Source organism: Megascapheus bottae, chromosome 23 (genome assembly GCF_031878675.1).
Source record: "Megascapheus bottae isolate mThoBot1 chromosome 23, mThoBot2.hap1, whole genome shotgun sequence".
Classification (NCBI taxonomy): Eukaryota; Metazoa; Chordata; class Mammalia; order Rodentia; family Geomyidae; genus Megascapheus; species Megascapheus bottae.
The window spans coordinates 2,394,375-2,923,997 of record NC_143531.1 but is presented as its reverse complement, the minus strand read 5'-3'; the positions used below and the strand labels follow the sequence as shown (position 1 = coordinate 2,923,997).

At 40.7% G+C, this 529,623-nt stretch overlaps 9 protein-coding genes, 1 non-coding gene and 3 pseudogenes across 10 annotated transcripts; 7 read left to right on the top strand and 6 right to left on the bottom strand.

The window, feature by feature from the left end:
- Window positions 1-5,533: 5,533 nt before the first annotated feature.
- LOC150047215 (U6 spliceosomal RNA) lies at window positions 5,534-5,640 on the top strand. The gene has a single exon (XR_016539463.1). It is a non-coding gene; the product is annotated as a U6 spliceosomal RNA (small nuclear RNA).
- A 17,987-nt stretch (window positions 5,641-23,627) lies between these two features.
- Window positions 23,628-28,960, bottom strand: Il2 (interleukin 2). Its single transcript, XM_090356549.1, has 4 exons — window positions 28,812-28,960; window positions 28,663-28,722; window positions 25,913-26,059; window positions 23,628-23,763 (listed from the first exon to the last, which is right to left on the bottom strand). The coding sequence occupies exons 1-4, from the start codon at window positions 28,956-28,958 to the stop codon at window positions 23,656-23,658; spliced, it is 462 nt and encodes a 153-aa protein (XP_090212675.1). The 5' UTR covers window positions 28,959-28,960; the 3' UTR covers window positions 23,628-23,655.
- A 6,446-nt stretch (window positions 28,961-35,406) lies between these two features.
- On the top strand, window positions 35,407-35,527 carry LOC150047213 (small nucleolar RNA SNORA40; annotated as a pseudogene).
- A 68,669-nt stretch (window positions 35,528-104,196) lies between these two features.
- Il21 (interleukin 21) lies at window positions 104,197-112,202 on the bottom strand. Its single transcript, XM_090356548.1, has 5 exons — window positions 112,056-112,202; window positions 111,919-111,954; window positions 106,107-106,262; window positions 104,360-104,437; window positions 104,197-104,269 (listed from the first exon to the last, which is right to left on the bottom strand). The coding sequence occupies exons 1-5, from the start codon at window positions 112,200-112,202 to the stop codon at window positions 104,246-104,248; spliced, it is 441 nt and encodes a 146-aa protein (XP_090212674.1). The 3' UTR covers window positions 104,197-104,245.
- Window positions 112,203-156,321: 44,119 nt separating this feature from the next.
- On the bottom strand, window positions 156,322-157,175 carry LOC150047211 (deubiquitinase OTUD6B pseudogene; annotated as a pseudogene).
- Window positions 157,176-167,588: 10,413 nt separating this feature from the next.
- On the bottom strand, window positions 167,589-172,201 carry LOC150047210 (centrin-4). Its single transcript, XM_090356621.1, has 5 exons — window positions 172,096-172,201; window positions 170,717-170,857; window positions 169,704-169,832; window positions 168,696-168,833; window positions 167,589-168,121 (listed from the first exon to the last, which is right to left on the bottom strand). Exons 1-5 carry the CDS (start codon window positions 172,096-172,098, stop codon window positions 168,032-168,034), a joined length of 501 nt encoding a protein of 166 aa, XP_090212747.1. The 5' UTR covers window positions 172,099-172,201; the 3' UTR covers window positions 167,589-168,031.
- A 2,508-nt stretch (window positions 172,202-174,709) lies between these two features.
- Window positions 174,710-182,980, top strand: Bbs12 (Bardet-Biedl syndrome 12). Its single transcript, XM_090356620.1, has 2 exons — window positions 174,710-174,803; window positions 180,075-182,980. Exon 2 carries the CDS (start codon window positions 180,085-180,087, stop codon window positions 182,143-182,145), a length of 2,061 nt encoding a protein of 686 aa, XP_090212746.1. The 5' UTR covers window positions 174,710-174,803; window positions 180,075-180,084; the 3' UTR covers window positions 182,146-182,980.
- Window positions 182,981-195,817: 12,837 nt separating this feature from the next.
- On the top strand, window positions 195,818-230,703 carry Fgf2 (fibroblast growth factor 2). Its single transcript, XM_090356619.1, has 3 exons — window positions 195,818-196,007; window positions 219,649-219,752; window positions 230,181-230,703. Exons 1-3 carry the CDS (start codon window positions 195,833-195,835, stop codon window positions 230,364-230,366), a joined length of 465 nt encoding a protein of 154 aa, XP_090212745.1. The 5' UTR covers window positions 195,818-195,832; the 3' UTR covers window positions 230,367-230,703.
- A 30-nt stretch (window positions 230,704-230,733) lies between these two features.
- On the bottom strand, window positions 230,734-250,562 carry Nudt6 (nudix hydrolase 6). Its single transcript, XM_090356617.1, has 5 exons — window positions 250,318-250,562; window positions 247,495-247,698; window positions 245,753-245,808; window positions 234,832-234,886; window positions 230,734-231,152 (listed from the first exon to the last, which is right to left on the bottom strand). The coding sequence occupies exons 1-5, from the start codon at window positions 250,532-250,534 to the stop codon at window positions 230,755-230,757; spliced, it is 930 nt and encodes a 309-aa protein (XP_090212743.1). The 5' UTR covers window positions 250,535-250,562; the 3' UTR covers window positions 230,734-230,754.
- Window positions 250,563-251,313: 751 nt separating this feature from the next.
- On the top strand, window positions 251,314-327,955 carry LOC150047205 (ATPase family gene 2 protein homolog A-like). Its single transcript, XM_090356616.1, has 16 exons — window positions 251,314-251,467; window positions 253,029-253,153; window positions 255,019-255,176; window positions 256,435-256,493; window positions 257,335-257,979; window positions 258,986-259,115; window positions 259,458-259,514; window positions 261,078-261,201; window positions 263,324-263,579; window positions 273,459-273,598; window positions 274,376-274,585; window positions 286,845-286,898; window positions 289,730-289,809; window positions 295,141-295,267; window positions 312,220-312,384; window positions 327,405-327,955. Exons 1-16 carry the CDS (start codon window positions 251,314-251,316, stop codon window positions 327,606-327,608), a joined length of 2,688 nt encoding a protein of 895 aa, XP_090212742.1. The 3' UTR covers window positions 327,609-327,955.
- LOC150047206 (large ribosomal subunit protein eL21 pseudogene) lies at window positions 280,698-281,205 on the bottom strand (annotated as a pseudogene).
- Window positions 327,956-345,436: 17,481 nt separating the features above from the next.
- LOC150047204 (ATPase family gene 2 protein homolog A-like) lies at window positions 345,437-451,777 on the top strand. Its single transcript, XM_090356615.1, has 16 exons — window positions 345,437-345,641; window positions 347,205-347,319; window positions 349,666-349,823; window positions 353,334-353,392; window positions 354,235-354,897; window positions 356,194-356,323; window positions 356,662-356,718; window positions 358,324-358,447; window positions 360,910-361,165; window positions 372,249-372,403; window positions 373,777-373,986; window positions 384,444-384,497; window positions 387,709-387,788; window positions 395,904-396,030; window positions 417,594-417,758; window positions 451,403-451,777. The coding sequence occupies exons 1-16, from the start codon at window positions 345,481-345,483 to the stop codon at window positions 451,583-451,585; spliced, it is 2,697 nt and encodes an 898-aa protein (XP_090212741.1). The 5' UTR covers window positions 345,437-345,480; the 3' UTR covers window positions 451,586-451,777.
- A 31,810-nt stretch (window positions 451,778-483,587) lies between these two features.
- Window positions 483,588-488,728, top strand: Spry1 (sprouty RTK signaling antagonist 1). Its single transcript, XM_090356612.1, has 2 exons — window positions 483,588-484,019; window positions 486,061-488,728. Exon 2 carries the CDS (start codon window positions 486,116-486,118, stop codon window positions 487,052-487,054), a length of 939 nt encoding a protein of 312 aa, XP_090212738.1. The 5' UTR covers window positions 483,588-484,019; window positions 486,061-486,115; the 3' UTR covers window positions 487,055-488,728.
- Window positions 488,729-529,623: the final 40,895 nt, after the last annotated feature.

The following is a 529,623-nucleotide window of genomic DNA, read 5'->3' as shown; positions in this document are numbered from 1 at the left end:
GAGTTTGAAGTCTGGTATTGTAATACCACCAGCATTGCTCTTTTTGCCTAGAATTGTTTTGGCTATTCTAGGTCTTTTCTTGTTCCGTATGAATCTTTGGATTATATTTTCTATTTCCATAAAGAATGTCTTTGGGATTTTGATGGGGATTGCATTGAATTTGTATATCAGTTTGGGCAGTATAGCCATTTTAACTATGTTGATTCTCCCTAGCCATGAGCATGGGATGTCTTTCCATTTCCTAGTGTCATCTTTAATTTCTTTCATTAGGCTTTTATAATTTTCATTGAATAATTCCTTTACATCTTTGGTTAAGTATATTCCTAAGTATTTTATTCTTTTGGGGGCTATTGCGAATGGGATCATTTTCTTGATTTGGCCTTCTGTTTGTGTATTGTTGGTGTACAAGAAGGCTACTGACTTCTGAAGGTTGATTTTGTATCCTGCCACTTTGCTAAAGTGGTTTATTAATTCTAGGAGTTTGCGAGTGGAGTTTGTTGGGTCACTCAAGTAGAGGATCATGTCGTCTGCGAATAAGGATAGTTTAATTTCTTCTTTCCCTATGTGGATCCCTTTGATGTCCTTTTCTTGTCTTATTGCTCTGGCTAAGGATTCCAGCACTATATTGAAGAGAAGTGGAGAGAGTGGGCATCCCTGTCTAGTTCCTGATTTTAAGGTGAATGGTTCCAGTCTTTCACCATTTAGTATAATACTGGCTGTACGTTTTTCATATATGGCTTTCACTATTTTGAGGAATGTACCTCTTATTCCTATTTTTTCTAGTGCTTTCAACATGAATGGATGTTGTATTTTGTCAAATGCCTTCTCCGTGTCCAGAGAAATTATCATATGATTCCTATCCTTAGCCCTATTGATATGATGTATTACATTGATTGATTTGCGAATGTTAAACCAGCCTTGCATCTGTGGAATGAAGCCCACTTGATCATAGTGTATGATTTTTTTAAATTTATTTCTGGATTCTGTTGCCTAATATTTTATTGAGGAGTTTTGCATCTGTGTTCATTAGAGAGGTCTGTAGTTTTCTTTTTTTGTTGGGTCTTTCCCTGGTTTGGGGATGAGAGTAATATTAGCTTCATAAAATGAGTTTGGTATTACTCCTTCTGTTTCTATTTCTCGGAAGAGTTTCAAGAGTATAGGTGTTATTTCATCTTTAAACGTCTTGTAGAATTCCGCAGTGAAACCATCTGGACCTGGGCTTTTTTTGGTTGGCATTTCCCTGATTGCTTCCACAATTTCGTTGTAAGAAATTGGTCTGTTCAATTTGTTTACCTCATCATTGTTCAGTGTGGGTAGCCTATATTTATTTAAGAAATCATCCATTTTTACTAGATTTTCTTGTTTCTTTGAATATAGGCCCTGGTAGTGCCTATTCATTCTGGACTGGATTTCTTGGGAATCAGTTGTGATTGTTCCCGTGGGGTCTCTAATCTTGTTTATTTGAGTCTCCCCTTTCCTTTTTTTGATTAATCTTGCCAAGGGTCTGTCAATTTTGTTGACTCAAAGAACCAACTTTTTGATTATTCAATTTTTTGTATAATCTTATTTCAATCTCTGAAATTTCTGATTTTATTTTTGTTATTTCTGTCCTTCTAGCTGTTTTAGAATTAACTTTTTCTTGCTCCTCTAGGTGTTTCAGTTTTTTTTAAGGTTATTTACATGCTCTTCTTCTGTCTTTTTAATATGCACTCGTAGTGCAATAAATTTGCCTCTTAGAACTGCCTTTGCTGTGTCCCATAAGTTTCTTTGTGATGTTTCTTGATTGTCATTACATTGAAGGAAGTTTTTAATTTCATTTCTGATCTGATCTGTTACCCAGGGGTTATTCAGAAGTGTGTTGTTCAGTTTCCATGTGATTGAATGCTTTTTGACTTTGACTGCATTGTTCAGAATTAGTCTGACTCCACTGTGGTCTGATAGTATGCATGGGATTATATCAGACCTCTTGTATCTGCTTAAGTTTTCTGTATGAACTATTATATGATCTATTTTGGAGTGTGTTCCATGTGCTGCTGAGAAAAATGTAAAAAGTTTCGCCGTTGGGTGGAAGACTCTGTGTATATCTGTTAAGCCCAGCTGGGCTATGTTGTCATTTAAGTCGATGGTGTCTTTGCTTAACTTTTGTTGAGTTGACCTATCATTTGTTGAGAGTGGAGTATTGAGGTCACCGACAATGATTGTGTTTGAGTCTATCTTGTTCTGTAAGTTCTAAAAGAGTTTGTTTGACGAATTTGGGTGCTCCCGTGTTGGGGGAGTAGATGTTTCTAACTAATATTATGGGCATGGATTGTACCCTTTACTAATATATAATGGCCGTCTCTATCTTTATGTACTGATTTTACTGAGAAGTTAATTTTATCTGAGATTAAGATTGCTACTCCTGCTTTTTTGCATGGTGCATTGGAGTGGAAAATTCGTTTCCATCCTTTCACTTGGAATTTGTTTCTGTCTTTGGCAGTGAGGTGTGTCTCTTGGAGGCAACATATGGATGGGTGGTGTTTCTTAATCCAGTCTGCTTCTCTGTGTCTTTTGATTGGATTGTTCAGCCCATTCACATTTAGGGAGATTATGGAGAAGTGGTCAGTGTCCATTGTTGTTATTTATTTTTACTTCTAAGTTTCTTTCTCTTTTTCCCCTTTTGTGTTTAGTGAATTATAGATGTTTGCATCTTGATGGGGGTTCTTGATGTTCTACAATTTGTTCTCTATTAGTATTCTTTGTAACGCTGGTTTAGTGTGCACGTATTCATAAAGCTTCTCTTTGGAGTGAAATATTCTTGTTTCTCCCTCAAATGTAAATGCTAGTTTTGCTAGATATATCAGTCTGGGTTGGCAGTTGTTGGTCTTCAGGACATCAAGCTTTTCTTGCATTTAGGGTTTGCGTGGAGAGATCTGCTGTAATTCGAATGTTCTTCCCATTATAATATAGCTCCTTCTTTGTTTTTGCAGCATTTAAGATCAATTCCTTGGTATTAGGGTCTAATGTCTTTACTATGATATGTCTAGGTGAGTTCCTTCTAGGATCTTGCCTGCTTGGGGTCCTGAAACCTTCAATAATGTGAATATTTTCCCTTTTGAAGTTGGGGAAGTTTTCTGCTATGATTTTGGTGAATAAAGGTTGCATACCTTTGTCCTGGAATTCAGCCCCCTCCTCAATCCCTATTATACGAAGATTAGACTTCTTTGCTGCATCTGCCAGTTCCTGGAGCTCTCTCTGGTAGATTCTGACTGATTTTTCCAAGGTGGCGATTCTCTGTTCCAGCTCTTGGGTTTTGTCTTCCGTTTCTGATGTTCTATTCTCCATCTCCGTCAATCTGCTGCTTAATGCCTCCATTTTTGCTTGAAGTGTGGACAATGAGCTGATCATGTCTGCTCTGAGGGTATTAATCTTTTCTTCCATTTCTCTTTTGAATTCGAGGAGCTCTTTGGAGATTTCCTGCTTATGTTCCTCGAATTGTTTTTGGAATTCTGTTTTAATCTCTTTAGTCATGTTCACAATCATCTCCTTGAATAGGGTCATGTTTCGTGTCTCTTCAGGTGTCATTTTTTGGGATGGTGACATATCTCTCGTCCCTTCGCTCTTGTTGCCTTTTGGGCTTTGCGTGGGACTTTGATTATTTATGTATGTTGTGATTCTTCTTTGAGCTCTCCTCGGCATCGAGAACTGTTGTTGTAGTTCGCTCTGTGGTCAGTAGTTAGCGGTCTTTGCTTGGATTGGGACCGTGCTTCTGGGAATATGTGAATACCTGTGATTCTCAGCCAAATTGATTCCTCTGCTGACTATGTCAGCAGTTTTTGTAGGTGTTCGGTCAATTCCCAGAGGCTGTGTGCTGCTGTACGACTAGCTCTCAGCCCAGCCAGTGGCCTCACATTGGGCCGTGGGATGGATCTGCGAGCTTCAGTCTCAGCGTGCTGGGCAGATGGTTGGTTTTCCTGTGCTGCTTCTAGGGGCGGGCCCCCAGCCAAGGGTCTGGGGTTTGGGAGTTTCCAGGGGCTCTCAGTAGGACCTGCAGATGTCTGCTCTGTTCCCAGGGGCGGGGCCCAGCTGAAGACGTGGGCTCCAAGGGCGGAGACCAGCTTGGCTACTGGTCTGCCCTTCAGTTCCCTGCTGCTTTGTCAGAGAATCTGTGACTGTGGGGGGCTCCTTGGTGCTGTCTTGCTCAGGATTCCCAGCTGTAGAATGCCCGGCTTAAGATTTGAGGGGGACAGTTGCTGGCTCCTATTGTCCCGTACACCCCACCCGCTGTTGTAAGGCAGGGACGCAGCGCTCCCCACTCTCCAGACCCAGTGGCCTGGGAGAGGAACCAGGTGGGCGGGTGGGAGCTGGGACATTTCCCTTCCCCCCCCCCTTCCCTGGTGGGGTGCTGGGTCTTGGCATAGCCTGCCTGTCAGTCTCCAGTCAGAGGCCTGGGAGAGGAACCTGGTGGGCAGGTGGGGACTGGGACACCTCCGCCTCCCTTGGTGGGGTGCTGGGTCTTAGCGCCGCCCTCCTGTTAATCTCCAGTCATTGGCCTGGGGGAGGGGGCTGTTGAGGGAAGGGGACAGGATTCTAAATTCCTTGCCCCCCTGCTCCTGCTCCTCTCAGGCGGGGTGGAGGGGTCTGAATTAAGTTCTATGGCTTGGCACCCGCTCTGTGTTTGGGGGCCCGCTGCAGTACTCACGCCTCTGCGTTCGTCTGTGGGTGCTGCACGGTGTTGGAGAATCCTTCACCCCCCTTGGATCCCCGCTGCCGCTTGTGGTCCGCGTCTGGGTTCCACTGCTTCTGTGGCTCGCTGATCCGGTTCTATGCTGGTTTCTGTGGGTCAGAGCTGCCCGCCCGGCCAGGCACTGCCCGGCCCGGCTACCTCCACCGCCCCCTCCGCCGCCCCCTCTGCCAGCTCAGAGCTGGCACGGTGGGGGAGGGGTCCTCATGTTCCGAATTCTTTGAGAAAGTTGGCTGTGAGCTTTATCTGGATTTCTTTTCTGGTTTGAGTCCTTCTCCGTTGCTTTTTGAGTTTGTTGTTGTGGATTTCTTAAGGTAGTTGGCTCGTGGGACTCCCTGGTTCTCTCTTTTTGTGAGAGAGAGCTAGGCAGCGTCCCTATTGTCTTCCTCCCCCCTTGTTAGCTATTTTTAAAAATTATTTTACTCTAGTAAGTTTCCTTTCATCATAATTTTTCAGTCTATATTTCTGTTTTTCCTCGATCATAAAATTGCCTCTGAAAACATGAAATCTTTCACCTTTTCTTAGTCCTTCACATTCATGGATATTTTTCCATTAGTCACATTACTCTTTGCATACATGCCCATATTTGCTTCTGCAAGTCATGTAATTAGGAAAAAGCCCTGTAAGGAAAATCAGAAAGAATGTATTCCCTCAAGAAATGTGTACTTTTGAGAAGATAAATATGCTAGCTATTTTATAGACACAATGTTATAAATACTACTTTTCTGCAACATGAAGTTGGTGAGTCTAGGTACTAGGTGCACTCAGTTATTTGATGTAAACTCACTTATGCAGTAACATCAAGAAAGACTGCTCATTTCGGCAGCACATATACTAAAATTGGAGTGATACAGAGAAGATTAGCATAGCCCCTGCTCAAGGATAACACACAAATTCATGAAGAGTTCCATATTTTTAATACTAAGGAGCTGATCTTAAGTGCTGCAAAAACAAAAAGTTATACTACAATGGAAAAAATTAGAATCACTGCAGACCTCTCCACGCAAACCCTAAATGCAAGAAAAGCTTGGAAAAATGTCATCCATGCCCTAAAGACCAACTACCAACCCAGACTGATATATCCAGCGAAACTAGCATTTACATTTGAGGGAGAAACAATATTCTAAAGAGAAGCTAAATGAATACATGTACACTAAACAAGCATTACAAAAAATATTAATTGCAGAACAGCAAGAACTCCCATCAAGAAGCTATCACCTATAAGTCAAAAAGAGAAACTCAGAAGTAAATATAAATGACAAAGGACACTAACCACTTCTCCATAATTTCCCTAAATGTGAACAGGCTGAACAATCTAATCAAAAGACATGGATCAGCAGACTGGATTAAGAAACAAGACCCATCAATATGTTGCCTCCAAGAGACCCACCTCAATGCCAAAGACAGAAACAAACTCCAAGTGAAAGGATGGAAAAGAATTTTCCATTCAACACACCATGTAAAAAAGCAGGAGAAGCAATCTTAATCTCTGACAAAATTCTCGGTAAAATCAGTACATAAAGGTGGCCAATACATATTAGTAAAGGAGACAATTTATAACCAGAATATTACAGTTATAAACATTTACTCCCCCAACACGGGAGCACCTAAATTCATCAGACTCTCACCACTCTCACCAAATGACAGGTCAGCTCAACAAAAGATAAGCAAATACACCACTTACTTGACACCATAGCCCAACTGGGTTTAACAGGTATACACAGACTCTTCCACCCAACGGCAAAACTTTTTTTTCATATATTTTTTATTGTAATTAATAGAAGGTTTACATGATATTTGCCAGATAGGAGGTGCATTAATTCACATACATTGATACCCTTTCTCATGTCTTGGTCCCCATTTCCCTCCCCCCACCCCCACCCCTCTTGTTTTCCCCGCTTACCTATCCAATTTCAAATAACCAAATACAAATATATCCAATATATCAGATAACAAAGTGAGATACTGTAACAATATGATATTACCAAGGGACAGCAAAAGAGATGCGAGGTAACATAGTACATTAAGGACAACAATCACTCATTATATGGCTTTTGTTTATATATCCTAGAGGTCCTTTCATTTAGCATCAGACTATTTGGCCTTATGTATCTAGGTTTTGCTCTATTGTGAATCTCTGCTAGGAGAGCCCAAGGTTTCTACTGATTATGACAAATGAGGGAAACCATTGAGCCTAAGTTCCTTTGAGTCTGGCTTACTTCATTTAATATGATTTTTTCTAAGTCTTTCCATTTCCTAACAAATGGGGTGATGTTGTTCTTTCTGACAGCCACATAGAATTCCATTGTGTACAAATACCACAACTTGTTGATCCACTCATCAACTGAGGGACATCTGGGTTGGTTCCCTATCTTTGCTATGGTGAATAGTGCTGCAATGAACATCCTTGTGCTAGTGGATTTAGTATGTCCAACGGCAAAACTTTATACATTTTTCTTAGCAGCACATGCAACATTACTCCAAAATAGATCATATAATAGTTCATACAGAAAACTTTAAGCAGATACAAGAAGACTCTCATCATTCCATGCATTCTATCTGATCATAGTGGAGTCAGACTAGTTCTGAACAACATAGTAAAGAGTAAAAAACATTCAAACACTTGGAAGCTGAACAACACACTTCTGAAAAACTCCTGGGTTACAGAACAAAGAAATTAACTTTCTTGAATGTAATGACAAGATACATCACAAAGGAACTTATGGGACATAGCAAAGGCAGTTCTAAGGGGCAAATTTATCCCACTAGGAGCCCATATTAAAAAGAAGATCATGTAAATAACCTAAAGAAGAAATCGAGCACCTAGAGGAGCAAGAAAAAGTTAATTCTAAAACAACTAGAAGGACAAATAAAAATAGGAAATATCAGAGACTGAAATAAGATATACTATACATAAAATTAATAAATCAAAAAGTTGGTTCTTTGAAAGAGTCAACAAAATTGACAGATCCCTGACAAGATTAGTCAAAGGAGAAGGGAGACTCAAACAAGATTAGAGATTCTATGGGAACAATCACGACTGATATTCAAGAAATTCAGTCCATTATGAATAAGTACTATGAGGGCCAGAAACAGGAAAATCTAGTAAAAAAAATGGATGATTTCTTAAATATAGGCTACCCACATTGAGTCAAGAAGAGGTAAGCAAATGGAACAAACCAATATCATACAATGAAATAGCGGAAGCAATCAGGGAAATGCCAACCAAAAGGAGCCCAGGTCCAGACGGTTGCACTGTGGAATTTTACAAGACGTTTAAAGATGAAGTAATACCTATACTCTTGAAACTCTTCCGAGAAATAGAAGCAGAAGGAGCAATACCAAAATCATTTTATGAAGCTAATATTACACTCATTCCCAAACCAGGGAAAGATACAACAAACAAAGAATTACAGGCCTATCTTTCTAATGAACACAAATGAAAAACTCAGTAAAATACTAGCCAACAGAATGCAGAAACAAATTTAAAAAATTATACACTACGATCAAGTAGGCTTCATCCCACAGATACAAAGCTGGTCTAACATTTGCAAATCAATTAATGTAATACATCATATCAGTAGAGCTAAGGATAAGAATCATATGATTTCTCTGGATGCAGAGAAGGCATTTAACAAAATACATCCATTCGTGTTGAAAGCACTAGAAAAAATAGGAATAAGGGGTATATCCCATGAAATAAAGCGATATATGACAAACCTACAGCCAGTATTATACTAAATGGAGAAAGACTGGAACCATTTACCTTAAAATCAGGAACTAGACAGGGATGCCCACTCTCTCCACTTCTCTTCAATATAGTGCTGGAATCCTTAGCCAGAGCAATAAGGCAAGAGAAGGACATCAAAGGGATCCACATAGGGAAGGAAGAAATTAAACTATCCCTATTCGCAGATGACATGATCCTCTACCTGAGTGACCCAATAAGCTCCACTCCCAAACTCCTAGAACTAATAAACCACTTTAGTAAAGTGGCAGGCTACAAAATTAACCTGCAAAAGTCAGTAGCCTTCTTGTATGCCAACAATACACAAAGAGAAGGTGAAATCAAGAAAAAGATCCCATTTGCAATAGCCCCTAAAAGAATAAAATACTTAGGAATATACTTAACCAAAGATGTAAAGGAATTATTTAATGAAATCTATAAAAGGATAATGAATGAAATTAAAGAGGATACCAGGAAATGGAAAGACATCCCATGCTCATGGGTAGGGAGAATCAACATAGTGGAAATGACCATACTGCCAAAATTGATATACAAAATCAATGCAATCCCCATCAAAATACCAAAGACATTCTTTACTGAAATAGAAGGTAAAATCCAAAGGTTCATATGGAACAAGAAAAGACCTAGAATAGCCAAAACAATTCAAGGCACAAAGAGCAATGCAGGTGGTATTATAATACTAGACGTCAAATTCTACTATAGAGCCATAATAACAAACACAGCATGGTATTGGCACAAAAATAGACCAGAAGATCAATGGAACATAATAAAAGATCCAGAAAAAGAACCACATACCTATAGTCAACTTGTATTTGACAAAGGAGCCAAAGATATACAGTGGAACAAACACAGCCTATTCAATTATTGGTGCTGGCAAAACTGGACAGGCCACATGCAGAAAACTAAAAATTGACCCTAGCCTGTCTCCATGCACAAGCATTAACTCAAAATGGATCAAAGACCTCAATGTCAGACCAGAAACCTTGAAATTGAAACTCAGTAGATTGGAGAGACACTGGCACAGGCAAAAACTTTCTGAACAGAGTCCAGGGTCACAACAGACTGGAGAGAGACTCGATAAATGGGACTACCTAAAAATAAAAAGTTTCTGCACAGATAAAAGCATAGCTACTAAAGAAGAAAGACGGCCAACCAACTGGGAAAAGATATTTACCAGTAATTCATTAGATAAATGCTTATTATCCACTATCTACAGGGAACTCAAGAAACTAATCCCCCCCAAACCCAACAAACTATTCACTAAGTGGGCAAGGGAACTGAAGAGAGACTTATCAAAAGAAGAGGTTAAAATGGCAGAAAAGCATATGAGAAAATGTTCATCATCCATGGTCATAAAGGAAATGCAAATAAAAACAACACTAAGATACCACCTTACCCCAACAAGAATGGCCAAGATTTTGAACTCAGACAAGGACAGATGCTGGCAGGGTTGTGGAGAAAAAGGAACCCTACTGCCCTGCTGGTGGGATTGTAAAAAAGGTCAGCCACTCTGGAAAGCAGTGTGGAGGTTTCTTAAAAAACTGAAAATAGACCTTCCCTACGATCCCACCATACCACTCCTGGGCATCTACCCTGAACATTATAACCCAAGATATAAGGATACCTGTTCAGCTATGTTCATCTCTGCACTATTCACAATGGAAACAATCTGGATGTCCTACTGCAGATGAATGGATACAGAAAATGTGGTGTATATATATATATATATATATATACATATATATACATATATATATACAATGGAATTCTACATAGCCAACAGACAAGATAAAATAATGGCATTTTCAGGGAAGTGGATGAATCTAGAGCAAATCATGTTGAGTGAGACCAAAGGAACAAAGGCACATGGTATTCTTAATATGTGGCTATTAGATCCAAACAGTACAAGAGCAATGACTCAATATTTGCATACCCAATGCTATGGATATGGTACTGGAAATATAAACACAACTACATAGACATAAAAATCTATGACCTTATAGACACAATGTTTTATTACACAGATTAATATGTATCTATGACATACAAACCCCTCACCCTAATTTTAATTATGTTCTAAAATGTAAGTGCCAGTGATTGTATATAGAGATTCCCTTCTTGAATATTTGTTTGTTAAACATGCAATTTGTAATATGTTGTAAAAAATCAATGTAATAAATTCTTTAATAAAAAAAGAAAGACTTTTTAACAGATAAAGGAAACAGCAGCAAGAAGGGAGTAATGAAATAGCCTCCTATGTCAGCAGATGGATGTGGAACCATACATTAGCCTTTCTGACTGTGTTTATTGTAAACTAAGCTCAAGTCTTTAATCTCTCAAGGAAAGAGTGTGTATTTGTGATTTTCTTTGTTTAGTCAGGAATACTTTCTGGAAAGGCACCTGGCTGTGCTTCAATAGTAACTAAATTTTTGCTTCTTTCATGTATTATTCATTGAGGTTTCCACAGATGATTTACTTAAGAAAAACTTTGGAGGGCCGGGAGTTTGGCCTAGTGGTTAAAGTGCTTGCCTAGCATGCACGAAGACCCGAGTTCGATTCCTTCGTACCACATGCATACACAAACGGCAGAAGTGGTGCTGAGTCTCAACTGGTAGAGCTCTAGCCTTGAGAAAGTCCAAGGACAGTGCTCAAGCCCTGAACTCAAGCCCAGGACTGGCCAAAAGAAAAGAAAAGAAAAGAAAAACTTTGTAATAGGTAAATAGTCATCCCTCCCTGAAGCAGCAGTGATACAGTGAGGGATAACTGCTATGTCACAGATTTTCACCAATCATTGGTGTCTCTGGGATGTAACTCCTGCGATAGGTGAGGGATCACTGCATCTCAAAACAGTTCATATTTTTCCTTTGACTTTCAGTATTTAAAAATGAGGCTTTGATATTACTAACAAATATGCCGTGTTCAAGAGACAGAGGCTAAGATTCAATTTCACACACCAAAAATTAAGTGACAACCAGGAATGACATCAGCAAGATGGATTACTAGAGGTACATGGCATGTCCAGAGCAAAGGATCAGTACAGAAAAGACTGGAGCATTTGAGGCAAGAGCTCTAGTACGCAACATGGCAAAGATAGGGCAGAGCACAGAGAAGCACAGTAGCTGTATAAGCAAGAACTAAGCACCTGCACTCATTTCTATGTCCCTCCAGTGGAATCCTGCACTAAGATAAGGCTTCCTTGGCAGAAATAAATAAGCAATCTCTAGTATCTCCCCTCACATTTTGAACAACCTGAAACATTTTTGGTGCTAGTGGAAGAGGTGGCAGTTTCCATAGACCTTGAGCCCTGGAGAAAGAACTAGCCAACATGGTGTCCTGCTCACCACAGGTTCCAGTTACACAAAGCTTTCTTGATATTCTTCTCCACATGGGATCCTGTGAAACAGCCTGGCTGTGCCACCAGCAGATCAGTTGATCCAGACAAACAAACTAGCCCTGTTCAGCCTCCCGTGGCAGACCTCTTTAGAGTATCTATATATACAGAGACAAGACTCAGATCTTGCTTATCCTCCTGCTTCCCCAAAGCATCCACAAAGCCCAGAAAGAGCAGGGGAACGGTAAGCCCTATGCAGTTTACCATCTGGAATCCCCTGGAAAACATCCTGGGACTGCCGGGGCCAACCGGCAGCAAACCAGGGTTCGCAGATTGGGGTTCCTGAAATAGGGGACAAGGACTAGGAAGAAAAAGAAGAGAGACAGACACACCGGGTCCGGGATGTCCGCAGTCCAGGCAAAGACTGCCGAGACTGCCGCGTTTATTTTCCACTCCCCCCTCTTCCCTCCTCCTGACCCAGGGAACCTCCAGGTGTTACATTCATATGGTAATTCTCAGGTCATTTACATAGAATAGGGCCAGAAAGCAATAAGACAATAAAGCCATCGTCTGATGCAAGTCAAGGTACAGTTTGATTCCACTCTGGCTCCCAACATGTCCCCCGTTTTTTATTTTAAAAGAAACACAAGTGCAATTTTTACTCTTTTCTATACCCCTAATTTATCCTGTCACATTTTCCAAAAATGACTTTGGTCCCTTGGTCCAACGGGGATTTGATGGGCGGAGATTCAACTTCCGTGACTTCTTCAAGCTGACTCAGGGGCGCCGTCTCCGCGCTTGACCAGGGACCTTAAGAAGCCCAGCCTGTTTTATCAAGGGGTTGCAAGGATTAGACACCAGGAACAACAATCTACTCCAAACTAGAGATCATACTTGACATTCAACAACTGCACAAACCATCCTTGGCCACAACAGCGCAGCCTACCTAGCACCCATTTGCAAAGGCTTTTTCTTGATTGTCTGGGGAACTAAATTTCTGCAACCTTAACAATGCTTCAGTTGTCAGATCTAAACAGATTAATAGAGACACAAGCCTCAGATCCACAAACTTTTCCTGAATTTGTGGCTGGTGTCAAAAATAAAAAATAAAAATTTTACTCAATTAGGACTTTAAACTACCCGCTATCTCAGAAGATTGACAAGTTCCTGCCCAGTTATGAAAGGCACGGGCATTAGTAAGGCATGCTTACAAACTATTCTATGACCTCCCGGCTCTGATTAATTTGATTGGCCAAGCACAAGTGACTAAGATCTGACACCATCTCTGCCATCCAAGCAGAGGCTTTCGTGTCCCAGTAGTGTCTCCCTACACAGGGATAAACATGCCATTGGCATTTCACTTTGTTGGTTGCTGTACTTGAACTCCGGGCCTGGGTACTGTCTCTCAGCTCTCCAGCTCAAGGCTAGCACCCTACCACTATGAGTCCCGAGCTTGGTGCTTGAGTGCTTCCCCCCAGCTTTTCAGCTCAGAGCTAGCACTCTGCCACTTCAAGCTCCAAAACAACTCTGTCCTAGCATCCTGCTGGCAGATTAGACACCATAGTCTCACAGGGACTTTGCTTTGCCCGGGCAGGCTCAAAGCTGTGGCTTTCAGATCAATGAGTCCTACAAAAGGCCACGTTACTCCCAATTAAAGCAACAAGGTGGTCAACACAGAAATAGTCTCTAAGCATGAGCTTACCTAGAACCTGGTAAAAGCCAAAGTTACATCTGAATAAGGATTGCTGTCCTTCTCCATGGGCTAGCTGGAAGTTGCTATAAGGTAACTTACAAGAGCAAGCTGAAATAGCAATTAAGCAATTACTTTGGTAGTCCTAATTTTCCTTTTTTCTCTTTCTTTAAACATTTAAGACAACTTCACTTTCAAATATTGTTTAGAAACCCATTTCCAATGTTCTTAATAACTTTTACTGATACTGGCTTAAACAATTAACACCTTAGCCTTTATTTGCAATTGAAAAACCTTTAAGGGCACAAAGAACTCCTTCTGCCTTCAGGCCCCCTAAGGCTCAAGGCACTCCTCTTGCCTTTTAGAAAAAAGGGCTCTTTTGCAGTTTAGATTACTGTCTAGAACTCCAACAACAGTTTAAACTCAAATAACAGTTTTTCCCTAATTCAAGAACTATAGACATCAGTGCACCAAAAGTCTAAGTCTGGACTTAGTTTCCTCTCCTTTTTTTAAAATACACCCAATAGCATGGAGATAAACCTTTAAACATTCCTTTAAAATACTAATCACATTATCCACATTTTACCATCAGATTTCTAGTGTCAGTTTGCAAGAAAGGACAGGCAAAATTTCTGACGTTAATGAACAATTTTACATTTAAATCTCTAATACATGTTTCCAAACTTTAACTTAAAGTAATAAATCCCAAATTCCCTAACACCTCTGTGCTGAACAGGATACAATGTTTACAATGTAAACAGCTGTATGTATTGCAATACCAGATTTTTTAAAATGCAGATTTCAGGATCTTTAGAAAAATACTTTTTACCAGTTTTTCTTTAAAACAATGCAATAATACTTTTAAGACATAGGAAACATTCAAGCATAATAATTTTCTTGAAGTTTAGACTTAGATTTACCCAATTGCCTTTGTTTCAAATGAGCTCAACCATTGTTTTATACAGCATGCTGACAATTTAACCTTGAACATGTTCACTCACTCATTCACACACATTCATACTCAAAGATCATAAAGCGCGCAAAATTAATATCGGCCGTTCGTTTTCCAGAAGTTTGTGTCAAGAGAGTTTTGCCAATTTTACTCTTACAGGTGAGAACCAGGTTCAAAACAAAACTTTTTGCAAGGCAACTTAGCTGGAATTTATTTTTCCAGGGCTTGTCACAACTGCAGACATGGGGGAGCGGCCATGCTAGGCCCAGAAATGTTCAAATAAATAACAACGATGTGTGCTTGAGTACGCACAGAAAAACCATAAGGATCCATACTTAGAAATGGTACCAATTTTAAAGACAAAACTGGACAAGAAAAAATATGTAACATGAACAAGACAGAGAAACGGAGACTTTTAAATAATCAGACATTGACATATAACAAGAAAATTGGACTCAATCAGATACACTTAACACAAAAAACATGAGCTCAAATGAATGTTTTCACCAAACAGTTATTTTTAGATTTAGACATGTCTTGCTGGTGGGACTCTCAGGTATGCCTTGTTATCGACAAGAAACTCAGAAGGGGAGGGGGGATCAAGGCGTCCCTTGACCACCCAGGCCTCTGTTTTAGGCCCACAGTGCACCTTTTCAAACAAACAAACAAAAATAAAATAAAATAAAATAAAATAAAACGCAGACATACAAGGGGGTCGGCCGACTTCTACTTACCTCTGGAGGCCTTTGCTTTTCACCTGGGCATCTTTTACAAAAAAGGTTATTAAGAAGAGGGCTGGTAAAGACAAAATAATGTCACATGTTAAATTGTGTAGAGTCAATAAATATGTTAAAAGGTCCCTACATAATAGTAAAAGGAGGAGAAACACAGCTCATATGAATGTGTGGAACAAGTGGATCAGTAGCAGTCCCGATTGACATGCACAAATAACTCAGGTCCTTCCCACGTCGCAGGATGCACCACTGGAGGGTTGGGGGTGTAGGCCCAGTGAGTCGCTGCTTGGATGGCCACTGTCACTCTCCACGATCTGAACGCAGCGTTCAGGCAGCCAGCGGGCGTCATTTTCTCCTTGTGAAAAAACACATACATGCCCTCGACCCCAGGTTAGAACAGGATCGGGTCCATGCCAAGCACCAGTTAGGGGATCCTTCCACTTTACTAAGACAAAAGGACGCTGCGCTCTTTTTTCCCAGAATCGCTGAGCAGCAGATAAATTATTTGAATCCAAATTCAAAAAATTTAAAACAAATAAGGCATAATTAAGTATATTCACAGGGGTAGCAGGATATGACTCTCCTTTCTGTATTTTAGCAATTTGATGTCTTAATAATCCATTAGCTCTCTCCACGATGCCTTGACCTTGAGGATTGTAAGGAATGCCTGTAATATGAGTGATATTATAGGAATGGCAGAAGGATTGAAATGCTCGGCTTGCATAGCCAGGGTCATTATCTGTTTTTATTTGCGAGGGAATCCCCATCTCAGCAAAGCATCGAATGCAGTGAGAGATACAATGTTTAGTGGCTTCCCCAGCAAGGGGGGTGGCCAAGATAAAATTAGAATAAGTATCTACAGTAACATGAACATATTTTAATCGGCCAAATGATGGAACATGTGTGACATCCATCTGCCAAATGTGATTAGAAAGCAGTCCTCGTGGATTTATGCCTAAATGGGGGGCTGGTGAAAAAGGGACACAGTTGGAGCAAGTCTTAACTATTTGTCGTGCTGCTTCTCTAGATAATTTAAACTGTTGGCGCAAGGCTCGACTGTTTTGATGGTGGATGGCATGTGACTGCTTAGCAAGTTCAACCTGAGTTAAGTAAACTCTGGTGGCGGAGTCAGTAACCGCATTGCCCTCACTTAAAGGGCCAGGAAGATTAGTGTGAGCTCGAACAAAGCCAAAAAAACAGGGGTGGTTGCGAGAACAAAGCAAAGTTTGTACTTGGTGAAATTGGGTCTGAATATTGGAGTTAGTAGTTCCAATAAAGGGAACAGTTTCTATGACTTGAAGAGCACGAATTACATATTGACTGTCTGAGTATAAGTTAAAGGGCTCGTCTTGTAACAGGACGAGTGCTTGTAAAACAGCCTCTAACTCTACCTCTTGGGCGGAGGAAAAACCCGTAACCCAAGATTGAGTTTTCCCATTAATGGTCAAAGCAGCCGTTCCATTAGAGGATCCATCTGTAAATACCAAAGCAGCAGAAGATAAAGGCGAGGCCTGTACTATGGAAGGAAATAGAAACGTATGACACGCAGCAAATTGGAGAAGTTTGTTAGACGAGTAGTGATGCAAAATTTTTCCCGTATAATTGGCCCAAGCAATGGCCCAAGAATCGCAATGGGCGAATAGCCAATCCTGTTGTTGTAGATTATATGGGACACAGATAAAATGAGGTTCCTGACCTAAATATTTACGGGAATCCACTCGGCACATATGTATCAGATTAGCTACCAATTCGTAGTAGGGGGTCAGCACTTTGCTGGGTGTTGATGGTAGATAAAGCCATAAAAGTGGGCCATCCTGCCACAATACAGCAGTTGGGGAGTGAGAAGTAGCTAAAATGTAAACTCCCCATGGTTTAGAATAGTCACAATAGGTCACTTGTTGCTGGGAAATTGCCTTTTCTACAATTTGGATGGCCCTCCTGGCGTCAGGATTTAATTCGCGCAAGGATGTAGGGTTGGTATCTCCTTTTAAGAGATCAAAAAGGGGTTTTAACTCTCCTGTGGAGAGCTTTAGATAAGGCCGAAGCCAATTTATATCTCCTAAGAATTGCTGAAAATCATGAAGAGTTCTTAAGTGTGAAGTTTTTAATTGTATTTTTTGGCTTTTAAAATAGTGTGGGCCTAATATATGGCCCAGATATGTAAAAGGGGGGTGTTCCTGAACCTTTTCAGCTGCTATTATAAGGCCAAAGAGGCTCAGATCTTGCTTTAGTTGTCCAAAGGCTTGTCGTACGACGATAGGGTCAGAACAAGCCAACAAGATGTCATCCATATAATGAACAATATAAACAGAAGAAAATTTTTCACGAGTGGAAGAAATGGCTCTAGCTACAAAACTTTGACATAAAGTTGGGCTATTTGCCATGCCCTGTGGGAGCACAAGCCAGTGATATCGCTTCATGGGTTCTTTAAAATTAACAGAGGGGACGCTGAAGGCAAAGCGCTTACAGTCTTGAGGCGCCAGGGGTATAGTATAGAAACAATCCTTCAAATCTATAATAATCTTATAAGTATCCTTTGGGATTGCCATGGGTGAAGGCAAGCCAGGCTGTAGGGCCCCCATCAGTTCCATAGTGGCGTTGACTTTTCTCAAATCCTGTAACAGCCTCCATTTACCTGATTTTTTCTTTATAACAAAAATTGGAGAATTCCATGGAGAGTTAGAAGGGGCCACATGTCCCAAGTCCAGCTGTTCCTGTACCAGCTGCTGTACTGCAATGATCTTTTCTAGTGAAAGAGGCCACTGTTCGACCCATACCGGTTGTTCAGAGAGCCAATTTATGGGATCAGCATGAGGGGCAGGACAAACTACAGCCCCCGTTAGAGAATACCCTAATCCTTGTCTCGTAGGGTGAGACTGGGGTTGGAGTGGCTCTAGCTCCCCCTGTGCTGCTCGGCCTAGTCCCCTAAAGGGGAGGAGGCCTTGATCAAGTAACTGCTTAGTGACCGCAGCACTAGGACTAAACATATACACTCCCATTTTTTCCATGATATCACGACCCCATAAATTAATTGGCAGATGATCCAAGACAAATGGCTGAAAATGACCAGAGTGCCCTTCCTCATCTCTCCAAACAAGGATCGCACTGCTCTGCTGTGGGTCAGTTGCTTGCCCAACCCCCTGTAGGGAAGTCATAGAGGTTGTCAGGGGCCATTGGGCTGGCCAATGTTTTTTAGATATCACAGACACATCTGCTCCAGTGTCTAATATTCCTTTAAAGGGCTTTTCTTGTATAAATATAGTCATCTCAGGCCTCTCTTGTTTTATGCTTTGTACCCAATAGATATCAGAAGATCTAAATCCTCTCTGTCCACATGGGGAATTAGCAGTCTCCCCGGGAGGTAAAGGCACAAGTATTAATTGTGCTAATTTTTGACCGGCTGGGATCGATACCACGTGTTTCGGGGCAGAGGCCATAACTTTGATTTCTCCAGTAAAATCCTGGTCAATTTTGCCAGGTGTAATCTGTATCCCTTTAAGGGCTGAGCTACTTCGCCCTAACAGCAATCCAGCCACTCCCGGGGGAAGGGGGCCGAAGACCCCCGTGGGGAGAGCTTGTGTCCCCATCTCTGGGGTCAATACTGAGCAGGTGGAGGAACAGAGGTCCAATCCTGCACTGCCTGGGGTGGCACGGAGGAGGCCGGAGACTGATCTTGGGGGGTTGTTAGAAGATGCACTTGTGGCTGAGAAGAGGGAGGGACTGCCCCATGGTTTTGCGGGGCCAGGGGCTGGCCCCTTCTGCAGTTTCCCGAAAACGGGCGGCCATTGCGATTTGTTGCTGACTTGCAATCTTTAGCCCAGTGCTTCCCTTTACCACAGCGTGGACATGTGCCAGGTGATTTTTCTCTCTTTTGCCTGGCCTGGCGTGGGCATTGCGTCATCCAATGTCCTATTTGTCCACAAGAAAAGCAACGCCCTGGGGGTCTAGCATCCCGAGAATGCCGCTGACCTCTATATTTTAGAAACTCAGTAACAGTCTTTCCTTGAGGAGCGGCGGCTAAAGTAAGGCCTTGTACATGGGAGGGTCCAATATCAGCACACAGTGAAATAAAGTCCGTGATTCCTCCCTTATTCCTATGGGGTCTGATAGCCGCCTGACAGGCGGCGTTGGCATTTTCATAGGCTATGTGTCTAACTATACTCTTCCTTGCATTCTCATCTTGTACTAGGCGGTCTGCAGTCTCCATTAATCGAGACAAAAATTCTAGATAAGGTTCATTCGGTCCCTGTTTAACTTCTACTAGATTTTTTGTACGATTGGAATTGCGTAACTTTTTCCAAGCCTCTCTCGCCGCAGCATTTATTTGTAAATAGGCCTCCTTTGCATAACCCAATTGATCTTCGGTGTTTTTATAGGTTCCCTCTCCTAACAACTGATCAAAAGTGTAAGGCAGGTTCTTAGACCTATTTGTTTCAATTTTAGCCCGACACTGTGCAGTGAACTCTGTCTCCCATAATAAGTACTCTCCTGCACTAAGGCATGCTCTGGCAAGCCGCTTCCAGTCATTTGGGCATGCAATACCAGCACACGCGGCCTCCAATATTACTTGAGTAAAAGGGGCAGTTGGCCCATATTGGGAGCAGGCATTTTTTAAATCCTGTAATAGTTTAACAGGAACAGGTTGATGGTATACTTGTTCATCATGATCAACTAAACTAGGGAAGCATCGAGGCCCTGAAATATCTTCCCTCTCTCTAGCAGCCTGAGTCAGGTTTAATTGCATGCACTGTGCCTGGTTGTAGTGCCTGTTAAAAGGGACTTGTTGCTAGGGCCTTTAGGCTTGCCTAAAGGTTGAAAAAGGGATTGAGGCCGTAAGGCTGCAGCTGGAGGCAGTGGGTGTGAGGGGTAAGGTTTAGAATCAGACACCATAGTGGCCTGAGGGTCATATTTCTTTCCTACTTCTGGGGGGGCTCTCTGCTCTATCCCCATTTTCGATAGAAGATGTAGCATTTCTTCTAACTTCTTCTCTATCGTAGCCACCCAGCCCTCCATTGACTCATCATAACTTTCCTCCTTGATATTCAAACCTGAATTCTGATACTCAATATCTACTGGTTGTTGTTCCCTTTTCAAGATCTCACTTAGACTCTCTTGGGCTGCGGCATATGGCTCAGCCTCAGGTTCTTCAGAAGGGTCCTTTAACTCATAAAGTTCCCTTAATTCAAGATTAAGTTCAGCATTTTCATGTAGAGGATCTATGTATTCACTTACTAAATTCCATACAGTAGTAGCCTCTACTGGGGTCTTTTCGGGGCCATATACATTATAATAATCTTGAATTCTTTTTCCTATCTGCTGCCAGGCTTTTTGGAATTCCTCCTCTATAGACCTCGGGTATGCCTCCTCGACAAACTGTAGGAAGCTCTGAAGCACCCCTTTTTCCACCCACGTTCCATGGGCTTCAAGTAGGCCTGTTAAGATCGGTAGATATAACCTATGGCTATTAACTTGACCCATAATTTTTACTCCTGACTATACTCTCTTAATAGTCCTACGATGTGTTACTCACCACAGGGAGGGGTCCTTCACCTTCGTCCCAGATTTTCAGGGTCCCTGTTCGGGCGCCAGATGCCGGGGCCAACCGGCAGCAAACCAGGGTTCGCAGATTGGGGTTCCTGAAATAGGGGACAAGGACTAGGAAGAAAAAGAAGAGAGACAGACACACCGGGTCCGGGATGTCCACAGTCCAGGCAAAGACTGCCGAGACTGCCGCGTTTATTTTCCACTCCCCCTTCTTCCCTCCTCCTGACACAGGGAACCTCCAGGTGTTACATTCATATGGTAATTCTCAGGTCATTTACATAGAATAGGGCCAGAAAGCAATAAGACAATAAAGCCATCGTCTGATGCAAGTCAAGGTACAGTTTGATTCCACTCTGGCTCCCAACATGGGACAACCTCTCCTATCCTCCTGCAGCTCCAAGAAGCAGATAAACGGGCTCTTCTAGGGCATTTATCCCAGAGAAGACATGGCTCGACACACCCCTATCAGGTTTGAGAAATAGCTTTCCAATTTGCCATAAAACATCCCTGTTATGTTAGTTACTATGGCAAGTCCAAGGCTTTTTGAATAATCGCTAGGTAGACTCTTGTCCCATTTGTCTCTGTTATACTGGTGATGACCCTCCCATCTTTCCAGGGAATTTTGTGAAATTTATAGGGTCTTGTTTCCTCAAATCTTTATCTAAATGTTCCCTTTCCATAAATCCTTGCTTTCATCTGAGAATCCAAATACCTCCGAAGTCCTTGCAACTGGAATCGTTTTAATAAGAGTTAGTTAGATATAATTTCTGTATAACAAGTTGCATAGGCTCAAAGTGTTCCCGTGGTTTAGCTTATACATGCAAACCCATAAAACATTACAAAATAATGAACATATCTGGTACCCAAAATGTGCCCCCTCATTCCTGTACACTCCTGCTTTCCTGTTCTAGATGTTTTACATATATTTAGTATATTTTAATCTTATAGATATCAGATTTCAGAGATCTATTCTTCCCCCATCTTCTGCATAAGAGGTCTGAAAGGCACAAACATTTACTCCATACTAAATTTTTTAGACCCGTTATCAGGTTTCAGCTTCTTTCGTTGCCATTTATGTTCTGTGATTCTGAAACTAAAAGATTTCTTCAAAATTGCCAGAGAGTCCTTCATGTCAAGGTATGTTAAAACATATGTTAAAAACAATTAAAAATTGTTAATGTTTATCATTTTTTAATGTTTTTCCTATATTCTCTCTCTGGGATCCAGATGAATCTAGATAATCACAATTATTGTGACTGTTGTTGCTGTTACAATTTAATTTTATAACCCATTTGATCTCACAATATTTTTCCTTCCAGTTGTATTCCATTCATTGGTACTCAGGGTGCCACTGTATATAAAGTTCCCATCAGTTTTTCATGTTCTCTTTACTGTATTCTTTCAATATGTGAAAAGCCCAGATCTAGAATTCTGTTTTAAGGATCTATTTACAAGGGTTATTTCTAGTACAACTGCTAAATCTTAGTATCAGCAGAAAACATGCTGAGGTGGAAGGAAGATTTAATGAAGGAGAGAACTTTGCCTAACTTTGGTTCTGGTATAAGGAATCTGCAAATGATGGCATAAATCTCACAGAACCTGCAAGCATGAACATCCCTAAGCTGGAAAGGAGAAGATTAAAGATTGATCAAAACCCAGAGTGTGTTCTTTGGTCTAGAGACACAGGCTCCTCCCTAAGGAGAGAGTTGGGGGAATCTAGTCTGTCCCATAGACCTCTCCTAGGTAGGATCCAATGGAAAGTCCAAAGACAGAGGAGCCTTTTGATATTGGCCATACAAGTGAGCCTCTTGAGGGCAGCCTAGTGTTGAGATGTTTGAGAATGGAGGAAAGGCACATTGGGTGTATGAAAAGTGTTTGGGTATAGAAAAGATTTGCAATCCAAAGGTTCACATATTGGAAGTTTGGTCCCCAATGGTGATATTACAAGAGGAGACCTTTGATAGGGTGTGGGGGCTTCATCCTTATGAATGAACTAATGCTGTCTCAAGAGTCAGAAAAGCTTGATGTGGTGGTGATCCAACACACAGAAGACTAAAAAAGGAGGGCAGATCATGAGTTCAAAGCCAGCCTAAGGTAACATGAGTGTAAACCAGCTTGAGCCATATATTAAGAACCTGACTCTACTTCAAAAGCAGATAAGTGGGTCAGGTATTATTGTGGGACTGGATTAGTGCCTCACAAGAATTCATTATAACTGAGCCGGCACCTCTCCTGAATTTTCTTCCTGCACATACTGCCACCATTGTGATACCATCTCTAGGGTGAGGCCATCATCAGAGCCAACACATGATGACAGCACGAACTTGAACATCAGTAATTGAGTTAAATAATCTATCTGTATAAACTACCCAGTAACTCATATTTTGATATAGCCTTGCAAACTAAGGAGTTTTAAGAATGTTTTGTGTTTGTCTTTCTGGTTAATTTAAGGAGAAAAACTATCATATCCCAGTAAGATTTTTTTCTAAGACCAGCCAAAAACCTCTGAAAAGGAGAAAGCAATGACTCTGGCAATCCCTTGTCTTAATTCTAGCTGCTTTTCCAGAGGGTAGAGAGATTGTTGTAAACATATCATCTATCACATAGTTCACATGAGTAATTCAGAAATATCTATGCTGTTCTTTTTTTTTTTTAAAAAAGTCTTGTTATATTTACCAATTTTATTAAATAGTTTTAGTAATTTACATAGATATAATTAACATTTCAATATAATAAATAAATTCAGATAAATAATTTAAAATAAGCCATTTGAGCCCGTAGGGCTTACAAAAAGAATCTTAAAAGATCCATATTTATCACCTGAAAAGAAAAATAGTTGCAAAAGCTAGTAAACCATATATTCAAAAATAAATACAAATTTTAAATATTTAAATAAATAGGCCACTGTGTTTTAAATGAGAGGAACAATATGATCAAATAAGTGTTGAGATGATGCCTTGACAAAAGATAATCCATCTGTTCAGAAATTCTACAATAGTTGCTGTCTTTTCTTCGTAGTCACAAATGAATGTTTCAGATCCCTATGAAAGAAAAAAAAGACTTTAAATTTAGAACAGTTTGCCTTATATATGTATATTCCCAACTACAGCTTTAAAGACATTTATTTTCAGGCTTGTTAAATATCATTCATATTTTCTTGAAATGACCAAAATGATATGCCAAAATAAAAAATTTTATTATATACCAAGTGATAGTAGCAGTCAGGCTGGTAACTCATTTGTTAATCCCCCTGTCAATTCGCCAATTCTGCCAAAAATTGAAGTGTTTTGACAATTGGGTTTAAATGTTTAAATAGAGGTCTAGACAAGTACTGAATAATTCCCTGTAGGTGAAATACAGTTATTTGACTTCTTTCCTCTGGATATGGATCTACGTTTATGTTGATATGAGTCTAGGTTTTATGTTATGTCTATTTTGTTCTTTTTAAACTTTATTTATTTTTTTTAAATTTTGCCAGTCCTGGGCTTGAGCTCAGGGCCTGAGCACTGTCCTTGGACTTTCTCAAGGCTAGAGCTCTACCACTTAAGCCTCAGCACCACTTCCGACTTTTTTCTATGTATGTGGTACCAAGGAATCGAACCCGGGTCTTCATGCATGCTAGGCAAGCACTTTAACCACTAGGCCAAACTCCTGGCCCCTCTTTTTAAACTTTAATCTTCTATTAAGTCAGGATCTGGTGGCTCATGCCTGCACTCCTAACTAATCAGGAGGCTGAGATCTTGAGGATCATGGTTTGAAGCCAGCTCAGATAGAAAAATATGTGAGATTCATTTGCAATAAACCACCCAGAAAAGGCCAGAAGTGGGGCTGTGGCTCAAGTGGTAGAGTACAGGGACAGAAATTCAAGTCCCAGGACCATCACACACAAAGACTCTTTTATTATGCTACTGAAGTGAATCTCTTAATTTCTCCAAGACAGGACAAAAACCAGCACAGAGTACATTATGATTCTTCTTTTGTTTTGGGAAATGAATCTAAAGAATGTCTTCATAAATAGATAAACCTACCCATTCCACTCCACCTAACATCAATGGAGTTGATTTCCTTTTTTTGGTTGGTCTTGGCTTGGACTTGGCCTGGGCACTGTCTCTAAGCTCTTCTGCTCAAGGCTACCACCCTACCACTTGAACCACAGTGACACTGATTTCCTAATGTTTTTACGTGTAAACATTAGAAATTTGTTCTGTAAATGGACTTTTCCAAAGTTTATCTTTTCTGCTGAAAGAAGATAGTTCAACTCTACATCTAGCTAACAACCTATGTGGGAAATATTTGTATTTTATTGTCAGGGTAATGTATAGAAGGGTTACTGTTAGATTTGTCATGTACTGGGTACATTATTTCTTGAACATTGATACCCCCTCCCATATTTTTCTCCCAATTTTCCTCCCTCACCCCTTCTCAATCATCTTATTTTTCCCCTTCCCTAAATCTGAAGTGATTTCTTATGAGTCAAATGAGAGTATTTTCTATAAATGCTACTTCTTTATAAATAATCAGTTGTGGACAGGTGCCAGTGGCTCAGGCTTGTATTCCTACTTAGGAGACTGAGAATTGAAGTTTGAGGCTAGCTAAGGCAGTAAAGGCCATAAGTATCTTATAGCTAATAAACTTCAAAAAAACTGGAAATGGAGCTGTGGTCAGGGACCATGTCCAGGCCCTGAGTTCAAGCCTCATGACCAAAAAATTGTACTGTTATGCATCGTTTCACATATAGCTATTTTAATATTATCATCTTAAATTTTTAAAGTATGTGGCTTTTCTTGATTTTTACATCATTTTATCTTACAAGTATACCAGGAGTTTTTGATGGTGGTCAATGATTTTAGAGCAACTGCCTGAAATAGCAAAGGAGCTGAACTACTAGAATGTACCAGTGTTTACATTGGCCTTCGTGTGTTTGTTCCATTTTGAGTTTCATGCTAGTGTATGAAGTGCTAGAGTGTTTGTATTGAGGCATATCCCAAAAGAGGATGGGACACGGCAGTCCCTCTACCTTAGCCCCACAATGGATTAATGTATCACCTAACATTGAAAATGATTAATAGTTACAGTGGACTTCTAAAATGTTGTTTAATCAAATTCATGGATACTTCAATACCAAAACTACTTTCAAATACAGCACCTTTCAGCAAGTAGAGTAATACAGCAAATAGAGTAATGGCTTACCTTTAGTTTCAGAACTGTAACATTGATATTGCTGATTAAATCTCTGGTGTCTTTCAAGTGGAAGTTTTTGCTTTGAGTTAAATTCAGTACTCCCTCCAGAGGTTTGAGTTCTTCTTCTAGGCACTGAAGATGTTGCAAATTTGTGGCCTACAATAATAATAAAATTCTCAGCTAATTTACTCTATACAAAAGGTCAGAATCACCTATTAGTCTCCAATTTGTTAAAAGTATATCCTTTTTATTATTCTCCCTGTTCTCAGAATTGTTGTACAGAGGACCTGATATAGTTTATATTATAAAACTAGCTGAACAAGGGCTCAAATTATGATATGTTGTTTCAGCTTATTTGATTTTTATAAAAATGTCAACAATTCCATATCCAAATGCAGACCCATAGATATAGGCACAGAAATAATTAGAATCACAGCAATCAAAATGTGGAACTAAAGAAATCATGTTCTATGGTTCTAATATTTGATAATTTAAGAGTTGAAAACACAGCATTAAGGGATAGTAAGAGCCATTTTGTGCCATTTGGCATAGCTCTAATTTCACATATTGTATTATTATGACCATCTAGTAATACATCTCAATATAGCCTATAGTTAACTGTATCTTTGATTTTTTTTCACTTTTCTGCAATTACCACATTACTATAGCCATATGGTATTGTCTTCTAAACAAGTTTGCACGGTCCTTTTTTTTTATGGGTCATGGAACTTGAACTCTGGGCCTGAGCACTGTCCCTGAGCTCTTCAGCTCAAGGCTGCCTCCCTACCCCTGGGCCTAAGTATTGTCCCTGAGTTCTTCAGCTCAAGGTTACCACCCTACTCTTTGAGCCACAGCCCCACTTCCCATTTCCTAGTGGTTAATTGGAGATAAGAGTCTCATGTTCTTTAGTGCCTGGGCTGGCCTTGAACCATGATCCTCAGATCTCAGCCTCCTGGATAGCTAGGATTACAGGCGTGAGCCATTGCGCCTGGCTTTGCACAGTCCTTTTTACATAAGGAATGAAGTAATGCTCTCTTCATTTTACGGATACGGAAGCTAAAGCTCAGTATTTCTATTTTCCCCAGCACCACATGAATAAGTGAAACTAGGATGAAATTTTCATTCCTTTTCATTACAGAATTAATAACAGTTTAATTAAATGTTTTTATTTCTAAAATCTCTTATATATATATATATATATATAGGAAGGCGGTCAAGAGAACAAGTAAATGTATTATCAAGTAGTTTTGAGTTGTTTCTAATCATGAGTTGTCATCTAGAAACTTAAATCTTAAAGAATTTCACCACCCTCTAAATCACACATGGAATCTTATATTATCTAACAAACATTTTAGAGAAATGTAGAGCCCTTTCAAAAAAAAGTCCTGCAAATTGAGGACTTGACTGTGACATGCTCAATTTATTGATGAAGTTAAAACTTACATGGCTCTAATGAACCAAGTGAAGCACCTGCAATCAAGAAAGGCGGACTTTGCTTGACTTAACAGAAACAAGTCAACAGAATGCCTCCTTCCCTCTTCTTTGCCTCCTTCCTTCCCTCCCTCCCTCCCTTCTGCCTGTTTTCCTTCCTTCCATTATTAGGGCTTGAACTCTGTGGCCTGCCTGCCCGCCTGCCTTATTCTACTCCAAGCCTGAGTCTGTCACTTTAGTCACACCCACACTTCCTGCTGTCTATGTTTGAGGTTGTGCCAATATTGAGATTTTGAACTCGGGGCCTAGGTGCTATGTCTGAGCTTTTTTGCTCAAGGCCAGCACTCTACCATTTGAGCCACAGCTCAACTTCCTGATTTTTGTTTGTTTGTTTTGAAGTTAATTGGAGATGGGAGGCTCACAGTTTTGTGTACCCAGACTGGCTTTCAACCACAGTCGTCAGATCTCAGCAGAAGACTGCGGGTGTGAGCAATGAATGCCCCAGTAAAATCCATCCTTTTTTCTATTTCCCTTCCCTGGAGGAGAGTCTTGTATTTACCTTGGGACAAACACCAAGGTTTGCTCATTGTCTACTCTAGAAAAATGTATACCCCTGCAATAGGTTTATGAGTTTAGGTGATCTGTTACTTATCATATGACTTTGCAAACCCCAGAACAACCAAATGAAACTTTCCTAGAAAAAAAAGATCACAAAGGCATGTAAATCTAAAACTTACCTTCATGTTTTCCCCTAGCAGTTGTCTTCACTACTATGAGTGGTATTTACCAGTCATTTCTGAGTCATTATTCATGTAAATATCTAAGTAGGTAACTTGCCCAAGGTCATGCGCACAAGGGCATGGCAGAGGGCAGTTTCAGTTCTGATAACATTGCTCCAGCGTCTGTGCTATTATTGTGCTATGCTGCTTCTCAAAAAATAAACTCTTAAGGATCATTCCTTAAAACAAGAATTTTTAAAACTTTTTCAATTTCATTGAAATTGATTTCAATTCTTTACATGCTAAAATGATATGACCAAGTATCTCCAGAGTTTTGCTTCTTAAACCAAGGTAACCTAATCATCTCTTAACCTTGTACCAGCAACCAAGTGGGAATATTATTTTCCTTTTTACTTCCTCTCTACTGGTACACATAAACATATAAAAATGCAGGCAAAAAATCATAGTAATAAAAGTACCTCCATTAAATGCATTTTCATGTGTTTAAGATAAAATTCCTTAAATGAAGGGCTCTTAACCAGCATGCAGACATTCAAATTACCCTTAGTTTTCTGAAAACATGAATTATCCATAGGATATTGTACTTACCCTCTTGGGGACGTAAAATTTAAATGTGAGCATCCTGGGCAGTTTGAGATTCTTTTCACTCTGAGAAGGCATAATACATTGTAATTAAAAAAATGAACTGTGGCAAAAAAAATACTAAGTCAAATGAGTAAGCAAAGCAATGCACTCACATTTACTCCATCCAGAAGCACCCGTAGATCCAGCAGGACTTGCTCCAGTTGGCCCCTCGCTTCCTTTGCAGGGGTTGAAGTAGGCACACTGCTTACAACAAGTACAAGACTTAGTGCAATGCAAAACAGGAGCTGTGTTTTGTACATGGTGGCAGGATTGAGGCTACTGTGAGTTCTAATCAGAGAGAGCAATAGGAAGCATTTGAACAAGAGAACCAATTTATACAGTTAATTCTGGAAAAATACTCTGGGGGTGTCAGAATGTTTTACATATTACACATATTTTCAAAGGTTCTACCTGTGTGGCAGAAAGCATTACCTTTGTTTTTCCTTTTCTGATGACTCTTGGGAATTTTTTGAAACCCCCAAGAACTGGCTGAATGGATGCAGGTGAATTCCCTCTTGGTTACACGAGCCCACACTTATGTGGCAGTTTTAATTCATTCAACTCAAAGCCTTTTTGTATGAAACAATTTTTCCTCCTTTCAGGGGGTGGAGATATACAGCAGTAACTCAGGAAAATTTCTCTTTGTCATAAACTGTTGAATGTCTAAGCAGCTTGTGTTGGACATGGGCGAGGGTAAATAGATGAAAAGAATAAATGTTTAGATTTGTTGATTAGACAGGAAGAATCTTGGTTTCCTGTTTCAGGATGGTTTTACCTTCTTATCTACAAAATGAGCTAATTGCTTACTGTGTGATAGATTGCTTCTTTACACATTCAGTTGCAGAAACACTAAGATTAGAATATAGGAAATTCTTGAGATTTGAGATAGTGTTTTATTGTGTTTTAAGTTGAACATGTTTCTGTGCCTGTTTAAATGTCTTAATGTCCATAGTATAGTGTTTAACAAATATTTAGGGGAAAAAAGTTAGCATCCAAAGATGCTTTATAGAGCATCTTTATATCTAAGATATATAGAGAGCATTTTTATATCTAAGCTTTATAGAGGACTTGATGTGTGCTGCAAGAAAACAAGTCCATCTAGTTGTTTTCTTCAATACATTTGGATTTGTCCTCCAAAGCACCTGAACTCTGAGTGCAATAGTAATAGTGGTCAAGTAAGACCAGATAATTATTTTTTATTTAGTATTGGGTTGTATACTTAGGACATTTGTTCATTAGAATGGATATTTGGTTATGATGGTATAGGTATATACTTCTCATTTAATCTGGATGAAATAAGAAAGTGGTTTATGCTTGTAATACTAGCTACTCAGGAGGCTTAGAGCTGAAGATCACAGTTCAAAGCTTGCCCAAGCAGGGAGGCTATGAAACTCTTTACCTCCAATTTACTACAGAGAAAGAAGGAGAAGAAGGAGGAGGAGGAGAAGGAAGAGGAGGAAAGGAGGAGGAAGAGGAGGGAAGGAGGAGGAAGAGGAGGAGGAAGAGGAGGAGGAGGAGGAGGAGGAGGAGGAGGAGGAGGAGAAGAAGAAGAAGAAGAAGAAGAAGAAGAAGAAGAAGAAGAAGAAGAAGAAGAAGAAGAAGAAGAAGAAGAAGAAGAAGAGGAAGAGGAAGAGGAAGAGGAAGAGGAAGAGGAAGAGGAAGAGGAAGAAGAAGAAGAAGAAGAAGAAGAAGAAGAAGAAGAAGAAGAAGAGAGGAGGAGGAGGAGGAGGAGGAAGAGGAAGAAGATGGAAGTGAAACTGTGGCTTATTTGGTAGAATGTAACCTTGAGCAAAAAGGTTCAGTGACAGTGCCCAGATTCTAACTTCAAGCCCCAAGACTGGCACACAAACACACAAAACCATCCTTCCCAGTGAGACTGCCTCCATTTTTACTGATTTATACATTTCTGTTCTAGGCTTTTAACAGGTAAGTATTTGGCATCTAAAATGCACTCCGATATGTAAAGAAGATAAAGTGCATGGTCTATTCCTTAGACCAAAGTTACACAGCAATAAAAAGTTAAATTAGAACAAAGTTTATTCCCGTTTCTCATCCCCTACTGACAGTAAGGACAGAATAGGGATTTGATACCAGAATGCTCTGACACCAGAATTCACTATCCGAAATCTTGTGTTCTTTTCTGTTGGAAACATAACAGGAACCATATGTATACAGGCAGACATAACCTCGCTGGGCAGTGAATGCTGGGCTGGTCTCTGGTATTCATGTCTGTTATGCTAGCTACGTGGAGATCTGACGATCACAGTTCATAGCCCAGACAGAACATTCTGTGAGACTCAAATTAACCACGGGAAACAAAACAAAACAAAACAGTGGAGCTGTGGCTCAAGTGATAGAGCATCAGTTTTGAGCAAAAAGTCATGTGAAAATGTGAGGCTTTCAGTTCAAACACACACACACACACACACACACACACACACAAAGAGTAAAAAGAGTGGTTGCAAGAGGAAGGGATATAGCCAGGCTGAGTGGCTCATGTCAGTAGAACTAAAGAGGGGGGTAAAAAAATTGTGAAGAATAAACAATTGTTGTAAAATGACTTTTAGGGGTAACATTGTAATGTACCAAATGTACTCATTACCTGACTCCAGAAATGATAACCTCTTTATATCACGCCATAATAAAATTATATTTTTTAATAAATAAAAATGACTTTTGGCAAATGGTGGGAAGGCAGGAAATGTTCAACACTGTAAAGACCATTCAACTGCAGTCTCGGGACAAATCTATGATCGGTTTTTGTTGTTGTTGTTGTTGTTGTTTTTTGCCAGTCCTGGGCTTGAGCTCAGAGCCTGAGCACTGTCCTTGGACTTTCTCAAGGCTAGCACTCTACCACTTGAGCCTCAGCACCACTTCCGGCTTTTTGCTATGTATGTGGGGTACCGAGGAATCGAACCTGGGTCTTCGTGCATGCTAGGCAAGCACTCTACCACTAGGCCAAACTCCCGGCTCCCTATGATCGTTTTTTAATACTGCCAAGTTCAGAATTTTTAACCTTTCACAATGAAGCATCAGGAGGAAGTTACTTGATGACTTGAGTCATCCAGGGGCCAGTACAGGGACTTGAACTCAGGGCCTAGGCACTGTCCCTGAACTTTTACTTAAGGCTAGCACTCTACAACTTGACCTACAGTTCCACTTCCGGTGTTCTGGTGGTTACTTGGAGGTAAGAGTCTCATGGACTTTACTACTGGCTATTAACTGCAATTCTCATATCTCAGCCTCTGGAGGGCTAGGATTGCAGGCTTGAACCACCAGCAGCCAGCAGAGTATCAGCTTCATAACGTGTGCTTCACTTCTCTCAAAACCCTCAGTGCCTCCTTCCATCATCAGCTGTCCTCTTTCCTCTTCTAGAGTGGAAGGATTCAGGCCCACACTTTTTCCTGTGTGTGGACTTTTCCAGTGTGGCCTTTGCTGCACAGCTATCACAGTCTTGATATCTGTATTTCTCCAACTATTTCCATTAAAGAGTGGGCTGATGTATGACCACACTTTCAGACTTTGAGTTCCTGTGTCCCTGGTTTATCCCTATGATTACATAACCAAAACTGTTACAGAAGTTAGTCATATAACATCTCACTTAAAGTGCTCATCAAGAAAGCTGCAGTATGCTGTTCATTTTTAATATGTTAGACACATTGCTGGCTTTTCTGGCGGCCCTGGTGATATAATCAGTAGAGGAATCACTACCACATCTGTTATATACTTACTTCTGTCTTATACTTACATGACTTTTGTCATGTTACTCCCCAAGCAGTCTTATAGTTTCCTAGCATTATTTATGACTTGCATCTAGTAGCCCAAGTCCTCTAACAAGGTCAGTCCGAGTCCCTGAAGTTATTTGCCAAAGAAATTAATCAGTCAGTTGCACATATAACCCTTGTCTCAAAACTGAGTTAGGATGTACTAGTGGCTCACACCTATAATCTTGGCTACTCGGGAGGCTGAGATTTTTATTTGAAGCCAGCCTGGACAGGAAAGTCTATGAGACTGCAATTAACCACACATACACACACACACTCACGTGGAGATGTGGCTGTAGTGGTGTACACAACCCTTGAGCAAAAAACTTCAAGAACAGTACCTGGGCCCTGAGTTCAGGACCCAGGATGGATACACACACACACACACACACACACACACACACACACACACACACACATCCAAATCTGACTTTGAAGAATAGTACCTCACAAGAATTTCTTCTTTAGGCCCTCCTTTCATAGTTCCCTTATGAAACCTTCATTTAGTCTGGAGCTAGAGGCTTTATTAGTGCATCTTTTGTCAGTTTTCCCAATGGCCTTTTAGCTTTTCATATAAGACTTAGTTGACGCTCTTTGAAGTTAGGACATAGAATTTGATGATCTCCAAATAAAATCCAGAAAGTTTCTTGTGAATTCTGAATTATAATGATTTGTCTTGATGCCCAGACATTTATTTTATCAGACCCATGGTCTTCCATCATGTGTTAACTCTTACCTGTTATGATCACAGTTGTCTTTAAGGCTCACATGGAATTGTCTGTACCAGCACCCAAGAGACATTTTGCCATTTGAATGTGATAATGGGATTACCTTCAAAAATTGCTGGAAATTTACATTTTCAATAAATATAAGATGCCCATGACAAGTCACAGAGTAGTTCCAGGAGGTAAAATGTTATAAGTTTTCAACAGTAATAGATTTGCAATATCATTTAGAAAGATCTTTGACATCTGTGTGTCTCATTTTGTATCTTTTAGTCTCACCTCACTGAGAAATGGCTAAGAAGTTTGCTGGTTGTGTTTCATGTGGGCAGATGAACTTATTACATACATTGAGAATTGCAGATATATAATATATTTATATTTATGCATATATTGATATACAATATGGATATCCTGTATATATCTATATATATTATATGATATATGAGTTTCTCCTTTGTAGCTGTCATTGAAATCGTGTGAAAATCAAGCCACTATTTGCAGTTAATATACATTTTCAGTTTAATATACATAAATTGCTTTTCCTATCTAATATTATTTCTAAGTTTTTAACAGTGACTTTAAATATACTGACAGAGCCCATTGTTCTATTATTTCTAAATAATGTGGTTTATTTAATGTTCTAGCCTGATTGTTTTAAAATTTATAACCTTATCCAATTATAAAATAACAATTTTAATTATGTTCTAAAATCTAAGTGCCAGTGACTGTATATAGAGATTCCCTTCTTGAATACTTGTTCGTTAAACACGTCATTTGAAATATGATGTAAAAATCAATGCTAATAAATTTTTAATTAAAAAAGCAAAAAAATAACACATTAGGTATAAAAAATTTTGGAAATGCAAAGAAATTCAAAAACTTTAAAAACAACTGTAATCTTGGCAGCTAAAGGTAACATATGTAGTTAACGTATTTCCCTTCACATTTCTGCAGGTGAGGGCAAAATTTCATTAGAACAGACAATTACGCTAGCTAGGCAGAGAGGAGATTTACTAAATCAGAACATCCATCAGGAGGCACTCCTGAAGAGAGAGAAGTCGAGCCACACTCGAAATAAGTCAGCCTCTAGCTCTGTTAGGCTCTTGATAGGTAAGTTTCCTATCTCTTACATGGTGCCTGTATTTTTATACCAGTAGCATTTCCAGCCGTAGTTACACTAAGTGGCTAATTTCAGAATCATGCTTTCCTCTTATATGCTTGTAAAAGAATTCATGAGTTTATACCCAAAATGTCAATTTTCCTCTGCATCTTTGACCAATATCAGATCAGGGCAGTACCCCAATACTGGGAAAATAACAGTGGACTCCTCACTAGAGGATGCTAGGCTTCCTGCAGAGTTCATTTCACACCTTAAACTAGGGTTATCTACAATTTACTCTGTACAGACTGTCTCTCTCTCATAGGGATAGGTCTTCTATTTACTACAGTTGGACTAATAGAATACAGTTTGCTAAGATTAGGTGACAGGAATTCTCAATAAGGATTATTGTAACTTCAGGATTTTGTTTTGTTTTGTTTTTATGCTGGTCCTGGGGCTTGGATGCTGGGCTTTGGGTTCTGTTCCTGATCCCAGTTTGCACAAGGCCAGCGCTCTACCACTTGAGCTACAGCTACGTTTCTGCCTTTTATTTTTTTTGGTAGTTTGTTGGAGATAAGATTCTTGTGGTTTTGAACCTCGACCCTCAGATCTCAGCTTCCTGAATAGCTAGGATTACAGGTGGGAGCTACTAACACCTGACTTGTGACTATAGATTTTTAAGTACAACAACTGAGAAACAGCATAGGTCATTCATGTAATGACATATTGAAGTTAATTTGCCGGATTGGATGTTAGTTATAAAACAAGAAGCAATAAAAAGGTTTATATGATTTAAGATTGTCAGAATATATAGACTGTTTCTAAGCATCATAGTCAAAATTTTCTCAATTCGTATTGCTGAATTTCTATCCTTTTAAATTTTGAATTGTCATAATATGAGATTTCTTTGTGATAATTCCACATATATGTTTGTGAGTTAGCCATGATATAGGTAAAATGGCATATTTCTGCATAGGATATGCAGAGAACAAAGAATAATTTTTGTTTGGTGGGGGAAGAGTGTTCTACAATATATATTCTGTTGCTCTCATTTTATCTTTCATGGAGAGTTATGTTGCCTGTGATAGATAAATGCTCAGTTCCTAGAAATAATGCATGTAGCACTTGTGTGTGTGTCTTTGTTTTAGAGCTAACATTTGCCAACAGATGCAAAAATAAGTATTTCACAACCCAGAACTCATTGTTCAGTATGAATTTTGAAACATCTAAAAAGGAATATAAATCCTCCAGTAATTTGAAGTAATTATGGTACTAATAATCCATTCAGATAGACTTCAGTAATAAAGTTGATCCTTTAGATGCAGGAAAAAGAAAGAAGTAACTTGTGATTAAACATCATCAAAATTTCTATTAAAATTAATATAATCTCTAGAACCTTTCGAATTTCATGGGAGTAATTGGCCTTTATCTTTGAGTAGTTTTTTGAGGAATGAAAGACTTAAGAAGTTGTCCTATGAAGTAAGCATTTAAGAAGATATCAGTTTAGATTATATAGTGCTATTTCTTTGGGAATATAAATTCAGATGTTCTACCTTAATGGGGACAGAAGGGAAAGAAACTCTTTATCTGTTCAAACTCCACTTGAAACAACCTCTGAAGTCCATTACTACTGGTGCAACTGTGAGGTACTGAATTACTTGAAACTTCTTTATTTCCCCTCTGTCACTTACAAAGGGTGTTTGTTAAAAACAAACAACAACAACAACAAAAAACAACTGTCTCCTTATTCCTGTTGGAGAGAATGCTAATTTTCTTTTCATAGTCATTGTTCCTTCCCACTTAGGATAAGAATTCTGATTTTTTTAAGCTGTATATTACTGCTCTCCTTAAAGATCATATACTCTAATATCTCTTATTTAGATTTGGGGTTATTTTGGACACAAAATCTAGATATGTACTTAAAGTTGTATATAGGGCCAGGAGTATAGCCTAGTTGTAGAGTGCCTGCCTAGCATGCATGAAACTCTGAGTTCAATTCCTTGGTACCAAACGCATAGAAAAAATCACAAGTGGTGCTGTGGCTCAAGTGGTAGAGCACTAGCCTTAAAAAGCTCAAGGACAGTGCTCAAGCCCTCAGTTCCATCCCTAGGACTGGCAAAAAAAACCATGTTGGTATAATAGGTGTGTATCACTTCTACTTTCCCTTTACAATTAGCTGCAATCATGTGATGTCTAGGTCTTTTGGACGTTTAGGATATGGTGCCATACTATAGAGATGGCAAAACCAACTGCCAGGAGTCAATAACTTCATAAGAGGCTAAATCAACTGTGAGTGCCTCACTTCTGAATTTTGTTATGGATGAGAGAAACAAGTGTATTTTATTTAACTACTTTTATTTGGAGTCCCTTTTTGTACTATTCAGATTTTTGCCACTATAATCACATACCTGAGACAATTTACTTAGGAAGAGAAAAAGGTTGCTTTTGGCTCATTATTCTGGGGTCCAAATCAAGTGCCTTCCCCCATCCCCACAGTATCTCTTGGCTATAGGAAGGGCAACTTATTATAGAAGGATCATTCATTTCAAGAACTGGAAGCAAGATGAGCTCCAACTTCATACCATCTAAAAACATTAACTCAGAATAAATGAAAGCTAAAATGATAGTAAATTAAAATTTTATTTACCAACATCTAAATATGTACATATATAGGAATAAAGTAATTGAGAAATAACTACTAAAAATACTGTAGAAAACTGTTAATCACTTGGGATAAAAATCATAACCTATATAGGGTTAGCTCAACTGGTATTTGTTTTATATTTTAATTAAGACAACATTTTAAAATTATGACATATAACCTAGAAGGCTGTATTGCACCTGCGTCGGAAGATTTTACAGATGACGTGGCAGTGGTCATTATTTGTTGAAGCTAAGAATTGCTGCTCTCCTTTCGGGCCCTGTGCAATATTTACCTGTTTACTTACTATATGGTCACTTTATTCGTAATGTAATGGGTGCAGCTAGGTCATTGTATAATTTGAGTGTGTACCACACAGGTGTATGTGCTGGAACCTTGAAGCCCAATGTGGCAATGCTGAAGGGGTGAAATATTTAAAAAGGTGGGGCCTAAGGGAAGGTTATTAGATCATTGGATTAATGTAGTTCACCAGAGACAGATTAGTTCTCATGAGAATGCGTTATTATGAAAAGAACAAGCCTGACCTCTGAGTTACCCTAACTTCTCCTGTCTTGCATTGTAATCTTTATATGCCCTCCTTTATGATGTCATCTGCAAAGACACCCTCCACAGACACTAGAGAGATGGGGCTGCCTGGATTCATATTCAGCCTCCCTAAGCTGAACTGAATAGGAGAAAATGGGCATTCTTCTCTCGTTCTATATCCCACAAGAAAAGCTTTCTGGTTTTTCCTATTGATAAAGCTTTTGTCTTTACTTTTCTAGAATGGGGGATTGAATTCAGAGCTTGCATATGCTAGGAAAATGCTTTACCACTACGTTATCTCTTCAGTCCTTCCCCGTTGATGAAAGCCTACAGGCCTTTCAGGGCAAGGTGGCTCATGCATGTAATCCTAGCTTCTCAAGAAGCTGAGATCTGAGGATCAAGGTTCAAAGCCAGCCTGGACATAAACGGACCTGCGACTCCTATCTCCAACTAACTTCTAGAAAACAGGGAGTGGGGCTTGACTCAGGGTAGGGTGGTAGCTTTAAGCTGAAGGGCTCAGGGACAAAGCCCAGGCTGAGTTCAATCCCCATGACCCACCAAAAAAACCCCAAAACAAACAAACAAACAAAAAACCCTATAGGCCTTTCAAATAAATTATCTTTATACCTAATTTGTTGAGAACATTTTTTAATCATAAAAGGATATTGAGTATTTAAAATTTTTTTCTATGCCAGTTGAAGTGATCCTGTGGTTTTTCTCCTTCATTTGATTAATGCACCCTATCTCATTTAATTTTATGTGTTTATTGAACCATCCTTTCATCTCAATGACAAATCTACCCTCAATTCTGGCATGTGAACATTTTAATGTGTTGTTGAGTTCAGTCTGATAATATATTTTTGAGAATTTTTGCATCCATATATCAGTGGTATTAATCTGTAGTTTTCTATGTTATGTTATCTTTGTTTGACTTGTATATTAGAGTAATACTAACCTCATGGGTTTGGAGTTCTACCTTCTTTATATTCTAGGAGTTTAAAAACTGGTATTATCTTTATTTACATTTTAATTATCTTTAAGTCACTGTACAAAGGAGAAGAACTGGTATTATTTTTTAAGTGGTTAGTAGGATTAGTCTGTAAAGACTAGGATTTTCCATTTTTGATTACTGATTCAATCTCCATAATTTTATTGGTCTGTTGAAGCTTTCTGTTCTCTTTTGTAATCTTTAAGTAGATACACAAAAGAGCTTTAATTCAACATGACAATCTATGGGTAAAATAGACCAGTGTCGTTTTTTCATCATTCTCTCCCATATCTATCCCTATCCTGCCCATCCCCCAAATTACCTGTTCCCTTTTCACACTGAGTATTATGAACACCATCCACCCCTCCCAATCATCTGGTTTTCCCCCTTTTCCTTCCCTATTTCAAATAAATAAATGTATATGCAATACACCAGGTAACAAAGTCAGATACGGTAACCACATGAGATTAACCATAAGGGGAAAAAAAAAGAGAAAATATGTAACAGCACATAACACATTGAAAACAACAATCACAAAGATAAACCTCTTGTTTCTGTATCCTAGAGTTCATTTTGTAGTTTCATCCTATATTACCATTTGTACATAGCTTTTGAGCTAATGTGATACTCTGCTAGGAGAGTCCTAGATGTGTACTCATTATTATAAATGAGGGAAACCATGGAACCTATGTTCCTTTGGGTCTGGCTTACTTCACTTAATATGATTTTTTCCAAGTCTTTCCATTTCTTTATGAATGGGATGATGTCATTCTTTCTGATGGTAACATGGAATTCCATTGTGTATAAGTACCACATCTTCTTGATCATTCATCTCCTGAGGGGCATCTGGGTTCCTTCCATATCTTAGCTCTGGTAAATAGTGCTGCAAGTGCTAGTAAGTTTCCTATATTCTTGTTTCTGGACATTTGGGTAAATGATAAGGAGTGGAATTGCTGGGTCTTAGGGGAGCTCTATGTTTAGTCTTTTGAGGCATCGCCAAACTGTTTTTCATAGTGGTTGAATAAGTTTGCATTCCTACCAACAGTGTAGTAGTGATCCCTCCTGGCCACATCCCTACCAATATCTGTTGTTATTAGATTTCTTGATCATGGCCATTCTAACTGGAGTGAGGTGGAATCTCAGAGTTGTTTTGATTTGCATTTCTTTTATGGCCAGAGATGTTGAGCATTTCTTCATGTGTCTATAGGCCATTCTTATTTCCTCTTCAGAGAAGTCTGTCTTTAGGTCTTTAGCCCACCATTTAGTGGGATGGTTGTTCCTTTGAGGATTTGTTTTTGAGAAATTCAGTTTTTTGAGCTATAAGTATATTTTAGATTTTGAGGCCTTTGTCTGTTGTATGGCTAGTGAAGATCTTCTCCCACTCTGTGGGCTTTCTAGTTAGTTTGCTATCTATGTCCTTTGCCATACAGAAGCTCTGCAGTTTAATGCAGTCCCATTTGTTGTGTTTCTGGGTCTTTATTAATAAAGTTTCGACCTGTGCCAAGGAGACCTCGTGTATCTCCTATTTCTTTGTGTAAGTTTCTCAGGATATCTGCTTTCACCTAAAGGTTTTTGATCCATTTGCAATTAATTCTGATGTAGGGTGACATAGAAGGATCCAACTTTAGTTTTCTACAGGTGCTTAACTAATTCTGCCAGCACCATTTGTTAAAGAGGCTGTCTTTCTTCTATCCTATTTTTTTTTGGCTCCCTTGTCAAAGATTAGGTGACCATGGGTCTGTGAGTTGATTTCTAGGCCTTCAGTTCTATTCCATGAGTCCTCAGGCCTGTTCGTGTGCCAGTACCAAGCTATTTAAATTAATATAGCCCTGTAATAGTGGCTAAAGTTTGGTATTGATATTCCTCCAGCGCTGTTCTTTCTGCTAAAGATTGTTTTTGCTATATGGGGTCTTTTATTATTCCATGAATTTTTGGATTGCTTCCTCTATTTCATTAAAGAATGACACTGGGATATTGATGGGCATTGCATTAAATTTGTAGATAGCCCTTGGCAGGATTGCCATTTTCATGATGTTAATTCTTCCAATCCAGGAGCATGGGAGGCTTTTTCCACTTCCTCAGTTCTGCTTTAATTTCCTTTTTTCAGATTTTTAAAGATTTCATCATGAAGGTCCTTTACATTCTTAGTTAATTCCTAGGTACTTTATTTTCTTTGAGACTATTGCAAAAGTAGTTGCTTTCCTGATTTCTGCCTTCCTCTTCTTGTTGTTGGCATACAGGGAAACAGTTGATTTTTGAGGGTTAATTTTACACCCTGCTAATTTGCCAAAATTTTAAGGCAGCTCAAGTAACTTTGGAGTGGAGTCTATAGGGTTCTTTAAATATAGAATCATGCATCTACAAAAAGGGAAAGTTTCACTTCCTCTTTCCCTATTTGGATCCCCTTCATGTTTGCTTCTTGCCTTATTGCTCTGGCTAGGAATCCTAATACTACATTGAAGAGGAGTGGAGAGAGTGAGCATCCTGTCTCCTTCCTGATTTTAGAGGAAATGGCTTTAGCTTTTCACCATTAAATATAATGGTAGAGCTACCCATATGTTTATTACATTGATTCAAGAGTATGCTATTTCATTTCTATTTATTTGTGACTTTTCAAATTTCCAGAGCTTGGATGATTTTAATTTAAATTTGTTAATAGTTGTTTCATTGGGGCCAGGATTTTGGCTTAGGGATAGAGTGCATGCATGAAGACCCTGGTTTGATTCCCCAGTACCACATATGTAGACAAAAGCTAGAAGTGGTACTGTGGCTCAAGTGGTAGAGTGCTGGCCTTGAGAAAGCCCAAGGACAGTGACCAGTCCCTGAATTCAAGGGCCAGGACTGTTCAAAAAAATAATTGTTTCATGATCTAAAATATTATCTCTTCTGGAGAAAGTAAATGTATTACTTTCAGTAATACATTTTAAGTTGCTATGATAAAATATCCCAGTCTGAAGATGTTTATTTGACACTCACTGTGTGAGGTTTCTGTTCTCTAGTCACATCTTCTCTGAGAAATCTTCATAGTAGGCTTGAGTGGTTCCCTTCTGCAGCTGGGAACCATGTCCTGTGACTGGTTCTCCTTGTCTGGAAGGACAGAGGAGGGCCAGAAGGCAAAAGGAAGTGGGCTGGGAGAGCAGGGGCAGTCTCAGAAGAACCCCTCTTCCATAACTGGAGCTACTTTTTTCTTGGGCAAATGTCAGCTGTCTTTTTAGTTGGAAACATTGTTTCACATATTTGAACCTAATTTCTAAGAATGCAGATATTTACAGGGATGACCGGTTTCCAGATAAAAGATAATGCTATGGAGATAAGGCTACAAGCATTACAGAATACGGATTGCCAACCTAAAATACATCAAATAGCATGTGGATGATTTTGAACTGAACACAAATTGGGAGGAAGCAGATAATAGAAACATTCTCTGCTCCTCCCCCACTTTCCTAAAATGGAGACATAAATTTGTAAAGGTATTCTCCTTGCTCTTCACCAGGAAGGAATGAAGTTCACTACTGGAGACAATTCTGGATCCTGTTTATCCTCAAGACAGCACCGGAGGCATTTAAATACAAACCTTCCTCAAACAATCCTCAGACATTCATTTACTTTCCAATAAGCTTTTTGGCTCACAAATGGCATCCCACCACTTGATCTACACCTCTGATTCTAAGATGTTGCTATTTAATTGGAGATAAGATTTTTCTGCCCAGGCTGAACTTTGATCCTCAGATCTCAGCCTCTTGAGTAGCTAAGATTATAGACATGTGCCATCAGAGCTCTTCTCATTGGGTAAATTTTGATTGTGAGAGAAATAAGAATGGTTCAAAAAGTAAAGAAATAAATTGCCTCTGAAAAGCTGAAAGTCCTCACTGGTTCATTCGGTAACTCAATGTCATCTTTCTGTCTTTCCATGCTTCTGCCTACATAATTGTCTTTATGTCAAGGTGTGCCCTAGCTGCTAGAAGGGTAATACTCTTCCTTGCTCATCTCTACTGGAGGAGCTAAAGAAGAGGCTGTCTTCTGATTTATTTTAGAAAATACAGTCTTCTTTGATGTGGGATTGCTTCTAGAACTCAGTACCTTAAACTACCTCCTTCTCAGATACCAAAATCTGTAGATGCTCCAAGTCCCTTATATAAAATTCTATGCTATTTACACTTAGCTTGTACATACCTTATTTGTTTGTTTATTTGTCTATGTATTTTTAAGACAAAGCCTACCTTTATTGCTCAGGTTGGCCTCAAATTTATAATCCTCCTGCCTTAGGCTCCTAAGTAGCTAGAGATACAGTGGTAAGGATTATGCCCAGCAATCCCATTAAATCAACTTTAGATCACTTCTTATACCAAATATAATAGAAGTGCTCTATAAATAGTTACTATACTATATTATCATTTCTTTCCATTCCTGGGGCTTGAACTAAGGGCCTGAGCACTGTCCTTGGGCTTTCTCAAGGCTAGAGCCCTACCACTTGAGTCACAACACCATTTCTGGCTTTTTTCTATGTATGTGGTACCACAGAATTGAATCCAGGTCTTCTTGCATAATTGGCAAACACTCTACCACTAGACCAAATTTCCTGATCTATACTATATTACTTAGAGAATAATGGCAAGAAAAGTGTTGGGGTTTTTTGTTTTGTTTTATTGGTTTTTTTCCTATTTAATTTTGTCAAGGTATTTTTGTCCCCACTTCCCTCCTTCCACCCCTCCCAATCATCTTGTTTCCTCCCTTCCCTTTCCTATTTCAAATAAACATATATACAACATACCAGGTAACAAAGTCAGATACAGTAACATTATAAGGTTAACCAAAGGGCAAAAAAGGAGAAGAGGAATAACATAGTATATTAAGAACAACAATCACACAAGATAAAGCTCTTGTTTCCATGCCCTAGCGATCCTTTCATTTAGTCTCATCCTATATGAGACTGGGTTTCACACTATTGTAATCCTCTGCTAGGAGAGTCCTAGATGTGTTCTAATTATTACAAATGAGGGAAGCCATTCCTTTGGGTCTGGCTTACTCCACTAATACGATTTTTTCCAAGTCTTACCATTTCCTTTCAAATCGGGTGATGTCATTCTTTTTGATGGCTGCATAGAATTCCATTGTTTATAAGTACCACAACTTCTTGATCCATTCATTTTTTTTCCTATTTTTTTAATCATTCTTGTTTTAATCCATGGATGTAGATCCCATAGCCATTGATTGTCTTGTATTACTTTATAAAATACTTTTCCAAAATCTTTGCTTCTGGTCACTTTCTTTGTCTTATAGTCATACTTTGGGATGTTTCCTAGGCCATCTTTGATTTTGTGTTTTAGCAACAGTGTTCTGTTCTAGACAGTCCTCTTGTGCTTCATTTCACCAACTTTATTCATGTTGCATTTTGAAGCAGTTAGCATGGGAAGTGAGGCCTTACCCAAAATCAACTTCTGAAGCCAAAACAGATTTCCTGGCAGGGGAAAAAAGTAACTAAGAGTAGGTTCTGGGAAGAGGTAAAGTGGTCAGCGTTTGCTCTGTGTGTGTGTGTGTGTGTGTGTGTGTGTGTGTGTGTGTGTGTGTGTGTCTTGAGGCCAGAACCCATGACCTGTGTGCTGTCCCTTATGCTTCTTTGCTTAAAGCTGGCACTCCACACACTTGAGCCAGAGAGCTACTGCTGACTTTTTGCTAATTAATTGGATATAAAGATATATTAACTTTCCTGCGCAAGCTCAATTTTAATTTCACTATTTTCTCCTGTTCATCTTTCCATTTCTCTGGCTCTTGTTTTTATTTTCTTTTTCTTGATAATGATTAGGATGATGCGGATGATGATTTTCTTCAACAGGTGAACCTTAAAACATTGGACTTGGTGCAAACTTGTATTATAGGTCACAGGATGTGCCTTAGGGGAAAAGGGAGTTATTTTCTTCCTTCTCTGCTATCAAATGTGTTACCCCAGCCCCTACTTCTCTTTTTCTTGTAGGTTTTATGAGAGCACAAAGAAGGAGCTTGCCACTTGTAACATGACAAAGTCTTTACATCATTCCCCTGTATACGATAGTTTCCGTAAACATATTAACATCTGACTTTTAAGACCCAGAGTCTTACTACTGTTTCCAAACCATACTTCCAGTATCTCTCAACCAGGAGCAACAGCAGGATAATTATTGCCATCTGCCTCATCTTTTCCACTCAATAACAACAACAAAAAACAATTACAACTTCACATTGAACTCTGAAACTAAACTGAGCAGTCTAGTTTCAAGTACCAAATGCAGTGTCTGATTGGATAACCCCTGGCCATAAGAAACAGAAATATTGCTTTGAATTATTTATTTCTAGAATTTTCCATGAAATATTTTCAGACTATAGTTTACTATGGTTACCTCAAACACCAAATGAAACAACCAACAAATAATGCAAGAAAGCTTGCTGGACTCCCTGTAGCATTTAGGAAATGTTTAAAGTTTCAAGTGACATGGCTTCTTAAACCAATAGAGTTTCATTTGTGTCACCTAAAAACATCTGGTCATATGTGTTTCCTTGTGTTGGCTCAGAAGCCTAACAACATCAAAGTTGGTATTTGTGATTCTCAGTCTTTATTTGTGGTGTGCGTATGTGTACAAGCAATTCCAAGTGTTCTTTATATTTTAGACAGAAAGAATAGAGGAAGAATAAACACACACATGCACATGCTTATACACATGCGTAGGCTAGCTTTGAACTGTGATCCTCAGATCTCAGCCTCCAGAGTAGCTATGATTACAGGTGTAAGCTACTGATACTTAGCCTCTACTGGTATCTTTTTCTTCCCTAGCACAGGTGGCCTGTGTTCTCTTAAGCTAGACAAGCTCGGTCATCTGTGGAAAGGACTTTTCTTTCAGCCTAAACCTCAGGAGTTTCCCTGACTCCTGTCATCTAGACAGTTCAGTGGGTGGAGAGTATGAGGAGATGGCAGCAGGAAAAAGACTACTAAAAGAACTTCGGTTTGGTTTATGGCCTGCTCTCTTCTAGTAGCCTGTAGAATCAGGATACCAAATATGGTGAAACCAGAGGAGGGACCTCCTTCCCATACTTCAGCAATTCCCAGGCTATCCCTGTTCTAGCCAGAAAAAAAATAAAGCCTTCCTACTATTGGACAAAAATAGTTTGATCTTGGGGATTGCAGTGCTACTGAGAACTGCACACCAAACAGGAAATTGCATTCTGTTACCCTCCATTGCTTTCTCTTCTCTTGGAAAACTTTTCCTCCATACAAATACTCGTCTGAGCTTGCTTCTAAAATGCTGCCATGAAAAGCCACTCATCCACGTCAGACACAAATGGTTCTGTTCTACAGCAAAGAGAAATGAAAAAAAAAAATCCCTACAGGTTTCTGAGTCTGGAGTGGAGTTGGTGACGTTTCACACTTGAGCTTGGGAGAAAATGACGCATACTTTCATATTTTGAAATGAGATGTGATATACAGGTGGAATAGTTGCTGCTAGAGATACTTCAAGAGATCCATACAGAGCCTAAGAACATGTGTTCCTGTCTTCCAGTGCCACTTGGATTATGTAGTGGGAAGTATCAAGATCAAGGGATTCTAAGTAGTCACAGCCTTTGTGACTGCCTATGCTCCTATAGCAAAACCAGAAAACATAACAGGTTCTAGCAGCAGGTCCGAGTTTAAAATAGCTGTGGAGGTTGGGTACTTGTACGCGTGCCTGTCATCCAAGCTACTCAGGAGGTTGAAATCTGAACATTGCAGTTCAAAGCCAGACCGGGTAAAGTCTGTGAGACTTCTTTCCAATTAACCACCAAAAAGCTAAAAGTGAAGCTCTGGCTCAAGCGGTAGAGTACTAGCTTGAAGCCAAAAACAAAGCACAAGGAAACCGCCCTGTTCCTGAGTTCAAGTCCTAGAACCGCATGTACACACACACACACACACACACACACACACACACACACACACACACACACACAAGCTGTGAATTATTTGGAAGGACCATCCTGTGTTTTCAGCAACAGCTGTGGTCCTAAGTTTCTCAGCACTATGTATTATTGGGATGGTAGCAGTGTTGATTTCAAAACACAATACTGGTTCCCCGAATACTATCAATTGCTCAGCAGTAAGTCTTAAGAGGTTACAAGGTTAGAGGTTTTCACAAGGAGCCTAGCCAGATTCTTATACATAAATGTGCCTCTGGCTGAATTTCCTGTACCTAGTAAACAAGAGGCCACATTCCTCTCAATTTATGTGTATTCATGTCCTGTACAAAACTGAGATGGTAGCTATCACATCATTTTGTAGTTTAGCTCCTATGCCCAGCAGTCCCTATTTTATGTCACAGCATGAAAAATCTTTTTATCTAACATGATCTATCTTTCCTTTTCTCAAAGCATTTTTACTTTTATCTAATTCCATTTATTTCTATTTTATGATCACTGGTTTTCTTGTTTTATTTTGTGACCCATATCAGAATACCTAGGGCTTCAAATTTCATGCTGTTGCCTGGGTCTAGATAGTCAGAGGTTAATAAATGTGTCTGGAAAAAGCACCAAGATGGTTCTAGAACTACTGTGTGTCCTCCTTTGAACTATGGATTTTTTTAGGTGAGAATGTACTAGTCTAATAAACCTTCCTTTTCGAGAACGCTGCAGCAATGGTCTTCTCCTCTACGGATGACAATCACAATGAAACAGTGATAACAGTGACATAAGATTGGGTTTTAAGATCACAGATCTCACTGTGTATCAGTATGCAGGCACTGCCCCTGGTGAGGATGGCTCTGTCTTTGGTCTGTAAAATACCCAGAGCATGAAGTAAAACAACCTCATAGTTGACCATTCTGCTTTACTATTAGAAGAAAGCACTAATTCTGTTCTGAAAGTCCATTTGGGACTAATATCCCCCCAAAAAGTTTTCTTTCTTTTTGTTTTGTGTGATTTTGTTTTGAAATTCTCGCTTTAGTGGAAAATAAGTCTATTTATTCTGACATATAAGCAAGTATTCTCAAAGGATTCCCACATAGTTGCAAACCTGAGGGGCAGAGTGCCTGGCAGAATTTTGAGCTAGCAGCTGATAATTCCAGAAGCTTTGCTGGAGTTTGTTCTAGGATGCCTAACCTCCAGAAGTCTAGGTAAACTGAAACTGTGTAGGCTTTCTCCTGTATCAGATGCAGGAAAGTGAGTTGAAAGACACTCCCTGAGTAGAAATCCTCCCCACCCACTTCTGTGGTATTTGGGGCCACTCAGGAGCTGAGGTCCTATCAGATGACTGTGTACGTCAAAGATAATGCTTTAGAGTTTACAAGTTTCCTCATAGATGATCTGAATTGCTCTGGAAACAAGATAAAAATGTGGTTCTCACAGTTTTCCTGAGCGATCTTTAAGGCTGTCCTCTGTGGTTAATCTTATCTATAGAGCTGCTGCATTATGGGCAATTTTAAAACATAAGGTATATTTATCTGACTGCCCTAAGTGACAATGTTTAAGTGCTGGATGAAGGGGCAATACTGGTCTGTGCTAGAAAGGTTCTTATTTTTCTGCTTCTGTCTGATTATCTGTCTATCTATCTATCTATCGCTATTTCTCAATGTGTATGAATACATGATACATATACATTTATGCACATAATGTGCATCTACACAATATATGTGTGTCCTACATATGTGCATCTTGTGCACACCTGTGCAAACATCATGTATACATCCATAGTGAGGACATACATATCATGCATATGCACATATATCCATATGTACATATTTTTTCACAATGAGAGACACAAGTTGTTGCTAGAACAGTAATAGTAATTAGTATAATAGAAACACTTATGTTACTTTTGTTTTATTTGCCAGTTCTAGGGCTTGAACTCAAGGCCAGAGCACTGTTCTTAGGCTTTCTCAAGTCTAGCATTCTACCACTTAAGTCATAGCACATTTCTGGCTTTTCTGTGTATATGGTGCCAAGGAATCAATCGCAGGGCTCCATGCATGCTAGCCAAGCATCCTACCACCAGATCATACCCCCAGCCTTCTGTATTTACCTTATTTTTAAAACATAAACAGTATTTAAAAACAAAACAACTATGTGCACTATTTTGCCCTGGGTGAAAAGTTTTAGCCTTCCTTTCAGGGCCCATGGGTTGTCTTTATGTCTGATACTCTTCTGTTTGTCTCTATTCACTCACAAGAGAAAGATAAAAGAGGCATAAGATAATCGAGATATAAAACAGTAGAAGAAATTGGGAAGGAAGAAAGGAAGAGATGGAGGGAAGAAGGAAAGGAAGGAGGGAGAAAAGAAGATTGTGAGGAAGAAAGGAAAAAAGGGAGGAAGGGAGGGAGGGTAAAGAAAGAAGAAAAAAGAAAGAAAGAAAGAAAGAAAGAAAGAAAGAAAGAAAGAAAGAAAGAAAGAAAGAAAGAAAGAAAGGAAGGAAGGAAAAAGAAAGGGGCCTAGTGGTAGTGAACTCACCTAGCAGGCATGAAGCTCTACGTTTGATTCCCCAGTGTCACATACATAGAAAAACCTGGAAGTGAAGCTGTGGCTCAAGTGGCAGAGCAGTAACCCTTGAGCAACTGAGCTCAGAGCCAGTGCTTAAGCCCTACAACCAACAAAAATAAATAAACAGAAAGTTTCTTTCAACTGGTGCCAGTGGCTCACTTCTGTAATCCTGGTTACTCAGGAGGCTGAGATCTGAGGATTTCATTTCAAAGACAGGCTGTGCAGGAATGTCGGAGAGACATCTCCAATTAACCATCAGCATACCTGAAGTGGCACTGTGGCTTAAAGTGGTAGAGCCCTAGCTTTGAGCTGAAGAGCTCAGAGACAGCCCCAGAATTCAAGCCCCCTGACAAACAAAAAAGGTTTCAAATCAAATGTAAATTATTTTATCTTACAGTATTCATAGCATATCAAATTTCTTTTTTTTTTGTTTTGACAGTCTTGGGCCTGAGCATAGTCCCTGGAATTTCTCAAGGCTACCACTTTCTCAAAGCTTGACCACTTGGGCCACAGCACTGCTTTTTTCTATGTATGTGCTACCGAGGAATTGAATCTGGGTCTTCGTGCATGCTAAGCAAGTACTCTACCATTAGGCCAAACTCCCAGTCCCAGCATATCAAATTTCTTTGTTGTTGACAGGCCCATGAAGATAATTGAATTTTTAAAAGGTTAAACACTTGAAAAGAAAAACTGGAAAACTTTTGAGCTACACATTAGAGGGTCAAATATTGGTATGTATTTCCCCTTCCAAAGAGGGAAAGATGAAGCTAAATGAGAGTTGATATAATGGAAAGAAATACTGAAATCCTGGCATTAATTTTCCCTTAAAAGGCTGGAGGTTTTATTCACATCAACTTGATAAAACAAAAGCAGTCAAGCAATGGAGAAATTTGCCCAAGACTTGGTCTTCCCACCTTTATTCAAATTATCATCTATTACTTTCCGTATCTTAGCAAGGGAAAGATTGAAAGTAAAGCAGGTATGTACATCGAGTGTTCTAGTCATACCTTCCATCGCTGAAAATGAGAATGATTAAGCAACTTGTTTTTCCACATTCAGAAATCACTAAAAAAAAAAAAGCATCTCGATTTTTAATGCCATTAAGATCGAAAGCAATCAACAAAGCAAGGAAATTTACTGTGGAGGAAAGAAATTCCTTCTTAAATCATAAACCCCCCAAAATAGTCCAATGATTCAATCACAGCAGGAATTCCCTGACCCTACTTAAAAAACAAAAAAGAATCTCATTTCCCTGTAACACAAAGGCAATAAGCCATGCACACAGTCGTGAGCGATGTTTTTTAAATAAAAATCTTAAGTTTATTAAGTTCATGCTTACTTAGAGGCTGTTTAGTCAAGACTTGCTAAATTACAAAAGCATTCTAAGATTTAAAACTTAGAAAGATTTATTTATGTATTTTTGGTGAGTCAGTAAGTGAAGACAGGTTTACTTTTTATCTTTAGTAAAATCTCTCTGTAACTAAACTGAAAGAAAGTTTGGGTTGGGGTTTATGCAAATGTGGTTTCTTCCTCTCTAACCTTTCAGTATGTCCTTTTGGCAAAGAAACAGCTTTCCATTTTTGTATTCTATTTATTTGTTCCCCAAATACTCTTAATTCAGTCCTGGGCAACCTTTCACTGCACATAATCTTAGGAAAGTAGTAATGTTTCTTAGCTTCAATGTGTAAAAGCAGCCTCCAGTGCCAAACAAAACTTCAATACTGCCCGTTCATTCAAATGGACAGGGACAGGAATCATTTGAAGGTATATGGTCATAATTATCAGTGAATGTTTACTAGGTATGCGGTTACATAGAAAATCGATCTAAATAAAATCATCATAAGTAGTACTGACAAAGTCTTGATCCTAAGAGGCAAACACGAGCCAACAGACAAGAGTTATAATACCAACTTTCAATTCTTAATCCTTCTTATTATAACCACTTTACAGAGAAAAGAACAGGTTAAGAAACATTAAGCAATTTTCCCCAGAAGATTAAGTGAAGACTGAATGTGTAGGGCTGAAATGACTCTTTTCCCATCTGTTTGCTGGGATTTTAAATATACAAGGGTCCTTGGATGGAGGAGGAAATGGAAAAAAAAAAACCATAGCATCTGCTCTTCAGATGGCTTCAAGTATTCGTCTTCTGGAATGATTACCTGGAATGAGAGAAGAAAGAAGTGGATACCAATAAGGCTATATAATTAGCTATTGAGTTTCTGGGAAGAGGCATAGAAATATATCCTAGTTGAAAAGTCAGACAATACAGACAGTACATATAAAATAATCTCACCAAAGAAGACAGCTGTTAATGGCCTACTATTTTTTTTAGATTTTGCCCATTTATCAATATGTAATAATCTTCATATAGGTTCATAAAACATAGGATTATCTAATATATATATTTTATCTGAGAAAATGTACCTTTATCTTATCTAATAATATATTTCTTTCCATATCTATATTGATCTGGACATTTAGATTTATTTTTAGTAATTCATTGTTACAAATAGTCTATAATAAATATTTCATGCACATTGCAATATATGTAATATAAATCCCTTGAGGTAGAATTATCAAGAAAGGGACATTAAACATTGTAATGGCGCTGGGTGCTGCTGGCTCATGCCCGTGATTCTAGCTACTCAGAAGGCTGAGATCTGAGGATTGTGGTTTTAGGCCAACCAAGGAAGGTAAGCCTGAGACTTATCTCCAATTAATTACCAAAGAAGCCAGAAGTGGAGCTGTGACTCAAGTGGTAGAGGGCTAGCTTTGAGCAATAAAACTCAGGGACAGTGCCTACTCCTTAAATTCCAGCCCCAGGATTAGCACTAAAAAATAACTTGCAATGGCTGTGGTCAAACACCTTTCAAAGTAGTTGTTACATGCAGCATTATATGAAGTAGTACTACTCCCCCCCCAGCATCTTTTGTACTACTAGATACTATAGATATTTCCAGCATTTGTCAATAAGGTGGATATAAACTTTTAAGCTTCATTTTATAGATTACCTGAACGTGTGGTGTGTGTGTGTGTGTGTGTGTGTGTGTGTGTGTGTGTGTGTGTGTGTGTGTGACTTTTTTGCCAGTCCTGGGGCTTGAATTCAGGACCTGGGCACTGTCCCTGAGCTTCTTTTACTCAAGGCTAGCACTCTACCACTTGAACAACAGTGCCGCTTCAGCTTTTTCTATTTATGTGATACTAAGGGATCAAACCGCAGGCCTCCATGCATGCTCAGCAAGCACTCTACCAGTTAGCCACATTCCCAGCACCGTGGAACTTGTATCTTTTTCTATGAATTCTTAATTCCATCAGGAATATAATACCTTTCTTACTTGTTTTGATCAATTTTTCATATATTAGAGATAATTGAGCCTTTGTCAAGTACACTTATCAAAATTTTTCCTAACTTACCTTTTTTCTCCTGTTTTATAGCTATTTTAAGTTTTATGTAAAAATATTTTATTGCTTTTAGATTTTATAGATCAGAAAGGCAATTCATGGTCTCCGGAGTATACAAATATCAATTCATTCTTTCTTCTATTAGTACAATGGGCTTTTTCACATTCAAATGTTTGACCAACTTGAATCAATTCAAAAGAAACTAAAATTTCCAGGCTTACATATAAAACCCTCTGTTTTAAGATGAGCCAAATAAAATAGACTTGCTCGCCAAATTCTACCAATGTAGAGGATTATAAGAATTCCCACACAAGAAATTGAACAAGACCTGTTATATCGCTGATGGCTGAAAGGAGGATGTACAGTGTGTAAAAGTTGTACAAGCTACCTGCCTGAAAATAATGATTTCCAGGTTCTTGCTGCTGACAAAAATTACCTTATCCCTCTGTTGGCTCATTTGCAAAATAAAATCAATAGTAGGTTTGGGGAAACAGTGTGTTTTGGTGTCTGGTAAATGAGATAAGTAATGATTTTACTTACTCTGAGAAGATTGGGGGGATTGTGTATGTGATCCCTACCAATCCCACAGCTACCTTCAGGGCATAAATCTAGCAGAGGTTTACAATAGGGCAAAGCCTACATACATAAGGCCATATAGGATGAGGCTAAATGAAAGGACCTCCAAGATATGGAAACAAGAGCCATATAATGTGTGATTGTTGTTCTTAATGTACTATGTTATTTCTCATCTCTTCTGTTGCCCCTAGGTTATTCTCATATTGTTACAGTATCTTACCTTGTTATATGGTATATTGTATATATGTTTATTTGTTTGTTTGAAATAGGAAAGGGAAGGGGGGAAAAGATAAGAGGAGGGGATGGAGGGAAATGGGGACAAAAACATGAGAAGGGGTGTCAATGTTTGCAAAGTAATGTACCTTCTATCTGGCGAATATAATGTAACCTTTCTCTTAGTTGCAATAAAAAAAAGTATCAAAAAAAAAGAAGTCCCACGTGGAGATTCTATCCAAGTCAAGTAGTATCTATGGGTTCTCAATTTGTGTGTGATCTACTCATAGACTCAGTGGGAAATATGGAAGAAGCATGAAGCATAGTGTCTACTTTCAGCAAATCTCTAAATTTAGTTGGAAAGAGTCTCTCAGAGAACAAAAGAAAATGTAAATAATGATTTTGCACAAGTGCAGCACTGATGTAGACAAGATCGTCAAGTCTTTTTGAAAAAGGGGTATGCTTTGTTTGTGTCAAGAAAAGGATATTTCAGGCTTGGAGACAACATAAACAAAGACAGAGATTACAGGTGTCTTTGCTCCACTACGGGTGAGGTGGGGACGTCTGAGACAGACAGGAAGGGATGTGGCTAAGATAGAACTATGGAGATATGCTGCAGCAGACACACTCAGCTCAATATACAATTACTATTGTGGTTACCACTGGAGACTGGATACTTTGGAGTAAGAGGTACATGACCCTATGGCAGCACCAAGTTTGGTAATAAGAACCGATTAACAATTATGTTAATTAGTAATTATGAGCATTCACATGAAAGTCCAAGTAAGAATTTAAATCTAATAATATTTGGGCTGGGAGTTTGGCCTAGTGGTACAGTGCTTGCCTAGCATGCACAAAGACCCAGGTTCAATTCCTCGGTACCACATACATGGAAAAAAGCCAGAAGTGGTGCTGAGGCTCAAGTGGTAGAGCTCTAGTCTTGAGAAAAAGTACAAGGACAGTGTCCAGGCCCTGAGCTCAAGCACAGGACTGGCAAAAAAAAAAACCCTAATAATATTTATCAGCACCAACATTAAAAATAATAGGTCATGAACAGAAAACATGTTTTCAAGAGCTTTCATCATTTAGAACCATTTTATCATTTAAGCATTATGACGATAATGGGGTGCTATTAATCTCTTGTGTGTGTGTGTATATTGTGTGTGCGTGTGTCTGAAGATGAAACTCGCATTTTGTTGGGGAGGGGAGGGAATTGGGGACCAAAACATGAGAAGAGGTATCAGTGGGCAAGAAGTAATATACCCACTACCTGAAGAATATAACTGTAACCCCTCTATACAGAATAACATTTTTTAAAAAACTCCCGCCTTGTGCATCTTAAGAAAGCACTCCATCTCTAAGCTATATCCCGGTCCTTCATTATTCTTATTTTATAACCAAAATGTTGAGAGAAGAGATGAAGATAAATGCTCAGGTAGAAGCGATATTTCCTGGTGAAACGAAATGTATTGCCACGTGGGAATCTCCTTTAGGTTAGAAGTCAGGATCCATACGGTGACGGACAAACTAAGCCCTTACACTTTTGGATGTATGTCAGGACATAGGTCAAGTGAAAAAATGAGGACAGGGTTACAGTCTTACCTTTCACTGTATGAAATATCCAATAACTGAACCAATGTGACAGCAATAGTCACAAGACAATCTGTTGGAAATGAACTTTACAACTTGGGAAGGGGTGAGGGAAGGAAAAGTAGGAGAAAAATCTGTAACTGTAAACCCTCTATACACCACCCTGATAAAATTTTAAAAAGGAAACAATAAAACAGCAAGGCTCACAGACCCAAGAAAATATGTTCAGGTGAAGAATTGTTTGTTTTTGACTCATGATCTTCTCTGTTCATTGAGTCATGATTACATAAGGCTTCCAAGTGCTTCAATAATTCCGTCATTTCTTTAACTATTGAGTACTTTCATTTTTCTTTTTTGAGATTTGGGGAGTTTTCAGATTTTCAACCTGCCAAGTAACAGGAGGAAAATGAACCACTTACTTTTTTATAACTATTTAACATTAGGTAAACTAAGCCACAGAATGATCTCCATTAGCAACCTAGTTACATGGTTTGTCCAAGCAGTTTGTGTGTATATGTCTGTCTGTGTGTGTGTGTGTGTGTGTGTGTGTGTGTGTGTGTGTGTGTGTGTGTGCAGCACCATTCATAGGGCTTGAACTCGGGGCCTGGGCATTGTCTTTGGGCTACTTTGCTCAAGGTTAGTAATGGTCCTAGCACTTGAGCTATGGTTCCACTTCCATCTTTTTTGGTAGTTCTTTGGAGATAAGAATCCCACAAGCTTTCCTGCAGGAGGGCTTCAAACTATGATCTACAGATCTCAGCCCCCTAGATAGGTAGGATTACAAGCAGGACTCACCAGCCTCTGACCCAAGCATTTTTTAAGCATCAACTTCTAGGATACGATGCTACTCTTCTTCCTTAGACTTGCTAGATGCAGGTTTTCATTTTTTTAGACTCTAAACCTAAATCCGTTCTTGATTTCTCTACACCATTTGCTTACTACCCCTAGATCAGTTTAATATGGCAGAGAAAAAGTTCTGCTAATCTATCAGATACTTTGTCCCGATTGTAATTAGACTTCAACAAAACTCAAGTTCTTTCATACAATGAAATGAAATGTTTTCCCTTAATACCAAAAATAGAGCTAGTATTTTATACTTTCCTGCAGTACTACATTTAGGACTAAACCAAATGTAGTGTTTAATAATGTGAACTCCGAACAGATGCACTGTTCTTTCTAAGAACGACAGAACACGGCCTTGGTAGTCATTTTGGATTACCTTTCTTTTCACTCACTTATTAGGAATAGAGATATTCCAGATCTCTACTGTGAATGTCCATTCTCTAGCAATACAAATAGTAACTCTTCTATATGTCAATGTCAATGTGTTTGAATGAAGATTTGTACTGGAGTTGTATTAATAATTTTTTTATAATGCGATAGTTCGAAATTTTACTTTTCTCAGCAAGCTTGGCCTTGAGAAGGCAACAGAAATTGAATTGGTGGGAAAAGAAATTAAGCCATGTCTATAAATTATTTTAGATATTAGTCCCTAAGTCCCCAAATTCATCAAAAAACACTTGACAACTGGGCACAGATAGCACATGTCTGTAATCCTAGCTACTCAGGAGGTTGAGATATGAGGCTCACAGTTCAAAAGCCCGCTTGGGCAGGAAAGTCCATGAGACTTTTATCTTCAAATAACTACTAAAAAAGCTCGAAGTAGAACAGTGGTTTCAAGTGGTAGAGCACTAACCTTGAGTACCAAAGCTCGGGCCCAGTGCCCAGGCCCCAGAACTGACACAAAAAATAAAAATTTTAAAATACTCACAGGACATTAATAGTGTTCTACCAATGACTACTGTGATTATGTAGAAAAGGACTATAGCCAGCTCACATGAGGAAAGGTCTCAAAACTATGGAGTGTCCCTGGAGAGGTACACAGGAAGAACAAAAATGTGAGGCAGAGACAGAATTATGGGGCATGAAATGAGACAAATATGAAAATAGTATTGTATGGAAGAGATTTAAGTTTATTATGGATTTCATATCATTACAAAGAAGTTCAGTAGGTGTGCCAATATAGAATATGCTTCCTTACAAGGAACTAAACTTTTTGTCATAACAAATTTCATGTAAGGCCAATAATATATTCAAAAATATAAATGTGAGTCAGATGTTGGTGACGCGTGCCTGTAATCCTAGCTTCCCAGTTTGCTGAACTCTGAGGATCATGGTTTGAAGCCAGCCTAAGCAGGAAAGTCCATGAGACTAATATCTCCAATTAATTGACAAGGAGCCAGAACTGAAACTGTGGCTCAAGTGGTAAAGTATGAGCCCTAGGCAAAAAAAGTAAGAGCCAGTACCCACAACCTGAGCTAAAGCCCTAATACTGGCATACACACATGCATGCACACACACAATTAGTGTGAGGAACCTGAATAGTAGCTAAAGGACATTGCCCAGGCCCAGGGTTCAAGCCCCAATTCCAGCCCTGATAAGAAGGTGCTGCTTCAGAATAAGGCAGCTGAGTGATTAGATTCCCAAAAAGGATAGTTGTTTCTGAATACCTTCTGACAGTTGAGAGCTCAAGATAGACTAGAAAACAAGCATATGAAAAAAACAAACACCCACCTGGACAGCCTGCTTATACCCACACGGTCTGACCTCACTCTGAGTACTACCCACTTAGGTAGAAGAGCTTGGTGCCAAGACCAAGTGCTGGTATTTTCCAGTGTTCAAGTTGCCCAGTTTATTAAGAATAAAACTAGTTGAAAAGTTCAATGTAGAAGCCAGATTCACACAGCCCTTGGTGGGAACTAGAATAGAGCTATAATTTATAGACATGGAACACTACTTAGACAATAACTTAGATTTTCAGCTTTTACAAAAAAAAGTTTAAAGAACTGAAAACACATAGTTGAAATTTTTCTTAAAGAACAGTCGTTTCTACTGATAACATCAATTGAGTTAAATTGAATTCTAGGGGCCACATTAGAAATCCTTAGTTATTAATAACAGTTTACAAATAAGAGATAATTACTATTCTTCAGTGCTTAATGAACCACCTATCAGTGGTTCTCATTGATAGGACAAGAGATAAATTCTTAAAAATGGAGAGAGCAAGGTAACATTGTCAATAAAGCAATGCTAGGCCAGAGGTTGGCCTAGTGGTAGAGTGCTTGCCTAGCATGCATGAAGTTCTGAGTTTGATTCCTTAGTACCACATACACAGAAAAAGTTGAAAGTGATGCTATGGCTCAAGTGGCAGAGCACTAGCCTTGAGAAAACCCAAGGACAGTGCTCAGGCCCTGAATTCAAAACCCCAGACTGGCAAAAAAAAAAAAAAAGCAATGTATTCTTTTACTTATGTAACTTTAACCCCTTTCTATATCCCCTTTATAATAACAATTTCAAAATACTTTTTAAGGGGCCAGGAGTTTGGCCTACTGAGTGCTTGCCTAGCATGCACAAAGACTCAGGTTCAATTCCTCAGTACCACATACATAAACAAAAAGCCAGAAGTGGTGCTGTGGCTCAAGTGCCCAAGTGGCCCAAGTGCCAGCTTTGAGAAAGCCCAAGGACAGTGCTCAGGGCTTGAGTTGAAGGCCCAGGACCGGCAAAGAAAAAAAAAACTTTTTAAAAAGAGATGGATTCCTGGGCCAGGAGTTTGGCCTAGTGGTAGAGTGGTAGAGTGCTTGCCTAGCCTGCAGGAAGACCCAGTTCGATTCCTCTGTACCACATGCATAGAAAAATGCCAGAAGTGGTGCTGAGGCTCAAGTGGTAGAGCTCTAATCTTGAGAAAGCCCAAGGACAGTGCTCAGATGCTCAGTTCAAGCCCCAGGACTGGCAAAAAAAAAGAGATGAATTCTTTTCATTGTCATATAACCAAATTTGGTGATTATCACTACCTATGTTTTATGGATAACAAAATAAACCAGGCTCTGGTGACTCACACTGTTTTTTCTTTTTTGAAATTGTATTTTATTGTCAGTGTAACAGAGGGGTTACAGTTATATGCATCAGGTAGTGGGCACATTACTTCTTGAACATTGATTCCCCTTCTCATGTGTGACTCACTCTTAGAATCCCAGCTCTTCAGGAAGCCAAAATCTGGGGGGGCCAACCTGGGCAAGAAAATCCCCAAAGCTGGAAGTAAAGGCGTGGCCACTAGCCTTGAACAAAAAAGCCAGAGGACAGCACTAAGGTCTTGAGACTGGAAGAAAGAGAGAAAGAGAAAGGGAGGGAGGGAAGGAAGAAAGGAAGATAGGTAGGTTGGTTCAAGGGATGCAAGTATTTATCTAAGGTTAAAAACTGACAGAAACCTGATTAAGAACCCCAGAGCCAAAATGCTAAAACACAGTGCTTTACTCATACAGTGCAAGTAATCACTGCATGATTTTCTCAGAAGACATTCCCTTGAGTAGGAGAGAGGGCAAGAAAGAAAAGGTTACAGTGACAGTGCTAGTACCCACTTGGGCTAAGTGTATATTTTGGTTTGTAACATCATTTTTCTCAGTAAGAAAAAAAATCTAATTTCTTTTCCAGTCAGTTGGTGTTCAGATAGGTGTGTATGAGAAAATCCAGAAAGAAACTTTGTGTGTATTATTAATAAATAGCAACATTGACTTATACTTGCTTTATAAAGAGTTTGGAAATATTGCCTCCTCAGTGGTTCTGAGACACTTTATTTAACATGTGATGGACTTATCCAGTGGATCCATTAGGCATGGAATTTTATTTCTGATTGAGTTTAATTTCTTTGGTAGGTTGTCTTTTAAGGAATGTGCCCATTTCAGATGATTGCCCAATATTTTATATAAATTGCATATAGTGTTTTTAAAACTTCCCTTGTAGTACCTATATGATCTGTATTGATGTCTCCTTTTACATTGTCAATATTGATCATTTGGATTTTTCTTTCCTCTGAATTGCAGCTAAAATCAGTTTTTGGATTCATCAATTTTATCTATAGCTTATTCACTTTATATTTGATTGATTTCTACTCCCCCCCCTTCTTATATTCCTAATGAGTTAGAAGTTTTCCAAATGAAGACTAGTAGATTCATTCTTTGGTGTATCTGAGGAAATTGGCCCCCTGATACTACTGACTTTTCTGTTAACAGAGAACACAGTTCTTTGAAGATAAATGGGGGAAAAAGTACATTCTTTTTATTTAAGAAACTGGTATTTTATAACTTTACAGCTGTTTTCTGATAACTATGTTAAATTTTGGAGTCAAAAGGCAATGAGGAAAATTAGTGTACAAGGGTGGAGACTTGGGCAATGAGTGAGTCTTGTTTCTTTTTTTAAATTTATTTTTATTGTAATTAATAGAAAGGTTACAGTTACATTCGCCAGATAGGAGGAGCATTACTTCACACACTTTGATACCCCTTCTCATGTTTTTGTCCCCATTTCTCTCCCTCTACCCCCTCCCCTCATCTTGTTTTCCCCCTTCCCTTTCCTATTTCAAATAAACATATATCCAATATACCAGATAACAAGGTAAGATACTGTAACAATATGAGATAACCAAGGGACAACAAAAGAGATGAGAAATAACATAGTACATTAAGAACAACAGTCACACATTATATAGCTCTTGTTTCCATGCGAGTCCTGTTTAAAAGATGACAAACTTAAGATTGTTATGAGCCAAACTCCTTCTAACAAGTCCCGTATCTATAAGAAGAATGATTCCAGCTCATTCTCTATAATTACTAATTGTTAGAATAATTTAACTTTACTCCCATGTAACTAAAATATCTTAATGATATTCATTGTACTACCCTTCCTCAATTACTCATCTCTTTTCAGAAAGGACAAATCAAAATTTACTAAAACTGACTTTAGGGCTGGGCATTCAGCCTAGTGGTAGAGTGTTTGCCTAGCACGCACGAAGACCTGGGTTCGATTCCTCGGTACCACATGTATAGAAAAAAGCCAGAAGTGGTGCTGAGGCTCAAGTGGTAGAGCTCTAGCCTTGATAAAGTCCAAGGACAGTGCTCAGGCCCTGAGTTCAAGCCCAGAACTGGCAAAAATAAAATAAAATGAAAATAAAAATGACTTTAGATCTCAAGTATGGTGTTTGGCTGGTCCAGATGATTTTAACAGAATTGTGAGGGTTTCTGGATGGAGGAGGAAGGCAGAGAGAAAGAATTAGGACAGCTGGGTGCCAGTGGCTTCTGACTGTCATCCTAACTACTCAGGAGGCTGACATCTAAGGACTGTGATTTGAAGCCAGCCCAAGCAGGAAAGTTTATGAGAATTAAACACAAAAAGCCAGATGTGGAGCTGTGTGTGGCCTAAATGGTAGAGTGCTGGAATCAAGAACAAAAGCTCAGAGGCAGTGCCCGGGCTTAGTTTTAGTCCCAGAAACAGCAGGAGGAAAAAAAAAAGAATTAGGACAAACAGCATTTCAGCTGTAGTTCTACTAAAGTGGTAAAGAAATCCTACTCTCCATCTTTGTGTATGTGTATGTGCCACCACACGCACTGGAATGACTACATTTTAGACAGAAGTCTGTAAGCATCTTTATATCTTAGGTATGTATAATATTTTGGATTTACCTCTGTTAGATGTCCCAGCTATATTGCCAGTTTAGATCCATATTAAGTTCTCACTTGGGGGCTTTGAACAAAAAGGTAGTATATCCCAAATTAATGTGAATGAGGCCTGGGGTAGTTTGTTACCTTATTTCAAGCTCACCTTTGTGATCTCAGGCTAACTCTTTCTAATTTTCCTAGAAAGAATACTTAATAATCACCACCCAGATTCTTAATTGCCACAAAAGAAAAAAAATCATTAGATATTCCCAAGATTTCCCACCTCTAATTTACACTCTATATAATCTCGCTTGAAGTGTGGGCAGACATATGTAAATCTTCTCATATTGAGAAGATTTTATGCTCAAGGCTAGTGCTCTAGCACTATCACTTGAAACAGCTCCACTTCCAGCTTCTTTTTCAGTTCATTGGAGATCAGAGTCTCTCGGACTTTCCTGCTTGGGTAGGCTTCAAATCTTGATCCTCATATCTGTTTCCTGAGTAGCTAGGATTACAGGTCACCTGTGCCTGGCATGATGAGGTGTCTAATCAATTGATTTCAAGTTAATCAAGAAAGTTTACCTCAATGGGCCTGAGCCAATCCTATGATCCTTTAAAGGGGACTGAAAGATCCCTGGAATCACTGTTCCACTGTGAAGAAAATGTTTTCTACTCACCTTTAAGAAACAAGCAGTCCTCTTTATCTGACTAACTCCTCTGTGTATCACAATAATAGTAATACTAACAATAGAAACAAGCAGTCAGATTGTGAGAGGACATAGGGAAAGTGACACATGACCATGATTCATGGGCAGCCTTGAGCAGCTGATAGAGGTAACAAAAAACATACCACCACAATGAACTGAATGCATTTAATAGGAGTGTGCTTGTAAGATGAACTGATAAGATCCCAGCTGAGTTTCCAATTGGATTTTTATTGCAGTCTTCTAAGACAGCAGAAACCTTAGCTGTGCTGTGTTCAGGCTTCTGACCTAGAGCACAATGAGAAATGTGTCTGTTGTATAAGCAGTTAAGTTTGTTTGTAGTCATTTTTTTTTCCAATCCTGGGGCTTGAACTCAGGGCCTGGGCACTGTCCTTGAGCTTTCCTCAAGGCTAGCACTCTATCACTTGAGCCACAGCACTTCTCCTGGCTTTTTCTGTGTATGTGATACTGAGGAATCAAACCCAGGGCTTTGTACATGCTAGGCAAGCACTCTACCACTAGGCCACACTTCCAGTCCCTGTCGTTATTTATTATGTATTAGTTTAAATTAAGACAAGCCACAAAGCAATTCAAGGATTAAATTCATGCTTACCTTTTCTGAGTTCTGTTATACAATGGAAATGATATATTTCTACCATTATATTTTGTTCTTTGGTTGATAAGAAGACTGACAAATTTTTCTTTGGAAATGAAACAGTTCTTCAACTTCTTTTCACTATTGCATAAAATTTTGATTGAGGGACCAAGAGTTTTGCCTAGTGGTTAAAGTGCTTGCCTAGCATGCATGAAGGCCTGGGTTTGATTCCTTGGTGCCACATACATAGAAAAAAGCCGGAAGTGGTGCTGAGGCTCAAGTGATAGAGCTCTAACCTTGAGAAAGTCCAAGGACAGTGCTCAGGCCCTGAGCTCAAGCCCAGGACTGGCAAAAAAAAATTTGATTGAATAAAGGATTGTCTCAAAGAAAAATAAAGGTGATGGTCTTCTAAAACACTATTGTAGCTTTTTCCTACTGGAAAAATATACTATTCTTTTATTTTTTATTTTTTATTATCAGGGTAATGTATAGAGGGGTTACAGTTACATTCACTAGGTAGTAAGTGTATATTTCTCACACATTGATACCTCTTCTCATGGTTTTTGTCCCCATTTCCCTCCCCTACCCTCTCCCAATCATCTTGATTCCCCCTTCCCTTTCCTATTTCAGATAAACAAATAAACATATATACAATATACAGGTAATATTCTAATTATACCCATAAAGAAACCAAAGTCTGAAGTCAGTAGATTTTTCCAAGAGCTAATGTCAGAAGTGAGACTAGAGGATTTTGCTTTCTAAAAGAAACAACAAAGAGATTAGAGCTCTATGGCATTATTTATATATATATTTATGCTTATATTACATATATAGTTTTTTTCCTTTATAAAGAATTGTCTTATGCATTATTGAAGTCTGTATGTACAAGGTCTGTTAAGTCAGCAAGCTAGAAACTCAGAAGAGTCAGTGAAGTAAGTTTCTGTCCAAAAAGCCACCAGGCTTGAGTTGCAAGAAATACGAATTCCCAGTCTGGGTTCATAGGCCAGAAAGGACAAAGTTCCACCCAAATAGTAGGAGAAGGAGCTGCTTCCTACCAAGGCATTTTCTTTCATCCATGTCTTCACTTGACTTGGTGGGACCAACTCATATATGGAGGCCAATTTGGTTAGCTCAGTCTACTGACTAAAATGTTCATCTCACCACAAAACTTCCTCTCACACACAGAACAATGCTTGACAAAGTATCTTGTCAAGGTGACAAGTAAAATGAACTGTTGCAGCCACTTTGTTATTCTGTATAGAGGGGTTACAGTTATATTCTTCAGGTAGTGGGTATATGACTTCTTGCCCACTGATACCTCTTCTCATGTTTTGGTCCCCAATTCCCTCCCCTCCCCAACAAAATGCGAGTTTCATCTTCAGACACACGCACACACAATATACACACACACACAAGAGATTAATAGCACCCCATTATCGTCATAATGCTTAAATGATAAAATGGTTCTAAATGATGAAAGCTCTTGAAAACATGTTTTCTGTTCATGACCTATTATTTTTAATGTTGGTGCTAATTAATATTATTAGGGTTTTTTTTTTTTTTGCCAGTCCTGGGCTTGAGCTCAGGGCCTGAGCGCTGTCCTTGGGCTTTCTCAAGCCTAGAGCTCTATCACTTGAGCCTCAGCACCAATTCCAGCTTTTTTCTATGTATGTGGTACTGAGGAATCGAACTCAGGTCTTCATGCATGCTAGACAAGCACTCTCCCGGCCCTTATCATAATTTTTATATTCATAGAATAGATTTCATTGGGACTGGGCATGTAGCTCAATGAGAGCTCACTAGCGTGGCATGCACAAGGCCCTGAGTTCAACCCTGAGCACCAAACAAAAACGAAAGATTCAATTCAGACCTCATCATTTCTTATCTAAATGAATAATCTTCAAACAAACTTATGATCTCTACTTTTCTTTCTTTGCATTCATTTCCAGGTACTACCAAAGTTATATTACCTTTGTACGTGTGTGTGTGTGTGTGTGTGTGTGTGTGTGTGTGTGTGTGTGTGTGTATGCACGCGCTGGGTCCTGAGGGTTGAATTTAGGGCCTCACAATTCTACTTAGTCTTATTGCTCTACTGCTTGAGTCACACCTCCAGTACCAGCTTTTTGTTACCTAATTGGAGGTAAGAATATCAAAGGATTGGTCCTCTCAGACTGACTTTAAACTACTGTTCTCAGATCTCAGCCTCCATAGCAGCTAGGATTATGGGTGTGAGCCACTGGTACCTGCTTCACATTACTTTTCAGACAGATAGTGTTTTTCCATCACACCCTTCTGATTATGGTAGCGCCCACCCTGTGTTTTGTTAGGCTGCAGGATGCTCTAATCTCAGTAGCATAGCCACAGGAAGTTATCTTTCACTGAAGATTCTTTCATAGGTATGCCACTTCTGTGTCTGAACACAAATGAATGTGACATATTACATTCACTACTATGTTGAAGCATATGAAGTTTGCCCTTTTGTGGTCACCAAATGGTTGAGTGATAGAAGAACATTCTGTGTAAGACAGTAATATAAAAGAATAAGTACTCTTGAAATGTGTCAAGAACAATCTGTTTCTCATTCGTTTCAGCTTACCCAGTAGCATATTTTCATTAACTAATGAATCATTCATATAATAAAAAATACAAAGTGAAAACTTTGTAAGAATACTCCCTGAATTTCTATTCTCTTAGATTTTGTTCTTACACACGACGCTACCATATTTAGGAGTTATTTTCAAATGTTCACAATCAAATGACTATCACTGTGATTTGAAGTGCATTTCTAGTCACTTTTAAAGGTCTGAATTTTTCCTCAATAAGGGGAACAATCGATCATTTAACTTGAACTAAGTTTAACTCCCAATAATTATTTAAAAAGTAATCCACTGATATTGGCCAAAAACTCCCTTTTGAAAAGTAGCACTTTGGTGATGCTGGGATTTTTGGGTGACTCTTTCTGGCTTCAGAAAAATGCTAAAAATAGAACCTATTGAACTCATGGGGAAAGTGAGCCATCATGATCTGAAGCGCCATTCAATCCATGAATACACTGGAAACGTTTTTGAATTTTAACAGGAAATAGAAACTTTTTCACTAGAGGATCTCTGAGAGGTAATTAGAATCTATGTGCACAGTAGAAAGGCTAAAGAGGTTTGGGGGAGATCAATTTATCTACTCTTCAAATCTTCTAGAAGTATGACTTTATCTCATTTTAAAGAGGACTATGAAAACAGGGGAAATGTTAAATCATAGAGTCTCTTGTAGATATAGTCTATTTCCCATAGGGATAATCGGTACTATAGTTCATCTAGACATGAACCTATGAAAATAAAAATCATCTTAAAAGATTTGTGTCAATAACCTTGGATACCCAAATATTGAGTGGTCGCCCTTGTACTGTTTGGATCTAATATGCACCTATCAAGGAGACCATGCGTCTTGTGTTCCATTGGTCTTATCTCATTCAACATGATTTGCTCTAGTTTCATCCACTTCCCAGCGAATGCCATTATTTTACCTTGCCTGTTGGCTATGTAGAATTCTATTGTATATGTAATATACGACATTTTTTGTATTCAATCATCTGCAGTAGGGCATCTGGATTGTTTCCATCGCCTGGCTATTGGGAATAGTACAGAGATGAACATAGCTGAGCAGGTGTCCTTATCATATCAGGGTAGATGCCCAGGAGTGGTATGGCAGGATCGTAGGGAAGGTCTATTTTTGTGTTTTTTTTTTTTTGAGAGACCTCCAAACTGTTTTCCAGAGTGGCTGAACTAGTTTACAATCCCACCAACAGTGCAATAGGGTTCTTCTTTCTCCACAACCCCGCCAGCATCTGTCATTGTCTGAGTTCAGAATATTGGCCATTCTAATTGGGGTAAGGTGGTATCTTAGGGTTGTTTTTATTTACATTTCCTTTATGACCATGGATGATGAGCATTTTCTCATATGTGTTTTTGCTATTTCAACCTCTTCTTTCAGTGACTCAGTATTCGGGTACCCAAGGTTATTGATATGGTCTTGAAGATATAAACATAACTACATAGACATAAAAATCTATGATGGGTTATATACTCTATAGACATAATGTTATATTATAGATTGATATGTATCTATGACATACAAACTCTCAGCTTAATTTTAATTATGTTCTAAAATCTCTGTGTCAGTGATTGCATATAGGGACTCCCTGAATACTTGTTTGTTAAACATGACATTTGAAATATGATGTAAAATCAGTGTTAATTTGACATATGATGTAAAAATCAGTGTTAATAAAATCTTTCAAAAAAAATGATTTGTATCTATGCACAGCCACCCTTAACTGCTTTGGAAGAGATTTTGGCTTACTACAATGAATCACAGGTGAAACTTGGTACATTTTCATTGTATAGAATATGATGAAAAGCTTATCATAAGTAGTTTCCCCAAATTCTTGAAATAGTAGCAGTTTTCCCCAGCTGCTATGTCAACCGAACATTTCTGAGCTCTGTTACTACTCGAGCTTGAAAATCACTTGTACTGGTTTATAAATTTGGAATTAACAACCAAGACATGTGTATGCATGAATGAATTCATTTTATACATGTATGTGAAGAATGTCTAAATGTTTCTTCAATGTAGCATATTTTTCGAATATGTAATCAAGTCCTTAGGTCAGTGGGTTTCTATTCAAGCAGAAATTTGACCCAGTGTGAAAGATGCTACTTGAGGGGTGCTCATGCCGGAACAGGGTCACCCTTCTCGGACTCTCTCCTTGTTCAGTGACTATTTACAATGGACCAAGAAAGCAAAAGTAAACAAATAAATAATAAAAAGGTAGCTTGTGATCCAGGCACTTCTGTTATCAGGGACAACCTTAAAAGACTTAGGGGACTAGCCAGGACTTAGGGGAACTAGCCAGCTGATGTCTGTTTTCACTGATTGCCAGAGCATCTGCTGTTCCTGGTGTAAGGCATACATTTCCTTCAGCACCTGTTACAAGCCCCTGTGCCCACATCTCTGTGAACATTTCCTTAAACATGATCTCCAACCAAGAGTTGGCGCTATTCAGGATAATTTAGTTCAAAGGTCTCATTTTCTATTACAGCATGTATTTGTCCCAAAGCCTGTGAACTCTTTTAAAAGCTGTTCATAAAGAATATGGAGACAGGACATGGTGGTTCAGGGTAGATCAAGCTCTAAGGCCAGCATAGACAAAAGTCACAAGACCCTGTCTGAAAAACAGCTAAAGCAAAAGGACTGGAGGTGTGACATCGCTGGTAGAGCTCTTGCCTAACAAATGCAAGGTGCTGAATGCAAAATTTAATTTTTCATCTGAACTATGGAGTAATGTGTATTTCATTGTGTTTGTTTATGGACTAAAATAATTTATGCAGGGAAATAGCATAGAATTGTGCCTAAGGGCTAAGGATGAAGCTTAATGGGGATGATGGTGTACCTAATAAGAGCAAAGAGCTGGGTTCAGTCTCCAACATTACCAAACAATAGTGTTAACAGGCAATAATTGTTCATGATAATTACAACTTGCAGCTAGGCAGAGTGGCACATACCTTTAAACTCAGCACTGTGGAAGCTGCAATGGGAAGATTGTATGTTCAAGGCCAGACTGAGCTACATAGTATATGTTTCTATAGTAATTAATTAGTTAAACAAATTGACAGTTTGCCTAAGTTGATCATAAAAAATAAGCATTATTATAAACTGAATGCTTTTCTGAGAAACAAGAAAGGAATCTCTCTTTTTTTGGCCTAACACTGGGACTTGAACTCAGTATCTGAAGCTTTTGCTCATTGGCTAGTGCTCTACCAACTGAGCCATGTATCCATCCCTGAAAGGAGTCTTTAATTTAATATATATAGATAGATAGGTAGCCTTTTTTAATTAAAATGAAAAAAAATGTATCTACTTACCTGCATAATAGTTGTGTAACTGGATGGACACTTGATTCACTAGAAAATATGAGTAATAACAGCCTCTTGGAGACATGGGTTTAAATCCTACCTCTCAAATTGTCTTTCCAAAATGAGTACAGTTGGGCCAGGAGTTTGGTCTAGTGGTAGAGTGCTTGCCTCGCATGCACGAAGACCCGGGTTCAATTCCTTGGTACCACATAAATAGAAAAAAAGTCAGAAATGGTGCTGTGGCTCAAATAGTAGAGCTCTAGCCCTGAGGAAAGCCCAAGGACAGTATTCAGGTCCTGAGTTAAAGCCCCAGGACTGGCAAAAAAATAAAAAATATAAATATAAATAAATAAATAAACAAAATGATTATAGTTATACAAACTAATCTCACAAGGCTACTGTAGAGATTAAACATCTCACTTTCACAGTATTTTATACAAGTCAGGTATCCGTGGCACAGACCTGTAATCCTGTCTACTTGAGAAGCTGAGGTCAGGAGAATCATGGTTCAAGGACAACCTGTACCAAAAAAAAAATGAGTCTTCCATCTCAACCATTACCCTGATATAGTGCTACACGCCTATCATCCATCCCATCCCAGCTCGTGGGAGGCTGAGATCAATTTCAAGGTAACCTGACCAGAAGAGCCTGATCTGCAAAGGAAAAATGCTGAACATAGAGGTGTGGACTTGTCATTATAGCTACCCCAAAGCATGGAAAATAAGAGCAGCATCCAAACACATGCACACTCAGGTAGTGTGCTCTTACCTGCAAGAAAGAAGGCATGGCTTAAAGGAAGAGCACCTGCCTAGCTAACACAAGGCCCCAAAGAAAAGCTTTGGACTGGCTGGGAGTGTGGCCTAGTGGCAGAAAGCATGCACAAAGCATTAGATTTCATTCCTTGGTTCTACATTCAGTGAAAAAGCCAGAAGTGGTGCTGTGGCTCAAATGGCAGGGCTCTAGGCTTGACAAAGTTCAAGGACAGTGCCTAGACCCTGAGTTCAAGCCCCAATACTGTCAAAGAAAGAAAAGCTTTGTACAGTGTGAATCCATTGTGGGCCTTTCACGAATAGTAGCAAAGGCTACTGGAATGAATAACCATGTATGAAAAACTACAGGATCAGTCTAGGAACTGATAAGCATGGTTCCATGGAGAAAGAAGACTGGATATTGGTAATTTGTTTTTACTATAATTTTATTATCTTTAGGTATACAAGGGGATTCAACTCAATATGTCAGTTGATAAATACAAGGCTATCTTGATACATGCCATGCCTTCCATCAATCTCCCCCATCTCCTCCAACCCCACCCATCTCATCAATCTTCCTAGTTTCATTTTCATACATATATAGATACACATCTATATACATTGAGTATTAAGAGTGTTACAGTATTCCAACACCTGAAAGGGAAGGGAACTGTTCTGAGTGAGCTACTTCTCTAAAACCACCAAGAAAAACTTTAAAAAAAATACGGACTCTGGTCCTTGCAGATGGACCTAGAGTATTAGCCTCTCAGGAAGAAGAAAGAAGGAATCTGTGTTTAAAAAAGAAAAACCACCACGGTGATTCCCATGATAAGTCAGACAGGAGACCTCCATTCCCTTCAAGATTTAAATTCTGTGATTCTAATCACACCTTGTGAGTCAGAGCCCAGAACTATTGTGCAAAATGAGGTAATTTGTGGTTTCCTGCCCCTAGACTATGGCACAAGGAATAATCACATAATGGACATTGTCTAAGTTAGTAGAGATTTGCCATGACATAAACAAGTGAAAAGGTGCCTGATTAACCCCTTAAGCTTCAAATCCTTAATACTCAACTAATAAATGAACAATGCAGAATAAATTGGGGCAGGTGGATGGAGTGCCATCCTGGGGCTTGAACTCAGGGCCTAGGCTCTGCCCTTGAACTTCTTTTGCTCAAGGCTAGTTCTCTACCACTTGAGCCACATCACCACCTCTGGTTTTCTCTCAGTAGTTTATAGAGTCGCATGGGCTTTCTTGTGTGGGCTGGCCTCAAACTGTGATCCTCAGATCTCAGCTTTCTGAGTAAACAGGATTACAGGCATGAGCCATTGGCATCTGGCTCATTGGGTTGCTGTTTTTGGTTTTACAATAATATAGTTTTTTATTTTTGCCAGTCCTGGGGCTTGGACTCAGAGGCTTGGGCTTTCTCAAGGCTAGGCTAGCACTCTACCACGTGAGCCTCAGCACCACTTCTGGCTTTTTCTGTGTATATGGTACCAAGAAATCAAACCTGGGTTTTTGTGTATGCTAGGCAAGCACTCTACCACTAGGTCAACTCCCAACCTACAATAATATTTGTATTATCAGAGAGAGAGACAGACAGACAGACAGACAGACAGACAGACAGACAGACAGAGACAGAGAGAGAGAGAGAGAGAGAGAGAGAGAGAGAGAGAGAGAGAGAGAGAGAGAGAGAGAGAGAGAGTGCACTGGTTATGGGGCTTGAAGCTCTGTTCCTCAGCTTTTGTGCTCAAGGCTAATATGTTGCCATTTAGTCACAGCTCTACTTCTGGCTGTTTGGCTGGTTAATTGGAGATAAGAGTCTCACGAACTTTTCCACTCGGCTTGGCTTTGAACAGTGATTGTCAGATCTCAGACTCCTGCATAGCTAGGATTATATGCCTGAGACATTAGCACCTGGTTATTTTTATTTTTTAAGTAGTCGTATAAAGGGATTTCAGTTCAACAAATTCGTTTATAAGTATAATGCATATTGATCCGTTTCATCCCTGCCCATCATACTTGCTCCCACTGTGCCAACCCCACCGCTCCTTATGTGGTTCCTTTTCACATATTTACATTGACTATAATGCCTATATTTGCCCATGCTTCCCCTCTCCATTTGCTGTCTCCTTGAGAATAGATTTTAATGACATAGATATATTGTGTCTTCAAACCTCTAACAAGAAGGAAAAGTACTCAACACCCAAACAAGCTGCAGTCAAGGGAGAATAAGTAAGCTGAAAGTAATAACAGAGTCACCTCATTTTTCCCTCACAACGAAATGACTTCAGTCTTGCGTCTGCATCAATAAAGAAAAAGAACAAGCCTTTAGAGGACTAGGATGGTATTTTATAGAGATCTAAGGGACATAATTGCTGTCTGAGTCTCATAGGGTCAAGAGAAATGTTTCCTAATTAGAGTTCACAAATGTCATTGGTTCAATCAAAGGCAGAATTTTCATGCCAGTTTCACAGCATGTCACAGACTAATGAAGCGATTTCGTCCCCTGAAAGAATCATTCTCTGCACTAAGAGAAAACTTTTCTTTTTCCAACCAGGTCTGCCTTCAGGAGACTAGTGTTTAACATGGCTGTCAGGATGCAGAAAGCAGATATATTCTCAGTAAAGTCATATTCTGAGGGAAGCAGAAAGAATAGTTTTCCTTTGTGAATTGCTACAGACAGAATGGAAGCATGAGCCTGCTGCTCATACATGCATAGAGTATGCACCTTTGTTCCTAAGCCATTCTGATCCCACTGCGCCTTGGAAATAAACAGCTACCCTGAAGATTTCAAGTCTTATTGACAGTGCAGCCATAAATGTTTCCAACTACACAGATCGTGTTTTTAATCTCTATTGATATGTCTATTGGATAATTGTGTTCCTCAGTGATAGAACCCTTGCCTACTATGAGCAAGATCCTGAGTTCGGTCTCCAGCACTGAAAGGGAGATTTTGACTGATACACTCCCAGATAATCGGCAACAAGGATGTGACCACACTTTGGGGAAATTGAAAGCCCTATGCAAGGCAAGCTCCTGGACCCTGATGAGAAAATGCCAAGCAACCAGGAGAGAAGAGTCTGATTCTTGTATCTGACCATAGCTAGTACTCACAGTAAGATTTTCTAGCTTCACATCATTGATCTTATAGTTAGAAAATGCTGCTCTATTACTTGCTAAGCCACATCATGACTTGACCGTCTCAGCACTGATCAACTTGAGACTTGACTTCCTCCCAAACTTTTCTCAAGGGCTCTGCATTCTGTCCTGTTTTTAACTCCAAAAGGCATTCACCTATTCACCTCTTGAGTAGATGACACAGAAAAGGAAATGATTAGAGTTTATAAACTACAGTATTTATAACTTGGTGATTCATTTTCAGCCCCTGAGATCTGTGAGTGGGTGATTACTTCAACTTACCAACTTTCTTTCATAAAAAGTGCCCAGTAAACTTCTTCTTGGACAATAGCCAAGTACAAATAGGCTCGCAGTGCTATTATGTATCATTCACTTTCTATTATGTATCATTCCAAGAAGGGAGTGGAAGTGGTGCTGAGGCTCAAGTGGTAGAGTTCTCGCCTTGAGAAAGTCCTGAGCTCAAGCCCAAGACTGGCAAAAAAAAAAAAAAAAAAAAGATCCTTAAGTGTTGGGGCCAGGAGTTTGGCCTAGTGGTTAAAGTGCTTGCCTAGCATGCACCAAGACTCGGGTTCGGTTCCTCGGTACCACATACATAGGAAAAAGCCAAAAGTGGTGCTGAGACTCAAGTGGTAGAGCTCTAGCCTTGAGAAAAAGTACAAGGACAATGCCCAGGCCCTGAGCTCAAGCCCAGGACTGGCAAAAAAAATTATGGATTTCTAATAAATATATTCATTTACAATTCCTATATTTGAAATTGTATTTAAAGGAAACCACTGGATAAAAGCCTATAAATCTAGTTGTAGAATGGCTTGGGAGAATGGATTGAGTTATTTGCTCTCTCTGAGTATCATGTCCAGCAAAAAGGAAAAGACAAGCCCTGTCCTTGGAACAGGTCCTGTGCTTTAAAGTAGTCTCTAAGACCAGTGCTGGGGGGCTCTCATCTGTATTCCTAGCTGCTTAAGGAGCTGAGGTCTGAAGATTACGGTTCGAAGCTAGCCTGGATAGGAAAGTCCCTGATTCACTCTTTTCCACTTTACCATGTAAGAAGCCAGAAGTGGAGCTATAGCTCAAGTGGTCAAATGCTAGCCATGAGCAAGAAAGCACAGGAATGGTGAACAGGACTTGAGCTCAAGCCCGAGGACTAACACACATGTGCACCCACGTGCGCACGTGCGCATACACACAAACACACACACACATACACACACACACACACACACACACACACACACACACACACACACACACACACACTGTGCCTGAATCAGCAGAGCTAGCATACTGTCTTCTCTATGATGAATGAAATGGCTTACTGGTCTTCTCACTTCCTCTTTCTTTTTCACACTGCATGCTCTTGTTTCACTGTATTTCCTTTATGTGCTTCTCACCCACATTCCCTTTTTGTTTTTTCCTTCATCCTTGAGAAACTCACATGGCATACAGATGGACATAGTAGGGGGAAAAAACACATGCTCAGTTGACTTAAAAAGCCAGCTAGGAAGCCACCAGGTAAAGTGAGGAGTTCCTACTTATTTCAAAATCTCTGAATTAGTTTAGGAGATTGTGGGAGATCTCATGAGATCAGCTGTACTACTCAGAAGTTGTCCTGATACAAACTTTCGGATGTCATCTTTTAAATCTTTTAGTCTGAGAAATGCCTTAGCGGCTAGATCTAGGACAAATGGGAGAGCAGACAGGTTGGATAGTAAAGAGCCGGGTAGAAGAGGTGGGTACAATGGTACACACTTGAAATTCTAGAAACCCCAAAAGACAAGAAGATCATGTGTTGAGCCAACAGAATGAGATCCTGCATCAAGGAAAAACAATAATCTCTGGAGCTGTCTAAACTACTGAGTCTCCAAGTATTATATAGACCTGTGAAAAATCTGTCTCTTTTTATACAAATGGCAGTAGAACCAGTTAGAAACAATCCATCAGATTTCCCTAGCTTGCACAAGGATTTCAGTAAAGTTTGAGTTTGGACTGTGGGAAAGCGGAATGTAATTAGAGGTTTCAGAACACAATCTTAAGAGATGCTGGGACACAATTTTTTGATGGAGAATCAAGTACATCTTCTTTGGTACGTGAACTATAACTAGGGCATTTGTTTAATGAATGCAGATTCCCTCTCCCTCCCAGTCTTCCGCGGTAGTTTTTATAGCCATTGGAAATGCAGGAGAATCTTGAGCAGAGAATTATTCCTTGGTCTGGGTCACAGAAGAAGAGGAAACATGGATGAAAATGGAATGATGGTATAGTAGCTGTTCTCAATCACACTGAGCTTTAGTGTAAGTATGGAGGCAGGAATATTACTTATCTTCTGCCACTCTTTGAATTTAAGAGAAGAAAGCTGGAGTTGGGTGCCAGCAGCTCACATCTCTAATCCTAGCTACTCAGTAGGCTGAGATTATCATCATTTAAAGCCAGTCTGAGCAGGAGACTATGAGACTCCAATGAACCACCAAAAGCCAAAAGTGGAGCTGTGGCTCAAGTAGTACAGCACTAGCCTTGAACCACAACAACAAAAAGCTCACGGATGGCGCCTGGGCCCTGAGTTCCAACCCCAGGGCTGCACAAATAAAAAAGAAAAAGAAAGAGGAGAAAGTTGGGTGAAAGAAGTGGCTGCTGCTGTCACCACCACTGCCACCACCAGCTCCTCCTCCTCCTCCTCCTCCTCCTCCTCCTCCTCCTCCTCCTCCTCCTCCTCTTTCTTGTCCTCCTCCTTGTCCTCCTTCCTTTCATATTTCTGTTTTCTTCTCTGTGGAAGAAGTAAGTGAGGTATAGTGATAGAGTTCCAAGGGCAGAATCTTAATGGTTCATGTAAACAAATGTTTTCATATTTACCCATTTGAAATTTAAATATGTACATGTAATGCACAGCAAAACAATCTATGTACATTATATTATTAGGAAATATACAAAAGACGATTAAATTAAATTGAAATTAGTAGAAACATATATGAACAACTATGCACTCTACAAATTCTTAGCTGTCATCAGTTTTTGATGTATTTACCCTTTTTCCTCAAGTTTTTTTTAGATTTGTCATTTTTCCCCCGTCATCTTGAATCTTTACCATTGAATTTTTTTTAATTCCAGAATTAAGAAACATATACCAGGACTTATTAGATCTTGGGCTTTTTGTTACCAACTTTAATGTTCCTGGAAGAAAGACGTTTCTCGTGATTGGCTCATTCTTTTTGTTCTACAAAGAGGAAGAAATGACTTTCTGACCTTGCCACCTCTGGAGGAAAACAGGATGATCATAAGGAGAATGCTGTCTTCTCTGTGGTCAAGCTTTCCTAGCCTCCTTTTCCTTCCTGGAGAGACCTGCTTCAGTCTGCCTACTTCCATGGCTGACCATCTCCATCTCCACAGCAACACCTCCACATTGTAGTTGGGGTTATAAGTGTGAGGTTTGATCCAGCTTCAGAGAGAAAATGTGTGAAATAGCAGTGGCATATGCTTTCAGAGTATCTACACCATGTCTCAACCTGTCTATTGTTAGAAATCTAGCCGGATGCTTTTAGAAACAAAAAAATTCAAAGCTAGAGCCATCCTAGAAAAATGTGAGTTACATCTCTGAGAGTAGAGCCTGGGTTTCTAATGCATAAAGATGGTGGTGAAGCCAGGCGCTGGTGGCTCACACCAGTAATCTTAGCTATTCAGGAAATTGAGGTTTGAGGATTATGGTTCAAAGCCAGACAGAAGCCACCAGAAGCTTAAAGTGGAAGCATGGCTCCAGTGGTAGAACTCTGGCCTTGGGAAAAAAAAATCTTAGGGGCAGTGCCCAGGCCATAAGTGTAAGCCTTAGGCCAGGCACACACATGCATACAGAAAAAAATGATGGCTAGCCTGAGATCTAATCTTCGTTTTTGTTTCAGTTTGTTTATTCTGTCCTTCCTTCTTTGCTTTGAAGCCTTCAGCTCACTTGCCTATTTCTCCTAAGATGTCTCCAGGTAGATGGATATTAACAATTACCAAAGGTGTGGCCAGCTAATGTTTCAGATGCTCTTGGGATTTTTTCCCTTGACTTCTTTGTTAGCTTGTCTATCAACTATCAAAGCACCATTTGACTACTTGTTAAGTTTGCACAAAAAAGCACATCTGCTTCAGGGTAGTGTGTTCTATGGTTGAGCACAAGTTCTACAAGTCCAATTTTCTCTTCACTAGTTTTTTGATCTTAGATAAATTATTTCATCTCAAATTACTTTATCACTCAGTGCTTAACTGTAAGATCAGGTAATAATAGCATTGTGTGTGTGTGTGTGTGTGTGTGTGTGTGTGTGTGTATAAAAGTTGCTGTATCCAAAGTACTTAGAATAGTGCTGAGAGAAAGATCAATAAATGTTAACTATTTATTAACCACATTCCTACCAAGACTCATTGTTTAAGCAAGAACCCATATAAACACTACCACTAAAATACTCTTGTAGCAAACATCTACTAAGAATCTTACTTTTCCCCTCAATTATGCATAGCACCTAATTATCTTAACTTCAGAGTGCAGACTTGAGTGTCTCCCTTGTTATAGGTAAGGAAACGAGGCCCTGAGTATGAGTCAAGTCCCATAGTGAGCATGTGGCCACGCCAGATGCAGACTCCCAGAAGTCATGCCTTCCATCCAATTACCTGTCTGTGTGTTGGAAAGGATGGATCTAACTTGTGGAGGCCAGAGGCAAAGGCACCACACTCAAGGAAACATTATGTGATGCATGTTGGCAATGACATGCATTCCATCATTCTTCACCAGCTGTGAGATTAAACAAACAAAAAAAAGTAAAAGTCCAAAGGGGGGCTGGAGGTGTGGCCTAGTGGTAGAGTGCCTGCCTAGCAGGCACAAAACCCTGTGTTCGACTCCTCAGTACCACATATATAGAAAAAGCCAGAAGTGGTAGTATGGCTCAAATGCTAGAGTGCTAGCCTTGAGAAAGCTCAGGGACAGGGCCCAGGCCCTGAGTTCAACCCCCAGAACTGGCAAAAAAAAAAAAAAGTCCAAAGGGGTGACATTGTCCAAAAAGAAACATTTTCATTACCTGAATAATGTAACTGTAACCCCTTTGTATAACAAAATCAGAAAGAAAGAAAGTAAAAGTTGTTCCAGGAGTTTGGCCTAGTGGTAGAGTGCTTGCCTAGCATGCACAAACACCAGAGTTCAATTCCTCAGTACCACATACATATTAAAAAGAAGCCAGAAGTGGTGCTGAGGCTCAAGTGGTAGAGCTCTAGCCTTGAGAAAGTCCAAGGACAGCGCTCAGGCCCTGAGCTCAAGCCCAGGACTGGCAAAAAAAAAAAAAAAAAGAAAGTAAAAGTTGTTTAAAACCACCACTGAATTTTGAAAATTTTCCTCTACTGGGAAATAAAAAACTAACTCAGACTTTATCATAGTTGGCTGGAATTTACTTTTCTTTTTGTGCTGATCCTGGGGCTTGAACTCAGGGCTTGGGTGCTGTCCAAGCAAACTTTCCTCTGTTTTTTTTTTTTTAGACAAGATCTGTAAAATATTCTCATTTGCTTGGTATGCCCATTTCTTTAAGCTCCTGTAGTAACGCATTGCAAACTGGATGACATTTTTGCTTGAGACTAGCTAGTGCTCTTACTACTTGAGCCACAGCTTCATCTCTAGCTTTTTGGTGGTTAATTGGAAATAAGAGGCTAAGAGACTTTCCTGCCCAGGCTGGCTTCGAACCATAATCCTCAAATCTGTCTCCTGAATAGTTAAGATTACAGGTGTGAGCCACCAGTGCCCAGCTCAGAACTACTTTCTTAATGTCTACTAGATAGTGAAATATCAATGAATGTGGCTGCTGTTTGCCAATCCTGGGGCCTGAGAATATTGCAAAAGAGCTACATGTTTTTACAACTACATGTTTTTACAGACTGAAAATAGAAAGGTTTTACTTTCTTTCACTGTAGGAGAGAGTGGAACATTTTTTATTTAAAACACTTAAAAAGAATTCCAAGATAAAAGAAAGTGAGACCTGAAATTGGTAAATAGTTCTGGGAGTCTTTTAGTCACAGTCCACAAGTCATTTCTCACAGATGCTTTTATCTTTGCTCAATTGTGTTCCTGTTTACAAAAGGAGAAATTTTTATTTACAGGTTGTATGAGTACAAAGGAGTTAATTTAGAAATGGCATTCACTTCAGAATATGCTCTGTCAGAACACAGGCACACAGGCTGTCCATCTGTCATTAGGATTTGTGAGTCTTTGGAATGAGTTAGTTTTTCTCAGCCATGGTTTCCTCTCTGTCAAAGTCAGAGTAAAATGTTCTCCAGAAAGGCTGTTTGGTGAATTAAATGAGATAATATATGTTTCAGCAGTTTAGAACTTGTTGTGCATTTTGGAAACATGAAGGAGACGGTCCTTAATGTTGTTTTGAATTGATAGGTCAGGGAAAACAGAACTTATCACCAACCTCTTCTGATCACTATGGGGTGATCATCTTTTTTTTTTTTGCATTTGCTGGTACTGAAATTTGAACTCAGGGCCTCAGGCTCTCTCTTAGCTTTTATGCTCAAAGCTGGCACTCTACCACTTGAAACACAACACCACATCTGGCTTTATCCTGGTTAAGTGGAGAGATATGTCTCTTGGGGTTGTCTGCCCAAACTGGCTTCCCACAGTCTTCAGATCTCAGCATCCTGAGTAGGTAGAAGTACAGGCATTATCCACCAGCAGCCACCTCTCTTTTTTAAAATATAGGGATCTTCAGGATTTTATTTGACTCTACTATTATTTTTATTACAATTGTACTTTACTTGTATTTCTACTTGACAAATACAGACAAGTTCTCGTTACCTCTCTGTGTCCACTGTAAGATTCGTAAACTAGAAATGCAAGTTTGATGCCTGGTTCTTTCATCTCTCTACCCTGGTGTCCAGAAAATGGGACTTCGCATCCAGCAGGTGCTCAATTACGTGCTTAATGACCACATAAATTGATGGCTAATGGTGTCAAGATAGAGAGTTATGGGCTTCAGTTTCCCTGGGTAAAATGTTTTTCCCATGTGGTTTTAAAACCTGTCCCAATTGTGACCTGAGGCTCCATGACTCATTCAACCTCCAAATCAAAACCACCAGGAGTGCTAATTACTGTAAAAAGCAATACGTTCAGAAAGAAAAATTGTCTACCTACAGTAACCAAACAGAAACCACCTACCATCTAATTTTTTGTTGCCCCATAAACCATACAGTAGCAAGAGTTTTCCATCCCCCTTAAAAAATGCTAGTGAACAAGTGGCATAAATCACTTTGAAAAGTGCTCAGATTAGAGCAAGGAAATCAATATTGTATACCTGTGCAAGCTTTGTAAGAACTCTTGTGTTAACAGCTGTATTGTGCTAGATTCCTAGTGGTTGAATTAATCAAAAACAACTAAAGGGATAATAGACAAGCAACTTTGTGCCCTTTGGCTTGTGACTTCTTGGGAGTTTTTTTTTTTCCCCTGGAAGAATAGAATTATAGCCAGGCAAGGTGGCTCACCCCTGTAATCAATCCTAGCTACTCAGGAGGCTGAGATCTGAGGCTGGAGGTTAAAAGCCAGCCTGGGCACTAAAGGCTAAGAGACTCTTCTCTCAATAACTAAATAAATAAATATAAAAGACTTGAAAAAAGGTAGGTTTGGCCTCAATGGATGAACAGAGCAAGAAAATGTGGTATATATATATATATATGTATATATATATACATGTATATATATGGAATTTTACTCATCCATTATAAAGAATGATATTGCACCATTTTCAATATCATTCAAAGAAATGAAAGGACCTGGAACAAAATGGTAAGTGAAGTGAGTCAGGCCCATAGAGACAAAAGTTGCATGTTTTCTCTCATATGTGGAAGCTCGAATTGGTTTATAAATATATAAGTAAATGCTTTGGGTGGTCTGCAAGTGTCTACAAATTATTAACTGAAATTCAGTAGATTTAGGCAAAAATTCAGTATGGTTTTTAACAAAGGCTAAACTGTAGTTCAACCAAATAGACACCAGGAAAGTGGTACTTGAGAATGGTGGGATTAAGTGGGAGAGGGAGGGGAGGTAGATAAATGAAGGAAAGAGGGGAGAATGCTATCAAAATTTCAGTGTAACCTTGAGCTGACGAGCTCAGGGACAACGCCCAGGCCCAGAGTTCAAGCCCCACTACCAAAAAAAGTCTCAGTGTATATTCTACAAAATTATAAAAGTGAGGGAGGGGTGGGTGAGAATGTTGAGAAGGGTGACATTGATGAAACACATTACATTTAAAACTTTTCTTTTTAGTGGTGGGCTTGAACTCTGGGACTGGGAGCTGTTTCTGAGCTCTTCAGCTCAAGGCTAGTACTCTACCACTTTGAGCCACAGAGCCACTTACGGTTTTTCGGTGGTTAATTGGAGATAAGTCTCACAGACTTTCTTTTCTGGGCTGGCTGTGAACCACAATCCTCCCATCTCAGCCTCCTGAGTAGCTAGAATTATAGGCATGAGCCACCAGTGGCACAGTTCTGGAAAACAGCTACCCCCTTTTCCATTTTTCCTTCCTCTTGCTTGGAAAGTGCAGAGAACAGATGACCCCAGCAGTTATGCTGGCCTCAAGAAGTCACATGTAGTGGGCCAAACAATGGAAGGAACTGAAGTGGATTAATTTGTTTTTGTGAATGCTGCTACTGGGGCTTAAACGCAAGGCCTCTGCACTGTTCTTTAGTTCTTTTACTGAAGGCTAGTGTTCTGTCACTTGCCTAACACCCCCATTTCAGGATTTGGGGGGGATAATAATCACACATTTTCCTGTCTGGCCTGGCTATGAATAGCTATCCTTAAATCTCAGCCCTCTGAGTACCTAGGATTGCAGGAATAAGCACCCCACACCCAGGACAGATGTTGTTTATTGAAGAGAACATGAGTGTATATGTTAAATGTTTGTGGAGCTAGAATTGTGGCTTATTGGTAGAGTGCTTGCCTAGCATGCATGAAGCCCTGGGTTCCTTTCTTCAGAAAAAGCCAGAAATGGCACTGTGGTTCAAGTGGTAGAGTGCCTGCCTTGAGCAAAAGCAGCTCAAGCCTAAGGATGAGCAAAAAAATACAAATAAATAAATGTTTGTTATTTTTTGATGACTATAACCTAATAAATACAAACATGAGGTGGGATAAAAGGCACACTTAGTAAGTTTGAGGCCCTGACTTTAAATTCCAGGATGGTCAAAATGAACGATAATAATTCATTATCAAAATTAAAATTGTGTGTGTGTGTGTGTGTGTGTGTGTGTGTGTGTGTACCAAGTTTTGAGGCTTGAACTCAGGGCCAATTCATTCTCTCTTAGCTTTTTCACTCAAGGCTGGAACTCTACCACTTGACCTGTACCTTCATTTCCAACTTTTTGCTAGTTAATGGGAGCTAAGAATCAGGCTTTTCTGGCTGGCTTCACACTGCAGTCCTCAGATCTCGGCCTCCTAAGTGTGTACCAGTATAGGACTAAGCCACAGACGGCCAATTTCAAAATTCAAATACTCAAATATTCTGTTTTAATTAGTCCCCCTAATCCTACCAGCCATTACAAGCAAAAGCCATGAGTTCATGGTGCTAACCCATCCCTGAGACCAGAGTAAATAGGAGCTCAGATTGTAGACCAAATGGTAAAGCATCTACCCTCGCAAGTAAGGTCCTGAGTTCAAGTCCCAGTACTGAAAAGGAGAGTTTATGAGGCTAGGAGCAATGGAGAAAGTAAGGGCAATGCTTTTGCTTATGTTCTCACATTGGGGGTTCAAAAGCAATTGTTTCATGACATACACTGATGAATTCCCATTTGTGGCAGTTCTTTGGCCATCCCCACTCCCAGTGACCTCTTGGAAAACCCCATTAACTCTAGTCCCTGGTGAAACCCCATACACAGCCTCGTCTTACCAGAACCTCCTGACCCCACTTCTCATATAGTGGTAAGGCATCTGTCAGCTACACCTAACACTTCAATATCTCCTCATTTATGTCCCTTGGCTATGGTTTACTTTGGGTTTGTTTGTTTGTTTTCTTGCATTTTTGCTACCGCATAAGAATGCAAAACAAGCCTGGGTGCCAGTGGCTCACAGCTGTAATCCTGTAATCCTAGCTACGTGTTCAAAGCCAGCTGAGGCAGGAAAGTCTGTAAGACTCTGATCTCCACTTAGAACCATCCAAAAGCTGGAGGTAGAGCTGTAGCTCAAGTGGTAGAGCACTAGCCCTGAGCACAAAAGCTCAGGGACAACATCCGGCCCTGAACTTAACACCCAGGACCAGTATGAGTGTGGGGAGAGGGGGTGGGCTAGGAAGAGAGGGAAGGGGAGGGGAGAGGAGAAGAGAGAGGAGAGGAGAGGAGAGGAGAGGAGACATAGAAACATCTTGCTCAAAAGTTTCTAGAAGTTTTGCTTTCGGCTCAAATGAGCCCAGAGTAGGCCATGGTCCACTTGTGCTGCAGTCGACCCCCTAGGAGAATGCGCAGTCCTGACTGAGCTCAGACTTGCCTCTCAGTAGAACCCAGAGTAGCTCCACTGGAAACACACGAAGATGTGGGGACGGAGGAAGGAAACTTTCGGGGAAAAGGAGAACTTATTACCAGGACGCAGGGGTAACATCTGGATTGGACTGAGACGTTCTGAAACTCGGGAAGGAACAGAACTGGGCAGGAAGGAAGCCAGGGGAAATATTTAGCACTTTACCCCGCCTACAAGTGCTTGTTGTTCTAAGTCTCGGTGGGATTCTTCCTAGAAGGAAGAAGCGGGGTGCAGGGGGGAGATCTCCCGATTATAGACAGGCAGACAGCTGAGCGGTCGCACGCGCTCCACAACCCGCGGGACGTGGGAAGGAGTCACCAGGGCGGTGACCCCACTGCTCCCAGGGCCGGGTCACTCGAGACCCCTGCTCCCCACGCCAGGGTCCCCGAGCCCAGCATGGCTCTGCTACACGCTGCCAGGCACGACAGAATCCAAGGGGACTCACCAACCAGGGGAAATGCAAGTGTCACCTGTCAGGCAGGAGTGCCGTGACTTCGTGCTAGATTAGCAGGCTGCTCCCGACGGGAGTTGACTTAGTTACAAGATCTGTCACCGCCGCTCTCCACACTGTCCTCATCATTTCCCATATCCATTCTGAGCGGCGACCATTGCTTTCCTAGTGAATTCTTTCCATATGCATTTCGGTATGTTGATTTCTATAATGTAGCATGTATAAGTGTATCTACCTATATTTAGTTTATATATCTGTATCTAGATTTATCTAACATACATATGCATGTTTATAGAATATTTATGTAGCATATAATATATATTAATTTGATTAATTAATATATTATGTTAATTTAGTATATATTAATATATTCTATAGTAATAACTTATGTATTTAATTATATTCATAATTATATTCTCTTGTATTTATTATATTATATATCATATATTATAACATATAATACAATATAATAATATTGTATATAATCAATATACTATATATTATATATGTTATACAATATATCTCACATATAATATATCGATTATTACTCATTGATTGTTATTACTCATTATTACTATTGATTATTATTCATTAATATATTAGTTAAATACATTAATACTAGTAGATTTGTTCTATGTAAAAGATATGTGCCTACTTATATATAAAACAAATGATATATAAACATATTATATGGAATAGATGCACATATTATAAATATTAGATCTAAGTATACATATAAATTACATAGTGCATATATTACACATAAATGTATAGTGCATATCAATAATGTGTATATATCACATTATATGGCATAATAAGGTATTGTTTATATTGTCTGTAGGATTGTTTATATAACTTGAAACTGATGAAGGTATTTATCTCAGTTCTAAGAGATGAACTCGCCTTTCAACTGTCTATAGATGTCTTTATTCCCAAGGTGTGGAGGTAAAACTCAGCAGTTATCTGCAGAAGGATTCCTCACTGGAGTCTGCTTTCCTTGAGAAGTAAGAGTTCCCTGGAGTAGGGGACTTATCAGCAGAGAATCTAGAATACACCACACCTTCCTTCTGTGTGGCTGGAAGCCGGACTAGGACAGCCTCGTGGAGCCTCCGGTCTGCCTTGCTTTTGCTGGGTCTAGATTCACAAACCATCCTGCTCAGAGGGCAGGCTCTAGAGTCTGCCAGCACTGTCACCTTTAAGAACCGGGGCTGGATTTGAATCCTGCTTCTTCCACTCGGGGTCTCTAGGAATAATGCTTTTCTTCCTGGCTTAATCTTCCTTACAAATTTCACCCTTCCTTCCTTCCTTCCTTCCTTCCTTCCTTCCTTCCTTCCTTCCTTCCTTCCTTCCTTCCTTCCTCCCTTCCTTCCTTCCTTCCTTCCTCCCATCCTCCCTTCCTTCCCTCTCTTCCTCCCTCCTGGAGCTCTACCACCTGCACCATGTCTCCAATCCCTTATATCTTTTTTAAATCGTTTTTAGTATTTTTCTGGTGGATCCAAAGTCACCCAGTCAATGCAGGTTCCTTTTTATGGAACAAACACCTGATATTTTTTTGCCAGCCCAAATGCCTGATTTTTTTAGCAGTTTCTTTTCATCTATTTTTTAAATTAAATGTCTATTTTGGGGGCGGTGAGTTTGACCTAGTGGTAGAGTGCCTGCCTAGAATGCATGAAGCCCTGGGTTCATTTCCCTGGTACCATATATCCAGAAAAAGGCAGAAGTGGTGCTGTGGCTCAAATGTTAGAGCTCTAGCCTTGAGAAGGACAATGCCCAGGCTCTGAGTTCAAGCCCCTGGACTGACAAAAAAAAGATTTTTTTAATGTCTATTTTTTGTTTTTGTCGGGCATAGAACTTGAACTATGGGCCTGGTTGCTGTCCCCGAGCTCTTCAGCTCAAGGCTACTGCCCTACCCCTTGGCCTGGGCATTGTCCCTGAGCTCTTCAGCTCAAGGCTACAACCCTATCCCTTGAGCCACAGCACCACTTCCAGTTTTCTGGTGGTTACTTGGAGATAAGAGTCTCCCTGCCTGGCTTTGAACCATGATCCTCAGATCTTAGCCTCCCGAGTAGCTAGAATTACAGGCATGAGCCACCACACCTGGCTTAATGTCTATTTTTTAAATTAAATGCTACTACTTGTTCAGGGATACATAGACATCAGTTGGTATCAGTGATAGAGTAGGGGTTATAAATGTATTTTCTGCCATATCTGTTGCATTTAGTAACAAACTTTAAAACAAAAAGCTGATAGCTATCTTATGCCTCTTGTAAGCGTAGCCCCTTAGGGGTGGTAGAAGAGCAGGGTTTAGTGGATTCTACCACTCTCTATTGTAGCTGTGGCCTGTTACAGCACATTCAGGGAAGCTGGCTTAGGGGGCCCAACTCGCAGCACCCAAACTCACAACAAGATCATCAGATCTCAAGGGTCTTTATGGGAAAGAATAAACAGACTTGATATTTGAATAGTGAATAGCTTCCTTTCACATTTGGAGATCTCTTTATCCTACCATCCTCTCAAACCCTGTCTCATCAGTTATTCTATAACTTGCGACACACTCAGAAGAGGCCCTAATGTCTCCATTGTGACCTCTGGGTATCTGTCTTCATATGCGGAGCACAAAAACCATGTGCTAAATGAAATCTTGTTATGTTAGGAAATACAAGACCTACTTATAGAAAGATGGACATGAATATAGACTTTCAAGTGAGCATATTATTTGAATATGAGTTTTAAAAAAAGGAAAGAATGGAGAAATACCAGTTTGATTTTGGCCAGGAATGTGGATTGCTTGCCTAGTGAAAGAGAGAGAGAGAGAGAGAGAGAGAGAGAGAGAGAGAGAGAGAGAGAGAGAGAGAGAGAGAGAGAGAGAGAGAGAGAGAGAGAGAGAGAGAGAGAGAGGGAGGGAGGGAGGGAGGGAGGGAGGGAGGGAGGGAGGGAGAGGGGAGAGGGGAGAGGGGAGAGGGGAGAGGGGAGAGGGAGAGGGAGAGGGAGAGAGGAGGAGGAGGAGGAGGAGGAGGAGGAGGAGGAGAAGAAGAAGAAGAAGAAGAAGAAGAAGAAGAAGAAGAAGAAGAAGAAGAAGAAGAAGAAGAAGAAGAAGAAGTTTGATTTTACAAGGATGGTTTTTCTTTTTTTCAACAAAAATGTGAATTTATATACAAATGTGAACTGACCATGTAATTATACAGTGATTCAAGTTTTTTCAAGAAGAAAATTAACTTAAATTTGCTGGAATATTACCATTCCTGTGGTCTCTGACCTCTACTGTTTTATAGATGACACCATGGTATAGTTTTGTGTTTGTTTGGTTTTTTTGCCTATAGCAGTAGTTTGTTTACTTGCACTGCCCCCTGGTGGTCAAATGCCATTAAGTTAGTTCTATAGTGGAAACAAGCAGGTTGAGAGAATGGCTGGAACAAGAAGGGACCCCATTGAAAATGAAAACAAAACAAATAGAACAGAAGGAATCTTTTGTTGTAGGAACAGCAATCAGAAATCATACTGCTGAGAACCCCTATCCCTGTGGAGACTGCTCCTGCTCCTTCTCTATATTGTCTTAGCTCTGAAGAGATTGTATTCTGCTTTCTTCGCTCCCTTCTATAGATCCTGGGACTGCTGTGTCACTCCTTGTTACACTAACCAGCCACTACACCTCCTGCACCGACTACCTCTGCAAAATGGTAGGAAGCTGGACGGCACTCTGTCCACAGGCTACCCTTGGCAGCCATGTTACCAGAATATTGGAATAACCCAAAGGGAAATCCCATGTTGGTCATTCTGTCCCTTTTAACTCATGTGGAGTCTCTCAGGCAAAAGGGTCTTGTGGCATACACACAAGACTTGAACTCAGGGCCTGGGCACTGTCCTTTGACACTTTTACTTGAACCACAGCACCATTTCTGGCATTTTCCCTGTATGTGGTACCCAGGAATCGAACCCAGGGCTTCATGCATGCTAGGTGAGCACTTGACCATTAGGCCAAACTCTGGCCAATATAAACATTTATGCATTTATTATATTTTGCATATAATATGAAATCTATAACATGATCACCCAACTTCAATGAGGCAAAAAAAAGTCTACAGTGAATATTACATTGAAAGAGTTATTTGAAGAAAGGAAGGCTAGAAAAATCATGGCAAAGGAGCAGAAACACTACATTGGCCAGACACTGAGAGCTCCCACCTGTGCCTCTAACTACTTACCAGCCTCAGATCTGAAGATCAGGGTTTGAGGCCAGCTTGGGCAGAGAAGTCCACGATATGCTTGTCTTCAATTACCCAGGAAAATAGCTGGAAGTGGAGATGTGGCTCAAGTGGTAGAATGCCAGCTTTGGGTTTAAAAAAGTGAGAATAAGAGGCCATGAGTTCAAGTTCCAGCACACACATAAAAGAAAATACCCTACAGTAACTTTAGCATTGAATTTAGCTCCAAATTTCCTCATAGCTAAAGAAAAACTGGTTTCCTGAAGTGAGAAAATATAGTCATCCTTCAGAGATGCCAGTATGGGGGCATTACATTCCATGGGCAACTTATACTAGTAACGCAGCACCCATAAATAAACACTGAACTGAAAAAGCATGCAAACACATAATCAGTGTCCTTCCGCCAAGTACCTAGCAGAGACCTCTAGTGGACAATGAAGTTATTGCAAGGTATCAAGAAACCTAAGATTGTGGCCACTTCATTTTATGGAGTGAAAACACATTTTGTGTAAATACACTAATATTTTTTTCAAAACTAGGATGACTAGAACTGAACAAAATATAAGTTTATATGAAATAACTATCAAAAAACACACTAGATTTTGCTGATTATCTGTTTTTCTTCATTTGATGCAATTAGTAATGCAATTGTTAAAAACTATGAACTAGCAAATAGACCCACATGCTTGCAAAAGTTGTAAGCCATCACTGGTGCAAGGTAGGCAGAGTTACAAATATAATCAGAGATTCCCTTGGGGGCCCTGTGTTCATATATCAGTAACCAGGGTGCAAGTAAGCTCCAATGAAGACACCCTGTGCTCGGCTGCTCTGGGGCTTTGTTCAATAATCAGCGCTGTGGTTTCAGGGGGCCCAAAAGAACATCAGAGCTTTCAACCCCCTGACACTTTGTTCAGGAAGCTCAAGAGACTAATTGTGGTTTCAGAAATGACATACTTGAAGCTCTGGAGTTGGCCCAATCGGCTGTCTTGGGCTTGACAAAAGATAAGCAAGAAAGGCAGCCATCAGGGCTGGCGGCCTGAAAACCCCAAGTTGTGGTTGTCTTTGCAGACAGCTGATCTCCAGCAAGCTGCCGTTGTATGCATCCCTTTCATGTGGGAAAAGAAAGCCTTTATCAGACAGAAAGTCTCTATTTTCTTGAAACCTTGGGGGTGAAAAGAGAGGAAATAGGGCAGTAAATCGGGACAGAATTGACAAGAGTGAAAAATCACATTTATGTTGAGTTCTCCCTAATTCCAAGGGCATGTTGGCATGTCCACACTTCTGAAGATACCCTACACAGCCTCATGTTCGGTTACTGCCTGCTGCCCCACCTCTGGGAGACCTCAGAGAGGGGAGCCAGGTCTCCTTGAAGCAAGCCATAGGGCCCGGAAGCCCCCTTCCTCATGCTTGGCTCACAAAATTACCAAGCTAATGGTGGTTGTGTGCAAAATGGTGTGGGGAGCTGTCACACTGTATTTCCCTTGGCCTGGCTCAGTGGTGTGGCAAAACAACGACAATCGCCACCCTAAACACGGGCTGCCATATTTGTTGCATACCAAGGACACGGACTTTCTATTAACTCTACACATACATATGGACATGAGTAAGTCGGATTAGATAAATTCGTCTCCCCCAGTGGCTCCTGAGCTGCAGCACTTATGATTCATTGGTTTCAGCCGAGTGTTTTTTCTGAATGTAAATGTTCTGGCAAGTGGATCTGGTAAAAATGAGGAAAGGATAGGTATCTAAAAATGGAATAGTATTGCAGAAAGGATAAAAGAAGGACAGGAAGCCAGGTGCTGGTGGCTCATGCATGTAATCCTAGCTACTCAGGAAGCTGACATCTGAGGATTGTAGTTCAAAGCCAGCCCAGTCAAGAAAGTTCATGAAACTCTAATCTACCAAAGAGCTGGATATGGAGCTGTGGATTAAGTGGTAGAATGCCAACCTAAGTACAAAAACTCAGTTGTGTCCAGGCTCTATGTTCAGGTCTGGCACAAAGAAGGAAAGAAGGAAGGAAGGAAGGAAGGAAGGAAGGAAGGAAGGAAGGAAGGAAGGAAGGAAGGAAAAAAGGAAGGAAGGAAGGAAGGAAGGAAGGAAGGAAGGAAGGAAGGAAGGAAAGAAATGACAGGTGAGGAAAATATCGAGATATGCTGGAGTGACTAGATTCCAAAGTTGAAAGCAAGGTGGCCAAAGGCAAAAATTGACAATTTATACATTTTTAGCAACTGTGAGCTGTGACTCTACCCCCCTCTGTCTCTTCATTGTCTTCCAGGCACCCCTCTTCTTTGGGTGAGTTAATCTCAAACTTTAAATTTTATCTTCCCTTGCTCCACACGCCTATCTCAGGAGAAAAAGCAGTAATAAGCTAAGCACACCACTTCTTTCTGCTTTCTCTTGGAAAATAAAGGCATTGCTTCTATTTTGCCTGATGTTGAGAAACATACTTTTCATATTTTAGCAAAGCTAAAAGTATTTTATGAAATCTGAAAGTATTCTGAAATGTGTACATTTCATGTGGTGGTGTCTTTGTTGTGTTAATCTCCAAAAGGTACTACTATGTAAATGCCATATTTTCTAATTAATGGCCTCCTAAACCTCTAGCAGTATAGTATTTTACAATCTTCCTCACAGGTTACATGAGGAGGACTGAAACTCTCTGCAAAGTTGCCAATGTGTAATAATGGACAGGTGAAATGCCATGGGGCTTCCACTAGAAAGCCTGCTGTTCACTGGATGAGAGGTTACCTGGACTCCAGTCACCACAGGATAAGACACAGCTTGGTTAAATGGGAAATATCAATGGTATATTACATAGGTGTTACCTGCAACTTGTATATACACATTACATGTATGTATGTATTTTTCTTTGTTTGCCAGTACTGAGGTTTGAACTCAGAGGCTCTGTCGCTTAGCTCATCTTTTTTGTTGCTGTCGTTCAAGGCTAGTACTCTGTCACTTGAGCCACAGCTCTACTTGCTGCCCTTTTGATAGTTAAATTGCAGGTTAAGAATATCATGGACTTTCTTGCCTGGGGTTGGCTTTAAACCTCAATCTTACAAAACCTTACAAAAGGAAATTTCAACTACTCAACAGACATTTAAATATGTGTGATTCATTAGAAATGAAGAAATATATGCTAAGCCAGGCACCAGAGGCTTATGACTGTAAATCTAGCTACTCGGGATATGCAGATCTGAGGATCTTGGTTTCAAGCCAGCCTGGATAGAAAAGTCTCTATGAAATTTTTATCTCCATTTAACCACTCAAAAACCGGAAGTGTGGGCCAGGAGTTTGGCCTAGTGCTTGCCTACCGTGCACGAAGACCCTGGGTGGTTCTTCCACTAGCTCTTGTTCTTCGGCGTTTTTTGTTTTGTATTGTTTTAATGTTTTTCATGCCAGTCCTGCGGCTTGAACTCAAGGCCTGGTCACAGTCACTGGGCTTTTTTTGACTCAAGGTTGGTGCTTTTCCATTTCTGGCTTTTTGGAGGTTAATTGAAGGTAAGAGTCTCATGGACTTTCCTGCTGGGCTAGATTTGAACCATGATCCTTAGATCTCAATGTTTTGAGTAGCTGGGATTAGAGGAATGAGCCACCAGCACCCATCGCTTTGGCAACTCTTCTATTAAAAATCCCTGAATCTGATTGAGCTAATCACATGCTTTTCTTTAATAACAACAATATAGGCCTACTAAAGAGAAGGTTGGGATTATGCACAAAGCTTTCCTTCCATTATGAGTAATGGATACTGAGTTTCTGAGGCAGAGTGGCTGAGTACTGGGCCTGGGGCTGGAAAGTTCAGCACATTTAGACCTGCATACTGAGGAAATGGGATCTACAGTGGTCCCAGCTTAGTGAGAAACGCGCTGTCTCCATCCACTGGGTGCAGCCAATCTGAACCCTCGGCCAACTTCAAGCCACAGCTTGCCTGTACAGCAGCTTGAACAACTAAGGTTGAGCTCAGAGACCAGGCACTGTTACTGAGCTACAGCTCCACTTCTGGCTTTTTGGTGCTTTTCATTGGAGTCTCATGGACTTTCCTGCCTGGACTAGCTTTGAACTGAGATCCTCAGAACTCAGCCTCCTGAGTAGATAGGATTACAGAGTGAGCTACTGGCAAACAGCTTGATGGGCAGTTTTTATAGTGCTTATGAAGAATATCTTTCCTAAAGATATGTTCTCAAGACAGACCAGTGATTCAATTCTCACAGATTCTGAGTTGTACAACTCTCTCTTGGTCATTCTCAAGGGCCACCATCCCCCTTTTTACTTTGTTTTTCTCTAAAGTGTCAGGCAAAGAAGTATTTGGTGGTTATCATATATTACTACTTCAGTTCATCCACACAAATAGATGGTCTTAATTTTGATCTTCAATCAGGCTTCCTATTGTTGTTTCTGTGTCAAAAAAAAAAATGTGTCTTTAGACTTAACAGTTCTCATTCTATTTTGAGATTCACTTTGAAAGTGAGTTAAGGGTGTGCCTTGAACTTCATGACATTTTCCATGTGTGATTCAAGCCCCGTTACCATATTTATCTTCCAAAAGACTTTTGTAGATTTCTCATAATACCTTTCGTATTTCTCTCTGGGTTCACTTTTCTTTCTGGTTTTTTGTTTTGTTTTGTTTGGGTGTAATATCCTCCATGAGGTATTTTGGATAACAGAGCTTGTCTGATTCAATCTTCTTTTTACTGCTGAGGCAAACCAGTGATTCATTTTCACTGTGGTAGCCACTTTCATAAACATGGCTTGCTACATTCTTTATTAAGGCAAGTTGTCTCTTGGGTCACTCAGCTTTCTAGTGACTCTTTCGCTGTGGAAATGAGAAGAATGTGATATAGGTTCATCTCTCTTTGGATCTCACTTGAACGCCATGAAATCTGAATCTAACTAGTTAGGCACATTCAGTTTGAGAGTTTGCAAATCAGCTGGCTTGAGCTCTTCAAAAGCATTGGTGTAGAGGAAAACAAAAGGGAGGAGATTCTTGCAGAAAGATTTAGAAGTAAAGGGTGCAGGGGTCTCACCCCTGTATTCCTAGCTACTTAAGAGGTTGAGGTCTGAGAAACATGGTGTGAAGACAGCCCAGGAAAGAAAAGTTAGTGAGACTCTTATTTCCAATTAACTAACAAAAAACTGGAAGTGGAGCTGTGGCTGAAAGGTAGGGGGCTAGCCTTGAGCAAAAAGCTTAAGGATAGCACCCGGCCCCTGAGTTTAAGCCCTAATACAGACAGGCTCACGCTCTCTCCCTCCCCCACCTACAGATGAAATATTTTGGTAACTATGATTAAATGTCAAGCAAACCAACAATAAGTAAATAGCTATATAGATATATCGTGGGTGGATAGACTAGATGGATGGATGGGCAGGTAGATGAATGATGGATGGGTGGATTGATAATGAATGGATGGATGGATGGATGGATGGATGGAATAGACACACCAAAAATGTTAACCATCAGCAAACACAGGTGAACAGTGAAACCAATAAATAAGTAAATAGCTGAGAGAACACTTAAACTATAGGAGAGGAAATTATTTTCTTCTATTCTTTTAATCTCAATGCCTGCTGCCCTACAAATTAGACTGAAAAAAATTAGTAGGCAAAAAGGCCAAACAAATTTTATTTTGTGTTAACTTTTAGTTGAGGTGATTTCCTAGAAAAGATAATTCAAAGAAGCAAACGTGTCTAGGAAACTTACACGCCATTTTTTTTTTGCTAGTCCTGGGGCTTGAACGCAGGGCCTGAGCGCTGTCCTTGGACTTTCTCAAGGGTAGAGTTCTACCACTTGAGCCACAACACCATTTCCAGCTATTTCTATGTATGTGGTACCAAGGAATCAAACCTGGGTCTTTGTGCATGCTAGGCAAGCCCTCTACCACTAGGCCAAACTCCCAGCCCTTTACATGCCATTTTTAAACAAGATCAATATATTGTGGCAATGTGAGAAGGGAAAAAAAAGGGATTTTAGGTTGACAGCACTGGGAAGGTAACCATTTGGGGGAAACTAATAAGAGATAAATACTGCCCAGCAAAGTTTGTGAGAGTGTAATCAGGTACTGACCTTCTGCTTTTCTCAAGGTCACCAAACGTCCTTGGGAAGGGAATCTGTGGCAGTGTTACTTCTCAGGACTGTCTGTGCTTAGCCACATAAGTAAAGCTTTGTGGAGGGTTGGAGGCATGGCTCATTTGGAAGAATGCTAGCCAGTGAGCAAAAGCATCAAGTACTGAGTTCAAATCCCAGTCTCAGAAACAGAAAAGAAAAGGCCTGTGGGTGTGGCAGGGGAGTTGTTCTTTATGTGTCTGTTGAAACTCAAGTGTCTTGCTCCAAATGAGTTTGTAAGTCACAAAGGAATATTTCAGGGTGGCGTGTTCTGGTCCCTTTCAACAAAAGCAAATACTAAGTAAAGTGTCTACCCACAAACTGTAGCATTTGCTATCCCTACTAAAAGCATGTCAGGGGAATAGAGAAAGGTCAGATCTACTTTGTATCTCTAAGGCTGAGTAAGTAAATGAGCCGTCCTTATCACTTTAGCCTGAAAAGCCGGGGAAAGTTGGTAACCTAGAAAGTGATTTATGCCATAATAACTAACAGGTGTATTGACCTTGGTGTATGTGTTTCATTTCTAGCCATCCAGGCTTGTCACAGGAGTAAGGGTGACACTAGCTGAAATGTCTCCACTTGTGGCTTCTGTGCACCCTTCTCTCTCTCTCTTTTCCTTTGGTGTTGGTTTAAAGCTTGAACTCAGGGACTGGATGCTGCCCCTGAGCTTTTGTACACAACGCTAGCACTCTACCACTTGAACCACATCTCCATTTGTGACTTTTTGGTGGTTAAATAGAGTTAAGAGGCTCACAGACTTTATGGTCTGGCCTTAGATCTCAGCCTCCTGAGTAACAAGGATTAAAAGTGTGAGCCACTGGCCTCTGGTGCATACTAGATTTTTATTAGATTTTTATTGACTGTTCTTTGAAAAATGTTAATAAAGATTCCATCCCTATTGTTCAAGTTTAAGGTCCGCAGTGAATCCTACCTTTCCTATTCTAGGCTCTAGAAATAAACCCTCTACCTGTGGATGGCTCACAGATCAAGGCAATAGCTTGATATTATTTTTCTTTCATGGCACATTTATAAATAAACACACCCTCACACACAAGCACTGTACCAATATTTCTTCAGAATTTGCATCCACATTTTCCACAACTGCTGTTTGCACTTGCTTCTGGGCCATCTTGCACAAGTCCCTTAAGCCTTCTGAGCCGTGGCTTCTTTGTGCCATGAAAAGCTGGCAGGCTTCTGACAGGCAGAGCAGCCCATGGCCGGATTCCACCTGTGCCTTCTATCTAGAGGGTTGTACCATCCTTTAGACCATCTGGGCATGACTTTGTCCCTCCGGAAATGTGGCAAAATCAGGACTCCTATTGTATTGTCACACTTAAGAGAAGGAGGGACAGCTGGCATCAAGGTAATTAAGGTTGAGGACACCATTATACATCTATAAAGCAAAAACTACCTCCCCAAACAAACAATTATCTGCTCCAACACAGCAGTTGTGTCAAATTTTATATACTCGCTTCTAATTTATAATTTCTCCAAATCCTTTAACCTGAAGTTTACATATCTCTTTCCCTAAGACCATTGACTAATACATTAAATGCAGTTAACATAGTGTGTCTGGTACATGATATATATCTGGTAAAGGTGGGAGGCTTTGGTTGATTGGTGCTATTCTGGCCTTTAAAAAAATGGTAAGTTTGGAAGTGGCACTGTGACTCAAGTGGTAGAGCACTAGCCTTGAGCTGAAGAGCTCAGGGACAGTGCCCAGGCCCTGAGTTCAAGCCCCATGACCAACCAAAACACTTAAGCCACAGTTCCACTTCTGGCTTTTGGGTGGTTTCTTGGAGATAAGAGTCTCCTAGATGGGCCGGGAGTTTGGCCTAGTGGTAGAGTGCTTGCCTAGCATGCATGAAGACCTGGGTTCAATTCCTCAGTACCACATACATAGAAAAAAAGCCAGAAGTGGTGCTGAGGCTCAAATGGTAGAGCTCTAGCCTTGAGAAAGCCCAAGGACAGTGCTCAGGCCCTGAATTCAAGTCCAGAAGTGACACATACAAAAAAAGAGTTTCCCAGACTTTCCTGCCCCTCATTGGCTTCAAACTGCAATGGTGGGATCTCATCTTCCTGACTAGCCAGGTTTGTAGACAGGAGTCACCAGTGCCTAGCAGATTTATTATTCTCTACTCTCACAATAAAACTTCTTTGACTGTCCCCTCAGTGAAAACTTTGAGCTCTGCAAGGCAAAACCTATCTTGCACTCTAACCTAAGTCTTTCCTTAGTTGCTATTACAGACAACTTGAGAAACCCTGTTTGACATCCACTTTTTACTCACAATTCCCACCCTCGTACACTACCTGCCACCAACATCCCAGAGCTAATGTGCTAAGGGGACATGAAGGGAATGGCGTCCTTTGGGACTTAAATTTCCTCTGCAGATTGCTCTTGCAGTGAGCTTGAAGCATTTTTCTTACGATTAGGAGTGCCTCCTTTCCTATAAGACTTCCCTCCACTGAGACGAGGCCCTTCCAGGTGTTGTGTGTATTACAGAGCTGGACTCCCATGACCCACTAATGTCCCTTCACCCCCCCACCCACTCTGATCTCACCTTGATCCCAGAATCAAATGCCTCAGTGGCTCCCCCTAGTGTTTGAACTTCAAATTCCTTAATTTACCAGGCCCTTTCCTATTGGGCTCCCTGCTCCCTGCTCTGGCTTCTCCTCCAGGCCTCTCTGGTACAAGCTCAGTGCTGGCTCCCTCCTCTGTGTGTTTCCACACCTCTGGTGTCCTTTCACTTCCTGACTCTCCAGCACAGGCCTAGACGAACTCTTACCTGTTCCTCTGGTGTCTACTTATCCGGCAAGACTTCGTTACTTCCCAGGCTACAGTCGTAGTTTTTATTTATTGAGGAAAATTGGTATTCACTGAAGTGGTGGTTGTTGTACTAGGTCTGAATGCGGCGCCTCACACTTGTTAAGACAGTGTTCTACGGTTATGCACTGGTGATGTCTGACATAGAGTTCTGGTTTCTGGGCAAGTGCATGCCTGGATGGCAGTCCTCCTGCCATCACACTCCCTCACTAGCTGGGATGGCAGACACATGTCACCGTACCCCCAATATTGGTTGTGAGAGAAGTCTTCAAGGGATGCTGGGCTGGCCTTGAACTGTGAACCTTACAGTCGCTAGGATACTCCTAAGTAGCTAGAGTTATAGGTTTGAGCCATCAGTGCATGGCAATTTTCTTACATTTAATAGACTCTTAAAAATAGACTTTTCTTTCCCTAATAATTATCTTGAGTTTTTTCTTCAATACTGAAGTTGAAACTCCAGGACTTGAACTTGCTAGACCAATAACCTTTTACCCTTTTTGTCTTAATGGACCCTAGACTCACATTAATGAGGAATGAAGAACCAGGGAGTCAGGGGTTAAAAGTACAAGGCCCAGAGGGACCTAAAGACTGTCTAAGATGATTCAGGGAAAGAAAACATTCTATGCTATTTAGCCTGGAAGCTGCACTAAGATAAGCAAGGTCAAGATGCCCCGAGGAAAATATGTTTATGTTACACAAAATTGCAAGGGTAACCACAAATTGTTGCTTGTGTCACTCTGCTTGTTGGCTTGCTTCTTGCTTAAGCAGAATCTGCCTGGAAATCTGCATGCAGTGTTTGCCTTTAGAGACGCAAGTCCATTGGAGCTCAGGGCTCTTCTTCAGTGTCCTGATAGTAGGGTACAGTCGCCATATGGTTAATAAAAGATTCCTAGCCCAATTGACTGAGTGCTGCTGACTTTATTGCCATGGGTTCGAGTCCTGCCTGAGAGGGCAGTATGCATCAGTTTTCAGTTATTTTCAGATAGGATCTTGCTTTTTACCCAGGGCCAGGCTCAGACTGAGATTCTTCTACCTATGCCTCCTCCCAAGTTCCTAACATGACAAGTGTGTACGTACTACCATGTCCAGCTTCTATTGACGTGAAGGTCTTGCTAAGTTTCTGGTGTGACTGGCCTCAAACCATTATCCTCCTGATAACACCAGGCAATAGAATCTTACGGAATTGCCATTTACAAATACATTTACTGCTCTCTCCATAGTATTTTCTTTTTTTTTTTTGCCATTCCTGGGCTTGAGCTCAGGGCCTGAGCACTGTCCTTGGACTTTCTCAAGGCTAGACCTCTTCCGCTTGAGCCTCAGCACCATTTCTGGCTTTTTTCTATGTATATGGTACCGAGGAATCGAACCTGGGTTTTCATGCATGCTAGGCAAGCACTTTAACCACTAGGCCAAACTCCCGGCCCCTCCATAGTATTTTCTAATGTACCTTATGATTTTTTTGTTTCATTCGTGTATTAGTTAGAAATCTGTTTCTTAAATTTTCAAATAATTTTAGCTTGTCTAGGTTCCTGACTTTGAATTTAACTTCATTATTTTAATATATATATTAAGATTTTGAATTTTTTCTTTTCAAATTTATTGGGGTGTATATTAAAGCTGAAATCATATGGCCTATCTTTCAAAATTTTTTATTTATTTTTACAATGGTATGTCTTAATGAATGTTCCATGCACACTGTAAAAGAATGTATATTTTGAAGTCACTATGTAGTTTGGAAGGGAGAGATTGATCAAAGCAGTGATGAAAGGATTTAATTTGTTATTTAATTCAAGTGCTATCCTCACATCTTTCTTCTGTGTACTAGAAGTGTTGTAAGGACTATTTTGTCCTTTTATTTATTATTATCTTAGGCAGTTGTACAAAGGGGTTTCCATTTACCATATCAGTTTATCAATACACTCATCCTGATCAGTGACACCCTTCCATGGTTTTCACCGTCTCTCCGCACCCCACCCCTACCCCCAAGCTAGCTAGCTCCATTTTCATATCTGTACATTGAGTATGAGGATTATATTTGCCCATCTTTCCTTCCATTCAAGGAGGCCAAGGTAGTAAAAGAGAGAGGGAGGGAGAGAGAGAGAGTCAGAGTCACATATGGAGGGACTGTCATGTGAAAACTTCCTAAGTAGTATTGAGTCAAAATGCAGCACAAACTATTGTGCCAAAAAATAAGTTTGATTCATCAAATGGATAATCACTGTACAAAGTACTTCCCATGCCTTTTGATTTTCATGAGTGTTCTACAATCTTAGAGAGAGCATCCCAGCTATTTCAGATGTAGAAATTTGTAGCACCTTGCCAGATTCCTCCAAATTTTAAAAAAGAACACAAAACAAACAAACAAACAAACCGAGGCAGGCACGGGTGGGTGATTCCTATAATCCTAGCTACTCAGGGGGCTGAGGTCTGAGGACTGTGGTTCAAAGCCAGCTGGAACAGCAAAGTCTGAGACTTTTATCTCTAATTAACCACCAGAAAATAGAAAGTAGAGCTGTGTCTCAAAGTGGTAGAGCTCTGTGGCCTCGAGCAAGAGGACAACATCCAGACTCTGAGTTCAAGCCCTACAACTGACTAACTAAATAAATAGACAACCAACCACTGCTGGGTTCAAGGACCACTAGAGAGAACTCTTAACATGATTACAGTCACCCTACACGAGTGAGTGCTCACAGTCTTCCTGTTTCAGGACCTTTGAACTCTTTCTCAGGGGATCACGGGTAAGGAAGCCAGCAGCCAGCAGATTCAAATATTTTGTTCTCCTTCACACTGAGTTCTGTCCATCCAAGCAAAGATGATTTCCCTGGCCCTCAAGTTGTTTTGAAAACTATTAGAAATAGAGAAAATTGGTCTCATTCTTTTTTCTTTTAGTCTCAGGACTGAAAGAGGTGAGAAAACCTTAAGACTTTATCTTGGGTTTTTGCTAGGCGTGGGGTGACAGTGTCTGTGTTTGGAACACAGGTGTCCCCGTGTGTGTGTGTGTGTGTGTGTGTGTGTGTGTGTGTGTGTGTGTGTGCACGTTGCTTCAGTAGGTGGCAGCACACCATCAAGTTTTAAAGCTACACTCCTACAAACATGCACAGTGAGAAGCTTCTGCTGGCAGTGCAACAAGGGCATTGGTCGTAAAAATAAAAGTCAAACCTGGCAGGACACACTGTGAATACACTGCAGTCACAATTCAAAGTCACATGAAACAGACATTCCAGGAGAGGTTAAAATACAGGTGCTGAGAACTGAGGAGCTCTGGCAGGAGGCTGCCTGGTGGGGAGGGTCACACCTGTAATCCCAGCTACTAGGAAGGCTAAGATCTGAGGATTGAGGTTCAAAGCGAGGCTGGACAGAAATATCTGTGACATTCTTGTTTCTATTTAATCAGCAAAACAAATCCAGAAGTGGAGCTGTGGCTCAAGTGGTAGAACACCAGCCATGAGTGAAAAAGCCAAACAAGAATGTGAGGCCCTGAGCTCAAGTCCCACTGCTGGCACTAAAAGACTGACATGTGTGGACCCTTCCCTGGGTACTAAGGTCACCTTAGGAATCTTGGATGATGACAGCAAACAAACCTCAGTCCTGAATAAAGATAGATCCCTAACCAGTAGGTGAGACTCTGTCATAGCAAGAGGAGGACAGAGGAACTAGCTGGGATTTGCTTGAAGGAAGGAAGGAGTTGTGCACAGGAGTGGGTATGCACAGGAGTGCATGTGCAATGATGCCTCAGGCATTGGAGGAATGCCTTCAGCTCCTTATAGAGCTGCTGTGACCTTGGAGGACTGAGAGGAAGTGTGAGGCTGCAGCTGGCACAGAAAATGGACAGGTCTATTTTAGGAGCAGCAGGTAAAGAGAGATCACGTTCACAGTGGACCTGTGAACATCTTTTGCCAGATGCTGGTGGCTCATGCATGAGAATTGCAATTCAAAGTCAGACTGGGCAGGAAAATCCGTGATATTCTTCTCTCCAGTTAACCACCAGAAAAGCCTGAAATGGAGTTGTGGCTCAAGTGGTAGAGCTACAGCCTTCAGCCAAAGAAGCTTAGGGGCAGTGTGCAAGTCTCGAGTCCAAGCCCCAAGACCAGCACAAACATGTTTAAAATCAGCTTTGCTTTTCTGCCAGGATGATTAGATCAGAGTTGCCAGGAGAATCACAAAAGACAGCTGAACTGACTAGGTCGTCTTTAATGTGATCAGATCTTAAATATGCCATGAACATAAACATGGGAAACCAAACATATAATAAATAATCATTAAATTATAATGTACAGTTTTATATTAAAACTAAATCCCCAGATGCAAATGTAAATACCATAGAGCAGTAACAGAGTAATAATGCTATAATTTTATACAAATGCCCCAAGTTGACACTTTCAGCTGAAATAGTCATTAGCTAAAAACATCCATACTCCCATTACCTATAATCTCATCTCCTTTTTCCTTCCTTCTTTCCTTCCTTCCTTTCTTCTTTCTTCTTCTTCTTCCTTCCTTCTTTCCTTCCATTCTTTCTTTTCTTCCTTTGTTCTTTCCTTTCCTTTGTTCTTTCCCTCTTTCTCTTCTTCATTGCTTCCCCCTCTTTCAGAACATTCTCTCTGATCCTTCAGTAAGTGTTGCTACAAATGCTACTGAAATAATATTAAGCAACTGAACATCAGACTCAGTACAGTTTTTCTCAGAAATGTAGTCAGATTTTCCCAGAACATAATAGATTCATAGCCATACAAAGCTCTAAAAATACTCAGAATTTACTTTAGAGATGGAAGTTTTCAGCACCCTTGTTGTACAAATTAAAAATAGAAACCCCAAAAGTTTAAGCCAGTGAGCACAATTTTACATCCTGCAGTATTTCCGATCTCCTGTTTCGCTGTCCACAAGTAAATAATGATATTTATGGATTTCCTCCTGTCCCTTTCTTTCAAATTTTTATTTTATTTGATCTGAAAGTAGTAGCACAATTGTTATTCAACAAGATAGTATAGGAATATACTATCCCTTCTAAGAAGTAGCTAAGTCTTGAGCAAACAAGTGAGGATGGGAGCTGTTCAAGTGTCATTAGCTCCTTGATATATAACATCCTTGGATGGTGGTAGAATATTTACTGGTAGTTTGAACTATCTAGGCTTTTAGCCCATGCCCCCAACAGATTATTTTTACTGTTCAAAAAAGTAGAGACAGTAGACTAGTCAAAAGATTAAAAAGATTTCTAGCAATAAAAACACCAAGATAAATACATTATTTTAGCTATTAGATCATAATGTCAAGAAGTTGACAAGTAGAAAGCCAGAAACAAAATACAGTCTCCATCTTTTTAACTTCTAAAGTATTATATTGTTATGCTTTCTCGCAACATTTTTCAGCACCCTGGGCTGGCCCCATTTGATATGTAGGAAGGATTGTACGCATATTGTCATCAGTAGAAACATGTCAGAGTTCTCTGGAATAACACATCATTATTTTTTTTTAACAAGAACACCTTGTTCCTGAGATTCAATGAAATTTAATTAAATAGCATATCTTCAATATACCTTTTAGAGCTATAAATTAAGTCTGTATTTGTTTTTGAAGCACTTTTAAGTAGACAAGTCTTTTCAGAGCATAAAACATTTCCCCTCCCATATCCTCTTACGCGTTCAGATCCATTTTGACGATAAGAAATGGTGAAATAGCTTATATCATTCAAGCAAAGATTTACTGTCCCTACAGTTTTAACTTCTTATCTAAACAAATTCTGCTGGACTTGGCATGAGGTGGCAGAACACTGGTTTGACCAGGCATGGTTTAAAGACTGCAATGTTTAAAAAAAAAAAGTCTGTTCTAAGCTGGAACAGGACTCTTCCTGGCCTTTCAATTTGTTTTCTAATGCTGATTTTATTTAGCTGATTAAATTTGTGTATTGACAGCATGCACACACAAGGTGACTAAATTACAAACAGAGTTTGGAATATCCTCATTATGGAAATTTTGTTTTAAAAAGAAGAAAAGAGCCAGGTGCCAGTGGCTCATGCCTGTAATCCTAGATAACCAGGAAGCTGAGATCTGAGGATCATGGTTCAAAGCCAGCCAAGGATAGGAAAGTCTATGAGAATCTTACCTCCAATTAACTACCAGAAAACTGGAAGTGGTTCTGTGGCCCAAAGCTTTAGAACCTAGCCTTGAGCAAAAAGACCTCAGGTATAATGCCAAGGCCCTGAGTTCAAGCCCCATGACCAACAAAAAATGAAAGGAAGGAAGGAAGGAAGGAAGGAAGGAAAGAAAGAAAGAAAGAAAGAAAGAAAGAAAGAAAGAAAGAAAGAAAGAAAGAAAGAAAGAAAGACCCCGGTGGCTCATAGCTATAATCATAGCTGCTCAGAAGGATGAGATATAAAGATCATGCTTGGAAGCCAGCCAAGGCAGGAAAGTCCATGAGACTGTTATCTCCAATTAACCACCAAAAGTGGCCAAAAGTGGAACTGTGGGTCAAGTGGTAGAGTGCAAGCTTTGAGCACTGACAGTGGTCAGGACCTGACACAAGAAAGAAGGAAGGGAGGGAGGGAGGGGAAAGGAGGGAGGAAGAAAGATATCAGGGCTATGGAGTTGCTCATAATACACCTCTAACCATTTTAGAAGAGAGCCTAACAGTTTTAGGTCTCTTTTAAGTTTAGAAGACTGGCTAGTATGTCCCTCTATAGTTTTATGTTGCCATTTTCACCAGTTTAAAATGTTAGTTTATAATGGAACATGGGGTTGAGTGGATGTAATACTGAACCCACATTTCTGTTACTACTTTAAAAATCAACAAAGAGGGCTGGGAGCATGGCCTAGTGGTAGAGTGCTCACCTAGCATACACGAAGCCCTGGGTTTGATTCCTCAGTACTACACACAGAGAAAAAGCCAGAAGTGATGCTGTGGCTCAAGTGGTAGAGCAGTAGCCTTGGGAAAGCTTAAGGACAGTGCCCAGGCCCTGAGTTCAAGCCCCAGGACAGGCAAAAAAAACCCAGCAAAGACAGTCTATTCCATAAATAAGTTCACATGAATTACATTTAAATACTTTGATAAACCTAATAATGAAGACCTTTCTAGCCATCTGATGAAGTTATCTCCCTGGACCATAAATAAGTTACATAGTTAGATGTTAGACATTTGGGGATTAAAAAGAAGATTTGTCAGATAGAAGCTTTTAAATACCCTGTTTTCATTTTCTTACAAAAACAAAGACTTCACTTTTTCATTGTAATCTGCTGCTTTATACTTCTGGCTTGAATGAAGGAACGTACTTTGTAAATTAGGGTCCTAGTAGACCTATTGCAGACCAAAGTTAACATAAAATCAGTAAATTCCCACACAGTATTTCTGCTTAAAATTGTTTGGCCTTAAGCATGGCACCTGTGGTATACTCCTGTAATCCTAGCTATTTGAGAGGCTGAGATCTGAGGACTGCAGTTCAAAGCCAAGCCAGGCAGGAAAATCCATGAGATGCTTGCCTCCAATTAACCAGCAAAAATCTGTAAGTGGGAGAGCTCGAACCTTGAGCACAAAAGCTCAGGGATCAGCATTCAGGCCATGAGTTTAATCCCCACCACTACCACCCCAAAATATGGTCATCCTTATACAATCAAAAACTGTTCATAACAAGAAATCAGACTCCAGTCGAGTAGAAAGTTTTTCCAAAATGAACCAAACACATAGCACAAAAGTATTGTGTCGTGATTTGAAAGAGAATCCTAACTTTGCACACTTTTCTGTGACTTTTTTTTTCCCATCACAATCACATTGGACTTCTCTGCTTGGATGTGGAGAGATGAGTTCCAGGCTGTATTAGAGTATGTAGAATAGTGTCCAGCTTCAGTGAGGTCCCCAGCCATCTTCCTGTCCAGAGCCCTAGGACAGATGCTGATGAATCATCTGCAGAAAGAGCACACTGTGAGCCCCCCAAACACACAGGCAAACACACTGAGATGAAATGGGAACGCAAGCAGAATGTAAGGCAGATACCTTTTGGAGAAGAGATTTCAGGCTTTCTAGGAATTCTTTGGGTGGTTTTTTCTCATATGAATCACATGAAGGACAAATCTAGAAATCAATGAGGAGGTAACAGGCTTTAAAACAATCGCTAGTGCATAAAATGTTCATTTAAATCTTACTTTTCCAATTAAAGACACAAATCATGTTCACTGAAAAACATTTGAAAAAAGTTCAGAAAGTCGTTTGGGAAATAATGTTGCAAATCTCTGAGTACCCTACTGTGATGGGGTATCATAGAGGTGTTTTCATGTCTATATTACCATTGGTTTGTTTTTTTCTTTAAAAAAAATTGTCCGTGTCCTGAGCTTGAACTTGGGGCCTGAGTACTGTCCCTGAGCTTCTTTTGCTCAAGGTTAGCACCCTACCACTTTGAGTCTACTGCCTGCCTTTTTTGTTGTTATTGTTGTTGTTTTTGCTTTTTTTGGTGGTGACTCATTGGAGGTAAAAATAGTCTCCTGCTTGGACTGGCTTCAAACTCCGATCCTCCTGAGTGTGAGCCACCAGCACCCAGCTTTCTTCTTTCCCTTCATGCATTTCCTAAGTGTGAAATAGTCTTCAGTCGGGCCGGGAGTTTGGCCTAGTGGTTAAAGTGCTTGCCTAGCATGCAGGAAGACCCGGGTTCGATTCCTTGGTACCACATACATAGAAAAAAGCCGCAAGTGGTGCTGAGGCTCAAGTGGTAGAGCTCTAGCCTTGAGAAAGTCCAAGGACAGTGCTCAGGCCCTGAGCTCAAGCCCAGGACTGGCAAAAAAAAAAAAAAAAGAAAAGAAATAGTCTTCAGTGGCTGATGCCTGCAATTTCAGCTACTCAAAAGGCAGATATTGGGAGGATTGAGGCAGGCCTGGAAAAGTCACTGAGAATCTCCCTACTGCAACAAATAAGTCGCCTCACGTAATGGGGCCACTGTAATCCTAGCTACACAGCCTAAGGTGAGCCCAAGCCAAAAAGCCTAAGAACCTATTTGAAAAACAACTAGAGCCAAAAAGGACAGGGGGCATGACTCGAGATGTATAGAGTGCCTGCCTAGCAAGCATGAAGCCCTGAGTTCAAACCCCAAGAATAGCTGTAATTCAAGATACTCATGAGGCTGAGACCTAGGGATCAGGGTTTGAAGCCCATTCAGGGATTTTTATCTCATATGTGTATGTACATATATATAAATACACACAGATATATATATGTGTACAGGTACTAATGTATATATTAGTATATACTAGTATATGATATACTAATTTGTAAGTGTTAATATGTATTACATATATGTATATGTACACACACAAACTTTCCAGCCAATAGTGGAGCACTTATGTTTAAATTCAAATATTGATTCTGCTGTTGTCTCTTGTAGACTTATTTCTTATTAGAAAACTTAAGATGTAGCTCCTATTAATAAGAATGCAAGTACAGATAATGAGAGGAAACCATTTCTGGATTGTACTTTTGTGCTGGTTCTGGGGCTTGAAATCAGGACTTCATATTGACAGTTGGCTTAGATAGTGAGCAGTTACTTGACAGTCTCGAGTGTGTGGATATAGAAGAGATGACTGCATTAATGTGCTAAGTATAATCATAGGTAGCGGGTCGAAGAAGGGACTAGGTACTCTCTAATTGTGTATAAATTCAGTGATAAATATATTACATTATAATGAATAAATACAAGGTAGATGATACATGATGGTTAGATACAAATAAGCCAGATGATAAATGACAATCTTACTAGGTTTTGTCGCTCTCTTTGCCCTGCTTTTGTGTGAGGTAGTTTCCTCTTCATCTGTTTGATGAATCCTTTGATTATCTTTCCATTTTCTCCTGTGTCTGCTGCCTTAAGTTTGGCCTTCTGAAAACATGAAAAAGCAGACTGCTCACAGCATTCCTGAAAGAGAAATAATAGCATGTTAATAAAAGTTCTTCAGAAGGTTGAAAATGACCTTAAAGTTTCTTGGATCACCTAAATGTCAACACATGAGTTTATCTTTGACCATAAAAGATGAGAGTTCTCTGGGCACTGGTGGCTCAGGCCTGCAATCCCCGCTACTCAGAAGGCTGAGCTCTGAAGATAGCAGTTCAAAGCCAACCCAGGCACAGAAGTCCATGAGACTCTTTCTCCAATTAACCCAGAAACTCAGAAGTGGTGCCGTGGCTCAAGTGGTAGAGTGCTGGCCTTGAGCTGAAGAACTCTGACAGTGCCCAGACCTAAAGTTCAAGCCCCATGACTGAAAAAAATAAATTAGAGTTCCTACATGTCAATCTCCCTTTCTCTTAAAGAATATGAGACTTTTTCCTGCTTCGCAGAGAGGGGGAAAAATCAGCCCTTTTCTTCCTAATGCTGTAGCATTTTGAGATTTGAGTACAGGCGTGTTGTTCATAGGGATTTTTGTTGGTTCTTGTTTTTGTTTGGAACTGGGGATCCGACCTAGGACCTCCTCTGTACTAGTATAGCCCTCTAGCAAGCCACGTCCCCATCCTGACTTTTGCGCTTCCGAAAAGAGACCTCATTTGGTTAAAGAATACTTTTGCAGGGCTGGGAATTTACCCTAGTGATTGAGCACTTGCCTGCCATGCACGAAGGCCAGGATTTGATTCCTCGGTATCACATACAAAAAGCCAAAAATGGTGCTGTGGTTCAAGTGGCAAAGCTCTAGGCTTAAGAAAGCCCAGGCCCTGAGTTCAAGCCCCAGGACTGGCAAAAAAAAAATACATTCACTGAATTTTGAAGTTATACTGTAGCACTGTTGAGACACACACTATGTATTGTTTTCAGATTGATTGGAATTCAGTGTAAACATAGATGGAGAGATGTAAAATGAAATTCTTCCCACTCTGTTACTAATCTCAGCTAATACTAATATCATTGTGCATATTGTCATGTAGTTAGCAAATGCTAAATATGTATTTATCAAATCAAAAGATGAGGTAAATGAGTTAAATCCCCTCATTTAAGGAAAGGAAGCAAATACCTATCTCTAGAAAATGCCTTTTTACATGATTCAGAAACATTTACTTTGAGCTATGCATGCTATCTGCAAAATCCCATACACATTTTCAGGTTAGTTAGGAATTAAACACCTATCCAACCAAACGGGAGACCATTCCTGTGGGTGAGAACCATGTCTCGGGCAATGGAGAAGTGGAGAGAACATGAATTCGAGGCTTCACTCCTAGTTTGACCAACTACAGACTAAAGAATAAGCCAAACCACCAGACACCAGTGGCATATACCTATAATCCTAGCTACTCAGGAGACTGTGAAAGCCAGCCTAGACAGTAAAGTCCATGAGATTCCCATCTCCAGTTAAACCCAACAAAAGCCAGAAGTAGAGCTGTAGGTCAAGCGGTAGAGTGCAAGCTAAGATAGTACATATATATATATATATATATATATATATATATACATACATAGAGACAGAGAGAGAGAAATGTGTGTGGTATATATAGATATATAGATGTATATATATCTATATATCTATATATATCCCCAGTACCAGTGAAGTACTCTATATAAATGTCTATGTCTATAGATATCATCAGTACTGGGAAATATATACATATATAATGTGTATATATATATGTGTGTGTGTACATATAGGCATATAAACATACACATGTATATATGTATATATACATATGTGCACACATATACATATATACTATCTAAATACACCTGTATATTTTTATCTATGAAGCACAATTTAGATTGATTATCTAGGTTGGTTTTATCCAAGATACTTTTTACTTTCAGCAAATGTGTACATGTGAGGCTAGCTCTCCCAAACGCCCCCCCCCCCGAAGGTTAATACCTCCATTTCACCTACAATGCCTCCTGGCCAGGCAAGAGCAATACACCTGAATCCCCTACTGGATGATGAGCTGAAAATAGCATCTAGCCTGCTTTGCATTTTCCAACCCTTGCGCTTACCTAACCTGAATGCCGATTCATAACTTGCATCCTTAAGACACAAAGCCATCTGATTTGCTTTGCATGCAGAACCACAAGCTGAGAGCCGCTTGTGTCATTTCCCTATCTTGGGGCAGCCTACCTTTCAGAAAGGCAAAGTGGCATCCTTTCCATGTTTGCCAAAATGCTTATTTAATAGAAACTATTTATGAATGTTAATTATAGCACTTTTTTTTCCTTGAAAACCACACGTTCATGTTTGTTGAAATTTTTTTTCTTTTCTCTTCTTTTTGACCACAACCGGCTTAACTTACTGGAAAAAAATAATATTCATATTTAAAGAGGTAAATTTTCCAGCTGAAACTGAAAACACATAACTGCTTCATCCGTGATGGTCTGAGAAACCAGTATTTCTCACAAAGGCCCCTTTTGCTGACTTAACATTTTCGTGTCTATGGTGAAAGAAAATGAAGTTCTAGAGAAGTGAGGGGCTCACACACTCAGCTCCTGCACACAATCTGCCAGGAATGCTTCATGGCGAGAGCCATCGAGCACCATATTTCCTGGCCCATTCCCTCTCTGCCTGTGCTAGTTAATGGGCAAGGGAGCTTGGAGTTCCTACCAGCAGCAGACTTGCCCCTGCCAGCGGTTCAAGACTCGCTATTGATGGATTTGACTCTCGATGGACTTCAGAGGCGGCATGTGAGGGGAATAGGAGCAGAAGAGCCAGGCTCAAAGCCAGTTTTGTAGGCTAGAAGGAGCGGTAAGGAAGTGATAATCAAGAGGAAAGAAAATAGACTCCTCTCTAGCTGGAGAGTGCATCAGATACTGCTTTTGGGAAATGCACACATGGCTTGGTTTTGCATGGAAGACTTGGAATATTGGTCTCAAAACAATAAGACTACTAGAAACTGTGTTGAATATGTACTGTATACCTTGTGTGTGGAGACGGAGGGAAAAACTAGGAAGGAAGGGGTGACGCTGTCCAAAAAAGAAAGGTCCTCTTTACCTGACTTATGAAATCGTAACCCCTCTGCACATCACCTTATTATAATAACAAAAAACGGTGTAAGTCTATTTTTTAGCCAGGTGGCAGTGCTCAGACCTGTAATCCTGGCTACTCGGGGAGGCTGAGATCTGAGGATCATAATTCAAAGAGCCTGGGGAGGAACGTCTCTGAGACACTAATCACCAAAAAGCAGGAAGTAGAGTTGTGGCTCAAGTGGTAGAGAGCTAGTGTTGACCAAAAAAGCTCAGGGGACAGCACCCTGGCTCTGAGTTCAAGCTTCAGTACTGGTACACGTACACACACACACACACACACACACACACACACACCTGTCTTTTACAAAGGAATCCATGGCCATTCACAGCGGAATATCTAAATAAGTGGGTTGCACCCTATTACCTTTGTCCCCCCTATACACATCCCCCAACATACACACTGCATTTTAATCAGGGATTGTTGACATATTGACTACATAGATCTTTGCTGTCAGATCTGTCCTGGACATTCTAGAAGGTTTAGTAACGTCCCAGGACTCATCCTGATATAGAAATATATACCATATACATCTGCCACAAGTTTGCCAACCAAAACTTTCCCCAATGTCAAATGTTCTCTGGTATGGGGTGCTCTCACCACCACCCTCTAAGAAACAATGGTTTTGTGGTGGTGGTGGTGGTGGTGGTAGTTGAAGAAGATAAGAATGTGAGAGAGAGGAGAAGAGAGTAAGGAGGAGAAGGAAAGCAAGGTGAAAGAGGAAGAAAGAGAGGGGGGAATCAGAGAGAGAGGAAGGAGAGAAAGAGGGAGGGAAGGAAGGGGGAGAAAAAGAAAAGGTCTAGAGAGACTAATTGGAGATTCTATAAAAATCCAACCTTTACATGGCTTTAGTTTTTTATTAATTTTCAGTCTTTCAGAATCTACTACAGATCCTCCTTAGATGTTTGCCCTAAAATATTAATGAAAGTATTCATTTATGAAATTAATCGAGTGAAAATGTAAGTGAAAAAATGTAATTTGTTTACATTTCTCCTATAGAACCTCTACTGGTTTTTTTCCTTCTTGAGTTTTCCTGCTAGTGTAACCTGAAGATCTTGGCTATACTTTGGAAGGGCAAAGGGGATCACAGAAATGGAGGGATATACTCTTTATCTGACTTATATAACTATAACCCCTCTGTCCATCCCCTTTATAACAACAATAAAAAATTATAAGAAAACCTACAGAAAATAAAAGATCTTAGCTACAGTACAATAGCACCACTTAGCTATGCGTGGAAATATCACAGAATTCCATTCACCCTACAGTTCATGCAGCTAGCAGTCACAGTGAAAAAGATAACAATCAAATAGCTGTCAGAAATTGTAAAATATAAAACAAAATTCTTTCACTGACAAAGCATATGAAGAAGTACCTGATGAATCAACTTCGGTTAGCAAATGGCTATTTTCTTACTTCGGATTTTGTAGATAGTCAGTAGCTAGGAAGCCCTAATTACAGTCATGAAGCCAGGCACTTAGGATGCAGGAAATCAATGTTTTGATCACTAAACACACATTTAAGAAATATTCTCAGTTATTGGGAAAGTCTTTTCAATAAGTTGAATGTGCTACTTTCATTTTAGATGCTGTTTATTAGAAAAAGACCTAGTAAATATGAGAGTGGTTGTGTTCAGAGCTAGAGAGTAAACTTTAGAGTAAAGCAAATCATTGTGACTCATTCACTTTCTAAACTTTTACATCGAGTCATTTACCATAATTGTTTTCTTTGTGAACTGTCTTCCTAAATCTCGCCCTTTGTCATGCCCTAATTACTGGTAGCACTTTTATAGTTATCCTAAATTATGCAATTAAAGATCTGCCACGATTTAAAAACAAAAATGCCATTTCTAGGCTGAAGGTCCCAAGCCAGACTGAAGAAGTGACTGAAGGAAAAACAGCAGCAGACAGAACTCTTGAACTGCATGTGTAACCTCCTCTCCCTGGGACTTCAGTGACTCCAGAGAGGGGATTAGCTGTTGAAAATCATCTTTTCAGAAACCTCACTGAAACACCAAAACAACAGGACTCACGGAGGCCCAGGTATATGTAATTACTCCAAAGGCGCTTTGATTTCCACACTCCTGTTGTTCTATTCTGTACTTCATTCATTCATCAGGTTATTGTTGGTTTGTTTGCTGTTTAAAGGTCAATTCTGCCTAAATGGCATGCATCTGTATTTGTTAAATAAGATTGCAAGGTAGCGTTCATGCTCTTCAATGATTCTCCAAAGATCTTTCTTTAAAAACTGATTCTAGGACAAGTTACCTATTTGTTTTCATGGTTCTATCTTCACTTGTTGCCAAAGAGTACTCTTAGAACTATTTGAAGCTATCTTTGTTATAAGGAATGTAATCTAGCATTTTATTGGTTGGCTGGTAAATCTATAAATATTTGACCAAAATAGAAATGTCTTTTACCAATTATTAAGTCTCTCCCCCCAAATTCATAGAAATTAAGTGTATTCTGAAATAACCATCTCATTAGACTTAAAGTAAGTTAGACCTACAAAGTATATGCCTAAATAATCATCTTATTAAACTTACAAACTTATATCAAATATATTTTCAGAATTAAAATCAACAAGTCTTACCTTGACATCTTGTGGAGCTGGCAGAAATTCAGAGTCCTACAGCAAAAGAAAGTTAGTTATTTATTATAATAAGCCCCCAAAGCTCCTTCTGTAAGAATTGAAAAAATATGATTCTGTTGTGAGAAATGGGGTCTTACCAAGTCATTCACATAGTTTTTCAGCTGATCAACAATATCTATAAGTTGATACATTCTAATCATGAGGCGATCAGGCCGTGGAGAGCTTGGTTTATGGGCCACTGTCCCTACAAAGATGAGCATAAGATAGATAACTGTTCTTTCCATGCTGCCAGATTCAGTTCGCTAAGTCCCAGTAGATCAGGGCCAAGTTTCACTGAACAGGTTGTCACTATTTATTCATCCTTCAAGGAGAGGTAAGCCCTCCCATCGCAGCTGGAAATCTTTGTAAAATGGATGAATGTGAGTAACTCTTTTTTCTTTTCCACTGGCTAGGTGTACGTATGCGTGTGCTGCTGTGTGGGGGCAGGGATTATTGGAGTCAACGAAATGGGCCACATTTGAGACAGGAAAAAGAGAGACACGGGTGAATTCCAATTTTCAGCCATGAAGCAAGTGGCGCCTGTGGTAAATAGTTGGTATTCTAAGACTTCAAAGGAATAAACACAAATACTGTGATCTCTGTAGCTCTGGTTCCCTGGCATTATACCTGTTACCCTACAGTCATAAAGGCACTGTGGAAATGAGTGACGTGATAATGTGTGCCTTCTTACAGGACTTTTTCTTGTGGTAATGACTCTGCCTTTTGGTTGAGATCATTCTGTATTCCTTCATAAAGATAAGGAGAAGGTAGACTTCATAGTCAATATGTGAAAATGGAACCAGATAAACTGAGAGCAAGAGCGGGGTGGGGAGAGATAAGAGAGAATAATGGAAGAGGTGGCATTGACCAAGATGTGTTTATACACACCAACTGATATTTTTTGAATTGAAACACTTGGCATTATTCTAGAATGTTTGAAAACCAAAAGAAATGAAGAGCTTATATGTGATTTGCTCTGAAGGTTATTCTTAGCATAGAATATCTCTTCAAGATAATTTTAAAAATTGAAGGTAGGACAGGTTAACATTTCATAAATTTTAAACAAAAGGAATAGTCTCCAAACTAGCAAGAATATTTTAGGTTCTTAGCAAGTTGTGAGAGTTGAACATTAGAATTTGCTTCCAGAATTCATTTTCTTCCCCAAAGCATCTTTCAATTAAAATATATGTTGCCTTCTGACATTTTGCTAATAAAATGACTTGGAAATGTCACAAATGATTCTAAGGAATCTTGTAGAAAAGTTATTCTCCCATCAAGATCTTACTCTTCTTTTATTAAGATAAACACACAAATCCTCTAATGGTTATCCTTTCTATTTATTGCATCTACTGCACAAATGAGAAGTCCAAGTTTAAAAAGAATACCTTACATATCAATATCAAAAGTTCTTACAAATGATTGCTTTTACCTTAGGAGAGTGATAGCTATTTCTGTTAGATACTATTTCCCCTGGGTTATGAACAAGACATTTCTGCCTACACCCATAACAAGATTGAGACTCATAAGATGTGAAGCTCAGAATTAGTCTTATCATCCTCTGTTTTGCTTGTTCCTGTGGCTGTCTACCCATTTGAGAACATTGAAAATTATGTTATAGCCCCAAAGACTCTTGAACTAAAACTCTTGACTACAGATTTTATTTATTCATTAATTGTTATTTATATATTTTGTTCATATGTCTTACTACATGCTCACAGACTTATTTTATCTTAGAATGTTATGTGTGTGCTGGTTCTGGGGCTTGAACTTAGGCTCTTACTTGGCTTTTTTTGCTCCACACTAGTACTCTACCATTTGAGCCACACTCCCAACTTCTATTTTTTTTTTTGCTGTTTAATTGGAGATAAAAATCTTTTCTGCCTGGGTTGGCTTTGAACCTTAATCCTCAGATTTCAGCCTCCTAAGTAACTATGGTTACAGATATGGTATGAGCACCTAGCTTTTATTCTAGGATGCTTTGAAGCCTAAAGAAATTGGAATTTGGATTTGATTTCATTGTAGTCATTTTTGTTTGTTTGTTTGCCAGTCCTGGGCTTGGACTCAGGGCCTGAGCACTGTCCTTGGGTTTTTCTCAAGGCTAGAGTTCTACCACTTGAGCCACAGCATCACTTCTAGCTTTTTCTATATATGTGGTACTGAGGAATCGAACCCGGGTCTTCATGCATGCTAGGTAAGCATTCTTACCACTAGGCCAAACTCCCAGCCTTGTAATCATTTTTAAACATAGAATATCTTGTCAAGGTTTGACATTATGTACTACATGAGAATTCTAACAGTATGACCAGTAAGCTCTTCATATAATCATAAAATCTGTAGGGGAAAGTCCTCTGTAGAGTTACTGATTTATATGGCCTGAGAATTGTCACTTGTCACCTCAGCATTACCTATATGGCTTTGTCTATGTTTTCTGTATCTCCATAAATAAATACCCACCTACCTGAAGCCACTCACCACAGTGGTTAAGGTGTGTGTGTGTGTGTGTGTGTGTGTGTGTGTGTGTGTGTGTGTATATTGGTTGTGGGGCTTGAATTATTGGCCTGGACACTGTCCTTGAGCTCTTCAGCTCAAGGCTAGCGCTCTACCACTTGAGTTACGGTGCCACTTCTGTTTTTCTGGTGGTTAATTGAAAATAAGAGTCTCATGGACTTTTGTGCCTGGCCTGGCTTTGAACTGCAACCATTAGATCTCAGCCTCCTGAGATCTAATTGATCAGTGTCAATTTTTGAGCAAAATACTCAAGATAAAAACCTAGACTGTAAGAATGAACGGCACATGTCACACTGGATATATTATTGCAAAGGGAAGAGAGAATCTAAAAGGGTGGTAATGAGCTTAAAGAACATACTGCAAAGACTAAATTCAAGAATACCATGAAATCCCAGATCTCACAGAGTTGTCACAGAAGACTTCTTTTTTTGCCAGTCCTGGACCTTGAACTCAGGGCCTGGGCACTGTCCTTGGGCTTTCTCAAGGCTAGAACTCTAGCACTTGAGCCACAGCACCATTTCTGGCTTTTTTTTTTAATGTATGTGGTACCAAGGAATTGAACCCTGATCTTTGTGCATGCTAAGCAAGCACTCTACCACTAGGCTAAACTCCCATCCCAGAAGACCTTTTTTAAGAGTCAAAATTCCTGCCCTAAGTGGCATATTAGTTGTAAACTTGTTTTGAATTTCACTGCTAGGACTAGAGATTGAATACAGCCCATACCCTGTGTTCTCATCCTAATGCTGTGAATAGCTGTGAATACAGAAGTTTCAATGAAGCAAAAAGCATTTACAGATGTGATTAAAATGAGACCCTTGAATAGGAAATTATTCTGGATTGTCCAGTAGACTCCTTGGCAATATATAATCCATGGATTTACATAATCAATGCACAGAAGAAAGGAAGGCAAGAAGGTCAAAGTCCAAGAGGTAAAAATGACAGAAACAGAGAATAAAGAGATACAGAACGCAGGAATGCAAGTGGATTCTGGAAGCTTTGAGAGTCAAGATTCTCCCCTGGAGTCTTCAGAAGACAGGCAACCTTGGCTGTTGCCACATAAAGCTCACTTTGAGCTTTGTTGTTGTTGTTGTTCTTGTTTGTTTGTTTGTTTTAAATGTGCTCTTAACTGGTGCTTAAGCTCAGAACTTGGCTTCTGTCCTTTAGCTTTTTCACTTAAGGCTGGTGCTCTACTACCTGAGCCACAGCTCTATTTCTGGCTTGTTTTGTGATGAATTGGAGCTAAAAGTCTCACAGATTTTCCTGCCCGGGCTGGCTTGAGACCTCAATCCTCAGATCTCAGCTTCCTGATTACAGATGGGAGCTACTAGCATCTGGCTTCCTTTAGACATCTGATCTTCCAAATACTGAGTGATACGTTTGCATTGTTTGACGTCACAAAAGTATGTGCTTATCTGTTACAGGAGAAATAGGAAAGTGACAAAAAGAGGCAGAAACATGGAAAGGAGAGAGCAACAGCAGAGGCTGGAATCTTATTGAGCTTTTGGAAGTTTGGGGTAAGGAGGCTGAGCAAGTGAGAGGAAGACAGGGAGCTGGGATGCTCGCGTTGCCACATGGTACCTGGAACTTTAGAATAAATCTGTGAAAAATGCGATTCTTCAGGATTCCTGAACATGTAAAGCCTCCAGCAGTGATAGCCATCTGAACTGAGTGCTGTGTTGATTAAGGACTCCAGATTTACCTAAGCAAACATGATGATTCTTTGTTTAGACTATCCACTGGGTACTTCTGGCTCACACCTGTAATCCTACTTACTCAGGAAGCTGAAATCTGAGGGTCAAGGTTTGAAGCCAGCCCAGGCTGACAAATATGAGAGAATTCCATCTCTAATCAACCAGTAAAAATGGCACCATTAAAAGTAGAATTGTGGCTGAAGTGGTAGAACTCTAGCTTTGCAAGCAAGAAGGAGCACAAAACCCTGAGTGCAAGCCACAGTATCAGCATTAAAAAAAGAAAGAAAGAAAAGAAGAAAAGAATAATGAACTCTATGCCCTGTGGCTGTCTTTACAGCATTATGTGTACTTTTCACTCTAACTTCAATCCCTGTTATAATCTGGTTGCAGTCAGTTGTTACACTTGTTTCAAAAATGGGTTTATCCTAATGGGATTTGATATGTCCAGGAATAATTTATCACAAGAGTTGTTGTCTGTAAATACTAGTTAATGCAGAAAGCTGCATCTGGCTGAACTGAACCATAGGGGAAAAAATGCACAAAATATATGAGATTGTCAAACCTTCCTCAGCTCCAAGCACTGGAAGCTTGTGTAGCCAGCCACACCCATCCCCATGGGTTTCCATGCCGGGAAGCCAGCTTAGCCATGGTTAGTGATAAACTACACCTCTGCCACCATCTACCTCTGAGCAAAACTCACTTCTCCTTCCAGATTAGCTACTATGTTTATTGTAATAGGTGTTTCTAAATTTTGAAATATGTCTAAAATTGCTGCACCTTTTTTTAAGACTCCTGTATTCTTTGTCAGTGTCACTGAGAGAGTTTTTGTTTGTTTGTTTGTTTGTTTGTTTTGTGGGTCATGGGGCATGAACTCAGCCTGGACGCTGTCCCTGAGCTCTTCAGTTCAAGGCTACCACACTACCCTTGAGCCAAGCCCCACTTCCCATTTGCTAGAGGTTAATTGGAGATAAGAGTCTTAGGTCCTTTTGTGCCCAGGCTGGCTTTGAACCTTGATCCTCAGATCTCAGCCTCCTGAGTAGCTAGCATTATAAGTGTGAACCATCGCTCCCAACTTCACTGAGAGAGTTTATGAGTGTTGCGCTACCTAGTCTCAATTTTCTCATAAACCTATGGTTTTATTGTGCACTTGAGATACTACAGTGATTTTTTTGCCAGTCCTGGGGCTTGAACTCAGTGCCTGGACACTGTCCTTGGACACTTTTTGCTTCAAGTGCCACTTAAGCCACAGCACCACTTCTGGATTTTTCTGAGTATGTGGTACCAAGGACTTGAACCTAAGGCTTTGTGGATGCTAGGCAAGCACTCTACCACTAGGCTATAGTGATTTTTTTATACTCACACATCTGTTCTGTGATAGCAGAATTGTATCTACAATGTCATGTTTAGTTTGTTTGTTTATTTGGTTTTTTTACCAGCAACTGTTTATATCCACATGAGAAGTAAGATCCTGTTCCTTTTTCCTTTCCTTTTTTCTTTCCTTGGAGTGGACTGTTGAGGTATGAACTCGGGGTCTGGTGCCTACTAAGCAGGTGGTATCTGGTTTAAACCCACCTTCAACCCTTAGCTTTGGTTATTTTTCAAGATGGTCTCATTTTTGCATGAGGCTAGTTTTAGCCACTCCCTTAATGATATTTCCTTCATAGGTGGGGTTATAGCCATACCCCACTGAGCTCAACTTACTGGTTAATGTGGGGGTTTGGCCAATGGTTAACTTGAGCTGCCCTTCAACTTCCATCCTCTGCATCTCTAACCTCCTGAGCATCTGGGATTACAGGTGTATACCACCATGCCAAACTAGGATTTATTGTCACAGAGAGTGAAGAAAGAGGATTGATGAAGAAAGGGGGGAAATGAGAAGAAACTACTCATTTTTATACATAGTCTCTTTGAATCTTGATTGTATTGAAAACTCTTATGTTCACCCCTGCTCTCTTCCCAGGCATACAGAGAGATCTGTTTTGGCATCTTAAAACACATGAGGTTTTTATAAATTATGTTCAGAGGTGTATGAACTCCCCAAAACTGGTTTCAGATTTTGACGTTTATATCTTAACTTTCATCAGCTTCTCAGAGGAAATGCCATACAACAGTTATTTTCATTTTCCAGTCTCCCGAGACTTCTGAGAGGCAGTGAGGGTTAGAGCCATGGCTCCAGGGGGAAGGGCAGCTCCAGAACTTTCCATCAAGGGGACTCAGAAGTGCAGCAAGCCTGCCAGGAAGCCACAGTATACAACAACCTCACTGCCTTACTTCACTTCCAACACTGGGGTGTGTGTGTGTGTGTGTGTGTGTGTGTGTGTGTGTGTGTGTGTGTCTTGGAGCTTGAACTCAAGGCCTAAGTGCTGTCCCTGAGCTTTTTATATTCTAGGCTGGCACTCTACCCCTTGAACCATTCAGCCCTTCTTCTGTTTTTCGGTGGTTAATTGGAGACAAAGTCTCAAGGACTTTCCTACTAGAATCTCAGTGGAGACCCTCAGATCTCAGCTTTCTAAAGAAGTTGGGGTTCCAGATGTGAGGCACCAGTGCCTCACATTCCTCAGGTGAGGAATGTCCCCAGATGTTTTCTTGTAGGAATGTAACCAAGGAAACTTAAGTCATCCACTGAAGGGATGCATGAGCATGTTTCATGAATTTCTCTAATGGCCGGTGCTTTCAGAATACCTGATCTGAGCCAAAGGGCGTCCAGAGACCTGAGGGAAAGCTTCTAGCAAGGAGGGCAGAGAGGAGGCACTGACTTCTAGTAATAAATGACTTTGCCTGGGGATGACAGTGCTGGTCTAAAACCATGGAGACATGTCTCCAAGTTCCTTGTCCTGTTGTCCTAGCTTGTCCTTTCACCACTGCGTCAAACACTCCCTTTCTTCCATCTGTGGCCATTTGTTTTCATTCCTGACGGCTATAGTTAGATCCATACATGGCAAACTCTGTGGAGCAAAATCTGTACTGTTTCTAATGTGTATCACCCCTGCATGTGTACACATGCCTACCCTTGGGTTGCTAGACGCCTTAAAGAGATCCATGTCCCCTGAAAAATATTTGCTAGAATAAGGACATTGTGCGTGTGTGCGTGCGTGTGTGTGTGTGTGTGTGTGTGTGTGTGTGTGTGTGTATACACGCATGCGCTCACCAATACTGGGGCTTGAACTAAGGGCCTGGGCACTGTCCCTGAGTTTTGTTTACTGAGGGCTAGCTCTCTACCACAGCTTTGCTTCCAGCTTTTTGGAAGTTAATTGGAGATAAGAGTCTCATGGATTTTCTTCCCTGGGCTGTCTTTGAACCACGATCCTCAGATCTCACCTCCTGAGTAACAAAGATCACATACATGAGCCCCCAGCACCTGGGAGAATAAGGCAATATTTTATGATTTCCAGTAATATTCAACTAACCATGTAACCATGTTGTTTAACTTGAGGGAGGAAAGTCAAGCTGTCTGTAAGGATTTGCCATAATTCTCTGCAAACGCTAATCTGACCACACTTGTTCTTTCAACTGCCTTCTCCTCATGTCTGTCATTTATTAGGTTACTGTCTTGATTGCTTTTCTTAGAACTAAGTAAAAGTCATGTTGTAGGTTTATCTACGTGAACTTTAACAAAGGTACTTCCTCCTAATATCTGATTCAATGATTCTGAATTCAGAATCAGATTCAGAATTCATAACTCTTTTTCCAAGGTCCAATAAGGCCAGTGAATTCTGTAGACCCAAGGGCCAGTCCTTTCCCAGAAGGAAACAAAAGCCTTTCCAGACCACCAGTGTTGTCCAGCTCTTTTATTTTTTTAAGTTAGTCGAAGGAATTAAACTCTGGGCCTGGGTGCTGTCCCTGAGCTCTTCCACTCAAGGCTATCATGCTACCACATTGAGCCACAGCTCCACTTCTGGTTTTCTGGGGGTTATTTGGAGATAAGAGTCTCACAGACTTTTGTGCCTGAGCTGGCTTTGAATCATGATCCTCAGATCTCAGCTCCTGAGTAGCTAGAATTACAGGCGTGAGCCATTGGCACCCAGCTCTCCAGCTCTGGTTCCTGGGCTTCAGTGATCTAGGGGTCCCTGGGTTGAGGGGAGGGGCATCCACTCTCTGGCTCATCCAACAGTGACTTTCCAGGTTTCTGAGCTCATCCATTCTGATGGTAGATCCAGGTAGTCCACTCAGTGGTATTATTCTGAGTTCTTGGGGGACAAGTCTCAGCGCCCATTCATACACTTGCAAGCTAGAGACAAAGTCCTCCTGCTGAAGAACTTCCTGCAAAAAGGTTTAGACCTTGGTTCTAGCCTGACTCATCTAGGTGCCTCAGTGAGGCTTGAAGTCCAGTGTCTTCCCTTCACCATCCCTGTGGAGAACAAGAATGTTCCAGATCTGCACTGTTCAGTCCAGTCCTACCCACCAAGGGAACACCAGTCCTGTTCTCTCTGGACTCGGTGACCACTCTCCCCAACCCCCGTGTCCTTCCCTGGGGACAATACTTACTGTAATGTTGCCATTTTCTTCCTGAAGCTTCTAAGCCCCATTTATAGAAATTAAAAGAGTCCAATGTTAGTCTTCACTATGTCATTGTGTCCTCTGCAGACACCTTGTCACTCTCCTGAATAGAACCCCCTCCCTGAACTTTTCCAAAGGTAGAAACTCCAGGATCTTATGGAGAACAGCCTGCAGGCAGAATGCAGCCCCACTGCAGGGGGCCAATTCTTTTCATCTGTAGGAATGAGGATTTAAAAAAAAAAAAACTACTTTCATCTATGAGTTTGCAAAGGCAAGTTATGTGTTCAAGATCCATAGAATAATATAAATGAAAGCCAGCCACTGGTAGCTCACATATGTGATCCAATCTACATGGGAGGCTGAGCTCTAGAGGATCCTGTCTTGAAGCCAGCACAGAGAGAAAAGCCCTCAAAATTCCATCTCTAAAATAGCCAGCAAAAAAGCATGGGCTGAAGGTATATAGAAGATAGATAGATAGATAGATAGATAGATAGATACATACATACATACATACATACATACACACACACATACACGCACACACGCACGCACACACACACACACACACACACACACACACACACATACACACGCAGCACACTGGCTTATACCAATTATCGCAACCACTCGAGATGAGGGTAGAGATGGATCTTCTGTGGAGACCAGCCTGGGGGAAAATGGTAGTGATACCCTATCTCACAAGCAAGCCAGGTGTTGTGACGCAAGTCTATAAATTCAGTTACCTGGGAGAAGGAGATAGGAACATCACAATCCAAGATCAAACAAGGAATAGCACAAAACCCTGTCTGATAAGCAGACTAAAAAGAAAACAGCAAAGAGGCATGGCTCAGGTCATAGAATGCTTGCCCAGCATGCCTGAACCTCTGAGTTCAAACCCTAATAACTGAAGAAAAAAAAAAGCAAAAGCAAAACTTCTCTCATCTTCCCTAATTTTTATCCCTAAGAGTCTCTTGAGAGTTTCTGTCTGCTCTGGACTACCTATTCTCCTATTTACATCGAGACAATAAAGGAATAGATACCGACATGTAGAGATGGAAGAAAATTCTAGGAGGAGATAGAGACACTGAAGGAAAAGAATATAGATATATATATAGAGAGAGACAGAAATAATATGTTTTCTTTACATAAAAACTATCTCACCATACATATTCCTTCAACCAATGTTAGGGACAGCAGTCCATAGAATAGCCACATGCAGAGATATCTCATTTAAATTTCAGGATTTGGATTCCACCATATGGATATACCCTAATTTATCCATTTGTAATCCCACTGGTAACATTTAAATTATTTCCATTTTTCATTTCATGCAAACAGTGCTTTCATTTAGACATCCTTAGATGTCAAAATCCTTAGATATCTAAATCTCTAAGCACCTGTGAAATATGCTCATTATGATTATATTTCAGAGTATATATCATAAACCTCATCTCTTGAGTCAAAAAGAATCTTCTAGAATGTGTGTGTGTGCGTGTGTGTGTGTGTGTGTGTGTGTGTGTGTACTGGGGCTTGAATTCAGGGCTTGATGTTTTCCTTTCACTTGTTTGCTCAAAGCTGGCACTCTACCACTTAAACCACACCTCTACTTCTGACTTTTTGGTGGTTAACTGGAGATAAGAGTTTTACAGACTTTACTACCTGGGCTGCCTTTGAACGACAATCCTCAGAGTGTCTCATCCTCCTGAACTGCTAGAATTACAGGTGTGAGAAAGCATCACCTGGCCCATCCCAAAATTTGATAGAAACTTACAGATCCCTTCTGACTTACCAAGCTAACTTCTATCAGAAACACAATTTCCTACTTCACTATCCCCAACCTTTATTTGGCAGGTTCAAATGCTGTAATATGAATTTTAAATACTTGCCAGTATTCTAGGATACTGTTATTGGCTTGTCTATCTTTGGTAATTGAGGCCGCTGATCACCTTTATCTTTTATGCCAGGCATATTTTCATCAGTGAAATAAATATGTTTCATGGTATTGTTTGATTGTTTCTTCTTATGCAGGCTCTTTTTTGGTGGGGAAAAAAAGATACATTCGTCACATTGGCATTATTTGCTCTGTGGCATCTTTTGCCATACTATGGTTTTAATTTTTTGCTATTTCATCTGAGAATCTTGTATTGTGTGGCATGTATCCCATTTTACTATTTAAAAAAGGAAACAAATATTTCACAATCTTGAGGGGCCAGGAGTTTGGCCTAGTGGTACAGTGCTTGCTTAGCATGCACAAAGGCTCAGATTCGATTCCTTGGTAGCACAAACATAGAAAAAAGCTGGAAGTGCTGTTGTGGCTCAAGTGGTAGAACTCTAGTCTTGAGAAAAGTCCAAGGACAGTGCTCAGGCCCTGAGTTCAAGCCCCACAACTGGCCAAAATAGAAAATTCACAGGCTGGGCACTGGTGGTTCATACCTGTAATCCTAGCTTCTCAGGAGGCTGAGATCTGAGTATCACAGTACAAAGCCAGCTAATGTATGAAAGTCCTTGAGAATCTTATCTCTGATTGACCACCAAAACCCAGAAGTGGAGCTGTGGCTCAAATGGTAGAGTGCTAACCTTGAGTGAAAAAGCTTAGGGACAGGCCCTGAGTTCAAGCCCCAGGCCCTGAGTTCAAGCACACACACACACACACACCACCACCACCACCACCACGTATAACTTTCAGAAAGTAAGAGATAATTGCTTCAGTGGTTTATGATTTGGGATAGCAATAGTTAAAATCAATGAAGGTCATGTCTCTGTGTGCATCCACTAGAAGTTTCCGTGGCATGTGGGAAGGAGAGCCTTGGCTGGAACACCCTACCTGAGCTCTCGCGAGATCCTCTTGCGAGGATCTGATTGTTCCTGCTGTTAACAGAGTCCTCTTTCTCTGAGGTGCTGCAGAATGAACTCATGGCTTCACTCATGGTAAGCATACCCTGAGTTACAATCCCAGCACAGAGGATAATTTGTTTTATTTTTATTGGCATATACTAAGATTCATATATACAAATAATACATTTGGTCATATTCACTTTCTCTATTATTATGTTTCTTTTTCTGTTAATCTTTCTCATTCACCTTATCACCCTTTTTCTTCCCTTCAACTTCTACCTCCATTTTAGGGTCCCTTTTGCTTTGAGAGAGTACATTTCTCGAAGTTTGAACTTAAAGGTCTTCAACTCGCTATGGTGCTTCACTGCTTGAGACACAACTCCCAGCCCATTTTGCTTTTCTATTTTTCTAATCACATTCTTCTCTTTCTTTGTTGTTTCCTGTCATCCCATTTTATTCAGAGTTTTTTTTTCTGTCGGTTGTGGGACTTGAACTCTGGGCCTGGGCATTGTCCCTGAGCTCTTTAGCTCAAGGCTACCACCTTACCCCTTGAACCACAACACCACTTCTTTTATTCAGTTCTTCAAGTGCCCTTTCCATGAAAGCAAAATATGTTTTATATGCAATTGTCTTATTAGGTAAAGCTTTCTTGTCTCAACTTCGTTTATTTAAATATAAAGGAATTGAACACTGTCATCTCTCTAAAGCACAGAGAGAGCCACTTGTAATGAATGTTGTATTTATCTTTAGATTTTCCTTCTACGTTTTACAAAATCGGTACTGGAGGCTTGATCTCAGCGTGCGAGGCTGGGAAGTGCTTCTGTAAGATAGGATCTTGTTCCACACAAGGTGTGTGCCTGAACCACAGTCTGCCCACTTCAGGACTGCTGTCTTCAGCAGGACTGCAGGCATTCGACATGCGCTCAGCTTCTCTGCCATGGAGACGGTGTCCTGACACCACAATCCTGTGACTCTCAACCTCCCCTGCAGCCTAAGTGACAGTCAAGCATGAGTGCACTCAGCTGGGACTTGAGGAGGAACTCACAAACTTTGCCGCCCAGGACAGTCTTGCACTACCATCCTCCCATTCTCAGCATCCCAGTAGCCAGAAGTGTAGTCAAGACACCACCGGCACCTGACATCAATGATTCTTTTACTGCTTGTCTTGTACTGGTTTTTCAGACATGTAAGCCAGGGAAAAATTGCAGAAATCGATAACTGTAATCTCTGAGGACAAGACTATTTGGGAAGATAGTTAGATAGGTAGACAGGTAGACAGGTAGACAGACAGATAGACAGACAGACAGACACATACATACATACATACATACATACATACATACATACATACATACATACATACATACGATATTACGATATTCAGGAAGTTGTGTGTGTGTGTGTGTGTGTGTGTGTGTTATTTCTGAATCTGTTAAGCAGTTTATTTTAGAAAAATGTTCTCTTCCTTTTGTCAATTGCTCTGTGTTTGGTTTGGTTTGTTGTTCTGGAACTGGAGCTTGAACTCAGAGCCCAGTCACTGATTCTTAGCTTTTTCACTCAAGGCTAATGCTCTACCATTTGAGCCATAGTTCTACTTCTGGCTTTTTGCTGGTTAATTGGAGAGAAGTTTCTTATAGACTTTTCTGCACAGGCTGGTTTTGAAGCGCAATCCTCAATCTCAGTCCCCTGTGGAACTTGGATTACAGGTGCGAGCACTGTCTCTGGGCTTGCTCTGTGATTAATCTTGAGCTGTCATAGCTGTGGCCCTCTGATGGGAAATCTCCCACTCAGCAACTCGCCGCTCCACGATCAAGCAGGTGTCATCAGAGAGGAAGCATTCTGTGCCATTTTGTGTAGGATATTGACTAGATTGATTCTGTTTTCATTTGTCTGCTGTTTTATGTGGATAACCCAGGAAGAGAAATTCGTGCTGTTGCACAAAATGTATGTAGCAATAAGTTCATAGTGAATGTATTACGTATTAATTGAGTGTAGTTAGTTGTGTGTGTTCAACTGTCTTCCTTCTTTCTGCCTCAACCCCCGCCTCCCACTCCCCCCCCCAATGTATTAGTGTCGGGGGAGGGGAGACCTGTGTGTATGGGTGTTAGTACTGGGACTTGAATTCACACCTCCACTTCCGGATTTTTGGTTCTTCACTGAAGATCAGAGTCGTGGACTCAGGTGCCTGGTTTGCCTTTGAACTGAGATTCTCAGTCTCAGGATTGCAGATGTGAGCTCCCGCTTCTTCTCCTGCATTATTGATGGAGATTTCCTGAGCCAGAACTGAAGGCTTCTCAAGAAGGAAGCTCAAAGAAAAGTCCTTGGGCATGGAGCTGCCAGTCCTTGAACTTATGAGGTGACGACTGTTGTTAGTGGACTTGGAGATAAGAAATCAGACAAGGGACTTCAATAAGCCTGTCCAAGGTCACCTTGGAAGGGGACATGGACTGTCTCTGTGTTCCTGTGTGGTTAGGGTGACTCCTCGTCGTACTGAGGATGACCCTGGATTGACTCGGGACCACTGGCATCATACACAATGTAGGGACATCTTAGGTAGCCTGAGACTCACATTACTGGGTATTTTCTGTACATTTTCCCCCACATTGCACATAGTTAAAAATAATCAGTTGTATTTGAGTGCTGATGCGTCACACCTGTTATCTTAGCTACTCCAGAGTCTATGACACAGAGGATCTTGGTTCAAAGCCAACCCTGGCAGAAAAATCCAAAAGATACTATTTCCAATTAACTAACAAAAAGCATCGCTGGACATGTGACTCAAGTAATAGAGTGTCAGAATCTACAGAAAGAGAGAGAAAGAAATTGAGAGGGACAAGGAGGACAGGGAGGGAAGGAAAAAGGGAAGAAAAAAGGAAGAAAAGGAAGGAAGGAAGGAAGGAAGGAAGGAAGGAAGGAAGGAAGGAAGGAAGGAAGGAAGGAAGGAGCGAAGGAAGGGAACAAAGGAAAGGAAGGGAAGAAAGGGAAGGAAGAGAAGGGAAGGAGGGAGGGAATAAGGGAGTCAGGGAGGAAGGAAAAAAGGAAGGAAGGAAGGGAAGAAAGGGAAGGAAGAGAAGGGAAGGAGGAATGAGGGAAGGAAGGGAGGGAGGGAGGAAGGGAAGGAAGGGAAGGGAAGGAAAGAAGGAAAGGTGGGAGGAGGGAGGGAAAGGAGAGAGGATGGAAAGAAGAAAAAGAAAAGTGAAAGAAAGAAAATGAAATAAGAGAAAACTTTAAAAGGAAAGGAAAAGAAAGAGAAAGAAAATGATCGTGAGAAAAAAATTGGCTTTCAGTGAGTGAACACATGGGTCATTAGAACTGTTCTTCACACACAGTGTAATGTCATTTCTCTACCTTTTTTCAAGAATTAAGAAAAAGGGCCAGGAGTATGGCCTAGCGCTGGAGTGTTTGCCTAGTATGCATGAAGCCCTGGGCTTGATTCCTCAGTACCATATACACAGTAAAGGCTGGAGTGGTGCTGTGGCTCAAGTGGTAGAGTGCTAGCTTTGAGAAAGCCCAAGGACAATGCCCAGGCCCTGAGTTCAAGGCCCAGGACTGGTAAAAAAAAAAATTAAGAAAAAAAAATCCTTATGGATCCTAATTATAATGCCCTAAGGAGACTAGAAGCTTTAAGGCTGAATGCATTTGATAAACAAAGGCACATGCTTTGAAGAAATATTATGATTAAGCACTTGAACAACAATACCCAATCTCTAGAGCTTTACAATATATTAAAATTAAAAAAACCCTCTAACTAAACAATCATCTAGAATGGTTCACTTTCATTGAAATTCTGCAGTCAGAAGTGAAGAGAACGTCCATGAAAAGCCCAGGGAAAAGGAAAAGTCTTGATGGTTAGAAATGTGATTGAGAACAAGACCCACAGGGAAGCTCCACGGGCTTCCGCCTTGGGTCTACGAGGTGGGGAAAGTCCTAGGTCTCCCTGTCACATGTCAAGAGCAAATGGGCAAATGCCACGTTGTTAGCATGCATCACTTCAGAGATCTGTGGTTTAGGAACATGCTGAGTCAATTTGCTACTTCAATTGACATCACCTTAGTAGTGGACTTCCCCAAAAATGGAATTCTGAGCAACCTCATATTCCAGAGGAGGGGAGGGCTGCGTTGACACTTCCTTTGTCTTCTCCTCCAGCCCAAAAGGATACAAACCAGACTTCATTCTCTCCACCTACATTTTCCTTTACATAACAACACCACGAAAAGATTTTTTTTTTCCAGCAACTTAGTCACTGGCAGACTAAATAACCTTGTGAAAATTAGGCAGTAAGGTGATCAAACTGCTTTCCAGGAATTTTATATATGTATTTATTTTAATTTTAAATTGAAGACTCTTGGATTCTTTTTCGGTTCTCACTACCTACCAGTCCGAAAGATAGTCACTTGTCCTTAAAACAATAAATAAGAAGCATTACATCATCAGAAAACATTTGTTGAGCCTCTATGTATCTGGTATTTCTCCAGATGCTATCAGAGACCAAGATGTGATGCAGATACTGAGCCAGACAGTAAACATACGTGTTCCAAAAATGAAAGCGCATTGGTCCTCATACGTGAAAAATGACGTGAAATCAGCGATCCATCTACAGTCACTGGGACTGATTTCTAATGTCTGGGTGTTTTATTTCCAACACTTCTGTACCATAATTACTGCTTGTGATCCATGATATGACATTTAAACGATTAAGAAGAGGGAAAAGTGTAGTCTTTGTTCATGAAATGGTTTTTGTCTTTGAGATCTCTACCAGTAGTAATTACCAAGCACTTAGTAACATCCTATCACTGAGGATTTGGTAAAAAAAAATAATATGGACATAGATATCACGGAAAGGCCCATGAAACACGTATTTAAGCCTGAGGCTGGTGTCTTGCACCTGTAATCTGAGTTACTTGGGAGGCTAAGACCTGAAAATCATGGATCAAAGCCAGCTTGCACAGGAAAGTCTGTAAGACTCTCTTCTCCAATGAACCACCCAAAATCCAGAAGTAGAGCTGTGGTTCAAGTGGTAGCGTGTCATCCTTGACCATAAAAGCCCGATGTCCCAGCCCTGAGTTCAAGCTCCAGCATTGGCACCACACACACACACATACACACACACACACACACACACACACACACACACACACACACTTTAATGTAAAATATTAGCAAGATATCATGGTGATATCATGGTGAAAAAATTAATTACTCATGGAACAGGAGCTTCAGCCACTTAATATGCTACTGGAATTCCTTTACTAAACTGCACCAGAATTCATTTTGATGACATTGGCTTCATTCAGTGTTTATTATTCTGTCATGATTTATACAAGAGAAACTGAGAAAATTGCTTCCTGCTATGGAATGATACAAAAATCTCATCTGACTATTCTGCTCACTATCTTCCCATGGGCTGGCATGCTGTCAGACACAGAGATACCCTTGGTAGATATAAATGAGTGAATTATTGTCTTGTACAAGAACAGTAGTTATAGCACAAAACCACCAGTTGAGTCCCTGAGTCCTGCAAATCGAGTTAGATTTTATTTATAAACTAAGGCATCGTGAAACTAGATAACACAGATTCCAGAAAAGATATGATGGTGCCTTGAATCCCCCAAAAGCTTGCAGTATACCCTAGATGCCACCAACTGTTTCCATGCCCAAAGCAGAGGCTTGGCTAATTAACAAAGCATCAGTCACTTGAGCAAGGCTTGGCAAATGCTATGGACAGTTAAAAAAAAAAAAGTTTCCTGCAGAAAAGCATTTCTTTTGATGATCACTTTGAAACATAAGTCGTGTAGTTTCTTTTTCAGTCGTCTTGCTTGGTCTGTATAGTACAGCTTGATGAGCATTGGTGAACAACAAAACTGGTAAGGAAATTACTCACTGCAGCGGTTGTCAGGTTCTCAGATTGGTTCTTAGGGACAGCGAGAAGAGTGGCCCAGGAGCACTGAGCTCAAACACACACTGCTACTGTCAGCAAAGCTGCGGGCCCTGCGAGGGGAGGAGGAGGATGTGAGAATGAAGGCAGCAGTGGTCTGCTCTCAGGTTCGCGTGAAGAGCTGCAGTTTGAAATGCAAGAGAATGCCTAGCTTTGCTGGAGCCATTGGAGTCTTTCATTGGGAGGAGGAAAGGGTGGCTGGACCTAAATTCAGATGAGACTAGTACAGCTATCAATTGGAGTTTAAAGTTCATGAAACCTTACTTATAGAAATAAGGCCATGCCTCAGAAAATACATACTACATATATACACACAAATAAAGAATATACATATAGATACATATTCTTTGAAATCTCAATAGTAATTGACAAGCACTTAGTACCGTCCTATGAGTGTGAGTTTAGTAAACTAATAATAATAACAATAATATGGACATGGATTTGGGAAAAGGGATCACAAAACCAACATTGAGTCTGGGGCTAGTGAGTCACATTGTAATCATAGCTGCTCAGAAGGCTGTTTATATAGGGACGGAGGAGGGGAGGGAGGGAGGGAGAGAGAGAGAGAGAGAGACAGAGAGAGAGACAGAGACAGAGACAGAGACAGAGACAGAGAGAGGAGAGCACAGCCTATCTTTAATTTTATTTAAAAATTTTTATACAAAAGGTAGGTCTGGGCCAAGCAAGCACTGGGGGCTCACACCAGTAATCCTACCTACTCAGCAGGCTGAGATCTGAGGATCATAGCTCCAAGCCAGCTCAGGCTGGAAAGCCCAAGACACTCTCATTTTCAACTGACTAGCAGAAAGCTGGAAGTGCAACTGTGTTTGAGAGGTAGAACATCAGCCTTGAGTGCAAAAGTCAAAAGAGCAACAAGGCTGGGAGAACATCCCCAATGGCTCTCTCTCTCTCCCCTCACACACACAACTAGCAAATATACCTGCTAATATAGTTTATGTCTCCCAATTGTATACCAGCAACATAATGCTCACGTCCTTAGATAAACTTCATGTATCTGTGGACACGGCAGTCCACTCTAACTTTTCAGCCAAACTGACAATACTTTCTTATAGGATTTATTTTCCAACCATACCATCCATTTTCCCCTAGACCCTGCAGATATGCTGGCCACATCTGCTTTTAAATGTGGTGACAGTGTTGCCCCAGTTATGGTAAATTGGGACAGTTCCCAAGCTCTATGCTTCACCCTCCCCCGCCCCACATTATAATGTCAGGTGGCTAGAAAGTGACTCAGGAGGGGGAGGAAACTTCCAGAACCCAATATGGAAAAATACGGAAGGCCTTTATGTATGTGTACTCAGTTAACCAACTCGCTCATCCTCTCTAAGCAAAGGGAGTGCCATAGTTCTTTCTTTGCAAAGCCTTTGTGTATGAATAAGGCTAATTAAGATTCCTACCTCCTCTTCCATTTATATTCAATATTTACTGTAATAAGAGATTGCCCCCAAAACTACAAGCCAGCACCAACTGATGTGATTTGAACTTACCTGTTTCATTCAGCCAACCACAGTGACCCCAAGTGGTAACCAAAATCTAGTATGACTCCAAAAATGGCAAAACCACCAAAGTGGGGAGGGGAGGGGCTCCATCTTTTCTCAGAGGATGTCTGGATATGCAACTCTCTCTTTAGTCATTGTCCGTTAGATTTCATTTCCTTCCTTCCTTCCTTCCTTTTTACTTTGGTTCTTTCTTTTTCTTTTCTTCCTTCCTTGCTCCTTCCTTCCTTCTCTCTTTCTTTCTGTCTTCCATTCTTCCTATCTTTTTTATGTGTGCTGGGAATTGCCCTGACCTTTCTATGCTCAAGGCTAGCACTCTACCACTTGAGCCACATCTCCACTCTGGCTTTTCACTGCTTAGTTGGAAATAAGTGTCACACATTTTCCTGCCCGGGGTGACTTTAAACCATGATCCTCAGATCTCAACCTCCTGAACAGCTAGGATTACAGGCATGAGCCACTGGCACCTTGGCAGAATTTTAAGTTTTATCCCATTCATTGTTTGTTAACAAATACTCATTGCATGCACACTTTGTGCCAGGAAAGCAGAAAGAACGCTTCATAGAACTTATATCCTGGTGGGAAGAAAGAGAAAAAAGAATGGAAAACGCCATCAGATATACTGTATATCAGACACTCATAATGCTTAGGACAGTAGCTCAGAGGAGACAGGGAAATACAGAAGTTGAGACTAGGTGCAGATGTGCCTGGAAAGGCTGCAGGGATAAAGTGAGGGAGGAAGAAGCCATGCCACCATAACCTTGAAGAACAGCAAAGGCAGAACTGCCTGTGGAGATGCTGGGAAAGCAGGTCTGGACTCAACACATACATCTCAGTAATCCAGGTGCATTTGGGGGTTGTTTGTTTGTTTGTTTGCCAGTCCTGGATCTTGAATTCAGGGCCTGGGCACTGTCCTTGGGCTTTCTCAAGGCTAAAGCTCTACCACTGTGTATGTGGTACCAGGAACTTGAATCTAGGGCTTCATGGATGTCAGGCAAGCACTCTACCACTAGGCCACATTCCTGGCCATACACGTGCATCTGTGTTTAAAGCTACAGAGCCAGTTGAAATCAGCAGGGTGTTTGTCTACATTAGGACAAAAGGAGAGGTGACAACGTTTGTTGAAGTTTCAAGTGTGGAGGAGACTTGAGCAAAGAAAGTCTACAATTGTGGGGGCTGGGAGTTTGGCCTAGTGGTTAAAGTGTTTGCCTAGCATGCATGAAGACCGGGGTTCGATTCCTCGGCACCACATACATAGAAAAAAGCTGGAAGTGGTGCTGAGGCTCAAGTGGTAGAGCTCTAGCCTTGAGAAAGTCCAAGGACAGTGCTCAGGCCCTGAGCTCAAGCCCAGGACTGGCAAAAAAAAAAAAAAAAAAAAAAAAGAAAGTCTGTGACTGTGGATGTGAGTGGTGGAAAATGGTACAAAGTGAATGAAATGAATGAAGCCAAGGAACTGATAAACCAAAATATCCAGAGGTCAATGCGCACATTCATTTTTATATTTTTATTATTATTGTAAAGGATTACAGTTCTATAAGTCAGGTCATGAGTACATCTCTTTCTCCAAGATTTTCCTCCTACCCCCACCCACAAGTTGTACAGCTTGTTTTCAAAATGGTGTGCAGTGAGTACCACCGTCCAATTTACTTCTGTGCTCCTCGTAGGCTCCCAAAGACAGAGAACTGAACAAACAAAACAAAAAGACAAGAACACAAAAACAGCAGCAAAGAAAAACCTCGTGTTTCCAACAATGGGAACATTTTAATGAGTAAGGATTGTTGGAGGAAGCTGAGCTCTTGGCGGCTTATGTCTGTAATCCTACCTTCTCGGGAGGCTGAGATCTGAAGATCTGAAGACCAAAGACTGCCAGGGAAGGGTTGTCCATGACACACTTGTTTCCCATTAACCCAAAAAAAAAGCCCGAAGTGAAGTTGTGGCTCAAGTGGTAGAGCATCAGCCGTGAGTATAAAAGCTCTGGGATATCACCCAGGCCCTGAGTTCAAACTCTGCTGTATGTCGCACTTGCAGGTGTACACACACACACACACACACACACACACACACACGAATCTATTTCATTGGAGAGTGGAGGTGAGACATGGAAAGGGGGAGTTGGTTATGATACAGGAAGTAGAAGAATAACACCCTCAAGAAGACTTTAATGGATTATTTCACTTCGATCAAGCAGCCATCATTTTTCGGGTAAGTTGTATTTGGAATAAAACAATTCAGATTAATTAAAAAATATTCTAGCAAATGAAACACCCAAAACTTGGTGGCTTTAAAGGCTTGGTTTCACAAGCTCAGGGGCAGAATCCACCGGGTCTCGCCAGCACCTGCACATCCTAGATTTCCCCCTGCGTGGACATGCAAGCTGTGTTGGCATAACTGCCTCCTGACATGTGTGTCACTGCTGGTTTCTGTGTGGGAGTGGTGCACACACCAAGCTCGCTGTGCACCTGCATTGCGCCATAGAAGCACAACCTCACATTATATCATTTTCTCTCACGAAGTGGAAAAAAAAAGTTTCAGAATATGCATTCGCCTTCTTCTGGCCTCCACAGGTACCGGATGCGTGAATAAGGGCTCCCTGGATCTGGGGAGCCCCAAGAGCAGAGCTCCCCCTGTGCAGGTGTCATCTACACCCGCAGGGCAGCACCGGGGTCTGTGAACGTGGTGACTTCAGTTAAGAAAAATCCTGGCCCGCCAGCCCTGCTGGGTCTGGATTCCTTCACTGCCGGCTTTTGACCATGGATGAGAGCACGGGAGAGTCCTGCGTGTCAGAGGGGACAGGAAACGTCAACGGGACACGGGCTGCACACTACAAACACTCGAGCACAAATGTCACCCCATGCCTCCATGGTCACACTCACCCACCCATTCCATGTGTCACCCGTGCCTCCATTGTCACACTCACCCACCCACTCCACGTGTCACCCGTGCCTCCATTGTCACACTCACCCATCCACTCCACGTGTCACCTGTGCCTCCATGGTCACACTCACCCATCCACTCCACGTGTCACCTGTGCCTTCATTGTCACACCCGTCCACTCCACGTGTCACCTGTGCCTCCGTTGTCACACTCACCCGTCCACTCCACGTGTCACCTGTGCCTCCATGGTCACACTCACCCGTCCACTCCACGTGTCACCTGTGCCTCCGTGGTCACACTCACCCGTCCACTCCACATGTCACCTATGCCTCCGTTGTCTCGATCACCCATCCACTCCACTCATCACTTGTGCCTCCATTGTCACACTCACTCCTCCATTCCACGTGTCACTCATGCCTCCGTTGTCACACTCACCTATCCACTCCACATGTGACCTATGCCTCTGTTGTCACACTCACCCATCCACTCACATGTCACCCGTGCCTCCGTGGTCATACTCACCCATCCACTCCACGTGTCACTCATGCCTCTGTTGTCACACTCACCCATCCACTCACATGTCACCGGTGCTTCCATTGTCACACTCACCCATCCACTCACGTGTCACTCATGCCTCCGTTGTCACACTCACCCATCCACGTGTCACTCATGCCTCTGTTGTCACACTCACCATCCACTCACATGTCACCCATGCCTCCGTGGTCATACTCACCGTCCACTCCACGTGTCACTCATGCCTCTGTTGTCACACTCACCCATCCACTCACATGTCACCCGTGCCTCCGTGGTCACACTCACCGTCCACTCCACGTGTCACTCATGCCTCTGTTGTTACGCTCACGCGTCCACTCCACATACCCTTTCCCTCGAGACACCCCGGGCTCCAGTCTTGCCTGATCCTCCTTCTCCACAGCAGGCCCAGGCCATGCAGCCCCAGCAAGGCTTGAACCAACTTCTGGCCATGATGATACCCAGAATTCACTGAAGTCAGGGCAAGCGTGTGAGGAGGGGCTCTGGCCAGTGCTCTAGTCAGCTCAGAGACTATCTTAAAGGTACCCTTGGGTCGGGGAGTGTGGCCTAGTGGTAGAGTGCTTGCCTAGATGCATGAAGCCCTAGCTTCCATTCCTCGGTACCTCATACACAAAAAAAACCTGAAGTGGTGCTGTGGCTCAAGTGGTAGAGTGCTGGGCTTGAGCCAAAAAACCCTCAGAGACAGCACCCAGCCCCTGAGATCAAGCCCCAGGACCAGCATAAATGAAAAAATATTGAGTCAGCATTCACAGAGAAGTGGATAGTCCTAGAAAAAAAATTTTATTAAGGAAAGAAAATCAGGCCCAGAGAGATAAAGGACTCATATATAGGAGTTATTAGATCTAATTTATATATTATAATATACTTATATTTATATATTGGTGATTAATTGGAAATAAGAGTCTCACGGACTTTCCTGCCCAGACTGCCTTCAAACCAATCATCACATTTCAGCCCACTGAGTAGCTGGGATTAGAGGCATGAGCCTCCTCTGTGGTTCTCATGCAAATCATGAAGTTATCTGCGTTTCTTACCTTCTAGAAAAATACTACAGATGGACCACCAATGCACCCTGAGAAGATCCCAGAGAGAGAAGCAGCCTTGCTAGAAGTGAAAGGCGCAGCGGGGAGGGCTCCCCAAGATTTTTTGATGTAATGAGAAAGATCATCCCCTTTGGAAACAAATGTTTCTGGGCCCAAGTCAGCTGCCTGACATGTTCCTGGTTTAATATTGAACAACTTTAAGTTCATGGTTTACCTCTGAGCAATTCACTGAATGTAAATCTTCTGTTTTACAAAATAAAGATATTAACTCATTCCAGTAAAGATAAGAAATAATGAGAATGGTTTTTAAATAACTAATATACCAAGAGCTAACTACCTGTTTTCCTTCTACTTTCTGGCTTATATTCTTTTTTTTTTCCCTCTAACTGTGGTTTGAACTCAGGGCCTCACATTTGCTAGGAAAGTGTTTTACAAGTGACTGACCCTTCCAGATCCTCTTGGTTCTAGATTATTTTTCAGATAGGGCCTCCGATTTTTTGTCCTGAGTGGCCCCTCAGCCTATAATCCTTTTTTCTTTTAAATTCGGTAATGGGGCTTGAACTCTGTGCCTGGGTGAGTTCTTCAGCTCAAGGCTAGAGCTCTACCACTTGAACCACGGCACCACTTCTGGTTTGCTGGTGCTTAATTGGAGATAAGAATCTCACAGAGTTTCATGCCCTGGCTGGCTGTGAACTGCTATCCTCAGATCTCAGCCTCCTGAGTAGCTAGAATTACAGGCACAGCACAATATGACCCTTTTACCTATGAAAAGTTGGTGAAAGGCTTGCAAAAGAAAATCATTCAGACACTACTAATGTCAGTAGACTGGTAGGCTAAATTGCAGGCAGCGAGTAGCAGCTGAGTGGAGTTATAGGCACAACTTTTATAAGAGCAGATCCATGTACGATGTGAGAAAAAGAGGTTGTTGTGGAAGGAGTTAATATTTACAGTTGTAGCTGCACAAACAAGGAAGCAGGAAATTGTATGCCACTTGACATGGCAGCTACCTATGTCACCTGTTTTCAAGGAACAACCTGCATCACCTGTTTTCAGGTAAAAGCCTGTGTCACTTGTTTTCAGGTAAAAGCCTATGTCACTTGATTTCAAAGTAAAGCAGTTCTGTTTTTGCCAAAGGTCTAGGTGGCAGACTGGGTTAGAAGATGGGGGAGGAAAGCCTAAAGTTGGGACTTAGGTAGGTATCATCACAACCAATTTGTCAGTTGAGATGGGAATCTCACTGTTACCCTGAGTTAGCCTCAGACATCAGTCTTCCCAATCTCTGCCTCCCAATTAGCTGGAATTACAGGTGTGAGCCACTATATTATCACCTGGCTGCTCTCATGGACAGTGGCTTTCCCTTGCTTGTTCAACGCCGGTCATCTCCTCTTTTTAGCCTCTTCACACTCAGGGCTTATAGACAAATGACGTCAGCTAAGCCTGTTAAGGTACTGCAAGACAGCCAGAAATTCCAAAGCTTTTGCTTGTGGGTTCTTGATTAGCCTCATAATTCTGATTTTCCCCCACTCTTTCTTGTTGACCACGCATGGCCTCTAGCCCACTTGCAGTGTGGTCACTAGAACTTAGCCCGTCTGCTTCACAGTTCCTCCAAACCTCTGATCAGTGACTTTTCTCTGATCATTCTCAGGCCTTTAATTTCTCTAGCTTCTCTCCTAATCGTGCAAGTCTAATTCAGTTTCTCAGTCTCAAATGTGCAAATTGGGCCTGATCCTTCCTTGATATCCTGACTGTAAGAGGGAGTGAGGGAAGGAAATAATGGAAGATTTCGAGGATTCTGACTTGGAGGTGGAAATAAAGAACACCCTTCCTGGAGCTGATGGCTCATGTCTGTAGTCCTAGCTACACAGAAGGCTCAGATTTGAGGATCTGTCCTGGGCAAGAAAGTCTGTGGGACTCTTATCCCAAGTAAGATCAATGACTCAAAAGGCAAAGCACTAGAAATGAGCAAAATAGCTCGAGGCAGCACCCAAGACCTAAGTTCAAGTTCCAGGACTGGGACCAAAAACAAACAAACAAACCAAGATAGCCTGAAGATAGCTGGAGACGCGTGCTTTGAGATCGTGAGAGGATTCCCCTGTTGGCTCTCAAAAGAAGAGAAGAGATGGTGAGGAATCACCCGGAACAAATAAACGAGTCTAGAGAACTCAGAGCTGAAAAGAATCTCTCATTCCCACCTCAGAGCCCTCATCTATCAGCACTTTATTCAAGAGAGAGATGTGAGGGCCTGGAGCATATCCTAATGGTATGCTCTCCTAGCACGCACAAAGCCCTGGGTTCAATTCCTCAGTACCAGAGACATAGAAAAAGCCAGAAGAGGTGCCATGGTTCAAGTTGGCTGGGCACAAGTCCTTCAAAGACTGGTCTTGCATGCCTTACTTTGTCCACCTCCGCTCCAAATTCTACTGCTACCATCTCCCAGTAATGTCCCATTATGCGCCCATCTAGGAACTCGTTCATCGATGAAGTCAGAGCTCTGGAGATCTAGCCACTCCTCCCAGCCTGCTACATTCATTCGAAAGTCAGCCTTGCCATATAATGTGAAGCTAATTGAAAGGACCTCCAGGATATTGAAACAAAAGCCATATAATGAATGATTGTTGTCCTTAATGTACTATGTTGTCTCTCATCTCCTTTGCTGTCCCTTGGTTATCTCATATTGGTATAGTATCTCACTTTGTTATCTGATATATTGAATTTATTTGTATTTGGATATTTGAAATTTGATAGGGAAGGGGGGAAAACCAAGACGGGTGGAGGGTGTGGGGGGAGGGAGGGAAATGGGGACCAAGGCATGTGAAAGGGTATCAATGTATGTGAATTAATGCACCTTCTATCTGGCAAATATCATGTAACCCTTTTACTAATTACAATAAAAAAAAAAGAAAGTCAGCCTTGGACACATGGTTCTTCCGTGGGCACCTGCATATCCCAGCCCTAGCAGCATTCTCCATGTTGCTTGTTTGGCTGGGAACATTTGTTTGTACCATCTCTTTTTCTTATCATCTTGACTGTACCATTAAGTGTCACTCACTGGAGAAAATGTTCTCAATGTACAGAAGCCTGTCACCCTACCTATCTAAGCGTACTTAGTCTTCGTTTATTTATTTTACCAGTCCTGGGCTTGAACTCAGGACCACTTAAGCCACAACACCACTTGCAGCTTTTTTTGTGTATATGGTACCAAGGGATCAAATCTGGGGCTTTGTGCAGGCGGGGTGAGCACTCTACCACTAGGCCACACTCCCATTATTTTTTGTTAAATATAATTTCATTGTTACTGTTAAGGTGCTATATGCAGGGGTTTCCATTTTCATACGTCAGCTCAATGAGTCCAATTCTTTTGGGATGATGTTGCCCTTTCCTTTGTCTTTCCCCAGCTTCTCCTTCCTGTCCCTGTCTACAGGTTGCATAGTTCATTTTCCACATGCTGTCTTGTAAATACTGTAACTGCATCTTTGCATCCTTACTCCCTTTCTGTGCTCCCCCAAAAGAAAAATAAACAAAGCAAAACAAACAACAACAAAAAAACCATGTTTCCATTTCTTGGAATTCATTTTAATAAATACCATTTAAAATGTTCAGTGGCATTGTACCTACAACTATCTTCCTTTGGTCTCACTGTGTGTGAATGCCTGGAGACCTATATAATTTATCATGTCCCAGTTTATTTTAGATGTAGTTTCCACATATGAGGGAGGGAAAATATGTGCCACTGTCTCTTTGAGCTTGGTTTAGCTCACTTAAACATAGTTTTCTCTAGGTCCATCCATTTCCCTAAAAATGACATAATACTATTCTTTGTAATGGATGAGTATATTTTCATTGTGTAGATGTACACTTTTTTGATCCACTCATCTATTGTAGGGCATTTTGGTTGTTTCCATAACTTGGCTAAAGTGCTTACCTATTTTTAACATATGCCTGGCTCTTAAAATATATTAGATGAAAACAATGGAATGTCAGATTCAATAGGCGACATACTGGTTATAAGTGATCCAGAACTAATTTCCTCATTTTCAGAGAAGGCCATAGTAGTTTGAAGAACTTGGTAACAATTCTCACTAACATCTAATGAATCTCAGCTGGGAAAGGCATCAGAGCACTCAGAAACCTTTCTCTGCACATACAAGTTGTATTCATTTCAAGGTATTCTAAACCCACTTGTTCATAAACTCAGTGGACGCTGTAGGTGGTGGCTACTGCCACCTGTTGCTGGTGGGCAGAAGTGCATAAAATGGTTCATCACTATGAAAGTTCATCTTTTGATTAAGGGAGGGAGGAAGTCATACAGAGTCAGATAGGTAGATATAAAGAAAAAAAGGAAGGAAGAAAGGAGGGATAGAAGGAGGGAGGGAGGGACAAAGGAAGGAAGGAAGGAGGGAAGGAAGGAAGGAAGGAAGGAAGAAAGGAAGGAAGGAAGGAAGGAAGGAAGGAAGGAAGGAAGGAAGGAAGGAAGGAGGGAAGGAAGGAAGGAAGGAAGGAAGGAAACATATAGAATCAGAAGGTAGAAGGAAGGAAAGGGAGGGAGGGAGGGAGGAAGGGCGGAACAGAGGGAAGGAATGGAGGAAGTTAAAGTCAGATAGGTAGAAGGAAATAAAGAGAAGGAGGGAAGGAAGGAGGGAAGGAATCATATAGTCAAGTAAGGGGGAAGAAAGAAGAAAAGGAGCGAGGGAGGGAGGAAGAGAGAGAGAGAAGGAAGGAAGGAAGAAAGGAACGAAGGAAGGGAACTATATGACATGTAGAGTTAGACTCCAATAGAGCTAGGTTCAAACCTCAGCTCTGCCTCATGTACTTAATGTGATCACGTTCTATTTGTAAGTTGAGTTATATCTATTTCAGAAGGATGTTATAAGAATTAAGAAGCAAACGCTTGTCAAATTGAGTGAATGCTGGCCAAAATCAAAATGACCCAAAACAGTGGTAACAACTTCCTTCTTCACGCCTCAGCTCAAATGGGTCCTCATTGTAAGTTAGCAGATAGCCCCCTGCCCAGACCTAAGCTCTGCCCTTGAAGGTGGTACCTACCCAGCGGGTACCTTCCCACCTCCACAGGGTTCCCCTGTGTTGGGGCCTGGTCAACATCTCTGGGGCCTGTTCACCATTCCGGCTCAGTGGCCATTAAAGGGGTTGGCTAGCCATTCCTCGCACACCTCTCTTGGGGTATTTCCATGGACGTGACTCAACTGAACTCACCAGCGCAGGCCCTCAGCCTGCACGCTTTCCTGCACCCATCCCGCCCAGTATTTCAAAACCTGAGAGTTTGCCCTGACCCCCGGTGATAGTACCTTGGCCTTTTTCTATTGCTTCCTTTTCCCTTTCCTACCTCCTCTTCCCCCCACAGTATATAACTGAGTGCCCAATGCAATCAAAGAGAGATCTGCTGCGCTTTCATGGCTGACACAGCTCCTGGCTCAGTGTTGATTTTCCCCAGTTATCTGGGGGGGAGGAGAGGCCTGGGTTATGGATACTTGCCATCTCGCTCGGCTCCGTGGGACTTCAGGTTGGCCTTGGGTGTCCCTCTCTTACTGGTGTTGCTGGAGAGCAACACCCCTGGGAGACACACTGGGGGTATTATCCCCTCCCTCTTGAGGAAACTTGAACTTGTCAGCTTCAATGGCAATAAATCTCTTTGGCTCTAAATGACTTTGTCCATGTGGTCTCTGAGTTCATTTGCTTTCACTCATAATCACCAGGGACCTCTCTGCTAACTGCAATTTGAGACATAACTCTTTTTGTCTTATGTTTCCACCATCTTCAACTTGACCTTCCAGGTTCCCTGGAGCCCAACATCTACCAGCAGAGCAGAAGAGAGGGAGTGAAGATTTGCAAAAGAGGCATTTGTGGGCCAGGCCTGGAAGTTGTACCCATTAACGCTAGCCAAACTCATTACCCAGTTGCATGGAGCCAGGCTGAGGGGATAGGCTGAGCTGCCAAGTACAAACTGTGTGGGATTTTGTGTGTCTGTCTGTCTGTCTGTCTGTGTGCTGGTAATGGTTCTTGAACTCAGGACATGATGTTCTCATTTGATTTTTTTCCTGATACTTTACCATTTGAGCCACACCTTCACTTCCCAATTACACAATGTCTGAAACACCATTAATTAAATTATCTCCTCACGGGCTGGGAGTTTGGCCTAATGGTTAAAGTGCTTGCCTAGCATGCATGAAGACCCAGGTTCGATTCCTTGGTACCACATTACATACAAAAAAGCCAGAAGTGGTGCTGAGGCTCAAGTGGTAAAGCTCTAGCCTTGACAAAGTCCAAGGACAGTGCTTAGTCCCTGAGCTCAGGCCCAGGACTGGCAAAAATAAATAAATAAATTATCTCCTCACAGTGAGTGATGAAAACGTTAACAATCATAATTTTTAATAATAGAAACATGAACAGTGCCCTAATTCTGTCATGTTTTTTCTTTTTGTATTATGTACTATATCCCCCTACCCCCTTTTTTAGTGTAAAACCGATATAAAACTAAAAGGCATGTGATAAAAATGGCATGCTCACCAGACACTGGTGGTTCATGCCTGTAATCCTACGTACAAAGGAGGCTGAGATCTGGAGGATCAAGGTTCAAAGCCAAGCTGGTCGGGAAAGCCCATCAGACTCTTCTTTCCAATTAAGCACCAAAAAAGTAGAAGTGGATCGATGGTTCACGTGGTAGAACACTAATACTTGGCAGTGTCCAGACCCTGAGTTCAAGCCCAAGACTGGTTCGCGCGCTTGCACATACACACAAATGTTGTAATAATTGTGGCTGCCAATCCTGTGTGACCTGGGACAGATCACTCAGCCAGTCTGAATTCTCATGTTCTCATCAGGAGAATAATGTGTCTGAACCTTGAAGAAAGTGATTGTGGAAGAGAGAGTGGAAATGAGGAATGGAGCCAGGTAGGCAGCCATGAAAAGAAGAATTTAGGGGAGTGATTGTGATAAGAAGACAGGCCTCCCCCAAAAGATATGGGGGGTTGGGACTGGAAAGTAAACTGTAGGTGTACTTTAATAGGTAGAGGGAAGAAATTGTGATTGCTTGCCAGGACTTATGACATCATATTTAATCCAAAAGGCTCCCAAGCAGGAAACCAGTTATAGATTTTAAATGAGTTCGTGACTTGATGAAAACCTACTAGTCAGAAGGAGAAAGAAATCGAAGTAGATGACAACAGTTGAGACTGACAGTACCTTGTATTAAATTACTGGATTTCAAAAGTCTGCATGCTACTTTAAGAAAATCTTTCAATGTGTTAGTTATCTAAATTCTTCACCCATTTCAAGGAAAAAGAGAGAGTATGATGTGGTCATGGAAAAAAAATGAGGAGGCTGTGGGAAGAATCAAGTCATTCATGCTGAAAAGAAGAGTCCTGGTTTCTTCGGTTTACTTTGCTTTATTTTTTAAGGGAGGATAATATGTAGGCAAGACATGAGTCAGAGCAAACTCAAAAAGTACCTGGAAGCCTGCGTTGTTTGAAGCAGCTTGCTGGTTTCATGTGGGTGATGTATGGTTTTTCAAGAAGACAAATTGAAAATAGGACTTGTTTGTTTAGATTTCACCCTTCTCCTGAAAGACAAAAAAAAAAACTAGAAGAGGAAGATGTATTATTATTATTTTCTCGTAATACTATGGATAGGCCTTTTGGAAAGAACATGATTCTGAAGTAATCGATAACCATTTTAGGTTGTTCTCTGCACTAAGTCTGTTCAAGACCCTTTTGGTGAGGTCATCACAAGTAGACATTCAGCTCTGCCTGCACTCTGCATTTCTTTCTTTTCTTTTTCTTTTTTTTTGGGGGGGGGGGGAGGCCGGTCTTAAACTCTGGGCCTGGGTGCTGTCCCTGAGCTCTTCAGCTCAAGGCCAGCACTCAACCACTTTGAACCACAGTGCCACTTCCAGTTTTCTGGTGGTTAATTGGAGATACGAATCTCATGGACTTTTGTGCACAGGCTGACTCTGAACCTGGATCCTCCCATCTGAGCCTCCTGAATAGCTAGGATTACAGATGTGAGCCACCAGTGCCTGGCTCTAATAAAATCTCGTTGATGCCCAGAAAAGGCTCAAAGCCAGGTGCAGTGTGGAAGAATGTAGTGTGGGATACCCTGGATGCACTACTCTCACCTTCTTTTGGGTTTCTCTCATGTAGTCATGAAGAATTTGATTTTATTTAGAAGTAAATGATGTCATTTTAGATGAATCATTATTTTTTATTTACTACCTATTCATTTATACAAATTAACTATTCTATTTAAAAACAAAACACTCAACCATAGCAAGTCACCCATTTTCTTTTTTGAGCTTCAAGCATCCACATTCTGGATTTCAAGACATGGTTATATAACCTCGGAGGCCGCTTCCTGACCTAAAATAATAACTCAAACAACTTCCTCTTTCTGATGAAGCTTGAGGTTTATTTTATCACATCTTTCTAAATCTCTACAGCTCTTAAAATAGACAGAAACAACAAAGTACACACACATACACACACACACACACACACACACACACACACACACACACACACACACACACAATTAGCAGACCACAAAGTGGGCTCTGAGGAAAGCGTGGTCCCATTTCAGCCCTACACTGAGTTGGTGGCAGCGCAGGGCTGACAGCTGCTTCTCCCTGTGCCAAGCAAAAGGGCAGGAAGGGCTTCACAGAAGCACCAAGGTTATCTCAGCACAACTCTCATCTCTAGCACTTTTCACTTTGACTGTGGTTTTTTTTTTTTTTTGCTATTTCTTCTTCTTCTCCTTCTCCTTCTTCTTCTCCTCCTCCTCCTCCTTCTTTATCTTCTGTTCTTGTTCTTGTACTTCCTCTTCTGTTCTCCCCCTCCTCCTGCTCTTCTTCCTTCTTTTTCTTCTTCTGCCAGTCCTTAGGGCCTGGATGCTATTCTTGAGCTTTTTTTGCTCAACACTAGTACTCTACCTACCACTTGAGTCACAACTCTACTTCCAGCTTTTGTTATGCCTAATTAGAGATCAGAGCCTCACAAACTTTCGTGCCTAAGTTTGAATTGTGATCCTCTGCTAGGATTATAAGCATGAGCCTCTGGTGCCTGGATACCTCTATTTTTATTTCATTTGAATCAGTATTATTGCATATAATCTTCTCTCTGGCCAAAGCACTGATATTATATATTTGCTGTAAAGAGAATTAAAGGAGTTTTATTTTTCTGATATTAAAAGTTACTTATTAACTTGAAAAAAATCTTCCCTCTCAGAAGGCCATTTTCTCTTAAAAAGCAGGAGCATGTCCCACTTGGAACAATTTCTTTAGAAAACCCAGGACAAAGCATGCAATGATAATGAGATTAGATGGATGATGCAAACTAGAAAAATGCTATAGAATTTTAGATCTGGTCTTAGGTTAGTTCTAATTTACAGTTAAATCGATAAACTAAGTTTAAGAGTCTCTTCTATCAGTTGCTGTCATTTGGGATTGTGTAGATATAGAACATGGCTATTTTTCAGTCATACTCTAACTAATGGCAAGAAACATGGAAGCCACTTAAGGCATTCTCTATCTGGGATGGCTGAAATATTTCCAGGACCACAGAATATACCTCCTTATCTAGTTGTCCATTCAACTTTTGAACAACTTTGTACTAGAAGGTTCCTTAAATTGGGCTAAAACTATGTAACCTATTGGTAGCATGCTTACCTAGCATGCACGAAGTCCCGGGTTCAATTCCTTGGTACCATATATCTAGAAAAAGCCAAAGTGGTGCTGTAACTCAAGTGATAGAGCTGTAGCCTTGAAAAAGCCTAAGGACAGTGCTCAAGCCCAGAGTTCAAGCCTCAAGACTGGCAAAAACAACATCAACAAACACCATGAAACTCTCTCTCTCTCTCTCTCTCTCTCTCTCTCTCTCTCTCTCTCTCTCTCTCACACACACACACACACACACACACACACACACACACACACACACACATCTTTTGTGTGTCAACCCTGAGGCTTAAACTCAGAGCCTGGGAAGTCTCCCTCAGCTTTGATTTTTTGTTGCTGTTGCTTTGTTTTGTTTTGTTTTTAACTCAAGACTAACACTCCACCACTTTGGTAGTTTACTGGAGTTAAGTCTCACCAACTTTCCTGCCCAGGCTGACTTCAAACTGCGATCCTCAGATCCCAGCCTCCTGACTGGATAACATGCCTGAGCCACCAGCACTTGGCTTCTCTCTCATATTACACAGGGAGATGGGTGATTCTTCCTCCTGGAGCTTCAAGAAGTCAAATCCAGGCAGTAGGTCTGTACCTAGGCTTCTCCTCCATGCCACAGGAGGGGAGGCAGAGACCTGAAGAAATCTCCATTCCTGCCCAGAGTAGCCCTGACAAAACTAAGACTCAGTCTCTACTTTGCCATTGATGCCTTCCAGTAAAGCTTTACCACTCTTAGCATGCATTGACTCTGGTATCTACAAGGGGTCTTGGAACCAATCTCCCACAGATTACAGGGAATAGCAAAATGGCTGTATAATGTGTGTGTGTGTGTGTGTGTGTGTGTGTGTGTGTGTGTGTGTGTGTGTGTGTCTGAGACAAACAGTTGAACTCGGTATCTGATGCTTTCACTCAATGGCTGGGGCTCTACCAACTGAGCCATGCCTCCAACCCCAGGTTTGGTTATTTTATATTCTTTGGTCTGATACCAGAGCTCAAACTCAGTATCTGATGCTTTCACTCACAGGCTGACATTGTACCACCTGAACCACAACTTTCTTTTCTCTCTTTCTTTCTCTCTTTCTTTCTTTGACATTTCTGCTTATTGGCTAGTACTCTTCCAATTGAACCAGGCCTGCAGCCCCTGTCTTCATGTCTTTCAAAGTGAGCTCCAAGGTACAGATGAGATTGAAAGACCTTGTTCCAGATTGGACTTCACAGTACAACGTAAGAACTATTTAAGTGTCTATATTTGGGTGGTTTTTTTTTTCACATCTGCTGACTTGAAAATAATTAAGTATCCGTGTGTGTGTGTGTGTTCCAGTCCTGAGGCTTGAACTCAAGGCTTGGGCATTGTCCCTGAGATTTATTTGCTCAAGACTGGTGCTCTACAACTTGAATCACAATTTCACTTCCAGCTTTTGGGTGGTTGATTGGAAATGAGCATCTTGCATGCCGGGCGCTGGTGGCTCATGCCTGTAATCCTAACCACTCAGGAGGCTGAGATCTGAGAATCGCAGTTCGGAGCCTGCCTGGGCACTTAAGACTTAACCACCAGAAAAGCAGAAGTGATGCTGTGGCTCAAGTGGTACAGCAGTAGCCTTGAGCTGAAGAGCTCAGGGACAGCATCCAGGTCCAGGGTTCAAGCCCCATGACCGACCAAAAAAAAAGAGTCTTGGAGGCTTTCATGCATGGGCTGGCTTTGAACTATGATTCAAAAGTATCCCTTTAAGACTTTACGCCAATAATGGTGAACACATGAATCTTTTTTTTTTTTTTTTGCCAGTCCTGGGCTTTAGCTCAGGACCTAAGCACTGTCCTTGGACTTTCTCAAGGCTAGAGCTCTACCACTTGAGCCTCAGCACCACTTCCAGCTTTTTTCTATGTATGTAGTACCGAGGAATCGAACCCAGGTCTTCGTGCATGCTAGGCAAGCATGCTACCACTAGGCCAAACTCCTGGTCTCAACACATGAATCTTTATACAAAGGTTTGAGCCATTTCCCACAGTACTGTGCTTTTCTTGCTTACTCTTGATTTTTTTTTTTTTTTTTTTTGTCAGTCATGGGTCAGATTTTCCTGCTCAGGATGGCTTCAAACTGTGATCTCAGCCTTCTGAGCAGCTACAGATACAGGCAGGAAACACCACTGCTCAGCTTATTTTACATATTATGGGGGTAAATTACAAAGTAATTTACTTCTATTTTTTTGCCAGCCCTGGGCCTAGAACTCAGGGTCTGGGCACTGTCCTTGGGCTTTCTCACAGCTGGTGCTTTAGCATTTGAGCCACAGCACCACTTCAGGCTTTTTCTGTGTATATGGTACTAAGGAATCAAACCCAGGGCTTCACACATGCTAGGCAAGCACTCTACCACTAGGCCACACTCCCAGTACCTGGTTGTTTGAGTAGGTTAATAATTCATCCAAGAAACTTTCTCTGCTGTTTTATTACAAATAGTATTTTTCATTGATAATCTATTTTTCCTGAAATAATTTATTGTTCTCTCAATATTGTTAGCCCAAAAGCATAGAAATAAGCAAGTTTTCTTGGAAAAGTTTGATAACTCCATGAGAGTTATGGATTTTTGTACATACAAAATACAGGTCAGGCCTAGTTAGCTCAAGCCCATAATTCCAGCTGTGGCTGGTAGGAAGTTGAAGTCCAAGGACAGTCCAGGAAAAAGCCTTGAGACCCTACTGGAAAAATAATTAAAGCAAAAAATGACTGGGGACATGGTTCAAATGGTAGATCTACCAAGGACAAGGCCCTGTGTTCAAACACTAGTACCACTGGAAAAAAAATTATATAATTCCAGGGAGTTCATAGAATTCTAAAAGTTCCTGAGTTTAAATGTTGTACTAAAAATCAGTTGATAATTTTAACACTTTGGGATTTTTTTAACAAGGAAATTATTTACAGTCTTAGGGACTTACCCGCAGCTTCATATTGAGAATGAAATAATTTAAAATCTTATTTCAGCATCTAAGTCTGTGGTCATCTTCTAAATACAAGGTAGTAACGTTGAATTTTCTGAAGTCTTCTTAATTAAAAGAAGCCTATGGCAAAGCAAAGTGGGCAATGTTTAATCTAGGTCACAAGGTTATTTTAGGATGCACAAACAGGAAATGAAAGAGGAAAATACTATCCTACAAAATAAGGTAAAAACAATTCTATCACAGGTCAAATTTTAAAATCTTCTTCTAGTGCTGTCATATAAACTCTACAATGAGTCAATGCCACAAAACAAAGGAACAAAAATTCACCACTTTAAAGCTGGCCAGCATTTAGAATAAACTATGTTGTCTTTATAGCTTTATTAGACTAATAGACCCTTGAAATTGATTCATTCACAGGAAGAAAAGGGCTAAAATCCTTTCGAAATATACAATTGCATTTTCTTATCTAGCACTGGTGATGGGGAGAGGAAGGAGGGGTGTATGGAAGAAATGGAACGTTTTGTGCAGAAGAGTAAATAAAAATTCACTGTTTAAGCCAGGTGTCAGTAGTTTAGGCCTGTAGCCATACCACCTTAAGAGGCTGAGATCTGAGGATCAAAGCCAGCCCAGGCAGAAACCTCTGTGACACTCTTCCAATTAATCACCAAAAATTTATACAGGAAAAAAAAACCGAATTGGATCTGTGACTCAAGTGGTAGAACACCAACAATGAGCAGAAAAATCTAACAGACTGTGCATAGGCCCTGAGTTCAAGCCCCAGTTCGGACACAAAAGAAATAGAAAATACTGAGTGAAGAAAAGGAAGCATCTGAATTTTTTCCTGAGTGTACATATGCTGTGAGTGAATTGTGAATTCTACCATCGTTTTCCTATTGCATATAATTCTATCTCAAATTCAGGATTATACTGTAACATTACTTTCTTTGGAAAAGGCTGAGTATGGCAAAGGGAGAGTCCAAATCTTAATTGACACAGTTTATAATTTCAATATATTAAGTAATGCCATTCCATATATTTAATAACTTACTGGCTTTTCTAGTACCCAGATCAAGCATCTTGTGTGAGACACACAGTGTGATTGTGTGGTATCCAAGATATTGATGAAATTAATATTTCTGTTGTTACATTTCCTGTGTGCTGAGCTGGGGGATTTATTGTTTTCGATGATGCAATGGGGTGAGAAGATAATGTCTCAGGAAGGAAATTTCTTCAGGTCCAGGGACCTCTTGTTTCGGTTTGATTGAGCAGATGGGATTGCACGTAGTGGAAAATTGTCTTGATGTCCGGTGCTTTTAGGGTGGAAGCCAGCTCCAGGGCCCGCAGGTCACCAAGTAGGTTGCAACAATTCGTCCTTTTACCAGTCCTTCTCGGTGGCATTCCACTCTAATCTTCAAAATCCAGGTTTTGTACCACATTTTTTTTTTGCCAGTCTGGGCTTGAGCTCAGCGCCTCAGCACTGTCCTTGGTCTTTCTTAATGTACCACATGTTTTACGTGATGTTTTTTACTAGTGAAATGCTAAAACTCCCGATGATCAGAGAAAGGTGTGGGTGACTGCCTGGAAAACGACTCATCTATTCCTTGAACATCTCTCAAAAAAACACACACAAAAGGCAATTATTTTGCAGATTTATAGAGGATACTGGGAGCTACAATAAATGTGGGAGGTATTTTTACCTGAATAAAAATGACTAAATATTTTTTATAAGGAATATTCTTTTTTTTCCATGAAAAAAATAAAAACATGAACAATAACAAGATTGAATCAGGCATAAAAAGTCTTTCATCAGAGAAAATTCCAGTAGCTTCATTCATGAATTCTACTAAACATTGAAAGAATGAATATTCATTCTTTTTAAGTTAATCAAATAAATAGTTAAGAAACAAAAACATTTCCAGACACATACAAGAAGGCCAGTATTACTGAAATATTAAACCCCAAGAAAACATATGCATAAAGCGATAAAACTATAGGCCAATGATTTGCAAGTAAAGAATGACGCTTCTCATAAACGCTTCTTACAAGAAGAGTCAGATTTGACTGGTATTGTCCTTTTTTCCTTTTCTTTTTTTAAAAATTGTGTACTGTTTTCATAAAGTTATATACAGAGAGGGTACAGTTACGTAAGTCAGGTAATGAGTATATTTCCTCTTGAACAGTGTCATCCCCTCCCACATTTTCTCCCAGCCTCCCCCCGCCCCGACCCCTCCCCGAAAGTTGCATAGTTCATTTTCAACTTAGTATTTAGTGAGTCCCACTGCTGAATTAGTTCATTTTTTGACCCTCCATTTTTCCTCCCCAAATCAGATAAACTTAGGTACAAGACAAAGGGTATTCAAATGAAAAACAGAAACAAAAGCAAAAAAAAAAAGCAGGAGGATAAAAAAGAACGATAAGCAGAATATTTTTTTAAATCCCTCAGGCATTTTTTTTTAAATCCCTCAGGCGCAAGCGTGGCCTAGTGGTAAAGTGCTTGCCTAGCATGAACGAAGCCCTAGGTTTAATTCCTTGGTGCCACATACACAGAAAAAGCCTGAAGTGGTGCTGTGGCTCAAGTGCTAGAGTATTTGCCTTGAGAAAGGTCAAAGACAGTGCCCAGGCCCTGAGTTCACACCCCAGGACTGGCAAAAAAGCAAGCAAACAAAAAAAGCTCTTGTTTCCATGGAACTCAAAGAATGACTTTGCCTCATTCATATGGCTGCATCGTTTCCCTCATTTGTAATCATTAGAATGTGACTACAAATCTATGAGTAAACCCAATGGAAAGCAAAAGACAAAATACTATACTTGGACATGATTGATTAAACAGGATTCTAAACATTCACACAAGGAAAATGAAGGAGGATATTATTATTATTATTATTATTATTGCCAGTCCTGGGGCTTGAATTCAGGGTCTGGACACTGTCCTTGAGCTTTTTTTGCTGGAGGCTAGTGCTCCACTACTTGAGCCATAGCACACACAGTGTATGTGGTATCAAGGAATCAAACCCAAGGCTTCATGCATGCTGGGCAAGCATTCTATCAGTACGCCACACTCCTGGCCCAGGAAGGAGGATATTCTTAGGAGTGGATCGCAAGGGTTCAATAGCTGTGTGTGTATGATTATATAAGACAATGCTAATCAAAATGAACTTCTTTTCTTGACCGAATGTGGATTCATTCCAGGTGCGGAGAATGATCTGTGACAGAACATGGAGATTTCAGCTTTGACATGAGCTGCTGAGCCGATCTCAGTAAACACTTATCTCTACATGTCTCATGATGAGCGAAGAACGTAACACACAATATTTTAGGACACTGTTTGGGGGGTTGATGCTACTTGGAAGCTGGCTTCACTGACCTAATAGGTCAGGTATTGCCTGAAGAAGATGATTACAGCGGTAATGCAGTAGAGCACATTAGTCCTTTGACTTGCCAAAGGACTTAATCTATATTGAAAGAATGCAGAGTTTTTTCTTTATGCATACTTATCTTATTCTGCATTCATTAACTTTAGAAAATAAAAAGAAGTCTGTATCTTTTTTAAAAAAACATAAATTTATAACAGAATTCCTAAGTACGTAATTGTGTCTGAGTGGAGGAAATTTGATAATAGATATTTTGAATAACATACTTAGATATCACATATGCTTAGGCAATATTTGGTTCTTATTGTTTAAAAACATATAGCTTTGGAGTGATAGCACTGTTTAAGACTGGAAACACAGCAACAAAAGGACAGCTTTGTTCTCTCCTGGAAATTAGCATCATTCATGAAAGATATGTAGTGAAGAAATAACTACAGGGAAGTGAGACATTTTGCATTTTGGGGACCTGTGGAGGTGGCAGGAGGAGCTGAGGAAGCACTATCTAAGCTCAGCTTTTTAGGAAATTCTAGAGAAATACATTATTAAGGAGTTTGAACTAAATATGGTAAATGTTAAACTATTCTCCTAATGGGAGCCTTTTGGTTTTAAGTTCCAAAACTACTTTCAACACTTCTGGAATTATTTTTTTTTAACATTTTTGTATTCTACTTTCTAAACTCCAACACCAGCCCCTTAATATGTAATGGGCTTGTATCTGATATGTGTGATCTTATGAAATAACGAGAATTAAATCCATCTGATAACATACGAAAAATTAATGGTTATTAGAGAGAATATATTTCTATGCTGTCCTAATTTACCTTTCTAAAGTTATTTCTGTTATTAAAAACTAAGAAGAGCAGGAAAACAAAACAGGAAAACAAACAATAGAACATTGTAATTACTTTTAAGTTCAGAATGGCTTACTACTTTCTTCTGTAAAATTATCAGTCATCAATTATATTGTAATTTAAGTTAAAATGATGACTATCAGTGGGGTTTCTTCCATGTAAAGATAAAATATCCTTTTAGCTGAAATAACCTTCATAGATATTTTTATTTTCTTTGTCAGTATCAGTATATGTTCATGGTGAATAGAGTATCTTAAGCCATAGCTGTTAATCATGTGTTTTCTTTCCAGAGGTGGGGATATTTTATGTATAATCACAGGCACAAAAAGGATTAACCTAAAAAAGCGAGGAGATGCTTCAAACATCTCTGGAAGGGGTAGAATAAGAAGGAGTAATTCTTGTGCGTGCGTGCGTGCGTGCGTGTGTGTGTGTGTGTGTGTGTGTGTATGCATGTGTGTGTTCACGCGTGGGCCAGACCTGGGGCTCATGGACTTTCCTAACCCACCAGGCTTTGAACCATGATCCTAAGATCTCAGCCTCCTGAGTTGCTAGGATTACATGCATAAGCCACAGATGCCCAGCAATAAGGATTAGTCTTTGTTTTGTACATAACTATTAAGCACACATCAGAAACTTCATTAATATCTTAAGCAAAAAAGCTCAGGGACAGTGCCCATGTCCTGAGTTCAAGATCCACAACTGATGAAAAATAAAATAAAATAAAATAAAGATCATATTAACTTTAGATACATCATTGTTCGTTTGTAACAAAGCCTCCCAATATGGTCTAGGCTGGCTTCAAACCTTTATTTGCCAGTCCTGGGGCTTGAACTCATAGCCTGAACACTGTTCTTGAGCTTTCTCAAGGCTAGAGCTCCTACTACTTGAGCCACAGTACCACTTCCATTTTTTTTTCTGTGTATGTGGTGTAAGGAATCAAACCCAGGTCTTTATGCATGCTAGACAAGCACTCTATCACTAGGCTAAACTCCCCACCCAGGCATCAAACTTTTAATCCTCCTTTGTTATCCTCCTGAGTACTGGAATTGCAGATCTGAACACCTACACCCAGCTGTAAATATATATTTTATTCATTTGTGTTTGTGTGCCTGGACACTCACTGTTCATTAGCTTTTTCTGCTCCAGACTGGAGTTCTACCCCTTGAGCCATAGCTCCCCATCCAGCATTTTTGCTGGTCCCTGGGACATAAGAGTGTCAAGGATTTGACTACGTGCAATCCTCACATCTCAGTCTCCTGAGTAGTTAGGGTTACAGGCAGGAAACCATCAGTGCCCCGCTAAATCTATTGTAAGTGAAAAATAAATTGGCCCAACTTATTGAACAGGAAATAGGCTCTATGTCAGTGAGTATTTCAGGTCCAATCTGCCTGTAAAGAAAATAGTGAGGCAGGAGCCTGGGGTTTAAAAGAATGTTCACCGTCTGTGCAGATGGTCTCTCACGCCACAGGTGGTATTCAACAGCGTGATGGATACGGGTCACCAGTGCTTAGCACATGTGTTTCTTAACAGCAAGAATCCCTCAAGCTCTGGGGCCATCTTACTCTTAGTCCAAAGACCCTGCCTGCCCGTGCAGAGACCACTGCTCTCATCTGCCATCAGAGAGGGTTTGGCCTCAGGGCCAGGTAGAGGGTGGGCATTATTTTGTTCTGCCACAGCCTATGAGCTACCTCCCATGCCCAATTTAGTCCTTTGCATCATTCCAGAAAGGCCATATGTTTCTTCCTAGGCCAGGCTCCTGGGCAAGACCCTTGTAATGCCTTCCTGACTCTCTCACCTCCTCCCATCATGCCTTCTTGATATTAATTATGTATGGGTTATCTATATTGGTGTTGATTTTATACCTCCCTAGGAATACCTCCCGTGCAAACATATCCCACTCTGCACATAAACTTCTGTCTGTCTTCCTATCCTTCTGCCTCTCGCCATCTCTCCCTTGCTTTCTCTCTGTGTCTCATCTCTGTCTCGTCTCTTTCTTTTTTTGGGGGGGGGGAAATCTATCCATCATTTATTCTTATTTGGCAAACATCAGGTGATAGGAGCAAAAGTACATTGCTGACTACAGTTATACAATCACTTTAGTTTTATATAAGTTGTAAACATACTTAAGTGGATCAAATTATGAGCTGAAAACATATTCATTTTGACAACTCCTCTTCCAAGGTAGGACAAAGGCAAGGTCAAGTAATTTCTACTATGCCATCATCATACAACAGAATAAATTAACATGTTATTTTTACATTAACAGTTGCCTTGTTTCTTACAGACTATTTTTAGATATGGCTAAAAAGATCTTTATCTGAAATTATATTAAAGACCAAAAGCTGATCAAATTTAAGTTTTGTTCATAATTGTACTGACCATTGTAAAAGAGAATTGTAATTCTTATCAAAACATCAACAACACCAATAGTTAATTTTAAATAATCAGCAAGTTATGTGATAAAGATAAGAATTTATAATAATTAGTTTACATAATACTTGTTTTAGTGTTACTTAATGCTGATATTTTACATGGAAAGTAACAGATGATGCTTCAAAGTAAGCCCAATTTTATTCTCTTATAAACTTCAGACTTTCTTGAACTTCAGATCAGTTTACAAAAAAAGTAGCCTATAGAATATACTATCTGACAGGCAAAATAGATTTTAATCTGCAGCAATGAAATCCCTTCAGGAAAGACTGACTTGCTTGATGTGAACACAGTCTCCACATAACAGCTGCACACACTGACACGCAGCTGGACAGGAAACTGACTGTAAACCCACATTTATCCATGAAAATTACACAGGGAGCAAAATTCAAATGTATACCATTTGAATGATGATAAATCTTACAAGCCGTACTTCTCACTTGGGGAAAAAATCAAATCAAAAATTTCTTCTTTTCACAATATTTCTTTACATACAAATGTTCATATCTATATACATACATGGGTACTATTGGAAATAATACTGTTATGATTGATTTGAAATCTGAACTAGACAAATTCTTTGTAGAAAACTATTGCATACTGACTTTACTATCCAACTTTCTACACTCAAATAGTGGTTTTCAACTTTATCCATGTAAGCAACATAAAAATTGTCCAGTGTTTGAGTGGGGAATAAAGTGACAATGATATAATAAAATAAACAATCAGGGCTCTCTTCTAAACTCCTTGAGTTAGCAAAATGAAGGAAATCTTGCTAAAAGAAGCTGTTTGTTGGATGCAGCAACAAACAAAATCTGCAGCTGAGAAGAGAATCAAGAAATGACAGCACAAATGCACATCCAGAGGTTAAGAAACAGAAAGAAAAAATAACCAAGGCATTGGAAAGATAATTGTCTTTCAAGTCTTTTTCAAAGCTACACACAAATCAAGGGCAAATCTATAATTCTGCAGAGGCTTAAATCTGATAGCAAACAGGTAGTTTGACCTTTGACATCCCATCTCTTTAAATTTAACCATTGATTCATAATTAAATAATATTTAACATTCTTAACTATTAAAGCAAGCTTCTTAGTTGCACTTCAGTGAGCTAAATAAAAAGTATCACCCCATGAACCCCAGTAGCAGTAGCACTAAAGTTACTGCAGTCAAATCCAGGGGCTTTTCTGCTTTTTTCATTGTTGTTGTTTTGTTTTGTTTTTTTACCAGTAGTAGGGCTGGAACTCAAGGCCTGGATACTGTCTCTAGGCTCCTTTTGCTCAAGGCTAGAGCTCTACCACTTGAGCCACTGTACCACTTCCAGTCTTTTCTGAGTAGTTTCCTGGAGATAAGATTCTCATAGACTTTCCTGCCCAGGCTAGCTTCAGCTGCAATTCTCAGATCTCAGCTTTCCAAGTAGCTAGGATTATAGGTGTGAGCCACTGGCACCCAGAGCTCAAATGTACTTTATAAGCACTAATTACATCTGCTATCATCAAAGTACATCATTGCAATGACAGAGACTGAGGCATTTCACTTCTTTGAGAAAAATTATATTGAAATGATCACTTCAGAAAATGTTTGTAGTGGGGACAAAATTTAAAACACAATTCATTCAATACTCAGATCAGGACACAATTTTAACACATAATTGTGTCTAGATGCAATTCTCAGTAGCTGTGTTCACCAACGTTGTAACAAAATTATAATGTTCTCCTAAGCCGTATGCATGTCTCATATATACAAGTATTAGTGGGTTTTCTGCATATTCTTCGCCCACTACTATCAGAGGAGAATCTGCCTGTATTATCTCTATTGGTGTTTTTAAAGTGTGAGACAGAGCTCTTAGCTCAAGCTGGCCTCCCCATGCAGCTGTATTTACAATCTCGTCACAGTACTTTCCCAACTCTTCTGGTGTGTACATGTCTCCTGTATTGGGATCTGTTAAAAAATGGCTTTGCATGTACTCAGCAGTTTGACTTCTCAATGTAGCCACAGTGAGGGTGCAGTCCTGTGTTTTCAGCTGCTCCTCGATGGCTCTATACATACAGTGACCATCAGATGGAATCTGTCTCATTTCCAGCGCTCTGGCTGCCAGGATTTCAGTAAGTTTCTCATTTTCCACATGCCTAGCGCCAGAGAAGTTCTCAATTTCAGCTTCAGCTATCCTCTCTTCCCGCTCCTTTTCCACTGCAGCATTTTTTCCCATCTCTTTTTTGCTTTTGAGATCCAAGGTGGTAGATTCGCAATTACCAGGTGTGAAATGTTAGCATCCATAGACTCTATCTCATTCTCTTTAGAAGCCAACTTCAACTGCTCTAGTTGCTCTCTATGTTTCTGTTCCATTTCTTTTTCCAACTTAGCAACATCTTCAGTGAGTTGCTTCCTCCTCTTTTTCTCATTCTTGGGAACAGCATTCTTCATACCTTGAATTTTTGCTTGCAACTCCTTCTTCTCCTTGCGATGCCGCCTCACCAGCTGCACCTCCTCGTCCAGCTCCATGAGCGCCGACTTCGTCCTCTATCTCTGTCTTTCTGTTTCCCTCTTCCTGTTTTTCTGGCTTTCTCTCCGTCTCTCCGTCTCTCTGTCTCTCTCTCTCTCTCTCTCTCTCTCTCTCTCTCTCTCTCTCTCTCTCTCTCTCTCTCTCTCTGTCTCTCTCTCTCTCTCTGTCTCTCTCTCTCTCTCTGTCTCTGTCTCTCTCTCTCTCTCTCTCTCTCTGTGTGTGTGTGTGTCTCTGTGTGTGTGTCTCTCTCTCTGTCTCTCTCTCTCTCTGTCTGTCTGTCTGTCTGTCTCTCTCTCTCTCTCTCTCTCTCTCTCTCTCTGTCTATCTATATATCTCATGGTCATAGCAATGCTTGTGGATTGTAGATAAAATATTGATTGGGGTTCAGCTATCACAAATGGCTTTGCTTACACCTTGAACTTGAACCTAGTTTTCTTTTTTAATTCCAAATTCAGGGCCTTTTTAATGATATGATTCTGCTACATGATCTTATTAACTCTTCCTTTTATTTCATTTAAATATTTGTCAAAGTTTAGGGAAATTATAATAATATTTTGCAGCATTCATAAATTAGTAGCAATTGGTAAATGCACTGAATCTTAAAAATCATTCTGCACTTTAAACAGCTTAAAAGTGATTCACTACCATTTCTAAGAATCGTCTGTGAAGATGATTCACTATAGAAATTTTAAATGCAACTTTGAAATCAACTGTGTGGCAATCCTATTTGTAAAAGACAAAGAGAGAGCAAAAGAAGAAAAAAATTCTTTGTGGTTACTTTTCTTACAAGTGAATATCATTTTACTAGAAAAAGTTTTGGCTAACCTCTTGATTCATCCTAGACAGATGCCTTTTTTTAATTTTAGTTGTTTTTCTTTAAATTTCCATTCCTTCATATCTCTCTCTCTCTCTCTTTCTCTCTCTCTCATTCTCTCTCTCTCTCTCTCTCTCTCTCTCTCTCTCTCTCTCTCTCTCTCTCTCTCTCTCTCTCTCTCTTTCCTTTCTCTCCTTACCTTTCCTCAATGTAGGATAGAAACTAAAGCCAGTTCACACTAAAAAAATCCTGTATCTTGCTATAAAATCACTACCTCCCAACGTGGATGTGATGCCTGACTTTATCCTCTCCCTTCCCCACCCTCCATCTCTTTCCTCATCAATCATGGGGCTTGAGCTCTGGGCCTGGGCTCTGTCTCTGAGCTCTTCAGCTCAACTGTAGCACTCTACCACTTAAGCCACAGTGCCACTTCCAGTTTTCTGGTAGTTAATTGGAAATAAGAGTCTCACAGACTTGGTTTTGAACTGTGATCCTCAGATCTCAGCCTCCTGAGTAGCTAGCATTACAGGCTGCAAGCCACCAGCGCCGGCTCCTGTCTCTTTCTCTACAGATCACAACTACCACTTTTCTCCGAGACAGACGATGCTACTAGAATGGAGGTGGAATCATCAATGAGATGATATGAATTTATTCTCCAGAGAATTCTACACGCTTAGGAAGTATGTATAATAACTAGTCTTCTACAGAGAAATAGACAGAAAGGAGGGAGAGAGGAAAGGAGGAGGAGAGAGGGAGAGAGGGAGGAGAGAAGGAGATCAAGGGAGGAGGAAGACATGGAGGTAAATTAAGAGGGAGAGATGAGAAGGGAGGGAAGGACAGGGGAAAGAATGGAAGATTAAGAGGGAAGGAGGGAGAGTGGGAGAGATAGGATGAAATTGGCCCCTATATGAGAGTACACACTGGTGAGTTCAGGCTTTTTCCAATAAAAACTTCCCAGGGTGAGGATACATCTACTTCACTGACCATTTGCAGGTTTAAATGAGATTAACATTTAAAATACTTCTTTCCAGTACAGAACCATCTAGAATAATGGGTGACTAACCATGTGACTAAGTTAGTCTAACCAAGTAAGATTAACCATCACAATATTGCTGAGAGGCAGATCCTCTCTGCAGTGGTCATTTCCTGTGTCCTCTTCCCACCCCTGCCAGGCTGGGTCCCACTGCAAACTCTGTTAGACACAGTCTTCTTTTCTCCTGGACTTAGCCAGAAATGTTCATGTTTTTTTTTACAAATTAAAATGTGTTTCTCTAAATCAGATGCCCTTGGCTCGCATCTGCAATCCTAGTTACGCAAGAAGCTGAGCTCTAACGATGCAGGATAGTCTGTGAAACTCTTATCTCCAATGAAGCAGCAAAATGCCAAGAGTGAAGATGTGGCTCAAATGGTAGGGAGCTAGCCTTGAACACAAAAGGGACAGCACCCTGGTCCTGAGTTCAAGCTCCATGACCAAAATAAATAAATAAATAAAAGTAGAAGCCACCCTAGGGAGGAAAATCCATGAGACTCTTTCTCCAATGGAACACCAAAAAGCCCTAAGTAGAGCTGTGGCCCAATTGGTAGTGGCACCAGCCTGAGTTCAACCCCTAGTAACATCACACAAAAATTGAAAACAATTTTCTGTAGCACAAAACACCCCGCCAACTTTGTAAACAAAAAAATTATAGAATGATTAATTAAAAGTAAATATATAGAGGTTTTTTTCCCTTGCAGGTTCCCTTGGTGGCATTTTAAGTTATCCCCACTGAAGGAAAAAAGTGGAGAAAGGACAGAGATTTGTTTTCATTTGCTAATTATGAATTGCCTGTAACTGAGTGCTGCTTCCTTTACGTCAAGTGAGGCACCATGACAGGGTTACTGGCTTTCCTTAAAGTCTGCCCATCTCATACAAAGCAGAGAAACTATGAAAACACAGCAGTCTCTGGAACATTTTTCTGGTAGTTCTACAGAGCATTTGACATTGTGACTATTCAGTAGCTGGTTTAAATATCGTCACTACTTGATTCAGTATCCTTCATTCAGGTGATTCAGGTAATTGCTAAAGAATATATCTTGGAAGGATCAAAATCATAATTTTCATATAAATATAAAATTTGCATGTGTCTCCAATTTCATTGAGATGATATCACCATTTTAAAAGTATGTACTTCTTGCAGGCTTTCAGGAGTGCTGGAATTAATTTGCAACCAGATGGACCATTGATCAAAATCCAGAGGGCAAGACCATGTATTCCACATGGAGAAAAATTATTTGTATTCTTGTACTTTCTTTTTGCCAGTCGTGGGGCTTGAACTCAGGGCCTGGGCATTGTCCTTGGAGACTTTTTGCTCAAGGGTAGCACCCTGCGACTTGAGCTACAGCACCACTTCCACCTTTTTCTGTGTATGTGGTACTGAAGAATTGAATCCAGAGCTTTGTGCATGCTAGACAAGCACTCTACCACTAAGCCACATTCCCAGGCCCTGTTGCAGTTATTTATAATCAGTTTAAATCAAGTATAGCTGAAAGTACATCCTGATATCCTGATTTGCTGCCCCTTCTAGATCTTTTTAGGGTGTGTGTATGTGTGTGTTATACGCACATATGTAAATAAAAGCAAAGATATTCTAAGTACATGCTTTTTTTTAACCAAGTCTATCCACACATAAAGCCAGGCACATATTGACTGACTGGACTGATGAGATTTTTAGGGAGCAATGAATGAACATTCCTCCCTCAAGAGCAAATACAGCAGATAATTTAGTGATTGTGGAGGTTACATAGTAAACAGTGTCCATGTAGAGCCCTTTTCTGGGTGGTCGTGGACTAATTCAGTTCTCTGTTTCTTCTTCATAGTTCTCAAGAATCCATCAAGACGGTTCACAAGAAAGAACACCTACCTTGTAAGACAAGACCCTGAATTCAAGTCTCAACACTGCCTAAAAGAAGATGGAGGACCAGGAGACGGAAGTGGGGTGGGGGGAGGAGGAAGATAAAGATGGAGGAAAAGAAGAAAGATGAAGAAGTTGGAGGAGGGGAGGGAAGAAGAGGGAGAGGGAGGGGGAGGAGGAGGAATAAACACTGCAGGATGTGTTAGGATATTGCATCCTGAGACAGGAAGAAACTTGCTGCAAACGTAGACCAAAAAAGTCCACCAACTGCAGCCTAGGCAATCCTGTGACCTTGGGTCATGTGACAACTCTAGGGCAGGCTGCTTTGATGGATCCCTCAAATGTGCACATTGGGTACAGCCCAGACTCCACATATTCAATGCTCTCACAACGAATCCTAGGCTTTGGGGGCCCTTGGCTGCCCAATCATAAGTAATAAATGAAATGTGTGACTTACTGGGGGGGAGAGGGGAGGAAGCCATCCGTTAGCTGGGCTCAGACAAGCTGGGAATTTAGCAGAGTGATCTCTTCACAGTGGGTGTCCTTAACTAATGCTACAGCTCACAGGGGCCAATGTTAAGATGCAGAGAATAGGAAGAAACAAACAAACAAAAAACACTTTTTGTTTTACTTTATTTTTTTCCTCTAATAAGACTTTAGACTAAAAAGATGAAAAAGGTCAGAAACACTTTAGCTGGGTAATTAAACAAGATATGTTTGCTGGATAATCGAACCACCTTTCCCTTGCTGTAATCACAGAGCTCATGTCACCTTCAAAGTCTGGCTGTGGGCTCACATCTGTAATCCTAGCTATTCAGGAGGCTGAAATTTAAGAATCACAGTTTGAAACCAGCCAAAGCAGGAAAGTCAGTCCTGTGAGACTTATTTCCAATTAACCAGCCAAAAAAAAAAAAAAAAGAAGAAGGGGCTGGGAGTTTGGCCTAGCGGTAGAGTGCTTGCCTAGCATGCACGAAGACCCGGGTTCGATTCCTTGGTACCACATACATAGAAAAAAGCTGGAAGTGGTGCTGAGGCTCAAGTGGTAGAGCTCTAGCCTTGAGAAAGTCCAAGAACAGTGCTCAGGCCCTGAGCCCAAGCCCAAACTTGGCAAAAAAAAAAAAAAAAGAAGTTTTTGATTGAAAGACTAGGAGACAGTAACTAGGCCCTGAGTCCAAGCCTAAGGAGACACACACACACACACAACTCTCAGTAGAAAACCTACTATAGTTGAAGGTATGAAAGTGTGAAGGATGGCTGCCTGCGGCTGATAACTTTTGTAGATGTTATAAGCAAAAACCTAGCTCAGTTCAGAAATCAATAATCACCACTTTTTGACTTAAACTTGATTATTCTTATCTAAATGATGGTAAAACATAAAAACAATCACATTTCTTTGTTTCAGTCTTCCTTTTCTTTCATCCTATTCATTTTGCTAGAAGCAAAGACTAAAATGACTGGGTAGCATTGTAGACAGTTTCTGGTAACAATACGCCTACAGGAAGACCTGAGTCCATACCTGCTGCTCAGGATAGCTTAGGACTCGATGAGTCACATAAGACTCTAAGACTAAGCCAGGTACCCAGGGTTAACTCCTGTAATCCTAGCTACTCAGGAGGCTGAGATCTGCAGATCCCAGTTCAAAGCCAGTCTGGGAAGGAAAGTCCGTGAGGCTCTTATCTCTAATTAGTCACCAAAAAAGCTGGAAGTGGAGCTGAAGCTCAGTGGTAGAGTGGTAGCTTTGAGAAAAACAAAACAAACATAAAAACCTCAGGGATGGTGCTCAGGCCCTGAGTTCCAGCCCCAGGACTGGCAACAAAAAAACAATCTAAGAGTACATTCCTGAATGTGGAAGATACCCAGTCCATCCAAATATGTTTCTTGTAGTAATAATATAAGATATGCAATCAAGGGATGATGAATCAAAGGCCCAGTTTTACAAGCCAAACACATTTTTATCTTCATAAATGTACCTTTACCCAAAGATAGTTACAAGCAAGGGACAGGAGGAAGATGTAGAGATGGGATGGGGAGAGAAGAAAATGAAATGATAAATACCTCCAATGTAATCACCAATCGATTCATCTTATTACTGAAATAACACAAAAGAACAGGCATCACTCAGTCCCTTCCAAAGGAAGAAAGTGACATTCTACTCAGAAGGCTCAGTTCGGAGGACCACAGTCCAAAGCCAAACCAGGCAGGAGAGTTTATAAAACTTTCATCTCCAATAAACTACCAAAAGGCCAATGACAGAGCTATATGGCTTGAGTGGTAGAGCACTAACTTTTGAGCAAAAGAAGTTCAGAGACAGCATCCAGGGCTGAGTTAATATCCCAAAACTGGCACACGAAGAAGAGAGAAGAAAAGAAGAAGAAGAAGAAGAAGAAGAAGAAGAAGAAGAAGAAGAAGAAGAAGAAGAAGAAGAAGAAGAGGAGGAGGAGGAGGAGGAGGAGGAGGAGGAGGAGGAGGAGGAGGAGGAGGAGGAGGAGGAGGAGGAGGAGGAGGAGGGGAGGGAGGGGGAGGGGGAGGGGGAGGGGGAGGGGGAAGAGGAGGAGGAGAAAAAAACTGAAATTCAAGTAGTAGAACCAAATGCAACCAAGTTAAGTCCAAAGCTAAAAGGACAGATTCACAGTGAGGACCTCAGACTGAAGCCCAAACTTCTAATGATCCTGACATTACAAAATCAAAGCTACCTATCACCTTTTCCAAACCTTAAAGTCATAAATTCCTCTTTCCATTTCCATGCTTGCTTCACCTCTGCTACTCCAATTTGATGGACTGAGATAGAGAAGTGTCTTAACTTGTCCCCCCACTGAGCTGATAGAAAAGGAAAGAGTTGGATACCAGTGGCTCACATCTATAATCCTAGCTTTGCAGAAGGCTGAGATCTGAGGATTGAGGTTTGAAGCCAGATCAGGCAGAAAAGTCAGCAAGACTCTTATCTCCAATGAAGCAGTAAAAAGCTGGGAGAGGAGAAGTAGATCAAGTAAGTAAAGCACCATCCTTGAGTGAAAAAAGCCAAGGGACAGAAATGAGGCCTGAATTCAATACTGGCATGAAAGAGGGAAGGAAGGAAGGAAGGAAGGAAGGAAGGAAGGAAGGAAGGAAGGAAGGAAGGAAGGAAGGAAGGAAGGAAGGAAGGAAGGAGGGAGGGAGGGAGGGAGGGAGGGAGGGAGGGAGGGAAGGGAAGGGAAGGAAAGATGGTGCTGTTTGGATCTAGTCCTCTGTGGCTTATACTTAAAGTCTATTTACTCAGAAGGCTGAAATTTGGAAGATCTTAATTCAAAGTCAGTCCTGGTCAGGCAAGTCTATCTGACTCCATCTCCAATTAGCCAGCAAATACCTGGGCTGTAGACATGGTAGAGTGCTAGTAAAGTAAGAGCAAAAGGCCCTGAGTTCCCTGGTGCACACACAGAATAGTTCACATTTTCTGTGTATGTTTTCAAAGTTCTGGGATCTTTTTTTATATTGTATAGCTCCTAGGAATTTAATATTAAGGTGTAACCACCATCAGAAAAAGAATATACCTACAAATGTCCAAATATTCATCTGTTTTCTTTTGAAGACTGCATGAGCGTTGCTCAAGCCTTAGGAATAGTAAATTAGGTATTTGCATACTGTCTCCTGGTGTCACATAGCATCCCCTCCACCAAAGGCGGAACTTCTAGTGATTTCTAAACTTTTCACGATGATTGATTTTTTTTTTAAATCTCATTTGACTCTAGAATTTTTACAATTGTATTGACTATGAAAAAACAATGCTAAGGAAACCCAGTCTTGAAGATGAAAGAATAAAGCTCTAATGCAAAAGGAACTGGGAAGCTGCTTGATTCTATCATGTTGACTCTTCCTCAGACAGTTCCTGGGCCTTGTGTAATGCCAGGAACCTGCATAGCACCGAGCTACCCCGACAGTGCTCCGTTTTAATTGGCAGGTACTGTTCCAGTTCCTGCTGAGTAAGAGCCATCATGTTACAAGGGGGAAAAGGCATCGATTAACAGACTTGGAAAGAGGGAGCGGTGGAGCAAAGGACAAATGGATTCATTATGACACACGGACGTAAACTTCCCTAGTTAAGAGCATTTCTTCATAATATGTAAAGGGACTGCATGGTATTTTACATTACATTTCCAGAGGTTTTGACCTCCTAAAGAAAATTTTCTGACTAAAAGGGGTTTTCCTTCACCAATAGTTCCTTCTCTGCAGGATCCTACAGTTAAGAGTTTACCTGTACAGTTACCATGGAAACAAGAACACCACTAGACTCTCTTCCTTGTGGGATACAGTAGCAAGAGTGTGACTGAACTGTCAGAGAACCTGACAAGGAAAAGTTTTACCTGGTAACTAAGAGTTTCCAGGAAAATGGTGACACATTACAGAAATGAAAATAGATGGTTTAATTTACTCCAAAAAGAAAACTCCCTCTTGATTCATGGACTGTCTACATGATTGAAATGTGAAAAGTCATCTCATACATTTTTCTTGATCTACATACAAGTACCTCACGGGGTAAATAAAACTTCCCCGAGGCTGGGTACTTATGGCTCACTCCGATACTCCTAGGTGCTCAGGAGGCTGAGATATGAAAGATTATTGTTTGAAGCCAGCCCAGGCAGGAAAGCCTTTGAGACTTTCACTTGAGCTGTGACTCAAGTGACAGGATGCTAGCCATGAGAAAAAAAAAAAAAAAAGCCCAGGAACAGCACTTAGGCACTGAGTTCAAGCCTCAGTAACATCAAGTGTGCAAACTTACACACACACATAAAACAAACAAAAAAAACTTTCCCATATTGATGAATCACATTAGCAAGGTCCTCAAGTCCTGAAGGAATGAGAAAGCGGAATGCTAGCTAGGGAAGATGGGATAGAAGAGTAAATGATAGCTAGCAAGGAACAGGGTTGAAGACTAATACCATTTCGTCACCATTTATCCCCAAATGGTTCTAGTAAGTTACACTGTTTGCTTTGATCTTTCCTTAAAACCTTCACTAGTGAAATGTCAAGCAATCAAAATAAGCATAAATCAAACCATATCCTCATCCACCCAGCTTGAGATAAAGCCACAGCGCCCCCTAGTGGGCAAGCATCCCTGCTCCAGCCTGCTGGCCCCAGCTATGAAGCCAGGTGTAAGATAAGGCCTGAGATTTCAATTCAACAGTTAGAATCACACTCCACATTTCATTTAACAAATAGCCTACGTTTAAATGAAAATGCATTAAAATACACCATCCTCAAGAAAGTAGAGAAAAACGATTTCAGGGAGAATGAGCACCAATGAAATAGCAAATGACAACTTTGATCATAGTGGAATATAAGCCTCTGATTTTCCAAGTATCTATCTGCACTATCTTTTCTTGCCACATCACAAAGACTTACATGTATCCCTTTATTAAAAAAAAGTAGTTGTACAAATGTTTCAACATGTCAGTGTGTAAGTACAATGATTCCTTCCTCCCTCCTCCTCCTCCTCCTCCTCCTCCTTTCTTCTCCTCTCTCTCTCTCTTTCTCTCTCTCTCTTTCTCTCTCTCTCTCTCTCTCTTTCTCGTTGGTCCAAAGACTTGTATTCAAGGCTTGGGCCCCGTCCATGAGCTTTTCCCTCAAGGCTATCGCTCTACCACTTGAACCACAGCTCCACTTCTGGTTTTCTGGAGATGAGTCTCACAGACTTTCCCGCCCAGACCAGCTCTGAATCATGATCCTCAGATCTCCTCCTCCTAAGCAACTAGGGTTACAGGCATGAGCCACCAGCACATAGCCTTAAAGATATCCTGTTTTAAAAAAAATAGTTGCTCAAAGGTGTTTCACCGTGTTAGCTTATGAATACAATGCATCTTCATCAGTGTTACCTCTTCCATCCTTCTCTACCCCCATCAATTATTTCAGTTAACTGGTTCCATTTTCAGATGTGTCCACTGAATAGTACGGTGTTAGTAACCCACCCTCCTTAGGCTGCCCCCTTTCTCCTTGAGGCATTATAGCATGAACATATGGAATCCTTCTGTGTTTGGTATAAGCATAGATACCATAAAATCTGGTATATATTTTAATTAATGCTTGTGTATTTGTGCATATGGCCTTGTATATGGTTGCATGTATAATTTAGACAGAACTCCCATAGAAGTCTCTCGAGCCTGACTTACTTCATTTAACATAAATTTTACAGGTTCATCCATTTCCATGCAAATGTCACAATATCATTCCTCTTGATTACTTACATTAGTAAAATTCCATTACACATCCATCCCATTTTCCCAATTTAAGTCATCCATTGGAGGACTGGAGGGCATCTGGGTTGTTTCTGCTTGGCTATGGTATGTTGTATGTATATATCAGGCCTGGAGTTTGAACTCAGGGCCTGGGTGCTATCACTAAGCTGTTTTGTTCAAAGACAGCACTGTACTACTTGAGCTATAATCTTGCTTCTGGCTTCTTTTTCTTTTGGTGGTTAATTGGAGATAAGAATCTCACAGACTTCTCTGCCTGGGCTGGCTTTGAACTGTGATCCTCAGATCTCAACCTCTTGAGTAGCTAGGATTACAGGTATGAGCCACTGGTTTTGGCCATCACAGACTCTTTTAAAAGGCATTAACCCCCGTAAGGAAGGAGCAGCACTTTGCCCTAACCACCTTTAAAGGGCTCTACTGTTGGCTTAGTCACACCTGAGAATGTTAGAATACAAACTACAACACTATTAGAAGAGAAAATAACAAAGAATGTAACCACTTGTCCATTTAATTGAATACTTTACACATATTAAAGCATGTTTAAAAAGTAAATAATACTCCGTTTCCTTAGGATGACACAAAAGGAAAGTAATAGAGAAAACAATTATTTGTTTGGCAAACCCAGGTAGATATGAGCCAATATCATTTAGACAATTTTAACTCTTGGGAACCTGTGTGCATAAAAAAAAAATGGCAGTTGGGATTAATACTGTTCTTTCATTCATGTTCCAAAAAGGTTCTTTCTTGGTTTTGTGGCACCATAGCTTAAACAACGTGTCAATATAAACAGAGATTCTCCCATGAATTCCAGATCAATGGATCAATGTGTGTATGTGAGCTAAAACCTGAAAATAAACACATCTGTATATAACATTCTTGGACTAGGTAGCAAATACAACTTGGCAACAATTTTCCAGAAGGCACCGAATTCAGTATTAGTAAAGAGTAGTTTTCTTCATCATTTTCAAAAATTCTTCCTCATTTATTTCTCCATCTCCATCACGATCAGCTTCATCAAGCATTTCCTGTTTAAAAAATATTAAAGTGACTTACAAAATCCATTTTTAATGAATAATGAGACAAATAAATATGGAACTATATACTAAAATCAATTTTTTAAACACAAACTGGTTTGTGGTGGTTCTGGAGCTTGAACTCAGGACCTGGGTGCTGTCTCTTACTTATGGTGCTCAAGACTGGTTCTTGAACACTTAAGTCACTATTCCACTCTGGCTTTTTTTGTGGTTAGAGGTAAGAGGGTCATGAACTTTCTTGCCAGAGTGGCTGCAAACTGGGTTTCTCAGCTCTTGCCTCTTGAGGAGTTAGGTATGAGCTACTGGCATCTGGCTTCAAATCATGTATCTCAAAAATTGGCATCCGAAAGTGGTGCTGTGGCTTAAGGGGTAGGGTGGTAGCCTTGAACTAAAGAGCTCAGGGACAGCACCCAGACCCAGAGTTCAAGCTCCACGACTGACAAAACAAAGAAATTTAGCATCCAACAGATACATTATCATATATAATTATGCATAAATTATAATTACAAATAATAATACCAACAGTTATCCATAAATTCTAATTGGAAGAATGAAGACAACTCACCTGAAGTTCCTCATCTGTTAAATTTTCCCCTAGTTCCTTGGCAACTCTCTTAATATTATTTAGTGATATTCTTCCGGTCTCATCATCATCAAATAATTTGAAAGCCTTCAATATTTCGTCTTTTTCATCTTTCTCACTCTGAAAAAAAAAAACTGCATGGAGCTGGGAGTTTGGCCTAGTAAAGACCCAGGTTCGATTCCTCGGTATCACATACATAGAAAAAAGCTGGAAGTGGTGCTGTGGCTCAAGAGCTCTAGCCTTGAGAAAAGTCCAAGAACAGTGCTCATTCCCTGAGTTCAAGCCCCACTACTGGCAAAAAAAAAAAAAAAAAAAAAAAACCTGCAGTGTTAGCACCAAATTGTCACTAATCTTTAATCTGTCAAACTGCACATATTAAATCCTTGAGTTCTACAGTTGCAATGTGCTAGAATGTGAGTTCTGAATTCATTGTATACTCTTTCCTTTCTGTTCTGTGACTGTTTTTGCTATAGTCTAGGCTGGACTCAACTCCAAATCCTCCGGCCTGAGCCTCCTTCGGTGCTGAGACTACAGGTATGCATCACTGTGCTCAGCTCAGTGCTCAAACTTCAACAGTTATTCTAAAGTGCTCGTACCTGCCCCTCAGGGTACTTAAATGTGGCATGTATAAAATGCAGGAAGGGCACGGGATGGTAGAGAATATGTGCCCTTTTTTCAGGTCTGTTACCAAAAATTCAGGCTGCAGGACTTCTTAGAAGAGTGCCTGGTAAATTGGCTTTTGATGTGTTTGTGAAATATAAGGCTTCTAGAGGCTGGTCTTGTTCTCTCCATCCTTCTGTATAGCCTCATTAAAAGCATCTTCTCTGATCCTCCTGCCTGTGACTCACTCCATCTTAATTTCTATTCCTATCTAAACCTGCCCATTCTTAAATACCTACTTCCAATTCTTCTATGAAAACGCCTATTGCTCCTGTCCCCCCGGAGAGGCTACTGATTGTATTTCTTTGAGAAATAAAATCATGATCATACCATTTTTACACTCATAATGGCAAAAAAATCCTCAAATTTAATAGTGCCAGTTCCTTCGCTGTCAATTTCAGCTATCATATGTTTAATTTCTTCTTTCTTTGGTTCAAATCCCAAGGCCCGCATTGCAATCTGAAATCAGAAGGAAATACATATGGTGTGATCTCATACTGAGCTTTTTACTCAGTTATTTTTTTTTTTAAATTCTTATCCTGGGGCTTGAACTAAGAACCTGGGTGTTGTTTCTGAACTTTTCTTTTGCTCAAGGTTAGAGTCCTATCACTTGAGCCACCGCTCCCACTTCTAGATTTTTGGGTAGTTTATTGGAGAAAGAGTCTTAAGGGACATTCCTGCCCCAGTCTGGCTTTAAACTTCAATCCTCAGATCTCAGCTTCCTGAGTAATTAGTATTACAGGCCTGAGCCACTGCTCCCAGCTTAACTAATTACTACTTTTTTTTTTTTTTTTTTTTTTTTTTTTTGCCAGTCCTGGGCTTGAGCTCAGGGCCTGAGCACTGTCCTTAGACTTTCTCAAGGCTAGAGCTCTACCACTTGACCCTCAGCACCACTTCCAGCTTTTTTCTACGTATGTCCTACCAAGGAATCGAACCCGAGTCTTCGTGCATGCTAGGCAAGCACTTTAACCACTAGGCCAAACTCCCGGCCCCATACTTTTTAAAATAGACTGCGCCACAAACCTACAAAAGTATATTAGTGGGCCTGAGTTTCTATCCTACCATGCCATGGAGTGCCTTGATACACATATATCAATTTAAATGTTGAACAAGACATTGTTTTGTTAATGTATGGCAGATACTTGTACCGAAGACACTTTACATAATCTTTCAGAAGGCAATTAAAGGCTTAAATCCCACAACCCCAGATGGAGGGTATAGTTCAGTGGTAGAACTCAGGCTAGTGGCCAAGAATTTGATTCCCCTCCCCCCTCCCAAATAAAAGTCCTACAGAATATGACATAGCTTTTTAGATATCTTAGAATTAGAAATGGTTTCCAAACCTTTAATTCTTTCACATCTATGGTTCCAGAGCCATCAATATCGAATAAGTCAAAAGCCTCTTTAATTTCTTGCTTTTGAGTTTCATTTAATTCAACTTTTGCCGCTTTTCTCTTCCATTGGCCTAAACTGGCACCACATGCCTGTAACCAACACACAAAGAACCCTATCATGAAAATGGCTGATTCGTGAAATCTAATAAACATTCAAGTATCCTACCTCTTATTATAGAATGACCTCAACCGTTTCTCCCTCTTCCTTCTGTTAATGTTTGCTCATTTAGTTTTGGGTGCCATGGTGGAGAGACTCCATCTCAAACAACAAGTTGGATATGATGGTTTATACCTGGCAACCCAGCTGCAGCAAAGGGAGAAGCAGCGAGATCCAGGTTCAAGGACACTTAGCACAAGTGAAACCCTCTACTGGAGAAGTAACTAGAGCCAAACAGGGACTAGGTGAGGCTCAAGGGGTGGCAAGCACCAGGCTCACGATCTCAAACCCAAACAGGGAGAAAAGCAAAGCGTAATGTCTTAGAATACGGATGGTGTAAAGTTGGCATGCCATTATCCTTGCTTGGCATGTGTTTATAAAGCTCTCCTTCAAGGAGCGTTTGCGTTCGTGTATGCCTGTGTGTTTCATGGCACTTATTTGGTTGGGGGAGATGCCTGATCGGAGCACAGGAGCCTCAATCTCTCACTCTGCGGTGGAACTTCGGGATAAAGGCATGGATTGGGCCAATGCTCAGAATGAACCAGACATGGAAGGTGGAGGTCAACTTTCTGCTATTTTTTCCAGCAAGCCCGCCGGTGGCTCTTCAGCTTCTTCCGCAGACTGCAGCTGTGGGTCAGGAGGCAGCAGCCGGGATGGGGGTGGGGGGGAAAGGGGGAGGCGGAGGGGACGAGAGTGGGGGGGGGGGTAGCTGTGGTCTTTTCATCCCAGAGATCCGGGCCCACCAGCTCTGGAGCGTTCGCTTGCTTTCTGCTGGGGCTTGAACTCAGGGCCTGGGCACTGTCCCTGCGCTTTGGTACACGGGGATGGCGCTCTACCACTTGAGCCACAGCGCCACTTCCGGATTTTTGCTAGTTAGCGATAAGAGTCTTGCAGATTTTCCTGCCCGGGCTGGCTTTGAACCGCAATCTTCAGATCTCGGCCTCCTGGGTAGCTAGGATCACCGGCGTGAGCCACCGGGTCAGGGGTATATGACTCTCAATTCTATTCCACTCCGGTTAACGGATGAGCGGGGGAAAATGGAGACCCACTCTGTCTTCATCCGAAACAACGCTCCAGGAATCCTAAGACGGTTTAATTAACTAAACACGCCCCACTCTAGGTCTGGGATCACCTAGGCCACAGCCGAGCCCCGCGCCCGGCGCCCACTCACCATGTTCCCCACCAGTGCGCAGGGCTCGAGTCCTCCCCGCCCACCGCGCCAGCAACCGTGAGGTCCACTGCTCGCCGCCGGTTGCTAAGGCCGCTTCTCTGCCGCTAGAGACGCGGCTCCGCCCACCCGGAGTGCATCATGACTGATGGCAAGGTCATCCAATAGGAAGCATGAACTGATCGTTTCCCCGCCTCCCCCTGTACTGTGTACCAATAGCGTGCCGCCTCCGCCGTTCTCAGACCACCGTTAAGTGGAAATCGCTTCCCAAGTTGGCTTTCTTAACTCTCCAGGCAGGACACACGCGCCCCTGGACGCGCCCACCTGCGCATGCGTGCAGTGCGCTTCGGGTCGCGGTGCGGGGACCGCGCGATCCGTAGGAGCCGTGAGCTGGAGCCCACCCTGGCGCCGGCACAGCGACGAGGTTAGTAGCGAGGGGTCCTGGTTGCTCCTCGGGGCCCGGCCTCGCCCCTGCTGGGGGCGGGGGTCCCAGGGACGCGGGGCCAGAAGCGGCGGGGCCGCGGTTTGCGCGCCTGCAGCCGGGCTCCCGAGGCCGCGGCCCTGCGGGACGTGACGCCTCAGCCGGGCTGCCCCGACCCCGGGACACCCCAGCCCGGAGCTCCTTCATCCCCCCCAGCCCCGGGACGCCCCAGCCTCAGGATACTGCAGTCCCCGGATGTCCCAGTTCAGGATGCGTATGCACCCCAGCCTCCGAGTACCCCATCCCCGGATGCCCCATCCCAGGACAGCCCGGCCTCGGGATGTTCCCAGACACCCCAACCCTGAACGCCTCAACCCTGTTGTCCCACCCAGGGTGCCCCAATCTAGCCCCTTTCCCCCCAGACATTCCCCTGGCCCCGTCCCAGATTTGACCTTTTATCGAACTATTATTTCAGGTTTCTAACTATTGGTACTTAAAAAAATATATCACCTTTTATTATGTAGACTTTAGCTATAACCATACAATTTAATTTTATTCAGCCGTGCTTACCAGAAATAAATCTGAAGTTGGATACAGTAGCCTGATAACACAGATGGCTCAGAAACAGCCAGAATTTTGAAGTTGGACTGAGCATGCTTTCCAACATCACTAAGTGCTACATTACATATAGTTCTGAATAGTCTACTGATTTGCTACAGAACTTGATGACAGTTTGAAGTGCTTTGAAAAGCCAAAAGAAAAAAATCGTTTTTCCAATATCATTCAAAGACTTTAAATGTACAATCTTTAAAATTAGCTAATGAGGGGTTAGCTCTACTTATTTAGCTCATAAGCACAGCCAAATACCAGTAAATGAAAAATGATAACGTCTTTCATCTAGTTTATTTATTAAAAGTTCTTAGGAAAGAAATTGTAAAAAAAGATTACGAAGGGTGAGATAAAAACTTTTACTACATTAGCTACAAACAGATTTTATGTTATTATAAATAGTAGAACCTAGTTAATATATCAACTATACAAATCCTGCTTGTTATTGCATACATGTGTGTGTGTGTGTGTGTGTGTGTGTGTGTGTGTATGTGTGTGTGTATGAAATGGCACTCTTGCTTAAAGTGGTAGAGCCCTAACTTTGAGATGAAGAGTTCAGGGAGAGCCCACAGTCAAACCCTATGACCAACAACAAAAAAAAAAGGAAATAAATACTAGAACCTAACATATCAACCCTATGAGTCCTACCAATAATATATATATATATATATATATATACACACACACACACACACACACACACACACACACACACACACAGCCAGTCCTCAGGCTTGAACTCAGGGCCTGAGCTTTCCTAATGCTAGAGCTCTACCACTTGAGTCACAGCGCCACTTCAGGCGTTTTCTGTATATGTGGTACCAGGGCTTCATGTGTGCTAGGAAGCACTCTACCACTAGGCCTCACTCCCAGCCCCTCTAAAATTATTTTATATGTACTTAAGAAGGTAGGGTTTTGGAAGTGGAGGTGTGGCTTAAGTGGTAGAGTGCCAGCTTTGAGATCAAAAACCAGGCAAGAGATTAAGGCTTTGAATTCAAGCTTTCCAGTACTAGCACAGAAAACAACAACAAAAGAAGCTGGTGCTGGTGGTTCACACCTGTAATCCTAGCCCTGCTTAGGAGTCTGAGATCTGAGGATCACAGTTGGAAACCAGCCTGGGTAGGAAAATATGCAAGACATTTATATCTCCAGTTAACTACCCAAAAGTCTGTGGCTGTGGCTCAAGCATTCGAGTGCCAGCCTTGAACACAAAAGGCGCAGAGAAAGCACCTTGAGTTCAAGCCCCAGGACTCACACACACACACACACACACACACACACACACACACACACACACACACAAATTACATTTTCCTTGGCTCATGAAAATATGTATGGCATAAGGGCTTGTAAAAAAGAAAAGGATAGAATATTCAAAACAGAGTATGGACAAAGTGCAATAAAATGATACATTCTCCTGGGAAAGATTATGAAGCTTTAAGGAAAAGAAAGGAATTGTGTTAATCTTATAAATTAAGTAGAGGTTAGATTCTGAAACCACTTATATTAAGATAATTCAAATTTTTCTAAGATAAATGTTTGTCAGCAGTGGAATATCTGTTTACATTTTTGCTTTTTCCTAGATAATTCTGACACCCCTGTGAGGGAGAAATCATGTTGAGATGCAATTAAAGGGCCTCAACTAAGGCAGTGCCAGCTAGGAACCAGGTCAACACCAAAGGTAACTGAAACATATATTCATGTCTGAAGAGTATTGAGTGGCATCTGTATTCACATTCTTCTCAAATTTAGAACAGGAGTGCTGGCACTAGTGGCTTACACCTGCAATGCTAGCTACGTAGGAGGCTGAGATCTGAAGATTGGAGTTTAAAGCCAGCCAGTCAGGAAAATTTGAGAGATTTTCATTTCCAATCAAATACTGGGAAGCCGGAAGTAGTACGGTGGCTCAAGTAGTAGATCACTACTCTTGAGCACAGAAGCTCAGAGACAGAAAGATTGTCCTTACTCTCTTAGTGAGCTACTATTTTATAAGGCCATAGGCACAACAGAACAAAGGAAAGTAGAACAGATAGAGGTGTCCATACTGTATAGAGGGAGACGGGAGAATGGTGGTATTAGCAGGATGCTCAAGATAGATTTCATCAAAAAAGAAGTCTGAGAAAATACTTAAAGATGTGGAGGGGGTAGAGGTCTTGGAGAAGAGCATTCCAGAAAGGGAAGAACTAGAATGGAAATACTAAAGTGGTGAACTCATCTATGTGTTCCACGAAGAGGGATAAGGTGATGTCATTCACTCTGAGTGAGAGGGTGGGAAGCACTCTTTGTGAGCTTTGAGCATAGGAAAAGGACCAGCATTCATTTTTGAAAAGGAGTCCTGCCAGGTGCTGGTGACTCATGTCTGTAATCCTAACTGCTCACAAGTGTAAGATCTGAGTACCATAATTCAAAGCAAGCCAAGGCAAGGGGACTGCTTCAGTAAATCAGCACAAAGCTAGAAGTGGAGCTGTGGCCCAAGTGGTAGAATACCAGCCTTGAGTGAAAAATGCTCAGGCCTAGAGTTCAACCACCATCACCAATACAAAACAAAACTGAAAAAGGAAAAGGACTCTTGTGTTAGACAAAGGAGTAAAGAGAGATGTTAAGCAGTGGAATGATACAATTGGATTGCAGCAGTATTGTTCCATATGGGCTAACTATTTGTTTTGATGATGAAAATGCTAATGATAGCCATCAAAACTTACTGATTTGGGGGCCGGGAGTTTGGTCTAGTGGTTGAGTGCTTGCCTAGCATGCACAAAGACCCGGGTTCGATTCCTCGGTACCACATACATAGAAAAAAGCCAGAAGTGGTGCTGAGGCTCAAGTGGTAGAGCTCTAGCCTTGACAAAGTCCAAGGACAGTGCTCAGGCCCTGAGCTCAAGCCCAGGACTGGCAAAAAAAAAAAAAAAAAACTTACTGATTTTTATTTTGATGCAGCTCAGGAGGAACATGTCTTCTTGTTTGTCCTCTTGGACAAGACTAGGCATGACCTCAGGAAAAGCAAACTTGTGAATGTTGAGATCCCAAACCGTCCAACTCTGCTCTTCCATTACACCGTTAGAAAGTTAAAGAAATATTAAGCTGCCAAGAAGTGAAGACCAGAACTACTCGTGGAATGTATGGACATAGGTGCTGGTGAAGAGCAGGCAGGGCTGCATGTTCCCAGCCTCCTGGAAGGGAAAGAATTTGGGGTTTTATTTGTCTGTTTCTGTGTGTGTGTGTGTGTTAAATATAGACAGACGGAGGCAGTCTCTTTAGTAGAATAATTTAAGAGGCCTTTTTGGAAGGCTAAAGCTATTTTTTTTTTGGTTCTTTATAAATTACTATTGAAACTGGGAATCCACTTCTTCAAATCCTCATGTAGATCTTGTGAATATTTGAATATGTGATTTTTGGCTCATAGATTAATTTTGTTTAAATAATTTCATTCCTTCTTTGGAATGCCTTTTTTCCCCCACATAAAAAATGCCAACTATACTTGAAATAGTTATGGTTGCTTTTCTTACGCTATTTGTTTTCCTCTCATCTAGTGAGAATGTAAGCAGTGTTAGGAAGATCATAAAGCTGTGAGCATGTGCTTGTGAAGACTCTGTTAAGGCTTAGCCTAGTGGCTCATACTTGTGATCCTGGCTACTCAGGAGGCTGATCTGAGGACTGAGATTTGAAGCCAGCATATGTAAATTCATTAGATTTCATGTTAAACACCTAAAAGCCAGACTAGGTACATGGCTCAGGTTGCTTGTTAGATATGGTAATAGAGCACCAGCCTAAAAAATAAGCTGAGAAACCATGAAGCCCTGAGTTCAAACCCAGTACCAGTAAGAAGAAAGGGGGGGAAAAAAAAGAAGGGGAGGAAAGGAAGAAAAAAGTGGGGGGGAGAGAGAGAAAGAAGGAAGGAGTAAGAACGAGACTGGAAGGTGACAGAGGGTTTCAGAGATGGGAATGCAGTGACAGGCTATAAGCAGACAGGATAAAAATCTATCAGAATGTATAGAGGGGCAGCTAGAAATAGGATTAATAGTAGCTAATAACTTGATAAATCACATGCTCAGATTTCAGTCTCCTGAGCAGGTATGAGCCACTTGCACCTGCTTATTCCTTTTTCAGTGTCACATGGGGAAAAGGCAAGTCAGTAACATTGCACTTCACATCCACTCTAGGGTCTGTAATTTTACAGAAACCAAAAAATGCTGTGTGTACTAAGGTTGACTGTGCCACGCAGACATGTGCACACAGGGATGGGACCTTATTTGAACATAGTCTTTATAGTTAGTTCAGATGAGATCATAACCAGATCGGGCCGAGCCCTGCCTCAGATAACTGACATGGTGATTAGGAAAGGGCCATCTGGAACAGAGATGGCGGTGATGCAAGCACAGGGCAGGGACTTCTGGGAACAGCTAGAAGCTGAAAGAGGCAGGGAAGGGTTGTTCCCTGGAGCCTTGAGGGGGGCCCTGCCCTGTCAGCACCTGAATTTCAGGATCGTGACTGCAGTATCATGAGCCCACAAACATGTGCTGTTTTCCCTCCTCCCATCTTTTATATTCGATTGCTGTGAAGATGAGGAGAAATTCCACTCCCGAGGGCACTGTGGCTTCTCAAAAGAGTTTGGCAATTCCTTGAAATGGAGTTGCCAGCCAGTGCCAGCAGCTCACACCTCTAATGCCAGTTACTTAGGAGGCTGAATCCTGATGATCATGGTTCAGAGCCAGCTAGGCAGAAAAGTCTGTGAGACTCTTACCTCTAGCCAAAAAGCCAAAAAGGAGCAGCGGTTCAGAGTGGTATAGTGCTAGCCTTGGGTGAAAAGGCTCTGTGGGAGCTCTGCGTTCAAGCCCCTAGGATGACATGACATCCCAGCAGGTTCACTCCTTGGGAAATGTCTAGAAGGATACAAACAAGCACTCACACTTTGTTCCTTTAAGAAAATGTACAATAATGTTATATATAGCCGCATAATTCACAATAAGGAAAAGACAGGGAGGAAAGATCCCCAAATATTCATTAACAGATGAACAAATATACAGAATTGCTACATACAATGGAAAGGTTCTCAACTGTAAAAATGGCAGTTCAGGAAACCAGGAGTTTAGCCTAGTGGTAGAGTGCTTGCCTAGCATGCCCGAAGACCCCGGTTCCATTCCTCAGTACCACATACATAGAAAAAAGCCAGACGTGGTGCTGTGGTTCAAGTGGTAGAACTCTTGCCTTGAGAACGTCCAAGGACAGTGCTCAGGCCCTGTGTTCAAGCCTAGCACTGGCAAAAAAAAAAAAAAGGCAGTTCAGACTCATACTACCATACTACTGTGTAGATGAACCTTAAATATATGCCAAATAGGAGCCAGGAGTTTGGTCTAGTGGTAGAGTGCTTGTCTAGCATGCATAAAGACCTGGTTTCAATTCCTTAGTACTACATACGTAGAAAAATGAGGAAGTGGTGCTGTGGCTCAAATGGTAGAGCCCTAGTCTTGAGAAAGCCCAAGGACTGGCGGGGGGAGGTGGGGGGAAGCTAAATAAGCTAAGTACTCACAGCTTATGCCTAATCATAAATACTCAAGAAACTGAGATCTGAGGATCTTTGTTCAAAACCAGTCTTGGCAGAAGTGTCTGTGATACTGTTATCTTCATTTACCCAGCAACAAGCCAGAAATGGGGGTGTGACTCTTTAAAAGCTAGAGCGCCATACTTGACTAAAAAAAAAAAAAAAAAAGCCAAGAGAGGGCCAGGAGTTTGGCCTAGTGGTAGAGTGCTTGCCTAGCATGCATGAAGACCCGGGTTCGATTCCTCGGTACCATATACACAGAAAAAAAGCCGGAAGTGGTGCTAAGGTTCAAGTGGTAGAGCTCTAGCCTTGAGAAAGTCCAAGGACAGTGCTCAGGCCCTGAGTTTAAGTCCAGGACTGGCCAAAAAAAAAAAAAAAAAAAAAAAGCCAAGAGAGAGCACAAGGTCCACAGTTTAAGCCTCAGTTCAATCACATAGACCAAAGTATTATTCTAAATGAAACTTACAAAAGTTGTATATCCTCCACTTATATAAAATACCAGTGCTTTCTAAGCAAGCACTCTACCACTAAGCCGCATTCCCAGCCCCCAGCCCCTTTCATGTTCAGGCACAGAGTCAGTTTCTGAAGGCTACTCAGCCAATTAGCAGAAGAGTGAAGTTCAAACCTGCCTTCAACTGTTGAAAATCCAAGCTTTCAAAACACTGCATCAATCTATCATTTTTACTTCAAATACACCATTGAACCACTGGTTTCCATTCCAGGGAAACATTAATGCTTCATGGTATAGCACATAGAGCCATTTATGATCCGGCATGTTTGCTTGTTCAGGTGCTGGGGCTTGAACTCAGGGCTTCTTGCTTGGCTCTGCTTTTGCAGTCAAGGCTGCTGCTCTGCCACTTGAGACATATCTTCTCCTCTGGCTTTGTGCTGGTTCGCTGGAGATCAGAATCTCTCAGATTATTCTGTCTGAGCATTTAGGATTACAAGTATGAGCCATGAACACCGATGCCCTGCTCATATGACATATATTCCCATGGTGTTCACATCTGTGCACATCTGTGTGCACTTACCAGCACCTGCTCCAACTTCTGACTTTCAAGTTGTCATTTAAGATTCTTCTTTGTTGGTGTGGTGATGGTGGTTAGGGGGCTTGAGCTCAGGTCCTGGGCATGGTCCCTAAGCTCAAGGCTAGCTCTCTACCACTTTGAGCCACAGCTCCGCTTCTGGTGGTTAATTAGAGATAAAGAGGCCCACAGAATTTCTTGCCTGGGCCGTCCATGAACCACAATGGTCATGTTCACCTTTAGCATACAGTCACTGTACATGCCACATTCAGTGGAAGCAAATACCCCATGAAACCAGGGCCTGACACTTTATTCTCTATTCAGTACAGCGTTTGCAGTCTTGAGGTAGGCAGAGCAAGCTTCTAAGGAAAGACTGCTTTGTTTGCAGGTACTGGTCGATGGCAGTAGCTTGCTGGGCTGTGGACAGAAGGCACAAAGGACTTCAACAGCTGGCATCACTTGCAGAAACAGGAAGAACTTTCCTGGGCCCGCTAAAGGCCTCCAAATTTGTCACAGACGCCGAAGGCGGGGAGAGTGTGCTGGTCAGCTCCACCATACGGTTGCTGGAGAGCCTGGACGTGAGCAGCGCGGTGGGCCAGCTCCTGAACGAGGCCATCCACGCCCAGCACGGCGCCCACGGAACGGGAACCAGCACCCTCTTGTTTCTCGCGGGCGCATGGAGCCGTGCGGTGGAAGAGTGCCTCCAGCTGGGCATCCCCATTCCTGCCATCGTGGAGGTAATGGCAGAAGGCTTGACCTTGTGCACGGAAGAGGTGGCTCTCCTTCAGGTTCCTGTCCACCTTACATTGGACCCTCGGGACAGCCCACGGGCCATGTCTGGACTTGAAGCAGCCAGACTGAGTTGGAATCCTAGTCTACCTCCAGAGACCACTGTGGGACAGGAAGATCACCATCACCAAGATGTGGCCTGCCACTCGGCCAGCCCTTTTAGTCCTCCCGGGGCACCTGGGACACGGCCGGAGCCTTGGGTGACCCGGGTTGCAGCGGGTGAAACCACATCGTTTGGCCGCAGAAGGTCCGTGCTGAGCCGCAGCCGGCACCTTGGTAGGATGGGTGGTGGCCGGGACCAGAGCAAGCCTGGCACATGGCCCGGACAGGTTTCCGACTCTCCTAGGGCGCAGGCTTGCACCGATCTGGCGGAGCTGGCAGCCGGCCTGAGCCACGGCAGCGATGGCTGCATGGCTCTCGTGGAAGCCGCCGTGCGTCTGCAGCTCCGGGGCTCATACGGGCGGCCTTGTGTCTTCGACCCTTCCAGACTCTTCACTTGCTGCGTGCCCGGCCTGCCGGACGTGAGCTCCAGCGTCTGCCCGGGCTTCGTCACGCTCGCGCCCGCATGCAGCGCCGCGGTGATCCGGGCGCTGGCGCAGCAGCCGGCCCGGGTGGTGCTGGTGGAGGGGGACCTCACGCACACGTTCCGCCACCCCGGCTTCCACGGGCCGGGCCGGGTCCGGACGGAGCTAGGGGACTTGGAGTGCGGGGAAGAGGGCTCGGAGGCGGCGTGGGCCGAGGGCGTGGAGCAGGCACTGAGGCGGCTCCGCGTGGACCTGGTGCTGGCGCGGGGCGGCGTGGCGGACGCCCTGGCCGAGCGGTGCCTGCGCGCAGGGCGCCTGGCGCTGAGCAGCGTGCCGGGCCGCGCGCTTCAGGCCATCTCGGAGGCCTCAGGCGCTGAGCCAGTGTTCTACGTCTCCCAGCTGCACGAGGGCAGCGTGGGCTCCGGGGTCTCCGTGGCCCCGTGGCCAGGCCCTTCAGACGCCGCGCTCGGGAGGGACTGGGCCGCCGTGGCCGTGGTGGCCGAGGGCGCGGCGCTGGTGACCGCCATGCTCGCCGGCGCGGTGGCAGGCTGCACACAGAGCACGGAGGATGACTTTTGGCGGTGCACGCGCCGCGTACAGGGCGTACTGGCCGAGGGGAAGGTCTTCCCGGGCGCAGGCGCCGTGGAGCTCCGCTGCGTCCGCCACCTGCTTGCGCTGGCCGAAGGGCAGCACGGCGCCCGGGGTGATGGTGCGGCCCGGCCGCTAGGTCCCCAGGCCGGGGCCTGCCCTTTGCTGCAGGCGCACAGGCCGGCCGTGCTCCAGGGCCTGGCGGGCGGCTGGCGCCAGTATCTGGCGGCCCTCCTGTGCAATGCCACCGGCTCCTCGGCCATCGAGGCCAACACGGTCATCCAGCGGCATCTGCAGGACACGGCCGCCCCGGGCTCGCCTCCCGCGCCCGTGCTGCGTGAACTCAGCGGAGGCCGCGGATGGCTGTGCAGCCCCCGCCTTCCCGACGAGCCGGAGCCAGCCGCCAGGGTTTACGATGTGGTCACGCCGAAGGTGGAGGCCTGGCGCCGAGCGCTGGATCTGGTTCTCCTAGTCCTGCAGACGGACAGCGAGGTTATTACCGGACACGGACACAGTCGGATGAGCGCACAGCCATCAGACGGTGTTTTATTTCTGTAGTACTCCCGATGTCTTTGAAAAGTAAATTTGTTTTTGCTAATGTATCGTGCAAATATCGTACATTAAGTCTGGTCGTAATTGTTGCAGATGGCCGTAACCTCAGGGAAGTAGCCTGCAAGCATTTGCTTGGCAGGACAGAGGCCGTATAGTGGGCCTCCATTCCCCATTTGTCATAAGTCCCATAGAAGCAACACAAAGGGCCAAGAGTTGCATATGGCCTGTCTTCTAAAAGAACACCAAGTCTGACAGTCACTGCTTTTAAAATAAGTAGAAGCAGCCAGGTGCCAGAGGCTCCACCTGTAACCCTAGCTACTCAGGAAGCTGAGATTGGAGAGTCAGCTTAGGCAGGAGAGCCCCTGAGACTCTACCTCCAATTAACCAAAACCACAAAAGTGGAGCTGGGGCTCAAAGTGGTAGATAATGCCCAGGCCCTGAGTTCAACCCCAGGACCAAGACACACAAAAACATTCTAATTGAAACTTTTGGACAGCACAGGTATAGGTGAGTGGCAGAAATTACATGCCATCACTGGTTATGAAACAAGAATTTATATGACTTGAGAATTGGAGGTGGAAGGTACTGGCAGAAAAGACTTGGATTAAATTATAAATTGTAGTGTTGGGGAACCTTTTTTTCTGCCCTGGGCCATTTGGTTGTATTATTAGGAGTACAGGCATCTGGGGAATAGTATCCAGGTCTGGCCCAGATGATTGAGTAAGGCTTGTGAGGGGCAGAGACGGTCCACCGAACACGGGAGAAGCAAGTTTCCTTACTGGAACTCAGTGAAGGAATTTCTCATTCAAGGATCCAGCTAAAATTCCTGGACAGGTGAGCAGTGTAGCACTTTCCTTTTGAAATGATGACTCAGAGTGACCCTCAGCATCTTTATTATATTGGTAAATATAAACATAAATATGTATATATTATATACATATATAAATACATAGTGATATGGAATTCATCCTAAAAACATCTAAGCTGATGTGTGTGTGTGTGTGTGTGTGTGTGTGTGTGTGTGTGTTTGTTTGAAACAGGGTTCTCTGTAGCCCTGCTGGCCTCAAACTCATCATCCTCCTGCCCTAGCCTCCCTAGTACTGGGATTATGGCGTATACACCACACCCAGCTAGAGTAGATTTATTAACTGTCTTGAATTGACTCTTGGAATAGTCACATTGTTTCACAAACAGCAAGCTACCAGATCATCCACACTATTTTGGGCTTATCTCCAGCTCCTAGGTCATGTTGTACAAGCTCCTACTTCATGTCTGACTTTCTACTTGACTCATTGTATTGTCTGTTCCATCACCTCCTTTCTTTCCCAGTCCTTTTATTTGGGCCCCAGCCTTTGTTTTCTTTAACTATGGACTGTTATTTTTTCTCTGCTTATTCACATTTCCATCCTGGGATTGTATGTGTATGTGCACGTGTGTGCAGCCTGAGTGCTGCTAGGTTTTTCCCTCAAGGCTGGTGGTCTGCCACTTGAGCCCCAGTTCCACTTCTTGCTTTTTACAGGTTAATGAGAAATGAGTCTCTGGGATACTTCTTCCCAGGCTGGCTTTAAACTGCAGTCTTCAGATGTCAGCCTCCTGAGTAGCTAGGATTTACAAGCATGAGCGACCAGTGTCTCTCCAGCCTGGGATTTTTTTTTTTTTTTTTTTTGCCAGTCCTGTGCTTGAGCTCAGGGCCTGAGCACTGTCCTTGGACTTTCTCAAGGCTAGAGCTCTACCACTTGAGCCTCAGCACCACTTCCGGCTTTTTTCTATGTATGTGGTACCGAGGAATCGAACCTGGGTCTTCATGCATGCTAGGCAAGCACTTTAACCACTAGGCCAAACTCCCGGCCCCGGATTTTTTTTTTTTAACATCCGTTCTTTAATTCCATTAGACGTCAAGACATCTGGAGAGGAATTTCTTGGTCTCTATTCTCTGTACACACTGATAATGTAACCATTATTTAATGTTTGGGATAGGGTTTTCCAAGCTTCCTCTGTTGTATACGGGTACACTAAATACATCTTTGGACAATCCAAAAGTAGGATAAACAAAAATATTAAACTTCTGTCAAAAAATATATTGATTAGCTCAGGGCACCAGGCACTGATAACTCTCATCTGTAATCCTAGCTACTCAGGAGACTTGAGACTTGAAGATCATAGTTTGATCAGGCAAGGAAGTCTGTGAGACTTACCTCCAATTAAGCAGCAAAAAAAAAAAAAAATGCCAGAAGTGGAGCTGTGGCTCAAGTGGAGAATGCCAGTCTTGAGGGAAAATGGTAAAGGACAGTGCCCAGGCCCTGAATTCAGAGCAGATGGTTAGAGCACTTTCACCCTGGAAGACATGTCTATTACAAATACATTTATAACTGAATTTTCCCCATCATTCATGGTTTTGGATACATTCTCAGAAATGGATTCAGAACCACCGGGAGGATGGACAGTTTAAAGTCTTTCTCACATATTTACCAATAGACTAACCCCCCCCCCCCCGCAAAGAGCTTTATTGCTTCAACCATTTGTTTAGCATGAGACACTATTATTATTTGGATTGTGTTTGACCAATTTGGGTGAAAATGACATTTTATTATAAAATGTTTATTGTTAGTGTGAAAGTGAACATTTTTTTCTTTGTTTTAAATATTTGTAAAATGTCTCTATTCCTTCCTTTAGTGTTTTGAAAAGTCTTCACAAGTTTAGGACTTTCTTACCATCATTTCTACAGATGGCTAGACCTTGTACGATCTGCATATCTTTTATACTTAATATGTAACCCATCTGGAATTTATTTTATTAGACCCTATGAGGTAACACTAAACTTTTCCCAAATGGTATCCAGTGTTCCTACATCATGAGAAGATTTTCATTACTCACTGAGATAGTTCCAGCAGTGAAGAGACAATGCCAGGAGATACCAGGACAGCAGAGATGGTGGTGATGGTTGCTAGGTAACGTTCCTTTGTCTATGTTTTACTTTATTCTCTTCAGCCTTGTGAGCCACCATGGGGCTACATACTAGTGAAGAAAAGAACATACTGGAAACTTGCAGTAAACATGTTGAAGACAGGAGGAAATATCTGCTACAGAAGTCTTCCTGTATGGATTGAAAGCTATTCTCTAGAAGTTTTTAAAACAACTTCATCAAAAACTTTTTTGGTGTTTTTACCCCGAGAAATGCAAACATGTCTTCTTTCCGTTGACCTGTAGGTGGCAGGCTTCTACTTATGTGGTCTCAAAAGTTCATCCAGGGAAATTTTGTATGTGTGTATTCCTTCCTGTACTGGGGCTTGAACTCAGGGGCTGGGCTTTTTCCCTTAAGGCTGGTGCCCTACCACTTGAGCCACAGCTCTACTGCACATGAATTTAAGAGTCTCATGAACTTTGCTGTCTGGGCTGGCTTTGGATTATGATCTTGATCAGATCTCAGGATCGCACGTGTGAACCTACAATTAACAATGTCATCTTAATGAAGTTCACATTTGGAAAGAGTGAAATCTTTATCAAGGTGTGGGATTGTCCCTCAGGACAGTCATTTGGGGAGATGAATGTGACTCAACGAATCCATGGCTAACTCCCAATTCTTTACGATGTTGTGTGCACCCAAACGTGTAAGTTGCATATAGAGTATAATGAGAGTTACTGAACGAACCCAGGTGTTTATACCCAGACCCACAGTCCAGGAGTCCCACCTTAGGTCAGACCATTCTGCCCCATATGCCAAATAAAGAGATGTGAAGTGCAGAGAAAAGAGATGGTTTCCATGGCAGTTGGGGGAACAGTTATCAAGTTTATCTCCAGCCATCTTCAGGTACCCAGACATTGGCTTCAGTCCACATAGGGAGAACTGGGAAACCAAGGAAGAGGGATAGAGATGAGAAAGGCTTACAGAGTTAAAACAGCCCTGGATCACAGGTGTGGCCTGCTTGAGCATTAGCCCAGTTTTTGTCCCTGGAGGAATTTAGAAGATGTCATCACTTTATTACTGGACAGAACAGGAATGAGATGATGTCGGTTGTTTGCTTTTAAGATGGTGAGGAGGAGATATTTCTTGTTTGAAGGGCAATGTGCCTTCCACACAAGATGGTTCTCATTGTACCCTCTCTCTCCGGAAAACAGATGGTGACAGCAGAGAATGGCTCAGATCAAAGGGCTTTTCCTAATTCACAGACCCCAGCTGGAGCAAGTGCAGTTTAGCATAGCTGGGACCGTGTGGAACCTGCAGGATCCCGTGGCTGAATGGTTGGCCAGTGTGGATGAGCTAAATGGGGGTGCTGTGCTGCTGGGAGATGAATGAGGGAGTCCCACACTTAACCCCAATGGAAAACCCAAAGCATGCATACATGGAAGTTGCTGAAAGACAAAGAGGGTGCGATACTATGCACACCCCAACAATAACCCTTGTCTTAACTATATGGAAACACACAATAGTCTGGAATGATGCACACCAATCAAAAATGGTTGCTTCACCATCCCTCCCATTTTCCTTTCCTTCCACCCTCCTTCCTTCTTCCTTCTTTCCCACCATATCACCTCCTTCTCCAGCCTCCTCCTCTAACCTCTTTCCCTTCTTATACCCTCCATCCTCAATCCTCCACCTCCATCCTTAACTGCCCTCCACTGTCCTCTCTCCTTCCATCCAACCTCATCCTCCACCTTGATGCTCCATCATCCCTCCAGCCTCAAATATCCATCGCCCAACTTCTAGACTCCATCCTCCACCCAGCAACCTCTGCCTTCCCTTGTACAACCTCCATTCTCCACCATCCACCTCCATCTCCCTCCCTTCCGTTCTCCATTCTATCTCCCTACTCCAACCTCCGTCTTTTCTCTATTCCTTTCTCCCTCTCCCTCCCCTCTTCTCCCTCATTTCCTCTCTCCTTCAACTTTTCCTCCATCTTCCATCATCGAGCCTCTTTCCTTTCTGCATTCCTCATCCTCTGTCCTCTTTCCTTCTTCTTTTCTTCCTTCCTCTTTGTCTTTCCCATTTTATTTCCCTGCATTTCTACATCCATCCTTCCTATCCTTCATATTTCCATCTTTCCTTGTACCCTCTCCTTCCTTCCCTCACTCCATCCTTTCTTTCCTTCCTTCTTCCTTTCTCCCTTTCTTTCTTCTCTCCTTATATTTCTTCCTTTCCCCTTTCTCTTGTTTGCCATCTCCCTTCCTCCTTTCATTCCTTCTGTCCAAATGTCTTTTTAAGAGATTGTTGTGCCTGGTGCTGGTGGCTTATGCCATAATCCTAGCTATTAAGGAGGCTGAGATCTGAGGGTTCTTGTTCAAAGCCAGCCTGGGCACACAAAGTCCGTGAGACTCTTCTTTCCAATTAACCATCAGAAAATGGGATGGGGTGCTGTGGCTCAAAGTGGTAGAGCACTAGCCTTGAAGAAAAGAATTCAGGGACAGTGCCTAGGTCCTGACCATGACCAAACGAAGAAAAGAAAAAAAATATACTATTGTTTAAGTAATAAAATGAAATGTCATAAAGTTCTCAACAAAACAGTTAAAGGAAGCATCGCTTGTATTTGAAAAACAAAATTCCCTTTGTGAATAAGTATTTCATACTATGTCCACATTTTGGTGGATTTTTTGTTGGTTATCATGAACAGTGCTACAATGAACATTTGTGTACATATTTTTATGGGAACATAACATTTTCATCTCTCTTGGGTGCGTGCCTGGGAAGGGGCGGAATTGCTGGCTCATATGCTGATGACTCTATGTTTACTTTTTTGAATTACTGCTTTCTAAAGAGGCTATGTCAACGTTTGACCTTCCCGATAATGTTGGAAGATTCCAATTTTCCCACATCCTGAGAAATACTCTCTATTTTGTTCACTTATTGTGTAGTTTCTCCAGTGTATACGAGCTGGTATCACTTATTTTGAGCTGTAGTTCTTTCCTGAAAAATGATGTCAAGTATTTTTCCTATATTTATTGACAATCCATATATCTTCTTTGCAGACTTGTCTGTTTGAATCTTGACATTTTTATTCTTGAGTTATAAGTGGTCTGTACCATGTATATAGTAGCTTCTCCTCAGACACATAATCCTCAAATATGCTCTCTCATTTTATGTTTGCCTTTTCACTTTTATGATAGTGTTGTGTCTTATGCATTGGTTTTATTTTTTCTTTCTTTCTTTTGTGCTTTTTTTTTTTCATTGCCAGACCTGGGGCTTGAACTCAGGGCCTGGCCTCTGTCCTTGAGCCTCTCTATCTCAAAGCGAGCACTCTACCACTTGAGTCACGGTGCTACTTCCAACTTTTTCTGGGAAGATTATTGGAAATAAGAATCTCACAGACTTTCCTGCTCCAGCTGGCTACAAACTGTGATCCCTAGATGTCAGCCTCCTGAGTAGCTAGGATTATAGGTGTGAGCCCCTGGCACCTGGCTCTATACATTGTTTTTATCTTGACAAAGTATGAGCCTCACTTTTTCTTTTGTTTCTTTTGTCTTCAATGCCTTATCAAAGGAACAATGGCCTAATCCAATGTCATAGCAAGTTATGTTTTCTTCAAAGAGTTATCATTTTAGCATCTAATGATCTACTTTGAGATAGTTGTAAATGGTGTGAGGTAGGGACCACCCCCCCATTTTTTCCATGTGTTAATTTAGTTAGCCCAATATTACTTGTGAAATACTGTTTTCTTCAATAAATAAGGGTAACACTCTTGTTCAAAATCAGTGGACTTTAGTTGTATGAAGTTACTTTTTGACTTTTTAAATCCATTTGTCTATGTATCTGACTTTAGGCTAGTGATGTCTTAATTACTGTATCTTTGTGGTAAGCTTTACAACCAGAATTGTGAGTCTCTCATTTTGTTCTCAGTCAATATTGTGTTGCTTTTCTAGATTTCCTCTATTTCACATTTTAATATCACCTTGTCAGTTTCCTCCAAACAGTTCAGAATTTTGGCAGAAATTGCATGACTCTGTAGGTCAACATGAAAGTATTATTAATTATGTTCAGTCTTTCAATCCAACAGTCTTCCAATCTGTGAACATTGGATGCCTTTTGTTTTCTTTCTGGCCCAGTGCCCTCAGAGAACATCAAGTAAGCAGAGTGAGAACAGCCATGTTTGTTCCGTTCTGATCTTAGGAAGAAAGCTTTCAGTTGTTTATTAAATATAATATTAGTTGTAGAATTTTAGTAAGGGCCCTTTATATCAGTTGCGGAAGTGTCTTTTGATTTCAAGTTGTAGAGCTGCATTTTTGTTTGCTGTGTTTTCTTTAAAACATGTGAGGAGGCTCAAGTAGTTTTCGAACTATATTTGAAATGATGAGTTTTTGGTTTTGTGATGAGCTTGTAGGTTTCTTGCTTTATTTTAGTAAATGGTCATAGTTTCTCTGGACTGCTGAAGTTTGCTGCAACTGATCATATTTCATGGGAGGGCTTTATATTTATATTCATTTAGCATGTTGATCTCTAGTATTCAATTTTTTTAGGAGAAGCAAAACTGTAAAGGACAAAAAGGGGTTGGGGAGTCTCAAAGGAGAGTTGCTGCTGGTACCACCTGTACAGGAGTGTGCAAGTCAATCTAGGTGAAGCCGGTGTGCCTTCCACTGTCATTGGGTGGATTGTTTGCCTCACCAGCCCTCAGTGGCCAATCAGAGGCTCCTCTCAAGTGAGCGCAGCTGCCGCCAGTCAGAGATTTGGCCAGGTATTGGTAGGCCCATTTGGCTGGTCTACAGGTCAAGCACACACCACCCAAGCTGTACCCATGCAGCTGGTAGATCACATCCAGCCCTCCCTAAGAGCGCACGGTGAGCCTGCAGACGTGCAATCAGACACTGAAACAATCAAAGGGTTCCTGGGAAGACAGGTTCTTGTAGGCCCTGGGAAATGGGGACATGGCCGTCCTTACACGGGGTGACTGAGGACACTCAACAGGCTGAAACTCACCTTCTAGGGTAGCAGCCTTCCATCTGCTCAAATCAGCTCTCTGCCCTCCTCAGGCCTGAGGATACAAGACCTTGCTCATCCATCAGTAGGACACCAAAGCAAAGAACTGGAGTTGGTGGTAAGCGTCAGCCACTCTCCCTGTGGACAGCAATGGCAGTGGCATTTTCAATACCTGAAGCCACTTATGGAGCTCACTTATGGGACAAAGCATACATGAGGCTGGCTAGTGACTCTCATACAACACCTTCCCGCTGGGCACCAGTGGCTTACGCCTGTAACCAGCTACTCAGGATGCTGAGATCTGAGGATCATGGTCTGTAGCTAGCCTGAGCACCAAAATTGTTGGAAGCAGAGCTGTGGCTCAAGTGGTAGAGCATTATCCTTGAGCAAAACAAAAGAAAATAATTTTTAAAAAGCTTAGGGACAGCACCCAGGCCCTGAGTACAAATCCCAATACTGGCACACACAAAAAAAGGTACACAGCTAGCTAAGCTCATCCCTTTCAAGGACTCTGCAAATATGCAAGGGAAAGGGCTTAGCTTACCTTGTCCACCAGGCTTGAGCTGCTCTAGGAAGAAAAGGCACTATTAGACTGTGAATAAGTCCCTAATCATAAGATTAAACAGCTCCCTTCTCTGGACTTTCCATCTGATGAGACAGTCTTGAAGCTGGCTGAACTAGGGGAAAATGAGGTGGTGTCAGCTAAGAGCAAATACAGGAGATATTTTTCCATCTATTTCCCTTAAGATTAAGAGAATAAAAGTCATTTTGGGGGAAATGAAGCAGGATAACTTGAAAAAAAAACTGAGGCCTGGTGAAAGCAACTTGGAATTATGGTATTTAGGAACATAGAAGTGCCATCGTTGCTTCAAAGAGAGACAAACGGATGCATTTCTTTCTGAAGGATGCAGTCCTTGCCCCAAGAATTAACAGTTGTCTGACAGGATATATGCCATCCTGAAAAAATGCTTCCCCAAATTGAGGCCTCAAGGATAAGCATCTGTTTTATGGAAGGATGCATTCTTCCTAAAAACTCAAAAAGTAATACCAGTTGTGATCAGAGTAAAGACAAAGCACCTTTGTATAACATCGAAGCCAGACCCCCTGCCTTTACCCCATAAACACCCCAACAGCCCAAGGAGCTGTGTCTCTCTGTGTGTTTGTCTCTGTCTTTCTGTCTCCCTATGAGAATACCCATGCTTCTGTTAGAGTGTGCCCCTGCCCTTTCTGTTCATCTGCTTTTTGTCTGTTTGTCTGATTGCCTGTTTATGTACTTGATAAAGTGCTGCCAAGTTTTCTTACCATAATGACTTGTCCAGAAATACTTATTCTGTGATTGAAGTCAAGGACCCTAAGTGAAGAGTTCCTATAATTTTTTTTTTGCCAGTCCTGGGCTTTGGCTCAGGGCCTGAGCACTGTCCTTGGACTTTCTCAAGGCTAGAGCTCTACCACTTGAGCCTCAGCACCACTTCTGGCTTTTTTCTATGTATGTGGTACCAAGGAATCGAACCCAGGTCTTTGTGCATGCTAAGCAAGCACTTTAACCACTAGGCCAAACTCCCAGCCTGAGTTCCTATAATTTAAAGGGAAGCATCACTGAGCTTCACCTCCATCTGGTGACAGTCCAATACAGTAAAAGCCATCAGAGAAGAATTGATGAAGTCTTAGAGGGCCACAGGCTGAAGAATGGCAAACAAGAATACAAGAAGCCCCTTCAATCAGGGAAGACCCCCATGGGAATAAGAGAAGTCACATGCCTGGCTCATACTTGTAACCCTAACTAACTACTCAAGAGGCTCAGAACCAAGGAGCATAGCTTGATCAGGAAAGTCCATGAGACTTTTACCTCCAACTAAGCACAGAAGGAAAAAAAAAAAAACCCAAAGCCAGAAGTGGAGCTGTAGTCTAAATGGTAGAGCACTACTAGCCTTTATCAATAAAGCTCAGGGACAGCACCCTGGCTATGAGTTCAAGCCCTAGGACAGGGACATAGACACACACACACACACACACACACACACACACACACACACTCACACACACACACACCTATACCTTCATTAATCCTTCCATATGAAAAAGGAAAAGACTTCTCAAACAAGTACTTGGCTTTCACGGTTATCATTTTTTTGGGGGGGGAGACTGTCCAGTGGGGGAAAGGAGCTGTGTGTGATATGTACCCGAAACAAAGAAACAAACCCGTTCTCTCCACAAGGGGAGAATTCAGAGAATAAGAGGATATGCTGGTTTTACCCATGTGGCCACATCAAGAGGCAGCCAGTATCTGCTAGTCTGGAGAGCTTTACACCTTTGGGGCGGCTTTTCCCCACAGGACAGGAATCCTGCTACCCAGGATCACCCAGCAATGTGCAAAGGGACCAGGGCGCTTCCTTGGGGCCGCCATGGTTCAAGGCATTAAGGTTGCCTGAAAAGCCCAGTCCTTTTTGCACACCTGCAGAAACTGGTTCTAGAGATACACGGTCTAGATTTCAGTATGTGGACAGTTTGCCATATACTCATTTCAGCTTTCTAAGCTGGGTACCAGTGGCTCACACTTGTAATCCCCTAGCTACTCAGGAGGCTAAGATTTGAGGATCATGGTTCAAAGCAAACCTGGGTAAGATTCTTATCTCCAATTAAAAGAAGAAAACCAGGGCCAGGAGTTTGGCCTAGTGGTAGAATGCTTGCCTAGCATGCACGAAGACCCTGGTTCGATTCCTTGGTACCACATACTTAGAAAAAGCCAGAAGTGGTGCTGAGGCTCAAGTGGTAGAGTTCTAGCCTTGAGAAAAATCCAAGGACAGTGCTTAGGCCCTGAGCTTAAGCCCAGGACTGGCAAAAAAAAAAAAAAAAAAGAAGAAGAAAAAAATAACCTCCTCGTGTGTATATGTGTATGCCAGTTCCAAGGTTTGAATTCAGGGTTTGGATACTATACCTGAGCTTTTCTGCTCAAACTTCAAGATGAAACAATGCATTAGTTGACTAATACATTATTAATATAATTATTACAAATATAAATATATTATAAGTATGTGAATACAATATATAATATAAACACATTAATATATAACACATAAATATAAGTACAACTCTATCTAAATATACATTACAAATACAAATGCATATTTTATTGTAAGCAATATTGATATACTGATGATATAATATGGATAATTAATGTTAATATATTAAAATGAATGAGTATATTATGGAACTCATTAATGAGACCAGTAGTTATTCATATTAGTCAAATTAGTCAAAGAACTATTAATATAAAAGCAGATAGAGTGGGTAAATAAAGTTAGAAATCAATACAAACCTGGCTGAAAGCATATTTGGGGTGTGAAAGAAATAGAAATACCTTCCATTTTTACATGGTTCATTTGCACAATGGATTATGAATTCATAATAAATTATTATGAACTTATAAAAGTTGTATAATAATTCAGACATTGAAAAGCCCAGAAACCACCTAATATCTGAGAATCTGCACAATGCCTAATTTTCTTCTAAGAAGACCCAGTAATCTTTCTGGACTATTTGAAACACTATTTTCCTACCATAATTGAAGGGAAAAAATATTTGCTATTCTTATATTTTCTTTTGTAAAAGATACTTTTCAATATTTTTTAAAAATTGTTCTAAAACTAAAACTCATACTGCCTTACATTTCTAATCATACCTGGAGGAATTTTACATGGCTCTTTTAGAATATGTTTCCACTTGGCAACATTGTAGGGTTTTAAGCGTTCTTTAAATGATCATATCTTTCATAACTTTGGTGAATTTCAAAATGATTTCTTTGGTAATATGATAGACATTTTCTCTTTTCCTTCTTAATCTCCCTCCAGTCCTTACAACCTAGTGTCTTTAAAAAAATAATAATGGTTTTCTTTATCCACCATCTTTCAAAATCCTCCTGATCCTAATTACTGTTATCATTGGTTGTTGGCGATATTGGGGACTCACTCAAAGTTAGCACTGCTTGAGCCACCTCCACTTCCTGCATTTTGCTGATTAATTGGTGATAGAGTCCAGTAGTCTAGAACATTTGTGTGCCCCAGTGGTTTTGAACCTTAATCCTCAGATCTCAGCCACCAGAGTAGTTTAGGATTACAGGGGTGACTCACCAGTGTCCAAATGGTTGAAATTATTTTATATATCACCTGTGTTTTAAGTCATCTCCTCCCGGTTGGATAAGTATTTGAGTATGTAAATAATGTGATGCTCAGTTGATACAGATGAATCCTAAGTACTTGTATCTAACCAAATAGATTCACACATCCGTGTGTGTGTGTGTGTGTGTCTGTGTGTATGCACAAGGGTGTGTTGGGTTGGAGCCAGGGAACAAAATGAGATACTGTATTAATGGTCTTTTCTGGGCGTTATTGATGCTATTTGCTCTTTGTCTTGGTTTTGTTTTGTTTTTGTCTGTTGTGGGGCTTGAACTCAGAGCCTGGGCACTGTACCCAAGCCTCTGTGCTCAAGGTTAGCAGTCTACCACAACTCCACTTTCCGTTTTTGAGTAATTAATTGGAGGTAAGAGTCTCAGAGGGATTTTTTTCTGCCCAGCTGGCTTTGAACCATAATCCTCAGATCTCAGCCTCCTGAGTAGCTAGGATTACAGGGGAGAGCCACGGGTGCCTGGTTTCATAGACTCGACTCTTCTCTTTCTTTCGTGCTGGTCCTGGGCCTTGAACTCAGGACCTGGGCACTGTCCCAGAGCTTTTTTACTGAAGACTCACACTCTCCCTCTTGAGCCACAGCTCCACTTTTGACTTTTTGGTGGTTATTGGAGATAACAATCTCAGGGACTTTTCTGCCCAGCTGGCTTTGAACCACAATCCTCAGAACTCAGCCTGCTGAGTAGCCAGGGTGACAGGGTTTCTCTCCTCCTCTCCAGGAACGGTGGAGACCAAGTGGTGCGTGACCACGGTTCTGCGCTCAGGATCTGGGGCTCCTCTCAGCCCCTGCCGTGGATGATCTGCATAATTGCGGGGTGCCGGCCTCACCCTGGGCTCCGGGGCGAATCCTCCCCGTTGTCTCCCCGTTCCTGTCAGGGTGAAGATTTCTCCGCCCTCCATGGCGGGAGGCTCGGGAGAACTTGGCTTAGGCTGAACTTGTAGAAGTCCCGGCACAGCCAGAGCCTCAGAAAGGAGACGCGATTTGGGGGGCGGCTCTGGAGCGCAGGGAGGCGGTGGAGAGCAGGGGTGGCCGAGGGAAGGGATATGGGGGAGGAAGAGAGGGGGTGCGCGGAGCAGGAGGAGCAGGGGGACGGGGCGCGGGGGGGGGGGGAAAGGAGGAGCAGGGACGCGGGGGGAAGGGGCGCAGGGGAGCCCAGGCAGCAGGGGCGGCGGGGAGGCGGGGCGCAGAGGCGGGGCGGTGGGGAGCCGTAGGGGAAGGCGCGGGGTGGAGCGGGGAGCACGGGGGAGCTCCGAGGCCCCCCTCTCCGGGAGGCGTCGTGCGCCTGCGCGCGGTGACCACATTTTCAGGACAGACGCGGGCCCCCGAAACCCCGGGCAGTGACCGGGCAGCGCGAGGGGGACGCGGGGCGTGGATGGAGATGGCGACGTGAGGCGTCCAACGCGCCCCAGAGCCGCTGCCGATCCCGGCGCTGCGTGGAGAGAGGGGGGATCCCCACTCTCCGTCCGGGTTGTGGGGGTGTGGGGGCGCGGCGGCGCCCCTCGGGACGCGAGGCTGGGGGGCCGAGGCCGGGGCCGGGCCCCGGAGCGGGTGGGCGGCCGGGGCCGAGGCCGGGGCGCGGCGGCTGCGCGGCGGGGCGCGCGGGGGCCCATGGCGGCCGGGGGTGTCACCTCGCTGCCTGCGCTGGCCGGGGATGCTGGCGGCGCCTTCCCGCCCGGGAACTTCACGGACCCCAAGCAGCTGTACTGCAAGAACGGGGGCTTCTTCCTGCGCATCCACCCCGACGGCCGCGTGGACGGCGTCCGGGAGAAGAGCGACCCCCACGGTGAGTGCGGGACCCCGCGCCCCCGCCACTTTCCCCTCGGCCCAGCCTGGGGGCGCCCAGCTGGCTTGGGGTCCCTCCTGCTGGACACCTGTCACCTTAGGACTTCCCCCCCACACCGTCTCTGGGCGCGCCCACCCCGGGTGGAGAGGAGGGAACCCGAGATGGCAGAGCCCTGCCCCGGGGCCCCCCAGCCTCCCGCCCCGCGCCCCGCGCACCCCCGTTCCCATCTTCTGACAGCCAGAAGAGGCCCAAACAAAGTGGAAACTTCCCCGGGGCCTTCGTGAATAAAACACGGACCTCGCGTCCCCGGTGAGCGGAGCGCAGGCCAGGCCCTGGAGGCCACCAGCTCTGGGAACATAGACGCTGCCCCCCCATACCGCCGAAATGGGGGTCACACCCACCTTGCTTGTGGATAAAATGAGGTCGGAAGATTTTACTTTTTGTAAAGAAGAGAACAAACACTACCTTGTGGTTGTAGAAGTAACGTTGGCCTAAATCAATGGTGTTAACTTTAGGCGTGCACTCGACACCCCTAAACTTTAGGGGTGCATTCGACACCCCCCACCCCCGACGGTTTGCTGTAACTCAGCTTGTTGGAAACCTACTCCCTAGGGTTTTTTTTGGGGGGGGGGAGCGGTGATGGCTTGCATTCGTATGCAAGTTTTGGGGTGACACGGATCTGGGGCCCCCTCGTGAAGCAGAGATGAGGTGCAGGAAGGCGTCGTTCAGGTGTGCTCGCTTAGCTCGCGTGGGGCTTCCGTGAGAGGAGTCAGTGAAACATGTCTATCTTCTCATTTCTCGTTCATGGAAAAAACTTTCAAAATTCTTTTCTCCTAGTTCTTTGAGTCTTGCATATTACTTTTCTGTCATTCCAACTCTGTCACTGCCTAGCACTTCTTGCTCTTATTGAAACTGTAAGTTCATTTTTATTACTTTCAAGCTAGCCAGTGGCAAAAGAGGCGGGTCTTAATTTTTCTTGGTAGTTTAAAAAAGTTTCCAATCCCTTCAGTAAATAGAAAAAGAATTCTAACTGAATATCTGGGTTAAAACAATTTCTTTATTCTGGCCATGAGTAGATTTCACAAAATTTGGCTTTGGAGTTTGCTCTGGTGTGCTGGCTCAGCTGATTAGGACAAGTTACATAAAGGTCCCAATTTTATTTTGTTCTAGTATCACAAATGGTTATTTTAAAAGCATGTTTTATGACCAAAGAACAGAATTATTATATTCCTGAATAGTTCATGTTTGGACTTTACATAATACTGTGTTTTAAAAATGCCCTTTAACTTGCAGGATTTTTTTTTTTTTTTTTTTTGCTGGGAGGGGGTGTGTCAGTCATGGGACTTGAACGCTGGGCCTGGGCGCTGTCCCTGAGCTCTTCAGCTCAAGGCTACCACCCTACCCCTTGAGCCACTTCCTGTTTTCTAGTGGTTAATTGAAGATACGAGTCTCAGGTTCTTTAGTGCCCAGGCTGGCATTGAACCTCGATCCTCAGATCTCAGCCTTCTGAGTAGCTAAGACTACAGGCATGAGCCACCGTGCTCGGCTAGGATTTTTTTTTTAAGGAACTTATTTTATAATAAAACTATTTGGACTCAGAAGCTGGTGGTACACATCTGTAGCACATGCCTGTGAGCTTAGCTACTCCCGAGGATCATGCTTGAAAGCCAATGAACAGAAGGAGTGAGCAGGAAAGTCCCTGAAGTTCTTATCTCCAAAGAACCATCAAAAAGCCGAAGTGGAGCTGTGAGTCAGGCCATAGAGCTCTTAGCCTTGACTAAAATAGTGAAAAGACGGCATTTATGCCCTGAGGTTAAGCCTTAGAATGAGCACACAGCCAAAAAAAAAAAAAATAACCACTCAGAGGTGAGTGGGAGTAATTCTGAGTTACACGTGTTGCATACTGTATTACTTCCCTTGTAAAAGCAGCCATTATTTTTTTCCTTTTAACTCTGGATCAACTTTTCATTTCTGTACCACTAGCTTGTTTTTGAGACCGGGTTTCATTGTAGCCTAGGCTGGCATCAAGATGTGAGAGAGCGGGCCGGGAGTTTGGCCTAGTGGTTAAAGTGCTTGCCTAGCATGCATGAAGACCCGGGTTTGATTCCTCGGTACCACATACATAGAAAAAAGCCAGAAGTGGAGCTGAAGCTCAAGTGGTAGAGCTCTAGCCTTGAGAAAGTCCAAGGACAGTGCTCAGGCCCTGAGCTCAAGCCCAGGACTGGCAAAAAAAAAAAAAAAAAGATGTGAGAGAGCTTCCTACTTCAGTCTCCGGTAGGCTGGATATTAGTTGATAGGGCTGGCTATTAGTTGATAGAGCTGGAGGATTTAGTGGGAGGAGGTCAAGGATGCTTCTGATTGTCCCATGATGCACAAGGCTGTCTTCTCACTCAAAAGTGTTCTCACTTCAAATACTATTAGTGCTAAAATTTGGGATCCTGGCAACTTTATCAGTAGCTAAAGGCAAGAGATTAAAAATGAAGAGATAGTGACTTACACTTGTAATCATAGCTATTCAAGAGGCTAAGATCTGAGGGTGGTGGTTCAAAGCCAGCCTGAGCAAGGGTCTGTGAAGCTCTTTATCTCCAGTGAACCACCAGAAAATTGGAAATGGAGCTGTGGCTCAAAGTGGGAGAGCAGTAGCCTTTAACTAAAGAGCTCAGGAACAGTGGTTTAGACCTGAGTTCAAGACCCACAACTGATTAATAACTCATCCAGATTAGTTAGGCTAGAATTTTATGTATGTATGTATGTATGTATGTATGTATGTATGTACTGGGGTTTGAACCCAGAACCTCTCACTTTTGTGGCTTGCTCACTCATGTAGTACTTTACCAATTCAGCTATGCCTCCAGCTCTGCTTCTTGCTGGTTATTCTGGAGATGGAAATCTCTTGGGTTTTCCCCTTAAACCTCAGTCCTGTGAATTTAGCCTTGTGAGTAACTACAAATTTAACTATATTTATTTTTTGCCAATCCTGGGGCTTGAACTCAGGGCATGAGCACTGTCCTTTGGCTTTCTCAAAGCTAGAACTCTACTACTTGAGCCACAGCACCATTTCTGACTTTTTCTGTGTATGTGGTTGGTACTGAAGTTGAATCCAGGTCTTTGTGCATGCTAGGAAAGCACTCTATCACTAGGCCCCCTAAATTTATTTTTTATGTCATAAACTGACAATAAAACAAACCCAGAAATGGCACAGTTGGATCCTCTGTCCCCAGGACTGCAGCCGTGCAGTTTGTTTTTCTCACACGTTGAAGATATACTGGGAGCTGACCAGTCAGAGAAGCAGATGAGAAAGAAATAAGAACAGTGTCTGTGGACACGACATAATTTCTTCTGGACAGAATATACATCCGCAAATGGGAGAAACCAAGGCAGAGTGAACGGCAACTATGCTTTCCCACATGAGTTAATGAATCAGACTCCTCCACTGATTTGGAAAGTTGGAGAAACCTTGGCTTCCTCCATCAAACTAATCTGTCCAGTTGACTTGGCAGCCTGCCGCTGAAAACATATCCTTTAGCACAAGGCTTTCTGCCTACTGTCTTCTAGGGTATACGAGAGAATGCTGAAAGGCCAACTTCAGCCATAATTCCATTGCCCTCTTCAGTTTGAATGCAAGTGTCAATGTGATTTCTTCCCCCAAAGCCAGCCAGAAATGGTGGAATTTAGAGTGGCATTTTGAAGACAGTGGTCTAAATGGTGGGATGTGGGTTAAATGGGACTGGCTCAGGTGCGGAAGAGGGGGCCAGGAGATGTAAGGTAAGTGGGAAGAGAATTTCCTCGAAGGGGTTGTCAGGGATGGGCTGAACACCAGCTTCTCAGGTGTTGCTCCATCCCTGGGTGCTTCTTCATAGTCCTGCCAGACTCTGTCTACAAGCAGCTGACACTGGAGGCCCACGCCTGGCATCCTAGCTACTCAGGAGGTTGAGATCTGAGGTTCGGAGATGGAAGCAGTGACGTGCATAAGACTCCTTAATCAGCAAAAACCAATCAGAAGTAGAACTGTGGCTCAAGTGGTAGAGGGCCTTTTGTGTGCAGAAAAGCTAAAGGACAGTGGCCAGGTCCTGAGTTCAAGCCCTAGTATTGTCACAAAATACATAGAAGGAAAGGTTGTGGGGTGTGCATGCTTCAGGCCAGCCTACAGGAATGTCTTTGGGAATGTGAAAACCTCAAGTGTGTCCTCTAATGCGGTGAGCCCTGTACAACTTTCAAGAGAGAACGCTGTATCCCAGGCGGCATGGTCCTCAGCTCCAGGTCGGGTGGGGGAAGTCAAATGTGTGTGCTGCATATGAACAGCCCAGATGTTGGCATTAAAGCTCTTCCAGATGCGCTTGTTTAGAGAAAACCAAGGGAGATGTTTTAAGCCTACCGGTAGGTGGTGGCGGTGGGGGTGGGGCACGTTGTTCTGCTTGGTGAGACTGAGGGATCCCCTCATCCCGGTGGGTCAGATGGCTGGGGTCTTGTACACTGCCCTGACCTTGTTCCACCCCAAGTATGGGTTTGTGGCTGAGGGCCGTTCCTTGCTCCCGCAATCCTCGCTACTCAGGAGGCTGATGTCTGAGGATCATGGTTTGAAGGCAGCTTGAGAGATTACTGATCCCCAGTAAATGAGCAAAAGCAGGAAGTGGAGATGTGGCTCAAGTGGTAGAGCAAAAATGCTCAGGAACAGTTTCTAGGCCCTGAGTTCAAGTCCCAGGACTGGTGCACACACAAAATTGTAATTTTATATACGTGTGTGTGTGTGTGTGTGTGCGTGTGTGTATGTGGGCATAGAGATGTATCTATAAACTATATCTGTATGTAAGAAATATAGATTTATGGGCCGGGAATTTAGCCTAGTGGTTAAAGTGCTTGCCTAGCATGCACGAAGACCCGGGTTCGATTCCTTGGTACCACATATATAGAAAAACCCGGAAGTGGTGCTGAGGCTCAAGTGGTAGAGTTCTAGCCTTGAGAAAGTCCAAGGACAGTGCTCAGGCCCTGAGCTCAAGCCCAGGACTGGCAAAAAAAAAAAAAAAAGAAAAAGAAATATAGATTTATGTAATCTTTGAAATTCAAAAGGAAGTTTCACACCCTATTCACAGATCTCATTTTCTAGAATCTCAGCGAAGTAATCAAGTGCCCGGGTTTACATGTTGACTTGCTCCTGGCTGTCTGGCATTGTGCCTTCTGGTCCTACCCTCCCCAGCCCCTGGAAGAGCTTTTGTCAGTTCACTGTGGTCTTCCCCCTTCCCCTTGTGTGAATGGAGCCATTTATACCAGGATAGCACATTCTCTTCCCTCACCGCCTCTGGTGATATCTGGCAAATGGGCTCCACTCCTATGCCTCCAGCCTCATGGTATTTACTGTAATGCTGTTTGTCTGTAGTAAATAAATGAAGTCACCTAAGAGCTTATTTAATCCTGGCAGCAATGTCCTGGGTCCCAGCAACAAAAGGACAATTCATGAGTCACAGATATTACCACACCTTAGGGCCCAGGGAGATCACTTAGCCTCCAAGTGACCTCAACACCCCCAAATGCCATGCCCCACGGGCTTTGTTGTGTTAGAACAGTGGCATTTATGTAATTAGACCTGGATAGTTACACTACTGTCACACAGTAACCACCCTCTCAGGAGTCTCTTTCTAACTAGAAGACACGTAAGGGCCTGATTTTCAATCTTAATTGGCAAATAAAATATTGCAGATGTAATGAAGAAAACAAAAGCCAGTTTTTGTATATTATAAGCAAAAAATAGGCTTTATTCATCTATGTGTTGATTCTGAGAAACGAAGTCCTCAGGGATGTTGAGAAAGACAATTGAAACCGAGTGCTGATGGCTCACTCCTGTAATCCTAGCTACTCAGGCTGCTGAGATTTGAGGATCCTGATTGGAAGGCAACCTGGGAAGGGAAGCCCATTAGACTCTTATGGCCAATAAACCACCAGAAGAACCCCAGAAGTAGAGCTGTGGCTCAAGTGGTAGAGCATGGGCCTTGAGTAACAAAAGCTCAGGGACAGAACTCAGGTCCTGAGTTCAAGCATCAGGACCTGCACACAATTTGAGACTCATTATTGGACCACCTGTGTTTGAACCACAAGACTCCCTCGGGACAAGATGGAAACCATACTTGTGTCACAGACTACATGTTTTTCCAATTTCAGTGTTTTGCTGATTTTCCAAACGCCCTCCTTGGGCCTCTTTTCTCTGAAGTGCACATGTGAGAGAAGACTGGCCTGGGGGTCAGAGCTTGCAGTAGAATAAGGCTAGAGCAGATCCTGACCTCCTCAGCATATTCTGTCCAAACAAATGAAGTGTGTGTGTGCATGCACGTGAATGTGCATGCGTGCTGGGCATGGGCCCTGAACTCGGGGCCTGGGCACATTAGCACTCTACCATTTGAGCCACAGATCGGCTTTTTTTAATTTTATTTTAGTTTAGTTAATTGTCTCTTGGACTTGCCTGTCTTAGCTGACTTCAAACTGCACTCCTCAGATCTTAGGCATCTAAGTAGCTATATAACAGGTGTAAGGCACTGGTGCCCAGCCTTTGTCTTGTTTTCTGAGCTTGTTACTTTCTGTGTTCGGAAATCAATGATATGGTCTTGTGCTTTGTATTATTGTCTATGCTCAGTAGTTAATGCATAGTGTGATTGGTTCCACAAAATAATTTGTAATGATGCTTATTAACGTTAGATTATTACAAAAATACCTCTGTGGCACCATGGTTATTTTATCATATAACCTCTTACGTTGATTCTTATCTTTTCCTATCAGACCTTGCCTCTCTCATGGCCCTATAAGCTTGAGTATTTATGGCCATCAGAACTTAGAACAGGTTAAGAAAATGGTCACCACTAGAGAACCTCATCCATTGACTGGTTCTTAGAAACCAGACATCAGGCTCACCCAGCAAGTATTTTAGTATGAAGAGTTTGGAGGGAGAGTCGACAGAGAGCCAATACTCAGTGCTTAGCTTATGTCTCATTTGAGCTGAGTTCTGTCTCTTCCTGGACAAGGTGACTTGCACAAGTGAATAATCTTCAGGCTTCACTCATTCATTTACAGGAAGCTAAAAGGCTTTGTGTGTGTGTGTGTGTGTGTGTGTGTGTGTGTGTGTGTGTGTAAGTGTGTAAGAGAGAGCACTTTCAAAGAGTTATTGACTTCCACAAATTAACTGAACCTCTATTTTAATAGAATTCTGAACTCTAAGCGAGCCTAGGGTGGAAAAGTCTGAGTGAGTTGTGTCTCCATTTAACCAGCAAAAACAAAAATCACTGTTCAGAAGCAGAGCTCAAGTGAGAAAGCACGAGCTGAGAATGAAAAAAGTCAAGTAAGAGCACAAGGCCCTTAGTTTACGCACTGATACAGGCACACCAAGTTCATACCTTTAACTCAAAGAGTGCTACCTAATGTTAGCCAGTGATGAGAAACCCCTGGATTAAGTGCTTATTGGCCACCCTCTCCCTTGCCTGCCCCCCCCCATAGTTTTTTGGCTTCATGCTTGCTAAGCAGGTACTGTCTCTATCCCTTAAGCTACATGTCCTGCCCCAAAGCTTAGTTCTTTCATGGAGTGTTTTATACACTACAAAGTTATATTTGGAAAGTTCTGGTAACTTAAAGGCTAGATTTTTGGCTTTTCATAGGAAAGCATATGTTGTAGGAAAGGAACTTTAGAATTTTGATTAGCAATTCTGATTTCTTTTAAAAAGCACTGAAGGCTTACATTGTGTGGTTCTGTCTTTTGTGGTTGATACCCTTCCTTCTAATTGATCTGCTTTTCTTTTGCATTTCACTTTTCATACCCGTGGATTCTGCCCTCAGAATTCTATGCAAATTGTTTTGTGAGAGAACACGCGCTACCTTTCCATTCTTCATGGAGACTTCTGCTTGGCCAACCCATATTGATTGACACATGGCATTATTGTCTGCCTCGGATGTGGCAAGAATTGCTTGGATTGCATTTCCCACATTTCTGGGTTGCCACTGTCACCCATCCACTCTCTCCCAGGTCTTTCAACTGCCTGTTCTCCATGGTCCTCTCTGGAGGTCCTCTGCCTCTCTTTGCTATGCATGTATTCATATTCTTTCTAGGAGATGATGGACAATCTTTCTCTGTCTTGATTGTCTATCTCTGGATCTTCAGTGCTCTTAGGACGAGCACACCCCTATAGCCTCAATCAACTGCAGAAAACACAACCTAGTACTTGGCTCACACCTGTAATCTTAGCTACTCAGAAGACAGATCTGAGGATCAAAGTTGAAAGCCACCCCAGGCAGAAAAGTCTATGAGACTCTTCTCTCCAGTTAACCAGCAAAAGCCAGTAGTGAATGTGTGGCTCAAGTGGTGGAGTACCAGCCATGAGTGAAAAGGCTAAAGGATATTGCGTAAGCCCAGGGTTCAAACTTCAGTATAGGCACTGCAATTTTTTTAAAACAAAATCAGAGAATCATTTTATAAATAAGTGTCTGGCATGGCAGTGTCCTCTTTGGCTGTGACAAGATAGCACCAGTCATTTTATGCAGATTCGTAAGCCAACAACCCCCTGTCACACACGGAGTGTGTGTGACACCGTGAGTCACTGTCTTTGTGATGTGATGTCTGCAGGAGTGGGTGGGGAGGTGACTGTGACCACACTCATTCTGTTCTTTCCTATGCTGAATCATTTTGCAAATAGAAAACAATTCATTGGGTTGGGTTTTTCTTTTTATTTGATGGTCATTACAAAAATAGGAAGTGGAAAGGAGTAAGAGTTGAATAATACTATTACTGAAAAAAATTATGCTGGAAACATGTGATGAACTTTGTTTTGAATTAAAAAAAAATTAGTTTGGGGCTGGGCGTTTGGCCAAGTGGTAGAGTGCTTGCCTAGAATGCACAAAGACCGGGGTTCGATTCCTTGGTATCACATACGTAGAAAAAAGCCAGAAGTGGTGCTGAGGCTCAAGTGGTAGATCTCTAGCCTTGAGAAATCCCAAGGACAGTACTCACTCAGGCCCTGAGCTCAAGGCAAAATAAATAAATAAATTAATTAATTAAAAATAAAATTAGCAAGGCCCACACCTATAATCCTAGCTACTTAGGAGGCTGAGATTTGAGGATCGCAGTTCAAAGCCAGCCAAGTCAGGGAAGACCAGGAGACCTTTTATGTCCAATTACCTGGCAAGAATCCAGAACTGGAGATGTGGCTCAAATGGTAGTTGCAATGAACAATGGTAAGTGAGATCATGCAGCCCTCAGTTCAAGCCTCCGTAATGACAGAAATAAAATTTTTGGCTACTGTATAAATATTACATATGGCATATGTAATGCTTTTTAATTCAATACCTGTTGTATGCTTTCTTTCTTAGCATTTTTTTCTACTCTTAGCTAGGTTTTTCCTATTCCATCAAGTATTATTTGACTTCTTTCATAGTTATTTCTAGCCTTGGCTCATTTGTGTGTGTGTGTGTGTGTGTGTGTGTGTGTGTGTGTGTGTGTGTGTGTGTGTGTGTGTATCTGTCTGTCTGTCTGTCTGTCTATCTGTCTGGGGGACGGTATCATTTATTCACTGGCTGTATGGGAACTTAAGAGAAAAGATCCTTCAGATTTGGGGAGTCTACTTAGGAATGGTATGTGTTTGCATTTTGTATTTGGTCTAATGTTTTTCATTTTGTAGAAGCAAATTTGGAGATTTTTTTTTTGTCTGAGTTGTCTTTATTTATTTTTTTTTTTTGCCAGTCCTGAGGCTTGAACTCAGGGCCTGAGCAGTGTCCTTGGGCTTTTTTTCCTCAAGGCTAGCACTCTGCCACTTGAGCCACAGCACCATTTCTGACTTTTTCTATGTATGTGGTACTGAGGAATCGAACTCGGGTCTTCATGCATGCTAGGCAAGCACTCTACCACGAGGCCAAACTCCTGGCCCTAATTTTTTTTTTAATGTGTGGCTATTTAGGCTTGAATTCCTGGTCTGGGTGCTATCCCTTAGCTTGTTTGCTCAAGGTTAGTGCATTACCACTTGAGCCACAGCTTCACTTCTAGCTTTTTTTCTGGTGAATTGGAGATTAAGGTTTTTAGACTTTCCTGCTCAGGCTGGCTTTGAACTGTGATCCTCACATCTCAGTCTCCTGAGTGTCTGGGATTGCAGGCGTGAGCACTGACACCAGCTGCTTTCGTTGTTTCTCATGTAAGATATCATCAGTTCTCTTCCTCAGGTTGCCCTGGGTACCCATCCTCTTACTTTGCGCCTTCCTAGCTGGGGTGGCAGGTGTGTGCCATCAGGCCCAGCTCTTTTCCTTGAGACAGAGGGGTTTTTTTTTTCCCCTTGGTTGACCTGAAACCAAGATCCTTCCCGTTTCTACCTCTTAAGTAACTGGGATTACCAATGCTAATTGGTTAAGAAATTTACCCAACCAATGTGATTCCTCATTTCACAGATACAAAGAGATTTCTTCCTTTGGCTTTTTAAAAACATGGTCTTTGTCAGTGACAAAGTAACAAGTAGTATGATGTCTAGACGTCTTCCTAGTTAGAATATAAGCTCATAGCAACAATTCCACATGGATTATGTAGCAAAAATTTGAACCAAAAGTGATTTTAAGAAATGATTTAAAGTATTCTCATTCAGAGGCTTAAGCCCCTGCCATCTATTTTTAACCTTCTTGCCATTGCATTCTACAATGTTTATGAACTATTTCTGCTGAGATGTAGTACAAAAAATTATACTGAAGAGTTAAGGGTGGATTTCTGAAGAACTGAAGATTTTAAATAGCACACATACAAAGACAGAGTAACCGAAATGGAATAAATGGGTCTCTAGAAGATTAAAACACAGAATAAATTAGGCATGAAAAAATACAGAGAATGCTGTATTTAGTGAGAATGCTTACTAAAATGAGCATTTAAGAAAAATGTTTAGTGTTTGCCAGTCTCATGGTTTGAACTTAGGGTTTCATGCCGCTGGGCCTCCTTGCTCGGCTGCTACTCTACCACTTTAGCCTGCTTCCCCCACCCCTTTTTCCCTTTGTCATTTTTGCTTTATGGCTGGCTTCATTCCCTGACTTATGTAACTATAACCCTTCCGTACAACACCTTTATAAAAGCAATTAAAATACATATTTTAAAAGATGAACATGTGAGGCCGGGAGTTTGGCCTAGTGGTTAAAGTGCTTGCCTAGCATGCATGAAGACCCGGGTTCGATTCCTTGGTACCACATACATAGAAAAAAGCCGGAAGTGGTGCTGAGGCTCAAGTGGTAGAGCTCTAACCTTGAGAAAGTCCAAGGACAGTGCTCAGGCCCTGAGCTCAAGCCCAGGACTGGCAAAAAAATAAAAGATGAACATGCTTAGCCACATACACATACATCTACATGTAACCACATATGTCCACGCATGGCCTCTTCTGAGTTGATTCATTTAGCCCCGTTTGAACTCCCCTACTTTATGTTCATCACTCTTTCCTGCTAACTAGCCCCATCTCTCGCTTGCACCTCTTTCCCCAGCTCTCACTTCCTGCCCAGACTTTGTGGACTGACTTTGCCCCCGGTTCACTCATGCTGATGGCTGTTGTGGCTGTGGGTCTTACTTAGCGTGTACTAGTGCCACTTCCTTCCATGCTGTCTCATCCGTGTTAGTATCCTGTGGCCACCAAAACCAAATCCTGTTGGCTGGATAGCTTTTGGCACGAGAAACTTATTTTCTCACCTCCTGGAGTCTGGAAGATGAGGTGTTGCTGGGTCTCATTTCTTCTAAGATCTCCCTCTCTGCAGGGCACGTGGCCGCCCTTGTGGCCAGTTCATGTGGCCTTTCCTTGGGGCCTGTGTCCTAGCGTTTCTTTGTGTGCCTGAATTTCCTCTGAGATGGCATTCGGGCCTGCCCTTAAAGGTCTCATCTTCACCTCGTCACCTTAGAAGCTCTGTCCCCTGGGTTGTTAGCGTGTTGACATTTGAGTCCTAGAGGGAAACAGTTTAGCCGTAACATCACCTAAGCAACTGGAAGTTATTCTTTGACTGGTCCAGGTGAATAATTCCATAGTTATGGTTCATTTCCGTAATTTGGTATTCTTCTTTCTGGAAGCCCACCTGTTACCCCGGAGCACATCGAGAACGTGACCAGTCCCTGGTGCACACATTGCCCCAGAGTGTATGGTTTCAATCCCACAGAGGAAGAAAGCAATGGGAAGCAGGAAGGCTAGTTTCTGTGACTACCAACACATGGGGTTAAAGGTATTTTCGCATGAGTCTTTGAAAACAAAAATCCCAGATGCCTTGGAAATGCTGAGAATATAGAATAAGTGATAAGTAGATAGTATAAAGGATGTGTTGTAACCTATATATGCTTAATATGATTTCAATGGAATATTGGACAGAATTTCTCATAGCAGTCTTCAGTAGAAGGACATTTTCTTCAGAAGTGAGTTTTTCATTTCTTAGGCCATGGCTGAAGCACTGAATTCTGCCTGCTGTGAGTCAGGTTTTATCAGAACACAACCCTTTTGTTAATAAAGTTGAGTTGCCAGTGGCTGCTTTTGTACTATGGGGCAGATATCTCCCAAAAGGCCTAAAACTTAACTGTCTAGGTCTTTCTATGACCCCTGATTCAGTCCACTATTTTTCATAAGGAATGAACATTCTCAGGCTTGACACTGGTGCTGTATTTCATTTTAAAATTTAATACCAATTTTCTGATCACTTTAACAATTAAAAAACCCTGTCATATAAACTGAGCTTAAAAATTTTTTTTTGCCAGTCCTGGGGCTTGAACTCAGGGCCTGAGTACTGTCCTTGGGCTTTCTCAACGCTAGCACTCTACCACGTGAGTCATAGCACTACTTCTGGCTTTTTCTGTGTATATGGTACCACAGAATTAAACCCAGGACTTCGTGCCTGCTAAGCAACCACTCTATAGCACTAGTCCACACTCATAACTCCTAGTCTGGGGCTTTTACTGATATTCTTTAACCTTCCAGCCTATAGACCAGATATATCCCTCTAGAGCAATTTCTCACAGAGAAATTATTTATTAATAATTTTGGCATCCACCAGGCACCAGTGGCTACCTCAGAGTCTGAGATCTGAGGATCATGTTTCAAAGCCAGCCTGGGTAGGAATATCTGGGGACTCCTATCTCTGATTAACCACCAAAAAGTCTGGGAATGGAGCTGTGGCTCAAGTGGCAGAGTGCTAGATTTGAGTAAAAACAAATAAAAAACAACTCAGAGACAGATTCCCACCCTAGATTCAGGCCCCAGGACTGTTATGCGTATGCATTCACACACATACATGCACATACACTCCCCATAATCTAACATCAGCTAATATATTAGACGGTTTCTTTTTGAAAGACTTACCGAAGGTTGGAATGGGGCATTGGTGGCCCACCTCTGTAATGCTAGCTGTTCAGGAGGCTGAGATCTGGGGATCATGGTTCAAAGCCACCCCAGGCAGGAAAGTACTTGAGACTCTTATATCCAATTAACCAGCAAAAAGCCAGAAGTGAAGTGGATCAAGTGGCAGAGTACCAGCCTGAGTGAAAAATCCAAGCAAGAGTGCAAGGCACTGAGTTCAGGCCCCAGTGCTTGAAAAAAGAAATGGCAATAAGGATTTATTATGATGATCTAAAGCAAAAAATACTACTTATTTTTTTAGATTTGAGGATGAAACTAGGGCCTCTCATAGGCCAGGCAACACTGGAATACTGAACTTTATCTCAACCTTAAAGTTATTTTTGTTGTTGTTGTTGTTGTTGGTTGTGGGGCTTGAACTTTGGGCCTGGATGTTGTCTCTGAGCTCTTCAGCTCAAGGCTACTGCCCTATCTCTTGAGCCACAGTACCACTTCTGGTTTCCTGGTGCTTAATTGGAGATGAAAGTCTCACGTTCTTTAGTGCCTGGGCTGGCTTTGAACCATGATCCTCAGATCTCAGCCTCCTGAGTAGCTAGGATTACAGGCATGAGCTACCACACCCAACCCTAAAAGTATTTTTAATAAGCTGCCAATCCCTGTCTGTTACCACCAAAATGTCTTCATGCTTTAGGTTAGTATGTAAATCAAATTGATGATTTTTTTTGCTAGACTCTCAAAAAGCTAGCTTCTAAAAAGCAAAGTAACATCTTTATATAGCAGAGAATTTTTCTAGTTATTTACATATTCATTTTCCAGTTCAGCTCATTTTTCTTGGAAGTTATCTTATTCAAGGCTAGGTACTTTTTCAGTGTTTTAATGAGACTTGAAAAAAAATAAGCCATTGATATCTGTTTGCTTAGACTTACATTGAATATTTTCCAGATTGAAATTATTTTTTGGCCATGCTTAATGGTATACAACTGTAGGGCTTTTAAGCTGTGGAATCATGGAGAATTTTGGCCTAGATCTTGGCTGTCACCTATAAAAGTGGGTGTTTTCGTGTGTGTGGTGGTGGGGGGGGTATTTTCCTTGAGCTTTGGTGCTCAAGACTAGCACTCTACCTCTTGAGCCATACTTCACTTCTTTTTTCTCTTTTCTTTCTTTCTTTTTTTCCTTTTTTGGTGCTTAATGAGAGAAAAGACCCTCAGATTCTTTCCTGCTTGGGCTGGTTTTGAACTGCGATCCTTAGATCTCAGCCTCCAGAATAGCTAGGATTATAGGTGTGAGCCACTGGTGCCAGGCATATACATGTTTTTGTTAGAAGCAGAATACTCATCGTGTCTGATAGTTGAAGCAGAAGTTCTTAGCTCTCCAGGGTGGGCAGAGAACACAACTTAGAATTTATCCTCCTGTGTATGCAAAATAACAGGGAATCTGCCTCAAGTGTGTGTAGCTCATCTTTCCTCCAGATAGTGAGCTGTGTCCCGAGAGCCCATAGATACAGTTCAGGTTTCCATGAGCCCTAAAATTAGATGCTGATAGTCAGTGTCAGGTTGTGTGTTGGAGCAAGAGTTGTGTAGCATTAGATATCACTGCAGCCATTGCCAAAATACGTTAAGAGGATAGAATCTTAGATATAATCAAATATGTCTTCCAGTTAATCTTCTCAGTAGTAAGAAAACTGTCATGAGCTATGTCACTGTGAAATGTGTTTGCCAGATTGTGTACTGATGTGAGCCTTAATCTAAGGGAAATGATTTTGTGAAGAAGATCCTAATTAGAAGAAATGTTTGTCAGGCGCTCAGGGCTCAGGCCTGAAATCCTAGCTATTCAGCAGGTTGAGATCCTGAGGAGGAAGGTTTGAAACCAGTCCAGGAAAAAAGGTCTGTGGGACTCCATCACCAATTAGCCAGCAACAAGTTGGGCTGGAGGCATGGCTCAAGTGGTATAGTACCAACTGAGCAAGCTTGAGGTCCTAGTAAAAATCTTAGTACCTGCACACACACAAAACTGTTTGCCTGAGAAGTATGTACAGGATAGCATGGAGAAAAGACCGTAGTCCTGGGGTGTAGTTCTATACAAGTGACTTCCGGTGTCTAGAGCACAGGATAACAACTGGTGGCATGACACTTAAAGGTATATTTCAAGATAGCTGAGCAGAATTGGGATGTCCTGGATCCAAAGAAAGGACAAATGTCTGAGGAGAGAGATGTGCCATTTATCCTAGCTTGATCATTACACATGTGTGCCTGTACTTAAATGTCACAGGAACCCCATGAACACGAAGAATTATATTATATATATATATATATATACATATACATAAATTAAACATGAAAACTGTTACTACAGAAAAAAGTTTAAGGCTGTGATTTAGGGTTAGTTGCCAGTGGCTCACATCTGAAATTGTAGCTACTCAGAAAACTGCAGTTCAAAGGCAGTCCGGGCAAGAAAGTCTATGAAACTTATCTCCATTATCCAACAAAAAAACCCAAAATCAAAAAACAACAAACAAAAAAAACCCCTGAGGTGGAGCTGTTGCCCAAGTGGTAGAGTACCAGCCTTGAGCAAAATTGCTCAGAGACAGCATTCAGGTCCCAAGTTCAAGCCTCAGGATGGGCACACACTCACTGTGATGTATCTCACTACATAGAGTCTACCCAATCTGGGTTTTCTTGAGAGGTTTCTCTTCAGTAACCAAGTCAGGAAGATTTCTGCTCTTTTCCAGGGGATTTTACTTGATAGTCTCTGAGAAACTTGCCATCACCCTTGAAAGCCAAGTGGGTGACCTTCTCCATGAGTATTATAATGCCACACCTGGCTTCACCCATTGCTAACTGTAATTGCTATTTTCTCCCACTGCTTCTCCTCCTCCTTTTCCTTTTCCCACCAATCCTGGGACTTGAACTTGGGGCGTAGGCTCTATCCCTAAGTTTGTTTGCTCAGGACTAGTGGTCTATCATAGGCTTTCCTGTCTGGGCTGGCTTTGAACCTTGATCCTCAGATCCTAAGGTCCTAAGTAGCCAGGAATAGAGCTGTGAGCCCAGGCAACCCAGAGCCTTCTGGGTGGAGGAAATCTGGAGGAAGCAGAAAGAAGACATGGAGTGAGGAGGGCAGACAGATTAAAAGAACAAAGTACAGGAGGGAGGGGAAAGAAAAAGCCCAACAAAGCAAGAACAAGCAAGGGAAGATTTGGGTTGAAGTAGACATTCATGTTGAAATCCCTAGAACAAGAAGGTGGTCTTTGGGAAGAGGAGATCATCCTCATTTCTAGTTTTTAACCCATTCCCTTGCCCATTTTACACAGCTCATACAATAGATGCCTGCAGTGAAGTTTTCTTTTTGTACCCTTCCTGGGGCTTGAACACAGGGTATGAATGTTGTCCCTGAGCTTTTATTTGCTCAAGGCTGGCACTCTACGACTTGAGCCAAAGCTCCCACTTCTAGCTTTGTACTGGTTAATTGGAGCGAAGCATCTCCTGGTCTTTCCTTCCTGGGTTGGCTTTGAACTGTAAAACTCAGATCTCAGCCTCCTGTGTAGCTTGAGCCATACTACCAGTATGTCTTACTTTTTTGCCTTTTTGACTAGAAGCATGACTTTCAACTGTCTATTCAGGATGGATAGCAAGTGAGGCAGTAACTGGGGTTGCTTCATCGAGGTGGTGTGTGCTGCGGGTGCCGGCAGCTGAGAGCCAACGCTCTCAGCTGATTCCTCCGTTTTCACCAAGCTTGCTTAACTTAGCCTAAAATCTGTGGACTAGATGAATTCTCAGAACTATAAGAATTGTTTCTTTGCCTCAAGTTCTGCTGGACATCCATTGGAACAGTTTTGAGGAATGATTAAAGATGGCTGAGGGCCCAGAATATGATTGCAGGAAAAGGGGGACCGTCCCATCATGCCTGTCACTGGGAGACAGTCTGAAGACGTTTCACAAGCATTTAGTCTGAAGTCTGAAAACCACAAGGCAAGATTCTCTAAGCCAAATTATGTGACTCTAGGGGGTCCTGATATCATGAGAGTTGAAGGTCAGAGGGAAAAGGGCAAGCAAGAGCAGGGGCTAGAATTGATTTCTTTGAGATAATGCAAATGGTCAGGTGCTGTTCTTCCTGGCTTTGGCCTCAGCCCACCTTTCTCTCTTTGCAGTTTAAAAAACAATTATTCGTATTATTTTTTTCTATGCTAGTCCTGAGGCTTGAACTTAGGGCCTGGGCACTGTTCTTTGAGCTATTGTACTCAAAACTGGTGTTCTACCAGTTGATCCTCCACACTACTTCCAGCTTTTTCTGAATAGTTTATTAGAGATATGAGTCTCACAGACTTTTCTGCCCAGGCTGGCTTTGAACTGCAATCTTCAGATCTTAGCCTCCTGAGTAACTAGGATTATAGGTTTGAGCCACCAGCGCCCGGCTTCTCAGCATTCTTTTGGTGAAGTTGTTTTCATGCCAGTACTTCTGAGCTGGGCTAGGAGGCCAGGGTTTATGTCTCAGTTTGTTACTTATTCACAATCCTGGTAAAATACTTACTTTTTCCTCCCCCTCCTCATTGTTCTCCTCCCCCTCCTCCTCTTCCTCCCCCTCCTCTTCCTCCTCTTCCTTTTTAGGTCAGACTAGCCATGCACTGATGGCTTTCACCTGTCATTCTAGCTGCTCATGAGGCTGAGATCTGAGAATCACAGTACAAAGCCAGGAAAGTCGGTAGTACTCATATGGTCAATAAACTACCAAAAAAAAAAAAAAAGAAAAAGAAGAAAGAAAGGCAAGAAATGGAGCTGTGGTTCCAGTGGTATTGGGCACAAAAACTCAGGGACAGAAACCAGGCCCTGAATTCACGCCCCAGTATTACAACAATTTTTTAATCCATTTATATTATGTGTTTAATATCACAGAGGTCGTGCAGAGGAACATCGTCATCTTCACACAAGAAAAGAATGATTTCTGTGGCTCTTTGTACCTTAGAGATTAGGAAGGAGAAAAATGGAAAATTTTAAGCAGTTAGAAATTTGATTCATTTTAATGGAATTCCTTCACATTTAAAAATCTTTATCTGCCGAGTGCAATGGCTCACGCCTGTAATCCTAACTACTCAGGAGGCTGAGATATAAGATCAAAGCCAACCTGGGCACTAAAATCCAGAAGACTCTTATCTCCAATTAACCACAGAAAACTGGAAGTGATACTGTGGCTCAAAGGGTAGAGTGGTAGCCTTGAGCTGAAGAGCTCGGGGACAGTGCCCAGGCCCAGAGTTCAAGCCCCACAACTGACCAAAAAAAAATCTTTTATCTGCCTCCCTATGCTCATGGTATTCACCCAGTGCGGTTTTCTGTAATCCTTGTAGGAATGGTTGGTGTGTGGTGCTGAGTTTGGGGACTAGTGAGTGATTTATCAAGTATATTGACTGAATAATATGTGCAAAATGGAGTTCAAGTCCTATATTTTATAGACAAAAGCAGATAGCACTGGCAGTCAAACAGAAGAATGTTCAGTTCCAGGAATTATCCTCCCACTAAAAATAGACACAGCTCAGGGCACATCTAGGATTTGTGAAGACGTGGTGACAGTACCTCTTTTTAATCTTAATGTTTTTATTGTTTTAAAGGTTATGCACAGAGGGGCTCCAGTTTCCTAAGTCAGGTCATGAGTACATTTCTTTTTGGACAGTATGACCTCTTCCCTCGCTCTCTCCCAATTTTCCCCTTCCATCCCCACCTACAAGTTATATAGTTCATTTTCAACACAGCGTCTGGTGAGTGCCACTGCTGCATTTGTTCACCCTTTGTGCCTCCATTTCTTTTAGTATGGACTATAAAATGTCGAAGAAGCATGGGAAAGTTGGTATATATTTCATATATTTTTTTTTTTTGGTGGGACATGGGGCTTGAACATGGCCTGGGCGCTATCCCTGAGCTTTTTCACTCAAGATTAGCACTCTACCATTTTGAGCTCCACTGGTTTTCTGGTGGTTCATAGGAGATAAGTGTCTCATGGACGCTGTCCCAGCTGGCTTTGAACCATGATCTTCAGATCTCAGTCTCCTGAGCAGCTAGAATTATGAGGCATGAGCTGCCACATTGTCCTTCTTTTAAACCAGGATCAGCTATGATTTTTAAATATAGGGTATCATAAAAATACCATTCCGTTTACGTACATACTATTTTATAGGAATGAATAAGCGAAGATATTACTGGAAGGTGTGTGAGTGAATGAGGATGGGGGGTGGGTGGGTGAATGCATGAGTGTCTGTGTGTGTGTGTGTGTGTGTGTGTGTGTGTGTGCTGGAGCTTGAACTCAGGGCCTTGGCAGCGTCCCTGAACTTTTTCACTGAAAGCTGATGGCCTATCATTTGAACCACAGCCTTACTTCCAGTATTTTGCTGGTTTGTTGGAGAGGAGAGTCCACCCAGGCTGTTTTTGAACCCAGATCCTCAGCTCTCAGCCTCCTGAGGAGCTAGGATTAGAGACATGAGCCACTGACAACCCCTGGCTTCATGTATCCTATTTGCAAGAACCTCTGGCATGATCCACTGGACTCCATTCCTACTTCCCACAGCCGTGTCTTGCTGGTGGTGGTTCCTTTCTCAGTGTGACTTTGATTCCTTTCAATACTCTGCCCAGTCAAGGAAGGGACCCTATGTCTTACCACAGACTTGGAAGCAAAGGAGCTGTTTCCGGCTTCCTTCTCCAGCTCAGGCAGCTTATGTCACCGGGGGCCGTGGGGAAGAACTTTCCTGGCAAAGGCCTCTCGGCACTTTTGGACCTGGGCCTCGAGCTCTTGGCTGGATGCGTGGTTTTCCAAAGAGGAGGCTGCAGTAATAGTCCTTGTGGATGGAGACGTGCTGCACGACTATTTTCAGGAGAGTCAAATAAAACTCTCTTGTCTTGAGCCTGCTTTGAAAGCTGTTTTCCTAATGATTTTACCAGTCAAACCGAATGACTGTGTGGGAAGGCGTAGTTAAATAACTGGAACATTCTGGAACATTCTGGACAGATTTCCTTTCCCTCCTGCCCTGTGCCCCTACTTCCCCCCCCCCCCAGCTTCCCCCTCAAAAGAAAAAGCTCCTCCTTTGCCGGGCACACACATGCTCCTCTGTTTTCTGTTCTGGAACTGCCGGAGTTGTGTGATTTTTCTAGATGAATGCAAAGTCTTCAATTCAGAAGGAAGTGCCAGGAACACAAACAGCTCAGCTAATTGGCACTTACCCCTTGGGGAGGCGCCTGGCCAGCCAGGCTAGTTGTATTCTCTTTGCGGAGCACTTACTTAACATGGAGAGAAACCTCAGGCCCTTTCAAACCATCCAGGAGCTTTTGGAAAAGGAATGGAAAAGGTTGGATAAGGCTAGAGTCCAGGGGTGCCCTGTGTCTTGAAAAATACTAGCTTGAGGCAGTTTCTATTATTCTAGCTAATCCTTTTCAGAGCTGTGTAGGTTTCCAGGACACACTTAACCAGGCCAATGGCCTTTGATATTTAGATTCCAGAGGTTAGTCGAGGGGTTGACTGCTAATAACAGGTGTGTGTGTGTGTGTATGTGTGTGTGTGTGTAACTGATGTCATATACTTCACTGACACAAAGTAGGAACTGCCACGTTAGTTCATTTGGGGTCCCTGCTCTCTTTGCCACAGTTTCTACTGTTTATGACCAATCTTCCCACGGATGCTGTCATATTACTGCAGTCATACAGTTTGCAACCTCTTTAGGTTGGTGTCTGTGTGTTGAACAGTTTATTTGGCCATGTAAGAGTATGTGAGGGACAGCTGGGTTTGGCAAGCAGGAATAAAGTAAACTCCCCAAAACTCACTTTTGATGTGAGCATAAGTTTCCCATCTCTTTGGAGGTGATAACCACACTTGAAATATAAGTATTTGCGCAGTGTTGCTTGTTCATTGAACTTCATTTACTCTGAGACAAACCAATGCATTGATAAGGCATTTTAAGAATGGATTAGAGTTAAAGTTAAACATTAGGAGGAAAATAACTTCTGGAGGTACAGCAGTTGCCAACTTGGATTGAAAAAAAATCTGGTTTCCAACTGTTCACTCCTGTCAAGACATGGACTCTTTCAAAGACCTGGAGGAGGGTTGGTGTCTTAGCAAGATGGATCTGCTCACCTCTTCTGCCACTACCTACAGTTATGTAAGGATTCTAGAGGAAGGCAGTCAGCTCAGGGCTGTGTCCTTAATGCACATACGGTAAATGTTACAGGAAACCCAAAGAGATGTGAGTGATTCAGTACTGTGTTGCAATCATCAGTGAAGTTCATGGGATAGCCTGTGTTGTCTTTGAACTCATGATCCTCCTGCCTGAGCCTCCCAAGTGCAGGTTACAGGCTTGACCCATCATACTACCCTGAAGTAGAAATATTTGCTGACTATCTTAATAAACAAGGTGAGATGTTTGCTTGGGTCACAGATCACTTAAATGAGAAATAACTTCGTTGCTGGCGTAGTAGGTACTAGACTGGAGCTTTATGAGAGGTGAGGCTGTCTATTGCAGTCATGTGTATTTCTAGTTCTAGAATAATCCCAATCTCAGCTGGGCATGGGTGGTTTATGCCTATAAATCTAACTACTCAGGAGGCGGAGATTTGAGGATGGTGTTTCAAAGCCAGCTTGGGCAGGAAAGTTCTCGAGACTCTTCAACTAACTACCAGAAAAGTGGAAGTGGTACAGAGGCTCAAAGTGGTAAGTTTTGGCAAAAGAGCTCAAGATAACATCCAAGCCATTAGTTCAAAGTTCAGGGCAAGCACACACACACACACACACACACACACACACACACACACACACTCAACATATAAGAGGCATCAGGTACCACTTTCCTATATGAGTGAATAAACAAAACATACTGAGAAATTAAGGTCTGTGTCATTACAATAGTATTTTCCTTGGGAATTATGACACTGTAACCTTATTTCCAGTAGCCCTTTTGGTTTTGTTTGTCTGGTGCCAAGGAGACTACTGGAGGGAAACCTGTGAATGTGGATTAGTGGTTGCTTGTGGCAGGGGTGGTGGTGTGGTGGCATGGAGTACGGCTGGGAAGCGATGTGCGGAGGGGCAGATGTTTCGCAGATGCAGATGCTCTGTAATTGGTTGTGTGATGATTCACAACTTTGTGTATACTAAAAGCCACTGGGGGCTGGGAGCGTGGCCTAGTGGTAGAGTGCTTGCCAAGCATGTATGGAGCCCTGGGCTTGATTCTTGGTATCACATACACAGAAAAGACTGGAAGTGGTACTGTGGCTCAAGTGGTAGAGTGCTAGTCTTGAGAAAGCTCAAGGACAGTGCCCAGGCCCTGAGTTTAAGCCCCAGGAGGCATGGTAGGGAAATGATACCCTAGTAATGATGCCGTAGATCAAACAGGGCCAGGAAAGTCAACACTGCCTTTTGGGGCCAGGGCTCTCGCTGTTACTTCACAGCACCCCTGCAAATGCCAACAGGTCAGCTTTGTAGGTAGATGGAGTTGATTATAGTATCTTAAGGCCCCTTTGCAATTCAGCTTCCCAGCATGGGTACATTTCTAGAGTTTAGTTTATTGTGTGTGTATATAACTTTTAAGGAACTTTGAAGCTAACAGGACAATGACGTCTTAGATGATATTTACTAGAACCAAAAAAAGTTACTCAGGTTAAGTGGATTGATCATGCAATCCCTTTCTTCCATATTATTGATTTGCTTATTCTCTTTTGTCAACTGTTGCTTAAAATCTTTTTTTAAAAATTTTTTTACATGAGCTCAGGGCTTCTTGCCTGGCCTTTTTGCTCATGGCTGGTGCTTTACCACTTGAATCATACTTCCATTTGTGGCTTTGGTGGTTAATTGGAGATATGAGTCTCTCAGCTTCATCTGCCCCAGCTGGCTTAGAGACAGCTGGGATTAGAAGCATGAGCTCAAAGTTGACACTCTACCACTTGAGCCATACCTCTACTTCCTAGATTGTTTTTTATTTGTGAAAAATTGGTCGGGAATGACTTTTATGGAGTTTGGGCTGTAGTAAGACAGTCCCCCCCAAATTATAATTCTATATCACTTGAATAGCTTCACTTTAAAACATATGAATAGTCAATGGGTCCAATATGCATTCTGGAAAAGGAAACAGTTGCCCATTCTGCCTCTCCTGCCTGCTATGACACTGGTGTGTTCAGAAGTGAGCCTGGGGTAGCCATAGGCTGGACTGCTATCTAGCCTCTCCAGCATAGCTCTGTGGACACATATCCACTGGCCCTGCCCCTCTGACCTTTCAGAGTGTATCACTTCATTTCTCAGGCATCTATTGCCTTTGTATGTGGAACTGGTTCTTTTCTCTCTGGTGCTACATAAATAATGTTTCCCTGTTACAGTCAAACTACAGCTTCAAGCAGAAGAGCGAGGAGTTGTGTCTATCAAGGGTCTGTGTGCGAACCGTTACTTAGCTATGAAGGAAGATGGACGATTATTGGCTTCTGTGAGTAGCATGTTTTTCTTTTTGTTTTCTTCTATTGCTATTTATTACTATTTTTTTGCACTGACAATGATTCAAGCTTTGTTAGAGATTTTTTATGTATTATATAGTTTCCTCTACAATTACCCTCTAAAATACAGAGTACTGTAAGTTCTGAAGGAGTGAGGGGCTCTGAGGGAGGTGTGGGGGGGTCATGGCATGTGGGGTTCTGAGGGGTGAGCGATGGAAGACATGGCATATGTAAAGTAAACAGTGGGCTGGCTATGAAGTGGTCTTGAATTTACACCATCAGTTTTTAGTTACTGTGTTCTACTGTGCAAAAATAATACATCGGTGGCTGATGTCTATAATCCTAGCTATTCAGGAGGCTGAGATCTGAGGATTGAGGTTTAAAGCCAGCCCAGGCATGAAAGTCTCTGAGACTCTTATCTCCAGTTAACCACCAGAAAACCCTAAGTTGTATTTTGGTCAAAGTGGTAGAGTACTAGCCTTAAGCTGAAGAGCTTAAGGACAGTGCTCAGGTCCAGAGTTCAAGCCCCATGACTGACCAAAAAAAAAAATCATTTTGTTAAAGAAATTTTCCTACATTATGTAGTCTTTCAATGACCAATAGGGGAAGACACATAAAATTTTGGTTATTTTAAGAAATTTTAAGTTTCTTCATTAGAATTGGTCTTATGAAACTTTTGTATGTGCCAGTACTGGGGCTTGAACTCAGGGCCTGGTTAGTGTCCCTTAGCCTTTTTGCTCAAGGCTGGTGCTGTACCACTCGAGCTTCAGCTCCACTCCTGGCTTTTTGGTGGTGAAATGGAAATAAGAATCTCACAGATTTTCCTGCCCAGGCTGGCTTTCAATTACAGCCCTCGAATCCCATCTTCCTAAGTAACTAGAATTACATGTGTGAGCCATCCACCCTCGGCTGTCATATAAAACATCTGTAGAACAGATTGATAAGAACATGGGCTTACGTTTGCCATTTAGTAGCTGTGTGTTCTTTTTTTTTTTTTTTGCCAGTCCTGGGCTTGAGCTCAGGGCCTGAGCACTGTCCTTGGACTTTCTCAAGGTTAGAGCTCTACCACTTGAGCCTCAGTACCACTTCCGGCTTTTTTTTCCTATGTATGTGGTACAGAGGAATTGAACCCGGGTCTTCATGCATGCTAGGCAAGCACTTTAACCACTAGGCCAAACTCCCGGCCCTAACTGTGGGTTCTTATTCTTAGTTTCCTCACATTATAATAAAACACACTGATCTCAGTGGATTTTCACAAAGGTTTAATTATAGATCTCATATATGTTTTGCTATCTCTCTATAGATAGAGATCTATATAATCTATAAAGGTATGGTATATCCATAGAGATCTATAGCTCTCTAGCTAGATTTATTGCATTTTATAGCTAGATATAAAAGGTTAGAAAGCCACTGTGAATGTCTTAATTGATACAGAGAATCTAGCTGATAGTAGCTAGACAGAGGATAGAGGGTTGGCTAGAGTTAGGGGTAAAGTAGAAAGAGAAAAGTCAAAGATGGCTGTCAGGTTTCTGGTGCGGATGAGAAGGGGAAAGAAAAGAAAGTTGTGGGAAAAGGTAATACTTCAAATTTAGACATATATTGGTTGAGTTCTTTATGGAAGATCTACCAATTAGTTGGAACTATCACTGAAACTTGGAGGAGAAGCCTCTGCTGATACATAGATCTAGATTTCTCTGCTGCTTAGAACAAGGGAGCTGATAAAGTGTGCTAGGTAAGAACTGAGCTCTAGGAGATGGACTTATTGGAAATTCCACTTTTTTTTTCTCATTTTCTCCTTACCAATCTGTTGTCAACTCAAGAGATGTTCTAATAGTTGGGATCCACCAAAACAGAATACTTCAAGTTCCACTACTGGTATGTGTATCCACACACACACACACAGATTAGAACGTCGGTATATTTACGGTGATATCACCACAGTTGTTGACACTGAATTGCCAAGAGCTAGTGGCTCATGCCCAGCTACTCAGGAGGGTGAGATATGAGAATTAGGGTTCGAAGCTGGCCCAGGCAGGTAAGTCCATGAGACACTTGTCTCCAGTTAACCCCAAAACAGTGGGCAGTGAAACTATGATATGATATGTAGAACATTAGCATTGACAAAAAAAAAAAAAAGCTGAGGAACAGTGCCTAGGCCCCGAGTTCAAGCTCCAGGACCAGCAAAAACCAAAAAGTAATAAAATTTTCTACAAGTTAGAATGCAGACAATTCTGACCCATTCTCTTGGTAGATTCCTGAACTATTGAGTATGCTTCTAGAATCTTGAAGTACCCTGAGCTTTGCATTCTAGCTTTTTTCCTTAGTGAAGAGGAAACTATGGTAGGCTCAAGATCATAGTCTTTTATTTCCTTTTACATGTTTCTTGTTTCCTCAGATGTATGTGTGTGTGTGTGTGTGTGTGTGTGTGTGTGTGTTAATTCTTCATGAGCCAATGGATTTCCACCAAGTTGACTAGTAAATCAATGTAACAGTATTTGGACATTTATTGCAAACTCTGTAGGGACAAAGCCACAGCTGGTATACATGAATGGAAAGTTCTAGATCTGAGGAACGACACTAATCACAATCTGGCTGCTGTAACCACAATCCATGATGCAGACCCCATCACAGAGCCCGTTCCTGCCAAGTGTATGCTACAACCTTCAGTCTTGTCTGCCTCCCAGCTTGGGTACTGGGTATCAGGCCTTTCTGCAGCCAGGCTGCCTCTTTTCCTTGGGTCTGGGTGGGCCGGTCAATCTTCAGTGTCCTTCCTCAAGCAGAAGAGGGGCTGATGGTATTTACGTGGCACACATCTTTCTCTGGGTCATATCTGGAGACATTGAACTGTCCACAACAGCAACTTCGAGGTACTGATGAGTAGCGATCACTTGGGGATGTGAATAAACCTCACTCTGGAGAAACTGGGAATCCAGAACCCACACTTGGCAAAGGTACAAGTCCTCCGGGCTCTGTCTTCCTGATCTCATTTCAGACTATGGTCATGGAGCACAGTCCTGAGTTCCTGGGCATTTGACCCTAGCTGTGATTCTTGGAGTGACTAGAGAACATTCTAGTATCCTTTGAGAAAGGCTTCCAACATACCAAACCTTCTGCTTTCTCAGTTACATTGGGTAACTAAGATACCCTTGCATCTTAGTGATATAAATGCATTCAGGTCAAGGAGGGCAATTTGAAAGCATTTTGGAAGGGTCTCTTCTTTCCTTTCAAGTTAGGAACTCTGAATGTTCAAGCAGTAACTATATTTAACTGCCAAAACTTCTTTTTGGAGGTTTGGTCTTGAGTGGTTCTTTAATATACAACAGGCTCCTGACTCCATTTCACAGGATAAATTTTGTTGCTATGAGTAACACTAACTCAGAACAAATATTAGGATCTAAGATTTCTTAAATGTTCACAAAATTGTAGGTTAAAAAACTGCATAGAGTGAGGTTAATTGCAGTTTTAAGTTTAAATCACCAAACAAGCCAGGCATCAATGGATATTATATGTAATTTTAGCTACTCAGGAAGTTGAGATCTGATGATCATGGTTTGAAATCAGTCCAGGCAGGGATGTCTGGGAGACGCTTATTTCCAGTTAACCAGCAGAAAGCCAGAAGTGGAGCTGTTGCTTAAGTGGTAGAATTCCAGACTTGAACAAAAAAAAGCAAGAGCATGAGGCCCTGAGTTCAAGCCCTAGGACCCCTCTGCGGCCCACCCCCTGCTGCCCCACAACACACAATTGCATATAGTGAGGATAACTAAGTTTTAAGTTTAAATTACCAAAAGCCTCAATATTTCATTCAAAAAACCCCCTGAGTAGTCTTTAACCACTTGAAATTAAAATTGTTTTCTACATAGTACTATAAAGTATTACACTTTAACTTGTGCTAACCTATAGTAATAAAATAGGAAATATAATTTTTGATGATGATTATATATAGTGTAAAATGTTTTACCTTTTAGGCAACTTTCTTATTTGAACCCCCTCTCCCTTTTTTTTCTCCAGACCTTGGGCTTGAAATCAGAGCCTGGGTGCTGTCCCTAAACTTTTATGCTCAAGGTCAGTCCCCTCAGGACCTGAACCACAATGTCATTTCTGGGTTTCTGGTGGTTAACTGATGATAAGACTCTTACAGACTTTCCTGCCTAAATTTCTAATGGAAATCCTCAGATCTTAACTTTCTGAGTAGCTAGAATTACAGGTATGAGTCACTAGTGACTAAAATACTGCTGGAGCTGGGCATTGGTGGCCTATGTCCTAATCCTAGCTACTCAGGAGGCTGAGATCTGAGAATTGAGGGTTGAAGCCAGCCCTGGAAGGAGAGTCTTGAGAGACTCATCTCCAATTAACCACCAGAAAAGTGGAAGTAGTGCAGTGGCTCAAAGTGGTAGAGCACTAACTATTGAACAAAAATCACAGGGGTAGCACTCAAGCTGGGAGTTCAAGCCCTACAATTGACCAAAAACAAATCAAACAAAAAAACAGTAGGACTTTTTGTCTCCAGTTAATCACCAAAAAGCTGGAAGTGGACTCGTGGCTCAAGTGGTAGAGCACCAGTCTTGAGGGACTGTATCCAGACCCTGAGTTCAAGCCTCATGACTGACACAGGCACCCAGCAACAAAAACGAGATCAAATGTCAAGTAATTCTGGTTGCTTTTAGAAACCATTCCTAACCATTTTACATAAACTGTGTTTCAAGATTAAGCCCAAATTTGCTTTTAACTTTTCACCCGTTGTTTGCAGTGTTCTGAAATACTCCACAGTGTTCCTTACATCATATCTGCTTGTAATTCTCAGAAATGGTGTAAGTGAAACCATTTTCAGATTCCTATTGAGCAAACTCCTTCATGAGCCAAAACTGCAGAAATCAAAGTACTGTAAAAGAATAAACAACCCAGAAAACAGAGCCTGGGGAAATGACCATAAGGTTTAAATCTAAAATTCAGCCTTGTACCAGAACTGTGAGGCCCAGGAAGGGGAGCAGGTTGGGGAAACATGTAGGAGGAAAACTCACTTTGGTTCTCTCTACTGTATGCAAACACTGTGTGGGAGGGATTTTACACATCATCTAATCCAGTTGTGTGTGTGTGTGCATGTATATGTGTAAGTGTGCATGCTGGCCAGTACTGGGGCTTGGACTCAGGGTCTTCTATTCTTAATTTTTTTCTTTAAGGCTGCTTCTGTACCACTGGAACCATACCTCCACTTCTAGCTTTGGGGTGGTTAATTGCAGATAAGAGTCTCATGGACATTTCTGCTGCTTAGGCTGGCTTTGCACAGATCTCAGCCTCTGGAACAGCTAGGATTATGGGTGTGGACCACCACATTCTAATCCAGTCTTCTTTCTCAAATGGGGGAGATGAGATCCAGTGAAGTTGAAAGAACTTGAGCAGACATACAAGTTAGGGATCAAGGCAAAATTGGAACCTAAGTTTCTTGTTCCACTGACATCTATCGTTATGATAGTCAAATGATCTGTTTGGTTCTGTTTGGACTGAATCCATTAGGTCCCTAATGTATAGTATGGATTAAACTATACTATAGTTAAACCTATATTTTAACTCCTAGGCAGGGTTTTTCCTGGTCCTCTATCACTTATTTAGACCTCACAGTGCCATTGAACTCTCATTTTGTTTGTTCATTAATTTTAGTTGATGTTGATCACCTAATATGCACTAGACAAGAAACACAGCAATAGACACAATAAAAATGCTCGCATCTATCTGGCAAATACCATGTAACCCTTTTACTAATTACAATAAAAAAAAAAGAAAAAAAATTCTCACATGGCATCTGGTTGGTGTGTAGTGATCAATTAAGGTTAAGTTTGTTACAAACTAGTTTTAAATTAAAAGTATGGAAAGTTTTTATATATTTTGTACCTAGTTTTTTAAATTAATATGGCACATTTGCTGTAAACAAGAACTATACTGATGTATTAACAGTAGTATTTCTGTCATGTTTCTTTAGTTTTACCTAATGGTTTCCATAGAATATGAGATTTAATCATCGAATCTTAAGGTTCTTGTAGACTGTGACAATTTCTTAGACTTGTTTTGGTTTCTTTCACAGCTTGAGGAATACTGGACACTTGTTCTTTTAGAATGTCACTATCTTTTTCCACGTGGATTTGCTTGATGTCTTCTTGTGGTTGGATGGGCTAGGAGAGGAAGGTGTGTTCTGAGATATAGTACCGTTTTGCTGATGGTGGGAAAGGGGACATGCTATCTTCATGATGGATTACTCATACATTCCCCTTGGTCACCTGGCTGAGAAAGTTTGTCTTCACTGTAAGTTTGTTGGTTGTTGTTGGTCATGGAGCCTGAACTCAGGACCTGAGCACTGCCCCTAAGCTTTTCTTTTGGTGGGGGGTGGGGGTTGGTCAGTCATGGGCTTAGAACTCAGGGCCTGGGTGTTGTCTGTGCTTTTTCACTCAGGGTTAGCACTCTACCACTTTGAACCACAGTGCTACCTCCAGTTTTCTGGTGATTAATTGGAGAGAAGTCTCATAGATTTTCCTGGTTGGGCTGGCTTTGAACTGTGATCCTCAGCTCTGTCTCCTGAATAGCTAGGATTATAGGCATGAATGTAAGTTTATCCTTTTACTCCCCTTCCCAAGCTGCATTCTTGGGAAGGAAGTCACTAAGAATGTATATTTAAAGTATGGAGCCTTGTGGTTCAACTCCTTTTTTTTTTTTTTTTTTTTTGCCAGTCCTGGGTTTGAGCTCAGGGCTTGAGCACTGTCCTTGGACTTTCTCAAGGCTAGCACTCTACCACTTGAGCCTCAGCACCACTTCTGGCTTTTTTCTATGTATGTGGTACCAAGGAATCAAACCTGGGTCTTCGTGCATGCTAGGCAAGCACTCTACCACTAGGCCAGACTCCCGGCCCCCTCTTTCTTTTTTTTTTTTTTTTTTTTTTGCCAGTCCTGGGCTTGAACTCAGGGTCTGAGCACTGACTTTGGGCTTTCTCAAGGCTAGAGCTCTACCACTTGAGCCTCAGCACCACTTCCGGCTTTTTGCTACGTATGTGATACCAAGGAATTGAACTTGGGTCTTCATGCATGCTAGGCAAGCACTCTACCACTAGGCTAAACTCCCAGCCTCAACTCCTTTCTTATTGTGACCCCCTTCACAGGACTCTGAACTAAGCTGGTTTAGAACAAAGGTAGTAATCATCACCAAAACATGATGGGTTTATGTCATTCTCAGGTATGTTCGTGCTTCTTTTATGTTCCATACTTTATGGATTTAATAACAGTTCATTAGAGTTATCTTGCCCTACACTCTTTCTGATATTAGTACTTTCTACATTCCACTCTGTGGTTATTAATAAGAGGAAAGAAAGCTAAGTGATTTGTCTGTTGCCTGGTGGGTACTGAGTAAATTCTCATTATCACCATATGTAGGGTTCATCTGCAGCTCAACATGTGCCAGACCAAATTCTGCATCATTCTGTATGAAAGTGTTCCCCTCCTGTAATCCCAGTTACTCAGGAGGCTGAGATCTGAGGATTGTGGTTCAAAGCCAGCCCAGGCACAAAAGTCCATGAGATTTACCTCCAAATAACCACCAGAAAACCAGAATTGGCGCTGTAGCTCAAGGGATAGAGCACTAGCCTTCAGTTCTTCAGTTCAAGGACAATGCCTAGACCCAGAGTTCAAGCCCCTGGACCAAAAAAAAAACAGTTTTCCCTGCACATAGACACAACATCATTTTGCAGAGCCAGTACCAGTCGTAAGTTCCCACTACAGGAAACTGTCCCCACTGTCAGGAAACGCTTTTGACTCTACCTCTAAAATATATTCATAAGCTGGCAGGTTTTTACATTTCTCTTTGCCACCATCAGGATCGGAGCCTATTTTCCTTTGGCCTGTGTTACTGAACAAGCCTCTAAAAGGTGTCTCCATTTGTTTTTGGCTCCCTGTGCTGTCAGCAGCCCGGGTGGCTCTGGAAGTGTCAGCTCACGTGACTTCTCTGTTAGAAAGCCCCCCCCCCACCATGACTATTCTGTGTGTGTGTGTGTGTGTGTGTGTGTGTGTGTGTGTGTTGCCATCCTGGGACTTGAACTCAGGGTTTGGGCACTCTTCACTGTTCCTGAGGTTCTTTTCTTTCTCAAGGCTAGGGCTCTAAACTTTTGAGCCAGTTTCACTTCCAGCTTTCTGGTAGTTTACTGGAGATAAGAGTTGTACAGACTTTTCTGCTTGAGCCTCAGACCTTAACCTCCAGAGTAGCTAGGATTACAGGCACAAGCTATAGTGACTCTCACACTTGGAGCCTCCAAATCTCAGGGCTCTGCCCCTTTCTCCCAGCGTACTGCCTCTCTGACCTCATCCTTGCCCTGTTTCATCCTTGCCTAAGTAGCTGGGGTTCCAGGTGTGACTGCACTGCAGCACCCAGTTCATCTGGGCTATCCATCTCATCAATTCTGGCTTTATGCCAGCTCTTCTTGTATGTTAGTTTTTCTTTCTTTTGTGGTTCATGCCATTTAAAAAAAAATCTAATCTTGGAACCAAAAAGTTTGGGTTAAGTTTCAGGGCTTTTTAAATTGGGCTTCCTAAATATGAGTATGTTGAAAAAGGCTTATTGATACTAATAGGCTTATTATATAATCATATATTTATATATATCTACATGCACCTTCTATATAAACTCAAAATGTTTAAAATGTATATGGTACATATACTTAACATCATGGTATATGTTATATGAATATATAACTTAAAAGTTAATATGTATATAGTGTATAGTTTATAATATATAATTATATGTAATATATACAAATGTATTATATAATCACATAATAGTGTGTACGCTATATAGGTATGTGTAAATACATCATGATACATCTATTACATAAAATTACAAAATACAAGGACCGGGAGTTTGGCCTGGTGGTTAAAGTGCTTGCCTAGCATGCATGGAGGCCCGGGTTCGATTCCTTGGTTCCACATACCTAGAAAAAAGCCGGAAGTGGTGCTCAGGCTCAAGTGGCAGACCTCTAACCTTGAGAAAGCCCAAGGACAGTGCTCAAGCCCAGGACTGGCAAAAAAAAAAAACAAAAAAAAAAAACCAAGAATCACAGAGAAGCAAAATAAATTTGGGGCTGGGAGTCTGGCCTAGTGGTACAGAGCTTGCCTAGCATGCACGAAGACCCGGGTTCAATTCCTCAGTACCCCACATACATAGCAAAAAGCCAGAAGTGGTGCTGAGGCTCAAGTGGTAGAGCTCTAGCCTTGAGAAAGCCCAAGGACAGTGCTCAAGCCCTGAGCCCAAGCCCAGGACTGACAAAAAAAAAAAATTACAAAATACAAGTGATTTTCCTCTTATGGTTTTAAACTGTTTACTCCTGAAGTTGATTTCTGTTTAGTAAGTACCACATTAGAACAGAAATACTACAGACCATTACTTAGAATATTATTTGCAGGTCTATTTGAAAGTGGTATTTTTTTCCTGATAGAGTTGAAGTGAAATTACAAGGCAGTTTCCTTTACTCCTGCAGAAATGAGTACCTTCTACATTAGTTTTTGTTGTCCATTAGTATTTGGAGATTATTAATCATATGGACTATGAGTCAATATGTTTTTTAGCATTTTTGTAAGAGCAACTTTTTTTGGTGTGCCAATACTGGCTTGAATTCAGGGTCTTGTGCTTCCCCTGGGCTTTATTGCTCAAAGCAGAAGTTCAATCACTTGAATATACCTCTCCTTCCAACACTAGCCAATTTCTATAGCAATCTATTTTTTTCATACCTTAGAATAAACATTATTGTAGCTGCTCAGGAGGTAGTGATCTGAAGATCACAGTTCAAAGCTAGCTTGGGCAAAAAAGTCCATGGTACTCTCATCTCCAATTAATCACCAACAAAAACCAGAAGTGGAGCTGTGGTTCAAGTGATAGAGTACTAGGCCTTGAAACCAAACTCTCAGGGGACGTGCTCCTGTCCTGAGTTCAAACCCCAAGACTGGTACTATATACATGGAAATAAGACTCCTGACTGGTGAAGTGGAAGTGTTGATTCACCTCACATACCTACAGGAAGCTGCAGCTGTGCGATGTTCAAAGTCTACTTTCTGTTGCTGGTCCAGCCCTCAAGAGGATCTTGCACAATGTTGGGCTTGTGTACGCATCATGTGTGAACTAGTGTAGTGTGGTAGCTGTACTGTCCGTGTGGTTTCTACTGACATCTTACCATGAGTTGCAGGGCCTGGAGAATGGTCCAGAGGAAGACACACGCTTGATGCTGTCCCACTGAGATCTGTGCTTCCATGTGACCCTCTTCTGCCATTAATCTATGTCATAGTCCTTTCAATGGATCTTCTCGGACCCTAGAGCATTGAGTTGGGAGAATGGGCATTGTATTATCATACACATTTAAGATGGAAAATACAACAGCTAACTCTTCTTTTGTTTTTTAGAAATGTGTTACAGATGAGTGTTTCTTTTTTGAACGTTTGGAATCAAATAACTACAACACTTATCGGTCAAGGAAATATTCCAGCTGGTATGTGGCACTGAAACGAACTGGGCAGTATAAACTTGGATCCAAAACAGGACCTGGGCAGAAAGCTATACTTTTTCTTCCAATGTCTGTGAAAAGCTGATTTGAACAGCATCACCTAATCTCGTTTCACATGAAGGTATATTTAAGAAATTTGTTCATGAAAGAACAAGAAAATATATACATTTCACTTGGATAATTGTTGCATAACTTTTAATCTCATGGTAAATAGTAAACCATTGACCTTACTTACCATTTCTGTAAAGAAAATTCTGCTGGCAAACAGTGAAAATTAGGACAGCTACAGTGTTTTTTATATTATTTGCTTTATTTTAAAAGAGGATTTAAAAATGTGTATTTACAAATTCTCATCACGAAAATGATTTACATTAAGAAAATTTAGCAGCAGGCATTGAAGTCACTCCAATTCTCACATCTTCTCCATTAATCTGTGTGACCGTAAACATTTTTTAGAACATGCAAATATGAATTCAATCTACTCCAGTCATAGTTTTGTAATTGTCTGGCAGGTGTTTGTGATAGAGTTTATAAAACAGGCCCGGGTACACTGCCGGCAGTTCTTCCATGGTGAGATCAATCTTGTCAAACCCCTCTCTGTACCCATAGAGCAGTAGCCTGGCAACTCTGCGGGTAATAAGAGTGGTATTTTCAGTTTTGGCCAGGGCACTGAGATCCATCCACTCACACCTTAGGCATTCGTGATGGCAGAAGTCTATGACGAATGAGTTTGGGGTAAGGCGGCAGATGATATACATATCTGACTTCCCGAAAGCTCCTGGACTCCTGTGCTGCTGTCGAATACTCAGGAGGGATCTGAATTCTGATTTTATCCCCGTCTCTTCAAACACTTCTCGGACTGCTGTGTCCCCTACATACCAGAGGGATAAACAGATAAGGATCACATTTTCAGAAACTTCATCAAAGATCTTCAATGAGGATCTAAAAGTTCAAAAGCAATACAAACTCTTGGGTCGTTCTGAATATAGAAATTTTCTTTTTCTTTTTTCACTGCTCTACATTTAAGGCACTTTTCAAATACTGAACATTTCTTTGCTCCTTGGAAGCGTAGCCATTTGTGTATTTTAGGGGTCACAGCTTTTTAACCTCTTCCTACTCTATATTTCCCAAAAAGGTAAAACAGGTTGCAAGGCCTTGAAAAGCATGTGCAATGCTGTAGTTAATGTTGGGACATATTTCTTCATTATTACCTTGTCCCTAAATAGCCATCAACCCCAAGCACCAGAAAAAGGGGTGTTGGTAAAAAATGAAAGCATAAAGGAAGAAATCTAGGTTAAGTAAAAACTTAGGAAAATAATTGTATTCTGGTCTACATGTTCGTTATTAATTACATTGATTATGGTTCTTAAAAGTTTATATAGTCTTCCTATGCTTATTCAAATGTGCACTTTTGTTCCTTAAATGCTCTGAAAAGTAACCACATGGATCCCGGTCAGCTCAGTACCACTAATCAGAAGCTGGCATTAGCTCATGAGCACAGGCTGACTGTACATCATGGATACACAGGACGGGCTAGTAGCTCAGCAGTCACCTGGACAGGTGACTGGAAGTCAGCACGTCTGGTACTTTTGATCAGCTTAACTTGAATCAGCACAGCAGTGACTAGATAGAAAATGGAAAGTGCTGACAAAGAGCTGTGGTAGAAGCCCTTTCTACCACAGAATGGATATCTCTTCAAGGATTTCAACGTGAATTTCAATTTGTGTCTTTATTTTAACAGACTGTAACCTAAACCGAAGTACCATTTACTTGTGTAGACTGTTTATGCTGGGTACCAGTGGCTCAGGCATGTAATCCCAACTAATCAGGAGACTGAGATCTGAGGATCATGGTTCACAGCCAGCCTAGTTCCAACTTTGAGCTAAAAAGCTCAGGGACAGGGCCCAGGCCCCAGAGTTCAAGCCCTAGGACTGGCACCAAAAACAAACCACAAGAGATATATGTTTAAATATGTCATATTGACTTAATTATAGCAAATATAAACTTCATTATTTTCCTATTTCTATTTTGTAATATTTAATACTAGGATTAGGGTAAAACAGGAAAAACTGTAGAATATGGCTGCTGCAGAGATTATTTTCATCAGTGAAATGAGATTCAATAGGAAGGCAATTTGTCTATTAAAACCTCACAGAGATTCTTTTATACTCAAGTCTGGCATTCTAATTTATATATGATGCTCTTTTACAAAACACTTTTAGTAATAAGCATTTCATTTATGTAATATTGAAGATTCCAAGCAACAAGTTTTCTAGTTAACTACTTAATTATTGGGACGTAATAAAAACCCAGTATAAATGTTTAACTGTCTGTGGATGTAGTGTTCCCCAAGTATGTTACATGCTTTCTCACATACAGGGTTTGAAGAACATAAGCAACACATAATTTTGCATGGTGTGGCTTCATCATTAACAATGCCTATTATTTTGCCTGTGTGCCACGAATTCACACTTGTAATCCTAGCTCCCTGGGGAGCTGACATGGGGGTGGACTGAGGTTCCAGGTTAACCCCAGCTGAAAAAAGGAAGTCTGTGAAATTTCTGCCAAGACAGGAAAAGCTGGATATGGTTGTGCATGCCTACAACTCATCAGAGATGGGAAGCCTAAATCAGGGGGACTGTTGCACACCTGAGTGGCAATCAAGACCTTAGCTCAAAAATTGCCAGTGAGGAACAGGGCTGGCAGCACAGCTCAGCAATGGGGTGCTGCCTAGCAAGCCCAAGTTTGGCACTACAACAAAAAATATTATTCTATACTGTGTCATTAAACAGAAATACCCTCAATATGAGGGCATTCTAATTTTCCAGGGTTAACATCTCTAGCTACTTTCAGGGTTTTATGAACTCTGAGGCAAACTAACATATTCCACCCAGGATGTATGGGGACAAGGAGGAAGTATGGTGATCTCAGTTATTGCTTGTTTTCTTAAGGGTTCTCCTGGGTTGAGGAAAACAGATATGATTTCTGGATAGGTGGGATGTTTTAAAAAGCACAAATACTTCAGAAAAGGAGTTTATTTTTTTAAAAATTAGCTGGGCTTAAAGATGCTGGAGGTAACTTACACTTTCACTTCCATTAGCTTGGAGGTATCATTTCTTTATTGAAATTCAGAGGTTCCAGACAAGTGCAAAAACAATTTGCTCATTCATGAAGGCATGGCTCAGATGGGGAAGCTACCCAAGCTTATTGACCATGAATGCAAAGTTAATAGAGTTCACAGGCTCTCACTTGCAGCTCTGGCATCTTTTTTTTTTTTTTTTGAGACAAAGTCTTGATTTGATAGCCCAGTCTGGCTTTAAACCCATGATCCTCTGGACTCAACCTCCGAGCGCTGTGACTGGGATTGCAGACATTCATCACCATTCCATTTCTTAAAGAAAATATGATCTAGTCTGCAGAGTATCTACCAGAATGTACACAAAGGGTCAATATGTACCTAAACCCATGATTTGTGTTATATACATGTGTGTATTTATTTATATATAATCAAATATATATGTATGTGTGTATGTAATCAATTTATTCAAATTGTTATGAGTTGGCTATATAATATGTATATCTATGTAATATTTTAAAAATAAGGTTTCAAGAACATACACAATTTTCAGTAAAACACATTTAGGAGACTGTTTTGATATAATTGTTGGCTGAGGAGAATTGGGGATAGAAACATTAAAGATCCTGCGCTGGGCACTGGTGGCTCATGCCTGTAATCCTAGCTGCTCAAGAGGCTAAGGTCTGAGGATCATGGTTTGAAGCCAGCCCAGGTCGAAAAATTCAGCTACCTAACCAATGTCTCTAATTCACCAGCCAGAACAACCCACTTCAGTTTGGAGGTGTGCCTCAAGGGGTAGTGCCTTGTGAGCAAAAAGCCTAGCAAGAGCAGGAGGGTGCAAGCCCTAGTACTGGCATGAAAAAAAAAATCCTGATAATAGTAATAATATTGGTATCTATAGATAATTGAATTAGGATGACACTGAATTTGATACAATAGTTTAAAGAAAATTCTATTTTTTTGTCTGTGCAAATCCAGCGACATGAAGAATATTTAGCTTATATCTGATTTCCCAGTCTTAGAGAGGAATTCAGTGAGTTGTTTTAGCAGGCTATTTCTCAACTATCATTTCCTTAGTATTTTCTTAGTTTTCATAAAGAACTGAATCACTGTGACTCTAATTAGCTTTATTATTCATTTCTCTGTAGGAAAATGAATTCCAAGAGCTTGTGTTTTCTTATTGTTTCATTACAACAGCTTTCATCATATTAAAAATAAACAATGATGAATAGCCAAAGCTCTTCTGTTTCTCACAGATGAGCAGTCTACACCTAAGGGAAAGGATAGGTATTGTTCCTAATGCCATTACTTAGACTAATGAAACAAGTTGTAATAGAAATTTTGCTAATTTTATATTGGCCTTGAAGTCATCTGTCTGAAACTTTCTGACTTGGTTTAAACAAATCAACAAGTTTAAATGCACATACATTTTCTCAATATTTCCATACCTATTAAAAAAATAGGAGATACATACCAATATCTTCTCCAGGGTTTGACAAGCCTCCTGGAAACTTCCATGTGTTTTTTAACTGCAGTGTAAAATCAGAAAATAAGGTTTACACATTTTTTGGGGGGCATATACACATGCCCACGTGCATATTCTACAAATCCACCCTTAACTGGTTGAGATGACTGATTTATTTGGGGGGAGGGGAATGGAGGCAATACTCAACAGGTAGAGCATCAGCCAATGAGCAAAAGGTATCAGATCAAGTTAGAATCATGGTCTCTGACCAAAAAATATGTATTTCTTTTTTAAAGCCAGGAACTGGTTGCTCTTGCCTTAATTATTAACTACTGGGGAAGCTAAGATCTGAGGATCATGAGCTGAAGTCAATCCAGGCAGGAGAGCCTGGGATCATCTCCAGTTAACCACCAAAAAGCCAGAAGTGGAGCTGCAGTTAGTGGCAGAGCACCAGCCTTGAGTGAAAAAGTTCAGGGACAGTGCCCAGACCTTGAGTTCAAGTTTCCATATCAGCACAAAAAATAAAAATTATTTTTTGGTAATTACAATTTTTTCATCGAAGAAACTGGTAACTGATAAAAACTTTCCCACCTTTTTCTTCAGGAAATAGAAGTATGGTCAATTGGTTAATATGATCAAATTTGTATGAATAAAACTTTGGTGGGAAATATCTACTGCGTTTGTGTAATTTAAAAAATGCTGCTAGTTAACTATGAACAAATAGAATCTTACAGATGCTGCTATAAATGAGTAGGAAATACAGACTAAATTTAATCACTAAAGTATGCTATAATTAATTTTCACATATATTTTTACTGTATTGTGTTTCTAATCAGATGTATTACTATTAACATTTATTGTTAATGATTTTATGTCTTGCTTCTCATGGGTAGTGTGAATAAAATGGATTAATGTAATTTTTTTGGTCTATCATTTCTTTGTATTTTCTCTTCTGGTAGGGAGAAGCGGGTAGAAAAGGCTTTCCATCAGTGAGAAACAAACAGAAAAACAAAATTAGATCAGATTTGAATTAAAGGTAAACAGAAATAGATAAAACATAGTTATAAAAGCTGGGCACAGATGGCTCAAGCCTTTAATCTTAGCTACTAGGAGCTGTTTTGAGGATTGTGGTTTGAAATTAGTCATGGCAGGAAATTATGTGGGATTCTTATCTCCAATTAGCTATGAAAAAGGAAAAAAAAAAAAAAAGCCAGAAGTGTGGCTCAAGTGGTTGAGTGTTGTCTTCAGAAAAAGAAAAAAAGCTCAGGAACAGTATCTAGGCCTTGAGTTCAAGCCCCAGGACTATCATATGTGCGTGGGTACACACACACACCACACACACACAATGTTTTATGGCTTAACATGATTATCTTTCTTCTTTTAGAATTCTTCTATATCTGTCCAAAAGCATGATTAAAAACTAAGGAATGACAGAAATTACAACACAAAAGGGCATTTTGTCTTTAGCCATTCATAAAACAAACATGGACCTTTCACTCTTGAGTCCTGGCCCACATAGCTCCTGGGTGAGTGCTTCTTAGAGCATGTGTCACTTCCCTCAATTGGAGAGCCCGGGCGTGAAGCCCAGAGTCTGTACAGAATGGTGACTACTGGGTATAGAATTTAGGCTTTCTACTCCATGTCTGGCTCAGGCTTGATGTTCATTTATAAAGTGTATTATGCTTTATTTATAAATGTATAAATCTGTCTCATCAATTTTGGGGTTCCAGTTGAAATAGTTACGAAAACAAGTCTTGCAGGTTATTTCAGGGTTATTGGCCATTATATTAGGACAGATACTTTCTGAATTCAGTAGAAGTCAGCATTTAAAACCTTAATCTAGAACTGAGGAAAATTATTGCTAGAAGCATGAAATTATTAGAAAGTGGAAAATAGGAAGTAGAATATTAGAAAAACGGATACAAATTTGACTTTGACTACTTCAAAAATTAACACTTTAACATGGAAATATTAAATATATTCTTAGGCTAGAAAATAGTCTGGTAGTTTGTAACGTTTGCTAGTACTACTCATGTTTAGCTAATTTAAATTTTTCCCCCAAAGAGCCTGAACCTCAATTCTAAGTGAAGAGGCAGGAGTTATGTGGCTTGAAAACCCAATTAATATTTTGCCTGCCTGCCTGTCTGCCTGCCTGCCTGCCTGTATTCCTTCCTTCCCTTTCTTCCTTCCTTCCTTCCTTCCTTTTCTTCTCTCCCACCTTCACCTTCCATGTTTAAGTAGTTGTACAAAAGAGTTTCACTTCATCAGCAAATCAGTTTCTAAGTAAAATGCATCTTGACCTTTTTCCTTTATATTAAAAATACTACCATGCTCAAGCCTGGCAATTTTAATAATAGCAAAATAGCAGCAACATATATTACACCTTTACCTTGTTCCTGCACAGCTAAATGTTTTTCTTTTCTTTTTTTTTTTTTTTTTGCCAGTCCTGGGCTTGAGCTCAGGGCCTGAGCACTGTCCTTGGACTTTCTCAAGGCTAGAGCTCTACCACTTGAGCCTCAGCACCACTTCTGGCTTTTTTCTATGTATGTGGTACCGAGGAATCGAACCCGGGTCTTCATGCATGCTAGGCAAGCACTTTAACCACTAGGCCAAACTCCCGGCCCCAGCTAAATGTTTTTCTAAGGCTTGTGCACATTTAGCTTCAGTGATCCAATGAGAGCCGATTATAGTTCTCCATTTTTGAGGTAATAAAGTGGGGTGGGGGGACATTAGCAACATGTCTGGGCTCAGGCACCTAGTCTATGATAAACTCAATTAAAAGTCTGGCAGTTGGCTGGGAGTTTGGCCTAGGGGTAAAGTGCTTGCCTAGCATGCATGAAGACCCGGGTTTGATTCCTCGGTACCACCTACATAGAAAAAAGCCAGAAGTGCCACTGATGCTCAAGTGGTAGAGCTCTTGCCTTGAGAAAATCCAAGGACAGTGCTCAGGCCCTGAGCTCAAGCCCAGGACTGGCAAAAAAAAAAAGTCTGGCAGTTGGATTTTAACTCATTTAAAAAATTTAAATTACCTTGAAATGAAAAAAAAAAAAGCTCAGAGGGCTTACCCTGTAATCCTAGCTACTTAGGGGGCTGAGATCTGAGGATTGTGATTTAAAGATAGCCCAGGCAGAAAAGTCTGTGAGATTCTTATGTCCAATAAACTACTCAGAAAAAGCGAGAAATGGTGCTATGAAGTGGTAGAGCACTAGCCTTAAGCACAAAGAAGCTGAGACAGCATCCAGGCCAAGTCCAAGCTCCAGGACCAGCTTAAGAAGAAAAAAAAGGTAGCTGGTATCATTTTATCTTTTCACTAACCTATAACTATATGCTTTTTTTGGTCTACATTTCATCCTTTTCCTCAGACCTAACTGGAACACTCTTGTCAGTCCAATCAGGATTTGTATTTTACAATTCGGATTCTCCAGGGCTTATGAGTTTTAGACTAAAAAATCTTATTTTAATGTTGAACATTTTTCTATCTACTTGTTGCATATGAATTCATATAGAATCTTTTAAGTAGCAAGGGTTTATTACTTAACTAATGATTTACCATTAGTCTAATTTATTAGTTCATGAGGAAAAACATTACTAAGGGTAGGTTTTAAAATTTTAAGCTTTTTGGTTTATGCTTTTCATCTTTTCCTTTCCTATTAAATAATAAAGACAAAACATCTCTGCACTTACGTAAAATTCCATGATCCTTTCCCCCCCAATCTTACGAAAGGAACTTTCCACTCTCTTCCCGAAGACACCTTGCCAAATATTCCTGTGGCGACTTGCTTCGTTTATGCCGACATATATAACCCCTTCCTGCCTTGACTTGGTGAGATTATCTTCTTTGTGTCTATTTTTACATACTACAAAAAGTTAATACATCCTAAAAACCACCAAAGTGTATGATTTTAAACAAGTAGCTCTATATTTCAGAATGGTGTCATTTTATATACTTGCTCATTGTAAGTGTGATATTTGTTTATATGTGTACATAGGGGAAAGTAGTAGACTGTGAACAATGGATGGTCTCATCTGTAGCTCTGCAATCCTCTCCCATGGTTAGCCCCAGAAGTACACATTTAGAGGTAATCACTAAGGGTACATTTCTTATGTATTTTATTTTTCAGAGAAAATAAGATGCTCTCTTTTTAATAGTGCTGTTTCTTTTACAGCCTGTCCTGAAGATACACTCAAGTTTAGGGTTTCTAGAGTAGGTGAAATGGACTGACTTTTTAAAATCCCTTTTCTCACTCTTCCCAACTCCACAGACCCCTCCGTCCTGTAGGCAGAGGCTTCACTTCAGGACCTTCCCTGGTCAAGGTTTGTGTAGCCCTGACCAGCAGCAGCTTTTGTAAACACCAAGATGCTCAGCTGTGTGCTGCCTTCAGCAGCGCACAGACCTGCTGGCCCCCTCTTTGGGTCTTGTCTATTATGTGACTTTCTTGTTCCTTATTCTGATTTGTTCAAATGCCAGAAACATGATTATCTTTTATTTTCACCATCCAGCCTTCAATGCTAATCCCCCCCTTCCCCTTTGCTGGATTTGGATACGCATTATTAGCTACAGTAGTATCACTGTTTCTAAAGACACAAAAGCAACCATTGAGTGTCTCTAGGTCACTTAGGTCATGTAATAAAAGTTGAATGTGTTTTTAAGACACAGCTATACAGAAATTCATATATATTTTGGCAAACTTGACAGTGCTTGGTATTGAACTCAGGGTCTACACACTGGTCCTAAGTTTTTCTTCTGAAGGCTGGTACCACTTGACCCACATATCCACATTTCGTTTTTTGCTAGTTTCTTGGAGATAAGAATCTCATGGACTTTTCCTGTCCAGGCTAGCTTTAAACTATGATCCTTCCAATCTCAGCCTCCCCAGTAGCTAGGATTATAGGCAAGTGACACAGGCATTACAGTTCTTTCACCCTATGCAATGCATTTTTTCTCTTTTCTTTTTTGGCCAGTCCTGGGGCTAGAACTCAGGGCCTGGGCACTGTCGTTGGGTTTTCTCAAGGCTAGAGCTGAACCACTTGAGCCACAGCACCACTTCTGTTTTTTTCTATATAAATGTTACTGAGGAATTGAACCCAGGTCTTTGTGCATGCGAGGTAAGCACTCTACCACCAGACCAAACTCCTGGCCCCACAATGCATTTTTCCTAGTAATACTGATTCTTACCTATTATTCATTTTAGTATTTGCATTGTAATTATAAGCTCCAAATGCAGAAAGATTGCTTTGCTTGCTGATATATACCTAGTGCTAGAAATAGGGCATAGAGTAGAGCAGGACAGGAAATTCATGTAGTCAATGAAGACTTGCCCTTTAATACTCAAGTTAGTCAAGCCACTGGTATGCATCTTATCATATAGAAAGGGATGAAAATCCAGCAAGCGTATAGCAAGCGTTTTGCCATAATTTTTGTTACTATTAATGTGTTATAAAGGCCTACCATTTCATAAGTGAAGTAATGAGTTCATTTTGTATTTTGCACAATCTCATTCCTTCCTTGACTTTCCTGCACTTCCTCCTCTCATTCCTGTCCACAAGTTGCATAGGTCATTTTCCATATAGTGTATGTTGAATAGCATATTTATATTTATTTACCCTTCCTCCCTCCCTTTACTCACCTAGAAGGAAAACAATCCCAAAGCAAAAACATTACCACCAGTAATAATAACAACAAAAACCTCCCACACGTTTCCATTTCCTGGAATTGGATTCAATACCATAGTACTTAATAAATAGTATTTTTTTTGAGTCAACTTTTTTTTTTTTTTGCCAGTTGTGGGCTTGAGCTCTGGGCCTGAGCACTGTCGTTGGACTTTCTCAAAGTTAGAGCTCTATAACTTGAGCCTCAGCACCATGTCCGGCTTTTTTCTATGTATGTGGTACTGAGGAATTGAACCCGGGTCTTCGTGCATGCTAGGCAAGCACTCTACCACTAGGCCAAACTCCTGGCCCCAATAAATAGTATTTTAAATGTTAAAGAGAATTTACACCTTTGTTCCTCCCCTGAGAGGATCCTCCTTTAGTCTCTCTGTGTGTGAATGCCTAGAGTCCTGGATAGGTTATCATGTCCAGTTATATTCATACTAGTACCTAGGAAAGTGAGGAGGAGAGCTGGCTAGAATGTGTAAAAAAAAAAAAACAACCTCCATTTGTTATCTGTAATTAATACTATTTTGAATGCGTAGTTTATAGTTTATAGTCAGTTATTGTTATTTGCTATCACTTTTGTTTAAATTACACATAATACCAAAATATAGAAATTACACAATTCAGTTTCTCCTGACTTTTACTAAAACACTGAAGGACACCTGACTAGTGTTCCTCTCCTTAATGGATTGCTGTTTATAACTTAAAAACCCAAGCCCTACTTAAGTGTACCTTTCCTACTTAATCCACAAAGAAATCACTGTTTTATGTACTTGGAATCTGTCTAGCCAGAAGCCATAAGGGGCACCAGGAATCCAGCTAGACTCTGCAGTAGCACCTTGTCTTAAACCTCAAATCATTGGCAGGTTTGGAAACCGGCCTAATTAGGAGACTCATGAGACTAAATTCATCAGTTCTAAAACCTGACATCAGAACCACCTGGAGGTCTCAGCACAGAGCTGAGGGGGGCAGGCTTTGGGTGAGCTGGTACTGTTACTTTTCTGTCAGCGGCTAGTCTCTATTCACCAGTTCCTCCATAGCCAGTGGACTCCATTGTAGGCTCCACCTACAAACTGCAGGCTGGGGAGGGGGAGCAGCTCCTTCCAGGGTGCTCTAGCATTGGGCAGGCTTCCTGGGGCTGCAGGCCACTCAGTGGTCCCCTACATGGGCAGCCAATCTGCAGCATGCCTAACTTTCTGCACCCCAAGCTTCTCAACGCAGCCATCAGTGCCACAGCTTTGGGATGCAGGTCACCAGGGTCACAATACTGTCGCTTAGAGGGTGAGAGGTGGCTGTGTGCTTTCATGAATGAAGTGATCCACCACCCGCCAACAGAATGGCAAGAGATGACTTCAAAGTGAGGCCCCACGCAGGAAGAAGCATTTCCTTATTTCCCCTTATTTGACTGAATGCAGAGTTAGGTAAAAATGCCATTCAGTGGTGTGGGGGAGGGGGTGTACGGTGGTGCATGGGTTAGGGCATGTATTGTGGGAAGGTCTGGGGGAGACATGGGAGTCTGAAGCCAAGAAGTAGACCTGATGAGAAATTGCATTAAAAAATCCATCTGTTACCTCATACTAATATCCATTTGCAATGGATCCAAGACCTCAATGCAAGGCCAAAAGACTTGAACCTACTACAGGAAGGCGTAGGAGAAGCATCAGAACTTACTGGCATAGGCAGGAACTTTCTGAGTAGTTTTCCAGGGGCTAAGCAAATATAGAAAACTGACAAATGGGACTGCATCAAATGAAAAAGTTTCTGCACAGTGTAGAATATGGTTACTAAGCCAAAAAGCCTACAGAATAGATCTTTGCCAGCTATGTATCTGACAAGGGCCAATATCCAGACCATGTAGGAGCCCAAGAAACTAAGCCCCTATAGACCATTGCCACAATACACGGAGCAAAGACACTAAACGGAGACTTCTCAGAAGATGTAAAAAAATAGCCAATACATATAAAGAAATGTTCCATATCCCTGGCCATAAAAATCAAAACAACCCTAGTACCACTGAAAAAACTTCCTGAACAGAAACATAAGAGCCTAAAATAGGGTTGAAAAAGGGATCAAGTCTTCCTTTCTTCAATCACTATTTTATAAGCCCATTTCCAAAAGCCATCTATTTGTCATTTCTACCATATGAGATTACTATCTTAATCGATAATGGTTATTGAAAATTAAATGAAATGTGAAATAAATGAAATGCTTCAAATTCTAGTATTTCTTGATTTGGAACTGTATCTCTAATTGTATTTGTAGTTATGCATTTATATAAAGACATATTATTGACACAATTCCTTATACACACCCAGCTTATATACACCTTGGCTTTTTATGGATTCAATTATAAAAAGGAAAGCTTCATACTTGTGAATAGGGGTATATGTGTATGTGTGTGTTCGAGTCCTGAGGCTTGAACTCAGGGCCTGGACACTGTTCCTGAGCCTTTTTGCTCAAGGCTAGTATTCTAACCACTAGAGCCATAGCTCTATTCCCAGTTTTCTGGTGGAGTTAATTGGAGATGAATCTCAAAGCCTTTCCTATGTGGGCTGGCTTTAAACCTTGATCCTCATTTTGTAGCCTCCTGAATAGCTATAATTACAGGAAATGAGCCCCCAGCACCTAATCTTTTTTGATATTACAGTAAGTTTTGTTTAACTGTTTGTAAAGCTGAGGACTGAACTAAATCTTCAAGGTCAAAACTTCTTTGGGTGCTGAGGTTGAGCCCATGGCCCCAGGTATGCTAAGTACACACAACTGAACTACACCTCCAGCCCCAATAAAACTTGAGTAAACTTCCATAATTTACACTCAATAAAACACCCACAAAAAGGAGATGTCTTGCATGATTGAGATAAGAACTGGAACTATTTATGTATACAAGCCTACTTCTGAGTTTAATGGGTAGTTAAATAAGACTGCATCATTTCCAGTTATTAGACATGGTTATTTGTTAACCACGTATTTACCAAAATATGCATAGATCTTTCATGTTATACTGCTATGAATATAAGATGGATATAAATCAGGAAGCAAATCATTAAAATAGTGCTTAAGGTAACAGTGCCCAGCACTGTTTTTTATTTCCATTTCTATTTTTTTTTTTTTTTTGCCAGTCCTGGGCTTGAGCTCAGGGCCTGAGCACTGTCCTTGGACTTTCTCAAAGCTAGAGCTCTACCACTCAAGTGTTAAGAGCCACAGCACCACTTCCGGCTTTTTTTAATGTATGTGGTACCAAGGAATCGAACCCGGGTTTTTGTGCATGCTAGGCAAGCACTCTACCACTAGGCCAAACTCCTTGTCCTCCATTTCTACTTTCATACATTTCAAGTACGAGGCATGAATCTAGTGGAAAAAAATTTACCAAACATAGAGTCAGGTAATATATCCTCTCTATGAAGAAAGTGGTATTGAGATTTTACATAGGAGCACTCTGAGACTCAGACTTTCCAAGGCCAAAGTGGCATTGGGATTAGAATTCTGGCCAGTCTAACTGGTCAGTCTTATTCCTATCAACTTCTTTTTCATTTTACATATTGTTGATAAATGTTAATTTTAATACTGTTAAGTAATTCGCTCACATGTGACCCTTATCATTTGTCCTCATAATCAAGACCATGTCAGCAGTAGTTACTACTTCCTTTTAAGCATAAACTCGCCTTTCAAGCTGTGGGGCGGTCTTATAAGTATGCCCTACTGAGATCATCCAGCCATGTGTCCTGTTGGTCAGTCCTTCCTACCTAATGTATCTACTCAAGCTCCACTCAAATGTACTGGTGGCTCACATGTATAAGCCTAGCTAACTCAGGAGGCTGAGATCTGAAGATCACTGTTTAAAGACATCCCAGAAAGAAAAGTCTGTGAAATTCTTAACTCCAATTAACCAGCAAAAAGTCAAAAGTGGAGCTGTGGCTCAAGTGGTAGAACACCAGGTGTTACCAAAAAAGGCAAGGGAAAAGGTCTTGGGTTTAAGCCCCAGTTGCACCACAAAAGCACACAACAATAACAACATCTCTTCCAGACAGCTAGATGCAATACTACATCAGATATTCTATACATTTCTGTTAGCAATAAAAAGTTTTGGGTGAGATCTCTTGGCTTAACTTAAACTTCAAAAATTACTACGTTTTAGATACCATTTCCAAAGTGCTTACCTCTCATGGACAAGGTCATAGGTTTGATTTCCAGCACAACAAAATCCATACAACGTACCAAACCAACCAGAAATCACCAAAACCAACAACAGCAAAAAAAAGCTGACCCCCCAAAATGTATTCTTTCCTTTTTACTTATAATTTGAGAATGAAAACTTTTGATCTCTAATCACAAAACTTCTAAAAACCTTTGTTGCTTACAGTTGCCGAGTCCTTGCACAGATACAGAAGGCGTTTCTTTCTCATCTGCTCCAAGCTGGTTCTCCCTGCATTCCTCACTCCACTGAAACCCTCACCATCGCTTCTTCCATAGGCCAGCTCTGTTTCAAACTATCTGCTTTTATGCAGTCACTTCTAATTGTCTCTTCCTTTTTCTACACTTTTTGGTTTTTCCTGAACCTGGAAAATCCTCCTTAGTTTTCTAGACTCAGTTTTAAGTGTGATCTCTTTTGAGAAGAAGTCTTTAGGGTTTTCCTCTTCTTCTTCTTTTTTTTGGTCAGTCATGGGGCTTGAACTCAGGGCCTGAGTGTAGAGCTTTTTTTGCTCAAGGCTAGTTCTCTACCACTTGGAGCCACAGCTCTACTTCTGGATTTTTGTAGGTTAATTGAAAATAAGAGTTATGGACTTTCCTACCTGGGCTGGCTTTGAACTGCTATCCTCAAATCTCAGCCTGCTTAATAGGATTACACGATGTAAACCACCAGCACCAGGTTTCTTTAGGCAACGTTAATTTTTACTATTTATTCTATGACTGCTTGTTCAAATAACAGTGAGCTTCTTAACACCAGGGATATTGTTTTATTTATTTTTGCACTCTCAGAATATGCAACAGAACAGGATCCCAGTGAATGACTGAATGAATAGTGGCTCAGAGACAGCTATCTTCCCAATAAAGTATACACATAATTATCCTACAGCCAGGAACAGTGACTGCCATCACCATTCCAGTCCCTGGGCAGCCTCAGGGCTGTCGCTCCTTTCTCATTTAGATAAGTATGTCAGTGATCAATAGCTGATTAGAACGTAATTTAAAATTTCTGAACTCCTTCAGAAATGTCCATATTTTCTTTTCCTCTAGAAAGATTTGAGAAGCAACGCATAAGGCAGAAACAACTTACTTTATTTCGATCCTGTACGACCAGGACTTTTCTAGTATTTTCATCAAATACAGCTCCTGTTGGGAGAAAGATAGAAGACAACTGAAAGATTGTTCATCTCACTTAACTTTTATGCTTCCTATAAACACCTGTGTTCATCAAAATCTAGTCCATGATTGAAGGCCCCGGTCATATCAGCCATGAAGATCTATAAAATATCTCCAGCAAGGTGGTGGCTGTTCAGATGTCATTTGTTTTTTAACTCAGTAACAATGGTACTCCAACTGTATGGTATTTATGTACTAATTGTGTAGATTATATAGTCCTCAGAGTACGCAAATAAATTACTCTCTATTTTTATGGCAGTTTAAGTGTTCAAATTTTAATGTTTTTTGTGATTCACAAGGCTTCTATAAACTAAATTCTATAAATTGTGTGGCTTAAAAACAACACGATTTCATTTCTCATAGTTCTAGAAATTTAGAAGTCCAAGATCAAAGTACTGGCAGATTCAGTATCTGGGAAAGGCCTGTTCCTGCAGACAGAGGCTTCTATCTGTGCTCCCACGTACTGGAAACGGACTAATGAAGCTTCCTAGGACTTGTTTTGGTGCTAGTCCTAGAGCTTGAATGCAGGGCCTGGGCACTGTCCTCATGTCAGGGTCCTTCGTCCCCAGTCCCTCTCTACTAGTAGGGGGGATGGGGAAAAACACAGCCCTGAGTTCAAGCCCTAGGATCAGCACCGTTAAAAAGAAAAGAAAGTAATTAGAGTGATTCTGAAATAAAAATTCCAGACTTTGAATATTAGGTATCATTAACATTGATGAAGGATTTTATTAAAATATAGCAACTAAAATAAAATTGGTCTTTTTCAAAGGATAGAATGCCAAGCAAACCTAAAATTAAGTTTTAATGATTTTTTTCCTTAATGAATTCACTAATAATCCAAGAACAAAACTCTAAAGCACAGTGACCCCTGGTGGTCACAACATGAAAGTAAATTAATAACAAGATCAGGGACTGAAGGCTGAGGAGCATTTCATGATTAGCCAGTAGTCAGGCACTGCACCAAGGCCTTAGTGTACATTAACTCAGGTGTTTGTCAAGGTCGCCACGATTATAGAAAGGAATGCCAGAATTCACACAGCCCCTGTTGGCCAAGTCTGGACTGCAAGCAGGTCTTGGGTAGCTCCTGGGCCCTCACAGCTGTGTGAGCTCTTCCTAGGAAGCTGGCCTTGAACTTGAAGATGCTGCCCTCCACTCAAGAAATACTGGTGCCTGCTCTATAACACACTGTCTTCTTTTGGAAATGTGTGGGTACTTGGGCTTGAACTTAGGGCTTGAATGCTGTCTCTTAGTTTTTGCTTGATCTACCACTTGAGCCACAGCTCTACTTGGAGCTTCTTGGCAGTTGGTTACAGATAAGAGTCTCATAGACTTTCCTGCCCAGGCTGGCTTTGAACTTTGCTCCTCAAATTTCAGCCTCTTAGGTAAGTAGGATTATAGGTGTGAGCTCCCAGCACCTGGCTTTCAGTGCCACCATTTAAGTTGCTAAGTTCCCATAACTCTGTAACACAAGTCCACGTACATACTTTAGAAAGCAAACTCGAAGAATTCAGTTTCTTCTTTGTGTTGCTCCCTGATGAGGCACTAGGCAAACTGTCAACTCAGCTCACTAGTGAAGTCCGTCTGCTGAGCTGGAAGAAGTAAACTGGATGAATTTCCAACCATGATGGTTCTCCTTATCTGGAGTTTGGGACTGACCTGCAACTCCAACTTGATGTGTAGCATAGCCAGGTAATCTGCTGGGCCCTTCTCGCAGCCACAGAGTCAGAGTTGATGAATCTGATTCTGCATGGTGGAAGCGGAATCCCAGGGTGGCAGCTGGGGCAATAAATCGGCTCTGGAGGATAGGAATGTGCAGCCATACAGCTAGTCGACCTTCTGATCTCCACTGCTGTATCGCAGCTGAAATAAACATAAAAAAGAATCTTCAATCACATGAATAAATTAAACCTCCACCCAGGGTGTTATACCTTCCACAGAGCCATCTCAGATTTGAGAAGCTTTTTTTTTTTTTTTTTTTTTTTTTTTTTTTTTGCCAGTCCTGGGCTTAAGCTCAGGGCCTGAGCACTGTCCTCGGATTTTTCTCAAGGCTAGAGCTCTACCACTTGAGCCTTAGCACCACTTCTGGCTTTTTCTAAGTATGTGGTGTCGAGGAATCGAACCAGGGTCTTCCTGCATGCTAGGCAAGCACTCTACCACTAGGCCAAACTCCCGGCCAGCTTTGTTTCTTTTCTTAAGAAAAGTACTGAGGTGTGAATCCAGGGCCTGGATGCCTGTCTCTTATGTTTTTCTTCTCAAGACTAAGTGCTCTATCTCTGAACCCAGTTGCATTTCTGATATCTTGGTTGTTAATTGGAAATAGGAGTCTTACAGACTTTCCTGCCTTAGCTGGCTTTGAATCGAAATCTTCAGCTCTCAGCATTATATGCATGGGTCATTGATGCCTATCTGAGAAGTTATCACAATGCCGGTCTTTATATACATACCTCCTAAGAACAGCATGTGGTACTTGGTGGATACTCAGGACTGGCTCAGACTCTCCTACTTGTGCTTCCCTGTGCCTCAGGGAATGCCGCTGTGCCCAGCCATTGTACTAGTCCCATAGCTAGGAAAAAGGGTTGTGTTACAACCCCAGCCATTGTCCAGGCTGGCCTCACACAGCAACCTACCCATCTCTATCTCCCAAGTTGTCCCGTCCGTCTAGCGGATGTCAACTAGGGCCAAGAACCTAGAGGGAGAAATGAGAGGGACAGGAGACACGAAGAAGGCAGCAAGACAAGCGTCCTGATCAAGCTGCGAATTTTATTTTTCACACAGGTTTATATGCCTCTTCAGGAGGGGCAAGAGGGGGTTGGGGTACTGCTCTGGGTAGGAGGTCTGATGCTAGGATGTTTGCATATCAACACAAGCAGGCAAGTGTTGCTTAGTGACCTAATTACAAAATGTTGCCTTTAGGGCAAGGAACTAAGCAGTCACATACTGCTAAGAATTCAGGGGAGAATGTTCCCTACACCAAGTAGCTAGGATTTCCCGGCTGAACAATGGCTTGGCTTAGGTTCAATTTGAGTTCCTTTTTATTTTCTTTTGTCTTTTCTCCAAGACAGCTTACACTCATCCATTGAAGTTTAGCTGATATACCAGATCTTTAACAAAAATCTTTCTCATATCATTGATAAAATGCTTTCTATTATATACTTAAAAACTATGCTTATTATCATTAACAGGAATTTATAACTTCTTAGTTTCTCTCCAAGTAGGGCCAGTTTAGTTTGACCTTACTACCCCATAACTAAATAAAATGTATTAACTGTTGAGGCTATATATTTATCTCACCTGGCTTCTGAATATTAACTGAATTAGTATTTGCTGGGTTTTGAAGAGAATGTTTAGCATTTACTAAGTGCTACAGAATGATCTAGTTACAAAGTATAAGGAATAGCAAAATGTACAAATTATTTTCAGGTAAGTTATCTTTGACCATACAGATCCAGGAAAGCAGTGAGAATTTCCAGTGACTATTTGTTTATGCAAAGTAGGTGACAAAACTTGGCCCTAGACCACTGAGGGTGTTTCCAACACCAGAGTAGATCATGGGATTGTGCTTTACCCACCTGGTTTCTGGCAAGTGCTATGTAACAATGAATATTTGTCTTGCCCACATACATAGTACACAGAAGGTAAATTTATTTGATTTATATATTGCTATAGTAAGTCTAGGTGGGTTTTTTTCAGCATCTACTAATAGGAGAAAAAACGGAGTAATTTGCTTTGGGGGTAATGTTTAAACAATGAACTAAGAGTAGCTCCTTACTTGGAGGTGCTGACTTGACATACTGCTCAGGGCTGGGTTTCCCTACTGTGCCTTCAGATTCTAAACATCCTCTCAGAAGCCCTGTGAAAAGCAGGCTTCCTCCACCAAATCGAGCACTTCTCCCAGGAAACAAGGGCCTTCCAAGTCCAAGTGGGCTCAAGGCGCAGAGTCACGGGGGCGATTTCCAACGTCAAGAAAGCTGGACCGTTCTACAACCAGCAGCCATCTCCCGTTCATGAGCTCCCAGTTCCTACTGCTGTGAGCATGCAGAGCCCTTCTGGTTCAGTGAATCTAAGATCCTTCTGCTGTCAGCAAACTGCCCGACGGAACTAAGGCTTGGAAAATGCCAGTACACGACAACACGACGACCAGTTCCCCTGAAAGCAGGTAGCTGCTCATCTGAGGAAGCCGGCGCAGGCAGGAAAGCCCCAGAGAGGCGGCGCCCCACGATTCACCGCCAAACGGTGATGAGGACACCGCGCCCCGCCCCGAGCCCTAGCCCCAGGCCTGGAGCACCTAGGACTCGGGGCCTCCGGTCTCGCGGGCGTCGCCCCGGGCGCACCAGGCGCTCACACCCCTCCAGCCACACGCTGGACAGCGCGCCGGTCACCCCACGGCCGCCCAGCCCCCGAAGCCCACGCCGCAGGGATAGGGGTGCTGAGTGCGTGAGCGCCGCCCGCCCAGCCCAGGCCCCGCGCAGGCGCACTTGCCCTGTAAGGTCGCCTGAAAGGCGGCCGCGTCCAGGTGGCCCAGCGCGCCGAGCTGCGTCAGGTGCACCGAGATGCCCCCGAAAATATCCGGCTCGCCCCGCAGCTCGCCGCAGCTGCCGGGATAGCACGAGTCCTCGCGACGCCCGACCTGGAGGGGAGCTCGACAGGCGCGGGCCAGCGCGGAGCGCCACGAGACCCCGCAAAACAGCAGCCTCATCTCGGAAGACCCTGGGCGCCCCGCTCCCAAGCCCCGCCCCCCGCAGGAAAGCCCCGCCCCGTTCCGTCCCAGTCGCCGCCGAGGGTCCCGCCCCCAGCTGCGGAAGGCTCCGGGCTCTGCCGCCGCGAGCCCCGCCCCCTCACAAAAGTCCCACCCCCTCGGCCATGAGCCCCGCCCCCTCCCGCCGCGAGCCACGCCCCCAACACCCTCGCGCGGGAGTTGGGTAACGGTAAACCTACAAGGAGCGCCGCCACACGGTCTGTTTGCAAAGCTGGCAGGATCAGTTCACTGCCTTTCCCGCTCTCCCCCCTCCAGTTAACTTAGTTCACTAGTTTAAAGCAGCTGACGGTGGTTTAGACACGCGGCAGGGACCATCTTCCAGGGAATGTTCACTAGAAGGCGATTCCACACACCGAAGCAGGCTTTCACAGTGAAATCCCGAGAGGGTCTCCCCGCTTCCCGGCCGTGGTCCGGAGAGCTGGGTTTTAGGGGACGAGCAGCGGGGAGGGGTGGTCAGTACCAGGAGATGGAACGAGGGCCCGACAGTGATGATAAACGTTCCCACCAAGCCAGTCTTTCTTTACAGCCCCGAGAACCTCGGCAGCACCGGTAGACACGACGCGTCGGGACCCTGGCTTCCGGCCCCACGCGCCACTCTTCCACGGATGACGGCAGTGGGCGGAGCCTCCTGACCTCTGCCCCGGAAGTTTTCTTCCGCCTTCTCCGGCGCGCACGTTGAACGGCTGGAAAGGTGGCCTCTCCGGGCCTGCGGTCGGGTCATGTCTTCCAAGAGAACCAGGAAGCGGCTGAGCCGCGGCGCGGAGGGGAGTTCGCCCTTGGCTGCCGCCGCTGCTGGGTCCGGGGATCCCGCTTCCGTCTCGGACGCTGAGAAGGCGGCCGGGACTCTGGTGGTCACGAACTTCCTAGAAAATGGTGAAGAGTTCGAAGGGGTCTGGAGGCCGGGGTGGGAGGAAGGTCGAGGGCCGTCGGGCCGGGGAGGCCGGGGAGTATAGGAGGGGGGGAAGGTCGAGGGCTGAGGAGGGGAGGAGGGGAAGGTCGGAGGGGATGGGGAGGCCGGGGGAGGCTGAGGGGCCTTGGAGGCGGGGAGGAGAGGAGTTGGGGAAGGTTGAGGGGTCCTCGGAGGCCACCAATGCTTGTGACCTGCTGGAGGAATTAGTTGATGGGGCAGAAAATACGGTGGTGCTGTACTGCTGGAATGCAGGTGAGGTGAGTGGATGGGGAAATGGAACCGTAGTCCCACAGATAGGGATGTGTGGAAGTATTTGCGGGGAAGCCCCTGGTGTTTAAGTCCTGGCCCTGTGGTGACAGAACTGAATCCTCGGGTGCCAGAGAGATGTGACGACTCCTGGTCCTCACCTGTGACTGAAAAGCGTAAAACTTATTATATATTTAGATGAATCTGTATTAGCCACTTGTATTTTTGTATGCGCATTTTATTTAACTTGCCTTTCTGCTTCTATAAACTTGCTTGCTGTAACCTTGAGGAATGCAGCAGCAGTTCTCCTGACTAATCTACAACCACCCACTTGCCCTTGGGCCCCAGACATTCCCGGATCTGGAGCATGAGTTACCCTTTGGCAGGGAGTATACACATTCTGGACCCTCTACCTAGGCCTGAGCTAGACATAGTGGCCATCTGGCACTAGGTGGGACTTGGGGGGGGTAGCAGCAAACTAGGGAAAATGTCAACCAGTCAGAAACCGGTCACCATGGAGATCCCCCTAGACCCATCAAAGCATGACAGCCCGCTAGAATGACCATTGATAAGTCAGGACCCTTTTCTGGCTTTGTATTGTGCCAATCATTTAATGGAATTATGATATGAATTTCCCGTGTAGTGTATTGATTTGTTGCCCATGCTTGCTGGGGCCTCGCCCCTACAAAAGAATGTATAAAAGGTGTTCTAATCTTGTGCTCGGGGCCTCTGGTCTTCGCAGAGACCCATGCTAGAGCTCATTGCAGTTTGCATTGATCTTTGGCCTCTGGCGATCCTTCCTGGGGCTTCAAGTTTCTGGGCACAATATGACCTCTAGTAGCTGACTTAGAATCTAAGCTAAGAGACTGGCCACAGAACTTTGTTTAGTTCCTAATGAAATTCGGGATTTCCTTCATTTTACTTAACACTTTATAGTTAATACTTTGTAGTAAACCTTTTTTAGCTAATATGTTATCGTTAAAGACTCAAAGGATTTGGGTTTAAATTTTGCTAAGAGGAGTGTTTGATGACTGTAACCCCATTGTACATTACCTTTTTATAATATATAATGTATATTATATATTGCACATATTATATTGCATAATAATTTAAAGAACCTCAATGGTTCATTAATATGCTTGAAATAAAGTTTTATGTTTTTAAGTTCTAAAAAAAGTGTTGGGGCTGTAATTTTTCTAAGATATGGTAAGTGCATTTATGTTATTTTCATGTACATCTTCATTTATGAAGTAGTAGTAATTTGCTCTTCCTTCATAGTGGATGTCAGAGTTCCTAAAGCTTTCCAGAATTTTGTTGTTCACCTGGGAATCAACACTATGAAGTCTGCAAATCTATGTATAAGTCGGCCAGTGTTGCTTACCAGTCTTAATGGAAAGCAAGAGGTAAGAGGCTTTTGTTTTCATTTCCTCCTCACCCACCCCCCAGTGCTGTGCATTGAATCCTGGGCACTCTTTACCACTTGAGCCATATCCCCAGGCTATTTTTTGTTTGGTTTTGTATTTTGTTTTTTGAGGGTTTCATTAACTTTGCCCAGCTGGCCTTGGACTTCATCATCTCACACCTGAGTAGCTAGGATTACCAGCATGTGCCTTTTTCATTTTTCCCTCCTTCATTCCCTCCCTCCCTCTCTCCTCCCTCCCTCCCTTCTTTCCTTGAATTACAAGTAAGGACCCTTTTTCCTCTTTTGTTTTGGTACTGGTTCTGTGGCTTGAACTCAGGACCTGGGCATTTTCCCTTTGTTGTTTTTTTCACTTTTTCCTTTATTTTTGTTTTTTCCTTATCTACTACTTGAGCCACAGTTCCACTTCTGGCTGTGTGTATGTGTTGTGTGTTGTGGTGTGGGTGTGTGTGCCCGCGCGCACACGTGTACTTAAATGGAAATAAGTATTTCAGAGCCAGCCTGGACTTTTCCTGTTTGGACAAGAATGTCCATGCCCTGGCTTTGAACCACTATCCTCAGATCTTAGCTTCCAAAATAAGTAGTGATCACCAGAGTCTAGTCCCTTGTTTATTTTCTTGGTTTGTGATTATTTGGGATGACTCAGATGTTGTTTTGTCACACCAGCAAGAACAATGAAAAATAAAGTTTTCAAAAACATTTTTATTTAGAACCTGTCTTACTTTGTTGTCTATGGCTATGCTGGGAATGGTAGCCCCTATAATGTCATGTTGAATGACACGTTTTCTCCAAGGAGTTAGTGCATAGTTCCCTCTCTTTCTTCCCCCCCCCCTTTTTTTTTTTTGACACTTTGGCACTAGTGGCTCATGTTTATAATTCTAGCTACTCAGGAGGCTGAGATCTGAAGATCAAGGTTCAAAACCAATCCAGGGTGGAAAGTCTGTGACACTGATTTCCAATTAACCACTAAGAAGCTGGAGGTAGAGCTGTGATTTAGGTGGTAGAGTGCCAGCCCTGAGTGAAAAAGCCAAACTCAGTTCAGATATACAGTAAGTTCAAGCCCTAGTACTTGCACAAAAATTCAACAACCAAACTATTGAAAAACAAAAACCAAAAGAATATATACGGTCTCAGTTTTTAACTGTTTCTCTTTGCTGCCCTGTATTTTAGTCTGATACTGAAGCCTAGAATTAATTGTTCCTTATATTGGAAAAACTTGGCTTTCCCTTGTTTACCTCTCTTCCTCAGCTGTTCTTCTGGGAATGTTTTGCAATCCCTTGTCTGCTGATAATACATGTCATTTCTATTGTTCTGGGTTTATACTGCATTTAAAAAAAAGAATCCTTGCTAGGAGCAGTTGCTCAGCGCTCATGGCTCAGCTTGGTGGCTCATGCCTATAATCCTAGCTAAGGCTAAGTTACCCCACAAATCCTTGCTAGGAGCAGTTGCTCAGCGCTCATGGCTCCGCTTGGTGGCTCATGCCTATAATCCTAGCTAAGGCTAAGTTACCCCACAAATTATCTTGCTTTGAATAGTTTTCTGATTTTTCATATCACTTGTAATATCTTTGCCTTCTTTCTTAAATCTACCTTCTTGACTAGGGGCTTATTCCTCACCTTTATAAAAGATACAGTATTTAGTATGGTAATTTTATTTGTGAGTGTAGTGATTCCTACCTGTACTTGATCTTTCTGTAATGTGTGTCAGATTATTACTGCCTTCAGGATAGGAGGGAAGGACTTTGTTTTATAAATTCCTGTGCCACCTGGGTTGATTAGAATCTTCCTTATAAATTCAGGGTGTCTAAATATTTACTTGCTAATCTTTTCCTTTTCTCTGTGTTGGCAGGTCTGTATAGCTTGGCCAGTGGCAGGATTTCCTGGAGGCAAGGTTGGCCTGAGTGAAGTGGCACAGAGGAACCTTGGGGTGAAGGCTGGCGATAGCACCCGGGTACAGCCTCTTGTGGGTGCTCTTGTTGCGGCTGAGGAAGTGGACTTATCTCTGAGGTTGGACTCATATCTTTGGTGACTGTCTGGATTTGATGTTGCCTCATAGAAGGATGATGAGAGTCACCACTGAAAACCACACATGTAATTTGTATTTGCTAGTGGTCACACTTATGTAGAAATGAATTATCAACAAGTGAAATGGATTATCTAGGCTAATATTTAGTCAATGTATCTAAAATGTTAACGTATCTAAAAAGTTATTTGTCAAGTGTTTTAATTTAAGCCTTTTTCAGAATACAGTGTGTAAAATTGTGTTAGCAATATTTTCAGTACTTGCTAGGCACATGTGGTGGGATATAGCACAGACTACATAAGTGTGATCTAATTTATGCACTGGGGGTTCTTAAGTCCTGTGAATAGGTTCTGACAGCTAAGAGGAATTATTGTTGATAAATACTTAGGATTTTTTCATCTGGGCTCATTGTAAAATCTCTTCTTAAAATTGTAGCTTACTGTGAGGAGACAATAAATAACTTTTAATTGAGACTGCTCAAGGCCAACTGTTTTTCTGGCTCATATCTGTAATCTAACTGTTCAGGAGATTGTGATTTGAGGATTGAGATTCAAAGCCAGCCCAGGCAGAAGAGTCCTTGGGACTCTTATCTGTAATTAGCCATCACGAAGCTGGAAGTAAAGCTATGGCACAAGTGGTAGAACACCAGCCCCGAGTGCAAAAAGGCTTAACAAGAACACAAGGCCCTTAGTTCAAGCTGAGTATTCAACCTAGTGCAACAGAGGTCATTATTAGATTTTTAAATTGTTCCTTGCCTCCACTTCCATCTTCTTGATGGCCAATCTCTGTTATGTTTTCCTGGGCTGGCCCTGATCTCAGATCTCAGCATCCTGATTTACATGTATGTATATTTTGTTCCAGTATCAGGCCTCATTGTCTTGCTGAGTTTTTTTGCTTATGCCTATATTCTGCCACTTGACCCATGCTTCCAGCTCAGCATTTGGCTGGTTAATTGGAGATGGAGTCTCACACACTTTTTCCTTGGCTAGCTTTGAACTGTGTTCATCCAGGACTAGCCTCCTGAGTTTGTAGGATTACAGGTGTGAACTACTTGTACACTACCCTTTATTTTTAGGTAAAACTGATTTTGAAAAATATAATCATCCAAGCCAAGATAGTATGAATCATTTATTTTCAGATCGCAAAAGAAAACATTCTTTTGATTAGGGTCTCATATACACATGTCATTTTATACCACAGCTTAAAATATACTTACCAGTGATCTCTATCCTCCTTTTGTAGTGATGAAGACCAGGGTGTTAGTGAAGAAGGCCTGGCTAGTTGTATTCTGAGGAAACTTGGTGAGACTAATATTTTAAATTGTTTTTTAAAGTTTTGAGCAGCAAGTAAAATGCCCCTGGGATCTTGTAAATACAGATTTTTTTTTCAGAGTAATTTAAAAATGTTTCCCTCAATGATTTGAAATTCTTTTGAAACAGAATGTTTTCCCATTAAGTTGACTGTCAGTGGAGCATTGACAAGAATATGTGCTTGCCTGTGGATTAAAAAGGCGTTTTTTGGTGATAGTGGGGATTGCCTGAGTTTACCAGGCAGGCACTCTACCACTTGAGCTATGTCTAGGGTTTTGATGTAATGCCTGGGCTGACTTGAGCTCTGATCCTCCTTTTTATGGTACCTTGTGTTAATGGGAGTGACAGGCAGATCCTTGCCATAACCAGGCACTGATTGAGATAGTCTCATGAACTTCTATGCCAGGGCTGACCTTGACCTGATAGTGCCTTCCCAAGTAGTTGAGGTTACAGGCTTAAACGACTGTGCCCATCCAGGTTGAGACTTGTGAACCCTGTACTTTTTATTTCTGTTGAGAAACATTTAGGAGTGTTATTTAGGTGTACTATTACCATTTTAGTTTAACTCATTGGTGAATGTAACCTCCTTGCTATTTATTGTTATGGTTGGTAGAATTTTAGATTCAGTGAGCATAGAAGATTGGAAAGAATGTTTTCTACCTATAATCGGTGCTATATCATAGAGGAAAATTAGGTCCTGACATTGACTTTATTAGTCCTCTAGCTTTAACTTAGTCTTTCCAGTCAGTTTTGTCCATTGCAAACAGTTGCTATTAAAACGATATGCTGGTTAAAAAGTGCTAACATGAATATCTGATAAATTGTTTTATAGACGGCAAGGTGGTTTTACCAGGCAACTTTCTATATTGTACTTTCTATTTACGACTCTGTAAGCTGCAAGTATTACAAGTGAAAGGGGCAGATGGCATGATCTTGGAAAGGCCGCAGAGCAACTCTGCCACTGATTCCCAGGAAGTGGTCTCTGAATGTCCCACCATGGAATCCAGCAGCCTGGATATATCCTTCCAGCTAGGCCAGTTAGTTCTGGAAGAGCCCCAGAGTCCAGCCTCAAAAAGTACTTGTTGTAAACCTGTGGTGGACACAATTGTGAACACAACCAGGGATACTTTGTTGGATGTTGCACAGAGCTCTGGAGACGGCAGTGGGCTTGGACTGGAAGACACCACAAGGCTTAAAGGTGGTTCTGAGTCATCCAGAGAAGGAAATGAGCAGCTCATCAGTGGAGAAAGATGGCTGAAATCTGCCAGCCTGGGACCAAAATGCAATACTGATATTTTTTATTTCATTTCTTCAACAACAAAGATCAATTTTACAAAGACTTGTCCAGATTTAAAAGAGCAAAATGACAAATTCAGAGTGACCTACGACATGATTGGAGGCTTAAGTAGTCAACTGGAAGCAATCCGAAGAATGATTGAATTGCCTCTCAAACAGCCTGAACGTTTCAAGCATTATGGTATAGCAGTTTTTATTTATTTAACTAGCCCTATATTCAAACTTAAAAGCAGCTGGCCAATTTTGCATATCTGATGATGGTTCACTCTTTTGTCTGTATTTCTGGAGGGATAGAAATGGTTGAATGAATTCATTGCTTTGAGCTATGACAATGGAATGTGTATTCCCTTTGCTTTGTTCTCTGTTGTAATGTATTTTAGTGACAGTTTTAGCCTTTCAAGTAGCATATGCTCAGAGTTGTTTATAATGAATCTACTATAATTATTTTCATATTCCATGAGGTAGAATGACTAAAAATTCTCATGTCAGTGGTTGTTAAGAAAATGCAACTGCATGAAAATCTTGTTAGACTGAAGTAGATGAGGGTATGGTAGTTTCTTCCTAGATCTTTTGCTTATATTTGGTACATGGTATCTGTTTTTTCTCCTGACCCTTCATTTACATAAAATAAAACCTTAGGTATATATATTTTTTTGGGGGGGGGGGTGGGAAAGGGGAGGTGGTCATGGAGCTTGAACTCTGGGCCTGAGCGCTGTCCCTGAGCTCTCCAGCTCAAGGCTAGCACTCTATTCCTTGAACCACAGCATCATTTCTGGTAGTTAATTGCTGCTAAAAGTCTCATGGACTTTCCTGTTCCCAGGGCTGGCTTTGAACTGTGATCCTCAGATCTCGGCCATCTGAGTATCTTGGATTAGAGGCTGGTCCTGGGAATTAACTTAGAGGGCTTAGGTGCTGTCTCTAAGCTTTTGTGCTCAAGGTTAGTTAGTGCTCTGCCACTTAAGCCACAGCTCCATTTCTGCTTTTTTAGTAGTTAATTAAAGGTATGAGTTTCATGGATTTTTCTGCTGGGGATGTCTTCAAACCACAATCCTCAGATCTCAGCCACCTGGGAACCTAAGATTACCGGTGTGAGCCACTGGCACTCAACTAATTTTGTGATGTTTGAAGTTGTATGACACTATTTCTAAAAAGCCTAGTAATTCATTGTTCTTTCTTGTTACCTCTAGGAATTCCTGTTCCTAGAGGAGTGTTACTCTACGGTCCTCCAGGTACGGGAAAGACTATGATTGCCAGAGCTATTGCTAATGAAGTTGGAGCTTATGTTTCTGTAATTAATGGTCCTGAAATTATAAGCAAGTAAGTAAGTGCATGACTTAATAAAGTCAACTCTCTTTTTGCTTTTAAATTGGCTGCATTCTGGATATTTCATACATTGGAATACCCCCTCACACATGTCTATATACACACACATACATATTTGTCTTAAAATATATAAAGTAAATAATATATGTTAAAATGTCATAGTTGTACTCAGAGTTAAATCCTAAGTAGCTCCAGGAAAAAAAAAAAGTTAGGAAAGTAATTTTTGAAAGTAAGTTTTAAATTTCTATATATGTTACTACTCAGTTTTTATAGATAATGTTTATAGATAATGCTTTAAAAAGAAAAACAGTCCTCATTTATTTTTATCTTTAATAGATTCTATGGTGAGACTGAAGCAAGATTACGTCACATATTTGCTGAAGCCACTTTGCGGTAGTGTGTATTTAAAAATTTATTTTTTTCAAATTAATAGTCAAGGTTGTAGTAATGAAAATAAGAGACTAGCACTTTATGCAGCTAACAAGAAGACAGTGACAACTGTGGCACTGATAATATATTTAATGACATTTTCTTTTAGTTTGTTTTTACCTAAAATTGTGAAACTTTTTATTTTTTTTGCCTGTCCATATGCTTAAACTCAGGGCTTGAGTGTTGTCTTTAGGCTTTCTCAAGGCTAGGGCTCTACCACTTGATACCACTACCAGCTTTTTCTATGTGTGTGGTACCAAGAAATCAATCCAGGGTCTTTGTGCATGTTAGGCAACTACTCTACCACTAAGCCAAACTACCACTGGGCCACGCTCCTGGCCCCATTACCCAAGAGTGTGTTCAAGTACAATATATGTTATTGAATTGCATAAAATAGAATTAAGACAGTGTTGTTTCATGTCATAACTTTAAAGAGTCAAGGATTATATGACATCTCTAATGTATTTAATTCCCTTAGTAGATTGTATTTTTCTAACCTTTTATGTTTGAAAAGTCATGGTTTACTTAAAAGTAAAAATCTTTTGCTCTTTAAAACATTATTATTAATTTTATTATTCTCAACTTTAAGCTTTATTGTTATATTTTGATGAGTATAAGAATATGGTTTCCGGCCAGGAGTTTGGTACTGAGGCTCAAGTCGTAGAGTTCTAGCCTTGAGAAAGCCCCAGGACTAGCAAATAATAAAAATAAAAAAAAAAGAATGTAGTTTCTAACCTGGTTACTATTTATAATATGGCCTTGTCTCTACTTATGTTTTGATATTTAATGTTGCACTGTATATTACTGCTGTTTAATTATGGACTCTTGTTTAAAGTTTTTGCCTGCAGCAATAATACATGAATAAAGTAGTGTGTTATCCCAGTACTGGAAATTGGAGAACCAGTGGTGGATCTTACTGTTCTTGGGATGTTATTAAGCATTAATGAAGATTCCTCATGTGAGAGAATTCACCATGATAGAATTAGTCACCATGAAAGTAGAGGCCATTTTTAGTTTATGTCCTTTGGGTTCTAAACCTATTCTAAGGCAAAATAAATATCGTTGGCCTTAGTTTCTGAATTGACCCATTTACAACATTTTTTGTGTATGTGTGTACGTGCTGGTACTGGGGCTTGAACTCAGGGCCTACGCACTGTCCCTGAGCCTTTTTCACTCAAGCATCATGTTTTACGCTTTGAGCCACAGCTCCACTTCTCGCTTTTTGCCCTGCCTAACTTCAAGTCTTGATTCTCAGACCTCACTATCAGTGCCCAGCTAAACAATTTGGTTTTATCTAGGCATTAACTCTCAATACCATGACTTTCTTAACATTATAGAGAGTCTAGAATAAAAAATTGACAAGTTAAATAGTTTAAGTTAGAATTAATTTAGGGGTTTTCAGCTTAACATAGTAATTTTAGTTTTTAATGTTAAAATTTAAATTTGATTATGCTACATTTCAATTAGAGAATGGAAATTAAAATTTAAAATTAAATGTGCATTAGATTTCATTTTGCTTATTTCTAGGCGCCCATCAATTATTTTTATTGATGAGCTGGATGCACTTTGTCCCAAAAGAGAAGGAGCTCAGAATGAAGTGGAAAAGAGAGTGGTAGCTTCACTTTTAACACTGATGGATGGCATTGGCTCTGTAAGTGCAGAACTAGTATTGATTCTGTGTAGCAAGCAGTTGCTTTCAAAAACTCATCCAAGTCTTTTGTACTCCAGGATAAGGGAAGTTTAAACATTCATCTAGGGAAAGACTCATCAAGGAATTGCTTCAGTCAATTGTTGAATAGTTGTCATGCCAGTGTAGTCAGTATAATCTGGTGTATTTTTCTAGTACATAAAAGATTATGATTGCTTTTGTGATAGGTATTTTAATTTAAATACTCAGGCATGCTTGGCACAGTGGCTCACACTTGTAATCTAAGGAGGCTGAGATCTGAGGATCACGGTTCAAAGTCAGCCTAGACAGAAAAATCTACGTGACTTTTCAATTTTAGTTAACCAAAAAGAAGCTGGAAGTAGAGGTATAGCTAAGAGGAAGTGCAGTAGGTTAGCATGAAAAAGCCAAGGGGGATCATGAGAGTAATGAGTTCACCCCACTACTGGCATAAAGTAAAGACAAACAAGAAAACCTGAGGCAAAAATGAAGAAGATGGGGGCCGGGAGTTTGGCCTAGTGGTTAAAGTGCTTGCCTAGCATGCATGAAGACCCGGGTTCGATTCCTCGGTACCACATACATAGAAAAAAGTCAGAAGTGGGGCTGAGGCTCAAGTGGTAGAGCTCTAGCCTTGAGAAAGTCCAAGGACAGTGCCCTGAGCTCAAGCCCAGGACTGGCCAAAAAAAAAAAAAAAAAAAAAAATGAAGAAGATGCATACTAAATTTGGGGCAATTTGATTAAGAAATTTAGTGTTTGTCAGGGACAGCTCCCAGACCCTAAGTTCAAGTCCCAAGACTGGCACACAAAAAGGATGTTTGATTAATATTGAGTTGATTTTCATATGGGGTGAGAGGTAGAATTTTCATGTTTTCTCCCTGTGAATATCCAGTTGCCCCATCTATTGTTATTTCTCTGTTGCACATTTTTGATTGTGTTGCCAAAAATCAAACATCTGTAGCTGTGTTTATTTCTGGTCTTCTATTCCATTGTTCTATATGTTTATTTTTGTGTCAATATTATGCTATTTTTTGTTAATATGGCTCTGTAGTTTGGAGCTGCTTTTTTTTTTGATACATTCTTTTTTTTTTTTTGCCAGTCCTGGGCTTGGGCTCAGGGCTTTAGCACTGTCCTTGGACTTTCTCAAGGCTAGTACTGTACCACTTGAGCCTCAGCACCACTTCCAGCTTTTTCTATGTATGTGGTACCGAGGAATGGAACCTGGTCTTCTTGCATGCAAGGCAAGCACTCTACCACTAGGCCAAACTCCCGGCCCCTTTGATACAGTCTTGTTCTTGGCTTTGCTCTTTGTTTTAGCTTCCTGAGTTCTGGCATTATAGGCATGTGCTAGCCATTCTGCTTATGCTTGTTTCTGAAATCACTTAAGTACTCTGACTAAAATATTGGGTGATATCAGTAGGTGATTGGTAGTGATTGTAACTTTGTTTTTTGTAAAGTCATTGGGGCTTGAATGCAGGTCCTATACTCTTACGTGGCTTCTTTGCTCATGGCTGGTACTGTACTGTTTGAGCCATGACTCTGCTTTTGGCCTTTTGCTGGTTTATTGGATATGAGAGTTGCTTTTGGCCTTTTGCTGGTTTATTGGATATGAGAGTCTCAAGACTTCCCTACCCAGGCTGGCTTCAAACTGTGATCCTTAAATCTTAGCCTCCTTGGTAGCTAGGATTAGAGATATGAGCCACCAGTACCTATCTGTAATTCTTTTTAATGTAATATACTATAATGTTTTAATGAAATTTTCATAGAGTAAAAATTCTTATATACCTATTGCAATAATGGTATAGTTAGAGTTAAAAATGAGAAAAACATTCTTTGTGATAGTAGAGGTAAGTTTTGCCCAACTTCTGTGGGAGAGTGCCTAAATGTGTCTAAATGACAGCGCTATGAGATATGTAATAGAAATACTAAGAACGTTATAAATAAAGTTAATAAGTAGGTAATGTAAGTATAAGTGCTTAATGGTCTGGACAGTTCTATTCATTTGTGTCTATAAAGCCAGTGTCCATCTCCTTATAATGATGATGATGATAATGAAAATTACCATTAGCAACTTCTAGAATAACATTGTTGTAACCTTTTATTTTGTTAGGAAGGAAGTGAAGGACAGGTATTAGTCCTGGGAGCCACGAATCGCCCTGAAGCATTAGATGCTGCCCTCCGTAGACCTGGACGATTTGATAAGGAGATTGAGATCGGGGTTCCTAATGCTCAGGAGCGGCTAGATATTCTGCAGAAGCTTCTTCAAAGGGTACCTCATTTGCTCACTGAAGCTGAACTGGTGCAGCTGGCAAATGATGCTCATGGATATGTGGGAGCAGACTTGAAAGCCTTGTGTAATGAAGCAGGTAAGCATGACTTGATACCACGTTTCTGTATTGGTTTATTTGGACACTACTTTATTTGAAACTGTTTTACATTTGCTTTACTTAGAATATTAAATACCAAAAAAATATATTATCACAAGCTTAGAGATTGCTAGCAGGAAAAGGCTTTATCGTATCCTACTCTGGGATGCATTTTGCTGCCTTGTGAACATTTTATTTCGCTGATTCCCATGAAGTAGTGTGTATATCCTTGCTTTTCGTATAAACACCTTTCCTACGGACACAGCCATGATTTTCTAGCTTCTTTCTCGTCTGGCAGTGGCCTTGTGACTATTGCCACTTCTAGCCAATTTGATATAGATGAAGTTTTATCAGGAAAGATAAAGTTTCATCCTTGAGGAAATTGGAAATGCCTTGTAAGGAAGAATCTTTGATTGTATACACTGATAATTTATATCTGACTTACTTCATGGAACTTGCTTTACTTTTTTCCAGTCATAAAATATATTTATGGAAAACGTTTAGATGGTTTTTAAAAGAGGAAATATTCTTATGCATACTTTCTAAAGATAACCACTATTAAAGAACATATTCTTGGTTTCTCTTGTGCACGTATGCATATAAGTAGGGGACAGGAATATTGATGACAGTATTTATTGATGCCGTACTGTGGAAATTAGGGACTCACACCTGTTGTAATCCTAACTATTTAGGAGGCTGAGACCTGAAGATAAACATTTAAAGTCAGGTCGGGCACAAAAGTTTATGAGACTTTTATCTCTGATTAACTAGTAAAGCCAGAATTGACTATGTGGTTCAAGATGATGATTTTGCTTAGTTTAGCCTTGTAATTGTTGAGCTGCTAATTGTTGAGCTGCTAAATTTTAAAAAGCCTAAGAGCTCTAGCTATAGAGTATGTGACAGTAATGCCTTAACTCTGGAAATATTTTAAGGATTATTACCAATAGTTGCCTACTTTAGAATATACCTCACCTTTGATTGTTTAACTGTAGCTACTTTGGAAGCTTTTTTTTTTAATTTTATTTTTATTTTTTGGTGGGTTGTGGGGCTTGCACTTGGAGCCTGGGTGTTGTCCCTGAGCTCTTCAGCTCAAGGCTACTGTCCTACCCCTTGAGTCTCAGCCCCACTTCCCATTTCCTAGAGGTTAATTGGAGATAAGAGTCTCACCTTCTTTAGTGCCTGGGCTGGCTTTGAATAGTGATCCTCATATCTCAGCCTGAATAGCTAGGATTATAGGCGTGAGCCACTGGGCCTGGCGTACTTTGGAAGCTTTTAAGACCCTTTAATGTTTGGAAAGAATTTCAGAATAATTTCAGTAATGGAAAACGTATTTTAAAATGAGGATAGTTTTCATAAGCTGTTGAAGTGTTTTATCTTTTAAGTGTGGCCTTACTGATTTTTTTTTTCTTTTTTGGTGCTGGAACTGGGACTTAAACTTTGGGCCTGTGCTCTGCAAATAGAGCCAATCTCATTTTTTTTGGCTTATAGGTGGTGCTCTATCACTTGTGACACCTCTAGTTTTAAAATTTTTGCTGGTTAATTGGAGATGTAGCAAAGATAATATTTTTGCTTGGCAAAGACAGTTTGTTTGCTACACCTAAATCCTGAAATCTTAGCCTCCTGAATAGTTAGGATTCCAGGTATGAGCCACTTGTGCCAGACTGGGCTATAATAGCCTTTTATTTGTTCTAAAAGGGTGTGTTCACTTTTTAGTAACCCTAACATGCCTCAAAACATCTTTGGTTTATTTATAAGTTTAGTTGTATTACTGGTTTGCCAATAAATTCAGTTTTGTTACATTTTTTTTCTCTCCCCTGGATGAGTTTTCCTTTTTCTTTTCTTTTTTTTTTCCTTCTGCCAGTCCCAGGCCTTGAACTCAGGGCCTGAGCACTGTCCTTGGGCTTTCTCATGGCTAGAGCGCTACCATTTGAGCCACAGCACCATTTCCAGCTTTTTTCTTTTATTTTTTTGCCAGTCCTGGTGTTAAGCTTAGGGTCAGAGGAATGTCCTTGGATTTTTCTCATGGCTAGAACTCTATCACTTGAGCCTCAGCACTACTTCTGGCTTTTTCTACATATGTGGTACCAAGGAATAGAACCCGGGTCTTCGTGCATGCTAGGCAAGCACTCTACCACTAGGCTAAACTCCAGGCCCCCAGCTTTTTTCTTTATATGTGCTACTGAGGAATCACCCCAGGTCTTCATGCATGCTAGACAAGCACTCTACCATTAGGCAAAACTCCGGGTCCCTGAGTTTGTTTTTCTAAATCCTTTTATATTTTGGAAAGAATTCCTTTCCCTAGTGGCAGTATTGTGTTCATCCAGGTTTTTTTTTTTTTTTTTAATAAGGTGCTTTGAATAAACTTTACCCTAAAATAATGAAACAAATTAAATTCTTGAAGTAGAAGTTATACAACTTGAGAAGATAATAACTTTTATTTCTATATTCATAGTGGTCTAATTTAATGGGACCCTGTTTAGTCCCTTTGATTTAAGCCAGATCTGTGTATGGAAAGAGTTAGAGAAGGAAAAATAAATAGGAAAAGAAAGCTAGAAGAGATATTTAGGAGTTTTCAAATATTATACTTTTGTTAAGATATCTTGGTCTTTTGAAAATTATTATGGTTTCCAGGTTAGAGGACTAGGAGATGGGGGAATCTGGGTTGTTTAGTCTGCATAGACAAAAGTAAGCATTTAGTACATTCTAGACTAGAACTAGGGCCTTTCTGTATAGTTTCTGTGCTGTACTAGCTTCATATGAAGTGATGGGCTTGGGTCCCTAGAAATCAAGAAACTAGGCTTAGGAATTAGGCCATTCCTTTACCAGAGGCTTAGTTTTCTCCATTTGTAAATCATAAATTGAAGTATGAGGGGAGATGATGTTTCAGTGACTTCATAGTTGTAGTACTCACTACATATAAGGAAAAAGAAGAAATAAAATGAAAAAATTAGAAAACCAATGAATATCCAGATTATTCCCTAATTCTCTTTGCATCCACTTTTACATCCTTTGTGGCTTTCATCATCAATTTTGGTATTTATTTGTCTAAGTAACTTAGGCTGTTAGGGATTTCCTTTACATTCTCTTTTTTTGTTAAAATAAATATGGTTATAAAAAATAAAAGAATTTACAGTCCTGGGGCTTGAATTCTGGGCCTGGGCATCATCCTTGAGCTCTTAGCCTTGAGCTCAGCTACTGCCTTGAGCCATGGTGCCATTTCCAGTTTTCTAGTGGTTAATTGGAGATGAGTCTCAGGGACTTTAGTGCTGGTGGTGGCTTTGAACTGTGATCCTCATATCTCAGCCTCCTGAGTAGCTAGGGTTATAGGTGTGAGCCACCATGCCCGGATGGTTTGAAATGAGGAACTTGTGTGTGTGTGTAGCAATTGGGGCAGTTACAACCCAGCGCGTGTGTGCACGCATAGAAAAGTTTCTTTGGAAAGAAATATGGGAGAGAAAGAGATGTGGCACATGCCATAAACATGATGCCATAGGATAGCATGTTAGCCCATCTTTAGCCACCTAGCCATCTATTCATAAGTGTTCAGGGTTATGGACTATGATTAGGGATTGGGAAGCTGAGTGCCAGTGGCTTATGCCACTGGTGCCCATCCTTGACCTTTTTTTGCTCAAGACAGGCGCTTAAGCACAGTGCCACTTCTAGCCTTTACTGTGTAGTTTAATATATTAGAGATAAGAGTCTCACAGGTTTCCTTCCCAGGCTGTCTTTGAACCATGAACCTCACATCTCAGCATTCTCAGTAGCTAGGATTACAGGAATGAGCCAGAGGCACCTAGCTTACATAAGTAGTTTTTTCAGAAGGTATAGTTGACTCCTTATTTTTGCCATTACTGGAGCTGAAACTCAGAGCTTATCCTGTATCTCAAGGCTTGAGGCACAACTTTGCTTCTGGCTTTTTGCTGGTTAATTGAAAATTAGAGCTTCATTGAATTTCCTGTCCAGGCTACCTTTGAATTGTAATCCTTTGACCTCAGACTCTTGAGTAGCTAGGATTGCAGGTGTGAGCCACCAGTGCCTGGCTAGTTTACATCTTTTATAGTGTTTATGCTCAACTTTCTTAATCTCATTCCAGTGTTTATAGTTATTTTCTCTATCTTTTAACTTTGTTGCTATAATTAATATGGAATGTAGAAATACGATAGTTGTGCTTTCAACAATTGTTTTATGCTGTCTAAGCAAAGGAGATGTTTAACATTGATAATGGGGTGTGAAACTTGCTTTTAAATGTTACATTTTCTATACAATTAAGTTTTTAACCTAGAGTGTGACTTGATGTGCTGTGTCTTATCCAAAGACCTAATACTCTGCAGTTTACCTTTTTAAGCAGAGAGCAGCTGTATTCTGAAATGTTTTATCTCAAAGTGGACAAGCTGTTCACAAGCTAGACTTTTAACACACCCTGACATTTAGTGTCTGTATTTGTATTCCTCATGGGATTAGGCTGCCTTTCTAATTAATTAGTTGCATAGCCTTTTATTAATTCCCTCAGAATTTATAATGTTTTAAACTAACAACATAGATAAGGATAGTGTAGTTTTTGGAAAACATGATATGTTAATTATGTAGCAGGGACATGAATTATATAAACTTTGCTGAATGTTAGAAAGTGCTTAGCAACAGTTTTCCAAATATAGGGATTTATTGTATAAACTTGCCCTTCTAAGGCTGCCTGTGCCATTTCAGGAGAGTGAATATAAATAGAGCTTGATTGCTTCAAGAAGTGGACTCAAGTCACTTTGTTTATAGGGAAAGGAAGTCTTTGCTTTGCATCTCTTAGAGTTTATCTTTAGTATCCTTGTGGACTGTACCTCATTTCATCATTTTCATACCAAATACTTGGGCCTGGAGAAGGTAGAGTCACAGAACAGGAAGAATTAAAACACTTATTTACACAATGATTTTTGGCATTATGGCACTGAAATTTGGGTTGAATAACAGTACTGCATCTAATTACTTTTAACTTTTTTGGAAATGGAAAATTTTATGTCTTGTCTAAAGTGCCAAGATCTTTATGGCTTGATAGTCTTTCCTCCCCCGCCCCCCACTAGCTTATTTTAACAGGAATTCTAGCAGTTTAACTCTTATGCTTTCTGACGTTTTTCACTGTCTTAAATTCCTCCAGTATTACTTTCTATGGCACAGTTAAACTATTGTCCTTTTATGTTTGGTGGGGGTGTGGCAAGTGGCTGCTGATACCACTTGAATTGGGTTCTTGCTTGCTTGCCTGAGCTCCACTATTTGTGCAGCTACATTTCCAGGCCAACTTTTTGCTAGAGGAATCTTGAGGGAGTTGAGGGCTTTTCTGTCAGGCTGGCTTTGACTCATGATCCTCAGGATCTCAGCTTCTTGCGTAGCAGGATAATTTGCCACTAGTGTGTAGGGCAAAATTCTCTATAAATTCGGGAAATAATGGGGTCTTAGAAAGCTTGGTGAGCTCTAAATTCAAATGCTGATTTTATTCTTTGTCAACCGAGAATGCTTGGTAAGCTATTCAACTTTTCATTTTCTGTTTTCTCACTAGGTGAATAGGATGGCATATCTTTTTCAGATCTCTTACAAGATTCGGAAAACAATTTGACAGCAATAGTCATGGTTTATATAAGCCTTGATAAATGTCATTTATTTCTCATTCTCTTGCCTCTCCAAAGCTATTTTAACATCCTGTTGAAATAGTTTTGTATTTATGCATTTCTATAGATAGAAGTTCACTTGAGTTTTAGCCATACTCTGGATATTTTATGAAGCATTCTTGGTTATTCTAATAGAGAAAAATATTAGAGAAATCTGGCAGAATCCTCTATGTTACTTGATAGTAATTTTTACTGAATCTGCATCAGTTACATGTCTTGTACACTAATAAATGTGCAGACAAAATAATAGACAAGGCTTATTTTGGTTTTTTCCTTGATAAATGCTCTTGCTGAACCTTACAAAGGGAAATCATGTCATTTCTCAACCACCTCATCACACATGTGGGTTCTCTAGTGACCTACAATCGAGCAATGAAAGAAAGAAAAGAAATTAGATTGATATATTTACCAAAACTGTTTTGTAAGGGCCCACATATTTATTATTGTAGCTTGAAAACTAAACAGTAATTCTGCAGAAGAATACATATAAACAATAAAAAAATTTTTCGCTGTTCAGTAATTTTGAAGTATAATAATAAAGTACTTATGAAACGAGATTGTTTCTGTGCATGAGCATAAGATTTTATTTTCTTGGTCACTGAAATGAGCATTTCAAGTAATACTTTGGCTACTTAATTGAAATGGCTGGAGCTAAGTGGTTTATTTCAGGAAGCAGGTGATAGTTCTAATTCTGTTTAAGCTCTAATTGACATATACCATTTACTTACTAGTGGAAAATTTTCTGGCTTGTGATGCCAAGACTATAAAAGCAATACACTTCAGAAAAGTTTTCTTTCAAATTAAAACATTTACAAATAGGAATCTTTTCTAAATGAAATTATTGCTCTGAGATATTTTTTTTTTTTTTTTTGCCAGCCCTGGGGCTTGAACTAAGGGCACAGTCTTTGAGCTTTTTCAGTGTTAACGCTCTACCTCTTGAGCCACAGCGCTCTACCTCTTGAGCCACAGCACCACTTCAGGCTTTTTCTGTCTGTGGTACTGAGGAATTGAACCCAGGGCTTTGTACATGCTAGGTAAGCATTCTACCACTAAGCCACACTTACAGCCCCTCTCTAAAATATTCTTTATATCTTTTTTAAAGTCTTCTCAGCTCTGTTGTTAAATTTGTTCAAAATTCAACCTTTGCTTTGTGCTGGTGGCTCATGCCTATAGTTCTAGCTATTTAAGAGGCTGAGATCTGAGGATCATGGTTCAAAGCCATTCCAGGCAGAAAAAGTCCATGAGACCTGTACCTACAATTAGCGACTAAAAAGCTGAAACTGAAACTGTGGCTCAGGTGGAAGGAGTGCCAGCTTTGAGCAGAAAAAGCTTATGGACAGCTCCCAGGCCCTGAGTTTACTCCCAATGTCTGCCTCTTATTTATGCCTTCGGCAGAGTTGGGATTTCAGGCCTGTGCAATGGCACCCAGCTTTTCTTTTTTTCCCCTCCATACCTCCCTTCTTAACCTCCCTCCTTCCCTCTCTACCTCTCCCCCCTTTTCTCCCTCTCTCCCTCCCTTTTCCTCAGATAGATAGATAATTGAGTTATTTTTATTTATTTTGTGTTGGATGGAGTTTTAACTCAGGGCCTCATGCTGTCTTGGTGGTTCCCCCACCCCCCTTCAAAACTGGCACTCTTCCACTTGAGCTACACCTCCACTTCTTAAAAATTGTATTTTAGGGAAACTTTTTGAAGCCTTTTCTGATGAAGTGAATGAAGTGAATTTTAATGTTTGGGGGCTAGAATCCCCTCTCAGAGATTATTTCATGATCGTGTGGAAATTACGTGACCTATGTAGTGAGATACAAGCTTAGGCCCAGGATTCATGTTTGAAGACCCTGGTGCCTTCCATAGTGCTATTATTTATTCAGTTAATGTTTGTGCAGGTCCTGGGGCTTGAACTTGGGGGCCTGAGTGCTGTCCTAGCTTTTTTACTCAAAGCTAGCACTACTTGATCCACACATTCACTTTCAACTTTTGTCTCATGGACATTCTACCCAAGCTGACTTTGAATTTCAGGTTTGCGACACTGGTGTCCAGCGCTGTGCTATTACTTACTACTAGTTTTGGGGCTTGATTTCAGGACATGGGCACTGTCCTTGAGCTTTCTCAAGGCTAGCACTCTACCACTGGAGCCACAGTACCACTTCTGGCCTTTTCTGTGTCTGTGGTACTGAGGAATCGAACTTGGGCTTTGTGCATGCTAGGCAAGCACTATACCACTAAGCCATGCTGTGGGCCCTGTGCTATTCTTTTAAAAGCAACTTCTGAAAGTGATGGAATTTAGTATGGTTGGGACTCCCGTGATCACTTCTAAGATGTAGCAGTGCCTTTGTTGAGGATATTCCTTTTAATTTCTCTGGTACTTAATACTTTGTTTATATTTTAATGTATAATTAAGGGAATATAAAAGTTGAAATACAAAAAAATTGTTTTAGCTATACCTACTTCACTTGTCATATGCACGAGCACATTTCTAGAGAAACTTTACCACAATATTTATAATGCAGTTGTGAGAGACAGATACCCATGTTATCTGTTACTTCCTCTGTTATTTATTCCTATGATCAGTTTGAATTGTTTATTGCTTTCCAATGAAGTTAAATTGTGATCTCACTTAACAAGGATTGTACATAAAATTTTAAGATTCTGTATTGCAAATTTTGTCTGACTCTTATCCAGAAATATTTAGGATTTTTGTGGTGGTAGTTTTATGGTTGTTTTTTTTTTTTTTTGGATAAGGGTGGTCGTGGATGTTTGTTTGAGGTACTTAGAATCTAACCCAGAGCCTATCACATGCTTGGCTGCACTAAAAGGTCATGGATTTTTGGGTTTTTTTTTTAGGGTTTTTTTTTTGTTGTTGTTGTTGTTTTTGGTTTTTTTTGCCAGTCCTGGGCTTGAGCTCAGGGCCTGAGCACTGTCCTTGGACTTTCTCAAGGCTAGAGCTCTACCACTTGAGCCTCTGCACCACTTCCGGCTTTTTTCTACATGTGGTACCGAGGAATCGAACCCGGGTCTTCATGCATGCTAAGCAAGCACTTTAACCACTAGGCCAAAGTCCTGGCCCCATAGGGTTCTTTTTTTTAAAGAATTTATTAACATTGATTCATTTACATCATATTTCTTTTTTTTTTTCTTGTAATTTTTTTTATTGTAATTAGTAAAAGGGTTACATGATATTTGCCAGATAGAAGGTGCATTAATTCACATGCATTGATACCTTTTCACATGTCTTGGTACCCATTTCCCTCCCCCCCCACACCCCCCACCTGTCTTGGTTTTCCCCCCTTCCCTATCAAATTTCAAATAACCAAATACAAATAAATTCAATATATCAGATAACAAAGTGAGATACTATACCAATATGAGATAACCAAGGGACAGCAAAGGAGATGAGAGACAACATAGTACATTAAGGACAACAATCATTCATTATATGGCTTTTTTACATCATATTTCAAATGATGTACTTAACAAACAAGTTTTCAAGAAGGGAATCTCTATATACAATCACTGGCACTTAGATTATAGAACATAATTAAAATTAGGCTGAGGGTTTATATGTCATAGATACATATTAATCTCTGTAATAAAACATTTATGTGTATAGAGTCGTAGATTTTTATGTGTTATGTAGTTGTGTTGATATTTCCAATAGCATTGGGTATGCAAATATTGAGTCCTCACTCTTGTACTGTTTGGATCTAATAGCCACATATTAAGGATACCATGCACCTTTTGTTCCTTTGGTCTTGTCTCACTTAACATGATTCACTCTAGATTCACCTACTTCCCTGCAAATGCCATTATTTTATCTTGTCTGTTGGGTATGTAGAATTTCATTGTGTATATATTTTGTATCCATTCATCTGCAGTAAGGCATCTGGATTGTTTCCATTGCCTGGCTATTGTGAATAGTGCAGAGATGAACATAGCTGAGCAGGTGTCCTTATCATATCCTGGGTTATGAATGTTCAGGATATATGCCCAGGAGTGGTAATGGCAGGATTGTATGGAAGGTCTATTTTCAGTTCTTTAAGAAACCTCCACACTGCTTTCCAGAGTGGCTGAACTAGTTTACATTCCCACCAGCAGTGCAGTAGGGTTCCTTTTTCTCCACAACCCGCCAGCATCTGTCCTTGTCTGAGTTCAAAATCTTGGCCATTCTTGTTAGGGTAAGGTGGTATGTTTGGGTTGTTTTCATTTGCATTTCCTTTCCTTATTATAGGTTCCTGTGCCTTGCGTAGTTTCTTGAAGAAGCAGCCTAACCTTCCTGGTCAGGTGAAGATCACTCTGAATGATTTTCTGCAGGCAATGAAGGACATCAGACCCAGTGCTATGAGAGAGGTAGCAATTGATATCCCAAATGTAAGTTATCTGTACTATGTGCTAACAGTTGCTACAGAATCTGAGGTTCTGCAGAAACCAAGTTTCAGTGTTAAATTTCAAAAATATTTTAGTCAAAAAACTGTTTGAAATTTTCGTAATAGTGAAATAATTGTGGATTCAATGCAATTGTAAAAGACATACTGGGCATTCTTTTCTGAGTTTACTTTAGTAACACCATCCTGCAAAACTAGCACAAATCACAAACAGGTAGTTTGTATTGACTGTATACTTATTTTTCCATTTTACTTGTGCTATTGTTTGTGAGTATACACACACACACACACACACGTAACTAGGAATTAAATATATAAATTTTAATATATAGCTGAGTGAGGGAGAATGAGGGGAGTGGTGACTGATCAAAAAGCACCAGGCACTTAGATGAACGCTCATTTGTAATCCTTTTGCATAACCCTTTGGAGTTAAGAAAATTATAGATAAATGGACAGAGGCAGGCAGGCAGACAGACAAATAAATGAAGAGAGGAACCTTTGGATCACTGACTCAATATTTTCATACAGATGAGACTGTAAAAGCAGAAAATAAACTTCAGAGTATGTCTAATCATTTAAGATGGGTTTATGCAATGCTTCCAAACATAAATAATTTTAAAGTATTTTTATAATTCACTGCTCTCATTTTATTGTACTCCTGATTTACTACTTTATATTCTTAAAAGTATCCTCTTGATTTTTAAATGGGCTATTTGCCCTTCTACTTTCTTTGCTAATGACATGCTTTGTTTTTGTTCTGCAGGTATCCTGGTCAGACATAGGAGGAATGGAGAATGTCAAGAAGAACTTGAAACAAGCTGTGGAATGGCCTTTGAAATGCCCAGGATCATTCATTCGAATGGGAATTACGCCTTCTAAAGGAGTTCTGTTGTATGGTCCTCCTGGGTGCTCTAAAACAATGATAGCCAAGGCTTTGGCCAATGAGAGTGGACTGAATTTTCTAGCTGTAAAGGTAGGCTATTTATTATTTTTAATGGTTGATCTACTTCTTTCTCCACTTATTATTACAAATAAGGGAAACCATTGAGCCTATGTTGCATTAGATTTGGCTTACTTCACTTACTATGATTTTTTTCCAAGTGTTTCCATTTCCTTACTAATGGGGCCAAGAGTAGTTTCAAAGGTTGCAAATTTGATTATTGGAGTCCTAAGTGTTTTTGAAATTTCCATATACGTCTTGATTTCTGTTTGGTTTCTGTCCCTTCTCATGTGGACATTGCTGTACTAGAATTCTCTCTGCTTTTTATTGTCATCCTTATTTCACTGTGTCTATCTTATGCATTTCACAATTATATATTCATAATAGACTATTCTCTACTTGAAAATAAAAAAAAACATCTGATGAAGACCTAGCTCACAGCTTTTTAGATTTGAATCTGAAAGGACACACATACTTTCTTAGAAACAAGTATCTTACTGTTTTTGTGATCAAAGACGCTAGTTATTGATGCTACCTAGTATAGCTTTCTTGACATTCCTAGGATTACTTAAAAATATGTTATCTATTTTAAATATAAAATCCATCATAACTGAATAATTTTCCTTTTTCATCTTCTCATTATAAGAAAATGGTAAGTGGTTCTTTTTTTTTTTGCCAGTCATATGGCTTGAACTCAGGGGCACTGTCCTTGGACTTTATTTTGCTCAAGGCTAGCACTCTGCCACTTGGGCCACAGCACCACTTCTGGCTTTTTCTATCTATGTGGTACCGGGACTTCATGCATGCTAGTGAGCACTCTACCACTAGGCCAAACTCCTGGCAAGTAAGTGGTTCCTTGAAAGGTTTATCTTGCACTTTGTTCATGGAAAAACTAAACCTTAACTTGTTTGAGTTTTTTTTAATTAAAATTTTAAGTCTCCTAGTTATACAGAAAAGGTAAGTAATGTTGAGAAGTTATCCTAACTTGAGTTCATAACCTACTTAGAAATTGTTACTAGTCCTAATTATCAATTTTAATGCATATTTTTATTTTGTGTAATGCTTAATATAGTTTGGGCAGTATTAGTTTTGGATCTACAAGGAGGTATTTTTTTAATGACTAATAGATGTTCTTTCAATTTTGTTTCAAATTTTTCAAAATAACAAGTCAGGGACTTTAAAAAAAAGTATGAGGATCAAGAACATGGCTGCCCCATGGTAGGGTGCTTGTCTGGCATGCACAAAGCCCTGGGTTGGATTCCTTGGTACCCACATACACATACAAAAAAAGTGGTAGAGTGCTAACCTTGAGAAAGCCCAAGGACGGTGCCTAGTCCATGAGTTCAAGCCTTAGGACTGGCCAAAAAAAAAAAGATGCTTGCTGTGAGATTTGAATAGTTATATTATTCAGATTATGATGTGGAAATGAAATCAATATAGTTGTTCATATTACTCATTCTAGATTTAACTTTCTATGCTAAAAAAAAATCTGGTTTTTGCTTTGAACATACATGCTTGCTTTCTAATGGGACTTAAGGGTTATACTTTAGTTTGACCACTTGGAAATAACAAATCATATAAGTTTTGAAGATGAACCCAAAAACTACCCTTGAATTCTCTCATCAGTAATATGTATTTTAAATACATTTTTTTTTTTTGCCAGTTGCAGCTTGAACTCGGCCTGGGCACTGTCCTGGGACTTTTCTCAAGGCTAGAGCTCTACCACTTGAGCCATAGCACCACTTCCAGCTTTTTTCTATGTATGTGGTACCAAGGAATCAAACCTGGGTCTTTGTGCATGCTAGGCAAGCACTCTACCACTAGGCCAAACTCCAGCTCCTATTTTAAATACATTTTAAAGATAGTGAAACTCCCTGCCTCTTAAGTCACAGCACCACTTCCAGCTTTTTCTGTTGATGTGATACTGAGGAATTGAACCCAAGACTTGTTGCATGCTAGGCAAGCACTTCATCAACTAAGCCACATTCCCAGCCCCTCCCTGTACTTTTTACCATGGTTATTAACTTTACTAAAGATTAAAGACAAATTTATTCTATTCAGAGTAAGACTTTACCTTGGTTTGTGTGGGCTCTTAAAAATCCTCTGGCATATTTATGTGTTTCTGTGAAAATGCTTTAGTTTGTCATATGGGTCAATTTCATTAAAAAAAAAATTCCAGTTGGAACTTCTTTGTGCCTCTTTCTTGGATTGTGCAAACATTCATTAATTATGTTTGGGTATATTGTTTTTTACTTGATAAGGAACTGTCATTGATTCTGGAAGAAGAATTTAAAGGACTCAGAAAGTTGTGTGTGTTTTTGGTTGTTGGGTTTTTTTTGTTTTTTGTTTTTTTTTTTTTTTTGGGCAATTCTAAGGCTTGAACTCAGGGCCTGGGCAATGTACTTGAGCTTTCTCAAGGCTAGTAGTGTTCAACCACTTGAGCCACAGCACCACTTTTGGATTTTTTTTTTTGTGTACGTGGTACGAAGGAATCGAACCCAGGGCTTCATGCCTGCTAGGCAAGCACTCTACCAGTAGGCCACACTCCTGGCCCCTGTTAAGGAGTTTTCATAAGTTCTTTATTAGCAGTGCTGGGGAGTATAGTAGTATATGGGCTTAGTGTGTTTTCACTTTTTGAGAATTTTTTTCTGTATAATTGTCACAGAGGCTTTGTATAAAATACAATCAGTTTTCCAAAAAAAAAAATTGTATGTACTTAGAACAACAAAGCTTAAAATAATTACTAAAACTCAGTTAACTAGATCTTTACTGTTCTGTTACCAAATGTATAAGATAATGTGAATTTGGAAAATTCTAAATTCTCCAGACACAAGTGGCTCACATCTGTAGTCATAGCTACACAGGAGGATGAAATTCTTTATGACAGAATGATTCCATTTACATTTGTGTTGCATTTGTTGTATGTGCGTGTGTGCACTCTGTGCTGGGCTTGGATCTAGAACTAGGCCTGGGGTGCTACTTCTGAGCTTTTGATTTAAAGATTAGTACTGTCATTTAAGCTGTCTTCACTTGCAGCTTTTGTTAGTTAAGTGGAGATAAGCAGAAAGTCCTGAGAGTTTTTGTTTGGGCTGGCTTCAAATTATCCTTAGATCTCAGCATTCTGGGTAGCTAGAATTATAGTCATGAGCTTCCAGTACCCAGCTTGTCATGTCTTTTAAATCTTCGGTTAGCAACAGCATCCTCAATATTTCCTTTATCAATATTGATACCTTTTTTTTTTTCTTTTGCCAGTCCTGGGCCTTGAACTCAGGCCTGTGCACTCTCCTTGGGCTTTCTCAAGGCCTAGTGCTCTGCTGCTTGAGCCACAGCACCATTTCCAGCTTTTTTTTTTTTTTTAATGTATGTGTTACGGAAGAATCGAACCCAGATCTTCCTGCATTCTGGGCAAGCACTCTACCACTAGGCCAAATGCCCAGCACCAATCCTGACATCTTTTGAAATTGTTGGTATAGAATGCTCTTGAATATCCTTGTTTTTTTTTTTTTTTTTTAACGCCTTATGATTTGGTTTAGATAATAAGAAATGATGCTTGGGGGGGAGGGAAATGGGGATCAAGACATGTGAAAGGGTACCAGTGTATGGGAATTAATGCACTATCTGGCAAATATCATGTAACCCTTCTATTAATTACAATAAAAAATACATGAAAAAAAAAAGAAATGATGCTGTTTTATCAGGATCCTGAGGGGACAGATAACTAATGTACTGTTAATGGTATCCTGAGTAGGAAACAACAAGAAGAGAATATAAGGAAATTGGATAGGTTGTGGTTTTAGTAATAATGTATCATTGTTAGTTCAGTGACTGTTATAAATGTACAATGCTAATAAGAGGTGTTAAAAGTAAGGAGAGACAGCCCGGTATACTGTCTCAAGCCTATAATCCCTAGCTACTTAACTAAGATGCGGGATTAATGGTTCAAGGCAAGCCCAGGTCTAGAAGTTCTTGAGGTTCCATCTCAACTAATGATTGAATTTAGTGACACATGCCTGTTAATCCTAGGTATAGAAGAAGCAAAATGACAGGGGCCAGTGTTTTGCCATGCTCCTGTCATCCCCAGTGACACAGGAAAGCACAGGTAGGATTGTAGCCAACACAGTAAAGGATTAAGAGGCATGGCTCATGTGGTAGAGTGACTTCCTAACAAGTGTAAGAACCTGGAGTTCAATCCCCAGGACAACCCAAAGGATTGAGAGAAGGGAGGAAGACGTAGGGAGAGAGGGACAGAGGAAAAGAAGGAAGGTTTCTATACTGTCTTTGGTAAGTCTTTACTGACAAATAAAATGTATATGAACTGAAGTTTGAGTATCACAAACCCAGGCATCTGCACACATTCAGCAAAGTAATTGAGAGCCAAGGACCTGGAGGTGTCACTCAAGTGGTAGAGCACTTGCCTTGAGCACAAAAGCTAAGCCAGAGCATGAGGTCCTGAGTTCAACCCTAGTACCTGCAGTCAGGCAGTCAGGCATACACACATGTCCACACAGACATGCACAAGATGAAGTGGAAAAATACAGCTTCCTCAGGAGACTGAAGTAAGGAATGTCAAAAGTAGTACGGGAGCCTGGCCTACCTACTGATAACTTGTCCTCACAAACCAAACCAAAATCAAAAGATAGGCCAGCTCTGTGGCCTGTATTACTTACTGTAAGGAGAATGAGTACAATTCAGGAAAGGAGAATCATGGGAATGAGGGTAAATCTGTCATTTAAAGGTCTAGTCATCCCTCTGTCCATGATGATAATGGAAAGTTACTGAGAAAAGTCCATGAAGAATTTGGCTGGGCAACTTATGTTTAGAGTTTTCAGTTGGAATCTGTATGTTTGTTAGTGCTGGGCCCAAACCCAGATCACAACTCCATAATTTTTTGTTTTGGCTACTTTTCCTTTCACCTTGGATGCATCTTATAATTTGGACTCTCACAAGGATCTATGTCCAGTTTCAAGCCTTTTATGAATCCTATTTTTTTCTTAAGCAAGCTTTATTTTTTTTATTGAAAGATAGTGAATTTAAGTCTTCTCAAACTACTAGGGATTAAATACTGGCTTCATACTCTTAGGTTGCCTGGAAGAAATGACTTCTTCCCTTGGCTCTCTCCCACTGCACCCTGGAAATCCCGGCCTAGTACCTGTAACCCTGGCAACTGGCATGCCTGGGGGCAGTGGGAGGTCCCCACTGAGGTTTTTCCCTATCCTCTGAGGTCATATCCACTTCTGCTGTGTCTATACCCCTCCCCCTATATAATCACTCACTTCCTGCCCTAAGCTCTCTTGCTCGCCGGACTCCATCTTGGGTGGCAGGAGTCTGTTCTTTCCTCACGCAGTAAACCCTCTTTTCCTGAACTGCGTGGAGTTTCCTTTCGGCAGACCTTACACATACATGTGAGGCAAGGGCTCTATTAGGTTAGCCACAACCCCAGCTACTGTGAGCAATTGGCAGAGCTAAAAATTCTTTTGTGAATCTTAAGTATTCTCTTAGAGGTTTCTTGTCATTTGGGTCATCTAGAATCTGAATCATTTAACAAATACATTAAATTGACATTGTACAATACAGAAGGTTTTTTTGAGGTGGTATCAAGTGATAAAGCTAGTGTCTAAAAAGATGTTTTGACATGAGAACATTTAATATTTCATGTTACAATAGTGGGCTAAGCACAAATTATAGTAGTATAGTAAAACCTTTGGCTTTTAGTATCTCAGAAGATCTAGAGAGATTTAGAGAAAGAAGAATGGTTTTAGACTTGGAAGAGCTATAATAGAAAGGAAACATTTTGCTGCTTATTTTTTATTTATTGGTAATGAACTAATGGTTGTTTTTGTTAATAAGAATTCCAGTTGCAATAAATATTATGTTTGTATGTGTGACACTTGACCAATAATGTTTTACATTTGAAATAACTGAAAGTATATGTTAAGCATCTTCTATATATTAACTTCGGTATATGTTAAGCAGAACTTTTTGTTGTTCTTGTTTGTTGTTGTTGTTGATTGTGGGGCTTGAACTCAGCCTGATCATGTCCCTGAGCTTTTTTTTTCCCCCCACTCAAGTCTAGTGCTCTGCCTCTTTTTTTTTTTCTCCCATTTTTATAGTCCAGAGGTCTTCATTTATTTTTTTTAAGCATCTCTTAGGCCATGAATTCATAGGGAATAGGTTTCAATAGCTCAGGTTCCTTCCCGTTGGTTCTCACAAAGTGTGCTTCTCTGGGTGGAGCAGGCTGGCGCTTCAGCTGAACCAAGGTTCCTTTCTCTCTTTGGCTTCCTTCTTTTTCTGGTCATTTTCCTTCACCCGTTTCAGGAAGCTATCTTGGCTCTGAGAGTACTTAATATGTTCAATACGCACATTAATCCTCTTGGCAAGTATCTTGCCCTTAACTTGTTTGTTCACAACAATGCCAACAGCATGCTGGGTAACATTGTAGACCCTTCCACTTTTGCCATGATAACATTTATGAGGCATTCCTTTTTGAACTGTACCCATTCCCTTGCTGTCTACAATATCACCCTTCTTGTAGATTCTCATGTATGTGACCAAAGGAACAACTCCATGCTTCCTGAAGGGCCTAGAGGACATGTACCAGGTACCTCTCCTCTTTGCCTTTGTGTTCGTCATTTTGGCAAATTACTGGAAGATGGCGGTGCCGGCCATCTTGGACCCACATTGCCACTTGCAGTTTTCTGACTCTTAATTGGACATAGTCTCATGAACTTTTGTATCTGGACTGGCTTTGAACTGGGATCCTCAGATCTTAGCCTCCTGATTAGTTAGGATTACAGGCATGAGCCACCAGTCCCCAGCAAACAGAATGTCTTTTTAGATAGGCTACTTGCTGTTTATCCACTTGTAATTGAAAGGGAGAGACATTTAACTAAATATTATAATGAAATAGGTTACATTTACAATGAGACATACTTGGGTTTTTATTATTATTGTATGAAAAAAAAGAAAAAAAGTGGTGATGATGAAAATTTATCAAGAAGAAAAAAGTTGAGGGTGAAATATAGATGCCAAATTATAATATTAAACTGGTCAGTTTAAAATGCCTTTGGGACAGATTGGTAGATATTGCCAATAGCAGTTGTTGCTCAAGAGAATAATTTGCAGAGGTGAAAAGACATGGCAGTTGAGAACCAGCTATTAGAGATGTTTTACACAACTCAGTAATGAAAGAGTGGTCACCAGTAATGGGTGTTTATGGCTTGTGCATATGTCTTATTTCACACTTTCCAGGTTGCATGTTTAATTCTACCCACCACAGTACCTGCAGTAAAATGTCTGTTATTTTATTTTTCCTGAGTGAATGAGTTGTGGGGAAGGTTTGTTGATACCTTGAGAGAACAGCTTGAATTTGGTTCTCTTCTGCCAACCCCGCCTACTTTTTAGGGTTTTTACTTGCCTTTTTCCAAGAGCGGCTTTCTATATGTGCTGATACTGTGCTTTAAAAAAAATACTTTTTCAACATCCTTTACTCACATTACATAAATGTATTTGATTTCATATGAGTTTGGGTTTTTATGAGTGTATTCCATTCATAACATTTAACCATAGTTAGCACTTAGGTTAACTTGCCTTCCCTGGACATTTTAAAACACAAAGTTGATTTGAATTGTAATAGCCTCAAGTAGTAAGCAGGTGCCAGACACATTTACAAAGCCCTTGGGAAGACTGGAACAAAGCCAATGGTGACTTAAAAAGGCAAATTAGGAAGAGTATAGATGTGAATCTCATACTTGAATTTGTGACTAATATGCTGTAAAATAATGAGACATAGCAAAAGAAAAATGAGATTCAGTTCTCACTAGATTTAGTAGAAAAATTGGTACACTACTTTGGTTGATATTTTGTTGCCCTGTAAACTCTAATACTGGAAATCTTGAACCAGGAATGTTATAAATAAACATTATGCTCAAGTATGCTAATTTTTTTTTTTTTTGCCAGCTTTGGGACTTGAACTCAAGGCCTGAGCACTGTCCTTGGGTTTTCTTCAAGGCTAGAGCTCTACCACTTGAGCCTGAGCACCACTTCCAGCTTCTTTTTTCTGTGTATGTGGTACCGAGGAATCGAACCCAGGTCTTAAAACTCCCGGCCCTGCCTATGCTAATTTTTGATACTAAATTCTTGGCAGGTTTTCTTGACCATACTTAAATCAGTGAAGCACATAAGACCAGCATACTGTAATTGTTTACTGCATAAAATTGGAGTTTTTATTTTTTTGGGGGGTTGCTGGTCCTGGGGCTTGAAATCAAGGCCTGGGTGGGCCCTGTCCATGGGCATTTTTGCTCAAGGCTGGCATTCTAACACTTGAGCTACAGCTCCACTTCCAGTGTTGTGATGGTTAATTGGAGATAAAGAGTCTAGGCTGGCTTCATGAGACACCATCACCCAGCTTCTGTGTACTACTTAACATTTTTTTTAACATGTAGTGAGTGAGACAGTATTGTAGGCATCTAAAGCTTATAGTTAAATATAAACAAGTCCTTTGTTTATGATGGGTGTTAATAAAATTACTACTTCTAAATATACACATGAAACCACACATTTGAAAAGAATTAGGCTCATCCTTGTCATGTGATCTCACTGTCAGTACCTTGGAATCTGAATTGCTAATACTTACGCTATCTCAATGGTTACATCCTTCCTATTTTAAGGATTTGGAAAAAGCAGGACAACATAATTTATAGAAAGAATATTGGTCTGGAAAATGAAAGCCTTTTTTTGTTTCTGTAGCTTAACTTGGGATTTTGTCAGGACTGTAATATAAGAGATTTTTTTGTTGTTTCTGTGAGTAGCTTACTTGCCTTACATTTTACTCTTTTTATTTTTGCCTAAAAGCATTTAGGATCACATAGCTCTTCTCTCAACTTTCAACAGTGAAGAAACTCACGTCAGTACTGCCCTTTCTCAGTTGTTTGGCTTCATACAAATCATTTTTCTTTTTTGCCATTAGTATTTTTAAATATAAAAAACATACACCTCTCAGCCATTATACCTCACCTTATTCCATTGATTGCTAGTTTAACAAAATATTTGAGACAGTAACTTACAAAGAAAATAAACCTATTTTTCTTTTTTTTTTTTGCCAGTCCTGAGCTTGGACTCAGGGCCTGAGCACTGTCCCTGGATTTTCTCAAGGCAAGAGCTCTACCACTTGAGCCTCACCACCACCTCTGGCTTTTTTTTTTTTTATGTATGTGTTAGTGAGGAATCGAACCCGGGTCTTCATGCATGTTAGCCAAGCACTCTACCACTAGGCCAAACTTCCGGCCCCTAAACCTATTTTTTTCAACCATTTATGAACTTCGACAATTCTTATATACCTCTGTCTGCATAGTTCCGTATAGACTTCTCTGCGGGGTATGCAAGCTTTTTGGAGTAAGGGCTTTGCTTCTCAGAGCCTTATGTGGGGTCAGGGCTCCAGAGTTCAGACTTACAGCTGATGTCTCCATTGTTTATCTCAGCAGTCCCAAGGCTGCATTGCTGTTTGGCCTGGCCATTGGGGATCCTTCTGTCTAATTGCTAATTGTGTCTAGCCTTTTAGGGATTTGTGGGATATCACAGGACTTCTTGCAGTGGGACCCACAGCTGAAACCCAAGTGTCTCCGTTTTCTGGCTTGGGGGGTGTTCCCAGTCCTCATTTTTCTGGTATAGTCACCCAGCACTCTTGCAGCCCTTGAAAGTTTTATTCTGAGTATCCGTTTCGTCTTCGGTTTGTTTTAATAGCCTTTGTCTTCAGCATCTGTCTTTTGGAGCCCACGCACGCTAGTTTCCAGTTAAGATTGAGTGACTTCAGTGGTTTGCTCTCTGGAAAAGGGTTGCAAAAGCTTATATTCAATTGCAATGACATACACCACATTTTATTCTGCCTGTAATAAAACATGGGTCATAATCTGCACTGCCATGTTTTTCCCTCTGGGGTTAACTGTCCATTTCTTAAAATCAGAAAGAACAGCTATTAGGAGCAATTTTGTAAAATCTTGAAAAAATGCCTGATATGTTCTATACTTGTCATTGTTTGTGTCCTTCCAAAGGTGCTTATGTCCAAATCTCAGTCCCTAATATTGGGGTACTGAGCAAAGTGGGACTTTCAAGGGGTGTACTTAGCAGGAAAGACTTCATCAAATCATAATCATATACTTTACATCAGTTGTTTAAATTATCTGTACTACAATGGACAATGAGTATGGAGAAATCTCCACATTCTCTAATCTCTTTGAGTCAAGGCAAATGATTTAAAAGCTGTATATTAAGTCTTGAGTTTTATTGGGTGCTTAAAGAAATGTATTCACTGGATCACTATTTTATATCATACCCTTAACTTTAATGGAAAGTTTTTAGAACAGCACTGGTAATACAGGGTAGCATATAAATATAATAAAAACAATGACACCACCAGATTCCTTTCTGATCTTTGTCAGGACACAACTTTCCTAATTAGTTTGTCTTAAACTGCATAAAGGCTGCGTAAAAATTCCTTACTGTATCTCACTTCAAACAAAAACTCATTCTGTTAATTAGAGATTATTGTATTGGGTGGAGCCTGGTTCTTGTTCGATTCACTTTAATGCTTTTTTCATGTTCCCATTTAAGTAGAAGTGTAATTTATCACATAATTGAAGAGTGCAAGTTAGCGTTTTGTGATGTGGATGGTAGTGCAGAACTGTAAAAGTAATCTACAACTATGCAAAATAATCTTTTATCAGTGGGAAGAATTACAGTTGTAACATGAATCTTTAAAAAGTCTCTTTGCATCAATGTTAATTCTTTTTTTAAAAAAGTCTCTGCTATAAGCACACAAGAATGACTTTTGTCAGTATTAATAGCTTTTTTTTGGTCTTTCTGCTTAGACCCTTTGCTCTGTCTAGTCATCATTTGCACTTTGACACCCTAGTGCCTCATTTTATGAATACTTAATAATTTGCACATTTTGTATTAATGCAATTTTAGATATTTGCCACTTTTTTGTTGTGAGTCATGGGGCTTGAATTGGGCCTAGTTGCTGTCCCTGAGCTCCTCAGCTTATGGCTGAAGAGCTATGAGCTATTCCTGGGCCCAGGCATTGTCCCTGAGCTGTTCGGCTCAAGGCTACTGCCCTACCCTGGAGCCAAGTCCCACTTCCTGTGATGTTTTTTTTAGAGGTTAATTGGAGATAAGAGAGAGTCTCAGGTCCTTTTGTGCCCAGGCTAGCTTTGAACCTTGATCTTCAGATCTCAGCCGCCTGAATAGCTAGAATTACAGGTGCGATGCATCACGCCTGGCACCACTTAATTTTTTTGTAAGCAGTTTCAGCATTGTTTCTCTCCAAGTTTCATTGTATATCTATGCAAAAATTATCCTAGAGTATATGTTCCCAGAATAAGTTCTTAAATGATAGGAAAGAATATCCTGAATACTACAGATATTTGGAAATTATTTTTGGGTATCATTGTTCTTTTTAGTATTTTCATCAGTATTCTTTTTATTTTATTTTATTTTATTTTATTTTTTTGGCTGGTCCTGGGCTTGAGCTCAGGGCCTGAGCACTGTCCTTGGACTTTCTCAAGGCTAGAGCTCTACCACTTGAGCCTCATCACCACTTCTAGTTTTTTTTTTTTTCTATGTGTGTGGTACCGAGGAATCGAACCCGGGTCTTCATGCATGCTAGGCAAGCACTACCAGGCCAAACTCCTGGCCCCTCATCAGTATTCTTAATATTTCAAAGTTTATACTCATCCTTAAGTAATCATGCTATTGATAATTCCTTTTTGTTTATTAGTTGAAGTTTATACTCATCTTTTAGTGGTGATACTTCCTTTTTATGTGTATAGTGTATATTAACATTGGAATTATTTAAGGACTGTAATATATGAACAGGAATGACATTATTCCATTGCTTTATTTTGATGGACTTACCATGGAAGCATAGGAAGAATTGCTTTTTGTTCTTAAGAGGGAGGTGTCAATGTAGTGGGTTTAGTTATGTTATATAAGAAGATTTCTCAGAACCAGCCAGTAGTTAGGCCTGGGACTCTGTAGATGTTCATCTTCATTGGTGTCCTAAATTAGCCTGGTGTTTGTTCTGTGCATAAGCACTATCATTAATACATCATAAAAATATAAGTAGATTGTGAGTATGGTATTAAAGCATGTTTTGTGTCTGCCTCCAGCCTTTTCTTTGTCTTAGCTAAAAACACCTTTTTGTTTACTTGATCCTCTTTTATTTTTATTTTCTTCATCAAAAGAAATATGCATAGTTATGTTTATGAAGGCACTCAGGAATTGCTTTCTTTTTGCACAGGGGCCGGAATTAATGAATAAATATGTTGGTGAGTCTGAAAGAGCAGTTCGAGAGGTAAGATAATCCTGCCTTGCCAGCACTGTGTATAGGAGGACCACACATCCCTGCAGGGCTTCTCCACTGCTTAGGCTAACAGAGTTGGAGATACCCAATTCTACATTCTAGTGGCATATTTTTATGCCGGCAAATATTACTTTATTCAAAATTTTTAACTAGCCATAATACTGTTTGTCTGTGATAACATCTGACATTTATTTTTATCCAATAAAGGTATTTTCTAGACACCACTAGCATTTCTCTATATAAAACAAAAATGTCAACATTTATAAAAGAGAGTAAGTGGTCTAAAAATGGCATTGAATACTTTAAAGTAGGTAGTTTTTAATTGAATAAGCTTTATACACAAACATTTCACTCTGTTGGCCTCTTATTTTTATTTATAAATCTAAAATATATAAATGTACATATTTATATATTTTGCATATTATAGTGGTTTAGGCAATGTGTCTTCCTTCTAACTCCTAAATTTTAGAGCCAAATCATTCATTCATTATCTTTTAAGTGGTTGTACAGAGCATTTTATAAATACAATGTATGTTGATCATTGTCATTCTTTTCAACATTCTTTCCCACCCTTCCCCTGCCCACCCTTTCCCTTAACTCTTCTTAATTTTGTAGGATATACATTGGATTCTTGACTACATTTTTCTTCTCATCTTTATTCATCTACCCCTTTTTTTCTTGATCCTCACCCCACCCCTTTTAAGAATCCATTTCCTGGTGTTTTCTTTGGCTGGACTTAGTTATTTTTGCCTTTCTAAGGAATTACACTATTTGAAATCTCCCTTGAATCTATCATATTTCAGTGAATACTTTTGTATATACTGGAGTACCACCCAATGTGTTTACATGAGTTTGTAAGCGAAATGTAACTTCCATATATAAGGGAAAACACGGAACTTTTGTCTGTCTGGGCCTGCCTTACTTATCATAATTTTTCCAAGTCTCCATTTCTGTACAAATACCATTCATTCCTTCTCTTTTTTTGGCCAATCCTGGGGCTTGAACTCAGGGCCTGGGCATTGTCCCAGAGTTTGTTTTGCTTAAGGCTAGCACTCTACCACTTGAGCTACCATGCCCTTCTGGCTTTTTCTGTTTATATAGTACGGAGGAATCAAACCTTGGACTTCATGCATGAGAGGCAAGCACTCTATCACTAAGCCACAATCCTAGCCCAATATCATTCTTTTTAATGGATGAGTAAATTTCCATATATACTATATCATTCTTTTTAATGGATGAGTAAATTTCCATATATACTACATTTAAGGCCAGTTCCTGCTTGACGTGGTCAATTTTCAGCTTTCAAGTTGGGACTGAATCTGGAGGTTTCTGGATTTTGCTTTTCTTTTTCGAATGTGTTGTTCCTTTTATGTTCTTCATTTGGAGGAAGCTGTATTAACTGGTAGTGGTGTGCAAAGTCAAGGCACATGAAATTAGTATATGGAGGACAAGCCTTGAATTTCCTAAGGAGAGATTGAGCTACCTCACATAAGTCTCTGTATGCTCACAGAAGCTAAGGACAAGAACATACATGTAACAATAGAATAGAGAGCCCTCATTTGTGAATTGAGTACCAACCATTAGTAGATACTTGAATACTTGGTCATGAGGAAAATTTCAAGTTGGTTTTGTTTTGTTTTTCCCCCTTATAATGTAGCTGAAGGATAAGGATGGTGGTGCACTCTTACTTAGCTCAGGTATTGGAGAGGTTGGAGGCAGTGGCAAGAGACTATGCTTGGTGAAGTCAGTGAGACCCTATCTCAGGAACAAAATACAAAGCCAAAGAGTTGGCTCAAGTGAAATAGATCTTGTTTACCATGCCAAAGATCTTGAGTTCAATCCCTAGTACTGAAAAATAGATGATGGTTATTTTCCAAAATACTAATCAATAATGGCAACATGAAAATGGCAGTGTTTACTTATATTAGTATCTTGATGGCAGTTTTTATCTTTTCCAGTGTGAGGGCATGAATTCACCCTTGCACTTTCACTTTGCTTAATTCACCCAACACTGGTGCTTTGCCACTTAAGCCATACATCCACATCTGACTTTTTTTTTTTTTGGTAGTATATTGTCTCAAAAGACTTTTTTTCTGTCTGGATGGCTTTGAAACATGATTGTCAGGTCTCAGCCTTCTGAGTAGCTAGGACTACAGACCTGAGCCACCAGTGCCTGGCTTATTTTTAATTTTTGTAATCATACTGCCAATGTCTCCAAAAAGTGGGTTCCTGAATTATAAATGATATGCATTTGAATTCTTTCAAATGCTAGAAGCTTGCTTTCTAGCTTATTTCTGTATATCACTGTAATCATGTTTGTCAGTCCCTAATTTTGATAGTAGAGCCAGTCTGTGTTTCTGTGGCCATTTTTCTTGTTCTGGCATTATATCATCAATTATTTTACCAGATAACCAGAAAAGAAACGAATAAGGTGTTAATGTTGACTTTTAAGTATGAATATTTTCTCTACTAATCTTTGGGTTGGTTTTCTGGTTTTCTTTGATTTGACAGTTGTGGAAATTGCTGTTGAAAGAAATCAAATTCCTGCTGGAGTTTACCTAGCATAGATTTATGAAGCTGAGATTTTAATGAGATGGCCTAATTGCTTATTCATTGCTTCGTATGTGACTGTGTGCAAAGCTGTTGGGAGTCTTCTTCAAAGATGATGACAGAAATTACTGTCATATCTACTGTCAAATGTTGGCTCTTTTTTATGTGAAACACAAAAGTTGTTGGCCTCGACAGGTTGATTTGTATAGAACAGAGTGATTCTAAACACAGAATTTGCAAACCTGTGCATAATGTGGTACTCTTTCTACCAGATCTTCCGGAAAGCAAGAGCAGTGGCCCCTTCCATTATTTTCTTTGATGAACTTGATGCTTTGGCGGTTAAAAGAGGCAGGTAAGAAATTAAAGCATATTAAATATAACAATTGCCTTATAGTCTCTTATCCATAATAGAAAGCTGGTAGCACTGCCTGTTAAAATTGGCGTTGTGTTACAAATATACAATTAAAAGTACAAATAGTGCAGGTCCCAGTGGCTTACAGATGTGCTTCTAGCTTACTCAGGGGGCTGAGATATAGGGATTACTATTTGAAGCCAATTTGTGCATATTTCCAGTTTATTAGCAAGATGCTGAACTGGAGGTATTTCTCAAGTGATAGAGCACCAGTAATGAGTGTGGGATGAATGTAGAGGGTGGGGGAGAAGCCAAGTGAGAGTAAAAGGCTCTGAGTTCAATTTGCCGTGTGCATTCAGATCTCTGTCTCTGTCTCCCTCTCTCTCAATCTCCCCCACCCACACACATACATATACACAAAATACAAACAACTGGATTAAGAATTATTACTTGATGTAATTGAACCCAGTTTTAAGAAAACATGTTAGTATACAGTTTCTAGAATTGTCTGGAATGAACTCTATTTCTTAAAATTAGTACACCAGAACGGGAATTGGGATAGTCCTAAAATCTTTTTTTTTTTTTTTTTTTTTTCGTTTTCCTGCCCGTCGTGGGGCTTAAACTCAGGGCTTGAGCACTGTCCTTTGATTTTTCTAAAGGCTAGAGCTCTACCACTTGAGCCATAGCACCACCACTTCCAGCTTTTTTCTATGTATGTGGTACCAAGGAATTGAACCCTGGTCTTCGTGCATGCTAGGCAAGCACTGTATCATTAGGCCAAACTCCTGGCCCTCCTAAAATCCTTTATCCAAAATGTTTGTGACAATCAAACTTTCTTGACAAGATAATTTATCTCCAGTTTCTAGTAAGAGTATTTTCTATTGAAATGTTTTTGATATTTTGTTATATGAGTAGAATATTAAAAGGATGATTAATAGGAATTTGAAAAGCAATTCAGTCATTGCTCATTTAAAAGTTCATGGGCTGACTTACCTTCTATGAGATACAAATAGCACCACACATAGTCTGTGATAATAATTATGCAGCTGCTTCTGCACTTAACAGTTCAGTTAATTTCCTTTTAGAGAGATGAAGGAAAAAGTAAGAATGAAGCCAACTTTCATTGCAAATGAAAATTCCAGGATTCACATTCACAATTAAAAAGGAAAAAAAGAAAACCTGAGGTTTTAAAAATGATCAGGAAATAAGGCAGCTGCTTTTCCAGCATTTCAAAATTCCTGGTGTATTTGGTGAGTTCATGGCATTAAGCACCCATCTAGGGAAATTTTTTTAGGTATCATTACTCTTAATGACATTTTTTGAGCTGGGCTATAAAAATTTTTAATGTGAGTCTTAACAGTGTCATTTTTCTAAATCAACATCACAAAATTTTATAGTTCTGGAATGTGATTAGAAGTGATTCGTATAGAATTTTTTATTTTTTCAGAAAGAATGGAAAAAAGCTCCTATAATTTAAAGGAAGTGTAGGCTGGAAATGTGGGGCCCAGTGGTAGAATTCCAGCTAAGCAAGTAAGAATAGCAGGTATAGAAGCCTGAGTTCAAATTCCAGCATTACCAAAAGAAAGACAGACGACACTGATCTATAAATTAGAAGTGTCATACAAAGGGATGGTGGAACATCCAAAGGAAATATGTGAATGATTTCTTTGCAATTAGTTTCAGAAAATGTAATAATTATTGTATAGTAAGATTAGTTTTGTTTTGTTTTGGTAATGTTATTCCTTATTCCATTCCCATAACAAAATTATTTTTTCTTTTTTAAAATTAGCATACATTAGTTTTGTGTGTGTGCGTGCGTGCATGTGTGTGATTCTATTGTGACATTTCCACTCATATACTAAGTATATTGCAGCCAATTTCATCTCCTTTATCATTCTTATTTACTCCCCCAACCCCTCTTTCCTAAAAGCAATTTCAGCAGGTATTATTGTTCTAGTTTCACACATGCAATCTACTTTGATTCTGTCTATCCTTGGTTATCCTCCTTTTCAAAAAGCCCAGCCCTGGGCCCCTGACCAGCTAGAAAACTTTTCCAACAGAACTTGATTCGCCACACTGACCTCTTTTGGGTCACAAAGAAGTTTCACTGGTATTTTCACCTGCAGTTGAATAATATTTCAAACGTGAATAACAGATGTTAGCACATTTTTTCTGTAACCAGCAGTTACTAGGTATTCTCACCTCTGGGAACCATATACTCCCTGCTGTACTTGTTCTTCTCTGCTGTATGGTCCAGAGAATCCTTGGAAAATATAAAAAGAAATGAACAAATGGGTGGCTAGCCAGATTTGGTCTGTCAGCCCTTCCTTTAACATATCACACTGTCCCTTTGGCCCTAGGCATTATGTGTCTTTGGAATAGGAATAATTCAGAGTAGTGATATGACTTCTGAAAGGAAAGAATTATTATTTTATGACATCTCACTTTAAAACTGGTTGCTGATGACTCACACCTGTAATCCTAGCAACTCAGAAGGCTGAAATTTGAGGCTCACAGTTCAGAGCCAGCCAGGCAGGGAAGTTGTAAAACGTATCTCCAATTAGCCACCAACTATAGCTGTGGTTTAAATGATAGAGTGCCATCCTTGAATAAAATATCCTAGATACAGTGCCTAGGCCCTGACTTCAAGCCCTAGAACTGGCTCCCCAAAGAGAAGAGATCAGGCTTTAATATTTTCTATCATTGAATGCTTTCTTTTTTCAGTTGTTGTAGTACCTGTTTCAAGCAGATAATAAAGTTTCTTCCTGTAGAAACCAGTAATTAATTGTCCTCTTTCTGGTTACAAGTGGCTGGAAGATATCAGTAGCATGTTTTTGAATATGAATTAGGTTCTACATAACATGAATCACAGAATTTTAAAACTGTAAGGACTTACATATATGACTTAAGTATATATTTAAATGAGCTTCGTAATGATAGATGGTAAGTATGAAATCTTTTTTTTTTTTTTTGCCAGTCCTAGGGCCTTGAACTCAGGGCCTGAACATGTCTGTCTCTGTCTCTCTGTGTCTCTGTCTCTCTGTGTCCCTGTCTCTTCTTCCCTCCCCCCCTCCCTCCCTCCGTCCCTCCCTCCGTCCCTCCCTCCCCCCCCCCCCCTCTCTCTCTCTCTCTCTCTGCCAGTCCTAGAGCTTGAGCTTAGTGCCTGGGCAGTGTCCTTGGACACTTTTTACTCAAAGGCTAGCGTTCTGCCACTTGACCCACAGCACCACTTCTGGTTTTTCTATGTATATGGTACCAAGGAATCTAACCCAGGGCTTCGTGCATGCTAGGCAAAGCCCTCTACTGCTAGGCTATGCTCCTGGCACCTGTCTGTCTTTTTGAGATATGCTTCTCCTGGTCCTTCAGGCCTAGGTGCTGACCTTTTTCACTCAAAGCTAGTGCTCAACCAATTGCCACACTTCACTTGCAGCTTTTTGCTGGTTAATTGGAGATAAGAGTCTCAAAGTCTATCCTGCCCGGGCTGACTGAGTCCTCAAATCTCAGCTGCTTGAGTAACTAGAATTATAGGTGTGAGTCACTGAAGCTTGGTTTTTAATCCAGCTTTCCCCTCTATACTTTTTGGTTTGGAGAGTTGAGATTATTACCATTCTATGTTAATATTGAAAGATATGTTGTATTTTTCTCTGATTATGTGATGCTTTTTTCTGTTCGTCCTTTGCTAATCTCATGTAGTAGAGTTTATTTTTTCCTCTATTTTCTTGTTTTCATTTGTTGTCTTCTGTGTGTTAGACACATTAAGTATCTTTTTCAGCATTGCTCATGAATTTCTTTAGGCTTTGTTGTGCAAGATTTTTATTTCTTTTTAATTATAAAGGATAACATTGGATTTTAGATGTAAACAACATAAAATTTTACCTTTATTTTTTCCTTCTACCATAGCAAAATTCAGGGAGAAATGAAGTGCCTCAAAGATAATAGTTTAAAAGCAATAACTCATTGTAAAAAAGAGAATCCATGATGATAAAAGGTGACACATCCTTGACTCCTGTTCCATTTATGTCTTAACATTGATCCTCTTACTTTCTGTGTAGATCCCCAATTTTCACCAGTTGTTCCTATGCAAAGTTTCTGTAGTTGGAAGTCTGAAGTGTATAGCTCTTTTTGTGTTGCCTTTTTTTCAGTAGTAGGGTTTTCGCAGGCCCTTTTATGCTTGAACGTTAATTTCTTCCAGTATTTTCTATTTAATATTCCATTGTCTGAATGAACCCCAGTTAAGGCATTCACCTTTCAGAGGGCATGTTGTTTCCTTCCAAGGTTTAGCAGTTACATATACAGGTACCGGAAACATTTGTCTTTAGTTCTTTCTGTTCAATACTAAGTAATCCAGCATTTGGCTCACTCCTGTCCCCTCTCCCCAATCTGGGCTGAATTTGAATTCAGCCTTAAGCTTGATAGGCACTGAGTTGTTGTTCCTCTCCTGCAGCCTCCTTTGCACTGGTTATTGTCTTGCTTTTTATACCTGGGTATGTACCTGGTGATGGGGGTCGGTCCAAGTCTGCACCATTAAGCCCATCTTCTGTGGAGATGAGCCTCAGGAAGTTTTTTCTTTTTCCCAGTCTTCCTCATCTTAGCCTCCTACATGTTGGATGACAGCTATGTGCTACCATGTCCCAGTAGCTGAATCTTTATGCTGTGTGTACCTTTTGTTTTTAAAAAGTTCTGCCAAACTGTCTTCCAAAGTTATTGTATACTCATACCTGCTGAGAATGGACAGTTTCATATCAATTTACTTGCCACCCCAAATGTTCATTTGGGTTGGAATGTGTGTTGATGAACTAACCATCTGAAATACTTGAAATCTTACATCTTGCTTCTCATCGCTGATAGTCATTTATCATTTTGGTATTGGAGAGAAAAATCAACATGTTTAATAGGGAAAATAAATCATATGAATATTATTTTGGTTTGGTAATGCAATAATGTAGTGATTTCTCACATATGTACCTTATTATTTAATTTGTACATTATTCTCACAGAATAAAAAACCTTTTTAAAATAGTAGATGCTACCAGGTGCTGGTGTCTAATGCTTGTCATGAGGCTGAGATTAAAGTATCACAGTTCAAAGCCAACCTGGGCAGGCAAAGTCCTAGAGACTCCAGTTCTATCTCCAGTTAACCATCAATAACGAGAAGTAGAAGGTACAGCTCAAGTGGTAGAGAACCCTGAGGGGAAAAAGCTAAGAGACAGCAAGCACCAGGCCCTGAGTCAAACCTCAGTACTGGTGTAAAATAAAATGAAAATAAATATAGTAGATGTAGTATTAGAGGATAAGTAAACACATGTTTAAAACAATATTTCTAAACCTCAGTTCTTCAGGTGCTGGAAATGTGGCTGACCGTGTTTTGGCACAGCTCTTAACAGAAATGGATGGAATTGAACAGCTGAAGGATGTGACCATTTTGGCAGCTACTAACCGCCCAGATAGGATTGATAAGGTAAGAAAGAAGCTGTGCATGTGGTTTATTCTTACCTCGGTGGTGGGGTTGCTCTTAATGTTTGCATATATCAAGTCACTTTGTTTTTTTTCAAGTCACCTTTTAATGACTAGTTTTCTAATTATTAGACAGTGTTGGAAAATGTAAAATGAGTCACTGTGTACTAGCTGTATTCCACAGTTTTTATTCCTTACAAATAGTAGGAGAAAACAGAAATGTAGGATAATACTATGTAAGTTCTGCTCATATTTTGTAAGACATTAATACCTGTGTTTTATTTTTATTTTTATTTTTTTTTGCCAGTCCTGGGCTTGAGCTCAGGGCCTGAGCACTGTCCTTGGACTTTTCTCAAGGCTAGAGCTCTACCACTTGAGCCTCAGCACCACTTCCGGCTTTTTTCTATATGTGGTACAGAGGAATCGAACCCGGGTCTTCATGCATGCTGGGCAAGCACTTTAACCACTAGTCCAAACTCCCGGCCCAATACCTGTGTTTTAAAACTCATAATTCCTCACAAAGTTTTCCATTGTTACATACTGTAGATACTTCTTGACTAAATACTTTGTGTCAGGAAGCTTTAGTAAATGAAAAAAAAACCCATAGTATATATATTATCTATGTATTGGTTTATAGTACATGAATATGTGCATTTGGTTATTTATATATAAATGCACATATTTTGATTACTTTTTTTTTTTTTTTTTTGCCAGTCCTGGGCTTGAGCTCAGGGCCTGAGAACTGTCCTTGGTCTTTCTCAAGGCTAGAGCTCTTACCACTTGAGGCTCAGCACCACTTCTGGCTTTTTTCTATGTATGTGTTACCGAGGAATTGAACCCGGGTCTTCATGCATGCTAGGCAAGCACTCTACCACTAGGCCAAACTCCCGGCCCCTTTTGATTACTTCTTAAAGATTAGAAATCCAATTATATTTAGCCAGCTACTCTTTTTTGAACTGTATACACTCTATTGGACACTTGACACATGGTATATCAAAACTCCATTTCTTTTAAAGTTTAAGCAAAATAATACATGGTAAAATTAAATAGTCCATTTTCTTTCCATATTGTTACTTTGAAAAAAGTATTATAGATCATTATTTGTGTATTAGTTGTGCTGTGAAGAGAACATGATGTTCAAAGTTTGCCTTCTAAAAACAATCAGCCTTTAAGACAGCTTCTGTGGTAGTTTATCTTGTCTATCAATGTGATTGGATTTAGATAGGCCTAAGAGTTTGGTAAAACCCACCTGGGCTTTTCTGGGGGCAGAAGGATCTGCAGGGATTTCACTTAATGACTGGCACAGTCCATTAACTGATTTAACAATATTGGGAAATGGCTAGAAAAAAGTTAAATACTTTGCAACACATGAAGTTTAAATTTTATTTCCCACAAAGAAGCTGTATTGGAAAACATTCACATTAATATGTTGTTGAAATAAATGAATGTTTTGAAACATCGATTATGTAGTTATTGTTCAGTTATGAGAATAACTAAAGGATGGTTATAGGTTAGCTCAGTGGGTGGTTTAGGACTGTTTGTTGTAGACAGAGGTGGAATAAATGATTGTGCAGTTACTTTCCTTATTTATTGATTTACTTTCCTTTGGATATATGGCCAAAAGTGGTATAGTGAGGTAAAATAGGTCTGTTTTGAGGGTTTGGAAACACTGCTATACTGAGTTCATAGAATCAGTTGTACTAATTTACATCCCCACCAACAGAGTAAAAGAACAGTTCCACGCCGCAGTGTCCTCCCTATATATGTTTTTATTGGTTTTTCTGGTGATTGCTATTTTGGTTGGGGTAAGATGGAATCCTAGTGTAGTTTTGATTTGCAATTTCATTTATGGCTAATAATGTTGAACATTTTTCTTCACTAATCTAGCTATTTTCCATTCAGTTCATTTACCCATTTATTATTTGGATTATTTGTTCTTTGCTCTTATATTTTTGGGGTTTTTATATATTTTGGATATTAAACTTTTTGTATGTTGAATTGCTGGTGAGATTTTTCTTCCATATTGTCGATTTTCTGTCGATTCTGGGAATTGTGTCTCTTTCCTTTTTGTGTGTGTGTGTGTGGGGGGGCAGTGGGGACTGGTGCCAGTACTGGAGCTTGAACTCAAGTCCAGGACTCATATTTAAGCCTTTTCTATGCAAAGCTGATGCTCTACTTCTTGAGTTAAATTTATTTTCTGGCTAAATGCAGATACAAGCCCAGTGGACCTTTCTACTCAGACTGCCTTCGAATCATGATCCTCAGATCTCAGCCTCCTAAACAGCTATGATACTAGGATCATGCACTCGAACCCCAGTGCATGCTAGGCAAATAAATACTCTTAACCACTAGGCCAAACTCCTGGTCAAAAATTTTGTATCATTTGACTAACTCTTCTCCCCTTCACCTCTAGCCCTTGGTAATCCTAAATTACTCCCTACTTTCATGTGTTCATTTTTTTAAGGTTTCATGTATGAGACCGTGTGATACTTGTTTGTGTCTGGTTTATCTCTCTTAGCATAATGTACTCCACAGCTTCATGTATGTTGTCACAGTTGACAGGATTTCAATCTGTTTTTGAAACTAAGCATTTAGAGCAACTCTATGCTTTTTGTCATTATAAACAGTTCTGCAATAAATACAGACATGAAGATAGATTTTTGACTCAATGATCTCACTACTTTTGACTGTACACACAGTCATGGGATTGCTGGATCATATGGTCTAACTCTAATTTTTTGAAGAAATTCCCCATTGTTTCCACAGTGGCTCTACTAATCCACAGTCCACTCAGTAGCTCACAAGCATTCCCCTCTCTGCATCCCTGCTAACATTTACCTTTTGGCTTTTGATAGATGCTCTTCGAGATGTGAGATGGTATTCCATTAGAGCTTTATTTTGCATTTCCCTGAGCTTAATACAGGAAGTACTGTTAAGATTTTTTTTTTAAACTCTAAATAATTTACTGGTCGTATGTATGCCAAGTTCACTTTCACTGCCATGATACCATATCTAGATTACTGTAATTAGTTTCTATACATGATTTATAAAATTTTACATTTTATAAAATTTACACTGTAGTTTTTGAAATTAATTTTGCCAGTCCTGAGCTTGGGCTCAGGGCTTAAGCACTGTCCTTGGATTTTCTTAAGACTAGATCTCTAGCACTTGAGCCATAGCACCACTTCTGGCTTTTTCTATGTATGTGGTACCAAGGGATCAAATTCCGAAATTTAAATTTCTGTAGTGTAAGCATGCTTCTGAATGATCAGAGAAGCAGACTGAAGAAATGATTTGCTAATGCCAGGAAATGAAGACGGTTTATTTCTCATTCCAAAAGAAATCTTCCATGCTGGACACACTGCCTCAAGCTTATAATTTTGGCTAGTGGAGAGGCAGTGATGTGAAGTTTGATCATAAAAAAATTTAGACCAAAGATAAGTTTATGAGACTGCATCTCAGGTTGGGTAAAGTGCCATATGCCTGCCATCCCAAACTATAGGAAAGCAAAATGTGTGGATGGCACAAGGTCGGTTATTGTAGCAGTCTGTGAACATAAAAATAGGATCATAGTCTAGTCCAGCCTGGGCCTAAGGAAAGACTCTGTCTTAGCAATAAGGGACCAAAGCTCTTTTTAGGGGGGCGGGATGAGAGGCTCTAGTGGAAAAGCACATGTTTAGCAAGTGTAAGACCCTGAGTTCAAAATCATAGTACCAGCAGGAAAAAAATAGTGAAAGCTTCTATTGTGAATCTGATAGTTCTTTCTCTTTATTGGCCTTATATAACCATATAGAAACATAAAAAGGAGCATCAAAACTTTTATTTATTTTTGGCAGTTCTCTAGTGATCTGAGGTATATAAAAGAAAAACTAAGAATTTAGCTCTAAAAGCTTTTTGTTTTTTTTGTCCCATCTCCTAGAGGAACAGTTTATTTGTGGCAATGTAAACAAAGCAAGTATCAATGTCCTCCTAATGTTAAACTTAATATTTCCCTAAACCAAGAAGCATCTTTCATTCAGAAAGAGGATTCACATATTTCTTGTTGCACTGTTCACCATAGCCAAGGGTATAGAAACAGTCCAGATGCACATCTGGACTGCAAATGGATCAAGGAAGTGTGATACATTACATACATCTATACAATGGAATTTTACTTGACCATTAGAATGAATTAACTATATCATTTGCAAAGAAATGTACTTGGAAAAAACTGCTAAGTGAAATAAATCAGGCCCATCTTTTCTCTTAGAGGAGGAAGCCAAAACAAATGAATACATGTAAAGGTAAACACACATGGGTTGTGTTTAAGTATATATAAATGTACAATTAGAGTGCGGTATTTGCAGGGGAGAATTCAAATGGTGTAATTCCTTAGTTAACTAATGCAAAGCCCAGCAAAATCTTTCATTGTTTCCTAGCTGCATAACCTACTATAAAAGAAAAACATTCAGTCAGAAACAAGTAGAAGTAGGAATTAAAGGTATCAGATAAAGTTAGAAAATTGAAACTGATATGCCTTTGCACCTGAAAGTCTGATTCTAGCAGCAGCCTTAATATATAATCCTTTCAAGTGGCTTTTCTCTAGCTTCTGTACCATTTAGTTCATGATGTTTGCTAGTCATCTTCTGCATATTTCCCCTATGTATGTATCTTGGAGTCAAAGACATCAAATGACTTTTGATGAATCTCTGCTAACAGATGTCTCATGAATGTTTGCCCATTGTGTGAAAGAAAGATTTGACTGTTTCAATGTTGTTCATACTATGTAAATTTTGTTAATCTTTAATGTTGTTAGTGCAGTCATAAAAATTTTGCAACAGCAGAGGGCAGTCAAACCAAAGTTCATTCTGCTAGCTTATGAAAAATTAAAATTTCACTTCTGTAATATTCTACTTAGGACACTAACTATATTTTGTAATCCATTTGCAAGTGAATATTAAAGTCTTCAGTTGGTAGGGTTACAGAATTTTATTAAAATATATCTAGCTGTGATAAGTTTTGTTTTCTTATTAAATATTAAAAAAAAAGAAATTTTGCTTGTTAGAACAGAAGATGCAGTTGTTTTATGTTCTTTATGGATGGATAGTCACTTTACCCAGACATTTATCTTTGTGACTCAGAAGCTTTCTTTCTATTAAATTAACTTATTGATTAGGTGTTTATTTCTTCTGGAATGTTGTGAATTTGGCAAAAGGTAGTTTTTATTAACAGGTTTACAGCATAACCCTAACTAAAATGTAGCTTGGTAAATTCCTACCATTTGTTTTGCCAGAGCCTTCCCTTGACCTGATGTAAACCACTAGGATATGTTGGTTCACTTAGTGCTCAGTGAGGGAGAAACACAGTTTATACTAAACAGAGGCAACACATACTGATAGTCTTAGTGTATTTCCTATTTTGTGTTCACAATAAAAAGATTCTGAAAAACTGCCTTTGTATAAATACATCAGTGACATTCCACACAAGTGTAATCTTGTCTACTTGTAGGCAGGAAAGAGTGATGTCCTGGAATGCCATTGAAAAGGAAATCTCTTTGTGTTCCACAAATGATACCTCTAAACCTTTTAAGAATATAATTTTAAAATGACAGCTCTGTATTTGCTTTTCCTTCCGTTTCTTAACTTTGCATGCATTCAGTTCAGAAGAACATTTAGTCAGGAGAAAAAAAATCCATTGTGTCTGAAATGAAAGTGTCTCCTGGCAGTTTCCTTGGAAATTATTGGTAAGAATGACACAACATAAACATAAAGAGATTTAGTATGTAATCATTACATTTCGTTCTCTGAAATTTTTATTGATAAGTCAGGTTTTTAATAATTCTGTGCAGGCTTAAAGGATAGCATTATTACTACTCACTTTTCAGAATTTAACGGAAGAAATAACTTAGGAATATTGTTTTGAGAAGTCAGGTATATTTGTGAAAATTAGAGTTGAGGTTTCTTTACGTTATTTAGTCTAAGTCATTAAAAATCAGTTGTTCAACTTTACTATTGAATATTCTAATTGTATTATCTTATCCTTAATTATGATAATAATTCACTTTAAATTGTGTTGGTTTTTATTTAAGGACTGAAAAAAAATGCTGTGGTTAGAATCTTAAGTAATTATCAAAACAGATCATAAATCAGACCTATTTCTCATTTCTAGAGCAGTACTTTTCTTTTTCTTCTTCATTAACATACCTATTTAACTTTTTTATTCTCATTAATAGGATTACAGTTATATTTGCCAGATAGGTGCATTACTTCACATACATTGATACCCCTTCCCATGTTTTTGTCCCCATTTCCCTCCCCCATCCCCTCCCCTCATCTTGTTTCCCCCTCTTCCCTTTCCTACATTAAATAAACAAATAAATGTATATATAATATACCAGATAACAAGGTAAGATACTGTAAAAATATGAGAATAACGAAGGGGTAACAAAAGAGATGAGAAATAACAGTACATTAAGAACAACAATCACACATTATATAGCTCTTATTTCCATATCTAGGAGCATACCTATTTTTTTTTAACAGCACCTCTCTGTACTTTATTCTAAAACCCAGCAAAATGTACCAGACATGGTAATACATGTGTCCAATCCAGTACTCAGGAGAATGAGGCAGGAGAATTGTGAATTCAATGCTAACCTTGGCCTTATAGCAAAAATCCGTTTATTTGGGGGGTTGGGTTGGGTATGAGCAAAATGGAGAATGTCCAAATACAATATTTAAAATACTTATTGATAACTTTCAAACTTTAGAAAATTGAGTGCTTTTTATTGTCAGTTAATTCTGCTGCTGTTAAACTATGTGTCCTGTCTCATACCATTTGTTTTTCCATATATGCCAGTTCTCATAAATCTCCCTGGAAGCATTCTAAAATACTAAAGTCCACTGCATTTTCCATTAAGTCTTCTCCTGCCCTCCTTCTTGCTAGGCAAAGAAAAATTTGGGCCAATGCTTATATTCATATAAATATCTAGACCCAACTGTCTATGGATATAGATTCTCCTCTCTTGCTTCCTGCCTCTTGGGTGGCTGGGATTACAGGTGTGTGCTGGAACTAACTACTGATTAAGTCTTTTAGAAGTAATCCTTTGAGAGACAATAGAGCTAATAACTAATACACTAGTTCCATGGACTCGCAAACTCAGATTTCTTCCTTCTTGCTACTGTGACATCTTTCAGACTAAGAAGTGAAAATGTTTTTCCTGTTGTATAAATGGTATTCTCATGTAGGCCAACAGGAATGAGGAAATCAGCAATAGCAAGCTCACTTCCCTCCCTTGGCCATTGCCTATAAACATTATATATATGTATATATATAATTGACTTATGTAGCTACAAGATGATTATTTAGTTGTAAGAACTTTAACTAAAGACATTTAAATACATTGTATATTTTAAATATCTCAGTGCACATGTTGGATTCCAGAAATGTTATTACTAAAGGAGTGACATTATCTGTGCCTTGAGTGACATTATCTGTTTCCTCTTTTATGTTTTACAGAACACGGTCCCCTAATTTTCTGATTGTTATCCCCTCTTGACTTCTCGTGTTTCTTCTCCTTTACCAAGTCACAGATGGTTGCAGTTCATCAAGGCTGGACACCAGAGCCCTTCTTTCTTCTCCGTCCATGGGTAGTGACAATCTTTTTCATATCTGTGGCTTTAAATGTCAACCATAAATCTCTGCTTGAGTCCCCTTTGATTTTTGTTCTCATGCCTTCAACTAGCCATCTACTGAGATGTCTTTAAGGCAATTGAAGTGCTTTACTATGACATATATGCACCATTAATATTCATTGAGAAAAATACTATTGCCATAATTGATCCTACACATGAGAAACTGAGGTGTAATCTGGCTAAAGTAACCAAGCTGGTGAATGAATTTATGAGTTTTGACAGATGCACAAAATGGTTTAACTACTACCAGAATCACAATACACTGTTTACTACAGAAAATTACCTCGTGCTGCTAGCCTCTTCACTAATCTATAGTACCTAGTGATTTTATTGTTGTGTAAATGTGATGCAGTGTAGATTCTCTTGAGGAAATGTATTTTACCATTGAGTATAAATTCTTATCCTAATGGTTTACAAAGCAAGGATTCTAAATTGTGTTTTCAATATAGTTTTGCTTTACGTTTGTGACAGTGATTATTCAGTAGGTTGTATTATGGTATACTGCAGAACAGACAAAATTCCAGTCCTGATTCCATCTCTTACTGTGTGACTTCAGACAGGTTTCTTAACCTTTCCAAACCTGATTTTGTTATTTGTTAAGTGAGACTGCTGACAATACTTTATTCTTTGGGGTATTTAGTAGTTTAAATGAGTTGCTTTCTATTAAAGGCCTGAAGTAACATCTAGCTGACAGTAAGTTCAGACACAGATTGTTTACTATCATCTTGGAACAGCCTCTGGATTAACTCCTGACTCTATAGGGGTATTACCATACATGGATAGGGTTACGCTTCTTAATCATTAAATCATTTAAAAAAAACTATACTAGTAAAAGAAGAGAGGTGTGTGTGTGTGTGTGTGTGTGTGTGTGTGTGTGTGTGTGTACGTGTACACATGTGTGTATTCACTCTTTTGTGTCAGTGCTGCTTTTCGCACAGTGTGTTCTTCCTGTACATCGGCTGTCAGATGCATCAAGTCTTTTCTTGCACAGTGCTATGGGTTCTTAAAGAGCTAAGCAAGCCAAACATTTTAAAGCCAACAGACTTATTAATTTATTTGTTTGAATACAAATACATGCTCAGATGTTGATATATCTAAATCATTTTTGAAATAATTTTTCAAATAAAGAACATGGTCATCCTGGTACCTAATCCTTTGTCTGGCACATAGTAGCTATTCAGCAAATGTCCATGGAATTGAACCATCTCTGAATCCTCAAGCAGAGCATTAATGCACTCCCTGACTGGATGGGGAGCTAAGTAATCATTTATAGCAATAATAGAGGAAATGTTGGCTAAAAAGCATAGCAGCAGTTTAAGAGTGTAGCATATTTTTAAGATTCAGATTTTTAATTTGGCAGGTATTGTTCAAAAAAGAAACCCTGCTTTTTGAGTGTTTCTCTTTCTTTGGGCCAGTACTTGGGCTTGAACTCTGTCCCGGAGTGTTGTTTTAGAGATAGTACTGTACCACTTGAGCTTCAGCTCCACTTCCAGCTTTTTGGTGGTTAACTGGACATGAGTTTCATTCAAAACCAGGGCTGACTTTGAATTAAGATCCTCATGTTTCAGTCTCTCTGAGTAGTTGGCATTATAGGCTTGAGCCACTTGGGTGCAGGTCTTTACTGAAATGTTAATGTTTTTGAGAAGTATCTATTATTCTTTTCCAGGTTTATTCCTAGTCATGTTATTCATGTTCTCAGTTCGTGCCCTAAAATTGTATTAGCCTCTTCACTGGAAGCCATCCTCCCTTCCTGAACTGCAGCCAGGACTGTTTGCTTACCTAATCAGGAAATCCAGCCTATCTCCTATCTGACCAAAAATCTTCCGCAAGATTAAGACTGGTCTCCCTCGTGTAACGCAACACAAAAACCTGTGGATTATTTTTTTCATCTTCTTCCTCATCTCCATGTTTCTCCAAGTGTCTTGTATCTGTTTTGTGGTATAGGTACAGACATGTTACTGGTGGAAGGCTACCTGTACCAAGGGAGCCTCCTGTTTCCTTTATCCCTTTCTGTAATATTTTCAGGTCTAACACTGACTTAAAGACAGACTTCTGCAAAGAAGGAAATGAGAATAGGCAGTAGACACATTAAGAAAGATTCATCTCTGGCCATAAAAGAAATGCAAATCAAAATATTGAGATGCCACATCACCTCAGTTAGAATTGCCATTATAAAAAACCTAATAATAACATGCTGGTGGGGATGTGTTGGTGGGAATGTAAACTTGTTCATCCACTCTGGAAAGCAGTATGGGGTTTCCTCAAAAGACTAAACGTAGAGCTCTCTTTTGACCCAGCTGTCCCACTCCTGGGCATTTACCCAAATGACCACAAACAGGGTCACACTGAAGCTACCAGCATAACCATGTTCATTGTAGCCAAGATAGGGAACCAACCCAGATGCCGCTCAGTGGAGGAATGGATCAAAAAAGTGTATACATGCATGTGGGCGCGCGCGCGTGCGCGCGCTCACACACACACACACACACACAAACACACAATGGAGTTCTGTGTTTCCATCAGAAAGAAGATACTGCATTTGTAAAGAAATGAAAAGACTTGGAAAAAATCAAGTGAAGCTAGTCAAAACCAAATGAAGCAAGTCAAAACCAAAGAAACATAGGTTTTCCTCCTTTGTATTAACTAGAATATGTCTATGTTATTCTTAGCAGAGGATCACAATAGCTCAATAGCTGGGTGCCTATGACTATATAAAATGAAGCTTACCAAAATGGACTCCAAGAAATTGAAACAAAGCTTCAATAAAGTACTGTTTGCAGTTAGTTTGTTCTTTCCTTTGGTTTGTGCCCTGTTGTCCAGGTTTTTTATTTCTGTACCCTTTGTTTTGTATATAAGTTTATCTGATTTGGGGAAAGTGAGGGGAGTCACAAACAGTGGGACAAAGGATGAACCCATACAATAGTGATACTCACTAGATACTACCTTAGAAATGAGCTTTTCAACTTGGGGAAGAGGAGTCTGGGGGGGGAGAAAACAAGAAAGGGGGTTACACTGTTCTAAAAGAAATGACTCATTATCTTATGTAAGTAAGATAATGTACATGACCCTTACCATAAAATTTTAAGAAAAACAAAACCTATCTGTTCCTACTTGTGGTCTTTCTTACATTGATCACAGTATATCTTTTGCTGCTCTCAGAATGCTTTGTGAATTGCTATACTTTTCCTTCTTTGAAGATTCCTTCTGCCTTTTCAAACTGGTAAATTCTGCCACCTTGTCATTGGAGGCCCAGCTCATTTTGTTCATGGATCTGTTTGTAGATAAGCACATGTCCCTGCAAATCTGATCATGGGGCTTGAACTCAGGCCTTTGCTCTTGATTGGCTTTTTCTTTCTAGGCTGGTATTGAGCCCTACCTTGACTTGTGGCTTTTTGCTGATTCTTTGGAGATGAGTCCCTCTTATATATGGCTGTTTGATCAGGCTTTCAGCCTTAAACATTAGATCTCAGCCTCCTAAATAGGATTACAGATGTGAACCACCAGTGCCAGACTGTAGTTTTTTCCTTAAATTTTTTGCTAGTCCTGAGGCTTGAACTCAGGGCCTGAGCACTGTCCTTGAGCTTTCTCAAGGCTAGAGCTCTACCACTTGAGCCACAGCACCACTTTTACCTTTTTCTATGTATGTTGTACCGAGGAATCAAACCCTGGTCTCAGAGAACAATTCATCCTGTGGATTTTTAAAAATTTTGTTGTAATGAGGAAGCTACAATATGTTTGTAGCATCTTAGAACTAGAAAGGCTCAAAGATTTTGAAAGCCTTGGTGTGCTTTTCCATTGAGTTGTCATATCAGGAATTTAACCTCACAGAGTGTTCTATCATTCACAATCAGTCTTCCACCCTAATATCCCAGAGAAGTATTTTTAGATACATTTGAGAAAGGGAGTAAACTGGTTCAGAATTCTTCAGAAAAGAAGGCTCTGTCCCATTTTTAAAAATACAGCTTTCAGGGGCCGGGAGTTTGGCCTAGTGGTTAAAGTGCTTGCCTAGCATGCATGAAGACCCGGGTTCAATTCCTCAGTACCACATACATAGAAAAAAGCCAGAAGTGGTGCTGAGGCTCAAGTGGTAGTAGAGCTCTAGCCTTGAGAAAGTCCAAGGACAGTGCTCAGGCCCTGAGCTCAAGTCCAGAACTAGCAAAAAAAGAAAACAAAACAAAAACAAAAACAAAAAAAAATATATAGCTTTCACTGGCAAGATTAGGCCAGAGAAAGCCTCTCTGGCTCCTGGCCCAGCCAGGCAAGGTTAGAAGTATTGAAGAGTACTCAACGGATGTGCAGTGCCTTGGGACTGCACCATAGACAAGCACAGGTGTGGGCTGGGTGTCTCAGTCATTAGCCTTAGCTTTGTTGTTCTTTCACCTGTTAGAAAGGAAATCTCAAAATGGTCTTGAGTTTGAGTTTTTCTGAAAGATGGAAAGGATGACTTCAACTTACATAATAATGAAGTTATTCACAGCTGCCTCCTTAGCAGCTAAAATGGGACCTGGCTTCAACTAGATGCTTAGCTGTTTTGTTTTTTGTTTTTTGTTTTTTTTTTAAGATTCAGTGTAGCCTTGTCTTTTACGTTTGTCACATTCCAGAATAACAGTTTGTTTCTCTATTGATGAGTATCATTTTGTATTGGTAATAGAATACATAAAAAGGGATTCATGAAACATTCGAAAACCCAGATTTTTGAAAGTAAAACACAATGAACATTTTAGAGGTAAGAAAGGAGCTCACTGAAAGCCAGGGAGTCATTGTGAAATATTTTGAAAACTGTTGTGCCACTAAATTGGAAAATCTATTTTTTTATTCTCTTACTAAGACAAAGTAATAAAGCTTAAGATAGTAATTTTATTTACTTATAGAACAAATTCCTTTTTGTTGTTTGGTTGTTTTCTTTTACCTAGAAAGTAAGTTTACTTTTCCCTCGCAATCAAAGGTTATTTCCAGTGGAAATAGAATTCTTGGGTGACATTTTTCTACTCTTAAAACATCTTTTTTTTATTGTAATTAGTAAAAGGGTTACATGATATTTGCCAGATAGAAGGTGCATTAATTCACCTACATTGATACCCTTTCACATGTCTTGGGACCCATTTCCCTCCCCCCTCCATACTCCCCACCCATCTTGGTTTTCCCCCTTTCCCTATCAAATTTCAAATAAATACAAATAAATTCAATATATCAGATAACAAAGTGAGATACTATAACAATATGAGATAACCAAGGGACAGCAAAGGAGATGAGAGACAACATAGTACATTAAGGACAACAATCATTCGTTATATGGCCTTTGTTTCAATATCCTGGAGGTCCTTTCAGTTAGCTTCATACTATATGGCCTTATGTATCAAGATTTTGGTCTATTGCAGTTCTCTGCTAGTAGAGCCCAAGGTTTCTACTGATTATGATGAATGAGGGAAACCATTGAGCCTAAGTTCCTTTGAGTCTGGCTTACTTCACTTAATATGATTTTTTCTAAGTCCATTTCCTAACAAATGGGGCGATGTCATTCTTTCTGACAGCAGCATAGAATTCCATTGTGTACAAATACCACAACTTGTTGATCCACTCATCAACTGAGGGACATCTAGGTTGGGTCCATATCTTTGCTATGGTGAATAGTGCTGCAATGAACATTGTTGTGCTAGTGGATTTAGTATGCCCTTGTTTCTGGATGGTTGGGTAAATGCCAAGTAGTGGAATTGCTGGGTCATAGGGGAGTTCTATGTTTAGTCTTTTGAGGCACTGCCACACTGCTTTCCATAGTGGTTGAATGAGTTTGCACTCCCACCAACAGTGTAGTAGTGATCCCTCCTGGCCACATCCCCTCTAGCATCTGTTATTATTCGTTTTCCTGATCCTGGACATTCTAACTGGAGTGAGGTGGAATCTTAGAGTTGTTTTGATTTGCATTTCTTTTATGACCAGAGATGTTGAGCATTTCTTCATGTGTCTATAGGCCATTTTAGTTTCTGATCAAACTGGATTCATCACGGGGAGGCAAAGCTGGTTCAACATACGCAAATCAATTAATATAATTCAACATATCAACAGGAGCAAGGACAAAAATCACATGATTGTCTCAATAGACGCGGAAAAGGCATTTGACAAGATCCAACACCCCTTTATGTTAAAAGCTCTGGAGAAACTAGGAATCCATGGATCATTCCTGAATGTAATAAAGGCTGTGTATGAGAAACCCACAGCTACTATTACACTTAATGGTGAAAATCTAAAGCCATTCCCTCTAAAATCAGGAACGAGACGAGGATGCCCACTCTCTCCACTCCTCTTTAACATAGTACTAGAATTTCTAGCCAGTGCAATAAGGCAAGAAGCAAGCATAAAGGGGATCCAAGTTGGGAAAGAGGAAATAAAACTATTCCTCTTTGCAGATGACATGAGTCTGTATTTAAAGAATCCTATAGACTCTACTCCCAAGCTCCTTGAGCTGATTCAAAGCTTTGGAAGAGTAGCAGGCTATAAAATCAACCCTCAAAAATCAACTGCCTTCCTTTACGCCAACAGTGAGAAGAATGAGGCAATAATCTGGAAAGAAACTCCTTTCACAATAGCCTCAAAGAAAATAAAGTACCTAGGAATTAGCTTAACTAAGAATGTAAAGGACCTTTTTGATGAAAACTTTAAAACCCTAAAAAAGGAAATTAAAGCAGAACTAAGGAAATGGAAAAAAACCTCCCATGCTCCTGGATTGGAAGAATCAACATTGTGAAAATGATAATCTTGCCAAGAGCTATCTACAAATTCAACGCAATACCCATCAATATCCCAATGGCATTCTTTAAAGAAATAGAAGAGGCAATTCAAAATTTCATATGGAATAATAAAAGACCCCGTATAGCAAAAACACTTCTTAGCAGAAAGAACAGCGCCGGAGGAATTTCAATTCCAAACTCTATTACAGAGCTATAATTCTCAAAACAGCTTGGTACTGGCACAGGAACAGGCCTGAAGACCAATGGAATAGAACTGAGGACCCAGATATTAAACCACAGGCCTATGGCCACCTAATCTTTGACAAGGGAGCCCAAAAAATAGAATGGAAGAAAGAAAGCCTCTTCAACAAGTTGTGCTGGCAGAACTGGTTAAGCACCTGCAGAAGGCTAAAGCTGAATCCTTCTTTGTCATCTTGCACTAGAATTAACTCCAAATGGATCAAAGATCTGGAGGTAAAAGCTGACACACTGAAAACTTTACAGGAAGGAATAGGAGATGCACTAAGCCTCCTTGGCACAGGTTGAAACTTAATAAGGACCAAGAATCACAACAAATCAGAGAAGGCTGGATAAGTGGGACTGCATTAAACTGGAGAGATTTTGTATGGCAAAGGACATAGCTAGTAAACTAATCAGGAAGCCTACAGAGGGGAGAAGATCTTCACCAACCAAACAACGGACAAAGGCCTCATATCTAAAATATATCAACAACTCAAAAAATTGAATCACTCCAAAACTAACCTCCAAAGTAACAACCATCCCATTAAAAAATGGGCCAAAGACTTAAAGAGAGTCTTCTCTGAAGAAGAAACAAAAATGGCCTATAGACACATGAAGAAATGCTCAACATCTCTGGTCATAAAAGAAATACTCTTAAAACATCTTAAAGATGATTTTCTACTGGCTCTGTTCTTCATTGTTTTGACTTGAGAGTCATTGGTCATGGAAATCATTGGTCTCTATAGGCGGTCTTAGCGGCTTTTCAACTTTTGGGCAATACTCCGATTTGAACTCAGTATTTCACATTTGCTAGGCAAGCACTCATTTGAGTAACCCTGCCAGCCCTTTTAAACTGTATGTAATTTACAGATTAGGTCTCCTCTCCCTCTGGTTTTGCCTAAGGCTGACCTTGGGTCTTATCAGAATGAGCCACTTCACCAGCCTGAGATTTCCTGTACTTGATCTCAGCAGTTTGACCATGAGTCTAGGTATGGTTTTTATTCACCTGTAAATTCACTGAGATTCTTAATTTTGTGCACTAGTTTACCAATTCAGAGGACTTTGGGGCCCTTACTTCTACCAGTACATTTTCTGCTCCATTTTCTTTTCCTTCTGGAATTTTAGTTATACACATTATAGTCTTTTCAGTGTTAATCCACTAGAATGGTCTTTTACATAAATATATTAACTTTACTTTCCTACATAAATCCTTACAGTAGCTTCCCTTTAAAAGTAGAATACTTTGTATCATTTACTTTGGGCCTCATGATCTGTTCCTCACTGTCCCAGATCTCCGTTCCCACGTGTTTTCTTCTTTAGTTATGCTAGAACCAACTGGGGATTTTTGTTTCTTAGAATATGCCAGTTATTCTTGCCTTGGTGAGAGCTCCCCTCTTTCCCCCAATAGAAAGCTGACTCTTACCCCAGAGAAATCATACACATACATACATACACTTTGGACTAATACATTTTCTGACAGGTTCCCTAGGATATGTCACATATCATCAAATTTGCTCATTTAAAATATTTTATCCCATTTTTCATATATCCACAGATAGGTATAATTACCACCACAATCAGTTTACACATATCTATCTTATTTATGCTTTTTTCTGAGTTCAATAAATTTTACTGAATTAGTAACCTGATTAAGATAATTTAAATATTAGTTGTCAGTAAATTATTAGGAAAGTTCAGCTGACTAAATTCAGCTCTGGACATACTCCTTTATCAGGACTGTGCCATTTTCAAACAAAATGAAACAGCTAGTAGCTTACAGTAACAAAAATATGTTACAAATTAAATTGTACCGTGTATATTTCCCTAAAATAAATAGTCACTTTTTATTTTCTGTTACATTTCTGAGTAACAGAAACACTGATTTGTCTCCAGAAAACTCTAGACAGTGTTTGTATCCTTTGAAGTAGATTCTGGACTCCAAAAGTTGTGTGGTTTGTTTTGCTGGTCCTGGGGCTTGAGCTTGCCCTGGGCCCGGTGACTGAGAACTTCTTTTGTTCAAGGCTAGCACTTTTCTCTTGAGCCACAGTGCTACTTCCAGCTTTTTCTGAAGAGTCTGTTTTGAGATAAGAGTCTCGTGGACTTTCCTGCCTGGGCTGGCTTTAAACGATGATGATCCTCAGATCTCAGTGTCCTGAGTAGTTAGGGTTATAGGGGTAACTAACCCTCTCGTCTAGAAATTACTCGATTTACTAATAGTATGCAGTAGTGGGTTATTCTGTGACACTAAATGTCCCCTCTCCCTGGTAACATTGATATGGAATGATAATTCTGAGCTTTTTTTGGTTCCATCTGCCTAGGCATTGATGCGGCCTGGAAGATTTGACACAATCATCTATGTGCCTCTACCAGATGCAGCAACAAGAAAGGAAATACTCACTCTGCAGTTTCGCTCAATGCCTGTTAGTAATGAAGTGAACCTGGATGAACTTGTCCTTCAAATGGATAAGTACTCAGGAGCAGAGGTAAGCTAACCATCCTCATAGTACTTGATGACTGGGATAGATCTTAGCACCCCCAATGCCCGGGGCCCAATCCCTAGAACCAGAGAAGCAGAGCATAACTGAAAATCAGCCCTGGCTGTATAGTTCTTGAGACACTTTGCACCAGTTAACCACCAGAAAAAGCCAGAAACAACTGTAGCCTTGAGCCAAAAGCTCAGGGACAGGACCAAGGCCCCCAGAGTAGCACTGTGAAGATGTATTCACAGCAAGAACTGCAAGACCTCTCGGAAAACAGCATGCTTTATCTTATGGCAGATACATATTTTTTTTGTCTCCTTAGTAAATCTTTATGTCAAATGTTTTTGCCTATGAATTAGGGTTTCATTGTTTGTAAAGCTCTTTTGAATGGATTGCTTTGGCCTAGCTTGCTTGCTGCCTCCCTGCTTCCCTGCTACTCTCCCTCCCTCCCTCTCTCCTTTCTTCCTTCTTTCCCTCCCACCCTTCTCCAGCCTCTATTCTTCCTTTCTTCTACCCTCTCTCCATCTTCCATCTTCTCTCCCTCCATCCAATTTCCTCTCTCTTCCTTTCCTTAAATTACTTTTCTGTCTTGCTAATTAACGTTCCTTTTGACATCTTTTTTTCTCTCCCACACAGTGAAAACAGGAAGAGCAATTATAGCCACTTAGAATGTCTGTGCTCTTCCTGCTTCTGATGTCTCTTCTGACTATATTCCCTCAACTGAGAAATCAGAGCTAATGAATTAGAGCATGGAGTCACTCCACTGTTAATCTGACCAGGCTACCTAACAACACATCTTATTTATTTACCAGCAGGGCAGTAGCTCTGGCCTGGTCTCAGAATCTTCAGTTACTGCCTTTAGAGAGAGGTTGGGTGAAGCCAGGGTACTGTGGCCCATAGCAGCCACCTGTAGACTTCCTGGAGCCCTCTATGCCACCTAAGGAGAGAGTTCCCTGTGAAAACATGCCTCTAAAACCAGTTAGCCTTCTATTTCTGCTGGAAATCATCTTTTTAAAGTTCTGCCTCTGACCCTGGAATTTCAAAATACTCTTTTCTTAAACAACTGAAATTATTACTTGCCGGGGCCAGCCGGCAGCAAACCAGGGTTTGCAGATTGGGATTCCTGAAATAGGGGCAAGGACTAGGAAAAAATAGAATAGAGACAAACAGATGGAGTTCGGGAGGACTACAGCCCAAGTCAGCAGTCCAAGAAGACTGTGAGCTCCAGACTGCTGCCTAAGACTCTCTCATTTATTTTCAGTTCCGACCTTAAATACTCTTCTTAAAACTAGGGAACTGCCAGAGGCTACATTCATACAAAATAGTAAACAAATGACATATAGGATAAATGAGAAAGGATTAACATTGCTTAAAGTCATCCTGATAAGAACTGATTGACATTGCTTAAAGTCATCCTGATAAGAACTGATTGACATTGCTTAAAGTCATCCTGATAAGAGTTACTTCCTTGTGTATACAGTTGTGTAGGTCCAAGGTCATTGACCCCACAGTTGGTCCCCAACAACTACTTACTGTCATACAGCCACCTTGACTACCACCCAAAAGAAACTGTTCCTTTTGAGCTCCTTAACACTTGCTTCCATGCTAGTTGTTTAGTTCCTAGGATAATGTTCCCTGCAACTACTTTAATAAGTAACAGGTTTTGTTGTAATAAGTAATGTTTGTTCTGCGACATTTTGCCAGCCAGAATATTGACTTTAATAGTACTTTTAGTAGGTGTCAGTGGCCCAAGCCTGTAATAATGTCTGTTTAGGAAGCTGAGATCTGGGATCACAGTTTGAAGCCATCCCAGGCAGAAAAGTTCATCTCTAAGAGGCATGACTCAAGTGGTAGAGTACAAGCAAGCTAAGTTAGCAGAAGGCCCTGAATTATTCCCTTCTTCCTAAAAGACTTGATTTTGGTAAGTCCATGCTTCTGAGTCAACAGAAGAATCTGAAACAATTTTATACAGATCAGGCTTCCCTTTACCATCTCTAAACCTAAAGATGTCCTTTTGTGGATAGAGATAACAAACTATATAGGATTTTACTGTTTGTACATGGATATGTATTTCTCTTTACAGTAATTGTGTTTACCTACCTTTCTGTATTTCCAAAAAGTATCTACGCACCAAAACTAGGAACTTTGGGCTACATACCTATTTATCCATCTATTTCCCCAGTATCTAAAACTTGAAGTTTATAGAGCAGATCTATAGACGACTAAGTTCTGTGGTCATGTGTTTAGGTGGCATGTTCTAGTGATACTCAGAAAGAAAGGTGATACATTGATACCTAGAGGAAATAGGTGAACTGAGTTTTATTGAATGTTGAGGAGATCCCCAAGTAGTTTCCCTGGTAGATAGAAAGGTAGAAATAAAGGAAAGAGAGTGGAAGGGTCTATAATGTAGGTTAAATATGACCAGAAGAAAGAATCAGGTAGAATTAGTAGGGGATATGAAGCAAGAAAAAGGTCAGACTTATATGTGAAGTTAATTTGGATGTCATCTCTACTGTCCTTTCTCCTTTTCAGTGGAGAACCATTGAAAATGGTATTGAATGTCACTGTCAGATTTGTACTAAAAGATGGAGTGGCATCTGTGTGTAAAGACAGAATGATCTAGCTAGCCAAGCATCTTTCAGCACATAAGAAGATAGTGCTCCTTTCTTGAACCTGGTGACAACTTCCCACTTCTGCACAAAGCTCATCAACTAGAGCATGGCTGCATTCCTGCTCTTAATGACCTCTCAGCTGAGCACCATTGTGTAGATGCAACCTTTATGGCCCCACATGGCCCTCTCATTTGGGTCTCAGTTGTGATGACAGTACAAATGCTCAGGCCCAGAGTTCAAGCCCCTCTACCAACCAAAAAACTGTAAATAGTGCTAAAATTTTCCTTAAGAAATTTTGACATTTTTTTTTCATTGAAATGGACAGTTTATCTGGTAGCTTTCAAAGCCATTTGTTTCATGTCCTGAGATCTTTGGTGGTTCTGGTTTTAGGCTTCCTTAAGAATAGTTGACTGTCAGCTGGGTGTGGTGTCTCACAGCTGTAAACCTAGCTACTTTGGAGGCTGAGATCTGTGTCCTGAGGCTCTTATCTCCAATTAACCTCTAGAAAACAGGAAGTGGGGCTGAGACTCAAGGGGTAGGACAGTAGCTTTGAGCTGAAGAGCTCAGGGACACTGCCCAGGCCCAGGAATAGGGAAGTAGTCTTGAGCTGTAGATCTCAGGGACAGTACCCAGGCCTAGTTCAAACCCCTTCCCCCCAAAAAAAATAGTTGACTGTTAAGTTCAATGTCATTTGAGATATGTTTGGATAAAACCTTTTATAAAATCAAAATAATACAGCAGTGGCCTTTTTCCTTTGTCTCTCTTTGTTAGGAAAGTAAATGTATGTTACAGTTCATTATAACTTCTACTTAAATTGGCAAAGTGCATTAATTCAACTTACCTAAGGGCTATTTTAGATAGGATGGTTATACCAAAGCAGTCATTCACCAGAACACCTTGTGCTGGAATACCTGTTGTACTGATTCCTTGGCAAAGGTTTAAAACTGCTGTCAACTGACAAGAAGCATTAGTCAGAAAGGAAGTAGATGTTGAATGAAAAGCTGGTTAGCAACAAATTTCATACAGTATTTTAGAGCCAAATATGGAAGCCCCTTATAGGAAAGGTATGTTAGTTGGGACCTGTCCAATAAGCTAGCCCCCAAGGCTGGTATCCAGGAAAATCTCCATCTGTGGAGAGTTGCTTAAGCCCATGGCAGTGACAGTAGAACTTCTTGATAGTCTCTTTGTTTATTTTCTTCCAAATTCTTTGTCTCTATTTTTTTCAAGCTAGTTTCTCCCAAATTCTTATATAAGCCACTTAATATATGCTTCTCCACCTTCAGACTTCTATATAAATTGGTTTGAGTGATACTCGAAATATGTTTTTAATGCTAAAATAGGTTTTGGTAGAGTCACACACTTTGGCTTATCTAAGGTGATGGAAAGCTGATTTCTAATATAAATAGAAAAAGCTTACCACCAATATTTGTGACAACTGTCTCTTAGGAACATTTATTGCCACATGAAATGAACTGTGGACTGAGAAAGATGTAAATGTAAGAGCCAAGGTACCATTTCCTACCTGTGTCGTTTCCTCATCATAAATAAAAATGACTCTTGCTCAGGTTAGATGAGCAGATTAAAGATACTTAATGTTACTAAAACTATTAAATGTTGGTTGACAGTTGTAATGCAGAGATTAAATTGTTCTCAAATATGTCCTCTTCTAAATACCTCCTTCCTTCTTTCCTTTTGTGAAGAACATGTCTTTTTAATAGGCTGTTAGAAACTTTCATAACACAATATGAGGAAGCTGCACCTGAGACTAAGCACAAGCAAGGTATTATCGAATGCGCTGCTGGTGCTCCATCACTTGAGCCACAGCTCCACTTCTGGCTTTTTGCTGGTTAGTGAAGGTAAGAAAGAGTCTTACGGGCTTTTCTGCCTGAAATGGCTTCAAAACAGAATCATCAACTTCCTGATTAGCTAGGATTATGGATATGAACCACCAGTACTTTATGACTTTTGTATTATTACTATTTTCAGGTGATAAAGTTAAGCACTTTTAATAGAAATAATAGGTATTTGATCATTATCTCTCCTGTTGCAATCAACTTTCCAGTTACTTTTATTTCAGTTAATGAAGTTATATTCCTTTACATATAAGTTATTTTCCTATTCGTGCTGTAGTAACTTATCACAAATCTAGTAACTTAATACACATTTGTCATCTTAAAGTTCAGGAAGTTGAAAATTGGCAGCTAGGCTGTCACTAAACTAAATTTAAAATCAGTGAGGCTGTGCTCATTTTAGAGAGTTTCTTTTTTTTTTTTTTTTTGGTGGATTTTGAGGCTTGAATTCAGCCTGAGTGCTGTCCCTGAGCTCTTCATCTCAAGGCTGCTGGCCTATCCTTGAGCCAAGCTGCACTTCCCATTTTCTAGAGGTTAATTGGATAGAGGAGTCTCAGGTCCTTTTGTTCTTGGGGCTAGCTTTGAACCTTGATCCTCAAATCTCAGTCACTAGGATTACAGGCATGAGCCACCACGCCAGCTTCATATTTCTTTGCTTGTTCTCTAGCTTCTTGAGGCATTTCGTGGCTGCTGGCCCATTCCCCTTTCCTTTGTCGAAACTGGAAGCTTCAAGTCTTGGGCTGAGTTCAATCCTGGGTACTTTCCCTTAACTTTTTTGTTCCCTGCTGACACTTTACCACTTGAACCACTTTCAGTGTCCTCCCTCCCCCGTCCCCACAGAGCACACCCTTTTATGGTTAGTTGAAATTAAAATCCCACGGATTTATCTGCTCAATATGGCTTCAGATTGCAGTCCTCAGATCTCAGCATCCTGAGTAGCTATACTTAACAGGCATGAGCCACCAGCACCCAGCTTCCTGGTATATATTTAAAGGACCTTCTGATACTGGAACTATACGCGTTACTTAGGATAAAGTCCTGTGGTAATATATCAAGTGCTTAGCAATCTTAATTCCATCTGTAATGCTAGTATCCCCTTGCCATGTAACATGCATGTGCTCAGTTTCTAGGGATTAGGAGAAGACGACACCTTAGCGGGCAGCATTACTGTTTAGCAATCACTTGCTCTGGTAGTCATGAGACACTAGGAATGGCAAGTCACCAGGTAGAGTGTATTTTCAGCTCTTAGTATTTCTACTTTATTGTTGTTTTAATGCTATTTTGATGCATTGGTTAAAATGCTGTTGTCTTAGAAATTTACATTCTTGATCATAGTAACTTATGCTTTTTATTTATTGCAAAGTATCTTTAGAGATCTAAAGATTCTATTCCATCAGTACATGGGATAAAATTTTGAACTGTTTTTGGATAAAGGCAAAATGTTAGGAATCTGTTTTTATCATGATGTTTAGCAGTAACTTCAAAGTTAATAGATGTTTTCCTTCTAAGATAAATGGTACTTGAATATTTTGTCTTTTATATTAGCAAGCAGATCATTTGTTTGGAAGTATTGTGCTGTTGACTCTGGAATTGCACTTAGCCAGATCAGCAACCTACTACTAGAATCATGCCTGCAGCCCTTTTTCATTGCATGATCTTTCAAGTCGGGTCTCATTTTTGTCCAGCCACCCTAGATAACAATTCTCCATTTGTGCTTTCTGTGTAGCAGAGATGACAGGCTTGCACCCAGAGTTTTGTTGGTTGAGATGGGATCTCTCAAACTTTTTTTTGACCATGATGGTATCAAACTGTGATCTTCCTGATCTCTACCTCTCAAATAATTAGGTTTACGGGCAGGAGCCCACTCATCTAGCTCACATTTCTTCTTTCATAAGAGTGCATGCAGGAAACAAAAGCCCATGACATTTAAATTAAGCAATCTAATTCAGAAACTTGAAGATTGTTGGACCACAAGTTGCTAATGAGTAAATACCATTAGGTACAATTAGATGTTGGAGTCAAAGCTCAGACTGAGCTCAGAGCCTGGCACTGTCCCCAAACCTTTTTCTGTTGTTAATTGCAGTAAGTGTCTCATGAATTTTTCTGCCCATGCTGGCTTTGAACTGTGATCCTTCGATCTCAACCTCCCGAGTAACTAAACATAGAGGATTTTTAACACAGTTTTCCAGTTTGAGTATACAGTGATGTCCCAAAAGCTTCCTATGTACCCAGCTAGTGGATCCAGTCAGGATCCACTCATGATTTTATGGTATTATTAGGTAGTGGTGGAAGGAAGTCACTGCACGTGTGACTTTGGAAGGTGGGTCTTGTCCCAGGCCCCTTCCTGGCTGCCATTGTACTCCCTGACCACCATGTTGTTTTTCCATTCTATAAACTCAGGGCTTATGAAGCCAGCTTGCCCATAGGCTGAGCCCTCTGAGCCATGATCCAAGATAAATCATTCCTTTGTTTCTCTGAGGTATTTGTTCAGTATTAAGTATCCTTAAGAGAGAGTGGAGCTAATATGTGTACAGAATGAATATACAGCATCAACAATGAAACCTACTAAAAACTATGGTCTTTGGATGACCATGTATCAGCAGAGTCACCAGATTGTAATAAATGTAGCACTTGGTGCAGGGTATGGATCATGAGAAAGTCTGGCAAATTATATATTTACTCACTCCTGATCTAAATAAAGGGATTTTTTTCCCCATCCTACATTTTCATTCACACATAAATTTTCTCATTCTGGCTCCTGCTTTGTCACCTTTCTGTACTCTCCCCTCCCCCACTTTGAGTTTAGAGATTACAATTACAAAGAAATAAAATTGTGAGCCAATAGTAAATGGTTATAGGTTATTTCCCTTTCTCCTTTCAGTTCCTAATGCTTTCCCTTCAAAGTATAATTTTGAAGGCTATATCCTGTTCTTAACTTACTTTGTTTTGAAGGTGGGGGTTAGCTCTTGATCATTTTTTACTTGCAAGGAAAATTCGGGTTAGTATGTGGTCTCATTTTTAACCCATTTGCAGACACCCCAATTATCTGAAATCGCTTTCACATGCAGCAGAGGTTAAGCTTTATTTCTCTTGGCATGTCCCTACCACAACAGACACTTCCTCTTTGCCTTGAAAGAACAAACGATGTTCAGTTGTCTGGGCTTGGGCCCAGTATTTGATTTATACATTATTTAATTTCCTCCTGAAAATTGGAAGCAGGGCTTTCAGGAATGTTTAACAACACTTTAGCTTTCATATAATCAGCGGTAGTAGATGTCAGCCTCATTAGAGGACGATTTAAGGTAAAGCAAATAAAACATGAATATGAAAGGAAATTATTTAGCAATAGAGACGTCTAAAGCTTCCTTCATAGTTGTTGGACTGTAACAACATAGTTGTTTGTATGCATTGAGGAGTACTGTCCATTGGGACAAGGACCTGTGGTTATGAGCATTGGGTGTTTGATAAGAACTTAATGCTGCCATTCCAGTTATTCTACACAACTCTGAGCTGCAACTGCATTGATCTCTATGAGTACACATGCCAGGATCCGAAGGCCAGAATGGCTTGACATTAGTATAGCAGTGAACTCAGGATATTAAAAATTAACTCTTAAGAAAGCCTTTTGTATTGTACCACCACTTTTAGCTAGTGTCTTCCCTTTCAGATTGTCCTTAGATTATTGTTACTCTTGGGTTTACAGCCTGTCTCCTCCACCCAGCAAAGCCACACCTTATTCCTCCACTACCCCAGTCCTAATGCCCACTTCCAACAGTGGCAGTCTGGGTTGCTCCTTCTCTGCACTCTGCTCCAGCTGATCTCCCCAACTCATTTTTCATCGCCCAGTAACATTCCATGAACATTCCATTTCATGGGAGAATGTTTATTCTACGTTCCTCTCCTTAACTTACACTGTTTCCATGTGTGTATGTGTTATGTGCACATGACAGTTTGGGAGCTTGACCTAAGAACTTCCCTCTCTTACTTACTTGGCATTATCCTTCAAATCTCGTGCTCTACCACTTGAGAGATACCTCCACTTCTAGCTTTTTGCTAATAGGAAAGACTCAATGACTTCTGTCCAGCCTGGCTTTGAATCATGATCCTCAGCTCTCCCATCTCCTGAGTTGCTGGGCCCATCTCCTGAGTTGCTGGGCCGAGAGGTGTGGGCCATTGCTGCCTGTCTTTCCAAACCTTTACTTGTTAACTCCTTATGGGTAATGCCGTCATTGCTGTGCTTTCATGTTACCAGGTAAACTGAAATGGCAGAGCCTCAGTCTTAAGTCTAATAGCCTCAAGAGTCAGGGAAGTGTGTGATGTACCTCACAGAAATCTGAGACCTGATAATTCAACTGACAGCTAAACCCTGGAATCCAAAGCCCAGAGACCCTGATGTCAAAGGCAGGAGAAGAACATACCCTGATTCCAAGAGCTGATTTGCCTCTTTGGATTCTGTATGGGCCTCCACCAATTGGCTCATGCCCATACACATCAAGGCAGATTATCCTTCCTAAGTTTACTCAGACTCACACCAGCTTCTTGGAAACACCTTCACAAATAGACCCAAAACTAATGCTTTACCAGTTCTCTAGGTATTTCTTTGTTTAGTCAAGTTGACATGTAAAATGAACCATCACAATAGGTAGACTCAAGCAGGGGCCAAGAATAATATATCAAAATCATTTATGTGTATGTCATTTTTAGAATTAGAAGCTAGTCCTGGCACATTACTGTGGACATCAGAAAGTAAATAAGAGAATAGCTGGGTGCTAGGGCTCACCTGTAATCCTAGCTACTGAACAACCTGAGATCTCTAAGGATTGAGGTTCAAAGCTATCTGGGCAGGAAAGTCCATGAGACTCTTTATCTCCAGTTAACAACCAAAAGGCCAGAAGTAGAGCTGTGGCTCAAGTGGTGAAGCACTTTCTTTGAGGGAGAAAAAGCTGAGGGACAGTGCCTAGACCCTTAGTTCGAGACCCAGAACCATCACAAAAATAGAAACAAAATAGAAGAATCACACTAGACTGTCTCCCAGATGAACATCGTTATTCCGAGTTGCCAGTGTCACTTTTCTATACCTGTGATTGCTGCTTCTAGAATTTCAGAGCTGTGTCTGAGCTGAACTAAGATCCACTTTGAGTCTAATTAGGTTCTTCAAGTATCAGCAGGAGGAATGCCAAAAATCAATGACTGATTTAACTCCAATAGCCAAGCTTAGGCGAAAAGCCAGGTGCTTCCTGTAGCATAAAGCCACATAAGATGTAGAAACAGGAGGGCTATGGCTAGAACTGACAGTTCTAGAAGCCTTAAAAGATGGAATGGAGAGCCATGGGAAATGGAGACAAAGGAGGCAGAGCATGTGATTTCCAAGACCTACCCTTCCTAACAGCTTGAATAAGTGATGGTTGAAAAGGCCAAGATTTGATAATCCTATCCATGTTGAGTGAACAGGAACATTTTACCAGCTGCTGCTTTCCTGGAATTTGGCTTTTTGTCTTACTTGAAGCTCTTGAGACTTTGCCAGATTATAAATCTTAAAATGAAAAGAGAACAAAGATTGGAAACAACTCAAATGTCCATCACTTGGGACTCTGTTGGATAAACTGTGCAGCTGCAAAAAGATGAGAAATAGCTCCACACAGAGCAGGAAGTGATGTCTACAACAGATTGAGAAGTGAGAAATGCAAGGGACTAGGAGGGGGTGAATAGATGCTAACAGTTATCTAAGAAGCGGCAGGAGGGGAGATAAAGCTTCTCTTTTAAAATATTTCGCATGTAATAAGGAATAAATACAGTGAGCAGCTTTGTAATCCTGAATGAAATAAATCCTGGATATTCATAAGTGACTACTAAACTGGAAAAAGAGAAGCAACGAGACATGCATCTCAGCATCACCTACAAAGTACTTCTTCATTCAAATATCACCAGATGTTGGTGTCACACATCTATAATTCCATCTCAGGAGGCAGTCTGGAGGATGGCAAGTTACAACCAGCCAGTACTATGCACCCAAAGGCTTGAGCCTTCTTAAGCCTCTAGACTTATTTCAGGTTTACAGGAAATAAGGGAAACAGAAGAACATAATAAATAACATCATGGAGATGTTGTTAGCAAAATAAAACATCTGAGAAAATATAAAAGGACATGATCCATTTTCTTGAACATAAATGGTAAAAATAAGACATCTTTAGATATGAACTGTATTACTAAATACAATGTGCTATTTCTATTTTAATCCCCATTCACTGGTAATTGGCAAATTTTAGTCATTGACTTAGTGTTGATAGTGTAAATTCTTTTTATTTTTTATTCATTCATGAAATAAAACATGTCTATAGAGTCCTAGGTTTTTATGTCTATATAGTTAGGTGTATATTTCCATTACCATGTCCATAGCTTTGGGTATGCAGTTATTGAATCCTCGCTCTTGTACTCTTTGGATTTAATAGCCACATATTAAGGATACCATGCGCCTTTTTTTTAATTTATTAAAGAATTTATTAACACTTATTTTTTGCATCATATTTTAAATGAGAAGTTTAATAGACAAGTGTTCAAGGAGGGAATCTATTTACAGTCGCTGGGACTTAGTATTTAGAAGTTAATCAAAATTAGGCTAAGGGTTTGTATGTCATAGAAGCATATTCATTCATGAAACGAAACATTATGTCTATAGAGTCATAGGTTTATATGTCTATATTGTTATGTTTATATTTCCATTACCATGTCCATAGCTTTGGGTATGCAGTTATTGAGTCCTCGCTCTTGTACTCTTTGGATTTAATAGCCACATATTAAGGATGCTATGCGCCTTTTAATCCTTAGGTCTTGACTTGTCTCACTCAGCATGATTTGCTCTAGATTCATTCACTTCCCTGCGAATGCCATGATTTTATCTTGTCTGTTGGCTATGTAGAATTCCATTGTTTATATATACCACATTTTCTGTATCCATTCATCTGCAGTAGGGCATCTGGATTGTTTCCATCGCCTGGCTATTGTGAATAGTGCAGAGATGAACATAGCTGAGCAGGTGTCCTTGTAATATCCTGGGTCATGATGTTCAGGATAGATGCCCAGAAGTGGTATGGCGGGATCATAGGGAAGATCTATTTTCAGTTCTTTAAGAAACCTCCACACTGCTTTCCAGAGTGGCTGAACTAATTTACATTCCTCTCAGCAGTGCAGTAGGGTTCCTTTTTCTCCACAACCCCGCCAGCAACTGTCCTTGTCTGAGTTCAAGATCTTGGCCATTCTTGTTGTGGTAAGGTGGTATCTTAGGGTTGTTTTTATTTGCATTTCCTTTATGACCATAGATGAGGAACGTTTTCTCATATGCTTCTCTGCTATTTTAATCTCTTCTTCTGATAGGTCTCTCTTTAGTTCCCTTGCCCATTTAGTGAATGGGTTGTTGGGTTTGGGGAGGATTAGTTTCTTGAGTTCCCTGTAGATACTGGATATTAAGCATTTGTCAGATGTATTGTTGGTGAATATCTTTTCCCGGTTGGTTGGCTGTCTCTCTACTTTTGCGACTATGTTTTTATCTGTACAGAAACTTTTTATTTTTAGGTAGTCCCATTTATCGAGTCTCTCTCCAATCTGTTGTGACCCTGGGATTCTGTTCAGGAATCTGTTGCCTGTGCCTATGAGTTCCAGTGTCTCTCCTACTTTATCATGTAGCAGTTTCATGGTTTCCGGTCTGACGTTGAGGTCTTTGATCCACTTTGAGTTAATGCTTGTGCATGGCGAAAGGCTAGGGTCAATTTTTAGTTTTCTGCATGTGGCTGCCCAGTTTTGCCAGCACCAATAATTGAATAGACTGTTTGTTCCACTGTATATCTTTGGCTCCTTTGTCAAATACAAGTTGACTGTAGGTATGTGGTTCTACTTCTGGGTCTTCTATTCTGTTCCACTGATCTTCTGGTGTGTTTTGTGCCAATACCAAGCAGTTTTTGTTACTATGGCTCTATAGTAGAGTTTGAAGTCTGGTATTGTAATACCACCAGCATTGCTCTTTTTGCCTAGAATTGTTTTGGCTATTCTAGGTCTTTTCTTGTTCCATATGAATCTTTGGATTATATCTTCTATTTCCATAAAGAATGTCTTTGGGATTTTGATGGGGATTGCATTGAATTTGTATATCAATTTTGGCAGTATAGCCATTTTCACTATGTTGGTTCTCCCTAGCCATGAGCATGGGATGTCTTTCCATTTCCTAGTGTCCTCTTTAATTTCTTTCATTAGGCTTTTATAGTTTTCATTGAATAATTCCTTTACTTCTTTGGTTAAGTATATTCCTAAGTATTTTATTCTTTTGGGGGCTATTGCGAATAGAATCATTTTCTTGATTTGGCCTTCTGTTAGTGTATTGTTGGTGTACAAGAAGGCTACTGACTTCTGAAGGTTAATTTTGTATCCTGCCACTTTGCTAAAGTAGTTTATTAATTCTAGAAGTTTGGGAGTGGAGTTTGTTGGGTAACTCAAGTAGAGGATCATGTCATCTGTGAATAGGGATAGTATAATTTCTTCTTTCCCTATTTAGATCCCTTTGATGTCCTTTTCTTGCCTTATTGCTCTGGCTAAGGGTTCCAGCACTATATTGAAGAGAAGTGGAGAGAGTGGGCATCCCTGTCTAGTTCCTGATTTTAAGGTGAATGGTTCCAGTCTTTCACTGGCTGTAGGTTTTTCATATATGGCTTTCACTATTTTGAAGAATGTACCTCTTATTCCTATTTTTTCTAGTGCTTTCAACATGAATAGATGTTGTATTTTGTCAAATGCCTTCTCCGCATCCAGAGAAATTATCATATGATTCTTATCCTTAGCTCTATTGATATGATGTATTACAGTGATTGATTTGCGGATGTTAAACCAGCCTTGCATCTGTGGGATGAAGCCTACTTGATCATAGTGTATGATTTTTTAAAATTTGTTTCTGGATTCTGTTGGCTAATATTTTATTGAGGAGTTTTGCGTCTGTGTTCGTTAGAGAGAGAGGTCTGTAGTTTTCTTTTTTTGTTGGGTCTTTCCCTGTTTGGGGGATGAGAATAATATTAGCTTCATAAAATGAGTTTGGTATTGCTCCTTCTGTTTCTATTTCTCGGAAGAGTTTCAAGAGCCTTACCCTAATTTTGATTATGTTCTAAAAACTAAGTGCCAGTGATTGTATATAGAGATGTTCTTCTTCAACACTAGTTTGTTAAACGTGTCATTTGAAATATGATGTAAAAATCAATGGTAATGGAAATATAAACATAACTATATGGACATATAAACCTATGGCTCTATAGACATAACGTTTCATTTCATGAATGAATATGCTTCTATAACATACAAACCCTTAGCCTAATTTTGATTAAGTTCTAAATACTAAGTCCCAGTGATTGTAAATAGAGATTCCCTCCTTGAACACTTGTTTGTTAAACTTGTCGTTTAAAATATAATGTAAAAATCAACATTAATAAAAAAGGGGAAAAGAATCAATGTTAATAAACTCTTTATTAAAAAAATTTACTCGAGAAAAAAAATTAACATGTACAGCCAGTATAGTCACCTTCAGGTCAGAATGAGTAGTGACTCTATAAATTGAAGAGCTATCGGGATGCCTTTTTTTTTTTTTTTTGAGCTCCTTAGACATAACTGCTAAATCCCCCTAAAAAGCTATGTACTTACTGCCTTGACAGCCATTAGCCTGGCCTAAGCAGAACAAGGGTGTTAACTAAGAGAAACCATACTGAATGGCTGGACACTGGCATTCCTCTCAGCTGCCTTTACTTACCAGTTGAAGGGCCCAGGCAATAGTAATCACTGTTTTCACTGTTGCCCTGAAAAGTCACAGTATCGCTTTTCTTTATTACCGTGGTAATGGGGTTTCACAATGACATTGGCCTGAACCTGCCTCTACTGTCTGAAGTCCAGACAGCTTAAAGACATGGTTCAATATTCTTCAACCTTCCCTTCTATTTTCTACCACTTGCTCTCTCCTCACCCCCTCTGCATCCATCCATTTACCTCCTCCCTGAGTGAACAGCATCCCCTTTTCCATCCTAATGTGACTCCTCAAGGTGAGCTAGACACTCCTGTGTGATACGCCCAGGACCTATGAGCAGTGTGGAAATCCTGTGCTAGGGCAAGGTGTTCTGCTGGGCAGCCCCTGCCTCCTCCCTTCACCACATACACACACTTGTGTACACACGCACATATGCACATCTGTGCAGAACTTCCACTTTGCCATCCTGTGTTACCAAATGTGGGGCATATACTGTTCCACCTTTAGCTAGAGAAAGTGCCACTTCTTCCACACCTTTTTAGCTGCAGTGAGTACTGAGTACTTGGGATGTTGAAGTGGAATGAAGTGCAGAACAAAGCTCTTTCTATAACTGCTTATCCTTTTGGAAACATTTTCTTGCCTAGCATGCATTAGGCCCAAAGTTCAAACCTTTCTCCCATCGAGAAATTCATGGTGTAGAAGGTCCACTGTGCCTGAGGATTTGCATTATAACAGCTCTGCAAGGGACTGTCTGTCTTCTCCCTCCTTTCAGTTACTGTTTTTCTTCTCCAGATTATTGCTGTCTGCAAACAGGCAGCTCTTCTGGCCCTGGAAGAAGACTTGAAAATCAAGTGCATTATGAAGAGACATTTCACTCAGGCCTTGAGAATAGTGACACCAAGAATCTCCGAATCCTTGATACAGTTCTATGAACATTATCGAAAGAAGCGTGGGCTGCACTCTGGGAAGCACACTAAACCCCCTTTCTGGAGTTAATTTATAGGGTTTTTGACTTGAGAGTGTTTTAGAAAATCTTTAACAGGTAAAATGCTTGAAATACTTCCATTGGAGCTGAAGATCTTCAGTTGTAGAAACTTTGAATCATGTGAATACAATTTGTCCAGCTTGAGTAGAAAACCAGTGTTGTCTGGAAGTGTGTGCTGCCTTTGGAAAAGTAAACATTTTTTTTTTTTTCTGTTTGTCCTTTCATCCATTTGGAGGGTCTCCCTGCTATCAAGCTCATTTCAGTGCTCTACTACATGGGTAATTTCATCACACAAAATCCAAGTCAGTGAAGTTGCCCAGTGCACTGTCAGATTTATGGTTGCATAAACTTGTATTTTTTTCAGTTTGATTCATACTTCCATCTGTGGCCAAAAGATATGTATGATATGATACATGGGAAGGTTTATTGACTTTGTAAATATAAGGCAGATTTAAGCCCACAACAAAATACTCATTTTTTCCCTAAAATGTTAACTACATTCATGTTTTTCCTTGTATCTATTTTCAAGTTTCCAGTAAACTTTTTAGTTCAAAAATAAACTTAATTAAAAACAAAAGCCAGGGCCAGGAGTTTGGCCTAGTGGTAGAGTGCTTGCCTAGCAAGCACAAAGATCTGGGTTCGATTCCTCAGTACCACATACATTGAAAAAAGCTGGAAATAGTGCTGAGGCTCAAGTGGTAGAGTGCTAACCCTTGAGAAAATCCGAGGACAGTGCTCAGGCCCTGAGCCCAAGCCCAGGACTGGCAAAAAAACAAAAAACAAAAAACAAACCCATGTACTAGTGGTTCACACCTGTAATCCTAGCTACTCAGGAGGCTGAGATCTGAGATTGTGGTTCAAAGCCAGCCTGGACAGGAAAATCCATAAGATTCTTATCTATAACTAGCCACCAGAAAGTGTCTCTATGGCTCAAAGTGGTAGAGTGTTAGCCTTGAGCAAAAGAATTTAGGGACAGCATCCAGGCTTTGAGTTCAAATCCCGTGACCAATCCAAAACAACCAGGAGACTGAACCTATCTATACTAAGTTGAGTTGGGTCTACACCTGTGTTTGTGCTTCTTGTTTTGTGTCCCCAGGATGTCTGGACACTGTAACTCTCCATTGAACAGAAAACTTTCAGGAAATGATTACCAGGTTTCTAAATTAAAAGCTGTCAATGAAAAGAATAACCACTTAAACTTGCTCGCTACAGATTATTGAAAATTGCCAGAGAGACAGGCAAGAAACCCTAATTAAAACAATAGACATACTATGGTGTCATTCTCATACCTCAGCAGTCTGATCCTATGATGACCAGAAATGTATTTCTAAAACAATCTTCATTTACTAATACCTAATAGAACCTAAGCTCTAGAAATGAACATGACAACACAGATCCAAGCAAGACAGGACTTTGACTTGAGCAGCAATTAGAGAAACACATCGTCGCTCAGCAGAAGAGTCCAAGGCTGGCACCACCCTGCTTACAAGAGATGGTTGTAGTCCTAAGAACGCCACACAGGAGACCTAGAAGTCTGCCACAGGAACATAAACTGGATCAACCACTTTGAAAACCAGCAAGGATAGCTGTACTGTTGAAGAGCAGGGAAGGGGGATAAGAAACACTGTTACCCCTCAAGAGGAAAATGGGCTTAATAGATGTGTGACAGTGGCCCTAGAAACAGAATACTAAGGCGATTAGAAACATGTGCAAGGGTTGAACTGGAAGTAAGAAGGCACGAAAGGAACATAGAAGAATACTTAAAAGATTGATGCCCTCTAGGGTACAAAATTGTTTTTGCCACCAATTAATTAAAGGGCGGGAAAGTAAAGGAAACAGCAAGTTGGACTCCTTGTTCAAGGGGTGGGTGGGGTCCTATATAGAAAAAAAACTATATTGGAGTCTCTCTATAAAGGCTCTTGTCCCCGCTCCCTAAAGGGCAGACTCCTAATCCAATTGGTCCAGTAGTGGCCATGCATTGCTGTGTCTTGTGATTGGTTCCTTTGCCTCGAAGCATGAGTAGGAAAATGGCTCCTGTTCATTTGAAGGCTAAGGGGTCAGGCACCTGGCCATATCCATGAAGGCGCATGTGTTAGGGCTCCCATCCACCGGGCCCAAGTCATCCTTACCTGCAAACTGCAGTTGGTCCAGGCTTCCATGTTCTACCGAGGTGGGGAGGCCTGCCTACCTTCCCTAAAATGCACAGTATGGAAAAGATTCTACGTTTTGTGGAAAGTGGAATGGAAGTAAGAAATGCCAAATACTGAGAAGTATCTACTAGTGGTAGAGTGCTTGCCTAGCATGCACGAAGCCCTGGGTTTGATTCCTTGGTGCCAAGTACATAGGAAAAACTGGAGGTGGTGCCGTGGGTCAAGTGGCACAGCACTAGCCTTGAGCAAAAAGTGCCCAAGTACAGTGTTTAGGCTCCGAATTCAAGCTCCAGCACTGGCCCCCCAAAAAGCTAGACCACTTAAACTGGGAGGGTAGCTTAGTGGTAGTGTTCGCCTCGCATGTACAAAGCGTTGAGGTTCAATTTGTCACTGCCACATAAACAAGAAAAAGCCAAAAGTGGTGCTGTGGCTCAAGTGGCATAGCGCTAACCTTGAGCAAAAAGTGTCCAAGGACAGTGCCCAGACCCTGAGTTCAAGCCCCAGGACTAGCCAAAAAAAAAAAAAAAAAAAAAAAAGCCAACCAGGCAGGCTCTTTTCCAGATAACCACCAAAAAGCCAGAACTTAGGATAGAGTCCCAGCCCTGAGCTCAAGCCTCAGGCTAGCACATACACACAAAAAGTAATATACAGGCTTGCATTTTTGTTTGTCAGTTCTGGGGCTTGAACTCAGGGCCTGACTACTGTCTCTGAGCTTTTCTGCTCAAGGTTATTGCTCTACTACTTTGAGCCACAGCTTCATTTCCAGCTTTTTGGCGGTTAGTTGCAGATGAGAGTCTCATGAACTTGCCTGGTCTGGCTTTGAACTGCCATCCTCAGATCTCAGCCTCCTGAGTGGGATTATAGGCATGAGCCACCAGTGCCCAGCTTTAATTATTTTTAAAAAGAATAAAGAACTGATCTTGAGTAACTGCTAAATGTATCTGACTCCGGAGATGCCTCCAGAGGAGTGGCTATAAAAATGGAAATTATTTTTTCTGCCTTCTGTTACTTAAATTCCTAAAGATGAAGTTATTAGAACCTTGGCTTATTTTGACATGTTTCTTTGAGTCCTTCCTTTAAATATGAGCGCACACCAGAGGCTGCTTTGAAATTACAGATGGGTTGAATCAACACAAGTTTCCAAATATTACAATTTTACTGAGAAATTCCAAATTGATGTGCCTTCCTCCTTGGGCTTTCTTTGTATTAATGGTATGCATGGTAGGCTTTGTGCCTCGTGTCTTTATTAAGTGTACTCCAGAAGTTTCCAGAACACAATTTGCTGTAGCAAATGTAGCCAAAGGGAGACCTCATGTTGGAAATGAGCTGTACAACTTTGGGATGGGCATGTGACACTGTCTAGAAAGAAATGTACTCTTTACCTGACTTATGGAACTTAATTGTGACCCCTCTGTGCTTACTTTTATAAAAATTTTAAAATTAAGCCAAAGTGAGTGTGCTACAGCACTTTAAATGTCTTAGTACGTCATTAGGAAGTATCCAAGTTCTGCTTTTAGGAATTAGTCATTTCTTTTCCTAGGAAAATAATGTCATATCCTACATAGATCACAACCCAGAGGTGGAGAAGAAAGAAATCAGGGAAAGTAGCTTTCAGATTGTAGAACAGATATAACAGTTTACAATTTTTCAAAAGCTCTTAGGTGGAACACATTTTAGACCAACATAAAAAGAATCCAGGAAGTTCAAAGTATAGTCTGTTTATGAACATACAGAATATAAATATCTCATGCACTTGATTTCAGTGGTCAAACTCACTATTTGAAAACACCTTTGGGGGGGAATGCAAAACAATATAATATTGCTATTCAGTTCTACATTAACACTACATCCTGATTCCACGCACATTAAACTATGAACAATACACAAAAGCAATTAAATCTTGATTCAAACATCATAATGCAACAACAATTGAAGCACCACTTAACCTACCCATAAGCAATCTTGAAGTTTGTGAATATAAATAAGAAAGCTAAGCCAAGTGCTGGTGGCTCATGCCTGTAATCCTAGCTACTCAGGAGGCTGAGATCTGAAGATCGACCCTCAAAACCAGCCCAGATACTAAAGTCCCATGAGACTTTGATCATTGAAGAAAATTAAACACACATATAATAATGTCATTTGTATGTTTGAAAAGAAGCTATTGTATTATAAATTCATATTACAGGTGAATATATGAGATCTTGTTATTTTCATTTTTTGTGTGTCTGTATTGGGGCTTGAACTGGCCTGGGCACTGTCTCTGAGCTTTAGTGCTCAAGGCTAGCACTCTACCACTTGTGCCACAGCTCTATTTCCAGCTTTTTTGGTCCTTAATTGGATATCAGAGTTTTATGGACTTCTTTACCCAGAAAGTCCTTTGAATTGTAATCCTTAGATCTCAGCCTCCCTAGTAGGTAGGATTATAGGCGTGAGCCATTTGTGCCTGGCTTATTGTTATGTTTTAGATACTTTATTTATACAGCCCTACACAATTCCAAATGCAACTTTGATTTTTTTTTCAGTGTTCAGACATTTCAAATTCCTATATGGGAAAACAAAAGCAAACTTTTTTTTTTGCCAGCCCTGGGGCTTGAGCTCAGAGTCTGTTGGGAGCCAGAGTGGAATCAAACTGTACCTTGACTTGCATCAGATGATGGCTATATTGTCTTATTGCTTTCTGGCCCTATTCTATGTAAATGACCTGAGAATTAACATATGAATGTAACACCTGGAGGTTCCCTGGGAGAGGAGGAGGGAAGAAAGGGGAGTGGAAAATAAACAGGGCAGTCCATGGGACTGCGGACATCCTGGACCTGGTGTGTCTGTCTCTCTTCTTTTTCTTCCTAGTCCTTGTCCCCTATTTCAGGAACCCCAATCTGCGAACCCTGGTTTGCTGCCGGTTGGCCCCGGCAAGAGTCTGAACACCGTCCTTGGATTTTCTCAAGGCTAGAGCTCTACCACTTGAGCCACAGCACCACTTCCAGCTTTTTCTATATATCTGGTACTGAGGAATTGAACCCAGGTTTTTGTGCATGCTGTGGAAGCACTTTACCACTAGGCTAAACTCCTGGCCCAGAAAAATGGTTTTAACAAAATTGTTTCTAATGTAAAGAAATATTTTAAAAACTACTTTGAACTGAAATTATCTACATTCCAATTCACCACTGATTTAAGAGTCTAGAGTTTTTTTGTTTTGTTAAAGGTTTCCTTCTATTCTTGATATGTGCTATATAAAACAAAGATTTTTTTCCTCACCGTATTTTTGGGGGTAGAGATTTTATTTCTTTTTAATCTCCAGGAACTTCAATTTTTACACTTAGTTATCCTCCCTGAAGCATGAGCTACCACTTAGTTCATATCTAAATAGATGCACAAAAAAGCAAAGCAAGTTTCCTTCTTATTGTGTGTGTATTGTGTAAGCTCACTCCTGAAATATCATATGTTATTCAGGATTAGGATTGTAAAAACTTTAGTATTTTTTTTGCCAGTCCTGGGCTTGAGCACCGTCCTTTCCTCAAGGCTAGAGCTCTACCACTTGAGCCACAGCACCACTTCCAGCTTTTTCTATGTATGTAGTACCAAAGAATTGAATCTGGGTCTTTGTGCATGCTAGGCAAGCACTCTACCACTAGGCCAAACTCCAGGCCCCTTTAGTAAGTATTTCTATCTTAATTTTCTGCTAGTTTTTTGAAAACAGGTGATGGGTTGGTCTTTGAATTGCAAAATCTACACAAATAATATGACAAACTAGAAGGAATTTGGCTTTTTATTTCCAGCGTTGGATTTTGGGGGGATTTAATATGTCACGAAGAAAGATAAAGCGATTATTTACAAAAACCACAACTGGAAATTTTACTTTTATGACATATTGCTATAGGACAACATTAGCAAAATACAAACCAAACCAAAACAAAAAGAGTGCCATTGTTAAACTTTCTGAATTTTGTTTCAAATAGGAACTGTAACGTTATCATCTCTTCCTATCAAGACATGTTTTTGCTCTCCAGTTAATCAGAAATGACGGATGGGCATGCGATTTTTCTTTTTTTCTTTTGGACATGAGGGTAAGATCCACTAGTCTTTTGAAACCGGTGATTAACTAACGACAGATAACTAGGCCTGATTGTGCCCTTTTTTTAAATGACATATTGCACTTGCAAAACTTTTAGAGGCCACCCCAGATTTCAGAGAGGCTGTTTATTTACACCAGCCCCAAAGGGTGCCGCTTTGCAAGCAGCTGCAGACCAGGCTTGGAGGAGAGGGTGCAGTCCGGTGGAACAAATCCTGCTCCAGGTTTTGGGGCCGCCCGCGTGATTGACGTGTGATATCACCGGGGGCGTGGCCTGGAGGTGGAGACCCGGAGCTGAAATTGAGCCCGGGCGCGCTGGCTCAGCGAGGCGCACGTACGGTGCCCGCTGCAGGGGGACCGCGGCGGGGGTCGCTCCCAGCCCGGGATCAGGAGCTGTCCAGGTCGTTGTAAATGTGCCCGAAGAGCCATCTCCAATCTTTGCACCAGGTAAGCACTCCTCCTTCCCTTCCTCTCCGCAGGAAAGACTCCAGGTGAGGACTGGTACTGTTTGCACACTTCTTTGAGATTCTGGTTGCATTTGCAAACACCAGCCGCCTTCCCGCGGCCAGCGGCCCCTGAAGCCAACAAGAAGCTAAGAGAGAGAGATCTGGGAGAAGGAGAGAGAGAGAGAGAGACTCTTCCCCCCACCCCCTTAACCGAACCAGCCAGGAGTTTAAGCGAGGCGCGGGGCGTGGGTGCCGCGTCGGGCTGGCGCGCTCATGGGGAAGCGAACGCGGGCTCGTCCCGGCGGGGCTGCGACCCCATGCCCAGCGAAGCAATGGTTTAAAACCGGATTTTCTCGTCTGGGGGTGGATCGATTTCAAGTGCGCACGGGGTGCTGCTGGAACGCGGTTAGAACGCTGGGAATAGCAAGCTGCAAACGCGGCTTGGGGTTTTAAAAAAAATGAAAACAACCCCCCCCCCAAAAGAAGTGGGAGACCGCAAGTCGTCGGGTTCCCGGCGGACACGCGGGCCGCGCGCCGGCCTGTCAATCGCGTCCTGTCAATCACTGGGAGCGCAGGGCTGCGGCCAGGTCAGGGGGCACCGGCCTGGCAGGTGATCCCTGGAGAGGAGGGAAACTCACGCCTTCCACCCTCTCCCCCATCTCCCATAGCTGGCAGACGGCTGGGCCGCCGCGGTGCCCGGGAGAAGCTGACCGCGCAGATCGGAATTCCAGGGACCCCAACTTGCAGGGTCCAGAGCGCCTCTGCTTTGGAGGGCAGCAAGGGCATGGCCGCTCTCACCTCGCGGTGTCCACCCCCTGAGGTAATGGTGACCTCAGCCGGGCCCTCCTCCCGCCAGGACGACTAGTGTTCATTCACGACGTTGTTTTCCTTCTGCTTCCTCCCCGAACCCCGCGCTCCTCGCATGGGCTGTCTTGCCATCGCCATAGCTCGCGGAGCAGCGGCCCTGGGAAGCGTCCAGACCTAGGGAAGGAAGGATCCCCGCGAGCAGCCAGACCCCAGGATTGGTCTTCTGAAATGGGCAGGGCCCCCACCGCGGTCCTGAGCATGTGATGGGGTCCTCGGGAAAGTTATCTGCGACCCTGGGCTGGGTTGGGGTTGGGGGACTTGGGGGACAGATGGGGTGCCCGCCGTGACCGGCATTTTCTACCATTGCTCCAATGACGACGAGGGTGATTCCTACTCGGACCATCCTTGCTCCTGCTCCCAGTCCCACTGCAGCTCTCGATTTCTGTGTATAGGAGCCATGTCTCTGTTTTTGCCCTGCCTGCTCTGTTACCCTCCAGCTATGGGATGTCTGAAGCTGTTGAGAGGCTGTTATGATTGGCTCCATCGCCCCGGATGCAGGTGTAAGAACTCCAACACGGTCTATTGTAAGCTGGAGAGCTGCCCATCTCGGGGTCAGGGGAAACCATCATAAATTTTGGAGGTGGGTGGGAACTCTTGGACTCTTGAGCTTTTGAATGGTGCCCATTGGAGAGGAAAAAAGAAAAAACAATCTTATTAGATATTGATCCTCCCGCGCTCCTTTGCGTCTTTGTCTCCTGCTTGCTCTCCCTGCTATATCCAAGGTGTGACTCCTGGATCTTACTGTTCATTCAGGAAGAGTTGACTGAAATGACCTATTTTAGACCAGCGCTTTTGCCACTCAGCAGAGAGGGGATGGAGAGCTGGTGGAGTTTCAGGTAGTTTCTTGTTTCTGCAAGAAGCTTTTCTCAAGCTGTAGACATCACAGACACAGCACATACACAGCCAGCCTGCAGTGATTGAAAGATGCCTTTGGTTGTTTATTGGGGAACAGGGAAATTGGTTTTGAAAGATGCAACCATTTAATTGCTTAACAGAGCTACCTATTGAATCTTCCTCCAATTCCAGCGACCTTCAGAGTGTTGGTTATCTTTTTCTAACATAAACTTTTGTTCTTTAACCACTGCCCTCTCCTTCCATCTCCTCTCTGTTGTTCTGGCAGGGTCTTAATCTTGAATGCTGAGATCCCCCCCCCCCACCTCCCGCACTTCCTTTCTGTGCAATTTTAGATTTCCTTTACAATGTAAGTCTTCATATTGGAGACGGATTGATTATAATTTGCTTCTTCTTCTGGCTTTCAACTTTGTGAAGGATTTGACTCCTTTTCTTCCACACCCACAAGCTCTTTGCCAAATGTCCATTGTCATGGAAGGCACTTGGATAACTGAGATCGAAATTTAGAGCTCATGAGCTGATGGATTATTGTAGTTTGTGAATGGCCCATTTGGTCCCGTGGTTGGTTAACAGCTGAGTTATCTCAGTTCCTGTACTCCCCTCGCCTTAACCACAAATTGTGGTGCTTTTTTTTTTGTATATGTTATGTCTAAATCACAAAGTTGAATTCTGACTACTTTTAAGACAAGAGTCTCCTTAAACTTTATTATTGTAAAGAATATTTATTAGGCAAATCTATTATTTTATGATATTTATTGCAAAAGACTTGAAATGTACTCATGTCTGACTATAACAAGGTATCAATACTTAACAGAAGGTAAGTTGACAGGAAGAAAGTACATATGTTAACTATAATGTGAAAATATATTAATTAATGAAACTGCCTTCTGATTTCTTCATTTATTAGCCTGAACACTAAGACACTTGTTTTTCTCTTTGATTTCCCCTCTCCCTTGTTTTCCTCAAGATATGGAGTCTAATGTACTTTTCAGGAAATGTACTTTTCTCATTTGAGGTTATATATTCCTTGAAAGTACATTGGTTGGTATTTTATAATCCAGTTCTGTTTCATCTAATGCCTAAGTGAATTACTTTATTAAAAAAAATTCGTTTGGCCCATCCTGGGGCTTGAACTCAGGGCCTGAGCACTGTGGGTTTTCTCAAAGCCAGCGCTCTACCACTTGAGCCATAGTACCACTTTTGGCTTTTCCTGTATATGTGGTACCGAGGAATCAAACCCAGGTTTTCATGCATACTAGGCAAGCACTCTACCACTAGTCCAAACTCCCAGTCCCCAAAATGAATTTTCTACTAGAATATTAACAGTCATTCCCTTCTTGAACTTTTCCAGGTGTGGTATTTTGTTGTATCTTAGTTTCTTACAATGGGCAAAGCTACAAGTTTTCTTAAAATATGTTTATCTTACCTCTCTTGTGGTAAGAAATGAGTCTTTAACAAGACCTAAGAATTCAGTTCTGTAGATGTGGTGAAAGTTTGATATTTTTCACAGGAATCAAGCACTGATGGACTATTTTATTACTTTGTGTTGATACTGGGACTTGAACTCAGGGCCTCTTACTCTTTTTTTTTTCTTTTCTTTTTGCTCAAGGCTAGCATTCTACCACCTGAACTACAACTCCACTTCATCTTTTTTTTTTTTTCTGGTTAATGGGAGATAGAAGTCTGTCAGAATTGTCTATCCAAAGTGGCTTTGAACTGTGATCCTCAGATTTCAGCCTCCCGAGTAGCGAGGATTATAGGTCACTAGTGCTTTAGGTGACTGGTACATTAAAAAAATCCCATCCTAACACATGCTGCTGATATTTTGTAAAGTCATTCTCAAATAAAAATGCAGCTATGTCTGTCCATTTTCTAAAATGTAAGAATTTGAAGACAAATACATGAGAACATGAGCCAGCTTTCATAGCTATTGCCTAGGATCCTAGCTCGTGGAGGGGGTCACAGCTGGAGTGAAGCATGAGCAAAGCAGTCTGTGAGACTCCTTGATGAGGATTAGCCATGGTGGTACACGCTCATCATCTGGCTTTTTGCTATGTATGTGGTACCGAGGAATCGAACCCAGGTCTTTGTGCATGCTAGGCAAGCACTCTACCACTAGGCCAAACTCCCGGCCCCAAGACCTGTGAAAGGGTATCAATGTATGTGAATTAATGCACCTTCTATCTGGCAAATATCATGTAACCCTTTTACTAATTACAATAAAAAAAATTAAAAAAAAAAAGAGTCTATGGACTTTTTTGTCTAGGCTGGCTTCATACCATGATCCTCAAATCTCAGCCTCCTCGATAGCTCGGATTATACATACGGTTCACCAGCACCTGGCTTTTAAATATTTTAGACATTATGCCTATAGTCAGTGTCAACTGTATGAGCAGATCACATGGGATATACAATAACATTCTTCAGGCTTTTTATAACAGAAACCAAATATCAATGAGATAGACGGAAAGAAGAAGGAAAAATAGGCTTCAATAAGTTCCTAAATACAATGTCAAGATTTTACCGATTGCTAATAAGTTTTCAGTTTGTAGCATCCTCCTCTCCCTTTCTTCTAGGTCTTGAACTGTGGGTTTTGGGCTCAAAACTAGCATTCAACCACTCACACTATACCTCTATTTCTAGCTTTTTGGTAGTTAATTGGAGCTAAGAGTCTCTCAGATGTGTCTGCCTGGGTGGGCTTCAAACGGTGATCTCAGATCTCAGCCTGTTGAGTAGCTACGGTTACAGAATTGAGCCAACAGTGCCTGGCTCTTCCTTTACCTTTTAAGCATATCAAAACTTATTTGGCTGCCTTGAGTTTACTTGGCTGAGTGTGTGATTTAACAGATTTGTCAATGCCTCGCTAGGTGGAGTCAAACAGATAAAATATAAACCAGAAAATCTCGATACACTCACCCTGTCTTACGGAAAGGGAGTAGAAGGACCAGGCCTTGCCACGCCATGCCAAATCATGTGCCTTCGTCTCTACTCATTATAAGCTGAGAAATGGCATGATGCAACATGAATGTCTAAACAACAGCCCTTTTGTAGCTCTCAAGGAGGTTCTGGTCTGCATTTGTTCCTTTGCAAACTCAGCAGTTTATACAGTTAGACCTCTCACTTGAACAGGAACGCAGTTTATTATTTATCTATCTATCTATCTATCTATTTATTTTTTGTGTGCCAGTACTGGGGCTGAAACTTAGGGCCTTGTGCTCTCACATCGCCCTTTTGACAGACCTCTACTTGCAGCTTCTTGCTGGCTCATGGGAGATAATTGTCCTCAGACATTCCTGCCAGGGCTTTGTGTGTGTGTGTGTTTGCTTGCTTTTGACAATAATGGGGCTTAAAGTAGGGCCTGGACACTGGTCCTGAGTTCTTTTGCCCGGGTTAGCACTCTACTACTGAGAGGTGCATTTTCACATCCAGTTTTCTGGTGGTTAATTGGAGGTAATAGTCTCAGACTGTTCTGCCCAGGCTGGCTTTGAACTTAGATCCTCAGATCTCAGATTTCTGAGTAGCTAGGCTGGAGCCACCAGTCCCCAGCTAATACTTGTTTTAGTGTCAAGAAATACTTGTTCCAAGCATAAACAACTTCTGTAACCAATAAATACTGAGGGAAATGAATTTACCTTGTAAATATTCTAATCCATGTTTTTAAAATTTTTACATCATATCATCCAAACCTTACAGTTTAAAACTTGGTGATATTCTTTCTACCATTCATTCTCATAAAATATACCACAATCACAATAACTGTAGTAAAGACTTACAATGCCCTAATGATATCATTGCAAGGTTTTACATTTCCTGGCTCAGTTTTCTGAAGTCCTGTTGTCAGACATTCCGAAATGCAAAAGCAAGGCTTTATTCAGGCGGGCTAGTTCCGGACTTCTGTCCTACACTCACATACAACTGAAGTCTAGGAGGAAGCCCTGAACAGCTTTTCTACAGGGCTTTTAAAGACAAAGACTACAGATTTACATCAACACAGCAATCAGCTATTGGGTGTGGGAGCCTATCAGTATAAAAGATGGACAGGACAAAGAGGGTCCACATGTTTTGTCCCTATTACAAGCCTCAGCAGAGAGTGATCAGGACATGGCTTTACACGGCTCCCAACACCTTGGGCTTTTTTCTCAAGGCTAACACTCTGCCACTTGAGCCAGAGCACCAATTCTGGCTTTTTCTATGTATGTAGTACCCAGGAATTGACCCGGGTCTTCGTGCATGCTAGGCAACTACTCTACCACTAGGCCAAACTCCGGGTCCTCCACAGTTTTTATTAACGTAACAGTAGCCTGCTTGGGAGGACTTTATAAAGGTTCTAATACATTGTATTTCCATTTATTCATTCCATGACACACACTGTGGATTCTGCTTTATGTTTGCTAATTTTCATGATCAAAAAATATGGTGTTCTCTATCATCTCTCGTAGTATTTTCCTTTGGGCAATCCAGGGTCAAAAATATTAAACATTTTAATGATTTGTGTTAGATTTCTTTAAATGAGCTGGTTTGAACATGTATGTATGTACATGTGAAGGGATAGCGTGTACATATTCATTCATTCAGTCTCAAGTTGTGAGCATGTGTATGTATGTTTATATTTTAAGTGATGTGCCAGGCACATTTCTAGAAGAAATATGGTGGTAAACCAACCCCCTACTGTGTGGGCTCACATTCTGACATGTTTGTGGACTGGGGCAATATTAGGCATTTTGAACCAAAGAAAAAACAACTGGGCCAGGTGCTAGAATCTCAAGACTTGTCATCCTAACTACTCAGGAGGCTGAGATCTGAGGATCACAATTCCAAGCCAGTCCAGGTAGGAAAAGTCTGTGAAAGTGTTATCTTCAACGAACTGCCAAAAAGCTGAAAGTGCAGATGTGTATCAAGTGGTAAAGCACTAGCATTGAGCAAAGAAGCTCAGAGGCAGTGCCCACGCCCTGAGTTCAAGCCCTAGGACCAGCACCGTTAAAAACAAAAGAAAGCAATTGGAGTGATACTGTAATAAAAATTCCAGACTTTGAATTTTAGGTAAAATTAATATTGATGATTTTATTAAAATATAGAAAGTATAATAGAATTGGTCTTTTTCAAAGGATAGAATGCCAAGCAAACCTAAAATTAAGTTTTAATGATTTTATCACTTTTCCTTAACGAATTCACTAACAATCCAAGAACAAAAATCTAAAGCACAGTGCCCCCTGGTGGTCACAACATGAAAGTTGGGACTGAAGGCTGCTCAGAGCATTTCATGATTAGGCAGTAGTCAGGCACTGTGCCAAGGGTTTAGTGTACATTAACTCAGGTGTTTGTCAAGGTCGCCACATGACTATCGAAATGAATGCCAGAGTTCACACAACCCCACTTGGTAGAACTGGGCCTGTTGGCCAGTCTGGACTGCAAGCAGGTCTTGGGTAGCTCCTGGGCCCTCACAGCTCTGTGAGCTCTTCCTAGGAAGCTGGCCTTGTACCTGAAGATGCTGCCCTCCACTCAAGAAATACTGGTGCCTGCTTTATAACACACCATCTTCTTTTAGAAATGTGTCGGTACTTGGGCTTGAACTTAGGGCTTGCATGCAGTCCCTTAGTGTCCCTTGATCTACTACTTGAGCCGCAGCTCTACCTGGAGCTTCTTGGCAGTTGGTTACAGATAAGTCTCATAGACTTTCCTTCCCAGGCTGGCTTTGACCTTTGCTTCTCAAATTTCAGCCTCTTAGGTAAGTAGGATTATAGGTGTGAGCTCCCAGCACCTGGCTTTCAGTGCCACCATTTAAGTTGCTAAGTTCCCATAACTCTGTAACACATACTTTAGAAAGCAAACTCGAAGAATTCAGTTTCTTCTTTGTGTTGCTCCCTAATGAGGCACTAGGCAAACTGTCAACTCAGCTCACTAATGAAGTCCATCTGCTGAGCTGGAAGAAATAAAATGGATGAACGTCCAACCACATTAGTTCTGCTTATCTGGCGTTTGGGACTGACCTGCAACTCCAACTTGATGTGTAGCATAGCCAGGTAATCTGCTGGGCCCTTCTCGCAGCCACAGAGTCAGAGTTGATGAATCTGATTCTGCATGGTGGAAGCGGAATCCCAGGGTGGCAGCTGGGGCTCTGGAGGATAGGAATGAGCAGCCATACCTGATCGCCACTGCTGTATCACAGCTAAAATAAACATAAAAAAGAATCTTCAATCACATGAATAAATTAAACCTCCACCCAGGGTGTTATACCTTCCATAGGGCCATCTCAGAATTGAGAAGCTTTGTTTCTTTTCTTTTCTTTCTTTGCTTTGTTTCTTTTCTTAAGAAAAGTACTGAGGTGTGAATCCAGGGCCTGGATGCCTGTCTCTTATGTTTTTCTTCTCAAGACTAAGTGCTCTATCTCTTGAACCTAGTTCCATTTCTGATGTCTTGGTTGTTAATTGGAAATAGGAGTCTTACAGACTTTCCTGCCTTAGCTGGCTTTGAATTGCAATCTTCAGCTCTCAGCATTACATGCATGAGTCATTGATGCCTATCTGAGAAGTTATCACAGTGCCGGTCTTTATATACATACCTCCTAAGAACAGCATGTGGTACTCGGTGGACACTCAGGACTGGCTCAGACTCTCCTACTTGTGCTTCCCTGTGTCTCAGGGAATGCCGCTGTGCCCAGCCATTGTACTTGTCCCATAGCTAGGAAAAGGGGTTGTGTTACAACCCCAGCCATTGTCCAGGCTGGCCTCACACAGCAACCTACCCATCTCTGTCTCCCAAGTAGCTAGGATTTTAGGGCTGAACAATGGCTTGGCTTAGGTTTAATTTGAGTTCCTTTTTATTTTCTTTTGTCTTTTCTGCAAGACACATAAATAGTTCTCTCTTACCTCCATCCCCACAGCTTACACTCATCCCTTGAAGTTTAGCTGATATACCAGATCTTTAACAAAAATCTTTCTCATATCATTGCTAAAATGCTTTCTATTATATACTTAAAAACCATGCTTATTATGATTACCAGGAATTCATAACTTCTTAGTTTCTCACCAGGTAGGGCCAGTTTAGTTTGACTTGACTACAGCAGAACTAGACAAAATATATTAATTGTTGAGGCTATATATTTATCTCACCTGGCTTCTGAATATTAACTGAATTAGTATTTGCTGGGTTTTGAAGAGAATGTTTAGCATTTACTAAGTGCTACAGAATGATCTAATTACAAAGTATAAGGAATAGCAAAATGTATAAATTATTTTCAAGTAAGTTATCTTTGACCATACAGATCCAGGAAAGCAGTGAGAATTTCCAGTGACCATTTTTTTATGCAAAGTATGTGACAAAACTTGGCCCTAGACCACTGAGCGTGTTTCCAACACCGGAGTAGATCATGGGATTGTGCTTTACCCACCTGGTTTCTGGCAAGTGCTATGTGTGCAATGAATATTTGTCTTGCCCACATACTAGTTCACTGAAGGTAAATTTATTTGATTTATATATTGCGATAGTAAGTCTAGGTGGGTTTTTTCAGCATCTACTAATAGGAGAAAAAAATGGAGTAATTTGCTTTGGGGGTAATGTTTAAATAATGAACTAGGCCTGGGAGTTTGGCCTAGTGGTAGAGTGCTTGCCTAGCATGCATGAAGACCCGGGTTCGATTCCTCCGTACCACATATATAGAAAAAAGCCAGAAGTAGTGCTGTGGCTCAAGTGGTAGAGCTCTAGCCTTGTGAAAGTCCAAGGACAGTGCTCAGGCCCTGAGCTCAAGCCCAGGACTGACAAAAAACCAAAACAATGAACTAAGAGTAGCTCCTTACTTGGAGGTGCTGACTTGACATACTGCTCAGGGCTGGGTTTCCCTACTGTGCCTTCAGATTCTAAACATCCTCTCAGAAGCCCTGTGAAAAGCAGGCTTCCTCCACCAAATCGAGCACTTCTCCCAGGAAACAAGGGCCTTCCAAGTCCAAGTGGGCTCAAGGCGCAGAGTCACGGGGGCGATTTCCAACGTCAAGAAAGCTGGACCGTTCTACAACCAGCAGCCATCTCCCGTTCATGAGCTCCCAGTTCCTACTGCTGTGAGCATGCAGAGCCCTTCTGGTTCAGTGAATCTAAGATCCTTCTGCTGTCAGCAAACTGCCCGACGGAACTAAGGCTTGGAAAATGCCAGTACACGACAACACGACGACCAGTTCCCCTGAAAGCAGGTAGCTGCTCATCTGAGGAAGCCGGCGCAGGCAGGAAAGCCCCAGAGAGGCGGCGCCCCACGATTCACCGCCAAACGGTGATGAGGACACCGCGCCCCGCCCCGAGCCCTAGCCCCAGGCCTGGAGCACCTAGGACTCGGGGCCTCCGGTCTCGCGGGCGTCGCCCCGGGCGCACCAGGAGCTCACACCCCTCGAGCCACACGCTGGACAGCGCGCCGGTCACCCCACGGCCGCCCAGCCCCCGAAGCCCACGCCGCAGGGAGAGGGGTGCTGAGTGCGTGAGCGCCGCCCGCCCGGCCCGGGCCCCGCGCAGGCGGACTTGCCCTGTAAGGTCGCCTGAAAGGCGGCCGCGTCCAGGTGGCCCAGCGCGCCGAGCTGCGTCAGGTGCACCGAGATGCCCCCGAAAATATCCGGCTCGCCCCGCAGCTCGCCGCAGCTGCCGGGATAGCACGAGTCCTCGCGACGCCCGACCTGGAGGGGAGCTCGACAGGCGCGGGCCAGCGCGGAGCGCCACGAGACCCCGCAAAACAGCAGCCTCATCTCGGAAGACCCTGGGCGCCCCGCTCCCAAGCCCCGCCCCCCGCAGGAAAGCCCCGCCCCGTTCCGTCCCAGTCGCCGCCGAGGGTCCCGCCCCCAGCTGCGGAAGGCTCCGGGCTCTGCCGCCGCGAGCCCCGCCCCCTCACAAAAGTCCCACCCCCTCGGCCATGAGCCCCGCCCCCTCCCGCCGCGAGCCACGCCCCCAACACCCTCGCGCGGGAGTTGGGTAACGGTAAACCTACAAGGAGCGCCGCCACACGGTCTGTTTGCAAAGCTGGCAGGATCAGTTCACTGCCTTTCCCGCTCTCCCCCCTCCAGTTAACTTAGTTCACTAGTTTAAAGCAGCTGACGGTGGTTTAGACACGCGGCAGGGACCATCTTCCAGGGAATGTTCACTAGAAGGCGATTCCACACACCGAAGCAGGCTTTCACAGTGAAATCCCGAGAGGGTCTCCCCGCTTCCCGGCCGTGGTCCGGAGAGCTGGGTTTTAGGGGACGAGCAGCGGGGAGGGGTGGTCAGTACCAGGAGATGGAACGAGGGCCCGACAGTGATGATAAACGTTCCCACCAAGCCAGTCTTTCTTTACAGCCCCGAGAACCTCGGCAGCACCGGTAGACACGACGCGTCGGGACCCTGGCTTCCGGCCCCACGCGCCACTCTTCCACGGATGACGGCAGTGGGCGGAGCCTCCTGACCTCTGCCCCGGAAGTTTTCTTCCGCCTTCTCCCGCGCGCACGTTGAACGGCTGGAAAGGTGGCCTCTCCGGGCCTGCGGTCGGGTCATGTCTTCCAAGAGAAACAAGAAGCGGCTGAGCCGCGGCGCGGAGGGGAGTTCGCCCTTGGCTGCCGCCGCTGCTGGGTCCGGGGATCCCGCTTCCGTCTCGGACGCTGAGAAGGCGGCCGGGACTCTGGTGGTCACGAACTTCCTAGAAAATGGTGAAGAGTTCGAAGGGGTCTGGAGGCCGGGGTGGGAGGAAGGTCGAGGGCCGTCGGGCCGGGGAGGCCGGGGAGTATAGGAGGGGGGGAGGTCGAGGGCTGAGGAGGGGAGGAGGGGAAGGTCGGAGGGGATGGGGAGGCCGGGGGAGGCTGAGGGGCCTTGGAGGCGGGGAGGAGAGGAGTTGGGGAAGGTTGAGGGGTCCTCGGAGGCCACCAATGCTTGTGACCTGCTGGAGGAATTAGTTGATGGGGCAGAAAATACGGTGGTGCTGTACTGCTGGAATGCAGGTGAGGTGAGTGGATGGAGAAATGGAACCGTAGTCCCACAGATAGGGATGTGTGGAAGTATTTGCGGGGAAGCCCCTGGTGTTTAAGTCCTGGCCCTGTGGTGACAGAACTGAATCCTCGGGTGCCAGAGAGATGTGACGACTCCTGGTCTTCACCTGTGACTGAAAAGCGTAAAACTTATTATATATTTAGATGAATCTGTATTAGCCACTTGTATTTTTGTATGCGCATTTTCTTTAACTCGCCTTTCTGCTTCTATAAACTTGCTTGCTGTAACCTTGAGGAATGCAGCAGCAGTTCTCCTGACTAATCTACAACCACCCACTTGCCCTTGGGCCCCAGACATTCCCGGATCTGGAGCATGAGTTACCCTTTGGCAGGGAGTATACACATTCTGGACCCTCTACCTAGGCCTGGAGCTAGAGATAGTGGCCATCTGGCACTAGGTGGGACTTGGGGGGGGGGGGCAGGAAACTAGGGCAAATGTCAACCAATCAGAAATCAGTCACCCTGGAGCTCCCCCTAGACCCATCAAAGCATGACAGCCCGCTGGAATGACCATTGATAAGTCAGGACCCTTTTCTGGCCTTGTATTGTGCCAATCATTTAATGGAATTATGATATGAATTTCCCCGTGTGATGTATTGATTTGTTGCCCATGCTTGCTGGGGCCTCGCCCCTACAAATGAATGTATAAGAGGTGTTCTAATCTTGTGCTCAGGGCCTCTGGTCTTCGCAGAGACCCATGCTAGAGCTCATTGCAGTTTGCATTGATCTTTGGCCTCTGGCGATACTTCCTGGGGGCTTCAAGTTTCTGGGCACAATATGACCTCTAGTAGCTGACTTAGAATCTAAGCTAAGAGACTGGCCACAGAACTTTGTTTAGTTCCTAATGAAATTTGGATTTCCTTCTTTTTACTTAACACTTCATAGTTAATACTTTGTAGTAAACCTTTTTTAGCTAATATGTTATTGTTAAAGACTCAAAGGATTTGGGTTTAAATTTTGCTAAGAGGAGTGTTTGATGACTGTAGCCCCATTGTACATTACCTTTATAATATATAATGTATATTATATATTGCACATATTATATTGCATAATAATTTAAAGAACCTCAATGGTTCATTAATATGCTTGAAATAAAGTTTTATGTATTTAAGTTTTAAAAAAAGTGTTGGGGCTGTAATTTTTCTAAGATACGGCAAGTGCATTTATGTTATTTTCATGTACATCTTCATTTATGAAGTAGTAGTAATTGCTCTTCCTTCATAGTGGATGTCAGAGTTCCTAAAGCTTTCCAGAATTTTGTTGTTCACCTGGGAATCAACACCATGAAGTCTGCAAATCTATGTATAAGTCGGCCAGTGTTGCTTACCAGTCTTAATGGAAAGCAAGAGGTAAGAGGCTTTTGTTTTGATTTCCTCCTCACCCACCTCCCAGTGCTGTGCATTGAATCCTGGGCACTCTTTACCACTTGAGCCATATCCCCAGGCTATTTTTTGTTTGGTTTTGTATTTTGTTTTTTGAGGGTTTCATTAACTTTGCCCAGCTGGCCTTGGACTTCATCATCTCACACCTGAGTAGCTAGGATTACCAGCATGTGCCTTTTTCATTTTTCCCTCCTTCATTCCCTCCCTCCTCCCTTCCTCCCTCCCTTCCTTGAATTACAAGTAAGGACCCTTTTTCCTCTTTTGTTTTGGTACTGGTTCTGTGGCTTGAACTCAGGACCTGGGCATTTTCCCTTTGTTGTTTTTTTCACTTTTTCCTTTATTTTTGTTTTTTCCTTATCTACTACTTGAGCCACAGTTCCACTTCTGGCTGTGTGTATGTGTTGTGTGTTGTGGTGTGGGTGTGTGTGCCCGCGCGCACACGTGTACTTAAATGGAAATAAGTATTTCAGAGCCAGCCTGGACTTTTCCTGTTTGGACAAGAATGTCCATGCCCTGGCTTTGAACCACTATCCTCAGATCTTAGCTTCCAAAATAAGTAGTGATCACCAGAGCCTAGTCCCTTGCTTATTTTCTTGGTTTGTGATTATTTGGGATGACTCAGATGTTGTTTTGTCACACCAGCAAGAACAATGAAAAATAAAGTTTTCAAAAACATTTTTATTTAGAACCTGTCTTACTTTGTTGTCTATGGCTATGCTGGGAATGGTAGCCCCTATAATGTCATGTTGAATGACACCTTTTCTCCAAGGAGTTAGTGCATAGTTCTTTCTCTTTCTCCCCCCCCCCTTTTTTTTTTTTGACACTTTGGCACTAGTGGCTCATGTTTATAATTCTAGCTACTCAGGAGGCTGAGATCTGAAGATCAAGGTTCAAAACCAATCCAGGCTGGAAAGTCTGTGACACTGATTTCCAATTAACCACTAAGAAGCTGGAGGTAGAGCTGTGATTTAGGTGGTAGAGTGCCAGCCCTGAGTGAAAAAGCCAAACTAAGTTCAGATATACAGTAAGTTCAAGCCCTAGTACTTGCACAAAAATTCAACAACCAAACTATTGAAAAACAAAAACCAAAAGAATCTTTACTGTCTCAGTTTTTAACTGTTTGTCTTTGCTGCCCTGTATTTTAGTCTGATACTGAAGCCTAGAATTAATTGTTCCTTATATTGGAAAAACTTGGCTTTCCCTTGTTTACCTCTCTTTCTCAGCTGTTCTTCTGGAAATGTTTTGCAATCCCTTGTCTGCTGATAATACATGTCATTTCTATTGTTCTGGGTTTATACTGCATTTAAAAAAAAGAATCCTTGCTAGGAGCAGTTGCTCAGCGCTCATGGCTCAGCTTGGTGACTCATGCCTATAATTCTAGCTACTCAGGAGACTGAGCTCTGAGGATCAAGGTTCAAAATTCAAAGCCAGCCCGGCACAAAAGGATCTGAGACTCATCTCCAATTAACTTCTAGAAAAAAAACAAAGTGGGGCTTGGCTCTAAGGTAGAGAGGTAACCTAGAGCTGAAGAGCTCAGGGACAGCACCCAGGTCAAGTTCAAGCCTCATGACCCACACAGAAACACACACACACACAGAATCCTTTGCTTTATCTTGTGGAAGGTGGGAATATAAATGAGTGAACTAGCCAGAAATCCTAGCTCCTTAAGTATTTAAATTTGATAAGCCAGGTTCTGATGACGCTTTAGTGCTGTCTTTCACTATTTCCTGGATATAACTTAAGTTCAAGGCTAAGTTACCCCACAAATTATCTTGCTTTGAATAGTTTTCTGATTTTTCATATCACTTGTAATATCTTTGCCTTCTTTCTTAAATCTACCTTTTTTTTTTTTTTCTTTTTACCAGTCCTGGGCTTGAGCTCAGGTCCTGAGCACTGTCCTTGGACTTTCTCAAGGCTAGAGCTCTACCACTTGAGCCTCAGCACCACTTCCAGCTTTTTTCTATGTATGTGGTACCGAGGAATTGAACCCGGGTCTTCATGCATGCTAGGCAAGCACTTTAACCACTAGGCCAAACTCTCGGCCGTAAGTCTACCTTCTTGACTAGGGGCTTATTCCTCACCTTTATAAAAGATACAGTATTTAGTATGGTAATTTTATTTGTGAGTGTAGGGATTCCTACCTGTACTTGATCTTTCTGTAATGTGTGTCAGATTATTACTGCCTTCAGGATAGGAGGAAAGGACTTTGTTTTATAAATTCCTGTGCCACCTGGGTTGATTAGAATCTTCCTTATAAATTCAGGGTGTCTAAATATTTACTCGCTAATCTTTTCCTTTTCTCTGTGTTGGCAGGTCTGTATAGCTTGGCCAGTGGCAGGATTTCCTGGAGGCAAGGTTGGCCTGAGTGAAGTGGCACAGAGGAACCTTGGGGTGAAGGCTGGCGATAGCACCCGGGTACAGCCTCTTGTGGGTGCTCTTGTTGCGGCTGAGGAAGTGGACTTATCTCTGAGGTTGGACTCATATCTTTGGTGACTGTCTGGATTTGATGTTGCCTCATAGAAGGATGATGAGAGTCACCACTGAAAACCACACATGTAATTTGTATTTGCTAGTGGTCATACTTATGTAGAAATGAATTATCAACAAGTGAAATGGATTATCTCGGCTATTTTATTTAGTCAGTGTATCTAAAATGTTAACATATGTTAACGTATCTAACAAGTTATTTGTCAAGTGTTTTAATTTAAGCCTTTTTCAGAATCCAGTGTGTATGTTAAATTGTGGCAGATAGAGTTTGTGTTAGCAATATTTTCAGTACTTGCTAGGCACATGTGGTGGGATATAGCACAGACTACATGAGCGTGCTCTAATTTATGCACTGGGGGTTCTTAGGTCCTGTGAATAGGTTCTGACAGCTAAGAGGAATTATTGTTGATAAATACTTAGGATTTTTTCATCTGGGCTCATAGTAAAATCTCTTCTTAAAATTGTAGCTTACTGTGAGGAGACAATAAACAACTTTTAATTGGGACTGCTGAAGGTTAACTGTTTGTGGCTCATATCTGTAATCTGGCTATTCAGAAGATTGTGATTTGAGGATTGAGATTCAAAGCCAGCTCAGGCAGAAAAGTCCTTGGGACTCTTATCTGTAATTAGCCATCAGGAAGCTGGAAGTAAAGCTATGGCACAAGTAGTAGAACACCAGCCCCAAGTGCAAAAAGGCTGAGGGAGAACACAAGGCCCTTAGTTCAAGCTGAGTATTCAACCTAGTGCAACAGAAGTCATTATTAGAATTTTAAATTGTTCCTTGCCTCCACTTCCATCTTCTTGATGGCCAATCTCTGTTATGTTTTCCTGGGCTGGCCCTGATCTCAGATCTCCGCATCCTGAGCTAGGATTATGGCTTGAGTCACTGGTTCCCAGTTTGACTAAAGTATCTTACCCAGTTTTTCCAATATTCTGTGTATATCACGTTTGTGATTTAGTTTGTGTATTTAAGTCTGATCAAAATCTTTAAAATAAGTTCTTCACACAGTTTAGTATCATTTTAATAATAAAATAAGTTCTTCACACAGTTTAGTATCATTTTAATAATAGTTTCGTGCAAGATGCACAAAACATTTTCTTGTCTTGTCATCGTCTTTTGATTTTTTTTTCCGCTATTTTATATCCCTAATTTCAATTTTAGCACGTATTTTCCTTTAAAGTCAGGAATATGCTTTCAGGGCATAAAACCAGCAAAAGAAAATGCAAAAGCAGAGAGGGAAAAAGAAGGTATGCTTTATATGTATCACACATACACACACACATACATACATATATACCTCTGTGTTCAGAATGAAGATACATGCGTTTGCCCTTTTTTCTTAAGATTCTTCTAGGTATCTATGTTTACTGTCTCCCTTCCTCCTTTTCCTGTGTAGCTCAGTATAACATTAAACTCAAATTCCTCCCAGCTCCTGAGTTTTGCAATTACATGTGTACACTATCATACTTGGTTCTTTTTTTTTTTTTTTTTTTTCTGGCTTGTTGTGGGGCTTGAACTCTGGGCCGAGGTGCTGTCCCTGAGCTCTTCAGCTCAAGGCTAGCACTTGACCGCCTGAGTCACAGTACCACTTCCAGTTTTCTTGTGGTTAGCTGGGGATAAGAGTCTCATGGTCTTTTGTGCCCAGGCTGGCTTTGAACTGAGATCCTTAGATCTCAGTCTCCAAAGTAGCTAGGGGTACAGGCCAGTGGCCTGGCTTCACACTTGCTTCTTTACTTCCTTTTCCTCTTTTCCCCTTCTCGTTTCTCTTCTGCCGGGGCCAGCCGGCAGCGAACCAGGGTTCTCAGATTGGGATTCCTGAAATAGGGGGCAGGCACTAGGAAAAAATAGAGACAAACAGATGGGATTCGGGCAGGCTACAGCCCAAATCAGGAGCCACAGCTTAAGAAGCCTGTAGCCCAAGACTAGCCCAGTTTATTTCCAGTTCTGACCTTAAATACAATTCTTTAAACTAGGGAACTGCCAGGGGCTACATTCCTACAAAGAGTATCAAGTCTCAAATAGGTTGAATGAGAAGCTATCAAGTCCCAAATAGGTTAAATGAGAAGGTATCAAGTCCCAAACAGGTTAAAATGAGAAGCTATTGACACAACCCAAAATCATGATAAGAGCTTACTTCCTTGTGTACTCAGTTGTGTGGGTCCAAGGTCACTGACCCCACAGTCCATCCCCAACACTCTTCCTTTCCTTATTTTTTTTTAAACAAATGAAAAGGTGGACTTAATATGCTTTGTATTTCTGAAAGTAGTATTGCTTAGAATAAAGATGAGTCTTCAAATTAGGCTATATTACAATATGCTCAGTTGAGTAGATAATTGTAGTCAACTATTTTAACCTGTGAACCAGTTTGACCTCTTCAGTAGTCAAGTCTTTATGATGCTTGTGGTAGAGGACTATATATTTAAATGGAATCTTGTCTTTAAAAATTTCATGTTAGAAAGTTACACTTTTAGTGTAGACAAATAAATTGCTAGCTCGGAGAACTAATAATTTTAGTCTCCTAAACTTCTTAGTTGAAACCAAAAAGTTTTCTTAGTAATGTGGAAGCTCTTTGTAGTTGTAATAATTTACTATACACCCAGTTTTTTAAAAAAGCAAAACTGTATTTGTACTATTACTTTTTTGTGTGTGGGTTGTGGGGCTTGAACTCTGAGCCTGGGTGCTGTCCCTGAGCTCTTAAGCCAAGGAGCTACCCCTTGAGCCATAGCTCCACTCCTGGTTTTCTGGTGGTTAATTGGAGATAAGAGTTTAGGATTACCGGCTAGAGCTACTGCGCCTGGTCTTACTATTACTTTAGTATCTTTTATTCATTGCATAAAGTGGTTAAAACTTGCTTCAGCCTTACAAACGATTAAATTTAAACACTAAGTTCAGATATACTTACACTGTATCTAAATACACATGAGCATATATGCATGTGTGTTAAGGTTCGAAAGGAATTAATGTTTTAGAAAAAATACCTACTTTTCTATGTTCATTGTTTTCTAATACTTATTATTTTTGTAAAAAAGTATCAAATGAAATTGTTAAGCTTTTATATCCCACTATTGGATTCTATCTTTAATTGATTTACATGTATGTATTTATATTTTGTTCCAGTATCAGGCCTCATTTTCTTGCTGAGTTTTTTTGCTTATGCCTATATTCTGCCACTTGACCCATGCTTCCAGCTCAGCATTTGGCTGTTTAATTGGAGATGGAGTCTCACACACTTTTTCCTTGGCTAGCTTTGAACTGTGTTCATCCAGGACTAGCCTCCTGAGTTTGTAGGATTACAGGTGTGAAGTACTTGTATACTACCCTTTATTTTTAGGTAAAACTGATTTTGAAAAATATAGTCATCCAAAATAGTATGAATCATTTATTTTCAGATCGCAAAAGAAAACGTTCTTTTGATTAGGGACTCATATACACATGTCATTTTATACCACAGCTTAAAATATACTTACCAGTGATCTCTGTCCTCCTTTTGTAGTGATGAAGACCAGGGAGTTAGTGAAGAAGGCCTGGCTAGTTGTATTCTGAGGAAACTTGGTGAGACTAATATTTTAAATTGTTTTTTAAAGTTTTGAGCAGCAAGTAAAATGCCCCTGGGATCTTGTAAATACAGATTTTTTTTTTCAGAGTACTTTAAAAATGTTTCCCTCAATGATTTGAAATTCTTTTGAAACAGAATGTTTTCCCATTAAGTTGACTGTCAGTGGAGCATTGACAAGAATATGTGCTTGCCTGTGGATTAAAAAGGCGTTTTTTGGTGATAGTGGGGATTGCCTGAGTTTACCAGGCAGGCACTCTACCACTTGAGCTATGTCTAGGGTTTTGATGTAATGCCTGGGCTGACTTGAGCTCTGATCCTCCTTTTTATGGTACCTTGTGTTAATGGGAGTGACAGGCAGATCCTTGCCATAACCAGGCACTGATTGAGATAGTCTCATGAACTTCTATGCCAGGGCTGACCTTGACCTGATAGTGCCTTCCCAAGTAGTTGAGGTTACAGGCTTAAACGACTGTGCCCATCCAGGTTGAGACTTGTGAACCCTGTACTTTTTATTTCTGTTGAGAAACATTTAGGAGTGTTATTTAGGTGTACTGTTACCATTTTAGCTTAACTCATTGGTGAATGTAACCTCCTTACTATTTGTTGATATAGTTGGTAGAATTTTAGGTTCAGTGAGCATAGAAGATTGGAAAGAATGTTTTCTACCTCTAATCGGTGCTATATCATAGAGGAAAATTAGGTCCTGACATTGACTTTATTAGTCCTGTAGCTTTGACTTAGTCTTTCCAGTCAGTTTTGTCCATTGCAAACAGTTGCTATTAAAATGGTATGCTGGTTAAAAAGTGCTAACATGAATATCTGATAAATTGTTTTATAGATGGCAAGGTGGTTTTACCAGGCAACTTTTTATATTGTACTTTCTATTTACGACTCTGTAAGCTGCAAGTATTACAAGTGAAAGGGGCAGATGGCATGATCTTGGAAAGGCCGCAGAGCAACTCTGCCACTGATTCCCAGGAAGTGGTCTCTGAATGTCCCACCATGGAATCCAGCAGCCTGGATATATCCTTCCAGCTAGGCCAGTTAGTTCTGGAAGAGCCCCAGAGTCCAGCCTCAAAAAGTACTTGTTGTAAACCTGTAGTGGACACAATTGTGAACACAACCAGGGATACTTTGTTGGATGTTGCACAGAGCTCTGGAGACGGCAGTGGACTTGGACTGGAAGACATCACAAGGCTTAAAGGTGGTTCTGAGTCATCCAGAGAAGGAAATGAGCAGCTCATCAGTGGAGAAAGATGGCTGAAATCTGCCAGCCTGGGACCAAAATGCAATACTGATATTTTTTATTTCATTTCTTCAACAACAAAGATCAATTTTACAAAGACTTGTCCAGATTTAAAAGAGCGTCCAGATTTAAAAAAGCAAGATGACCGATTCAGAGTGACCTACGACATGATTGGAGGCTTAAGTAGTCAACTGGAAGCAATCCGAAGAATGATTGAATTGCCTCTCAAACAGCCTGAACATTTCAAGCGTTATGGTATAGCAGTTTTTATTTATTTAACCAGACTTATATTCAAACTTAGAAGCAGCTGGCCAATTTTGCGTATCTCATGATGGTTCACTCTTTTTTCTGTATTTCTGGAGGGATAGAATGGTTGAATGAATTCATTGCTTTGGGCTATGACAATGGAATGTGTGTATTCCCTTTGCTTTGTTCTCAGTTGTAATGTGTTTTAGTGACAGTTTTAGCCCTTCACATATGCTCACAGTTGTTTATAATGAATCTACTATAATTATTTTCATATTACATGAGGTGGAATGACTAAAAATTCTCATGTCAGTGGTTGTTAAGAAAATGCAACTGCATGAAAATCTTGTTAGACTGAAGTAGATGAGGGTATGGTAGTTTCTTCTAGGTCTTTTGCTTATATTTGGTACATGGTATCTGTTTTTTCTCCTGAACCTTCATGGAGCTTGAACTCTGGGCCTGAGCACTGTCCCTGAGCTCTCTAGCTCAAGGCTAGCACTCTATTCCTTGAACCACAGCATCATTTCTGGTAGTTAATTGCTGCTAAAAGTCTCATGGACTTTCCTGTTCCAGGGCTGGCTTTGAACTGTGATCCTCAGATCTCGGCCATCTGAGTATCTTGGATTAGAGGCATGAGCCGCCAATGCCCAGTGTAGGTTTATATATATATATATATATATATATATATATATATATTTTTTTTTTTTTTTTTTTTAGTTATGTTTATATTCTCCAAGATGGCCACTTTTAAGAAAATTGGAATTGCTGTCTGTTGCTGTCTGGATTTTGTGTTCTGATAGCTGAACTGTGTTGTGTGGAATAGGGTGCATTGTAGCGAGATACCTAGTTTTTTCCCATCATGCTTTCTCTGGCTTGTAGTCTATAGAAAAATAAAATATCATTGATCAGGATCTTTTCTTGGAAGTAAATGAAAAGATCTAATTCATTTTAATTTTGTGGTTTTTTTTTTTTTTTTCTTTCTGTTTTTGGTGCTGGCTGGTCCTGGGGATTAACTTAGAGGGCTTAGATGCTGTTTCTAAGCTTTTGTGCTCGAGGTTAGTTAGTGCTCTGCCACTTGAGCTACAGCTCCATTTCTGCTTTTTTAGTACTTAATTAAAGGTATGAGTTTCATGGATTTTTCTTCTGGGGATGTCTTCAAACCACAATCCTCAGATCTCACCCACCTGGGAAGCTAAGATTACAGGTGTGAGCCACTGGCACTCAACTAATTTTGTGATGTTTGAAGTTGTATGACACTATTTCTAAAAAGCCTAGTAATTCATTGTTCTTTCTTGTTACCTCTAGGAATTCCTGTTCCTAGAGGAGTGTTACTCTACGGTCCTCCAGGTACGGGAAAGACTATGATTGCCAGAGCTATTGCTAATGAAGTTGGAGCTTATGTTTCTGTAATTAATGGTCCTGAAATTATAAGCAAGTAAGTAAGTGCATGACTTAATAAAGTCAACTCTCTTTTTGCTTTTAAATTGGCTGCATTCTGGATATTTCATACATTGGAATACCCCCTCACACATGTATATATACACATACATACATATTTGTCTTAAAATATATAAAGTAAATAATATATGTTAAAATGTTGTAGTTGTACTCAGGGTTAAATCCTAAGTAGCTCCAGGAAAAAAGTTTGGAAAGTAATTTTTGAAAGTAAGTTTCAAATTTCTAGATATATTATTACTCGGTTTTTATAGATAATGCTTATAGATAATGCTTTAAAAACAAAAACAGTCCTCATTTATTTTTATTTTTTAATAGATTCTATGGTGAGACTGAAGCAAGATTACGTCAGATATTTGCTGAAGCCACTTTGCGGTAGTGTGTATTTAAAAATTTATTTATTTTTTTTTCAAATTAATAGTCAAGGTTGTATTAATGAAAATAAGAGACTAGCACTTTATGCAGCTAACAAGAAGACAGTGACAACTATGGCACTGATAATATATTTAATGACATTTTCTTTTAGTTTGTTTTTACCTAAAATTGTGAAACTTTTCTTTTTTTTTTTTTTTTTTGCCTGTCCATATGCTTAAACTCAGGGCTTGAGTGCTGTCCTTGGGCTTTCTCAAGGCTAGGGCTCTACCACTTGATACCACTTCCAGCTTTTTCTATGTGTGTGGTACCAAGAAATCAATCCAGGGTCTTTGTGCATGTTAGGCAACCACTCTACCACTAAGCCAAACTATGCCACTGGGCCACGCTCCTGACCCCATTACCCAAGAGTGTGTTCAAGGACAATATATGTTATTGAATTGCATAAAATAGAATTAAGACAGTGTTGTTTAATGTCACAACTTCAAAGAATCAAGGGTTATATGACATCTCTAATATATTTAATTCCCTTAGTAGATTGTATTTTTCAAACCTTTTATGTTTGAAAAGTCATGGTTTACTTAAAAGTAAAAATCTTTTGCTCTTTAAAACATTATTATTAATTTTATTCTCAACTTTAAGCTTTATTGTTATGTTTTGATGAGTGTAAGAATATGGTTTCTGCCAGGAGTTTTGTACTGAGGCTCAAGTCGTAGAGTTCTAACCTTGAGAAAGTCCAAGGACAGTGCTCAGGCCCTGAGTTCAAGCCCCAGGACTAGCAAATAATAAAAATTAAAAAAAATATATAGTTTCTAACCTGGTTACTATTTATAATATGGCCTTGTCTCTACTTATGTTTTGATATTTAATGTTGCACTGTATATTACTGCTGTTTAATTATGGACTCTGTTTAAAGTTTTTGCCTGCAGCAATAATACATGAGTAAAGTAGTATGATATCCCAGTACTGGAAATTGGAGAACCAGTGATGGATCTTACTGATCTTGGGATGTTATTAACCATTAGTGAAGATTCCTCATGTGAGAGAATTCACCATGATAGAATTAGTCACCGTGAAAGTAGAGGCCATTTTTAGTTTATATCCTTTGGGTTCTAAACCTATTCTAAGGCAAAATAAATATCGTTGGCCTTAGTTTCTGAATTGACTCATTGACAACATTTGTTGTGTATGTGTGTATGGTCTGGTACTGGGGCTTGAACTCAGGGCCTACGCACTGTCCCTGAGCCTTTTTCACTCAAGCATCATGTTTTATGCTTTAAGCCACAGTTCTACTTCTGGCTTTTTGCCCTGCCTAACTTCAAATCTTGATTCTCAGACCTCACTATCAGTGCCCAGCTAAACAATTTGGTTTTATCTAGGCATTAACTCTCAATGCCATGACTTTCTTAACATTATAGAGAGTCTAGAATAAAAAATTGACAAGTTAAATAGTTTAAGTTAGAATTAATTTAGGTGTTTTCCGTTTAACATAGTAATTTTAGTTTTTAATGTTAAAATTTAAATTTGATTATGCTACATTTCAGTTAGAGAATGGAAATGAAAACTTAAAATTAAATGTGCATTAGATTTCATTTTGCTTATTTCTAGGCGCCCATCAATTATTTTTATTGATGAGCTGGATGCACTTTGTCCCAAAAGAGAAGGAGCTCAGAATGAAGTGGAAAAGAGAGTGGTAGCTTCACTTTTAACACTGATGGATGGCATTGGCTCTGTAAGTGCAGAACTAGTATTGATTCTGTGTAGCAAGCAGTTGCTTTCAAAAACTCATCCAAGTCTTTTGTACTCCAGGATAAGGGAAGTTTAAACATTCATCTAGGGAAAGACTCATCAAGGAATTGCTTCAGTCAATTGTTGAATAGTTGTCATGCCAGTGTAGTCAGTATAATCTGGCGTATTTTTCTAGTACATAAAAGATTATGATTGCTTTTGTGATAGGTATTTTAACTTAAATACTCAGGCATGCTTGGCACAGTGGCTCACACTTGTAATCTAAGGAGGCTGAGATCTGAGGATCATGGTTTAAAGTCAGCCTAGACAGAAAAATCCATGTGACTTTTCAATTTTAGTTAACCAAAAAGAAGCTGGAAGTGGAGGTATAGCTAAGAGGAAGTGCAGTAGGTTAGCATGAAAAAGCCAAGGGGGATCATGAGAGTAATGAGTTCACCCCACTACTGGCATAAAGTAAAGACAAACAAGAAAACCTGAGGCAAAAATGAAGACGATGCATACTAAATTTGGGGCAATTTTATTAAGAAATTTAGTGTTTGTCAGGGACAGCTCCCAGACCCTAAGTTCAAGTCCCAAGAGTGGCACACAAAAAAAGATGTTTGATTAATATTGAGTTGATTTTCATATGGGGTGAGAGGTAGAATTTTCATGTTTTCTCCCTGTGAATATCCAGTTGCTCCATCTTTTGTTATTTCTCTGTTGTACATTTTTTATTGTGGTGCCAATAATCAAATAGCTGTAGATGTGTTTATTTCTGGTCTTCTATTCTGTTCTATATGTTTATTTTTGTGTCAATATTATGCTATTTTTTTGTTAATATGGCTCTGTAGTTTGGAGCTGCTTTTTTTTTTTTGATAGTCTTTTTTTTCTTTTTTTTCTTTTTTATCAGTCCTGGGCGTGGGCTCAGGGCTTGAGCACTGTCCTCGGACTTTCTCAAGACTAGCAGTGTACCACTTGAGCCTCAGCACCAATTCCGGCTTTTTGCTATTTATATGGTACTGAGGAATCGAACCCGGTGTTCTTGCATGCTAGACAAGCTCTCTACTAGTAGGCGAAACTCCCGGCCCCTTTGTTACAGTCTTGTTCTTGGCTTTGCTCTTTCTGTTTTAGCTTCCTAAGTTCTGGCATTATAGGCATGTGCTATCCATTCTGCTTATGCTTGTTTCTGAAATCATTTAAGTACTCTGACTAAAATATTGGATGATATCAGTAGGTGATTGGTAATGATTGTAACTTTTTTTTTTGTAAAGTCATTGGGGCTTGAATGCAGGTCCTGTACTCTTACGTGGCTTCTTTGCTCATGGCTGGTACTGTACTGTTTGAGCCATGACTATGCTTTTGGCCTTTTGCTGGTTTATTGGATATGAGAGTCTCAAGACTTCACTGCCCAAGCTGACTTCAAACTGTGGTCCTTAAATCTTAGCCTCCTTGGCAGCTAGGATTAGAGATATGAGCCACCAGTACCTATCTATAATTCTTTTTAATGTAATGTACTATAATGTTTTAATGAAATTTTCATAGAGTAAAAATTCTTATATACCTAAAGGTGCCTGGTGTCTAGATACTGGTTATATTTTCAGGAATTTAAAATTTATCACTAACTGAAGAAGATACTGTATAAAAGGAAATGTACTCATGACTGACTCAAAGTTGTAATCCTTTTGTACATCACCTCTATAATAATAAAGTAAATTAATTTTAAAGAAACAGAAAAAGAAAACTAAGTTTTCTTAAACTAACTGAACAGTTTATCACAGTAAAACAGGAAGCAAATTTTACATGTGAGAAAGTCTTGATAGGTAAGTCCCTTGTGTATCTGTGTTCTGTTTAAATACTATGCAAATCATACTTCTTGCTTCTCAGTAGGGGAAAATACATAAAACCATTAGAACAACTCCTTGTAATTAGTTTTTGCCAGTCATGGGGCTTGAACCTAGGGCCCGTTCACTGTTCTTGGACATTTTCTCAAGGCTAGATCTCTACCACTTGAGCCACAGCACCAATTCCAGCTTTTTTCTATGTATGTGGCACCTAGTAATTGAACCTGGGTCTTCATGCATGCTAGGCAAGCATCGACCACTAGGCCAGACTCCTAGCCCTATTTGTAAATTTTTATTTATTATTTGCAATAATGGTATAGTTAGAGTTAGAAATGAGAAAAACATTCTTTATGATAGAAGAGGTAAGTTTTGGACAACTTCTGTGGGAGAGTACCTAAATGTGTCTAAATGGCAGCGCTATGAGATATGTAATAGAAATACTAAGAACGTTATAAATAAAGTTAATAAGTAGGTAATGTAAGTATAAGTGCTTAATGGCCTGGACAGTTCTATTCATTTGTGTCTATAAAGCCAGTGTCCATCTCCTTATAATGATGATGATGATAATGAAAATTACCATTAGCAACTTCTAGAATAACATTGTTGTAACCTTTTATTTTGTTAGGAAGGAAGTGAAGGACAGGTATTAGTCCTGGGAGCCACGAATCGCCCTGAAGCATTAGATGCTGCCCTCCGTAGACCTGGACGATTTGATAAGGAGATTGAGATCGGGGTTCCTAATGCTCAGGAGCGGCTAGATATTCTGCAGAAGCTTCTTCAAAGGGTACCTCATTTGCTCACTGAAGCTGAACTGGTGCAGCTGGCAAATGATGCTCATGGATATGTGGGAGCAGACTTGAAAGCCTTGTGTAATGAAGCAGGTAAGCATGACTTGATACCACGTTTCTGTATTGGTTTATTTGGACACTACTTTATTTGAAACTGTTTTACATTTGCTTTACTTAGAATATTAAATACCAAAAAAATATATTATCACAAGCTTAGAGATTGCTAGCAGGAAAAGGCTTTATCGTATCCTACTCTGGGATGCATTTTGCTGCCTTGTGAACATTTTATTTCGCTGATTCCCATGAAGTAGTGTATATATCCTTGCTTTTCATATAAACACCTTTCCTACAGACACAGGCATGATTTTCTAGCTTCTTTCTCATCTAGCAGTGGCCTTGTGACTATTGCCACTTCTAGCCAATTTGATATAGATGAAGTTTTATCAGGAAAGATGAAGTTTCATCCTTGAGGAAATTGGAAATGCCTTGTAAGGAAGAATCTTTGATTATATACGCTGATAATTTATATCTGACTTACTTCATGGAACTTGCTTTACTTTTTTCCAGTCATAAAATATATTTATAGAAAATGTTTAGATGGTTTTTAAAAGAGGAAATATTCTTATGCATACTTTCTAAAGATAACCACTATTAAAGAACATATTCTTGGTTTCTCTTGTGCACGTATGCATATAAGTAGGGGACAGGAATATTGATGACAGTATTTGTTGATGTTGTACTGTGGAAATTAGGGACTCACACCTGTTGTAATCCTAATTATTTAGGAGGCTGAGACCTGAAGATAAACATTTAAAGTCAGGTCGGGCACAAAAGTCTATGAGACTTTTATCTCTGATTTTTTTTTTTTTTTTTTTTTTTTTGCCAGTCCTGGGTTTGAGCTCAGGGCATGAACCCTGTCCTCGGACTTTCTCAAGGCTAGAGCTCTACCACTTGAGCCTCAGCACCACTTCCGGCTTTTTTCTATGTATGTGGTACCAAGGAATTGAACCCGGGTCTTCATGCATGCTAGGCAAGCACTTTAACCACTAGACCAAACTCCCGGCCCGACTTTTATCTCTGATTAACTAGCAAAGCCAGAATTGACTGTGTGGTTCAAGATGATGATTTTGCTTAGTTTAGCCTTGTAATTGTTGAGCTGCTAATTGTTGAGCTGCTAAATTTTAAAAAGCCTAAGAGCTCTAGCTATAGAGTATGTGACAGTAATGCCTTAACTCTGGAAATATTTTAAGGATTATTACCAATAGTTGCCTACTTTAGAATTTACCTCACCTTTGATTGTTTAACTGTAGCTACTTTGGAAGCTTTTTTTATTATTTTTATTTTTTGGTGGGTTGTGGGGCTTGCACTTGGAGCCTGGGTGTTGTCCCTGAGCTCTTCAGCTCAAGGCTACTGTCCTACCCCTTGAATCTCAGCCCCACTTCCCATTTCCTAGAGGTTAATTGGAGATAAGAGTCTCACCTTCTTTAGTGCCTGGGCTGGCTTTGAATAGTGATCCTCATATCTCAGCCTGAATAGCTAGGATTATAGGCCTGAGCCACTGGGCCTGGCGTACTTTGGAAGCTTTTAAGACCGTTTAATGTTTGGAAAGAATTTCAGAATAATTTCAGTAATGGAAAATATTTTAAAATGAGGATAGTTTTCATAAGCTGTTGAAGTGTTTGATCTTTTAAGTGTGACCTTACTTATTTTTTTTTTTTTTTCTTTTTTGGTGCTGGAACTGGGACTTAAACTTTGGGCCTGTGCTCTGCAAATAGAGCCAACCTCATTTTTTTTTTTGGCTTAAAGGTGGTACTCTATCACTTGTGACACCTCCAGTTTTAAAATTTTTTCTGGTTAATTGGAGATGTAGCAAAGATAATATTTTTGCTTGGCAAAGACAGTTTGTTTGCTACACCTAAATCCTGAAATCTTAGCCTCCTGAATAGTTAGGATTCTAGGTATGAGCCACTTGTGCCAGACTGGACTATAATAGCCTTTTATTTGTTCTAAAAGGGTGTGTTCACTTTCTAATAATCCTAACATGCCTCAAAACATCTTTGGTTTATTTATAAGTTTAGTTGTATTACTGGTTTGCCAATAAATTCAGTTTTGTTACATTTTTTTTCTCTCCCCTGGATGAGTTTTCTTTTTCTTTTCTTTTTTTTTCCTTCTGCCAGTCCCAGGCCTTGAACTCAGGGCCTGAGCACTGTCCTTGGGCTTTCTCAAGGCTAGAGTGCTACCATTTGAGCCACAGCACCATTTCCAGCTTTTTTCTTTTTTTTTTTGCCAATCCTGGTGTTAAGCTTAGGGTCAGAGGACTGTCCTTGGATTTTTCTCATGGCTAGAACTCTTATCACTTGAGCCTCAGCACTACTTCTGGCTTTTTCTACATATGTGGTACCAAGGAATAGAACCCGGGTCTTCGTGCATGCTAGGCAAGCACTCTACCACTAGGCTAAACTCCAGGCCCCCAGCTTTTTTCTTTATATGTGCTACTGAGGAATCACCCCAGGTCTTCATGCATGCTAGACAAGCACTCTACCATTAGGCAAAACTCCGGGTCCCTGCGTTTGTTTTTTCTAAATCCTTTTATATTTTGGAAAGACTTCCTTTCCCTAGTGGCAGTATTGTGTTCATCCAGGTTTTTTTTTTTTTTTTTTAATAAGGTGCTTTGAACAAACTTTACCCTAAAATAATGAAACAGATTAAATTCTTGAAGTAGAAGTTATACAACTTAAGAAGATAATAACTTTTATTTCTATATTCATAGTGGTCTAATTTAATGGGACCCTGTTTAGTCCCTTTGATTTAAGCCAGATCTGTGTATGGAAAGAGTTAGAGAAGGAAAAATAAATAGGAAAAGAAAGCTAGAAGAGATATTTAGGAGTTTTCAAATATTATACTTTTGTTAAGATATCTTGGTCTTTTGAAAATTATTATGGTTTCCAGGTTAGAGGACTAGGAGATGGGGGAATCTGGGTTGTTTAGTCTGCATAGACAAAAGTAAGCATTTAGTACATTCTGGACTAGAACTAGGGCCTTTCTGTATAGTTTCTGTGCTGTACTAGTTTCATATGAAGTGATGGGCTTGGGTCCCTAGAAGTACATTGTTTAGGGATCAAGAAACTGGGCTTAGGAATTAGGCCATTCCTTTACCAGAGGCTTAGTTTTCTCCATTTGTAAATCATAAATTGAAGTATGAGGGGAGATGATGTTTCAGTGACTTCATAGTTGTAGTACTCACTACATATAAGGAAAAAGAAGAAATAAAATGAAAAAATTAGAAAACCAATGAATATCCAGATTATTCCCTAATTCTCTTTGCATCCACTTTTACATCCTTTGTGGCTTTCATCATCAATTTTGGTATTTATTTGTCTAAGTAACTTAGGCTGTTAGGGATTTCCTTTACATTCTCTTTTTTTGTTAAAATAAATATGGTTATAAAAAATAAAAGAATTTACAAGTCTTAATTTTTTTTCTTTTTTTTTTTTTTTTGGTGTGGGGGGCGGGGTGTCAGTACTGGGGCTTGAATTCTGGGCCTGGGCATCATCCTTGAGCTCTTAGCCTTGAGCTCAGCTACTGCCTTGAGCCACGGTGCCATTTCCAGTTTTCTAGTGGTTAATTGGAGATGAGTCTCAGGGACTTTAGTGCTGGTGGTGGCTTTGAACTGTGATCCTCATATCTCAGCCTCCTGAGTAGCTAGGGTTATAGGTGTGAGCCACCATGCCCGGATGGTTTGAAATGAGGAACTTGTGTGTGTGTGTAGCAATTGGGGCAGTTACAACCCAGCGCGTGTGTGCACGCATAGAAAAGTTTCTTTGGAAAGAAATATGGGAGAGAAAGAGATGTGGCACATGCCATAAACATGATGCCATAGGATAGCATGTTAGCCCATCTTTAGCCACCTAGCCATCTATTCATAAGTGTTCAGGGTTATGGACTATGATTAGGGATTGGGAAGCTGAGTGCCAGTGGTTTATGCCACTGGTGCCCAGCCTTGACCTTTTTTTGCTCAAGACAGGCGCTTAAGCACAGTGCCACTTCTAGCCTTTACTGTGTAGTTTAATATATTAGAGATAAGAGTCTCACAGGTTTCCTTCCCAGGCTATTGTTGAACCATGAACCTCACATCTCAGCATTCTGAGTATCGAGGATTACAGAAATGAGCCAGCGGCACCTAGCTTACATAAGTAGTTTTTTCACAAGGTATAGTTAACTCTTTATTTTTGCCATTACTGGAGCTCAAACTCAGAGCTTATCCTATATCTCAAGGCTTGAGGCACAACTTTGCTTCTGGCTTTTTGCTGGTTAATTGAAAATTAGAGCTTCCTTGAATTTCCTGTCCAGGCTACCTTTGAATTGTAATCCTTTGACCTCAGACTCTTGAGTAGCTAGGATTGCAGGTGTGAGCCACCAATGCCTGGCTAGTTTACATCTTTTATAGTGTTTATGCTCAACTTTCTTAATCTCATTCCAGTGTTTATAGTTATTTTCTCTATCTTTTAACTTTGTTGCTATAATTAATATGGAATGTAGAAATACGATAGTTGTGCTTTCAACAATTGGGTTTTATGCTGTCTAAGCAAAGGAGATGTTTAACATTGATAATGGGGTGTGAAACTTGCTTTTAAATGTTACATTTTCTATACAATTAAGTTTTTAACCTAGAGTGTGACTTGATGTGCTGTGTCTTATCCAAAGACCTAATACTCTGCAGGTCACCTTTTTAAGCAGAGAGCAGCTGTATTCTGAAATGTTTTATCTCAAAGTGGACAAGCTGTTTACAAGCTAGACTCTTAACACACCCTGACATTTAGTGTCTGTATTTGTATTCCTCATGGGATTAGGCTGCCTTTCTAATTAATTAGTTGCATAGCCTTTTATTAATTCCCTCAAAATTTATAATGTTTTAAACTAACAACATAGATAAGGATAGTGTAGTTTTTGGAAAACATGATATGTTAATTATGTAGCAGGGACATGAATTATATAAACTTTGCTGAATGTTAGAAAGTGCTTAGCAACAGTTTTCCAAATATAGGGATTTATTGTATAAACTTGCCCTTCTAAGGCTGCCTGTGCCATTTCAGGAGAGTGAATATAAATAGAGCTTGATTGCTTCAAGAAGTGGACTCAAGTCACTTTGTTTATAGGGAAAGGAAGTCTTTGCTTTGCATCTCTTAGAGTTTATCTTTAGTATCCTTGTGGACTGTACCTCATTTCATCATTTTCATACCAAATACTTGGGCCTGGAGAAGGTAGAGTCACAGAACAGGAAGAATTAAAACACTTATTTACACAATGATTTTTGGCATTATGGCACTGAAATTTGGGTTGAATAACAGTACCGCATCTAATTACTTTTAACTTTTTTGGAAATGGAAAATTTTATGTCTTGTCTAAAGTGCCAAGATCTTTATGGCTTGATAGTCTTTCCTCCCCCGCCCCCCACTAGCTTATTTTAACAGGAATTCTAGCAGTTTAACTCTTATGCTTTCTGACGTTTTTCACTGTCTTAAATTCCTCCAGTATTACTTTCTATGGCACAGTTAAACTATTGTCCTTTTATGTTTGGTGGGGGTGTGGCAAGTGGCTGCTGATACCACTTGAATTGGGTTCTTGCTTGCTTGCCTGAACTCCACCATTTGTGCAGCTACATTTCCAGGCCAACTTTTTGCTAGAGGAATCTTGAGGGAGTTGAGGGCTTTTCTGTCAGGCTGGCTTTGACTCATGATCCTCAGGATCTCAGCTTCTTGGGTAGCAGGATAATTTGCCACTAGTCTGTAGGGCAAAATTCTCTATAAATTCGGGGAAATAATGGGGTCTTAGAAAGCTTGGTGAGCTCTAAATTCAAATGCTGACTTTATTCTTTGTCAACGGAGATAAGCTTGATAAGCTATTCAACCTTTCATTTTCTTTTTTCTCACTAGCTGAATAGGATGGCATATCTTTTTCAGATCTCTTATGAGATTCAGAAAACAATTTGACAGCAATAGTCATGGTTTATATAAGCCTTGATAAATGTCATTTATTTCTCATTCTCTTGCCTCTCCAAAGCTATTTTAACATCCTGTTGAAATAGTTTTGTATTTATGCATTTCTATAGATAGAAGTTCACTTGAGTTTTAGCCATACTCTGGATATTTTATGAAGCATTCTTGGTTATTCTAATAGAGAAAAATATTAGAGAAATCTGGCAGAATCCTCTATGTTACTTGATAGTAATTTTTACTGAATCTGCATCAGTTACATGTCTTGTACACTAATAAATGTGCAGACAAAATAATAGACAAGGCTTATTTTGGTTTATTCCTTGATAAATGCTCTTGCTGAACCTTACAAAGGGAAATCATGTCATTTCTCAACCACCTCATCACACATGTGGGTTCTCTAGTGACCTACAATCGAGCAATAAAAGAAAGAAAAGAAATTAGATTGATATATTTACCAAAACTGTTTTGTAAGGGCCCACATATTTATTACTGTAGCTTGAAAACTAAACAGTAATTCTGCAGAAGAATACATATAAACAATAAAAAAATTCTTCCCTGTTCAGTAATTTTGAAGTATAATAATAAAGTACTTATGAAACCGAGATTGTTCCTGTGCATGAGCTTAAGATTTTATTTTCTTGGTCACTGAAATGAGCATTTCGCTACTTACTTGAAATGGCTGGAGCTAAGTGGTTTATTTCAGGAAGCAGGTGATAGTTCTAATCCTGTTTAAGCTCTAATTGACATATGCCATTTACTTACTAGTGGAAAATTTTCTGGCTTGTGATGCCAAGACTATAAAAGCAATACACTTCAGAAAAGTTTTCTTTCTAATTAAAACATTTACAAATATGAATCTTTTCTAAATAAAATTATTTCTCTGAGATACTCTTTTTTTTTTTTTGCCAGCCCTGGGGCTTGAACTAAGGGCACAGTCCTTGAGCTTTTTCAACGTTAGCGCTCTACCTCTTGAGCCACAGCACCACTTCAGGCTTTTTCTGTCTGTGGTACTGAGGAATTGAACCCAGGGCTTTGTACATGCTAGGTAAGCATTCTACCACTAAGCCACACTTCCAGCCCCTCTCTAAAATATTCTTTATACCTTTTTTAAAGTCTTGTCAGCTCTGTTGTTAAATTTGTTCAAAATTCAACCTTTGCTGTGTGCTGGTGGCTCATGCCTCTAGTTCTAGCTATTTAAGAGGCTGAGATCTGAGGATCATGGTTCAAAGCCATTCCAGGCAGAAAAAGTCCATGAGACCTGTACCTACAATTAGCGACTAAAAAGCTGAAACTGAAACTGTGGCTCAAGTGGAAGGAGTGCCAGCTTGAGCAGAAAAAGCTTATGGACAGCTCCCAGGCCCTGAGTTTACTCCCAATGTCTGCCTCTTATTTATGCCTTCGGCAGAGTTGGGATTTCAGGCCTGTGCAATGGCACCCAGCTTGTCTTTTTTTTCCCCTCCATACCTCCCTTCTTAACCTCCCTCCTTCCCTCTCTACCTCTCTCCCCCTTTCTCCCTCTCTCCCTCCCTTTTCCTCAGATAGATAAATAATTGAGTTATTTTTATTTATTTTGTGTTGGATGGAGTTTTAACTCAGGGCCTCATGCTGTCTTGGTGGTTCCCCCACCCCCCTTCAAAACTGGCACTCTTCCACTTGAGCTACACCTCCACTTCTTAAAAATTGTATTTTAGGGAAACTTTTTGAAGCCTTTTCTGATGAAGTGAATGAAGTGAATTTTAATGTTTGGGGGCTAGAATCCCCTCTGAGAGATTATTTCAGGATCGTGTGGAAATTACGTGACCTAGGTAGTGAGATACAAGCTTAGGCCCAGGATTCATGTTTGAAGACCCTGGTGCCTTCCATAGTGCTATTATTTATTCAGTTAATGTTTGTGCAGGTCCTGGGGCTTGAACTTGGGGGCCTGAGTGCTGTCCTAGCTTTTTTACTCAAAGCTAGCACTACTTGATCCACACATTCACTTTCAACTTTTGTCTCATGGACATTCTACCCAAGCTGACTTTGAATTTCAGGTTTGCGACACTGGTGTCCAGCGCTGTGCTATTACTTACTACTAGTTTTGGGGCTTGATTTCAGGACATGGGCACTGTGTTTTAGCTTTCTCAAGGCTAGCACTCTACCACTTGAGCCACAGTACCACTTCTGGCCTTTTCTGTGTCTGTGGTACTGAGGAATCAAACTTGGGTCTTTGTGCATGCTAGGCAAGCACTCGACCACTAAGTCATGCTGTGGGCCCTGTGCTATTCTTTTAAAAGCAACTTCTGAAAGTGATGGAATTTAGTATGGTTAGGACTCCCGTGATCACTTTTAAGATGTAGCAGTGCCTTTGTTGAGGATATTCCTTTTAATTTCTCTGGTACTTAGTACTTTTATATTTTAATGTATAGTTAAGGGAATATAAAAGTTAAAATACAAAAAAATTGTTTTAGCTATACTTACTTCACTTGTCATATGCACGAGCACATTTCTAGAGAAACTTTACCACAATATTTATAATGCAGTTGTGAGAGACAGATACCCATGTTATCTGTTACTTCCTCTGTTATTTATTCCTATGATCAGTTTGAATTGTTTATTACTTTCCATTGAAGTTAAATTGTGGTGTCACTTAGCAAGCATTGTACATAAAATTTTAAGATTCTGGGGCCGGGAGTTTGGCCTAGTGGTAGAGTGCTTGCCTAGCATGCACGAAGACCCGGGTTCGATTCCTCGGTACCCCACATACATAGCAAAAAGCTGGAAATGGTGCTGAGGCTCAAGTGGTAGAGTGCTAGCCTTTAGAAAGTCCAAGGACAGTGCTCAGGCCCTGAGCTCAAGCCCAGGACTGGCAAAAAAAAAGTTAAGATTCTGTATTGCAAATTTTGTCTTACTCTTGTCCAGAAATATTTAGGATTTTTGTGGTGGTAGTTTTGTTTTGTTGTTTTTTTTTTGAAAAGGGTGGTGGTGGATGTTTGTTTGAGGTACTTAGAATCTAACCCAGAGCCTATTACATGCTTGGCTACACTAGAAGGTCATGGATTGTTGTTTTTTTTAGGGTTCTTTTTTTGGGGTGAGGGCAGTCCTGGGGCTTGAGCTCAGGCCCTGAGCCCTCTCCTTGGATTTTCTCAAGGCTAGAGCTCTACCACTTGAGCCTCAGCACCACTTCTGGCTTTTTTCTATGTATGTGGTACCGAGGAATCGAACCCGGGTGTTCATGCATGCTAGGTAAGCACTTTAACCACTAGATCAAACTCCCGGCCCCTAGGGTTCTTTTTTTAAAGAATTTATTAACATTGATTTTACGTCATATTTCAAATGATGTACTTAGCAAACAAGTATTCAAGAAGGGAATCTCTATATACAATCACTGGCACTTAGATTATAGAACATAATTAAAATTAGGCTGAGGGTTTATATGTCATAGATACATATTAATCTATGTAATAAAACATGTCTATAGAGTCATAGATTTTTATGCCTATGTAGTTGTGTTTATATTTCTAATAGCATTGGGTATGCAAATATTGAGTCCTCACTCTTGTACTGTTTGGATCTAATAGCCACATATTAAGGATACCATGCACCTTTTGTTCCTTTGATCTTGACTTGTCTTACTCAATATGATTCACTCTAGATTCATCCACTCTCCTGCAAATGCCATTATTTTATCTTGTCTGTTGGCTATGTAGAATTTCATTGTGTATATATTTTGTATCCATTCATCTGCAGTAGGGCATCTGGATTGTTTCCATTGCTTGGCTATTGTGAATAGTGCAGAGATGAACATAGCTGAGCAGTTGTGTCCTTATCATATCTTGGGTTATGAATGTTCAGGATATATGCCCAGGAGTGGTATGGCAGGATCGTAGGGAAGGCAGAGCCTCTCACCATTCAGCCAGTGTTCTTAAAGAGGACCTGCCCAAAAATCTCTAGGGAGAGACAAGATATGGATGTTGTGGCGTTCTATGATGACTGCATTATTTATGAGAAATTTGGCATAAAACTACCTCTCAGTTCTAGGGGACACATTTAACTTGGAAATCACATGACCCTGTATGGATGGAGCAGTGGCCTATTGGTAGAAAAAACAATTGGAGCTATTAAAATTAGTATAGAAACAGCTTCAAAATTCCCTATTTTTGTTATCAAAAGGGTCAGGAAAATACAGGTTTATGCAGCCCAACCAGGTCTCCAAAGTCTTTCATCAATTTCTAATAATTTGTATGCTATTGAGATAAAGGATTGTTTTTCTTCTTTTTTTCCTGTCCCCCTTCACTCATTGGATAAGCAGTAGTTTGTCCTGGCCACCCCCCTTGCTGGGGAAGCTAGTAATCATTGTATTTCCCACTGCCTTCTCTGTTTTGCTGTGATGGGGATTCCCGCACAAATTAAAACAGATAATGGTTCTGGTTATGCAGGCCGTGCATTTCAATCCTTCTGCCATTCTTATATCACTCATATTACAGGCATTCCTTATAATCCTCAAGGTCAAGGTATTGTGGAGCGAGCTAATGGATTTTGCTGGGGCCAGCCGGTAGCGAACCAGGGTTCTCAGATTAGGATTCCTGAAATAGGGGGCAGGGACTAGGAAAAAATAAAAGAGAGACAAACAGATGGGGTTCGGGCAGGCTACAGCCCAAATCAGGAGCCATAGCTTAAGAAGCCTGTAGCCCAAGACTGTAGTTCAGTTTATTTCCAGTTCTGACCTTAAATACACTTCTTTAAACTTAGGAACTGCCAGGGGCTACATTCATACAAACAGTATCAAGTCTCAAATAGGTTGAATGAGAAGCTATCAAGTCCCAAATAGGTTAAATGAGAAGCTATCAAGTCCCAAACAGGTTAAAATGAGAAGCTATTGACACAACCCAAAATCATGATAAGAGCTTACTTCCTTGTGTACTCAGTTGTGTGGGTCCAAGGTCACTGACCCCACAGTCATGGTCACTGACCTCACAGTCCCCAACATCAAGGTCTATTTTCAGTTCTTTAAGAAACCTCCACACTGCTTTCCTGAGTGGCTGAACTAGCTTACAGTACCACCAGTAGTGTAGTAGGGTTCCTTTTTCTCCACAACCCCACCAGCATCTGTCCTTGTCTGAGTTCAAAATCGTGGCCATTCTTGTTGGGGTAAGGTGGTATCTTAGGGTTGTTTTTATTTGCATTTCCTTTCCTTATTATAGGTTTCTGTGCCTTGCGTAGGTTCGTGAAGAAGCATCCTAACCTTCCTGATACCAAGGTGGCCAGCTTGGTGAAGATCACTCTGAATGATTTTCTGCAGGCAATGAAGGACATCAGACCCAGTGCTATGAGGGAGGTAGCAATTGATGTCCAAAATGTAAGTTATCTATACTAGGTGCTAACAATTGCTACAGAATCTGAGGTTCTACGGAAACCAAGTTGCTGTGTTTGAAATTTTCATAATAGTGAAATAATTGTGGATTCAATGCAATTGTAAAAAACATACTGTGCATTCTTTTCTGAGTTTACTTTAGTAACACCATCCTGCAAAACTAGCACAAATCACAAACAGGTAGTTTGTATTGACTGTATACTTATTTTTCCATTTTCCTTGTGTTAATGTTTGTGAGTATACAAATTTGTCTTATGTTAAGGCTTGTGCATTGATTACCACAATCAAAATACTGACTGCCAGATGCCAGTGATTCACTTCTCTAATCCTAATTACTCAAAAAGGCTGAGATCTGAGGACCGCAGTTCCAAGTCCAGGAGACTTTTATGTTTAGTTACCTACCAAAAAACCACAGATGAAACTGTAGCTCAAGTGGTAGAGCGCTAGCCTTGAGTGCCTTGGCCCTGAGTGCAAGCTGTAGTACTGGTACAGACATTAAAAAAAAAAGATACCTAGTTTTATCACCACAAAGATCCCTCACATTGTCCTTCTCTAACTATATCCACCTAATTCCATTTTTAAAACTTGTATTATTTATTTTTTAATAGAATAAAAGGTGATCTCACAGTTTTCTTTGACACACTAACATTACTAACTTTTTTGGCAGACAGTATCAACTAGACTGGCTTTAAAGCGGGCTAATGGCACTCTTTGTTTCATCAGTTTGTTTTGTAAGCATTTTGTTACAGGACAGCAAGCCACCTTTAATCTGTGGATCATATTAGGGTTCCTCATGACCCAAGCATGATACACAGAATAAAAGGTGATCTCACAGTTTTCTTTGACACACTAACATTACTAACAAGTGAACATTGAGATAATAGCACTGGTAATGTGTTCTGTATGGTATAGAGAAAGAGGAGGACCATTAAAAATGCTTACATAGAAGGATTTTGGTTAGCCATGAGGTGAGAGTCCCCTTATTTCTGAGCACCTGGGATTATAGGCATGAACTACCATGTTCAGTACTTGTTAACTTTTTTTTTTATGAAAAAATTTATTAACGTTGATTTTTACATATTTTAAATGACAAGTTTAACAAAGAAGTGTTCAAGGAGGGAATCTCTGTTTACACTCACTGGGACTTAGTATTTAGAACTTAATCAAAATTAGGCTAAGGGTTTGTATGTCATAGAAACATTAATTTATGAAATAAAACATTATGTCTATAGTCATAGTTTTTTTATTTCTATATAGTTTACTACTTTATATTCTTAAAAGGATCCTCTTGATTTTTAAATGGGTTATTTGCCCTTCTACTTTCTTTGCTGATGACATGCTTTGTTTTTGTTTTGCAGGTATCCTGGTCAGACATAGGAGGAATGGAGAATGTCAAGAAGAACTTGAAACAAGCTGTGGAATGGCCTTTGAAACAACCAGAGTCATTCATTCGAATGGGAATTACGCCTGCTAAGGGAGTTCTGTTGTATGGTCCTCCTGGATGCTCTAAAACAATGATAGCCAAGGCTTTGGCCAATGAGAGTGGACTGAATTTTCTAGCTGTAAAGGTAGGCTGTTCATTATTTTTAATGGTTGATCTACTTCTTTCTCCACTTATTTTCAGCCTTAGAAAAAGCAGGCAGCTTATATTTATTTTTATTTGAGCTAGGTGACAAGGTAATATAGAGAGATGACAGAAAGGAATGTCTTAACCTATATAATCAGGATACCATGGCGGATCCTGACAAAATTCACTTTTCTTGCTTCCTAATATTTCTTATATACATATGCAATCGAAACTAATGTTTTTGTTTCTGCGTTGTTTTAATTGTACTGAAGACTTTTGACCTAACAAGACTTAATTGTAAATATGATAGTGAGTTCAATATTTACAAACATGGAATTTTCAATTACATAGACTTTTAAGAGGGGGTACGATTAGTCACTAAATTCTTTAAAAATACATTTCAGCCAGAAAAAAATACATGCACCGTTTTTATTCAAGCCCATGGACACAGGCACACTTTTTTTTTTTTTTTTTGCCATTCCTGGGCTTGAGTTCAGGGCCTGAGCCCTGTCCCTGGACTTTCTCAAGGCTAGAGCTCTACCACTGGAGCCTCAGCACCACTTGTGGCTTTTTTCTGTGTATGTGGTACGGAAGAATTGAACCTGGGTCTTCGTGCTTGCTAGGCAAGCACTCTACCACAAGGCCAAATTCGCTGCCCCATATAGACACATATTTTATTGGCTCATTGTTCTACCCTCTGTTGCTTGGGATATCTTTTACTTGATAGTTTGATAGATTTACTTTAGGACTAGATGTTAATTAAATTACTTTTACATAAGTAATATACAGTATACCAAGTACCAAAGTTAAATGCAGTAACAACGTGAGATAAACCCTAGGGGAAAAGAAGAAAAAAGAAATAGCTTCACATGTTACATTAAGAACAACAATCACAAAGATAAACCTCTTGTGTCCATATACTTGTTCTTTAAAATTCAGTATCTTCAACATTTTGTTTATTTTTCTTCTGGAAATTTTAGAAACTGTTGGAGAGGAGATCATTTAGTTTATAGTCTACGACTATTGTTTGTGTGTGTGTGTGTGTGTGTGTGTGTGTGTGGATAATGTATAGAGGAGTTACAATTATATTTGTCAGGTAATAGGTATATTACTACTTACACACTGATACCCCTTCTCATGTTTTGGTCCCCATTTTCCTCCCCTACCCCCTACCAATCATATTGTTTCCCCCCCTTCCTTTTCCTGCTTCAAATAAATATACAGTATACCAGGTAACTAAGTCAACCAGTAACCATATGAGATTGGCCATAAGAGCAAAAAAAGAGAAGAGAAATAACATAGTACATTAAGAACAACAATCACACAAGATAAGCCTCTAGTTAGCATATCCTAGAGTTCCTTTAATTTACTCTCATCTTATATAACCTTATGTACCTAGGTTTAGGGCTATTGTAATCCTCTGCTAGGAGAGTCCTAGATGTGTACTGATTATTACAAATAAGGGAAAGCATTGAGCCTATGTCGCATTGGGTTTGGCTTACTTCAGTTACTATGATTTTTTTCCAAGTGTTTCCATTTCTTTACGAATGGGGCCAAGACTTTAGTTTTAAAGGTTGCAAATTTGATTATTAGAGTCCTAACTGTTTTTGAAATTTCCATATACGTCTTGATTTCTGTTTGGTTTCTGTCCCTTCTCCTGTGGACATGGCTGTACTAGAATTCTCTCTGCTTTTTATTGTCATCTTTATTTCACTGTGTCTATCTTATGTATTTCATAATTATATATTCATAATAGACTATTTTCTACTTGAAAATAAAAAAACATCTGATGAAGACCTAGCTCACAGCTTTTTAGATTTGAATCTTGAAAGGACACACATACTTTCTTAGAAACAAGTATCTTACTGTTTTTGTGATCAAAGATGCTAGTTATAGATGCTACCTAGTATAGTTTTCTTGACATTCCTAGGATTACTTAAAAATATGTTATCTATTTTAAATATAAAATCCATGATAACTAAATAATTTTCCTTTTTCATCTTCTCATTATAAGAAAATGGTAAGTGGTTCTTTTTTTTTTTTTTTTTTGCCAGTCATAGGGCTTGAACTCAGGGCCTGGGCACTGTCCTTGGACTTTATTTTGCTCAAGGCTAGCACTCTGCCACTTGGGCCACAGCACCACTTTTGGCTTTTTCTATGTATGTGGTACCAGGGCTTCATGCATGCTAGTGAGCACTCTACCACTAGGCCAAACTCCTGGCAAGTAAGTGGTTCTTTGAAAGGTTTATCTTGCACTTTGTTCATGGAAAAACTAAACCTTAACTTGTTTGAGTTTTTTTAATTAAAATTTTAAGTCTCCTAGTTATACAGAAAAGGTAAGTAATGTTGAGAAGTTATCTTGAGTTCATAACCTATTTAGAAATCGTTACTAGTCCTAATTATCAATTTTAATGCGTATTTTTATTTTGTATAATGCTTAATATAGTTTGGGCAGTATTAGTTTTGGATCTACAAGGAGGTATTTTTTTAATGACTAATGGATGTTCTTTCAATTTTGTTTCAAATTTTTCAAAATAACAAGTCAGGGACTTTAAAAAAAAGTATGAGGATCAAGAACATGGCTGCCCCATGGTAGGGTGCTTGTCTGGCATGCACAAAGCCCTGGGTTGGATTCCTTGGTACCCACATACACATACAAAAAAAGTGGTAGAGTGCTAACCTTGAGAAAGCCCAAGGACGGTGCCTAGTCCATGAGTTCAAGCCTTAGGACTGGCCAAAAAAAAAAAAGATGCTTACTGTGAGATTTGAATAGTTATTTTCAGATTATGATGTGGAAATAAAATCAATATAGTTGTTCATATTACTCATTCTAGATTTAACTTTCTATGCTAAAAAAAAATCTGGTTTTTGCTTTGAACATACAGGCTTGCTTTCTAAAGGGACTTAAGGGTTATACTTTAGTTTGACCACTTGGAAATAACAAATCATATAAGTTTTGAAGATGAACCCTTGAATTCTCTCATCAGTAATATGTATTTTAAATACTTTTTTTTTCTTTTTGCCAGTCGTGCAGCTTGAACTCAGGGCCTGAGCACTGTCCTGGGACTTTTCTCAAGGGTAGAGCTCTACCACTTGAGTCATAGCACCACTTCCACCTTTTTTTCTGTGTATGTGATACCAAGGAATGAAACCTGGGTCTTTGTGCATGCTAGGCAAGCACTCTACCACTAGGCCAAACTCCGGCTCCTATTTTAAATACATTTTAAAGATAGTGAAACTCCCTGCCTCTTAATAGTCACAGCACCACTTCCAGCTTTTTCTGTTGATGTGATACTGAGGAATTGAACCCAAGACTTGTTGCATGCTAGGCAAGCACTTCATCAACTAAGCCACATTCCCAGCCCCTCCCTGTACTTTTTACCATGGTTATTAACTTTACTAAAAATTAAAGACAAATTTATTCTATTCAGAGTAAGACTTTACCTTGGTTTGTGTGGGCTCTTAAAAATCCTCTGGCATATTTGTGTTTCTATGAAAATGCTTTAGTTTGTCATATGGGTCAATTTCATTAAAAAAAAAATTCCAGTTGGAACTTCTTTGTGCCTCTTTCTTGGATTGTGCAAACATTCATTAATTATCTTTGGGTAATTTGTTTTTTACTTGATAAAGAACTGTCATTGATTCTGGAAGAAGAATCTAAAGGACTCAGAAAGTTGTGTGTGTGAGTGTGTGGTGTTTTTTTTTTTTTTTTGCCAATTCTAGGGCTTGAACTCAGGGCCTGGGCAATGTACTTGAGCTTTCTCAAGGCTAGTAGTGTTCAACCACTTGAGCCACAGCACTACTTCTGGATTTCTTTTTCTGTGTATGTGGTACCAAGGAATCGAACCCAGGGCTTCATGCCTGTTAGGCAAGCACGCTACCAGTAGGCCACACTCCTGCCCCCTGTTAAGGAGTTTTCATAAATTCTTTATTAGCAGTGCTGGGGAGTATAGTAGTATATGGGCTTAGTGTGTTTTTCATTTTTTGAGAATTTTTTTCTGTAGAATTAATTGTCACAGAGGCTTTGTATAAAATACAATCAGTTTTCCAAAAAAATAATTGTATGTACTTAGAACAACAAAGCTTAAAATAATTACTAAAACTCAGTTAACTAAATCTTTACTGTTCTGTTACTAAATGTATAAGATAATGTGAATTTGGAAAATTCTAAATTCTCCAGACACAAGTGGCTCACATCTGTAGTCGTAGCTACACAGGAGGATGAAATTCTTTATGACAGAATGATTTCATTTACATTTGTGTTGCATTTGTTGTGTGTGTGTGTGTGCGTGTGTGCGCGTGCTCTGTGCTGGGCTTGGATCTAGAACTAGGCCTGGGGTGCTACTTCTGAGCTTTTTATTTAAAGATTAGTACTGTCATTTAAGCCGTCTTCACTTCCAGCTTTTGTTAGTTAAGTGGAGATAAGCAGAAAGTCCTGAGAGTTTTTGTTTGGGCCGGCTTCAAATTATCCTTAGATCTCAGCATTCTGCGTAGCTAGAATTATAGGCATGAGCTTCCAGTACCCAGCTTGTCATGTCTTTTAAATCTTTGGTTAGCAACAGCATCCTCAATATTTCCTTTATCAATATTGATACCTTTTTTTTTTTTCTTTTGCCAGTCCTGGGCCTTGAACTCAGGCCTGTGCACTCTCCTTGGGCTTTGTCAAGGCCTAGTGCTCTGCTACTTGAGCCACAGCACCATTTCCAGCTTTTTTTTTTTTAATGTATGTGTTACGGAAGAATCGAACCCAGATCTTCCTGCATTCTGGGCAAGCACTCTACCACTAGGCCAAATGCCCAGCACCAATACTGACATCTTTTGAAATTGTTAATATACAATGCTCTTGAATATCCTTGGTTTTTTTTTTTATAACGCCTTATGATTTGGTTTAGATAATTAATAAGAAATGATGCTGTTCTATCAGGATCCTGAGGGGACAGATAACTAATGTACTGTTAATGGTATCCTGAGTAGGAAACAACAAGAAGAGTATATAAGGAAATTGGATAGGGTGTGGTTTTAGTAATAATGTATCATTGTTAGTTCAGTGACTGTTATAAATGTACAATGCTAATAAGATGTGTTAAAAGTAAGAAGAGACAGCCCGGTACACTGTCTCAAGCCTATAATCCCTAGCTACTTAACTAAGATGCAGGATTAATGGTTCAAGGCAAGCCCAGGTCTAGAAGTTCTTGAGGTTCCATCTCAACTAATGATTGAATTTAGTGACACATGCCTGTTAATCCTAGGTATAGAGGAAGCAAAATGACAGGGGCCAGTGTTTTGCCATGCTCCTGTCATCCCCAGTGACACAGGAAAGCACGGGTAGGATTGTAGCCAACACAGTAAAGGGTTAAGAGGCATGGCTCATGTGGTAGAGTGACTTCCTAACAAGTGTAAGAACCTGGAGTTCAATCCCCAGGACAACCCAAAGGATTGAGAGAAGGGAGGAAGACGTAGGGAGAGAGGGACAGAGGAAAAGAAGGAAGGTTTCTATACTGTCTTTGGTAAGTGTTTACTGACAAATAAAATGTATATGAACTGAAGTTTGAGTATCACAAACCCAGGCATCTGCACACATTCAGCAACAGAGCAAAACCTTGATACAAAAGGCCATATAATAGAACGCTAAATAAAAGGATCTCTAGGATATAGAAACATAAGCCATATAATGAATGATTGTTGTTCTTGAGGTACTATGTTATCTCTCATCTCTTTTGCTGTCCCTTGGTTATCTCATATTGTTACAGTATCTCACTTTGTTACCTGATATATCGGATATATTTGTATTTGGTTATTTGAAATTGGATAGGGAACGCATATGTCTTTCACACTTTCCAGGTTGCATGTTTAATTCTACCCACCACAGTACCTGCAATAAAATCTCTGTTATTTTATTTTTCCTGAGTGAATGAGTTGTGGGGAAGGTTTGTTGATACCTTGAGAGAACAGCTTGAATTTGGTTCTCTTCTGCCAACCCCGCCTACTTTTTAGGGTTTTTACTTGCCTTTTTCCAAGAGCGGCTTTCTATATGTGCTGATACTGTGCTTTTAAAAAAAATACTTTTTCAACATCCTTTACTCACATTACATAAATGTATTTGATTTCATATGAGTTTGGGTTTTTATGAGTGTATTCCATTCATAACATTTAACCATAGTTAGCACTTAGGTTAACTTGCCTTCCCTGGACATTTTAAAACACAAAGTTGATTTGAATTGTAATAGCCTCAAGTAGTAAGCAGGTGCCAGACACATTTACAAAGCCCTTGGGAAGACTGGAACAAAGCCAATGGTGACTTAAAAAGGCAAATTAGGAAGAGTATAGATGTGAATCTCATACTTGAATTTGTGACTAATATGCTGTAAAATAATGAGACATAGCAAAAGAAAAATGAGATTTAGTTCTCACTAGATTTAGTAGAAAAATTGGTACAGTACTTTGGTTGATATTTTGTTGCCCTGTAAACTCTAATACTGGAAATCTTGAACCAGGAATGTTATAAATAAACATTATGCTCAAGTATGCTAATTTTTTTTTTTTTTGCCAGCTTTGGGGCTTGAACTCAAGGCCTGAGCACTGTCCTTGGGTTTTCCTCAAGGCTAGAGCTCTACCACTTGAGCCTGAGCACCACTTCCAGCTTCTTTTTTCTGTGTATGTGGTACCGAGGAATCGAACCCAGGTCTTAAAACTCCCGGCCCTGCCTATGCTAATTTTTGATACTGAATTCTTGGCAGGTTTTCTTGACCATACTTAAATCAGTGAAGCACATAAGACCAGCATACTGTAATTGTTTACTGCATAAAATTGGAGTTTTTATTTTTTTTTTTATAGGGGGCGGTGCTAGTCTTGGGGCTTGAAATCAAGGCCTGGGTGGGCCCTGTCCCTGAGCATTTTTGCTCAAGGCTGGCGTTCTAACACTTGAGCTACAGCTCCACTTCCAGTGTTGTGATGGTTAATTGGAGATAAAGAGTCTAGGCTGGCTTCATGAGACACCATCACCCAGCTTCTGTGTACTACTTAACATTTTTTTTTAACATGTAATGAGTGAGACAGTATTGTAGGCATCTAAAGCTTATAGTTAAATATAAACAAGTCCTTTGTTTATGATGGGTGTTAATAAAATTACTACTTCTAAATATACACATGAAACCACACATTTGAAAAGAATTAGGCTCATCCTTGTCATGTGATCTCACTGTCAGTACCTTGGAATTTGAATTGCTAATACTTACACTATCTCAATGGTTACATCCTTCCTATTTTAAGGATTTGGAAAAAGCAGGACAACATAATTTATAGAAAGAATATTGGTCTGGAAAATGAAAGCCTTCTTTATTTTTGTTTCTGTAGCTTAACTTGGGATTTTGTCAGGACTGTAATATAAGAGATTTTTTTGTTGTTTCTGTGAGTAGCTTACTTGCCTTACATTTTACTCTTTTTATTTTTGCCTAAAAGCATTTAGGATCACATAGCTCTTCTCTCAACTTTCAACAGTGAAGAAACTCACGTCAGTACTGCCCTTTCTCAGTTTTTTGGCTTCATACAAATCATTTTTCTTTTTTCCCATTAATATATTTAAATATAAATAAAATACACCCTTCAGCCATTACATCTCACCTTATTCCATTGATTGCTAGTTTGACAAAATATTTGAGACCGTAACTTACAAAGAAAATAAACCTATTTTTTTCAACCATTTATGAACTTCAGTGATTCTTATATACCTCTGTGTGCATAGTTCCATATAGACTTCTCTGCGGGGTATGCAAGCTTTTTGGAGTAAGGGCTTTGCTTCTTCTCAGAGCCTTATGTGGGGTCAGGGCTCCTGAGTTCAAACTTATCGCTGATGTCTCCATTGTTTATCTCAGCAGTCCCAAGGCTGCATTGCTGTTTGGCCTGGCCATTGAGGATCCATCTGTCTTAATTGCAAATTGTGTCTAGCCTTTTAGGGATTTGTGGGATATCACAGGACTTCTTGCAGTGGGACCCACAGCTGAAACCCAAGTGTCTCCGTTTTCTGGCTTGAGGGGTGTTCCCAGTCCTCAGTTTTCTGGTATAGTCACCCAGCACTCTTGCAGCCCTTGAAAGTTTTATTCTGAGTATCCGTTTCATCTTCGGTGTGTTTTAATAGCCTTTGTCTTCAGCCTCTGTCTTTTGGAGCCCATGCACGCTAGTTTCCATTTTGAAGTCTGCAGGTTAAGATTGAGTGACTTCATTGGTTTGCTCTCTGGAAAAGAGTTGCAAAAGCTTATATTCAATTGCAAAGACATACACCACATTTTATTCTACCTGTAATAAACCATGGGTCATAATCTATGCTGCCATGTTTTTCCCTCTGGGGTTGACTGTCCATTTCTTAAAATCAGAAAGAACAGCTATTATGAGCAATTTTGTAAAATCTTGATAAATGCCTGATATGTTCTATACTTGTCATTGTTTGTGTCCTTCCAAAGGTGCGTATGTCCAAATCTCAGTCCCTAATATTGGGGTACTGAGCAAAGTGGGACTTTCAAGGGGTGTACTTAGCAGGAAAGACTTCATCAAATCATAATCATATACTTTACATCAATTGTTTAAATTATCTGTACTACAATGGACAATGAGTATGGAGAAATCTCCATATTCTCTAACCTCTTTCTTTGAGTCAAGGCAAATGATTTAAAAGCTGTATATTAAGTCTTGAGTTTTATTGGGTGCTTAAAGAAATGTATTCACTGGATCACTATTTTATATCATACCCTTAACTTTTATGGAAAGTTGTTAGAACAGCACTGGTAATACAGAGTAGCATATAAATATAATAAAAACAATGACACCACCAGGTTCCTTTCTGATCTTTGTCAGGACACAACTTTCCTAATTAGTTTGCCTTAAACTGCATAAAGGCTGCATAAAAATTCCTTACTGTATCTCACTTCCAACAAAAACCCATTCTGTTAATTAAAAATTACTGTATTGGGTGGAGCCTGGTTCTTGTTCTATTCACCTTCTTAATGCTTTTTTCATGTTCCCATTTAAGTAAAAGTGTAATTTATCACATAATTGAAGAGTACAAGTTAGCGTTCTGTGATGTGCATGGTAGTGCAGAACTGTAAAAGTAATCCACAACTATGCAAAATAATCTTTTATCAGTGGGAAGAATTACAGTTGTAACATGAATCTTTAAAAAGTCTCTTTGCATCAATGTTAATTAATTCTTTTTTTTAAAAAAGTCTCTGCTATAAGCACACAACAATGACTTCTGTCAGTATTAATAGCTTTCTTTTTGGTCTTTCTGCTTAGATCCTTTGCTCTGTCTAGTCATCATTTACACTTTGACACCCTAGTGCGTCATTTTATGAACACTTTATAATTTGTGCATTTTGTATTAATGCAATTTTAGATATTTGCCACTTTTTTGTTGTGAGTCATGGGCTTGAATTCGGCCTAGGTGCTGTCCCTGAGCTCCTCGGCTTATGGCTGAAGAGCTATGAGCTATTCCTGGGCCCGGGCATTGTCCCTGAGCTGTTTAGCTCAACTCTACTGCCCTACCCTGGAGCCAAGTCCCACTTCCTGTGGTGTTTTTTTTTAGAGGTTAATTGGAGATAAGAGTCTCAGGTCCTTTTGTGCCCAGGCTAGCTTTGAACCTTGATCTTCAGATCTCAGCCGCCTGATTAGCCAGAATTACAGGTGCGATGCACCGCGCCTGGTGCCACTTAATTTTTTTGTGAGCAGTTTCAGCATTGTTTCTCTCCAAGTTTCATTTTATATCTGTGCAAAAATTATCCTAGAGTATATGTTCCCAGAATAAGTTCTTAAATGATAGGAAAGGACATCCTCAATATTACAGATATTTTGAAATTACTTTTGGGTTTCATTGTTCTTTTTAGTATTTTCATCAGTCTTCTTAATATTTTAAAGTTTATACTTATTGATAATTCCTTTTTACTTTTATTGAAGTTTATACTCATCTTTTAGTAATGATACTTCCTTTTTATGTGTATAGTGTATATTAACATTGGAATTATTTAAGGACTGTAATATATGAACCGGAATGACATTATTCCATTGCCTTATTTTGGTGGACTTACCATGGAAGCATAGGAGGAATTGCTTCTTGTTCCTAAGAGAGAGGTGTCAATGTAGTGGGTTTAGTCATGTTATATAAGAAGGTTTCTCAGAACCAGCCAGTAGTTAGGCCTGGGACTCTGTAGATGTTCATCTTCATTGGTGTTCTAAATTAGCCTGGTGTTTGTTCTGTGCATAAGCACTATCATTAATACGTCATAAAAAGACAAGTAGATTGTGAGTATGGTATTAAAGCATGTTTTGTGCCTGCCTCCAGCCTTTTCTTTGTCTTAGCTAAAAACACCTTTTTGTTTACTTGATCCTCTTTTATGTTTATTTTCTTCATCAAAAGAAATATGCATAGTTATGTTTATGAAGGCACTCAAGAATTGCTTTCTTTTTGCACAGGGGCCGGAATTAATGAATAAATATGTTGGTGAGTCTGAAAGAGCAGTTCGAGAGGTAAGATAATCCTGCCTTGCCAGCACTGTGTATAGGAGGACCACACATCCCTGCAGGGCTTCTACACTGCTTAGGCTAACAGAGTTGGAGATACCCAATTCTACATTCTAGTGGCATATTTTTGTGCTGGCAAATACTACTTTATTCAAAATTTTTGACTAGCCATAATACTGTTTGCCTGTGATAACATCTGACATTTATTTTTATCCAATAAAGGTATTTTCTAGACACCACTAGCATTTCTCTATATAAAACAAAAATGTCAACATTTATAAAGGAGAGTAAGTGGTCTAAGAATGGCATTGAATACTTTAAAGTAGGTAGTTTTTAATTGAATAAGCTTTATACACAAACATTTTACTCTGTTGGCTGCTTATTTTTATTTATAAATCTAAAATATATAAATGTAGGTATGTATATATTTTGCATATTATAGTGGTTTAGGCAATGTGTCTTCCTTCTAACTCCTACATTTTAGAGCCAAGTCATTCATTCATTATCTTTTAAGTGGTTGTACAGAGCATTTTATAAATACAATGTATGTTGATCATTGTCATTCTTTTCAACATTCTTTCCCACCCTTCCCCTGCCCACCCTTTCCCTTAACTCTTCTTAATTTTGTAGGATTTACATTGGATTCTTGACTACATTTTTCTTCTCTTCTCATCTTTATTCATCTACTCTTTTTTCTTGATCCTCACCCCACCCCTTTTAAGAATCCATTTCCTGGTGTTTTCTTTGGCTGAACTTGGTTATTTTTGCCTTTCTAAGGAATTACACTATTTGAAATCTCCCTTGAATCTATCATATTTTAGTGAATACTTTTGTATATACTTGAGTACCACCCAATGTGTTTACATGAGTTTGTAAGCGAAATGTAACTTCCATATATAAGGGAAAACATGGAACTTTTGTCTGTCTGGGCCTGCCTTACTTATCATAATTTTTCCAAGTCTCCATTTCTATACAAATGCCATTCCTTCTCTTTTTTTGGCCAATCCTGGGGCTTGAACTCAGGGCCTGGGCATTGTCCCAGAGTTTGTTTTGCTTAAGGCTAGCACTCTACCACTTGAGCTACCATGCCACTTCTGGCTTTTTCTGTTTATATAGTACAGAGGAATCAAACCCTGGACTTCATGCATGAGAGGCATGCACTCTATCACTAAGCCACAATCCTATCCCAATATCATTCTTTTTAATGGATGAGTAAATTTCCATATATACTACATTTAAGGCCAGTTCCTGCTTGACGTGATCAATTTTCAGCTTTCAAATTGAGACTGAATCTAGAGGTTTCTGGATTTTGCTTTTCTTTTTCGAATGTGTTGTTCCTTTTTTTTTTTTTTTTTTACCAGTCCTGGGCTTGAGCTCAGGGCCTGAGCACTGTCCTTGGACTTTCTCAAGGCTAGAGCTCTACCACTTGAGCCTCAGCACCACTTCCGGCTTTTTTCTATGTATGTGGTGCTGAGGAATCGAACCCGGGTCTTCATGCATGCTAGGCAAGCACTTTAACCACTAGGCCAAACTCCCGGCCGTGTTGTTCCTTTTATGTTCATTTGGAGGAAGCTGTATTAACTGGTAGTGGTGTGCAAAGTCAAGGCACATGAAATTAGTATATGGAGGACAAGCCTTGAATTTCCTAAGGAGAGATTGAGCTACCTCACATAAGTTCCTGTATGCTCACAGAAACTAAGGACAAGAACATACATGTAATAATAGAATAGACAGCCCTCATTTGTGAATTGAGTACCAACCATTAGTAGATACTTGAATACTTGGTCATGAGGAAAATTTCAAGTTGGTTTTGTTTTGTTTTTCCCCCTTATAATGTAGCTGAAGGATAAGGATGGTGGTGCACTCTTACTTAGCTCAGGTATTGGAGAGGTTGGAGGCAGTGGCAACAGACTATTCTTGGTGAAGTCAGTGAGACCCTATCTCAGGAACAAAATACAAAGCCAAAGAGTTGGCTCAAGTGAAATAGATCTTGTTTACCATGCCAAAGATCTTGAGTTCAATCCCTAGTACTGAAAAATAGATGATGGTTATTTTCCAAAATACTAATCAATAATGGCAACATGAAAATGGCAGTGTTTACTTATATTAGTATCTTGATGACAGTTTTTGTCTTTTCCAGTGCGAGGACATGAGCTCACCCTTGCACTTTCACTTTGCTTAATTCACCCAACACTGGTGCTGTGCCACTTGAGCCATACATCCATATCTGGCTCTTTTTTTTTTTGTAGTATATTATCCCAGCGTACTGAGCAACACTTCCACTTCTGGCTTTTTTTGGGCGGGAGGAAGAGGCAGTATATTGTCTCAAAAGACTTTATCTCTCTGGATGGCTTTGAAACATGAGTCTTAGGTCTCAGCCTTCTGAGTAGCTAGGACTACAGACCTGAGCCACAAGTACCTGCCTGGCTTATTTTTAATTTTTGTAATCATACTGCCGATGTCTCCAAAAAGTGGGTTCCTGGATTATAAATAATATGTATTTGAATTGTTTCAAATGCTAGAAGCTTTCTTTCTAGCTTATTTCTGTATATCACTGTAATCATGTTTGTCAGTCCCTGATTTTGATAGTAGAGCCAGTCTGTGTTTCTGTGGCCATTTTTCTTGTTCTGGCATTATATCATCAATTATTTTACCAGATAACCAGAAAAGAAATGAATAAGGTGTTAATGTTGACTTTTAAGTATGAATATTTTCTCTACTAATGTTTGGGTTGGTTTTCTGGTTTTCTTTTTTTTTTGTATTTTTTTATTGTAATTAGTAAAAGGGTTACATGATATTTGCCAGATAGAAGGTGCATTAATTCACGTACATTGATACCCTTTCACATGTCTTGGTACCCATTTCCCTCCCCCTCCCCCGGGTTTTCTTTTATTCGACAGTTGTGGAAATTGCTGTTGAAAGAAATTACATTCCTGCTGGAGTTTACCTAGCATAAATTTATGAAGCTGAGATTTTAATGAGATGGTCTTATTGCTTATTCATTGCTTCATATGTGTCTGTGTGCAAAGCTGTTGGGAATCTTCTTCAAAGATGATGACAGAAATTACTGTCATATCTACTGTCAAAAGTTGGCTCTTTTTTATGTGAAACACATAAAGTAGTTGGCTTAAATGGAACAGGTTGATTTGTATAGAACAGAGTGATTCTAAACACAGAATTTGCAAACCTGTGCATAATGTGGTACTCTTTCTACCAGATCTTCCGGAAAGCAAGAGCAGTGGCCCCTTCCATTATTTTCTTTGATGAACTTGATGCTTTGGCGGTTGAAAGGGGCAGGTAAGAAATTAAAGCATATTAAATATTAACAATTGCCTTATAGACTTTTATCCATGATAGAAAGCTGGTAGCACTGCCTGCTAAAATTTGCATTATGTTACAAATATACAATTAAAAGTACAAATAGTGCAGGTCCCGGTGGCTTACACATGTGCTTCTAGCTTACTCAGGGGCTGAGATCTAGGGATTACTATTTGAAGCCATTTTGTACAAATTTCCAGTTTATTAGCAAGATGCTGAACTGGAGGTATTTCTCAAGTGATAGAGCACCAGTAATGAGTGTGGAGGGTGGGGGAGAAGCCAAGTGAGAGTAAAGGGCTCTGAGTTCAATTCGCAGTGTGCATTCAGATCTCTGTCTCTGTCTCCCTGTCTCTCAATCTCCCCCACCCACACACATACATACACACAAAATACAAACAACTGGATTAAGAATTATTACTTGATGTAATTGAACCCAGTTTTAAGAAAACATGTTACTATACAGTTTCTAGAATTGTCTGGAATAAACTCTATTTCTTAAAATTAGTACACCAGAACGGGAATTAGGATAATCCTAAAATCATTTTTTTTTTCGTTTTCCTGCCCGTCGTGGGGCTTAAACTCAGGGCTTGAGCACTGTCCTTTGACTTTTCTAAAGGCTACAGCTCTACCACTTGAGCCATAGCACCACCACTTCCAGCTTTTTTTTATGTATGTGGTACCAAGGAATTGAACCTGGGTCTTTGTGCATGCTAGGCAAGCACTAGGCCAAACTCCTGGCCCTTATAAAATCCTTTATCCAAAATGATTGTGACAATCAAACCTTCTTGACAGGATGATTACAAATCCAAGACAATAAAAACTATCATGTCATTTCAAATGGGTGTGTACCAACATATGTTTAGAGATCCTTAAAGTGAGTACTTTATATCTGAATTCATGTGGGGTTGGGTTATGTTGGATGATGTTAATCCATGACTTGTAGATATACATATTTATTGGTTATAATTTTTTCTGATAGTAATTATAGTGAAGTCCCTATATTAGATATAAAATGCATTGCTGTTGTCTTCATTCTTAGAAATGCCTCATCAGGTAAGAATATACTTGTACCTGTCCAGGGGTTTGAGGTTTGCTGAAATGGCATGACCTGCCCTATTACTGTAACATCATAGCCATATAATTTTTCAATGCTTTAATGTAACTCTTATTTAAGATGTACAACAGGAAACATATCAGAAGCAGAGAGTAAGAATAATCTTGGGCCGGGAGTTTGGCCTAGTGGTTAAAGTGCTTAAAAAAAAAAAAAAAAAAAAAAGAATAGTCTTAACAGTAAGATAGACATTTGCTAAGTATGAGCAACATGGAAAGTAGAATGGGTAGCAGAGTTCTCATAAAATTCTTCGGGAATAAAAGTAATGTTGGAAAAACAGACAAGGCACTTTGTAGACATATGTGATCATAATGAAAGGGGAATCTGCCTATGACCCCAGAACTTGGGAGTCTGAGATAGGAGAATCACTTGTGTTCAGGACTTTGGGGTCAGTGTGGGTAACTTACAATTTATTTATTTATTTATTTATTTATTTATTTATTTATTTATTTATTTATTTTTGCCAGTCCTGGGCTTGAGCTCAGGGCGTGAGCACTGTCCTTGGACTTTCTCAAGGCTAGAGCTTTACCACTTGAGCCTCAGCACCGCTTCCAGCTTTTTGCTGTGTATGTGGGGTACCAAGGAATCGAACCAGGGTCTTCATGCATACTAGGCAAGCACTCCACCACTAGGCCAAACTCCCGGCCCCCAAGTAACTTATAATTTATACCCTTACCAGAAATGGTGGGGGAAAATGAAGAAAACTGAAGACATAGTGGTAGTGGTAAAATGTCATAAGCTAAGTAAAATATCCTAAGAAACACCAAAGTACAATTACTACATGTATTTTTATATTTATATAAAATTATACATACATGCGAACAAATGAACTCCAAGATAAGGAAACAAGATATCTTCCTCCCCCAACCCCCCATGTTCTTTATATATGATGTATTTGCATGAGGGGAGAGTACAGAACTTGAGGGAAAAAAAGTGAAAAAGTACAGCCGTGGAGCTCACTGAATACTGATGAAAGTAAACTGTACAACTTGTGGGTAGAAACAGGAGGGAAGCACTAAGAAAGAATAAGGGCACAGAAGACACCTTATGAAAGGAATTGTACTTATCTGGTTTATGTATTTGTACTTCTTTTGTATATTATCTTTATAATAGTAATGTGAATTTTAAAAAATAAATGAGTTCTAGAATTATAGAATATATGTTGTATGTCAGGCTCATTAAAAAGCCTGTGTATATGGGAGTGAGAATATGGGAGTGAGAAATAAATCAAAGTCATCTTTTAAAGGAAACTTAGAATTATTTGCAGTTATCTTCACAAGTCCTGAACCTTCAAGAGACTAATATGTAAATGTGCAACACATACTTGTTGCAAAGATTGAATAAATAATGTTGAATAAAAGGAAGTCATAAGCTCTAAGATACATCCAAGATTTTACAAATTTACAATTTTTGTTGTTGGGGGAAAAATTTATCTCCTGTTTCTAGTAAGAGTATTTTCTATTGAAATGTTTTTGGCATTTTGTTATATGAGTAGAATGTTAAAAAAAGACAATTAAACTAATAGGAAATTGAAAAGCAATTCAGTCATCGCTCATTTAAAAGTTCATGGGCTGACTTACCTTCTATGAGATACAAATAGCACCACACATAGTCTGTGATAATAATTATGCAGCTGCTTCTGCACTTAACAGTTCAGTTAATTTCCTTTTAGAGAGATGAAGGAAAAAGTAAGAATGAAGCCAACTTTCATTGCAAATGAAGATTCCAGGATTCACATTCACAATTAAAAAGGAAAAAAAAAAAACCTGAGGTTTTAAAAATGATCAGGAAATAAGGCAGCTGCTTTTCCAGCATTTCAAAATTCCTGGTGTATTTGGTGAGTTCATGGCATTAAGCACCCATCTAGGGAAATTTTTTTAGGTATCATTACTCTTAATGACATTTTTTAAGCTGGGCCATAAAAATTTTTAATGTGAGTCTTAACAGTGTCATTTTTCTAAATCAACATCACAAAATTTTATAGTTCTGGAATGTGATTAGAAGTGATTCGTATAGAATTTTTTATTTTTTCAGAAAGAATAGAAAGAAGCTCCTATAATTTAAAGGAAGTGTAGGCTGGAAATGTGGGGCCCAGTGGTAGAATTCCAGCTAAGCAAGTAAGAATAGCAGGTATAGAAGCCTGAGTTCAAATTCCAGCATTACCAAAAGAAAGACAGACGACACTGATCTATAAATTAGAAGTGTCATACAAAGGGATGGTGGAACATCCAAAGGAAATATGTGAATGATTTCTTTGCAATTAGTTTCAGAAGATGTAATAATTATTGCATAGTAAGATTAGTTTTGTTTTGTTTTGGTAATGTTATTCCTTATTCCATTCCCATAACAAAATTATTTTTTCTTTTTTAAAATTAGCATACATTAGTTTTGTGTGTGTGTGTGTGTGTGCACATGCACGCGCTTGTGCGTGCGTGCATGTGTGTGATTCTGTTGTGACATTTCCACTCATATACTAAGTATATTGCAGCCAATTTCATCTCCTTTATCATTCTTATTTACCCCCCCAACCCCTCTTTCCTAAAAACAATTTCAGCAGGTATTATTGTTCTAGTTTCACACATGCAATCTACTTTGATTCTGTCTATCCTTGGTTATCCTCCTTTTCAAAAAGCCCAGCCCTGAGCCCCTGACCAGCTAGAAAACTTTTCCAGCAGAACTTGTTTCTCCACACTGACCTCTTTTGGGTCACAAAGAAGTTTCACTGGTATTTTCACCTGCAGTTGAATAATATTTCAAACGTGAATAACAGATGTTAGTACATTTTTTCTGTAACCAGCAGTTACTAGGTATTCTCACCTCTGGGAAGCCTATACTCCCTGCAGTACTTGTTCTTCTCTGCTGTATGGTGCAGAGAATCCTTGGAAAATATATAACGAAATGAACAAATGGGTGGCTAGCCAGATTTGGTCTGTCAGCCCTTCCTTTAACATATCACACTGTCCCTTTGGCCCTAGGCATTATGTATCTTTGGAATAGGAATAATTCAGAGTAGTGATATGACTTCTGAAAGGAAAGAATTATTTTATGAAATCTCACTTTAAAGCTGGTTGCTGATGACTCACATCTGTAATCCTAGCAACTCAGAAGGCTGAAATTTGAGGCTCACAGTTCAGAGCCAGCCAGGCAGGGAAGTTGTAAAACGTATTTCTGTTAGGTCCGACTGGAAGAAATGACTTCTTTCCTTGGCTCTCTCCCACTGCACCCTGGAAATCTCCGCCCAGCACCTGTAACCCTGGCAACTGACATGCCTGGGGGCAGTGGGAGGGCCCCACTGAGGCATTTCCCCTTCCTGTGAGATCACATCCGTTTCCGCTCTGTCTATATCCCTCCCCCTATATAATCACTCACTTCCAGTCCTCTTGCTCTCTCGACTCCATCTTGGGTGGCAGGAGTCTGCTCTTTCCTCACGCAATAAACCCTCTTCTCCTGAACTGCATGGAGTTTCCTTTCCAGCAGACCTTATAGTCTCCAGTTAGCCACCAACTATAGCTGTGGTTTAAATGATAGAGTGCCATCCTTGAACAAAATATCCTAGAGACGGTGCCTAGGCTCTGACTTCAAGCCCTAGAACTGGCTCCCCAAAGAGAAGAGATCAGGCTTTAATATTTTCTATCATTGAATGCTTTCTTTTTTCAATTGTTGTATTGCCGGTTTCAAGCAGATAATAAAGTTACTTCCTGTAGAAAACAGTAATTAATTGTCCTCTTTCTGGTTACAAGTGGCTGGAAGATATCAGTAGCATGTTTTTGAATATGAATAAGGTTCTACATAACATGAATCATAGAATTTTAAAACTGTAAGGACTTACATATATGACTTAAGTATATATTTAAATGAGCTTCATAATTGATAGATGGTAAGTATGAAATCTTTTTTTTTGCCAGTCCTGGGCCTTGAACTCAGGGCCTGAGCATGTCTCTCTCTGTGTCTGTCCCTGTCTCTCTCTCTGTCTGTCTGTCTCTCTCTCTCTCTCTCTTTCTTTCTCTCACTTCTCACTTTTTTCTACGTGTGTGGTACTGAGGAGTTGAACCCCGGTCTTCGTACATGCTAGACAAGCACTCTACCACTAGGCCAAACTCCCAGCCTAAGTATGAAATCTTTAAAGTAATGATAACATTATCTCAGTGGCCAGTACTGAACCAAGGGAAGAGGGAAAGATCTCTTTGAATATTGGATTCATATGAGTACGAGAATGGAGGATCAAAGGAACTAGAAGTTGTAACCAATGTGGTTATTAGCAGAGCTGGGCAGTCACTGTGTAAACAGATTTTCTTTTAGAATTGAACTACAACACCATCCTAAAGATGGGAAGTCCTCCCTGCTGTTACACTGGGGTATATTCACTATTGGATAAATGTCTATTAAAACTTGGTCTCTCTCTCTCTCTCTCTCTCTCTCTCTCTCTCTCTCTCTCTCTCTCTCTCTCTCTCTCTCTCTCTCTCTCTCTCTCTCTCTCTCCTCTCTCTCCTCTCTCTCCTCTCTCTCCTCTCTCTCCTCTCTCTCTTCTCTCTCTGCCATTCCTAGAGCTTGAGCTTAGTGCCTGGGCAGTGTCCTTGGACAGTTTTTACTCAAAGGCTAGCGTTCTGCCACTTGAGTCACAGTACAACTTCTGGTTTTTCTGTGTATATGGTACCAAGGAATCTAATCCAGGGCTTTGTGCATGCTAGGCAAAGCCCTCTACTGCTAGGCTATGCTCCTGGCACCTGTCTTTCTTTTTGAGATATGCTTCTCCAGGTCCTTCAGGGCCTAGGTGCTGACCTTTTTTACTCAAAGCTAGTGCTCAACCAATTGCCACACTTCACTTGCAGCTTTTTTGCTGGTTAATTGGAGATAAGAGTCTCAAAGTCTATCCTGCCCGGGCTGTCTGAGTCCTCAAATCTCAGCCTCTTGAGTAACTAGAGTTACAGGTATGAGTCACTGAAGTTTGGTTTTTAATCCAGCTTTCCCCTCTATACCTTTTAGTTTGGAGAGTTGAGATTATTACCATTCCATGCTAATATTGAAAGATATGTTGTATTTTTCTCTGCTTGCTTTTTTCTGTTCCTCCTTTGCTAATCTCATGTAGTAGAGTTTATTTTTTTCTCTATTTTCTTGTTTTCATTTGTTGTCTTCTGTGTGTTAGACACATTAAGTATTTCTTTCAGCATTGCTCATCAATTTCTTTAGGCTTTGTTGTACAAGATTTTTATTTCTTTTCTTTTCTTTTCTTTTTTTTTTTTTTTTTTTTGCCAGTCCTGGGTTTGAGCTCAGGGCCTGAGCACTGTCCTTGGACTTTCTCAAGGCTAGAGCTCTACCACTAGGCCTCAGCACCACTTCCGGCTTTTTTCTATATATGTGGTACCGAGGAATCGAACCCTGGTCTTCATGCATGCTAGGCAAGCACTTTAACCACTAGGCCAAACTCCTGGCCCCCTTTTTTTTTCCTTTTTAATTATAAAGGATAACATTGGATTTTAGATGTAAACAATGTAAAATTTTACCTTTATTTTTCCTTCTACCATAGCAAAATTAAGGGAGAAATGAAGTGTATGTAGGTAAAAGAAAGTGCCTTAAAGATAATAGTTTAAAAGCAATAACTCATTGTAAAAAAGAGAATCCATAATGATAAAAGGTGACACATCCTTGACTCCTGTTCCATTTACATGTCTTGTCATTGATCCTCTTACTTTCTGTGTAGATCCCCAATTTTCACCAGTTGTTCCTATACAAAGTTTCTGTAGTTGGAAGTGTGAAGTGTATAGCTCTTTTTCTGTTGCCTTTTTTTCGGTAGTAGGATTTTTCCCAGGCCCTTTTATGCTTAAATGTTAATTTCTTCCAATATTTTCTATTTAATATTCCATTGTCTGAATGAACCCCAGTTAAGGCATTCACCTTTCAGATGGCATGTTGTTTCCTTCCAAGGTTTAGCAGTTACATATACAGGTACTGGAAACATTTGTCTTTAGTTCTTTCTGTTCAATACTAAGTAATCCAGCATTTGACTCACTCCTGTCCCCTCACCCCAATCTGGGCTGAATTTGAATTCAGCCTTAAGCTTGATAAGCACTCAGTTGTTGTTCCTCTCCTGCAGCCTCCTTTGCACTGGTTATTCCGTCTTGCTTTTTATACCTGGGTATGTACCTGGTGATGGGGGTCGGTCCAAGTCTGCACCATTAAGCCCATCTTCTGTGGAGATGAGCCTCAGGAAGTTTTTTTCTTTTTCCCAGTCTTCCTCATCTTAGCCTCCTACATGTTGGATGACAGCTATGTGCTACCATGTCCCAGTAGCTGAATCTTTATGCTGTGTGTACCTTTTGTTTTTAAAAAGTTCTGCCAAACTGTCTTCCAAAGTTATTGTATACTCATACCTGCTGAGAATGGACAGTTTCATATCAATTTACTTGCCACCCCAAATGTTCATTTGGGTTGGAATGTGTGTTGATGAACTAACCATCTGAAATACTTGAAATCTTACATCTTGCTTCTCATCGCTGATAGTCATTTATCATTTTGGTATTGGAGAGAAAAATCAACATATTTAATAGGGAAAATAAATCATATGAATATTATTTTGGTTTGGTAATGCAATAATGTAGTGATTTCTCACATATGTACTTTATTGTTTAATTTGTACATTATTCTCACAGAATAAAAAACCTTTTTAAAATAGTAGATGCTACCAGGTGCTGGTGTCTAATGCTTGTCATGAGGCTGAGATTAAAGTATCACAGTTCAAAGCCAACCTGAGCAGGCAAAGTCCTAGAGACTTCAGTTCTATCTCCAGTTTTAACCATCAATAACGAGAAGTAGAAGGTACAGCTCAAGTGGTAGAGAACCCTGAGGGGAAAAAGCTAAGAGACAGCAAGCACCAGGCCCTGAGTCAAACCTCAGTACTGGTGTAAAATAAAATAAAAATAAATATAGTAGATGCAGTACTAGAGGATGAGTAAACAAATGTTTAAAACAATATTTCTAAACCTCAGTTCTTCAGATGCTGGAAATGTGGCTGACCGTGTTTTGGCACAGCTCTTAACAGAAATGGATGGAATTGAACAGTTGAAGGATGTGACCATTTTGGCAGCTACTAACCGCCCAGATAGGATTGATAAGGTAAGAAAGAAGCTGTGCATGTGGTTTGTTCTTACCTGGGTGGTGGGGTTGCTCTTAATGTTTGCATGTATCAAGTCACCTTGTTTTTTTTCAAGTCACCTTTTAATGACTAGTTTTCTAATTATTAGACAGTGTTGGAAAATGTAAAATGAGTCACTGTGTACTAGCTGTATCCCACAGTTTTTATTACTTACAGATAGTAGGAGAAAACAGAAATGTAGGATAATACTATGTAAGTTCTGCTCATATTTTGTAAGACATTAATACCTGTGTTTTAAAACTCCTAATTCCTCACAAAGTTTTCCATTGTTACATACTGTAGACACTTCTTGACTAAATACTTTGTGTCAAGAAGCTTTAGAAAAAGAAAAAAAGCCCATATACATTATCTATGTATTGGTTTATAGTACATGAATATTTGGTTATTTATATATAAATGCACATATTTTGATTACTTCTTAAAGATTAGAAATCCAACTGTATTTAGCCAGCTATTCTTTTTTGAACTGTATACACTCTGTTGGACACTTGACACATGGTATATCAAAACTCCATTTCCTTTAAAGTTTAAGCAAAATAATATATAGTAAAATTAAATAGTCCATTTTCTCTCCATATTGTGTTACTTTGAAAAATGTATTATAGATCATTATTTGTGTATTAGTTGTGCTGTGAAAAGAAGAACATGATGTTCAAAGTTTGCCTTCTAAAAACAAATCAGCATTTAAGACAACTTCTGTGGTAGTTTATCTTGTCTCAATGTGATTGGATTTAGATAGGCCTAGGAGTTTGGCAAAAACCCACCTGGGCTTTTCTGGAGGCAGAAGGATCTGCAGGGATTTCACTTAATGACTGGCACAGTCCATTAACTGATTTAACAATATTGGGAAATGGCTAGAAAAAAGTTAAATACTTTGCAACACATGAAGTTTAAATTTTATTTCCCACAAAGAAGCTGTATTGGAAAACATTCACATTAATATGTTGTTGAAATAAATGTTTTGCAACTTCGATTATGTAGTTATTGTTCAGTTATGAGAATAACTAAAGGATGGTTATAGGTTAGCTCAGTGGATGGTATAGGACAGTTTGTTGTAGACAGAGGTGGAATAAATGATTGTGCAGTTACTTTCCTTATTTATTGATTTACTTTCCTTTGGATATATGGCCAAAAGTGGTATAGTGAGGTAAAATAGGTCTGTTTTGAGGGTTTGGAAACACTGCTATACTGAGTTCATAGAATCAGTTGTACTAATTTACATCCCCACCAACAGAGTAAAAGAACAGTTCCACCCCGCAGTGTCCACCCTATATATCTTTTTTATTGGTTTTTCTGGTGATTGCTATTTTGGTTGGGGTAAGATGGAATCCTAGTGTAGTTTTGATTTGCAATTTCATTTATGGCTAATGTTGTTGAACATTTTTCTTCACTAATCTAACTATTTTCCATTCAGTTCATTTACCCATTTATTATTTGGATTGTTTGTTCTTTGCTCTTACATTTTTGGGGTTTTCATATATTTTGGATATTAAACTTTTTGTATGTTGAATTGCTGGTGAGATTTTTCTTCCATATTGTCGATTTTCTGTCGATTCTGGGAGTTGTGTCTCTTTCCTGTGTGTGGGTGTGGGTGTGGGTGGGTGGGTGGTACCAGTACTGGAGCTTGAACTTAAGTCCAGGGCTCATATTTAAGCCTTTTCTATGCAAAGCTGATGCTCTACTTCTTGAGTTAAATTTATTTTCTGGCTAAATGCAGATACAAGCCCAGTGGACCTTTCTACTCAGACTGCCTTCGAATCATGATCAGATCTCAGCCTCCTAAATAGCTATGATACTAGGATCATGCACTCGAGCCCCAGTGCATGCGAGGCAAATAAATACTCTTAACCACTAGGCCAAACTCCTGGTCAAAAATTTTGTATCATTTGACTAACTCTTCTCCCCTTCACCTCTAGCCCTTGGTAATCCTAAATTACTCCCTACTTTCACGTGTTCATTTTTTTAAGGTTTCATGCATGAGACCATGTGATATTTATTTGTGTCTGGTTTATCTCTCTTAGCATAATGTACTCCACAGCTTCATGTATGTTGTCACAGTTGACAGGATTTCAATCTGTTTCTGAAACTGAGCATTTAGAGCAAGTCTATGCTTTTTGTCATTATACCAGTTCTGCAATACATACAGACATGAAGACATATTTTTGACTCAATGATCTCCCTTCTTTTGACTGTATACACAAGTCATGGTCTAACTCTGTAATTTTTTGAAGAAATTTCCCATTGTTTCCACAGTGGCTCTACTAATCCACAGTCCACTCAGTAGCTCACAAGCATTCCCCTCTCTGCATCCCTGCTAACACTTACCTTTTGGCTTTTGATAGATAGATGCTCTTCGAGATGTGAGATGGTATTCCATTAGAGCTTTATTTTGCATTTCCCTGAGCTTAGTCCATTTGTATTTTGATTTTTTTTCTTCTTCTTCTTGCTTGAGCTCAGGGCCTGAGCACTGTCCTTGGACTTTTCTCAAGGCTAGAGCTCTACCACTTGAGCCTCAGCACCACTTCCGGCTTTTTCTATGTATGTGGTACCGAGGAGTTGAACCCGGGTCTTCATGCATGCTAGGCAAGCACTTTAACCACTAGGCCAAACTCCCGGCCTTGTATTTTGATTTTTGAGTATGTCTGTTCAGGTCCTTCATCCATTTTTTTCCCTGTTGTCAGTCAGTACCACGTTTTGAGCAAAGGGTCTCAGTGCATGCTAGACAGGTGCTTTACCAATTGAGCCATTCCTCTATCCCCACTTATCCTTTCCCTTTTTTCATTTTTTTTTTTTACTGCTTTTGAGTCATTTGAATTTCTTAAGATATTTTGATGCATCATAGTTCTTGTCAGATATAAAGTATGCTTGTTTAGTTTGTCTTTTCATTCTGCTGAGTGTTTTCTTTGCTATATAGAACTTTTTAACTTTATTTATCTTCATTTGTTTATTTTTCTCTTTCATTGTCTGATCATTGCCTAGACCAGTGTTACAGGGTTTTCCTGTAATTTTTTTTGTACTTGGCTTACAGCTTTAGGATACACATTAAATTCTTTAGTCCTTGGGGAAAAGTGGGTACTTGGTCTTAAACGTGGCCTTAAAGTTTCCCTTGACTTTTACCCTTCAGGTTGATGCTCTGTTATTTGACCTATAGCTCCCCTTCCAGCTTTTTGATGGTTAATTAGAAATAAGAGTCTTGCACACTGTTCCTCCCAGGCTGGCTTCAAACTGCAGTGCTCATGTCTCAGCCTCCTGAGTGACTAGGGTTACAGATGTAAGCCATTAGCACTTGCTTTTCTTTAGTCCATTTTAAGGTGAATGCGCTACAAAATTATAAAAATTGTTTAGATAAATCTCTTGCATGCATTTTTCTGAAGATAACACGGTATGTCTTGAATTTTATAAGATAATGTAATGTTGAATCTAATTAAAGCCAATTATAGAAGAAAGGCTGTAGTAAATTCTTTGAAGTACATTCTTGGAAGTTCTTTTGATAGTGTAGTAAACTACATTCTTAAAAGGTTAAGTTTTTCCAGTTGAGTGATTTTCAAATCTATAAATCTGTGAATTTTTGTATAATGATATAAATGCTGTCATTCTCTGAAGATCAAAGCTCCATTGCTTTTTACTGTTTTGTAGCAAATAGAATGCCATTTTTAGTATAATTTGTCCTTGGGATTTTTCAGCTGTGTGTTTAACTTTTGAGGAGTTAAGATTTATGTTCCTTTGGATATATGCCCCAAGGTGGTATAGTGGGGTCATAAAATAGGTCTATTTTGAGGTTTTGAGGTTTTGTGTTAGGATGTATTTGTTGCATTGTTGGTGATGTTAACATGAGATTAGAAAAATATTTCACTTTGTATTAAAGAATAATGACATCATAAAATACATGCCATTGATACACAAGGTCTAAATGAATTTTTTTAAGATTAGAGATGGTTTAGGGCACTTCATTCTAGATTTATCTTTCTGATACTTTGACACATTTTAGGATACATGTCATTATTTCTCCATCCTTTGCTTACTCATAATCTAAGCTGATAGAGAATGGTTCCCTCATTATTAGACCAGCCCTTCTTTGCCTCAGGCTATTAGTACGTTCTTTTAAGATCCTGCAGCTGTTTATCTTCTTGTTCTACACCTCAGCTTGGTTATATTCTAACATTTGTAACAGTTTTATCCCTCTGGGGTGTGATTTTTCTCGTGTCCCTCCTCTTCCCTTCTATTCCTTTCCCCATTCTAGATAAGCATTTCACCACTACGCTGTATTCATGTCTTTTCATTATTGTGAGAACTTTTTCATACCTTTTTTTCTGCACACAATCTCACTAACTCTTTTCCAGGCTTAACATATTGGATTATTTAACTTTCTATTTTCAGCATTTTCATTTTTTCTGAACTCTTGTTCATTTTGCCCCTTTAATATAAAGTTGTAAACATCAGAAGTGAGTGCTGTGATAGCTTTTTAGTCTAATGAATACAGAGCTTAATACTATACTTCTGCTAATGCATTCCAAGAGGTCAGTTTTATTTTCTGAACTGCCATGGAACATTATTAACAACAAAACAAAACCAAAGTTAAAAGACAGAACGCTTATTCAGCTCTGCTAAGTAATAGTTTTTTTTGCCTTTAGGTAGTTAAGAGTCAGAAGTTGCACTACACATTATAACCAGATATAGAGGTCTGCCTCTGAAATTAGTTCCTCAATTTCTCCTGCTTTCCATGTGAATCCCAGATATTTCTTTTCCTTAAGTACAGTTGGTTTCCCAGTAATTCTCATGGCGGTTGCCACAGAGCTTTTAACCTTCGGAATAGAGGAATCAACTCTTGATTAAATTCATATATTAGATTTAATCCATCTGTCTAACTATGAGATACTGTGTCTTTATGCATTAATAACAGAAGCACTGCATATATTAAATATCAGTAATACTTAATGGCTAGCCATTAATGGATCATGCCTGTAATCCTAGCTGTTCAAAAGATGCTAAAATGATCCTATTTGCAGTAGCCCCCAGAAGAATAAAATATTTAGGAATTAACCAAAGATGTAAAGGAATTATTTAATAAAAACTATCAAAAGCTTAACAAAAGAAATTAAAGAGAACACCAGAAAATGGAAAGACATCCCATGCTCATGGTTAGGGAAGACCAATATAGTGAAAATGGCCATCCTGCCAAAATATATATACAAATTCAATGCAATCCCCATCAAAATCCCAAAGACATTCTTTACTGAAATAATCCAAAGGTTCATATGGAACAAGAAAGGACCTAAACTAGCCAAAACAATTCTAGGCAAAAAGAACAATGCAGGTGGTATTACAATACCAGACTTCAAACTCTACTATGGAACCATAATAACAAAACCAGCATGATATTGGCACAAAAATAGACCAGAAGATCAATGGAATAGAACAGAAGATCCATAAATAAAACCACATACCTATAGTCAACTAATGTTTGACAGAGGAGCCAGAGATATACAGGGGAACAAACATAGCCTCTTCAATGATTGGTGCTGGCAAAATTGGGCCGCCACATGAAGAAAACTAAAAATTGATCTCAGCCTATCGCCATGCACAAGCATTAACTCAAAATGGATCAGAGACCCCAATATCAGGCCTAAAACCTTGAAACTGTTACGTGATAGAGTAGGAGAGACACTAGAACTCACAGGCACAGGCAAAAACTTTCTGAACAGAGTCCCAGGGTCACAACAGATTGGAGAGAGACTTGACAAATGGGACTACCTAAAAATAAAAAGTTTCTGCACAGATAAAAGCATAGCTACTAAAGTAAAAAGACAGCCAACCAACTGGGAAGAGATACTTACCAACAAATGCTTAATCAGACAAATGCTCAATATCCAGTATCTACAGGGAATTCAAGAAACTAATCCCTCCCCAAACCCAACAAACCAATCACTAAATGGGCAAGGAAACTAAAAGGGAGACATATCAAAAGAAGACGTTAAAATGGGAGGAAAACATGAGAAAATGCTCATCATCCATGATCATAAAGGAAATGCAAATAAAAACAACCCTAAGATACCACCTTACTACCCCAATTAGAATGGCCTATATTCTAAACTCAGACAATAATAAATGCTGGCAGGGTTGTAGAGAAAGAGGAACCCTCTTACACTGCTGATGGGAAGATAAACTTGTTCAGCCACTCTGGAAGGCAGTGTGGAGGTTTCTTAAAGAACTGAAATCCCTGCAATCCCACCATACCACTCCTGGGCATCTACCCTGAGCATCATAACCCAGGATATGATAAGGACACCTGTTCAAATGCTGAAATGTGTAGGATTATGTTTAAGGCCAGGCCAGGCAGAAAAGTTTAGGAAATTCCATCTTCAATTAAAGAGCTAAAAGCATGGCTCGATTGGTAGAGCAGCAGTCTAAGTAAGGAAACCAAGTAAGTATGAGGCCCTGTGTGTAAGTTTTTGAAGCACCTAAATAAAAGGAATGATTTATATGGCTTTCTGTTTCAGAAATATTTTAATGTATCTAGTCAGGATCCTCCATGTAGGCCAGCATCCTAGAAATTTAACTGACATCGAGATAATCAGGGAATAGCCTAGAGTTGCCAAAGTAAAAGGAAAATAAGAATAATTATGGTTATCTATGGAAGGACAGTGAAGTAAAATTCTCATGATTCACCTAAAAATACAGTTTATTTCTTTGATTAAAAACCAGCAAAAGAAGTACATGTCTACTTAGAGAAATTAATCTGAACTACTTTGACTGTTGAGATACGGATTTTTTGGTCAGTTGTGTGGCTTGAACTCTGGGCCTGGGCCTTGTCCAGTTCTTCAGCTCAAGGCTAGCATTCTACTACTTGAGCAACCACACCACCTCCTAAACCTTGTGTTTAATGCCTGTAATTCTGTTTTAACTGCAAAGTGATGCTAAAATGTGTAATTTCCTGTCACTTAACCTCTAACTTTCTGGCTGCAGTTTGATGAATCTGTGATATTAGAGGTACATAGTATTTTACTCCGTTCTTGAAATAGTATGAAGAGCTGTGTAATGCTCGTATCACACTGCTTGAATGATTCTAAAATAGAGAATGCGAATTCTACTCAGAAAGATGCTGTTTACCAAACACGTTTTTGCATGCTGTGTTTTTGGTTTTTGTTATTGTCATTCTTTCTTGTGAAGTTCCTTTTATCAAAGAGATCATAAAGCATGCAAGTATCATCCAGGTGTGCAAAAGTAACTTCTTAATCAGGTGGTTTTCAGAAAAGGTGTATGAGGGGGTAACCCATAAATCAGCCTTAAGGGTTGCTGTTGGATAACAAGAGACCTGGGTTGACACTTGCAGAGTGCCTTGACTTTTCATTTAAAATTTATTACTCCTATAAAGGAAATCTTGTTTAGCCACATATTTTTTCCTTCATAGATGTCTTAGCGTGTTCTATTTTGGTTCTATTTAATATGCTTTTAACTATTTTAAAATACTGCACCAAATGTAAAAATGCTTTTGAGTTAAAGCAGAAGTCTCTAACTATATTATTTCCTTTTGAGTCACATAAATTGTAAATTAGATTGCCGATGGTGTAAGAATGCCATATTTGGGACCTAATAACCAATTCTGTGTAGGCAAGAACTAAATCCAAAGCCATATATTGAGTATTTTAATTCATTACCACCAGGAGAAGTAGTGTGATGATTTAAAGTTCATTAACAATAATGAAGTACCATTTTTATTTTTACTGTATTTATATATGGCATGTATTATATGTGGTATGTGTTTGAAAGAAGTGTATGGGGACTCTTGGTAATATACGATAAAAGAAAACTCAGTTCTTTGCTTCATCGTCAAATTTGAAAATACATATAACTTTAATGCATTACAATTAAAAATGTGAACAATCTAAATGTCATTTGCAACAATCTTAAGTGACTTACCCAGTGGAGTAGATTTGGAAAGATGTATCTTTCATACTTTGCTTCTGCCATTTATTTTATATTAAACGTAATATTGCAGTTACTCTTTCTTGACACAAGGTGGTGATGCTCACCTCAGATGATCTGTAGGTATTGTAGGTAAAGATTTTATTGTGTTTTGAAGTGTTTTGCTTCTTCCATTCAGAAGAAAAATGAATTGAGGAAATAAGTATTCGATTTTTTTTCTAAAGTAACACTTGAAATTTGTGTGTGGCCTTCCTGTTGTATACTTTACTAAATAAATAATGGCTTCAGTGTAAAGTGTAGAATAATGTCAGTTGTGGATGGAGGAGCTTTTGGAAAAGTTGATAATGAGCTAGCAGTTATTAGATGTCCCCTATGTGCCAATACCACACTGTCATTAACATTGATACTGAATTGAAACTAGTCAGATGTATTATGGAGTAATTTGCACAATACCTATATATTCCTTAGTTGAATGAACTGTGGAATATGAGTGGTGTTGTGTGCACATGTACTTGTTATCAAAACATTATTATGAGTCTGGGCACCAGTGATGCACACCTGTGATCTTAGCTGCTGAGGAAGCTGAGGTCTGAGGATTGTGGTTCAAAGCCCCAGAGTTCAAGCTCCTTGACCCCACCCCCCTAAAATGATAGATTGTCTGTCAACCAATGTGAGTTAAGTGAAGTTGTCAATCTTTGATTTTTAAAAAATAGGTTTATAAATGTCGTATTACATATATTTAATGTATACCTATATGTTTAGGAGATTACCAAGCAATTCTGCTCCTAGGTATTACCTAAAAGAAATGAGGTATTTGGCCACACAAAAACCTGTACATTCTTTTAACAGCACTATTCATACTCACTTAAACAGGATAAATTATCTACCATGTGATAAATGGATAAGTTGTGACATTTCCATACAGTTATCTACTACCCAACCATGAAGAAGAACAAATTACTAATAAGTGCAGAAGATAGATGACACTCAGAATTGCTAGGCTAAGGAAAAGAAGTCTGATCCAAAGATGACACGGTATGCTTCTCAGGTTTTGAGAAAGCAGGACTGCAGTAAGCTTTGGAGCCTCTGAGAATTCACAGCACAAGAGACTGAGATCTGAAGATTGTGCTTCACCAGCCTGGGCAGGAGAGTCTGTAAGACTTTTATCTCTAGTTAACCACCAGAAAACTGCAAGTAGTGCTGTGGCTCAAAGTGGTGGAGATCTAGCCTTGAGCTAAAACGCTCAGGGACATTGCCCAGGCCCAGAGTTGAAGCCCATCAGCGAACAACAACCAAAAAAAAAAAAAAAAAATTACACTTGAGAAAAGAGTGCTTTAGATTGAAAACAAAAGGAAGTTGGGCTCTAGTGGCTTAACACCTGTAATTCTAGCTACTCAGGAGGCTGAAATCTGAGGTTTGCAGTTCAAAAACAGCCTGGGCAGGAAAATTCATGAGACTGTCTCCTGTAAATAACCAGAAAACCAGAAGTAGAGCTCAAAGTGTGCTTGCCTCAAAGTGGTAGAGTTCAAAGACAGTGCCCAGGCCCTGAATTCAAGCTTCAGTATTAGCAGAAAAAAAGAAAGACCTGCCTTCTACATTTTTCTGATTACTGCATTTAGAAAGCATCATATTTTTCACAGTGTTGTAATTTTGCTGAGTTGGATTTAACTGAGCTAAAGTGTATGTTTGAGTAATCTTTTATATTTTTAGAAAAATTAATATTTCTTCTTACTGTATTGAGTTTTTTCTTGGAGTTCTATATAGTACAGAATGTTTTGGGTCACTCAGAAGTATTTTTATGAGTTGAAAAGTACACCCAAAGGTCAATTTCCTACTTTGATAGTCCCTAGGAAGTGATATGGATGAGAGTGTGTATAATCACCATTAAATAAGAACAATTTCTCATCAAACTTTTCTGTTATATTCTTGATTATATTTTGGTGCTAGTTGACTGCCCTACCTAAATAGTTGTGAAATTTGGAAGGCAAGCAGAGTTCTGTAGCCAAGTTTCCATGAGTTGATATTTCACGTTCACATTGGTAGCCTAAACCTGTGTTCCTTCAGACAGGGAAAAAAGCCAAACATTCTCATGTGCAGCAAGAATTTTCTTCATGGAAAACAAGAAGAAATGTAAATAAAACCAAATGTGCATATTGAATAGTAAAGAGAATTTATGTTACATATAGTTCCCTATAGTTTAGCTGTTCCATTTTAAGCAAAAGATATGATTTTAAAAAAACTGGATGCACGAAGAGAATCAGAACAATTCAATAATAGTGTTCTAAGACAGGAAGAATTTCTACCACTTCTAAGAATGTGCAGTGCCAGGCTATATACACTGTAGAGAAGTAATAATACAGGAAGTACTGTTAAGATTTTTTTTAACTCTGAATAATTTACTGGTCATATGTATGCCAAATTCATCTTCACTGCAATGATACTATATCTAGATTACTGAAATTAGTTTCTATACATGATTTATAAAATTTTACATTTTATAAAATTTACACTGTAGTTTTTTAAATTAATTTTTCCAGTCTTGAGCTTGGGCTCAGGGCTTAAGCACTGTCCTTGGATTTTCTTAAGACTAGATCTCTAGCACTTGAGCCACAGCACCACTTCTGGCTTTTTCTATGTATGTGGTACCGAGGGATCAAACCCCAAAATTTAATTTTCTGTAGTGTAAGCATGCTTCTGAATGATCAGAGAAGCAGACTGAAAAAATGATTTGCTAATGCCAGGAAATGAAGACGGTTTATTTCTCATTCCAAAAGAAATCTTCCATGCTGGACACAGTGCCTCAAGCTCATAATTTTAGCTAGTGGAGAGGCAGTGATCTGGAGTTTGATGAGAAAAAAATTAAAATTTAGACCAAAAAGATAAGTTTATGAGACTGTATCTCAGGTTGGGTAAAGTGCCATATGCCTGCCATCCCAAACTATAGGAAAGCAAAATGTGTGGATGGCACAAGGTCGGTTGTTGTAGCAGTCTGTGAACATAAAAATAGGATCACAGTCTAGTCCAGCCTGGGCCTAAGGAAAGACTCTGTCTTAGCAATAAGGGACCAAAGCTCTTTTTAGGGGGGCGGGATGAGAGGCTCTAGTGGAAAAGCACATGTTTAGCAAGTGTAAGACCCTGAGTTCAAAATCATAGTACCAGCAGGAAAAAAAATAGTGAAAGCTTCTATTGTGAATCTGATAGTTCTTTCTCTTTATTGGCCTTATATAACCATATAGAAACATAAAAAGGAGCATCAAAACTTTTATTTATTTTTGGCAGTTCTCTAGTGATCTGAGGTATATAAAAGAAAAACTAAGAATTTAGTTCTAAAAGATTTTTGTTTTTTTGTCCCATCTCCTAGAGAAACAGTTTATTTGTGGCAATGTAAACAAAGCAAGTATCAATATCCTCCTAATGTTAAACTTAATATTTCCCTAAACCAAGAAGCATCTTTCATTCAAAAAGAGGATTCACATGTTTCTTGCTGCACTGTTCACCATAGCCAAGGGTATAGAAACAGTCCAGATGCTCATGTGGACTGCAAATGGATCAAGGAAGTGTGATACATTACATACATCTATACAATGGAATTTTACTTGACCATTAGAATGAATTAACTATATCATTTGCAAAGAAATGGACTTGGTAAAAACTGTGCTAAGTGAAATAAATCAGGCCCATCTTTTCTCTTAGAGGAGGAAGCCAAAACAAATGAATAAATGTAAAGGTAAACACACATGGGTTGTGTTTAAGTATATATAAATGTACTAGTTGGAGTGCAGTATTTGGTGTAATTCCTTAGTTAACTAATGCAAAGCCCAGCAAAATCTTTCATTCATAATCTACTATAAAAGAAAAACATTCAGTCAGAAACAAGTAGAAGTAAGAATTGAAGGTATCAGATAAAGTTAGAAAATTGAAACTGATATGTCTTTGCACCTGAAAGTCTGATTCTAGCACCAGCCTTAATATATAATCCTTTCAAGTGGCTTTTCTCTAGCTTCTGTACCATTTAGGTCATGATGTTTGCTAGTCATCTTCTGCATATTTCCCCTATGTATGTATCTTGAAGTCAAAGACATCAAATGACTTTTGATGAATCTCTGCTAACAAATGTCTCATGAATGTTGACCCATTGTGTAAGAAAGATTTGACTGTTTCAATGTTGTTCATACTATGTAAATTTTGTTAATCTTTAATGTTGTTAGTGCAGTCATAAAAATTTTGCAACAGCAGAGGGCAGTCAAACCAAAGTTCATTCTGCTAGCTTATGAAAAATAAAAATTTCACTTCTGTAATATTCTACTTATGACACTGACTATACTTTGTAATCCATTTGCAAGTGAATATTAAAGTCTTCAGTTGGTAGGGTTACAGAATTGTATTAAAATATATCTAGCTGTGATAAGTTTTGTTTTCTTATTAAATTTTTTTAAAAAAGAAATTTTGCTTGTTAGAACAGAAGATGCAGTTGTTTTATGTTCTTTTTGGATGGATAGTCACTTTACCCAGACATTTATCTTTGTGACTCAGAAACTTTCTATTAAATTAACTTATTGATTAGGTGTTTATTTCTTCTGGAATGTTGTGAATTTTGCAAAAGGTAGTTTTTATTAACAGGTTTACAGCATAACCCTAACTAAAATGTAGCTTGGTAAGTTCCTACCATTTGTTTTGCCAGAGCCTTCCCTTGACCTGATGTAAACCACTAGGATATGTTGGTGGAGTTTTACCTTAACTTGTTGGCTCACTTAGTGCTCAGTGAGGGAGAAACACAGTTTATACTAAACAGAGGCAACATATACTGATAGTCTTAGTGTATTTCCTATTTTGTGTTCACAATAAAAAGATTCTGAAAAACTGCCTTTGTATAAATACTTCAGTGACATTCCAGACAAGTGTAATCTTGTCTACTTGTGGGCAGGAAAGAGTGATGTCCTGGAATGCCGTTGAAAAGGAAATCTCTTTGTGTTCCACAAATGATACCTCTAAACCTTTTAAGAATATAATTTTAAAATGACAGCTCTGTATTTGCTTTTCCTTCCGTTTCTTAACTTTGCATGCATTCAGTTCAGAAGAACATTTAGTCAGGAGAAAAAAAATCCATTGTGTCTGAAATGAAAGTGTCTCCTGGCAGTTTCCTTGGAAATTATTGGTAAGAATGACACAACATAAACATAAAGAGATTTAGTATGTAATCATTACATTTTGTTCTCTGAAATTTTTATTGATAAGTCAGGTTTTTAATAATTCTGTGCAGGCTTAAAAGATAGCATTATTAATAATCACTTTTCAGACATTTAACTGAAGAAATAACTTAGGAATATTGTTTTGAGAAGTCAGATATATTTGTGAAAATTAGAGTTGAGGTTTCTTTACATTATTTAGTCTAAGTCATTAAAAATCAATTGTGCATCTTTACCATTGGATGTTCTAATTGTATTATCTTATCCTTAATTATGATAATAATTCACTTTAAATTGTGCTGGTTTTTATTTAAGGACTGAAAAAAAATGCTGTGGTTAGAATCTTAAGTAATTTCAAAACAGATCATAAATCAGACCTATTTCTCATTTCTAGAGCAGTACTTTTCTTTTTCTTCTTCATTAACATACCTAGTTAACTTTTTTTATTGTCATTAATAGGATTACAGTTATGTTTGCCAGATAGGTGCATTACTTCACATACATTGATACCCCTTCCCATGTTTTTGTCCCCATTTCCCTCCCCCATCCCCTCACCTCATCTTGTTTCCCCCCCCTTCCCTTTCCTCCTTCAAATAAACAAATAAATGTATATATAATATACCAGATAAGAAGGTAAGATACTGTAAAAATATGAGAATAACGAAGGGGTAACAAAAGAGATGAGAAATAACAGTACATTAAGAACAACAATCACACATTATATAGCTCTTATTTCCATATCTAGGAGCATACCTATTTTTTTTTTAACAGCACCTCTCTGTACTTTATTCTAAAACCCAGCAAAATGTACCAGACATAGTAATGCATGTGTACAATCCAGTACTCAGGAGAATGAGGCAGGAGAATTGTGAATTCAATGCTAACCTTGGCCTTATAGCAAAAATCCGTTTATTTGGGGGGTTGGGTTGGGTATGAGCAAAATGGAGAATGTCCAAATACAATATTTAAAATACTTATTGATAACTTTCAAACTTTAGAAAATTGAGTGCTTTTTATTGTCAGTTAATTCTGCTGCTGTTAAACTATGTGTCCTGTCTCATACCATTTGTTTTTCCATATATGCCAGTTCTCATAAATCTCCCTGGAAGCATTCTAAAATACTAAAGTCCACTGCATTTTCCATTAAGTCTTCTCCTGCCCTCCTCCTTGCTAAGCAAAGAAAATTTGGGCCAATGCTTATATTCATATAAATATCTAGACCCGACTGTCTATGGATATAGATTCTCCTCTCTTGCTTCCTGCCTCTTGGGTGGCTGGGATTACAGGTGTGTGCTGGAACTAACTACTGATTAAGTCTTTTAGAAGTAATCCTTTGAGAGACAATAGAGCTAATAACTAATACACTAGTTCCATGGACTCGCAAACTCAGATTTCTTCCTTCTTGCTACTGTGACATCTTTCAGACTAAGAAGTGAAAATGTTTTTCCTGTTGTATAAATGGTATTCTCATGTAGGCCAACAGGAATGAGGAAATCAGCAATAGCAAGCTCACTTCCCTCCCTTGGCCATTGCCTATAAACATTATATATATGTATATATATAATTGACTTATGTAGCTACAAGATGATTATTTAGTTGTAAGAACTTTAACTAAAGACATTTAAATACATTGTATATTTTAAATATCTCAGTGCACATGTTGGATTCCAGAAATGTTATTACTAAAGGAGTGACATTATCTGTGCCTTGAGTGACATTATCTGTTTCCTCTTTTATGTTTTACAGAACACAGTCCCCTAATTTTCTGATTGTTATCCCCTCTTGACTTCTCGTGTTTCTTCTCCTTTACCAAGTCACAGATGGTTGCAGTTCATCAAGGCTGGACACCAGAGCCCTTCTTTCTTCTCCGTCCATGGGTAGTGACAATCTTTTTCATATCTGTGGCTTTAAATGTCAACCATAAATCTCTGCTTGAGTCCCCTTTGATTTTTGTTCTCATGCCTTCAACTAGCCATCTACTGAGATGTCTTTAAGGCAATTGAAGTGCTTTACTATGACATATATGCACCATTAATATTCCTTGAGAAAAATACTATTGCCATAATTGATCCTACACATGAGAAACTGAGGTGCAATCTGGCTAAAGTCACCAAGCTGGTGACTGAATTTATGAGCTTTGAGAGATGCACAAAATGGTTTAACTACTACCAGAATCACAATACACTGTTTACTACAGAAAATTACCTCATGCTGCTAGCCTCTTCACTAATCCATAGTACCTAGTGATTTTATTGTTGTGTAAATGTGATGCAGTGTAGATTCTCTTGAGGAAATGTATTTTACCATTGGGTATAAATTCTTATCCTAATGGTTTACAAAGCAAGGATTCTAAATTGTGTTTTCAATATAGTTTTGCTTTACGTTTGTGACAGTGATTATTCAGTAGGTTGTATTATGGTATACTGCAGAACAGACAAAATTCCAGTCCTGATTCCATCTCTTACTGTGTGACTTCAGACAGGTTTCTTAACCTTTCCAAACCTGATTTTGTTATTTGTTAAGTGTGACTGCTGACAATACTTTATTCTTTGGGGTATTTAGTAGTTTAAATGAGTTGCTTTCTATTAAAGGCCTGAAGTAACATCTAGCTGATAGTAAGTTCAGACACAGATTGTTTACTATCATCTTGGAACAGCTTCTGGATTAACTCCTGACTATATAGGGGTATTATCATACATGGATAGGGTTACGCTTCTTAATCATTAAATCATTTAAAAAAAACTATACTAGTAAAAGAAGAGAGGTGTGTGTGTGTGTGTGTGTGTGTGTGTGTACATGTACGTGTACACATGTGTGTATTCACTCTTTTGTGTCAGTGCTGCTTTTCTCACAGTGTGTTCTTCCTGTACATCGGCTGTCAGATGCATCAAGTCTTTTCTTGCACAGTGCTATGGGTTCTTAAAGAGCTGAGCAAACCCAACATTTTAAAGCCAACAGACTTATTAATTTATTTGTTTGAATACAAATACATGCTCAGATGTTGATATATCTGAATCATTTTTGAAATAATTTTTCAAATAAAGAACATGGTCATCCTGATACCTAATCCTTTGTCTGGCACATAGTAGCTATTCAGCAAATGTCCATGGAATTGAACCATCTCTGAATCCTCAAGCAGAGCATTAATGCACTCCCTGACTGGATGGGGAGCTAAGTAATCATTTATAGCAATAATAGAGGAAATGTTGGCTAAAAAGCATAGCAGCAGTTTAAGAGTGTGGCATATTTTTAAGATTGAGATTTTTAATTTGGCAGGTATTGTTCAAAAAAGAAACCCTGCTTTTTGAGTGTTTCTCTTTCTTTGGGCCAATACTTGGGCTTGAACTCTGTCCCGGAGTGTTGTTTTAGAGATAGTACTGTACCACTTGAGCTTCAGCTCCACTTCCAGCTTTTTGGTGGTTAACTGGACATGAGTTTCATTCAAAACCAGGGCTGACTTTGAATTAAGATCCTCATGTTTCAGTCTCTCTGAGTAGTTGGCATTATAGGCTTGAGCCACTTGGATGCAGGTCTTTTCTGAAATGTTAATGTTTTTGAGAAGTATCTATTAAATTATTCTTTTCTAGGTTTATTCCTAGTCATGTTATTCATGTTCTCAGTTCGTGCCCTAAAATTGTATTAGCCTCTTCACTGGAAGCCATCCTCCCTTCCTGAACTGCAGCCAGGACTGTTTGCTTACCTAATCAGGAAATCCAGCCTATCTCCTATCTGACCAAAAATCTTCCACAAGACTAAGATTGGTCTCCCTCGTGTAATGCAACACAAAAATTCTCATACCTGTGGATTATTTTTTTCATCTTCTTCCTCATCTCCATGTTTCTCCAAGTGTATTGTATCTGTTTTGTGGTACATCACTCTTGGAATAGCTACAAGGCATGTTACTGGTGGAAGGCTACCTGTACCAAGGAAGCCTCATGTTTCCTTTATCCCTTTCTGTAATATTTTCAGGTCCAACACCATTAATAAGTGAACTAAAGACTTAAAGACAGACTTCTGCAAAGAAGGAAATGAGAATAGGCAGTAGACACATTAAGAAAGATTCATCTCTGGCCATAAAAGAAATGCAAATCAAAACATTGAGATGCCACATCACCTCAGTTAGAATTGCCGTTATAAAAAACCTAATAATAACATGCTGGTGGGGATGTGTTGGTGGGAATGTAAACTTGTTCATCCACTCTGGAAAGCAGTATGGGGTTTCCTCAAAAGACTAAACGTAGAGCTCTCTTTTGACCCAGCTGTCCCACTCCTGGGCATTTACCCAAATGACCACAAACAGGGTCACACTGAAGCTACCAGCATAACCATGTTCATTGTAGCCAACATAGGGAACCAACCCAGATGCCCCTCAGTGGAGGAATGGATCAAAAAAGTGTATACATGGGCGTGGGCACACACACACACACACACACACACACACACACACACACACACACACACACACACACACACACACACACACACACACACACACACACACACACACACACACACACACACACAATGGAGTTCTGTGTTTCCATCAGAAAGAAGATACTGCATTTGTAAAGAAATGAAAAGACTTGGAAAAAATCAAGTGAAGCTAGTCAAAACCAAAGAAACATAGGTTTTCCTCCTTTGTATTAACTAGAATATGTCTATGATATTCTTAGCAGAGGATCACAATAGCTCAATAGCTGGGTGCCTATGACTATATAAAATGAAGCTTACCAAAATGGACTCCAAGAAATTGAAACAAAGCTTCAATAAAGTACTGTTTGCAGTGTTTTTTTTCTTTCCTTTGGTTTGTGCCCTGTTGTCCAGGTTTTTTTTATTTCTGTACCCTTTGTTTTGTATATAAGTTTATCTGATTTGGGGAAAGTGAGGGGAGTCACAAACAGTGGGACAAAGGATGAACCCATACAATAGTGATACTCACTAGATACTACCTTAGAAATGAGCTTTTCAACTTGGGGAAGAGGAGTCTGGGGAGGGGGAGAAAACAAGAAAGGGGGTTACACTGTTCTAAAAGAAATGACTCATTATCTTATGTAAGTAAGATAATGTACATGACCTTTACCATAAAATTTTAAGAAAAAGAAAACCTATCTGTTCCTACTTGTGGTCTTTCTTACATTGATCACAGTATATCTTTTGCTGCTCTCAGAATGCTTGTGAATTGCTATACTTTTCCTTCTTTGAAGATTCCTTCTGCCTTTTCAAACTGGTAAATTCTGCCACCTTGTCATTGGAGGCCCAGCTCATTTTGTTCATGGATCTGTTTGTAGATAAGCACATGTCCCTGCAAATCTGATCATGGGGCTTGAACTCAGGTCTTTGCTCTTGATTGGCTTTTTCTTTCTAGGCTGGTATTGAGCCCTCCCTTGACTTGTGGCTTTTTGCTGATTCTTTGGAGATGAGTCCCTCTTATATATGGCGGTTTGATCAGACTTTCAGCCTTAAACATTAGATCTCAGCCTCCTAAATAGGATTACAGATGTGAACCACCAGTGCCAGACTGTAGTTTTTTCCTTAAATTTTTTGCTAGTCCTGAGGGTTGAACTCAGGGCCTGAGCACTGTCCTTGAGCTTTCTCAAGGCTAGAGCTCTACCACTTGAGCCACAGCACCACTTTTACCTTTTTCTATGTATGTTGTACCGAGGAATCAAACCCTGGTCTCAGAGAACAATTCATCCTGTGGATTTTTAAATTTTGTTGTAATGAGGAAGCTACAATATGTTTGTAGGATCTTAGAACTAGAAAGGCTCAAAGATTTTGAAAGCCTTGGTGTGCTTCTCTATTGAGTTGTCATATCAGGAATTTAACCTCACAGAGTGTTCTATCATTCACAATCAGTCTTCCACCCTAATATCCCAGAGAAGTATTTTTAGAGACATTTGAGAAAGGGAGTAAACTGGTTCAGAATTCTTCAGAAAGAAGGCTCTGTCCCATTTTTTAAAATATAGCTTTCACTGGCAAGATTAGGCCAGAGAAAGCCTCTCTGGCTCCTGGCCCAGCCAGGCAAGGTTAGAAGTATTGAAGAGTACTCAACGGATGTGCAGTGCCTTGGGACAGCACCACAGACAAGCACAGGTGTGGGCTGGGTGTCTCAGTCATTAGCCTTAGCTGTGTTGTTCTTTCACCTGTTAGAAAGGAAGTCTCAAAATAGCCTTGAATTTGAGTTTTTCTGAAAGATGGAAAGGATGACTTCAACTTACATAATAATGAAGTTATTCACAGCTGCCTCCTTAGCAGCTAAAATGGGACCTGGCTTCAACTAGATGCTTAGCTGTTTTGTTTTTTGGGTTTTTTGTTTTTTTTTTTTAAGATTCAGTGTAGCCTTGTCTTTTACGTTTGTCACATTCCAGAATAACAGTTTGTTTCTCTATTGATGAGTATCATTTTGTATTGGTAATAGAATACATAAAAAGGGATTTATGAAACATTCGAAAACCCAGAGTTTTGAAAGTAAAACACAACATTTTAGAGGTGAGAAAGGAGCTCACTGAAAGCCAGGGAGTCATTGTGAAATATTTTGAAAACTGTTGCACCAATAAATTGGAAAATCTATTGTTTTACTCTCTTACTAAGACAAAGTAAGAAAGCTTAAGATAGTAATTTTATTTACTTATAGAACAAATTCCTTTTTTTTATTGTTGTTGTTGTTTGGTTGTTTTCTTTTACCTAGAAAGTAAGTTTACTTTTCCCTCGCAATCAAAGGTTATTTCCAGTGGAAATAGAATTCTTGGGTGACATTTTTCTACTCTTAAAGATGATTTTCTGTTCTTCATTGTTTTGACTTGAGAGTCATTGGTCACGGAAATCATTGGTCTCTATAGGCGGTCTTAGCGGCTTTTCAACTTTTGGGCAATACTCCGATTTGAACTCAGTATTTCACATTTGCTAGGCAAGCACTCATTTGAGTAACCCTGCCAGCCCTTTTAAACTGTATGTAATTTACAGATTAGGTCTCCTCTCCCTCTGGTTTTGCCTAAGGCTGACCTTGGGTCTTATCAGAATGAGCCACTTCACCAGCCTGAGATTTCCTGTACTTGATCTCAGCAGTTTGACCATGAGTCTAGGTATGGTTTTTATTCACCTGTAAATTCACTGAGATTCTTAATTTTGTGCACTAGTTTACCAATTCAGAGGACTTTGGGGCCCTTACTACTACCAGTACATTTTCTGCTCCATTTTCTTTTCCTTCTGGAATTTTAGTTATACACATTATAGTCTTTTCAGTGTTAATCCACTAGAATGGTCTTTTACATAAATATATTAACTTTACTTTCCTACATAAATCCTTACAGTAGCTTCCCTTTAAAAGTAGAATACTTTGTATCATTTACTTTGGGCCTCATGATCTGTTCCTCACTGTCCCAGATCTCCGTTCCCACGTGTTTTCTTCTTTAGTTATGCTAGAACCAACTGGGGATTTTTGTTTCTTAGAATATGCCAGTTATTCTTGCCTTGGTGAGAGCTCCCCTCTTTCCCCCAATAGAAAGCTGACTCTTACCCCAGAGAAATCATACACATACATACATACACTTTGGACTAATACATTTTCTGACAGGTTCCCTAGGATATGTCACATATCATCAAATTTGCTCATTTAAAATATTTTATCCCATTTTTCATATATCCACAGATAGGTATAATTATCACCACAATCAGTTTTACACATATCTATCTTATTTATGCTTTTTTCTGAGTTCAATAAATTTTACTGAATTAGTAACCTGATTAAGATAATTTAAATATTAGTTGTCAGTAAATTATTAGGAAAGTTCAGCTGACTAAATTCAGCTCTGGACATACTCCTTTATCAGGACTGTGCTATTTTCAAAGAAAATGAAACAGCTAGTAGCTTACAGTAACAAAAATATGTTTTTTGACAAATTAAATTGTACCGTGTATATTTCCCTAAAATAAATAGTCACTTTTTATTTTCTGTTACATTTCTGAGTAACAAATACTGATTTGTCTCCAGAAAACTCTAGACAGTGTTTGTATCCTTTGAAGTAGATTCTGGACTCCAAAAGTTGTGTGGTTTGTTTTGCTGGTCCTGGGGCTTGAGCTTGCCCTGGGCCCGGTGACTGAGAACTTCTTTTGTTCAAGGCTAGCACTTTTCTCTTGAGCCACAGTGCTACTTCCAGCTTTTTCTGAAGAGTCTGTTTTGAGATAAGAGTCTCGTGGACTTTCCTGCCTGGGCTGGCTTGAAACGATGATGATCCTCAGATCTCAGTGTCCTGAGTAGTTAGGGTTATAGGGTAACTAACCCTCTCGTCTAGAAATTACTCGATTTACTAATAGTATACAGTAGTGGGTTATTCTGTGACACTAAATGTCCCCTCTCCCTGGTAACATTGATATGGAATGATAATTCTGAGCTTTTTTTGGTTCCATCTGCCTAGGCATTGATGCGGCCTGGAAGATTTGACACAATCATCTATGTGCCTCTACCAGATGCAGCAACAAGAAAGGAAATACTCACTCTGCAGTTTCGCTCAATGCCTGTTAGTAATGAAGTGAACCTGGATGAACTTGTCCTTCAAATGGATAAGTACTCAGGAGCAGAGGTAAGCTAACCATCCTCATAGTACTTGATGACTGGGATAGATCTTAGCACCCCCAATGCCCGGGGCCCAATCCCTAGAACCAGAGAAGCAGAGCATAACTGAAAATCAGCCCTGGCTGTATAGTTCTTGAGACACTTTGCACCAGTTAACCACCAGAAAAAGCCAGAAACAACTGTAGCCTTGAGCCAAAAGCTCAGGGACAGGACCAAGGCCCCCAGAGTAGCACTGTGAAGATGTATTCACAGCAAGAACTGCAAGACCTCTCGGAAAACAGCATGCTTTATCTTATGACAGATACATATTTTTTTGTCTCCTTAGTAAATCTTTATGTCAAATGTTTTTGCCTACGAATTAGGATTTCATTACTTGTAAAGCTCTTTTGAATGGATTGCTTTGGCCTAGCTTGCTTGCTGCCTGCCTGCCTTCCTGCTTCCCTCCCTCCCTCTCTTCTTTCTTCCTTATTTCCTCCCATCCTTCTCCAGCCTCTATTCTTCCTCTCTTCTACCTTCTCTCCATCTTCCATCTTCTCTCCCTCCATCCTATTTCCTCTCACTTCCCTTCCTCCATCTTCCCCACCTCCCTCCACCCTGCATCCTCTCACCCTGTGTTCCTCTTTTCATCCAACCTTCATCTCTCCATCTTCCATACCCCTGACCTCCACCCTCCCTCTCTCCAACCTGTATCTTTCCTCTTTCCATCTTCCAGCGTTCATCCTCTGTCCTCTTTCCTTCCTCTCCATCCTGCTTCTCTCCATCCTGTTTCTCTCCATCCTCTAACCCTATATTTCCTCCCTACCTGCCCCTTCCTTCCATCCATCCTCCATTCTCAAACCTCCATCCTCACTCTATTCACCCTCCCTCCTTCCATCCTTTTTCCTATCTCCATTTTTCATGTTTTCTCTCCCTTCATCCTTCCTGCTTTCTGTACTCCTTTCTTTCATCCTCTGCCATGTTTTTGGTGCTAGTCCTGGGGCTTGTATTCAGAACCTGGGCACTATCCCTGAGATTGTTTTTCTCAAGCCTAGCACTCTAGCCATAGCACCACTCCTGGCTTTTTCTGAGTGGCTTAATGGAAATAAGAGTCTTATGAAATTTCCTTCCCAGTATGACTTTGAATCATAATCCTCAGATTTTAACCTCCTTCTCCACCATTTTTTAATTTGTTTTGTTTAAATAGTTTGCAGAAGAAGAACTGGTCTCTTTTTTTTCCTCTCTTAATTTTGAACATTGAAGGCATGGTTGAGTGGCCCACTTCTGTAATCCTAGCTACTCAGGAGGTTGAATCTGAAGGTCATAGTTCAAAGCCATCCTGGGCTGGAAAGAAAAGCTGGGAGTAGACTTGTGGCTCAAATGTTTTGGTAGAGTGCTAGCCTTGAGCAGAAAAAAAGCTCAGGTACAGCACTCAGACCTGAATTCAACCCCCAGGACAGCCACAAGAAGAAGAAGAAGAAAAAAAGAAGTTGGAAATTGATAGCTATGTTGACAAAACTTAGCTTTAGGTAAACTGTAAGATCTCTTTATTTCTTTGTCTTTTTTTTTTTTTTGCCAGTCCTGGGGCTTGAACTCATTACCTGAGCACTATCGTTGGGCTTTCTCAAGGCTAGTGGTCTTCCCCTTGAGCCACAGCACCACTTCTGGCCTTTTCTGTGTATGTGGTACCCAGCAATTGAACCTGGGTCTTCATGCATGCTTGGCAAATACTCTACCACTAGGCCAAACTCCCTGCCCCTTCCTCTGTCTTTTCTTCCAAACGAAAAAGCTACAACAATATTTTAAAGCCAATATTAGTTTAGGGGTTTTTGTTAATTTTAATTTAATTTTATTTTTTTGCCAGTCCTGGGCTTGAGCTCAGGGCCTGAGCGCTGTCCTTGGACTTTCTCAAGCCTAGAGCTCTACCACTTGAACCTCAGCACCACTTCCCACTTTTTTTCTATGTATGTGGTACTGAGGAATTGAACCTGGGTCTTTGTGCATACTAGGCAAGCACTCTACCACTAGGCCAAACTCCCAGCTCCTAGTTTTTATATTTTTAAAAAGTAAAATGAAATCCCAAATCTGAGTTAATTTGTACAGCTTACTACTACTTTATAAACTTGTAAGTATATATTAACTCACCAGTATATAGCTCTCATTTGTTTCCTCCCTAGGATAAGACTGTGTCCTTCAGTCACAATATACAAATATTTGATAAACTAGGAGAAAAAGGAAAAAAATTTTAATTGTACTTAAGAAAAATAGACTTCCAAATGTTTTGTCATAAGAGGAGCTTGCCAGGGCCGAGAGTTTGGCCTAGTGGTTAAAGTGCTTGCCTAGCATACATGAAGACCCGGGTTCAATTCCTCGGTACCACATACATAGAAAAAAGCCGGAAGTGGTGCTGAGGCTCAAGTGGTAGAGCTCTAGCCTTGAGAAAGTCCAAGGACAGTGCTCAGGCCCTGAGCTCAAGCCCAGGACTGGCAAAAAAAAAAAAAAAAAAAAAAAGAGGAGCTTCCCACTTTACTTTCAATTAATTGCCTGCACAGGAAGAAATATATTATTCAAAAATAGATGCAAATAATTTTACTTAGCTGTACTCTGAGCTATAAGAATAAGAATTTGGCCCGGTGTGCAGAGGTGAGCACATTCTTGGCACTCAACTTGTTTTTTAGAAGCAAAATGTTGAAGTGTAATGAACATGTGTTATTTTTTTTTTCAATTAAAAACTTGCAAAAGATGATTAAGATGGCTACAATGCTGGTACTTTTCATGACTGGGATTGCAGCAAAGATACTTTGGAAAACATTTTCATTTCATCTTGTGACTCATTTGCTCAATGAACATTGGTCCATGAGACAGCCCCCAAAGCTCAACATACTTTGTACCCTATGTCTCCATTGCCTTCCCTAAGGAAGGAGGATATCCCAGAAGTAAAGCAGGCTTGAAGCCCCAGCTGTGTGGGAAAGGAAGTTCCTTGGCAGCCTGTAGGGGAGGGGGGGAGTGCAGTCATTGTGGAGAAGCTGAAGCTGGTCAGGCAGCATCCTTCAGCCCTTCTCTGCCTCCTGCCTCTCATTCCCTGGCTGCTACCGCCCTGGTTGTCTGGCTTCCAGTCCTAAATGGAAAGCCCCATTGCCAGTTAAAAAGTAGATAGGAATTCAGCTCAAGAGGAAATACGTCTTTTTTTGGTTCTGGCTATTGTTCTTTTGCTTTGATTTAAGTTATTTCTAGAAAATTCCACTTTATTCATTTGTCTTTTATCAACTTACTAGTTACTTTTAGCAAACATCTCTGACAGGAAATGTAACCATAACAAATAGGCATACATGAAAGCCACAAACAGGCTCATTCCTCTGTCTGCCTGTGCTTGGGAAGGGAGGTGATGATTAAAATACATAATTTCCTCTGCATAGGAATTTACTGACAGTTGAGCTTTTATTTGCACTTGGCTGTTATCTTCCTTTTTGTGATTATCTCATTAAATGGAATTGGTAGCACAGATGGTCCTTGGTTTAGGATGGTTTGACTTGAGTCTTTCAGCTTTCTGATGGTTCAAGTGACAGCTATTTAATAGAAAGCATACTTTGAATTTTGATCTCTTCCCAGTCTGCAGGGAGCAACAAACTTCAGGTAGTCTCCTGAGGGGCTGAGCTTTTGTGGTGGAGCCGCACACACCAGTGGGAAACAACTGGGATACTCACTGGTCTTGTGCTATGTTCTAAGCTTCTGTCCTCAGTAGGCAAGAAATGTTTGATCCATGTGCAACTTAAAATACTCTCAAGTTAGGATGGGTTATCCAGGAATAACCCCATCAGAACTCAAGGGCATCTGTATCTCCCCCGGAGCCAAGGGATTGACTATACATTTTGTAAATAGATAGTCAAAGCATTTATATATCAAAACTTGAGCATTGAGCATCCTACAGAAGCAATGGAGTAGATGGAAGAGATTTGGTGTCAAAGTTGAATAGACTTAATAGCATGATAGCTCCTTTCTTTTTTCTTCCAAGATAGCCTTCAACAAATTATTTAACGTTGTTGAATCCTGTTTTTTTGGCTTTTTTCCTTTTTAAAAATATCTTTAATGGTCATAAACAAGGGGTGGGGGTGTTACAGTTACATAAGTAAGGTAGTAAGTAACTTTCTTTTTCAACACAGTTAACCTTTCCCTCATGCCTCCCCCCCAAGTGATATACAAATTATAGTATCAAGTGAGTGTCATTGTTCCATTAATTCATCCTCAAAACTTGTTTTATTTCTAAAAATTTTCCTGTGATAGAAATTCCTTTGCGGAGCCAGGTGTATGGCCTAGCATGCATAAAATCCTGGGTTCAGTTCTTCAGTACCACATACACAGAAAAAGCCCAAAGTGGTGCTGTGACTCAAGTGGTACAACGCTAGCCTTGAGAAACACCCAAGACTGGCAAAAGAAAAAAAGAAAAAGAAAAAAGAAAGAAAAGTAATTGCTTTGGGATTTAAAGGAGATAGATAACAAATATAAAAGTGCCAAGAAACAAATTCTGACACATAAATAGCGTTTCACAAAGGTAGAGCTACCTTTTTCCCTTTCTGCTTAGCAGTTCAGTATTTATTATATCGGCCACTAAAATATGTGTTGATGTTGCTACATGATAGTATATTGCCTCAGTAACCAGGTCATTTATCTAAAAACTAGGTGGTAAAATTTTTTGCCTACTATTTTACCTCCTTTAAAATGTAAGACTTGTAATTTAAGACACTTTATTAGAGCTAAATACATTTCACATCAGGTTTTCAAACTAGGTTTTCATCTAAACTTAGTCTGTTTATCCTTGTTTTTAAAATTAAAGTGATGTATATGATTCTTAGATTCTGTTTTGCGTTCTGAGCCTTTTTAAGGCTAATAATAGCCACGGTCTTCATGCCAGTTTGATGTTCAAAAAAACAAAACAAAACAAAACACACCTTTTTGGTGTACCTCATTAATTCAAGAAGCATTCTGTTTAACAGGCTTGAGCTGTTATAGCTAATAAAAGGAAAGCCTTAAATTACTTTTCTGTCTTGCTAATTAACGTTCCTTTTGACATCTTTTTTTCTCTCCCACACAGTGAAAACAGGAAGAGCAATTATAGCCACTTAGAATGTCTGTGCTGTTCCTGCTTCTGAAGTGTCTTCTGACTGTATTCCCTCAACTGAGAAATCAGAGCTAATGAATTAGAGCATGGAGTCACTCCACTGTTAATCTGACCAGGCTACCTAACAACACATCTTATTTATTTATCAGCAGGACAGTAGCTCTGGCCTGGTCTCAGGATCTTCAGTTACTGCCTTTAGAGAGAGGTTGGGTGAAGCCAGGGTACTGTTGCCCATAGCAGCCACCTGTAGACTTCCTGGAGCCCTCTATGCCACCTAAGGAGAGACTACCCTGTGAAAACATGCCTCTAAAACCAGTTAGCCTTCTATTTCTGTTGGAGATCATCTTTCTCTTTTGAGCCTTTCTCTTAAAATTCTGCCTCTGACCCTGGAATTTCAAAATACTCTTTTCTTAAACAACTGGAATTACTACTTACTGTCATACAGCCACCTTGACCGCCACCAGAAGAAACTGTTCCTTTTGAGCTCCTTAACACTTGCTTCCATGCTAGTTGTTTAGTTCATAGGATAATGTTCCTTGCAACTACTTTAATAGGAATGTCTGCCTCATCTCCTGAAAGATTCTCTAGAGCAGAGACTAGATTTTGCACTTCTTAGAATCCAGCAGCACACTTGATATCTCATACTTACATTGACATGGGATAAGTAACAATAAGTAATGTTTGTTCTGGGACATTTTGCCAGCCAGAATATTGACTTTAATAGTACTTTTTGTAGGTGTCAGTGGCCCAGGCCTGTAATAATGTCTATTGAGGAAGCTGAGATCTGGGATCACAGTTTGAAGCCATCCCAGGCATCCATCTCTAAGAGGCATGACTCAAGTCATAGAGTACAAGCAAGCTAACAGAAGGCCCTGAATTATTCCCTTCTTCCTAAAAGACTTGATTTTGGTCAGTCCATGCTTCTGAGTCAACAGAAGAATCTGAGACAATTTTATACAGATCAGGCTTCTCTTTACCATCTCTAAACCTAAAGATGTCCTTTTGTGGATAGAGATAACAAACTATATAGGATTTTACTGTTTGTACATGGATATGTATTTCTCTTTACAGTAATTGTGTTTACCTACCTTTCAGTATTTCCAAAAAGTATCTACGCACCAAAACTAGGAACTTTGGGCTACATACCTGTTTATCCATCTATTTCCCCAGTATCTAAAACTTGAAGTTTATAGAGCAGATCTATAGACAACTAAGTTCTGTGGTCATGTGTTTAGGTGGCATGTTCTAGTGATACTCAGAAAGAAAGGTGATACATTGATACCTAGAGGAAATAGGTGAACTGAGTTTTATTGAATGTTGAGGAGATCCCCAAGTAGTTTCCCTGGTAGATAGAAAGGTAGAAATAAAGGAAAGAGAGTGGAAGGGTCTATAATGTAGGTTAAATATGACCAGTAGAAAGAATCAGGTAGAACTAGTAGGGGATATGAAGCAAGAAAAAGGTCAGACTTATATGTGAAGTTAATTTGGATGTCATCTCTACTGTCCTTTCTCCTTTTCAGTGGAGAACCATTGAAAATGGTATTGAATGTCACTGTCAGATTTGTACTAAAAGATGGAGTGGCATCTGTGTGTAAAGACAGAATGATCTAGCTAGCCAAGCATCTTTCAGCACATAAGAAGATAGTGCTCCTTTCTTGAACCTGGTGACAACTTCCCACTCCTGCACAAAGCTCATCAACTAGAGCATGGCTGCATTCCTGCTCTTAATGACCTCTCAGCTGAGCACCATTGTGTAGACGCAACCTTTATGGCCCCACATGGCCCTCTTATTTGAGTCTCAGTTGTGATGATTAATGATGTCTTTTATGTGATATTAGCACCTAAATGAATCATCAGATTTTTTTAAAAAGTCAAGAGAGGTCATATTCTGCAAGCAATATTCTCTAATATTTGTTTCAGTGGACACTCTTCAGGCAGAGACCTATCACTTGCAGATCTATCTAGTGGCCAATAAATGACTTCCTTGTAAATGAAAAGGCTCCATCAGAGCAAAAGTCATTGCTAATAAGGGAATAGGAATGTGATCTTTATGATCCTCTTTTGTGTTAAAAAAAAAATCTGTGTGTTCTAATTGTCCCAAATTTAATTGTATTAAGAATTCATTAGAGTTAATCCTGTTAGGACAGTTAATGTGGTCATGCTTATGTTACAATGCTTCCAGAAACCTGGAATCTTAAGGTGTTAGTGCTCTGGAGGTATGCTTCTAAATCCCCCACACAGATCCTATCCTGATACCAGAACAATGAGATCCTTAGAAACTCTTGACAGTACAAATGCTCAGGCCCAGAGTTCAAGCCCCTCTGCCAACCAAAAAACTGTGAATAGTGTGTAAAACTTGGATTTTGCTAAAATTTTCCTTAAGAAATTTTGACATTGCTTTTTCATTGAAATGGACAGTTTATCTGGTAGCTTTCAAAGCCATTTGTTTCATGTCCTGAGATCTTTGGTGGTTCTGCTTTTGGACTTCCTTAAGAATATTTGACTGTCAGCTGGGTGTGGTGTCTCACAGCTGTAAACCTAGCTACTTTGGAGGCTGAGATCTGTGTCCTGAGGTTCTTATCTCCAATTAACCTCTAGAAAACGGGAAGTGGGGCTGAGACTCAAGGGGTAGGACAGTAGCTTTGAGCTGAAGAGCTCAGGGACACTGCCCAGGCCCAGGAATAGGGAAGTAGTCTTGAGCTGTAGATCTCAGGGACAGTACCCAGGCCTAGTTCAAGCCCCATAACCACCACCCCCCCCCCAAAAAAATAGTTGACTGTCAAGTTCAATGTCATTTGAGAGATGTTTGGATAAAACCTTTTATAAAATCAAAATAATACAGCAGTGGCCTTTTTCCTTTGTCTCTCTTTGTTAGGAAAGTAAATGTATGTTACAGTTCATTCTAACTTCTACTTAAATTGGCAAAGTGCATTAATTCAACTTACCTAAGGGCTATTTTAGATAGGATGTTTATACCAAAGCAGTCATTCACCAGAACACCTTGTGCTGGCATACCTGTTGTACTGATTCCTTGGCAAAGGTTTAAAACTGCTGTCAACTGACAAGAAGCATTAGTCAGAAAGGAAGTAGATGTTGAATGAAAAGCTGGTTAGCAACAAATTTCACACAGTATTTTAGAGCCAAATATGGGAGCCCCTTATAGGAAAGGTATGTTAGTTGGGACCTGTCCAATAAGCTAGCCCCCAAGGCTGGTATCCAGGAAAACCTCCATCTGTGGAGAGTTGCTTAAGCCCATGGCAGTGACAGTAGAACTTCTTGATAGTCTCTTTATTTTCTTCCAAATTCTTTGTCTCTATTTTTTCAAGCTAGTTTCTCCCAAATTCTTATATAAGCCACTTAATATATGCTTCTCCACCTTCAGACTTCCGTATAAATTGGTTTGAGTGATACTCGAAATATGTTTTTAATGCTAAAATAGGTTTTGGTAGAGTCACACACTTTGGCTTATCTAAGGTGATGGAAAACTGATTTCTAATATAAATAGAAAAAGCTTACCACCAATATTTGTGACAACTGTCTCTTAGGAACATTTATTGCCATATGAAATGAACTGTGGACTGAGAAAGATGTAAATGTAAGAGCCAAGGTACCATTTCCTACCTGTGTCGTTTCCTCATCATAAATAAAAATGACTCTTGCTCAGGTTAGATGAGCAGATTAAAGATACTTAATGTTACTAAAACTATTAAATGTTGGTTGACAGTTGTAATGCAGAGATTAAATTGTTCTCAAATATGTCCTCTTCTAAATACCTCCTTCTATCTTTCCTTTTGTGAAGAACATGTCTTTTTAATAGGCTGTTAGACACTTTCATAACACAATATGAGGAAGCTGCACCTGAGACTAAGCACAAGCAAGGTATTATCGAATGCGCTGCTGGTACTCTTAACATGGGCGGTGCCTTTCGTACCTGGAATGCTTTAGTCCTAAAATATTACATATTATGGAGTTTCTCAGACTGCAGTTTTTTCAAATTTCAGATTCTTTCCATAAACATTTTTTTTTAGTCAGTATTTTTCACTCAGTCACAGTCTGAAAAAAGAAACTGATACATATGGAATTTCCTTTTTTATTTTTCAATGGTAATTGCTTTTTGACAGTTTCTCATAGACTGACTTGTGTTCTTTTTATATTTATAGTTTGAGGCCCCAACCTCTGTGTGACTGTGTTTGAACACAGGGGATCTGTAAAAAGGTAAATAAGCAAGAGTCAATGAGGGTGTAAGGATGGAGCCCTATTCTGTTAGGGTTGGTGGCTTTCAAGGGGAAAGAGGTCAGGGCTTGTCTTTCACAACAGCTTACATAGTATTTGTTCAGTAAACAAAACAACGGAAATGATTATAGCAACTAAAGAAAGATATTACTGTAGCTATCATTTTGGAATTTTAAGAGAGAAAAAAAGGGGGAGGGAAAAAATTAGTAAGTAAAGGGAAAATTAGGGAGAGGATAGGATGGAAATGACCTGAATGTACTTTTAGGTCTCAGAGGAAAGTTCAGTAGAAAGATGAGTTAGAAATACCTAAGGGAAAAATCTGGAAAAATGGGTAAAGCTCACAGAGAACTGGGATCACTGGCACAAAGAATGATTTTGCTTTCAACTAGAAGAAAGGAGTCTTCTTATAAACTAAGAAGTAAAAATTGACTGTAAATGTATTTTCTGGGTATGGTCAGGAGAGTTGAGAAGCTTGTGCAAAATTAGCTATTTCCAAGGCTCAACCAAGTTTGTCCTGAGAGTTTTACAAGGTATGCTGCAATGGAGATTCTGTACAGACTGCCTTAAGCCTTTTTTTTTTTTCAACTGTGTATACTCCATTGCATGGAATCTGGTCCCCTGTAATTGTCTAGACATATTTAATTTCCCCCCATTTCTTTGAATTTGTATAGAAAATTGTATATAATTCAGGTGTATTAAAGAGAAAGGAAAGGCTTTGTATATGTGGATGGTCACCTGCTGACGAAAGTTTTTGTCATAAACTAATGGTATTTTTCTCTACAGTAACATAGGAATGAATAAACTCAGGTGACAGATGATCCCTAATACTTTAGTTTTATTTAATTACAGCTAGCTCAGGGCCTGTCTGCATTAAAAGTCTAGTCTGTTTGACATTTTTACTCAAGTCAAGCTTCTACTATAACTTTCTGGTTGTTTTGTTTGTTTGTTTTTTTGCCTACTCAGCAACCTAAGCTTATATTTACTTTCGAAAGAATTAATTTGACTGAGTCCAGTGCTTGTAGCTCATTCCTCCTAGCAGAGGCTGAGATCTAAGGCTGACAGGATTTGGAAGTTTCCAGTTCTGATTAATCGACTTGTTGCTTTTTAGCCTGTGGCAAGGCACTATATCTTGGCAGAAGCATATGGCAGAACAAAAACACTCACCTAATACTCAAGAAGCCAAAAGAGGAAAGGGGTGGGAGTGGTCTTGTGCCCCTTAAGGGCACAATGACTTAAAGATCTGCCAGTAGGCTCCACCTCTTAAACATCCTGCAGCCTTTCACTAGTGCCTTTTGGGGAAACCAGGCTTCTAACACATAGGCCTTAAGGAGTCATTTGAAACCTGCCCATAGCACCCTGAAGTCATAACTGTGGTGGCATATTTTATGGCTGCCTGGTGCTTCACAGATTGATAGATAAAGAGACCTTTTATCATGGGTATGATTTCTGATATTTGATAACAAATTTGGACCATCCAAACATAGGCACCATCCAGATTATATAAGAGGTTATGATTTCTTAAAGGCCCATCACATCCTGTTACCCAGTTCTCTAGTACAAGTGCTGAAGGCACTGATTTAATCTGGAAATGATAAATATACTCCCCACACTAAATAGCCCATGTGTTTGGAGAGGCTATCTGGTAAGGAGAGGATATAATTCTTTTATGGGCAAATGTGAGACAAGCATCTTACCAGAGTTGGGGCAACCCTGCCGTCTGAAATATTTTGTTCACAGTCAAGTTTACTGATGGTCATAACTTCTCAAAGGAAGTGACTTGATGAGTTGGAATACAACTGTGACTCAACCACTACGTGATGAAGCAGGTTTGTTGTTCTTTGAGTTGTACAAATGTATTCACCTTCTCATCCAGATGTTCTGGAAACAGTTTATATTTTGATTGAATTGTATGCTTTTATTTTCTCTGCAGTCCTTTTTTCTCACACATACTTGTTTTACCCTTCTCTCCTTTGTTCTACCATCCTTATTTCATGTGTTCCAATGAAATATAAACAGCATAAATGGCTATATCTGTAAAATACTCCATTTCTTTTCTTGAGTCTGCATTTCCTTTGTGAATTGGGGGACCTACGGTGAGAACTACAGAGGACCACACTACCCTTCTAGTATTCTCCTCTGTTGCTTTTCATTGCTGGTAGTGGCGGTCCTGGGCCTTGAACCTGTGGCCTGGTTCATTCAAAGCTAGCACCTCGCTTGTTCCTTATTTTTTCACATCATCTTACCAGGGTTTTGTTTGGATGACTTTGATCTCTTGGAGGACAGGAAAAGAAGTGGAAAAGATGCTGCAGCTGTACACAGTGGACAATACAGTGGTGTAAGGTTGCAGAGGCATGGTGGGTGTGGCGAAGGGGACAAGGTTGCTTGGTGGAGAAGCAGTGGCATTACTAGACTTGCAATTTAGCAGCTGTAATACATTGAGCAACATTGTGGTCCTCTCTGAGGCGGGAAAGACAGCAATAGTAATACTTTCATAGTTAAGTAACACAGATTTATTATGAAAAGTGCAGTTCACACATGTGACTGACTGTTTTACTGTTTTTATTTTGTTTTTGTTTTATTTTTTTGCCAGTAGTTGAGCTCAGGGCCCTGTCCGTTAACTCTTTCTTGCAGGGCTAGTGCTCCATCACTTGAGCCACAGCTCCACTTCTGGCTTTTTGCTGGTTAGTGAAGGTAAGAAAGAGTCTTACGGGCTTTTCTGCCTGAAATGGCTTCAAAACAGAATCATCCACTTCCTGATTAGCTAGGATTATGGATGTGAACCACCAGTACTTTATGACTTTTGTATTATTACTATTTTCAGGTGATAAAGTTAAGCACTTTTAATAGAAATAATAGGTATTTGATCATTATCTCTCCTGTTGCAATCAACTTTCCAGCTACTTTTATTTCAGTTAATGAAGTTATATTCCTTTACATATAAGTTATTTTCCTATTCCTGCTGTAGCAACTTATCACAAATCTAGTAACTTAATACACATTTGTCATCTTAAAGTTCAGGAAGTTGAAAATTGGCAGCTAGGCTATCACTAAACTGAATTTAAAAATCAGTGAGGCTGTGCTCATTTTAGAGAATTTCTTTTCTTTTCTTGTTTTTTCTGGTGGATTTTGAGGCTTGAATTCAGCCTGAGTGCTGTCCCTGAGCTCTTCAGCTCAAGGCTGCCAGCCTATCCTTGAGCCAAGCCGCACTTGCCATTTTCTAGAAGAATTAATTGGATAGAGAGTCTCAGGTCCTTTTGTTCTTGGGGCTGGCTTTGAACCTTGATCCTCAAATCTCAGTAGCTAGGATTACAGGCATGAGCCACCACGCCCAGCTTCATATTTCTTTGATTGTTCTCTAGCTTCTTGAGGCTTACTGCATTTCGTGGCTGCTGGCCCATTTCCCTTTCCTGTGTCGAAACCGGCAGCTTCAAGTCTTGGGCTGAGTTCAATCCTGGGTACTTTCCCTTAACTTTTTTGTTCCTGGCTGACACTTTACCACTTGAACCACTTTCAGTGTCCTCCCTCCCCCGTCCCCACAGAGCACACCCTTTTATGGTTAGTTGAAATTAAAATCTCACGGATTTATCTGCTCAATATGGCTTCAGATTGCAGTCCTCAGATCTCAGCATCCTGAGTAGCTATACTTAACAGGCATGAGCCACCAGCACCCAGCTTCCTGGTATATATTTAAAGGACCTTCTGATACTGGAACTATACGCGTTACTTAGGATAAAGTCCTGTGGTAATATATCAAGTGCTTAGCAATCTTAATTCCATGTGTAATGCTAGTATCCCCTTGCCATGTAACATGCATGTGCTCAGTTTCTAGGGATTAGGAGAAGACGACACCTTAGAGGGCAGCATTACTGTTTAGCAATCACTTGCTCTGGTAGTCATGAGACACTAGGAATGGCAAGTCACCAGGTAGAGTGTATTTTCAGCTCTTAGTATTTCTACTTTATTGTTGTTTTAATGCTATTTTGATGCATTGGTTAAAATGCTGTTGTCTTAGAAATTTACATTCTTGATCATAGTAACTTATGCTTTTTATTTATTGCAAAGTATCTTTAGAGATCTAAAGATTCTATTCCATCAGTACATGGGATAAAATTTTGAACTGTTTTTGGATAAAGGCAAAATGTTAGGAATCTGTTTTTATCATGATGTTTAGCAGTAACTTCAAAGTTAATAGAAAGATGTTTTCCTTCTAAGATAAATGGTACTTGAATATTTTGTCTTTTATATTAGCAAGCAGATCATTTGTTTGGAAGTATTGTGATGTTGACTCTGGAATTGCACTTAGCCAGATCAGCAACCTACTACTAGAATCATGCCTACAGCCCTTTTTCATTGCATGATCTTTCAAGTTGGGTCTCATTTTTGTCCAGCCACCCTAGATAACAATTCTCCATTTGTGCTTTCTGTGTAGCAGAGATGACAGGCTTGCAACCAGAGTTTTGTTGGTTGAGATGGGATCTCTCAAACTTTTTTTTGACCATGATGGTATCAAACTGCGATCTTCCTGATCTCTACCTCTCAAATAATTAGGCTTACGGGCAGGAGCCCACTCATCTAGCTCACATTTCTTCTTTCATAAGAGTGCATGCAGGAAACAAAAGCCCATGACATTTAAATTAAGCAATCTAATTCAGAAACTTGAAGATTGTTGGACCACAAGTTGCTAATGAGTAAATACCATTAGGTACAATTAGATGTTGGAGTCAAAGCTGAGACTAATGCACTGGGAAGAGCCTGGTTCCATGTGTCACTTAACTTGTGACCCACAATTTCCTCATACTTGTAGTAAAAAGTATGTAAGTCTTAGCACTGTAGTGACCATTATGCCCTTTGAGTATAAAGCCAGACAAAGAAGTCAAGAAACCAGCATTACAACAGTGGAGGCCAAAGCCACTAAGGTGTCTTAATAGGTGAACAGATGAATCTGCTACCACACATCCAAACAATGCAGCACTACCCATAAGTGAACCAGGAAGTATATGAAAGAACTTGATTGCTAAATGAAAGAAGCCATTCAGAAAATGCTACAAAGTGTATGGTTCTAAATAAATCATGTTTTGGAAAAGGCAACACTGAGTAGGAGGTAAAAGACCAGTGCTTTCTAGAGGTTCATAGATGAGAGGGACACATAGCCAAAGCACAGAGTATTTTTTTTTTAATTATTCTAGGTTTTGTTTGGTTTTCTTTTTTAACCAGTTCTGGGCTTGAGCTCAGAGCCTGGCACTGTCCCCAAACCTTTTTCTGTTGTTAATTGCAGTAAGTGTCTCATGAATTTTTCTGCCCATGCTGGCTTTGAACTGTGATCCTTCGATCTCAACCTCCTGAGTAACTAAACATAGAGGATTTTTAACACAGTTTTCCAGTTTGACTATGCAGTGATCCCACAAAAGCTTCCTACGTACCCAGCTAGTGGATCCAGTCAGGATCCACTCATAATTTTATGGTATTATTAGGTAGTGGTGGAACGAAGTCACTGCAAGTGTGTCTTTGGAAGGTGGGTCTTGTCCCAGGCCCCTTCCTGGCTGCCATTGTACTCCCTGACCACCAGGAGGTGAGCAGCCTCTGCTGCCATGTTGTTTTTCCATTCTATAAACTCAGGGCTTATGAAGCCAGCTTGCCCATAGGCTGAGCCATGATCCAAGATAAATCATTCCTTTGTTTCTCTGAGGTATTTGTTCCAGTAGTAAGTATCTTTAACAGGGAGTGGAGCTAATATGTATACAGAATATACAGCATCAACAGTGAAACCTACTAGAAACTGTGGTCTTTGGATGACCATGTATCAGCAGAGTCACCAGATTGTAATAAATGTAGCACTTGGTGCAGGGTATGGATCATGAGAAAGTCTGGCAAATTATAATATATATTTACTCACTCCTGATCTAAATAAAGTGATTTTTCCCCCCATCCTATATCTTCATTCACACATTAAATTTTCTCATTCTGGCTCCTGCCTTGTCACCTTTCTCTCTTCTCCCTTCCCCCACTTTGAGTTTAGAGATTACAATTACAAAGAAATAAAATTGTGAGCCAGTAGTAAATGGTTATAGGTTATTTCCCTTTCTCCTTTCAGTTCCTAATGCTTTCCCTTCAAAGTATAATTTTGAAGGCTATATCCTGTTCTTAACTTACTTTGTTTTTAAGGTGGGGGTTAGCTCTTGATCCTTTTTTACTTGCATGGAAAGTTCGGGTTAGTATGTGGTCTCATTTTTAACCCATTTGCAGACACCCCAATTATCTGAAATCCCTTTCACATGCAGCAGAGGTTAAGCTTTATTTCTCTTGGCATGTCCCTACCACAGCAGACACTTCCTCTTTGCCTTGAAAGGACAAAACGATGTTCAGTTGTCTGGGCTTGGGCCCAGTATTTGATTTATACATTATTTAATTTCCTCCTGAAAATTGGAAGCAGGGCTTTCAGGAATGTTTAACAACATTTTAGCTTTCATATAATCAGCGGTAGTAGATGTCAGCCTCATTAGAGGGCGATTTAAGGTAAAGCAAATAAAACATGAATATGAAAGGAAATTATTTAGCAATAGAGACGTCTAAAGCTTCCTTCATAGTTGTTGGATTGTAACAACATAGTTGTTTGTATGCATTGAGGAGTACTGTCCATTGGGACAAGGACCTGTGGTTATGAGCATTGGGTGTTTGATAAGGACTTAATGCTGCCATTCCAGTTATTCTACACAACTCTGAGCTGCAACTGCATTGATCTCTATGAGTACACATGCCAGGATCCGAAGGCCAGAATGGCTTGACATTAGTGTAGCAGTGAACTCAGGATATTAAAAATTAACTCTTAAGAAAGCATTTTGTATTGTACCACCACTATTAGCTAGTGTCTTCCCTTTCAGATTGTCCTTAGATTATTGTTACTCTTGGGTTTACAGCCTGTCTCCTCCACCCAGCAAAGCCATGTGTGTATGTGTTATGTGCACATGACAGTTTGGGGGCTTGACCTAAGAACTTCCCTCTCTTACTTACTTGGCTTTATCCTTCAAATCTAGTGCTCTACCACTTGAGAGATACCTCCACTTCTAGCTTTTTGCTAATAGGAAAGACTCAATGACTTCTGTCCAGCCTGGCTTTGAATCATGATCCTCAGCTCTCCCATCTCCTGAGTAGCTGGACCGACAGGTGTGGGCCATTGCTGCCCATCTTTCCAAACCTTTACTTGTTAGCTCCTTATGGGTAATGCCGTCATTGCTGTGCTTTCTTGTTACCAGGCAAATCAACATCTGGTCCAGAAGAGACCTCATCACATTTAAGTGGTATTGAGCAACAGAAAAATGTGTTGCAGTAGAATTCAAATGTAGATGATTCTCAAAATGAATTAGTGAAGAAGGCCGTCTTCATATCAAAGTGGCACACTTAATGTTGGACAATTTGAATTATAGGGTGCCCAGAGAGATTCCTTAGCTAAAGATGCATTATTCATAGGCATTTGTAGAAAAGTGATATTTGAAGACATGAGAGTATCCATTCTTTGAAAGAGTGCAGCTAAACTGATCAGAGTTATCCAGAGGAAGTGGGGGGATTTAATAGGGTAATTGATTCACAAGATTGTGTATGGTGTGGATTCCTATGACTGGCCAGAAGTCTAATAGCCTCAAGAGTCAAGGAAGTGTGTGATGTACCTCACAGAAATCTGAGACCTGATAATTCAACTGACAGCTAAACCCTGGAATCCAAAGCCCAGAGACCCTGATGTCAAAGGCAGGAGAAGAACGTACCCTGATTCCAAGAGCTGATTTGCCTCTTTGGATTCTGTATGGGCCTCCACCAATTGGCTCATGCCCATACACATCAAGGCAGATTATCCTTCCTAAGTTTACTCAGACTCACACCAGCTTCTTGGAAACACCTTCACAAATAGACCCAAAACTAATGCTTTACCAGTTCTCTAGGTATTTCTTTGTTTAGTCAAGTTGACATGTAAAATGAACCATCACAATAGGTAGACTCAAGCAGGGGCCAAGAATAATATCAAAATCATTTATGTGTATGTCATTTTTAGAATTAGAAGCTAGTCCTGGCACATTACCGTGGACATCAGAAAGTAAATAAGAGAATAGCTGGGTGCTCAGGGCTCACCTGTAATCCTAGCTACTGAAGAACCTGAGATCTCTAAGGATTGAGGTTCAAAGCTATCTGGGCAGGAAAGTCCATGAGACTCTTTATCTCCAGTTAACAACCAAAAGGCCAGAAGTAGAGCTGTGGCTCAAGTGGTGAAGCACTTTCTTTGAGGGAGAAAAAGCTGAGGGACAGTGCCTAGACCCTTAGTTTGAGACCCAGAACCATCACAAAAATAGAAACAAAATAGAAGAATCACACTAGACTGTCTCCCAGATGAACATCGTTATTCCGAGTTGCCAGTGTCACTTTTCTATACCTGTGATTGCTGCTTCTAGAATTTCAGAGCTGTATCTGAGCTGAACTAAGATCCACTTTGAGTCTCATTAGGTTCTTCAAGTATCAGCAGGAGGAATGCCAAAAATCAATGACTGATTTAACTCCAATAGCCAAGCTTAGGCGAAAAGCCAGGTGCTTCCTGTAGCATAAAGCCACATAAGATGTAGAAACAGGAGGGCTATGGCTAGAACTGACAGTTCTAGAAGCCTTAAAAGATGGAATGGAGAGCCATGGGAAATGGAGACAAAGGAGGCAGAGCATGTGATTTCCAAGACCTACCCTTCCTAACAGCTTGAATAAGTGATGGTTGAAAAGGCCAAGATTTGATAATCCTATCCACGTTGAGTGAACAGGAACATTTTACCAGCTGCTGCTTTCCTGGAATTTGGCTTTTTGTCTTACTTGAAGCTCTTGAGACTTTGCCAGATTATAAATCTTAAAATGAAAAGAGAACAAAGATTGGAAACAACTCAAATGTCCATCACTTGGGACTCTGTTGGATAAACTGTGCAGCTGCAAAAAGATGAGAAATAGCTCCACACAGAGCAGGAAGTGATGTCTACAACAGATTGAGAAGTGAGAAATGCAAGGGACTAGGAGGGGGTGAATAGATGCTAACAGTTATCTAAGAAGCGGCAGGAGGGGAGATAAAGCTTCTCTTTTAAAATATTTCGCATGTAATAAGGAATAAATACAGTGAGCAGCTTTGTAATCCTGAGTGAAATAAATCCTGGATATTCATAAGTGACTACTAAACTGGAAAAAGAGAAGCAACCAGACATGCATCTCAGCATCACCTACAAAGTACTTCTTCATTCAGATATCACCAGGTGTTGGTGTCACACATCTATAATACCATCTCAGGAGGCAGAGTCTGGAGGATGGCAAGTTAAAACCAGCCAGTACTATGCAGCCAAAGGCTTGAGCCTTCTTAAGCCTCTAGACTTATTTCAGGTTTACAGGAAATAAGGGAAACAGAAGAACATATTAAGTAACACCATGGAGATGTTGTTAGCAAAATAAAACATCTGAGAAAATATAATAGGACATGATCCATTTTCTTGAACATAAATGGTAAAAAAATAAACAAGACAAATCTTTAGATATGAGCTGTATTACTAAATACAGTGTGCTATTTCTATTTTAATCCCCATTCATTCACTGGTAATTGGCAAATTTTAGTTATTGACTTAGTGTTGATAGTGTAAAAGAATTTCTAATGTGGACTGATTTTTGGGTTTTTTTTTTTTTTTGCCAGTCCTGGGACTTGAACTCAGGGTTTGAGCACTGTCCTTGGGCTTTCTCAAGACTAGACCTCTGCCACTTTTAAGTATTCTTTTTATTTTATTCCACACAGTACTGAGAATGAGGAATTAGTTATTGTTTAAGTGGGTAACAGATGCGTGGAACCTCACTGTTCTCCCTGCTGTCATGTTTGTTTGGTACCAGTGTTGGGGTTTGCAATCAAAACCTGATCAGTGTCCCTAAGCTTTTTGGCTCAAGGCTAACATTACCACTTGAGGCACAGCTCCACTTCTAGCTTTTCACTCGTCAATTGGAGATAAAAGTCTCAATGACTTTTCTGCCCAGGCTGACTTCAAACCACAATCTTCAGATTGAGCAGCTAAGATAACAGGAATGAGCCACAAGCACCAGCTTGAATTTTTTTTTTAACAGTTTAAAAAAAATCATAGAAAAGCAGTATTTTTCTCCTAGTAGTATTCACTAGTAATTTCAGTCTCCTCTGTTTTCCCTTTCTCCTGTATTCGAAAAAGGAAATTGGGCCAATGGGATGGATCTGTTGTGAAAGAGTCCATCTTTCATCCCCTCAGGAGAATTACAGAATGAAGTCAAAGTTCTGCTTTCTTCTTCTGTTTCAAAATATGTTTTTTGAAATTTTTTAATATTTGTCTTGGTGTCCATTCTAGGATTTGAATTCAAGGCCTAGGTGCTTTCCTTTAGCTTTTTCGCTGAAGGCAGGTGCTCTACTGCTTGAGCCACAGGTCCACTTTTGGCTTTTTGCTGGTTAATCGGGGATAAAAATCTCATGGGCTTTCCTTCCTAGGCTGGCTTTGAATCATGATCCTCAGATCTCATCCTGTTCAGTTGCTAGGATTACGGGCATGAGCTACTGGCACCCAGCTATTCCTTCTCTTTTTAAGATCTGTCAGCATGCCCTTCTAGTTACATGTGCACTTCTATTTGAATTTAGAGACTGTCTCTGAGTAAAACATCTAAAATTTCAAACTAAAGAGCTCCCCTTTTGCCTACTCATAACTTCACATACTCCTCAAAAAGAAAAAGCACTGAGTTTGATTGCCTTCTCTTCTGACTCAAGTTGATTGGTGGTGCTTGAGATTTCTCAGTCTTCTCCTGGCTTGTTTGCTGTCTGTGGCCCGGAAGTCAGTTGTACAACCCAAAATGTGGTCTCCACTTCAAATGAAGAATGAGAACAGAGGGAGGGGGTGCCTCATGGCTGTGTGCCAAACACCGACTTGTGGGCACTGCTGGGTATGAATCCCAAAGTAGTACCTTTTCAGCACTGCTCTTTGAAAAGCCAATGTGTCACCTAAACTGCATGTCGGGGGAAGCCCTTTATAAGCAGTACCAGTTGATATACACAGAGAAGCATAGAGAGCAACACACCTAGGTGAGCTATGTACATACAGAGGAAATAACCTAATTTGACTTTATATGTACCCTTTTCCCAGCCATCTAGACCAGGCCAAACAGTTGTTTTATAACGTTTGTGGTCATGGAAACTGATGAAAATCAGGACTTTATGGTGAGTTATAAGACATGGTTGTGTTTCCTCTGGTCTAGGAAGATAGCCTAGAGTAAGAGAGGTCCAGATGAAGTTGGGTGCACACATGCTCCCAGTTCTTCTCTGAGAGACAGAGACTCTCTTGGTGTTAGAGTGAGACCTTCTCTGAGGGAAGGAGGAATTCTGATAGTTCCAAGTGGTCCTGTGAGGCTGAGATACAATTCTAGTTCTAAGTGTCTGTTCAAAACAACCATCACATTATAATAAAATATCCTCCATTTTTTTTTTAAACTCAAGGTGAATTTCCTTCTCTGATATCTTAGTCCCAGTACACAACAGATGTCACAGCTGACTGGTGAAATATGAGAAGCTGAGGAGAAACCAGTCTACCTTGCTCAGTGATCTTCACGGGGTAGTGGGAGATATTACTCCTGAGACTCTTTCGTTTTAAAATTCGCCTCACTTGCTTGGTACAGCAATTAAAGGATTCCTAACCTTAAAGTCTTTTAGGACTTGGATCTCTTCTTAAAAGAAATAAATCAAAAGTGTTCGTTAAAAGATTGATTTGAAAATGTAATCATCTTAGGTTAACCCCAAACTGAACATATAACATTACATGGGAACATATTGTGCCGAGGGGGGGTGTTCTAGTCCACAAAAGATTACAGAAATCAGCAGCCATCAGAAAGATGTTTTAAAGTATTTTGTCTCGGCATGTAAAATCTCGTTTTATTACAGAATTCTTTTGGTAAAGGCACAGCTACTCTGGGTCACTGCCAGAATTATGAGATCTCACCAGCCCACTTAATTTTCACAATTGCCAGACCTTCCAACTACTGATGTTAAAGTGTATTTCTCGCTGTATCGTAGTGCTTACATTTTGACTAATAAATAACCATGTGTGTAACACACATATGAATGTAGAAATGTTTATTTCAAAGACAGTGGAGTTGGTAGGGAAGAGCAGAACAGATCTGTAGAATAAGTTTTTGCTGGCTGCCACATTGTTGGACATAATTATAAAGTGTACACATAAGTTATCTTGAATATGCTCTACTAAGATAGACTGGGTTTATTTCCAATGAGACTAGAGCATGCTAAAATACATTATGTGTTACCAAAGTGTAATACACCAGTAGTTGAGTAATTAGATCTCCAAATTAGAAGGTACAGCCAAAAGAGGAAATTCTTTGTACTTGTTTCGATTTCTCTCTTCCATTACAGTTTTACAGGGTGCTTTTTTTATTGAAGAATTTATTAATGTTGATTTTTACATCAGATTTTAAATGACAAGTTTAACAAACAAGTGTTCAAGGAGAGAATCTCTATTTACAATCACTGGGACTTAGTATTTAGAACTTAATCAAAATTAGGTTAAGGGTTTGTATGTCATAGAAACATTAATTTATGAAATAAAACATTTATGTCTATAGAGTCATAGGTTTTTATGTCTCTATAGTTATGTTTATATTTCCATTACCATGTCCATAGCTTTGGGTATGCAGTTATTGAGTCCTCGCTCTCGTACTCTTTGGATTTAATAGCCACATATTGGGGATACCATGCGCCTTTTGTTCCTTAGGTCTTGACTTGTCTCACTCAACATGATTTGCTCTAGATTCATCCACTTCCCTGTGAATGCCATGATTTTATCTTGTCTGTTGGCTATGTAGAATTCCATTGTGTATATATACCACATTTTCTGTATCCATTCATCTGCAGTAGGGCATCTGGATTGTTTCCATCGCCTGGCTATTGTGAATAGTGCAGAGATGAACATAGCTGAGCAGATATCATATCTTGGGTCGTGATGTTTAGGATAGATGCCTAGAAGTGGTATGGCGGGATACAGGGTGCTTTTTATGTGTATATTTTATCGTTTGTGATAGTGAATACTTGCTAAGAAATGTCTCCTGTCCCCTGTCCCATGGTTCCGTTTGGGGTTGGTTAGAAATCAGAGAAGCTCATGCGTTGAAAATGATGTCAAGTATATGAATGTAGTCCTAAGGTTTACTGAATGAATGCACTTAAAATTCACTCCATTTAATGTCCTTAGATTTTAAAAGCTAGGTGAATAATACTTTTCAATTAGAGAAAAAACTTCAAGATGAGATCTGAGGAGCAGTGCATGCATGGGACACACACCACCCTGGATTGGGCCCCAGTGCTGCAGCAGAGAGAGGAAGGAAGCTTTTTAAGCTTGGTGTGGTAGTACACACCTGTAATCCCAACATTTGGAAGGATGCAGAGGCTGAATGGTGATCAATTAGAGGCGAGTTCTGGTGAAGTTAGCAAGAACCTATCTCAAAAACAAAATTTAAACTAAAAGGCTGGATATGGATATAGACCTTGAGGTCAATCATTTGTACCTTTAAAAAAAAAAAATCAGTCAGGTGTCACTGAATCATGCCTGTAATCCTAGCTACTCAGGAAGCTTTGATCTGCAGATTGGGATTCAAAGCCAGCCATGACAAAAGAGTCTCCAAAAGACTCTTACCTCAATTAACTACTCAAAAACTGGAAATAGTGCTGTGGCTCAAGTAGCCTTGAGTGCAAAGAGGCTTGGGACAGCGCCCAGGCCCTGAGTTCAAGTCTCACATCCAACCACCACCACCACCACCACAACAAGCACAAAAAAAGAATCTGTGAGACTATTTCCAATTAATCACCAAAAAGCCAGAGTGGAGCTGTGGCTCAAGTGGCAGAGTGCTAGCCCTGAACTAACAAGCTAAGGGGAAGTGTTCAGGTTCTGAGTTCCCATCCTAGGATTGAGACCAGAAAAAAAATGTATGCATATTTTGGTTAAATGCTTCATAACCTAAATCACCTATATTGTCCACAAAGAATAACAATAATTGAACTATATAAGTACTTGCCATCTTCTACATTTGTATCATACATACTTTTTTTTATTAAAAGCAAGAGCTGGATCTTACTACAGTATTGGCTTTCTGATCAGTGAAACTAGAGGTTTCTGTTTTGTTTTCCTCTTTATTTGACATTCAGGAATCAGAGTACAATAGAAAGGCAGCAGTCCATATAATTTTACTGATAAGGAAATGACTTCCTCAGTTTCTAAATACCCAGAGGGCAGTAGTAGTGAGGTTATCAAATTCCAAAACCTGTTTGCATTTAAATTCACTCATGGGTTAACTCAAATTACACATCATTATTATGTGCCACTTGTAAATTCTTTTCTTGGGAACATGAGTTTCACATTCCTTCACTAGTCTACTTAATTTTCAGTCTTAGTGCTTTATCCCCTTCCCCCTAACCTGTACCGCACGTACGTGTGTGTGTGTGTGTGTGTGTGTGTGTGTGTGTGTGTGTGTGTGTGTGTGTGTGTGTACATACTAGGGCTTGAGCTCAGGTCCTACATGTTGCCCCTTAGCTTATTGATCAAAGCTGGTGCTCTACCACCTGTGCCAGAGCTCCATTTTCAGCTTTTATAAAGGTATTTAATTGGAGATGAATCTCCCAGACTTTTCTGACCCAGCTGGTTTCAAACAGATCCTCCTATTTGAGCCCCCTGGACAGCTAGGATTATATCTATGAGCCACCAACTCCAGGCTATTACTAAAACTTTTAAAATAGAAATAAATAAATGAAAGTAAGTTATAAGATTTCGGATTCCTTTGTGTGTCAGTAAAAGTTCAAATAAGCACTTAGTTCTACCTAAGTGAAAACAAACTTACGTTTTCTGTACTCCCCACCTATGATAGTTACAGGTCTGTTGTATTTTGGCCTTAATTGTCTCCAAACCTAAAGTGGGTATGAAGCATTCTTAGATTCAAGGAAATTTGAAACAGCAATGAGTCTTATGATAAAGGGTATGATAAGGGAGATCACACTCTAGCAAAACACATGCATGTATCTATGGGTATTAATTTTTCATAAGCTCCAGTTATATTCTTTGATCTATCTTGACATCATAGATACATAAAATGTGCTATTATTGAATTTTTTTGAAAAATTGTCCAGTAGAGACCCAGGTTAGATTCCTCAGTACCACATACATAGAAAAGCTGGAAGTGGTGCTGTGGCTCAAGTCATAGAGCTCTAGCCTTGAGAAAGCCCAAGGACAGTGCTCAGGCCCTGAGCTAAAAGCCCAGGACTGGCAAAAAAAAAAAAAAAAATGTATAATGTAAGTTTCTTAGCAAACAACGTATTAGCAGCATACTTTCTACCAGTTGGTAAAACCACCGCAAAATACAAAAGTAAAGAAGATGTATGAATATACCCTGGCTTTCTCTCAACAGTCTTACTTGATGTTACAGTATTTTGTTTTGTTTGTTTTTCATTTAATTTAAATCCATATTTATTTACCTGTTCAAGAGGGGAAAATAAGACATTGCCTTTCAGAAGGCTCACTGCCGGAATCACATCCATAGAAGACATGTAAGGCAAATAGTCACTTCCCAGCTTCTCCAGGCATGTACTGATGTATTCCTGCTTGTTCACATTTCTCTCTTCACTTTTCCCATTAGCTAGCTATGTGTTGTCAAGTCCTTCCTTTTTTTCCTATTTAATATAAATAGCTATTCATTTTGTATCATATTCTTTCAGAATTATTTTAGGGATGCCCAGTATTTGCTGACCATTAAGCCAGGCTGCAGCTGACTAGAAAATGGGAAAGGAACAAAAAGAGACTCCTTACAGATGAAGACTGGGTATAAAGGGTAAAAGGTCCTCACCTCCCAAATATTAGAGGCCACAGTGTCAATGGAGGCAGTGTTGTTATTGTTGTTTTTAATTGATTAGAACTTTTATTTAACCAAACTAAGCACTAACATGCTGTGAATGGAGGCAGTTTTATAGGTCTATCACTTGGGCAAGATACGATGACTGGCAGTCAAGGCTGGGACAGGTGAGGAAATGGCTTAATGCATCCTTGCCCCCTCCCCCCTCCCACCACAGCCCCAGCCTCTGCCTTGCAAGCTCTGGCACCCTGGCCATACCTGAACGCCATACCTGGCGTTCTTTCCATTGGACATTTCTCCCTGTCTAAACTCTCACCTTTGCTTGGGGCCATGCTTGATTCTCCCATTCCTTTGGGTGCTCTTCCAGGGTCGACCAGTTTTCTGGCCATAAGTTGGTCATTAACCACAAAGTTGCCACAATAAGGATATCAACATAGGGTGACTCCTTGTCCCCAAGATGCTGGGTGCATAGGTGTCTTAGCTGTATGTGTTCCAGCAGGAAAGGTAAGGGGTGTGGGGGGGTGGGTGTGGGGGGGTGGTGTAGTATGACTGTATGTGTTCCAGCAGGAAGGTGTGTGGGGGTGTGGGTGTGTGGTGTGGTATGACTGTGTTCCAGCAGGAAAGGGTGTGCATGTGCTTGTGTGTGTGTGTGTGTGTGTGTGTGTGTGTGTGTGTGTGTGTGTGTTTGTGTTTGGTGTCTGCTTAAAAAGGCAAAAACTAGGGCCGGGAGTTTGGCCTAGTCTAGTGGTTGAGTGCTTGCCCAGCATGCGCAAAGACTCAGGTTTGATTCCTCCTTACCACATACATGAGAAAAAGTCGGAAGTGGTGCTGAGGCTCAAGTGGTCCAGCTCTAGCCTTGAGAAAGTCCAAGGACAGTGCTCAGGCCCTGAACTCAAGCCCAGGACTGGCAAAAAAAAAAAAAAAAAAAAAAAAGGCAAAAACTAGAATGTATCTTTTCAGAGCTGACCTCAACAGGGAGGCTAGCATGTTACCCTGCAAGACCAAGATTGCAGGGTCTTCTCAGTGCTGCACTATAAAACAAGTATGCAGAGATAATGACAGTGCCTAGGGATGGCTCCCAGCAGACATGTCCTCCAACCCTGAAATTGATGCATAGAGAAGCAAACCTGACCACCTGGGAGTTCACGACCATCTTCCCCTGTGCCTTCTATCTTACTGGGTGGTCAGTAGAGTCTCTCAAGTCCTGAATGGAAAGGGGCCCCATCCCATTTGCCTTCTGTCCCTGCCTTGCCCTGACTCAAAGCAACTCCTGTTTTCTCCTCTTCCACACCAGCTGCTGGATTTTTTTAAAAATTAAAAACCTTGTTTTGATCCAGTGGTCCCCTGGAAGTTAGAAGCATTTGAAATCCCCCAAATAATGATAGACTGGAATACACAAATGCTCTGGACCTGTCCAGCCCACAAACTCTACAAAATAATGGATTCATAAGTATACATTTTAGAAGCAAAACCAACCATAGCTTCTTTGTGCCAGTAGTAATGAAGCTCACTTTTTTTTTTTTTTTTGCCACTTCTTATAGTGGCAAATTGTTCCGTGGAGTTAACAGTCTCATGGAGTTTCCTGCCTGGGCTGGCTTCTAATTGTGATCCTCTGATCTCATCAAAATAACTTTTAATCAACAAAATTAAGCAACCCAATCTGTTTTCCTCTCTTCTCTATCAGTGGGTTTGAATGCGCCTTTACAGACATTTTTATTTTCGTTTGGCTCAACACTGTAGGGCATTCTAGATCATATGACTTACTTAATGGTATGATTAATTATGGTGAAGCTTTTTTAGAGGAGGGAATTGAGAGCCACAATTAGACAATTCCTTAAGTCCGAAATCTGTTCTGCAAAATTCCTAGCTCAGCCCCTAGTAAGTCTTTCAGTGATCTTTTAAATGGCAGTTCTCCACCCCCCTCCCCAGCCGTCCCGCGTTGCTCTTTGAGCTGCTTGCTTGGAAGTCCCCCCTCCCGCCCCCGTGTGTGTGCCTGTGACAGTTGTCTGATTCCATCTGCTGCTCTTCAGCGGGAACGGGGAGCCCGCTGCGCTAGATTCAGCCCCATCTTTCAGCGGCTCTCAATGGGCCGGGAGAATGGACCCTCCTCCTGCACCCCGCATCCCCGTGGGCGCCCCGGTCCCAGGTAGCCTTCTCCTTGAAGCACCTCCCTGGCTTACTGTTGAGAGCAGCGGGAAGCCACTCGACTGGATCCCTAATCCCTGAGACACACTGGGGGAGAAGGTCACAGGCCTGTGCGACTGAAAAGAAAGGCAAGGGGGCGGGCCAGCCGGGCGGACACAATGTCCGCTCCCGGGCCCTCCAGCCGCTCGCCCACAATCAGGGCCAGCTGCAGCCCAATTAAGCTCAACAGGTCACAGGTGTTCCCGACAGAAAGGTTCTTTACAAAACCACCTTCTTGAAAATACCTAAGACTTTATTATTATTTTTTTAAACAAAAAGCACTGCAGCCCATTTCTTTAAAGCTATTTAGTACCCTTGAAAGACAAAGAGGCTGAGATTAGGCCTTGCTGGGAAGGCGAGCTTTCTTCCTCCCGAGGAGGAGCTGCAGGGCAGCGCACCGACAGCGCCTCTGCCAAAGTGTGGATTCCATGCGCAGCTGTTGTAGGAAGAGTGCAGGGCTGCTCTGCAAGCCCTGTGTAGAGCTGGTTAGACCAGGTCCATGAAAGTAAAGATGAGGTTAGGGTGTCAGCACCCCATCATGCTGGTGGGTTTGCCATTCTTCCCATGATGTCATCTCCCTCCCTCTCTCTCTGTCTCTCTTCCCCCTTCCCCTCCCTCTCCCTCCCCTTCCCTTCCCTTCCTCTCCCCTTTTCCCCCTCTCCTGACTTTCCCCTTTCTTCTCTCTCTATAACTCCCCCCCCTCCTTCTCTCTCCTCTCTCTCACTGTCCTTGGACTCATTTTACTCAAGGCTAGTCAGTCCTCTGTTACTTGAACCCCAGCTTCCCTTTGGGCTTTGTGGAGGTTAATTTGAGACAGGAGAGGCATGGGCCAGCAGGACCTGGCTGATCATTCTTATTATCATATCTGGTTCAGTACTAAGCAAATGTGGATGTTACCCAGGCCTCTAAGTGGAAATGCTTAAGTGTAAATGAAGCACTACCCAAGTTTTCAGTCTTTTGTGAGACTGAAAAAAAAAAGAGAGCTAGTTACACACATCCACATCTAATGATGAACTCCAAGAATACTGCTTGATATTTTCAGCTTTTGCTTCCTGTTGATTAATTTTTGGTCAACAGTCTTTGCTTTGATTATCATTCTTCAATCCTGTCCTTTCTTTTTTTTTTTGGCTGCCTCAAAATTAAAACCATGTTGGTTTTAATTTTCTCAGTATGCCTGCTTGTATTTTGCTAAGTTTGAGCCACCTGTTGAAGCTCTTCTTGTCTGATGGATGGGGTTTGAGAGGGAATAGGCTATATGTGAGTTTTCTTTTATTGTTTTTCCCCACAGTGAACTAAGACATTGTTCTTATTCTTCATGGCATTCAAATTCTGCACAATTGCCTCTTTTGCCCTTTTGCATTTAAAAGTGAAGTAATTAGCTTTCCCAAGGTCCAATGGTCAAGGGCCTTCTCATCCCAGGGAGTTTCGTCTCCTCACAGCTCACAAGTGCAGTTGTCTCCCGTAATCCAGTTATTGCTATATTGTTCTGAGGGCACTGCTTAAACAGAGGGCAAGCATAGCATGAAAATTCACCCTCATCCATTCCTTTGCCCCCACAGTGCAATTACCACCCCCCTGCACTTAATTTGATTATGTTCATTAACATAAATATTTTCATTAGTAGTTTTTTTTAGGAATCATCTAAAATTCTTTTATATATGTGATGTATGTATGTGTATACATACATACACTTTTTCGTCAAATATCTGACAATGAAATCCATTATGATTGCTGAAGGAATAGAAGTTGGGACATGTTGGGACTAAGTAACTTAGTGTCTGGCCACTGAAACAAATCCCCAGTCTTCATCCAGCTCTGTCAGGAGATCCTGGGCCTTTCGGGTCGTCTTTTTTGTCCTTTTCTCTTTACCACAGGAAGGTCATAATTTAACCTTTGCAACAAGGTACATGTATCTTCTTAAAGCTTGGATATCCAATTTTAACCAAAACTGGGTAAGAATGTATATTCAACTTTACAGGACCAGCCAAAACATTTTTGTTTTCACAGCCTAATGACAAAAGCAATCATGTTGGTAGTTGGCTAATAACTCATTTAAATTATCTAGTCTGTGATCTGTGAGGGGTGGTAAATAAGATGGTGAAGGGATTAATGGAAGGTTTCCAAAACCCTTTTTGCTAAAGAATTGAAAGAGCTCAAGTGCCCAAGGGTTTTCTTTCGAAACAGTTTAACTTCCAGACAGTCTGTGATTCTGATTCTGCTATTGGTCTGAACTTCTCAGTGACATTCTCGTGTGGCCTCATGGGGAAAATTCAGCTGAATTCATCTCTCAGTAGTCCAGTATTCCCAGACTCTGCTTTGGGATGTGAAGCACTCTGATTACTCCAGGGAGTGTGTCCTGTGCTCCCCGTGTACTTAGTAGCAAATCAATCTGCAGATCAATCTGTAGGCCCTGAAAGTGTCAGACCAATCATTGGGCAAGCCCATACACACATGAACACATAATCATTGCATTGGGGACTGTATAGATAGTAATGTGAAAAGTCCAAGATTAAGTTAAAAGCCTTCCACTTATTTTCAGTAGTATTGTTCCCAAATGGAGAAACATGATGGGCATTTTACCTGAAAAGACCACCTTTGCAAAGCTTACTTAGAAAGGAAAATCCCTTGGCAATTAGTGATCTCAGGTTTCTTTTATTAAGGGAAGCATTTGTACACTTTAAAAAAAATAATAAAGCTTCCATTTCAGTCCTCTAACACGTATTAATACATATTACTGCCCCCCCCCCATCGCCTTTTCTTGGTGGCAGTACTGGAGGGCTTTGTGCCTGTCTAGCAGGCCAAAGGCTCTACTAGTTGAACTTCTTTTGACTTTAGCTATTTTTCTAATAGAGCCTCAGTTAAGCTTAGAGTGATCCCTATTTACATAGCTGAGATGACAGGCATACAACACTACACTCAGCTTTCTATTGACTAAGATGAGATCTTTCAAAGGTGCTTGCCCTGGCTGACCTTGAACTGACATTTTCCCATTCACCTCCCAAATGACAAGGATTACAGCCACCTGGCTGTTACTGGTTTGGTGGTGGTGGTGGTGGTGGTGGTGGTGGTGGTTGTGGTTGTTATTTGGTCAAATCTTGCTTTGTTCCAGTACCGTTCTCATTCTGTGACACAAAGCAACAGATCTCCTGTCTCTGTGTAACCAATTTGATACCTAAAGAATCATCCCTCAAAATCATACAAGCCTAGTTGTCTTTTTGTTAGAATTTCTAATTTATGTTATTTCTGCAGAACCGAACTCAAAAGCAGTGCCCCAGACTGAAAGTGGTGCTTGAGTTAAACATATCTCACAGTATTAAATGATTCTGCTATTTGTCTTCATTCTAAAAACATACACTCGACACTGTCTAGATCGTCTGACACAACTAAAAGGATTCTTAACAGGATACTTACCTTATATGGGAAAGAGACATAGCATGCACTTTTTGGAAGCTTGTTTGTTGTTAAAGCATTATTCAGTTCAGCTCAACAAGTGTATATTGGCCACTATTCACATGCCCAGAACACAAATCAGATGTTCTGGCTCTGGCTGTCACTGCTGCCCTTTGATCCAGTTTTCTCTATTCATGAAATTGAACTATAGCAAAATGTGAAAGGATGTGGAATAGGCAAGAGAGTTACAATAATAGACATATTTTACCTTACTCAAGTTTTTTGCTATGGTTAGCATCTCCCACAATGTATGCTGACCATCAGGAATGAAACATTTATAGATAATAATGCAAAAACAGAAGGGGGGAGTTCTGTGGGAGGAGGGGGAAACGGCCTTAATTTATAACAAATTCAGCTGGGTTATACAGAGTTATAGAGAGTTATAGAGCCGGGCACGTTCAAGAGCATGGAGCTTACAGATTTGAGGCATCTTGGGAGCCTGTTCTTCATAGAGGGCACCTTCTAGCTGCTTCCTCATGTGGTCAACAAGGCAGACAGCTCCCCAGACCCCTCCAAGGTGGACACTAAGCCCTCCAGAAGTATGAGTGCTCACATGATATCCTTTACACCCCAAAGACCTCACCTCCTAACACAGTTGCCTTGGAGATTAAATTTGAGCATAGGAGAGAAACATGTACCTGTTCGGGAGATTGCTGTGGGACACACCAGTCCTACAGCACATGAGTTAGTGTGCTCATTTATGCTTAGCATCCATGGAAGGTGCTCCCAGGCTGGGCTCTGCATGCTCTGAGGAAAGTCTCAGCCAGCAAATGGTCTTGGGGCTTCCACTCCTCTGCCTTCCTCCTCCTGAAGAAGACTGTAGGTGAATACCTCAGGGCCCCCAGTACTATTAGGGGAGAGGTGAGCCATCCCTGGCAAGGAGTTGATTCTGCAGACCTTCTAACCTTTAGCCATTGCTGCATCTCCTTACCCAGCTGGTTTCCTGGACTTTGACTGTACTCACTGAGAATCTCGTTGTGGTTTCAAAAGAACTTCTTTTGCACCAGAACATGGGATGAAGTGGTTTTACTAATCCCTAGAAGTTTTGTCAGTAACCTCTTTAAAAAGCAACAACAACAAAAGCACTGGACCCTCCCTGCTGCCTCCCACCTCTAATCTTTGCTACTCAGGAGGCTGAGACATGAGGGCCACAGTTTGAAACCAGTCTGGGCAGTTTGTGTGATTCTTGTCTCTGATAAACTAGTCAGAAAAGGGTGCCTTAACAGAGCCTAGGCCCTGAGTTCAAGTACTTTAAAAAAAAAAATAAGGCCAGGAGTTTGGCCTAGTGGTAGAGTGCTTGCCTAACATGCATGAAGACCTGGGTTTGATTCCTCAGTACAACATACATAGAAAAAAGCTGGAAGTGGCGCTGAGTCCCAAGTGGTAGAAATCTAGCCTTGAGTAAGTCCAAGGACAGTGCTCAGGCCCTGAGTCAAGATCCAAACAGTACAAGAGCGAGGACTCAATATTTGCATACCCAATGCTATGGACATGGTATTGGAAATATAAACATAATTACATAGACATAAAAACCTATGAGTATAGACATTATGTTTTATTACATAAATTAATATGTATCTGTGATATACAAACCCTTAGCCTAATTTTGATTATGTTCTAAAAACTAAGTGCCAGTGATTGTATATAGAGATTCCCTTCTTAAATACTCGTTTGTTAAACAAGTCATTTGAAATATGATGTAAAAATTAATGTTAATAAACTCTAATAAAAAAATTTACTCAAGAAAAAAAATTAACATGTATAGCCAGTATAGTCACCTTCAGGTCAGAATGAGCAGTGACTCTCTATAAACTGAAGAGCTATCAGGATGCCTTTTTTTTTTTTTAAGCTCCTTAAACATAACTGCTAAATCCCCCCTAAAAAGCTATGTACTGCTTTGACAGCCATTAGCCTGGCCTAAGCAGAACAAGGGTGTTAACTAAGAGAAGCCATACTGAATGGCTGGACACTGGCATTCCTCTCAGCTGCCTTTACTTACCAGTTGAAGGGCCCAGGCAATAGTAATCACTGTTTTCACTGTTGCCCTGAAAAGTCACAGTATCGCTTTTCTTTATTACCGTGGTAATGGGGTTTCACAATGACATTGGCCTGAGCCTGCCTCTACTGTCTGAAGTCCAGACAGCTTAAAGACACGGTTCAATATTCTTCAACCTTCCCTTCTATTTTCTACCACTTGCTCTCTCCTCACCCCCTCTGCATCCATCCATTTACCTCCTCCCTGAGTGAACAGCATCCCCTTTTCCATCCTAATGTGACTCCTCAAGGTGAGCTAGACACTCCTGTGTGATACGCCCAGGACCTATGAGCAGTGTGGAAATCCTGTGCTAGGGCAAGGTGTTCTGCTGGGCAGCCCCTGCCTCCTCCCTTCACCACATACACACACTTGTGTACACACGCACATATGCACATCTGTGCAGAACTTCCACTTTGCCATCCTGTGTTACCGAATGTGGGGCATATACTGTTCCACCTTTAGCTAGAGAAAGTGCCACTTCTTCCACACCTTTTTAGCTGCAGTGAGTATTGAGTACTTGGGATGTTGAAGTGGAATGAAGTGCAGAACAAAGCTCTTTCTATAACTGCTTATCCTTTTGGAAACATTTTCTTGCCTAGCATGCATTAGGCCCAAAGTTCAAACCTTGAGTGCAGTAACTCCCATCGAGAAATTCATGGTGTAGAAGGTCCACTGTGCCTGAGGATTTGCATTATAACAGCTCTGCAAGGGACTGTCTGTCTTCTCCCTCCTTTCAGTTACTTTTTTTCCTCCCCAGATTATTGCTGTCTGCAAACAGGCAGCTCTTCTGGCTCTGAAAGAAGACTTGAAAATCGAGTGCATTATGAAGACACATTTCACTCAGGCCTTGAGAACGGTGACACCAAGAATCTCCGAATCCTTGATACAGTTCTATGAACATTATCGAGAAGAGTGGGCTGCACTCCGGGAAGCACACTAAACCCCCTTTCTAGAGTTAATTCATAGAGTTTTTGACTTGAGAGTGTTTTAGAAAATCTTTAACAGGTAAAATGCTTGAAATACTTCCACTGGAGCTGAAGATCTTCAGTTGTAGAAACTTTGAATCATGTGAATACAATTTGTCCAGCTTGAGTAGAAAACCAGTGTTGTCTGGAAGTGTGTGCTGCCTTTGGAAAAGTAAACTTTTTTTTTTTTTCTGTTTGTTCTTTCATCCATTTGGAGGGTCTCCCTGCTATCAAGCTCATTTCAGTGCTCTACTACATGGGTAATTTCATCACACAAAATCCAAGTCAGTGAAGTTGCCCAGTGCACTGTCAGATTTATGGTTGCATAAACTTGTTTTCTTTTCAGTTTCATTCACACTTAAATCTGTGGCCAAAAGAAAAATAAAGTACCAAGAGTTGTTTTCTATGATACATGGGAAGGTTTATTGACTTTGTAAATATAAGGCAGATTTAAGCCTACAACAAAATACTCATTTTTCCCCTAAAATATTAACTATATTCATGTTATTCCTTGTATCTATTTTCAAGTTTCCAGTAAACTTTTTTTTTTTTTTTTTTTTTGCCAGTCCTGGGATTGAGCTCAGGGCCTGAGCACTGTCCTTGGACTTTCTCAAGGCTAGAGCTCTACCACTTGAGCCTCAGCACCACTTTCTATGTATGTGGTACCAAGGAATCGAACCTGGGTCTTCATGCATGCTAGGCAAGCACTTTAACCACTAGGCCAAACTCCCCGCCCTCCAGTAAACTTTTTAGTTCAAAAATAAACCTAATTAAAAACAAAAGCCAGGTACTAGTGGTTCACACCTGTAATCCTAGCTACTCAGGAGGCTGAGATCTGAGATTGTGGTTCAAAGCCAACCTGGACAGGAAAATCCATGAGATTCTTATCTATAATGAGCCACCAGAAAGTGTCTCTATGGCTCAAAGTGGTAGAATGTTAGCCTTGAGCAAAAGAATTTAGGGACAGCATCCAGGCCTTGAGTTCAAATCCCGTGACCAACCCAAAAAAACCAAGAGACTGAACCTATCTATACTAAGTTGAGTTGGGTCTACACCTGTGTTTGTGCTTATTGTTTGTGTCCCCAGGATGTCTGGACACTGTAACTCTCCATTGAACAGAAAACTTTCAGGAAATGATTACCAGGTTTCTAAATTAAAAGCTGTCAATGAAAAGAATAACCACTTAAACTTGCTCGCTACAGATTATTGAAAATTCCCAGATAGACAGGCAAGAAATCCTAATTAAAACAATAGACTTACAGTGGTGTCATTCTCATACCTCAGCAGTCTGATCCTATGATGACCAGAAATGTATTTTTAACACAATCTTCATTTACTAATACCTAATAGAACTTAAGCTCTAGAAATGAACACGACAACATAGATCCAAGCAAGACAGGACTTTGACTTGAGCAGCAATTAGAGAAACACATCGTCACTCAGCAGAAGAGTCCAAGGCTGGCACCACCCTGCTTACAAGAGATGGTTGTAGTCCTAAGAACGCCACACAGGAGACCTAGAAGTCTGCCACAGGAACATAGACTGGATCAACCACTTTGAAAACCAGCAAGGATAGCGGTACTGTTGAAGAGCAGGGAAGGGGATAAGAAACACTGTTACCCCTCAAGAGGAAAATGGGCTTAATAGATGTGTGACAGTGGTCCTAGAAACAGAATACTAAGGCGATTAGAAACATGTGCAAGGGTTGAACTGGAAGTAAGGAGGCACGAAAGGAACATAGAAGAATACTTAAAAGATGCCCTCTAGGGTACAGAATTGTTTTTGCCACCAATTAAAGGGCGGGAAAGTATTTAAAGGAAACAGCAAGTTGGACTCCTTGTTCAAGGGGTGGGTGGGGTCCTATGAAGACTCTTGTCCCCGATCCCTAGAGGGCAGACTCCTAATCCAATTGGTCCAGTAGTGGCCATGCATTGCTGAGTCTTGTGATTGGTTCCTTTGCCTCGAAGCATGAGTAGCAAAATGGCTCCTGTTCATTTGAAGGCTAAGGGGTCAGGCACCTGGCCATATCCATGAAGGCGCATGTGTTAGGGCTCCCATCCACCGGGCCCAAGTCATCCTTACCGTCATACTGCAGTTGGTCCAGGCTTCCTCTTCTACCGAGGTGGGGAGGCCTGCCTACCTTCGCTAAAGTGTACAGTATGGAAAAGATTCTACATTTTGAGGAAAGTGGAATGGAAGTAAGAAATGCCAAATACTGTGAAGTCTCAAGCCCTGGGTTTGATTCCTTGGTGCCAAGTACATAGGAAAAACTGGAGGTGGTGCCATGGCTCAAGTGGCACAGCACTAGCCTTGAGCAAAAAGTGCCCAAGTGTAGTGTTCAGGCCCTGAATTCAAGCTCCAGCACTGGCCCCCCAAAAAGCTAGACTGCTTGGACTGGGAGGGTAGCTTAGTGGTAGTGTTCGCCTAGCATGCACAAAACCTTGGGCTCAATTTGTCAGTACCACATAAACAAGAAAAAGCCAAAAGTGGTGCTGTGGCTCAAGTGGCAGAGCACTAACCTTGAGCAAAAAGTGTCCAAGGACAGTGCCCAGACCCTGAGTTCAAGCCCCAGGACTAGCCAAAAAAAAAAAAAAAAAAAAAAAGCCAACGAAGCAGGCTCTTTTCCAGATAACCACCAAAAAGCCAGAACCTAGGATAGAGCCCAGGCCCTGAGCTCAAGCCTCAGGCTAGCACATACACACAAAAAGTAATATACAGGCTTGCATTTTTATTTGTTTATTGTCAGTTCTGGGGCTTGAACTCAGGGCCTGACTACTGTCTCTGAGCTTTTCTGCTCAAGGCTATTGCTCTACTACTTTGAGCCACAGCTTCATTTCCAGCTTTTTGGCGGTTAGTTGCAGATAAGAGTCTCATGAACTTACCTGGTCTCGCTTTGAACTGCCATCCTCACATCTCAGCTTCCTGAGTGGGATTACAGGCATGAGCCACCAGTGCCCAGCTGTAATTATTTTTTAAAAGAATAGAGAACTGATCTTGAGTAACTGCTAAATGTATCTGACTCCGGAGATGCCTCCAGAGGAGTGGCTTATAAAAATGGAAATTATTTTTTCTGCCTTCTGTTACTTAAATTCCTAAAGATGAAGTTATTAGAACCTTGGCTTATTTTGACATGTTTCTTTGAGTCCTTTAAATATGAGCGCACACCAGAGGCTGCTTTGAAATTACAGATGGGTTGAATCAACACAAGTTTCCAAATATTACAATTTTACTGAGAAATTCCAAATTGATGTGCCTTCCTCCTTGGGCTTTCTTTGTATTAATGGTATGCATGGTAGGCTTTGTGCCTCGTGTCTTTATTAAGTGTACTCCAGAAGTTTCCAGAACACAATGTGCTGTAGCAAATGTAGCCAAAGGGAGACATCGTGTTGGAAATGAGCTATACAACTTTGGGATGGGCATGTGACACCGTCTAAAAAGAAATGTACTCTTTACCTGACTTATGGACCTTAATTGTGACCCCTCTCTGCTTACTTTTATAAAAATTTTAAAATTAAGCCAAAGTGAGTGTGCTACAGCACTTTAAATGTCTTAGTACGTCATTAGAAAGTATCCAAGTTCTGCTTTTAGGAATTAGTCATTTCTTTTCCTAGGAAAATAATGTCATATCCTACATAGATCACAACCCAGAGGTGGAGAAGAAAGAAATCAGGGAAAGTAGCTTTCAGATTGTAGAACAGATATAACAGTTTACAATTTTTCAAAAGCTCTTAGGTGGAACACATTTTAGACCAACATAAAAAGAATCCAGGAAGTTCAAAGTATAGTCTGTTTATGAACATACAGAATATAAATATCTCATGCACTTGATTTCAGTGGTCAAACTCACTATTTGAAAACACCTTTGGGGGGGAATGCAAAACAATATAATATTGCTATTCAGTTCTACATTAACACTACATCCTGATTCCACGCACATTAAACTATGAACAATACACAAAAGCAATTAAATCTTGATTCAAACATAATGCAACAACAGTTGAAGCACCACTTAACCTACCCACAAGCAATCTTGAAGTTTGTGAATATAAATAAGAAAGCTAAGCCAAGTGCTGGTGGCTCATACCTATAATCCTAGCTACTCAGGAGGCTGAGATCTGAGGATCGACTTTCAAAACCAGCCCAGACACTAAAGTCCCATGAGACTTTGATCTCCAATAAACCACCAGAAAACCAAAAGTGACAGTGGGGCTCAAGGTAGTAGAGCACTAGCCTTGAGTTAAAAAGCTCAGTAACAGCCCCCAGGCCCTGAGTTCAAGCACCAGGGCCAACGACAACAAACAAAAATATCTCCATGTACCTACCCTTTGACCCAGAAATTTCATTTTAAATTATTCTACAGAAATACTCTCATAGGTACAAAGCAACATTATGTAAGGTTTTCTTTTTGAAGCCTTACTATGACTTCAAAAAGCTCAAAGCTTCAGTTCACTTCAGGCTTGTAAACGTGTGGTATATCCATACAGTGGCATACTATACTGCTCTAGAAAATACTCCCTTCCCAGCCTGATAAATTATTTCAAGGTATAGCATATTTCCATGACACCGATGAATGATAAGTGTCTGCACACATGCAATCAGGATGGATTTCCAAAAGCAGAAATGATACAGAATGCTCTTTATAACTCACTGCAATAAAACTCAAAATTATAATATCTTCCAATATTGCACATCAAAAACACAGACTTCTAAGAATACCCTGAGACTGGAAAGAGCCCTTACCACAATCCTACTGAAATCCATCAAAAGCCAGACAGTGGTCCTTAAAAAAGAAAAATTTTTAGTAATAGAAAACAAGTACAATAATGAAGACAGTAATTTCTCTTGCATCAGCACGTTCCTCTTCCCTGCCGCTATGTATCAGAGAGCCCACCACCTGCCGGCTTTCATGGCCCTCGTTAAGATTCAGCGCACAGGTCATAGTAGATCTCACCATTTGCCAACCATTTCATTCAGATATCCTAAGTATCTTCATTGGAGGACATTTTGGCTTATCTACTTGGTGTCAGTCCTGAGGCTTGAACTTGGAGATGAGCGTCTCATGGACTTCCCTGCCTGGGCTGGCTTTGAATCTTGAACTTCAGATTGCAGGCTCCTAAATTGTTAGAACTACAGGTGTGAACCATTGGTTTCTAGCTTGCTTTTATTTTTTTAATAACTAAAATTTACATTAAGGTTGAGTTTCTTTTTTTCTTTTTAACCAACTACTTTTGCCCCAAAATTGAGTCTTCCCATCTTGAGAAAAACAGTAAAATGCCTTAGTGACTTTTAATTCTGCTCTCTTCTCAGCAGCACCGTTGTTCCATCCTAAAGGAAGACCTCTGTAAGTTCTGGATGGTCTTCGGCTAGGTCTCCATCATGCTTTGTGTGTTGAGAACAAAGGAATTTCCAAGAAGCAATGCCACATTTAGTAAAGATCAGTACATTCAATGCCGTAAGCTGGACCAGCGGGTGCCTGTGGTGCATGCTTCTAGTCCAAGCAACTCAGGAGGCTGAGCTTTGGGGGTCATAGTTCAAAGATAGCCCAGGCTCTTCTCTACAGTGAACCCCCAAAAAGCCAAAAGTGGAGCTGTAGTATAAGTGGTAGAGTGCCAGCCTTGAGCAGAAACACTCAGAAACAGCACCCAGGCACTGAGTTCAATCCCAGGACCAACACACACACACACACACACACACACACACACACACACACACACACACACACACACACACACATGCTAACATGCTGTCTTCTCTTGTGTATCCTGTGTCATGTAATAAATCTGTCTCTACCCTGGTCCCTTTATTTGGTGTGTGCTAGTGGCCTGGCCTGACATGTGAGACTCTAGAGTTTGGATCTGGAGTCTAAAGCCAGGAGCCAGTGGTTCGCATCTCTAATCCTCCATCTACTCAGGAGGCTGAGACTTGGAGGATTGTAGTTTAAGGAAACCAAGTGGAGAAGAAAAGGTCTTTGTGATTCCACTTCTAATTCATAAGCAAAATACTGGACTGGAGGCATTGCTCAAGTGGTAGAATGCCAGCTGAAAACAAAACTGAGCAAGAATGTGACCCCTAAGTTTAGTCCCAGAGAGAGAGAGAGAGAGCACTCAGATCTCAGGTGAGTATAATGATGAAGTGGCTTTGGAAGGAGAAGAATGAGTGCTTTGTAAATGTCTGGACTGAAACCGGTGGTCAGAACACTGGAGCACAGGGAATTGCTTGTTGATCACATTCTTACATTTTATGTCAAATTCAGATCGCGTGCCTAGTTTTCCTGAATTTTATTTTAGATGAATATATGAGAGCCTAAACTCCAACTTCCATTGTAAGAGAAGGAAAGTCTTCTATACCAACTTAAAAATATAATTACCTTTGCTCTTTGCATATTTCCTTTTCTTTATGTCCACTACCAGGACTAGAACTCAGTACGTGCTGCTTTGGCTCATTGGCTTGCACTTCTACCAACTGAGCCACGCCTCCAACCCTGCATGTTTGCATGTTTTTATTAGAAATTTTTGTATTCACCACAACTTTCCCACGTCCTTTTAAATACTCAGTAAGAATTAAAAAAAAATGTGTTAGCACTGGGGCTTGAAGTCAGAGCATCACACTTTCACTTGGCATTTTCACTCAAGGCCAGCACTCTACCACTTGAGTCACAGCTCCACTTCCTGTTCTTTGCTAATTAATTGGAGATAAGACTCATGAACTTCTGCTTGGGCAGGCTTTGAACCACAAGCCTCAGATCTCAGCCTCCTCAGTAGCCAGGATTACAGGCATGAACCGCCAGCAGCTGTCTTCTCAGAAGAGATTCTGCAGGGAAGTTGAAGAGCCAGTTAACACAGACATCAGCTGAGAGTCAAAGGAAGATGGCGGCTTCTTGATTTCCTCTGCTGCTTCTGTGTTTGTCAGGAAGAAGGAGGGGGCTTTGTGTCCACCCTGCCCCCTGGGTCCTCCAGCCCCCTGTCTATCCCAGTTCACATTTTTTCTGTTTGGTTCCTTTTCTACAACTCACATCCTACCTTTTTGTTGCTTTGATTTCTGGTTCACTCCTTGAGTATAGACTTAAGAATCCCAGTACTAAGGACGAATTCCATCCATATGCTTATACTGGGGAAGAAGATGAAGGAATTTTGGCCCAAATCACAACATGAGGATCCTCTCCTAATACTTAACCCATCTGACACGGGTGGTGAGGAATGAATTGATGTTTATAAAAGGCCTTTTCCTTGGAGAGGGGAATCGAAGCCCCCGGAGACCTAGTATTATTGTGAAGAGATTAAGTACACAAATACAATACCAGGAGCCGGGATATTACTAAAAATAAAGCAGAACTTTCTGTGAGGAAGGTAAGGAAGGAAGTGTCTCACTGAAAAAAAAAAAAAAAAAGCTTAACTGTCTTTTCATACAAATGCTTAGGCTACCGAGTAATGGAAAGCTAAGATTCCATTGTAAGCAAAGGATTATGTTTTCTGGGCATTGTCAAGGTGCAGGGGAACAAAGCAAAATGAGTGCTTTGCCAAAAGAAGGTTATAGTCTTTGAGAAGAGAGATGAAGAGATTGTGTTGGCTATTGCTCGCTGCAATTCATCCAGGAATTAAAAAAAAAAAAAAGCAACAGTAAAGCAAATATTTGTTTGCCTTTGTGAAGAGGGGGTTTGCAAAGTGCAGAACACGGCTCCATCTGAAAATAACTAGTGCTGGTTCACTGCACCCCATGATTCTAGCCTGGCAAGTTACAACGTTAGATAAATTCTTCAGTCATCTGTCCCTTGCACAAATATTTTGAATCCTCATTCTGACATAATAGAAAAAAAGTTCTTGTTCATGCATTGATAAAGATCATAATAACTTTATAACAAAAGAAAACAAAAGATAGCAATAAACCCGGGTGCTGGTGGCTCACTCCTGAAATCCTAGCTACTCAGGAGGCTGAGGTCGGAAGATCATGATTCAAAGCTAGCTGGGGCAGGAAAGTCCATGAGACTCTTAGCCCCAATTAACCACCAGAAAACTGGAAGTGGAGCTGTGCGTCAAAGTGATAGAGCACTAACCTTGAGCAAATAAGCTCAGGGACTGTGCCCAAGTCCTGAGTTCAAGCCGAAGACTTGAAAAAAAAATAGTAACTGACAATCTCACTTAGCTATATTATACCACTGAGTGGGTCCTACAGCAATTGAGAAGCCCTCACTGTATATTCAATTAAACTAGCCCAGCCAGCAATGAAATAATATTTTCCCATGCTTCCTAGCCCTCCTTTTTAGTCTTCTCCTTCTCCACTGCCCCTGATTTTTTTTTTTTTTAGTAACAAGGCCTGAGGAGTTTGAAGCAGATTAGCCAACAAATAAATCCTTTAATGTCAAAAATGCTTTTCCCCCGTGCATGAATGGGGTTACTCTACCAGCCCAGCAAATTGTACATTTCAAATTCCTCAGCTGTACAAGCCATTCTCCCCTCTGCCCCCTTAATTGCTACCATTTGATTTTGATGCAGAGGTTTGCACTGCTTCGTATTGATGTGGCTATTTGCTGCCTTCTTTCCCATTCCATTTCCAGCTTTCTGAGTTTCCTAGGGTTGAAAAATGCCCTCTGCAAAATTTTTAGGCAAGCTTCTCGGGATACAAACAGTAGCCAGTGGTTTCCAGAAAAGTGGCATGAGGGGACATGAGCCACTTTCTGAGACTCCAAAATCTCCATGTCCAGAGTTCCTGGAGAGCCAGGCATGGCAGAAGGTACTCAGACTTTCTCTGGTTCTTTACCATTGGGATGAGAACCCAGCAGCATGACCAGACAGGGACCCAGAAGCTACCAGCTCCTGTTTGTCACCACATTTTACTTCCCATTAACAAAGGGGGTGTATCAGGCTGGTTGTATAGAGCCTAACTTACTCATTTAAGAACTAGCGATGATGCCAGGCACCTGTAGCTCACGCCTGTAATCCTAACTACTCAAGAGGCTGAGATCTGAGGATCAAGGTTCAAAGCCAGTCTGGGCAGGAAAATCCATGAGACTCTCAGCTCCAATGAACCACCAAAAAGCTGGAAGTGGAGCTGGGCTCAATGTGGTAGAGCACCAGACTTGAGCAAAAAAGCTAAGGGACAGTACTCAGGTCTTGAGTTCAAGACCCAGGACCAGTACACACATCCACACACACAAACTAGAAATCAATTGTGTCCTTCCTAAAATGAGAAGGCAGGAAATGGGGGCTCCACTCTCAGAACCTCCAGTTCATCTTGTGAACTGACCAGGGGCACACACTAGTGAATTCCCAGCTACTAGTTCCTGGGTCTGCCAAAGTTGGGCTGCTGTTAGCAAACCACACCAAATCCCTGTGGAGAATGTGGCCACACTTTTATTCAGGAACTAGAGGGGAAAGACTACCACGTTCCTTGACTCATCTGGCAAATCAGATGGATGTGAGTCACTGATTGCTGTCTTTTGGTGGGTACCCCAACAGAAATGTTTTTGTTTTTTTTTAATATATTTTTATTGTAATTAATAGAAGGGTTACATGATATTTGCCAGATAAATGGTGCCTTAATTCCCACACATTGATACCCTTTCACATGTCTTGGTCCCCATTTTCCTTCCCCTTTCCCCCACCCCTCATCTTGTTTTCCCCCATTCCCTATCCAATTTCAGATAACCAAATACAAATATATCCAATATATCAGGTAACAAAGTGAGATAGTGTAACAATATGAGATAACCAAGGGACAGCAAAAGAGATGAGAGATAACATAGTACCTTCAGAACAACAATCATTAATTATATGGCTTATGTTTACATCATATTTTAAATGACAAGTTTAACAAACAATTGTTCAAGGAGGGAATCTCTAATTACATTCTCTGGGACTTAGTCTTTAGAACTTAATCAAAATTAGGCTAACGGTTTGTATGTCATACAAACATATCAGTTATGTTTTTGTTTTTGCATGTGGATATTGGAGCTTGAACTCAGGAACTCACCCTCTCAACTTGACTTTTTATCATGGGTCTTGAACTCAGAGCTTGGCAGTTGTCTCTGAGATTTTTTGCTCAAGGCTAATGCTCTGCCACTTGAGTCACATTGCCACTTTCAACTTTTTGGTGGTTAATTAGAGATAAGAGTCTCATCGACTTGCTTACTTGGGCTAACTAAATTTCCATCCTCAGGTCTCAGCTTCCTGAATAGCTAAGATAACAGGCCTGAGCCACTGGCACTGGCTGAGATCTCTGTGGCTATCCTTGGCCTGGCACTAGTCACAGCAAGTAGACAAATGTACAGAGAGCAGTGATGCAAGGAAGAGAGACCAAACTCCCACAGGAACCGGAAGGCCCGCTGGCCTCGTTCTACACACTCAAGGTCAAGTCATTGCTTCTAGCAGTCAGTGCTAGGTCATCACAGACCCTCCAGCCTTGAGGCCTAGATCTTCTCTTCCCAATTAGTAGATTCCCCAGGAAGTCACCCTGCCTCTCAATGCAAAATTTCTTCCTCTGAAACACAAAACTGCTCACATCTGTTTCTTAAGATTGTGAAAAGCCCAGTGCTGGTAGCTAATTCTTGATCTGCTCAAAACATCCTTCAGGTCAAGCCAGTCCTCATGGCAATACCTTCAATGGCAAATCCCTTCCCATGAGCCAGGGCCAGCGTCCCATACCTGCCTTTCTCTCCTTCTCGAGTTCTTCCAGTGCTATGAGTATTGTTTACTGACCATCCTTCAGCTTCTGCCTCCATGCTCATTGGAAACCCAGAAAGCCACCTCGTAGAAACATGGATTTGCCCCATACAATCTGAATTCCATGAAAACAAGACAGAAAGGTGCCAGTGCTCATGCCTGTAACCCTAGCTACTGAGGAGGCTGAGAATTGAGGATGAAGGTTCAAAGCCAGCCTGGTCAGAAAAGCCCATGAGACTCTTATTTCTAATTTACCAGCAAAGAAAGAGCTGTGGCTCAAGTGGTCAGCCTTGAGTGAAAAAGCCAAGCAAAAATACAGTCATTAAGTGCCCCAGTACTGGACACACACACACACACAGGACACAAAAGGGAAGGAGAGGAAGGGAGGCATAAAGTCATCCCTCCCGATGGTTTTGCTTTTTAAAATCTGGCTTCCACATAGAAGAGAAAACATGCACCATCATTTGTCTCTCTGAGCTTGGCTTACCTCAATATGATTTGTTCTAGGTCCAGCCATTTCCCAGCAAATGACATATTATTCTAAAGGCTGTGTAACATTCCTTTGAGTATAGGGACCAGGTTTGGATCCACTCATCTATAGTAGGGCATCTGGGCTATTTCTATAAGTTGGCTATTGTGAATAGTGCAGCAAAGAATAAAATGGATGTGCAAGTATCTTCATGGTATCCTGGCTTGGTGGTGAACTGAGCTGGGTTATTGGGAAGAATTTCATTGAGTTTTTTTTTTTTTGTTTTTTTTTCCAGTCCTGGGCTTGAGCTCAGGGCCTGAGCACTGTCCTTTGACTTTTCTCAAGACTAGAGCTCTACCACTTGAGCCACAGCTCCACTTCTGGCTTGTTTTATACTGTTGTTGTTGTTGTTGTTGTTGTTGTTGTTGTTGTTGTTTTGTGTATGTGGTACCGAGGAATTGAACCTGGGTCTTCGTGCATGCTAGGTAAGCACTCTACCACTAGGCCAAATTCCCGGCCCTATGTTGAGCTTTTTGAAGAACCCCAAACTGCTATCCAGAGTGATTGAGCTAGTTTATATCACCACCAAAGTGCAATAGGATTTCTCTTTCCCTATATCCCTACCAATATTAGTCGTTCAAATTCACAGTGTTAGTGGATCTAACTGGGGTGAGATGGAATCTCAGCGTTGTTTTGATTTGCATTTCCTCCTGTGTTCCCTTGTCATCTTATCTATGTTTCTGGGAAGTCTAGCTCCTTTGCCTATTTGATTGCTTTTCTAGTAGTAGGCCTTTGAACATGTGGGTATGTGCCTGGGTTCCTGGGTAATCTAAAACACAACAGCTTTTTAATATGACCTCTTTCTTCTTGTGATCCAAGTCAGTGGGTCAAGCCAGGAGCTGGTGGCTCGCTCCTGTAATCCTAGCTACTCAGGAACTGAGACCTGAGGATTCCAGCTCTACACCAGCCTGAGCAGGAAAGTCCATGAGACTGTTATCTCCAACAACATTAGCAACAGCAGCAACAAATTAAGAAGTGACCCAGGTGGTAGAGCACTAGATTTGTTTAGGGGCAGTGCCTAGGACCTGAGTTCAAGTGCCTCCCTCCCCTCACCACACACACACAGATTCAGTGGTGCAAATGGAACAGTTCTTAGCCTGGTGATTTATTTTCTTGCATTTCTCCAAGGTCATTTTCTGCTTTCCTCTGCCTTCAGCCCAGGTGTGTGGCAGGCATTTGTCATCACATGTGTGTCACCCAGGGGGCCTGCTATCCTTGGAGAGCGTGGTTTGTTGTCTTTGTTTGTTTGACAAATATACTTCCAATCTGTTATTATTTACCACATTTTCTTTGGGTCAGTGAGAAAGAGTTGGTAATTAATTATTCTGGCATAGGTTCAGCTATGCCTGAAAAAAGAACAGGGACTTAACAAGTTATATAATCACTGCTCAGGTACCTCCGGGAAGTGCTTGTTTGAACACGACCTCTACAAGAATTGCTATTTCATGAAGCAGGAGGGGAAATGCCCAGAGAGAGTTAGAGCTGAGGTTAATTGCAAGGTTGACTTGTTATGGGGGTGCTAAAAGGAAGAACGTATCCTCAAATCTACCACATACACCCTTAGGCAGAACTGAGGAAGGGGCCCAGACAGGCTTCTAGACCACTGGACTCGATGTGGTAAAATAATTTTCTTTCAGAATCTAATTATATCTATGAGTGATTTTTTTTTAATTTTTAGGTTGATGAACTATTTATTGAAGAAGAATATATACGCAGAAAATGGCCACACCTCTCCATGTAACCACTTCCAGGTCAGTGCATTGCGTTTGGAGGAAAGAGCATTCATTCCACTGGAACTTGACCTCCCAACTCCACCCCAAGTCGATCATTTCTACTTCCAGAAATAGTTTGTGTTCTACTTGTCTCATTTGAAACCAAAGTTCTGGACTCTAGTTTGTTTGCTTACTCTTTCTCAAATTATCTAGAAGAACCTGCAACTTTTTCAGGAACTTCTCAGCACAGTAAAGCTGAGTGAAATTATACGAGAGAAAATACATTTGGATCATAAAATGCAAACCACCTGCTACACTGAAAACTTTACAAGAAGGAATAGCAGACACCCTAAGTCTCCTTGGCACAGGTTGAGACTTTCTTAATAAAGACCCAGCAACACAACAAATGAAAGTTTGGACAAATGGGACTGCATTAAACTGCAGAGCTTCTATATGGCAAAGGACAGAGCTAAATAAAGGACAAAGTTAACTAGAAAGCCCACAGAGTGGGAGAAGATCTTCACTAGCCATACAACAGACAAAAGCCTCCTATCTAAAATATATTTACAGCCAAAAAAATTGAATCTCTCCAAAACAAATCTTCAAAGAAACAACCATCCCATTAAAAGGTGGGCTAAAGACTTAAAGAGACACTTCTCTGAAGAAGAAATAAGAATGACGTAAAGACACATGAAGAAATGCTCGACATCTCTGGCCATAAAAACAAATCAAAACAACTTTGAGAGTCCACCTCACTCTAGTTAGAATGGCCATTATCAAGAAATCTACTAATAACAGATGCAGGTGGGGATGTGGCCAGGAAAGAACACTACTACACTGTTGATAGGAGTGTAAACCACTATGGAAAGCAATATGGCAGTTCCTCAAAAGACTAAACATAGAGAGCTCCCCTATGACCCAGCAATTCCACTTGGCATTTACCCAATCATCCAGAAACAAGGACATACTAAAGTGACTAACACAACGATGTTCATTGCAGCACTATTTACCATAGCAAAAGATGTGGAACCAACCTAGACGCCCCTCAGTAGATGACTGGATAAGAAGATGTGGTATTTATACACAATAGAATTCTACACTCCCATCAGAAAGAATGACATCACCCTATTTGTATTTTTTTTTTTTGGTCTTTTCTTTTTTGGTACTGGGAATCAAATCTAGGACATTGCACTTGCTAGGTAAGCGCCTTGCCACTGAGATACATCCCAGCCCCATTACCCCATTTGTAAGGAAATGGAAAGACTTGGAAAAGATCATATTAAGTGAAGTAAGCCAAACCCAAAGGAACATAGGCTCCATGGTTTCCCTCATTTGTAATCATTAGTACACACCTAGGACTCTCCTAGCAGAGGATTACAATAGCCTAAAACCTAGGTTAGGAACATGAGGCCATATAGGATGAGATTAAATGAAAGGATCTCCAGGATATGGAAACAAGAGCTTTATCTTGTGCGATTGTTGTTCTTAATGTACTATGTTATGTCTCTTCTCTTTTGTTGCCCTTTGGCAACAACCTATGTTGCAACCTATGTTACAGTATCTGACTTTTTTTACCTGGTATGTTGTATATACGTTTATTTGTTTATTTGAAATAGGAAAAGGAAGAGGGGAAAACAAGAATATTGGGAGGGGTGGGGGAAGAGGAGTGGGGATGAAAACATGAGAAGGAGAATCAATGTCTGAGAAGTAATGTACCCACTACCTGACAAATGTAACTGTAACCCCTCTATACATTCCCTTACAATAAAAAAATACAGTAGAAAAATGCAAACCCTCTGCATCTAAATATGGGTGTCATTTTGGTTATTTTTCTAAATCAGTGGAATAGGAGCCATCGTCTTGAGTAACGAGCATGTTGTGAATCACATATGAGCCAAGACTCCCTTTCTGAACACCATGAGTGGTGTCAAAGATTTTTATACCTGTGCCATATTCTCTAATGCATCTACAACTTTCTGATTTTGATAATGCTTTGAGACTTTCCTGACTTCTTTTTGGCTATTGAAACTTTAAGATCCACTTTCTCATCTCTGCTAGGACTTCAGGAAAGTGTAGAAACGGCTTGCTAGATATGACTCATAACACATCAAGTATTTAGTAGGTGGGGACTAGAATGAAAGTCGAGGAGAGAGAGGAAAGGGGTGACATTGTCCAAAAAGAAATGTACTCATTACCTGACTTATGTAACTGTCTCCCCTCCGTATGTCACCTTTATATTAATAATTTTGAGGAAAAAAAAGTATTTAGCTGGACACATGACTTAAGAACTATGAAGTCTTGAGTTCAAGCTCCAGTACTGGCACACATACAAACTGAAAAAAAAAAATCTAGAGTTTAAAGATCACCTGTGGAATTGTAAACTTAGATGAGTCGTGAGACGCGGTCACCTTGTAGGTCACAGTTTCTCACCCAGACGTTTACTTTCCCAAAGCTATTCCACACAAGATGCCAAAATAAGGCCATTTGCCAAGCGCTATGAGTAATCAACATTTTCCCTAACACGGGATCTTTAGTTGTAGTGCTAAAATCTACCCCTCTGACTATATTTCTCTGGACTGAATGGAGGGAGCCATACATTTTCCACCTGTCTTTTTCCTCTGCTTTTGATTGGGCCCAAGAGGAGTGTGATGAAAGGGCCTTGGCGCCTCTGATTGGTTCGAGTAGAGGTGCCCAGGCCGCCCTGATCCACTCTATGGATTCTCTCGTGGATGGCAGGCCTTGGGCTGCCTTCTTCATGGCCCGCAGTGAACCAGCCAGCTACTTCCTCCTCCTCATCTCTCTCAGCATCATTCTTTTCTCAAGTGGTTGTGCATTCCTTTTTTATTGCCACTTAGTCTTCCTTGCTAAGTATTTTACCAGCTCCAGTAGAGTGAGCGGTTGCTGGAATTCTTCCAATGCTTTTTCTGTGTCAGTGTATACAGAGAAGTGGGGTTTTCTTGGTTTTGTTTTTCTTCTTTACCTGAGATGGTTCTGTTCAGCACCTTTTTTTGTCATTGAGACAAAATACTGAGAAAATCACGTTTGTTTTATTCTTTTATTTATTTTTGGAGCCAGTCCTGGGGCTGGAACTCAGAGCCTAGCCCTGAGCTTCTTTGGTTCAAGGCTAGTGCTCTACTACTTTAGCTACGGGGCCATTAACACTTTTTGGTGTTTAATCGAAGAGTCTCAAGACTTTCCTGCCCAGGCTGGCTCTGAACTGTGTTCCTCAGGTCTCAGCCTCTTGAGTAGCTAGGATTATAGGCATGAGCCACTGGGCCAGACAGAGGATTTATTGTGTTCCCCGGTTTTCAGTCGCTTGGACTAGTTATTTTTAGTCGTGTGCTGAGCCAGCTTATGGGATGGAAGTGTGGTGGGGAGCTCACCTTCTGTTGCTGGGGGGCAAAAAAGAGAGAAAGGGGCCATGGCTAAACCCCTCCTGGTACAGTGACAATGACTTGCCTTCTCATAAGGTTTCACCACATCTACCAGCTAGCCGCATCGGAGCCTTTGGTGAAACATACTAGATTAAAATGATCACAAGCATATGGCTGATTTTCTTAATGACTCCACCTCACACACCTGAAATCCATCGCACTTGATTATGATGTGTAAGATGCTTTGTAGTCATAACGAGAGTAAGTTTGCTAATCTTGGATTTGTACACGCAAGTCGATGGGAGATACTGGCCTGTGGTTTTCTGTGTTGTCTTTCTCAGGTTTTGCCATGAGAGTAAGATCAGCAGGATTTGAACTTGGGACCTGGGTGCTGTCTCTGCTCAAAGGTTAGCACTCTACCACTTTGCGCCACAGCAGCATTTCTCGTTGTCTGGTGGTTAATTGGAGCTGAGTCTCACTCACTTTCCTGCCCAGGCTGGCTTTGAACTGAGATCCTTGGATCTCAGCCTCCTGAGTAGCTAGTATTACAGGTGTGAGCCACATGTGTCCTGTGTAGCCTTTGCATTCTTGGCCCTAAACCTTATACTTCCCTTCATAGCACAACTCCATTCCGAGTCCTACAAATCTATTAGACTTTTCAGCCCTGTATGACTTGAAATAGGTTTAGTCTTCTCAGATTGTCACTGGCTAGCCCATGTGCTTAAGCAGGAAAGCCTGCCTCTCCCCGCTCCTCCCTTTGCTTTACTTCCTCCTACCCCTTCCTCCCTTCTTCTCTCCTCCTCCTTCCCATCCCTCTTCCCTCCTCCTTCCTCTTCCTCTCTTCCTTTCACTTTACTGCCTCCTATCCCTCCTTCCTTCCTTTTTCCTCCTCCCTTCTCCTTCTCATCCTCCTTCCCTTCTCCCTTCCTCCTCCCTCCCCCTCCTCCTCCTTTCCCCCTCTCTCCCGCTTTACCTTCCTCCTGATCTCTGCTTGGAGGTTCTGATCCTGCATGCCTTCAGCCTTTGCTCACCTCTGGCTTCCATCTCCTCACCATGCTGTATCCCTCTCCTCTACAGAGTGTGGCACATAAAAGCAGGTTTGGGATTTTTTATTGCCCTTCACATTTTTAGGACCTGGCACAATTTCTAGAGCAAAAGTGACCATCCCGTCATTTCTGGTTGGATGTATGCAGAGACCCCTGCCCCCAAATTCTGAAGTTTTTATGGTAACTTTTTCTGTTCTATTCTTTGTTCTCTCCATTATGGGCTCCACACACAACTCCTACACGTGGGGCTCTTTGTTAATGCTCCCTTAAGTTTCTAGAACTTAAGGATGGATTTTCATTCTCACAGATTTCATCATTAAAAAAAAAATAACCATGCGCAACATGTAATCTTTTCTTACTAAAAGGCCCCGTTTAAATTTTACATTTTATTTTGTTCGTTATCTTTGTGTAGTACGGGGCCTTGAACTCACGGCCTGGACACTGTCCCTGAGCTTTCCTTTGCTTGAGGGTAGAGTTCCATCACTTAAGCCATACTTCTGGCCTTTTGGTGGTTAATTGGAGAGGAGGTCTCAGGGATCTTCCTGCTTGTGCTGGCCTTGAACAGCAACCACCAGTCTTAATCATGAGTACCAGGATGACAGGCATGAGCCAGCAATTTAGAATTAAAAAAATTAAAGTTTTAAATGTTAAGCTAAAATTTAAGATCACCACCTCTACCATCTATCAGCTCAGAACCCCGATGTTCAACACCAAGAGCCAGGGTGGCACATGCACAGCCATCAGAAAATCAGGTCTACCAAAACAAGGATACCCAGAGAGGATATTTTACAACACATTTGGGAATCCCTCCTTAGATGGAGACTGTACTTTTTTTTTTTTTTTTGGCCAGTCCTGGGCCTGAGCTCACTGCTCAGGGCCTGAGCACTGTCCTTGAGCTTTCTCAAGGCTGGAGCTCTACCACTTGAGCCTCAGCACCACTTCTGTATGTGGTACAGAGGAATCGAACCCGAGTCTTCATGCATACTAGGCAAGCACTCTAGGCCAAATTCCCAGCCTGAGACTGTACTTTTGATCTCAGTAAACTTGACACATTATTACACAACAGCAACAAGTTCTTAGTTGGAGGTAGTGGCTCACACCTGTAATCCTAGCAACTCAGGAAGCTCAAGTCTGAGAATCAAGGTTCAAAGCCAGCACAAGTAGAAATATTTATGAGATTATTATCTCCAATTAACCACCAAAAATCGGGAAGTTGTGCCATGGCTCTAGTATTAGAGGGCTAACCTTAAGCAAAATTTCTCAAGGACAGTACCCAGGTCCTGAGTTCAAGTTCCAGGACTGGCATATACATATATACCCTAAAACAACCTTCATATTGTCTTTCTCTTTCAAGTCTCATGTTCAAACTATTAATGGCTCCTCTCTCAAATCCTTGTTTCATTTCTTCTGCATAGACTATTTCAATAGCTCCTAGTCACTCCTTTTAATCTAATTCCTGTATACCCTCATAATCCAGAATTACTTCCTGTCATCCCAGCCTGCCTCCTGCCTAAGCTAAGGACTTGAGCTTGTTACCCTCCCTCACGTCGGGCAGACATGAGTTCAGATTCCCTGTCATTGACTATGGAGGCTGACTTGACGCCTCACACCAGCCACAGTTCCGAGTGGATTCCAGAGAGCCCTTTAAATCCAGCTGGTGGTAGACTCTGGGGTTCGAAAGGCATCCCTAAGGTTAATCATACACCAGAAAAACAAAAAGCCCAACAACCCAAAGAGCTCATGAAAACTCTCCATTTTATATTACAGTTTCATCGCAGTAAAAAGGAGAGAAATTGGAACTAGTCCAAGGAATAGATGCACAGAGAAGACAATCTTAAGGATGAACACTGAACACTGTCACCTTCTGACAAGGGCCACCGTGTGGCCCTGTATGCATGAAGCCCTGCCAACTCAAGAATGCCTGAGCTTCCGTGTGCAAACTTCTCACCGGGGACTCCAGCAAATAGGCATGACTGAGTGAATCACTACTCCTGTTGTGGAGTTTAATCCCTGCCCCTTCCCAGAGTTTGGCCTAAGTGCTTGTGGTTCAAAGCTCCAGCCTTTTAATCTACGATTGATCTTTCCAAACCGGCCAGCCCTCTACCTAACACCCAGTGTGCTGGGCCACTTTGAGCCACGTAGGTATCACCAATATCAGTTGACTATTGAGTCTCAGAGGCTGACCCCGAGAGCCAAGACAATCTCACACTCAGGATATGCCATATACTTCCCGGGAACCACCAGCAACACGACAGCCAAATTCTTTATTACACACCTGTGATTAATATGTTTTTGATAGGCCTGGGGCTTGAACTCAGGATCTGGGCTCTGGTCCCTGAGCTCTTTTGCTCAAGGCTAGCACTCGACCGCTTTGAGCCATACCTCCGTGATGGTTAATTGGAGATGAATCTCATGGATTTTCCTGCCTTGGCTGGCTCTGAACTACTGTCCTAGATCTCAGCCTTCTGAGTAGCTGGGATTACAGATATACCCAGCTGATTAAAATACTTAATTGGTTCTCTTAATTGGAAGTCAGACAGAAACTACTTAACAGAACATTTCAGGCTACTTCTCAAGAAGATATTATAAAACCTTTTTTTTTTAATTAAGAAAGTGTCTGTGTCTCTGGTTTAGAACCAAGTACCTAATATTACAGGCAACAAGCCACCAACAACTGCCTTGAAACAGCTTTTGAAGTAATGTAGGGATGAATGCTCATTATGTGGCACATAATAAACACTAAATACAGTTTTGAATGATGAAATATGTCTTTCTTGATGGGAGAAAGGAAAAAAGGAAAGATAAATAAAAATTAGAAACATTTAAAAGCTAAAGAGATAAAAACAATTTATCATACTTCTTGAAAATACTGGTTCTGGATTTAATTTGGAATTAACGGTGTATGTGCTGGTATTGGGCCTGGGCACTGTCCCTTAGCTTTGTTTGCTCAAAACTGGTGTTCTGTCACTTGAGCCACAGCCTCACTTTCAGCTTTTTGGTGCTTCATTGGAGTTAAGAGTCTCATGGACTTTTCCATTCAAGTTAGAACCACAATTCTCAAATCTCAGCCTCCTGAGTAGCCAGGACTGCAGGTGTGAGCCCATGGCACCCATCCTGGAACCGAAATATTTTTGTCTCCTCATTTCTAGATCATCACATATCAACTTCTTATGCCTTTTAATGAATTTATTATAGCCAGTAGTTCTACGTGACATCACTACAAGGTAATAAAAAGAATAACTATTTAATATTTAGTGTTCAGCAGAGATGAGGAAGTAGGAAACAATGGAAGTAGCAAACAGTGCTCACTTAATTTTCTAGATTCCCCCAACAAGACATAAAAATACTTTCTCTAGGGCCAAGAGTTTAGCCTAGTGGTAGGAGTGCTTGTCTAGCATGCACGAAGATCCGGGTTTGATTCTTCATTACCACATACATAGGGAAAAAAAAAGCCAGAAATGATGCTGTGGCTCAAGTGGTAGAGCTCTAGTCTTGAGAAAGCCCAAGGACAGTGCTCAGGCCCTGGGTTCATGCCAGGACTAGCAAAATATATTTATATATGAATATATAATTATATACAATTTATATGATTAATAATAAATTAAAATTTATAAAAGTAAATAAATAAAATTAATAAATAAAAGTATAGAATTATATAAAACATTATATAAAATAATATTTATCAAATAAACTCCAGGAAATGAAAGCTAGAGAGTTTTTCTTTGTCATGATTTTTGTTTTGTTTATCTGAGTTTGAAAGGATAAAGAGGGGTACAGAAATGGAGAGTCCAAGGGTAAACAAAGACAGCAGTGGTGCTCACTAGACACTGTGGAAAATGAACTATACACCTTGTGGGTGCGGGTGGGAGGGAAAAACTGAGAGAGAGCAAGGGGAGGGTTGACACTGTGCAAAAAGAAATGTTCTCATTACCTGGCTTATGTAAGTGTAACCTCTCTGTACATCATTTTTACAATAGCAATGAAATTTTTTTAAAAAAGAATCACAAATGCAATGTATAATGAGACCTTTAGATGATATTATTTTTTAACCAGAAGAATTTTTATCATTATTACCATTTCTTCTTTCTATTACTTCAGGCACAAGCTCGCATATATTAGCTCATTAGGGTTTTTTTTTAAATCAAGGCTATTTTGCTTGAATCTATATCTTGGTATAGAATAAAAAGCTATTGCCATGAAATACATGTGCAGTAAAAGAGGAGACATACTGCCTGATGTAACTTTGATGTCAAGAATATAAAACAAGGAAGAACTGCATCAGATTTCTCATCACTTTGAAATAACCCGAAATAATTGACAATAGTTCACAACAGGAAATTATACTGAATAAGTATCATAACAGAAGTATATGTCCTATTGTTTTCTTCTACCTTACAGTGAAGGAAATGTTAAACTTAATTTATTTTATTTGGACAATGTATTTTTAATGGTAAATTTATGTATTCTATTTGTATTGGTACTGGAGCTCAGTCTCATAGCCTGGCATTTTTACATAGCTTTTTTTTTTCTTCAGGATGGCATGCTACCAGTGAAGCCACACTGCCATTTCTAACTTTTTGCTGGCTCATGGGCAATAAGTCTCATGGTCATTCCTTCTTATGCTGGCTTTGAACTACAATCCTCATGTCTCACCCTTCTGGCTAGTATTACACGCATGACTCATTAGTGTTGGCCAATCTTTAGAGAAAATATTTGTTTCTGTGTAATTAATGGTTTAAAGAAAAAAAATCAGGGCTGGGATTGTGGCTTAGTGGTAGAGTGTTTGCCTGGCATACACGAAGCTCTGTGTTTGATTTCTTAGCACCATATAAACAGAAAAAGCTGGAAGTGGTGCTGTAGCTCAAGTGGTAGAGTGCTAGCCTTGAGCAAAAGAAGCTCAGGAACAGTGCCCAGGCCCAAATGTAAGTTGTTCCCTTGTACCTCAGACCCATTTAGAGTAGCCACAAGTGTGTCACTTGGCCTTGCTGGCAGATGAAAATGAAGGGCACAGGGTAAACTACTGGGTATTTACAGCCCAGCTCTCCCAGGCCCTCACCCCATACAAGTCTTCCCTACACATTAACCTCCTGTCAAAATCACATAAGGCAAACTGATCTGTGCAAATGATGGCAACTACTTTCTAATTAAACATCGAGGGAAGTATATATGGGAAACTGATATCTCTGTACATGCCAAGGATTTAATTACATCCTGGATTAAAAGAAATTTTGACCCAAGATGGAAAACAGATGCTCAATCACATCCTGTCCCAATGGTGGCTTTGTGAGCAGGTGGAGCTGGATTCTGTGTCGTCAGGAGCTTTTTCCCCACCTCATTGTGCTCGCCAAAGACTCATTAAAGAAGAAATACAAAGAACTGCACTGTTCCTTGTCTCCTGGGTTTCTTGAATGTTACAAGAATCAACGGGATTAGCCACATAGGGTTGGGAAATGCTTGGGCAACATTTACTTTCATGATTGCCTCTAATCTTCAAGGAACAGTCAAATGCAACTCGACTTCTTTTTACTTATTAGACACCCCAAACCTGATATCTAGATGATGGTTTGTTGAATGTCTACCTTATTTTTTTGGCCAGTCTTGGGCTTGAATTCAGGGCCTGACCACTTTCTTTGAGGTTTCTCAAGGTTAGAGCTGTACCACTTGAGCCACAGCACCACTTCTGGCTTTTTGTGTATATGTGGTACCAAGGAATGGAACCTGGGTCTTCATGCATGCTAGGCAAAGGCTCTACCACTAGGCCAAACTCTCAGGCCCTAATCTCTACCTTAATTACTTAACTTGATAGGAATGCATGTGGGTTTCACATTCTTCTCATGATTGGTCTATGTGACATGAACCTACTGGCCCTTTCCCCCAAGTAACAGAAAAATGTATGTGAACAGAAAAATCCTTGTCCCTTATTGTCTTGTTGAACAACACAAGTAATCCCAGTTCTTCCACTTTAGTCAGCGTGTTAGATTTTCTTCTGAACAGCCAGATCTTCAGCCTCAGGTACAAACTTTATTTTATTTTTTATTATTCTATTATAGATTTCTGTACTGGGACTGGGGCTTGAACTCAGGACCTTAAGCTCTTACTTGGCTTTTTTCTCAAGGCTGATGCTTTACATATATCCTGCATAGAGACAGCTGCAATATGTTACGATTTTTCACAAGATGATGTTAATGATACAAGGGTTGTGAAGAAATTACAGCATGGAAAAAGTAGATACCTTTTAAGAGTAACTACATTGGGTGGAAAAAATAGGTTAGGTAGGATACATTAGTCTTAGGTCTTTATTCAAAGGGAATATCATCATTGGGCATTGGTGGCTGATGCCTGTAATCCAAGCTACTCGGGAGGCTGGGATAGGAGGAGGATCTGGATTTGAAGCCACACCTGCCAGGAAAATTTGTGAAACTTCAGTTAACCATCAAAAAGCTGGAAGTGAGGCTGTGGAGCAAGTGGTAGAAGGCCAGCCTTGAGCAACAAAGCTCATCAACAGCACCAGGCACCAAGTTCCATCTCCAGTACCACAGACACACTCAAAAGTCACTTTTATTGTTTTATTGTCTTTTACCTCAGAACTGTAGGTTGCTATACGTACAGAATCTTCAGACTCCTCAAAAGCAGTCAGCTATGGATATTTTATACTTTTCTAATTTCCTTGAAAACCAGCACCTCAAATAATATGGAAGTATTGTAAACTACAAAGGAAAGAAGGCGAAACGTTCCTTGAAGTGAGTACTCGATTCTTAGACTCACCTGGGGTTTTTACATCTGGCTTAAAACTTGAAATGAGGAGTTCTCAGCGATAGGTGGCGCTTTGCAGTGTGGTTTTTCTTTTTGTTCTTGTTAGGTTTTTTCTTTATTGTTGGGGTTGGTTTTGTTTTCTGTTTTGTTTTGATTTTGGCTAGTTGAACCAAAAGTGATATATGAAACACATCTCTCTGTTAACAGTTTAAAAATTAATATTTGAATATTTTGGTAATTGTTAGAAACTACTATTAATAAATATCTGCTAAATTTATGAAGGATCAAAATTACCACTCTAAAACCTGATACTCAGGAGGCTGAGATCTAAAGATTACAGTTCAAACACAGCCTGGGCAGGAAATTCTATGAGACCCTTTTCTCCTAATTACCACCTAAAAGCTGGAAAAAGAGCTGTGGCTTAACTGATAGAGTACTAGTTTTGGGCATAAAAGCTCAGGGACAGAGCCCAGGCCTTTTTGAACTAACACCAAAAAGTACTCAAACCAAATTAAACAAATGAACAAATCTTCCAGGTTAAGGAGGAAGTAATCAGAGCTTCATGTGTGTCTTAGTAGATTTTGTGCTTCCCACGTTTCAGTTAACACACATGTGAACACATTTAATGTGGACATAGTAATATGACTAAATCTCGGAGCTGTTAGTCTTAGCAAAACTAATGAAACCAAATTAACTTGAAAAAGTGATAAGGCAAATTATTAATTCGTTACTTGAGAAAGAGAAGATCTTAACTATTTCTTGATCACACATACTCTAGCAGAAGTAACTATAGGTGTATGTGTGTGTGTGTGTGTGTGTGTGTGATGATATTGGCTTGAACTCAGGGCTTGGATGTGGTCCCTGAGCTTTTTCACTCATGCTAGCTAGCGCTAGCACTCTTATCACTTGAGCTACAACTCTTCTGGCGCTTTTTTTGGTGGCTATATAGAGGTAAGAGGCACATGCATTTTTCCTAACCAGGCTGGCTTTGAACCATGATCCTTAGATCTCAGTCTCCTGGGTCGTCAGGATTACAGGCCACAAGCACCCATCACTATATAAATCTTTAAAGCATACAATACCTATCTCCCCCCCCCCCGCCACCACACACACACACACACACACACACACACACACACACACACACACACACACAAAGTCCTTTAGTAGCACTGGGCTTTGGGAAGGCAACCCAAGCTTATTGATGAGAGCACAGACCCAGAGCATGGAGATTCATTGGACTAGAAAAAGGGTATAAGGTGATCTCGCATCATTAGGTCCTAGCACTGCTGTCCCCTCTTCTTCCTTAGTATCTTGGATATAGAGTGTATGACACAGCAGCTAAAGTTATAAATCATGATTAAAAGACTCACATGGTTAATGCACGATCTTCAATGTGTGTGCACCGTTATTTGAAATTCCATTTTTACAACTCTCCAACCAAATGACCAATTAAGGTACTGCAAATGAAAAACACCTTTAAAAAGAAAAACACCAGCTCTCTTGGTAAGTTTTGGAGGCCTTCTTTTCTCAGCGTTAGGTATTCTTACAGAAAGGCATGCCCATAGTTGTCATAAATCTGCAGGCTTTGGCATAGCTGATTTCAAGAGGAAGTGAAGATTCAAGTAGGAAAGCCCCGGAGGGGATGTGTTCAGGTTTTTTTTTTTTTCTTTATTTTTGTGGCAATGAAAACATGGTTTTATTTTCTTACTCTCCTGGCTGAGGGAGGGACAGTTAGAGGTTTGACTCCAACACATTCGTAGGCATTTATCTCTGACATGAAGATGGCAGTGGGTGGTTAGGGGAGACTGAGAAGCAGGAGAGAAGGCCACGACTGTGAAAGATCACCTCACTCCCATTCCCAAAGCCAAATCAGCAGGAGAGATGGCCAGTCTTGCTTTCTTGTGCAAATGAAGAACCTGTCCCAGGTCAGAAGGAAACTTGTAAAGTCACTGAGAAGGGGACCAAGCACTTGGCTGGATAAGAAATGAGAGCTGTGTTGTACTCAGGCAAAAGATGGTTCCTAATCTGAATTTACCATGAGGGTTGAAATAGTTAAATAGATGACATTTCTCTCATCACGGATTTCACAGGGAGTCACCAGGGAATGGGGGAGGGGAGGCTGCACTTCAGAACCTTCTAGATGACCCCGAGACTCCCAGCCAAGTAAAATCACTTGTGACAAAGTGCACAAACGAGGAATTCCAGAATTAGAGAGCAGACAGCGAATCCACTAATGTTGTGTCATTTCCTCCTGAGTTTGCCCACTTCCAGAATCTGAGACCAATACAAAATATTAGTATTGCAAATAGGCCAGAAGATGAGAATCAGGTTTCAGAAAATGAGGGAGTGTTTATGGAAAATTTACAGAATAGGTTGCTCTATTTCTGTCAACTACGAAAATTGTTTACAAATGGAAACTGAAAAATCACGAGGCTGAAGCTTGCCAGTTGTTCACGGGAAGAAGAGAAATATAGTAACTCCTTCTAGCAGGAAAGCGAAGAAAATTGTTTCTATAACTGATTCTTCATTGAGAACTCACCAACATCGAAATTATTTTGCATGTACGTTTGCTTCTCAAGAAAAGATTAGGTGAATGATATTAAATGAAATATATCAGGACTAGTATAATCCTTATAACTTCTCAGAAATACTGAGTCAGTCAAGCATTCCTTTTTAACTTTTTGGAACATTAATTTGTAAAGTTGGAACACATTTATTGCTAATTAATCAAGTATTATTTCTTAAAATGGGAATCACATACACTAAATGTTTTGAGTTTGACAAATGAAGTAAATGAATCAAGTCTTGCAGTACTTTATGTCGTAATTTTAGGAACAATCTTGAGTAGTGAGGGGTTATTAGAATTCTAGCTTTTTAATTTATTCTTTTACTTTATTCTTTTTGTCTTTAATCTTGTTTTCTTATAAAAATAAAGGAAAAGTCCAGGTGTCATTGGCCCAAGCCTTAATCCTAGCTACTTAGGAGCTGAGATCTGAAGATCACAGTTCAAAGCTGCCCTGGCAGGAAAGTCCTTGAGCTCTTAACTCCAAATTACCACCAAAAAACTGGAAGAAGACCTATGGGTCAAGTGGAAGAGCACCAACCGTGAGTGAAAGCTCGAGGACAGAACTCAGGTCTTGAGTTCAAGCCCCAAAACAGGCACAAAATTTAAAAAAAAATATTTTTTTTTTTTTAAGAGAAAGGTCTGGCTTTTTTCCATTTCACTCTATCTCAGCATAGTTTAACTGAAAATTACTTTAGGATCTTCCCATTCATAGTTACACTATTTTTCCTTTTCAGTAAAAGGTTTCATAGTTAAACATTTATAATTTCTACAACACTTTTTATAGTTGTAGGCAATCACAAAGAGGAATGCAGGTATAATGCTGAACGCACATATTGAACATGGAACCAGGCAACCAAAATCTACACAATTTTGAGGGGCTGGATGCAGCTGGGAGATGGAAGAGAATGGTGGAAGGAACATATTGATCAAACTGCATACTCATAACCTGACATGAACTGAGATCCCTTAGCACATCTACTTAAAATAATAAAAACAAATTTAAGAAAGACAGTTTTCACGACCTGTCTTTTAGCTCTAAGAGAAAACAGCTATTCCTTTTATTTGTGATGTAATAGAGAAAAGTGCCTTGATTTTTTTTTTAGTGGTAACTGATTTTGTAAAATATATTTAATTTTGAAATAGAACATGATCCAGTAAAGTAGTGTTTTAGATAAAAATCTAATGGATCTTTGTATAATTTAAAAATGGGTAATTATTCTTAGGGGACTATTTGATTAGATCTCTAGTTAAGATACTTTGAAAGATATCTTCAGTAGAAACCTGTGCAAATTCATTTTTGTAGGTAGGGCTAATGGGATTTGAATCTTCCACACTCCCTCTCCTGGTCCTCATGACTGATCCCTTAGTCCCCAGAATATGTTGTTAGCTGACAAAGTAATTTTGAAGAAATGAGACAGCCTGGTGAGACATGTTACTTTTAATTGTGACTTCCAATCACAAGGAATCTTGCCATCAATGAGAAAACTATATCCCCAAATCAAATGGGAGGCTGGGAGCATGGCCTAGTGGTAGAGTGCTTGCCTAGCATGCATGAAGTCCTGGGTTAGATTCCTTGGTAGCATATAAACAGAAAAAGTTGGAAGTGGTGCTGTGGCTCAAGTGGTAGAGCACTAGCCTTGAGAAAAGCTCAAGCACAGTGCCCAGGTCCTGAGTTCAAGCCCCAGAACTGGCAAAACAAAAATCTAATGGGAGATCATTGAAGAAAATTAAACACACATATAATAATGTCATTTGTATGTTTGAAAAGAAGCTATTGCATTATAAATTCATATTACAGGTGAATATATGAGATCTTGTTATTTTCATTTTTTGTGTGTCTGTATTGGGGCTTGAACTGGCCTGGGCACTGTCTCTGAGCTTTAGTGCTCAAGGCTAGCACTCTACCACTTGTGCCACAGCTCTATTTCCAGCTTTTTTGGTCCTTAATTGGATATCAGAGTTTTATGGACTTCTTTACCCAGAAAGTCCTTTGAATTGTAATCCTTAGATCTCAGCCTCCCTAGTAGGTAGGATTATAGGCGTGAACCATTTGTGCCTGGCTTCTTGTTATGTTTTAGATACTTTATTTATACAGCCCTACACAATTCCAAATGCAACTTTGTTTTTTTTCAGTGTTCAGACATTTCAAATTCCTATATGGGAAAACAAAAGCAAACTTTTTTTTTGCCAGCCCTGGGGCTTGAGCTCAGAGTCTGAACACCGTCCTTGGATTTTCTCAAGGCTAGAGCTCTACCACTTGAGCCACAGCACCACTTCCAGCTTTTTCTATATATCTGGTACTGAGGAATTGAACCCAGGTTTTTGTGCATGCTGTGCAAGCACTTTACCACTAGGCCAAACTCCTGGCCCAGAAAAATGGTTTTAACAAAATTGTTTCTAATGTAAAGAAATATTTTAAAAACTACTTTGAACTGAAATTATCTACATTCCAATTCACCACTGATTTAAGAGTCTAGAGTTTTTTTGTTTTGTTAAAGGTTTCCTTCTATTCTTGATATGTGCTATATAAAACAAAGATTTTTTTCCTCACCGTATTTTTGGGGGTAGAGATTTTATTTCTTTTTAATCTCCAGGAACTTCAATTTTTACACTTAGTTATCCTCCCTGAAGCATGAGCTACCACTTAGTTCATATCTAAATAGATGCACAAAAAAGCAAAGCAAGTTTCCTTCTTATTGTGTGTGTATTGTGTAAGCTCACTCCTGAAATATCATGTTATTCAGGATTAGGATTGTAAAAACTTTAGTATTTTTTTTTTTTTGCCAGTCCTGGGCTTGAGCACCGTCCTTTCCTCAAGGCTAGAGCTCTACCACTTGAGCCACAGCACCACTTCCAGCTTTTTCTATGTATGTAGTACCAAAGAATTGAACCTGGGTCTTTGTGCATGCTAGGCAAGCACTCTACCACTAGGCCAAACTCCAGGCCCCTTTAGTAAGTATTTCTATCTTAATTTTCTGTTAGCTTTTTGAAAACAGGTGATGGGTGAATTGCAAAATCTACACAAATAATATGACAAACTAGAAGGAATTTGGCTTTTTATTTCCAGCGTTGGATTTTGGGGGGATTTAATATGTCACGAAGAAAGATAAAGCGATTATTTACAAAAACCACAACTGGAAATTTTACTTTTATGACATATTGCTATAGGACAACATTAGCAAAATACAAACCAAACCAAAACAAAAAGAGTGCCATTGTTAAACTTTCTGAATTTTGTTTCAAATAGGAACTGTAACGTTATCATCTCTTCCTATCAAGACATGTTTTTGCTCTCCAGTTAATCAGAAATGACGGATGGGCACGCGATTTTTCTTTTTTTCTTTTGGACATGAGGGTAAGATCCACTAGTCTTTTAAAACGGGTGATTAACTAACGACAGATAACTAGGCCTGATTGTGCTCTTTTTTTTTAATGACATATTGCAGTTGCAAAACTTTTTAGAGGCCACCCCAGATTTCGGAGAGGCTGTTTATTTACACCAGCCCCAAAGGGTGCCGCTTTGCAAGCAGCTGCAGACCAGGCTTGGAGGAGAGGGTGCAGTCCGGTGGAACAAATCCTGCTCCAGGTTTTGGGGCCGCCCGCGTGATTGACGTGTGATATCACCGGGGGCGTGGCCTGGAGGTGGAGACCCGGAGCTGAAATTGCGCCCGGGCGCGCTGGCTCAGCGAGGCGCACGTACGGTGCCCGCTGCAGGGGGACCGCGGCGGGGGTCGCTCCCGGCCCGGGATCAGGAGCTGTCCAGGTCGTTGTAAATGTGCCCGAAGAGCCATCTCCAATCTTTGCACCAGGTAAGCACTCCTCCTTCCCTTCCTCTCCGCAGGAAAGACTCCAGGTGAGGACTGGTACTGTTTGCACACTTCTTTGAGATTCTGGTTGCATTTGCAAACACCAGCCGCCTTCCCGCGGCCAGCGGCCCCTGAAGCCAACAAGAAGCTAAGAGAGAGAGATCTGGGAGAAGGAGAGAGAGAGAGAGAGACTCTTCCCCCCACCCCCTTAACCGAACCAGCCAGGAGTTTAAGCGAGGCGCGGGGCGTGGGTGCCGCGTCGGGCTGGCGCGCTCCTGGGGAAGTGAACGCGGGCTCGTCCCGGCGGGGCTGCGACCCGATGCCCGGCGAAGCAATGGTTTAAAACCGGATTTTCTCGTCTGGGGGTGGATCGATTTCCAGTGCGCACGGGGTGCTGCTGGAACGCGGTTAGAACGCTGGGAATAGCAAGCTGCAAACGCGGCTTGGGGTTTTAAAAAAAAATCAAAACAACCCCCCCAAAAGAAGTGGGAGACCGCAAGTCGTCGGGTTCCCGGCGGACACGCGGGCCGCGCGCCGGCCTGTCAATCGCGTCCTGTCAATCACTGGGAGCGCAGGGCTGCGGCCAGGTCAGGGGGCACCGGCCTGGCGGGTGAGCCCTGGAGAGGAGGGAAACTCACGCCTTCCACCCTCTCCCCCATCTCCCGTAGCTGGCAGACGGCTGGGCCGCCGCGGTGCCCGGGAGAAGCTGACCGCGCAGATCGGAATTCCAGGGACCCCAACTTGCAGGGTCCAGAGCGCCTCTGCGTCGGTGGGGGCCCGGGCCCACGCCCGCGCACCCCTTGGAGATGGACCCCGGGCCGGTGCCCGCACCCTGACGTCGGTTCGAGCCTCGGCCCCAGCCCTACGAAAGCTCAACGCCCGAGACGTGGGTTTTCCACCGGCCACGAGGTCACCACCCGCCCCTCGGTGGGCAGCGGAGCCGCGCGCGGACCTCGAGGACAGCTTGCCCGTCGGGTGGTCGGCCACGCGCCCCTCTTCGCGCCCCGCATCGCGTTCCCGGGCCCAGAGAGGACTGTGCCAAGCTGCTCGTTGGACAGGGCCGGCTGGGGAGCAGCCTCCCGGCCAGCGCGATCGCTCCGGGCAGCGCGGAGGAGGCAGCGCGGCGGAGGCCAGGGCGGGAGAGGCGCGGGCTGACCCGCCGGCGCGCGGGCGATGCCTCCTCGCTGAAGCCGGCGCGCTCGCCTCGGCGCCCCGCCATCGCCCGGCCTAGGTGAGTGTGCGCGCGGCGGGGCGGGGCTGAGCGGGGCGTGGCGGCGCGGCAGGTGCCGGGCCTGCGGCGGGAGGGGAGGCGTGGGGAGGGGAGGGGAGGGGGGCCGGCGCCTCCTGGAGGCAGCGGCTCCGACGTTGGGGGGTGCGGGGCGAAGGGGAAGGGGAGCCCTCTCCTACCCGACCGTGGATGGTGGAGCCCCCGGGGCCCCTTGGAGGACACTCGCCGCGGATTTGCGTCTGCAGACGTGCCCTGCGCGCGTGCCCGTGTCCCCGCGTGCACGCGGAGGGAGGCGGACCCGGGGGCGCGCCCCGCGCCCGCGCTGTGCCCGGCCTGGCGCGCAGTTTCGGGTGGTTCGGGGGGAGCCGGGCGAGGGCGAGCGGAGGGCGGCGAGGGCGCGGCCGCTCTCACCGCGCGGCGTCCGCCCCCTGAGGTAATGGTAACCTCAGGCGGGCCCTCCTCCCGCCAGGACGACTCGTGTTCATTCAGGACCTTGTTTTCCTTCTGCTTCCTCCCCTCCGGCAGCTCGTCCTCCCCGTGCCCCGCGCGCCTTGCACGGGCTGTCGCGCCACCGCTGTAGCTCGCGGAGCGGCGGCCCCGGGAAGCGTCCAGACCGACGGACGGACAGACCGACGGACGGACGGATCCCCGCGAGCAGCCGGACCCCAGGATCGGTCTTGTGAAGTGGGCAGGGCCCCCACCGCGGTCCTGGGCGTGTGATGGGGTCGTCGGGAAAGGTATCTGCGACCCTGGGCTGGGTTGGGGTTGGGGGACTTGGGGGACAGATGGGGCGCCCGCCGTGACCGCTGGGGAATGGCTGATTCGGTCTGCTAGGTATTTAGGAAGGTAGGTAGGTAGGTAGGTAGGTAGGTAGGTAGGTAGGTAGGTAGGTATTTTGGTAGGTAGGTGGCTCTTCCTGGCAGCATGATTGCCTTTCAGTGGGTGACAGTGGCACATGGCTATAATTCAAGCATCTCGGGAGGCTGAGATCTGACATCAGTTTGAACCCAGCAGGTAGAAAAGTCCTTGGGACTCATGTCTCCAAATAATCTCACACACACACTCACACACACAGAAATGGAGCTGTGGCTCAACAGGTAGAGTGCCAGCCATGAGCAGGAGAAGCTTAGGGACAGCTCCTGTCTTAAGTCACAGAAAGGCATGCGTGCTCACAGACAGGCATGCGTGCTCACATGTGCATGCACACACACACACACACACACACACACACAGTGTATTTCCCTTTTTTCTTGTGAATTCCATTGCAGTGCAGGGAGATCTAATATAAAAGATAGGAGCAGGCACATTCCTTGGTAGAAGAGAGACCTATTTCATGCCTTAAGGGGCATTTTGGTTGCGTTTTTTTTTTTTTTTTTTTTTGGCTTTGGTGTTTTGTTGTTTTTTTCTGGCATAGAGTAAGGGTGGATAATAGGCTTTTCTTCTTCTTTTTCCTCGTTCTTCTTTCCTCTTCTTCCTCTCCTCCTCCTCCTCCTCCTGCTCCCCCTCCTCCCCCTCCTCCTCCTCCTCCCCCTTCCCCCCTCCCCCTCCCCCTTCTTCTTCTTCTTCTTCTTCTTCTTCTTCTTCTTCTTCTTCTTCCTCTTCCTCTTCCTCTTCTTCCTCCTCCTCCTCCTCTTCTTCTTCTTCTTCTTCTTCTTCTTCTTCTTCTTCTTCTTCTTCTTCTTCTTCTTCTTCTTCTTCTTCTTCTTCTTCTTCTTCTTCTTTCCAGTCCTAAATCAGGTCGTTGTGGGAGTTTATCATTGACTAGAAATAGATATTGTCCTGTTTTCTGAAGATCATAGTTAAGAAATAAGTTTTTATGGAAACATTAGTGTGTGACAAGAAGCACAATGATTTGGTTGTACATTGGTCTTTCATATAAATACAGATTTTTAATGGGAAGGCTATTTAAAATGACTGGGATTTCCTGACTGCCTTATAAACGCCTACTATTTGGGCACAAAAGTCAATCTTGTGATGTGAATGAGTCCTTAAACTTCTAAAGTAAATCTGTGATTTGGGGTATGTATGAATCTTGCGTAATACTCATAAGAATCTGGTAAGTTCTGTAGTGTGTTTTAGTTGCTAGTAAAGCACTAAGAACTATTGTATCCCTCAATCTTGTGTTTTCTTTCTTTTCTTTTTGTTTTGCATCTTGTAGATGAGTAACAAGCTAGTTTTAGAATCTTGATTTCAACAGAAAAATGGACCTCTTACTTTGTGATTTAGCTAGCAGTGTCTTAACTATTTCTTGGGAGAAAAATGCCTTCATTTTCTCATCTCCTAACGCTGAAGTTTGTTACAGTATGCAAATAACAAGAGGCAGAAACATCGAATCATTTCTGATCTTTCATTTTTTTTAAGATGAACATTACCAAGGACTTGATACTGAACTTCATGTGACTGAGAGTTCCCCACCAAGGCATATTTCATTTTAATTATTTGTTAGATTCACAAACAGGAAGGCATAACTTCCTCTTGATTCTGCAGTTTAACGCTGGAGTGACTGCTCATTTTTATGACACAGGGTCTTTTGCTTACATTCTTCTATGAGAGAGTCGGCAGCTCCTCTTGGCCTTGGACTCTGGCCAGGAGCCCAGCATTACTGTAATCTGTGGGTGGACAGCTCACTGGCAGGTGGCTTCGGCAGTTTGTGATTTAACAAGATGAACCCCCTTATCCTTTCCTCCCTCCGCAGAAAAATCCTGCCTGTTCTTTGTTTTCTGTGGATTTTTTTCCCCGCAGATTTGGTGTCTTTTACTTATTTATTTATTTTTAAAGGATTTCAGATGCACACCAGGATTGCACTGATTGCCAGAATTCCAGATCCCTACACATGGATCCTTTAAATCTGCATGGCAGGTCATTCGTGGTGATCCAGCAGCCTCCTGTGGAGGCCCGGCCACAGCTGGACTATGACAGGGACGACCAGCCTGCTGCCATTCTTTCCTTGGATCAGATCAAGGCTATCCGAGGCAGTAACGAGTACACGGAAGGGCCTTCCGCTGTGAAGAGACCCACTCTGCGGCTGCTGCCAAGGCAGGAAAAGCAGGAGAGGACTCACGAAATTGTACCAATAAATGTGAACAGCGGCCCTGAGCAGAGACCTGCAGGTGGACCCCCGAGTAACGCCAGGGGCCTCCTTCTGAGCAGATCTACCAGCAGTGGGAGTGCAGCGAGTTCTGGGAGCAATAGTAGTGCCTCTTCTGAGCAAGGACTCCTAGGAAGGTCACTGCCTGCCAGGCCCATCCCTGGTTTCAGGGCTGACAGGGCTATCAGGACACAGCCTAAACAACTGCTCGTGGACGACTTGAAGGATTCCTTGAAGGAAGATTTGATTCAGCACAAGTTCATTTGTGAACAATGTGGCAAATGCAAATGTGGCGATTGCACAGCTCCCAGGACCCTTCCTTCCTGTCTGGCCTGTAACCGACAGTGCCTGTGTTCTGCAGAGAGCATGGTGGAATATGGAACCTGTATGTGTCTGGTCAAAGGCATTTTCTACCATTGCTCCAATGACGACGAGGGTGATTCTTACTCGGACCATCCTTGCTCCTGCTCCCAGTCCCACTGCCGCTCTCGATTTCTGTGTATAGGAGCCATGTCTCTGTTTTTGCCCTGCCTGCTCTGTTACCCTCCAGCTATGGGATGTCTGAAGCTGTTGAGAGGCTGTTATGATTGGCTCCATCGCCCCGGATGCAGGTGTAAGAACTCCAACACGGTCTATTGTAAGCTGGAGAGCTGCCCATCTCGGGGTCAGGGGAAACCATCATAAATTTTGGAGGTGGGTGGGAACTCTTGAACTCTTGAGCTTTTGAATGGTGCCCATTGGAGAGGAAAAAAGAAAAAACAATCTTATTAGATATTGATCCCCTACCCTCCTTTGCTTCTTTGTCTCCTGCTTGCTCTCCCTGCTATATCCAAGGTGTGACTCCTGGATCTTACTGTTCATTCAGGAAGAGTTGACTGAAATGACCTATTTTAGACCAGCGCTTTTGCCACTCAGCAGAGAGGGGATGGAGGGCTGGTGGAGTTTCAGGTAGTTTCTTGTTTCTGCAAGAAGCTTTTTCTCAAGCTGTAGACATCACAGACACAGCACATACACAGCCAGACTGCAGTGATTGAAAGATGCCCTTGGTTGTTTATTGGGGAACAGGGAAATTGGTTTTGAAAGATGCAACCATTTAATTGCTTAACAGAGCTACCTATTGAATCTTCCTCCAATTCCAGCGACCTTCAGAGTGTTGGTTATCTTTTTCTAACATAAACTTTTGTTCTTTAACCACTGCCCTCTCCTTTCCATCTCCTCTCTGTTGTTCTGGCAGGGTCTTAATCTTGAATGCTGAGGTCCCCCCAACCCCCGCACTTCCTTTCTGTGTAATTTTAGATTTCCTTTACAATGTAAGTCTTCATATTGGAGACGGATTGGTTATAATTTGCTTCTTCTTCTGGCTTTCAACTTTGTGAAGGATTTGACTCCTTTTCTTCCACACCCACAAGCTCTTTGCCAAATTTCTATTGTCATGGAAGGCACTTGGATAACTGAGATCGAAATTTAGAGCTCATGAGCTGATGGATTATTGTTGGTGTCATAGAACGTTGCTGTTCGTAGTTTGTGAATGGCCCATTTGGTCCCGTGGTTGGTTAACAGCTGAGTTATCTCAGTTCCTGTACTCCCCTCGCCTTAACCACAAATTGTGGTGCTTTTTTTTGTATATGTTTTGTATAAATCACAAAGTTGAATTCTGACTATTTTTAAGACAAGAGTCTGTTAAACTTTTTTATTGTAAAGAATATTTATTATGCGAATCTATTATTTTATGATATTTATTGCAAAAGACTGTTGAAATGTACTCATGTCTGACTATAACAAAATATCAATACTTAACAGAAAGTAAGGTTGAGAGGAAGAAAGTACATATGTTAACTATAATGCGAAAATATATTAATTAATGAAACTGCCTTCTGATTTCTTCATTTATTAACCTGAACTCTGAGACACTTGTTTTCTCTTTGATTTCTCCTTCCCCCAAACACTGTACTTGTTTTCCTCAAGATATGGAGTCTAATGTACTTTTCAGGAAATGTACTTTTCTCATTTGAGGTTATATATTCCTTGAAAGTACATTGGTTGGTATTTTATAATCCAGTTCTGTTTCATCTAATGCCTAAGTGAATTACTTTATTAAAAAAAATTCTTTTGGCCCGTCCTGGGGCTTGAACTCAGGGCCTGAGCACTGTGGGTTTTCTCAAAGCCAGCGCTCTACCACTTGAGCCATAGTACCACTTTTGGCTTTTCCTATATATGTGGTACCGAGGAATCAAACCCAGGTTTTCATGCATACTAGGCAAGCACTCTACCACTAGGCCAAACTCCCGGCTCCCAAAATGAATTTTCTACTCCCTTCTTGAACTTTTCCAGGTGTGATATTTTGTTGCATCTTAGTTTCTTACAATGGGCAAAGCTACAAGTTTTCTTAAAACATGTTTATCTTACCTCTCTTGTGGTAAGAAATGAGTCTTCTTTAACAAGACCTAAGAATTCAGTTCTGTAGTGAAAGTTTGGTATTTTTCACAAGAATCAAGCACTTTATTAATATTTTTATTTTTACATACAGTTTTTAAAATTTTCTTTCTTTCTTTTTTTTTTTGGTGGGTGATGGGGCTTGAACTATGGGCCTGGACGCTGTCCCTGAGCTCTCCAGCTCAAGGCTACCGCCTTACCCTTTAGCCACAGCCCTACTTCCTGTTTTCTAGTGGTTAATTGGAGATAAGAGTCTCATGTTGTTTAGTTCCTAAGCTGGCTTTGATCCTCAGATCTCAGCCTTCTGAGTAGCTAGGTTTACAGGCATGAGCCACTGTGCCTGGCTTTTCCATACTTTTAAAAAAATTATATTTTTTTGCCTGGATAAAGTATACAGGGGTTACAGTTATATTCTTCAGGTAGTGGATGCATTCCTTCTTGAACACTGATACCACTTCTCATGTTTTGAATGAAGCACTTTAAAAGTTAGAATGTACCAGAGATGTTTCAAGACCATTCCTAGCTTCCTTTTTGTTTAATGAATTTCCAGTGTAATCTGATCCAATTATAATTTTTCACATACAGTGGAATAAGGCATCATACGGAAGTAAATATTTGGATTCCTTAGTTTATAGTCTGCTAAAGCCACGCAGTAGTTCAAATCTTAGGGCCTGGTATCAAGTTTGTTCCACACAGCCCACAGAGTGTCACAGGTCCTAGGACTTATCATCTTGTCCTTAATTATTGGCATGTGGGGAACAAGATGTTGACATAATTTGAATGTCAGTTATCAAGACTTTCATGTAGCTTTTTGTTTTGGTTATTACTCGTCAGGGATTTGGCTGTTAATTTAGGAACATTAATGCTTTTTACCAGGCTCTGATTTTTATATAACGGATGTAATTAGGGGAAACGTGTTTTAATATTTTCTTTTCTTGCCAATAAACTTGTTAGCTGGCAATGTGACATTCAATAGATCAAATACTATCTCTTCTCCAAAGCCAAAGAACTTTGACAAATAAATAGTAGATTACTTCATAACCTGAAGCATCTTAAAATGTGAACTTTGGTCTTTATCTCATACCCAAGTTATGAATTGTTATTGTTGATCTCTTGTTATTATAGAATTTCTCCCTTCCTCCCTCCCTCTCTCTCTCTTTCACCTTATGCCAGTAGGGGGCTTGAATTCAAGGCCTCATGCTCTTTCTGCTCAAAGCTGGTAGTCTGTCATTGAGTCACAGCTCCACTTTGGCGTTTTGGTTGGTTAATTGGAGATGAGTCTCACTGACTTTTCTGCCCAGTCTGGCTTTGAACCTCCATCCTCAGATCTCAGTCTCTTGAGTAGCTAGGATTACAGGTGTGAGCCACTGGCACCAGTATTTTGTTTTTTTGCCAGTTCTGGGGCTTGAACTTGGGGCCTGAACACTGTCCTTGGACTTTCTCAAGTCTGGGGCTCTACCACTTGAGCCACAGCACCACTTTGGCTTTTTCTGTTTATGTGGTAATGAGGAATTGAACCCGGGCCTTCATGTATGCTAGGCAAGCACTTTACCACTAGGCCAAACTCCTAGCCCCAGTATTTTTTTAAGATTTAATTTTCCAATGAATTATATAAACACAGGGATCTGGTCTCAAAATACTGTGTGGTTTCTTCTCTTTGTTTAGATACTTAGTTATAATTAGCAGTGGGTAGAAAAGCTGTCTTTAGCTATAATAATCAAGTGAAGAAGCAATAGCTTTTATTGAAAGAACTTTATAACTCCCAAGAGTGATATATACTGTGAGTGTGTGTGTGTGTGTGTATTGGAATGTGAACTCAGCACATGGGCACTTTCTCTGAGCTATTTTTGCCCAAGGCTGGGGCTCTGCCACTTGAGTCACACTTGTGACATTTTGGTGGTTATCTGAAGATAAGTCTCAAGGACTTCCCCGCCTGGTTGGCTTTGAACTATGATCCTCAGATCTCAGCCTGCTAAGTATCGGGTTTACAGGTGTCTACCAATGGGTGTCACCAAAGCTGCCTTTACTGGGGATGGTGGTAGGCCTGCACTTGGCTGGGAGTGTGTGGTGAGAGGTTCAGATTTCTTCTTTTTTTTTATTCTTAGTTATCTTAAAAAAACTTTTTATGGTAAGGTGATGTACAGAATATACAATTATATAAGTATGATAATGAGTACATTTCTTTTTGAACAGCATTACCCCCTCCTTGATTTTTCCCCTATTCCCCCCAGCTCCTCTCTCCCCCAAGTTAGTTTATTTCCAGCATAATGTCCAGTGAATATCACTGGTACATTGGTTCACTCTGTGATTCCCTTTCCCTTCCTCAAATCAGATAAACTTATATAGGAGACAATGGGCATAGAAATCAAGAACAGTGTTGGTAAGGAATAAACCGAGAGGGTGGGGGCGGGAATATTATAGAAAAGGTATAGAGGAAACACCTAGGTCTCCTTGGCACAGGTTGAAACTTCCTAAGTAAAAATCCAGAAACACACAAATACAAGGAAGGCTGAATAAATGGGATTGCACTAAACTGCAGAGTTTCTGCATGGCAAAGGACGTAGCTAGCAAGATAAATAGAAAAATCACAGATTGGGAGATCTTTCCTAGCTATACGTCAGACAAGGGCCTCATATCTAAAACATGCTTAGAGGTTCCGATTTCTGAGGGGTCCTCAAGTGGCAGAATGTAAACTCATCCATTCAAACCTTTCTCCTTTGTGATAGTGTAAAGTGAAGGTGGGGGAGGGTGGAGGGGAGGAGGAAAAGTGTTTGAAGATCCTGGCTCTTAAACCTAATACTGATCATCATTTTAAAGTGAGAAGGCTTTGAACGATCTGGAATCCTTAAAGTGATACTGCCATTTACTGAATCCTCTTCAAGGAGTTTGAACAGGCCAAGGAATGCTTGGTTAAATGGTTAGTTTCCAACCTCAGACTTGAACTCTCAGCCTGGATGCTGTCCCTGACTTCTTTGTGCTCAAGGCTAGTGCTCTGTCACTTGAATCACAGCTCCTATTCCAGCTTTTTGTAGACAAGAATCTCAAGAATTTCCCTGCCTAGGTTGGCTTTGAACTTCCATCTTCAGATCTCAGCCTGAGTAGCTAGGATTACAGATGTGAGCTATTGAAGCTCAGCTCAGTCTGTTTTCTTATTGCCAGCTTCTGTTCATTTAAGATCATTTAGTAATGATATAAAATAGGAAAGCTACAATTGAATCATTTCCTAGAAATAGAACTTATAAGATATGTCACTAACCAGTTCAAATGGTAAAATCCCTGCAAGAAAGCTTGGGTCTGGAGTTCAAGCCCAGTACCACCAATAAAATAAAATAAAATAATGTATAAGATGTAATCTCACAAGCAAATGAGATGTGACAATGAGCGTATGGTTCTTTTTGTGGGTCTGAGGTGAGTCTTTAAATATAGTCTGTTATAATTACCAGTGTATTACCAGTGTGGTGTGTGTGGGGTGTGTGTGTGTGTGTGTGTGTGTGTGTGTGTGTGGGTGCTGGTACTGGAGCTTGAATTCAGAGCAGACTCTCTGCCTGGACTGGCTTTGAACCATGATCCTTAGATCGCAGCTTCCTGAGTAGCTAGGATTACAGCTGTGAGCCACCAGTGTTCGGAACCGATTCCTTTAGCTTGATCTTTTCATTATGTGATACAGAAGCACGGACAGGACTTGCAAAGTTTCTGGATTGCTAGGATCAAGCCAGACCAGACTTTATCATCTGGTATAAGATTTTTCTGCTTTACTTAGAAGCCAGCTCAATGCTGTCCATCTTTACCATTCCATTCTTGTCAGGATGTCTTTGTTTCAGATCTTAGGTATCTGACCATAGATTTTCCTGAGTATATTGTTTGCCCTTAGGTATCAGAAACAAATAGCAAATGACTTCATTGCCAAGATGTTAAAGCTGACAACCTAGTTTAAATGTTAAATATAGTTTCCTTGGCCCAGCTTTATGTGGTAGCAATAGGAAAAGTGGCTTTCATCTATTTGTAAAACAATAAAATGAGCTGGGTGTTGGTGGCTCGTGTTTGTAATCCCAGCTACTCACGATATGACGTATGAGGATCACAGTTCAAAGCCAGCCTAGGGAAAGAAATCCTTAGAACTCATCTCCAGTTAACCAGCAAAGAGCTGCAAGTAGAGCCGTGGCTGATGATGAGGTAGAACACTAGTCTTGAGTGAAAAAGCTAAGGGATGGTGTCAAGCTCAACTTCAAGCCCCATTACTAGCACAAAACAAAGAAAAGGTAGTAGGGTGCTCCATGCCTCTCACCTGAGATCCTAGCTAGCCAGGAGGCTGAGATTCAAAGCCATACTGGCCAGCGAAGTCCATAAGACAGTTGTCGCCAATAAACTACCAAAAAAACTGGAAGTGGAGTTGTGGCTCAAGTGGTAGAGTGCTAGCCTTCAGCAAAAGAAGCTCAGGCCCTGAGTTCAAGTTCAAGGACAGTCTCCCCCACTGACTCCCACCACCCAAAAATGAGAGAACCTGATATCTAGAGTTAAGGGTTTATGTGATGGTAGTTAGTACCATTTATTTTTGCTGGCTGCAACAGGGTTATAATGATTTAGAAGATGCATTCTGCACTTTTTTTTTAAAGCCTTATGTTATTTGCCAGATCATGCTAGATATGGCTATCATTCTAATTGAAAAAAATCACCAGAGAACTTTGTTTTTTGTTTTTGTTTTTGCCAGTCCTGGGGCTTGATCTCAGGACCTGGGCACTGTCCTTGGACACGTTTTGCTCAAGACTAGTGCTCTGCCACTTGAGCCACAGCACACCTCCGGCTTTTTCTGTGTATGTGGTACTGAGGAATCTAACCCAGGGCTTTGTGCATGCTACACAAGCACTCTACCATTAGGCCACACTCCCAGCTCCTTACAACTGTTTTGAACTAGATGTTTAGGTAAAATATACTGAAAGGATCATTCACTAGTATCTGAGAGTTTACTTTGATAAATAATCATATAATTATAACTTTGTGTGTGTGTGTGTGTGTGTGTGTGTGTGTGTGCTCATGTTCATGCGCACACCAGTGCTGGGGCTTGAACTAAGGACTTTGGTTCTGTCCCTGAGCTTTTTCATTCAAAGCTGAAGCTCAGGAGAGTCCATAAGACTCCAATTAACCACCAAAAAGCCAGAAGTGGAGCTGTGGCTCGAGTGGTAGAGCGTCTGGCCAACACCCACGAAGCTGAGCAACCTGTCCCCAGAGGTTCCTGATACACGGGAGAATGGCACAAGCTGGTTAGAGTTCCAGAAAGGGATTTTTCAGGCAGCACTGGGTAAGGAGTGGAAATGGGCTGCAGAGTTGCTGGAATCCCAGCGAGAACCATGCAGGTCAGGGGCATGGAGGCTGAAAGATAAGGTGGGCAGAGGTGTCCAGGGTGAAAGGTCAGGGTGATTTGGCACAGCTTTTTCCTATAAGCAGAGATGACATTTGAAGAAATGAAGTATATGAGACAAACATTTTCCACACCAAATTTTCTGCCAAATATGCACATTTAAGTGGATTTCCTTGCCCAGTCCCACCCCCAGCTTACATCTCTCCTGGAATAGGGAATGGGGAACAAAGAAGAGAAAGGCAGGAAGTAATAAGACAGAATCCACCCTCAAACCAGGCCTGTAACTCCAGCTACCTGGAAGGCAGAGATCCAGGGATCAAGATTTGAGCCCAAATCAGCCAACGAATGGAAATGGTAGCATATGTGTCTTCCCCATCCATAACAGGAGGTACAAAGAAGAGCCTTGCAATCTAGGCCAGCCTAGGCAGAAAGTAAAATCCTATCTTGAAAGTAATCAACACAAAGGAACCATAGTAGAGGGAGTGAAATGTTAAATTGCCTGCTTAGCAAGCACAAGACCCCAAATTCACTCAGAACCAATAAACAATCAACCCACCAAGCACACCAAAGGGACAGATATGGTGATTTTCCTCCAGTAGTCCCTGCTACTCAGGAAGCTGAAGTATGAGGATAGTGACCCATGGCTGAGGCCTAAGACTATATGAAAAACAAATGAAAGGAAAAAAGGTCTGACAGGGTGGCTCAAGTGGTCAAATACTTTAATCCCAGTACTGCCAAATTAAAAAGAATTTTTTTTCTTTTCTTCCTTCCCTCCTCTCTCCCTTTCTTCCTTCTTTTTGATGCTGTTATTGGGACTTGGACTCAGGGTCTGAGTGCTGTCCCTTAGCTTTGTCACTCAAGACTGGTGCTATACCACCTGAGCCACAGCTCCAGCTTGGGTTTTTGCTGGTGAATTAGAGATAATAGTCTCACAGACTTTCTTGGTTGGGCTGGCTTTGAACTGTGATCTGCAGATCCCAGCTTCCTGGGTAGCTAGGATTACAGACGTGAGCCACCAGTGATTCATACATCTTAAATACACCTCAGAGAAGTGAAGTGATTTGTTTAAGGACAAAGATATTTCAAGGAAAAAGTTATTTTAAAACATCATTAAAAATAGGCCCATGCTATTTCCATTGCATAGTTTGTCTGTGTTTGGAGGTTTAAGTTTCATTCACAATTCCTCAGCCCAAACCAACAGCTGGTGTAATTTGTAAAGTTTTGCACAGCTAGCTATACAAAGAAATGGGACAATAATTCTAAGTTTGAAATTGGTCTTTCTTCCGCCTTTTCACTGTGAAATGCTTGTAGCTGATGATACTGGAGTTAGAATTTTTCCTTATTTTCTAGGTTTTATGGACTACATGTGGAGAGTTGAACATGCTGGTTTGGAAAAATAACCATTACTATATAAACACATAGGACAAAGTTGTGGAACGCTGGCATTGCATGATTTTGAAATGTTCAGTGAACAAAGTGTCAATTGTAGCCAGGCATCAGCGGCTCCTGCCTGTAACCTTAGCTATTTTGACATCTAAGGAGCCAGCCTGAAAGTCAGGAAAGTCACTGAGAATCTCATCTGCAACTACAGGAAAAAGCCAGAAGTGGAACCTCATTTCAAGTGCAAGAGTGCTTAGTGTTAAGCTCAAAAGCTCCAGAGCAGTGCTGCGGCCCTGAGTTCAACTCCTAGGGTGGTCACACACAAAAAAAAAAAAAGAAGAAGAAGAAGAAGAAGAAGAAGAAGAAGAAGAAGAAGAAGAAGAAGAAGAAGAAAAGAAAAGGGAAAAAAAGAAGTGTGAAAGTCCACATTTGTTCCCCTCTATAGATAAGGGTTGTTTCCCTGTTTGCCACAGAAATGGGTACTATGTGGTTGGTTCCCCACCCCATTACTTATTATAATTGGAGGTGGGATGGGAGTAAAAGGCATCTCAGTCCTTAGGGAAAATGTGTTGTGTGGATTTAAAAAATCTGGCACATTTGAGAAAGGAGAAGACAAGTAATGCTTTTGAGGGAGGGGGGAAAGAAGAGTCTGCTTGAACTTGCCTTTCTTGAAAAAAAGACTACAACATTCTTTCATAAAGCATTTTTTCTAAAGTATTTGCCCTTGAGCATTTTCTTCTACTTACCCCTGCTTATCTCCCAAAACAAACATTTATTCCTTTCTAGTGGAGTGTGAGGAAGTTCCTTTGAGGTTAAGCCTACAAACCTATTCAGCAGGGCCTGTCACCTCTTTCCTTCAGTACAAAAAAATGACTAACTTAACCAGACAGCCAGGCAGAGAAGCCCAGGGCAGAGACTTCCCTCACCATCCTGGCTGTCTGGATGACACCTATGGGACAATCTAGAAAGGGTAAACACACACACACACACACACACACACACACACACACACACACCTGTATATTTGTGTGTAAATAAAATATTATAGGTCCTTTTGACCCAATGGAAAATGCGTGTCTGTCTATGGCTCTTTTGTTGAAATAAGATGATCTACCCTTGGAAACTTTTGTGTCATTTAGCATATGATGTCACTGGCGCACAACAGGACTACGTAGCAAATAACTGTAGTAAATAATTCATCTTTTCCAGTTCATCCGAGTGTATGTCATTTTGAGGATGTGTGTGTGCCAGTTTTGCAGCTTGAACTCAAGGCTTCCCAGTAGAACCACATTGCCACGTCTGGTTTGCTTGCTGGTGAATTGGAGATAGTCTCATGCACTTCTCTGCCCAGGCTGGTTTCCAACCAGGATCCTTAGATCTCAGCCTTCTGAGTAGTTAGGATTCCAGGTGTGAGCCACCAGCCGCCTTTTTAAATCCTTTTCCTTTACAGCTAGGTTTATTTATGGCCACTTCTACCTAGACTCTTGCCAAAATAATTTCTCCCAGAAAATCTTTAGTAACAGGTCTCTGTAAACTGCTCATTAATTTTAATGTGTATGTTTGAACATTTATGTTTCTGTCTCCTCTCCTGTCTTGTAATTCTTTCAGACTGGGATTATATAACAGGTTTACCTGCCCCATTCAAGTGCTTAGTTCTCAACAGACACTTGATAATTATTCATTCAGCTTTTTCTCCCCTCTACATTTTACAAATTAATCTTGAAAACCCACAATTAGCTCATGGTTTTCTGGCCAGCAGGTTATTAATTAATAAAGTTTGTATTTGGACATGATATGTATCCTGCTTAAAAATCATTTTAGTCTTGCGAATGCTAAATGGAATTCTTTAAGACATTTATGTTAATTAGCTAATTATGTTAATTAGTGAATTTGGTAATATCACTGACCCACATTTAAGTGTCCAGAGGAGAAATGCTGTAAGAATGCAGATAATTAGCAGGGTATCTGTGGTTCTTGCCTGCAATCTTAACTACTCAGAAGGCTTCCAGGCTCTTATCTTCAATGAACCAGCAAACACCTGGAAGGGGAGCTGTGGCTCAAGTAGTAGAGCACCAGCCTTGAGCCATAAGGTTGAGGGACAACATCCAGGCTGAATTCAAGCCAGAGTGCCAGCACTAGAGGACCTGACTTTGAATCTCTTTTGCCTAGTATAGTGTTCTGATCTTTCTGTAGCATCCTTATGACAGGCCTGGCGTGTTGGAAGTTGGTGGAATATTCCCTACTTCCTTCAGCCATTCTTACTTCTCCATAATGCCAGTCAGAGAAAGCACATTTTCACAATGGTCATCAAACTAGGATTGGAACCTGGACACAGTGAGTTCATTAGGGCATCTTGCTGCTTTGTTGTTACCGTGGGATCCAGGATGTGTATTGCGGCCACAAATGATGTCACTGTGCCATCAAGGAATGATGTCACATCATTCAAGGAGACATGTCACAGCTGAAAGTGAGGTGTCATTGTTTTGCCCACGATTTTTGTTGCGATGAACATCTGGCTTGAAAAAACAACAACAACCTTTTTTCCTTCTTGAATTTTATAAAGAACTGCATTTTAAATTGTGCTGCTTGTGTGAATGAAAACCTGACTCATTTCCTAAGTTGCTTCCCATTCTAGTGGCCGAGGAGCAATGCTATTTAGAAGAAATGCATATTGATTTTGATGATTTTACTCCCCTATCATCACCCATTTAAGCTCACTCTCTCCAACAGCTGATCACTTATTAAATTGTCCCCTTCACATCTCACCCTGCTGAAATAGATTAACCAGGAAGATTTGAATTATACAGTTTAAGCTGAAGGAAAATGGAACAGTGAGGTAGAAACCTGGAAGATGTGTGCTTACTCTCAGGACTAGGAAATGAGGTCTCCTGGCACTGGAATGAAAAACTCTTATTTCTGCAGATTTATTCTGAGGTCCTCCTTGAACAGATTTGCCTTGAGTTTTCATGCTAGTGATTTTTTTTCTCTTTCCGACAGGAATGTGGGCTTTGTTTCCTTGAATAGTTCAGTGCAGATTAGTGCTGTGCCAATTTCCTGTGGCCTTTCAGAGCTGTGATTTGAGCCCCAGTGGCTCCTGGCCTTTGTACAACTGGAAACAATGGGTGACTTCTTTTCAGTTTCCCTGCTGGTTTCTTAGACCAGGGGACGTGGCTAAAGCCTTACCTTACAGGTAATTAACAGCAGATAATGTTTTCTCGGCATTACAAAAACAAGTTATATACATATAGATATATTTTTGCTTTTTGTTTTTTGTCAGTCATGGGGCTTGAACTCAGGGCCTGAGTGCTGTCCCTGAGCATTTTCACTCAAGGCTAGTTCTCTTAACACTTTCAGCCACAGAGCTTTCTGATTTTCTAGTGGTTAATTGGAGATGAGAGTCTTACAGAATTTTCTACCTGGCTGGCTTTGAACCACAATACTTAGATTTCAGCTTTCTGAGTAGTTAGGATTACAGGCATGAGCCATTGGTGCTTGACTTGAAGGGGAATAATTTTCATAACCTGCTGACATGTATTCCATCCAGTTTGAACCACTGTTTTTTCATCCTCCTGTGTGGCTAGGATTACAGGCATAATTCATTGGCTCTTTGCCTAGTTCAGTAACTTTTAAATATTACTCTGTCCTGTAGGAGAGACACTGGAACTCATAGGCATAGGCAAAAACTTCCTGAACAGAGTCCCAGGGTCACAACAGATTGGAGAGAGACTTGACAAATGGGACTACCTAAAAATAAAAAGTTTCTGCACAGACAAAGACATAGCTACTAAAGTAGAAAGCCAGCCAAGCAACTAGGGAAAGATATTTACCAGTAATACATCAGACAAATGCTTAATATTCAATATCTTCAGGAAACTCAAGAAATGAATCGCCCCCAAACCCAACAAACCAGTTGCTAAATGGGCAAGGGAACTAAAGAGAGTTTGGCCTAGTGGTATAGTGCTTGCCTAGCATGCATGAAGACCTGGGTTCAATTCCTCAGTACCACATGCATAGAAAAAGCGGGAAGTGGTGCTGTGGCTCAAGTGGTAGAGAGCTAGCCTTGAGGAAAGCCCAAGGACAGTGCTCAGGACCCAAGTTCAAGCTCTAGGACTGGTAAGGAAAGAGGGTGGGTAGGGAGAGAGAGAGAGAGAGAGAGAGAGAGAGAGAGAGAGAGAGAGAGAGAGAGAGAGAGAGAGAGAGAGAGAGAGAGAGCGAGCCTATCAAAAGAAGACGATAAAATGGCAGAAAAACATGAGAAAATGCTCATCATCCATGGTCATAAAGGAATTGCAAATAAAAACAACCCTAAGATACCACCTTATTCCAGTCAGAATGGCCAATATTCTGAACTCAGAAAACGACAAATGCTGGCGAGGTTGTGGAGAAAAAGGAACGCTACTGCACTGCTGGTGGGATTGTAAACAAGTTCAGCCACTCTGGAAAGCAGTTTGGAGGTTTCTTTTTCTTTCTTTCTTTTCTTTTTTTTTTTTTTTGCCAGTCCTGGGTTTAAGCTCAGTGCCTGAGTACTGTCCTTGGACACTCTCAAGGCTAGAGCTCTACCACTTGAGCCTCAGCACCATTTTCGGCTTTTTTTCCCCTATGTATGTGGTACCGAGGAATCCAATCTGGGTCTTCGTGCATGCTAGGCAAGCACGCTACCACTAGGCCAAACTCCCGGCCCCTGGAGGTTTCTTAAAGAACTGAAAATTGACCTTCCCTACGATCCTGCCATACCACTCCTGGGCATCTGTCCTGAACATTTATAACCCAAGATATGATAAGGACACCTGCTCAGCCATGTTCATCCCCGCATATTCACAATAGCCAAGCCATGGAAACAACCCAGATGCCCTACTGCAGTTGAATGGATAGAAAACATGTGGTACATATATACAATGGAATTCTACATAGCCAGCAGGCAAGATAAAATAATGGCATTAGCTGGGAAGTGGATGAAACTAGAGCAAATCATGTTGAGTGAAATAAGTCAAAGGAACAAAAGGTGCATGGTATCCTTCATATATGGATATTAGACCCAAACAGTACAAGAGTGATGACTCAATACTCAGGTTCTCAAGGTCATTGCATGGTCTTGGAGATGTAACTATATAAATATACAAATCTATGATGGGAATATATATTCTACAGACATATTGATATGTATCTATGACATACAAACTCTCAGCTTAATTTTAATTTTGCTCTTCAATTTAAATGCCAGTGATTGCATACAGAGATTCCTTTCTTGAATACTTGTTTGTTAAACTTGACATTTGAAATATGATGTAAAAAAATCAGTGTTAATAAAATCCATTAAAAATATTACTCTGTCCCATATTATTGGGCCATAGTATCGGACTGGTAAGGTGTAGGGAATCTTGCTGGCTTGCATGGTGATAGCTCAGCCCCAGGGGGCTGTTCCAGGCCCAGGGATTGGTAGCTAAGTATACTGAATGAGCCTAATGTTGCCTAGGGAACGAGCATGCTGGGCTGTGAGAGAGGGGCCACCAGGCCTGCATCATCACCATCATTCCTCACTGTTTGGTTTATTAATTGAACAAGTTGGGAATTTGGGCAGAGGGCATCTCTTCCGCAGCGGCTTCCTGCTGTGATGGGGTGAAGTCAATAGGGGATACTTGACTGGGTAACTCTCCCAGGATGCTTCATTGATGGATTGAATGGTAAAATGTGTCTTTCTCAGAAGGATGTTCTGCGCGCACCTGATTATGCAAGGCACAATTAAAAGGCAAACACTGCAGTTAGTAGGCCCAAGAGAGTAGTAACTCAGGAAGGTATTGGTTCCCAGAAGGGACTATTAAAAACCTGAGATTGCCTTCTCCATCTTGAATTGGAGACATAGCATGGTACCTGACTTGTTCACAGTAACCTGAGGAGGAGAGAGATTTAGAGGCTCTAGAGCCAACGGGCCTCGTGGTCTTCTGTGGCTGCTTTCTGCTGGTATGTGAGCATCAGAGAGTCAACTGGGGCTGGAATCTTTAGGGTCCAGGTCTGCACTGGACAGGGCAGGGCAGGGCCGGGCAATTGAAATGAAGTCTCCGGTTGCCTGTAGTAACAGAATGGCATAGGCTTGTTCCCACGTCGTGACCTCAGTGAGGATTATTACCCTGTTAAGACGAAACCTACAAAGTGATGGGACAAGTTAATGCACCCTGGCCACAAGCCAGAATAGTAGAAAATGGAGAGAAGGGATTGAATATGGGGATTGAAGGAGGAAGGGCAGTCTCAGTGGAGAAGTCCTAAGATGGGAGAGGTACAAGGAGTGAATGAAAATCAAAACTAATTCATAAGAAGAGAGAAAAGCAAGCCAGAAAAGGTTCTGTCGGATCATAGTGTGTGAGGTCTGTTATTAGGGATGAGGACATTATTGGGAGACAGGGGAGGTTACTTATCAACTGGTGGGTGGTCGTGACAGCACTGTGCTGGGCTGTCCTCCAGGACAGAGCAGGTGTGCTGCTGAGGGAGATGTGTGGTCTCCTTCAGGTGAACTGTACGGGGTCCTCACGAGGACCTGTTCATTTAGGCTGTAGTCCCCTGGAAGAGGTGGAGAATGTAGGGTAAGTTGAGGCTAGGCTAGACGTACTAAGCCCCCTATCTCTTCTAGAGTCCCACCCATTCCCAGAGAACTGCTAGGAGAGGATTAAGGACAGGGTGAAGGAGGTAGGAGCCCATTAGAAAGGACTGAATGTGGCCGGGAGTTTGGCCTAGTGGTAGAGTGCTTGCCTAGCATGCACAAAGACCCGGGTTCGATTCCTCGGTACCACATACATAGAAAAAAGCTGGAAGTGGTGCTGAGGCTCAAGTGGTAGAGCTCTAGCCTTGAGAAAGTCCAAGGACAGTGCTCAGGCCCTGAGCCCAAGCCCAGGACTGGCAAAAAAAAAAAAAAAAAAAAAAAGGACTGAATGTGGTGGACTGTCTTGAAATAACCAGTCAGAGGCTAGGGCTGGACTGCAGTGGTCAGCAACTATTTCTCTTGATCTCCCGGCTCTGATTAGTTTTTAAAGGGTGGGTGTAAAGTGCAAAGTGACTCCACTTAGAATCTCTCACCCCCACACATCCCTTTTATAATAATAAAATAGTAGAATGCCAAATTGTGTCATCGTGTTTCACAGATTAGAGGGACTTTTTAGTTGTACAGACACTTCTTCAGTATAGACAGGAGAGTCATGACATCTTTCATCTTTTCCAAGGAAAGAACTCATTTGTTGAAATAATTCAACATACTGAGGAAGACTTGATGACCTATTTTGATTTCATTTAGTAAACCTTTTAATTCTAGATAGGTAGGTGTTCTGCCAGAAATCAGTTGTTTTAGAGCAGCCGTGAGCTCAATTTCTCTATTCTGAGCAGAGTGGGTTGGGGTTTTTTTTTTGATGGTTTAGAAGACATGACGCCACAGTTTCTGCTTTCATATTTGAGTGAAGCACTTTGCAGGAAACCATTTGGCTCAAGTTTTGAAACCCTAGGGACAAAACACCCATGGCTTCAGAGCATGGTGGCTTTGGGAAGTCATAAAAGAGAATTAAAGTCAAGTGCTAGTGGCTCCTATCTGTCATCCTAGCTACTCAGGAGGCTGAGAGTTGAGGTTCTTAGTTCAAAGCCAGTCCAGGCAGGAAAAATCTAGGACTTACATCTTTAATCAACCAATTAAAAAGCCAGAAGTAGAGATATAATGATAGAGCCTCAGCCTTGAGTGAAAAGGCTAAGGGACAGCAACCAGGCCCTGAGTTCAAGCTCCAGTACCAACACAAAAAAAGAACAGAATCGAAAAAATTAAAACCACAAAACTGATGTACTAAATAGACCCCCTCTATCTCATTATTTCCTCAAAGAAGGAGAGTGCTGAATAGACCATGGAAAGAAGAAAATTATTAAGTTTGTTGCTCATAAGGATACTCTGGGTTAGATATTTTCCCTTTCTAGTCACAACTAAGCACAATTCTTTCGTTATTCTTAAGTGAGAAAGGTAATTTAGTCAAGTTCGTGGGCTCAACAATCTATCTGCAATTAAAATTTAGCAATCATGAAACTTAGGATGCTTAAAGGTCGTTAGTAAATCTAGAAAAAAATTGAGGATGTGAGATGAGGGAGATGAGCCTGTGGGAAGGGTTACTATTTATCCAGGGTTTTTGCATTCATAAATTCTTATGTCCAATTGAAATTTGTTTTGGGCAAGTAAAGATAAATAAAACTTTAAAAAATATTAAATCAATTCTGGGGATAAAAAGAATACTACTCCGGTGCATACTTGTATTTTTAAGTTAGTTTTCTTTTAAAGCAACAAAACAATAACCCTGTAGAAGACACTTTTGTCATCCACGTAAATCACCAGTTAGTTAAGCATCCCATTCTTAAATTTATAGACGACATTCTAATATATGACTATCGAAGTAAAAATATAAAATGTAAAGTTTTCTTTTTTTTTGATGTGTGTGTCAGCATTGAAACTTGGACTCAGCCCTGGGAACTGTCCCTAGGTTTGATTTTCCCCTAAAGAATGGTGCTGTACCACTTGATCCGGGCATCCAGTACAACATTTTGCTGGCTAATTAATTGGAGATGGATCTCCAGCTACTGGATTGCTAGAAGTATAGGTATGAGTCATTGGCATCCAGAAATTTGAGAATAGCTAGATCAATGCTAGCAATGACCAACTTACTGATTCCTGATTTGTACTCTATATAAGGTATGACGCTTGGATGACTCTTGTCTTTACTCTTTGCTAATCCTGAATCTAGGCAAATCTCTGAAAACCATGCTACGTATAACCTATAATATAGAAGAACATACCCCACATTTCTCTTGCTGTTTTCTCTGCAGGGTGACGAGCCTTGGGGCTGCACTTGTATATAGAAAAGGTCCATTCAGGTATACAGCAAAAAGAGGTGAGCCAGCCAGCATACTGTAAATATACCTTGTCCCCCTCGCCCCCTGCCTGGAAATGGACAACCTTTTCTGTCTTCATGAGCTAAACCGGAGCAGTTGTAGAGGAGACCTGAGAGTTGTTAGCAGGGGCAGCGCTCAACTGGAGCGCGTGAGCTGCACATGTGGAAAAAAAAACAGATGATCAGCAGACTCTCCTCGTTCTCCTCTTTCCTGTCACCGCACATGGAAGAGCATTCTACACACACCCTGTGGAAGCTACATGGATGTCCCTGCTCTTCCTGTCCCATGGGGCACATTTCTAGGGGCACAGTCCTCTTTGATATCGGTGGCACTTGGAAGATGGGTCAGTCTAACACACTTGTTCTTTTCATTCTTGAAGATATATATATATATATATATATATATATACATATATATATATATGAATTCTTCAGCAAGTGTTGGATGGCATTGAAGGTCAAGCAGTCATGTATAAACGTATTTCTGTTTTTAATCACACATCAGGAATTACTTTTCCCTGGACTACCTCTCATAGTCTAAGAATTTTAAATAGTGAGGAAAGGGGGCGCTGGTGCTCACGTCTGTAATCCTAGCTACTCAGGAGGCTGAGGTCTGAGGATGTGGTTCAGAGACAATGTGGACAAATTCTTCTTCTTACTTCCAATTAGCTACAAAAATCCAGAAGTAAAGGAGAACAGTAGCCTTGAGTGAAAAAGCTAAGGAATAGCACCCAGGCCCTGAGTTAAAGCCCTCAGTATTATATTTTCTCTTTCTCTGTCTGTCTGTCTGTCTGTCTGTCTGTCTGTCTGTCTCTCTCTCTCTCTCTCTCTCTCTCTCTCTCTCTCTCTCTCTCTTTCTCTCTCTCTCTCTCTCTCTCTCTCTCTCACACACACACACACACACACACACACACACACACACACAACAAAAATGAGCAATGTACTATCTTCATTTTGATCTGTTGTCCATCTGGAATTATCCTGGTCTTTTTCTGCCTCGTTTGTGAAAACTTCTTTTTCTTGAGACTTTCTACCCACCCTCTTCACAACAGAAGTTGATTTACAGCAACTCCAGACCAAAGGACGAAAGAGTTGACATATTTGTGAATCTTTTTCATGGTAGTTCTCTTTTGCTCAACAGAGTAGACAACATATTGTTCTCTGACATCTGCACAGGACTGATGGACTATTTTATTACGTTATTTGTGTTGCTACTGGGACTTGAACTCAGGGCCTCTTACTCTTTTTTTTTTTTCTTTTCTTTTCTTTTCTTTTCTTTTTGCTCAAGGCTAGCATTCTACCACTTGAACTACAACTCCAGTTCATCTTTTTTTTTCTGATTAATTGGAGATAGAAATCTGTCAGAATTGTCTATCCAAAGTGGCTTTGAACTGTGATCCTCACATCTCAGCCTCCCGAGTAGCGAGGATTAGAGGTCACCAGCACTTTAGCTGACTGGTACATTAAAAAAATCCCATCCTAACACATACTGCTGATATTTTGTAAAGTCATTCTCAAATAAAAATGCAGCTATGTCTGTCCATTTTCTAAAATGTAAGAATTTGAAGACAAATACATGAGAACATGAGCCAGCTTTCATAGCTATTGCCTAGGATCCTAGCTCGTGGAGGGGGTCACAGCTGGAGTGAAGCATGAGCAAAGCAGTCTGTGAGACTCCTTGATGAGGATTAGCCATGGTGGTACACTCTCATCATCTTAGCTTTGCAGGACATAGAAACAGGAGAATTGTAACCCAGGTAAGCCTATGGACAGTAAATTCCTGTGAAAACTTTCCATAGTTTGACTAACACAGGAATTCCACGGGGAAATTTATGAAATTTTTAATTTATAGTACCACTTTGCTAATTTTGTAAATGTCTAGCAGGTATCTCGGCAGGTGATAAATATTTGGTATGTTGTATCAAGATGGAAAGGTTCAGAGTGGAAAGTGTATATCTTATATTTCATATTCAGAAAAGATACTTGATCATTAATAAGCAGTTCTGTAGGGTATTTTGTTATTTATTTATTTACATATTTATATACTGCTCCTGGGGCCTGGACACTGTCCCTGAGCTTTTTGTGCTCAAGACTGGTACTCTGCCCCTAGAGCCACAGCTTTCCTTCTTGGTGGATATTCGGAGTTAAGAGGCTATGGACTTTTTTGTCTAGGCTGGCTTCATACCATGATCCTCAAATCTCAGCCTCCTCGATAGCTCGGATTATAGATATGATTCACTAGCACCTGGCTTTTAAATATTTTAGACATTAAGCCTGTAGTCAGTGTCAACTGGATGAGCAGATCACATGGGACATACAATAACATTCTTCAGGCTTTTTATAACAGAAACCAAATATCAATGAGATAGACGGAAAGAAGAAGGAAAAATAGGCTTCAATAAGTTCCTAAATACAATGTCAAGATTTTACCGATTGCTAATAAGTTTTCAGTTTGTAGCATCCTCCTCTCCCTTTCTTCTAGGTCTTGAACTGTGGATTTTGGGCTCAAAACTAGCATTCAACCACTCATACTCTACCTCTATTTCTAGCTTTTTGGTAGTTAATTGGAGCTAAGAGTCTCTCAGATGTGTCTGCCTGGGTGGGCTTCAAACGGTGATCTCAGATCTCAGCCTGTTGAGTAGCTAGGGTTACAGAATTGAGCCAACAGTGCCTGGCTCTTCCTTTACCTTTTAAGCATATCAAAACTTATTTGGCTGCCTTGAGTTTACTTGGCTGAGTGTGTGATTTAACAGGTTTGTCAATGCCTCGCTAGGTGGAGTCAAACAGATAAAATATAAACCAGAAAATCTCGATACACTCACCCTGTCTTACGGAAAGGGAGTAGAAGGACCAGGCCTTGCCACGCCATGCCAAATCATGTGCCTTCGTCTCTACTCATTATAAGCTGAGAAATGGCATGATGCAACATGAATGTCTAAACAACAGCCCTTTTGTAGCTCTCAAGGAGGTTCTGGTCTGCATTTGTTCCTTTGCAAACTCAGCAGTTTATACAGTTAGACCTCTCACCTGGACAGGAAAGGAACGCAGTTTATTATTATTGTTGTTGTTGGTGGTGGTGGTGATGATGACAGTGCTGAGGCTTGAACTCAGGCCTTAGGTTCTATCCCTTAGTTTTGCTCAAAGTTGACATTTTACCATTTGAGACACAGATTTACTTCCAGCTTTTTGGTAGTTCATTGGAGATGAGAATCTCATGGAGATTCTTCCCAGGTTGTCTTTGAACCAAGATCCTCACACTGCAGTCTTCTGATTAGCTAGGTTTCTAGGCATGAGTCACCAGCGCCTTGCTGAGACACAGATTTTATTTGTGAGTTTACCTTTGAGAATGTCAGGTAGTGTTTTCAGATACTGGGTTCTTTGTGACCTAGAGTTCATTTAGATGTTTTATTGTTTATTTTGATTTTTCATGGTATAAGAAATTAAGAAAGGTATAAGAAATTATGAAAGGAAAACAAGATGAAAGCTCCTCTCAATGTCTCCAAACCCACTGCCTCTTCTCTTCAACAGTTTCTGTTTTAAGACTAGGAGATTAGCGGGGTGCCCGTGGCTCACTCCTGTAATCCTAGCTACTCAGGAGGCTGATATTTGAGGATAGTGATTGGAAGCCAGCCCTGAGGGAGGAAAATCCCGAAGACTCATCTCCAATCAACTACTCAGAAAAAGCCGAAGTGGCACTGTGGGTCAAATGGTAGATCCTAAGCTTTGAGCACCAAGAGGCTCAGGGCCAGAGCCCAGGCCCTAAGTTCAAGCCCTAGGACTGGCCAAAAAAAAAAGTATTGATTTGCTCAGGCTTTTGAATTCTTTCAGTATTTGCTATTGAAAGCATGAGAGCAGGTGCTTCATGCTCTGGAGGAAGAGATGCTAGCCTCTGGATTGAGTGAAGGAATTGACTATACTCTCCAGGCTTCTTCTGGAACATTCTCCATGAGGAACTGGTGCTGGGCCAATAGCAGAACTGAAGTCACCTTCTGGGGACACTGAGGAAATAATTATCCCTGAGAATTTCTGTATTGACTATTGAGAAAAGCTTGCTTTAGTAGTTGCTTTGTGAGCTCTAATGACGTTTTCTATTTTTTCATTTCACTTTATCTGTCTATCTATCTATCTATCTATCTATCTATCTATCTATCTATCTATTTATTTTTGTGTGCCAGTACTGGGGCTCAAACTTAGGGCCTTGTGCTCTCACATGGCCTTTTTGACAAACCTCTACTTGCAGCTTCTTGCTGGCTCATTGGAGATAATTGTCCTCAGACATTCCTGCCAGGGCTTTATGTGTGTGTGTGTGTGTGTGTTTGCTTGCTTTTGACAATAATGGGGCTTAAAGTAGGGCCTGGACACTGGTCCTGAGTTCTTTTCTTGGGTTAGCACTCTACTACTTAGAGGTGCATTTTCACATCCGGTTTTATGGTGGTTAATTGGAGGTAATAGTCTCAGACTATTCTGCCCAGGCTGGCTTTGAACTTAGATCCTCAGATCTCAGATTTCTGAGTAGCGAGGCTTGAGCCACCAGTCCCCAGCTAATACTTATTTTTAGTGTCAAGAAATACTTTTTCCAAACACAAACAACTTCTATAAACCAATAAATCCTGAGCCAAATGAATTTACCTTGTAAAATTCTTACATCGTACCATCCAAACCTTACAGTTTAAAACTTGGTGATATTCTTTCTACCATTCATTCTCATAAAATATATCATAATCACAATAACTGTAGTAAAGACTTACAATGCCCTAATAATACCACTGCAAGGTTTTACATTTCTTGGCTCAGTGTTCTGCAGTCCTGGTTTCAGGCAGGAGTCTGGCTGTGACCTGTCTTGGTCGCCCTGAAGGAGAGAAAATCATTGAGTGTGTATAATAGCCATTCTTTAGACTAAAGCAATTCACCGTTTTTTTCTCCTATAAAATATACCCCAAGGGTCTTCTATTACTCAATGCAATTAATTATCTGGGTGTTTGAAGCTCAGCAATGAGAAGAAAGATGAAGAAAACAGAAAAGAGATTCTTTTTTATTTTTTTTGCAGTAGACAAAATGTGAAGGTGGAGCCAGTTGTTGGTGCAATGTGAGCAGTGGACATTTAATAAAAGTTGTGAAGTCATGTCATGAGTTTTCTCTTGTAATATAGCTACTACGTAAGTTGTGCATAATTATATGCATCATATACATTATACATTTATAAATATATCAGATTCCTATTTATAAATATATAGTATATACATATGATCATATAATATAATGTAAAATATAATGTATGATAGTATAATGTACTATTTATATGCTATTTATATTTACACTTATATATTTGTGTGTGTATATATATATACATATATATATATTTTTTTTTTCTTGCTTACAGGGATGTCAAAAAAAGCAAGGCCGGATTTCCTTATCTAGGTTCTGCTTCCTACTTACATGAAATTTCTTGAACAATTTCTCAGTGTGTTCTACTGGGACAAAGGTTTGGTTGTCCTCAGAGAAATGGACAATTAGACGCTCTATTTCCTTCCTAGCAACACTGTTGATGGGTTGGCAGACACGTATTCCAAATCCCAACTTTGGGATGCAAAACAGAAAATGTTCGTAGATTAAAAGCATGACTGTCCCACAGTGGCTGACTCTGAGCCATGTGAGATCTGTGTTCCATTGGTCTGTGAACACTTCCAAGAGAAATGGCTCAAACCTCCATGGGAGATGAGGCTTCCTGCGCTGGGCAGTGTGGATTGAGTGTAATTAGGATCTTAAGAGCTACAGGCCAGCAAGAGTCTCAGCCCCGGCACTTTCTCCATTTCAGTTGATATTTACCCAGCAGTAAATATGTATACATACATACATATATATATATATATTTAAATCATAGGGGGAGAATTAAGGACAGTTTTCTTGATGGGGGGGGTTCCTCATGGAGGACAGAGAATTGGAACATCATAGACTCCCTGAAATTATTACTTTCCCCAAACCAAAACAACAAGACTGAAGGCAAAAGGCTTTTCTTGTTTTAAGAAAAAGAAAAAAATTCTAGAAGCCAGAGGATTAGGGAGGGGAAGGGGAGTAGAGATGTGCAAGAATCTCTGGAAAGAGGGAGGAAGAAATGTATATTCTTTGTATGTGTGTGTACATGTGCATGTGTGTTTATATGCATGTATATGTGTTTTAACTTAGGGTTAACTTCCAATAATAATTAAACACTAGCCACTGGATTATCAAGAGAGTTTATTTACTAATTTCTAGGCTCTGAAGCAGTGCATCCTTTGGTTAGCTTCTTAGGACATGTCTTTCTGCTTGGGAGAGGATTTCTTCCCTCTCACTGTTTCTATCTCTATTCTGCCTCTCATCTTTCTGTGTCTCTGTTTCCAGAGTCTCTCCCTTTTTCTCTCATTTTGGTAGGCCTGGGAAAACTGATGTGATGTTATTCAGAAGCTTGAGTGGCATAGGGCAGTCGCTGGCCCCTTTAAAGGGGGCCATCTCCCTTCTCTCTTGTCTTCAGAACAGACCAAAGTTGGAGACAGATGGTTCCTGTCTGCTGCTTCCAGTCAATGCACTTCCTCCTCCCACAGACAGGAGCCCCTCTGCCCTCCTTCTTTCCCCACCCCTTCCCACTTTCTGCCCCCCTCCCAACCACCTCTGGGCCTCTCTGTTTTGTCCCGCTAGAAATAATCTTTTATTGCCCAGTTGTTCGGAAGTGACCTTTTGCCCTTGATTAGATAGCAGTGGGCTCTATCACCAGATTGCTTTTGAGCTGCAGTTGCTTTTTGTGTGTGGCTGATCCCAGGGCAGGAAAACAATGGGAGATTTTGCACAGGCCTCCTTTGCAGCAGTGGGGGTGGGGAAGGCAGCCTCCTGCATCCTAGTTGCAAAAACATCTTTTCTTTCTTGCACTGCAAAACAAATGGTGTATAATGCATAAGAAGCATGCATTTCAGAGGAATAGGTTAGTGTTGCCATATGTGATACTTAAATGTACAAGTGTACTATGAAGCTATATAAAAGTGGAAAGCTCTAAAGTGTATAGATAACTTTCCATTAAAATACTACTTTTCTGTTCAGATTGTTGAGTGGGTAGCTTTAGAAAGTGGATACTTTTATATTAAAATATCAAAAGCATGAGTGATCCTGAGAACCATTTTTTTTCAGAAGGTCTTAGTCAAAAGCTGTAACAAATGTGCATAAACATTGAATGCTAATTCTTATTTAATACGATTTATTTATTTATTTTTGGCAGTACTGGGATTTGAACTTAGGGTTAGGATTGCAGACCTGAGCCACAGCCAGTACACCTAGCCTCAAACTACTTACCTTGCCTGCAAATAAAGTTATCAGTCATCTCTATTGCTTGTTCTTTCTTTATTTTTTTGTCAGTACTGGGGTCTGAACTCAGGAGCCTGGGAACTATCACTGAGATTTGTTGTGTGGAGTTGGTGTTCTGCAACTTGTGCCACTCCTCCACTTTTTTTTTTTTTTTTTGCCAATCCTGGGCTTGAGCTCAGGACCTGAGCACTGTCCTCGGGTTTTCTCAAGGCTAGAACCCTAGCACTTGAGCCACAGCACCACTTCTGGCTTTTTCTATGTATATGGTACCTAGGAACTGAACCCCTGTCTTCCTGTGTGCTAGACAAGCATTCTACCACTAGGCCTAACTCCTGGCCCCATCCCTCCACTTTTTATTGCTCTTTTAAAACACATGGTGCTATAGATGACAGACAGACAGACAGACAGATGATTGATAGACATGTATTATATGTGCACACACACATAGCTGTGTATGTATGAAGATATACACATATACATGTATATCTGCATACATATGTATATATATCAATATAGTACCACTATTATTTCCAACTTTCTCATAATTTATACTGACTTTTTTGTGTGTGTGTGAGAAACACATTTACTCCCTAAAGTGCAAATAGCAAAACTTGCAATCTTTTTGTGTGTATGTGTGTGTGTGTGTGTGTGTGTGTGTGACTGAGCCCATACAAACATAACATTTGTGCAAGCAACCATTCTTTCACATGGAAACAAGGCAATTCAGAAACAGAGTTGGTCTGGGTTCTTGGTAGAGCTTTTATTTTTCTAGCTTTGATTTCTTGCTTGGCCTATAAAATGGCGCTAGGAAATCCTCTCTCATGCACTCTTTATGCCTTTGTTGAACTTCCTTTGGGGTGAAGGCTGAGAGGCAAGCTATGCACCTTGTGTGGTAACCAAGCTCCCTCAGGGTCACCCAGGAGGGCAGCAGCCTGTGAGGTGCGACTCTCCAAGCCTAGAAAACAAACCATGCTCCAGCCCAGGTGAGAGGCCCACAGAGGCAGTGCCTGTCCAAGCCAGCACAATGGGCCAAGTGGAGATACCCACCTGGTCATCCCAAAACAGGCCAATGCCAGTGGCTCACATCTATAATCCTAGCTATTCAGGAGGCTGAAATCTGAGGATTATAATTGGAACCATCTTGGACAGGAAAGTCCGTGAGACTCACCAAAGGCCAGAAGTGGAGCTGTGTCTCAAGTGGTAGAGTGCTAGCCTTGAGCAAAAAAACTCAGGGAGAGTACTCAAGCCCTAGGAAAGAAGTTCAAGTCATAGGAGTGGCACACACACACACACACACACACACACACACACACACACACACGAAAGGAAAAGAAAAGAAAATACAAAATTAGTTTGCAGAAGAGAATGTCTGCCCCTCCCCCGCCCCCAACATTGTAAGCTAGAAAAAGTCAACATTTGAAATGTGAATGCTAATGAACAGTTAAAAGAATCCCCGACTATGGGTTAGGTGGAAAACGGGAGGAGAATGATGAAAGGGTGACATTGTTTAAGATTCATTGAACATACAAACTGACTGTTGAACTGAAACCCCTTGTGCAACTATTTAAAGATAATTGAAAAATAAATTAACTTAAAAAAAAAAAAAAGAGAGAGAATCTTCCAATTCTTCTGGACCTGTCTAGCAGAATCTTCATCTCTAAAGTGAAATTGAAAGCCCGAGAACAAAAGTTTGGGCTCAAATGGTAGAGCATCAGACTTGAGTGGAAGAAGATAAACAAAATGTGAGGCCTTAAGTTCAAGCCCAACACCAGTGTGCACACATGCACACATGCTCACGCACGCAACACACGCACACATGCATACATGTCCACGCATGCACAAATGGGTTGGCTGATAGCTGGGATAGCATGTAGGACTGTAGAGAGTCAAGGATGATCAAATCTAGGGCTAGTGAGGGAAAGACAGTCTTCTGTGGGGTTCTCTTTCAAGCTATGTCCTGTCATTGAAAGAAAGAACATAAGATTGGTGATGGGGTGTTGGGGTGTTGGGGTGTTGTAATTTCCTTAGCTCAAGCTTGCACCATTGACCACGTAAAGTCCTGGAAACCTCCATTTCCTCTTTATGGAAGGTACTCCTCCCCCCACAATTTTTGTGGCTAACGTGAAATAAAATACACACAAAACGCTGTGTACTAAGCAATAAAAATAAAAAGTAATTGTAGTGTCATGATTCTTTTGGGGATTTGTGATTATATAAAAATGAGAACACTCGGGCACTGGAAGTTTGGCCTTGTGGTAGAGTGCTTGCCTAGCATGCACGAAGACCCAGGTTCAATTCCCCAGTACCACATACACAGAAAAAAAAAAAATGAGAACACTCTTACCACAGTTGTAGCTGGGTGTTCCTTTGCCTTTTTTTCACTTAAAAAATTACTTTTCTCTTCCTAAATGCTAAGCTCCTTTAGGATGGGGACCAGATTTACTTGATTAACCATTGCAATGCTGTTAAATTACTGGCTCTGGGAAGCACTCAGTAAATACTTGTTGGGTTGGAGGGTTGATACATTGCTCCAAGGACATGAGTTTTGTGAAGCTCAGAAAGAAAATTCATGTACTTTAACTTATAAGTGTTAATATTATAGAACTTCTCATATCGTCACTCTAAAATGGATCCTTCCTTCCCTTTTTTTCCTCTTCCTCCATAGCCAAACTATAATAATGGCATGAGGACTTCTTCCTTCCTTCTCTCCCTCCCTCCTTTCCTTCCTCCCTCCCTCCTTTTCTTCCTTCCTTCCTTCCTTCCTTCCTTCCTTCCTTCCTTCCTTCCTTCCTTCCTTCCTTCCTGGGAAGGCAGCCTGAGCATACCTATCTTGAGGCCAGAGTTGTGCTTCTGAGCCTGAGGTGCTGGGTCCTGAGGTTGGTGGTGGTGACAGGTCTTTACAATCCCAAACTGTCCTACACATTGTAAACAGCGTTCACTTCCTATTTAGCACTGTGGGAAGTATGCAGCTCTACAAGATAAAGCATCGAGGTACTGTTTTGCTGATCATACTGGATACAAGAAGGCATCATTATTATTGTTATTATGCTTATACTCAGAACCAGGGAACTCTCATCTTGACCTTTGCACTCAAGCTGGTCCTCTACCGTTTGAGCCATACTGCCATTTCTGCTTTTTGCTGGTTAAGTGGAAGAGATAAGAGTCTCATGGTCTTTCACGAAGCTCAGGCTGGTTTCAAACTGTCATCTTTAGATCTCAGCCTCCTGAGTAGCCAGGATTACAGGCATAAACCACTGGAACTTGGCTAGGAGGCATTCTTTTATTCACAAATGCAATGACCTGCTAAAGATAAAACAGGATCAATCAAATTCCAAAGGTTAGAAAGCTCCACTGGCTGTGTATGAAAACATTGGGGCCGTCATGTGTCAATGCTGGATTAAACTAATGCTACTTTGTAAGAGGGGCCAAGTACCAGTATCCTAGCTAGTTAGGAGGCTGGGATCTGAAAATTCTGGTTCAAAGCCAGCCTAGAAGGGAAACTTCATATGACTCTTATCTCTAATTAACTATGCCCAAAAAGCCAGAAATGGAGCTGTGGCTCAAGTGGTAGAGCACTAGGGTGGAGCAGAACAACTCAGAGAGAGCATCTAGGCTCTCAGTTCAGACACCAGGATCGAACAAAATAAGAAGAACGTGGTCTGCTTTACTAAGTCAAGCTAGTCAGCTTTTAATTGGCTCAATTTAATGAGGATTAATATTTGTCACAACTTCATATTTTTGGGTGATTTGAGTTAAACTCTCAATGTAACTGAAGTACATCGGAAGGTTAAATATATTTTTGGTGGTGAACCCAGGTCTTCCTGCATGCTAGGCAAGCACTCTTCCACTTCCGGCTCCTTGTTTTTGTTTCTTATAATGTGATATTCACTAGTGGTAATTGTGGGATCTTAAAGTCAATTTTGAGTTGCATCTTTATTTCAGATTCTCTGTGTGTGTGTGTGTGTGTGTGTGTGTGTGTGTGTGTGTGTGTGTGTGTGTGTGTGTGTGTGTGTGTGTGTGTGTGTGTGTCCTGGCTCTGGGGCTTGAACTTTTGGGCCTGGGTGCTGTCCCTGAGCTTTTTGGCCCAAGGTGAGAGCTCAGTTGAGCCACAGTTTCATTTGTTCTTTTTTGATGCTTGATTGGAGATAAGAGTTTCACTGAGATTTCTGCTCAGGCTGGTTTGAAGTTCAGTCTTCAGCTCTCAGACTCCTGAGTAGCTAGGAGTACAGGTGTGAGCCACCAGCTGCTGGTGATTTCTGATTTTTGAAATCGATCATGGACTGTACACATAGACTGCTGTAAATGCTGGATGAAGAAGACAATGGCTTTGCTATTCTCAAGTAGACAATTCTCTCTGCCACCAAGACTTTAAGATATGAGTTTTGGAAGAAAAAAGACAATAACTGCCGCTAGTGAAAGCAAGCAAGCAAGCAAACAAAAAGTTAAATGACTCAGGTCTGTACGCCTTACTACTCAGGAAGTTGAGAATGAGGATCTCAATTCAATGTAGGCAAGAAACTCTATAACACTCTTATCGCCAATTAACCAGCAACAAACCAGAACTAGAGTTGTGGCTTAAGTGGTAGAACACCAAATGAGATCATGAGGCCTTAGGTTCAAGTCTTGGTACTGGCACAAACAACAGCAAAACCAAATGAAACCCAAGTAGGTGAATACTATACAAGTTAAGTTTCCAGAGGTTTTACATATTTCTTTCAACTTCTTTCGTTTTTCTTCTGATAGCAAAATAAAGAACTAACGCTTCAAATAATTAGTAACAAAGACAATATTTTTGCAGTGACTCATATTTCTTGTTAACATTGTTCATTTTATTCAGTAAGTTTTAGGGGACCAATTCATTAACTAATATTAGTTTTTCCTTGAACCTATGGTGGGCGGGGAAACAATTCATTGAAATAATGTTTTCTTTAAACCTAGGAGAGAAACAGTTTCTTGAAATAATAATAGTTTTTCCTTAGATCTATGAGAGAAGCAGAGTGAGAGAAAGAGTGAGGGGGGGAGGGAGGGAGACAGTCCCTGAGATCTGTCTGTTTGCACTGGTATTTCCAGTGGAAATGTCAAGTGTGACCTTTCTCTTGTTTGGGTGTCTAATCCTGTTTTCCAGCCCTGTCACGCCCCTCAGCACGCTCGTGAATGGGCTATGCACCTGCATCCCCTTTCTTCTCCTCTCCTTCCACCCCCCACCCCCCCCGAGGAGACGCGGGAGGGGGTTCCGAGGCACAAAGCAGACAGGGCTATGCTTCAGTGATTGCACAGACAGGGAAAAAAAATCATTCCAGACTTGGGAATTTGGTAAAGCTTAGAAACCATGAGACAATAAATACAAACATAAGCAAACGGAGGGGAGGGGGCTGGGAATTACATTTCCTCGGTGTGGAGACCACTGCTAACTTGTCCTTGAAATTTCCTACTGATGAGGAAGAGTCAGATGAAACAGAGAGTTCCGGAGAGCTCAGGTGGTAAAAAGCAGTACCACTGCCATTTCAAAACTATTGATATAATTCCTGAAGCAGAATTGTGCATAAGTCTGCTGAGTGGAGCTGGCTGGGGTAAAGAACTGTAGACAATTTGAATAGCAAGAGGATGTCGTGCTCGTTGACCTTTAAAGACATAGCTTGTAACAGTTGACTTTCAGCTAGTGGTTGGATTGTAGTTTTCTATCATAGAAAGTATGAGAGAAATTTGTATTGGAATGTAACCACATTTAAATAGATATGCCTATACTTATATATAATAATACATAATATGTTTATATATAAATGTATGTGTACATTTGTGTTTATTTTTGTTACTGTACTGTCTTACAGTGAAACTTTAAGGAGAAAAACTATTCACAGCACTAATGTAAACTGATAGCAACAACTTTCCTTTATAACATACATGAAATTCCTAAAGAACAACTTTTTCTAGGCACACTAAGGTTCTTAGTGGCTTTTTTTTCCCTTAAAAACAAACAAACTAACCAAAAAAACCCTTCACTAATTCCTATTTTTTTCCTTAGGAAATACAGCCTTAATGATACTCTGTGATAATCCAGAAGCCAAGAGTACTTTCATACTGGGCTCCAAAGTCCCATTCAGCTTTCGGGCCTTCAATAAATGGATCTTTGCTCTTTTCTCTCTTCCATTTTTCTTTCTTCCTTCCTTTCTTCTTTCTGTCCGTTCTTTCTTTCTTTCTCCATCCCTCCTTGCTGCCCTCCCTCTCTCTCTCCCTTTCTTCTTTCCCACCCTCCCTTTCTCTCTCTCTCTCTTCTCTTTTTTCCAGAACTGTTTGCTCAGAGCTAGAACTCTGTCATTTGGGCTTGAGCTGCAGCTCCATTTCTGACTCTTTTTTGGGGATGGAGGGGGCTTGAACTCAGGGATTGGGTGCTATCTCTCAGCTTTTTTGCTCAAGGGTAATGCTTTATCACTTAAGTCACAGTTCCACTTCCAATTTTTAGGTGGTTAATTAGAGATAAGAGTCTCACAGATCTTTTCTGACTGGGCTGGTTTTGAACTTCCATCCTCAGATCTCAGTTTCCTCAGTAACTAGGTTTATAGGCCCAAGCTACTTGTACTCATCTTTCTTCTGGCTTCTTTTGAATAATTTTTATTGGAGATAAGAGTCTCAGGGACTTTTCTAGCCAGGCTGGCTTTGAACTTCCATCCTCAGATCTCAGCCTGTGAGTGGGTAGCCAGGATTACAGGTGTGAGCCAGGAGTGTCCAGAGTGGTAACTGTTTCTGTCTTCTAGGTGTCTAGCATTCTACCTCCACCTCATCTGCCATATGTGGGATTGTCTTGACAGGTAATATGACCCTGTCAACAAGCACGTAGTATGCAGCTAGTGAGTTGTATGCTTCAGAGACTCTTAACCATGAGAATGACCTGGAGATAGAAGGCCATGAGACTTGAACCCAACCCTGAAGACACGAGAGCCTGGTGCCAGCGAGCCAGTGTCCTTGTGCAGGGAAGATGAGGCAATGGAAGCCAGTTCTCTGAGCGTGTTGATTCTGCAGTTTGTCCGTGGATCAGTGCTGTCGTATGGAAATCTGAAATGTTGGTTAGCATCATGATGGCTGGCTGTGGATGTTCAGATTAAGGTTCTGTGGGGAAGCCAAGGACGCCACTGGGACAGGGTGGTGATGGAATTATGTAGAAAGGCTCACTAACTGGAAATGCATGGGGCAGATTGGGTGTGGGTGGCAGGGTGGAGAGTGCTTAGGAGAGCCAGGGAAACTGCCTACGGGACGGGTGTGTGTGTGTGTCATTTATGTGTGTGCAAAGGTCTTGATTGGAATGAATGCCCCTTGTGTCTTTTGGTATGGTAAATGGCTCTCTTTTGTGTCTACATCTCCTGTACTCACCAGCTGTGGTCATCTGTTTGCATCCTGTCTCCCCCAGTTCAGTGTGAGTACCCCCCAATTAGTACTGGGCCTGTGTGGATCATAAATCCATCAAAGGTAGCTGGTGTGTGCGAATCCATCCATATTATGTGCGGAGGGAAGCATGGAAGAGCAAGCTCTGAATAGGAGGGGAAATTTGCTTTTGGATAAGATAGGAGAAGAGAGATTCAGGAATGGAATGGAAAAGGCTTTTAGCTGGGAAATACCACACCCGCAAAACCATTGCCATTTCCTTGGTAGAGTAGGAGCCAAGAGGATTTTCTGAGTGGGATTTTTGGAGATGGTAGAGACTAAAAAGAACTATTGAGTTTCCTCTGTAGGTAAGGAAAGAATGCACAGTGATGCTGCTGTAGTTTATCTCCATATCCTATCTCAATGACCAAGACGTAGACACATCTATAACCCATGTGACAAGCTCTCAACTGGAAATCTCTCATATGTCCTATTAGTGGAATCATTGAAGGACTCAGAGAGGATTTAAGATACTATGGACAGTCGCAAGAATCTTGAAAGGGAAAGTGAACTTGAGCTTGCTCAAGGTCAAGGCAGTAAGGGTTTGAGAGCTCAAACACTGCATCCCCCCCCCCAAAAGAACCCCTCAGTTGCATGCTCAATATACAGAGCAAATCAGTGGCAAATTTACAACTTCAAATTCTAAGTTTAATGTCATCAGTAACATTAAGTTTAACGTGGTGATCGGCTCAGGGTCAGATTCCCAAGTGAGGATGTCAGAATTCTGATACTTCCTGGGTATTGCTGCAGGCAGCTGCTTTGCTCCTGTGAAGTGGTAATTTCTCACAGGTCTGAGTGTGTCCTATCCCTGGCTGTTAGACAAATTTCCTGTCTTCAACACCTATCCCATCGATTGTGCTCAGAAGGAAATCCTCTTTCCTGTACACACATGTGGTGTTTGTAGTCCAGTGATTCCTTGGCAAAAATACTAAAAACCTAAAGCAAACTGTTATGACGAAGGCTACCTTTTAGGTCTTTCCAGAAAAAATGTCAAGGCTATTGTACAAGTGATCAGATTTGATCTTTCCCAGTTTAATTACTTTCTACTCATCTGATGTTAGAAGTACTATTTGTGATTTTTTTTGCCAGACTTTGAACTCATGGTTTGGATATTATCCCTGCGCTTCATTTGCTCAAGGCTAGCTCTCTACCACCTGAACCACAGCTCCGCTTTTGGCTTTTTAGAGTGGCTTACTGGAGGTAAGAGACTTGTAGGTTTTCTTGCTTGGATTGGCTTGGAACTGCGATCCTCAAATCTCAGCCTCCTGAGTAGCTAAGATTACAGGTGTGAATCACTGGAGCCTGTTGTGAAATCTTTTTAATGAGGAACTTAATCTAATAACTATTGTAAAATAATTTCTTCCCAAAACATTGAAGGAGGACATGCTTACTGAGGCCTTAAATTAGAATATTTTTCTGTTTGCGTGCCTACAGCTAGGACACTTGAGAGGGAATTCTTGTCTTGTGTTCCTCTTCATATATCAATGAATAGAAACCAGGAAATAACTCTTGTTGCCTATTTCCTGCCCTAAATGTTATTGTTCAGAGAAAACTAAGGGAAAAAAACAGCACCTGGATTCTATTTTAAAGATTAATGTAAAGCTTGCAGTTTGTCACAGTGGTCTGTGCTAGTTTGTCCTTCTGAGCTGGATTGTAGACTGTATCATATTAATCAAAATTTGTGTTAAAGATTTCTTCTGGCTGGGGGCCCATGGCTCATGCCTGTATTCTTAACTAGAGTCAAAATTCTTGTCAACTATATTCAAAAGTCATTTCATTCTAACTTAAGGAAACTCATTTTTAATTGCTTCCAGAACGGCCAATACAAATGGTAAAGGCATTACTTGTCTAGTTTCTATAATGGAAAATGATGTTTGGCCTATGTATGGATATGTTATTTACTTCAGAATTTATAGTAACCACCGAGTTCAAATCTGTTGACAATATCTTTCATCTCCAGGATCTTTTAAAGTTCCTAGTTTGATCGTTTGTGCTGTTTGTACACTTTTGGAGGAATTCTGCAAGACAGATCCTCATGCAGATATAAGCATATCTGCACCCTGTATATCCACAGGTACAAACACACAGCTGAGCTGTAAGCAAGGATATATGTGCAGACAGTTATTTCATTCTACACCATCCACACATTCCTTTATCATTTCTTTTTTGTTCTTCTGGGACTGGGACTTGAACTCAGAGACTGACACTTTCAATCTAAGTATTGAAAGTGGCACTTTATCATCTGAGTCATGCCTCTAGTCCTCCATTTATCTGTGTGTGTGTGTGTGTGTGTGTGTGTGTGTGACCTAAGGCTTGAACTCAGGGCCTGGGTATTGTTCTTGAGCTTTTTTACTCAAGGCTAGAGTAAACCTATACAGCTCAGCTCATGTCATCAGTGAAGGTTGTGATGAAACAAGTGAGAGAGCCAAGTGAATATGTCTCATTTTGGAGTGTGTTCATTGCAAATGCATGTACATAGGTGAGATATTTGGAGACTCCATTTCATATGCAGGTTCTTAATATTGTTTCCAGTGCCAGTCTTGGGGCTTGAACTCAGGACCTGGGTACTGTCCTTGAGTTTTTGTTGTTGTTGTTGTTGTTGTTTTTTGCTCAAGGCTTATACTCTACCAGTTGAACCACAGCACCACTTCTGACTTTTTGCTGGTTAGTTGGAGGTAAGAGTCTAATGGAATTTCAAGACCAGGCTGATTACAAAGCACAGTGCTCAGATCTCAGACTCCTGAGTAGCTAGAATTACAGGTGTGAGATGCCAGCACTGCTAAATTCTCCTTCTTTCTCTCCTCCTCCTTCTCCTTCTCCTTCTCCTTCTTCCTCTTCTCCCTCTCCTTCTCCTTCTTCTTCTTCTCTACAATTTTATCCAAGTGTTTTCCTAATGTATATTTCGTGAGAGCAAATGTCAAATTATTTTTTTACTAATTTTTTTTTTTTTGCCAGTCCTGGGTTTGAGCTCAGGGTCTGAGCACTGTCCTTGGACGTTCTCAAGGCTAGAGCTCTACCACTTGAGCCTCAGCACCACTTACGGCTTTTTTCTATGTATGTGGCACCGAGGAATCAAACTCGGGTCTTTGTGCATGCAAGGCAAGCACTCTACCACTAGGCCAAACTCCCGGCCCCAGCACTTCTTTTTTTTTTTTTGCCAGTCCTGGGCTTGAGCTCAGGGCCTGCGCACTGTCTTTGGGCTTTCCTCAAGGCTAGTGTTCTACCCTGAGCCACCGCACCACTTCTGGCTTTTTTCTATGTATGTGGTACTGAGGAATCAAACCCCAGTCTTCATGCATGCTAGGCAGGCACTCTTTCCACTAGACCAAACTCCCCGCCCCCAGCACTTTCTTTTAACTATTTCCATGTCCAATTGTTTGCCTTCATTTGTTCTCATGTTTTCCTCATGTGTGGTAAAAAGAACTTTCAAGATTTGAGCACATTTTGAAAATAAATTTTATAACCAGGCACTGGTGACTCATGCTCTAACCCCATCTACCCAGGAGCGTGAGCTCTGAAGATCACTGTTCAAAGCCACGTTTGGCAGGAAAGTCCATGTGCTTTTCTTATATCCAATTATCCAATCAAAAACCACAAGTGCAGCTGTGGGCTGGAGTGGTAGAAATAGATTCTAAATATATATATTAATTTATGTATATATGTATTGTTATATATATTCTTATGATTAATGAGGAACTATCATGAGGCAGGAAAAAAGCTGCTAGGCTTGCCCAGGTGACTTTAGATCATGCAGTTTCCATGCTGACCGTACCAACGTCAAGTACAATCTTCTAGATACTCAGGATCTCTGGCTCAAGAGCCCACATGGAAGCAGAAGAACATTTACCTGACCCAGGTGAAAAGGTGTTATTGGATGTCCTGAAGGGTGTGGCAGGTCTTGTCCCAAGCCTCCTCTAGCAGTATTGTGATCTCGTTGTTCCTAGGCTCTTTTGGCTTGCCTACCACCGTGTTTTTTCCTAAGACTCTTGCATTTTTCCCCCTTATTGTTCACTTTTATTGTTCATCTTAATCTTCCTAGACACAATTGTCTTGGGTTTTGTCTCATTGCCTGTCCACAGAATGACTCAGTGTTATTTCTGGTGGTTGTTGTAGTCAGCAGACACGCTGCCTCGTGAGGTATAATCCTCTTTGAGTTCTTTTGGATTGTACTTAAAGCTCAGGATGCGGTTTATCTGAATGATTTTTGTATATCTACTGCAAATGGGCAGATTACCAATGTGTTCTCATACACGGTGCATTACATTAATTAGTACGTGCTAATTTGATGGGTTGTATTTATTTAGGTCATCTGTATCCATACTGCTTGCTTGCTTGCTTGTTTTCTTTCTTTCTTTCTTTTTTTTTTCTTTCTTTCTTTCTTTCTTTCTTTCTTTCTTTCTTTCTTTCTTTCTTTCTTTCTTTCTTTCTCTCTTTCTTTTTAGGTTGTGGGGCTTCAAATCTGGGCCTGGGCACTGTCCCTGAGCTCTTCAGCTCAAGGCTATTTCTCTACTACTTGAGCCACAGCCCCACTTCCAGTTTTCTGGTGGTTAACTGGAGATAAGAATCTCACAAACTTTTGTGCCTGGCTGGCTTTGAACCGGGATCCTCAGATTGCAGTCTCCTGAGCAGCTAGGATTGCAGGTATGAGCCGCCCGCAGTGGAGCACGTCACATCAGGGTGCTGAAAAACTCTGACAACCAGCCATCTTTGAAGTAGCATTTTGAGTATATTGTGAATACATTTAATGAGGTAGCATTTACCTTTGGCGGATGTGCTTTAACTCTTTTGTTATTACTTGCCTCGCCCTCTGTGTTGTCATGGCGGCCAGCCAGAACTTAACGGACAACAGGATGGATTGGAATTATGACTTCAAAAACAGCCTAGCTGTGGACCTACCATGAAAGTCTTGGTTTGATGTCAGGGCTGCAACAGAGATCCATGATTCTAATTGTTCCAAGGACAGGAGAGAAGGTGGTGATAGAAAATAGGAGGCTGTGCCACCACTGCCACCAGGCTGTGGAATCTTTGCCTCCCCTCTCTCTGAAAACTGGGGCAGGCATGAGCACTGCAGAAAAAAAGACTTTATACAACTTGTTATTTATAACGTACTTTATAAAACTTGCTATTGTGTGCTGGATACTAATGCTGCATGCCCTAAATCCTAGCTACTCAAGGAGCTGAGATCTGAAGATCAAGGCCAGTTTGGGCAGAAATGTCTGTGAGACTCTTATCCTCATTTAAGCAGCCAAAAGTCAGAAGTGCAGCTGTGGCTCGTAGAACACTAGTCTTGAGGGAAAGAAGCTTAGGTTTAGTGCCCTGGCCTGGAGTTAAATCGCAGTACAGGCAACAAGAAATTAAAACAAACAAACAAACAATGACACAACAGTGAAATAAGTAGGCATAAAAGAAGCATAGATGATGCATTAAATATATACATTCCAGCATTGTGGCAAAGCAAGAAAGCTTTATAAATTCAATCGAAACTCTCTCTGAACCTACTCCAACCCCTCTCCTGTGTCCTTTTGCCCTGATATAGATTGGAGATGTGGACATGACACTAATTACAACTGGAGTTCATTTCCTTCACTGCTATGTAGCTTTCCATTTTATTAATGTACTTAAATTTAGTTGTTTACTCTCAAATTGATGCGTTCTTAGGAGTCAAGTCAGTTTGGTGGGAGATATTGATTAGATGTCTATTATCTGGTCCTGTGTTTGTTTGGGGCACTGCATTGGCAGATATTTGTTACATTACTAAACATAAATCAGTGAGCAAATGCAGTCATGAAATTTAATGCATCATATAAAAACCGAACTGTGTAACTTGAAGGTAGGAATGAACAGGGAATAAATGGAGAAAATGACATTGATCAAGATGCATTTTACTCACAATCTGACATATGTAATTTTAACCTCTTTGTACAACTACTTAAGAACAAAACGAAACAAAATAGTAAATTAAAGACAGACTAGCAGCTAGACACTGAGAACTGAGAATCCATTGATGATAATAGAGCTTGGGCCAGGAATAATAATTCTTCCAATGAATAAATACCAGATTAATAATAATTACTTCATAGTAAATGGCAATGTATTTCTTCTTCATGGTTGCTATAACAAAGTTCCACCAACTTTGTAGTTCTGTTTTTTCACCATTCTGTTATTTTCTTCACATGTCCTGTTTTCCTCAGATAGAAGACAGCAACTGGCCTTTTCAAAGAAGGTAAGAATTAGGCTAATAAGAAGTTGAAACCAACCTAATTAAGACAACTACTATATTATATTACACATACAAATCAAACCTGGGCAGTACTTTTTTGGGGAGGGAAGGGGTCAAACAATCAGAAAGAGCTTGTGTCTGCATGACACAATAAGCTGAAAAGTGTTGTTTGGATTTTGCTGGCGAAACATGTACACCATACACATAGTAATTTTTAGGAAAGGAAGATAGCCAAAGAAAGTAAAATTTCCTTCTCAGATGAGGAAGCTAAAGGCATTGGGGTCAAGGGAATTAGAAAGACAATTTACTCTGTTATTCTTTAAGTCCTTCATCTTTTATTTCTCAAAAGTTATTTCTCAGGTTATAAAGGTCAAGAAAGAATATCAAGTTTTCTCCCCACACTAACTCTCAGGATTGAATTTTCTCTTTGTGAGCCACCTGCATGGACTCTCTCTAATTCAGGACCAGGAAGATAGGAGATGCCTGGTTTGTTCATCCATCTTGAAATGAAGGAGTACTCAGCTGTCTGTACTCTGTCTGTCTATGATCATTTCGACTGCTGCCCCCTTGACAATGTTCTGTGAACAATCTTAGGAGATTTGGCAGAGCCTGGGAGTGGCTTGTACTGGGAAATGCCAGCAGTGGAAAAATTGAGTAAAAAATCTTTAGGAAAAGGCCATTAAATATTTCTGAGAGTTCCAAATGAATCACTTGAATATGTGTGGCTTATAGTTTTAAGTTTAAAGCTAAGGTTTTAAGGTGGGGCTCTTTGGAACATTTGTGGCTATGAAAATTACCATTGTTTTTGAAACTTTTTATTTCCAATAATGTTTTCTTTGTGTAAAAAAAATGTTCCAGAATCAGAAATGTGATAAATCAATGAGTACTATGGCTCTTATAGGACTCAGTTTTTCCATCTATAAATGGGAATTTAAGTTACCTGTTGAAAGATACGGATTTATTTTTACAATATAGGGGATTTCCAACAAACCTATCATGATGAATTAAAAATTGGATTGCTCTTCACATGTATAGAATCTTTACAAATAGGACTACCTTGCGATCTTAAAGAATAACTGGCTGATATTTAGTTGGCTTATGTGAAAATAAGACCCTTTCCTTTTTGTAGATTCATTCCTTTTCTTGTAATTTTGAAAATTAGCATTAAGAAGTCATACAAAGGAATCTCAGTTCAATACAAGACAGGTTCCTTTTTCTATAAATGGAGTAACCATCTGACCTCCCTGTAAGAGAAGGACACAGAGTTTTCATCTGAATGTAGGAAATGGTCACAACTTAGATAGGAACTTATCCAAATCTTGGAAGAGCTCAATTCAGAGGCCATAAGCTGCCCCTATAGAACAGAGAATGGCCTTCAAAAATCAGAGAGCCCACAGCCCCAAATGCTTGGAGCAGCAGAAAGAAAAGTAGGAAGCTGAGCTGAGGTTCAAGTGGTAGAGTGCTAGCCTTGAGCAAAAAGAAGCCCAGGAACACTGCACAGCACCTAGGCCCTGAGTTCAAGTCCAGGACCTGCACCAACAACAAAAAAATAGAAGAGAGGTGAATATCGAAAATGAGGGCCCCATATAAATTCAGGAGAGTCAATATTTTAGATTGACTCATTCAGATGAAAGACCCACATTGAAGGTTATACTGAATGTACTTTCTGGGTAATTGTTTACCCAGAGAACTATACATAAGGTCTAATTTATGGATGGAATAAAGGTTGGTTTGTTTAGGGCTGGCTTTGAGGATAGTGGCAAAATGGCTTATTCTTTCAAAACAGGGCACAGAATAGAAGATTTCTTCTTAAAAGAAGAAACTGATTTTTACAGTTTCTTACTGTAACTGATTTTTAAAGTCTCTTACTCTGTATTTTTTTTTTTAAATTGAAGGAATCCAAAGAATTGCTAAGCCAAGGGTCTCTCCCTCCTCCCTCCCCTTCTCTCTTTTCTTCCCCCCCCCTTTTCTCCTCTTCTCTCCTCTCCCCTTCTTTCTTCTCCTTCTCCCTGTTCAATTTCTGGCTGCTTGTCCAAAGATACCTATCCAAAATCACCTCTTTCCCTGTGGACGAGTCTCCTTGGTAAGAAATAATCGCAGCACCTGGAACCGATTAGAAAGACTAGGTTGCAGATTTCACCAGATATGCGCAACCAATAATTTTTACATGTTGGTAGTTGGGGGGCCGCTACTTCTGGGGACGGCCTGCGGCTGGCCATGTCCCCTTTCTGCTTGCTGCCTCCTCTAAGCTCTTGGCGCCATGTTTTGTTTAGGCCCGAGTTGCAATCAGTGTTCAACAAAGGGGTCCCAGGCACAGCCGGGAATGGAAAATCTGGGTACAGTGGGGTTTACAGTCGTCCTCAAAGTTCTTCAGCTCCTCTTCCAGGAGCTCAGGCGAGCTCACAGGAATCCTGAGGGGAGTTCTTGCCTTTTTCCTCTAGTGTAGCAATCAATCATTTTTATTTGTTGTGATTTATGTGGCATCCTTAAGGAAGGAAAATCTGCCTTAGGAACATCCAGGAAAGGTCTTAGGGGAGAGCTATGAACATCTCTTCAAAACAACAGGCCAGAAATCCCCACCATTGTCTTTGATTTTATTTTTGCATTGGTACTGGGGCTTGAATGCAGGGCCTGGGCACTATCCCTTAGCATTTTTTTGTTTGTTTTTGCATAAGGTTAGGCTTCTTCTACTCAAGCCACAGCTCCACTTTTGGCTTTCAGGTGGTTAATTGGAGATAAGAGTCTCTCACAGATTTTCCTGCTCAGACTGAACTAGAATTATATTTGATCTTTTTTTTTTTTTTTTTGCCAGTCCTGGGCTTGGGCTCAGGGCCTGAGCACTGTCCTTGGACTTTCTCAAGGCTAGAGCTCTACCATTTGAGCCTCAGCACCACTTCTGGCTTTTTTCTATGTATGTGGTACCGAGGAATCGAACCCGGGTCTTCATGCATGCTAGGCAAGCACTTTAACCACTAGGCCAAACTCCCGGCCCATATTTGATCTTTTTTAACTTAAGATTTCCCTATCATGTTTTTCACTTATAGTGGCCCCCCATCACCACACACACTTCTAGTCTAGTCTACTTATTCTCAAACTTTAATGTACCTAAGAGTATAACCTAGAGAAGCTAATTAAAAATGTAGGCTTTCAGTCTCTAGTCACAAAAGGATTGATTTATTAGGTTTGAGATAGGATGTTTGATAGGCTTTCTGGTTCTTGGAATGAAAAACCTTTCAAGATTGTACAGTACGTACTGAGTACTTCAGAAAATATCTTCCCTTTACTGTATTTTTATGAGTATAATAATTTCTATTTGTCATGGCAGAACACCAGCTTTATGTTCCTGTGCATAGAGTTTCAGATGTCAAAAGATATAGGTACTATCTGGGGAAAATACAGTGTGTATAGGAAGGCATGGTGGTTTAAAATCTACAGCAGTAAAAGTGGGCTGAGTGTTTCCTCTAGAGAACTTGTTTACTTTTAAAAAAGACATTTTAAGTAGGAAACTATTCGAGGTCAGTCTTAATTGTATGACCAAGCAGTGTAACAGCTAATTCTGAGTTACCCTGGGGAAGATTCACATTTTACTCACCTTTTTCCTTTGAGGAGGAAGGAAGGGTTATTGAAATGGATTAACTTTTGCTTCTATGCCTTCATGTCTTTTTTTGGTTTGTTTTGGTGCTAGTCCTGGGGCTTGAACTTAGTTAGGGTCAGAGCATTGTCCTTGAGTTTAAGTTTTAATTTTGTTCAAGGATAGCATACTACGACTTCTGGTTCTACTTCTGGCTTCCTCTCAACGCCCATGGTTAATCAGCCATAAGAGTCTCATGACTTCTTCTGTCCAGGCTGGCTTTCAACCATGATCCTCAGCTTCCTGAGTATCTAGGATTGCAGGCATGAGCCTCTGATAGCCAGCCATATATCTTTTCTTAATGGTAAGATATGCATAACACGATATTTACCACGTCAATCATTTCAAATATATAGTTCTGTACAACTAGCATCTCTGTCTGTCTCCACTATTTTAAAAACAAATTCAACGGAAACTGAGACCCATCAAATAAACACTAGCTCCCCATGCCTCCCTGCTGTAACCCCTGGATCTCTTTGGAACCCCTCATTTTACTTTAATAGAATCATATATTCTTTGTCCCTTTATGACTGGCTCATTTTACCTAGGAAAATGCCTTCAAGTTGTTCTTAAATTTTGGGGAAC

Coding starts and splice junctions, on each gene's coding strand:
- LOC150047210 (XM_090356621.1), bottom strand. Junction 168,834..169,703: donor CCATTATGAGTGTAAAAATG/GTATGATCATGA, acceptor TTTTTTTTTCAG/AGTGAGAAAGATGAAAAAGA. Junction 168,122..168,695: donor TAACAGATGAGGAACTTCAG/GTGAGTTGTCTT, acceptor TTTTTTAAACAG/GAAATGCTTGATGAAGCTGA.
- Il2 (XM_090356549.1), bottom strand. CDS start 28,958: ATGTACAAAACACAGCTCCTGTTTTGCATTGCACTAAGTCTTGTACTT. Junction 26,060..28,662: donor AATTTTACGTCCCCAAGAGG/GTAAGTACAATA, acceptor TTATTATTGTAG/GCCACAAATTTGCAACATCT. Junction 23,764..25,912: donor TTACAGTTCTGAAACTAAAG/GTAAGCCATTAC, acceptor TTTCTTTCATAG/GGATCTGAAACATTCATTTG.
- Fgf2 (XM_090356619.1), top strand. CDS start 195,833: ATGGCGGCCGGGGGTGTCACCTCGCTGCCTGCGCTGGCCGGGGATGCT. Junction 196,008..219,648: donor GGAGAAGAGCGACCCCCACG/GTGAGTGCGGGA, acceptor TCCCTGTTACAG/TCAAACTACAGCTTCAAGCA. Junction 219,753..230,180: donor ATGGACGATTATTGGCTTCT/GTGAGTAGCATG, acceptor TTTGTTTTTTAG/AAATGTGTTACAGATGAGTG.
- LOC150047205 (XM_090356616.1), top strand. CDS start 251,314: ATGTCTTCCAAGAGAACCAGGAAGCGGCTGAGCCGCGGCGCGGAGGGG. Junction 261,202..263,323: donor TGATGGATGGCATTGGCTCT/GTAAGTGCAGAA, acceptor TTATTTTGTTAG/GAAGGAAGTGAAGGACAGGT. Junction 263,580..273,458: donor AGCCTTGTGTAATGAAGCAG/GTAAGCATGACT, acceptor TCCTTATTATAG/GTTCCTGTGCCTTGCGTAGT.
- Nudt6 (XM_090356617.1), bottom strand. CDS start 250,534: ATGAGGCTGCTGTTTTGCGGGGTCTCGTGGCGCTCCGCGCTGGCCCGC. Junction 247,699..250,317: donor CTTTCAGGCGACCTTACAGG/GCAAGTGCGCCT, acceptor TGTTTATTTCAG/CTGCGATACAGCAGTGGAGA. Junction 231,153..234,831: donor AAACCCTGGAGAAGATATTG/GTATGTATCTCC, acceptor TCTGGTATGTAG/GGGACACAGCAGTCCGAGAA.
- LOC150047204 (XM_090356615.1), top strand. CDS start 345,481: ATGTCTTCCAAGAGAAACAAGAAGCGGCTGAGCCGCGGCGCGGAGGGG. Junction 384,498..387,708: donor CTGAAAGAGCAGTTCGAGAG/GTAAGATAATCC, acceptor TCTTTCTACCAG/ATCTTCCGGAAAGCAAGAGC. Junction 396,031..417,593: donor GCCCAGATAGGATTGATAAG/GTAAGAAAGAAG, acceptor CCATCTGCCTAG/GCATTGATGCGGCCTGGAAG.
- Il21 (XM_090356548.1), bottom strand. CDS start 112,202: ATGGAAAGAACAGTTATCTATCTTATGCTCATCTTTGTAGGGACAGTG. Junction 111,955..112,055: donor AAAACTATGTGAATGACTTG/GTAAGACCCCAT, acceptor CTTTTGCTGTAG/GACTCTGAATTTCTGCCAGC. Junction 104,438..106,106: donor AAAGAGAGCGACAAAACCTA/GTAAGATTGTCA, acceptor ATTGATTTCTAG/ATTTGTCCTTCATGTGATTC.
- Bbs12 (XM_090356620.1), top strand. CDS start 180,085: ATGGCAGTAGCTTGCTGGGCTGTGGACAGAAGGCACAAAGGACTTCAA.
- Spry1 (XM_090356612.1), top strand. CDS start 486,116: ATGGATCCTTTAAATCTGCATGGCAGGTCATTCGTGGTGATCCAGCAG.